Source organism: Equus przewalskii, chromosome 10 (genome assembly GCF_037783145.1).
Source record: "Equus przewalskii isolate Varuska chromosome 10, EquPr2, whole genome shotgun sequence".
Taxonomy (NCBI): domain Eukaryota; kingdom Metazoa; phylum Chordata; class Mammalia; order Perissodactyla; family Equidae; genus Equus; species Equus przewalskii.
The window spans coordinates 7,887,632-8,454,802 of NC_091840.1; the positions used below are offsets into that span (position 1 = coordinate 7,887,632).

At 52.6% G+C, this 567,171-nt stretch overlaps 7 protein-coding genes and 4 long non-coding RNA genes across 27 annotated transcripts; 5 read left to right on the forward strand and 6 right to left on the reverse strand.

The window, feature by feature from the left end:
- Positions 1-77,614: 77,614 nt before the first annotated feature.
- On the reverse strand, positions 77,615-86,137 carry LOC139074180 (uncharacterized). Its single transcript, XR_011523718.1, has 3 exons — positions 85,994-86,137; positions 79,793-79,909; positions 77,615-79,584 (listed from the first exon to the last, which is right to left on the reverse strand). It is a non-coding gene; the product is annotated as an uncharacterized lncRNA (long non-coding RNA).
- Positions 86,138-149,832: 63,695 nt separating this feature from the next.
- Positions 149,833-423,373, forward strand: SDK2 (sidekick cell adhesion molecule 2). Of its 3 annotated transcripts, XM_070560092.1 has the most exons (45): positions 149,833-150,826; positions 272,318-272,477; positions 304,471-304,577; positions 316,985-317,132; positions 330,295-330,428; positions 337,911-338,022; positions 339,679-339,869; positions 340,008-340,091; positions 341,757-341,951; positions 343,192-343,308; positions 344,890-345,057; positions 346,019-346,121; positions 350,851-351,027; positions 351,385-351,521; positions 352,158-352,305; positions 356,428-356,568; positions 358,224-358,405; positions 358,949-359,064; positions 367,169-367,364; positions 367,560-367,658; positions 368,054-368,245; positions 369,477-369,598; positions 370,340-370,449; positions 370,555-370,705; positions 373,280-373,517; positions 374,258-374,373; positions 375,033-375,222; positions 376,621-376,719; positions 377,660-377,854; positions 378,829-379,030; positions 379,924-380,027; positions 380,570-380,640; positions 382,185-382,320; positions 383,890-383,946; positions 385,240-385,341; positions 385,501-385,616; positions 391,306-391,492; positions 393,907-394,044; positions 396,494-396,655; positions 399,681-399,806; positions 403,989-404,153; positions 405,780-405,920; positions 406,184-406,322; positions 408,770-408,896; positions 419,119-423,373. In XM_070560092.1, exons 1-45 carry the CDS (start codon positions 150,763-150,765, stop codon positions 419,470-419,472), a joined length of 6,519 nt encoding a protein of 2,172 aa, XP_070416193.1. In that variant the 5' UTR covers positions 149,833-150,762; the 3' UTR covers positions 419,473-423,373. The 3 variants fall into 3 exon arrangements, with proteins under 3 accessions (XP_070416193.1, XP_070416194.1, XP_070416195.1); XM_070560093.1 differs by lacking the exon at positions 383,890-383,946; XM_070560094.1 differs by lacking the exons at positions 149,833-150,826; positions 272,318-272,477; positions 304,471-304,577; positions 316,985-317,132 and adding an exon at positions 325,685-325,746.
- On the reverse strand, positions 313,477-317,101 carry LOC139073842 (uncharacterized). Its single transcript, XR_011522922.1, has 3 exons — positions 316,969-317,101; positions 316,221-316,334; positions 313,477-314,680 (listed from the first exon to the last, which is right to left on the reverse strand). It is a non-coding gene; the product is annotated as an uncharacterized lncRNA (long non-coding RNA).
- Positions 423,374-433,095: 9,722 nt separating the features above from the next.
- On the forward strand, positions 433,096-461,034 carry CDC42EP4 (CDC42 effector protein 4). Of its 8 annotated transcripts, none has more exons than XM_070560098.1 (3): positions 440,499-440,808; positions 443,896-444,070; positions 458,197-461,034. In XM_070560098.1, the coding sequence occupies exon 3, from the start codon at positions 458,306-458,308 to the stop codon at positions 459,377-459,379; it is 1,074 nt and encodes a 357-aa protein (XP_070416199.1). In that variant the 5' UTR covers positions 440,499-440,808; positions 443,896-444,070; positions 458,197-458,305; the 3' UTR covers positions 459,380-461,034. The 8 variants fall into 8 exon arrangements, with proteins under 8 accessions (XP_008512812.2, XP_070416196.1, XP_070416199.1 ...); XM_070560100.1 differs by having other exon boundaries at positions 440,777-440,808; positions 443,941-444,070; XM_070560099.1 differs by lacking the exon at positions 440,499-440,808 and adding an exon at positions 441,048-441,941.
- Positions 461,035-474,312: 13,278 nt separating this feature from the next.
- Positions 474,313-495,438, forward strand: CPSF4L (cleavage and polyadenylation specific factor 4 like). The gene is made up of 7 exons (XM_070560108.1): positions 474,313-474,547; positions 475,117-475,167; positions 476,887-477,039; positions 479,833-479,928; positions 480,942-481,035; positions 482,664-482,815; positions 489,630-495,438. Exons 1-6 carry the CDS (start codon positions 474,445-474,447, stop codon positions 482,761-482,763), a joined length of 597 nt encoding a protein of 198 aa, XP_070416209.1. The 5' UTR covers positions 474,313-474,444; the 3' UTR covers positions 482,764-482,815; positions 489,630-495,438.
- On the reverse strand, positions 485,972-489,748 carry LOC139073843 (uncharacterized). Its single transcript, XR_011522924.1, has 3 exons — positions 489,713-489,748; positions 489,068-489,172; positions 485,972-486,112 (listed from the first exon to the last, which is right to left on the reverse strand). It is a non-coding gene; the product is annotated as an uncharacterized lncRNA (long non-coding RNA).
- MTNAP1 (mitochondrial nucleoid associated protein 1) lies at positions 494,771-499,163 on the reverse strand. The gene is made up of 3 exons (XM_008514585.2): positions 499,026-499,163; positions 498,420-498,530; positions 494,771-496,475 (listed from the first exon to the last, which is right to left on the reverse strand). The coding sequence occupies exon 3, from the start codon at positions 496,446-496,448 to the stop codon at positions 494,907-494,909; it is 1,542 nt and encodes a 513-aa protein (XP_008512807.2). The 5' UTR covers positions 496,449-496,475; positions 498,420-498,530; positions 499,026-499,163; the 3' UTR covers positions 494,771-494,906.
- Positions 499,164-499,248: 85 nt separating this feature from the next.
- On the forward strand, positions 499,249-517,579 carry VCF1 (VCP nuclear cofactor family member 1). Of its 3 annotated transcripts, XM_008514577.2 has the most exons (4): positions 499,249-499,664; positions 504,467-504,566; positions 513,438-513,500; positions 515,155-517,579. In XM_008514577.2, the coding sequence occupies exons 1-4, from the start codon at positions 499,444-499,446 to the stop codon at positions 515,392-515,394; spliced, it is 624 nt and encodes a 207-aa protein (XP_008512799.2). In that variant the 5' UTR covers positions 499,249-499,443; the 3' UTR covers positions 515,395-517,579. The 3 variants fall into 3 exon arrangements, with proteins under 3 accessions (XP_008512799.2, XP_008512800.2, XP_070416208.1); XM_008514578.2 differs by lacking the exon at positions 513,438-513,500; XM_070560107.1 differs by lacking the exon at positions 513,438-513,500 and having other exon boundaries at positions 499,361-499,664; positions 504,549-504,566.
- Positions 516,392-530,609, reverse strand: COG1 (component of oligomeric golgi complex 1). Of its 3 annotated transcripts, XM_070560104.1 has the most exons (15): positions 529,524-530,589; positions 526,585-526,829; positions 526,259-526,440; positions 525,950-526,120; positions 523,871-524,027; positions 523,103-523,313; positions 521,930-522,721; positions 520,962-521,108; positions 520,327-520,488; positions 518,939-519,066; positions 518,379-518,487; positions 517,839-517,948; positions 517,681-517,759; positions 517,184-517,217; positions 516,392-516,585 (listed from the first exon to the last, which is right to left on the reverse strand). In XM_070560104.1, exons 1-15 carry the CDS (start codon positions 529,836-529,838, stop codon positions 516,554-516,556), a joined length of 2,874 nt encoding a protein of 957 aa, XP_070416205.1. In that variant the 5' UTR covers positions 529,839-530,589; the 3' UTR covers positions 516,392-516,553. The 3 variants fall into 3 exon arrangements, with proteins under 3 accessions (XP_070416205.1, XP_008512817.2, XP_070416204.1); XM_008514595.2 differs by lacking the exon at positions 517,184-517,217 and having other exon boundaries at positions 529,524-530,609; XM_070560103.1 differs by having other exon boundaries at positions 516,392-517,217.
- LOC139073844 (uncharacterized) lies at positions 529,100-562,766 on the forward strand. 2 transcript variants are annotated; one of them, XR_011522925.1, is made up of 3 exons: positions 529,100-529,285; positions 555,215-555,319; positions 556,639-562,766. It is a non-coding gene; the product is annotated as an uncharacterized lncRNA (long non-coding RNA). The 2 variants fall into 2 exon arrangements; XR_011522926.1 differs by lacking the exons at positions 555,215-555,319; positions 556,639-562,766 and adding an exon at positions 531,882-532,343 and having other exon boundaries at positions 529,127-529,285.
- On the reverse strand, positions 540,111-553,681 carry SSTR2 (somatostatin receptor 2). 3 transcript variants are annotated; one of them, XR_011522923.1, is made up of 4 exons: positions 553,323-553,580; positions 548,261-549,344; positions 543,331-545,052; positions 540,188-542,506 (listed from the first exon to the last, which is right to left on the reverse strand). XR_011522923.1 is itself a non-coding variant. In XM_070560106.1 (3 exons), the coding sequence occupies exons 2-3, from the start codon at positions 549,251-549,253 to the stop codon at positions 544,999-545,001; spliced, it is 1,047 nt and encodes a 348-aa protein (XP_070416207.1). In that variant the 5' UTR covers positions 549,254-549,344; positions 553,323-553,611; the 3' UTR covers positions 540,111-544,998. The 3 variants fall into 3 exon arrangements, 2 of the variants coding, with proteins under 2 accessions (XP_070416207.1, XP_070416206.1); XM_070560106.1 differs by having other exon boundaries at positions 540,111-545,052; positions 553,323-553,611; XM_070560105.1 differs by lacking the exons at positions 540,188-542,506; positions 543,331-545,052 and having other exon boundaries at positions 547,332-549,344; positions 553,323-553,681.
- Positions 562,767-567,171: the final 4,405 nt, after the last annotated feature.

Sequence of the window (567,171 nt, forward strand, 5' to 3'; positions counted from 1 at the left end):
AGATGGGGGAGGTTGGGGTGACCTCTGCTGATGAGGGGGTCACAGGAAAGGGAGAAGCCACACGATTCAACCCTGGCGACCCAGCTTCAGAGAAGGATCCAGGAAGCTAAAACTCTTTCTTCCATCCTCCATCTCTCTCTCTCTTCCTCTCTACTTTTCTCCTTTTCTCTCTCTCCATTTCTCTCTCTTTCTCTCCCCTCCCTCCCTTTCTGCTCCTCCTCTTAATTACCTTGTTCTGGGAAACCCTCTAAGCATCCTGACCCTTGGAGTCCTCAAGGAGCAGTAATAGCAGAGACAGCCCAGTGCCCCCCGGGCAGGCCACTCTGCCCTGCTCCTCCAGTTCCCAGCCGGCAAAAATACTTTTTTCTCCTGGAAAGGAAGGTGAGCCTGCCACTTTATGCTCTCAGCAGGCACTGCTCTGGCTGCCTTCTGGGCCTGAACTGGCTTGGAGGAGCCGTGAGCATCAGAACAAAAGTTAACCTGAGTTCAAGGGACAGGACACTGGCGGAGACCCCAGGGAAACTGAGAGCTCTCTCTGGCTTCATGACTGGGCTGCCTGCGCGGTCGCACCTGGCCCCTACTCCAATGGGCTTTGACAAATTGAAATGGCAAGCAATAGGATATATTGGAGTATATGAGGAAGCCATTTGGTATAAACCTAATTCGGCCTGACTTTGATTTTTCCAAAAGGGCCTGACTGTGGCTATTGAGCACGCATTGTATATCTGCTTTAAAACATTTCTTATGGCAAGAACAAATGGTCTTAAGATAAAGGTGCAACTTCCCCCCACAGTGGCATTTCCTTAGGGATAAGCATCTTTCCTCAGGCTAGGAACTGATTGCTGCACTCACCTTTGACCACTCAGCTCACCTGTGACCACCCAGCTCGAGACAGCAGACCTGCCACCCTGCTGTGTTCACCGAGACAGCAGACCTACCTGCTGTTTCCATCAATCGCTGTGCCAACAGAGCAGTCTCGCGACTATTGTAAAAGGGACATTTCAATCCTATGTGAAACATCCTGTGTGGGGGGATATAACCACTCTGTGCACCCCACTTCTTTGGTGCCCTTTCTTCCTTTGGGAAGAAAGGCCCCGGGCCATGGTCCTCAGATTTCGGCTCACAATAAACTCTCCCAAATTTTCATTTATAGATTGGTTATGGATTATTTTCGTTGACAGCCTTCATTTGGTTTAACGCTCTGCTATCGCCGTCTTGAAATTTTTCATCATTTTTTGCAAGATGTCTTGAATTTTCTTTTGTCGTTACTTCCCCTCCCCCCACACAAGTTACGGAGCCCGTCCTGCTGGGGGTGTCAGGGTCCCACAGGCCGAGGCGCTGAAGGCAATGGTGTCCCTCATCCTCCCTCGTAGGCCATCAGCTTTTACAGCAGGGTCTCTCAACTGCAGCACTGTTGACATGGGGGGCTGGATCATTCTCGGTGGGGGACCCTCCTGCGCGCTGTAGGATGTTTAGCAGCATCCCTGGCCTCTGCCCACTTGACTCCAGAAGCACCTCTCCTTCTAGGATGTGACAACCGACAATGTCTCCAGACATTTGCAGATGTCCCCCGGGGGAGGCAGAATTGCCCCAGGTTTTACGGGCTCTAGCTTTGGGGTCCCTACTGGGAGAGGAGCTGGGAAGTGAGCCTCCTTCTAGATGAACAGAGAAAATTCCTTAAAGGGCCTTGTCCCTGATTCCCTCTGACATCACTGTAATAAGGAAATAGCTGAGGAAAAAGGGCATATCTTCTGGACCAAGAGAAGAACCTACCAAATTTCTGGAGACCTCAAGGAATATTCCAGAAGGTTGGGGAAGAGGTGGATAGGCAGTTCCCAGAGATCTGGAATCCCTTATGGAGCCAAGTCCGGCTCTTCTCCTCCTGTCCTCAGCTCTGAGCATGGCTTCCTCCTGGGGCTCCTGCATCAAGGTGGCAGACCAGGCTTCAGGGTCAGAAGCCACAGGTTTAAACTCCACCCACCAGCTGTGTGACCTTGAACCAGTTTCATAACCTCTTTGAGCCTGTTTTCTCATCTACAAAATAAAGCTAATAATACCTGGGGAGTTCTGAGATCAGAGAAATCATGTGTAAGCCCTTGGCACAGTGCTCAATATCTGCCCACTATTATGTTTTTTTCCTAACCGACTATGAGCAAATCCCTGACCCCCTGGAGTCTTCATTTATCCTCACCCGAGGCCACAGGAAGAACAGCGGACTCACTCAAGGGAGCAGAGAGAGCTGGGAGGGAAGATTGTGTGTGAAGAGCGGAGAGTTTGGTAGAGGCACGTCTGAGAGGAGGACCTTTCCACGCTTTCGTGAGTAATTAAAAACGGTGTTTGGTCTCCCGTGGTCCCGCGGTGACAGAGCTGTCACAACGTCAGCTTCAAAGGTGTCGGCCTTCCCGGATGTCTGCTCCCGACTCTCCGCTTTGGAGCACCGAAATCCCCATGGAGGGGCCGCGGCGGCTGCGGGCGAGGCCGGGCCCACTCTCCTTGAAAGAGAGCAAATCCTCTCCCAGAAATTTGATTTAAATTGTGATTGTTCTTATTCGTCTTGAAATTCATTTGAGGCCGTAAATCCACTCATCCTGCCTCCCTCTCTTCATTCTATGAGGATTGAAGTGATGGAAAAAATCACTCTTCTGTATCTAGGTGAAAAGAGTCGGGTTGGAGTTTGGGCAAGAGTTGGCTCATGCAAGGAGGGCCCTGGAAACCGTGTGTTAAGAGCCCAGCTTGGCTTTGAAGTTCTCTTATGGGCTCAGCATCTCCCTTCAGGTACTGCTGGGAATCTAAAGAAAGCATATTTCTGCCCTCCAGGAGCTTACTATCTCAAGTTTTTAGGGAATGGATGCTGACCAGTTCTCCAGCTCCACATAGAGCAAAGCAGGAGAGAATCTTCCAGAGAGAAAGGAGTTGGACAGAAGAAGCCTTGTTCCTACAAATTTTAGAGGCAGCAGAGTCCGGCCTGAAATGTCCTTCCCCACACCCACCCACTCCTTTATTTGCAAGAATAACTCCTCTTTATTCTTCAAAACCCTGAGGGAGTGCCACCTCCTCTGGAAAGCCTTCCAGGAATACCCCCATGCATGAGTTAATCTCCCCCCTGTACTGCATTTACTTACCGGTGCTTTTTATGTCTGTCTCCCTATTCCTATGTTCAGTGAGTTCCTAAGGACAAGGATTTTTGTCTTGCTTACACCTTTGACCTTTCTCTGGAATTGAACTTGGCTATAGAGCCACTTGGAGATGGGGACTTTGGCTTCTGGGGGTCCCTGCATCCTCTCAGAGTTTCAGAATTGCTCTTTCTCCACATGGCCATTTAGTGAGGAAAGTGAAAACTTAAATTCCCGAGCTTAATATGCAAACTGAGGTTTTTCTTAGTGGTTAATGATCAAAGGGCTGCGCAGCCTCCCTCGGCACAGGAGTGGGAGGGATCTGTAGCTCCCAGGCTTCCTAAATGGCTTTAAACCTTGCTGTCACCCGGGCCTCCATAATTAAATTTTACACTTTAATCTGAATGGAATCTCTCTGAAGCGCGTCCTCTGAGCCCTCCAGGGCTCATTCAGTGAAGTCCCAGTTAGGGTGCAGTCGCTGCAGAAAATGGAAATTGAATGGCTGCCACCTGCAGGCTGGGCATTGAAAGTGGCCATATGCTAGTGAGGGAGCCCCTTCGACCTTGAGGGGCGTCGTGGGAACACCCTGTGTCTTGTCAGTGGGCTGTCACTTCTCATGGGCTTTCACTGGATCGGCCCCCATATTGCCAGGACCACGTGCAACTCTGCCAGCAGGACTGTCATACCTGGTTCAGACTGATTGGCTGACTCAGCACACTCCAACAGAGTGAGTGGGAGCCGGTGAGCTGTCACTCAGGGTCTAAATGTATTGACTATGTTGAGTCCGCTGAGTGGAGCTGTCCAAGGTACCCATCATGATTAAACTAACTCTACCTATGCTTGTGTTGTTGAAACTCATAATTCTAGAACTATCTTTGTTTCTACCCTCATCCCACAACTCCTCCTTTGAAATTTAGAAGAGTGAAAGTCTCAGTCCCAGGAAGGGAGACACTGAATTTGCTTTTGGGCTGTTCTTCAAGGAGACATAGACGGTTATGCCTTCCTTAAGAAGGGCTTACTTTGTAAGCTCTGTCAGGGAAGGAGTAGAAAGAAATATGATTTGTTGAGCACCAATCAGGACTTCTCAGACTTTCACATACAAATGAGTCACCTGGGCGCCTTGTTAGATGTAGCTCCTGAATCAGTAGGGGCAGGGCGAGGTCCTGCATTTCTAGCAAGCTCCTTGGTAAAGTGCCATACTGGAGAAGCAAGGGTCTATGAACATCATCTTGTCCCACCCTCACTGCAAACCTATCAGGATGGAATGGAGACTAGCACTTGTTATGTGCCAAGTAGCATGATCCACTGTGTCAGTGGGCCCGCTCGGAAGATTCAGTGGGCAAACTGGAACCAGTTGGGCACTTCACAGAATAAAATTTAGTGTCTATTGCCTCTTAGCAAATAAGGAAACAGAGGCCTGCAGAGGTTAAGGGGAGGGAAGCCCAGGGGAAGAGAAGAATGTGGCCTCAGAAGGCACGGAGACTTTCAGTAGTTCTGTGTGAGGAGGATGGGCCATTTTGTGTGATTCTCCCCAAGTCTGGAACTGGAGTATTATGGGTGCCCTCTGATCCCTGGGTGTTGGGGAAGATGTGTTGCTACAGAGTCTGTGTAGGCTTTGAGGCTGGAGGTGGTGGGGCACACTCTTGCCCCTGTGGATAAATTTGGGCCTTATCCTTAACCCAAAATTCAGTGCCCAGAAGGAAAATTTCAGGGAGGTGGTTCACATTCAGATTCCAAGAGTGTGGAAGGTGCCTGGAGATCTGCATTTCAGGCAAAGCAACTTGATTGTGTGGCTCAGGTGACCAAGATGGAGGTGGTACATGGATCTCTCTTAGGGAAACCCTGCCATACACGTCCAGGTTAAGAGAGATGGATATCCAATGCAGCCACATGTACCAAAGAGAACCCAGAAACCCTGATTGTCAGACAGCAGAGCCTTTATTGAGTTTTTAATTAGAAATGACATCGTGCAGCTGAGACAGTCTCTCTGTCCCCCAAAACACTTGGACATCAGCTCACATTTTGGGACACAACAGAACAAAATGATCACAACCCTTTGGGTAAAGAGGAGGTAAGTTGTCTTAAGCGTCATACCATGGGGCTGACTAGATGCCTGGTCTGTAAAATCTCATTTATTCCTCTATTAACCCAAATAGCTAGACATTATTATTCTTCCCATTTTAGAGCTGAGAGAATGCCGACTCAGCGAGGTTCATCAACTTGTTCAAAGTTTCATGTGTATGATGCATGGAAATCCATCTAACCCATGTGCTTTCCATCAGGTCTCTTCGCCTCCAAAATCCCACTGTATGGACTCAGTATAAACACTTTGACCCATTTGTCCAGATGGGTTAAGTCCAGCCCCAGCAAGAATGCCCACGGCGGACAATGAGAGACTGCAATGTTCTTGACATTCATTTGTCCATTCAACAAATATTGCTACTACATACCATGCTGGGCATTGGGGGCATCTCAGCAAAGATGACGGACCCAGGCACTCCACTGACCTCCCCGATGCCACTCACTGCCTGTGCCTGTGTGAACTATGAACTCCCACATGGCACCAAGGACTTGCCCAAACACTAGGCTAAGAGACTTCACCAAACTTCACCCTGGCTTCCACCTGCACTAGTCTATGTCTCTAAAGGTGACCCCAGCTCCCGTATTGAGTTTCTCCTCAAGAAAATGCAGTGCTGCCAGACTTTGTTCCCCTTTTTCATTTCTCTGTAGCCCGCTTCGTTCCTCTCTGTTCACCCTCAATGGTCATCTTTGTCTTAGTTGAAAACCCTCAATCATCTTTGTTTAGTTGGAGTTGATCTCCCATACTGCAGCCATCTGGATAAAATCTGCCTCTCTACCTTTAACAAGTGTCTTTTGCTATGTTCTTTTGACACTGACTCCTTTAAAACACAGAGACGAGATCAGAAAAGGCTCTGGGAAGAGGATATGGGTCTTGGACTCCATGCTAAGGGGGTTGGGCCTCATCCTGTGGCCAGTTAGGGAATAATTTTGCTTGTGAAGCCATGTGGAACAAGTTGACATTCTCTTAGGTGAGAATTCTGAATATTAACAAGAGCGAGCTGGTCCCCTCAGTCTTCTCTGCTCGGATTAAACACCCGCTCTGCAGCAGTTCTTGGTCTGAGCTCCTCCCCTTCCTGGTTGTCCTCTCTGGATGCCCTAGGATTGGTGAAAACCTTCATTGTTCTCTAAAATGTTCTTCTTGAATGATCCTTCTGTGTGGTAATATATGTTAAAGCTCTGATCCGTTTGACCTTTGTAAGGAAGGCAGTCTGCATCAGAAAACACGCGTATTGACTCAACTGTGAAAACTGGATGAACTTAAAAGCGGTTAAAGAGTTAACTGACCTCTAGCAGCTTTCGGGTGGGTCTACCCAGTGCCCCGTCCCTACAGTCTGGTCATGGACTCAGCTCCCTGACCACAAGATCTGAGGGATCAGTCCTGGCTCCTTATCCAAGAGGCCAGACTAAGCCATGAGAAGCCTTTGCTGGGATGTTTCATACTGAGCTGGGTGAGAGGCGCCCTCTTTCTTCTTGGGTCTCTGAAAATGAGCTAATCGTAAAGCTGCCTATGGCCATATTCCTCAGCAAGTAAATGAAGCTCATTTGCAACAGAAGACAAGAGGCCAACAGGCAAATGAGATCCTGAATTGAGAGCCAGAGAAGAGTCTTGACTAAAACAATAGCAGCTGCTTTCAACCTGAGCAACATCTGGCAGTTCTGATTCCCATTGATTTGGGGCAAACGGGGTAGAGAGGGCATGTTAACAGAGTGGACTGTGAAAACTCTTCTTTACAGAAAGAAAGGACGGTCACCTGGGAAGGAGGCACGGGGCTACCTTCTGCTGTTGCTTATAGCCGCTGTTGTCCTGGGATGGGTTAGTTTAGCAGGAAAGTGCTTGTCTAAGACAGGGAACAAACTCAGTGACTCTTTCAAAAATCTCAAGGTGGGAGAAACAAGAACCTTCTCTCAAAAGGGAGCTAAGAGGTTTGCATGAGTTAAGACACATTCTGCACGATCACGGCTTACATCTGTTTCCCTCAACCCAGACTGTCCGTGAGTCACCCAGTAAGCTTTAAAAAGAAGCCCCCTCCCTCGCCAGGCAGATTTAACTGGTTTGGGGTGGGGCCCAGACTTGAATATTTTAAAAGCTCCCCAAGAATTTGCATTTCTAACAAGTTCCAGGGTGACGCTGCTGTTCTGAGAACCACTGGCTTTCACTGTGATTGGTAAGTTGTGTTGGTTAAGAAAGTACACAGATGTCTTTATTTCTTTAAATATTGCTGCAGTTGAGTATCACTATTGACATACAGTAATTTGTAATTCTAGATGATCTTTTTTCACAGCTGTTTTAACAAAATGCTCTCATTTCCACTTTTTAACGAAGGATAACTAGAAGGTAAGGAGGTGAGCCCTGCCTGTGGGATGTCTGGCTCCTTGGCCCACCGAACCTGACTATACGACATCTCTGCTCCCCTGGGGGGTAACTTGCCTGAATTGCAGACAAAATGCTAAACAGGAAACATTTCTGAGCATTGGGATTCTGAATCACTCATTAGCGTTGAAAACACAAGCAGTCCTAAAAACAAACGTAGGGAGCATTGGCCATTTTTCAGCTGTCCAGAGCATCTGCACCCCTTCCTAAGTAGCAAGAATTCTCCATAGAGCCCTGGTGAGTGGCAGGCGACCAGCCTTCCCATTCTCCACCCCAGAAGTAGGGAGGGCACACAGGGCTGAGGTCAAGCCCCTCAACGCTCCCAGAGGGAACTTGAGCCTTGGGCACGTGATGCAGCTCCTGGCGGAAGGTAGGGAGACTTGCAGCCGCAGTGGCTGAGAGTCCTGGGGCTGAGGCGGAAAGTGGTGGTCGTGCGGCAGCAGCCCCCTGGTCATCTGGTTCTGCCTGCCCTCCTTCCATTCCTGCATATTTCCCCAGTCTGGAGCTCACCCTTCCCATCAACTCTGTGAGCCTCCTGCTTTCTTCCCAAAGCAATCTCTTTCCACAGAAGGGAGCTTGGGCTGGCTTCTGTGGCTCTCTACTGAGAACCCACGTGATGCGCCAAAAGGTTCCTAGTGGGTGATGACCACGATAGCATCATCAAAATTTCCAGATGGTCACGGCACAGGGGGAACAGAGGCAATGGGTAAAGGACTCCCTAAGGATACTCGTGATTTGTTGTTGCAGAAGAGAGCCTGCAAAAGGAGGCATAAGAGGCTGATGGAGGGAGCTGGGCCGAAGAGCAACTGACCAGTGTTGGCCATACAGGCAAGTGGTAGCCAGATAACAAGTAGACAGAAAGTGGTACCTAAGAAGCTTCTGGGCGACTGGGCCTTCCCCAAAGTGACAGCTGTGCCAGATGGAACATTCTTTTGTTGGGGTAGTGGTGGCAATGGTTTGATTAAATCATTCCCGCTTTTTCTCTTTCCCCCTAGGCTGGTAGGAGGATTAGCTTTTCTTTCTGTTTCTAATGTTGATTAAATAGCGACAAGGCCTCACAGGAAAACTATGAGCAAAATGCTATCACCATATTTCATGCAATCTAAGACACCACTGATGGTAAGGTGCATCGTTATTTTACGTACCAAGAATGGAGAAGATGCTGCCAAATAATCTGTGACATCAGTTATAAAATGTGTCCAATTCCAGAAATACTAAAATACAAAAAAACTGTCTTACAATCAATAAAATATGGTAATAATTGATGAGGATTTTTAGGCTGCTTAATTTTAAAATGGTTTATGATGAGGATTTTTAGGCTGGTTACTTTTAAAACTACAGATGAGAAGCAGGCTCCAAGGAGTGGAATTTGCTTGTCCCTTTGTTGGGAAAGATTTACATTTCTAAGGAAAACCTCTACCTGTGAAGATGCCTCCCTCTCTGTGCCAGGAAGAAGGGGGATGGCCTTATCTCTAGAAACTCTTAATCAATGCCAGAGGCAAGAATTTAAGTTGGTTACTGTCTGGCAACCTCAAGTGACTGACCGTCCCCCCCCACTTTGTCTTTAGCTGAGGATAAAATTCAAGAGGTGACTTCTGCCATTTACTCAATCCGGTTTGATTCTTATCTAAAAGTTGTGGGACCACCAAATGGCCGGACCCTACAGGCACTGATACCATTTTAACTTTTTTACATATTCTTTGTCTTGTAAAGAGATAACTCACATACCTATGCCTTAAATTTAGCCTTACTCTCCACCCAACTTTGCAGCAGAAGCAGCAGCAGAAACGGCAGCAGCAACATGCCGGCAGCAGATCTGCCTGCCCGTGGGTTCTGTCCCCATGCCAGCGGCGGCAGCAGCAGCTCCCCCTGCCCGTGGGCCCTGTCCCCATGCTATTCTATTCTCTAAATAAAAGAGCACTACTGCCAGATCTTCAGAGTCCAAGAAATCTTTCTTTCGACTCCTCGGCTCACCGACCCCACATCAATAATAATAAAATACAAATCTCAGCTTTTATTTATTAAGCCCTATGCCAAGCTCTTTGCCTCTATTTTCGCATTGAATCCCTCAGGAGCAGGTGCTATTATGATCCAGCAAAAGCGAGGCTTAAAAATTTGAGTAAATTGGTCCCCAGCTCGTAAGTGATGGGTGTTGAATCTTGGGCTTTCTGGCCTCTTTGGGGTGAGCTGAAGAAGAGTCAGAGCCGAGGGAGGAAGAATCTTGTCTCGTCGTATATTGCTGGAAACAGATACTTGATAAATAATTGAGGGGAATGGCTGGTCCAAACAGGTAAAAGGCATTCAATTGATTTTTGAGGGTGGAACAAACTCCGCTTACCTCTGCCGATCACTCTTTCTGGAAAACTGAGTGCAAAGTGTTGGGTGAACATACTCTCCTTCTGAAAATTTAAAGCACTGTAGTTACGGCTAAAGTCCCTTTGACCACTTACCTTAATCACAGTCCTCTCCCCGACCTCTACTCATATACTTATATACCCATGTGGAAATGTGTATATTTGCACATATATGGAAAGCACACGGTATTGTACCATGGAGCTGTCCCATTCACTTTTTAAAAATTATCTTTATTGACATAGAATTTACATACAGCAGAATATGCTCGGTTTCATCAGTTTTGACAAATATATACACCCATGCATCCACAACTCCAGAAACCAAAGAACAGTGCAAAGTGTCCTCACGATGGTTTACAGCCGACCCCCACTCCCACCACCAGCCCCAGGCAACCTCTAATCTGCTTTCTGTCACTGGAGATAGATTTGTCTTTTCTAGAATTTCCGGTAAATGGGCTCAGCAGCATGTACTCTTTGGTGTCTGGCATCTTTCACTCAGCATAACGTCCTTGAAGTTCGTATCCTGTTGCACATGTCAGCAATTCATCCTGAGTGTTATTAAGCAGGGTTCCACTGTGCAAATATGCCCTGACTTATTTATCCATTCCTTTGGTAGGCGTTGGGGTCATTTCCAGTTTGAGACTCTCATAAATAAAGCTATTATGAGCATTAGCATACAAGTCTTTATGGGCATATGGTTTCACTTCTCTTAGGTAAATAAATATGTAAAAGTGGAATTGTTGGGTCATATGTTAAGTGTAGGTTTGACTTTATAAGAAACTTCCAGATTGTTTCCCAAAGTAGTCGGACCATTTTACACTCCCACCAGCAATGTATGAGAGTTCCATTTGCTCCACATCTTCACCAACACTTGGTGTGGTGAGTCTTTTTAATTTTAGCCATTCTAACAGGTGCGTATAGTGGTGTCTCACTATATGTGTGGTTTAATTTGCATTTCCCTGATAACTAATAAGGTTGAGCATCTTTTCCTGTGCTTCTTTATGTTGGTGAAGTGCCTGTTTAAGTCTTTCTCTGTTTTTTTCTATTGAATTGTCTCATTATTGAGTTGTAGGAATTCTTTATATATTCTGGATATGTCTTTCGTCAGATGTATATGTTGTGAATATTTTCTCCCTGTAGCTTATCTTTTCACTGTCTTAGTGGTGTCTTTGAAGAGCAAAATTTTAAGATTTTGGGGTTTTTTGTTTCTTTGTTTGCTTTTAAAGATTGGCATCTGAGCTAACAACTGTTGCCAATCTTCTTCTTTTTTGTTCCCTTCTTCTTCTTCTCCCCAAAGCCCCCCAGTACATAGTTGTACATTCCAGTTGTGCGTGCCTCTGGTTGTGTTGTGTGGGATGCCACCTCAGCATGGCCTGATGAGCGGTGCCATGTCTGCACCCAGGATCCAAACCTGCAAAACCCTGGGCCACTGAAGCAGGGTACAGAAACTTAACCACTCAGCATGGGGCCAGCCCAAAATTTTAAAATTTTTGTGAAGTATAACTTATCCTTTTTTTTCATGCTTTTTGTGTCCTCAGAAATCTTTACCTATCCTAAGTCTGCGAAAGTTTCTTCTATTTTTTATTCCAGAACTTTTATAGTTTTAGATCTTACATTCAGGTCTATGATCCATTTTGAATTACACTGGTGATAAGAAGATGACAGATTCTGTCTCTACATTCAAGGAGTTTGTGGCTTAATGTGGGAGATACATAAACCAGCCCACAATTATAATATGGTGTGGAAAGTGCTAGATAGAACCATGCACGCACACCTCCTTTCCTTTAATTTAATCACACAAATATAAGTGATTGCACGTAAAAAGCTAATACTACAAGGTGTGATCTCATCTTGGTGGCAGTTGAGCAGTGTATGGTGTGAGGTAAGGATCAAGTTTCATTTATTTGTTGTGGTGCTGCCACAATTCACTCTTCAACCACTCCTACCTGGTTTCTAAACCTGCCGTCCGAGAGAGGGATCCCAGTTCCCTTCAAGTTGACAAATCAAGCAGCCACTTTTCCCATGCACCACTCTCTTCTGAACCATCTCTTTCCTCAGTTCCAGGGTACCAACTTCCTCTGTCTTTCCCCCCACCTCCTCCTACTTGTTGGCACCTGTCCCCACCAGAGCACAACAATGTGCCCACCTCCTCTCTATGTCTGTTTCTGTCTGTCTCTTCTCTATCTGTTTCTCCCTCTCTCTCCCCAGGTGTCTCCTCCAGTCTCATGGTCTTACAAGCCATCCACATGCCAAGGACGCTCACATTATTCCACCACCAGCCCTTACATTGTTCCTAAACTCTCAGATTGTCTACCCAAATCCATCCATCTCCACTTGGTTATCCGGTAGGCAGCACAAACTTAACACGTCTAAGGAAGAACCCTTGACTCCACCCCTTCCCATCCTTGCTGCTCCCTGACCTCCTGCATCTCAGTAAATGAGACACTTCTCCGGGTTGATCAGGACTTTGGGCTGGGCACCCTGGCTGGGGAGCATTCATCAGGCTGGTTAACTCTGGGCACTTGCAAGTCCAGTGAAAAGGGGTAGGTCTCCATGACTTTGCTCCCTCTCCCGCTTCAACTGGGTACAACTGTTATGATGTCCTGTGTGGGAAAATGAAAGGGGCTTCTAGACCTCAGGCCCTCATCATTGTTCTGGGGCATCTTGAATCCCCCTGGATATGGGCCAACATGTTCATTATGCTGGTCTGCCTTCCCCGTGGTGCAGGCTACCTGGATGCTCTTGGATGGGGATAAAGAGGTGTCAGTATTCTGGCTATAGACTCTTGCAGTTGGATGCAGGAAAGAAACCTACTTCTTCTCCACCCTCCTCCCAGCTCCCATCCTTCTTCATCGCTTTTTGAGGTCCTACCCATCTGTCAGAGCCCACTTTCATAGTGAAGCCACCACTGACCGCTGTGGGCAATGGTCAGCTTGCCCACTCAGAACAGCACTTGCCTTTGCCATCTGCACTGCTCAACTGGTGCCCGGCAAATCACACCTTGTAGTATTAGCTTTTTACGTGCAATCACTTGAATTTATGTGATTAAATTAAAGGAGGTGATATATGCACGCACGCTTCTCTCTAGCGCTCTCCACACAGTATCCTAATTGCCGCTTGGCTTATGTGTCTTCCTGTGCTAAGACGGAAGCTCATTGCATTGCAGAGACGTCGTCTGTCATCCCTGTATCTCCAGTGCCTGGCACGCAGTAGGTGCTCAACGATATTTGAACGCACACATGTCTGCAAGCACCTTGTAAACCGCAAAGTACTAAATACTCTTGGAGCATGGTGACGACGAGTTTTGATGATGCTGTTTACAAGTCATCTCCCCAGCAAGGACTGCACATTCTTCTTCCACAAGCTTATCACAAGATGCAGCAGGTGCCCGTGTACTTACTGGGCAATACCTACACCTGCCAATTAATTTTTGAGGAGACTCTGGTGGCCTCTGCACGTCCTCGGCATATCTCTTAGAATGTGCAGCCAGAGCTCTAAGCCGGAATCAGAAGAAGAAAGGCGTTCTGCCCTGCTCTGCCACTGACCAGCTGAGTGACCTGGGCAGGTCCCCTGTCCTCTCTGAGTCTGCTTTCTCATTTGCAACATGAGAGGCTGGGCAGCTTGATCCCAAGGTGCCCTGGACTACCTCCCATCTCAACACTGGGGTTATGTCGCCTGCGGGGACCAGGAAGGACTGGAGTGTCAGATGGATGTTCCCAAATGCCACCTCTTCCACAAGGCGCCCGGGGAGAGGGAGGGAGGGATCCGGAGATCAGTAATCAACAACAGCGCGGCTGTGACAGGAGGAAGCTCGGAGCAGAACCAATCTCCCTTTAAAATTCCGGGCCAGCGGTGTGTGCCTTGGATAAAGTTCAGGTAATTGTGCCTTCAGCTCGCCTCCTCCCCCTCCCCCGCCTCTGCCCTGCTCAGCGCTGGCAGAGTTATAATAATTGGGTGCTGCTGCTCAAGCTCATCAGCTCCAGCTTCCTGAAAGGAACGTTGCAATTAGCAGTCCTCACCCTGTAATAAAGCCTTTAATATCCACTTTCATGGTTCACATTACAGTCATTCAGGCCTGTCCCCGCACACACAGCCTGTCAGGCAGCGGGGCTGGGTGCCCATGAGGGAGCTGCCCTGCCGAGTGGCTCGGCAAACAACTGCTCCAAAGGCCCAGCAATCGGGGCCAGGCAGCTGGGGAGCAGTACGGGGACTGAGAAAGGGAATTTCAGCCCTCCACGGCTCCGGAAGGCCGACGAGGCGGGCAGGAGGGAGGAGGAAGGGTTGGCCTTCTGCCAGCCCTGGGGGCTTCCCAGAGATGAACTTTGCCCACAGTCGTCTTTCATTCCACGGCTGGAAATTTTCAGAGAGAAGCAAGAAGGTGGAGGTGGGATTGGGGTTAAATGGGAGATTCTGGATGGAATGTCTGTATCTGTGCACAGCTGCCAGGGCAGGTCACAGGCCTGGAGTGGGAAAGGCTGTCCTGAATGGTGGCAGTGGGGGCCTCCGTGCTGAGGAGGGAAACAGTTTCAGCCAGAGGCTCTGACCACTCTCGCCTGAGCGGTGGCCGTCTTGGGAGGCGCCCAGCTTGCTCTGGAAAGAGCACCCCGCTGCAGGGTGGCAGGTCAGGATCACTCTCTCACTGAGCCATTGATTTGCGAACATTTAATGAGCACTAACTATGTGCCAAGCACAAAGATAAGTAAAATATAGACTGTGCCTTCAAGCAACCAGACCAAAAATGAAAAATAATTGCAGTACGAATGGTGGGGAACGCTAGAGGCAGGCACGGGAGTAGCCTGGAGGAGGGAGGGAATCCAGGGCTTCCTGGAGGAGGGGTTGTCATAGACGGCAGACTGTTTTCCATGCATGGCCCCAACAACATTTCCGTTCCACATGCTTTCTCAGAACCTCACCACTCTCTCATTAAGAGGTGGAGGCCATGTGCCCTTTCCTGGAAGCTGGGCAGGCCCTTGTGACAAGCTCGATAAAGAGAACGTAGCAGAAGTGAGGCTGCACGACTTTCAAGGTTAGGTTAGAAAAGGGTAACAAAGCTTCTGTGGATTTTTCTTTTGGGATGCTTGTTCTTGGACGTGGCTGCCATGTTGGGAGGAAGCCCGGGCCACGTGGGGAGGCTGACAGCCCCAGCTAAGGTCCCAGCTGTCAGCCAGCATCAACCCTCAGACATGTGAGTGAGAGAGGCCTCAAGGTGATCCAGCCCAGCCACCATCCGTCCTAAGAGAGCCCATGAACAAGGACCACCCAGCTGAGCCCAGGCAAGCCCAGAACTGTGAGACACAGCACTAAAATGATTGTTTGGGGGTTTTAAGTCATTAAGTTTGGGGTGATTCATTACACAGCAATAGATAACCAGAATACTGATTCTTAGGGTACGACAGAGCTGACCCGTTGGTGGATGAGTGGTGCTCCAGGCAAAAGGAACGACACATGCAAGGCACAAGCAGGAGGCTAGATCCTTAGATCAGAGACCTGTAGGAGCTGGTATTGCCGTGGGCACCTGGTGGAGAGGGGGTTGGAGGGAGGGAAAGGCACGCAGGATCAGACAGCACAGAGGCGGAACTTTGTCCTGTATTTCATGGGGAGTTATTGAGCTTCTCAAGCAGGAGAAAGACAATCATATTTGGATTTTAGGAAGAGGACCACTAGCGATGTGGACAACAGCGTGGAGGGACAGGCAGCTTATTCGTTCAGCAAATCGCTATTCCCATCCACCAAGTGGCAGCCCCGGGCCAGCCCCACAGGGAGGATGAGAGGTAGCAGCTTCCTCCACGAATCTTTTCCAGAAAGTTGGACAGAGGCAGTGAAGACAGGAAAGAGAATCCTGGGATATTTAAGGTATAAGATCAGCTTTATGGCCAGACAGATATGAGAGACGAAGGAGAAGGGGGATTCGGGGAAACCCTTGGGTTTCTGAATTGTGGGAGCAGGGAGACGCCGGTCCCTGAAATAGAAAATAGGAGAAAGAGAGTTTTAGGGAGGAAGGGAAAGGGTTCAACTTGGGGCACAGTGATTTTTAAGTTGATCAAGATGTCCCACAGGCATCCAGATTTACCCATTCTGGAGCTCAGAAGAGAGGGCTGGGCTTTAAATACAGAGATGAGATTTATCTGTACCAGCAAGCCATAGGAGGGGCTGGGGAATGGCAAGGGAGGTGGGACCGAGGGCAGGATCCTGGAGTGAGCCAGTGTTTGAGGGTGGAGAGAGAAGGAGACAAGAAGAAACAGTGGGAAACAGGGACAGCTGGAGTGCGGCCGGGAGCCAAGGATGGAGAGTGGGCAGGAGGGAGTGGGCAGGGACGCCACACGATGCATATGGCAGCCTGGGTGCCTTCCGGTTTCCATTGTGCATGACCATGGGGAGGGGCGGAGAGGAGACAGGCATTTCTCTCCCAGGATAGAGCAGACTGGACATCTCTCTATCTGTGGGGCAGGTGTTCCTAACCGTGGAGGAATAGGGCTGGATGTGAGGATGAGGCTCACCTCTTGCCCAGGGTGACTATGTAAAATTTGGGGCAGCAGGGACCTTGGAGGCCAGTGCCCTGCACTGGCATGTTTTACAAGTGAGGATGTGAGATCCAGAGAGGTGAAGTGACTTTCAGTCTCTGGTCCAAAAGAGCTGGGAGCAGAACCCAGGGTCCCAGCCTCCCGGGCCAATGTTCTCACCCTACCTCCCCGCAAATGTCCCAGGAGAAACAAGCAAGGCTGACGTTCTCCCCAGTAGGCTGTTCTTGGTCTTTGGCTGATGGCTTTCGCTCCTGGACGTCTCCCAGGTTCCTCCATCCTTCTTCCTCCAGCACCAGATTGCTTCTGCTTCCCCTGTTTCCACCTGGAGCCATTGCCTCTCAGCCTTCTTAGCCATCAGGGGGCTCCAAGTCTACAACCCTTGTCCCTCAAGCTGTCACTAGCTCACAGAGGTACCCAGAAGTGGGTGGCGGTGGGCTCGGGAAGGCAGGAAAGGCAATGGACAGAGGAGGATTGAGGAGGTTGGCTTGGTTTAGAGAAAGCAGGGGCAGGAGGGGGAAGGGCGTCAGGTATGCAAAGCTGCTCTCCCAGGACGCCACCTCCACCCGTCCCGCCACCAACCCACCAGCCGCCTCCTACCTGCCTTCCCAGCGCCTCGGAACCAAACTGCGTTAAGGGGAGCCAGGCAGGTGCTTGGCGTCTCTAATGTGTTCCATTACCAACGCTCCACAATAAGGTAATTATGTTAGAAAATAATAAACGTGTCAGTCTTTCTGGAAATATTTTTACTCCTAGCGAGGGGAAACAGCGCTATTGTTTTTCAAGTGCATCTCTGCTCCTGTACATATTAATTAACCGTGCTCCGGCTCCACCACCCCACGGCATTTGTATTATTCATAAATGTCTTGGGGCTGCAGTAACTTATGTACTCCCCTCCTTGGCTTGGAATCATTTTTTAATTTCAAATTCCTTTTTGACTAATTGCACTTGTGGTTTGTGCCTCCTGTACCAAGAGCACCATTCCCTGGCTGTTTCCTCACGCTCTCTTCCCTTCCTTCTCCCTCTGCTTCTTCTCCAGTCCCTGACTTACAAGATGCTTGCCGGGTCCAAGACAGAGGCAGATGCGGGCTTGGGTGGGGAGGAGTGTCTTTAAGAAATCCTAGGAAATTGCATCTGCACTCCCCTGGCAACGGTCTCCAACCTCTGTCCTCCTCCTCACCTTCATCCTCCCTCTCACACAACTCACCCCCTTGAAGGAAACTTCCAGAATGATTCCACTCCTCTCATTATTTCTTTGCCTTACACTTCCCCTTGTACTTTTTAAAAAAATTAATACACTTTATTATTTTTGAGCTCTTTTAGGTTTATGGAAGAATTGGGTGGAAAGTACAAAGGTTTCCCATTTACCCTCACACACTCCAATTCTCCCTATTATGAACACCTTGCATTAGCATAGTACGTTTGCTACCATTGATGAGCCAATGTTGATAATAAGTATTAAATAAAGTCCACAGTTTTCATTAGGGTTCACTCTCTGTGTTATACATCCTGTGGGTTTTGACGCAAGCATCACCCACATCCACGTCATGCATCCGCCATCACAGGATGAGGCACAGGTATTTCACTGCCCTGTGAAGTCCCTGCTCCACCTGTTCACCCCCCAACACGTACACCCTGAAGCCCTGGCCATCGCTCATATTTTTTTCCTGTCTCTACAGTTTTGCCTTTTCCAGAACATCATATGGTAGAAATCATACTGTCTGTAGCCTTTTCAGATCCCCTTGCACTTTCTGATTGGGGTCTTAGGTCTTGGTGGGTGGAGTCTGCCCCCTGCCCAGGCTGTGGATTCCTAAGGGGTACAGATCATGTCAACCTCCTGGAATCTTCCTGGCTCTCCCGGCAAATATGTAGGTACCTACAGGGATGCTGTAGGCACAAGTGTTTGGGAGGGGACTCCACCCTGCCTGGGGTGGTTGGGCCAGATGGCCTTAAGATCTGAGGTTCTGAAGATCAGCCAGGTTTCTGGAAACAGCTGCGCCCCTGGATGCTCATCAAGTCCTCTGGAACAGGAAATGCAAGGTCCAAGAGCGATCACAGCTCAGGATGACTTCCAAATGTCCTTCTGATCTTGATTAGTGGGAGAGGATAAGCAATATGCTGAATCCTCGCAGAAGGATTGGTGGTGACATAGTCAATTTATCAGGGAGCAAGCGGGTTGCTGATTGTAGCTGAGCTTTCTTGCGTGCGGTCTAACAGGGCACGTGGTTCTCCGGCTCTGCATGATGCACCACCGCTGCCCCGTCCACCCCTTCCCTCTCCCTGACTACCGCCCAGTGACAATGTCTCTGGAAGGGGCCGTATTTCTGAGCAAGCCAGACCTCTGCTCCGTGATCCCAGGAAGCAAGGAGAAAACTGTTCTAGGAGCCATTCCTCCACCTTTGTTTTTAGCCAAAGAACTGGGCGTTAGAGAATCTTAGGGCCGTCCACCTGGTTCCTTTCCTTTCCGAGATGGTGACAAATCTTTCAGAGCTGAAACATCTCCGGGGGCCAGGTGTGATACTGTTTTTGATGGTCCGTTTCAGACCTTCCCGTCGGGAAGTTCTCCCTGATTGTAGTCTGTATCCATCATGCAAACACCGAAGGACATCGTTTGTCGTTCTGCTCCCTTTGGAGTAGAAACAATGGTTGAGTCGTAGCTGACAAGGTGCCGGGAGGACTGTAAATCCAGGAACCCAACTAAGTGGGTGGATCTAAGACACTCAGATTCTGCAAATGTAGAGAAGGCAGCTAAGACGAGTCTATTTGCAGCAGAACTTGAGAGTCACACGTTGGGAAGTTCTAGAGAGCAGGGTTGGTGAGCTCTGGCACATGGTTCTCCCTCCACCCTAACCAACCCTCAGACCCTCCTGAGTCAACAGTTTTGGCTGCAATGGTGCTGATTCAAAATCCGGGAGAGGACTGTGCCCAAACACACTCATGAAAGTGATCTGAAAGACACAGGACTTTCTGGGAATTTAAAGCCTTTATCTTCTGGATGACTTCTCCAAGCTTTCTTCTGTTCCCTCACTACCATTTTTGTTTTCCCGTAAGGAATAAGTCCCGGATGATGATTGAGACAGCTGGAGTGGAAGCAAGGGCTTTGGACCACATGTATCTTGGCCAGTGTCCCCAAAGTCCCCGTATCAAAGGAGACATGGAGGTAAATAGGGTCCTTCTGCCCCGTGGACACACATTGGTGCTTGCTCCTTGGGTTGGCATGCTTGGATGGTGCTTCTTCCCACCCGTGGAGACTGGATTACATGTGGCAGGAATCCACCAGGGACAGCCTCTGGCTGAGCACCACTGCAGCTGGGCCACCCCAAGGCCTGGTGTGCACAGCTCCGGCTGCCTGACTGAAGCAGGGCCCCAGCTGGTGCCCGCCCCCCTGGGCTCCCGGCCAGTCCCAGCCTGATACCCTCCCGCTCAGCCTGGCAGGCTCCTCTGCAGCCGGTTCTGGAGGAGGTGTAGATGGAGGCTGGGGAGTGAGGATGGGAGCAGCAGTAGCCTTCCCAAGAGCCCCCTCAGCCACCCCACTCACCGGCAAGGTGAGGGGTGAGGTGTTCCGCCCTGCTCTCCCCGACGTGGCCCCTAGTTACGGTCTGGATGCTCCGTCCTCCTCACTGAGTATGGGCGCCAAGGTTGTCATTTGCATCTGCTTTTCTGTTCCCCTCTGCACAGCTGCTCACCCAGCCGCCCACGTGGGAGGAGACCCACTGTGAGCAGAACCCCATTCCCAGGGCAGATGGACAGGGACCCGAGTGCACTGAGTCGCCCTGCAGTAGGCGTGGCCACTTTGGGATTTTGGAGTTTCCCACTGTGCTGCTGAGGACAGCCCCTCAGCTTCGGAGCCGCAGATCCCTGGACTCAAATCTGACTTAGGTGCTTACGGGCTTTGTGGATTTCAGGCAATTTAGACTCCTCAAGCATCAGTTTCCTGGTCTGTAAAGTGGAGTGGCTGAGGGGCCTTGAAAGAACGTTGTGAAGATAAGTGGGACACTGTTTGCACAGCAGCTGCCCAGATCGTGTCAGCTCCTTTCAGCTCCTTTCTTCTAGGGCTGAAGGAACACCTTTGTCTTCTGTTCAACCAGCTGTTCTTCCTTTCCTCCTGCCTGCCTTTCTCTTCCCTCCTCCCTCCTTGCTCTGAGAGTCATCTTTTCATCACGCAGCTTTTGTGTTTCTAGTGTATTTCACTGAGCAGTAGAGTTTTGCAGCTATTTCCATTTGCTAAACTGATATGTATTTATCAGATGGTTACTCTGCAGCAGGCCAGGTGCTAGGCACTGGGGTGACTCCCATGAGAAAGACACGCATGCTTCCTGCCCGTGTCGAAATTACAGTCTGGTGAGGAAGACTGATGTTAAACTCATCATTTTATTGAAGAACAAGAGTTGGCATCACTTAGCATGAGGCTGTCAGTCTGGCCCAGACAATCAGGAAGGGCTTCTCTGAGGAGGCGGCACATAAGGGAAGACATAAGCCAGACTAACCATGGACGCTGTCCTTCGGCTACGGGCACGAGTTTCACAGTCTTTGTCAGATTCACCACCTCTGCTTGTTTATTTATACATTCATACATCACTTTATCCTCCAAAGGATTCCTGACCCTTGCACATTACTCCACGAAGTAGAAAAGTTTAATAAAAAATTGAAACCAAGGAAAATAGAGAAACCTAAGGTCAGAAGGAAAGGCAATATGCAGCTGCTGGAGCCGCAAGGACCTGCATGTTGCTAAAATTGAACCACTCATTTCATCCTGCACATGTGAGCAGCTGATGCAAAAAGACAAACACGATCACTTACAAAATTCTCATTGTCCTTCATACCTCATTTTCCAAGAAAATAAAGCTTTTATGGGATGGAGCTTCATTTGGTGGATGCTGAGTAACATAGTGGGAGACATCACCACCTCTGTCATTTCTAGGATCCGCTCAGTAAGAGAAGTCGTGTGAATGATTTTGAAAGGGTCTCTAAATGTAGGCTGAGGAGCAATTCAGGGGCCAGACAATTCCAAGATCTGATCCAATCTAGGATTAAAGCTCAGAATGTTTGGGCCAGTGGCTCTCCATCCAGCTGCCGGGCCCCTCCCCTGGGGGTCCTGGTGCAGTAGGTGTAGGGGATTTCAGTCTGTAAATTTCAGAAGCTCCCCCGCAGTTTCTGATTCACAGCCAGTGTCAAGAAACACTGATGTCTGCCAGGGATTCTCGAACTGTTCCACGAAGCCCCAGGATGCTGCAAGAAGTCCTGCGGGCTGTTTGGTGACCTCAGGTCTCCCCACCTTGGCTATTAGAAGAGCTGGGGGATGCTGTGGATGCGAGTGGATGGCATTTGGGGGCATGTCAAACCACGAATACCTGGATCCTCCATCTCACCTGTCGCCCAATCCAGGAGGCCCGAAGGGAGGAGATGCGAGGGAGGCAACGGCTGGTGAGGGGGAAGCAAAGCGATGATGTTGGCTTCAATCCCAGCGCAGGGGAGCGGAGCAGACCCGCTGAACCAGGGAGAGCTTCTCTTTTTCTCAAGCTGATTAAGCCCCAGGCCTGCTGGGCCAGGCCGACTGTCTTTTTCCTTCTCCAGGCCTGGAGTGTCAGATCTTCTCCTTGTGGGGGGAGGAGAGGTAGGTTCTGACACACTCAGCCGTCCCACACCCTCCTGGTGTGGCCACAGGGAAGGGAGGACAGAGGACGGCAGGTAAGCCACACCAGCAATCACATCCTCCAGATACGGGGACTCAACCCAGGAGAGGCGATGAAAGGAGAAGAGGCTGAGAATTCCTTGTGACGGGGACGACAGCCACCTCTAGCAGGCAGCTCTGCCTGTGTCCACCTTACATCGGGGCTTGCTAGAGAATTGCTTAAGATCTCATTTGAAAAAGCATTTCTTCAGCTAAAACAATAACTAAAACACAAAATCTTCCACCGAAGCCAGTGTTTGAGCCGATGAACCGAGTGATTTGAATGAGTCTCCATGAGTGTTGTTCTGCGCAGCCCCGCTTTCCATAACAGTTGAGCAGCAGAGAGTCCAGGAGTCTGTTCTCTGACGGGGCAGGGCTGTGGGTGTGGGTTTCCTGCTGCTCACTAAGGGTGATTCGGATGCTTTGAACAGCCCACCAGGAACAAAACAAAACGAAACCATGTCCTAGGGTCATGAGAAAACTAATCAACTAGATGTCGGGCTTGGCCCCCACGACGGGTTGACTTGTGTCTCCTGCAAAAGATACGTTGAAGGTCTAAGCCAGGGTCTTGTGAATGTGACCTTCTTTGGAAATAGGGTCTTTGCAGATGTAATCAAGTTAAAATGAGGCCATACTTGGGCTGGCCCCGTGGCATAGCAGTGAAGTTCGCACGCTCTGCTTTGGTGGCCCCAGGTTTGCAGGTTCAGATCCTAGCACTGCTTGTCAGGCAATGCTGTGAGGGCATCCCACATAACAAAAAAAAAAATAGAGGCAGACTGGCACAGATGTGAGCTCAGGGCCAATCCTCCTCACATAAGAAAAAAAAATCAAGTCCTACTGGATTAGGGTGGGCCCTAAACAAGGACGGGTGTTCTTGTAAGAAGGGCATTTGGACACAGACACACACACAGAGGAGAAGGCCATGTGAAGATGGGACAGAGATTGGAGTGACGCTGTCACAAGCCAAGGACCACCCGGGGCCACCAGAACTGGAAGAGGCAGGGGAGGAGCCTCCCCCAAAGGCTTCAGGGGGAGCACAGCCCTGCTGCCGCTTTGGTCTTGGGCTGCTGGCCTGCAGACTGAGACAATAAACGTCTGCAGTGTTTAGGCCCCTGGCTTGTGGGATTTTGGTAGGACAGCCCTCGGAAACTCATACAGCATCCTCCTGTGAAAAGTAAGGCCCTGAGTCAAAAACGTCACCCAAACAGACAGACCTGCAGAAGCAGAGAAGCAGGCACTCCACAGGCAGCGTCAGAATTTTTCCTAAGAAACCCTCAGTGCTGTAGTAGTCGGGGCTACTTACAAATATGTGGGCTCTCACTCCTTTCAGGAACTTGATAGGATTGTGTATCTCACCCATTAGGTCTCGTCACATGCTTGTCTTATCCAGTGAAACGTGAGCAGAAGTGATGTCTGTCATTCTGGGGTGGAAGTCTTAAGAGCTAGCACATGCTTTGCCATATTCTCTTTTCCCTCTGTGGCGGAGACCGCAATGTTCCACACTGTGGGTGCTCTGGCAGCCTGGTTCCTGGATTGGGGTGATGGCAATGTGGGGCTGAGCCCCAGTTTGGCAGCATGGGTGTGCAAACAGAGGGAGGCGTAAACCCTAGTGTTTTTAAGTGACTGAGGTTTTGGCGGCTGTTTGTTACAGCAGCGTAACCTATCCCATCCTGGCTGAATAACCTGGCTCCGCTCTGCCAGGTGCATGTTCAAGGTTTGCAGGATGATTTGGGGATGGCTGTTTCTCAAAGCAGGAGTGAGCAGGTGCTCACTGTGGTCAGAGATAAAACTCTGATGAAGATCATGGTGCGTCTGATTTCAAGGGGTAGAGCTACTTATAAATTCTACAGGGCAGTTATAACACATCTTTACATAACAAAAGAAATTAACCTGTAATGTAGAACTGCTGGAATATAAACCCATTCTGCTGGGCGGGTGGCAGGCACATCTGCTCCAAACAAGGTGCTTTGTCTCAGAGTAGTTATTCCTAAGCTAGTCACCCTGACGGTAGTTGAGTCACAGAAACTGCTTGGTTGAATCCACTTCTGCCCAGTGACAAGGAAGTGACAGCATAACAAAAAGGAAGCTACTGATCTTTTTTCTATTTTTTATAACAAGAGGGCATGCATCCAGATAATCCAAAAGGAATTTCACATCCTTAAGCTACATGTTGAAAAGAAAGGGGCTGGAGCACAATCTTGTTTTGCCTTGCTCAGAATTATCACCAGATCTGCTGGGTGACCACGCATGTCATGTCTGATACTTAGAATATTACCAAACCGCCTACATTAAGCTCATAACTGTTGGCCAAGAACCAACTCCTTCCACAAAGTCGGAAGTCATGGCAGGTTAATAAAAGCTACAAAGAACCTGAGGTTCTTCTTATCAGATTTCTCCTCGAGATGAGAGAGGGTGTCAGAGGGATGAAGGGCAGAATAACCTGCTGACGCCACGTCTGCCCCCAGGACAGTCACTGGTTTGAGAAACCTAGATTTATAGTGTATCCAGCAACATATTAAATCTGTAGTTTCAGGGAGAGTAGTAAATAGGCACTTTTTTAAGCGGTAGAGACAGAATTCCTATATTCACTCATATTCTAGCAAAAATGAAGGTAAACAGTTGGCACAAAGTCCCTCACTAAATTTAGTCAGAGGTCACAAGTTTCCCTGATCTGCTCTTTCTTAGTTACGGCTCCAACTGGAAACACATTCAAATTAGATAATTTAGGGAAGGTTTGCTTACAAAGGACTATTTTCCATGGCGAAGGGCAGCTCGAATGGGAGCCAGTCACTCAGGGCTGAAGCAGTGGTGCTATTACCACCCAAAGCTGAGAGGACAAAGGGAGGGAACAGTCCACAACACAGGAGCGAAATCCTGTGGAAGAGCCTGTCCCGAGAGGAGCAGTGGCCTTTGGTGGTGGGACCCAGCCAACCTGAGGGGACCCTGCAGGGTGGCAGCCAGAGGAATGAAGACTGGCCCCACTCTCTTCCCTCTGTCTGATCTGTGGCCAGGGCATCATTGGCTGAACCAGCAGAAGCCACAGAGCTTGGGATCCCATGGGCGTGGTCTGTTTGGGTCAACCTCCCAGGGCCCAGAGCAGGAAGGGCAGGAAGTGGATGTGGAGCACAAATAGGTGCCACCCCATCACTTGTCCTTATGGCCTCCTCCTCACAGCCTCTTCTGTTTTCAATTCTTCAAGATGCCAAGTTGGGGGGCGGGGGTCAGGGGGGCAGCTTTGTTTCACTAAACCTGACTCTGGAATGGCAAGATCCATATGCTCCCATGTGTGGGATGGATAACATTGGCCTTACTTAGTCATCGATCCACTGAGAGGAAATGAGAGCAGAGGCTACAACCTTGAAGGACCCAAAGTGGTATTTTGAGTGATCCCTGAGCATTGAAATTTCACACTGGAAGTTCAAAGGCCCTTACTTCGTTTACGGCTTCTCAAGGTGCTAGTCAATCAGGTCCAATGATGGGTGCTGCCCTCAGTAGATCTCTCCTGGTCAGGCGTGGCTACGTGGTGCAGGTGGAGAGGGCCTATGGACTATCCCAGCCAGGAAAAATCTGGGGGATTCCTCTGCCTCCAGGTCGGTACCACAAGACATCATAACCTCTCAGAGATAAGAACTTAAGCCTCCAGAAACCCGGGCGTTGCTGGTGTTTACCCAGAGTCTCTCTCGGAAGGCCTGGGCAAACACCAATTAGTTCTTTGTGCTTGGAAGCTCTCCTGCAGCCCGAGGAAGCTCCGCCCAGAGAACAGATCTTCTTCAGGAGCCACCAAGGTGTGGGAAGGGGAGCTGGCGTCTCTGCACCCCTCGCTGGCTGGGCTCATCATTCAGGATTTGCCATAGGGCCACGGTGGTGGCTCACGTGTTTTCCCTCAGGGACCCCAACATGGAAGTGAAAAACGTGACTGAATCTGGGAGTTTCTTCATCAATATATATTTGTATCTGGGAAAAAAGAGGAAATAAGATGGAGAGGGAGGGCTGATGGCTGGGGGAGGGGAGGGAGAGAGAGAAAGCACACAAGCATGTAAGAGGTGAGAAAGACAGAGAGGAATCTCACGGATTTTAAATATAGGAGTATAAATATTTGAAAATCTGGGGAGCTGTACACGTGTGGAAAATGTAGATTGGGGTTACGAAGTCAGATACCAGAAGCAAAATTGTTCCTTGTCTTGAAATATTGTGAAGGGAAGACTGTGTCTATTAAAAGAATCACACACACACACACACACACACACACAGATGCGCACTCGGTAATATAAACATCAAAAACAATGACATGGACATGGAACCATTTGCATCAATACCCCAACATACAGACACAGAAATACGTTAAAAGGTGTACGAGCGTCTGCCTTTTGCTCAAAGGCACACACTCGTCCACTTATTCACAAATATTTATTGCGTGCTTCCTATGTACCAGGGACAATGCTGGGTTATGAGGATACAGGTGAATAGGACCACAGGTCCTCTCCTAACGGAGCTCGTACTCCGCTGACATAGCTGAGACATAATGCCACACGCACACAGCTGGAGGAGGCTGGGGCTGCAAAGGAGGCATGTTAGGGGTTCTGGACCGCAGCGGACTCACATGGACTCTCAGGCCTCAGAAAGAAGGTGAAGGGTTGCATATTGGTCACTGTGTCTCATTACCACAGTCCCCCAATCTCTGATCCATGGGAGTTGAATGAATGGATGAGTGAGTGAGGGAATGAATGAACAGCCTGCCAACTAGCAACAAGGTAAACATGGCCTTGGGCTGCCCAGAACGCCGAAGTTCCAGTCCATTCCTGGAGAAGAGGCACCCCCAAGGCACTCAGCTTTGGACGGATCAACCAAGGAAGGTGATTGTCCTTTCCAGGCTCGTGACTGCCAGTGGGGCAGGGTGCCAGTCAGGCTGCAGTTTGAAAGCCAGACTCTCTGATGCGCTTTGCAAATCTGAGCCCCTCCCCCTGTCCCCAAAAGGATGGAGCTTCTTTCTTCTTCTGTCCTGGAGCAACGCCCACCTCTGCATTATCTTGTCTGAGGTTCCAAACTCTCTGTAAAGCCTGGTGGAAGCTCTCCAGCTTCAGTGGTAAAAGACATAGTTCTTTACCAGTTGGTTCCTGGGAAACCTCACATACTGAACTCCTTGAGGCCCCTGGAACTATTACTATGGAACTATGAGCCCTGATTATTGTCAGCAGGGGTAGAGCCCAGGGATGGAGGAAGGCTCTGCTGAGACCGTATTCCCATCCCACGCAGTGTGTGTGTGTGTGTGTGTGCGCATGTGCGCACACACACACACACATGCGCGAGCACACAAACACCTGCACGTACAGGAGTTAGAAAGAGGCCAGGCTGTAGCAGATGCTGTGGGTGCCCACCCTGATCCCTCAGACCCGACCATTTTGTGTATTCTGGCCAACCTCTGGCCGCCAGTATCTGCATTTCTCTGCCTGAGGCCTTTTTCCAAAACTGCAGAAGGCCGCTCTGCCCACGTGAGCACAGCACTCAGGAAGAGCCAGGAATTAAGACCCTCTGGGAGCAGCGCTTACCCAAGGACCCTTGGGAGCTGGTGTTCAAACACCCTGCGACCTCATCCCCTGGGTGGGATGACTCTGAGGTGTGTGCTCTCCAGCATCTCCCAGAGTTTACCTGCGAGAGTAAGATCCAGTCTCCCACAGCGGGAGATGGCCTCACAGCACACGGCTTCCCCTAACAGCACACAATCATCTTCATCCCTCGTGCCCCTCCCCCACCCCACCCACGCCCTCCCCACCCCCACCCATGCCCTCCCCACCCCCACCCATGCCCTCCCCACCCCCACCCGCACCAGTGGTCCCCACACCTGCAGGTGCTTGAATCCTTCAGAGCAGCCCAGACTAACACATACGCACACCAAACTCCTTGCAAAGTCTGGCTGACCCCAGGCCAATGCTGGCAAAACCTTCCTCGGCCAAGGTCAACCTCCCCAAGGAGCCAGCCCTCACGGAAGGACTAACGAGGGGCTTCTCAAGGAGGATAGGCTGTGTCCGAAAGGAGGTAGGGAGAGCTGTTCCCTGCTCATGAGATAGGAGGCTTGAGTCCAGGCTGGAAGAAGTTTTCTGGGGTCCTCATTCCCTCACCGTCAACCCAGACCCAACCCCTCCCTCCCGGGACCAGCTACTAAATGGAGTAACAAAGCCACCTGGGGCTCCCCGGGGTCCTTCCGAGGTTCTTCGTAGTGGTCCCTGGGCAGGAGGAAAGGCTAACCAAGCCTGGGGAACATCAGAGAGAAGGCACAGCGGCTTTTGGGGGCAACTCTTAACCTCTCCATAACCCAAAGGGGCCACCAACTCACAAATGCATATAAATATCCTCCTATATTTAGTACAGAGGGGAGAGAAGATTTGGCTTATTTAAAAGAGGCTTTGTTAAAAGGCAGCTGGTTAGGGCTGGGGGAGGGGAGGACTACGGGCTGGGCAGTAATAACTAAAGGGTGAAGGGTTTCTTTCCAAGGTGATGAAAATGTTCTAAAATTGACTGTGGTGATGGCTGCGCTATCAGAATATACCAAAACCAGTGAATTGTACACTTTAAATAGGTGAGTTGTATGCTATGTGAATTATATCTCAAAAAAGCTGTTTACAAAGAGGGCAGTTGGGGGTAGAAGGAAACTTTTATCTTCGGGCTGGACAATCACGGCGTTGGGGTCTGGCTCTGCCACCAGCTGCGTGCGCGAGACATTTAACTTCCTCGAAACCTCAGCTTCTTCTAATGAAAATACTTCACTTTTAGGGTTGTTGAGTAGATTTAAAGCACTTTATAAAGCACTTTAAAAATTCCTGGCACATAAATAGTAGTTCGTTTTAATAATTTTAATAGTAATAATTAGCAGCTGAAAATTATAGAGAACCTGCTACTAGAAATCACCATTGCATATTAAATTCTCGTTCATTAGAAGAGAAGGTAATTAGTACTAGAAGGAAAAGATCCTTTCAAAATGACACTTAGCTCGTAAGTTAGTTGGTTGAAGTAAAGAACCGGGTAAGAAAAGTGACGAGAAAGAGACTCAGTATAATTACATTCTTTTAAAAATTCTGAACTCAAAGAGAAATGGTCACAAATGAAGGGGCATGCGGGCCATTAGTGATAGCGACAGAAGAAAAGCCATTCCTCTCTCATTTGGAAGATGAGTGGGTAAAGGGGGTGAGAGGCTTCTGACAACGGGGCGAGTGGGTGCTGGATCCAGGCCAGGCCCCAGACTTGCTCATCAAGGCCGCGAGGCTGTCTTGATGGGGTCAAGTGAAATGTTCTTGAGAGAAAAGAAAATAGAGATTATAGAGCTTAAAATCAAGTGGAATTAGTATCGTGCCCAAGTTTTGTATTTCTTTTAACTCTTGATGCATATTGAATTTGTTTATTCATTTCATAGAAAGGGGAAGGAAACTAATCTATGTCATTACTTTATATCTAGAGGAAAAGCAATCATTGATCAGAAGTACGTATTTTGTTCTGTTTTAATATCTCTACTTCTTAGCGGTCTCTTAAGTGCTCAGGTTTCAGAGGGAAACGTTTAGATTAAGATGCCAAGTCCACCAGAAGTTAAGTTAGCCTAGCCTGCCACAGTTTCCTTGATGCTGGCAGAAGACACAAGACTTGTGGGTTGGAGCAAAGGACAGTGTATCAGAGCACTAATGGCAGCCAGAGTACCTTAAGCCACAGTTCCCATAAGGTAACCCAAAGAGGGCCCAGTGACACCTGTGCACAGAGGCAGGTGTTACAAGAGGAACCCTGAGCTTAGGGAACCTGCATCTTTTATAATGGACACTAAGCACACCTACCCTTTGCTCCAGAGGGTGACATCATGTCTTCCAAAGCTGTTCCCCATGCAAACATCCTCATAAAGATCAGAACAAAGGCAGTCAGCATCTCTGCTTGCAAGATAAACAGAAATGCAAGAGACCCAAGGAAAATTGTCTCCCAACACTCAATAACTGTGTAATCCGCAGGCTCAGTTTCCTCATCTCTGAGCCTCAGTTTCTTCATCTTTAAAATGGGAAAAATACCCATGTGGCACATGGTTGGAGAGAATAAATGAAACATCAGTCTAGTCTTCCAAACACTGTTCCTGGCACACAACAGCCACTCAAGAAATGTTAATTACTTCCTCCTGCTGCCTCCCCTTTAGCTAAATGATGATTTGGTGAAAACTGTATTCCCTGCAAATTCCATCCCCTTCTACAAACTCTCGTTAGAATTCATTAAAATAATACCCATATGAAAACCTGACCATCGTTACTTTGTTCCAAGATGGCAGCCTACTCCACAAATAGAACCTAAGTGTGTTTTGATCCCATTAGCACAGGATCAAACCTGATCAATTTCAGCCATGAGACTCACCATTAAACAGTTCGAAAATCCTAAATTCTCCAGATTGGTTGTTTTCAGACTTTGTTGCATGTTTCAGTCACTGGGGAGCTTTAAAAAATGCCACTGCCTCCAATACCAATGAAATCATACTCTCTGGGGGTAGGTCCTACTCGGGCACCAGTCGTTTCAAAACCTCCCCAGGTATTTCCAACACGCAGCCAGGGACAGAACGCTTGCTGGGGCTCTCACTCAACCGGAAGAGATCCCACGTGCTTCTTTGCAATTCTTAAGCGGTTTCACTGGAGTGTGATTGGTGTCTTTCTGAAAAGGTCACCAGGCATTTGCAGGTACTTCACCGAAGCCAGCGGGGAGCTGTGGCCCGGGGCCGGGGCCGAGGGGAGTGAGCCCACAGAATAAACTGAAAAGGGGAGATCCATTCTCTAATAGAAGATAGCAGAGGGCCCCTGCGAACTTTGGAATTCCACCCTGCCTTGAAAACAGGGCTCCATGCCCCTGGGTGCTCAAAGGATGCTTGCGGAATGAAGGTCTCAGGCTCCTCGGCTCCACCCCCCAGCATCAGGCATTCTGCATGCACACTTCAGTTTGAAAAGAGCTCTGGTCCTTGCCTTGCTCCCTGGCAGACTAGATTATAGGATTAACTCTTCATCGCCTGGCTGGGCTATGGGGAATCCCGTCTCCTTTCTTTCCTTAGGTATAAACAATCAGTGATAAAGATTTTCTCGCTCTCTTATCCCACCTTTCTTCGGAGTTGTTCTTAGGCAGCTACTTTTGTTTTTTTGGCACATCCTAAAGGAGAGACCAGGACATGCCCAGCACCGGGGACGTGTCGGGCCCCCTCTGTCGCCAGTTCTGTGGTTGTGTGCCGGCTTCGCTCTGCGATGCTGCGGGCCGGTCTCCTCCATCCCTTCGTTCTGTCGGTGGTAAACGAAGGTGTGCAGGACGGGCTTCAGGGCCCCGAAGGCAGAATTTTGCATCTGCTTTGAGCTAGTGTTCAATCCTCCTCCCTCATAGACATGCAAATCGCTCAGGTAAATTGAGACACCTGAAGTCCAAGTAAGCCTAATTTGTCTTCATAATTCAGGCTGTGCAGCAAATTATGAAACTCAGGCCAAGGTGGGCTTTTCAGACTGGGAGAGCCTGCTGGCCGCAGCCTGTTTCCAGACAGAGGCCGTGTTTTCCTCTGGGCGCCTGGCTGGAACAAAAGGGACCAGAAACACTTAGAGAAACCGAGGGAGTCACTTTCCACTGTCACTGAAATAGCAGCCGTGGTCCCAGGCTGGCTCTGAAAGCCACTTGGCACCAGGGCTTCCTACAGAACCCAGACTGTGAGGAGCGAGCCCTGGAGCCTGGTGCTGCTCCAGGTGGGCACAGGAACCGGGTGAGCCTCCCTCAGTGTCACACCATAGGAAGGTATCGGTCAAGCTGCGGAAAATGGCCCACTGGGGAAACTGAGTCCCCCCATCACTCATGAGGCTTTTAAATCATAGCTCTTGGGGCAGGAGCGTGGGGCCTGAAGAGGACTTTGGGAAAGGGGGCTGGGGGAAGTCCTTCTGCCTTGTCTAGCAGCCCTGCAGCCTTCCATGTGCCCCAGCTCCGTTTCCGCTCCCCTCCCCGGTTTCCATGATGTAGGATGATGGCACAGACAAGAGCTTTGTCCTCTCCCTCTTCCTGGGCACCTGCTGCTCCCATCCTACCCACCTGAGGGCTCACAGGCCTCCCCGTGTGACATCACAGACCTGTCGCCGCGGAAACGGGCAATGAGGTCAGGCAGTGGGGCCTTGATGCTTCAGGCAGGGAAGGAGGGGAGCTGAGATCCAGGGTGTCAGGGGCTGGGGAAGGAGTGCAAGAGGGATTCGAATAGATAGAAGGAGGATGAAAATGCAGCCAGCCAGCTTCCCGAAACAGGAGCAGCTTTCTGAAGGCGTGGCCTGCCGCTCTAAGGCTATGCTGGTTGTCATGCCCGTTGCTTCCTGCAGCCGCCCCTGTCCGGTGCCTCTCTCCAGAGGCCGACTGCTTATTCGGAGCTGGTTCTGCCTGTAATTTGTTGGCTTAAAGGTCGGAATGTACTTCTTAGGAAGACAGACTTCCTCATGGCCGTTCCTTGGGGACTGAGCTCTCGAAACCAATTGGCCCAAATTTTAGCCCAGTTTGAGCTTTCCGTTCCCACTAGGGGTGGCAGTGGCTCACCCCAGAGGCAAGTGGGGGCAGTGCCATCTGTCCAGAGGGTCAGGGCTGGCTTGTGGGAGACAGGGAGGGACAGAGAGGACTGAGGGCGTCCCAGGAGGCGAGGAGAGAGGGCACTTTATAAATCACCAGTTCCCTTTAAAAACGAAGTTTAACCTCCCTCGGCTTTGCTTTTGAATTTATTAGCAGTTTCATTTCCTTGGGTAATAATTCATTATCTCATTCCCGGCCCAGGGAGCAGTGCAGGCCCAGAAGTGGCATTTACCTTCCATACCTTTAAGTGATGCTTTTATAAGCTGTGTCATCTTGGATCACTCTCAGCCAGGCCCCATCCCCGCCTGCATCCCCACATGCCCTGAGGACCTTGTGGCGCCCCTGGGTGCAGGCTGACTCTGGGTGCAGGCTGACTCTATGTGCAGGCTGACCAAGGTGGAGGACCGCCCAGCCCACTTGGCAGCCCTGCCCTGCCCTCTGCTCCCCACCTCTCCACTTCCCTGTTCCTCTCCCCTCCCCTCCCCTCTCACCCTCTCTTCTCCCCTCTTCTCCCCAGCGCTCCAGCCAGTTTTTCTGATGCTATTTGCACCAGAGCTCTCTTTGGGGCCAGAGCCTCTTTCTATTGTGAAGCGAGACAGCTACAAGCTGTGGTGAGATAGAGCCATTCTGTTGGAGTCGAGATAACTGCTCCTGGGAGGGAACCGACTGGAGGGTTGGAGGGGGCCACATGTGTCAGCTTAACTGGAGGATCTGAGAAAGCTATTTCCATCCCGTCTCCAAGTGGGAAACTGGCAGATGCCCTTCTACGGAATGAAAGTTTCTCTTCCTCTCCATCCTCCCTGCCAAGGAAGAAAGCTTGATTAACAAGGTGGTATGATGATGTGTTTTCACTGGGAAAAAGTTCTTTTCCCAAATCTCTTCTCTCCTCACATCACAGAAGAGACCCCGTCCTAGCCCTAGGACATCGAGGAGAGGGCGCTGCCCGCCTCTCGAGCCAACATCCCTTCCGAGTTTGCTCGTCCTTTGCTTCTGCCCGCTGCTACTTCCTTCTTTCAGCACCTGCTGTGTCCCAGACACTGGACACTACAAGTCACAGGGAATAAGGCCAGTGTGGTCCCTACCCACGGGGTGGACAGTCGAGTGGCATGTTTTTACTGGTTGGTAAGTGGCCTGGAACGTGTGGAATGATGAAGAGAGAGGGTTTCTTCTCCTTTAGTAATCTAGCTTTTAACACCAGTGCGATTGGCTGGCTGCTCACTCCATAACGAAGGGCTCCCGAGTCACCTCTCTCACTCCCCGCGGTGGGCGGCCAGCACAGCTACTGTTGCTCCATCCTACAGATGGAGACGTGGACACTCGCTGGACCAGTAACTCGAGTCCAGCCCTGTGTTTCTCCACGAGCAGCCTCCATACTCTACAGCAGTGGGGCACAAACTTGCCACAGGATGGAACCACCTGATGCCTGAGGCCAGACCCATGAAATCAGAAGCTGGGGCACGGGACCAGACCTCAGGATCGTGAAAGTGCCAGGGTTTCCAACATGGGGCCGTGTTTGAGGATCATTCCCCTATGGCCTTGCTGCTCAAGTCCGGTCTGGGACCTCAGCATCACCTGGGAGCCGGTTAAAAATGCTGGTTCGAGGCCCCACGCCAGGCCTGCTGAATCAGAATCTGCATTTTAACAAGATGCCCAGCTGACAGTGGTGTGTCCTGCCCCATGGGGATTGAAATCACCCTAAGGAGCTGTCCTGTAGAGGTGCAGCCTGCGGCCATCTCCGCCTGCTCTATCAACCCTCCTGTGCCATATGCGGGGGGTCACAAGTCCCCAGAATAGGAGAGAAGGCAACACCTCTCTTCTGGGTCAGCCATCAGTTTGCTCCAATTCAACCTGACAGAAGAAGTGGCTGGAGAAAAAGGATGTGGGAGGGGGCAGGGGACCCCCCGATCCAGCATGCGAATCAGTGTCCTGGAGGTTTCCAATCAGGGCTGGGGCGAGTCTTGCAACCCTGCAGGTGAGATTAAGAATCCCTGGTAAGGCTGGGGTCTGCCAATGCTCCAAATGCCTTCCTCCGGGTCTACTGCTCCCATGGGGCCAGGCCTGGCTCACGAAGCACCTCCAGGCTCCTTGCAGAGGAAACGCTGGCAGAGTGACACCTGGTGGGGGCTACCTGTGCCCCGCTCCTCTTGGCCAAGGCCCGCATTCTCTGCCCTTCCTGTGACTGGACTGGGGCTCTTGGCACCTTGTGCATTTGTGTCCTATTCGTCAAACTATAGCGCAGGCTCAAGGCCTCGATGGCTGAGCCCCCCTCGGGGTAGAGCTGCTCTCCTGTTAACGAGCAGCACCTGTTTTCTGGGCTGCTGGGAGGAAGGGCTGGGGAGGAGGAGATGCTGAGAAACGGCCCGCTTGGTTCAGCTCAGTTAGGGGTCTCAGGCCCCTGGGGCCACTCCTGAGCCACTGGGAGCTGCCCGGGCCCAAGATCTGGGTCCCTCCTGGTAGTTCTGACAGCCACCAGGGAAGATCTGTGCAGATTCCGTCCTGACTCTGCTACCAGCTGGCTGAGCCCCTGGGGACCTCTTAGTTGGGTGTTTCTGTCATCTAATCAGTAAACATCACACATCCAAGATCTCTTATCATCCTGTGAGATACCTTTCCCAGACAATTTCTTCCTCCTCCTCAGGGTCCTCCTGCTACTGTTTCTATCCCAAAACCGGGTTCAAACAGCAATGGAGAGACTGTAACATTGAAACTGACACCCAGAGGTCAGAGTTCAAGACCAGGCTCTGCCACTTACAAGGCACATGACCTTGGGCAAGTCATGGACCTTGTCTGAGCACTGGTAACTCCATCTTCCAAAAACGGGAAGAATAATGCTGGCTCTGCTGCATTTGGTGAAAATAAAATGACGTCTATGTGAAAGCTCTTTACACAGGGGCAAGCACATTGGAGGTGCTCAAATGTATCCATCTGTAGACTTAGGCAAATAAAGTCCAAGGAGCTTACGTAGGCCAGTGGTCCCCACAGTGCAGTCCCGGACGGGCACCATCACCAGGCAGCTTTTAGAAATGCACATTCTCGGGCCCTGCCCCACACCCACAGCATCAGAATGGGCCCAGCAATCCGTGTTCTAACAAGTTGTCCAGGTGGTTCGGCTGCAGGCGCAAGTGTGAGAGCACCCGTGTGACCGCGACATCTCTAATGAGCCCTGAGTCACTGTGCGCCGCTTTCAAGGTCACATGGATTGAACCGGATATCACACGTATTATAGAACTCTGATGCGTTCTCCAGAAACACAACCAATAGGAGATATGTAGATAGACAGTTGGCTAGGTAGATAGATCAATAGATCAATAGATTGATTTATTATAAGGAATTGGCTCCCGTGGTCACGGAGGCTGATCATGGGACTTTCCACAATGTGCCGTCTGTAAGCTGGAGATCCAGGAAGGCCTCAGAGCTGGAGATCTGATGGTGAAGATTTCAGTTCGGCCTGAAGCCGTGTGAACCAGGGTGCCGAGGGCAAGAGGAGATGGATGTCTCGGCTCCAGCTGTCAGGCAGAGTGAGCTCACCCCCCTCTGCCTTTCTGTTCTATTTCGTCGTTCCTCGATGGATTGGAGGAGGCCCCCCCACCTCCAGGGGCCGTCTGCTTTACTCAGTTCACCAATTCAAATGCTAATCTCTTCCAGAAACAGCCTCACAGACACACTCAGAAACATATTTAGCCAGCTAGCTGGGCATCCCGTGGCCTGATCAAGATGACACATAAAATTAACCGCGCAAAACAAATAGTGAGAAGGTGTGCAGGTCTATGGCACAGATGGTGTGTGAGGCACACTTTCATTAACCCACTTAATCCTCCCAAACACCCTGAGTGTCAGGTGCTGATATTATCCCTATTGTACACAGGAGGAAACTGAGGCACGAAGAGGCAAGTTGGTGGGCTCTGAGTCCAAGCCTCCTGCCTCCAGAGGCTGTGGGCAGTGCTTCCTCACATTGTGGTAGAGGACGTGGAGGGAAGCTGAGGGAGGGCCTGAGAGAGGGGGCAAAGCGAAGGAGCAGGATGGAGCAGGGCGTCCTTGGGGAATTCAGACCGCCCGAGACTTTGTGACCAAGCTGGATCTAGAAGGGGTGTCTTTCGATTCCCAGCTTAGAGCTTTTCTCCTTGTCCCACCTGTCACTCATTCTGGCGAGCCCAGATGTCTCAGCCACACGTAGGCGGAAGTGCCCAGGGATCGCTTTGCTGGTCCAGCAGCTTCCACCCCACCCATCAGCAGGCAGCCAGGACTCCTGGGATCGGAGGGGTCAAAGGTGAGAACCTGGTGGAGGAGGAGGGTGTGCATACACAGCCGACTGAGTTGAGGACAGCAAGGTCCTGGGGAAGCCTGTTTTTGCTCCCAAGTTCTCCTACGTTGTACTCATAGCTTGTATGTCTTTCAATGTGTTTATCACAGATGAAAAATCAAAGAGGTACTGTGTTATCATTTGTAATTATACTGTAATTATTATTAGGTATTGTACAATTATATTATTGTAGCTGGGCTACAAGCTCCGTGAGGGCAGGGGCCATACCTGTCATCATGTGAAAGCCCTGTCACCACGTGGTGCCCAGCGCACAGCAGACAGTTGTTGCTGGGTGAATGAACAAACCAACATTGGCATGCCTTCCCCTCCCTCCACTGCAATTATTTATTTTCACGTCTCTTTTCCTTCTAGACTGAGAGCCCCATGACCACACAGACTGTCTTATCCAGCTCTGGGCACAAAGTCCCCAGAACAAAGCCTGGCTTTATATGTGTTTTTTGAGTTGAGCGCAATCGAATTCTGCAGTCCAGTGGGCCCGGCCGTTAATAAGATGGTTCCTGCCTGGGGAAGGAGGGGATGCTGAATCTGGAGTCTCCAAAACACTGCGCTGGATTTTCTCAAGTTTCCTTTCCGTGATGTACTCGCAGATGGTAATTCCCTGAGGGTGGGGGCCCGCATCCCACTTCCTGGGTACCAGGACTGAACCAGGACGGGCTCAGCCTCCCAGCAGCCTAACCCACACGGTGGAGAGGCCAAAGCTTTGAGGTGAATAACTGCAATGAAACGGCACCACTTAACCCTCTTTTTTGACAACCTAAGATTGTGAGTCAACCCTCAATTAACCTCTTCTCCCAGATTCTGCTCAATGCAAAAGGTTTTATTCCGAAGGCGGGAAAGCTATTTTAAGATTACCTTTGTTATTATGTTGATGCCAAACCAGAACAGGTCAGCTCTTTCCGTGCCACCAGAAACACATAGCCGCAGTGACCAACTGATGTAAGATGCCATGCTGCAGGGGAGGACTGCCCCCAGGCGTGCCCCTCCCCAGCCCCCCGGAGTCCCTCACTCCCTCGTCCACCAGGTGGCTGTGGGAGGCATCAGTATTTTGCTTAGAAATTGCGTTAAAATGATGCCCGCCCCTTCTCTCTTCTCTTCTTTTGCCTCCTGACCTTTCCGGTCCAACCCACAAACCATCTTTAGTAGGCAAAATGGTGCATTCTCGTACAAAGAGACAGACAGCAAGGCTTAGGGAGGTCTATTTTGGGAAAGTCATTAAGCTCATACACCAACCTTATTTTTATCCCAAACTTATTTTTTCATGAGCTAATAGGCCAGTTGGCTCTGCTCAAGGCTCTGCCCCGTGCCAGGAAACAGGGGACAGGGACTTGAAGACCAGAGCGAGATGATGTGGATAGCTTAAGGCAGGCAAGTCACGATGCTAAGGGCTCTGCTCCTCGAAGAACGCGTCGTGGAGAGATTGATTTGCTTTGGTCCACGTCCTCTTCATATTAATGAAGTAGCCACTTTGATATTCTCTGAAATGTTCCAGATACGCATTCATTGACTGGGCACTGTGAGAGCCACTATTTCTCAGCCGAGTAGTTACGGTATTAACGGGCAATGAGGAGGGCGAGGAGGGGAGTCAGTGGGGGGTGGATAAATAAATGATGACATATCCACGAAGGAATATTACAAAGCCGTTAAAAATAAACATGCAAAGAATATTTAGTGACATGGAAAATGCTCACAATATAATATTAAGTAAAAAAAAATTAGAACTTTGAACTGCATATTCAGTATAAGCCACATAATGTACGTTGAAAGAAGACTAGAAAGAAATACACCGACAGTCTTCTTCTTTATACATATCAGGATTTTCCACATTCCCTGAAATGTGCCTTTCTCCCATCTGGTTTTAAATCTTTCTTTATTTAAAACCTTTTTAAAATACAAAATGAGACAGTCTCTTTGTAGAAATAAATTCTAATTACATAGAAAAATAAATTCAAATAATACAGAATTGAAAGTTGTTCCCTGCCATAACCAGTGTTCATCATTTGCTATATTGTCTCCAGAGGTTTATATATAATGTGTATGTTTAATATCTATACACCTATGCATCTATGCATTTCCATGTGTGCACATGTTCACATATATGCATAGATATTATACGTTATAAACATATAGATATGTGTTAAAATTAAAATTGTTTTTTTCTGAACACACCAGCAATTCACATTTGCTGGAGAACACTGACGGCCCATTTCCCCCGGGGCAGTGTGCTCACAAAAAACGCTGGTGGCCATGCACTCCAGGGCTTTTTTCTGGGTGAGGGAGCAAGGTGGACACAGGCTGGAAGTGCGGGAGAGTGAGCGACCCTGGAGGCCCTCAACCAGCGTCACCCTCGGTGGGGACAACGGCACATGCTCCCCCCAGTGCGCCTCCAAAATTCATATGGGGGACCAGCCCTAGTGCCCAGTGCAACTGTATTTGGAGTTAGGGCCTTTAGGGAGGTAATTGGGGTTCAATGAGATCATATTTTCCAGGTTCACCTCCCAAGTAAAGGACTTCTACTTGAGCCTTTGGGTGGTGGGCAGAATAACGGCCCCCCAGAGACGCCCGTGTCTTAATCCCTGAGCCTGGGACTATCTTGTCTCCAAGGTAACCAGGATTTTGCCGACGTGATTAAATTTAGGATCTCAAGACAGGGAGGGTATCCTGGACCATCCAGGTGGGCCCACTGTGATCACAAGGGTCCCTATAAGAGGGAGGCAGGAGGGTCAGAGCAGGAGTTGGGGTGACAGGAGCAGAGGTCCGAGCAACACGAGTGCCGGCTGGAAGGGGCCACAAGCCAAGGACCACCGGCAGCCCCTGGAAGCTAGAAAAGGCAGGGAGCAGGTTCTTCCCTGGATCCTCCAGAAAGGCACCCGCTCTCTCGACCTCTTGGTTTTAGTCCTGTAAGACCCACTTTGGACTTCCGATCTCCAAAAGTGCCGGATAAACTATCTGCGCTGTTTAAGTCACTAAGTTTGTGGGAGTTTGCTACAGCAGCCCCAGGAAATTCATACACCTCATTTCAGGGCCAGCTTTTGGAGGACCCCACCCTAAGACCCAGAATTTCAGTTAACGCCGTCTGTTCCAGATGGCGTCTCCACCACGCCTAGCTTCCCACAGTGGGAGCTTTTCTACATATTTTATTTATGTAATCAGAAAAGCATCCTTCTTCCATAAAAAAGCAAGCAAAGTGGTTCTCCTATGGGGATGAGGGAACGTCTTCGTTCACGCCACAAATGCCTGCTGAATGCCGACTGTGTGCCAACACTGCTTAGGCGTCTGGGGTATACCAGTGAACATAACCAAGATTCCTGCCCTCTTAAAGCTTATGCTCCAGCAATTCCGGCTGCAGAGAGAGAGAGGAAAGCATAAACCTAAGAAATAAGTAAATTGTGTAGTAAGTTAGATGGGGTACATGCAATGGAATAAAAGTCCTCATCCAGCAGAGGAGCGAGATTGGGAGCAGTGCGGGTCGGGGTGGGGGGCTGGCCGCATGTTTAAAGAGTGTGGTCAGTGTCAGCCTCACGTGATGTAGTCACTTATTTCATACGTACTCCACGTCAGGTTCTAAGTCCTTTACAAATATTAAATCATTTAACCTTCCTTATAACCCTATGACTAAATGCCATTATTATCCCCATTTTATGGATGAGAAAACTGAGGCACAGAGAGGCAAAATGACTTTTGCAGCGTCAGACAGCTAACAAGTGGCAGAAAAGAGACTTGAGCCCAGGCAGTGTGGCTCCAGTCTGTCCTCTGCACAAAGCTGCCTGATGTTTGCATAAAAACTTCAAGGTGATAAAGGAGTCGGCCATGAAGGTTTCTGTGGGAAAAGCATATTGGGCAAAAGGAACAGGCCGTACAAAGGCCCTGAGGCAGGAGCGTGCCTGGGTTATTTGGCCACATTGGTAAGGCAGCCAGCGTGCCTGGCAGGGATGAGTGGCAGCGGGGTGGGGCTGGTGGGGGTGGGGGAGTATCACTCAGGTCACATGCATGGGGCCTTGAGGCCACAGTGAGGACTTGAATCTCATTCAGGTGAAAGGGGAGCTCTGTAGGGTTTTGAGCAGCGAGTGTTGAGAGGGGGCTACCAGGGGTAAGGATGGAGCAGGAAGACCAGCCAGAGATGGGGGTGGCTAAGCCAGGGTGGCAGCAGTGGAAATGGAGAGGAATGGTGGTGGGATTCTGGGAAAGCTGAAATAGAACTGGTAGGAGTTCCTGACGCCCGGGATGTGGAGTGTGGGAGAAAGAAAAGCTTGGTGACGGCTCGGGGCCCTGGCCAGAGGAACTGACTGGAAGGACGGCCTTGGTGTCTGCCGAGACGGAGAGAGGGCTTGTTTCCAACAGGTGTGGCAGTTCCCTCGGAGGACGAGATCTCAGCACAACACGGTGGACGACAGTAACTGTCCTGCTGTGGAGGGGTTATACCCAAGGGAAAGGGCTTTCAAAGGAGTCTACGGCAGAAATGACAGTGATTGATGCTGCTTTCCATACCCAGCTGGTCAGAAGGCCAGTGAACTAGTTGAGAGGAGCATCAGAGAACCCAAAGGGTTCAAGGCCCAGACCCAAGCTGACATCCTAAAAGTCAGCCTCAGGAGTTAGAAGGAAATGTGTGCGTCTCATCTGGCCCCTGGTTGGAGCTGGGTACCACAGGACCCCACCCTCAACCCCAGCATCCATTCTTGGGCCACATGTTGCTGCTGCCCATGATACATCCGTATGATTTTATGTAAATTGCTCCAACTGTCAAGCCTCTGAGCTGCCACTGTCAGGGAAAGGGGTGGGGAACTGTCAATGACACTTTAACTGGTTACACAGGAACCCTCAGAGCATCTCTACTTCTTTGCAAGGGGAGCAGGAATGAGGAGGCTTCTTCAAATTGAACTCCAAGCAGAAGAGACGCTTCATGCTAAAGACACTTAAAACTCCCCTCCCATCACCATGAACCTCCAAGAATTCTGATTGTGGCGGAGGAAACACAGCCAGTGAGGACAGTCCAAAATAGGACAAAAACAGAACGCTCAAGGTAGAGAGACGGAGCTGTAGGGTCTCGCTGTCACTGCCAACATTCACAGAATGTACGGCTGGGAGACAGAGCCTGTCAAGGAAATTAATCCCCTGAGGAAATCAGCGCCCAGGATCAGACACTCCCCGAGTGCATAAACAGGGACAAAGACAGTAAGCAAAAAACAAAGCAAAAAAGCAAAAAACAGTAACAACAGCCTCAGAGAAGGAGCGTAGGCCCCATCCAGACCGTGTGCAGTGGAATAACCCTGTTATTCCGGCTCAGAAGGGGATCTCATGGTGCCAGCGCAGCACAGCCCCACAGGCTGTGGTTATCACCGTTGCAGGTGAGGAAGGTGGGGTCCTGGTCGCAGAAGCCACTACAGACCCTCTGTTTCCTTAAACCCAACAAGTACAGAGTAAAGTCTCCGGGCAGAGTGGAGAATCCATGATTGCTGTAGTCTGAATGTTTCTGTCCCCCTGAAATTCCTATGTTGAAATCCCAACCCCCACAGTGGTGGTATGAGGAGGTGGGGCCTGTGGGAGCTGATTAGGTTGTAAGTGGGGAGCCCTCATGAGTGGGATTAGTGCCCTTGTGGAGGAGGCTCCAGAGCGACCCCAGCCTCTTCCACCACGTGAGGACACAACGAGAAGTCTGCAAGCCGGAAGGGGGCCCTCCCCCGAGGATTCGGGCGCCCCGAGCTCGGCCTTCCACCTCCAGAGCTGTGGGAAACAGACGTCTGTTGTTAATAAGCCACCCAGCCTGCAATATTCTCCTACAGCAGCCTGAACGGACTAAGACAGTGGTCCTTAGCTGTCGGTTTAGCCAACTCCATGAAGCCCCGGGTCAAAGAACCCGCTAAACGTTGACGTCCATGCCTTCTGGCAGTCACGTGACACATATTTACTAATTCCTCCACCCCGGGCACCCTGCGCAGAGAGCACAGTGGTGAGATGTCAGCAATGGTCCTTTCTCTGATGGTACTTTCCGTTCAGTCAACTGAAGGGACCGCTTGTGACAACTTGAGTCAAGGTGTTGGTGTCTAGAGTCCAAACCTGGGAAAGCAACCACCTCCAACATAGGGGGCCCAACTGGGCATGATGCATGTTGCCCAGGACCAGCCCTCCTGGCTTCCCCTTCTGGAGCAATCCTGTTTTTCCCTCTGGAGCAGGGCTTGGGTGATGGGTGGGGACACAGTTTTCCCACCTTTCAGCTGCATCCTGCCCGTCATCTCTTGCTCTCTCGGTTTCTGCTTGTGAGGACAGTGTGTGTTGGGGGAGCGGAAGGCATCTTGAAAGCTGTCTGTTACCGGCCAATCTGTGAATGAATATCTGTAGATGGTTGAATTTTGCCAGACCTGTGCTAAGCACTGTCGTATAACAGGCTCTCCATAAATACCAGTGGGCTTCAGGGAGATAAACCCCCTGAACCTACCTGGGCAGAAAGGCAGCTCCGGTCTCCAGGTGTTTCCAGACATCTTCCCCTGAAGCGATGTCCTGGGAGAGAGGGAAGCGGGCATGAGCTAGGACGCCCAGGACAGGGCGGGATGGGACCCCAGCTTCTCTGCACGGTGTCCACGCCCACTGGGTGCTTGCCAGGCTGGCTGTGGCCATGACATCCCTGCCACCCTGCTAGTTTCCCATCCCTCCAGGAGAGGTGCTCCAGCCAAGGGCCTTGGTACATGCCACCGCCCACCCAGCCTTCACCCTCGGGCCTGGCTGCTCCTCCACACTCAGGCCTGTCTGCTAAAGCGAACTGGATCTGCATTTCTGACCGGCCTGTGACACGGGTCCCAAGTCTCATGCTTTAGAGCTGATGGATCACATCGCATCTTCCCGGACAGGTGCCCATGGCCGGGCAGACCCACATACATGCAGCCCCACTCAGTTATAAATATCTATAGAGTGCAATACCAAATAATTGTGGGGCATATTTCACCCTGCCTGTTGAACACATCGCGAGAAAGGAATTGATCCCTGCTGTTCCATTTATTAGATGGTGTAATACCACAAAAATCGTTTCCACAATATCCCAAACTAAATCATTTATTCTTGACAAAAATCCAATAAAGAGCTCAATCCTTCTCCATAGGCAGATAAAGCACAGATTAATGGGGATGCCTAGATCAAAAAATGCTGGGAAAATGAAAGCAAGACGGAAAGAGAAGGCCCCTTCCTCCTCCTCGCTTCCCCAAGGCTGCCCGGGCTCAGGGTTTTATTACAAAAAGCTGCCTAAGTATTACAGGCTAATCCGTAAATCCCGGCCTCGGAAAAGATGTGACGGATTTGTAAATTGTGCCCTTTACAAATCTGATTGAACTTTTTTTTTTGCCCAGAGTTCTGCCGTTCTTCTCCTTCTCTTCTCCTCATCTTTCCGCACCCCTCTGATTGGGCTGTGTGGAGCCCGGCAGTGTTTTCTGGGGAGCCCGGCCCCCTCCTGACCCCTCTCTGAGTTGACTTATAGAGAGTGGAGATTGTTGGGGGCACAGGAGGCTGAGGAAACTATCAGCCTCTTTCAATTACTGTCTGCGGGGAAATCAGATTCAGGTGGGGTCAGGGACAGGGCCAGGGCCAGGCATGGCAGGTGTCAGGGGCCTGGGGCACATGGGCAGCCAAGTGTGGACTCGGTGAAGGACTGTGGGAAAGGGGTTATGCATCATTTCCAGTGGAGAAAGAAAGGGATCAAGCTGGTGACCCTCAGAGCCAGACGAGCTGGCTGGAAGAGGTTTTGCAAGGAGATCTCACCTTGACCCTGGACTTGAGCCTTAAAACACCTTACACTCCCACGGCAGGGGGGCGTCCAAGGTCTATCGAGTGCACCCATCGAATGCTTTGCTCTCTGTGCGCCCCATCTAGGAGGACCAACCATCTCAGTCTGCCTGGGACAAAGAGGGCTCCGAGACACGAGACTTTCAGTGCGAAAACCAAAAAAGTCCCTGGCAAAGTGGAGGAGTTACCCGCTCCCCCCAACCATTCCATTCCGTCTGCACCATGAGAAGAGCTCGTTGCTCAGGCAGGCGTCTGGCTTTCTCTGGTACGTCCATTGCAGGGTTTGGGTCCAGGATCTGTCACTTACTACCTGTGGACATTGGCAAGTTACATAGCCTTTCTCAGCCTCAGCTTCCCCATATGCAAAATGGGGATAGGAACACCTGCTTCCTAGAATCGTTGAGAGAATTAGAGACAACGCAAGAGAAATGCCGAAGAGGCACCCTGCATAGGTGATGTCCTCATCATTGCCATCATCATCATTTGAACACATCTGCTTAAGGAAGGCTGTGAAAAAACTAGGAGAATAATGAAAGGTTCTCCTGGAAATCTGAGAAATGATATCCTTCCCTCAGCAACTCACACAGCCCCAGCCCTGCAGCGTGAACACTGGCCAAAGCCCAGATGTTGAGGCTTTAAAGCAGCCGCTCCTGCAAGCAGCTGTGAAGCAGATGATGGGCCGGGGCCCCCGGCTTTCTGCTTGGCGCTGCGCCTTGCGCAGTTGTGATCCGGTGGGGCTGCACCCCAGCCCCCCTCTGCTTCCTCTCCTTGAAGACTTCTAAAGGCAGAGGAAGGTGGGAGTGGGGATGTCGCCCTGGCAACTCGCCTCAACCCCTCCCCACACCTAGGCCTGCTCAGCCTGGAAACAGGGCTGGAGAGGAACAAGGAGAGTGGTAGGACCCTGGAGGCCAGCAGTCTGGAATGGCATTCCGCAGGTTTATTACAAGTGGGACAAAACGGTGACACTGCCGAGAACCAGCACCCTGCCCCGCCAATCCCTGCTCATTTCCATCACTGTCCCTGGATGCAACTGTCCCCCAAATTCCACAGGGGTGACTTGTGGGAAATTCTTTCTGCTGGCCCACCTCTATCCTTTCAAAGGCAAAGGGCGCTTTTGGACCAAGAAGCAGAAGGTTCAACCCAGCTGCTGGCCCCTGCAGATCTGGTACCTGGACCAAGTCGCAGGAGCATTAACGGCATCGCACCTTGCTTGGGTCCTAAGATGGACCTGCTCCAGTCCCCAGGATGCAGGAGAAAACAGGAGGGAGGGGAGGGACAATGGAGTTAGGTTCAGAGAACATGAGAGCCTCTTGGCTGGTTCCACAAGAACCCTAGAAAATCCAAGCTCTTTGGGGAACAGAAAGTAAGGACAGAGGCTGCAGTGAGGCAGGTGATCCAGACAGTTGAAAAGCAACTTGTGGATAGGGCATTTGCTTTCCAAGAACATTCTAGAAAACATGGAGCTCCCATCTGTCAGATTTCCGAAAGCAGGAGAATGGACCACATGACCTCAGTCTGCTCCCTCAGAGACGAGACGCTGGCCTTTTGTCCCTGGGAACAGCCAGTCTGGCTCTCCACTTCTCTCATTAACCTTTATCCCTCTATTTCCTGCCGAGGCTTAATCCTATTTCCTGCATTCCAGGTATTCAGCAGGGCAATGCAGAGAGCCACTCAGCTGTGCCTTTCCCATGCCCCTGTCGCAGCTGGGAGGGCTTGGAGAATGGTCTCCCGCCGCCGCGACCCTGGATGGTGCCTCCGCAGCAATGACTCCTGCCCTTGTGGCTCTCAGCATCAGGATGCTGCGATTCAGGTGGTACCATTGATGGGGGTGGTGCTGGCGGTGAGGAAGGCGGATGACGGGGCAGTGGGGCGCAGGGGCAATTCCTCAGCTGTGAGTGTGTGTATGTAGGGGTGTGTGGTTGGGGAGGGGGAGGTAGGGCCCACTGCCCTTGTGGAGTCGGAGGTGAACGCGTCAATACAGACGTCCTTTTCCGTGAACTCAAGTTTAGGGGCATTTGAAAATTACTGTGTGGAGATGCTTTTCCTTTTCTGGGCTTGAGGAGGGGGTACAGACGTATTGGAGGATGGGTTCCCCATTCAGTTGGATGTGACATGATATCTACCCCTCCACCCATCACTTGAAAGGCCCAAGTTCTCATGACATAGACTGTGGTGGGAGGAGGTCTCAGTAGATGGCACAGCCTGGGGTCAGGGATCAGGAGCCCCGTTAGTCACTACCTGGCTCCCGTCTTCATCCCCTGCTGCTCCATCGGGGCCCATAGAATGACCACCACGGCTCCACTGGGGTCACGTGGATCTAGTTCCCTCCTGGAGAATTCAGGGAAGGAGGGCAGTTAGCAAGTGCTGCCACCACATCAAAGCTCATGAGCAAGGGGCTTGGCAATTCTGGTCCCCACTACCCCCCCCCCCCAGCACCCTCCCACTGGGCCTAAAGTCAAAACCCCAGAGATGTGGGCACTTGGGTCCCAGCCAGCACCCGTAGGACCATTGGGGGTGATGGGCGGAGGGACCAGCTGGAGTAACCCAGCAGAGTCGGGGTGGGGGAGCATCGCAGCAACTCCTTATTTATTGGACTCCCTCAGCCCCACAATCCCTGGCTCTGCTCAATATTTTATTCTTGTTGCACCTGCTCAGGCGGCAGAGCCGCAGGCATTTTTGATAAATGGATTGAAAGGTTTGTCTAGTTTTGCTGAAGCTTCTATAAGTGCCTCTGTATCTTCCACTGAAATTATATTTCCCAACTTCCCACAGCAATTTCTCTCCCCTGGTGACTACCAGCTCTCATGCACTCTCTCTCTCTCTCTTTTTCCCTCTCTCATGTGCACACATGCACACACGCACACGATATGCAAAGATGCATCTACCCATGCACTCACAAACTTATCTGCACATGGAACTCAGCGCACCAACATATGAGGACCCAGAAAGTGACTCTACCACTGATAAGGAAGCACAAGTGACAGCCATGCCCACGGGCATGAGCATGCCCTCATGCACACAAATGCAGACAGTGCAATCCTCAGGCTGCCCTTTCTGAGCCCATCCGGTCTCTGAGTTCTGAATGAGGAGCCCCGAGGGAGGGCTGCGGAGACCAGAGGCTCACCCGGAACAAGGGTGGAGATGGATGGGTGGACTTCCAGAAGGAGAAGCCTGGCAGCCCGGTGATCCCAGCCCCAGCCCCCAGGGAGGCTCCAAGGAGCCCTCCCACCCCACCAGCCAGCTGCCTGCTCCAGCCTTCCTCCTTCCTCATCCGCCTGCCCAGCCCTAATGCCAGCAAGGCCAGCTGGAGGCTTATCCCAACCACATCTGAAACAGCTCAGGAGCTGCTGCATCTGGCCGCCAGCCTTTTCCATAAATAACTTGCTGGGCCTGGCTCCTTACCTCCTGGTGACGTCATTGGCTGTTGGCCCAACTGGTGAGGTCACAGGCTTCCCTTCCCTCCGCACTCCCTCCTGGGTGGAGTGCGAGACCCTCATCACAGAGCCTGTCTGCACCCCATCCTGTTCCAACCCAGCCAGGCAGTCAGTGTAGGTTCTCCACCATCTGGGACCGGCTGCGTGGTGGTGCCAGACAGCAGCCTTCCCCACCCTTGTCGCCAGTTACTGAACAGCCTCCCAACTTTCCATCTCCCCACTGGCTTCTCCCCTCGTCATGATATAGTTTCCAGGTGACAATGGACTCATGAGCTGCAAGGGCTGTGGTGAACGGCTGGCACCTCGATGGAGCCTCACCCGGGTCCAAATCCTGGCCTCCCCACTAACTAACTGTGTGACTTTGGACAAACTGCTTAACCTCTCTGTGCCTGTTTTCTCATCTTCAGATAATAATTTAGGTAATAAGAAGTCCTATCTCAAGGGGCATTGTGAGGCTGACATGGGTTCACACACACAAAACACAGTGCCTGGTGCATTAGTAAGCTGTGAATAAACCAGTTGTATGATCACATTTCTATGCACATACACCATGAGGAGTGCTTATGTGTGTTGGGGCAGGGGTGCTCCAGCTTTGCGTATTTTCAAATACGTGATGGGCAGAAGCCTGGGTGGTCTCCTCTCCACGGCTCTCGTGCTCACAGTCACCAAAGCGGCCACTTTCCCAGTGGAGCTCTCCCAGTCTCCTCCCGCTAAGCCAGTGGTGTCCTCAGCTCCTTTCCCATCCATTGCCTTGGTCCTGGACATGGGAAGAGCGAGGGGGTTGGAGGTGCTTTGGGAGTGGCTTCTGTAAGGGGTGCTCCGAGACCCCTCCCCTCCTGCTGACCCCCCTCCACCCCACCGTACGATTGCCTCCAGCAGAAGGAAGCCGGCTCCCTCCCTGGTCAGCCCTAAAGTAACGGACGTGAGCCAGCATCATCAGACACAACCGGATCACAAAAAGCCCGTGGCCGTTGTCTCCAGATGTGTGTGTTTGGAGAAACGCCGGGAGATGGACCATCTCTGGATCCGAGAGTGGAGAAGTTTCACCAAGCGGTTTTCTATTTTGGTGCTGATATGGTGGCCCTAAGCCACGTGTGGCTGTTGAGCACTTGACTTTGGGCTGGTGAGGTGCTGGAAGTGTAAATTACACACCAGATTTCAATCACTTTGTATAAAAAAGAGTATGCAAAATATCCCATGAATAATTCCTTTATAGTTATTGCATGTTGAGATGATACTATATTGCATATCGGGTTAAATCAAATATGCTATTAAAATTAACCTCACCTGGTTTTGTTTGTTTGCTTTTTACTTTTTCAATGTGGCTACTGGAAAATTTAAAACTACCTGCGTGGCTTGCGTTATATCTCTGTTGGATGGCACTGGTCCATTCTCTTGCTGAGTTCTGAGAAATTCTCACTGACCCCCCGGCCCCAGGGTTCTGAGTCGGTAACGCTGTGCCTTCCGAAGCTGAGGCTGCTGCCTTCAGGTGAAATGTTCCCCACCCTCAGCATTCCCGTGGACAGGGCAGCTGAGCTCATATTCTTGCCTGGCTTTCTCCTTGTATGAGGTCTCTGCCTGCGCAGCACCCAGCACCCTGAGCTCAGACTTGCATCTTTTGGGGGGGCTCCCCAAAGTTGGCCAAGACATCTCCAGGACAGGCAACCTCCAGTGCCAGGCAGCCCCACCAGTCTTGCTGTCACAGCTCCATGATTTTGCTCATCCTGGAGCCCCTGCCAAAAAGTTTTGCCCCTCTTGTCCACTCATATGGGTCTTAGTCATCCTTTCAAAATTGAGGTCAGAAGTCACCTCCTCTTGAAGCCTTCCCAGATCACTTCAACGAATGAATCAGTCTCAGCCATCACAGCCCTTTCCCAAAACTTAGTTTATCAGAACGTGCCCCCATAGAAAGCACTATGACCAGGCTACTTCCATCAATAGAAATCCTCAGAACAATCTTAGCAGGAAGCTTCTCTGATTATGCCTATTTTCTATATGAGGAAACTGAGGCACAGAGAGATGAATTGTCTTGCCCAAGATGCAGAGTTTATAGCAGAGGAAGGAGAATTCCAGCCCCCCAAGGTCTTGTTCCCTCGTCATGCTCTTTCTGCCACGCCTGACGACCCCAGTGACAGCTAGTGCAATTCCTGGTACCCCCCAAAGACAGGGAGCCTTGAGCGCCAGGACCCGGTCTATCCACCCCTGTAATCCCCTGGGCATCACGCCAGGTCCTAACACACAGTAGGTGACCAACAAAGGTGGCCTGAATGAGATCAGCACTGAGTCTATTGGCCTTTGGATCCCTCCGCCCACCCCCTCAGGCCAGCCTGCGCCCCCACCCCCCCCCCCCCCCCGCCCCCCAGCTCCACCCTCCTCCCCTCCGCCTTCGCAGCCGGCAGCTGCCTCTCTCTCGCCTCCCCAGGCTCCTCTCTGTAACTGCTTAAAACTCCATTCCTGTCGTGCGACCTCTGCCAGCCGGGAATTAATTCCCCAGGTTACCACTGCATAAAAACTAAACTCTCCGTTTACGGCCTCTACACGCTCTGCCCTTTCCTTTATGCAAGGCTTCTGCACTTCCAGAGAATAAATAAATACAGTCTAACTTTTATCAGCCTTGATCAGCTGCAGCCCTCAGGGCACGGCGGTGTCTGGAGCTGCCCAGCGCCCTAGCCTCAGTCTCAGGTCAGGTGGGGGCATCAGGACCACTCTGTGCACCTGAGCCTAAAGCTCTTTCTGGGCTCCCTGAGTCTTCGCCAACCAGGACAGCTCCCTCTGTGGTCCTCGGCTGCTTGCACCTGGTACAAGCTTCCTGGGGAAGGGGCTGTGGGCCCCGTACTGCACCCCTCCTCGAATCTTTCCAACCAGCCTCTCAACTGCGATGCAATTAGCAGCAGCCAGAAGGAAAGCCAAGGACATGTCAGCAGCAGGTCAAGCCCCGGTGCTGATGGAGGCCAAGCCAGTGGGCACAGGGTCCGTGGCCACCCTGGGGAACTGAGGCTCCCCTCCCCAGTCAACCTGCACAGTCTCTGTCTTGCTCCTGCCTGGCCGTGGGGGCCCCCAGGTGGGACCCGGACTTGGTGGCTGGAGTCCCTGCTGGTGTTTCCATCGGGCAGACAGGGAAGTCTCTGTCTTTCTGGTTCCCATGAAAGGATTTGTGTGAGGGTCCAGTCAACACTCTTTTGGAAGAGGGATGCAAACAGTCCTGTCCAGCCCCATTTTGCAAAGAACTATCCCATCAACAATTGTCTTTTCCTTTTCCCTAAGTGTAAAAGATGATGAAGACCCAAACGGAAGGGCCTCTTTCCCCTTCCTTTCTCACTTCCTTATGTCTGAATCCCAAGGCAAAAAGCCACCTTGATCAATTACCTGGTACACAGACCCACCTCAGCCCAGATCGGTCAGTGTTCTGTACTACCCCTCAATGCTGGGACTTCCTCCCCACCTCCAACCTCCATCTCTTGCGCTGGCTTGGTGGGATCCAGTGACCAACCGGAAAGCACGGATCACTTCCTTGCCTGGGAATTGTGGGGAGAAGGTACCTGCAGGGGGAACCCTGGTGGGGGGAGGGGCAGCTTTAGCAAGTAAGACTACAGGATGCAGAGTTAAATCAAACAACAAAACTAAAGTAAACAATGAATAGGTTTTTGGTATAAGCATGTCCCGTGCAATAACTGGGACATACTTACACTAAAAATGTCTCCACTGTTAACCTGAAAGTCCAGGCAGTCGGGCGTCCTGTTGTTGGTCTGGCAATCCTAGCCCTGGGCTGCCGGCTCAGGCTTCCAGAAGTGGTTGGAGGCTGGGGTCTGTGGATTGTCTGCCTATGGAGGAGGGTTGAGCCCGTAACTACTCCCATCCGTGACTGTGTGATGTCTTCACAGCAAGAAAGGGTAAGTAAGCCTCTTGCTCCGGGACGGGCTGTTCAGGGTGGTCCAGCTCTGCCCTCCCGGTGGAAAGATGGAGCCCCCTCTCTTTCCGGCCTCCAGAACTCCGGCGCCTTTGCGTGCTCGCTCTTGCCTACTTAAAAGGACCGTTTGCCACCCTGAATCCAGCTCTCCATTCTCAGGGGCCTTTGTGAGCTCAGATCTCCTGTTATGAATTAGTTGCCATGTGTGAGTTTGGCTCAGGGACAGTGGCTTCCAGACCAGTTGTGTCACTTTTGAGCACGCCTGGGAAGTCCACTGGGTCCCTCAGCCGCTGCCTCTCTCAGCTCAGCTCAACAGCGACACGGGCTGTTCGTGTGTTTCTGTATCTGGACCTTCAAAACACGACACCCGCACCCCGCTCCTCCCCACCCTCCACAGGAAAGTTCCTGGAGATGGGAGCAGCTATATCCGAGACAATTGCTTAATTAGGGGAAAAATTACTTAAATTTCAGCAGCAGCGGCAGCAGCCACTGCGCACGGCTGACTATAAATGCCTCTAAACCCAGCTCCCTTAGAGGGAGTGGCTGCCCACTCGACACCCACGCCTTCTGCTCCGAGGAGAAGGGAAGAGAGAACCTGCGCAGGTTGTCACCAACGCGGTCTGGGGCCCTTTGACACACACACTCGCACGTGCGCACACGCCCACACGCACATGCTCTTCAGCACCGTCTCAGCTGTGCTCTGCTAGACACTGGCAAGCTTGTGGTTTCATCAAAGACCAGGGGCCGACACCCTTTTCTGTGAAGGGTCGGAGAGCATAAATCATGTGGGCATTCCAGGCCATACGGCCTCTGTAACAGCTCCTCAACTCAGCGGCCGGGGCATGAAAGCCCGCGCAGACCATGTGAAAACGAACCGGCATAGGTGCATTCCATAACATCATCATAAAAACAGGTGGCAGGGCGGATTCGGCCCGTGGGCCAATCTGCTGACCCCCATCAAAGGCTAACGCTTGGGGCTGCTGCTGGGGTGACTGGCTTAGGGGGTTCTGGGCACCATGGGGTGAGGAACTCTGTGAGCAGCCCACACCTGCCCCAGGCCCGGGGAGCTCTGAGCAATGGCTACGCTCCGCTGCTGGGCTGGCGTCGCGGCAAATATGGACTTTGGGGCAGGACAGTCCTGGTCTCCAGTCCTTGCTATGTGATCTTGTGCCAGGTCCTAAACTCTCTGAGTTCCCATTTTCTCCTCTCCAAATGATGATAGCCATCATCCCTTTCTCCCACGGTCATGGTGACCGTAGGTGGGACGTGGCACGTGAGGCTGTGCTTGGTCCGTAGGAAGAGCTCAGCAGGTGTCAGCTTCCAGGAGTGGTAATAGGGTGAGTGTTGGTCTTAGTGTTTCAGCTCTCAGAGGAGAGTCCTTGCAGGAAGGTTTTTAGGATTTCTGTCCCCTCTTCCCCTCAAACTTGTCATAATCCTATCTTCCCTTCTGATTGTGCTCCTGAGGCCCAGCTGAGCTCTTTGGAAGTTTCAAAGAGAAGAGAGTGAAAAGTCCAGGGTGGGCCCTGGGGCCAGCACATCTCTGGGCAGAGGCAGAAGCTGGCCGGGGCGAGCTCACTGCCGTCCCCTGCCGGCTGCCCTGCCACGGCTATTGTCCTGGCAGGGAATGGCCACCTGCCAGGCTGCCCACAGGGGGGCGCTGGAGAGCAAGACCCCTCCTCCCCGCTCCCACTCATTGCAGCACCAGTCCACCAGCGCTCCTCCTAGGCTGCTTCCTCCCTCCACGTCCCCTCTAGACAGGGCCACCGGGCCAGAGACCCTCCGTCTGCCCTGGGAAGGTAAACAGCCTCCTCTGCAGTTGGCGTGGGCTGGGCAGAAACCTCAGCGTGAAAGGAGCAGTGGATGGATGACATGCCACTGGGCTTTGGAGCCCAGACGTCCCTGCTCATCTTGGTCCCTGGAGAGACGGTGTGCCCGTGGAAGGGCCAGCTGCTGACCGTGGGGCAGATGTGGCAACCTGGGGTGGGGGCAGGGAGGGAACTGAAACCCCAAGAGTGACAATGAGCAGGAGAGTGAAGCAGAACAGAGCGCCAGGGAGCTTGGTGCCCTGGGGTCAGAAAGTTTGGAAGCAGGAACAGTTCAGGCCTCTGGATCCTGGTGGGGGCGAGTGCTCAGGAATGAGTGGGTTTGAGGCTCGGAGGTCTGGGAGCTGACCCCAGAGAAGCCACTGTGTGCCCTGCACTTGGGATGCTTCCGGAAAATGTACTAACCAGGAATAACAGGCTGGGACTGAGACAGTGCTGGTGCATGTCACCGCTGGCCATGCATTCACAGGGAAGCCGTCGCTGCTGAGTTCATTCCAGTGTGAGCTGAGGAACGTGTGCTCGAACCATAACCAAGTGGTGCAGAGTCCTGATACCAGCTTCCCTTACATCGCAGTAAAATATTTTGTGTACATTAAATAGACCACTGAGTGGGTCAGACCAGCAAGAACACAATGGAGAAGGGGACAGGACTGAGATCTGAGGAGGTGGCCTTGGGGACACAGGGAGCCAGCCCCAGGGACTGGGTGGGGATGTCTGTTTGGGCTCCCTTGACCAATGACTGATGGCCGCTTCTTCCTGGGGTCTGTTCCTCACCCACTCTCCCCTCCAGCCCCATTGCCTGTTCCTGGGCTGCCGCCAAAGCAAGCGAAAGAAACTGTCTGTTGCTCTGCCCATGACCCGATTCTCCACCCTGCCCAGGAGATGCCTCCCTCCTGCAGACAATCGGGCCACCCGGCCTTTAGGGCTGTGTCTGAGCAGGGCCTGTGTCCCTAGGGCTCTGATCCTGGGGCGAGGCTGTCCGTTTTGATGCTCTTGGGCCTGGACTACAAATCGGGGGTCAACAACAGGCTTTAACCGGGCTGGCGCATCACTGCACACAGTGAATCAGATTTTCTCCCACCTGTGCTATTTCTGGGCCTGATCTGCTTGATTCACTGCCCTTGCATACCCCTGACCTTCAAGTCCAGGTCCATCTGCAGCTGCAACTGCCTCCCAGACCCGAGGCCTGACTAAGGCAGGGAATCAAATGCATCCTGGCCCAGTGCTCCCCAGATCCACAAGCCGAGCTGGAACTCTGACCCCAGCCCCAGTATCTGGCTCCTGGCTCTGTTCCCCAGGAACTTAAGCCCTGCCTTGTGTCCCATTTCCAATTCCCTGCTCTGCCCTCCTTCGCCTTTGTCCATCACCTTCTGCTGCAGCAAATCCGAGATGGCATCACAATTCGGCTACCCACGCCCCATATCTGGGCGCTGTATCTCTGTTCCCTACCACGTGGGTCTGTCTGCCCACCCGAGGGGTTTCTTAAGCCCATCCCCTCATCATCTTTCACTTTATTACCATTTCTTTCCAGTGGATCTCTTTGCTTCCAGCTCCTCCTTTCTCTGACACAGTGGTTCTCAAGGATGGTCCCTGGACCAGCAGCATTGGTATCACAGGGGAGATTCTTAGAAGTGCAAATTCTCCAGACCTGCCCAATGAGGACCTCTGGGGGCATGGCCCGGAGGCTGGTGTTTCAACAAGCCCGCAGGTAATTCTGATGTCCTCAAAGTTGGGAACCATGGAGTCCAGCACATCTTCCCCCAGCTTCTAGAGTGTTCTTTCTAAAACTCAGGCCAAGTCCTCTCATTCTCCTGCTCAGAAACAGTCGATAACCCACTTGTGCCTTCAGATTTCATTTTCATTAACTTCTTAAGCACAGTGTTCCAGGCCCTCCATCATCTGGCCCAAACTTCCAGCTTCCTCTCCACCTCCCTTTTGGCTCAGTCCTTTAGGGCACCCGGGTGTTCCTTCTGACAACGGAAGCTCAGGTTCAGACATTGCTTCTGTAAAGCATGGCCCAGCCTTCCTCTTCCTCCGGGGACCTTTAACCACACCCCTCAGTGCTCTGAGTCCTGTGTAGAGACCTCTCTCCTGGCGATAGTCCGACAGGCTGTAAGTACCTGGGGACACCCTGACCTTCCCCATTCCCAGCGAGCTTCTGGAAGCAGGATGACAAACTTCTTCCACCTTATGTCCCAGTGCCCAGCGCTGGGCTGGTGTAAAGTAGTTGCCAATACGTATCTATCCACAACAGGAATGACTCTACTCTTTCCAGTGTCTACCAGAGCCCCAGCCTCACCCCCAGCCATCCTCCCTCCACCCACCACCATCTTCATCCGTCGCCCACCTGCCTGGACTCTTAGGGCCTCCTGGGACCTCTCCTGATCTTTCCTGTACTCCCGTGGGTCCATGTGGGTCAAGTTGCTTCTAGCCTGGTCATTCAGCAGCCAAATGAGATGTGAGAAGAGTGAGGGAGAGGTCGTTCAGGGCACCGCTGGGCCAGTGCGAATCTGTTCCCATCACAGGAGTGGGGTGGCAGGTATCTTGAGATCCCTTTGAATGGTACACACAATCCCCACGAATGGAGGAAAGCCGAGACATAGATTCTCCAGACCAGCAGCCCACCCTCCTGTTACCTGACGTAAGAAGGCAGGATAGGATTTGGCCGGGGGTAGGGGTGGGTGTCTTTATTTATTTATTTATTTTGCCTGTGGTTTTTTTTCCACACTAGATTTACCTTCCTAATTATGTCTGCTTACACCAATATTAAAATGTGTTTGTATTCCCTGTACACACGGCAACCAATGGCAAGGCGGTCCAGAGGCTGGGTGGTCCAGAGGCTGAGCCAGTGGCTGAAAAACATGAAAATTAAGCCTTTGCCTCAACCCACAAAATGAGCGGTCCCCAGGCAGGTAATTCAGAGTTGTAAAATTTTTTCAGTGGGGCCTTAGCCATCTAATTACCTTCTAGGGGATATTTCTGACCTGTCAACAAGCTCGATCTCTAGGTGTGTTTGGTGAATGGATGGAGCCAGGACGCCGCTCAGCAGGGCTCCTGCCAGCTGCTCAGGCCCGGGTGGAGGAGCAGCGGTACTTCCGTGGCGGGGAAATTGCAGGGGTGCCCGGGTCCTTCAGCAGCGCTGCCCTTTCGGACTTGGCCCGGACCCTGCTGAGCCCTGAAGCCCCTCCCAAGAGCGCCATGCCCTGGGACTCCCTGCCACCCAGGCCTTCCTGTGTCCTTCAAACTCCGGTGTCTTAGACCCACGGCAAAGGGAATGTGCTGTCCTCTCTCTGTGACCTCCTGCAGTTCAGTTGTGTCACATTAGATCTCAATTATGATTAAGCACACCCGTGCCAAACCCAGGAAGGTATAAAGGGAAACAGAGGAAGCCTGGGACCCCTCTGCAGGTGACAGCAGTACGCCTATCCTCAGCTCCATCTCACCTGCCCTGGGGAGACACCCAGGGCTCTTTCTGTGATGTGATGGAGCCCAGCTCGGTCCTCTCTCCCCAAACCGCACTCAGGTCGCCTAGCAACCTTGACAGGCAGCCAGCCTGGCCAATCACCTGTGGCTGCCGACATCCACCTGCTTCCCGAGGCTGAAGGGAGCCTGGGAAACCAAGTGCCCCCCCACCCCCGACCCCGCCACCCCTCATTGCTACCCACCCCTTCAGGGTCCCTCAAGAGGCAGGCACAGTGACCAACGTTTCTCACCTCGCCCTCTGCTCCCCACCCGAGGCCCATTCTGTGGCTTAATCTGTGACATTTAACATAAATAGTGTTCTATTCCCAGCTGACCTTTAATGGCTTTTATCATCAGCTGTGGTTCCTGGCAGCCATACAAGAGCTGCTGTCTGCTGCCTCAGTCTATTCCAACAGAATACTCGAGGAGGCCCCACGGTTTTCGCCACGTGAAGCCAGGGGGTCCCTGGAGATGTCCGCCCAGGCTGGAGCCTGCCGCTCTCTGCCCGGAAATATCACTCTGTGTTTCAATTAGAATTAGTGGGGAAGTCAGTTATTAAGTGGGTAGTTATTATGGTAATGGAGACACTCCACATTAACCGGTGCAGGGCACTCTCGCCTTCCGCTAATGGCCACTTTTTAAACCCCTGAGCCCTCCCTGATGCTTGGTTGAAAGTGGAGCAGGATAGAAATGGGAGGAGGAGACCAGACAAGGCAGGTATGGCACCCACTCCTTCCCTCTGCACCCCACTCACCCTCCCTGCAACAGCCTCCATCCCGGGGAGGTGATGTGTGGTGATGACATTAACAAACACTCCACCTGAAATAGCAAGTCATGCCTTTATGCCACTGGAAGCAGAAGCCATTGTCAAAGCCAGGCCCACCGCCCCCAAACCCCTCTCGGCATCCTTTCTGCTGCTCACCGACAGGAGAGCTGGCATCATGGAAGGCGTTTCCAGGACTCCTTCTGCAGAGCAAAGGTCTTGCAGATACCGAGGGTGCAGAGGAATGCTGAGAGCCCCCAGGGCTGGAGGGAGAGGGAGCCAGCTCTCGTCTCATCCTTCCAGGAGCCCTTGGGCAAGTCACATGATTTCTCAGAGCCCCAGCTCCTCTCTGTGCAGTGAAAATTTGGGTCAGGAGTTTCCAACCTTCGCCCTGCTCCAGCACGCCTGAGGACGTGGCATTCCTTGATCAGGGCTGATGGTCTGCTGTGGACTGAATTGTGTCCCCCAAATTCACAAGGAAGCCCTAATCCCCAGTGTGATGATACTTGGAGATGGATCCTTTGGGAGGTAACTAGGTTAGATGAGGCCTCCATGATGGAATTAGTGCCCTTAGGAGAAGGGATACCGTCTCTCTCCACCCTGCCCCCACCCCCAGGGCTGCACAAGGAAGAGGTCACACGAGCACACAGGGAGGTGGTGGCCACCTACACACCAAAAGAAGAGGCCTCGATGTGAAACCTTTGTTGCCGGCACCTTGCTCTTGGACCTCTGGCCTCCAGAACAGTGGGGAATAAATGCCTATCATTGAAGCCTCCCGGTCTATGGTATTTTGTATGGCAGCCCAAGCTGACTAAGCCAGGGTCCATTGCAGCAGAAATTCTCCACATCGAGCAGGCGTCTATCGGGGTCTCCCACGGACGCCCAGTCTTCTCTGCCTGCTGGAGATGCTCTTAGAGGTGGCTTCCAGTCTTGCTTTCCAACATTCCTTCCCAGCATCTCTTCCTTCTCTTTCCTCAGGCTAGAGCATGAACAGCGGGTCAGCAGCCACCTATGCAGTCAGCAGCTGCTCGGTTCATCCTGGTTCCAGCCCTTTCCAGGCAAGCCTCAGAGGCACAGAGCATCAGTCCCCCTATCTGATAACATCTGATGAGGATGCTAAGCTAACGCAAGAGAAGCCCTTCACACTGGGCTTGCAAGACGTGAGCGCTCAAGAATGGGTCATTATTATTGCTGTTACTGTTTTCAAGGCCGTCAAAGGGAGAAAAAAGAAAAAGCCTACCGTGGCTTCCTTTTCCTTCAGATCTGATGGGTATTTAAGGAGGAGAAGAAGAGAGGCAGAGACCAAACGGGAGATGAGAAGGGGCAGAATGAAGAGAAGACAGCTAGGAAGAAAAACTGAGAATGGAAAGCAAATGATGAGAGAGAGTGCGGGCGGAGAGAAAGTTTCCTGGATCGGGAAGGGCCGTGCGTGGTGGGGTGGGAGGCGGGCGGAGGGAGAGGTGCCTAATTTGTTTTCTTCTGCTCCGCTGTGCCAACAAAAAAGAAAATGAATCTGAGGAGCCCAGACAAGGCCGCGGAGACACAATGCTGACGCGCAGCTAGGTAGAGGAGGCCGCGCCAGAGAAATTATCTTTCTAACCGCTACCTAGGTACCCTCATTACCTTCCCGAGGGGGGAGGGGCTCTGCTTCTTGGGGGAGGGGCTGCCGGAGAGCCACGTGGTTAGATTCCTTTAATCTTTTGACACCGCCTGCCACAGAGGACTGTGTAACTAGGACGCCTTGTACCTTCCCAGCGGTGGAGCTGCTTGCGCCTCCCAAGATGAGATCCGGTGCTGCCCGGGCCGCCAGAGGGGACTGGGCTTTCCATCAACTTACGTGCTTCTCTTGGAGTCTGTCCTGTTTTTCTAGGGGTGGGGCTACTGCCCGGACCTCTGTGGGGATTGCCTCTCTCCGGAGGCAAGGGGCATGTCCTCAGAGGCCTCCTAGGGACCAGGGACCCTGCCATGATGCTGCGGTTTGGGAGGGTGGGGGGTGAAACCATCAGTGGCCTGAAGCCTCAGCTAGAGAACTGTCCACCAGCCAGTGGCCTGAGAGGGTGCCCACCTGCTCCTTGGAGCTCCTCGTGACCAGGTCAGCCCCGACCACAAAGACCTGGCCGCTCCCATGCGTGACCCCACTTTCCAGCTCCCTGCCACTTGCTATCAAAAGCCAGCAATGGAGACATCCCCCACGCTCTGGAGCACCAGGAAGGAGGTTCTGCTTCTTTGTCGGGGAGGTGGGGGTCAGGCGCCTGTTCCTCACGCTGGGCCAGCCCAAAGAAGGCAGCAGGGAGGGTGGAGGACTTGGAAAGGGAGACGAGATTTGAGGAAGAGCTTGGAGTGAAGGTTTGCAGAGAGGAGCAGAGAGAAACAGGGCTGTCCCTTTTGACCCTAAATGACGTGGAAATTGGCGCTGGCTGTTGAGCGGAAGCCCACCTGCTGGGTGAATGTATTCAGGTAGCACCATTCCCGGGACCCAGCTGCCCCCTCCATCTCCCGGGGACCCCAACCTCTTCTTCCATGTACAGGAATCTTGCCCCCATCTGGCGGCGGCGGCAGAGTCCTTAGATGAGGGTGGCAATTTTCCCCTCCTCCACGGCCAGCGCCCGCTCCGCAGCCCCTGCTGTGATAAAAGCTGGAGAACAGGCTGTGTCTAATCGACCTGCTGCGGGGGTAGCAGGGCTCCACAAAAAGTGTGGAGCCAACCCTAGGAGAGACAGGGCGCAGTCTGGGAAGGAGGCCACATCTGGGGACCCCTGCCCTGTCCCGGGATTTCCTCATTGCTCTGCTAGGCCTGGAGGCCAGGACTGGGAGAACAGACTGTAGTAGGCGTGTGCAGGATCCAGGAAGGCTGCATAGTATTGTGACCATCAGCACAGGCTCCAGAGTCCAAAAGCCAGTTCAACTCCCAGCTGTGCGACCTCAGGCACGCATCTAACTTCTCCATCCCTGTGTTTCTCATCTGCGCGATGGGGCAATAATGGAATACCTGAATCATATAGAGGATCCTTGTAAGGACTAGAGAAGATAGTCAATGCAAGAGCTTGGCACACACGGCAAGCTCCACAATGTAAACTGTGGGGCTCCTTCAGCATCTTCTCATCAAGTCCTTGGACCCCAGCAGAATGAGCGCCCAGGCAGTTTAAAGATCCTAAATTGTTCAATTAAAAGGTGCCTTTTGGGTCTTCTAATCTAACCTTCTCCAGAATGTCCCTCTCAGCCACCTTGGGTACCATTTCATTTTCAAAAGTGTTTCCAGGGGCTCGCCCCATGGCTGAGTGGTTAAGTTCCATGTATTGTGCTTCGGTGGCCTGGGGTTTGAGGGTTCAGATTCCGGGTGTGGACCTACTCCATTCATCAGCCACACTGTGGAGACATCCCACATACAAAGTGGAGGAAGATTGGCACAGATGTTAGCTCAGAGCAAATCTTCCTCACCAAAGAAAGAAAGAAAGAAAAGTGTTCCCAGAAAGGAAGGTTGTGTTTTACTTTGACCTAACCAAAGTTGTGGCGAGACAAGATAACGCCCCTCTCCTCCTAGTCTCCAAGAAGCTGCTCTGGGCATTTTGGAAACTGACCATGAGCCTCTCTGGATACTGCTACTCAAGGTGTGGTCCGTGGACCTGCGGTGCCACCATCATCCGGCAGGGTGTTAGATGGAGACTCTTGAGCCCCGCCCGGACCTGCCGAGTCAGAACCTGCATTTGACCCCCACCCCAGGTTACTGTGCACATGGGGTCTGAGGAGCACTGCTCTAGCTAGCTCATCCAGGAGGCCATGTGGTTCTCTCCACCACGGAGTCTCGCTGATGAGTCAGGAGGAAATGGGAACTACGTGCAAGTAAATTATTGTTAATAATAGTGACTGTATCAACATTTGCAAATAATCTCATTTTTTAAAAAGGAGATTATGGGGCCAGCCCCATGGCCGAACGGTTGTTCCCACGCTCCCCTTCAGCAGCCTGGGATTTTGCCGGTTTGGATCCTGGGTGTGGACATGGCACCACTCATCAGGCCACACTGAGGCGGCATCCCACATGCCTCAACTAGAAGGCCCCACAACTAAAATATACAACTATGTACTGGGGGGATCTGGCGGGGAAAAAGCAAAAAAAAAAAAAAAAAGGAAGATTGGCAACAGTTGTTAGCTCAGGTGTCAATCTTTAAAAAAAAAAGGAGATTAGAGCTGGTTCAAGGTTATTCCTGTTGTGATGTCACCTGCACGTGCTTGCATTCTGATCAGCTTTCTTGAGTGAGAGAATTACAGTCCTGCTCCACACGCATCCCCGGGATGCCCAAAGGAACGTGTCCTGCAGGTGGACTGTTCATCGGATGTCCTCAGGGAGAAGAGAGGGACGAAACGTGGGTCTAACCCAACCTCCCAGCCTGAAGCAGGATTCCTGCCCCCCAGATTCCCAACAGGGCGTCAGTTAGATAGGGTGCCCAGGGCAGCCATATCACTGCTGGATGGCTCTCATTCCTAGAAAGTTCTTCCTCACATTGGTCTGAAGTATAACCCTCCCCACCCAAACCCCCCGTGGCCCCTCGCTGGTCTCTGGCACCACACAGAACTAGCCCCGCTCCTCTTCTTGACGATGCCTGTATTTGTGTCTTGTGGCTGCCGTAACCATTGCCACCAACTGGGGGGCTTATGGCAACAGAAATTTATTCTCTGACCGTTGTGGAGGTCAGACGTCCAGAGTCAAGGTGCTGGCAGGGCTGTACTCTCTCAGGAGGCTCTAGGGGGAAATCCTCTGTCTTAGTTTGGGCTGCCGTAACAGAAGAGCATCGGCGGGGGCACCGAAACAACAGACATTTATTTCTCACCCTTCTGGAGGCGGGAAGTGCAAGACCCAGGTGCGGGCAGATCTGGTGTGTGGCGAGGGCCCGCGTCCTGGACTGCAGAGGGTTGCATTCCCGCTGTATCCTCACACAGCAGAGAGGAAGGGGGCAAGCTCTGTGTCCCTCCTCGTAAGGACACTGATCCCACCATAAGCGCATCACCCTCGTGACGTCATCACCTCCCAAAGACCCCAGGCCCAATACCATCACCTGGGGATTAGGGATTCTGTATGTGGACTTTGGGGGGGCCACAGACATTCAGTCCATAACACTCTCCTTGCCTCTTCCAGCTTTTGGAGGCTCCAGGTGCTCCTCAGCTTATGGCTGCATCCCTCAGTCTCTGCCTCCATCTGCACGTGGACTCCTTCTCTGTGGGGGTGAGTCTCAAATCTCCCTCTGCCTTTCCCTTATGACACCTGTTATAGGATTTAGGGCCCACCCCAATCGAGGAGGATCTCACTCTGAGATCCTTAACTTAGTTATATCTTCAAAGACCCTTTTCCCAAATAAGGTCACATTTACAGATTCTGGAAGCGAGGATGTGGACAAATCTTGAATGGGGCTACCATTCAACCCACTACAACGTTCATTCAAATATTTAAAGACGTGCTGTCCATGTGTCTCCTCTTCCCCAGGCAAAACCAAATCCCAGCATCCTTTACCAGGTCCTCCCCATGGCCTGCCCAAAGCCTGGCTGACCCCCCTGGACCTGGGCAGAAGTCAGTGTTCTGTTCTCCTGGGAAGGGGAGTTGATCGACTTTAGCCTATTAGGGTAGGGTGACGTATGGTGGGCCGTGGGCGTCATTTGAGCAGAACACTTGAAAAAAAGAAGTTCCCAAAACAGGAGGGAAGCTGCCTGGGAAAGTGAGGGGGGAGACCCCCCCCCCCACGTCTGCTGCAGTGCCCTCCGTGGCTCCCCCACCAGGCTCCAAGGGGACACAGCCCCTGTCCTTCCTCGCTCAGAGTCAGGGCGCGTTCTGGGAAGAGGACATGCAGCAGGGTGGTGAATTCCTTTCCCTGAGGGCCTCGCCCTCGTTATTCACAGCGCACTGTGGTTGGCGGTGTACAGCTTCTGCAGCGTGAGAGGTATTCCTACACCGAGCACCAGCCTCTGAGTGCCTCCCATGGACCTCCAATTGCAAGCCCCTCAGGGGCCGAGAGGGGGTCTCGCCCAGCATGGCGCCCTCCAGGCTTCATGCAGGTGGTCTACACCTGCCACACCTGGTGGCAGGTCCCTAGCCGCTTTCCCACTGTTCCTCCTTCTCGCTCCCCCTCCAGGACCCCACTAACAACTATCAATTGTATGTGCTTTGCAGTTGGCAAAGCACCTTTTACTCCTCTTTAACTGGACCTTCACAGTGACCTTGACATTCATTCATTAGCCCCACTTACCACTGATGAACCTGAGGCTCCGGGAACGAGTGGCCCCGGGCTCCGCAGCTCAGGACTCCACACAGCTGCTGCTCCTCCTTTGCCAAGCAGCTTGGACTCCACGTCCGGCAGGCGCGCCCGGCGAGTGGGTGGGGGCGGCAGCGGGAGCACAGGCACTTTGCCCAGGCACCCAGAGAATCACCTCTTCTGACCAAATGGAGGAATCAATGAAAAATGGGCCTCCAAGCCTGGGGAAAGTTTCTGTCTGGTTATTAAAACTTGCCCAGAGGCCCAAGGAAGCAGGTGCCCAGGCCAGGGTGAGCCGGGACAAAGCAAGTCTGTTGGTTTCCTGGTGTCACTAACTTATCACCTTCTCCTGCCTTCGGAGCAGTGATTTCTCTGGTTTCGGTCACAGCCAGCTGCTCCCTGACTTCCTCCTTCCCGAAGAATGCTCACCGAGGGGCCTGCCTCTGTTTCTCAGTCGCCACTGAGATGGGGCCGGGAAGGGCGGGTGGCATTGCTCTGTGCTCCATGGTTAGCCCTTTCTACCGTGGTCTAGTCATAGGACAGCCAAGAATTCTCCAATTCACTCCCCCTGGTTGGCTTCTGGCTCTAATAGGCAGGTGCCTGGAGCATCTTACAGGACCAGCTCATCTGAAACCACTTGGGAAGCTCCCTGGAATGGCTCTCCATCGGAGCTGGCAAAGTAAGCATGGGCCCTAGCACATGCCCAGACTCGCCAGGATAAGTGCCACCTGTGGGTGCTCAGGCTCCAGGGCGGCAGGGCCCTCGGAGCTGTTCTGAGATGGCTCTTGCCTTGGCTGCCAGCTACAGCAGTAGCCATCTGAGGACTCGGGGGCCCATCTGCCACTGGTTCCCAGGCCTGGTTCTTTAAGTGCACCTGCATTTACTCCCTGACACTACTATTTACTGGGTGATCTAAAACCAGTGAATCAACCTCTCTGAGTATAGGCGTTGCCTTCTGTAAAGGGGAAATAAGCATAGGGCCTCCTACCTCGCCAGTTGTCATGAGGATCACATTGATTAATTGATGGATGGAAAATTACTGCGTTTCTGTAAAGCACCTGATAAAAGGGGTTACTGTTAATTTCATCACTGCTGTGTTGGAAAATGTGGGCGGGGCAGCAGGAGTCCCCTGCACCAGGGCCCCCACCTTTCTGCCCCCTTCAGGCTCCCACTAATGACCAATCATGATGCCAGGACCCATTGCTATTGTTACGGGTTGAATTGGGTCCCCTCAAATTCATATGTTGAGGTGCTATCCCCAGGACCTCAGAAGGCGACTGTATTTGGAGAGAGGGTCTTTAAAGAGGTGAGTAAATTAAAACGAGGTCATTAGGGTGGGCCCTAATCTAATATGACTGGCATGCTTTTAAGAGGTGGAAGTTTAAGAGGAGGAAACACATACAGGGGGACGGGGGAAGGTGGCCATCTACAAGCCCAGGAGAGAGGTCTCAGGAGACACCAACCCCGCTGACTTCTTGATCTCAGGTGTCTGCCTCTAGAATTGTGCGAAGAAGAATTTCGGTCACTGAAGCTGCCCGGGCTGTGGTGCTTTGCCGCGGCAGCTGGAGCGAACCGACGCAGCTGTCACAACCACAGGCGCCGGGCAGTGTCGATTCTGCAGGATGTCAACAGGGGTTGGGTAAAAATAGGGTTCCGTAGTCAAACAAGTTTGGTAACCAGGAGGTCGAGCAAAGCTACGTGGGTTTTTTTACTGTAAGATTCTTGCCAGCTGTAACCGCACTAACAGGTGCCTTGAATCTCTGGGAGGGGGATAGACCATGTGGCATCTCCCAGACTTACTTGAACGTGGAAGCCTTTCACAGCAAAGCAGCCATGAGATTTGTGTTCTGTCCAGCACACCTTCCGACGTTCCGGAAACTTCTGTCTTCAAGGGTCATTCTGTACCAAGGGCTCTGCCTTCTGCCCCCTCCTCCTCCTGCCTTTCCCCGCCTGCTGGGGATGGGGGAAGGGCAGGAGCCTGGACCAGTGGGCAGCAGCGGTGGGGTAGTGGGGGTGGGTGGCTCTGGCCCCGCTGCCCTCTGCCTGCTGCTGGAGAGTCAGTCCATCTCCCTTATCAGACAAGCAGAGGGCCAGCCACAGCTCGGTGCTTTATGGCCCTATCATGTGTGCGATCTTGCCCATTAGGGAGAAGCTGTCAACGAAAAACATAGATTTCAAGACACACTTCCTACTCCGGGATTATGAATAACCTCTCCGATCATTAGAACCAGAGCATTTTTTAAAAATCCAATTTGTTTCCCACCTTGAAACCCATTTACTTTGCTTCCTGCCCTCTGTGTTAGGAAGGGGGGCTGGAGGCTGGAGCCTTCCAGAATCCTGGCTCCGGAAAGCTTGCACCCCCCAGAAATAGTGCACGCCCGTCATCTGAAACGTGACGTTTCCCTGGAATGATCTCTTATCCGTTTCCTGTCGTGCGGCTGTGCATCTCTATGGGAAGGCATCCACTTTCTAATCAGGCAGAGCTGGAGAGAGCCCTGGGGAGTGGGTCAGTGTCCCCAAGGAAGGACAGGTGGGCCCCAGAGGGCAGTGAGGGGGATGACAGGGTGACATTTGGAGGGTCTCTGAGCAGGGGAGTTTGGAAACGTGCTGATTTTGATTTGGCAAGACCTAAAGCAAGGCATAAATCCAAGGTTAAAAGGACACAAAAATACTAAGTAGGCAAAAGGGCATGAAAAATCTCCATTTCTGTGCCTCTCCTCACCAGAGACTGAAGCTGGGGCTTCCCAGAAGAGACCACGCATTCCCCACCTCCCTGCTTTGTGTGGCCTCATCGCTTTGCAGTAAAAACTGACATGAGAGATTCATTGGGACATATGCCCTCACTCAACTCCCATCAACCCACCACAGGGACACGAGCTGTTCATCTTTTTGGCTCAACCTGCAGCCTTCAAAACACCGGCGAGGGGCACCTTGCCCGGCTTCATGATCAGATGAGGCACGGGGGCTCCTCCTGAAGGCTGGCACTCTCCAAATCACAGTTTGTCCCCCATCTCAGGCCAGGACAGAGTGGACAGTGTCTTCTCAGCAGGCCAGATGAATCCCCCGGGAGCTGGGACTGCAGAGGTGCGGGCCAGGCTGCTCCATCACTCACCAAACTCTCTTTTCCGCCCATCTGGCCTTGCGCTGTGCCCTGCGTGGGCACTGGAAATAGCAATGAGCCGGACGGACACCCTCCCTGCCCTGGAAAGGGATGCAGAAGCAGCTGTTTGCAAGGCCACCTGGGTGGCGAGGACAGGAATGACCAGGAGCCCCGAGGAGGTGGTGGTTGGCCACCGGAGGCATTTGGGAAGTGTCAGAAGAGACAGCTACTTGAGCTGGGCCGGTGTGGAGGCGAGGAGTCAGTGGGCAGGAGAAATGATTGCTGCCCTTGTTGCACTTACTGCTCTCTGAAATGACCTTCTTGTGTTTCGTGACTCATTGGTTTCCTTTCCATCCCCCTAAAATCTCCATTCTCATAAGATAAACTCAGTGAAACCAAATTTATCGGTTTTGTTTTGTTCATCTCTGTGTCCCCACTGCCCAGCTCAGCGCCTGCACACAGTAGGTCCTCAACTATGTGTCGCATGGTTGGGAATTAGACATTGGCAAGGAGCGATGGTACCTGTCCGGCCCCGTGGTCTTGCAGGAATCTCCTCCAGACTCCCCTCCTGAACCAGTATCCAGACGGTGTTGCCAAGAGATCAATGGCCCTGATTGTTTCCCTTCACAACCCCAGACGCGCCAGCGTTGCCATGGAGAAGGCCCAGGTGAGGGCCCTGTGCTCTGCCCTCCCTGCCAGCGGGAACCTGGAACAGGCAGGCGGGGTGGGGGACGGATGGAGCCGCTGGCCGCCCCCACCCCACACCCTGCTCAGGCGCCTGCGCGGCCCAGCCCAGCATCCCAGGCACCTCACTGCTCCCACTGCTGCCTCCCCTGAGCCTCCGTCCCTTTTAGCTCTCATTTGTAAGCGGGCCTCGGCCCAAGCTAAAGATGCTGCGGGAATCCGGCCGGGTTCCCAGATGCTTAATTGGAGCTGGGCTCTTCATTACCCGCACACCTGTTCCCCGACACCATATGGTCTGAGGTAAATAGACTGTAATTGTTTACCCAGAGTCAGTTCTGCCGGGAGGGAGGCAGGAGTGCGGGGCCGCGGCCCCCAGCCCCCCCACCACCATCCTTCCCACTGCTGACTCCCCTCCCGGCTGCTGAAGGGCAGAGCCGCGGCAGGTGACAGCCCGCAGCTGGCCCAGCAGAGCTGCCACCCGCATCCAGGGCCCATCTTGGAGCAGCATCTCAGCCAACTCGGAGGAGGGGCCCCGCCCAGCCCGTCAGGGGTCAGGAGCTCAGGAGCTCAGCAGCCGGCCCTCTCCGCCCTTGCCAAGGTGGTTGAGCGGGCGCCCACCTCTTGAGGCCTGGGCTCGTTTCTCTCTTTCCTGTGGAGGCTGAAGGATGCCTGAGGACGGCCCGGACCTCGCAGTCCTGGGCCCACATCTCAGCCTGCTGCTCTCTAACTCGGCGGCCTTGGGCGAGTTTCTCAGTGTCTCAGAACCTCAGCATCTATGTCTACCAGAAATAAAGGCAATGATTTCTACATCACACGCTGTTAATAACGGCAGGAGTAACATTTACTGGGTGCATCCCAGCAGCTGGGCCCGCTTCCGGGAGCTTTGCACACGAGGTCTTGTTTAATCCTTAGCAGCTCTTGGAGATGGGGAGTTTGACTCTTCACGCTTTACAGATGGACACGTTGAGGCCTAGGCGGGTTCATTCGCTTACCCAATGCCACCCAGCCAGACACCAGGGGATGTGGGACTCTAACTCAGCACCATCAACGTGGAACCCAAGCTGGTGACCACCGCGTGATAGTCACATTATGAGATAATCATAAAAGGGGCCTGGCCTGGTGCCTGGAGCACAGAAGGAAATCAATAAAATCCTGTTCCCTTCTCTCTGCCCTTCCTTTAGTGAGCAGATCCCTCCTGCACCCGAGGCTCAAGCTGCCAACATGCCCTCCACCCCACCTTGCCCCCACCCCCGCCCTGCAAGACTCTATAAATAGGGCTGATCCCGTCCCCTCCCTAGTCCCCTTGTCTTTGCTCTTTGGCCAGCCTGCAAGAGAAAGGTGGCCCTTCCCCGTGAGCTGGCTCGTGAGCCAGACGGTGATGCAGAAAGCGCAGGCCAAGGAGGAAGCCGTGCTCCTGACAGAGGTGGGCTTCTGGACTGGGAAGTAGTCAGATGAGTCCATAGGAAAGAACGAGGGTCCCTGAGCATTTTGGGGACTCTGGCTGAAAAGATGGCCCCAGGCAGGGGGCAGAGAGCTCTGGATGCTGCAAGCACCGGGGGCCTCATTTCAGGGCAGAGGAAAAGAACTCCTAATCATGTTGCTTCCTGGGTCCCTTCCCTTCCCCTCCCAGAGCGCCCCCACCCGCCCCTGAGCGGCTCCTAGAGGATGGATGGTTTCCCCAGGCCCAAGAGAAGGGACGTGCTCTTTAATGTGATGGAGGGCTTCCAGGCCTCTCGGCCCTGATGGATCCCCTCGGCAGCAGGGACACCAGCTGCCGCCCAGAGCCTCCGGGGCCCAGCAGGCAGCCTCACCGTGGACACAGATGCTGCTTTGCCTCCAGCCAGTGGGCAGCAGCTGCCCCTGGGCACAGGCCTTGGACCAGGCCCTCTGAGAAAAAATGGGGCTCAATTCCTTTCCTCTGAGACGCTGTCATCCCTGTGGATAAATGGATCCAAGTTCCCCACTACACGCACACTTATCAGACCTTAAAGATGAGCCCCCAAGTCAAGCATATGGCCGCCAAGATGCCTGCAAACCAGAGGAGCAGAGGAGGCGGCAGAGAAGGGAGGCTGGAAGCGATGGGGTAATTAGGGACGTCTTCCCGCAGGAGGTGCCCCCGGGGAGCTCGAGATCTCTGATTCCCGTATGCTCCCTGATTGCTCTGTTAGGGGCTGAGGCAGGTGCAAGAATTCTGTGAAGGAGAAAAAATAAGTAAAAAAAAAAAAGGAAAAGAGCTTTTCCTAGCAAGTTTTCCATCTGCCCGGGGGATGCCCTTTGAAGAGGAGCCTGGAGCCCCGAGCAGCAGCGGCTGGCTCCCACATCTCTAGGAAGGGGAAGGAGTTTTAAGAGATATTTAAGCTTCTGCATAAATTGGCCCCACAGGGGATGCCATGCGAGTCCGCCTTGGCCTGGTGAGAACAGGGATATTTTTGACCCCAGGCGTCAGGCGTGAGGCTGCTGGAGTAGCCGGTAAGGAGCGTCTCCTACCCTCTGCTTGGAAAAGGAGCACAGTGTTCTAGAAACATCTCTCACCCCTGGGAATGTGAGCCACAGGGGAAATCCTGTAACTCAAAGTATTCCGAACAGGAAGTGGGTCCTCGGTGGGGGCGAGGGCAGAGATGAGAGGGAAGGGATGTTTATATGTACTGGACTCTTGTTCTGTGGCAGGCCCAAGACTAGACACATATGGGCGATATCTCATTCAATCCTCAAAAACAGTCCTGCAAGCTAGCAGTATTGCTCCCATTTCACAGACGAGGAAGTTAAGGGTCAGAGAGATTCAATCCATTGCCCAAGGTCACATGACCAGTGGTGCCAGAGCTGGCGTTGGAACCGGAACCACACTCTGTGCCTTTCCTTGAATGCTCTGCTTGGGGCAGGACCGGGGAAGGGGGAGCCTCTGGACAGAGTCCCTGGTCCTCTGCACACTGGCCAGTGCGCTATTGGGCCCTGTTCAGTCTAAGGAGACGTGGGGACAGTCAGGGCTTGCAGGGGACCAGAGGAGGGAGACGGCTCCTCCCCAGGGCTTGTCTTGTGATCAGTAGACATGTTCCCAGACCCCACAGCCCATCCATCAGCCACTGCCAGCGCTCTGCATCTCCTGGACCCACGGGACCAGTGTCCGTGACTCTCTAGCGGAGGCTTCTCTCGGCCCAGGCAGGGGCCAGGCTCAAAGGCTGGGAAGCCAATGTCCCCCGGGGAGCTGCCCAGCCAATATCGGATTGGAATCGGAGGACACAAGCTCTCGCTTCGTTGTCCCTTGGGTGCAATAACTTTAGGGTGCTCCTCATCATCTCCCCAAGCTCCCCAGTGGAAGTGAGTGCTGGTTGCCCATGGCAGTAACGTGCTCAACAGCATAGCATCCCTTATTAGCTTCCTTCCCCGCCGATCTCACTGTCCCACTCATTTCTGCTGCTTCCTAGGATCACGTCCCAAATGCACCCCTTGCCCTCGATGCCCTGTCCTGGGTCGCCTTCCAGGGGAACCTACACTAGGAGCTCGCCAGTGCGCCCTTCCTCCAGCTGCACCCTCTCCGAGCCTCCTGCCCACCCGACTCTCATTTATCAGGAGAAAGACGATAAGTTCTCTCCTTGAGGAGACATAACTAATAACCAGATCACAAGGGACCCAAAGACAGAGGCATCAAATATTACACAGCCGGAGCAAGATCCGTATCTCTAGCTGTAGCACCGCGCTTTATTGTTACGGCTGCGGCCGCCCGGCCCTCTCGTTGATGAAGTGCGTTCTAAGTGCTAAGTAATAATAATACCGTAAAATGCCTCGGTGCTCAAGCATGGGCTTTGGGCTCCAGATAAAACCCCAGACAGATAGATTAGCAGGCGCAGAAGTGCTCTGGGAGACGTCTCCCCACTGTTCCCTGGGCCTAATAGATAGGTCCAATCAGACCGCTTCAATTACTGCTCAGGGACTAATAGCCGAGAGCCCGATTAAATCCCTACTCGGGTGCTGGTGTGATGGGCGAGTGCTGCGCAGAGCTGGTGACAGCCGGCTCTGGAGCGCCTGGGGCAGGGAGACTGAGAATGGCGAGGGCGGGAGGTGTGCTCTTCCGTGGGCCGGGGGTGGGGGAAGGGGCAGCTGGTCTTCCAGGGACTGATGTGGGCATATCCCCGCAGCTCCCCATCTGGTCCCTACTGAGGCATGGCCCAAGCCAGAGCAGGGCTGGCACCCTTCTCTACCCTCCTTGGCCCTCTCCTCTCCCTGGGCCTGGGAGAAAGGCAGTAAACGCTTTCAGCCCTGTTAGAAACTTTCCACCAAGGAAGACCCAAGCTTCTGCCACCCTTAATGAAGAGACGATGAAGGTCTGAGCAGGGTCAGAGAGAACCAGAGGACAGGTGGTTTGCTTGTCCAGGGGGACAGTTTGGGTGAAGGAGGCGGCCTTGCCCCAGTGGAGAGCCATCAGAGCCAGCTGCAGGTGGAGGGCACCCCAGGTGGGGAGGCACGAGCTCCGAGGAGAGACCAGAATCGAGGACGTCTGCCAGCAGGGTCAGAGAAGGACCCGCATAAGAGGTGGGCTCCAGAGGTCAGGACTTGGGCAGGGGCCGTGAGGAACGGACGGAAGAGGTTCTGATTCTGTTGCTGTCTGCCACTGGGGAGGGGAGGGAGAGAGGGACGGGTAAGAAGCCAGGGGCCACCTTGGGGCCAGAGTGTGCCTCAGTCCCAGCTCCTCTCACCACCTGCTTCCTCTGTCCTGTCTCCTCTCCAGAAGGAAATGTGAGAATTGCTGCTGCTGCACATGTTTGAGAAACAAGTGGGAACGTGTCCCTCCCCAGGTGGAAGCGTACCGTGCGTTTTGCTCAACTGGAGACTTTTTCCACACAGCACAACCGATCCTCTGGAAAATGTTTGACTCAAGGCACATATCAAAAAAAGATGGAGGAGGAGGAGGAGAGGGAGGAGGAGGAGAGGGAGGAGGAGGAGAGGGAGGAGGAGGAAGGGGGAGGAGGAGAGGGAGGAGGAGGAGAGGGAGGAGGAGGAGAGGGAGGAGGAGGAGAGGGAGGAGGAGGAGAGGGAGGAGGAGGAGAGGGAGGAGGAGGAAGAGAGGGAGGAGAGGGAGGAGGAAGGAAGAGGAGGAGGAAAGAGGAGGAGGAGAGGGAGGAGGAAGGAAGAAGAGGAGAGGGAGGAGGAAGGAAGAGAAGAGGGAGGAGGAGGAGGAGAGGGAGGAGGAGGAAGGAGGAGGAGGAGGAAAGAGGAGGAGGAGAGGGAGGAGGAAGGAAGAGGAGAAGGCAGCAAAAACAATTTACACAAATTTATATTTGAGAGAGAAAATAGGAAAATATTTGATTCTTTCATAGTCCTTTAGAAAAGAGAACAGTGTGAATGTTGCTAAACTTGTTTTGTTAAAATGAAAAGCCAAGAATGTAAAATCGTATCCTCTGCTCAAGGACTAAGATTTAGATGCTCACAATTGGGTCTGTTGGTCCTAAGGGATGGGTGGCACGAGGAGGAGCAGGGAGGAGGCGTGCCCGTGGACACCATTCAGAAGCCTGTGGGCCCCAGACATAGTGAAGCCCGAGGCCTGCACCCGTGCCCAGGAAGAACACAAACATCCCCACGTGTGGAAACTGAACGCCTCCATTCACGTTACTCATGAGCCAGAGACGAACTGAAGGGCCACAGAAGCAGCAGTGGGCAGGGAGCTGGGGCCCCGAGGCCAGTGTGGAGGGGGCCGGGATCTGACATGTGGACAGGTGAGGGGAGAGGCCCGGGGCTGGGAGAGGAAGCCAAGGGCAGGAGGAACCGGAACAGGGTAGAGAGAAGGCGGGAAGCTGGAGGAGGCACTCCCAGCAGTGACAGCCTGCTCCTTCTGCGAGGGGGCCTCAGCGAGAACCATCAAGGAAAGGCTCTTGCTGCCTCCTTATTCCAGGGGGCCTGGGGGAGGGGGTGTCCCATGGGGTGGGCAGAGCAGACCCCGCCTGGCAGGGGCTCCAACTGGGCTCTGGCATCACCTGATGGTTTCCCAGCCCATGTAGCTCCTGCTAAAGTCCAGATTCCTCTCTAACCCTCTTCCGAGTTTTCACAGTAATAACAGGAGGAGTCAGGGGCATCTCACTCCATTTGAACAGGCCTTCCTGTGCAGTGGCCGGCCACGCTGCTTTCCGCATTGACCTGTCCCCTCCCACCAGTGGGTCAGCTGATGAGGATGCCGGGTTGACACATGTACGCATAAGTCTGCTGTGGCTGCCATACGAAGTCCCACAGACCAGGCAGCTTAACAACAGAAATTAATTTTCTTACAGTTCTGGCAGCTAGACGTCCGAGACCGAGGCCTGGACAGGGCGGGCTTCTGCTGAGGCCCCCCCTCCTTGGCTTGTAGATGGCTACCTTCTCCCCGAGTCTTCAGAGGGTCCCCCTCTGTGCATGTCTGCATCCTAACCCCCTCTGCTCATGAGCACCCCCGTCACATTGGATCGGGACCCACTACGACAACCTCATTTTAACTGAATCACCTCTTTAAAGACACCATCTCAAATACGGTCACATTCTGAGGTGCTGGGGTTAGGACTTAAGCCCCTTCAATATGAATTTGGGGGACACCATTCAGCCCGTTTCAATACACAGCAGAGACAGACCAGGACGGGGGTTTGTGGGGCAGGGCCCGCCTGCCCACACTCAAGTACGTTGAGGGGACCCTCCTTAAGCCCCCCAGTGGTGGCACTCCAGTCACCAGGCAGGAAGCAGTCCCCCTCATTTGAGCAAACCCCAGCTTACATCTCTCGCTTCTTCCAGTTCTCTGCTTTCTCCCTCTGCTTGGGCAGGGCCTGCTGTCTGTCACCCTCAGTCTCAGGCAGCAAGTGGGACAGACACCCCAGAAGGGGAGACCAGGCTATTGTCATCGACACCCGTTCTGCCTTCTCCCATCTTCAAGGCTTGGGGGAGTGTGTGGGTAAGGGGTCTGATCAGCTTTGAGAATGCTCCATTGGGGAAACTGAGGCTGGGCCACTGATGAGGAAGAGGAAAGGGAGGAGAGCGGTCGGGGAGAGTCGAGGTGCTCAAGAGGAGGGAAATGGGATCGATACTCTGCCGCGTGCCGGGCTGACAGGCACTCTCGCGTGCCGAGAGCTCACAGGCACTGCGTCCTCTCAAACCCACAAGGCCAGGACGAGGAAGGCATTCTCCTTGGCCCTAGTTACAGATGAGCAAATGGAGGCACGGAGTCCAGTGACTTTCCAGCAGCACGTTTTGCAAGGGGAGGACGAAGACTCTGAACCTCGGTCTGTCTGGCTAGCCAGCTCCCTGTCCTCTCCCTCCTACCTCGCGCTGCCGGGCTGTCCCTGCTCGTTGGGTCCCCGAGTTGGAGGGTGAGGCTCCTGAGGTGAGCAGGCGTCACATTCAGGCAGGAGATGGGTAATCCAGCATGTCAGGGAAGCTTCAGAAGAGCAGGCACAAACCAGGAGCCAAGAATCTGGGATGACAGGATGTTTGGAAGAGCAGGTGGGTCTCTCCAGAATCTGGGCAGAAAGGCTAATTTAAAACTGTGTCAAAACTGCAATCATGGGAGGAGTGGGGTGTGCGCCCCAAACTCACCTGAGCAGGTTCCCCTCTGTTCTGGGATGGAGGCTCCTGGGGCCCGGCAGAGAACATCAAACCGTGCCTGCAGCCTGATCTCCTTCCAGACAGAGGGGAACACAGAGGTGAGTCCTGGACGTCTCAGATGTGTATCAAGAAGGTGCTCTCTCTCCTTAGGGGATTAGCTGAGGTCAGAGCCAGGAGCAGGGAGCAAGGTCAGGGTCAAACATGGGTCACTCAGCCCCCACCCCTCACAACCATTGCCCTTGGGAGCAACACATTGTTGGGGCAACAGGGAAAAAAGCTCTTAACAGGACCTGGGGCGGGACTGGGATCGGCAAGTTCGCTTGCCTCCTCTGGAAGGGCTCCCCAGGCACAAATGGCTGGGCGAGGGCTCTCGGGGGCCCATTTACATCCAGGGTAGTGGTCATGACAAGGAGATGGGAGCCAGACTTCCTGGGTTTACTGTGTGACCTTGGCCACTGGACTTAACTGATCTGGGGCTTAGTTTTCTCACCTGTAGAATGGGGTGAGCACAGCCCACTCTCACTGAGAGGATCGAATGGGTCAATACATAAAAACCCATACAAGAGCGCTCAAGCCACGGCAGGAACACCACAGCTTAGCTAGTAGCATGCACAACACAACGGGTGCTGTTTATTCTCTCAGCAGCTGAGAGAAGATTCCTCCGAGAGAGACCAGCCTGTAAGGCTGCTGGAGGCAAGAGCCGAGTCTGGGAGCCTCATGAGCCAGAGCGGCCCTCCAGAAGGCAGGGAGGAGTTCGCTGGCTGCATTGCAAGGAGAGAAAGGGCAGAGCCGGGATCAGGGGGGTGAGGCCGAGGCAGGCAGCTCAGAAGGCTGCATCTCTCAGGGTCTTACTAAACTCACAAAATTTCTGAAGCCAGTGGGTGGTTCCTGGGAAATGGTGCAGGGCTATGTTTTGTATCTATGTCTGCCCAGATAAGGTCCCCAGGGGTGGCTACAGGCAAGACATTGAGGATTTGAGCCACGTTTTCCTAAACCTGTGAGGGGCACAGGGTTATCTGTTTACCACTGGGCGTCAGCAGGTCCTGATGAATCAGCTGGAGGCCCTAAAATTGAGCCAGGCCACCGAGCTGGCTCCCCACCCACAAGTCCCCAAGGGGGAAACGTAACATCTCAATAAAACCAAACAGACTCGAGCACTGAGGTCTCGGCCTCTTGGCTGCAGCACGGCCCATGTAATTTTCCTTGACTCACAAATGGAAAAGACAATTGGATGTCAGAGATGGTTTGAGTCTCCGCTCAGACCAGTGACTTTTATGGAATTCCAGTGCCAGAGCCTCCAGGCTCAGGGAAAATTTCCTCAGCGGCAGCCCTCCGCTCCCAACATGCCCCTCGCCTCCCAGGCCTGCGCGCTGTTGAATCCAGTATGATCGTCTCCGCACCCACAGTGGACTTTTATCAGCGATCCCTGTAGCTGGAGAGCTTATTTGCAGCCTTCCGCCGGCAGCAGCCCCAGATAAAGAATGCAGAGTATGTGCTGCGGTGTCAGAAGCCGTGCCTGGTCCCCATCCATCATCCTGTCAAGCCATCACTCCAGACAGCCCTGCTTCAAGCAGCATCAGCTCGGGGAACTTTGTCCCGAGAATAACAAACAGCAGCAAAGTCAGGTGAGGAAGGCTCTGCTCCCCACCCCGTCCCTTCATTACAGATGAATGAATTTAGAGTTTCCCCATATTGTCCACCAGCCTCCCTCCATGGCCTTAGAACCTAGAGTGGCAAGAGTCACCAACCCTCACCTGGTTCCAGAAGCCTCTCCGTATCACCATGGGTTTATAACTTAGCTAATAGGATACAGAGATTGGGATCATAGAAATTCTTTGCATGTGGAGAGCATTTACAAAATTGATCCATATACCTTATCCCAATGATCTTTACAGCCACCCTATTAGGGAGGCATTGTTATTCACCAGTTGTCAGATGAGCTGAGTGAGACTCAGAGAAGTTAAGTGACTTCTCCAAGGTCACACAGAGGGCCTTGAACCCGGTTCTTTTGGCTTCAGATCACGCACTCTTTCTGCTCTTCATGTTGCAATTATTCTTCCTCCCCAGACTCTTCCTCCCTCCAACCCTTTCTCATGCCCTCTGTTGCTGTCTGCCCTGCCAAACCCAGTCCCCAAGCGTGCATTGAGGGGTTGGCCATCTCAGCAGTATAGGGCACTGATCTCCAGCCACTCTGCCCTCGCCTCCTTTGAGTACATCTGTGAGATTTTCATCATGTGATTGGGCGGGAGCTACGCAGGGAGAGATGAGGAGGGGGCAGTGATCCAGTTGCTCTCTTTGATCTGATGGGTCCAGGAGCCCTGGCCAGCACACTTCCTTCCTTTGTGAATGTTCAGGGAGACAAAGGGGCTGGGACTGGGTCCTCAGCCCCTGATCCTCATCATCTCCAACCAAGACACTCAACACCCAAGGAGGCTGCAGCTTATCCATTGAAGGGACACCGGCTGCCCCAGTGTGGATCCTTCTGATGGAGTGACAGAGGGACTGAGGTTTCATGCTTGCTTACTCCAGGGACGTGGAGCACTGGTTCCAAACCCAAATGGCTCTGGGGACTCCAAAGTGAGAGCAAAGAGGAAGGAAGAGGGAGAGAGGAGCGGACCAGCAGCCATCGTCACTGAGCGGAGGGTGTAGGAAAGAGGGGGTACCAGACACATCACCTCCCTCCGTAGACCTCTGATGGAGAAGCACCCGTATAATCTGCAGGGGGCTAAGGGGATATGGTAGGCAGAGTAATAGCACCCGAGAGATATCCACATCCTAGTCCCTGGAACCTAGGAATGTTACCTTACATGGCCAAAAAAAGGGACTTTACACATGTGACTAAATTAAGGTTCCTGAGATGAAGAGATTATTCCAGATTATCTGGGCAGCCCCAAGTGCAATCGCAAGAATCCTCATAAAGGGAGAAAGAGGGAGATTTGACTGCAGACAGAAGAGGATCATGCATTGCCACCACAGAGGCAGGGACTGGAATGGTGCAGCCACAGGGCAAGGAGGGGCAGCTACCAGGAGGTGAGGGAAAAGAGTCCTTCCCCAGAGCCCACAAGGGGCCGTGGTCCTGCCCACGCCTTGATTTTGGCCCATTGAAACTGACTTTGGACTTCTGGCCTCCAGAATGTGAGAAAATGAATTTCTGTTGTTTTAAGCCACTCAGCTTATCATAATTTGTTACAGCAGCCCCAGGAAACTCATACCAGAGGCCAGGAGAGCAGTGGTAACCACTGATGCTGGCAGAGCTGTCCAAACAGAGCGAGGCCTGGGCTCGCAGGAGAAGGCCCCGTGCAGAGGTCCGGAATCTGGAAGGGGAGGTGGCAACTGGGTGACTGACAGGTCTCCACTTCTATCCAGTGGAACACGCTTCTCCACATATCTCCTACTCACTCTTCTCCATCCTCCTCGGCCCACCAACCCCTCCACCTCCCCGCAGGGCGCCCATCTCTGCCCTGCAGTGTCCCTGACATTTACACGGGAGTCTCGAGACTTTAGCTCTCTCCCGCACGAGTCAATATACATCTGTGTCTGTCTTAGGGGCCCTCCTCGTGGAGCAGGGGCCCTGATTGTGCGTCTTCAAGTCTGGCCTGGGTGATAGATGTCCACCTCACAGCCACGGCCGTCCCCCCTTTGTGGGGAGGAGAGCGTGGCTGGGACGTCCGCTCCGTGCAGAGATCCCGCCTGGACTCAGGACCCGCCCCAGGGTCTTGTGGACACGTCCCCTTCACACACGCAAAGGTTAAGAGGCACTTCTTGCAGGCTGTGCCCCGCTGGTGGGGGTGGTCCCTGGAGGGGGATGCAGCAGAGGCAGGAGGTGGCTGCAGAGTCGTCTGGCTGGAGCAGGTGTGCAGGTGGTGTGGAGGAGAAAGAGAGAATTAAGGAGGGTGGGGACAGGAGAGCATCATGGGGAGGTTTCCGGGGACTCAGCTGGAATGTTGAGGGGGAGGGAAGGATGAGGGGGAGGCAAGGGGCCGCTGGAGGATTAAAACTGACAGAGGGGCCACCCAGGAGTCAGGACAAGGAGGCCACATGATACACCCACCTGAAGGAGGCCAGGGGCTCTGCAGAGGAGGAGGAGGTGGGCAGGTGGAAACCAAGCAGCCTTTGGAGGTGCCGGCAGCAGGTAGCAATGGTGGATTCCAAGTGAGGTGATTGGGCCCTGGAAACACAGCACAACAGCAGCCATTCATTCATTCATTCATTCATTCAACCAGTGAAACACTCTTTGAGCTCTGACTCTGTGGGAGGCATTGGGCTAAGCTCTGGAGACACGCATCTTGAGAGTCCACTGGGGAGCTGGCCACAGGGCCTGAAGATCAGGGGAGAAACCAGCGGTGAACGCAGGGAAGCCCCCAGCATGCACATGGTGGTGGTGGAGAGAAGGGATGCAGCTGAGATTATTCAGGGTGAGAGTGGACTATGAGAAAAGCAGAGGATTCAGGCCAGAACCCCAAGGAAACACCATTTAAGGACAAACATGAAAAGATGCCCTCCCAAAGACGATGTCAATGAATGAATGAATGAATGGAGAAACTGGGGCAGTATCCCAGGACTTCTGGAAGGAGAGAAGAAAATCCAGCCAAATACCCTGCACACCTGGCTTGGCCACACTTAGTGCTGGGCTCAGTGAGGAAGGCCAGGGGCGTGATGTCATGGCATCCGCCCCCAAGGAGGTCACAAGGGGACCCAAAGCCAAGCTATAAACAAGGAAAATGTAAATTACTCCCACAGGGTTAACCATCAGCACAAGGCTACAGAGAACAGTGTCTCCAGGCGGCACAGAGCCTGATGGATTAACAAACGACTCGCACAGGCTAAAACCGTGTAAGTTCAGAGGACAGAGAAAGCGCTCAGGGCTCCAACCGTCAGGGACGGATTTGCTGAGGGGTAAGATTTGACCTGGGTTTTGAAGAGGGAGGGGTAGAATTTGTACAGGAAAAGATAGGGGACGGGGGGCTGGTCAGGACCTGCCGGGGGCAGGGGAGAAGTGTGGAAAAGGACCAAGGTTCAAGGTGCACTTGGGGGGACATGGGGGGAGGCACCCACAGCCGGGTGGGCGCTCAGGGGGCGGGCCTCGGAGGCCGTGTAGACAGGGGAACATGAGGGCCCGCAGGTGAGGCCAACGCTTCTTGACTTGGTCCTGCAGTGGTTTGGGACAAATTGAAGATTGTTAAACAGGGAAGTGATGTATCCAAAGCAGTATTCCCCAAATTAATCTGCCGGCAGCATGGATTGGACAGCGCGGGGAGGGGGAAGGGAAGGGGGAGGTGGGAGCTGTCAGAGAGCCATGGCAACCATTGGAACAGGGAGGGAGTGGGGGTGATGACCAGTATGCGAATGGGGTGCCAGCAGCAGGAATGGAAAAGAAGGAAAGGAGATTCCAGGGAAGAACGGACGGAGGGGGAGACCAGAGGTGCCGGGATGGAGGAGTGGGCTCCTGTGAGCTGTAGGGCTGAGACCCCAGAATGGAGAGCCCCAAAAGCACCCACACCCACCCACACAGGGCGCTTCTGTTTGCTTTTATGTTCCTTTATTCCTTTAAACTTCTTTTTTATTTTTGCCCCAGGATGGACCAGCAGGGCTGGAAGCCCAGAGCGCTGCTCAATAGCAGGCATCCAGGATGGTCTGGGGAGGGGCTCAAACTGTCAGGGGGCCTCATGAAGAATGCCGGGACCCAGGATGAGTGGTACCCATCTCAGCGCTCTCTAGGGGTCCTCCAGGGGAACCAGCCCCCTCACAGCTTGCAGGCATGAGCTCCCCGCTCCTTCTCGCTGGCAGCGCCTTCTGCAATAAACTCAGTGAAGCAGGAAGGAGAAGGAAATTCATTCTCGTTTCCTCTCCCCGCTCAGAGCTGTATCTTGCCCACAGCCCCGTTTCCCCGTCTCTCCTCTGGCACGTTTTAATATTGATAGCTGCGTGGACAGAACGTGGAGTGTGAGAGCTCATCAGCCTTGGGGGGCCATCACCCCCCTGAGGACCCATGAATCTCCAGGGCTGCAGCCAGGGCCATTCCCAGCAGTACACCTGAGAGGGCCCACGGGGGTCATCTCGTCACTGTCCTTGCTTTCACCCAAGGTCTCACCTTTGCGCCATTGTTCTCTTCCACTTCCCACACCACCACCAACGCAAGCCCAATCACCCCACTGCTGGACCACCAGGACCAATTTCCTCTCCTCCATCACAGTTCTTGTGTAGGTATATTAGTTACCTATTGCTGCATTTAAAAATACCCCAAAACCTAATGGCTTACAACAACACATTTCTTATCTCAAAGCTTCTCTGGGTCAGGAATCCAGGCATAGCTGAACCAGATCCTCGATCTCAGGGTGTCTCCAGGCTGCAGTCAAGGTGTCGGCCAGGGCTGGCGTCTCATCTGAAGGCTCAACTGGCACAGGATCCACTTCCAAGCTCCCTCTGTGGTCTCTGGCAGGATTCAGTTCCTGCTGGGCTGCTGGGCTGAGGGCTTCACTCATCCCATATCTCGGCTCTCTTCTGGGGCTACAGAGCCTTTGCTGGGCTGTCTGCATCTGGCTGGGCTGCCAGGGAGAAGCCTTTTGGCGGCCCAGGCCTGGGAGTGGCAGCCTCCCTTCTGCCCACGTTCTGTAGGCCAGAATTCAGTCCCCTGGCCCACCTGTCTGGTGGGGGGATTGTGGGGAAAGCCCAGAAAGGTGGGCCCAGGAGGAAGAGGACAGGATCACTGGTGAACAGTTCTCCAGCCCCTGCCCCATGAGGGGGTCATCTAACAGAGTACGATGGTTAGTTTTATATGACAACTTGACTGGGCCATGGGTGCTCAGGTAGTTGGCTAGACATTATTTCTGGGTGCGTCCACAAGGGTGTTTTGGGAAGAAATTAGCATCTGAGTTGTTGAACTGAGGAAAGCACGTGGGCGAGCCTCCTCCAACCCGTTGAGGGCCCAACAGAACACAAAGACTGAGCAGGGCAGCTGTGCCACGCCTGGCCATCTGAGCTGGGATGTCGGCCTTCCCTGGCCTCGGAGGTCTGGGCCACAGGATTTCAGACTCGAACCAGAATCTACACTCTCAGCTCTCTGGTTCTCCGGCCTTCAAAGTGCACCCCCGGCCTTCCTGGGCCTCCAGCTTCTAGAAGGCTGGTCATGGAAAGTCCCATAATCAGCCTCCATGCTCATGTGGCCAATTCCTCATAGGAAAGATCATTGTGTATAATAATATCTAAGTTCTATATAATATAGATATGTATAACATGTTTTATATATGCTATTGGTTATTGCATAATGGCTCCAAGTGCCCACACATCTGTCCTCGCGTGTTTGTCATAGACATCCACCTTCCCCTGCCACCCGAGAGGGAAGCTGCCATTTGGCGAGAGCTGGGACTGGCTGGGCCGCCCGTCTCCCGCGGCTACACAGTTGAACCCTAGACCCGCGCTGTCCGGTGGAAGCTTCTGTGAGGATGGAATCGTGCTGTGATCTGCGCTGCCCACCACAGTAGCCGCTAGCCACATGTGGCTGTTGAGCACTGAAACGTGCCTTAGGTGACTGAGAGACTAAGACGTTTCCTTGTATTTCGTTTCCACTGGTTTACGTTTAACTTTAACGGCCACACGTAGCTGGTGGCTGCCGCGTTGGGCAACGCAGCACTGGAAGGTGGGGGAAGAGCTGAGCCCTCTGACTTGTCCCCGAGGTTCTTTCTCTTAGTTTCTGGAACTCGGTGCAGCGTCAGCATGGCTGCGGGGGGACTGAAACCTCCCCGGACTGAAGATAATGAGAGCATCGCTTCTGGAACATTAATGTGCAAACGACTCATCTTATTAAAAAGCAAGTTCTGACGCATAAGTCTGGGCAGGCCTGAGGGTCTGCGATTCTAACAAGGTTCTCAGGCGGTGCCGAGGCTGCGGCCCATGGACCCCCCTTGGGTAGCAGGGCCTGCAGACTGCCTGTTTCCCCAGCAGACAAACAGCCCCACTACCTGTCTCCACCCACCCCGTTGTCCGGAGCACCATCTTATACATTGTCCATGTCTCCCTTTCGAAGAAGGGAAGCCCCAAACCTTCAGCCGCCTCCTCTGGAGCCCTCGACCCAGGCCGAAATAGGGGGAGGAGGGCCTCCAGCTCCCACACACCAGCTTCGCCCAGACTGCAGCGTCAGCCAAGCCCTTTAATAACGGCGTAGCACAGCCTCACCAGCTCAGCACCGGCGGGGGCTCCCACAGGATCCCTGATTTGCTTACACTCCTGGCTGCAGGAAGGAATGCTCACAGGAGAGCTCTAGACACTTCCACCGGAGAGGTTTATTCAGAGCCGTGCAGCGCATGGCTATGGGCTCTGGAAATCGCTGGCCTGGCCTCAGCATCGAGTTCAAAGGTCCAAAATACCAGTCTCAGATCTGCCTTCCTATAACGCACCCAGTGGTGTTCTTGACATTTCACTGACTTAGCTCACTACACCTTGTATGGTGGGTACTACTGCCAGCTCCTCTTACCAATGCAGAAGCCAAGGCACAGAGAGGTTGAGCATCTGGTCTGAAGTCACACAGCAAAGTCCACACAGCAGCCTGGCCCTAGAGGAGGGCCACTTACCTGTTAGGTGCTGTCTCACCTGTTGAGTGGAGAGCCTAAGAGTAACAGCCTTACTTGCTGCCCAGGAAGATGGAGAATGTCCACGGATACACGGTGTGGAAAACCTTGTAACGTCTAAGCACTAGGCTTGTTAGAGTCTGTGGATGAGATGTTCCCAGGGAACAGGCCGACCCCCTCCTCCAACACACACACCCATTGACTCACATCTGACACCCTGGTGAAGGCAGGCCTGGCAGTCTTATTTATGGAGGCGTCTATTTATGGTGCTCTCTCTGAGCGAATCCTTCAGTTTCCCATCAACACGCGTGCACCTTCCTGTCCCGCTGCCCCACAGACACAGGCTTCTCCTGGACACACCCCCGTCGGAGAACTACCAGGTTTCTGACCCATCCAGGCTAATACTGTCCCCTTTAATGGGCCGTGATGGTTCCTTAGGCCACCCAGCATCCATTCCCATTCTTGAGCCTTGGACATCATCACCGTTTCCCCATGACCCTTTCGTGTGGGGCTGACCCCACCCCCAGCTCCAGGAGCCGGCAATCAGCGGGCACAGGACTGGTTCGTGGATCACCACAAGACCCAAATCAGGCCAAAGAGAGGCAGGCCCAGAATGCAGCTTTTATTGGTTAAAGAAGAAAAGCTCACTCTTTTTCCCCGATGCGGTCTGCCTTCTTGCCTCAATTGCCTGAGCATGGAGCCAACAAAGAAAGAAGCAGAGCTGAGAAATCGAGAGAGACCCAAACCTGATGACATCACCAAGGCTCCTGGATTCAGCCAGGCTTGGGTATTTTAGTGAAAAGAATCAGTAAGAGACATCCTTTTCCTTTTGGTCTTTCTTAAGCCATTTTGTGATGGGTTTTCTGTCATCTCCAGCCAAGAGACTGACACAATGTTTTTCTCTCTCCATGCTCTTCTGACAGCTCCCCCTCCCAACCCCACACAGGGACCCCATCCCACATCTGCCGACCTGAGCTCTGTGGAGGGAGGCCAGGCCTGCTCTGCTTCAGCCTGAGTGGTCCCTGTTTGCCACAGTTCAGTGGGCACTGGGGAGGGTGGGGCCAAAGGAGCTGCCCACTGCCCTCCTGCTGTTCGCATGGCAGGGGCCAGGCTTGGCCACCTGCCGCCAGAAAGCTGATTTTGCACTTCTCTGCAGAGAGAAAGCTGGGCCTGTGCCCTCTGCACGCTTGCACACCGCCCACCTGTCCAGCTCACTCTGCACTCAATGCCCTGGCCCTGGGGTGCCCGAGTGAAAAGCAGTGACCCCAGGGGCTCCGGGCACTCAGCTGATTGGTTCTTGCCCCTGGCTGGGACCTTAATGAAGACAGAGCTGCCATATTGATCAAGTGCTGGGACATCTCCCAAAAACCCTTGGATTGCAAGTCAATAGCCTGCTGCCCTCTCCACCCACGTTGTCGGGAGCACAAGTAACTATGCAGAGCTGTCATACATCTCAGGCCCGCCCTGCTCTCCAGCAGCCTTGAAAATGAAGAACCACCCTGGGCAATGAAGGACACACGACACCAGCCTCACAGAAGTCTTCTTAGCATCTTCAGGGTTGAAAACCCACTTCCCTGGAAGCTTGTCAGCCTTACTTGCCTAAGTGTGACAGATCCAGGGACCCCCAAAGGCAGACAGCAGCCTTCCTAGTTTGCCTCTAGGGACACTGAGGGACCTTATTAACTAACCTCTCTGGTGCTCGGTGTTCTCATCTGTAGGATGGGGCCATGGTACCACCTACCCAATGGAGCTGACTGCAAGACAGGCCAAGGTGATGGATGAAGGCACCCGGCCACTGCAAGCAGGAGGAAGATGATGGTTGCTACCTGTGTAATTATTGACATCATTGTGCCCATTGTTGTCACTGGGCTGAGCCTCCACTTCATCTGCTCCCTGACACGCACAGGCCTCTCACCCCACACACACTCCAAATTCACACCATCATCCATTCCCCATTTTCCCTGAAAAACTTAGGACTCTGCCGGGTGCTTCCAGGCCCAGCTCTCAGGGGTTCCATGCCGGCTCTGCCGTCAGCAGGCCAGAATGCAGAGCACACGTCTGCGAAGCCAAGCGGCCTTAGGAAGGGAAATTCATTGAAAATTGGAATCCTACTGCGTTCCAAATAGGAGTGAATTTTGCCTTATTGGCTGTTTGGGCAGAACTGAGCGGCCGCCTCCTCCGCGGCGTGGGTGAGGGCGGAGGGGAGGGGGGCACAGTTACCATTCAGCCTTGGACGCTGCGTTTGGGTCTGCCGTGGAATCACAGTGGGGAGTCTCAGGGGACAGGCAGCTTCAAGGTCACAGCATCACTGGCAGCTGCTCCAGGGGCTGCCTGGGGTGGGCCGGATTCTCCTGGAGCCCAAGCCCATGCAGAGCTTTCTGTGCGATTGGTTTCCAGGTTCTGTGGGCTCCACTCTCTTGGTTCCGAGAGTCTTCTGCCTGGTTCTTTCAACAAGGACTCTCAGAACAGGGCTCCAAGCTCAGCCAGTGCCGACCGTGTCCAGCCCTTTGTCCTGTACTCCACATGGCCAGCAGCAGCAGCAGCCGGGTCCCCTCCATCCACGGCGACACTGGGCAGGACCCGAGTTGGAACAGCCTGCCCCTCCCAGGGTAAGGAAGCTCCCAGGACACCTGAGCTCTCAGGAAGCCACTGGCCCTCTGGGAACTTCAGAGGGACTCAAAGGTCTCAGACGTCCTTTCCACCGTGACTGTCTGAATTTTGTCAGCACCTGTGTGGCGGCAGAAGATTCTGAAGTCAGCCTCCCAGGGAAGACATGCCCAGAGGGGAGCTTTCCCCTGGTCTGCCAGGATCTGGGGGCTTCCCCTGCGGGACAGACCAGCTCCCACAACTCACCAGCTGCCGGCTCCCATCGCTTCTGAGCAGAACCTTGATTTTGAGAGAAGGAAGGGAGCTACCCATTCAAGTGGCAATTAAAAGGTCCTTCAGAGGCACTCGGCTTGTGCTGAGAGTGGGGCAGCCTTAATTAATGGCTCCAGCCCCTGGGAGCCTTGTCAGCTCAGCCAGGAGCTCCATCGATCTGTGCTCTCACACCTGAGGGAGAGCTGGCAGGAGAAGCCAGAGGGACACAGGCTATGGAAGGGACTGACCCCAGGCTGGGGGGGATGCACTTTCTCTTACTGCCCCGTAGCACGCCCACTCATCTCACACACACACACACACACACACACACACGTCTGGCTCACACAGACACACAGTCCCGTACAGAAGTGCAGGGCCTGCGGCCGTGGGAATCCCAGCCCCGGCTGCCTGGGACTTGTCTCGTTTCTACCTCTTGTTCTGGTGTCACTGTTAATGGTGCCTCCTCCTAGTTGAGATGCTAATTTACATGATCACCTACCTAAGGGGAGCTTAGGAGAGAAGTGAGAGGTGGAGGCAGGAAGAGCAGCCTGGAGAGACCCTACAGAGAAGGGAGACGTGAGTCTTATCTGCCTTGCTCTCTATCCAGATGTTATCAGCTGGACAGGGATCCCAGGGCCCCTCAGGAAGAGCCTAGCGAGGATCGCCATATCCTCCCAACTGAAAGGGGGATGGCCCTTGTGCCAAATTCGAGGACATGAATCACATGACACTCTGATTCGAAGGCTTACTGTATGGCAAAACCCTTAACTTTTAGGCAAGGTCAATGACGCTTCTGCTCTGCTAACGGTTAAATATTTCTTATCAAAGTATCTGCATACCTGTTACGGGTTTATCTATGTCCACGAATCCGTGTTAATCTGTAAGTTTCCAGGACAGACGTGGAAAATAAGTTTCGTCTCGGATGCCAGTTGTGGGTCTTAATGTTGGTCGCTGGGTTGCAGTGGTGAGAAGGTTTCTGAGGCTCTATGCCAGCTGAACGTGAATACCACGGGCTACGTCTGCTTGGGGCCCGGGAGAGAACGTGGTGACATCTGCCCGCCATCTGCCACTCTTGTCCCCGAGGATCTCTGGAGTCTCAGGCTCTCTTTCTGTACAGGCCCTGGCCTGGGGCTGGGCTCGAGTGAAGGCTCATGGATGGCGCTGGCATGCTCTGCAAAGCCTGCAGTGTCGCCTCCAGCTGCCCTCTCCCCCGCTGCCATGTGGCCTACTGCAAAGCAGGCGCAGTGCAAGCTGCCTCTCCTTGGAAAGAAAACTGGACAAGTCTGGGACCAAGAGTTAGCCCAGGTGGGCAAGATGCCTTCTCAGATGAGCGTCCGCTCCTGGAGAAGAGCCAGCATCAAGCACCGCCGTGACACATCCAGGGCAGACGCTTTGGCATCCCGCCCATCCCTATCCTGTCTTCTCCCCCAGACCCCAGCCGGCAGCTTCTCAGGCAGGACGGCAGGGAACCTGGCATGGGCCTCTCTCACTTGCTCTCCGAATCCTAGGCCCAGCCGGCTTACAGAAAGAATTGAACCCTTAGACAAAGAGGCAGTGACACAGTAGTCTCTTGGCTCTGTGAACAGAGGCTGCTACCTCTGTGGCAGGTGTTTCTTTGGGGTCTGTTCAGTCACTTGGGACACAGCCACCCACTCAGGACAGGATATTATGCGTCGGGGGTACCTAAAGAAGGAGTTGCAAACAAGTCCATCTGTCCAGATGAGAACCAGCTCCCCTCCACACCTCGTGAGGTCGCAAAGCCTGAGGTATCAGAAGCTCGGCCTGTGGTTTGTTATTGGTCCTTTCAACCAACTGCAAATGAGAGCTCATGCGTTTTCCCTACTGTCAGCCCTCTCTCGAGCACACTGTCCTTCCAGGTGGTCTGAAATGGGGCGGTCTCCACTTTGGCCATTCCCGATAAACTCTACAACGGATGGACGAGATGGGCTATCAAGATGGAAATAAATTAGGAAAATTTGCAAAGCTTGTTCATAAGGGGTCCCGAGAACAGGGCGAGCTTTGGGGAGTGAGTAAGGGACCCGTGGCAATGAAGTCCCTGGGGCACGGCTCCCCTGTTTGTAAAATGATAAGATTGGCCTCCACGATGCTTGACTGAATCACAGCCCCGGCCGAGATTACCCGGCAGGCAGTCACACTGGCTGAATCAGGAGGCTGAGGAACCCACGTCGAGAAGTGCCACCTGACTGACGGCAGCCGTGAGGGAAGGACCCACGGCTGTGGATCTGGCTGATGTTCAGCCTACAGTTTCTCCCCTTTCTCTTCATGCAATGTTCTCTGATGTCAAAATGTGCCGTCTACATTCAGCCCAAATGTCTGACTCAGAGAACAGACGTTCAAATGGCTTAAAATTCCAACAAGGAAGCGTTTTCCTGTGCCGGGGGAGACGGAGAGGACAGAGGAACTCTTTCCCTCCACGGCTGTGCTGTTGCACCTGCAACACGCTGGTTTATGAGCGTTTTCTGGACTTCAGTCAGTTCAGAGCTGATCCAGAACAAGGAAATTCTGCTTTCAATATGCTCATCTCCACCCCGTGGTGTCTCTCCCCTGTCCTAAGGTCCCAGAACATCCACAGATTCTTGGTGTCTGTTTGAACTGCCCTAAAAACAACCTATAAACCCACGGATGCTGACATTTGCCATCACTGCTCTCAGAACGGGTTCACCCAAAAGCTGCTCCTGAGAGGCAGATCTGGTGCACATTCAGCCGATGCAGGACTTCCAGCAGGGGGAGGGGAGGGAGGCAATGCAGGAGAGGGAAGGCAGCCAGAGGAGCAAGTTATCGAGTCAACCCCCACGTGGCCAACAGGAGCTTCCCCCCACAGGACCTCCAGGACACCTGTAGAGCGGGTGCCTCCTGGTCACCGCAGCCGAGGGGCAAGGTAGCTGGGCCGTGTCTGCACCCACTCCCTCAGTCCCTGTTGAGGGCTGCTCCGTAGGTGGGAATTAATTCCCCCACTTCTGGCAAAGCAGACTTTTAGGGCTTCAGAAAAAACCCTCCGGCAAAGAGATGGAGCTAGTGGCAGGTGGATGGCAGCAGGAGCCCCTCGAAGCAATGAGGCCAAGGGGTACAGGGGGATCCGCTGTGTCACTCGCCTGCCCTCCCTTGCACCCTGTCCCGTTCCCTGCACCCGCTTCTACACCCTTCTTCTCGCTGCCGCCTGGACCACAGAAGGCAATAATACGCTTCTAGAAACATCTTGGAAGTCCTTAAATCCATGACCCAGATGCAAGTGCCCCAGGGGCTGGAGACGATTAGGCGTGATTACAAAAGGGCTGCTGTGTCTTTTTTTTTTTTTTTTCCTGGCAGCAGATGTTCCTGTCATGTGGGCTGAAGAAGTCCAGATGTGTTTGCACAGGATGCGGAGCCAGGGCCCCCCAGGAACAGAGATGAAAGAGCGGATACCCAGCAGCTGGTCTGCGAAAGAGGCTGGTGCAAGCCGTGCCTGGAGCGTGCGGGGCGTCTCTATGGGGAAAGAGCTGGAGCGCCGAGCACGGCAAGGAGGCAGCAGCCCCCACAGGCATCTGGGCCTCACCGTCTCGTAGTGCTAGGCTGCCTGGCGTCTGAGCCCAGGACAGGGAGGTCGCCTCAAGGTCAGAGCTGGAGTGCACTGCCCAGGGGTTCCCCTCGATGGGGCCCCAGACATGTTGTGGTTCACGGCTGCATTTGGAACACACACCACAGTGCAAATGGTACACCAAGGAAGGCAGGCAGGCAGATGCTCGAGCCGACAAAAAAGACACGTCACAGCACTGGGTCAGGGGCCACGAGGCGGGTGTGGTGTGTGGGGAGCCCCTGGGACAGGAGTGAAGGTTAGAAGAGACATTTCCCCAAATGTTCTCCCCCTACTTTCTCCACTCAGGAAAAGGCAACTCTGCCCTCCCAGTTCTCAAGCAAAAATCCTGAGAACCCTCCTCCGCCTCTCTCTTTCTCCCCTCTGTATGCCTCACCCTGCACGCTCTCCTTTCAAAGCGGATCTGGAGTCTGGTCACCTCCTCTGTTGCCATCACGGTCCAAGCGGCCCTCATCTCTGCGTGTATATAAAACATACGCCCTCATCTCCACCCACGTATGAATTATACGCCCACACCCATCCTCTCTCACCCCCTCTCTTCTCTAAGTTGTCCGTTGCACTTGACACGCTATATATTCATGTGTTTCTTAGCTATGGTCTCTGTCTCTCTCTTTCTTCCCAGTAGAATGGAAACTCCCAAGTCCTTGGGCTTCGTCTCATTCCATCTCTTGCGCTTCCCAATGCCTTGAAGAGTGCCAGGCATGGGCCCAATAAATATTTGTTGAATTAATTCCTGCTGAAGACTCAAGACCCCATAGGAGTCACTCTGCTACGGGCTCATCTTGTCCCCTTGCTCAAACATCCCGAAGCAATTCCTGATCTTTTCCCCATAGATGGAGGGAGAAAGAAGCAATCTTAGCCCATAATGCTGGAAAGTGATAAGAAACAAGAAGGTAGAGACACTGCTGTTTCACCATTTTTGTTTAATCCCGTGGAGTCCAGCGCAGTGAAGGTTCTCTGGACACTTCTGTTGAACTGAGTGACCAGCATCCTTCCCCCATGCCCCAGGCTGGCTTCTCCTTCCCCAGTGTTCTCTTAGCTCCTGGAGCGTCTCTCTAGGTGAGTGCAGTGACACTGTCTCAGAGTGTGACTCCTTTGAGGGCAGTAGTGGAGCTTTCATCTCTGAATCCCTGGATCCACCTGGCATCTCCAAGTCCGTGTGTCTGACACGTGGCAGCGGCTCACTATTGCCAATGACGAGCGAATGAATGAATGAGTGAAGAAGAGAAAAAGCAGGACGGTGGACCCCAGGCCAAAGTTGGCCGAAGCCTTCTAGAACCACCCAGGCACACTTTACCACCCAGGGCTGGGGAGGATTGGGTGATCCAGGAGAAAACACGTCCCTGCCCAGGTAACAGGAGAGGCAGATGCCCAGGTAAAGGATGCATGTGGGTACTTCCAACAGCCACATAAGACACAGGCATAACTGCGGGCGGCTGCTCAGGACCATGAGCAGCCTGGGTCTCCAGCGGGTGACAGGCACACTAGGGCCATCAGAAAGGCTTCCTGAGCCCTGGCAGGTCCCACACAGGCAGAGCCCTAACTTCACTCAGTGGCAATCTGTGTTTACGGGCCCATAATCAAATGGAAACTGAAAGTTTCTCATGAGAATCATCTGTCAAAATTGTGTGGTGTCCAGGCCCCGCGCGGGGAGAGTGGTTATAAATGCCAAGCTCTGCTCCAGCCGCGCTCCAGCTCCGGGGATGCGAGGGTCATTTTTCAAGCCAGCACTAATCCCGGGAACTCGATCTTCCGTCAAACACTGTGTCTAACAGGCTGCGTATTTGGGACACAGATTGTCCCCAGTGCATCGGGGAGGCAGGAGTGATCACAGATGAATCCGTGAACCAGGTTCACCTTTCCTACGGCAGACCAGCTCGCACGGCCTCCTGTGCACTGGACCAACGGGGCAGCCGCCTCGCTCTGAGGAGGACACTGCCAGGCGCCCACCAAAGGATCTGACACAGAACCATCCTTTAAAAAAGGCCTTCCTTTATTACAAAGGGGCCCCAATGCAGTAAACGTGGAAAACCAAAAAGCACAAGAAAAAGAAAAATTGGCCGTAAATCCATCACCTGCAGAAAAATTCTGTAATATTTTTGGTACACAGATTTTCCAGACTTCTTTCTCTCTCCCCCAATGTTTGTCCTTTGTTAAAATATCTTAGCTTGTACATATGGTTTTCTAGCTTGCTTCCTGCCCCAGCCCACTAATGGCTATATTGTGACCATTTTCCCTCGTCACTATCTTTCCTACGGCACGATTTTTAATAGCTGCATTAATTTTCTCAGTCAGTCCCTTCTGTTGAACATTGGTTTGCTTCCAGTTCTCCGATAGTATAAAAGATGCCATGAAGGATATATTGTACATAGATCTTTGTGCAAATCAAATTATTTCCTTGAGATAAAAATTCATAGAAGCGAAATTATGCTGAGTCAAAGAATATGTACATTTTAAAAAATCTTTTGATGCTTTCTACTTTATCTCTCATTGTGTTCCACGTCTTTAGGAATAGCCAAATATTTTTGGGGATAACTTTAACTAGTAACCACTCTAGATTAATAACCGAGCAGGAAAGTGACTTTCTGTCCATCAGAGACCTGGCAGAATGATTCATCTCTCTGCTTACACTGGCTGTTTCCAGAATCATAATTTACCTCTTTTGGCTACAGTGGGTCTGAAGCCACGGTTACAGCTGGGAGGGGCGATCCCTCTTAGAAAATTAACTCTGAGCCCCCAAACTCCTTCTAGCTTTGTTGCATCTTTAGAATTTATTTCAGCAGTAACATCAGAGCTGCCCTTTGCTCTCTAAGACTATGACCTGCACACAGTTACTTAATTGTGTCATCTGGGGGGGCTGGTCTGATCCAGTGTGACGGGGAGACGAACCGACTTTTCTGGGGAAGTCCTGTAGAAGGTTGAGAAGAGCAATTAGATGAGAAGGGTCTGGAATCGCCTGGGACCCTAGAGAACACAGATGCCTCTTTCTTGTTTCTGTGCTGTGCACAAGCACGTGTGCACAGGTGGGGCTGGTGATTGAGAGCTGACAGTCTACCTGGGTGGCCCATTTAAATGCACCTAAAAAGTCAGGGTTTAGGGGAGCAGAGAAGAGCAGAACCTCCCCTGCCCTTTGCTGTCCAACATTCATTCATCCATCCTTGAGGGAGCCTCCCACACAGACCTTTCCCTGGAGGGCTACACGTCAGGGTACCCAGGGGAGGGGCAATCTTCCAGAAAATTGTAAATAGGGACGAAATTGTCTTTGGGATCCTCCAACCTCCCTGGCAGTGCCTCTCTTTCCTCCTTGTCCCCGCAACCTCCAGCCAAACCACCTGCTGCTGCCTTGACAGACAGCTGGCGAGGCAAGAAGAACACAGGCTTTCAGGCCGGAGAGACCTGAATCCCAGCTCTCGCTTCACTGTGCCGTCTCAGGGAAGTTACTAAACCTTTCTGATCCTCAGTTTCCTCTTCTGTACCATGGGAAAAAGATGTTTGCCTCATTTCTTGTTGCTGCCATAGGGTTAAATGAGACGTCTAATAAATGCAAAAGTGTTCGACACACTGCCTGGCACATGACAGATGCTCATGGAACGTTATTTACCATTTTTTCTATCTCTAAATCCAGGGCTGCCATTCCCAGGAGGGCTCTGAACCCTGTCCCAGGGCCCTGGCTCCAGGCTGCTTGCTCTGATCACCTTGGAAACGATCAGATCAGCTACATAATACCAAATGTTGACGATCCTTCTAGAAATTCATCTTAAGTAAATAATCATGGATTTGCTACAAAATTGTTCTTGACAACATTGTTTATAATACCGGAGAAGCAGGCACAATCCAAATATCAAGATATAGCAGACTAAATAAAATATAAAACATCTATATCATAAAACACTATTCAATATTAATTTCGGTCAATGTTCAAAGTGAAAAATGGTAATCCCATTTTGGGTATCCTTTTGCCTTCATTTAATTATTTAACATATTGCTGAGCATCTTTTTATTTGTTTTTTGGTTAGTTGCGTTTCTTTTTGTGTGCCCTAAGCAGGACGTCCCATGTCGGACGTACATCTTTATGTTTGGTTACTTTAATGTTTTTTTCCTATCGGTTACCTGAGCTCTTTGTACATTAATAAATCGGCCCCTTGTCTTTCGATTTGTACTATAAATATTTTTCTGTTTGTCCCTTGTCTTGTGACCTCAATTTTTCCCTTATCTTTATTTTCCCCACACCAGAATTTTAATTTTTCCTTGCCAGATTAATCAGTCTTTTCATATATGGCTTCTGGATTTTGGGTCCCACTTTGAAAACTGGTTTCCAGCTCCAAGCTTATAAATATATTTACGCAAATTTCATCCGTAACTTTTGTTGCTTCATTTTTTTCTTTGATGTTGACATCCCTGATTTGTCTGGGTGTATTCTGGTGTAAGGAGTTAGGTGGGGATCCAGCTTTATTTTTTTCTCCCCAAAAGGTCAGCCAATTATCTCAATGTCATTTATTGGATAATCCCCCTTTCAGACAAATTCTTTAAATAAATCCTTTTTGGAGGGGGTCACAGAATCCTTTGAGAATCTGATGAAAGACATAGACCCTCTCCCCAGGAAAACATCCTGTAACACACACTAAATTTCATGCACGGTGTCAACGGGGCGCTGGGACCTCCCAAAGCGCAGTCATTGACTCCCGAGGAGTCTGTAATCTCCGTTAAAACCCTTACTTTAGTGGAAGGAACAATGCTCCGTGGCACTATTCCAGGCCCTGACACAGGTCAGTGAGAGGCCGTTTTGTGGAGGAAAACGTTTTGAAGAACCTCCTTGGGGCAGAATCCTCCTTGGCCTCTCTCAGGACTGTGGGACAAGCCCAGGATGCCAGCGTCCCATGTCCTTGGAATTCAAAACAGTTCCTTTCCCATTCTGCTGGCTCAGGGCATCCAACAGATACCATAAACGCTGGCAGCCGCTTAGCTTTATTTTTCTGGAATGCAAGGAGTTTTTGTCAAACAGCTCCCTCCTGAACCCACGGGCAGGTACAGGTACAGTGCTTCACGTGACGCAGTTTCCCTTGATTTGACGTAAAGCCTCAGCCCATTTCAGACTCATTTTTACCCCCAGCGTGCCCACTCCTTCCAAGGCCTGCTCTTTGGGGTCGTAAGTGTCCTTTCTCACACGCTCGCCGTTAATTCTTCCCCAGCCGCTGCAGGCCGGCCCCAGTCTTCGGCTTTCTGGCTCCCTGAGAAATAAAAGTTTGAGTTGAGCTGCCCTCATTATACCCCCTTGACCTCTGACCCGGAAGCCAGTCTGATCTGACCACAGAACTTGTCTGAACCGGCCTTTCCTCTCTGTAACCCCGTGACGCTGCTCCAGTCCTCTGGCTCAGAGAACTCTCAAAATTAGCACCTGGGAACATGTCAGGAATGCCGATTCTCAGGCCACACCCAGACCCTCTGAATTAGGCATTCTGGGGGAGGGGCCCAGCCACGCGGGTTGTGACAAGCCCCTCAGGCAGGACCAGCTACATCGTATGCAGGGCCTGACTCAAAATGAACACACAGGGGCCCCTTGTTCAAAAATTATGAAGAATCTCCAGGTGGCAACAGGAGAGCGCTAACCCCTTCTGAGAGCGGGGTCTTTCTGCGTGCGGGGCCCTGCACGACTGCACTGGTCACAGGCCCGTGAAGCCAGCTCTGCCTCCTGGTGACATTAATGCACACTCAAGGTTGAGAACCACTGTCCTAGCCACCAAGGATGCTCGTTGTCCCTTGCGTTTCTCACCTGGCTCCTGGTTCCAGGCTTTGAAAGGGCTATCCTCCTATAGCCCCATGATGGGGACCCCCGCCCACTACGGAAGTCTCTCCTCCAGGTCCTCCCCTCCTGGCCCTGACCGTCAGATAGGTACTAACTCTCCGCTTAGCATCTCTACCGCTAACTAGAGTATCTTGTTCTGGCCTCAGCACAATTAAGGAAACTCTTAGGTCCACATCATTTATAGAGATAAAGGTCTGTGCCACACACGCAGATAAACACACACACACACACACACACACATTTGAGGTGGACCCTGCCTGTCAGTTTGGACCCAGCCTGACCTGGGTCACAGCCAAGTTGTCAGCTGCCTGGCGTGCAGCAGGCCCCCCGCTTGTCCCGGGAGAACAGGGTCCTGATGGGAGGATGGGAGCCGGGCACCGAGGCTGCGATCTGAACCTCTCCTGGCTCAACGCCGTCCGGAAGCCCCATCCCGTCAGAAGCCCAGCCACAAACTCTGATCCCAGCCCAGAGGCCTCTGCTGCCCCGGGAGCCCACGGCCTCAGGGCCACTTCCAGGCCTGAGCCTAGGCCCCTTCCTGCACTAGCTTCTGCCCCTTCCTCTTCTTCCTTTTCAGTGGACCTCGTCACAGGGATCGAGCCTCTCAGTGTCCAACTCAGAGGAGAGGGAGAAAGACAGCGTCTTACAGAGGGAGCTCTGTCCACATGGCCCTCTGCCTCTGCTCCCTATGCTCAGAAGTCCATCTCATTTCAACAAACATTAATTTAGTATCTACTTGGTTCCAGTGCAGGGCACCAGGGGTAAGAGATTATTAAACCCAGGCTCTGCTCTTGAGCTGCCCACACACAGCCTAGCTCCTGTAGATGGTGACAACTGTGCAGGGGCACATTGGAACCAGCTCATTCCGGCTCGTACCAGCTTACACCAGCTCAAATCTGCTCATACTAGCTGGTACAGGCTTGCAAGAACCAATTGCTAAATTTTCAGGACTAATGCAAGCCCATTGTTAAAGCGCTGGGAGCATGGAACTGCCATTTTGGGAGTATTTACCCCATGGAAGTTGGCAAGTGGCATAAATTAGGCTTTTTAAAACTTTTGGGAGGTGCCCACTGCCACTGTGTGATGGTGGGCAAGTTGTCCATCCTTCCTGAGCCCCCATTTTCGTATCCTTGAGTAGGATCATAACTGCCCCTGCTTCACTGGACTGTTGTGAGGATGAGACGAGGTCCTCCGCAGTGAGTGCCCAACAATTCACAGCTGGTATTTTTAAATGTAATGGTATTATTATACAAATCAGTGACACCAACGCCGTGTGTTATAACTCAGTGTACCACAGCGTTACAGGAACAGGGACGAGGAAGCGGTTAACTCTGCTTGGGGAGCAGGCTGCCATCGGGAAGCCCTGCAGGACAACACAGCAGCCAGAGCAGGTAGACCAGGAATAAAGGGGCTTCCAGCAGCCGGGACGATGTGCACAAGGGCAGGGAGCCGTGGACGGGCTCAAAGAACAGTCGGAAGTGACCGGCGCATGAGGCGGGAAGAGGAGTGGCTGGAGTACCTTGGGGCTCTGTCCTGCACTAGCCTCCGGGATGACCCAATACCTAGAGATGGCAGGGAATGCCCCCAAGAGTCACCGGCAGATGGAGCACCAAGAAATGTCACTGCTGACCCCAGCTCCAAGTGCTAACAGTAGAAGGAGCATCGGTCACTCCCCAAGATTCTCAAATGCATCTCCTGTCATCCCCCAGCTCCGATGCTGGCTCTCACTGCCCCACTCCCTCCTGGCCCTTTTGAGATGAGAGTGGCCAAGATTCGCTGTCATGCTCACACCCTCCCTGTACACACGTTTATTCTGCCTCCCTCTAAGGGCTGGGATATGTTGATACAGCCAGTCACGGAAGGGCTGATGAGACAAGTCATGATAGATATCCTCCCGTCAGTCCATCTGCCCCCATGACCCTGGCTGTCCCTCATACCCCTGGCCGGTCATCCCTCACTAGCAGACCCTTGTCATTCCTCTGTTGGCCAGAAGGCGTCACTGCTTCCATGTGCCCCTTCACTTCCTGGGTAAGCGGCATTCTCACCCTCTCACCTGCATCCTTCATCTTCCAGGAGAGCAGTGAGGAACCCAGTCCTCCACACCCCACCAACTCCTCACCTTCAGAGAGACTTGCTGCTTAACTCCAGCAAGCATGGATGGCTGAGGGGGCTCCATGCCAACAATGTTCTCTTCTCATAAGCCAAACCATTGCCCTTTGGTAGGTAGTGGTGAAAGTCTGCAGATGGAGCTTGGCCATTGTCACAGCTGTTAAAAAACATGCTTAGATAATATTATGTGATCATCTTTAATGCCATCATGATTGCAAGGGAAATGAGGCCAGCTTGGCCTCTCTCCTACATCTTAGTCATTCTAAGAGGTGCCCAAACCAAGACGGGTTGAAACCAGCTTCTTTTCTCATGCCGGAAGGACAGGTCTGGGTGAGGGTGTGTAAATAAATGGCAAGCATGTCAAGAATCCCCACTCCTGTGCCTGTGGCAGGCATAACTAATGGAGCCCTGAGCCCTTTCCCTCGATTCCAGACGCAGCCTCATATCTTTTCCAACACAGCACTCCTACGGTCCCTACCAGTTTATTCATGCTGAAATATGAAATGAAACGAATTTGTTATCCCAGATCTAGATTAACCTTTCAATCTGAAAACAAATGTGAAAAAATGGTGTTGAAATCACTAACCTGGGCATAAAGCACAGGGAAATACATAAGGATCTGTGCAGAACACTGGGAACTATTGAGATAATGGATTTAACCATGTAACGTTGAGCTAAATCACATCCCGTTTTATACGAGATTCTGGTGTTGACGATAGGAAGATAATTGTCAAAAGACTGAAAAAATTTCGAGAAAAGACGAATAATCAAAGAAACTATATGTACCACCGTATTTATCAGCAAATTAAGAAAAGACAGCCTTATCCTATTTCCCCAGTGGAACAAGCCCCTCAGTTCAGCGTTCAGAACCCGAGATTGTTCAGAGCAGAGACTAGGAACTAAGCACTGAGGAAAAGGCACGGAATTTGAAGTCAGGGGGTAGGATTCTGGTCCAAGCCCTGCTAGGAATAACGTCTGACCCTGGGCAAGATGCTTAACATCTCTGCGTCTCAGTTTCCTCACCGTAAGATGGAGACCATGACATCTACTTTGCTTGGCACTGTGAAAATCAAGAGCAACCACATATTCGAAAGCACCGTCTGAGTCCTGACTTGCTGCTCCTGGGTCCTGGCTGAGCCGGGGAAGCGACCTGGAGCTGACGCAGAGCAGACCGCTCACCTCCTAGTGCAGATGAGAAACCCCAGCAGGCACCTGCCCAGGCCCATTGGAGTGCCTGTCCACACCTTCTCAGGGGAAGTGGGGCAGCAAAGCCCTGGACATGCCCCCAGCGACAGGCCGGGTCTGTTCGGAGAGGGTCCCATCCATCGCCTTAACCTTTCCATTCTCGCGAATCTTCTCTTTCTTCTCCCTCCTTTACCCCTTTAGTTCCCGCCTCCATCTTGTAAGGGTGGAAGCTCCTCCGGGCAGGATCAGATCAGTGTGCCTATATGTGAGGCAAGTGGGGTCCGGGATAGTGGTGGGGGGCATGGTCAATGGCCAGTCCATCAGCCAGGGCTGGCAGGAGAGAGATGGCACGCTCTGTAGGGTGGTTGGGGTAGACTTAAGGGGGAGCCAAAGGGACAGTGTAGCACCCCAGTGCCCTAGGTCTGGACGGCGAGGGCAGGGAGCAGGTACCAGAATGTTGGCGAGAGTAGGCAGCTTGGCCTCAGGTAGAGGGAGACGGACAACCCCAGCAACGGTGTGGAGGGAGCTGGGGAAACAAACACCACCCCATCCCCTGACCTCCAGTGTACCTCCCACAGGCCAATCCCAACTGAAGCCAGAAGGCAAAGTTGCCCCTCGAAGGGCCTGTGACAATCAGTCACAGAGCACAGTGGAGAAGGTTAGATGAGACTGAGGAGAGTGGGCAGGAAACAGCGAAATGCCGAGATAGAGCAGGCAGGCTGGGGGCAGCCGCAAGGTGAGGACCCAAGAGAATTACAGATGCCTGGAGTTAGAAAGAGAACCCTATGCCAGAGGGGTAGAGGGAACCCGTGGAGCACCATTCACACTTGTTCCATGTGGCTCACATTCCAGCCTCCCTTACAGCTAGCTTGAGCATGTGCTCCACCTGCGGCTGGTGGGACCTAAGGGAAAATATTTTGGGGCTTCTGGAAAAGCTTTCAGTCTCTGAGGCAATGAGATGTGGGAGTAAAAACTACTGTTGGCTATGGCTGTGTGAGGTCAAGATGTTTGGAGCTATGGCAGCCATTTTGCCACCATGAGGGGACAAGCATCACACTGGGAAAGGCAGAGCATAAAGCTGGAAAGAACTTGGGCTTATGACAGCATCACTGAATCATTACACAACTCAGGAACCACTTTGCTTCCAGGATTTCTGTAGGTGAAAAAATGAATATCCTTGGCTTTTAGGCCACTGATAACTGGGTCTCCTGAGATCCAGTTGCAAATATTTCAACTGATATGTCAAAGGGGAAGGACTGGCTTGGGCAAACGGACTATGTCTTTTTTTTTTTGTTCACCACTGTTTCCCCAGGACCCAGCAGAACGTCTGACACGTAGTAAGTGTTCAGTAAATGCTTTTTGAGCGACTCAGTGGTGATTGGATGGACCCGGGACACGTGAGTGAATGCCGGTGTCACTTCCCCCTTTTTTCTTTGCCTCCTGGCAGCTCAGAGAAACCGCATCCCCCTGCGGGAGGAGCAGGTCGAGGGCTGCCAGAGAGTCTTGGGGGGCGAGCACAGGAAGGCCACGCTGCTCCGCACATACAGATGACTCATAAAGACGTATTGTTACCCCCTGCAAACGGTGATGTTCCTGTAATAAAGAATTTAATAACCCGCTGTGCCTGTGCGGAGAGAAAACTCATTTGTTTAATAGGCAGCCGTTTGGCTTTGTCATGTTCATTTAGTTTTTAATGACACACAGTTGTGCCAATATTGATTTTAGCTTATAGGGACTCAAAAAATTTACTGTCGAGATGGATCCAAGACTCAACCCTTCTATCTTGCTGCTCTGAAGACACAGTGCTCCAGCCCCGGCCTGCGAGGGGCCTTGCGGGCCAGGGGCTGGGGGTGCTGGCTGAGAATTGATAACCTCCTCCTTGGCGACATCCTCCCTGCCCGCTCCCTCCCAGCCTCACCTCCCGCCCTCACCCTCATCTGATGGGACTGAGGCTGCTGCCTTGGGAGGCGACGTGTTTTCCATCTTGGAAAGCAGAGCAAGACTGTGTCAAGGAAACAGGAGTTAATTTTCCAGGCACACGCTGGGCACTGAGTTGTTTGTGGTGTGTGTGTGAGTGTGTGTGTGTGCGCGCGTGCGCGCACGCACATGCCCACTCAGCTCCAGCCCGAAGCGTGCATCCCAAATAGGGACAGGGCCCTGCTGGTTATTCAGAGAACAGCTTCAAACGTCACTTGGGCCCACCGGGCTTGGGCACTGCTCTTAACATTACTTACAATTTTCTTCTTGTTTTTATTTTTAACCAGAGACTGTATAAAAATAGAAAAAGGGATTACAGAGATGAGCCGAACCGACTCTGTTTTCTAAACGGTCGATTTAAGCATGAACGCATATAGCAGTCCCTAGTGTCTGTGGGTTTGACGTTGGTGATCTCAGCCCAGGGCAGCTTCAGTTATCCAAGAACGGCACTGCAGAACAGCCTGGAACAATGACCGTCAACATTTACACAGCACAGACTATGTGCCAGGCACATGGCCTGTTGCAACTTACAGGCATTCTCTCATTCACGCTCCACACCGCCTCTTTAAGCGAAGTAGGTAGCTAGGAATTTTTTTCTCCACTTTAGGGGAAATTGCTGCCTGCAGAGGTAAAGTGACTGGGTCAAGGTCCCAGAGAGTAAATGATGCCACACTTGAGGCCTCTATGTCCCCTGTGTTTTAAATGGTACTGAGTTCAAGTCTTAACCGAGTGTTATAAACCGGTGTCCAGAGAGTGTCCTCATCCAGCTGACCAGGCAACACCTGTACGAGGGGGGTGAGTGCGTGGACGGCCAGCAGCTCCACGGCCAGGCCACAGCCACACGGGTAACGTTTGTTTCTCTGCTGCAGCTTGGCACAGCCAGACTCTCCCCAGGGAGCCACAGGACGTCGGCTCGGTGGCTGCCTTGCCAAACCCTTGTGTTGCCATAAAAAGAAGGTAGGCGTTAGAGAGAATAGAGATAGCTCTGTAGATAGCACTTTATGATAATGAATCATATTAAATATAATTTCATGTCGTTGGCCTATTTAATCTATTTATGTGAGTTTTACCAAGTGCTTTATTCACGACGGGAAAGTCATCGAGAATTGATTCTCAGATTCACAGAATTTGAAAGGACCTATAAATCATCCACACGGGTCCTGCGCCCAGACAGGTGAAGTGACCTGCGCAAGGTCATGCAAGCACATTTGAAGTTGTGGCCTTTTCTGGGAAAGGTGGGCCTCGGAGGCCCCAGCAGGAATGCAACCCCCGCAAGAACCTCGGTGCTGTTGGATAGTCGGTTTCCGCATGCGTCATTTCAACTTACAGCACCATTTCCAGAAGAGCGTGCACCACGCTTATTGACCACCCCACCTGCCACCCACGCCCGCTGCTTCTGTGCCCGGCCACCGCCACTCTCCTTCCAAGTGTCCAGATCCTTTGCACAGAATGCAAGTGTGGCCCTGCAGGCTCTGGGCCCTGTGGTCCTCTCTGGCCTCCCCTTGCTCCCTAGCCTGCAGCTTCACAGACCTTCTTTTAGTATCTCCTTCCTGCCACAGGATCTTTGCTTGTGCCAGAACACTCCTCTCAACCCGGAGAAATCCCTCTTTCCCTTGGTGTCTCACCTTCAGTCAATCGCCCCTTCCTCAGGGCAGCTCCCCTGCTCGCCCTGGGCCAATGCTCCCTCATAGATTTTCATTGTAGCCATGACATCAAGCATAATTTTACGTTAATTTGTAAGACTTTCATATCCATCTCTCCAAGTGGACTATAAATCCACAAGAACATGTTCCAGTCACCTATTGCTGGGGAATGAATTGCTCTCAAATCCAGGGGTTCACAGCAACCACTGCCTTTTGTTCACAATTCTGTGGGTCAGGAGTCTGCGGAGGCTCAGCAGGACAGCAGCTCTCACTGGATCTTGTATGCAGGGCTGTCAGAGGTCATCATCTGAAGGCTCGACTGGGCCGGACATCCAGGATGGTGCACAGACGTGCCTGGCAGTTAACTGCTACTGGCTGGAAGCTCAGCTGGGCTGTCAGCAGAGCATCAACTGTGGCCTCCCCAGCATGCTAGTCTGAGGGTACTTGAGCATCTTACAGCCCCCAAGTGAGCTTTGTGGCTTTTTCTGATCCAGCCTTAGAGGTCACTTGGTGTCCCTTAATTTCAACTGCTTTGTACTACTTATGAGTGGGTCACGGAGGCCAGCTCAGAGTCAAAGAGAGGGGTGTGGACTCTGCCTCTTTTTGGGGAGTGGTGAGACCACGCTGCAGAAGGGCAATGGGGCAAGAGATATTTTTCTGCTCATCTTTGATCAATGCAACCTGCCGCACAATGGAGCAATGCCATTTTTCCCTCTTCCACTGAATCCCTAGTACCCAGTACAGGAATTCAAAAGTCATTTGATAAACAAGTAGATAAACAAATGGATGAATAAATATATACAGCGCTGTGGTCTGAATGTCTGTGTCTCTCTAAAATCCACAGGTTGAAAACCTAATGCCCAAGGTGATGGTCAGGAGGCAGGGCCTTCGGGAGGGGATCAGGTCATGAGGGCAGAACCTTCATGAATGGGACTAATGCCCTGAAAAAGAGGCTTCAGAGAGATCCCCAGCCACTTCCACCATGTGAAGCTGCAACGAGAAGTCTGCACCCTGGAAGTGGGCCCTCATCTGATCATGTGGGCACCCTGATCTTGGACTTCCAGCCTCCAGAACTGTGAGAAATAAATTTCTGTGGCGTATAAGCCACCAGGCTGTGATATTTTGTTATAGCAGCCCAAACGGACTGAGACATGTAGATACATGAAATCAGGATGAAAAGGAAGGACGGAAGGGAGGGAGCGGGGGAAGGAGGGAGTGGGGAGGGAGGGAGGCCAACTCAGGAAGTGCGGTTAAAGCAGGCGGTGTCATTAAGTGCAAGAGCAATAGCAGGCCTGCAGGCCTGCGAGAAGGCGCCCTCTCTCTGACAATGCACTTCCCACTTCTTGTTCAAGACGGGGATCTTCTGCAGCCCCCTCCCAACACCTTCAGGGACAGGTCCTTACTGACTTGTGGATGTGAACCCAGAAAGGCAAACTCATTTCAATATCATTCAGAGCAAAATAAAATTAGGGAAACAAATCTGCTGGAAAAAAACACACAACGCCGACAACCACCAGAAACCAAAGAGGCTCCCAGTGCATTTCAAGGCTCAGGAGAAATGGAATTTAATTACCTAAGCGTCCCGATTTTGCGCCGGGCACACTTGAGAGGTGACTGTGTTTCATGCTGTGTCACGCAGCCCAGGGGCACTTGGAGCAGAGACAACATACGTGTTCCTAAGGCCAACGCTTCAATCACGGGGACCTCTTTGATTTACTCCCCTTGGTGGGTGGCAGGTTAATAAAAATTCAGTCAACTTGGTAAATCGTCCATCCTGATTCCCCTGACGGGGCGGAGCCGGCGCAGAAACCCCGGCCTACAGCCTGGTGCAGGTGGCACCTCTCCCAGAAGGAGAGGGGGCCTCCCCGGGCCTGTCTCATCGTCCCAGTGCCTCCACAGGCTCCTGGCTGCTGTCAGTCCTGTGTGGCCAGCTGGGGACAGCTTCTGACCAGTCCACTGCTCAGCCGTGGGCACAGTCCCCTGGTCCCAGCCAGGCCTCTCTGGTTATCAGACGATAGGAGCCACTGAGCCTGCTCATCACACAGGTCGGGAACCCCATCGCTCCAGCCCAAGTGAGCCCGCACACATCCGTGCCCCTCCACTGTCAGCAGACCCCGCAGCCCCTGAGTCTGTTCCTCTCCCATTGCACAAAGTGACAATTGACAGAAAATTATATTGACAGGCCCTTATTGAATATAATTACCCCACAGGAACCATCCTGAACCCATTACCCAGAGTGGAACTCAGCTGTGATTCCGCGGGACTCTTGACCTTCAGGAAGATGCCCAGTCAATAGTCGAGGGCGATTCTCTAAAAGGCCCCCAGGATGGAAAAAAGAATGTCTAAATAGCACATTCTCCTTTCTGGTGTGTGTCTTACCTACTTTAATAAACAGTATTTCATAAATAGCTTTTATCTGCTTATTACCATTATTAGGTACTTAAACTATTATTTCATCCTTACTATAATCTTAGGAGGTGCATAGTAGCATGTTTCACTTATAGATGAAGATGCTGAGGCTCAGGGAGATTACATGAGGGGCTGCAGGTACCACAGCTTGTGGATGCCGGAAGGAGACTGAAGCCCCAGCCTGTGATTGGAAGCTGACACCAGAAGGGCCTGCCCCTCCTCCTGGGGACAGGTGCAGAGGTCTGCCAAGGCTTCCCTGGTGTGAGGGGACAAGGTGCAGGGCTCCACGTGCAAACCCAGCCTGTAATCCACGGGGGCCCCCAAATCCTCTGTCCCTCTGGCCTGAGACAAAGGGGTCCTCAACCTTTGCAGAGGCTCACCCTGGGCGAGGAGTGATCTGGGGGAGGGAGGCCTCCACCTGAGCTTCCAGAGACCCCTGGTATCAGCTAACACGTCAGGGACAGGCTGGGGGCTGCGTGGCGCTGGGGACCATCCTAGGTGCTTTCTGAGCTTCCACGCCCTGCATCCTCATAACGGCCCTGTGAGCTAGGTGCTGTCATTATCATATTTTATAGATGGGCAAACTGAGGCAGCAGAAAGGCAAGGATCTTGCCCAGGGCCACACAGTGATGAGACATGCAGCTGGGATTTGACTCTCCTCCCCGGTGCCCCACTCCGCAGTCAGCCCTACTGTCTAACACGGCGGTTGGCAAAATGAAGGTTTCCCCTGGTGTCTGCTCAGGCTGCCATGACAAAGCACCACAGCCTGAGGGGCTTAAAGAATAGGAATCTATTTCCTCAAACTTCTAGAGGCTGGAAGTCCGAGATCCAGGTGTGGGCAGGGTTGGTTTCTGCTGAGGTCTCTGTCCTTGCCTTGTACGTGGCTGCCTTCTTTGCCGTGTGCTCACATGGTCTTTCCTGGTGCACACGCATCCCTGGTGTTGCTGGGTGTCCAACTTTCCTCTTCTAGGAAGGCCCCCGTCGGATGGGATCAGGGCCCACCCTCACGGCCTCATTTTAACTCAACCACCTCTTGAAAGGCCTTATCCCCACTACAGTCACATTCTGAGGCCCTGGGGGTCAGGGCTTCAAAATGTGAATCTGAGGGGACACAATTCAGCCCAGCACACCTAGGAATTGGGGAGCGGCCAGGACTGGGGAAAGAAAAAAGGGGGAAAAATTGAAAGAGCATGGGATTGCTTTTTATTTTTCCAGAAGCCAGAGTAGCTTTCTTTTTTCCTAAAGAAGAGGAGGACGGGAAAATAGCAGTCATGTGAGGGGAGAAGGGCAAGGCTGGAGACCCCAAGACGGGTGGTGCTGAGGACAAGCTGGCTGCCACACTGAAGCAAAGGGCACCTGCTCGGAAAAGCAGGGAAGAGGTTTGGGAGGAACAGGTCCTTCCGGGCTGAGAGGTGGGGCCCCCCGCTGGCTGGTCTTAGCACACCACCGCCCGGACCCCCATGCTGTTGGGAGACCCGTGGGCACACTCTTGCCATCCTGTTGGTGAGTCATATTTGGGTCTTCTGTCTCCACAGGCTCTGCAGGTCGAGGGCCTGGCCTGTGGGGCGTTCAGGTAATTCCAGCTTCTCATCATTTGCGCGGGGGATGCCAGCAAGTGACAGCCCCAGGCTGTTGAGTGGGGTCTGTTCCTCAGGCTCCAGGTAGGCCTGATGTTTAACAAACGAGCTATTTAGGAAGGAAGTGAACCTGGGCCCTCCTGGCAGAGGGAACTCCCTCCCCGACAGCAGCGAGCTACAAGCACACAAGCCCTCCTGTGTCTGCACGGTGCCCGCGAAGAGGAAAAACCGAACCCAGCAACAAACAAACAGATTATAGATCTTAAAAACTAACACGGAGATCATTTGCTCAGAAGCCGATTTTTCCCCGGGCCCAGGACGCTGGGGATGCCCGGCAACCCGTGGCCCTTTGATCCCAGCCGCCGCTGCACTGCTGACGGATCAGCGAGAGAGTACCACGCTTCTCCACGCCCAACGGAAGCAAAACACACGTGGAGATCGAGAAATCGATGTCCAACCTTGGAGCCTTCTTAGGAGACCATCGTTCTCCCCAGAAGGGGAAATCAAAGGCAGAGCGGGAGTGCTGAGCCCTCGGCGAGACCTGGGCCTTGAGGCAGGTGGGTGGGTTTGACCACCAACTTCTCTCACCCTTCAAATACCAGGGAACCTCAGGAGCCACGGGGAGGGGAGATAAAGGCCTCCCCAAACCCAGGATGCAATCTGTGTGTGTGTGCATGCATGTTGATTGTGTGTGCGTGTACATGTGACTTGTGTCCACGTGTGCGTGCATGCATGTGATTTGTGGGTGTGCCTGTGTGACTTGTGTGCATGCATGTGCCATTGTGCTTGCGTGTATGTGTGATTATGCATGCATGTGTGGCTGTGTGTGCATGCATGTGTGGTTGTGTGTGCATGTATATGTGGTTGTGTGTGTGGGTGGGTGGGTGAGTGGTGTGGGCCATAGGGGGTCATGTTAGTGAGTCCCCAGATTCGCAGCTCCCCCAGAGACCAGAGGGCAGGGCTTTTGGCCTGTGTGTGCGGCCTAACCACGGGTGCCCCAGGGTTTGAGCTCCAGGACCGAGTAGACACTATCTCAGGCCAGGTCTCTGAGAGCAGAGCCTGCAAAGGGGGTTCTCGTGCAAGTGACTTATGAAGACAGTGGTCTCAGGAGAGATGTGTAAGGCCCCGAGGGCGCTGGGACAGGAGACAGGGAATGTGGGCAAAGACAGTTCAGGGGGGTCTGGCCTCAGCCCGAGCCCATGGGGAGCTCTGTAGTGTGAATTGCACCACAGACACCTTCTACCCCCCGGGGACAAGGGGCTTGGGCCATTGCACCCCTCATCAGTGGGTCACCGACCATGGGCTGCCCCGGAAGGGGGTCTAGGGAACAGCAAGCATCCAGAAAGGGTGAAGTGTGGGTCCTTCATATGACACACTAGCAGCAGCCGGGTGCAGGCCTGATGGAGGAGACCCAGGTGGGGCAACAGCATCTGTGAGATGCTGGAGGGCACGTCGCCACTACAGGGGGGCAACCTGCTGTGTGCACGGGCTGCAGCATCCGCTCCCTGGGCAGTGAGACGGGAACTGCTGCAGCGCATTCCCATGTCCCCGTGTCCCCATGTCCCCGTGTCCCCATGTCCCCATGTCCCCATGTCCCCACGGGGCCCTGCAGGGTGGGCATGCTCTGAGGTCAGCAAGGAAGCAGCAGGAGAATGGCGGGGCGAGTATTTGCCCTCTGGGGGTCAGGCTCTGCCAGCGCCAGCCCCCTCCTTCTAGAAGGGTTCCCCAGCCCAGACTCGCCCTTAGGGCAGCACGTAATCACAGACTTAAATCCAGACCTCAGCCTCACTGCACGCCGACCCACCTCCTGAGGCTGTGCGCCGACGCTGGCTGTGGGTCTCACGGATGAGAAACCGGGGGGAGAGGTGAGTGGCTGTGCTGTGGACACTGCTTTAGGAGCATTTCTTTTCACACCGGGACAGAGTAACTGTAGTTTGTGGGGGCTTCGCGTCTGCCGGCCTCTCAGACCCAGAGGACCCTCCCTCGGTTGGGCTCCAGGGACCAGGCACGTTCAGGCTCCGTGTAGGGTGTGGTCCCGAAGTCCAGCACTAGAGGTGCAGTACCCTCCCGCGTCTCCACCTCCAGGAGGAACCACTGGGGCAAGCCAGCCTCGCACGTCAGCGATCCCGTCTGTCTCTGCCGGCCTCCTTACAACGATTATCCCCATTATTTATTGTTACTTGCCCTGTGCTGACAGCGTGGTTGGCACCCTACGAGACATAAAGAAGAAAACGTCCCAGCCCTTGGGGCTTACAGTCAAGCCAGACAGACAAGCAGCTTGGGCAGCAAACACTTGCTGAGACCCGGGTGGACCCCATGGTCTTCTTTCCACAAGCTCCATGAGGGAAGAGAGAGGAACCCGGCCCTCTCCTCCGGCCCAGGGCTCAGAAATCCCACCCTTCGCTTGGTCCCCACCCTTGCCTCCCACACACCCATCCCTCTCTCCTCTCCATCTCAGGGGGTTTCTCCAGGACTCTGAGCAATAGTGAGGGGGCAAACTTTATACCCTCCAAGGACAGGGGGGGAGGCGGACCGCAGGAGGTGAGAGAATGCAGAAACCAGCTACAAGCCGGTGGACAATTTGGATAGGATGATCCTCCACCCAGGACAGAACAAGAGAACTAAGTCACAGGAGGAGGGGACTCCAGCCAGAGCCAGCAGAGGACTTCCCACGGGCTGGGGATCACACAGAAGAGGCTGTGGACCCTCCACCCACTACTCACAGCAAAGGAAGGAACGTGTCTTGACTTCGTTTTCCCGAGGCGGAAAGGGGGTAAAATAGACAGTGGTCGCTGGGCCTGGAAACAGACATGAACATACAATACGTGGATCATTGATACCGCAGTGATTGATAAAATGATAATCTATATTCCCAGACACTGTGGCCACCCTGTCCTACCCACTTCGCAGGCTTGTCAGAAGGCTTAAATCACGCAATGACTCACGCCAGTCCTCCCCAAGTGTCAGACGCTGCTCTGAGAGCTTTACGACCATTGGCTCATCTGATTCTCACCAGAAGCCCAGGAGGCAGGGGTTATATTGTCCTAAGGGACGGATGAGGAAATTGAAGCATGAAGATGTTGAGTAACTCAGCCAAGATGACACAGCTCGTAAGCGGAGGACGCAGAACTTGAGTGGAGGAGGTGAGGTGTGAGGGCATATCCTACTGACCATTGTGTTGAGACCGAAGGCGACCACCTCCCAAAGCCCCTGATCAATGCCCCGCACACGTGACCTGCGGGTGGTGGCTGTCATAGAACCCCAGGACAGATGGGTTTGGGATTATGCGATCAGGGGACCTCTTGGCACTTGGGGTCTCTGCCCCACGTAACATCATCAAAAGACAGAGCTAAATCTTGCACAGCTGATCTGGGAGCAAGTGTCTCTGGTAGGACCGCCATGCCTGTGAGCCGACATTCAGTCCTCTGTGTGTGTGTGTGTGTGTGTGTAGTTTTGAATCTATTGTTTTTCCCACAACCAAGAGTCAGATAAAACTCGAGTCAACCAGAGTGTGCGTGATCATCCCCCAGCTGTTCCGGAGATGCGATCGGGCCCCAGCCCAGGCGAGGAGACAGACTCGCTGTCGCGGGACCGACAGTCGCCTTGTACTCACGGCCCTTTGCATCCCCCGGTTTCACAAAGTACAAAAATAGGAGGCAAGCTCGAGACAGCTCAGATGCCTGGCTCAGACAATCGCTGCCAAGACGGAGAAGGGGAGGGAGGAGAGGCGGGACACGAGAAAAAGGAGAAAGAAAGGAAAATCCGCCACCTAAGGTCAACACAGTGAGAATAACATGAAAACGCTGCCAACGGAGCGGAAGCAAGATGCTTCGAGGTTGGAAATGTGACAATGGAATTGTTGTTGCCTCTGAGCTCGTGTCACCACCATAGTCTCGCAGAGACCGGGATGCTGGACAGAGGGCCTGCTGAGGGAGGCCGGCTGGGCAAAGGATCTCAAACGGGGGTGCCAGGGTCCTCCTAAGGAGGGGTGGGCTACTGGCCATGGTGACCTCATGACCGCAAAGGCTGGTGACACACCGGGCCTCTTCAATTCTTGAAGGCAGATGGCGTAAAGCTTTGATGGATGGCGTTGACGGGGTGGCATGCAAATATATGCAAACGAGCCCTCAGAGAGCCCTGTGCTTTTCCTTATTTGTTTATTTAGTTGAGACGGAGGAAATATAGGCTCATTGTAAACAAATCAGAAAAGACAGACATGCTCAAACAAGGAAATCGAAATCCTGTGTCAGCCCACCACCCAGACAAAAACAAAAATTTGCTAACATTTTGGTGTGTATTCTTCCAGACAATTTTCTGCCCATACATCTAAAGTTGAGGGGTTTTTTTTCCTAACCAGAATGGGTTCTTACTTTACATGCTGTTTCGCAACCTGCTTTTTTGCATTGAAAATATATCATAAATGTGCTCATGGCACTATAATTTATTTAACAAACTCCCTATTGTTGGAAATACAGATTGTATTCAGCTTTCTCAGCCAAGGTTGAAAGACCCTGTGACTCAGTTGTAGGAGGCAGGCTGAGCATTACAGGGTTTGGGGGACACTGCTCTTTAGGAAATCATCTGTGAGGCGGGGGTGGGGGTGCACAGAAGAAGCTCAGACCGTAGGGCTGGGAAGTAGAATTATTTTTATTCTCTTGGGGGCTAGGGAAAAAAGTGCTGCCTGAAAATCAGGTCTGAGGACCAGAAGCAAGTGACCTAGAGCCTTTTAGCCAGCCTTGTAAATAACTCTAGGAGTCCCAGCCAGCTGGAAGAAGGGTAGGCAGCTTCCCAGGGACAAGGAGAAAGAGAAGCATCCTAATAATTCACCCATCTCCTCTCTTAGCATCAAGAATTTGGCAGCCCCAGCACGTCCAGCCCGACATCAGCTCTTGGAAGGAAGGACAAATGGAAGCAGAGATCACCCCAGTCTGATGGGAAGACACACTTAAGGGACAAAGAACATGCCCCCAGCAACATGAAACTAGAATGTTCCATGCACACTGTGTGTCTAAGTTGAAATGGTAAGAGGGTCGTCCACTTAACTCTAGTTGCACACCTGCACGTGCTGTGTCTGTGCCAGGCCCCTCTGCATACAGCATCACCTTTAATCCTCAGAACACAGCTATGAGGAAGTTGCCCTTCTGTGGATGGGGACCCTGAGGACCAGAGAGAGGGAACGACTTGCCCAGGGTCACACAGGTCACTGAGGCCAGAGCTCAGGTGTGAATTCAGCTCCTCTGAGACCCCAGAGAGGCCCCATATGGAGGAATCTTCCATCTTCAAAGGGTGGGATGCTGGAGAGGCCGCGGGGAGAGGGCAACTTTGGAGACCTGCTTTGCAAAAAGGAAGGGACGGAGAAGGTGAGAGAAAGGGCCGGGTGTTCGGGTGTTCGGAGAGGGAAGAGGAACCAGGTGGAGGGAAGGCAGCCGTGGGGCTGACGGCCGAGGAAGGTGTGAGGACTGAGCGAAGAGCGTGCACTCCCGAGCTTGGACTGAGCAAAGGGGGAGGCCGTCCCAGGAGCCTCAAAGGGCAGGTCAGGGTGGGATTAGAAGTGGTACGTGGGAGGGAGCCGCAGTGCCCGCCCTCTTGGGGGGACTCAGGCCTCAGCACTCAGAGCAAAGAGGGAGCCGTTTTCCGGAGCCTGGCTCCTCGCAGCCCTCCCCCAGCCCCCCCACTCCCAATTACAGCTTAGGACCCGAAGTGAAAGCCATTTTGGGTAAGATTTATTAGGCTTCCCCCTCTGCAGTTGTGGTTCATTTCTTTCGCTCCATATTTGCCAGTGGCTCCGGCCCGGCATTAATGGTCTATTTGGGGTCCATGATCCTCCCGCGTCCTCTCTGAGGCTGGAGGGGGCATCCGGGCTTTTTATTTGCCCACGTGGCTTGCTTATTAATTACATGGAGTGGGCAGGGCCGTAGCTCTGGGCAAAGCAGAGGGCTGCAGCAAATATTTATCATTATTGTTCATATTTTCACTACTAATAATCCTGGCAAATGAGGAACTGTAATCCAGAGGATTGGGGGTGTTAATTGAAAAATAACACCCAGAAAAGATATGACGTGGATGCAGCCACCAAGTGGGAGAGGGATGCAAGCTGGCCCCCACCCGCAGCCGGGTGGGATGTGCCAGGCCCTTCTTGCCCAGCAGAGAGGGCTGAGCTGTGCCTTGGGAGCCCAAGAGAACGTCACAGGTTTTTTTCTTTTTAATTCTGGGAAATAGGAAATGGGTCTGGGGATATTTCTAGGCTGCAGTGGACTCCCTAAGGAGAGTGAAGAGTGGGCGAGGCAAAGTTGTGGGAAGGTCAGAAGGAGTCATAGAGACTCTCTTTGAAGTCAGCTTCTTCATCATCCACCCCACCCCCGAGATGAGAAGGCTAAAGGGAAAAAAAGTCCACGCGCAGTGTCGGTGAGGACGTGGGACCGTGCCCTCCATCATGCTCATTGCACCGGGAGAAGAAACTGGTGCACATTTTCTGGAAAGCAGTTTGAAAATAAGAATCAAAAAATCTAGAAAGTGTGCATTCCCTTTGACCCAGCAATTCTGCTTCTCAAAATGCGTCCTAATGAAATTAGAGCTAAGGACAAAGGTAGGTGCATCAACAGGGACTCAGGGACGGAAGTCTCTCAGTCCTCCCCACTTACAGAGAACGGCCTGGAGCTGAGCCATCCAATGGGCTGGCCACTAGGCACACGGGCTATTGACATTTAAGTTAGTTAGCCGCACCCAGCCCCTCAGTCCTACTAGCCACATTTCAGCTGCTCAATTGCCATGTGTGATGAGTGGCTGCCATGTCGGACGACGCAAGCACAGACACTTCCATCATTTCAGAAAGATTTATTGGACAGCACTGGCCTGGAGGTCTGCCTCCAATCCCGCTCTCCACTCAGCAACCCAGAAGGACATTTTTGAAAATGTAAACGTTGTCATGTCATTGCCCTACTGAAAACCCTTCACATTGCCCAAATGGGGTCCAGACTCTTCTCATGGGCTCCTCTCTGGCCTTATGTTGCACCAATCTCTGCCTTGTCAGAATTTAGCAACACTGACCTCCAACAGGTCCGGAACACCAAATGCTTTCCAACCCCAGGGCCTTTGCACTGGCCATTCCCTGAACCTAGAACCCTTTTCCCTCACTTCTCAGGCTTGGCAGAGAGAGGTGGGTGCCAATCTGGAAAACAGGCCCAGGAGCAACCCTATAGTTAGCCAGACCCTGGCAGGGCCTCAAATGCCCATCCACCATTCGCTCAATACGTTCCCACTAGAAATCGGGCCTCCTTAGGGTGATCTTGGCCTTTATTCAACAAGGAGGAGGTTCAGGCTCTGAACCAGCTTCTGGTAGTTTGAGGACAGTGAGTGTAACCAGAGAGAAGATTCCAGAACTGTGGCTCACCCCACCACCAACACGTGTAGGCTGATTCTCTGCCTTGTAGCGAACACATGAGCTGACAAGCTTGGCTTCCAGGGTCACTTCGGCCAGGTTTCCACGATCAGCATTCCAGGCACTGCCAATGGACGTTAGTTAAGATTTTATCAGCCTCTCTGGGCTTCGGGCTCCCTGGCTCTGGAACAAGCTGTGCTCTCCTCCTCTGAGCTCCCAGCACTTGGCTCCCGCCCTGAACATCACTAATCACCCCCGGGGCTGGCTCCCCGATCAAAGGCGAGCCCCTTAAGGACGGAGCCCTGACCTGTTCCACTTTACATCCGCAGGCCCAGCAGGGGGTGTAGTATCTAGTGGGTGCTCAATAAATGCTTGTTAAATGAAGGCCTTCAGATTCAGCTTTACAAAGCAGGTTGTTACATTCAGCCTTGCCGATCAGAAGCGGACGATCTTGAGGAAAGCTAGGAGAGGTTTACAGCTGGATTGAGCTACATCTGGTTAAGGGGTTCCTAAGGATCTTAGTGGGCATGGCTATTTTAAATTCACTAATTCATCTGATTTTAACATGCTCTAGTAATGTCGGCTCGTCATCACCATCACTGTTTTTTGAGCCTTCCGTGATCACAGCGGGCTCTGTTCACCTCGTGTCTCACCATCATTGACTGTTTGTGTACAAATTTCCAGGGTCCTTTAAAGACACCCAGGATTGACACTACCGGATATTAATAGCCATTGGACTACCCTGTAACTAATGCTATTATTCAAATTCCAGTGTCTGGAACACCATCGAAAAGTCACTCTGGGGGAGAAATGAAGACAATGATTGTGCAGGGGACCAAGAGATAAACTACGCCAGTCTCCAGGAGGTCTCTCTCCTGTCTCTTTTCCTCTTCATTTCTCTGCTCACGATTAGAGCAGACACCTCACCGACACTGGGGCCGTGAGCATCCTTGCTAGTTGATCTCTTTGCTCTCAGTTCTCCTGCTGAAAACCCTCCCACACAGCACAGCCAGAGTCACTCTCCCACGTCCCGGCTCCAGTCTGGCCTCAAATCCTCTCGTCAACCTACCTTCCACCCCCTGCACCTCCAACCAAATCCTGTGTCCAGGCAAACTCTCCATCTAGGTGTCAGCCCCACGCTGGGCACTGGACACAATAAATACATGGACTAGTGCAGTCCCCTGGAGTAGACCACATGTAGATAAAGACTAGAACACGTGGAGACAAGAGCCGACAGGGGTAGATGCACCGTGCAGAAGCTTCCTGTCCTTCCAGTGAGGTAGCTTAGCAGCTCCCCACTTAGCACAGAGCCTCCACGTAATGTACCTCATTGGACCTTAGCTGCAGCCTCTATGCCTTGCAGAATTGGGCAACCTTGGCCTGAAACTTCCATTTCCCTACTCCTGTCAGTCAAAAAGCCCAGCCCGAGATTGCTGAGGATCACGGGGCTTCCTTCCACATTCTTCTCTCTGTGTCTGGGCTCCTGCCCCTCCTGAGCAGCCTCGGTCCAGTTCCCATCAGGTCAGACATGGAAATCACCAAGACATACCACCTGCGCCAAGCATCTTGGGAGCAGAGGAGGCTGTGAGGTTTTGGGGAGGGCTGGGGGAGGGTCACGTCCAGCCTCAGGCTCTACGCTCTGGGCCTCCCGTTGGCTTGTCAGCTCCCATCCCCTCTCTCTCTTCTTTCTTCTCTCCTGAGCTGCAGCCTCTTCCTTCCTAGGTCTCAGCAAATCGATTCTGCCCACACCCAGAGCCCCGGGGCCTCCCCTTTAACCCTCCAGCAGCTCCAATCAGGATATTCCTCCAGAGAGAAGCACGTCACTTCCTAAGAGGATTCCAATGCAACGCATATACAGAGGGTTTGGTTTTTATTTTGTAACTATTATTATCCCCATTTTACAGAGAAAGAAGAAACTGGCTCTCGAAGACAATAAGCAACGTGCCCAAGGTCATGCAGCTCGAAAGCAGTCTTCCCTAGCTGCAGCCTGGCTTTGCCCACTTGCTCCTTTTCCCCCCTCCCACTCACTCCCCAACTGTCCAACCTGGCTTCAGCCCTCCCACTAAGGTCAATTGTGACTCTTGGTGTGACAGCCCATGGAGATTTCTCAGCCCTCAGCACGCTTGTCTTTTCAGCGACATTTGACCCTGTTGATGATGAAACCCTCTGCAAATTCCCACCTCTCTCCTCTCTCAGTGAATTCCAGTGCATCCTTCACATCTCTACTCAAGTGTCCCTTCCTCAGGGAAGCCCTCCCTGACTTCCCCGCATAGGTCAAGTTCGTCGCATGCGCTCCCCTGTGCATTCCATGCACAGCAGTATCCCGCATGTGGTAGGCACTCAATAAATATCTGTTAAATGAGTAGAATGAATGACTGAATCTGTTTCCTTCTTTCAGAGCCTTACATTTACACATTCACTAACACATTTCCCCCACTATCCCAGAGAACAGGCTGCATGCCTGGTTTTCCCGCTACTGTATCTCCAGGCTGCAGCCAGGCCTGTTGCATGGAGGAACTCCATCAATGTGTGGCATGGATGTAGACCCGGGCTCCACACACAGGAGGCCAGCTCCAAAGCGTCTGTACTCAGCTACTACTGGTTGACTGAGTGACTGTAAGTGACCCTAACGGTCCATATTAAAGCAGTCTTTGGAAATTTTAATGTGCATGAGAATCACCTGGAGATCTCGTTAAAACATAGATTCTGATCAGTAGGTCTGGAGTGGGGCCTGAGACTCTGCATTTTTAACAAGCTCCCCGGAGATGCTGATGATGCAGGTGTGTGGGCCCCACTTTGAGCAAGAGGGGCCAGGGCAGGGTGCTAGTCTGTAAGCAGAGGATCCTAGGCCTCCCGAGAATTGTGGCTGGGCGGGGGGAGGGAGCAGGGTGGTAGGCTATGAATCCACGCGGTGTCAAACATTGCCTGAAATCAGAATCAATTACACGTCTCTTAGATATATGGATCAGTATTCCTCATGCTGGTGAGGATGACAAAAATACATTCATTTAAAAGCATTTCTGAATTCATAGTAACTTTTCATTGTTAACACATCTTCTCATCTGATAGAAGCTAAACATATGGGGGATGGTGGAAAGGACAGCTAGGATCTTTCAACAATAAAAAAAGGGTCTTTAAGATCTGTCTGGAAGGTTCTTGGCCTTGTGTCCTGCTCTCTTTAGGCTCTGGTTGGCAGGAAGCAGCTATTACAAAGAAGAGCATCTGGTAGGACTGGAGAGGAAGACAGAGACAGAGACAGAGGCAGAGGCAGACAGACAGAGGGCGGCACGGGCACAGGGGCAGCGGGTGGAGAGAGAGGCTGGAAGAGCAGCCTCTCCCAGGGCAGGGCAAAGGATGCTGTCACTTGAAGATGCTCTCTGGGTTGGCATGGCAACAGTTATCATTCACGTAAGTAGCTAACCCATATTTAATTAACAAAACAAAAACAAGGGGGTGGGAGCGAGAGGGAGAGCGATAGACGCTAGTCGCCTAGCATAGCAAAGGCTAATGGCCCTCTGCCTGGGCAGTGACGCTGGTGAAAAACAAGACACTTGAGTGTGAGAGCTCTTCTCAGGAAGCCCATCCCTCCCGTGGCAGCAGAGCTTCCTCTGGAAGAGCAAGGCCAGGCGGGGCCCTGGGCAGCACCACACCAGGCAGTGCAGGGGCTCAGTAAACACATCTCTGCGGTAACAACAGCAGCAGCAGTGGCCATGGCAGTGATGATGATGAGCATTCCCCAGTGCCGGACGCTCTGCCCCGCTCTTCCCATGTATCGCTTTACTCAATCCAGACAGGGACGCTGAGCTTAGTGCTAGTAGCATGCCCATTTTATAGACGAGAAAACTGAGGCTTGGAAAGTTTAAATGACTTGTCCAAGGTCACATGGCTAGTAAGTCTTTGTAAAAGTATGTCCATCACCCAAAATTAGAACGTCTCCATCACCCCAGAAAGTTCCCTCATGCCCTTTTCCAGTTGTTTCTACTTTTTGGTTATTAATACAAATGCTTATCCAAGGTCACATGGCTAGTAAGCAGCTGTGGTGGTCTTTACATTAGTCACCTTTCTGTAGTCCCCTTCCCTTGAATCTAGGTTGGCCTTTGGGACAGGCTTTAACGGATACAGTACCATCAATGCAATGTGGCAGCATCCAGCCTCAGTTTAAAAAACCCTGCAGCTCCTGCTTTGTACTCTTGGGAGAGCTGAGCCGCCATGTAAAAAGTTCAGCCATCCCGCTGGAGAGACCACCCAGAGGAGGAGAGGCTCTGAGAGCTCATGGAAAGAGAGAGGACGGCCCAGCTAAGCCAGTGTCCCCGCTGAGCCCAGACTCCAACTGACCTGCCCCTGAGGACCCCCAGCAAGAACAGGCGTCCAGCTGAACCCAGGCCAGATGGCAAAATCATGAGCTAACAAAATAGTGGTTTCCTTTGAGTCCCTAAATTTGGGGGGTGTTTGTCACAGAGCAATAGATAACTAACTCCAGTAGGTTCCTCTGAGTGGTCTGTAAGACCTGCCCTGCCCTCTGCATGACCTCACTACCAGCTACATTCCTCACTCCTCCTCCTCTCAATGTGTACAGATCCCCAGCCCACAAAGAATCTCTCATCTCTCTACTTTGTTGCAATACACATTTCTCTAAACCATGACTTTAGCTCCAAAAGTATCATGAATTTGCTCCTCTTTCCCTCCAGCCCCTACCCTAGCCCAGCCTCTGCCGTTTCTTGCCTGGGTGATCATAGCGACCTCCTAGTGGGTGCCACCACCCATCTCTTCCTCTCAAATCTGTTCTCCATGCGCATCTGGTTGTGTCATCCCCTTTGTTTCTTCTTACCTGACCTACAAGGTCCAGCACGATCGAGTCCCACCCAGCCTGCACCCCGGCCCCATCTGCTGCCCGCCAAACACACTGGGCTCCTCTCGCTTTCCCATCTCAAGGGCTTCCTGAGCATGGTTCCCTCCGCCTAGAATGCTCTCCTCCCCTTCTGCCGAGACTCATGTCTACTCATTCTTCAGGGCTTAGGTGTTTTGGGGGGAGAGGCAAGGAATATTTACATACAGTAAGATGCACAGATCTTCAGTGCATAGTTTAATGAGTTTTGACAAATACATACTCCCATGTAACCATCACCCAAATTGCGACATGCAGAACATTTCCATGAACCGTCACCCAAATTAGAACATATGGAACATTTCCATCACCACAGAAATGCCCCTCATGCCCTTTTCCAGTGGTCTCTGCTTCTTGGTTATTAATACAACAGCTATGAACATTTGCATATAAAGCCTTTTTATGGATACATATTTTCATTTCTCTTGCATAAGTACCTAGGAGCCAAATTGATCAGTTGGAGAGTAGGTATGTATTTGTTTGCTGAAGCACTTTTCCAAAGTGGTTTTACCATTTTACATTCCCACAGTCAACGAGTGAGAGCTCCTGTTCCTCCCATATCTTTGTCAGCACTTGGTATTGTCGGTCTTTTTCATTTATCCATTCCAATGAGTGTTCCGTTTGATTGCTTTCTGGTTTCAATTTGAATTTCCCTGTTGACTAGTGATATTGAGCACCTTTTCATTTGATTCAAATATGCCCTGGTGTGAAGTGTCTGCTCAAGTCTTTTACCCATTTTAAATTGCGTTGTTTGCCTTTTTGTGATTGACTTGTAGGTCTCAGTTTTCACGCTGTTCTCAGAGAAGTTCTCTCTGAGAGCATCATTCTCCCCCAGTTGCCCCCCTGACACACACTCACACGCACACATGTGTAGATAGATCCCTCTGCTATAAGTTCTCACAGGCCCGCATGCTAGGCCCGCGGCTAGCTTTTGCACAATTGATATATACTATTGCGTGGTTAGGTGTTAGTTTTCCTGCAGACTCTGCTTCACAAGGGTCTGGACCACGTCTGCCCTGTTAACTGCTGAATCTCCAGTTCTGAGCACAGTCCTAGGCACAAAGGAGGCCCTCAATGACTTTTTTCATTCAACAAATATTTATTGAGTGCCTACTATGTGGGCAAGCAATTTCCTAGGTGCTGGAGTACCACAGTGAACAAGACAGATGAGCTCCTTGCTCTCACAGGGGTGCCGTTCTGGGATGGGAAGCCGGATTAAGAGAGAGCCAGTCAACAAATAAACCTGTGGACGTATGGTGTGCCAAGTGGTGGTAAGTGCCATGAACTAAAGAATAAAACTGAAGAAGGAGACTATGGAGTGATGTTGCTTAAGATGATCAGGGAAAACCTCTCTGATAAGGTAACAGTTGAGCAGATATGTGAGGATGACTGGGGCAGAGTGCGCATAATGGATGCATAGCAAGAAGGTGTATATGGGAGGAGTGGGGTGCGGGGTGGGGAGGCAGGCAGACATACAGGGTGTGGGGGAGACATCACAAAGGGTTGTGCTTCTTAAAACCTTTTCACTACAATCTACTGGAAAAAACAAACCCGCATGTGCATGTACACACGCACGCAAGTACACACTCAAATAGAAAGTTTCGTGAAATAATGCTTTTCTTTATTATACATACTATGCTCTCTAGTATTTTTTTCCTTATTCTTCTGTTCCATTTTGTTCTATTTCGTGTATTAAAAATGCTGATCATGACCCATTCAATTGATTTCATGACCTATTAATAGATTTCTCTGTATATGGAGAAGATTTTGGATTTTACTCTGAGATGAGAAGCTGCTGGAGGGTTTTGAACAGAGGAGCGATTGACCTAACCTAACCTAATTTTTCATTTAAATTTCATTTTGTTCCGTTTTTATAAAATTGTAAACAGACACAAAAGTGGAGAGAATACAATAATGTACCCCATGTGTGCTTTCCTCTGGCTTTAACAGTTCGCAGCATTTGCCGTCTTGCTTTCTGCTGTCTCCATCCCCTTGTTTGCTGAAGCGTTTTAAAGCAAACCTCACACGTCAGATCACTTTGCTCTTATACACATCCCCATGTATTTCTAACACATAACAATAATACCATTTTCATACCCAGTGGAAAAACAGCAGTTGTTTAATACTTTCTATTACCCACTTCATGATCAATTTTTCTTGATTGTTTCAAAAATGGGTTTTTACAGCTGATTGGTTTGAATCAGGTTCCAAACAAGGTCCATATATTGCATTTGGTTGGGATATTTCTTAAGTTTCTCTCCTCCTTCCCCTCCCTTCCTCTCCCTCCCCTCCCTTGTCCCTCCCCTCTCGCTCTGATATTGAGGTTTAAGCCACCTAAGATGAAATGAACAATTTGATGGGGTTGACAATTGTACACACCTACGCAACCACCACCCTAATGAACAGAAAGAACATTTTGTCGCCTCAGAAATTTCCTTTATGTCTCTTACCAATTAATCCATGCTACCCTTACCCAAGGCAACCATTTTTCCAATTTCTATCACCAGAGATTTGCTTTGCCTGTCCTTGAAGGTGATATAAATGGAAGCACACAATGTGTTGTGTCCGGCCTCATTGGTTCAAATATTGTCTGTGAGATTTATCCCTGTTGTTGTGTATATCAGGAGTTCATTTCTTCTTACGACTGAGTTATATCCCATAGTGGGGATATACCATAATTTGATTATCCATTCTCCTGTTGATAGAGATTTGTTTTCAGTTTGGGGCTACTGAAAACACAGTGCTTTGGCCAATCTTGTTTGTACAAGTCTTTTTATATTTCTACGTTTTCGTATTTCTTGAGTAAAACTTTGTTGTTGTTTTTAAGACTGTCTTGACCCTTCTGGATTGTTTCTATTTTCATGTGAATTTTAGAAACAGCTTGTCAATTTCTATTAAGAAGGCCGTTGGGATCTTGATTGGGTTTGTATTGACTGTAGAGATCAATATGGGGAGAACGGTCATCTTAAAAATGTTGACTCTTATAAATCCATACGTAGGGCATAGCTCTTCATTTAATTAAATCTTCTTTAATTTCTCTAAGAAATGGTTTGAGTTTTTAGTGTAGAGATGTTGTACATCTTTTATTAAACTTATTGCTAGGCATTTAATTTTTTTCCTATACCATTTTAAGTGATATTGTTTTTTAAATTGTATTTTCCAATTGTTCACTGCTAGCACACAGAATACAGTTGAATTTTGTGTATTAACTTTGTACTCTGCAATTTTGCTGAATTCACTTATTAATGCTAGGAATTGTAACACAAATTCATTAGAATTTCTAATGTTTGCAATCATGTAATCTGTGAGTCAAAATAAGTTTTTATTTCCAATTTTTATAGCTTTCATTTCTTTTCTTGCCTTATTACACTGGCCAGGTACAAGACTGAATAGAAGTGGTGAGAATGGACATTCTTGCCTTCCTTCCAATCTTAGGGGAAAAGCTTTCCTATGTCACCATTAAGTATGATTTACCTTTAGGTTATAGGTGGTTATAGATATAACCATATAACCTCTATAGATAGGTTATAGATCATAAAGTCCCTTTATTAAATTGAAAAAGTTTGCTGTTTTCTGCTTTTAGTATAGTGAGATTTTCTTTTTATAAATAGGGGTTATATTTTGTCAAATGCTTTCCCTGCGTCTATTAAGATGACCAAGTGTTTCTTCTTCTTTATTCTGTTACATGGTCAATTACATTTATTGATGTTCAGATGTTAAATCAGTCTTGCATTCTTGGGATAAACCTATTTGGTCATTGATTTCTTACCCTTTTTAAACAATGCTGGATTAAATTTGGTAATATTTTCTAGAGATTGTTGCACCAAAATTCTTGAAGGATATCGATCTATAATCGTCTTTTCTTGAAGAAGCTTTTTCAGATTTTGGTCTCAGGGCTGCTAACCTCATGAAACGAGTCGGGAAGTGTTCTCTCATTATCTAGATCCTGTAAGATTGGCATTATTTCTCCTTTAAAAGTTTGAGAGAATTCACTAGTGAAACTCTCTGGAGCTGATGTTTTCTTTGTGAGAAGGCTTATTTTTCTAATTCAGTTTCTACAATTGATGTAAGGCTATTCATGTTTCCTATGTCTCCGTGTAACAGACTGTGTTTTTCAAGGAACTTGTCCATTTCACTCAAGTTGTCAAATTTATTGGCATACAATTTATAACATTGCTTTAAGAATACTTTAACAATAGTGACGAGGCCTCTTTAATTCCTGATACTGACAATTTGTCTTCTGTCTCTTCTTTTCCTTCAACAGTCCTGCTGGGTTACATCAATTTTATTAATCTTTCAAAGGACAACTTTTTGCTTGTTGGCCACCTTTATGGATCTAATCTATCATTTTTCCTTGTTCTGTATTATGGATTTCTGCTTTTATCTTTAATATTTCCATCCTTCTAGTTTAGGGTTTAATTTGCTTTTTTCTAGCTTCTTAAAGTGGATTTTTAAATCCTTCTTCTTTTCTATGGTGAACATTTAAAGCTATAACTTTCCCTTAGAGTACTGCATTAGCTTCATTTCACAACTTTTGATATATTGTATTTTGCATTCAATTTACAGTATTTTCTAATTACTTTTGTGGATTTATTTTTTTGACCAGTGGATTATTTAGAAGTATCTTGCTTAATTTCTAAGTATTTGCAGATTTCTAGAATCTCATTATTAATTTCTAATTTAATTATATGATGCTTAAAGAATATACTCTGGGAGATTTCATTTTTTTAACCTTTTGGACTTTTTTTGATCCAGCACATGGTCAGTCTTGGTGAATATTCACGTACATTTGAAAAGTACGTGTGTGGGCCGGCCCCATGGTTGAGTGGTTAAGTTTGCATGCTCCGCTTCAGTGGCCCAGGGTTGGCTGGTTTAGATCCTGGGTGTGGACCCATGCACTGCTCATCAAGCCATGCCATGGCAGCATCCCACATAGAGGAACTAGAACGACCTACAACTAGGATAGGTAACTATGTACTAGGGCATTGGGGAGAAAAAGAAAAAAAAGAAAAGAGGAAGATTGGCAACAGACGCTAGGTCAGGGCCAATCTTCCTCAGCAGGAAAAAAAGGAGAGAGCTGCAAAAGTAAAAAAAAAAAAAAAAAAAAAAAGGCATGTACATTCTACAGTTGAGTGTACTGTGGTCTAGAAATATCAACCATACCTTGATTTTAAGTATCATTCAACTATAAATTGTTTGATAGTATTGTTCCAACCTTGTATGTCTGTATTGATGTTTTGCCTATTTGTTACATCAACTAAGGATCAAGTGGCATTAATATCTGCAATGACAATTGTGTGCTTATCTATTCTCTCTTTAGTTCTGTTGATTTTTGTTTTATGTATTTTTAAGTTCTGTTATTAGGTACATACAAAGGTAAGGCTGATATGCCCGCTTGACAAATTCATCCTTTTATCAACATGAAATGTAACGTGATGAAATGCTGATACTCCTCATCTTGAAGTCTGCTTTGTCTGATAATCTCTAAACACTCCAACTTTCTTACACTGGGTGTTTGTGTTGGGATATCTTTTACTACTTTCAACTTGTCCATGACTTTATATGAAATTGTATTTCTTTTTTTTTAAACGAAATTCTTTTTCCTAGATTGGCACCTGAGCTAACATCTGTTGCCAATCTTTTTTTCTTCTTCTTCTCCCCAAAGCCCCCCCGGTACGTAGTTGTATATTCTAGCTGTGGGTCCCTCTGGTTGTGCTATGTGGGATGCCACCTCAGCATGGCTTGATGAGTGGTGCCACACCTGTGCCCAGGATCCAAACCTGCGATCCCTGGGCTGCCAAAGCGGAGCGCGTGAGCTTAGCCACTCAGCTACGGGGCTGGCCCCTGGAATATTCTTGACTAAATCTCTTCAAATATTTCTTCGGCTGCATTTTGTCTCCTTCCCTTCTGAAACTCTGCTCCTACATCCACCAGATCATATTGATATTGTCCCACAAGTCTCAGATGATCTGTTTCGTTTGTTATTGTAGTTTTCTCTTTCTCTTCATCAGATGATTTCTATCGACCTGTATTCAAGTTCACTGATTCTTTCTTCTGGTATGTCCAGTCTGATATCAAGCCCACTGAGTAAATTTTTTATTTCTGATTCAGTAGTTTACAGTTTTAGAATAACCGTTTAGTTTTTTTCTATAGTTTGATGTTGAAATTCACCACCTGTTCACATGTCATTCACCTCTTGCACTGAATCCATTAAAATATTTAAAATTATTATTTTAAAGTCTTTGTTTGCTCATTGCAACATCTGGAATATCTCTGGTTCTGCTTCAATGACTTTTTTCCCTCTTGACCACAGGTCACATTTTCTTGCTTCATCAAGTGTTTTGTAATTTTTAATTATGTTTCAGACATTGTGTATAAAAGAACAGTAGAGACTAAAGTACATAATAATTGCTGGCTAAAATGGAAGGCTGAGTCAACTTAATCTGCGGTTGAGTTGAGTTGAATCTGAGCTCCATTGTGTCTTCAGTTATGGCTGGTCCACCGTTGGCTTCTGATGTGTTGAGGGTTGGATCAGGGCTCTCCCTGCAGCTTAGGGTCTCAACACTGGCAAGTCTCCTGAGCCACAGATGATCTCTCTGTTTCAGAGGTCCTCTGGGGAGTTTTGAGTCCACTGGGGAGTTTTTTGCCCTCCAGCTTCACTTCTGGATTTCTTCCTTGGATGGTCTCTCTCCACCCTGGTTTCCTGCCCGTATCCTTTGGTTGGATGTTGCCTTGCACTTGGTGAAGGCCTTGTACACATTGAGGGCATCTCTCAGCTCTCCTGACCTGCCTTCAACCACCTCTATACTCTTGGGAAAGAATTGGAAGATGTGACTGGACTCCACAGGATGCAATCTGTTGTGACAGCCTCCACACGCCAATTAAAAGTTATTAAAGCTTGGCTTTTTTTATTTTACCCCCATCTGTGGTGGGTTTAGTCTTCCTCCTGCCATGCCCACAATCATGGGTCTCTTCTATCCTAGTAAGGACTGGTAAATTTCTGGAGTTTGTGACCTCAGTTCTCTGATGGATTTTCAAAGATGTGATTACGTAGTTTATCCAGCTTGCTCTCATTTTTAAGATAGAAGGGTAGAGTGGGGGTTCTTTTGCAACTTTTTGCATCCTAACTGACAGCAAAACTCCATTCTAACCAGAAACAGATGCCCTGATAAATGACTATTAAATGAATGAAATTTCCTTCTGCCTGGGCAGCTCCTGTGCTCCTTGTCTATCTGGAAGATGCTCACTCAGCCTTCACATCTTCCCCCTTGAAGTCTTTTCCAGCTTCCCTGGTAGCCTTGGGCACTTCTTTCTCTAATCTCCTCTGTTCTTTGATCTTGTCTACATTAATGCTGTTTTTCTTCCCATATCATAATTGTTTGCCTGTCTGTCTTCTCTGCTGAACTTTGAGTTCCTTGAGGTTAAGAATTCTGTGGTTAACAAATTATACACATACACACACACAAACAAACAAATTATGCACACACACACATATATACATACCTACATAGATATACACTAATTTGTAAACCAATTATGTGCTTATTGTAACAACTAACACATTCATTTTCATCTTTTGTATCCAGGTCCAGGTCCTGGTACCCTGTCTGACACATGGTAAGCACACAGTACATATTTGTGGAGTGAATGAATAAATAAATGAATGAACAAACTCCCTGCTCTCTGTTCTGAAGCTGCATCCACATGAGATACGGTTACCAGCTGCTAACATGTGATGTTTTACTTTCTGCTTGGTTGGGGAGGGGCGTATGTGTGGGGGCAAGTGCTGATTTGCATATTCAAATTTGTAATTCAGCCTGGCTATTCTGAGTTTGGGATGTTTGCTTTAAAGATTAGATTTTTGGCAGCACAAGCCAGCGTCCAGAGACTGCAATAGGCAAAGGATTTTGGAATCTGCCCAAAGCTGGCCTGTGGTTAGTGAAATCTACTCTGAAAGGGAAACTGGGCATTGAGGGCTGAGATGCTGTGCCAGGAATGGTCTTAAGCAAGGCTGGCACTCGCTCTTTCTATTCTTAGAATTTCAGATCCAGGGCAGGATAAGGGCACCAAGAGCATCTGTTCTAGCCCTTTAACCAAGTCGTATGCTGGAATGTCTGCTTCCTACTTATCTTCTGCCCCTAGGATCCTTCCTTTAGACACAACTGCTCAAATATGCTTGGGATTTGAGTCAGATAGATCTGAATTCAAATCTCAGCTCTTAAACTCTCTGAGCCTCTCTTTCCTCGTCTGTAAAATGGAGATATCAGTGTCTAGCACTCAGGGTTGTTTTGGGCACTCCGTGAAACCCTATTTGTAAAGCGCCTGCACTGGGTTTCTTCTCTTTCCCAGCATCTTCCACCCACCTCAGTCTGAGCATCTCTCTGTTATCACCAGACAGGACAAGTCCTGCCAGGAAAAGTCACCGTTCTGGTCATGTCACCTTTATTCCCTCTTTTCTCCGTCATTACCAAGGCTACCTTATCGTCCAAGGGCACGACCTGGGGAGAAAGGAGCTGGGAGATTTCCATCACTGGGCTGCTGGGAACCTTGAGACGATCAGGGAGAAAGGAAGGAAGAAAAAGAAAATAGGTAGGGACAGTGAGCCACAACACTCGCACTGGAGGGAGTGGAACCAGTATGTCCCAGCGGAAAGCAGAGAGCCTTTGCCCCTGCCCTGGGTCCAGAGAGCTTTGCCCTGCCCTCATGGAGCCTCCGAGACAGGCCAACACCATGGCAGACAAATGATTTGATAGTAAGAGAGTATTTAACCTCTAGCCACACATTCATTCTTCTTTTTTTTTTAAATCTTACTATGAATGTGAAACAGGGATAAACGCACAGAGCAGAAGGTGTCAAGGAATGAGAGCTCAATGCAAGTGGAGGGAGAGTTCTGACCCCCACCAGCCCAGCTTACACAGCCGGCGAGTGTAATCAGAGCAAAACAAGGAGAACCAGGATTTATGGAATACCGACGAGGTGCCAGACACCTATGGACGGCGTCTCTGATCTTCACAGAAAGTCAGGTGGTATCCCCATTGCACCGATGAGGAAACTGTAACTTGTCAGAAATAAAACCTGGCGTTACTTCTAGGAGAATCAGATGCCAAAGCACAAGCTCTTTTTGCTGTCCCAGGCTGCCTGCCTTTCCATCCAGCAGGCAGGGCTGGGCAAACTGGCTTGTAAGCGCGGGATGCGATGAGCTCATCACAGCTGTTTCAGGGACCAGGAATTTCTTTCCAAAGTGGTTTGGATCTTCTTATAGGATTGAGTGTGACACTGTGTGTATGTGTATGTGTGCGTGTATGTGTGTGAGAGACAGAGAGGAAGAGAGAGAGAAGATAAAATACACTTGGGTGTTGCTCTCCTTTCATAATAATGGATAGTGACTCTGAGAGAGTTCCTTTTGCAGGACTTAGGCTATGTTGGGGTTTGTTTTCCCATCCCTGCAGAAAAGTTAATCAATTTTAAAACCAGCCCCTCCTGTGCCGAGATGACAATGGGGAGAAAAGGGATTGGTTTTTTAGCTGCTGGGTTTGCTGGGCAGCCCCCCTCCCACTTCCATGGGGCCACTTATTGACATTGAAATATCTCAACAATAAGCAGCTATTGATGGCCCCGGAGGTCAATACCAGGATTCATTGACCCAGGCTGCAAATATGGAAGGCGTCGAGTCCAAGGTCACTATTTACCTGAAGGGATGAAAAGTAAATCTTGATAAGAACCAAAAATAGAAATCAATATGCGTACTGTGGTGTGCATTGCATTCCTTCTTTCCAGCAGGAGGCTATTTTAGGAGGTTTCAGGGGCTCCTCTGCCATCAGAAGCTGAGTTCAGGACTGAAGAGGAAGTAGGAATAGAAAATGATCCTTCTCTGGTTACCAGGGCCAAGGAGAAGGGGCAACTTACACCGCCAGGGGGGATCAGCCCAGTCTCCACAGAGAATCTCAGCTTCTGTGACCCCGACCACTCTGGCCACATCCTTTGGAGAAAGAGCAGAGTGGAATTTCCAAGCCATATGAGCTATGATGGGCATGGCAAGGTGGTCATCTCCCCAAGGCATATTTCATCCACCAGTGCCAAGAGAAGCGCTCATCCGGGTGATAAGCACGACCTTCCCCTTTCAGGAAAACTTCTACTTCTAACCTGGTGGGGAAGGGGACTCCAAGGTCTAAGCCATGGCAAGAGACAGGGGACAGCGGATGGAGCTAGGTACCTGGCGAGGATGCGCCTCCCTTTTATGAACGTTCCAAAGCTTTAAGTTGCTCTGTTGTGACATTCCCTCTCTTTTCAAGGCTATTTTTATTATAATTTTTTGTTTAGGTTTGATTACCTTTTTTTCCCCCAGTTACAAAAGAAATTCATGTTCTTTGCAGAAAACGTTAAGCCTATTTACAGTGATCCTTTTAATCTCACCCAGAGCATTCAGGCTCTCTGAGGCAATACGGAAAACAGGGGTTTTGAATTCAGATCTGAGTTCGGGTCTCAGTCTGCAGCTTAGCAGGGGTGCGGTCTTGGGCGAGGAGAGGAATGATTTTCTGCTGCAGTTTCCTGCTCTATAAACCTCTTTTGTGAAGTTGATATGAAGATTAAACCAGGATTTGTGTAATGTACCCAGCAAAATACTAATGTAAAATAGACAAATGTCTGACAAGTTTGATCATAAAATGCACAGACACGTGCAAATAAACAACTTTAGAAATCGCAATAGGAACATTACTGAAGTGAAGATGATTTTAAAAATTATAAGAGCATATTATATACAACTTTATTCTAACAAATTTGAAAATCGACGTGAAATAGATGACTCCTTAAAAAACAGTAAATGGTCAAAATTAATTAAAGAAGAGATCTCAGATCAGTGTCTGTATGAGCCAGGAATCAGTCAGAATATAGAAATCATGCTAGGTCTTTCAAACCATGGGAGTTTAATACAGGGAATTGTTACATAGGTGATGGAAGAGCTGAGAAACCTCATAGGGTTGCCTAGCAACAGGAGGAGGCTGGCAGGGCAAAGGGAGGAGGTACCTCCAGCAGAGGCCAGTCTGGTGGGAGCTGGATCCACTGACAATAGTGACTGCAGCCACCAAGCAGGGCAGAAGGAGGGAGGGAACACTATTCAGGAACACAGAAGAAAATGAAAATGTCTTAGATTAATTCTGTGAAATAGAAGGACCCGGACGCCAAACCCAGAGTAGCACAAAAAGCAAGAAGGGGCCTAAAAGTCAACTTCATTATTAACAATTAGAGGCAAAAAAATGATGACTAAATCAAATTTAGCAGTGTATCAAAAAATAATATACTCAAGTTTAATTTGTTTTAGGAATGAAAGGATGGTTTGATATTAGGAAATATTGTCATTTTTTACATGAACGAATTAAAGGAAAAAATATTCATTTTGGTGGAGAGATTTGATAAAATCCAGCCACTTTCCTCATTAAAAATGAAAAGTGTAGGCAGTTATGACAAGGTTTTATTTTGCAGAATTCAAGGCTATGGTGGGGAGTGATTTTTCCCCCTCATTCTCAAAAGGAAAAATGAATCAGCTTTGTCCACAGCCTCATCTGGTGCTCAGATGCCCACTGGAGGGGAAGGTTTGGGTTTATCTGCTGGTTTATCGGGCAGATCTCTCCTGTTTCCACTGAATCTCTTACTGACATTGAACCCTGTCAGTAATAAAAGACTGATGAAATAGAAGAAACGCTTTTCACCCTGGTAAAGTTTCCTTCACACAATAGCAAACCAGCTACAAATATCAGACTTAATAGTCACATATTAAAATCATCCCCACTAAAAGCAATTTCAATGAAAGTTTACATGCCTAAACACTGTCGTGGATGTGCAGGCCAGTGCAATAGGGAAATGAAACGAAATAAGGCACTCGTTTTGGTAAGGGAGAGACCAAATTCTCACAATTTGCACACAATCTGATTATCAGCCTAGAGAACACAGGGGAATCAACTGAAAAGCTATTAGAACAAATAAAATTAAGTCGAATTTAAAGTCAACGTACAAAATCCAATAGCTTTTCTATTCAATAGCGATAACCAATTAGAAAATCAAATAGAAAAATAGATGCCATTCACAATTACAGCAGAAACTACAAAATATTCAACAAACCTAATGAAGCATACATGGAAAAAATGATAAAACGTCGCATTCCTCTATGGAAAGGCTCAACCTTGAAAATACATTAATTCTCTTTATATTAATATATACATGTAATGTCTTCTCAATGAAAATCTAGACAAGAGATTTTTAACTTGATGATTTGATCCTAAAATCCACATGGAAAAAGCAAAGCCCAAAAATAGCTGAGAAATGAATAGGGTCTTACCCTGTTAAAGTGGTAAAACTGACTACACGGGCATCTGTTAAGATAACTTAGCAATGAACGGTGCACGAAGAGACAAGCAGACCAAATGCACAGAATAGAGGCCAAAACCAGAGACATTTCTGCAAGGTGATTTCATTTAAGATTTAGGCGACATGACAGATGGAAAAGTAGCACAGTCAGTAAAGTAAGTCTAGTCCCTTTTGAGTAGGGTAGTTAGGCCTTGCATCACAAAAAGAAATTCAAAATAAATTAAAGCTCTAAACATGAACAGAATCCAACCTTTGAAAAAAGTGTTAAGGCCACTATTTAAAAAAACTCTCAGGCCAGCCCTGCTGGCGTAGTGGTTAAGTTTGGCATGCTCGGCTTTGGTGTCCTGGGTTCCATTCCCGGGCGCAGACCTACCCCACTTGTCTGTTAGTGACCATGCTGTGGTGGCAGCTCACACAGAAAAAGAGGAAGATTGGCAGTGGATGTTAGCTCAGGGTGAATCTTCCTCAGAAAACAAAACAAAACAAATCTTATGGTAGAGACAACTTTGCTAAGAAAAAACGTAGAAGCTAGTAGTCATGAAGAGAAAAGATGTAATCCAACAATTGCTTTTTGAAGAAATAACCAGAACCAAAATGACAGTCTGGGAGAAAATATTTACAAGAGTTAACCAATAAAAGAATAATTCATTGAATAGATAGAAAGCATCTACAGGTCAATAAGAAAAGCCAAAATACTCAATTTAAAAATGGACCTTTGGAAAAGGTCCAAGTAATTTACAGTCTTAAAGGACAAAAAAAATGGCTAATAAGTATTTTCCAAACTACTTGCTATTGACTGGTAATCAGAAAAGTGCAAATAAGGATGGGAAGATAACATTTTTTGTTCATCAGTTTTGTTAAATGGAAACTGTAGATTGCTGTGTGCTCCTGCTCACCCTCTGCAGGTCCTGAGTTAGGAGGCTCCTAACCCTGAGCAGAAGGTTCCCCCTCCTAGGAGAGGCTGCTGTTTCCCACAGTTACTACCACACGGTGACCTCCACCCTAGGCATGCGTTAATGTCTGAGTCATCTCAGCGTCACCTTCGGCTCTTTCACCCTCCCAACACCTGTGAAACCAATGCCCTCTATTAGATTCCTTCAACTTGAAATCCTTAATGTTGCTCTGTTTTCCCATAGGGGAATAATTCAATAAATTATGGTATATCCATATCGTGCAATACCATACGGCCAATTTAAAAAAAAGATAGACCTATAGGTATTGTCATGGAAAGATTTCTGAGATATATTGTTAAATGAAAAAAGTCACAGAAAAATGTATATAGAATTACCCAATTTACCATTACGTGTACGCACACACAGATACACACATATATGCATTAAAATGCACAGGAAGGTGACAGAATTGATATATCATCAAACTGCTATCAGTGATACCCCTAGAAAGGGCAGTGGAGTGAGCATGTGTAATAGGAGAGGTTCATTCACTTTTTTTTCTATGTGTTTTCCTGCTAGTTGAACCCTGAGAAATAGATTTTAAAAGACGAGAGCGTCTCCTCTTGCATTTTCTAGAGCAGAGCCCAAGACAAGGATCCCTATGCGTATGATTTTCTGAGGGAGTTCTCCTAGAGGAACAATTTGTTTGGAAATAGGAGACACAGAATAAGCAAGGGGAAGAACGAGACAAAGATGTGGGTTCCTTTAGGTCCGACCTTGACCTGATCCCGTGACGTTCTCTGGAGCATGAAAAGCACCTCAGAACTGGCCCTTCTTGAGGCAAGGGGGTCGGACTTTTGAACACCAATCTGTGTCACTGGTCGCAGGCTTCCTCTGAGTGGGAAGGGAATGTGACCCTCCAGCATCTCCAGGCAAGGCAATTCTTGATGGCCAAGGTATCAAGGTCATTTTCAAGGTCAATTTTCTGGACGAGGGTTCAGCTGTGAGCTGCAGCTGTCGATACTCTACCAGAGAATGGATGTGCCTTCCTGGTATCAGATTCAGGGCGAGACACCAACAGCATCTACTACAGTCCACAGTCTGGCTTCTCACATTAAGTTTACTCTATCCAGGTCAGCTTCTCCAGAATTCTGTTTGGTCACAACTTGGGAGAAAACTTAAAAGAGGAGGGTTAGTGGGACAAATACTTCCCTCGCTGTTGCAATTAGTCCTGAAGCCATAACCGATGCTTGCCATCACCCTCCTCTGGCATCCACTCTAGATTACCCACCACTGCTGCTCTAGGTGACTTGCCCTGGGGCTCTGAGCCCCTGGATACCGTGCTTATCAGGCCATGGTTGTTTTACTTGCCCATTTTCAATTAAAAATAGGCATGAGAGTACCAAGCGATGCCCCTAGTTGGTCACCTAAGTGTCCGTCTATTCCCTCCCGCCCCCATTATGTAGCAACACTGCCCATGATGGCGAGGAAGGAAACTTCTTATTCTCCTTGCTGTCCTACTGCAGTGAAGATCCCAAAGTGAGTAGGAGCAGCAGCCATAGCTTTAAATTTAGGGAGACCTTACTGTGTCCCCTGGGGGATCATCCTCCCTTTGGAAGCTGTACCTCTTGAGACTCACAGACCTCGGGACGTATGGGTTGGGAAATGCAAACAGCCCAAGTGAGTCATGGGACTAAGGGCAATGAGAGCAACTCCTCCTTCTATCCCGTGGTTTTGGAACCAATGTATTCTCTGTGCTGGGGCTGCAGCACCGTGTACTGATTGTTGGCTTGAGATGTATGCCACATCCTGGAGAAAAGCACCTCATCCTCACGGGCTGTCCTCTCTAATCTGATGCCTCAGCTGCACTTTCAGGAGGCCATCCCATGGCTCTATCAGGCTGGCAGCTTCTGGATGGTGCTGTGTGTTGTATGACATTCAAGGGGCACCATTTTTTCTTTACTTTTGAGGGAACTTCCTAGCATGTCCCAGACCACTAGACCCCTAAAAACTTCACTGATGTCACAGACTCCTGAATTTCTGTTGGGTAATTTCCTACCCCCTGGAGAACATATGTCCTACCAAGGTGTTGAAAGCAATTGCACTTCTTGCTTATTAGGTCCCATTAACCCCATATAGTGACCAGTGTAATATGTGTGGACCATCCAGACATTCAGATCCCTTCCAGACAGAGCAGGAAACTTAACATCGCCCAAGACTGTGAATGTTTATTGTTGTCCGTCCCGCATGAATGCAAGCTGCTTCAGATCCTCTTTCTTGAGGGGTATTGCAAAGAATGCATTTGCCAGATGAGTAGTGGTATATCATATACCAGAAACTGTGTTAATTTGTTCTATTAAAGATATTACATTAAACACAGCAGCCGCAGTTGGACTTGCCACTTGCTTAAGTCTGTGGAAGTCCACTGTCATCTGCCATCATCCGTTGGGTTTACAGGGGTCAGACAACACAAATACGAGGAGGATCAAGTCTCAGAGGCACCGGTCTCTGCCATTCCTCCCAGTGTGCGATGTAGTTTTTAGTTTTCGGTTGGACTACCTTGGTTAGGTGGGGGTGGGATGGTCAGTTTCAAGGACTTCCAATTGGCCTTTTCTACCATATAGCATTTTCCTACGACAACAGCACACAGCTGTTTTCCTACAACAGGCCTATTATTCAATAGGCCAAGGAATGAAGGTGAGGACTGTGCCATCTGTTATTTTTGATTATACATTCATGAACCAGGAAAATGACTGCCAATTGGGTCCATGGACCTTGTGGAGTCACTTTGAGATGAGCCTTGACCAGAATTCCATTTATTGCCTGACCCCCCCCCCCCCCATCTCCTCATATGCCTCTCATAGGGGAGCCCTGGTAGTACTTTGGGTCCCTGGACATCACTGTCAACTTGGACCTTGTTCTCAACCCTTGAAAGATCTGGATATTCCCTTTTCCTGGTGTACAGCTGCTCACGTTTATGGATTATGTCTAACTGGGGGACTGGCCACTTGTGAAGGAGCCTGAGGGTTCAGAGGACTCCTCCAGGGTTCCTAATCACAGCTACACGGATATCGCATTCTTAAATCTCAGGTCCTACTCCTTCCCATTAGGGCCCTGACTTTAGGTTAGGACACTTGCCAAGGCTGAGAATTCAAACTTCTCTGAAGCTCTGCATCTCTTAAAATTAGATCCTGAGCCTGGATTTCAGCATGATGAGTCTTTGAGCTACAGGAGGTGAGGACCTCAATGCCAAAGAGGTCCTATGACTTTCACACTCTGAATTGGTGATCAATCAACTTGATTATTTTCTTCCTTTGATGCACCAATGGCTCTCAGAAACAACCTCTCAATTCCGCCATCCTTACAGTTACTATCTCTGCTACACCGCTCCAATGCCAGAAATATTGCAAAAGCTGGTGCATCCTCTCCTAACTGTAAGCCGTCACAGAAATTGTATTGTACCACATGTTAAGAACTATCAGTTCCCCACCGCCACCAGCACCAGTGTTGAGGTCCTCATTGCCAGCAGGTCACCAAACTCCAGAATCCCATCCTTAGAGTCTGCTTCTCCTGGCACCAAGTGTCTAGGTCACGTCCCTAGAACAGAAGTTCGCAAAGTGTGGTCCCTAGCCCAGCAGCATCAGCATCACCTGGAAACTCATTAGAAATGCAAATTCTAGGGCCCCTCCCTAGATCAAATGAAACAGAAACTCGGGGAGTGGGGCCAGCAATCTGGGCTTTACAAGTCCTGCAGGTGATTGCGATGCATGCTAGAGGGTGCGAGCCACCACCCTGGAAGCAGAGCCCGAGACAGGCTTCTTGTGCAAGTGATTTCTCAAAGGAAAGCTCTCAGGAGGAAGGACGTCCGGAAAGCAGACTAAGGCAGACAGAAGACGGGAGCTCAGCTGAGATTCTGCCTCAGCCTCACCCCCCAGGGAGCTTTGGAGCATAAATGGTACCACAGAGTTGTCCCTCTTTGAGGCAATGGGGCCCGCTTTGTACACCTGCATCAGTAGCCATTGGCTAAGGAACCCCCAACCCAGGAGGGTTGAGGAAAATTTCTAGGTATCTCCAAGTAAGGCCGCTGGAGATGGCTGTGGGCAATGCTCTGAAGAAGGGACAGCTGTGAACTGTTACTGGCCAACACTGACAGCCCCTGAGGCATGAGTACAAGGCTTGGTGAAGGGCATCTCGTTGGGGCACCAGCAGCATCCACTACAAAGTTCCCAGAGCTTGTTAATTTTCTTCATAGCCTAAAAACTCAGCAAGGCGGTGTGGGGCAATAGCGACGCGCTGAGCAAAACAGGGAGACCAGTGGGACCTGAGCAGTCGCACCAAATGACAGTGCATGCCCTTGCATTTGGTCTCAGTGCTCTCATTTATAATATGGGGCTAATTCTACTCCCCCACGGTTGTGAACGTCAAATTAGATAATGTATGTGAAAATGCATTGTAAACTTTAAGGCATAAAGGAATGTTATCTATCTCATGCTTCCTGTTGAGTAGAAACGTAATACGTAATTTACCTTTGGTGATAACAATTTATTATGGAGATAGAATTGCTGGGCCACAGGGTTGAGCATTCTCATCCTAACTAGATATTACGAAATTGCTCTCTCAAACTGTTATATCAATTTCCACTCCCACCACCAGCAGCATATGAGAATTCCCATTTCTTCACAACCTGGCCGGTTCTCTCTCATTTATTCTGGCCACTCTAATGGGGGTGAGGGGCATGTGCATAGGGAGACACAAGTTCAAGTATATTCTTCGCAGCATTTTTGTCAGAGATAAAATTGGAGATAAGCCAGATGCACCTCATTAAGGGGATGAATAAATAATTCGTGATGCGTTCACACAGTGGATTGCTATATAACAGTTACAATGGATGAGCTAATATATAATATATATGCACGCGCACATATACATGACAATGGTGACTGGAAAACATAAGTCGTACAACATTATGTAGCATATTATGCCATTTGCATACATTTTTAAAAACACATAAAACAACACCATGTATTGTTTATGGATGCACACATTTTGTAATAAAAATATAAAAATATGCACTGAATTCATGCCAAATTCATGCTAGTAGTTACTTATGGGGCAGGAAGAGGGGATGGGTGTGGGGAGAGAAACACAGCAGACTTTAATCTTTTCTCTAAATTTGTATTCCTTAATAAAAGAGAAGGATCATTAAAAAAATATGAAAAAATGCTTAACATTTGTCAATCTGGCATAGCAGATACATGGGTTCTTACATCCTTGGTACTCGATTTTTCATTGTAATTATTGTTCTCATTGCCGAGGGCAAACTTCTTCAGAAGGGCAGTGAGGGTGTGGCGGCTACCTCATTTCATCTTGCAGCACTGTGCTGGGTGTGGTTGTCCACACAAGTGGACAAAATAGCCGTGAACTTGGCCCTCTCAGGATGTAGGGCCTCGTGGGGAAGACAGACTGAAATTATGGTAAGTGCAAGATGGGAAATTACAGGGCCCCTGATGAAGGAGATTACGGAGGTTAAATTTAAATTGAGGCATTGCAAAGGGCATTTCGGAAAGACTGCTTTTAAATTGAGGCCTGAGGGTTAGCAGGAAGTAGCCAGTGGGGACTGGGGGAGTGGACTGGATTCCAGGCCTAGAGAAGGACGTGGGAGAAGCCCGCGGGCAGGTCAGAGCATGGCTTCCGGGGGGCCTGGGAGGAGGGGTGAAAGGAGGAGCTCTCCGGGGCGGGAGGGCTGCGTGGTGGAGCCTGGAGGCAGGGGGATGTGGATGGTAAGAGATGAGGCCAGAGGCCTTGGCAGGGCACGTTCAGGCCAGGACTTGTAGGCCATTGGGAGGATGCTTTTTCTTTTTAGTTTTATGAGTAATGGAGTATCCTGCAAGTTTTTTTTTTAATATTGTGAGTAAAGAAATATCCTTTCAATTTGTTTTTCAACTTTTTCATTATAAAATTTTTTCAAACGCATCCAAAAGTAGAATAGCACAATGAAACCCCACGTACTCGACTTCAGCACGACCAATCTCTCACTTTCCTGATGCATGTGGTATTATTTTGGAGAAAATCCAATGCATCACATCATTTCACATAGAAATATTACAGTACGTGCTTCTAAAAGAGAAGGACTCTCTTTTGGGAAAAAAAAATAACCGAAATACATCACACTTAAAAACTGAAATAATAATTTCTGAATAACATTAAATATTTGAAGAGTTTTAAGCGAATTAGGTAACTTACTTTCAATAACCCACCCTGGCTGACTTGTGCAGAATGGACTTGGGAGCTGGAGAAACGGAGGCAGAGAGTTAGACGGCTCTGGTGAGGTCCGAGCAGAACTTGGTGGAGGCTGGCCCAGGGCAGTGGCAGAGGATGTGGAGAGAAGTACAGATGTTGGGTCTATTGGGAGGTGGATGCACAGACTTGCTGATGGTTGGAATATGGGGGATGAGACAGAAGAGATGCCAAGGATGGACTTGAGGCTCCGTCCCAAACATCAGGGAGAGTAAAGGTGCCATTTCCTGAGACGAGGACACTGAGTGAGCAGTGGGTGGGGTGTGTGCCGAAGAAAGGGAGACGAAGAGTTCAACTTCAAGGATCTCTCTCCTCTCCTATGAGTTTGCTCAGAGGGGTGATGAAAGAGGTACCTGCCATACTCCCTGGCCTCCACTGTTCCTCCTCCTCCTCCTCCTTCTCTTCCACTTCCTTCTCTCCCCTCCTCCTCCTCTGTACCACTGCACACTTACAACCTGCCCTGGGAGCAGGATGCCTTGTGTAAACCTTATGCAGGCTGAGGCTTTAGGCCAGGGGAGCAAAGAAGCCATTCAGCTTCCCAGAAGGGCCACTAACTGTCTGTGGATAGCCAGCGGCTTCATTCTCATTTGAGGAGTGAGCTTTGCCTTCACAAGCCCCCAGGATGCCTCCACACCTGGGGCCCAAACAGTCATCTCTGAAATATTTACTGTCATGACTCATGGAGGAGGAGAATGGCGAGTTTTCCCAGCATAAAGGCAATCACATTGACTAGATGCCCCCAAACCAGCACAAATACTAGAGAGAACACAGCAGAGGCCTACGACTGTGCTGGGTGCACTGCAAGCCCAGGCAGAGCCCTTGGGTGAATGAGAAGAAAACATCCTCTCTGGGGAGACACAGCCCCCAGGCACATGATTTTGAAGGTAGACAGTGTCTTTGTGAAAAATGAAGAAAAGGTGTTTCTTTTGGGGCGGTGCAGCCCCTTGTCCAGCTGTCCTTGGGCAGTGGAAACAACCAAAGACCCCTCCACAGTGGCACTGGACTTTGTCCTTGCCTGTAGTAGTTTTTAATCTGGTGGTGAACTGAGGAGCACGTTGCAATAATTATATTATTCCACACCTTCTCTTGGCTTTATCTAGGTGTGACCAAAGGGAAGTGCTTGGGCGGGAGCTGCATAGATTCAGCAGACCCATGCGAAGGAGAACAGTCAGGAAAAGACTCTTGGAAGTGGCCCTATCTCAGCTGAGCGTTTAGAGAAGGGCTGGAGCAGGAGGTCATCCCAGATGAGGGTGTTCCTACTCCTCCTTCAGCAGGATAAGACAATCCCAGGGGGTCAGGAAAGTCAACGAGAGAGCACAGTCCAGAAAGGCCGTGGGGGTCAGCCACACTCACTCAATGCTGCTGGAAGGACCAGAGAACAAAGGCGGCAAGAAGACCTTTTAGAAAAGCTTTTAGGAGAAGTGAGTCAAAAGCCAGATTCCAAGGGGTTAAGGGAGGGAGATATATAAAGAAACAGAAGTAGAGCCTGTTTGGCATGAATTCCAGAAATTTGGCAGGAAAAGCCAATTGAGAAATGGGACGGTGGCTGAAGGCAAAACGGTCAAGGGGAGTGTTTTCGAGTTGGGAGAACACGCTTCTATTTAAAGGTGGGACGAAAAGAGTCAGTGAAAAGTGAAAGACTGAGCAAAGCGGGGAGGAACAGACCCCTCAAGGAGAAGGATCCCTGGGGCCTTAGAAACTTTCTCACCTTGGGGAAGAGGGACACCCAATTTCTGAGTCTGGAAAGATGGGAGGACGGCTCCGGGGGCAGATGTGACAAGTGACAGCTCTTCGGGTGTGTAGCTTTGATCAATGATACCAAATACGGGGCGAGAGTGAATTAACGCAGCACTTCTCAAGATGTCATGTGCATACATGTCACCAAGGGAGCTTGTCAAGATACAAGTTCTGATTCAGTCGGTCTTGGGTGAGGCCTGAGAATCTGCATTTCCAGGAAGTTCCCCGGTGATGCCCATGCTGCTGGTCTTCATGTACAATATCCGACAACTCAGGAAGTGGGAACAGAGCCCATGGAGAAGAGGAGATCATCAAAAACCTACCTAAAGGGCACTTTCTAGAGGAGAACGAAGATCTACGTCTCCAGAACAGAAGGACTCACTACACAGGTGAATGAAGAAAGACCAACACAGAGGTACATCCTGGGGAAGTTTCAGAACAAGGACAACAAGACGTTCTCTCCAGAGGTGACTAATAGGTTGACCGCAAAGCTGTGAGAACAAAACTGGTATCGTATGTTTCATCAGAAAAGCAGGGGTTCAAACACCTACAATGTCCTGAGGGAGGATTTTTTTGAACCTGGAATTTCACATACCCAGCAAAACCATCACTTCAATGAGCAGCTGCTCCGATGGAAAGCACATCTTATTTAACAAGAACTGTATGGATTCTGTTTCTCAGGGCTGTTTCTCGTATCGTCTTTCTGTTGGTCTGCTGGCTTCTGAAAGTCAGTAAAAGCAAGACAGTAAAAGTAGTGAAGCCTCAGGGATACAGATCTGACTTTCTGACTTTATCTAGAGGAAGTCAAGAGCTGAATGAAATAGAAAAAAAATGAGATAGAGTTATTTAGAATGTGGGAATAGGTCATGTCATCCAGGAGAGGCAAGGAGAGGCTCATGGCAGGGACTGGAAACAAAGAGAAGTGGAGGCAGACTGGTGGACCCTCAGTATTGAAGAGGCCGGCCCCGTCCTGAGGAGAAGCAGGAGTGGGAAGGAGAGGTGGTCTTGTTCTTTGGAATCACCTTTAGGGAAAATTCAGAGATCAATTAAGATAGGGAGGCGAGGGGCTGCCCCCGTGGCCGAGTGGTTAAGTTTGCGCACTCCGCTTTGGCGACCCAGGGTTTCACTGGTTTGGATCCTGGGTGCGGACACGACACCGCTCATCAGGTCATGCTGAGGCAGCATCCCACATGCCACAACTAGAAGGACTCGCAACTAAAATATACGACTATGTACCAGGGGGCTTTGGGGAGAAGGAGGAAAAATAAATAAAATCTTTTTTTTAAAAAAAGATAGGGAGGTGAAAACCAGACACAAAGAGATTGCTTTAGGGTAAAGGAAACATACGCCCAGAGCAGAATGGGGTTCCATGGAATGCAGTAAAAAACCAGGTTGTAGAGAGATTGGTCTTTCTGGGGATGAGGCAGGTGGTTATAAGGATGTGAAACAGGACAGCAAGGAGAGAATAGCTTCGGATAAAATAGTTGAGGTCTACCATGGTGAGGGAAACAGAGGTTTCCAGGGACTCCTTAAACTTTTTAAGTTTATGAGAATCATGAAGATTTAGTCCTGAATAGAGCACACGATAAAAAGACAAGAGACCCAACCTCAAGGTTCCCAACTAAATTTGCTTGTTGCGTTGATCAGAGGGCCAGCGAGCCGGCCTCACCTGGCCATGGGCAGACCCATTCAGGGCCAGCTGCAGCCAGGACCTTCTAAATGTAGGAGTCTGGGAGGAGGGGGAGAAACTTGAAGGGACCATAAGCCCAAACCGGCAAAGGCGAGGGAAGAAGAGGAGAGTCAAAGCAGGGGAAGGAGCGAGTCCAGGAGGTCTGTGAAGGCAGACAGAGTGGCCCTGGAGTCTACAGGCTGTAAACCAGGACCCTCTCACATCACTGAGCTGCTGCCCTCACATGGCTTCAGGCAAGTACAGAAGCACGGGCTGATACCGCTACCTACGAGACAGTGGTCAGAGCCGACCTGGACAGGTGTACGCTCTCAGAATCCTAAAGTCTAAGGCGTGTATGGGATGACTCGCCTTCATTTTCTTCTAGAGCAAGAGTTGGCACACTTTTTCTGTAAAAGGCCAGATAGCTGATATTTAATGCATTTAATTTTATGCAGGCCATGAGGTCTCTGTCACAACTGCTCAACTCTGCTGTCATAGTGGCAAAGTAATGACAAGTAACCACAGACAGTACTAAATGAATGGGTGTGGCTGTGTTCCAATAAAACTTTATTGACAAAAACATCCGGCAGGTCGGATTTGGCCCACAGGCTGTAGTTTACCAACACCTGCTCTAGAGCAAAGCCTATTTCCAGTATCTTGAGAAGTAACTGCAGGATTGTTGCAAAATTCTAAGTGATCACTGAGGAATGATTTTTGATAATAATGGTTAATATTACTGATTGCCTTTAGATGCCAGACCCTCTATGTATTATCTCGTTTAATCTTCACAACATTATAAGGCAGATACTTTTATCCGTCTTATTTTGTGTACAAGGATATGAAGGCCTACAAAGTTTCACCAGCACTGGTGCACCTAGGATTTGAACTCAGATCTTTGTGACACCACGTCCCAGCCCTTGTCCACTCTTGCATTCTGCCTTCTAAAAAACGCCCCCACCTCATCCGAAGCATGGGTGGACTTTGGTCTTAGAACGTAAATTGAATTATATTTTACGTGATTCTTTTAAGAATTCTGTAGTGTAAACTGTTGCAAAAAGAAGAGCCCTTTTCAGAAACCAAGTGAGCAGGCCTCTCCACCACAGCACAACTTACAACGTTAATCTCCTAGTTGACAAGGAGCGTCCCCAGGCCTAAAACTCTCGCCACCTTTCAGCTTACTTAGTTCTGCAAAACCTCACTTCTTAGAAATTAAATGAACGAGTGTGAGTGTGTGTGTTACAGATATTAGTCAAAGACTGGGTTAATTTCAGGGAGTAGTGAATGTTTGCTGTAAATACAAATGTTAGAAAACACACATTTGAGGTGTAAATAGCTTAATTTGCAAGGTCAATGGAAGGAAAGACACAGTATTGAAATCGAAAGGTTGTTCACATGTCGTATACATTCTCCCATTGTTTTGATTTCGTTGAATATATATCATCGCTTTGCTGATTTTGATGAGTTTATGTACACAGAACAAAACGAGCGAACACTCCTGCCTTCAAGGGGCTCACATTCTAGTGGGGGATGTTGGGCAATAGTAACTAATGAGTAAAATCTAGTGTATCAGATGGTGGTAGAAGGGCTACCGGGGCAAAGTAAGATGGCAGGATGGGGAGAATGGTGTGGGCGTGCACATGCATGGTGGGTGAGTCAGTGGGGCTGACACGCAGGCGTATGTGCCGGGAGAGTGGCCCAGGCAGCAACCGTTCTGATCGGGCAGTGGCTCTGTCTTACCAGGGTTGACTATTTGAACATCTTCCTTTGAGCGGATTGCTTTTTCAAAGGGATTGACAGGGAGGCCTCCCTGGTCAGGTACCATTTAAACAGAGGCACAGTGAGGGTGAAGGAGCGAGCCATGGGGACATTTGGGGGAAAGGCACTTCAGGCCCGGGGATCAGCAAGAGCTGAGCCCCGAGGCAGGCCTGAGTGTGGCACGGCTACGAAATGGCCAGGAGGTGAGCATGGCTGAGGTGGACCACGCCTAGTCAAAGGTACTGGCTCTTTCAGCTGTGAGGGTTTGCCTTCAAAGGCTCTAAGAGGCAGACCCACACTTTCCTCTTGTACTAAGCAGATTAGATAAACTCTGCTCAAGTTAGAGCTCCTTGCTCTGTGATTTTGAATGGCCCTAAAAGATTCTAAATCCTTGTCCAATTTAAAGATCAATGTCCCAGCCACCCAGAGTAGGCTTCTCCGCAGTGCTTATACACTTTATTGTAGATGCATTAAGGATATTCATGAGTAAAATGAGTGCTGGTTTTGTTTCAGAAACTACCACAAAGTACACATTCTTCCCCAACCCAACTTCCTCCTTCCTGGACCGTCCAGCAGTGTGTGCTTATAGTGTCCTCTCCTGTCCGGTATTAGCGCTGAGCTTCTCCACCAGACTCATCTGCATCCCCCACATGCTGAGCCGGGGGCTCAGAGTGGCTGAAAGTGGTCCAGATACAGAAGACACCTATGCCTTCTCATGTATCCACTTCCTTCTCCAGCCTGGCCTACCTTTAGCAGTTTTATTGTTTAAAAATGCTGTCTCCTGTGGTCTGTTAACCTCTACTCTCTCCAGCTTGTATCTCGACCAGCAAGTCGTTGCGTTATTTCTGCACCAGTATCGGCAGGTTTCTGCTCCATCTCTCCGTGCCTCTGTTCCTCCTTTCCTGGAGAGTTGGTGGGCAAAAGCAGGAAGGAACAGGGAAGACAGAAGACCAGTCTGTTTAGGTGTCTCCCCAGCCAATCAGATCCCAGGGCTTGGAGACCTTGAGCTGAACCCACACTGGCTCCTACCCTAGCACAGGGTGGCTAAAGATGCAGGCTGCTGCCAGCCCAGGCAGACGTGCACTGCTCTCGTAGGCCCTTTCTCCTAAGGGAGTGAAAGTAAATTATAACGAGTAATTGAGGATAGGGGTGGATCTTCTTTCAGGGACTGCTGTGGGCTAAATTATGTTCTCCCTAAACTGATATGTTGAGACCCTAACCATCCCCCCGCCCCCAACCGCAGTGTGACAATATTTGGAGATGGGGTCTTTGGGACGAAATTTGATTTAGATGAGGTCATGAGGGTGGGAACTTTATGATGGGATTAGCGCCCTTATAAGAAGAGGAAGAGAGAGCTCTGTTCTCTCTCTCTGCCATGTCAGGACACAGCAAGAAAGTGGCCATCTACAAGCCAGGAAGAGACCCTTCCCCAAGAAACGAATCAGCCAGCATCCTGATCTGGGACTTCCCTGCCTCCATAACTGTGAGCCATGAACATCTGCTGTTTAAGCCCCAGTCTGCGGGACTTTGTTATGGAAGCCCCAGCAGACGAAGGCGGGGACCCGGGGCCTCTTTCTTTTCCAATGGAGGTTAATAGACCGCTTCTATCTGTTCTTCTCCGTCCCTTTCTCCATCTTCAAAACAGAACAAAACGAACAAAGAACACCATTAATTATTCACTGGAAGCCGTGTTTCAGGCAATTAGTTGTCTGAGTTTCCTTCGGGTGGAGCAGAGACGGCTCTGCTGAAAGTCCCTGCTTTGGGGGCCCTGGCCCGGCTCCTCCATCCCTCAGCCCAGCCTGCAGCAGCCCAGGGAGCAGCCTGGGAGGAACGGCATTAGGAAGGAGGGCGGGCATGCACAGTGTTGCTCTGAAACCCCACCTGTAAAGGCTGCTTCAACCTGACTCTCCCCTGCTCTCTTTCATTGTCCTTCCATGTTGAGTCTTGTCCAATCCTTTTTCCTCTTCTTGACATTCACTCTGCCTGTGTATCCTCAGCAAAATAACCACAAGAGTGGGCTTCTTGGTTGTGGGCAGCACCTGGAGCAGCTTGGGAAGCAGGGCCCAGGGGATGAGGGTGTGGGGACAGTGTAGGGCAGGGAGCAGACGCACATGTCTGCCTCTCACCGTCACTGCTGCTGGCCGGTCCCTCGGGTGGAGGATGTGCCTGACCCTGCAAGTGAACACTCTGTTCCAGTTGCTGTTACATCTGAGATGGAAAACAGAAAAAAAATATATACAATAATCATATTGAAAAGTTGACTCTGCCCTGCCTACCCTTTGGTTTCTGTGTGTGAAGTGGGGCCGAGGGAGGGTGGGGTCAGCGGGATCTTGGCCTTCTGCGATTCTGAACAGCTTGATCTGACCGTCCTAGGTTTTGTCTTCTTGCTCGTGGCTGGCACGTGGTGTGACGCACCTCCCGCTCCGAAGGCTCCCTGGCCAAGTTCTGCAGTAATGTTCTCTCACTGGCTCTATGTGCGGGACGAGAGGCTATGAAAGTGGCCCTGTTTGGTGCTTGGGGGAGGTTTTTCTAAGAGAAGGGTGACATTTTAAACATACGTCATCCACTTGGAAAGGGAGAAGGGAAAGGCAAAGCAGAGCGACCCAGGCATTTCCAGCTCTTTTGACGTGAATTGTATTACTCTGCCTCTGTGCTGCCCCCACCCCCACCTGGAATTTACAGAGAAATGGATGGGGAGAGAGCCTCCGAGATGAACTGGCTCTGGGGATGGAGGGAGCTGGGCTATAAAGGAGGGAGAAAACCCAGATCCTGTCCCCAGAGTTTTGCAGGAGAGCTCTATGTACAGACTCAGATGGGAAGGAGCAGGATTGCAACAAGGAGGCCGAGTGGAGCCTGGGAAAGCCACGCAGCCCCTCCCGAGGTGGCACCCCCTGTAACTGCACCGTTTGCAACCTTCTAATTACACCGCTGGTGGCAAGAATGAGGTCATGGTGTCTGCAAGTGACTTTCCCAGTAATGAGCCCCTCTCAAAGTGGCAGGCTCCCTGCTCAGCCTCTTCCCGGGCCAGCGAAACTCTGATAAGAAGAAAACCAGAGAGTTCCTTTGCTCTGTGTGTGTGTACAGGCTGAGGACAGAAAGAGCTGGAGCCCTCGTCTCTGTCCCAGAAGAATGGAGGCAGATTTGCTCTCAGACTTGCTGGTAGGGTACCGTTCTCTCCCTAACGTGCACACCCAGAGACTTCCAACAGCAAAGGAAACCCGCTCCCTCCCTGAGGCCCCCGGCTGGTCCCGGGCCTTTGGGGATTAAACTCCCAGAAGAAGGTGCCTTGTGCAACCATGGCTCTTACAAAGAGAACAAATGCTGTTTGGGCGCCCCAGGAGCATCCATTCAGACTCCTGGCTGCTAGAAGGCTGGGATTGGACACGAACAGGGTGGAATCCACGAAGGTTTCAGACAGCTGTGTCCATGTGAGCTCCCACCCTCTGAGAACAGAGATGCAGCCTTTCTGCTGTTCCTTTGCTGGCTGAAAAGGAGGAGCGGTTCGGGCAAATCCAGCTCTCAGGCCCCCTCTGTGAGCGAACAGTGTAACAGCACCCTGCACACCAGCCCTTCTCCGGGGTCTGGGGAAGGCCTGAACTCCAGGCTGGGTGTTTAGAGCATGTCGTGGGGGGGTCGGGGGGGGGGCGGGGTGAGGTCACAGCTGGGCATCACTAAGCAGCTGGCAGCGGCGTGGCCACCAAGGGGAAGGAGGGCTGGCCACACCTAGGCCGCCTGCCCCCAAGGCCCTGCCATTTACCCATCAGCCAGCCAGCTGGGCTTCAGCCTGGGATGGAGCACAGGTTGCCAGCAGGAAAAAGTCATAAAATGTTTGAATTCGGCGATTGAAGGACTATGGGGAAGGCAGGCTAGCTTCTCAGCCATTTTCAGAAAATGCCCATGGTTCTGTTTCCGGGCAGGTGAAACGAGAGAATGAAAGTAATGAAGTGTTGGTGGAGGCTGTGTCTACCCCACAGCCATCAGAAGGGGTGCCCTCTGGGCTGGAGCGGGCCCTGCGGGCAGAGACCCTAAGGACAAGACAGGAGAGGCATCATGAGGGACAGGGCTAGGCGAGACCACCAGGGAGAGAGGAGAAAAGGGCTTGTACCGAAAGGTGCAGGGTCTCCACAGCTCCTAGCACAAACGTCAAGAGGCAGGGCTGTCCTCCGACTGGCCAAGCAGGCACAGGGCCAGAGAGCACAGTCTTTTAGGGGCCATGACAATGTTTTAATCTCTTTTAAATCTGAAGAAACGAAAGAACTTCTAGGTTGAAGAAAATCTCTTAATATGTAATATTAATATATTGGTCTTTATACCAACACCGTCCTAAAAAATTATTTTTAATTGTTACTGTTATTTTATGGAGGAAGGAGTCCACGAAGCAAAGCTGTCCAGTGCCCAGAAAAGTTTAACCCGGTCCTGCAAACTGGAGCTGGGCTTCTCGCCATTGCCATTGAGGGTGCTGGTCCCGCTCACTCCTCAGGACCACGAGGCGGGAAACGGCCCAGTGCTCTTCTTTGTGGCTCACTCACCAATTCCCAGTTCTTCTACCCTTTGCAAGCGGAGCTCAAAAGAAAAAAAGAAAAAAGACGACACAAAGAATGCATACGCCTTGGCACCAACTTCACTTTCTCAGCCATCTGTAAGTCCCTGGCCTCCCTTTTGTCTTGCGCTCCGCCCTGAGCGTTTCCAGACTTTTGAAAGCCTGACCTGGAAAGGGGAAACTGGGATCGACCACTTGACGGACGCCCTCTTCCCAACACAGCCTCCGACCCTGTCGCTCCATGTCTGGGAAGAGTGTTGGGGGTCCAGGCTATGGGAAAGAGTGGGAATCAGATGAGGCCTTCGAGAGAGGGGTGCGGGGCCGAGGCCGGAAGGAAAGGCCGAGAGAGCGGAGGGGCCCGGGGCGCATCTCTTCCCGGTACGATACGGGGTGGGCACTGCTGCCCTCCGGCGGGTCCCGGAGACGCTGGGCCCCCGCGGCCGCGCAGCCGGATTGTGTTTCTGCGGGGCTCGCTCCCGGGCCTGGCTCCGGGCCGCCGCCGCCGCCCCCCCCGCCCCGCGCGCAGGCTGCTCTCCAGTCGCGGCCACGGGGTAGCGCTCGGCCCCCCTCTCCGCGTCTCCGCCTCCGCCTCCGCCGCGCTCGTCCCCGGCTCACGCGGCCCCCGCAGCTCCGGCTCGGCGCAGGCAGGAGCGGCTCTCCGGACGCCGAGCCCGGGAAGCGGAGGGCGGCGGGCTCGGCAAGCGGCGGCAGCTGCCGAGGCGGGCGGTGGCGACGCGGCCGAGGCGCTGGGGCTGGCGCGGCGGCCGCTGCTCCTCGGGCCGGGGCGGCCGGCGAGCGCCGGGCGTCCGAGGAGGCGCCGCGCCCCCGGAGCCGGGGCTGCCCGCCGGGCTCTCCGTGCGTCTCGCCGAGAGCTCCGGCCAGGGCGCGGCGGAGGGCAGAGCCGCCGGTCTCCATCCTCGGGCCGGCAGGAGGCTCCGTGCCGGGCGCCGGCGACAGCCCAGGTCGCCGAGCCCAGCAGCCGTCCCCGCCGCCCCGCAGCCGGCGCGGACATGGGCGCGCGGGGCTGCGCGCCGGGTCCCCGGACCCTCAAAGTTTGCTAGCCCGCTGAGCGCAGAGCCGAGGTCACGCCCGGGCCCGGCGCCCCTAGGAGGGACCGAGAATCCTTGGATTGGGCGCCAGGGCGGTGGACCCGAAAGGGGTGGCTCGGCCCCGCCAGATGCCGCCTGCAAAGTTAGAGAGAAGAAAACTTCAGCTCCAGGGAGATTCGGCCCGCTATGCTAACCGCGCCCCCCGGAACCGGCGCCCCTGAAGGAACCCCTGCACCCGCGTCTGCCGCCACGCCCCGCTCGGGCCCGGCCCCGGGGGCCAGGCGCCTGGAGCAGCGGTGACTGCGTCCGCCCAGAGAACCCAACCAGGGGGCGGGGAGGGGGCGGGGGGCGGGCAACGTGGCCACAGGAGGAAGTTTCCTGAAGTTGTCCGCTTATTCCGGAGCTCGGCCCGCGACTCAGCCGGATCACGGAGACCGCCCTGCCTGGGAAAAGAAGTCGGAGTTGGGGTGCTGAGGGAGGGAGGCGCCCCGAGTCCGAGAGCGCGGCGTCTCCTCTTTCTCTTTGCTCGCCCCTCGCCTTCTGGGCGCGCCGCCGGATCGGACTTAGAAGAAGCGGAGGAGGAAGGGTTGGGGTCGCCTGAGCGGCCCCTCCCGGACATATACCGCCCGGGGCCAGAGCTGCGTAGACTCTCTCCCGGCGAAGCCGCGGAGCACCAGACCCCACGAGGATTATAAAACAGTGCGGAGGACATCCCCCCGGCTCCCACCAGGCCGGTCACCATGTGGGGGCTGCTCATCTGGACTCTGCTGGCCCTGCATCGGATCCCCGTGGCCGGAGCCCAAGGTACGGAGGGTCACCCCCACGTAGGGTTGGGGAGGCGCTGGGGGGGCGGGAGCTCGCGGGACCCACGATGGCCTCCTGGACGCCGGCTTAGCCCCCTCCAGGGAGTTTCACGACCCTTCCTTGAGTTTCGGGGGGTGGGGCAGTCTTTCGGAGACTTGTGGCTTCCGAATGGAGGATGGTGGGGTCCGTGCCGGGAGGCGTCGCTCAGATAGGCTGAGAAGATCCCATGATGAGGTGGGGAGTCGCCATCCCCCACGCTCCCTATGGGTGCCCCCCCGGCCGGCGTGGGAGGAGCGCGCCATTCCGTGCCGGCTCGGCACCGGCTCCTCAGGCCGGGTTCCTGGCTCCCCGCTGGGTGTCCACGGGGAAGGGCAGGCTCGCCGGGCAGGCGCTGGCCTTCCCCGGGCGAGGGAGTGGGGTGGGAGGACGCGAGGAAGGAGTCTGAATCGGGCGCTGGGTGCCGGCTGGTCGTCCCGGGGAGGGCAGTTGCCCGGCCTGGCCACGTACCGGAGCCCGCCCCTGGCTGCCGGGCCGGTGGCTGGGGCTGGGGGGCTGCGGGGTGCGGGCCTGGAGCCCATGTCGCGCGTGCAGTCCGGGACCCACCGGGGTGTGGTGCACAGGGAGGGTCTGAGGCCCTCTCGCCTCCCACCCCCCAGACACACAGCCTCCCGCCTTTGCCTCCAGCTCCACTGGCGGCTCAATTGTCTCTGCAGCCGCCGCTGTGACCTGTGGCTGCCTGGAGCAGCCTCGCAGTGGAGAAGGGCTGGTGGATTTGGGGATGGGAGTGTTACGAAGGACGAGGGGGCGTGATCCTCGCTGCCCTCCTCCAGACGGCGGATGCCCAGACATCCCCCCAGCCCCTGGGCAGGTCCCAGTGGGGGAGGGCGGCTGCACCGGCGCTTCCTTGCCTTTGGGGTTCTCAGATCCAGACAGTGGTGCCAGCGGTGTCCGAGCGGCGCCTGCTGGGGGCGGAGGGAGACGAAGCCTGGATGGAGCTCTGGGACGCGTGGGGCTTGGCCTTCCCTCTTCCAGCCTCGGGAGGGGTCCTGGACCCACCCGGGGGCGCCGGTCTGCCAAGGCTGCAACCTCCAAAGGGCTCCATTCCCTGCTCTGGGGTCGCTGAGCCGCGGGGAAGGAGGGACCCCAGTGCGCCCAGCATCAGGCATTCCAGAGAGCCAAGATCAAAGAGATGAAAAAAAAATCAGCTCTCACTCACAGGGTTGAGGGTAGGATTTTACAGTGTAATTTGCATTAAAGCACTTAGAAATTTTGTAACGGGCTCTATAAATGTAAGGTAATGAAAGTTATTATTATTTTTATGATCATCATAAAATCTTCCAGCAGGCAGGGATCTCAGAGGTCATCCTATTCTAGTAGCCATTTAACAGATGGGAAAACTGAGGTCCAGGGGCTTTAAGTGACTTGCCCAAGGCTGCTGGGTGATCTGGGGACAGAGTCAGGACTGGGACCAGGTGAGTTCTAAGCCCCTGTCTCCCTGGAACTAGGGGCATCTGCAGCTGAGTGGGCTGGCCGGTCCCGGGAGGTCTGGAGGGCTGGCAGATTAGGAACGTGTTGTAATCTACCCCAGGGCGCCTCACAGATTTGCTCTGAGATGCCCATGGGGTTGCTAAGCGAAAGCCAGGAGACAGGGAGGGCTCTGAGGGGTGTCTGCCTCTGTCTGGACCCCTCTACCGTAATTAGGGTGCAGACTCCAGCAATGGCATCATTTCCTTGGGCAGGTGACTCGCTAGTTTTTGTCCCATCCAGGACCAGGCCCATAAGGAGTCCCCAGGGTGCCTAAAGGTCCTTCCTTCTGGGTCATCAAGTCTCGTCCGTGCCCCACCTCCACACCTGTCCCATCCACCTGAGGCCAAGAGTCTACCTGTCCTGCTGAAGTGAAGGCCAGGCCACCTCCCATCCCCATGCTTCCCACACGAGGGGCCCTGTCGGAAGCCGTGAAGGTCTCTTTGATTGATTCACTCCCTCTCCTGCTTCTCTTGTTTGCTGCCTTTTTGAGTGTGGCTGCCCAGGTCCCCTGCTGCTCCGTTTGTGTGCTCTGGCTCCGAGAGAGCGTTTTTCCAGCATCGTCGGGTACTCTCCTCCATTTGTCTCCTGGGCAGCAAACCACGCAGGGGATTGTGGGAACTTGGTGTCAGCCCAGGCTGCCTTCAGGTGTCGGAGGTGGGGTGGAGGACAGGGTCAGGCCACGGCGCTGGGGGGGGCATCTCTTATGTACTTTGGGGTTAGAGAGCAGAGTTTCTTCTTTGTTTCTCCTTGCCATTAACCCTATGGGGTGGTTGAAGCCACTGGCACTCTTTGTCATTTCTGAGCCCACGGGACCCGCCCTCCAGTCATGACACAGAGTGACGGACCCAGCAGCGTTCCTCTCTTGGGACAAACCTCACATGGTCACCGCCGGATTTTATCTAGACTTAGCCTCGTCTTTTTCAGGCGCTGGACCATTTCCTCCTGAAACTCAATGTCACGTGATTCATACTCATTTTCCAAACTAAGTGCAGTGATGTTGTAGAAAGAGCAGAGTGGACGTGAGGATTCGAGGTGTTCAGGGGAGGCCCCCGCAAGTGTCCGGCACACAGATGGCGCTTAATAAAGAGGAATTGTTGTCATTATGATTGTTGTTCCAACTGCTTTTACACTGTAAGCCAAAGGACCATGAGGAGCAGTTCCCGGCCACCCACCAACAACCCTTGCATGCCTTTTCCTCACCTAAGGCCCTTCTTTTACTCCTTCCACAGCTGCACCCCTGTGTCTCCGAGGGCTCCACTCCCAGCCACCCTGATTGGAAGGTCTGGGTAGGCCTGGATGTCTGCATTTTAACAAGCGCCTTGCAAGGTTTCTCATATGCCACGAAGCTTGATTACTGCTGGCGGACATCCTGAGGAGGCAGGAGGCTGGAAGGAGGGCAGCAGCAGCCCAGCCAGCTAGTCCAGAAGGTTCTTTCAAGAGAATAGTGCCTTGGGGGGAACAGAAGGGGGTCTGAGCCGAGTGACCCCGGCAGTGGGAAAGCCTGAACCAGGGCTGGGAGGGCCAGCCCCACAGGCTCCCGCAGGCTGCAGAGGGAGAAACTTTAGTGCTGGGAGCTAATCACAATAAAAGGCAAACAGCACACGAGGGAGCAGGATGAAAGTTTAATTACATGGTGTGGCTAAGCTGTAATTATTAATTACTGACAGCAAAAAATAACTTATTGATCAGGGCCTCTTGCTAATTACCACAAGGCTGAGTGTCGCGCTTGCCTGGGGCTCTCGGCTGGTATGTGTCGAAAGTCCCACACCACGAGAGTGGGCCCGGGACATCCCTGCTCCTCACACCCTTCTGTCCGTCACCCTATGCACCCCTTGGTTTCCGCTGGACAGTCTGGAACATTCCGGCTGTGGTTAGATGAGTGACAGTTTGGTGTTTCTATTGGGGCAGTGGATGGCCCCTGCCTGGGAGGGACAGACTCGGGACCCCACCCCCGGAGGCCGAATCTCGCTGGCAGCCTGACACCTGCCTCATGCATTTGTTCAGCAAATATTTATCGACCGCCTCTCCCTTATGTCCTCTGCTGGAAGGCCAGAGTAGGGGCCAGGAACCTTGTTCCATCAGGGAAGGGAGGCTGGGAAAGAGGCCAAATCCTTTACAGCAGTGCTCTGTTTAAACAGTGCCTGAATGGCCGACTTTAAAATGATGTGTTAAACTGCGTATTGGTATGCGTTTGACTTTGTACCACAGGACACAGTTGGGCTGTAAGCTAAACGGTAAGGAAGAATGAACTTGTTCTCCGTCTTAAGGACTAGCATGAATCAGTGTATTTGACTTGAAAGAAACGTGGAAAGTCATCTAGTGCTGTCCTCTGTCCATAAACCTGGGACAAATGGCCATCCAGTCTCTACTTGCGTACCCCTGGTGATGGAGGACTCACTACCTTATGAAACAAGCTGGTTGTTAGACAGTTGTGCTTTTTTGCTGATGAAGTAATTGGCCTCCCTGTGGCTGGTTACCCTAGGATTTGGCTGCTGTTAAAGGAGTCCTCTGATTGGCTGGAACACCCCCTCCTCGTCCCTCTGACGTCCAGCCCCTCGGGGAGTCAGGAGACTGAGTTGGAACTGATGTTGGGTGTTACAGTGATGCCTGCGGGATTTCCACCCTGGCTCCCCATGGAGCGCGTTGCCGCAGACGGCCCTGGAGCTGCCTAAAGCGGTGGGAATTAGTCATCGTAATTTGGGGCCTTGGGGCCAATAGCAACAAATGGGCCTGGAGTGCCTGCCGGCAGCCGCCCCACTGGCTGTAATGGAAAGGAAAACAAGCCTGGTTGCTGCGACATCCCAGTTGCTCCTCGGCGTCCCACACGTTGGGCAGGAGGCAGGGCCAGAGAGCCGTGCTGAGCAAGGGACCATCCCGGGCTGCTCAGGGTCCTGGGGGGAAGGGAGGGGCTGCCCAGCTCGCCTCATCAGACTCCCCAGGCCAGGCCTGGTCCAGGAAGCCTCTCCCTGAGCCCGGGGAGCCTGCCGAGGCCCCCTCTCCTTCTGATATTGGTGGCACCAACAAGGCGGGTGGCTTCCAGCCTGGGTTCTGGCCCCTGCCTCCACCCTGAGCAACTCTGAGCCGAGGCTCGGTTTCCTCAGCTGTAGCTTGAGGAGACAGTCAAAGTAGCGTATCTACTTCATAGGGTTTTATTGGATGTTAAGTGAGATTATCCCAATCACTTTAAAAATGCTCTTAACTCAGGTTAAGTGCTTATAATGTGTTGGCCACAAGGTGCGAGGCTGTCACGACCACACGCCCTCACTCCCACACCGGCCTCCTCTCCAACCTCGGCTTCACTCACTCCGTCCACCGCACTGACCGCCTCTCTGTTGCTAGAACTTAACCGTCGCTCCCTGGCCTCCCACCTGGTGCTTGAAGTTCCTGCCGTCCCTGCGGCCGCGCCCACTCCTCCCAGATGTCTGCAAGGCCCACTCCTGAATTCCTTCTGGACTTTTTTCCGAAGTCCCTTACCTGTCCCAAAGCACCCGATAACACAGCATCTCCAGACATACCCCCCTGCCCGGCTTCACTTTCTCCATAGACTCAGCTCCGTCCCACGTGTATGGACTTGTTTATTTGCTTATTGCTGGTCTCTCTCATCGGGGAAGGGGCTTTATTTTATTCACTACAGTTTGTTCACCCCTCTTCCCAGTTGCTAGAGCCTTACCTGGCATGTAGCAGGAGCTGGACAAATACGAATGAGTGAATGAAGAATGAATGAATGAAAGAACACATACCTGAGGCATAAAACTCTTTGTCATCTGCCCCCTGCCTGCTTCTCCAGCTTCTTCTCTGACCAGTCCCCTACTCTCATGAGCTCCTCTGCATATCACATACAACCCCTGCCATGGAGCCCTCATTGCACTGCCCAGCCAAGCACCCTAAGGACGGGAGCCCCACCCGCCAGAGGTCCCAGCCCAGGAGGACGTGGAACGGAGTAGTGTTGCCACTGAGCCTGGAGCTCTTGCTCAGACCTTCTTGCCCCATTCCTGGCTCTTCCCGCCTCTGGCTCCATGGGCGAAGCTGCCTCTAGCAGCCTGGCCTCCGGGTTGAGTGGCCCCCCGGGTCCTGCTGAATCCCTACCAGCTGAACTCCACCTTTATGATGTGCAGGAGATTGGGAGGACAGGTAGGGGTTTGGGGAGTAATGCCCATCCGTGCCTGGAGGTGCCGGTTGAAATAGTTAAGAGAGGAAGACTGGCATCAGTGTTTAAATGCTGTAGCCCGAATCACTTCCCCTTGCGGCCCATTGGCCAGAACTGATCACGTGGTCCCACTCAGTGTCAAGGGAGCTGGGAAGTGCAGGCTTCCTTCGTGTGCTAGAGCGAGGACAGGATCTCCATGCACACTGGTGATGTCAGGCGTCCCTTCACAACCACGAGACGACGCTGGTCTCCAGAAGTGCGTTTCCTGCCGAGGATTACTTTACATGAGGCGGGGCCGTCCCTAAGCCTGCTGGAGTTACTCCCCATCTGTGCTATTACTTTGTGCTGCTTTTGGGTTTTTTTCCTTAAGCGGTTGAGAAGCAGCATGTATAGGGTCAGTGCCTTGGAATGGGGCCAACCTGGGTTCAGGCTCTGTCACTTGGTTACACTTTGGGTTCAGTCACTTTACGTTCTCAACCCCCATGTCCTTGTCTGAAATACCAGGAGAAGTAGATGAGATGACACAGCAGAGCACGCAGCACGGAGCCTGATGTATCATAAGCCCTTAATAAGCTAATTTAACTGTATTTCTGCTTCCGTGTTTGCCCCTCCAAACATTCTTAAGGTAGGGTCTCAGGTCGGGTTAGTTTTCAGATTTTCCACCCTGGTATCTTTACTGTGCACTTCACCCGCATCTTCTTTTTGCCCCTTTCTTTTGCTTCTTCCCCAGTTTAGAATGATGCAGCCTTTCCTCCCCACCCTAGGGGTCTGCTGAGGGAAGCGAGCTCATGTTCGGTGCATGGTTTCATGGGTCAGACAGTGTTCCGTGCCTTACATCTGTTGCCTGCCTCCTGCGACTCCAACATGTGGGTAAACTGAGGCTCAGAGCTGTCAACTGCCCAAGGCCCTACAGCTGGGAAGTCAAGATTTGAACCCAGGGCTCTATGACCCCGACACCTGTCGTCTTTCCCCTGCCCCAGGCTGCTCTCTGCCTCCATGACATTCTTCACCAGTACCTTCCCAGTGAGAGATGCTCAGACAGCTGTGCTGTTGGAAGACGGGGCTGGTCCAGGGCAGGTGGCGGAGTCTGGAAACAGCCCTGGAATTCCTCCTCCTCCGGATGCTCCTGGCTCCTGCCTCTGCCCTGGTCGTGTCCTCACTGGGCCTTAACTTGGCAGAACACGAGAGGTCAGAAAGGGGATCCCTGCCTCCCTCTCCTCCTTTTTCCTGTCCCTTCCCGGGGATTGGGATGACCCAGAGATATTAGGGGAGTCTCCTTAAGGTCACTTGGGGCATTTGTGACTGGCTTACTAGTGACCGAGCCACACAAGAGTCTTCTAAACTGAATGGAGTGGGGAAGAAAAGCGATTAAAGTTTGATGTCACATAGGAAGCTATTAGTGACCCAGAGGGTGATGAAATTTTGATGATGTGATAATCCCAAGGGGAGGAAATATTATTTGCCGTGATGCAGCTCATTTGGCTTCTGGGATGGACACGGGTGACTCCCAGGGGCCTTCTGGAGCCAGGACCCTGGATCTTCCTCCCCCGGGCACCTGTGTGAAGGTGCAGAGGGTCACACGGGAGGCGGTCATGTTGCCCAGAGTTTGCATGACGGTCAGAAGTGCATCTGGGCACCTGACACTTGGGTTGTCACCACAGAATGTGAGTCAGTGGTGAAGCTGGTGGAGATGCCCCATCCCTGCCTCGAACCATGAGAGCCAGGCCAGAAGGGGCCACCAGATGGACAGCAAGCCTCCCTGGGTTTAAATCCCACCTGTCATTTACTGCTCAGGTGACCTTGGATCAGTTACACAGCCTATCTGTGCCTCAGTTTCTTCATCTATAAAATGGGAATAACACTAGTCTTTATGTCATTGGGTAGTGACAAGGTTTAATGAGATGTGCTAAGCTCTTAGGACAGAGCTCACTGTATAGTAAACAGTGAATAAGCGTTCATCACTGTCATTATTGTCATCTTGGCATCTGGGAAAGCAGGGTCAGCTTTGGACCTAGAATTTGACTTGTGCCCTGACCCCAAATGCCTCTGTTCCCTTTGTCTCTCACAGACCTGCCAGTGGCATCTAAACTTCCACTCTTAGGGATTTATTTATTTGGTTAAGACATTCTCTGCCTCCAGCTTAAAATGCAGATATGCCCCAGAGAAGCCACATAGTAAGCTATTATCAGCCGTTCAGGCCTTAAGGTGAACGTTTTTATTGGATCCTTTCATAAATCCTCAAATTTCTGTGGGTAGCTTTTGCAGATATCTCATTTTCTCTCCTCCCCAACCTGTGAAGGAGTTTGGCCAGAAAGTATTAATGTTATCAACCTTGTTAGCATTGAAGTTCAGAAACATTAAGTAACTTGCCAAGGTCACTTGACTTGTAAGAAAGAGACAATGAATGCAGATCAGCTCCTTCCCAGACCATTGCTTTTGACCTGGTCGAGACATCCACGTTCAGGAATGGCTCACCACGCTGCTTTGGGATCTGGGAACTGTCTCATTTGTCCACAAGCTTCTCCCCAGCTTGGGTGGGCACAGGGGTAGGGCCCGGGGTGCAGCCCAGGATGGCCTCTCCTCTCTGTGAGGAAACTCAGAGCCCTCTCTTGGTGCCCCATCTGTTCACCCACAAGGTCTCAGAGACTGAGATCCCTCACTTCACCCCCATACTTACAGGCCTTCACCCAGTGGCTTCCCTGCCGCTGTGGTATCCACACCAGGCCCTCCACGACCCCACCCCATGCATGGCCGTGACCACCCCCGCCCAGCCCTCCACTGTGCCCAGCTGCCCTCGCCACCCGGGAGCCCAGCGGCACCCTCCCCTCCTCTCTCCCCTTCTGCAACCCTGTTCTCCCCCAAGGTCCAACGGCTGAAGCACATACTCCCAGAGGCCTCCAGGCTCTCAGGATGCCGAAGGGCTAGATGTCTCAGTTGGCACTTTGGCCTTGTTGATTCTGAATTATCTTTTAATGTGTGTGTGACTGATTTCTTTAATTATAAACTCCTTGAGTTTAGATAATAACCCTTCATCAACAAGGATAGAGGTATTAGACATAAATTATTGTTCCCAGTTAATGAATTTAACCCTTTAAGGAAAAGTGATGTAGGTGTAATAGTCATGGCAGAGAGAAGGTGACAGGTGTGTGACCCTGTGCGGGCCTCAGAGGCTGCGACCGATTCTCCTTGGGTCCCTTTGTCTCTCTGTCCTCATTGGGAAAACGTGGGAACCTACATACTGCATTTCCAAGCTCTTCTGTGATGGACTCCGGTGGTGGAGGAGTGTGGCCACATGCCCTGGCGGATCTGGCCGTGCAGCCTGAAGCTGCCGCTCTCTGTGCGACCTTTTCCTTTTCATATTTTCCTTTTTAAATACATGAAATTTTGCATTCCATTCCATAGTCTATCTGATTTCTATTTTAACACACAAAGGATGTTTTAAAGCCAATTGATGCTGCTGGAAGATGTGGTACGTCTGCCCCATGGCTTCCTGGACCCCCTGGGATATGTGTCAAAACTTGGTTTTGAAAAACTTGAAGGAGATGATCTCTTGGGTCGCATCGTCTGTAAGATTCTAAGATGCTTTACATATATCTTTTTCAATCATTTGTATTTAAAATTTTCTGTAATGTTTTATATACATATCTATCTCCTAAAGCAATTGTACCCCAGACGGTACCGACCCTGGGCCGCCACAGCCATGCGCCATGACTGGTGAAGGCGAGACCTTACAGGGTGGTGGGTGTGAGGGGAAGGCTGTCGGTTCCTCCCTAGGGGACCCTAGATGACCTTGGGTGGTTGGTGTTTTCCGGGTCCTCCCCCGGCTTCACCCAGTCTGCTGCATACCATCAGGGGGCCTGTCTCCTGGACGCTCCCTGGACCCCCCCCACCCGCTTTTGATTTGCGCTGGGGAGCCACCCAGTGCATCAGCAACACCACGGTCATGACTGAAGCAGAGTTGGGGCGGAGCACTGAGCGAGGCCTGAAGACTCTCCGTAGCAAGAGGCATCGAGCCCTGGTGGCTGTGTCCACTGCACGGGGTCTTTCTCATGAACGTGTGGGGCCTTCCAGGAGAGCCCAGGTTCCCGGAGAACCAGGCTCTGGCAAAGCAGGGCCTGACTGTCGCCTGCATCCCTGCAGCAGCCCCGGCAGGCCTGAGCTCCTCTCGCTGCCCATGCAGCACTAACTGAATGTTCCGGATCAGTTTCTGTCACCCCCTCCCAATTCCCCTGGAGGCTCTTGGGCTTCAGGAAGCCGACCCCAGGGATCCATGCACTCCCAGGCTTCCATCGGGCGGCCAGCCCTCCCCATCGCCGTTTATACCTCCTGCTGCCCAGGCTCAAGGACCCAGCACCCAGACCGGAGGAGGTGCCGCTGTCCTGGGACCGTGCCCGGCCCTCACGCCTTCTTGCTCAGTCAACCTTGAACTCTCCTCCCCACAGCCGCCATGCTGATTAGCTTCACACCGCTCTGGTGGGCTCAGCCCAGGGGCCCTGGCCGTCCCCATGTGGAGCCCCTTTTCCCTGCCCTGGCGGAGCACCCGTAGGCACGGGGCGGGTTGGCGGGCAGGCCAGTGTGGGGCCCAGAGCTGCCGAGGAAGGCCGAGGGGAGTTCCTCATTAGCTCTGCCCCAAGCTCATTATCGGGCTGTGCATCACGGGGTGAAAAATGTTGTCGTCGGGGCAGAATAAATGCGCTGCTGTCAGTGCTGATGCGATCGCACTAATGAAGAGAGATCAGCCCGGGCGAGAGGAGGTGCTTCTGGCGGAGGCTCAGGGGGCTGGAGAGCTCTGCCTGCTGCCCCTTCTCCCCTGCCCCAGCTGGATGGAGACCTGGAGGTGGACAGAGAAGAAGAGAGCTAATCCTTTCTCCCAAGGCCTTGGAGGATGAAGAACCTGGAAGGTCCTGGAAACCTCCAGGAAAAAGGAGCATTGTTGGGGCCTGGGGAGCGAGGGAGGGTGTGACAAGGGGCCCCGGCCTGAGCCTGGGCCTTGGGCAAAGGCAAGCAGGACTGGTTGAGGGGACCGCTGTGCTTTGGATGGCTCAGCCTCCCTCGCAGAGCCCTGGTTGAGAGCAGCCTGCAGGAGACGTGGGGAGAAACACAAGCCGCATTGTCTGCGCCGCCCTGCCTGCCACCTCGCCCGCAATGTTAGGACTTATTGTGTGTCCAGGAACTTGGAATGTCCAGCCCCAGGGTGTGGGGACCAGACCTCTAAGGCCGACTTCTCTTGTGCCTCTGCCATGGAAGAGCTCAGGGGGCCCTGGATCCTCTGAGCCAGCTAAGTGCCAAGCTGAAGCAGAGATGTGCCTGCAGGATGCTGACAGATGGGGGCAGGGAGTGGCCTCCTCACGGTGCAGGCCCTGGGGCACCTGGGGATTGAAGAGAGGCTGAGTGAGTGTGAGTGCCCTCGGGTCCGGGTCCTCAGGAGCACGTTCTTGGAGCCTTGATGGAGATGAGAGGGTGGCCGCCGGCCGTGGGCTCACATCTGAGCCTGCATCCATGCCCTGGTGGGCTTGCTAGAATGTAGATTCCTGGGCCCCACCCCCAGAGCTTCTGATGGGGCCAGTTGGGGTGGGGCCCTGGGAATTTGCATTTCTAACAGGTTCCCAGGTCGTGTGCTGCTGCTGGTCCTGGGACCACACTTTGGGAAGGCCTGGCCGAGAAACTTGAGGAGAAGCTGGGGTGCCGCGGTGCTGGGCCGTTTCTGCTGCTGTGGACTCTGTCTGCTTCTGCCGCAGGGGACAATAGTGAAGCTCGATTAAGACGACACTTGAAATTCCCGCATAGCCTTGCATGTGGGGGGGTGTGACCACTGCTCACTCCTTTCTTCTTTCCTCACCACCTGAAGCTCTTGCTGCCAACGTCCTTCCTTAAAAGAAAACAACTAACCAGCCCAGAGGCGTCCTTCCTGGGAGAGGCGGGGCACGGAGGGAAGTTACCACCGGCTGCAGCAGCTTTTGCTAGAAGCTCCAAAGTCACCCTGATGTGTCCATGAATGACAAAACCTCTATTTGCTCACCTGGCGTTTTCTAAACACCTACTGTGCGCCAAGCACAGTGCCTGGGAGCCAGAGATGGCTGAGGCAGGTCCCTGCTCTGAAATTGTTCACGGTCAAGTGAGGGCTTCAAGCATGTGGTGGGTAACACAGGACAGCATGAAGGGTGCTGCGTGCAGGTGGGACCCAGGGGACCGGCGTCCAGAGACCACCTGAGGATGCTACCCCAGCAGAAGCTTCATGGGAGGAGACCTTGAAGCTGACGTCTTGTGGGATGGGAGGAGCCCCCGTCTTCCTTAGGGAACACTCGGGGCTTTCTTTTTGTTCTGACATAATAAACTGCACACATTTAAAGAGCACAGCTTGATCATTTCTGACACAGGTAGAACCTGAAAAATCATCACCCAAATCAAACCAACAGACATAGCTGTCACCACCTAAAGTTTCCTGTGCCCTTAGGAACCCCTCCCTGCCTGGTATAGATCTGTTCCTTTTTCAAATGGATATCCAGTTGCTCCAGCATGGTTTTTTGAAAACTTCCCTTTCACCACTGAATGATCGGGGCACCTTCGTTGAACGCCAGCTGTCCGTGTGTGTGTGTGGGTCTGTTTCTGGACATTCTTCTGCCTCATTTATCCATCTGTCTGTCTTTACACCAAGAGCACATTGTCTTGGGTACTGCTGCCTGGTACTAAGTCTTGAAACCAGGTAGTGTTGGTTCTCTGACTTTGTTCTTCTTCAAAGTCGTTTTGGCTACTCCAGGTCCTCTGCATTTCCATATGAATTTTAGAATCATTTTTTTTTCCAAAAAAACCCCGCTGGGATTTCTGATTGGCATTGCATTGATAATAGAGATCACGATGAAGCGTGTTGACCTCTTGACCACATTGAGTCTTCCTGCCCCTGAACATGGGATATCGCTCCATTCTTTAGAGCTTTTGTTTCTCTTAGCAATGTTTGGTGGGTTTCAGAGTACAGGTTTTATATATCATTTGTCAGATTTATCCCTAAATACTTCATATTTCGTGACGCAACTGTAAATGCTGTTGTTTTTTTTTTAAGTATGCTTTTTGGTGAAGAAGATTGGCCCTGAGCTAACATCTGTTGCCGGTCCTCTTTGTTCTTCCTTTCCAAAGCCCCAGTACATAGTCGTATATCCTAGTTGTGAGTCCTTCTAGTTCAGCTACGTGGGACGCCGCCTCAGCGTGGCTTGATGAATGGTGCGTAGATCCACCCCCAGGATGGGAACCGGCGAATCCTGGGCCACAGAAGAGGAAAACGCAAAACTTCCAGTCGTTTGCCTCCAGGATCTAGAAATACAGTTGATGTTGAGGTGTGATCTTGTACCCTATGACTTGGCTAGACGGAATGATTAGTTCTAGCAACTTTTTTGTAGACGCCATCAGATTTTCTACATAGGTGATCAGGTTATCTACAAATGCAGACCGTTTAATGCCTTTTCCAGCCCGGATGCGTTTCGTTTCTCTTTCTCGACACTGACTTAGAACCTCCATGGGGCCTTCGTTTTCATCCTCTCTGTTGCCAAGCAGCAGTTACGGGCAGCAAGTGCGCACGGTATCGAGTGGATTCCTCAGACGCGGCCCCCACCCTGAGGGTGCTCACACTCAGGGACGCGTGCCCTCCTGGGCATCAGCCGTCCTTTAGATCTTCAGGCTCAGGAGCGGAGCAGCACACAGAAGCACAGGGACTCTCCCACTTGTCTGTCTCGGCTTGTGGTCGTCCTCCCAATATCCCTCCCCTGGAGGCCCTGGAGCCCCCATAAGGGGCAGGAGGTGAGCTAAACTGTAGGTGAACTCAGAGAGCCACTATGGTCAGTTTACAAAGGGCTTCTCGTTTTATAAAGGAGGAGGTGAGGCCAAGAGAGCCGAGAGAGGGGTCCCAAGCCACAGAGTCGGGAGCCTGGGACATCGCGCCCCCTGACAGGCTCCACCCACCATAGTTGTTGACACCTCAGCCAAAAAGCCAGCCTCTGGTGGGACTGTGTGTCTCTGAGCCCTCTTTCTCAGCTCCATCTGAGCTATGGGGGCACTCGCATCCACTACACTGGGACGTGGGAGAGCTGCAGGACCACTGGGGCCATGAGCCAGAGGAGCAGGCTGGGGTCCCAGGGGTCTGGGTGCAGACAGGCCGGCCACAAAGCAGCTAGGGCCGTTGCCAGAGGGAGAGAGTGAGTCCAGAGCCAGCCCTGGGTGTGGATTTGGAAGGGGGCCCCCTCTCACCTTTCCTCCCATCCACCCCAAGGTCTCCCTCTGCAGCGTGGGGAGTCACTCCTTGAGCCTCCTCCCCAGACGTTCAGCTTAGGCTCCCCTCTGCTACCCCACCTTTCAGGCCCAGCCACACAGGCCCATGGGCAGGGTTGGGGGGCCCTGCAGCTCATCTCCTGGGCAATCAGCTTTTGGAGTCACCGAAACTCAGGGCATAACAAGAGCTCCCATCCACCTGTTCTAAATCCTCTGCATGCGTGCATTCCCCAATTCTATGGATTAGGAAACTGAGGCCCAGAGAGCTCCAGCAGCTTGCGCAGAGTCCCACAGCTTGTAAGTGGTCACTCAGGCAGGCACCCAGGCGGTCAGCTCCAGAGCCTGAGTTTCAACCACTGGCCGTGCTGGAAGCCTTACGTCTGTCCAGAGCCCTCTCTGCCTCTCCTGCTCCCCCTCTAAACTGCTGATGAGCAGAATGGCACGGCCCTATTTGCACTGCTGGCCCATAACTTGGCCAGGCTCTGCCACTTATAAGCTAAATGCTCTTGGCCAAATCACTTAGCTTTTCTGAGCCTCAGTTTCCTCATCTGTTAAGTGTGGATTTAAAACAAACAAAACTCCCTCACACTCCCAGGGCTCTGGGAGGATTGGCTGATGTAATATTTGGGAACAGACCAAACACGTGGTCTGTGGGGCACGTGGGGTATTCCTCTGTGAGTCAGAGGGGCTCCTGCAGCAGCCTTGTCCCACCTCCACCCCTGTGCTCCTGACCCATCTGTCTAGGACTCTGCCAGCCTGTCACAGCCTCTGCCCATGACTTTGTCTTCCTCTCCCAGGAGCACCCTCCCTGGGGGACCCCAAGTTCCTGCCCTCTCCAGTAACCTAGGGTCTCCATGCCTGTTTCCAGATGGAACAGGGCACTCAACAGCACCCTGGAACTCAGCTCACGTGGAAGGAGGCGTTGCTGAAAAAGATGCAACCCCGTATGTGTAATCATCATCGCCATCATCGTCATTGTCATCCCGTATTTGGTTGAACCTAAGACACCAGTTGTAAGACACGTCATTATTTTATGTGCCACGAAGAAAAAACCGCTGCCATTTAATCTGCAGTAAGATGCATCCTGACTCCAGAGATGCAAAAGTGCATTTGGAATCTGTGAGCTTGGCTAACAGCTACCATTCACAGGATGCTCACCCCCCGCCAGGCTCCGTTCTGAGGGTGCCATGTGAATTAACGCTTTTAACCCTCACAGCAACCCCCATGAGTTTGGAGTCAGCCATCCTCTGGACCACAGAACAGGCCAGGAGAGTTGATTCAAAAAATTTAAGATGCTCATGTTGGCAGCATTCGCCCATTGTCCAATGTCGCAGAGATCCCCTTGAGATCCTGGGCTCCCAGCCAGTGCTGTTGGGCCCAGGAAGGCCGAAATGGAGAAGGTGTACATGGCTAAGAGGCCACCCCCCAGTAGACTGAACACTGCCCGTCTGTCCCTGGCACAGTGGTTCCAAACTCGTGTGATTTGGGAAACCCTCTGAGACCCACCATGGGCCAGGCCCCTGGGGCTCAGACCCTGGGGTTTGCCCTCAAGGCTCCAGAACACTGTCCACTCCCCATCACTGTCTTCCTAGAATGTGCCGGGCCTGATGTAGTCTCTGTCCCTGTCCTGCCCCGGGCTCCACGTTCTTTCCACAGCTCTGCCTGCTGCCAGCACCTGTCTCCTGGGGGACAGGGGCCCCAGAGGAATGAATGTCTGGCTTTGGTTCCTCCACCAGGCCTCCCCTCTGCGCTGGGACTTCCGGGCCAGGCCAGAGCTTCTGAATCAGCTCCACTTGGCTCTTCTCCTTTGGCCAATCCCGAAAGCCAAGTGAAGGGCTTGGCTCTAATTACATGGAGCTCCGGGGCAGGCCTGGCACAGCTGAGTGCCCTGCATCCTCCCAGCCCTCGGGGTTTGGGTGTTGTTGGGTGGTGGTTTCCTTGGAGAGGCCAAGGCCCCGAAGACAGCTGGCCCGTCTCCTCCGCACCCCAGCCGGAGCCAACCTATTAGTCTGTCGCCACAGACAAGGGAGGGCGTGGGCACTGTTCTAGTCATCCTGCAGGCATCGTTCTGCCATGACACTTTCCCAGCCCCCAGAAGGTCCTTCCTCACACTACAGCTCTTGGGAAGTTTCCATCTGTGTTCCAGTGCTGCGGGCTCCGGCCCCCGTGGAGGTGTGGGCTTGCACTGGCCTGCCCCATCACACGCAGCTCTGGCCAGCTCAGCGCTGTTTGCTTACGACACCTTAGGAACAGCTCTGAAGTAGGGTCCAATCTCTAGCCCTCTGCAGGACCAGCAACGTAATTCGCAGTGCCCAGTGCAAAATGAAAATGCAGGTCTCTTATGAACAGATTATTAAGATTTCCAAGATGGTGACCACAGAGCATTAAAGCAAGGTGCGGCCTTTTTAAGGACCAAGGCCCCTGTGACTGCACAGGCCACTCACCCGTGAGGCCGGCCCTGCCCACTGGGGAGACCCTTCAAGGATCCCCTCTTCTCTCCTGGCCTTGGTTTCGTGGTGTGTACCAGCAGAGAATCCAGCATCTAAGATCCTGTGTTCCTTCTCCTGTCTTCCCTCGGCCCCCACTACCCTCCCTGGGCTGAAATGCCAAGGGGCTCTCTTGTCTCAGGCCCTAGGGGGAAGATTAGGTGAGGCAGAACGGTGAGCAAGCATAGAAACTTCTCCGTGAAGTTTTGTCCAGAAGAAGGTCTCGATCATCATGGGCAGGAGAATGGCGGGGAGGGACCTGGAATTCAGCCCCGTGTCTGGGGTGCCTGCTTGTCTGGTCCTGTCTGGTATGTGCTGCTCTCGCTGTCTGTCTCCTTATCCTATGAGAAGCTGCATATGCAATGCCGCCGTCTTCAAAGTCAGAGCACACCTCAGCTAGAATCCTGCCCCTGCGGCTTGCTAGGTGTAGGACCTTGGTGATATACTGATACTCTCCCAGCCTTAGTTAGCCCATCTGTAAAATGGGGGCAGCAATACACATTGCTCATAAAATGTTAATCTTCTGTATCCAATTTCCTCCTTCCCTGTTGACTCCCTGAGGGAGACCAGGAAAATCCTTCTGCAACACTGGATAGATTCTTCTTCTACAGTCGGCAGTGGCACAGAGCATCTGGCACATAGTAGCTGTTCAGGAAATAGTGGTTACTGTTAAAAGCACTACCTCTACCACCCCTCTTATGGTTGTGTCTTCCCCAGGTCCAGCCGGGTTAATTCAGGGCTTTCAGAGGCGCCAGTGCTTTGAGTGGCTCAGAACGGTCCTTGCAGCATCAGCACCACTTGGAGTTGGCTCGAAGTGCAGAATCTCAGGCCCCACCCCAGAGATGATGAATCAGAATCTGCACTTTAAGATCCCTAGGTGACGTGTATGAACGTTAAAGTCTGGGAAGTACTGGATTCATTGGCTGCTGTTGCTGTCTTAAGATAAATTTTGAGAGGACAGGGGCCCTCCTGAAACACGTGCTATCACTTCCATCACCTTCCACGGAGGATGCATGGAGAAGCTACTGGTTGCTAAAACTGGTCTCTTTCAGATCCCAGTTCCCTGTGCTCAGAGTGCAGACAGTGCTGCATCCCCGCCCCAGCCCGGCCCCGCTGGTGGAGAGGCCTGGGAGGGAGCGTGGGGCCCGAGCTGTCCCACCCCATCCTCCTCCTGGGAAATCAACACAGAGTCCCTGCCTTGTTAATGGTCTGTCTGTGATGCCACCTTTGATACGGGAAGGAGAACATGAAAAGGAATCACCCCGTAAATAAAACCAAAATTTCTCCAGGAGAACAGGCACAGGAGTGCCCCTGTGGGAGTACGTCACTCACTGAAGGGCAATTCCCTACCGGCGTGGATCCTTTCCACACCAGGGAGAAGCGCAGGGCAGCCCAGCCAGAGCCACAGGTGGCAGGCAGCTGAGTGAGCCGGGGTCTGGGAGGAGGTGGGGTGCAGTGGAATTGACCGTCATGGGGTCAGAGCCCCAAGGTGGCGTTAGGCTAGCTCTGTGAGGCCTCCCTGCCCGTCCCTGCTTTGGCAGAGCAGAGAGGGAACTGCGCTGGTTTAGAGGTGGTCTTATTTCCCCAGTCTCTCCTCCCGCTCTAGCTCTGTGGGTTTGGAGTGGGGTGGGAGGGCCTCCTCCCTCCTTACTCGCCTCTGCCCCTCAGGGCCCTGGGCAGAGGACTGGGACTCCCTGTTCCTCTACTCAACCAATTGATGGGGCCTCCAGCCCCTTACAGAGCAGTGGAGAGCTAAGGTCGAGGATCAGAGCTAGGACCATAGGGCCAGGCAGCCTATTTGGCTGTGGTCAAGCACTCCAGCCTCTCTGAGCCTCAGTTTCCCTATCTGTAAATTGGAGATGGTAGTACTTGCTTCGTGAGGTTGTTGTGAGGATTAAACAAGATATTGTTTGTAAAGCTCTTGGAAGAGCTTCTGGCATATAGTTAACACTGCATTAAGTATTTGTTAAATAAATCAAAATGAAACAGGAAGCAATAATCAAATGGGGAAGAGATGCCTTCCCCCTGGGGGAATCAGGAGGGACTTTGTGGAAGATGGAGTATCTGAACTGCAAACATAAAGATGCACCGTAGTTGCGACGTGGAGATGCAAGCTCAGGCGGAGAATTCCGGGCAGAGGCCACTGTGAAGGCCTGACAGTGGGACCGTGAGTCAAGTGCGGGATGGGAGAGGTAGAGTCTTGGGTCCTTGCTGCCTCTCCTGGGAATGTCGATGAAGAAGAAGGTGATCAAGGCCCTTGGATGCCAAGCTGAGGACTTTGCAGTTCAGAGCTCCAAAAGCTGAAAGCCGGCACCAGCCCCAACCCTGCCAGAATGGGGCCCAGGCTTTGGGCCATCCTGGATCCTGGAGAACCCCTGTAGAAGTTGTTTCCTCTGTGCTCCTTTTGGAACACTTGTCCCCTAGGAGGAGTGGGTGGAGCCCGGGAAGAAAGGATCACCTCTCTTTACTTTGTCCAAGTGTCCTTTGCAAGTCACTCTAAGCCCAGGTGATGTGATGGGAGCATTTGGGTCTCAGCGGCTGTCACATGCCTCCCTGCCTCCCTCCACTCAAGGCAAGAGACTGAGGGGAAAGACTGAGAACTATTAAGAAGACTTGTCCTGGCCACAGAAACAGCCCCAATTTCTGTAATCCAGAGGGTCATGCTGCAGATCCAGAGAGAAGCACACAAGGAGAGGAGACCTCTGTGTCTGGCTGAGGGCATCCGCCTAAATATGCACCTAGAGACAGTGGGGGCATGGAGGGGGGTCGCGGATCCCCTTTCCAATGTGTGGCTGGCTTTCTGGCAGCCCAGGGATAAAAAGCTTTTTCCCTGCTGTCGTTGACCTCTCTGTTCAACAGAGAGAAAAGTACTTGGAGCCCACGGCAGAGCAGAAATGAAACTGGGAGAAGCCTTCTGAAGTTTGGAAATTTGGAGCACAGCATCCCCTGTGCAGGAGAGGATGTGGGCAGTGGGCGGCTGACTCCAGAGGACACGTGGGTTGATACCTAGAGCTGTGCCGAGCCCTTCTCATTGTTCCCTTGCCAGGACACACAGAACAGGGGTAGCTGAGAAGGGGACGCGAAAGCCTTTGACCCTTTTTCTGTATCTCTGCTTTTAGAAGTCTGTCTCTGGTGTGTCCAGCCATGGGTTTTATTTTCTTTGTATTTATTCTGCTTAGGGTTCACTGACCCTCTTGAATCTGTCCATTTATGTCTCTCACTAAATTTGGGGAAATGTCAGCCATTATTTCTTCAAATATTTTTTCAGCCCCCTTTTCTCTTCCTTCTCCTTCTGGAACTTCTCTACCACTTACATTCGGTGTGTAGGTATTGCCCACAGGCCCCTGAGCCTTTGTTCACTTTTTTCAATCTTTTTTCTCTCTGTTCTGCAGATTGAATAATTTCTATACGTATATTTTCAAGCTCACTATTTGCTCTCTTGTCTCCATTCTGCTGTTAAGCCCATCCAGTGAATTTTAAAATTTCACATATTATATTTTTCAGTTCTAAAATTTCCATATGCCTTTATCAATATATATATATTTTCTAGCTCTGTAAAGATTTGATGTCTTTACATTCATTGAAAGCATGTGTCATGTATCTCACTGAGTATAGTTATAGTGGCCACTTTACAATCAATGCCAGCTAACTACAACATCTAGTCATTTCAGAGTTGCCTCTGCTGATTGTTTTTTATTTGAGAATAGGTCATATTTTCCTGGTTCTTTGTTTGTAGAGTAATTTTGGGATGTATCCTGGGCATTGTAGTTGTTACGTTAAGGAGAACCTAAATTCTGTTCTATTTCTTCAAAGAGTATTGATTTTATTTTTGTTTTAGTGGGAATTAACTTAGTTGATTCAAACTGCAAATTCCGTCTCTTGGGGCAGGTGCTCAGATCTCGGTTCGGTTCCTTTATCCTCTGCTGGGTTGCTGCGGTCTGCCCTGAGCAGGCCTGGTTACAGGGCACCCCGAGATTTGGGCAGTCTGTGCACAGAACTGGGGCTTCCTCCCTTGGGCTCTCCTCCTCCCAGGATTCACCCTCACTTGCCAGCAGCTGTGGTCGCCCCGTATTCTCTAGTTCTCCAGGCCAGTGAGACTCTGAGTTTTCTAGTGGAGTTTTTTTTCATTGAGATGAAGTTCGCATGACATAAAATTAAGCGTTTTAAAGTGAACCATTTAGTGGCATTTAGTATATTCAGAATGTCGTATAACCACCACCTCTATCTGATTTCAAATGATTTTCATCACCCAAAAAGAAAACCCGTACCCATGAAGTGGTTGCTCCCCATTTCCCCTCTCTCCAGCCCCTGGCAGGCACCCATCTGCCATCTGTATCTATAGATCTCCCTATTCTGGATGTTTCATATAAATGGAATCATACAGTATGTGACCTGTTGTGTCTGGCTTCTTTCACTGGGATAATGTTTCTGAGGTTCATCCATGCTGTGGCAAGTATCAGTACTTCATTCCTGCATTCCCTCTTATGTCTGAATAATATTCCACTATATGTACACACTGCAGTTTATCCGTTCATTTCTCTCTTTTTTTTTTTAAAGATTGGCACCTGAGCTAACAACGGTTGCCAATGTTCTTTTTTTTTTTTTTCCTGCTTTTTCTCCCCAAATTCCCCCAGTACATAGTTGTATATTTTAGTTGTGGGTCCTTCTAGTTGTGGCATGTGGGACACCACCCCAGCATGGCCTGATGAGCGGTGCCATGTCCGTGCCCAGGGTCCTAACCAGTGAATCCCCGGGCCGTTGAAGCAGAGCGAGCGAACTTAACCACTCGGCCACGGGTCCGGCCCTCTGTTCATTTCTTGATGGACCTTTGGGTTGTTTCCACCTTTTGGCTGCTGCGAATAGTGCTGCTGTGAACAACATGTATTTGTTTGGGTATCTGTTCTCAGTTCTTTTGGGAATAAATCTGGGTGTGGAATTGCTGAGTCATATGCTAATTCTATGCTTAACTATTTAAGGAACTGACAAACTGTTTTCCACAGTTACTGAACCATTTTACATTCTCAGCAGCAAGGTACAAGGGTTCCAATTTCTTCACACCCTCACCAATAACTATTTTATATTTGCTTAATTAATTATCTCCGTTTGTTTAATTACGACTGTCTTTGTGAAGCGGCACCTTATTGTGGTTTTGATTTGCATTTCCATGATGATTAATTGATGTCGATCAGCGTTTTACGTGCTTGTTGGCCATTTATATATCTTCTCTGGAGAAATTTCTATTCAAGTCCTTTGTCTATTTTTTAATCATGTTGTCTGTCTTCTTGTTGTTGAGTTGTAAGAGTTCTTTATATATTCTGGATACTAGACCTTTGTCGGATATATGATTTGCAAGTATTTTCTCTCATTCTGTAGACTGCCTTTTCACTTTCTTGATAATGTCCTTTGATGTTCAAAAGTTTTTAATTTTGATAAAGTCCAACTTGACTATTTTTCTTTTGGTCCTCAGATCTCAGAATCCATTGTGAAACCTGAGGCCATGCACATTTAACCCTGTGTTTCTTCCTAAGAGGTTTATGGTTTGGCTCTTATATTTAGGCCCTTGATCCCTTCTGTGTTATTTTTGTGTATTGTGTGGTCCAGGACTTCACCTTCATTCTTTTGCATATGGATATGCAGTTGTCCCAGCACCGTTTGTTGAAGAGACACTTTTTCCCCACTGAGTGTTCCTGGCAACCTTGTCAAAAATCAATTGGCCATAGGTGTCTGGGTTTAATTCTTGCCTCTCAGTCCTATTCCGTCGGTCTCGCTGTCTGTCCTTATGGCAGCACCACACTGTCTTGATTACTGTAGCTTTGCTCCGCTGGGGTTTACCTCTTTCTGCTGTGCTGTCTTCAGCCCGCCCTCCAGTTAAAAGCCTTCAAAACCAGGAAGCTCACATTATGCCGTGTGCTTCTTCAGGCATCAGGTCCTCTCCAGAATCTGCCTGCTTTCCCTCAGTCTCCAGTGCCTCCAGGTAGTTGCTTTCTTTGCATTCTGTCCGGAGTCTGTGGTTGTGAGCTGTCGGGTGGCTGCTCTGGCAGGCGTTTACTCGGCTGTGCTGGAAGCAGAATCCCCACTCCTCTCCTTCCTGCCATTGCTTTCCTTGGCTTTAATGAGAAAGGCAGGGGTGATGGCGGAATGGGGAGTTACCTGCCAGGTACTTTCCCTGTAGAAGACTTCTTGCTTGGCCCTGGTCCCTGAACCGGGAGCTTAGGGTGAGGAGGCCTGCTTTCCACGTTCCTCCTGCACCATCCCAGGCACTCAGTGGACTGCAGATTCCAGAGAGAGAGAGAGGAAGTCTCTCCCTTTTTCTTTTCACTTCTCAGCACTGTGCTGGGCACACGGTAGGCTTTTAATAGTTCCTCATTGGAAAATGGTGTGGCTGGGACTCCAGGAAGAGTAGAGAAGCGATGCCTCTGTGATTCCTCCTGGCTCCGCAGCCCCCGGGGGTTAGCATTTGCCCCCCACCGGGAGGGTCTTGTTTTAGCAAATTACAAATGAATCAACAGACACGCTGAGCTCTCCCTTTCCACAGAGAGAGGCAAGTTGGCATGAATGGCCGTTTCTGCCCCAAGCCAGAAGCAAAACGTTACATGTGGCTGGGCCAAGGTGGGGGGCCTAATTAAGAGGGCCATTCCTAAGTATCAGAACCGTGTCATTTGCAGGCTAATGAAAGGGTCTTGTGTAGAAAATTACCGTTTTCCCTCCTCGCAGGTAAGGAAACCTGCTATCGGATCAAAGTCTCTGCAGTTTGCCCTGGATTAAGTTAACCTCCCCTCTGTGCCTTATCAGGCCTCCTTGCTGACCCCCCACATTCCGCGGGCCTCCCGGGCTCCTGGGCAGACTGGGCTCGGGCTGGTGGTGAACTCATCCGAGAGTAGCTTGCCCTGGTTAGGACTTGCTTTTCTTTGTTCTGTTTTGTCTTAGGCATTTCGATGTTGATGTTTTCTCACAACAACGTTGTTTGGTTGGTTGGCTTCTTCTTTGAGACAGTCCTGCCCAGAGGCAGGGGGATGGATAAAATGACCTTCAGGTGTCTCTTCTGGCCCTCTCGTTATTGTCCTTTCCTCCTAGAGATGCATCAAGAATTCTTTAGTTAATGGGCATAAAGTGCTTTGAAAACACAAACTGTTAAGCGGCATCGGGGATGGGCTCACTAATTATTTATGATTTCAGAAGAGCCAGTTAATTCACCAGGAGAGGGAGTTAGATGGGCAGGAACAGTACATCACTCAGGAGATCAAGGCAAATCGCAGGGACCCCACGCCTCGCCCTGTGTGCCGCTCCCTGTCCCCTGGGGATGCTGCTGGGTAAGCAGGACAGGGAGCGCTCTCTGCAGCCAGGTGGCCGAGGTCCTCAGGCACCACCACCTGGGACCTTCCTCTGCAGTTGCCTGGAGCTCAAAATCTGAGCCAGGAGCCAGAAGAGACCCCAGGGGCCCTGGGTTCATCCATTTGCCTTGGAGCAAGACCACGTTCAGACCATCCTGGAAAGAGAAGCCTTGACTCTTGCTTCTGAAGACTCTCCAGAGAGGGAACGTGGCCAGAGGCTTCCCTGAGACAGACCCCTCCAGCAGCTCCCGGATCTAGAATCAGAAAGGCCACGTAGGTCCTTCCTGCTGCCACTGAGATGTCCCCCTCTGCAAACCCTCTGCCCTCCCCTCTGCAGCCCTCCACCCCCTTTGCTGGGTGTGCCACCAGCCGTCTTGCCCATCCTGCCCACAAGGGTGCTGAGGGCCGTGGGCATGTGCTTCTTCCGTCCTTCATTCAGTAACAATTTGTGGACCTCCTCCCATGCGCCCAGTGGGCCTGTGGACATCCTCCCTTTCGTCCCAGCTCTTTCCTCTCTCTCCTCTCTTCCTAGGACAGCATGCTTCTCTGCCCACGGCATCCGCCCCCTCCATTCTCAGCTGTCTCCACTTGAGAAGGGGCCCCTCTGCCCCTGAGCCCTGGGAGCTGACCCCTTCCCAGGCATCCCACCATTGGAGACCGGGGAGGAAACTGTGCTGTGCCTGCAACTCCACTGAGCACCCCGCTCCCCCCATCTCTCCGGCATCTTTTTAAGGACTGGGCTGAGGAAGAAAGTGGCTTCATATCCTTGTGACTGTCATATTTTTCTGCAAAAAGTAGCGGTATTCCAAGGCCAGTTCATTTCGTATCTTCCTTCTTTGATAGCATCTTGGAACGTTCATTTTTCCCTGCCCCAAACACCCAGGACTCAGACTCCCTTACTCCAGAAAAAGGATCTGCTGCCACATGGTAATTCAGCCTGGAGAACAAAACAAAACAAAACAAACCCAGACAAATACATGCTCAGGGCTAAACATCACAGGCAGGGGCCCTAAAGGCGATTGGTCAGCCAGCTTAAGTGAAATGAAATCGCGATAGCCGGCCTCTCTCCTCATTCTCCCTGCCTGAGGCTGCGTGTGTGTGCCCCTGCGAGCTTGGGCTGGAGAAGGCTGTGGGCCCGGGGTAGAAGAGTTTGCCCAGCTCAGGAAAGGGGGTGCTTCGGGGAGGGGAGAGGGCAAGTAAGGAGCCTGGGGCGGCTGCGGAGTGTCTGTGGAGTTTGTCGAGTCCTCAGGCCAGTTTGCAAGGGGAAATCCCAGTGGCTTGCCTTTCTGGTCCCTTCATAGCATTCTGGGAAAAAAGCGATAACTCTTTCACAAACTGAGCTGTGTGCTTGCTCTGTGCAGACTGGCAAGGTGGGATGCAGAGGGAAGAGTGTGTGTGTATGCATGTGTCTATGTGGGAAGCATGTGATGTGTGTGCATTGTGTGGGTGTGTGTATGGATGTGTATGCATGTTTTTGTGTGTATGTGTGTGTTGCTTATTTCACATGACTGTAGCTCAGAAACTGGGCATCACCGAGCTGTGCTGGGAGCTTTATTGCAGACCAACCCCCACAGCAACCTGTCAGGCCCTGGGGTCATGCATGGTGGTTAGAATAAGACGGGGTGCCGAGAGGAGCAGAACTTGGGGAGAGTGTGTTTTCCCTCCTTTCAGTGAGTGGCACAGACACGGTGGGTCTCCGTCAGCCCTAACATCCTCTAAGTGTTGTGCAAGGAACTGGTTTCTGCAAAGAAACCTGTAAAGACTGTGCCCCTCAGGCGCATATAGTCTGGTGTAGACTCCTGCTTACAGCGAGGAGGGCATCTGGGCAGCGGGCAGTACATTACTGGGGTGCCAGGGAGCCTGGTTCTAGGCCCAGCCCCGCCAGAGACCAACTCAGGGGCCTTGGACAAGTTATTTGACTTCTGGGGCCTCAGATTCATCATTTACAGCAGAGAGTGTTCACATCAGTGATTTTTTAGGGTTACTGAGTCAACAGTTTGAACGTTTACCAAGCATGTACTCATTACACGCCAGGCATGGTACTAGGAGCTGGAGAAATAAAGACGAGACCAACAGGAATAATAACGACAGAGGCAGCTAATCCTTACCCAGCACTTCCTCCGAGCTGGGCGGGATTTGCACAGAGGGAGCAGCCTCTGTGGATGGACTCTTTCCAAGATGCCTAGGACATGTTTTGTGGTCCCTGACCTCAAGTCTAGCCTGGACCCGCTGTCTTGTCTAAGAGGAGAGAAATCCCACAGGATGTTTAAATCAAGTGTTAAGAAAGAGGCAGCATAGAGTCCTTCAGGAAAACAGAAGCAGGCAGGGGCTCCATCCTGGGTTAGGGAGAGCTTTCTGGAGGAGCCATACCTGTGCTGAGTTCTGAGTCAGGGTGGGAACCCCTGGCCTGCAGAGGAAATGGGAGGGGATTCCAGGCTGAGCCAGGGCCTGGAGGCTGGAAAGAAAAGGCATTAAGTTAAACGCACAGGGGCAGAGGGGAGGAGAGAAGGCCCGGGAAGGCAGAATCTCGGCTAGGAGCCTGGACTTTATCTTCTCTGTCTCGTGTGCCAGGGGGGTGGGGGCAGCGGCTTTTTCTTTTGTTTTAGTAGCTAGATCTCTCTACGGCACGGTGGGAATAAATTGGGTTAAGAAGTGTAGGTCCCTTCTTCGCAGAGATCCCCCTTCTCTCTACTCTCACTTGCAGAAAGTCCCTGAAACTTAGTTAATTCCTTCCCTGGGGACTCCAAGAGGTTCCCCCTCCCGGTGGTCCCCCCTCGTTGCAGGGGGCTTGGCTGATGCATCCCAGCCTCTCCCGCTGAGGTCCCAAAATAGAAGGAAAGGTGGAGCAGCTGGCAGGGGAGTGAGGCCCCAGATGCCATTGGATGGAGGTTGGCTGGTCAACAAAAGGGTCCAGGACAGCCTGATGGATGGATGAGCACATGGCAGCGGGGGAGGGGTTGGCGAGTGGGGGTGGGGCCGCAGGATGGCTCCAGTTTCAGAAACCTGCCTCCCGAATGCCTGCAAACAGCTGACAGCCATGGAAAGCGGATGAAATGGGATTAGAACATCCTTTCCAAAGAGAGCACGGACTGCAGAGCGTGACAATACGGTCCCTGTCCTGCTGGCTTCGGGGCTAATTCCGCCAGCCTGGAACCAGCTCTCTCCGGGGGCCTGGGGCCAGGGGGAGGGGGAGGGGAGCGGGAGACACACTGGCGTCTCCAGGGAGACGAGGCTTGGAGCCAGAGAGGGCCCTGGGCTGGGACGGTGGGTTCCTCCAGAGGTCAGCTTGTCCATCTCCCTGCCCCCTGCTCAGCCGCAGAACGATGGAAATCTCTTTCAGGGAAACTAGTCCTGCTGTCTTTAACCCAGCCCTCACCTCACTCCGCAGGAGACCGTCTCCTAAGTAACTAAAGTCTCTCATGCCAGAGGCCACGCTCAGGACTGAGTGGGGACGGAGGGTCAAAAGAGGCAGAGCCTGGGAGCCAGGATGGTAAGATGGCCCTGGGGGGCATCCCCTGCTCCCTGACATGACCTTGAGCGGGAGAAAGGTCTCTCTGCCTCTGTGTTTTCATCTATAAAATGAGATCTTGCGTCCTCAGTGGAAGATGGAAGAACACGCAGCACAGAGCCTGGTGTATAATGAGCATCCAGGATGCGCTGTCGTTACTATTATTATTGCTCCTCTGGCTGGTCCTCTGCCCCCCTCCTCCCGCCCACACCCCCAAACCTCTGCTCCAGGAGTCAGGCCGGAGGGAGGGGCCTGACCCAGGGAAGCAGAGCCTCCACCTGCCACCCTGGTCTTGTCCTCGGCAGCAGAACCCCCTTCCCTGGGCTTCTTTGTCCGCCCCCCCAGCAGGGTCCCGGTGAGGGGCGGTGAGACCCTGCCTGGGCCAGCTTGCAGCCATGTGCTGTTGGGTCACGGCTCTTGTATCCTTGCCTTTATCTTTCCCGCATGAAGAGGCTGAAGCAGGGGTGAAAGGACTTGATGTTTATTTTGATAACGAGTTCTCAATGCGTTTGCAAACTAATAAAATCAACTCATTAGGCTGCATGTTTAATTCACAACTGTACTGCGGGGAGACTTCCCTGGTGGCTGATGGGTAATCCAGGCTCCCTCCTGAGAGGGGGCAGCGTCTGCGGTATTTAAACTCTCCGTGACCGGCGGCACATGTCAGGGTCCTACCCCTCCCCTTCCCCACGCAGGTTGGGAAACCTGAGAGGGGCACTGGGGACCTCGTCCTGCAGACCCCTGTCCTGCCCAGGAGGTGCCTTCATCTGCACCTGGGACGCTGGGGCATCTCCCTCCTCGTGGGCTGTGAGGGGTGGGAGGGGAGCAGGGGAGAGGCTGGGCAGGACTGCCCTCTTCAGGGCTGGCAAGGCCGTGGTCCCAACAGGAGGGGTATGGAGTAGTGAACCAGAAGTTCATGTCCGTTCCCAGTCATCTATCTCAGAGCTGTGACCTTGGGCAAGCCACAGCCGCTCTGAGCCCCCAGGCGGACGTGAGGAATGACAGCGGGACCACGACATTTATCCGGGCTCGGTCACTTGGATTTCCAGTAAAGCGTCATTTCCCTCTGTGCAGACGATATTGAATTGAGACCCGTGGCTGATTTCACATCCTTTGGAGAGTTTTACCATTTTTCTGACAGGTCCTCATGTTCTTCCTGAGAAGGTGGGGGCATGTCTCCCCTCTCACACACACTTGCTCACACACCCTGCCAGTCCTCGCTGGACACACGTGACACACACCGACACACGTGGCTTACACATATGCCATTACACACACACACCAGTTGCACACAAACATGCATTTGTGCGTAAACACACACGTGTACACACTCCCTGCTTCCCTCACAGCCACTCTGGGGGACATTAGCAATACCATTGGCTCTTCTGGCTGTCAGCATCCTAACTGCACCGAAGCAACCCTGTGAGTCACAGAGACCCAAAGAGTGACCCAGATACCAAGATTCACACTGTCCTGGGATTTGCCGCTGCTTAGACAAGTGATGGGACAAATCGGCTGAGAGCAGAATAGCTAATTGATTATTTCCCCCTGCAGTGTCTGGAATGGGGCAGGCAGCTTCTGGGCTTCTAGTAGGGGGACAGAGTGCATTTCGGGGTGCCCTGAGCTGCTGGCTGGGCCGCCCCTTCTCTCCAAAGGACATGAACCTCTTTGAAGGGCTGATGAAACCTCTGGATTTCAATGAAACCTCTGGGTTCCTTTCCCCCAGAAAAACCACAGGCATGTGCCTGAACTTACAGCATTTAGGGTGTAATTTCAGGGGGGTTCAGCTCCCTGTCTGGGGGTTCCTGGAGGGCAGTGGCTCCAAAGCATCCTAAGCTTTCATGCCTCCAGAGAGCAGAGTTGTGCCCCCCAGGACTGGGAGGAGGGAGACGGGGTGTCTTTCTCACATCTTCTCAGAGTGAGGGGGGGTGCACGAGGATGGGCGGGCACCTCCTTTCTCCTTGTGCCCACGACAGTTGTCTCTAGAGCAGCTGCCTGGCCAGGCTCTGTGCCTCTTGTCACACCAGCCCCAGCCCTGCTCCAGGCCTTTTGAGCTGTTTTTGTCTCCTGACAGCTGCCTGTTGATTGCTGGAACGGGGCACATGCCCAGCCAGCAGGGACTCTCTCGTTCCCTTGGGGGCTCTCCTGCAACTCCTCCCTCAGGGCTTTGACTCTTTGGGATTTGAAGAGCCCCGGTCATCGATTATGGCATATATATAACTGCATATAGATAACAGGGCCCTGTCACCTCCCTCTAAGGTCATTCCCATTAGCAGAGAACTGTGTTTTCTCCCATCTTGAAAAACAAATCTCTTGAGCCCACTTTCCCTGGGGCTGCGGCCTGGCTCACTCCTCTTCCCTGCGTGTCCTCACCCCCTTGGCGAGCTCATGCGGTCTCTGCGCCCACAAAGAATAGGTGTATGCCTCCAGCCCAGACCTGTCTCTCGAACTCCAGACTCCTCTGTCCAGCTCCGCATCCGCTTGCATGACCCATAGTCACCCCAGACTAGCACACCCATGACCACGCTCCTGATGCTCCCCCAGCATGCCCTCCTCCAGCCTCCCCCGGCTTCCGTGAGGGAACGCCATGGCAGTTGTCCACAGCCCAGACCTTCAGCCCATCCTTGACTGTGCCCCTTCTCTCACACCCACATCTAATCCAAGAAAATAATCGACTTAGTCGAATATGTTTTGCTAATAACTGTAGAATCCGGCTGCCGCTCACCACCTTCTCTGCTGCTACGCCGGTCCCACCACCGTCATCTTTGCCCTGGGCTCCTGGAGTAACGTCCTGACGCTGGACAGTGGCCATAGTGATCCTTTGAAAATAGCAGCGATCCCTCTCCCCTGGAGTGTGGGCTGAGCTTCGCGCACTTGCTTCCGGAGAGTAGACCGTGCACGGGGAAATTTGCAAAGTCACTTTACCGCGGAGAACCGTGGCAAAGCCCACTCAGCCAGGCGGTCACGGTCAGCATCATCAGCCCTACGTCGTGTAGACAGTGTGCACCTCTGATGAGATGTGATGAGAATGGCACTTTACCTCTGTGGTCATCCTCCCCAAAGCCCAAGGCACAGTCTGACCATGAGAAAAGCATCAGACAGACCCACGTGGAGGGACATTCTACGAAATGCCTCACCCATGCTCCTCGAAACTGTCAAGGTCACCAGAAACCAGGATCTGAAACTGTCACAGCCCGGAGGAGGCTAAGGGGATCTGACAACTAAATCCTGGAAGGGATCCTGGAACAAAAAAGGGGCATTTGGGAAAAACTAGCAAAATCTGCATACACCGTGGAGGGTAGTTAATCACGGTGTACCAGGTTGGTGCCTTAGTTGGGACAAATGTACCCTCATATGTAAGATGTTAACAGGAGGGGAGCTGGGTAAGGGGGTAGATGGGAACTCTTTGTTCTGTCTTTGCAACTTTTCGTAATCTGAAACTACTCTAAAGTAAAATATTATTAAAAAAAAAAAAAAGTAGAAGTCAGAGCCTCTGTCGTCTGCCCAGAGCCGGCAGTGTGAAAACCCCAGGGCAAAGCCATCGTCCTCAGAACAGTTCATGAGGCCACTTGAAGTGACACCCTGCTGCTTCTTTGAGCCCCTCTCTTCTGTCCCTCCGCTCAGCCGGTGGCCTCTGTTCCCTGCCCCACGCCGTGCAGCCCCCACTGGAGAGCCTTGGGGCCAGCTGGTGGGCTACCCTGAACTATCCACGTCCAGAAAGGTGGTTCTCTGCTAAGTGTCTGCTAGGGTGTCACCTTCTCGGCGGGGTCTAGCCTGACTATAACCCACCCCACACCTGCTCTCTGCACCCCCAGACCCCTCCCCTGTTGACACCTTTCTTTCGTATCACGTATCACCTTTCAACACATTAGGTCGCTTGCGTAGGTATCGTGTTTGATGTTTACTGTCGTCCTTGACACACTGCTCCTCAAGGGCAGGCATCTCTGTCTCGGTGTTCACACTGGATCCCAAATGCCCAGAGCAGTGCCTGGTACATGGTGGGTAAGGAACAAATACATATCTGTTGAATGAATGAATGAGTGAATGAATCTGGGCCTCCCCCTGCTTTCAGGCCAGGTAAGAGTTAAGATAGCTAACAGTTGGACCGGCCGATCAGAGTGGGCACCTGTGATATTGTGATTTGTAATAAGAATATATGTTTGCTCTTTGTCCCATTTCTGGCACAGAGCTCCTAAAACCCTTGGAATTTCCTGTGATGAGAGCAATAAAGGTTTGGAAAGCACCCAAAGGTAGCACCTAATGGTTGGAGCCAGCCGCATGGTTAGAGGGTTGGAACTTTCAGTCCCATCCCCTGGCCTCTGGGGTGTGGGCGGGCTCTGGAGGTAGAATCAGCCAATGATTTAATCAGTCATCACCCTGTGATGAAGCCTACGTGAAAACCCGAAAGGTCTGGGCTCAGAGAGCTTCGCGGTTGGTGAACACATGGAGATTTGGGGAGAATGGCGCGCTGGGAGAGGCCATGGAAGCCGTGTGCCCCTTCCCCGCGCGTTGCCCTATGCAGCTCTTCCTTCTGGCTTTTCCTGCCGTATCCCTTCACAGTCAACAGGTGATCTGGTAAGCAAAGCGTTTCTCTGAGTTCAGTGAGCCACTCTAGCAACTTAATCGAACCCAGGGAAGGGGTCGTCGGAACCCCCATCTATAGCCAGTCAGAAGCACAGGGGACACCCTGGACTTGTGACTGGTGTCTGAAGTGGGCGGCCGGGGGAGGGTAGTCTTGTGGGACTGAGTCCTTAACCCGTGGGATCTGATGCTCTCTCCAGGTAGAAAGTGTCAAAAGTGAGTTGAATCGTAGGACACCCAGCTGGTGTCAGAGAATTGCTTGGTGGGGGAAAAAAATCCCCACAGTGGAATTGGGGTCAGACTCGATAGTGCCTCACCTGAGCTCGCTCACGGCCCTGCCTTCCGGCTTGGGCTTGTTCGTGTCCATGCTGTCCTGGTAGGAAGGACAACTCTCCTTCCTCCTGGAGATCTGGAGGAATCTATGAAGCACTCCAGATTGCTCATTGTCTACATTCTGATTTGGCAATTGAATCAGTAGTTGCCTCTTAGGGACACATCATATCTCCCAGAGAATGTGGGAAAAGAGACCACTCACGGAAAGGGTGCTAAAGGAATAGGGAATAAAGGGACTATCCCCTCTCAATGTCTAGGACGGTCCACTCTCAACGTCTAGGACCATCCACTCTCAACGTCTAGGGCCGTCCACTCTCAACGTCTAGGACCGTCCACTCTCAACGTCTAGGACCGTCCACTCTCAATGTCTAGGACTGTCCCCTCTCAATGGCTAGCCTCATGCTTTAGCTTTGGAGCCTTGAATATTGGAGACCCTCAAAAATGTTGGCTAGTGGACTTCCTAAGGCAGGCTTCCATCATGGCAGCCTGGAAGTCGTCCTTACCCTCAATCTTTGACCACTTACCCCGCTGTTGGACTTGGCCTTGGAAACCTTCCCCTTAGCGTGGTCTTCACCAGCTGCCTAGACCCTCAGCCTGGGTGCCTCCAGAATGAAGAGTACCAGCTTCCTTTACTATTAGAATCTGTTTCCTATTTCTTTGATTTTTCCCTTCCCATCCCCATTCTCCAGACTGAAAACATGGATTCTCCATGGATGGAGTAGACAGTGGTTTTCCAAAAGGAATGGATTCTGGAATGAACCACACCGGGTTTAGGAACCCAGTTTGGTCATTTATTAGCCACGTCCCGTTGGTCAATTTACAATACTTCATTGAGCCTTGGCTGCAAAACGGAAGTAGCCACCCCTGCCTTTGGAGTTGCTATTCAGGGTTAGAGATGATGTACAGAAAATGGCGGCAGGCCTGGAGCAGGGCAGGACCCAATAGTGGAAGCTGTTATATTCATCATCCCCCTGAGAGCCCTCCCAGCCTTCTGCTCCCCAGCCCCTCACCCACAAGCAGCTCCCTCTGTCCCACCTCAGAAGAGGGGCTCAGCGGGCCACCCCGCCCCCTGCACTGTCTCGCTTCCCCAGGGGGCTCCCTCTGCCGCTTCCTGGACTCCTGCTGCGGCCTCAGAGAGCCACAGGCCTGCATCACGAGTCCATCCGTGGTAGTTGAGGCATGAAGCCAAGTAATAATAAGAAACAACCGTGACGTGCCCCCCCGAGCACCCCACAAAGAAATAGGATGTTTGCAAAGGAAAACCAACACAGCCCCATCTCTGCTAATTAGATCTCATCAGCACTTCAACAAGGCCACTTATTTTGTTTGGTGTGAGTGGATTTTTTTTTTCTTGTTTTCCTTAAAACACAGGAAGAAAAAAGCGAACTCCACAATTTTCTGCGGTCTCACTGGGTTGGCAGGAAGTGGGGTGTCAGCTCTCTCAGGCTCGGTGAATCCCAGGAGACTAGACTGAGTGTAGAGGTGGAGAGAAGAAACGGTGGATCTCTGAGACGCTCAGCGAGCATGTTGAGCACCTATCATGTGCCATGCATGCCTCGAAGGGCTGGTGACACACATGTGAGCATGACCTGTCAGCACGTGCTCAGAGTTAGTGAGGAACCCTAACACTCAAACAGAACTGGGTTCTGGTGCATGCGGCCGGTGTGTGGAGATGAGCGGGGTACCAACGAAACTTAGAGGAGTGACAGGGAACCCATCCAGGACTAAGTGGCGAGGAAGCCCTGCTGGGGGAGGTGATGAGGGGCTGATTCAGGAAAGGAGATGGGAAATCCAGAACAGGAGCTATGAGTCACTCTTACGACTTCTGCCTCCTCCTCCACCCCTTAGCTGACGGCCCCACCTGCCTTCTCAAAGAGACGAGAACCCCCTCAGTTCCAGACGTTCCACTCCCATTTCATGTGGTCAAGACCAGGCCCACCACCCAAGCCTGGATCCCGCCCCACTCACCTGCTCAGGTGCCCCCTCTCATCTGTACCCACCTCCTTTCTCTCTCTGCTGGATCCTTCCCATCAGGTGCACCTGCTAAGTCCTCGCATCTTAGCAACTTCTCTTGACTGCTCCGGCCCCTTCCCTCTGTCTTTCCTTCATGCCAAGCCTTCTGGAAGGAGCCACCTCCATTTGCCCACATCCCTCACTGCCCGACCTCCATCACCCCTGCCCCTACCCCTCGAAGCTTCCTGGTCAAGGTTGCCTGCGATTTTGTGTTGCTAAATCCAATGGACCCTTTAATGGTCTTGCCCACTTGCCCATAGCTGACCTTGCCCAATGGTGACCTCTCCCTTCTTCTTGGTTTCCGGGAACACCACGGTCCCCTGGGATTCTCCCTGCCCCTCTCACTCTCCTTCCTAGGCCCATTTGGGGACCTCCTGTTCTTGTGGTGGTCCACAAAATGTGAGTGTTAGCCAGTGTTCCCCTCCCCTACCTCCACCCCCATGGCTTCAGTTGCTGTCTCTGTGCCCCTGGCGCCCTCACCCCCAGCTCCTGCCCAGTGTCTGTGGGGAGCCCCAGCCCACCTGGACATCTCCATTTGCGTGTCTCCTCTTAGCACGGCCCTCGAACTGAGCCCCCAGGATTGCTATACCCGCATGCCTGCTGTGCCGGGGAGAGACCCAGCTGTCACCGGGTGGCTTACGCCTGGTGCCATCCCTTCTCCCTCCCTTCCCCGCCCTCCTTTTGAATAGCTCTGAGTCCTGCCCATTCTCCTGGACTTTCTCAGCAGTCCCCTGGCTGTCCCGGCCTTCAGTCCCAGGACTCAGAAGGGTGAGGTAGGAATCCCAAAGCAACTGCTTGTTCCTTCAGGCCCCCTGCCCGCTGGGCTCTTGGGATGTTATGTGCTGTGTGCTGTTGTGACGCTGTTTGTCAGGGGCTGGGGCAGGCTGGGGGTCACAAGTGCCAGTCCCTTTCCCATGCCCACGTGTGCTGTGTCCTCTTGGGAGGATGTGAAGGATGTGGCAAAGGTGGAGGGGGTTGGCTCCGACAGGGTGTTTGTCTCTGAGTTGACTTTTCCACCCTCCCGGGAGTGCAGGCCATCGGCCACCAGGCGGGCTTGCCGGCCGGCTGAATGGGGCTCTGTTCCTGAGAAACGGCCTGGGGCAGCTCGAGAGAGAGCGCGTGTGAGCACGTTGTTTCCACGGACCCCCACCTGGAAACCGCTCCCGGCCTCGCCCTGGAAATAAACACTCCGTGGCCAGGGAGGCTGACGTGTTGGCGCCCGTGGCTGGGAGCTGACCCGGGCGGGCACTCCCTACGTGTGGCCGTCTCTGGGGATACCTGCTGCCCATTTGGTCCTGGGTTCTGAGACGGCCATTGTCCTCCTGCTGAGTGACGTTGTTGGTAGTTCTGCACCTCCCTCCTTGTCCCCATCCTCTCGTTGACTCCTCTTTCCCAGGGCTCCTGTTGAGAGGAGGCACACTGTGACCACTCCAGGAAGTGGCCCAGGTGAGGGACATCCTCAGAGGATCCCGGCTGTGCCAGGGCCTGTGGTAGTAGGAGCCAGACCAACCTGGGTTGGGATCTCGGCTCTGTCATTCATAAGCTGTGTGACCTCTGGCAACTTTCTTAGCCTCTCTGAGACTTGATTTCTTCTTCTTTAAAGTGGGGCTAATAATACTTCTCTGATAGGGTAGTCTTAAGGAGTAGGGATGATGAGACAGTATTTGAAAAGTACCTAGCACAGAACGGTTAAACAAGTGGCTGCTGCCCCGTTTTTAGATTCTGGGTTGACGGGGGGAGAAGCGGGGACCAAGCGCTCAGGTGCTCTGAGAAGGCCGTCCTGCTATTGGGGGAGGAAGTGGTGTCTGCCCTCCCGATGCTCAGGCCTTCCAGCCCTGGCTGCCCTCCTAACGGTGGGGTGAGGATGTGGGCCTGTGGGCCTTCTCAGTCCCCAGGAACACAGAGGGACTCTCGAGGGACGGGCAGGGCTCTGAGCTCCAGGCTCAGCACTGTCCCTGCCTTGTTCATGTGACCTCGGGGTGAACCACTCGACGTCTGGGCCTCAGTTTTCCAAACCTGCCTATATAAGTCAGAGTTCCCCAGGGAGACAGAACCAACAGGTTATATATAGATACACAGGCAGAGATTTATATAAGGCATTGGCTCGTGTGAGCACGGGGGCTGAGGGCTCCCACGATCTGTCGTCTGCAAGCGGGAGGCCCGGGAGAGCCAGTGCTGGAGTTCCCGTCCGATCCTGAAGGCCTGCGAACCAGGGGATGCCGTGTGCAAGGCCCAATCCGAGTCTGAAGGCCGGAGAACCACCAAAGCGTCGACGTCCGAGGGCAGAAGATGGCCATCCCAGCTCAACAGAGCACATTCGTCCTTCCTTCGCCTTTTTGTTCCATTTGAACAGATTGGATGGTGCCCACCCATATCGGGGAGGGCCATCTGCTTTACTCAGTTCACCAATTCAAATGCTAGTCTCGTCTAGAAACACCCTCGCAGACACGCCCAGAAATAGCGTTCTGCCAGCTCTCTGGGCATCCTTGGCCCGGTCCTGTTGACCCGTAAAACTGGCCATCATGCTGCCCAGCCCGCCTCCTACCTGATGAATTTCCCGTGGGTGCCACAACAAAGCACCACAAACTGGGTGTCTGGAAACACACTTGGGAGGTCAGAAGTGCAAAACGAAGGTCGCTTCTGGAGGCCCTGAGGCAGAATCCGCCCCACCCCTCTCTCCCAGCTTCAGGTGGTGCTGGCAATCCTTGGTGCTCCTTGGCTTGTGGACGCATGGCTTCGGTCTCTGCCTCCGTGGTCACAAGGCCTTCGTCCCTGTGTCTCTGTGTCTCTCATCACCTTCTCTCTGTGCCTGTCTCCGTGTCCACATTTCCCTCCTCTTAGAAGGATGCCATCGTTGGATTAGGGCCCAACCGAATCCAGTATGACCTCATCTTCACTTGATTACAAATGCAACAATCCTATTTCCAAATAAGGTCGCATTCTAAGGTTCCGAGGGGATGAGAATTTGGGGGAACACTGTTTAACCCAGCACACCCCCTCAAGGGACCAACGCGGTCAAACTCGGCTCATGACTAAGGGAACAGGGTCTGAAGGCCTGGAGGCCCCTCTTGTGTGGGTTACCGTGTGCAGGGGTCTGCCCCCTAGACCCTGGCTCCTGTCCTCCGGGGGACCCCGCCTGGCTTGGACAGAGACTGGAATGCAAGGGAGTGAATGGCCCCGGATTAGTCGGTCTGAGCAGTTCCAAGGACGGGAGAAGGATAGCAGGGTAGGGGAGTGGAGGTGGGACCGGCCGGGCGCTGGGGGGAGGGGGTCTGTTTGTTTTGACGACAATAAATGCCTCTTGATGGGCTGTGGTTTGCACAGGGACTCGGTGCCAGATCGAGTTGACTGCATTGATTGGATGGCCACAAAGCCCTGTCACGGAGCCGGAGAGGAGCTGGCAGGAGCTGCCTGATGGCCTGTCCCCAGTCCGTCCCCAGGCATCCTCGGAGTGACTTGGGGAGTTGGGGGCCGAGTGTCCAGGGCGGTGGGGCTCTGCCCTGGAGGGGCCCCGGAGGGGACAGCTCTGACCCTGGGACCAGGCCTTCGGCCTCCGCACAGCCCTCCCTCCCCGACGGCAGGCAGCAGCCAGAGGCCCGTTGGGAAGGCGGCCCAGTTTTAATGAACAAATTACTGTCCTTGTTAACAGCACAAACAGGGCTTTGGGGATGACGGGAGCCAGGGTTTGGGAAACAGCCACTAATTTAATGAGGAGGATGAATTCCAGATGTGGCCTCTGGCCCAGCAGACAGCTGCCCTCCTTGGGCTCCTGGGGAGAAACCCAGGGCTCCTGGGTGGGATCGAGGATGAGTTGGGGGCACAGATGGCACAAGGGGGGCCGGGCTGCCCAAGGCTCAGGCCACGGGGGACCAGCAGCCCCCCTTTTCTAGCACGAGGACCCCTCTTCCAAAGAAACTCGGAGATCTGCATGTGCTCGTGGTTGTTCATTTAGCAACCGCTCTTTGAGAAAACAAGCGGTGACGAAGTGCTGCCGTGAATTCAATCTCGCTTTTAAATGGATTTTTATCTGATTAATCACAACAGCAGCCACGCACTTTGGACAAATGGTGTGTGAGATGTATTGATTCTGCCAGGAGACAGGGTTTGGGGCGCACGTGCACTGGAGAACCCCCTGTAAGAGCTCAGGGCCCTCGGCCCCCGTGCTGGAGACCACTCGCGTGGCTCTCTGGATCCCAGGAGCAGGCTGGGCTCCTCAGGCACTGAGAAGGAGCCTCTCATTTTATCCTGAGTCCCAGGAAGGAGAGGATGGCTCAGGGTGGAGGAAGGCGTTTTGAGCTACGCTTGAAGTAAGACGAAAAAGAAAGTGGATATATGTGTTTCCCTCCCTCCCGCTTCTTTCCTTCCTCCCTCCATCCCCTCCTCTGTGCCTCCCTCCTTCCACACGCATGTTTTAAGCACTGTTGGGGACACATCACTGGGACAGGCCCGTTGTGCAGGACCCAGCAATGCAAAAGGCCCATCCTTTGCCTTCCGGAAGCTCCTGGGCTTCATTTGGAAAAACAAGATAAGGAGAGGCTCCTTCAAGGTGGATGCGACATTTCCTGCTCGCTCCTTAACTAGAAAAGTCTCCTTTCAACTATCTTCTCTCTTGGGGATCTGTCTCAAATTTCACTTGACCCGAGGGTCCCACCACTTAAAAAAACCTAAAAAGAAGTGAAGCCGCTGATGCCGAATCTACTTACTTTACTGTATAAATGGAAGTGGAATGCCAGAGAGATGCTGTGACTTCCCCAAGCTCTGCAGCTCACGGGCGGTGACAGGCCCAGGCAAGGCCCTGGATCTCCTCACTACCTCTGTCTGGGCCCCTCCCACCTCCCCCGGGTGGCACAGATGCAGGTTTGAGGGCCAACCCTGGAGGGGTTCCACCACTCCCAGCAGGACCCTTTGAGTCCCTCATAAAGGCAGAGGCCAACCCTCCATGTCGTGCCCAGCCCTTCACACTTAACTCGCAGCTTCTTCTCTGGGAGGGTCATTTACTGGCAATTACGGGTTTGAAGTGGGTCCAGTTTAGCAAGTGGTTTCTATAAAGAGCAGAGCGGTGTCCCCAGGGAGCGAGAGCCGGGCGGGCCGAGGGGGAGCCAGGGAAGACAGGCACTATCTGTGTTATGGATTTTATCGAGTCATAGCAAGGCTAGAGAATAAACAATTACAACTGGCTGATGCATGGGGCTGCCTCGGCCAGCTGGCTGTCGGGGAGGCCTGTGCTGCCCGAGCTGCGCCCCGTGGTCCGGCGCAGCTGCCATCGAGCGCTGGGTCGCTGGCTGGGCAGCCTGACCCAGGAGGGCAGGGGGTTAGGTTCTACGACTCACTCCCTTCCCCCCAACCCCAGCGAGCTGCCCCTGTGCCCCAGTGGACCCTTTAACTCTGCATGTGCGGAGATGGCTCCCAATTAACGATGGGTAACAAACCGTGTGCAGGTTGGTGTTAACCGGCGTTGGGTCAGGGGGACCCCTGCCACCCTCCCCCGGGGAGGTGTGATGAGAAAAGTCCTAGATTCACCTCGGCCACCAGCTGCCACGTGACCTTGGAGTAGTGACCCAAGACCTCTGAGCCTCAGTGTCCTAGCATATAAAACTAGAAGGAGAATATGCAGCCTTGTAGGAATCACAAAAATTAAATAAAAGAATAAGCACAAGCCGCACCCTCCTGTGACTCTCAGGATTAGGTCAGGGGAGAGTGGAGGAAGCCTGTTGTTGGATGAGACTTGAGGACCAGGATGGAAGGCATGGCCAGTGACATCTGTGGTTCCATGAATTCGTGCCTTCTGTGTGCCAGGGACTGTGCCAGCCAGTTACATGCATAGTCCCAGAGAGTCCTTTCAGCAAAGTACGGTCCCCTGTTTTACAAAACAGGCATCACAGAAGTCCCACACTCTGCCCACAGTCAGACAGCGTAAGTGGCTGGGCAGAGACCTGCTCACGGGTCTCCTGGGTCCTGAGTCCAGAAATCTTACTGCCTCGGGCTCTCACCTTCCACCCTAGTTGGCTTTCTCTCCTCTCTCAGCAGTAGGAGTGGCCGGAGGCCCGTGCCAGGCAAGGGGGTACCGGGTGACCAGGCCAGAAGAGGGTCTCCAGCCACAAGCCCCCAGTGAGATGGGAACGGGTGGAAAGTACTGGAAAATCAGGAGAGTGAGGGTTCAGGGAAGAGGAAACACGGGTGAGCTGAGGAGCAGCCCGGCTGTGGGCAGGAATGAGCACAGGTGCGATGTAGGCAAGCTGAGTCCAGGTGCACTGGGCCAGACCCCCGGGCATGGTGTGGGCATCCAGTGAAGCTAGGAGATGGTCCCTAGGGCCCACCAGGGTCCCCAGGAAGGAAGCAGTCAGGGTCCTGCACATTCCTTCCTGGCCTGGGAGTGGAGGGAGGCAAGCGGCCAGCCTCTGACGACAGGGTCATCCCCTCTCACTCCGAGCCATCTCCCTCCTTTGCTCAGACAGACGCTGCCAGGCTGTGCCGGGGAACTGTCACCAGGGACCTGTCATCGGAGGCTGTGGAGGGAGTAAGAGGGCTGAAGGGGCCACCAGATCACAGTGGTGGCGGGAGGGTCAGTGGAGGCTGGCCCCAGCCACCCTGTCCTGTGTCCCTGTCCTCATCTCCCTGTGGGGGTGGGGGAGCGGCACTGTCAGCTGTGGCCTCGCTGTGTGCTGGGGCCTGCTGGGAAGGGAGTTGGTCGTGGGCTCCTGGACCCTGCACTGAGGGAACCAGATATGCCGTCAGTCAGCGCCCTCCGTCCAAAGGCCAGGACTCTGGGGTGGAGAGGAGGAGAAGGCACAAATACACAAGACGTGCAGATATAAGCAAATACAGTGCATGGGGATAGGTGCTTTCATTCGTACCGGGACCTCACTTCATATTCCCACCAACCCATTTTACAGATGAGGAAACTGAGGTTTACAGGCCGGGTGTGGAACTCCACTGGACGTTCGTGCCACACCATGCCACCTCTCCAGGCCACCCAGCTAGGTAGAGTCGAGTGGGGGTGGGACCCAGACGTGCTGAGCCCTGTCCTGATTGCTGGTCACGACACCAGGCTGCCTTCTCTCATGGAGGCCCCATCGCCTCCACAGCCACACTGTGGGTCCCTGCTTGGCTTCCCCGGCGCTCCTGATTGCCCAGTGGTTCCATTCCGAAGCTGCCCAGGACCCCATCTTGCAGCCTTCTGCTGCCTCCAGTCAGGCACCTGACCTCTGCGTCTGTGCCAGAACAGGCCAAGTTCATTGGGACAGATGGGGCCAGTGGGCAAGCCTGCCCAGAACATGTAGCTGGGGGACCTCCAACTCAGTGGGCTCCCTGCATTCCCCACAAAGGCTGGGACCCCTGACTTCTGCAATACCATGTCTGAAGGGCTTCCTGGTCTGTTGCCTGGGCCGTGTCTGTCACGCCCCTGGGCTGAGCAGCAGGGAGCCTGACAGGGGAGGGCCAGTTCCCCAGCTCCCAGGCCTTTCACCGCCTCCTGGCCGCCTCTGTGCATTCCTCAGAGGACGGTGCCCCCACCAGGCCCTTCTCCAAATTGCCCCTGTTCCCCCCGCAGCTCCCTGCACCCCAGCTTCCTGCCTGTCCCTCGGGCCTTGCTGAGCAGCTGGGGCCATCTGGGGCTGCCCTGGGCCAGTGACCCCACACTTCGTTAGGATGCAGCTTGTGACACTGGCCATTCTGCTGACCCTCCGGAGGCTGCCCTGGCAGTGTCCCTGTGGCAGACTGCGGCTGGGGCCCAGTCACACGCAGAGCTGAGAGCCACACGTGTGGTTGCTAATGCAGAATGGGGGCTCCATGCAGCCAGGGAGGCCCCTCCTTTCCGAGCCTGCCCCGCGCTCCTGGGAGCTTTGCGGTGGTACTGATGCTGTGCCCTTGTGTCCCCTGGGCCCCCCTGCCGTCAGGAGCCCGGGACATGAGAATCACACAGCCAACAGCGTTAATACACCCCCCGGCCCCTGCACCCACCACCCACCAACACTCATGCTCGCATTTGTGTCTGTCACACACGCAAGGGCCTCTCTCTCTCCCTCTCTCTCCCTCCCCACCCCCAAGTGCCCCTTCCTTCCTTTTGACCCCCAGCGGCTTCCCCAAATGTTGACCTCACCCTGCCTTCTGTCCCCTCGCAGATGCAGGCAGGTCCTACCCCGTGCCTCTGGCACCTTCCTCACTCATGCCCTTCTCCCTCCCGGCCACATTTCAGGCACTGCTCTAGGAGGCAAATATCTCTGTTCTCGTGGCATTTACATTCTGGTTGGGGAGATAACCAACAGAATAGATAAGTAGAATTTATGTATGTAAGATCCTGATAAGTGCTGCGGGCGGGGGAGTGGGAACACAGCAGAAGGAAGAGCTGGCCTGTTGGGTGTGCGTTCGTGCGTCTGCGCACACGTGTGTGTGCATATGCGTGTGCACGAGTGTGTGGCTGCCTCGAGGTGTCTGATCTGGGACAGCCTGACAATATGCAACTCAGGCCCTCGGTGCCCCGTGGGGAAGACATCACTCCAGCCCCAGAGGTTGGAGGTCGGGGGGTTGTCCAGTGTTTGACCTCTCCCTGGAGGCCACGAATCCCCCAGCGCTGCCTCTGTGTCCCCCCACATTCTGCCTCAGAGACCAGCAGGGTGGCCAGTCCACAGCTGGACTCCAGAAGTCGGGGCCTTTGGCCATGACTAGGTTTGGAGAATGGTTTTTGAGATGGAAATAATATTGGGCGGACCTGGATTGGAATCCCAAACTTACTCATTAACATAAGTTACGGGGCAGTTTTCTTAGACGCTAAGCCTCTGTTCTTCCTCCTGTTAAGTGGGGATGCTGAAACCAACTTTGTGAATTCCCTGTGGAGATTAAAGGAGAAAATTCAAAGTGTCCAGCACAGAACCGGCCACATGGTCGGTACTCCAAGAATGAAGAACACCGAGATCTGGCGGGGTGGGTAAGTGCGGGGACGGGGACAGAGTAAGAACAGGGCTGAGGATCCAGGGCCCATGCCACGCCCAGACTGTGCGCCCCTGCGCCCTGCTTCCCTCAGGAGGGAAGGAGAAAAGGCGGGGTTGGAAACCTGCCCTCATCACAAGCCCAGGCCCCCATGCTATCTAATAGCCACTTCCAGCCGGTGTCTCTTGGAAGCCTTCTGCCTAATCTAGTTAAGGCCTCCATGATCCGATTACTCCGTGTAAGAAACCCCAAATCTGATCAAAGGCATCATGTGGGTGGCACGGGCTGGGGGAGCACAGCAGAGAAGGGGTTCAACTTTGGGTGCCATCTGCTCCTCCCCGAGGCTTCTGGCTCTTCTAAGCTGGGTGTCCTGGCTGTGGCAGGCAGGGCAGGTGCCCGGCTGCAGAGTCCTATGCCACCACTGTCTTCCCCCAGTGCCTCAGAAGGCAGATGCTGTCCCTTAGGCTCTGAACATGTGCCAGTAACTTGAAGAACAGGGGTGTTTGGGCCTCTGTCCTGCTTGGACTCTCAGGAGCAGCTCTGTATGCAGGGCTGGTGGAGGGACCCCCCAGAACCCCACTTCTGCAGGAAGCATTTGTCCAGGTGACACAGACATGAGCCTGGGCAGAGGATGGGATGGAGGCCACCAGCCTGTGGAGGGAAGACCTGGAGCAGGACCCCTATTGTGCCCCCTGGGGAAGGTGGCCGCTGAGGGAGGGATATGAATGGGGCCAGGTGGGAGAGGGGAAGGGTTGTTCTGGGCGCTGAGCTTGGGAAATCCCCTCCTCCCTGAGCGTCTGGCTAACCAGACCGCCAGACATACAACGAGCAGGCTGGACCAGCTGAGCTCTGGGCGCTCCTCCCACACCACCCTTGTGTGACCTTGTGAATCCCCGGTTCTAAGGACACCCCCACCCTGTGTGCTGCAAACGCAGCGCTGCTGGGGTGAGCTGAGTTTTTGAACACCCTGAAGTATGCGTGAGAGAAGCCCGTGTGGATGAATCATGAATCTGTGACCCTTTATTCTGTGCCTTCCCCAAAGCTCTTGGTGTAGACCCTCCATCGATATTCGTCACTGTCATTGCAAAGAGGAGGTGCCTGCTGGACCAGTCTTCCCTTCTTACCTGTGCATCCTTTGCCAGCCTCTCTCCGTCCCTGCCCTCTCCGCCCTCTTCCCGCCCTGGGCTCGGCTCCACATGATGGCTCCTAGCGTGCCCCAGTTAGACTCTAGACAGCCACATTTCTGGAAACGAGCTAACCAGGCAGGGAGCTGGCCAGGACAGATGGCTGCAGGTACTGACGGAGGCACGGGGAGGAGGTCATCGCATCCTCCATGTGGCTGGCCTGCTTAAAAAATAAAAAAGGCAGACTCTTTCCCTCCCAGAGCCCCTCTTTGGCTGGGTTCCAACTCCATTTTGATCATTATTATTTTTATTATCTCAGTAAAATCTGCTCTTACACATTCTAATCACACAGGTATAATCCTGCTGGCAGGTACAGGGCAGCAACGTGTAGCCAGCCTCTAATTTCCGCGTGATGGGGGCAGAGTGGCCTTGATCATTCCTAGTGGTAGATGGTGCCAGGCTCACTGAGGCTTGGCAGTGGATGTCAGGATATGATACTTTTTTCTGGCTGTGGATTTACCTTCCTTTTTTTGTGTCGAGGGGGCTGTTGGCGGGATGAGTTGCAATTCCCTGGATGCATCCTTATTGATAGATCAAAGCAGGCGCCTAGAATCGTCATCAGGTTTTTAAGTTGAAAGGGACCATGGACATCAGCTCCTCTCACAGGTGAGAACCTCAGGCTGGGCGCGTTGGTAGCACCCTCACTGTGTCCCTAGAGAGGCGAAATGTGCTGTGGGCAGCCTTTGATCCCTGATTGAACGTCAGCTGCCTTATCCCAGCCCTTCTTGATACTTTTCACCCGTAAGGTTTCCTGGCAGCTTCGTGATCGCTGCCCCTGGTGTCGTCCGCATCTCACAGATGAGCAGTCTCAGCTACGTGGAGAGCTGGAGGGGGACCCAGGTGTCTCAGCGTCCAGTGTGCTTTTCTCCGTGCCGTGCTCTAGCTTGTGCACCTGGCATCTCCAGGTGGCTAGGGTACCAGGAAAGATACAGGACACCTAGGTAAATTCAAATTTCAGATAAACGAGGACTCATCTTTTAGTGTAAATATGTCCCAAATATTGTTTATATGTGCTGCATTTTCTGCAGCACAGTCCCTTAGACTGTTGCAGACCCCAACTCAAACAGTTGAGGGGCTGAAAGGAAATTCACGTTTAACTGAGTGTCCTGTGTTTTGCTAAATCTGGCATCCCCATCATGGGACTCAGTAGGCTTCCGTGCTGGTGAACTAGGGAGCAGAGACAGCTCAGGGTGACCAGAAGCCCTGGATGTGCCTCAACCATCATTTGTCACCTGTGGTCTCCTCTGACCTCAGTGGACCCCGTCCTGCCCTCTGGATGTGACCCTGGAGCAGGAACATCAAGAACCAGCTGCCGCCTGGCAAGGAAGCGCCGAGCAAGGTGGTCATGCCAAGGACGGGCAAAGTTGGCCGGGCCATGAGATTCAGAGCCTCTGATTCATATTTTCTCCGGGTTTGGACTATTGAAAATCCTAAGTCTAACAGACCGGGATCCAAAGGAGCAGAGTGAGCCATTCCCTGCCATGGATGGTGCTGGGTTTTGGCACGTGTTCTCAGGGATGGGCAAGGCCAGCTTCCAGTCCTTGGCGTGTTTCTTGTGGGACCCTCAGGCACTGGAGCATCACCCCGACAGGGGAAGCGAGTGCCTGGGAATGCACTCGCCAGGCCATGTCAGTTCTCCGGGGTTCCTGGTACCTAGTGCATCAGCTCACGCTTGGATTCCGGTAACAGCCTCCTAAATAACCCCACTGATCCGACCTCTCCTCGCCATCCATCCTGCAGACAGCTGTCTGATTCTTGCTAAATGACCTCTTTCATCAAACGCCTTCCCCTTCTCAAAGGACCCCACTGGCTCCCTGTTTCCTATTGAGCCAAGGCTTCGATTGCCCTCAGCTTTTAAGAGTCTGTAATCGGCTGCATCCTTTCTGTCCGCTTGGCTTCCCCCAGGCCCTCTGGCCATTGCAAAGAGGCCCCATTCTGGAGAGAAATGGACACATTTGCAGATACTCCTGGCCAGCAACTGCCTACTCTCTCTCTCTCTCAGGCTCTTCCCCTTACAGTCTTTTCTCAGTTCACCTGATTATGGCAAGGACAAAGGTGTAATTAGGTGCTAATGGCACTTAGCACCTCTGTGACACCTGCAAATCGCAGTGGCTCTGTGAAACTGTTCAGAATAAACTAGTTGCTCTGCCTTGCTGGCTGGGGATGGGGTTCCGTTATTGCCCAAACACATGCACTTTTGTCCACTTTGCCCGATCCTGTACCCCAAGTGGGGTCCCAGTCTCCAGTGACCAGATGGAATTGTTTCTGCTTCAGGGCCGCCGATGCTGGCACAGGAGCAGCGTCATGAACGGAGTGAGCACTGAGGGCTTCTTCACGACTTCCCGCTTCCTCCTCACCCAGCGCTGTGTGGCAGGTGGCAGTGGCCCCACTTTGCAGATTAGGAAACTGAGGCTTGAGGATAAGTGACTTGCTGGAGATTCACACTACTGGTAATCCTGGTGGAGCAGGACTCAGAGCCACATCTGGCTGCGTAGCCATGTTCCTCGTCCCATGTTCTTCCTCCTGTTTTGCTGGTCTCTGTTCTCCAGCTCTGCAAATCTGAGCCACACCGCAAGGCCCAGTTCTCCCGGGGGACCTCCCTCACTCCCATTCTATTTCCCTAAATGCTTTGAGCACCTACAACCCTACTCCTCGAAAGAGACCCAAAGAGGTGCTGGCTTATCCTTCAGGGTTGTGTGTGTGTGTGTGTGTGTGTGCACGTGCACGCACGCGCACGTGCATTCATGTGCACTGATCTCTCCCAGCAGGAGTGTGAGTCATTGTGTCCTGGAACTACACCATCACACTGCAGAGCAGCTGGCTTGGAGGGGGCATACAGCAGGCGCTTAATAACCAGTCCTAGACAGACTGAGTGAGCGAGCGGTTGCAATGCCTGCAGCTTTCCTTTCTTGCCTAAATAGATTGGTTAATAGCGTCGAACATCTCCACCTGGGGAGGTCATGCGTAGTATCGCGGTAAGGAAGCGACTCTGGCTTCGGTTACTCTGGGTTCTTGTCCCTGCCCTGCCACTCAGTAGCTGGGAGACCTTGGACTTCTCGGCGCTGCAGGTTCCCCATCTGTAAAATGGACCCCCAGAGGAGGGCCCCTCTCTGAGGCTGTTGTGGGAGGAAGGCAGGTTCATGTGTGAATAGTACCCACAGCGGGTGGGGAAGTGCTCCTTGCTACTAGCTTTGGATGTGTTTGGGAGTGTGCCCTGGAATGGTGCTGCCCTGGCCCTTGGGGACTCTGAGGAGCACTGTGACATCCCCCCTCCCTTCTCAGATGTTAATTGCAAGATAATCCAGCCTAGAGCAAGAGTTGTCAGCCTCAGCACCGTGGCTCTCTGGGCCGGGTCGTTCTGTGCTGTGGGGGGCTGTCCTGTGCACTGTACCAGCTTTAGCAGCATCCTGGCCTCTACTCACTAGATGCCAATTATGACAACCCAGAATGTCTCCAGACTTTGCCAAATGTCCCCTGGGGGCAGAGTCACTCCTGAGTGAGAACCACTGGCCTAGAGCATTGGTTCTTCAAGTTGAGTGCCTTAGAATGCCCTGGAGGGCTTGCGAAAACGCAAACGGCTCAGCCTTGCTCCCAGAGTTTCTGATTCCCCATAATCTGCATCACTAACAAGTTCCCCGGTATGGCAGCTGCTGTTCCGGGGAGCCCACTTTGAGAACCCGTGGGCGAGCGTAATCTGAACCTGGTCAGGCTTTAGCGAGGGTGTGGTCAGCAGCTAAGCGATGCTGAGAAGAGAGAGGACAGGAGAGGAGTTTCGTGGAGAGGTGCCTCCTGTGGGTGTGAAGAATTACAAACCGATTTGAAGATTTACAGAAAAAAAAAAACGAGGATGAAAACAATGGACTCAAAAGCAGTGGGAAGACTTTGAAAGGAGAGCAGCTGGATGCACAGGAAAAGAGAAGCTAATTCAGGGAAATTCTGTGAGCAAGATCCAGGAAGACCGGCTGAGGGTTTGATGGGCGTAAGGAGGGCTGTTTGCCCAGGTGCTGAGGCTTAGAAAGCTTGGACCCAGATGAAAGGCTCGTTTCCCGAAGGGCCAGAAGAGCCTGGAGAGACGGCGACGCTCGGCTCTGAATGGGAGGAGCGGTTCCAGAAGTGGTTGTGGAGCCCTGTCTCATCTGTGGGTGAGCCGTGCCGGGATGCCATGCATCGCTGCGGGAATGTCAGCGATGATGCGCACAGACAGTCCCGAGGCTTCCCACGGCCAAGGGGACGTTGCTGGAGCCTCTGCTGCTAAGACGAGTGGTGGTGCCACGGCAACCCAGGGAGAGAGGGGCAAGAAGAGGGCACCCTCGGGGGTCGCAGCTCAAAGCAACTTAGCAGCTGCGGCTAGGCTGGCAAGAGGGTCACCCGTCCAGGTTGAGCCTTGGCCTGTCTGTGGGCACAGGCGGCTCCTGGCTCCACCTCTGTCCCGTGGCTTGTGGACACACACCGTGGTGGGCGTTTGGCAGGCGAGGAGTAGGTTGAGCTAGGCTTGCTCAAGGGACCTAGCCCAGTGACCCCAGACTCCAGAGCCTCGAGGTGGAATTCCAAGGGTGTGGAATTTGAGTCAGGGTCTGGGCCCAGGCTCCTCCGTTTGTAGCTGGGTGGATAATCTTGAGCGGGGTCACTTAGTAGGAAATCTCTACCATGTGTGGCATCTATAGCCAGGCTCTATACTGAGCCCCTTCCGTGTGATATTTTATCCTATTCTCACATCAGAGCTGCAGGAGGCATCGTCTTCCCCCTTGGACAGATGAAGAAACCGAGGGTGCAGCTAGGAAGCGGCAGAGCAAGAATTCCATCCAGATCTGACTCTAAAGAACATGTTAGACTTATTTTTCCATCTCTAAACTGAAGTTCATACTTCCACCTCATTCCTTCATAGAGCTGTCATGAGAATCAGCTGGGATAAAATATATGAAAGGCATTCTAGTGCCAGAAGTTATTATAATCATGACAGTTAAACTTCTGAACCCTCAGATTTTAAGAGCCAGGCATGCACAGCCTCCAAACATCAGGGGAGGCGGTTCAGGAAACCCTGTTGGTCGACCAGGGGTCTGGTGTTAGGGACTCAAGGTGGGGCAGCCCCCCAAACAGGTACCTGCCCCCACCCCCATGCAGTCTGCTGAAGCATCAGAAATTAAATTTCACAGCAGAGTGCACAGATATACCAACTGGAGCTCCATGTGTTTATGGCTCGAGGAGGAGCTAAGATTTGATTAAGAAGACCGCTATTAATTTATGGCAAGTAGACGCTCGCTAAGGGAGAGGCTGCTTTTAATTAATGGCCAGAAGGAATTTACGCTCTTGGTCTCAGTGAGGGGGAGAGAGGGTGGAAGGAGGGGGCAGCTGAGCAAATCGAGTCATGTGGATGGATTGATCCAGCCACACACACACCTTCCTTTTGAAGGGAATATAAATAAATAAAGGGCAGTAGGAAGAAGAGAGACATTCCGGTTCAGGAGACTGGCAGGCAGGCTGGGAGAGCCAGCCGGCAGGAGAGGGGCAGGAGGAGGGGAGGGACGGGTGAGAAGAGCGCTAACAATTTATCGGGTGCTTACTCCACGCCAGGCACTAGGCTAAATCCTTTGTGTGGATCACCTGGGAACAGCCCCATAAGCAGGTAGGAAATCATCTTTGGAAGAGTAATACAAGCGAGCCATAGGACATGCAAACATTTCAAAAGGGTATCCAGTGACTGATGAGTCCCGTCCCCACCCTTCAGCCACTGACCTTAACTTCCCGCTGAAGATCCAACCATCCATTTGCTGTACTTTTCCGGTGACATCCAGTGTGTGTACCAGCCTGTATGGATGCGTGCAGTGTATGCTTTTAATGTGGATGGTATCATTCTGCACAGTATTTCCAGTCTTATCCTTATTTTAGAGACAAGGAAATTGGGGCTCAGAGGAGTCTAGTAACTTTCCTAGGGTCACACAGCTCCTAAGGGGAGGAGCCCCATTTCCAAAGCCCAGTGCATGGCTCCTGAGCCCCTTCTCATCACTACAGTCCTCTGTCGGCTCACACTGAGCGCTGCGTTCAGGGCGTGCAGACGGGGGCTCCCCTTGAAGTATAGGGGACAGCTAGGCCTGGTGGAGGTGGGAGATGGTGAGGACAGGAACACCACAGGTTTTGGCCAGCACATCCCTACCTGACTCATTGGTGATCTGGGATTTTTTTGCCCAGAGCCTGCTCTGATCAGTGTCTAGGATTCCCAGCCACCCTCCCCCATCCCAAGCTTCTAACACACACATTTCAAGATGCAGAAGGAACCCGAGAGGGCACTGCTCCTCAGAGCGTGGTCCATAGACCAGCAGCATCAGTAGCATCCTACTCTTGACCAGCTGAATCAGAGTATTTGGGGGTGGGCCCAGGAAGGCGTATTTTAGCACTCACCCCCTGGTCATTCCTGTTCACATGAATTTGAGAAGTATGCATCACACATTTTACGGAGAGTAAAACTGAGGCCCAGAAGAGCCCCTGAATTGTCCAAGGACACACAGCTTGTTTACGATGGTTGGGGGGTGGACAGCTGGCCTTGGACAGGCCCTTTTCAGTGCATCACCCTACACCCTGGCCCCACAGCAGGAAGTGCCTGGCATGGGGGAATGAAGATGCGATCTAAGTCTAGTTCAAATCCTGGGGTGTCGGCAGGGGCACGGAAGCCCCTGAGGCAGGGGAGTCAGAGGGGGAGAAGCACCCCTAGAAGGTCAGAGCAGGGAGACCACATTAGTGTATGGGGTCCGACCCTGAGTTTACAATCAAGGAAACTGAGGCTTAGAGGGGCACATGCTGCCCAAGCTCACTCTGCAGGTCAGTGGCAGAGCCAGGAGCAAAGCGCCGGCGCCCGGGGCCTTGGTCTGGAGCTCAGAGTCCTCGGCCCAGCGCCCGTGCACAGAGGATGCTCCAGGCCTCATGCAGGTCGGGGAGCAGGAGGATGCAGAGGTGGCGCGACCCCTCCCAAGCATCGGCTGTCATCCTCTTTAGGGAGAGGGGAGGGCAGGTCCTGCAGCTGGACACTCAGGTCTGCAAAATGCCACCCTCTTCTCCTGAGGACAGTCGCCTCTTTGGAAAAGATGGCACTGAGCGTGGCTACTGGGGAGGCTTCCTCCCTCCCCAGCCCTGGTCAGCCCTGTCCGACCCCCCTCCCACCCACACCCTTGTCTGGGGCCTGCCAACCACCCCCACCACTCTGTCCTGGAGCTGGGAGAAGCCTGGGAGTGAGGCAGGGTCCCCATGCCCAACTGCCCAGCTCTCCAGGTTGGCCAGTGTGCAGGACACAGTGGGGAGGAAGGGGCTGGCATGCTTGGGGGGCAGCTGGACAGGGAGTCAGAGGCACCCCCCAGCCGGCAGGCACTGCTAATGAAAGCCTGGCCAGCGCTGAGGGGCTGCAGCCCTCTCCCCACAGCGGGAGACCCTCCCACTCCAAACCTCGCCCACTAATCAAGCTGTTCCAGGCGGACTCCGTGGCCACTGTCCTGTCATTAGAAGTCACAATCTGCATTTAGACGGGGACAGCTCCCCGGTGGCAGGCAGCCTGGCACTCAGCCCACCCTCCACCCTCTCACTGGTCTGCAGGAGCCTGAGCCTGAGGCCGAAAGTTGCAGGGGGAGGGTGGGCAGCGCCTGCCCTGGGTGCTCTCCTACCGGGCGCATCCACACCACCCAGGAACCCACTTGTTCGTGGGCAAGTGTGAGGGCTGGGGATCGTTGCCACAGCCAGGAGCACCGCTCAGGGTGGCTCTCTAACCTTTCTTCCCAGCCTTCCACGTCTGGGGAACAGCGGCTTGTTGGGGCGGATGTTCAGAGCTCTCCATCCTCTTTGCTTTGGGAAGCTGGCTGCATCGTGGAATGTGCATGGGATGCATTACAGACATGAGGGACTGTTCCAGAAGAAGGGGGTAACTCCACCTCCAAATCAGACCCCCCAGCACTCGCCAGCAGCCCCAAATGCTCACTTGGGTGGGAGAGAAGACGGCCTGGATCCCACTGCTCTGTGTTACAAAGTCTGCATGAATCAGGGCTGGTCCTCACTTGTTCACTCATCCATTCCACGAACATGTATTAGGCGACTACTGTATGCTGAGAAGACAGCAATGGGAAAGAAACCACTGTTTACTCTCAGAGAGGATACAGTCTAAGGGAGAGGTAGGTGTTAGATTAAAATTATTTAATTACTATAGTGATTGGTCTCATAAAGCAAGTTACAGGATTCTGTAAAAATATTCAAAAGGGGATCTATGACCTAGAATATAGGATCTGGGAGGGCTTCCCAAAGGTGACATTTAAGCTGATCTCTAAAGGATGTGTAGGAGTTAGTAGACTAAGAAGTAAGGGATGAGTGTCCTCTGTGAGGAGATAGCATGTGTAAAGGTCCTGGGGCAGACAGGAGGGAGCTTGCCATGTTTGAAGGACTGAAAGGAAGCTGATAGGGAAAAGAATATCTCAGCCCTAAGGAGCTCTCAGAGCAGGGTGGGGTGGGGACAGGCCAATGAGACGTGAGCCCCACCACCACCACCACACACACACTTGCACAGAGGTGAGAGGGCAATGCTATAGAATCTTCTGGAAGGCTTCCTGGGTGGACAGCACTAGAGGTAGAAGGGCAAGGTAGGCACCAGGAGGGGAGGGAGCTCTGTCCTGGTCTGCAGGGGCCAGCTGAGTAAGAGGAGAGCGGGAATGCCCGTTGAGAGGGTGGGCACAGCCTGTCACTACACCCAGGTGCCCAGGCAGGGTCAAGGGTGAATGGTCCCGAAGGCAGAGCCAGGCCCACCCAGGGCGGTGAAGACCCTTCCCGGGAGCCCGGCCCCTCGGCTGTCACGCTCTCTTTTTCTGAATAGGAGGCTGGCGGGGCTTCTGCATTATTAATGGTGACACATAGTAAACATTTTGGTAATTGTCACAGCCACAGGCTCTGAGATGCAGCACCAGCTGTTGCCAGCCTGGATAAAAGGCCAAAAACACTCATGCCAGAACAGCACACACCCCCAAACACTCATGCCTGTGCACCCCACTCTCAGCCTGTCCTCTTTCCTCACCGAGCAGACGCTTCCCGGCTCAGCCTGAAGTGGGGTGCTCAGTAACACAGCAGGGGCTCTCCCAGCCTGACTGTCAGAGCCCCAGGTCAGGCACTGGGTGATCAGGAGCATCGGGAGAGCCCGGGCTCCTCGAAGAACTCTGGCCAACGCTCCTGGGCTGACGACCCACATAGGGTGGGCTGGGAAGTCCCCCCAGATAGCCGCCTTCCCAAATAACTCAACCTCCTCACCCCACGCCCCGGCCCCGCACTCAAGAGGCAGCGGCCTTTTGGTGAGGCCCTGAGTCAGCCTGGGATACGCCGGAAAGGGGGATTTTCCATGGGAGATGACAGGAAGGCTGGCATTAAGGGGGTTGCCTCTTTGAGTGCAAAGAGGAGGGCTGCTAATCCAGGGAGCACTGATTGGTAAACGGATGTCAGTGTGGAGGGAGGGCCGCCGTCCTTGGCTCTGTGCCTTCGCCATGGTCCCCAGTCACTGTGTGGAAGGCCTGCTGTCGGAGCAGAGCAGAGGGGGCTGGGCGCCAGGACCACAGACCGGGCTGCCCCCAGCCCAGAGCTCGGGTCACAGGAAGGTGTAGGGGTGAGTGCACAGCGCACTCTGGGAGGCCAAGAAACCAGTAAGAGCAAGAGACACAGCTTACTGGCAGTCTGCAGGGAAATGACTGGTGGCTTGAGTCTTTCCTAAGTTTGTTATGGGACTGACTACCTAATTTGCAAGACCAGGTGCCAAATGAATATGTGGGGCCCTTGTCTGAAAAGCAGGCAAAACAGTGCTGTTCAAGGTACTAAAACGTCAAGCTTTTTCCAATCTTCTGCATCTCTCTTCTGCTGATGTGCATGGGCCATTGTTCCCATGTACTTCACTCACAAAGCCCAGGCTCAACGACGACATTATTGAGAATTTCAAGGCAGGGACAGCAGAGTGTCCCTGCGAGGGAGGGGACAGCCCACGGGACCCTGCTCAGTGCAGTACAGGGGGCTGGGAGCCACACGTACAGGGGACGCTGACGTCTGGGAGCAGGTGTAAGAGGTTTCAGCACGGAGGGCGAACCGTGTCATCGGAGGGCAGTGGAAGAAAATGGGGCTTTGCAGTCTGGCAGTGAGAAGCGTTTAGACAGATCTGTATGCGTCAGGAGGAGGAGGAACTGGATGAGGTGGGAGTGTCAGGAAGGAGACCCCCCCCCCGACCCCAGCCCCAGGAGCCAGGGAAGGCTCATCTGTGAGGCTGTGCAGGCTGCCACAACAGAGCCACGGGCGGGCACTTAACAACAGACGTCTCTTGACTCACAAGCTGGACGTCCAAGGTCAAGGTGTCAGTAGGTTGACTTCTTCCGAGGCCTCTGTCCCTGACTTATAGACGGCCGTCTTCCCCCGTGTCTTCGTGTGGTCTTACCTCTGTGTCCTAATATCCTCTGTTATAAGGACACCAGTCCTATTAGAGCCACCCACATGATCTCCTTTTACTTTAATTACCTCTGCAAAGACCCTCTCTGCAAACGTGGTCACATTCTGAGGTCCCGGGGTCAGGTGTTCAACATCTATTCTAGTGGGGCGCAATTCAGCCTGTGACAGAGCAAGTGCTGTCTGAGCTCAGATCTAAAGGACGATAAAAGACAATTAGTGATGGGGAAGGGAGGACTCTTCCAGATAGAGGGACGTCATCTGAGGAGCCCTTGGTGGGGGGATGCAGGGGGCTGCCAAGAGGCTAGGGACGGGGGGGGTGCTGTAGAAGATTCCAGAGAGTGATGCCTGCCGAGGTGGCAGAGCGCAGCAGGGGCCTGACTCCACAAGCCCCAGTAAGAGCTTTGGTCTCTGTTCTAAGAGCCTGGTAGGATTTGGTTTTGAAAAGATCATTTGGTGGTTGACGGTGGCAAGGAGAATGGACTGTGTATTAGTCTGGATTCTTCAGAGGAACAAAACCAATAGGAGATATATCTGCAGAACCAATAGTGTGTATACACACACACACACACACAATCATGTGTTGCTTAACAATAGAGATACCTTCTAAGAAATGCATCCTTAGGTGATTTCATTATGCAAACATCGTAGAATGAACTCACACAAACCTAAATGGTGTAGCCTACTACACACCTAGGCTGTATGGTGCTAATCTTATGGGACCACTGTCATATTTGCAATCCACTGTTGTTGACCAAATCGTCGTTATATGGCACCTGACTATGTATAGATAGATCATATATGTATATCCTTCTCTATATATGTAAATATTATAAGGAGTTGGCTCATGTGATTATGAAGGCTGACAGGTACCATGATCTATTGTCTGCAAGATGGAGACCCAGGAAGGCCAATGATGTAATTCCAAATTTGTGAGTCCAAACTCTGAAGGTCTCAGAGCCAGGAGAGCCTACGGAGTAAATGCCAGTCCAAGGGCAGAAGAAGACCAGTGTCCCAGCTCAGCAGGCGAACAGGAAAAAAACGGGCAAATTTCTCTCTCCTTTGCCTTTTTGTTCCAATCAGGCCCTCTGTGGATTGGATGATGCCCACCCACATTGGGGAGGGTCATCTACTTTACTGAGTTACCAATTCAAACGCTAGTCTCATCTGGAGACGCTCTCACAGACACACCCAGAAATAATGTTTAATCTGGACACCCTGGGATGCAGTCAAGTTGACACATAAAATGGACCATCACAGGTTTGAAGGACTATAAGAGGATATGGGGAATGAGCAGGAGAGTCTCGAAGGGGGCAGGCAAGAGATGGTGACAGCATGGGCCAGAGCCACGGCAGCAGGGATGGAGAGAGATGGAAGAAGGCCAGCAAGAAGGGGCAGAATCAATAGGACCTAGGGAGGTATTGCGATGGCTCCTGCGCCACTGACCTGGCCAGCTGGGGGTGCCACCCCCTGAGGGAGCCCAGCTAGAGAGGAAGTCTAAGATGGGCACATGGCAGGGAGGTGGGAAGAGGGGGAGAGCTTGGTTTGGGACACGGTAACTACAAGGTACCTTGGAGACACCTGGCAGAGATGAGAAGTGAAGGTCCAGGGCCTGGGCAGGCTGCGATGACCCAGGGGCAAGGCACAGAATGGAAAGGGGACCTGGCCTCGCCTGGCCATGAGACAGGCCAGCATTAATGGCTGGGCAGAGGAGAGTGAGCCCACCCATACCTGCCCGACTTGCTCCAGCCTGCTCAGCTCCACGTACTGTTGGCCCTAGTCCTTGGGCCTGGCCCTTTGACCTGGATGTGCCAGTGTCCCAAGTGTTCCTGGACCTTCTGCGGCCTCCAGTAGCACCCCCCACCCAGGCCTGACCCACAGAGCCTTGCCCTCACAATTCCCCACATAGTCACCCCCGACACTGGTATGCGTTTGCTGTGTGTCATTCAGTCATTAATCGCCGCAGCATTACGAGGTCAGTACCACTGTGATGTGTTAGTTTCCTGTGGCTGCTGTAACAACAAGAGTTTATCGTCTTATAGTTTTGGAAGTCACAAGTCCAAAATGGGTCTCATGGGCTGAAATCATACTGTCCATAGGGCTCGAGGCCTGAGGCGGGAGTTCATTTCCTTGCCTCTCCCGTTTCTAGAGGCCGCCTGCTTTTCATCTGAAAGCGAGCACTGGCAGGCTGGTCTTTCTCACGCTTCATCGCTCTGACACTGACTCTCCTTCTGCCTCCCTCTTCTACAGTTAGGGATCCTTGTAATCGCACTGGGCCCACCGGATAATCTCCGTATTTTAAAGTCAGCTGATTAGCAACCTTAATTCCATCTTTGTGATGCCACATAACGTATTCACAGGTTCTGGGGATCAGGACGTGGACATCTTTGGGGGCATTATCCTGCTGACCACTATCCCTGTTTTACAAATGAGGAAGCTGAGGCATAAGAAGATCAAGGAGTTACCCGGTGCCACCCAGCTAGTAGGAGAGGAGCCAAGATTCACGCCCAGGCAGGCTGGCTGCCGAGCCGCGTAGCACTCCCTCCTTCCTGCCTCTCTCGGGGAGGGCTGGCTCCGGTACTGGTGAAAATGAGGGACGCCCTGATCTCCTGGAGGTAACTGACCCCTTGATAAGCCGTCCTGTGGGATGGGGACCACCACCCTCCAGTCTCCACACCAGCTGGGAGCCCCTCTCTTCCCCGCTAACTTACAGCTTCTTGAGGGCAGGGGCTGGGCTAGCTTTTTGCCTTTGAGACCCTGGCAGCCAGCCCAGCCTGGGATGTGGTGGGTATTTGGTGTGTGTGTGTTGGGTAAATGAACATACGGATGAGGGATCCAGGTCCTGGGACTTGAATGCCAACAGATCACATTTAAGCGTCTTCGGGATGAACTCCACTGAAGACTTTTATAGGGGTCTGAAAAGTCCTGAACCACAGCTAGCGGCACTTGTGAACGTGGTTCCTCCGCTCCTCTCCCTCCATCTCTGGCCCTGGATTCCAGCTCCAAGGAACCCTCTCAGGAGGGTTGTTCCAAAGCTCCTTGTGGTCCACACCTCCATACAGCCCCTTGTCCTGTCCCCTAAGCTGGAGCCTGTTGTAGAGGGCGTGCTCCCCGGAAGGGAGAGAATGGAGGGCGTGGTGCTCGTGCATCCTTCTGCATCCCCACCGCATGCTCTGCTATGGGAAAGGCATCAGGAGCACAGGTAGGGCTCAGACAGGGCTCGGATGGGGCCCAGGGAGGTGGGACCAGGGCCACCACTGCACTCAGAAGCCCAGGACTGCACAGAAGGCTGGAATGCTAATGGGGTGACATTAGTGGTACTCCAAGGGTGCCAGCGATAGCAGAGCGAGGTAGTTAAGGCTGAAGGGTTTGTGGCACAGGCTGTAAAAAGCCACTGTCAGTGACAGCTGGGCAAAGTCCCACCAGAGAGTGGAGAAGATCTGCAGGTGCTGGTGGCCCCGCCGGGAGGTAAGGAGGGAGGAGGGGAGGAACCTGGTCCCGGGAAGCTTGCACCCCTGAGCTGCCTGGACACTCTAGGGCATAGCAGAGCCCTCGAGTGTCAGAGCCAGAAGGGACCTTGGAGATCATGTCCACCCTCTTCTGTTCACCCAGTGGAACTGTGTTCCGGAGAGGGTAGACAGTGGCTCAGAGTCTCACAGCAATGTGGCCCAGGGCGTAGACTGCAACCTGGTCTCCTGACTCCTAGCACAGTGCTCTCGCATGAACAGACCACACTGTTTCTGGATGACAGGAGCAGGGATTCTGGCACCCTCTTGGTACTGTGGACCCCTCCTGGGTTACTCAGACCCGTCCCAGTGAGGCCAGGTCCCTGGACAGAGGATAGAGGTCAAGTGCAATCCCTGCCAGGAGCTGCCCTCTGGAGGGGGCACATGGGGCAGACCTCACCAGCCCCCAAGCCCTGAACTTCTGCCCCCCGAAGCCTTTCCTGCCCTGGGTCTCCTGGGCTGATCCAGCGCTCCAGACCGGCCCAGTCTGGCCTGGGGGTCAGCAGGGTTGAGCAACGTCGCACAGTGTCGGCCCTTCCTGTCTTCTGAGAGAGCAGCAGAGGCCCGAGCTTTCAGGAACGCTGGAGCCGGCGACCTCTCTAGAAGCCCTCCTGGGCGGGGGTAGGTACTACACTTATGATCACAAGGATCCTTTAAAAAGTACCAATTTTTTATTTGCAATACATTAAGTTGCATTTTCCAAGGCCATGATGTTTGCAAGTGACCATCTGTTCCAGCCAGACGGCCCCTGGCTTTCTCACCCCACCCGGGGAACCCCACCTGCATCTAGCCGGCCTGCCTGCCTCGCTCTCCCTCAAGACACCTTTCCCCTCCCAGCCACGCCCCTTCCCTCTGGAACCCCAGTGCTCACGGTCTCATCATCCTACATTTCCCACAAACACCTTCGCCCAGACATCCCAGGGGCCCCTTGTCCGCGGGAATTTCGCTGCCGTTTGGTTCTGTTCACTAGGGGCCCAGTGGCCCTGCCGTGGCCCCCGGTGCAAACTTCCTCACCCCCGCTAAGGGCGTTTATCCCATGGAGGTCCTCCCTCCGGCTCCCCGCTGGTACCTGGCACCTGGGTGGGGTGCTCACCGCGGGCTTCGGGTCGACTTCTTCACTGTCTATCTCATCTCCCCCGAGAGCCCCCGGCCTCTCAGAGCAGAGCCCACCTCCGCGTGGGAACCCACACCCTGCTCTTGTTCTGTTCCTCTCCCAGCCCCGACCCTTGACTCGCAGTTGGCTGGGTGTGTGCTCTTCTCCCACACTGGGCTGAGCTCCATGAGCGCAGGGTGCCTACTCATTCCTAATTCCATAATTACAAAGACAGCAATCAGACAGCACTTACCAAGTGCCAGACACAACCCTAAATGCTTTGCACATGTTAACTCATTTAATCTCACCGCGACCTTGGGTGGTAAATGTGACGTCCGCCCTGCTCTGCACATACGATATGGCGTGGCACAGAGAGGTTACTTGTTTTGCTCCAGGTCACATGACTAGCAAGAGGCAGCACTTCACCTGATACGGGTGCACTCCAGGATCCGTGCCCTCGTCCACATCACTGCCCCGCCTCTCACGCCTTAGCACAGTGCCTGGCCCTCAGCACGACTTTGGGAAATACTCAATGAATGATTGAATGAATGAAGTGCCTGGTTTGGAGTGACTTCTTCTGAGAGCCCTGGGGCAGCCGGGACAGGCAGAGTCTGTGAGGAGGGGAGACCTGTCGACCACCAGTGTGGCCCGGGTCAAGTCAGATCTCAGCAGTTGCTCTGATCTTTGCAGCAACCACGAGAGGGAGGTGTCATGTATGTAGAGGAGCCTGCAGCTCAATGGGCTTTAGTGGCTGCCCTGTCACCCCAGGGATAAGGGGCAAAGCCAGGATATGCATGTCCCCTGGATTCCCAAGCCTCCATAGAACCCAGCCTCCCACTCCAGGAGCTCAAGCAATGTGGATTACCCGAGCCTAGGATCCATCTCTTGGTTAGCCCCCCGTTGAAACCCTGAGCAGAGGACAGGTGGCTTCCCAAGTCCTGTGGCTGGGCTGTGCCGGGTGTGGGCCTTGAACTCCCGTCTGTGGGTATTTCCTCCACTCCCAGATGCCTCTCAGGATGTGCTGCTGGGTTCCCAGCGGAGAGTCAGACTTCTCAAGACTGAGGACTCGCCCTCTTGCTGAGGTCTTACTTGGGTCATTATTAACATGGGTGTCTGCTCTTCTAGCACCAGCTGCGGTGGTAGAGTGTCTAGAGTCACGTGGAGAGGCGGAGGGTCCACCCTGGCATCAAATGTTCATTAAAGAAGCCAGGGTGGCACTCTCAGTGCATGTCTGGCTCAGAAGGGCGGGAGGGGCCTGTGTTCATGGGGACTTTTGTCTCCTGGCCACCAGCTGGGCCTGGTGGGGAGGGGTCAGCCTGGAGTAACAGCTCCATACCACCCTCCTCCAACACACTCACTCGGGTGAGAACCCAAAGTTGTCACTGCTGGGAAAAGGGAGGGGAAAAGGGAGAGAAAAGAGCAGGGCTCCTAATCTGGGTGGCTCCCAGGGGGCTGAAGGTGCAGATGGCAGAGGAGGCAGCAAGAGGAGGGTGATCATCAGTTTGGTGTGTGTGTGTGCATGTCTACCCTTGTGTGTGCACATATTTGCATGCACATGTGTGCACGTGTCCATGTGTGTGCACGTACAGTGTGTGTGCGCATGTTTGCATACACACATGTGTGTGTGATATCAGGTGTGATCTGAGCGGGCGTCTCAAATTTGACCAAGGAAGACTGATCGATCAATTAGTTATTTAATCAACTAATTGATTTTTAAAATTCTCATTCATGCATTTCATAAATATTGAGCACCTTCTGTGAACCAGGCACTGTTCTAGGCACCGAGGATACGGAAGTGGAACATAACAGACAACCCCCCTCACCTGCCTTCATGGAGCTTGCGTTCTCTAGGGAGGCAGAGAACAGGGAAGTACGGAGACATGAGAGGTAGTGTCATGAAGGGACAACCCCATGAGGAAACCTAAGCCAGTGGGGTGGGAGTGGCACTGGGTTGCCATTGTGCTGGGGATGGTCTGAGAGGGCCTCTGTGTAAAGGTGACATTTGGACAGTGGCCCAGATGAAAATGTTAATTTTTATTATCAATAGTTCATTATTAATATTATTATTTCTCTCCTCCTGGGAGAGCCGGAGGAGCGGAGGGCACCCAAGAGTAAGGCCCGGGTAAAGGGCCAGGCATGGCACGTGCTGAGAGCAGCAGAGGGGCGGTGTGGCCATGTGGAGGGGTGAGTGGAGACGGTATCCAGTCCACGTGGGCCTGCGGGTCCCAGTGCAGACTGTGGATTTTACATGGCACGTGAGCAGGGGCCACTGGAGGCTTTAAGCAGGGCAGCAGCGTGATCCGATTTATGCATTAAATTGATCCCTGTGGGTGCCACATGGGATGATGCCCAGGGAGCAGAGAAAGGAGGCTCACCAATGAGGTGGTCCAGGCCAGCAATGGTGGTGGTCCGGGCACACTGCTGGCAGTGGGGTGGTGAGAAGGGGTCGGATCCGAGGCGCATGTTGAAGGTGGAGCTGGGACGATGCGCTGAGCTGATGGCTTGGATGTGAGAGAAAGGTCAGACTCAAAGATGACCCCAGGGGTTGGGGTCCTAGCAGCTGGATGAATGGTGGAGGTGCCCATTCCTGAGATGGAGAAGACTCGGGAGGCAATAAGGTTGGGGAGCTGACCCAGAGTGGGAAGGACAAGAAATGTGGCCGGCCCACTGGCCCTGGGGTTGCTGGTGTTGGGCACAGTGTCCTGATCCTGGTGAAGGACCGAGGTGGGAATGTGGTAGTTGGGCCCCCAGCCCCTGATGCTCAGAGCTCAGGGCCTCCTCTGTCATCTTCCTTAGGCAGATCACTGGCTTGTCGTAAGAGAGACCCTGGCCACCTCTGTGCCCCCTTCCCCTTGTCCGGCCAATCCCTGTCGGCCTGGAACACGTTCTCTGGAGAGCCTTGCTCGGGCACTGGGAAGGCGTCTAGGAGCATCTGAGTGGGAGGAAGCTGGAGGATGGAGAGGGGCCATCCCGTGTCCAGGTCATCAGCCCCCAGAAGAGATGGTGCTGACCCATAGCAGCAGGGCCATTGGCACTCACTCACTCATACATTCATTCATTCATTCCATATGCCTGCATCAGACCCTAGGCAAGTGTTGACGCTAGAAACGCCTGGCCTCCCCCAAGGGGCTCAGAGTCCAGGGAGGAAGAAATGAGTGGGGGCCGTTACAAGTGAGCATGCTGGGTGTCTGATGGACTGGAGGCCTCCCTGGGGGAGACTGTCTCAGCTGAAAGGTGAAGGATGAATAGGAGCTAACCAGATGGAAGAAATATTGGCCATGAAGATTGGAGACATGGGGAAGGTCAGTGACCGGAGGATGTCGATACCCCTTCTCCAGAAGACTTTAAAGCAAGCCAGACATCGTCTGCTTGGGTCACTCACTGTGCCCAGTGTGTACCAAGCTCTAGGCTCACGCTGGAGATAAGGAGACGAAACTGACATGATCCCTGTCCCTGTGGAGCTCAGAGAATAGCAAGGAAGGCAGATGGTAAGCAAATAACTACTCAAATAAAAATGTGACTAGGAAGTGTGACATGTGCTAAGAAGGACGAGAACTGGGTGGTAAGAGCAAGCATGGCAGAGTGGCATGGAGGGAATCTGGAGGAGGTGCCCTTGAGGGCCGGAGGGCAATGGGAGTTGGGGGCGGGCTTCAGTGCTCCAGGCAGAGAAAGCAGCATATGGGTTGGGTCGGTGGTTGTTAGACTGTGTCCCAAGGAGCCCAGAATTCACAGAGGTGCCGCAGCACTCGTGGTGGGTGAAGGATGGAGCAGAGCAGGCAGTGAGGGGCCAGGGAAACGAACAGGCCTTGGAACTCCGCTCTCACCCCCATTTGGAGGAGGGCATCTGCCTTTGCTCTGTTTTAGCTATTGGGACCAGTATAGGATTTTATTAGGATCAAGGCTAAGACCGTTTGAAAGGTCTGATTTGGAAGGAAAGAGAACATCAGGACCCAGCATCCAAGGTCTTGGCTGCCTGAAGTTTAGGACCCAGAAACGTACATCTTTCCCAACGATGGGTGGAATGTCTTCACCATAGAAGGGAGGGAGTCTGTACGGGACCTGCCCAGTTCCAGGGCACCGGGCACACCCCAGGGGAGTCTGTCTGTCTGGCTGTCCTCCCCGTTGGATGTCAGGCCAGCCTTGGGAGTGGAAAGCCTGGCCTGTGTTGTCACAGGAGCAGCTGGGGCTCTGCCTGACCCACTTTGGGCTGGGGGATGCCCCACCGATGCTGCAGTGGGGACCCTGGTCGGAGAGGGTGGAGAGGGCAGGGCCCACCTTTCCTGGAAGATGGGCCAGGCGGAAAGCCGCATTTCCAGTAAGAAGGCGCAGCCCCCGCTAGCTGCTCACACGCCCCCTCACTCTAAGAGGAGAGCTCTCTGCGCTCCTGCGTGGCCCTCATGAGTGCTGTGGAGAGCTGTTTACAGCTAAGTGAGCTGTAATGGCTTTCTGCGGTCATTAGACACAGGCTGTGGGGAGCATCTGAGGGGCCGCCGGGGCTGGGCTCCGCATGCTCCCCTGGGACCCAGATCGATAAGCAAGGGATGGGCCTGGGTGGGCCGCAGAGCTCCCTGAGCACAGGTGGCTGCTGGGGACCATGCTGGGGCTTATGATAGCCACCCTTGACTCCAGGCCATGAGCTCAGGCAGAGTGGGGGAGCTCCCGAGATCAAGAACCCCAAAGGGGGCACAGAGCACATGGGGTTGGCTGTGTTGCTGGAGGCCTGGGCTGGATCAGGGGAATCATTTCGGATTGAATTTGATTCAGTCCAGCGAGGATTGGGAGGAACATGGGGATGAGAGGATCAGGCCACTGCTAAGGGCTCCAGCATTACAGACAGACCGGGCCTTGAGCTCACTTGTGCCACAAGCAAGCGATATTACCCCTCAGAGCCTCAGTTTTCCCGTCTGTAAAGTGGAGCTAAAATAGCACACTTGGCGGGGTGGTTATGAGGATGCAGCGAGGTAGTGTGTGTAAGTGGCTAGCATGTAGGAAGTGCTCAGTGGAGGGTAGCTGCTACATCGCCATTGTCGTCATCATCATCACCACCTCCACTACCACCGTCATCACCGTCACAGTCATCATCACTACCACCATCATCACCACCACCACCATCACTGTCATCATCACCACCACCACCACCACCATCATCACAGTCATCACCACCACCACCACCATCATCACAGTCATCACCATCACCACCATCACAGTCATCGTCACCACCACCACCATCACTGTCATCATCACCACCACCACCATCACCATCATCACAGTCAGCACCACCACTGCCATCATCACCACCATCGTCACCATCACCATCATCACCATCACTGTCATCATCACCACCACCACCATCACCATCATCACAGTCAGCACCACCACTGCCATCATCACCACCATCGTCACCATCACCATCATCACCATCACTGTCATCATCACCACTACCACCATCACCATCATCACCATCACCATCATCACAGTCATCATCCTCCTCACACCACTATCATAAGAGTGATGCTTAGTAGGTCTCACTGTCTTTTTTTGGCTAATCTCTTGTCAGATGGCAAAGCCGAGCCACCTGCTCACCCAGCCACCCAGACAGCGGTAGGAGCCTGCCTCATTCACCCTCCCATGCATTCAGAGACTCTTTATTAAGCAGCTATTCTGGGCTGGGCTTTGGAGAAATAGAACAATTTGCTCACGATCTGTGGGTTGTGTGGTTCCTGGGCTGGGAGCAGGCAGTGGTGGGAACAGAATCCTGAGGCCAGGCCAGGTTTAGGAGGCCAGGGCGTGAGCTGTGGCAGGGAGGGGAGTGAATATGGCAAGGCTGGCCCGCGAGCCCCGTGTCTGCCTTGCCCAGTGCAGACTCGCTTTCTCCCGAGGACGGCAGGGCAGTCCCAAGGGGCCATGGGAGAGTAATGGGGGCTGTCTGACATTCTGCCTTCCCCCACCAAAGCCTGGGAGACTTAGGGCTCTAAGGTCTTACTGCTTGTTCCTCACCCAGAGAAAGTGTGCCGCGTCCGCTGCTGCAGCCCCTATAACTCAAGCCCTGCTCTGGAGCGGCTCCTCGGCACTTTTATTAGCCCCATATCTTCTGGAGCTGAGAGCGGGGTGGCTGTGCACTTCCTAGAAATCTGGAAAAAGACAAGGGGTGGATGGTTACAGACTGATGGGTCCCGGCTTAGAGCTTTGTTCCAAGGGTCTTTACTGAGGGTTCCAGCTGTCCGCCCACCAGTGTGAGCGGGATCCATGCAGCTCTCTCCCCTTGCCTGGTATTTTCCAGATGGCAGCACAGTGTCCACACGGGTTGTCAACCCACACCGCACCTTAAAATCACCTGGGAGGGCTTTAAAAATTTCCAGTGCCTAGACCAAACTCCCACTGATTCTGGTTTAATTCGTCTGGGGTGGGGATGGTTTTTGAAAAAGCCCCCCGCACATGTGATTCCAGTGTGCAGCCAGGGTTAAGAAGCGCTAATATAAAGGCAAGAAAATGGGCTTCCAACCCTGGCTCCGCCACTTACTGTGTGATCTTAGGGGAGTTGTTCAACATCTCTGAACCTTAGTGTCGATTTCTGTTTTTAAAAAATTAACTAATAAGTGAATCAAAATGGAGACAAGCGTTCCTGGTTCTTCAGGAGGTGACTGTGAACGTTAATTAAGAAAACGTATGCAGGGGCCGGCCCCGTGGCCGAGTGGTTAGGTTCGCGCGCTCCGCTGCAGGCAGCCCAGTGTTTCGTTGGTTCGAATCCTGGGCGCGGACACGGCACTGCTCATCAGACCACGCTGAGGCGGCGTCCCACATGCCACAACTAGAAGAACCCACAACGAAGAATATACAACTATGTACCGGGGGGCTTTGGGGAGAAAAAGGAAATAATAAAATCTTTAAAAAAAAAAAAAAAAGAAAACGTATGCAGAGGCACCTAGCATCTGCTGGTAGGCCCAGTTGCCCAGTGGTTTTCAGGTAAAGCAGGAGGGCCGGCCACTGCTTCTCTGGGTCGTTGGGTTCATAGGTCTTACTCTTTGTGTTTATCCTACTTGAGATTCATTGAGTACCTTGAATCTACAATTTGTCTTTCTCCAAATTTGGGAGATTTTCAGCCCTTCTTTCTTCAAATGCTTCTTTCTGGGATTCCTATCCTCACTTTCCACCTGCTCTGGTTGCCCCAAACTCTGTCCTGGAGCTCTTTAGGCCAGTAAGATGATGGGTTTTCTATCTGGATTTTAGCTACCCGCCCCCCACCCATCCCATCCACCCCCCACCACAGAGGCTGGAGCCTGCCCTCAAGCAAAACCCCACGAATCTGGGAAGCTCCCCCAGGGCCATTGCTGTGTCTGAATGTTGACGCCCCTCCATTCTGGGTCGCCCTCCAATGCCTTCAGGCAGTTGTTTATCGTTGTCATCTGTGGGAGGGGGTTGGCCTGGTAGCAGCCACTCTCCCCTTACCAGAAGCCCACAGCCCAGCTGTTGGGTCTCTCAAGGTCATGCGGAGGTGGCGGGAGGACGCCAGGCTCCTCTGTGGGTCGCACGTGCATCCAGGGGGATGGGTTAAATCAGTTGGTCACCATGACCACGTAGTCCAAAGACTCGGGCCCAGGAGAGAATGCAGACGTGCCTCGCTCCAAGCAGAAACTGATTCGGCCCAACATGGTCGCCACTAGCCACACGTGGGCAGTGTGACTGAGACACTGAATTTTTGTTTAGTTTAAAATAAGTTAAATTTTAAATAGCGACATGCGGCTAGTGGCAGCTGCGTGGGACAGTGCAGGTCTAAGCAAAGGCAAGAGATCAAAGTGTGAATTTACAGAAAAATGTAAAAGAAGATAACTGCCAAAAAAAGTTTACGAAAAGATTTACTGTCAGAAAGAAGAAGAAAAAAGAAAACTCACCTAGGGCATTTGAAATGGGATTTTATTTCCCCCCTCTCCCCCAAAAAATGTATATCTAGAACAGGGCCCTCTTGCATGGCTAAGATGCTCATGGATTTCAAACCGAGAGTCATATTAGAGAGCAATTACAAAGGGACCTAAGAGATGTTTTTTAAGCTATGAATCCCCCAAGATAGCGGAGATACGATGTGATTTATAAAAGTCAGATTTGCCTGTTGCTTCTGCGGGAGCACATTTCTGGTCCAACGTGAGGTTGGCGGTGACCGGCTTTGTCTCGACCCAGCCTTGCTGGAAGCCATGAGCCTCCTGGGCGGCGGGCCCCTGCCCAGCCCTCCTGCCAGCCGTGGTCTGAGAACCAGGGCAGAGGCCTCTCCTCCCTTGCCGCCTGCCTCTCTCCTTCCCAGATGGTAAGAGCGCTGAGGTCCCAGTGGAGTTGGTCCTCCAGTTTCAACGCACCTGTGCGGCCTCTGGTGCTTCTCTGTGCCTCGACTTTCACATCTGCAAAATGGGGACAGTAAATGAACCCACCTCCTCAGGCTGTTGTGAGGATGAAATGCGTGAGGTGTATAGAATGTGGACACGTCATTCCCGCAGTCCTTGGCCCATGGAAACTGCTCAGTGTGTCTTGGTGACTATTTTTCTTTCTTACTCCCTCCTCCATGCTACGTTCTGTCCCTCCCGGGCTGTCTCCCCAGCCCCTCCTCCCTGCCTGTCTGCTTCTTGCCCCCTGGCGTCTCCTTCTCCTTTGAGAAGCATCTGGCCTCCTGCTCCCTTCAGACTCCCTATAGTGGTGGTCCTCTCATATTTCCACCTGCCTCGAGTGCAAAATTGAGGGGCTGCCCCAAAAATTCAGTAATCAAGATAAATCACTTTTTAATGAAATATTTTTAAAAATCCAAATCAACGCAAAAGTTCTTCAGTGAACAAAATATCAGACTGTTCAATATAAGCAGGATCTGACCCTGCCCTTGCCTGGCTCACCTCACACGCCTCCCCCATCCCTGCCCTTTTAGAGCCCGTCTTTATTGAACATTTTGCTATTTTGTTCATCATGGAATTTCTTACACTAATTTGTATTTTTTGAAATGTGGCATCAAAGTATTATTGACCTTGATGACTAAGATCGTTGGTACCCAATGCCTCACTCTCCCCACCCTGATCCCGGCCCTGGAACAGAGAGTCCTTGAGAGCAGAGAGATCTTTCCAGGGGAAGCCAGCCGAGGGGTCTTGACAATCCCCAGGAGGCCCTCTGGCTCTAACATCTCAGGCCACTTGCTCCTTGTCCAACCTCTTAGCCCCTGGAGTCTGTCCCTGAGCCACAGAGAGGAAGAAGGTCCCTGTGGCACAGTGATCCCGAGTGCTCCCGAATGAGCCCTGTGACATGCACTTTAGTGCCCAGGATGACAACCACACAGTATGGTCTGAAGAAGGAAGCCAACTGCTCCTTCTCCGGGCAGCCCCGAGAATTGTGTCTTCTTGGCTACTTCTCTGCAGCCACCTCACTGTTTGGGGACCTCCCAGGCTCTGTGTTGACGGTTCCTCTCCCCACCCCAGTCCCTGTCGTGGTCTCTCTCCTCTACCTCCCGATTTCCCCTCGACCTCATCATCTGTGGGGGAGGCCAGACTGAGTGCTGACCGCGGGCAGGGGTGGGTCTATGGGTGGAAGCAGGCCAGGTGGAGGGGGGCCGAGCCCTGCCAACCCTGTCATTGCCTCCCTCTCACGCCCACCACAGCTCTCTTTCCAGGCCCAAAATAGCTCCCGTAGCCCCACCCTTGGCCCGATCTGGGGCGGCTGGAAGTGCCCAAGCCGTGGGAGTCTGGGGTGGAGAGCTCGCCGGGTCCCCAGAGGCTGGGCAGAGTGAGCAGGAGGAAGGAGGAGTCCCCGCTCTTTCCTGTACCTGTGGGCAGTGCGGGGAGGGGGGCCCCCAGCCTGGCATGTCATCACCATCACCATCCCACATGCCCCACTTCCTGGCCTCGAAGGGTGTCCTAGCTCCATGACACGTCCTTGCTGGCCAGGGAGCGTTGGCCCCGAGCCATCTACTGGTATGTGTTCCTGAGTCAGAGCTGGTGCCGAGGTGGAGCCAGCATCTCCGGACCAGCAGTCTGCACGGGCGGCATGTGTGCCCCGAGATCCTAGCCAACCTCCCCAGGACCCTCCAAGCGGGGCGCATGGCTCCCCAGGGTCCCCCATCAATGTGCTGGAGGTTTGGATCCTGAAGTTGTGTCTTTGCACGGCGAGTCAGTCACTGCTGTGCTGACATCTCCGGAACCCTCTGTGTTCCGACAAGGAGAGAGTGAACCCCACAGCCCCGCGCCATTCCATTCGAGCAGCCCGTGCTCTGGTTAGTAAATATCCTTCTGACTCCTGTCTGTAACTCATTCTCATGATTTGGGGTAGTGGTCCTGGTGGAGGACACTTGGACTCGAAGGCGTCGGCAGTTTGCTCAAGGCAGGATTCAAACCGGCTCTGTGTGCGTCCGGAACCCGTGCGCTGGTCTCCATGTTACACTGCCTCTCCGGGTGGGGCCAAGGCAAGATTCCGGGTGCAGACCGCCTCCCCTGCACAACAACCTGGAGGAGCCCAAGCCTCCGTGATGACCAAACGAGAGGAGAGGCTCGGGAAGGGGCCACAGGGAGTGGTGGTACCCACCTTCAGGAGGTCAGGCCCGCCACTCAAAGGCTTGAGTTGTCATCCCCGCTCTCCTGTCCTAGCTTGGCAAGGTCTTTGTGGCAACATTGCCCTGGGCACAGACACTTAGGGGCCCTTGTCCCCGCTAGGACAGGAGGGTGTAGACAGAGAGAGGGAGGGGCTGACCCTTCCTGCCCACCTGGGCACGGAGTCTGCCCACCTGGCCTCGGGGAGGCCCTTCTTGAGCCGGGAAGCAGCCGCATGGAAGCGTAGTTTGTTGTAGAGAAAGGGGAAGGAGGGGAGGGCAGGGGAGGCACGGGGGGTGCTGGCTCATGGCAGGGACCCACCCCCCACACCGTCTTCCATTCTTGCTCAGGGCTTGGCGCTCTCACCTGCATGTCTGTCCCAATCACATCTCCGTCTGCCATGTCAGCAGAAAGTTCCCCATCTCAAGAGCCCACAAAGAATTGTAATACCCGTTGTAATGTAATATAGCTTATCTTGTATTGTATTGTGTTATATTACTGCTAGACTAGTTTATCCTATATTCTGTTTATTGACTCCTTGCTCCATGCCAGACACCATGCCAGCCATTTGACATACATTATCCCATTTAGTCCTCAGAGCCACTCTATTTTATATGTGTCACTATCATCTCTACATTCCCAGTGAGAAAATCCAAGGCTCAGAGAGGTTAAGTAATTTTCCCAGAGTCACACAGTCAGTGTGTGAGCTCTGGTGGCGTGCTGTCTTCTTGTTGGGGTCCCTCTGCCCCGTTTGGCCTTGGCCACCTCTTCTAGCCTCTGCCCCTCGGCTACACCTCCGACGTCACTCCAGTGGCTCAGATGCTCACAGACTAAACAACCCACCATGCCCCTCCAGTCCCCACAGGCCCGGGACGGATGCTTTGGGGGCCTGGCCCCAGTGCAGGCAGAGCGTCCCGCTGGGCAAGAATGAAAGCAGCTTGGTTGTCTCTTTCTCCTGCAGGGAGGGCAGGAGAAGCCTCTCACTTTCCTTCTCACATGTGTTTTCTTATCTCACGTTGTTTCCTGGCTGACTTTTCATCCTTTGAAATGAGACCCCATCCTGGGAGCCAGGCCACAGGCTGGAAGAGGCAGGAAGTGGTCAGGCCTGGGGCCGCCATCCGGGGAATTCCTCTCATCTCCTGGGGCTGGCGACCCACGACTCCAGGAGTCAAGAGTCAGGAACCCCTCTCTGGGGTGAGGGTCAAGACCCCCACGGGCCGCCTTCCCTCAGGGGTCTTGCTGTAAATGACACAGCCGTCAGCACCAGGCCACCCAGCTCCTGTTAGCTTGGCCACTGGTCCAGCATGTGGCCATGGGAGAGGCACTTCACCACTTCCAGCCTTGGTCTCTTCCTCTGTCTCACGGGCTAGCACTGCCCAAGCTGTGGACGTCACAGGCTGGGCCATAAGAGGAGTTGCAGTCGATGTAAAGGCCTTGGATGTTTTAAAGTACCGTGGAACTTTTAGAAATGCACTTGGTTATTGTTCTCTTCTTTCCTTCCTCTTCCTTCCAACTGGAGTTAGTTTCAGAATACAGCGTCCAAGTCCTTTTCCGTCTCTGCCTGGGCAGGTCATTGTCATTAATGGAGAAATTCTGGAAGGTTCCAGAGGAAATCTGGCAGGACCTTGTGCACGAACCTCCTCAAAAGAGAGAACCAGGCTTGATTTTCCTGGGAGCCCTGGAGATGAGGGGGTGAGAGGGGATGGGGAAGCTGGGTCAATGCCAGCTGCCGTTTCTACTGCCGGGTCCCCAAGTTGCCCATTGTATCACCATATGTAGAGGCTGCAGGCAGATGCTAGTGAGGGCAGGACGTTTGGACTCACAGAATTCAAGGAAATGCTTCCAAATGGGAAAAAAATGAGAGTGGGAGGGCTTCGAAGCTTTGGGCTGCCAAGAACCCAGGCAGTCTCCATGCTCTGTTGAAAGAAGAGCTCCTAATCAAAAAAAGGAGGAGGCGGGAAGGAAGGAAGAATGAAAGGGATAGAACATTCTTTTTCAGTCCAGCAGCTCCCGCAAGGCCTTTGGTCTAAGGCTGGGCACGCTCGGGCCTCAGTGTTGTGTGGTTCCACGAGCTCCAGCCACTCCAGACTCTTAGGAGCCACGTGGGACCATTGTACCCATGTTACAGATACGGAAGGTGAGGCTCAGAGAAGTTAAGTGACTTGCTCGATTTCACCCAGCTAGAATATTCTAGAGAATTCAAGCACACTCTAGTGTCTGCCCTTTCTAGCTGCTTCATGGCCTTTCCTAGCTTATTAGAAGGACATTTATTGAGGTTTGGTTCCCATCTCGATAACAGCCTTTATCGAGCTCCCACTGAGTCCTGTGCGAACCTCCTTGCATATTTTAACTTGTGATCTTCACCAAGGCCCTATGAGGGGGTTTCCATTACAATCCTGACCCCCACTTTACAGATGAGGAAACTGAGGCTCAAAAAATCCCCCAAAGTCTCAAACGCAGCAGACGGCAGAGCTGAGATTTGAAGAGGGGCAGTCTGGCTCCAGAATGGGTCCCAACAGCTTCCGTGCTCTACGTCTAGCCAGGCAAGCTGGGTTACTGCCTCCTCCTGAATCCCCTTAACATCGGGAACAGGTTTCCAAAGCGGACAAAAATGGAACAACCACACAAGAACAGCAACAACCGCACAAGAATTCAGCAAATATTTTTCACAAAACGTGCACTTCCAAGAAAAGTCCCGTGTCGGTCAAAGGTGAATGCCTCTCCCCAAAATGACTCAAGCGTGTCCGCAGCCGGCCCCTACGCCTCTCATCTACCCGGCACCCCAGGAGGATGTCGCCTGTTACGGCTGCGCCTTCACAGGAGGCCAAGGGAGGGGGAGTTCTTCTGCTCCTTCCCTGTGTGGGTAGGGCGAGCTCTGTCTAACCCAAGAAAGTCATCTTCCTTTATTTATATTTTTTTAAAAACGCATAAGGTCAAAGCTCACCGGCCTCTTAGAATGATTCGTGTTTAACTAAAGCTGTTTGCTGCTCTGCCCTGTTGATGTGTCTTTTTGGAAAAGAACCCGCTGCTTCCCCTCTTGATGACTCGCCTCAGTGGCTGTGCCTCCATCCCCAGTGTCATTAAGAGGGACAGGAATGGTCCCTGTGTGTGATTTCCTGGCAGTGACTTCCCTGAGTGACAGGCTTTGCTAACTGTCTACCCCAGGCCCTCATGTCTCCCGACATCCTGGGCATTTCCCTGGAGCCTCTGAAACTCAAGGCCCTCTGCACCCACCGACCCCCTCCCCGCGGGGACTGTCCATGGCTTCCTCAGGCCCTCTCGTCCCTTTGTCTCCTTCCCGGGACCCCCTTCCCAAGGTGTGGGGCTTCAAGACGCCAGCCCTCCCCAGGTGTTTGGAGTCTACAGCATTTCAATTCCGTGTTTGCTTTTTATGAAAGGGAAGCGATCCTGCCTGCAGAATATTAAGTGGCTGGGGCGGCTTTGGGAAGCAGAGCTGCTAATCCGCCGACATCTGCTGCTTATGCCATCCTGGCGCCTGGCAGCCCCCGCTCCCCAACCTGGGCCCTTCCTCACCACCATCCACCCCCCAGTTGAGCTCCAGGGCTTGGAGGCAGATGATGCGAGGTTCGGACTAGCCCAGCCACACTTCCCTGATGGCAGGGGCTGGAATAGTGACCTCCACGTCCCCTCTCAGGCCCAGGGCAGTGGCCTGGAGAAGACAAGTGACCTTGGATGCGCCCCTTCCTCTCATGGGCTTCTGCACCCTGAGTAGACAGAGGGGATGAGCTGCCTGGAGTCCGAGATCTAACGTGCACCTCTCCTGACGTGCACCTCCCCCAGGCCAGCCGGCCAGGCTCCATTCCCAGGCCACACCTTTGCACGAGCTGTTCTCCCGACCTGGGATGTCCTCCCTCCTGCCCCCCAGGTCCAGACTCGTGTCCTCCATGAGGCCCTCCCTGGCTCATCTAGATGGACTGTGTCCTCCTCCTGCTCTCTCTGGTCCCCACGACCTCACCTCCTGGATGGGAATCTTCTTGGGGACATGTGCCTGCAGCCCAGAGCTCAGGGCTGGGCCCACAGCTAGACGATAAACGCTCTTCGATTAAGTAGGGGTGAGGGTGGGGATTGTTGCTGTCAGAAGGATAAACCAGAGAAAAGCTCCCTATCCCTCCTCCCTCCCAGCCTAACTTCCCAGGCAGTCTGGGGACCCAGTCCCTGGCTGAGTCCAGAGAACCTAGAGGAACTCCTGAATGTGGAAGAGACACAGGCCCTGGCAGTAGAAAGCTCACAGCTTCAAGCCTATGATAAAACCCACACCCGAGTGACTTAGTAACAGGCACAGAGCAACCCACTCGGAAGTGTAAATTGATACTCTACAAACAGGACACCTGAGAGCTCCACGGAGTTAAAGGAGAAAGTGTGGGTTTAATTGGAGCAGGCTTCCTGGAGAAGGTGGGCTTTGAGCCAGGACTGGATGTACAGAACTCATTTGCAGAGAAGGAGGATGAACTCCAGGGAAGGGAGAGAGATGTACGAAAGCGTGAGTATTCGTTTGCTAGAGCTGCTGTGACAAATACCACAGACCGGGGCTTAACGACAGAAATTTTCTCACCGTTCTGGAGGCTCGAAGCCCACCATCAAGGTGTCAGCAGGGTTGTTCCTTCTGAGGGCCAGGATGAAAGGCCGTAGTCTGGTGCTCTCTCCTGGGCTTGCCGATGACCCTCTTTTCCCTGTGTCTTCACACGTTATTCCCACCACCGGTGTCCATGTCCTCACCTCCTCTTCTCATGAGGACGTCAGGCATCCTGGATTAGGGGCCACATTAATGACCCCTTTAACCTTAATCACCGCTTTAAAGGCCCCATCTCCAACTACAGTCACAATCTGAGATACAGGGGGTAGGGCTTCAGCACAGGAATTTGGGGGGACCTAGTTCAGCCCATCCCAGCACGGACGTTGTCCCACTTCACTTAGGTGCTGTGCCGTATGTAGATCGATTAGCTCCTTCTATGTGCCTGGCGTAGTGCAAAGCGCTGGGCTTCCCCGGGCAAGGATGACCTGGTCCTGTCCTCAGAACCCAGGGTCATGGGGAGAGCCCCCTGGAAGGGGCAGAAAACGAGAGGGACATCGGCAGGACCAGCCTGATGAGAGTCGTAGGGAGAGGTGGCTGGCATGTGAGCGCCCAGGCATTTTTGGAGTTTCCTGACTGGAGGCCGGCTGAGGCCCCCAGAGCCAGGCGGCCTGGAGTTAGAGGCTGTCGGGAGGCGGTGGGCTGGTAGGGACGGTGGGTCTGCTCCAGGGTTGGCACAAGTGGTCCCAGCCCCACGTGGAGGACGTAAAACCTCTCCCCACGTGAGCCTTAGGGCCCAGCACTCCTCTGTGCTCCCACCCTCTCCTCCACCGAAGGAGATGCACCCCAGTGGGAAGGAGCCAGGGTTTCAAGAGGACATGTTAGGGCCACCAAAGGTGTCCCCTGAAAGAAGGCTTCTGCAGGCCAGACTTGCACCTGGCCTGGAGGAGCCACCATGCCTGCCTCCTGTGTCACCCGCCAGCACTGGGAGCTCTCAGAGGGCTTAAGGAAAGCCCCTCCACTTGCACCCCCTGCGGAAGGGGCTCACTTGTGTCCCTGGGCCAAGGGCTGTGCTGTCAGGAGGCAGAGGGCCAGGGATGCTCACCTCAGGAGGCGGCACGCAGGGGGCACAGGACCGAGGAAGGAGGCTGCAGGCGGGGTGGCCAGTGCAGTGGCTCGGGGGCCCCTCCAACTCCCTCCTGTCTGTCCTCTCCTGTCCATCCTATTTTCCCAGAGGGCAGCTCCCTGGGAGCGGGTGAGGAGGGGGACACTGCTGTATGGAGGGGTGCACCCAGCAAAGGCTTAGGGATGTCCCCCACTAAGCTGCTCACTAGCTCAGTGACCTTGGCCAAGGCTTGTTTGACCTCTTGGGGCCTCAGTTTCCTTGTCTTTACCAGGAGAATAATAATATCCACTTCCCAGGGTAGCCGTGGGGATTAAACAGGTGACGTGTTTGCATAAAGCCCTTGTCACCAAAAATGGCTCATCAATGTCAATTTCCATACCAGAGGCAGCCTCGGGTTCCCACCACTGGCCTGTCTGCCCCCTCTTGGCTCTAATGGGGTCCAGAATGAACAGACACCCCAGAAGGAGTTTCCATGCTCAGCATCACCTCCATGCCCAGAGTGGGGTACCACAGAGCTCCCTCTGGCCCTTCACTCCCAGCCCCCACACCAACCTCCATCCTGCTCTGCATCTGTGCATCCACAGGAGCAGCGTGATGCTGGGACCATCTCCCTGGCCTGGGAGCTGGGGCCATCTCCTAAGGGCTGGGATTGGGACACTCCAAGAACTCAGGACCCAAACAGACCTGAGCTCCTCCTTCAGAGCTACTCTCAAGACGGTCCTGCTATCTCTGAGAGCCAGCCAGAGGCTCAGGGTGAGGGCTCTCGAGTTGAGAGCTTGCCAGGCAGAGAGCTTAGAGTGCAGTGTAAACGAAGCCAGAGTGAGAAGTGCAAATGAGTTGATTCAAAGATGAAGTCGCTAAGGGCACGCTGAGAAGCCGCCTACCCCGAGGCCAGCCGGTAGGGTCATAGCATCCTCCGTGGGCCCTGTGGTCAGCCTGGCGGGGCTTGAATCTTGTTCCCCACATCCTACCACTGAGATCTGGAACAAGTAGCCCAATCTATGTGAGCTGCAGTCTCTCGGCCAAAGTGGGTGTAACCATAGTATCTACTCTGTCGGGTGCTGGCAAGCTCATCCAGCTGGCACTGGATGGGCTCCCGGTAAGTGTGGGTCATTGTAATTATGTGATCGGATGGTAGGAGGGCAGAGACAGAGGCCCAGGGGTCCTTCCGTGCAGGCTGCTCCCAATTCTCCAGCAACAGGCTGTCTTCTTTGCGTGCTCCTTCTGCCCACCTTTCTTCTCTCCTCCCAGTGGCCCTGGCTTTGGCCGCGTTCCAGTTCAGCAGGATGATGTTTCTGGAGGGGCTGCTGCTTCCCTCCCTCCTTACAGAAGGAGCTGCATTTCTCATCTCCCCTTCCCAGTGGCCACAGGGACCTCAGCAAAGTGTGAGTGGAGGAGCCGGGCAGGACAGGTTGCGTGAGCCTGGCGAAGTGAACTGAAGCACGCTCTGGAAGATTCTCCAGGGGTGGAGGTTGACACCCTGGCCCAGAGCTCTCTGTCCTAACCTAGGCGTGTGGGTGTCCACCTCCTCGGGTCCCCTGCCCCCTCCAATTTTCACTCATGACACAGATGTCGTGAGTCCTCTCCAGGCTGCCTCAACATGAGGGAATTCTATCTCAAATATGTTGCACAAATGAATAATAAAAACAAGCGAAAATTACCCTCTTTATTGAAACTCATTTTATGAATAAAACAATTATTCTGGTAATTGAAAAAATGTGTCGTTAAATTAAATGCAGTGGTTCCTATTAAAATTTTAGTGCGTTTCTGCTGCTGCCGGCTAGAGGCTGGTAATTATAGTCGAGAGTTTCGCTTTCTCTTTATTGTTTTTTAATCTCTCTGTGCTGCGGCTCTCCGACGATATTTTATGTCAAAGAGATTTAGAGCTGTGCTCCAGACAGGAGGGAGAAGCTGGCCGCGGGCTGGGGGCGGGGGCGGGAGCTGCTGCTTGGCATCTGTCTCTGACGCGAGGCTGGCTGTCACTCTGGCCGCCCAACAGACTTGGTTGGTCGCTTCAGCCGTCTGTCAGCCTCGTGGCAACCAATCACAGCCCTCCAAATCCAGTGCCCTCCCCACCCACCCTCCTCTCTGACCCCCTCTTTACTTGGAGGGCGTTGGGGAGAGAAGGGAAGCCTGGAGTTGGGTCTGTGGGTGCCTGGGGCTCAGCTCTTTCTTGGAAACCGTGTTTGGAAAGCAGCAGGGCAGGGTCGGGTGAGACAGACCTTCTGAAGTCCTTCCTGCCCTTGTAGGGGCAACTGAAGAAGGTTGTGGAAGCTGTTGGTGTGCAAGCACCGTGGAGGGCAGGGACCACCTCGTATTGGTCACTGTCATATCTGTGGCTCCCAGCATAAGGAGTGCATTGGAGACTTTTAATTCTTGCCAAGGAAGGGCAGAAGGAGAAGGAAACGGTTGTAATAGGGGCTGCTTGGTCCCGGATGGGTTAGATAGGGACAAGACAAGAGAACAGAATGGCCCGGAAAAGCTCTGGGTTTCCTTTCTAGTGCCCCTCCCCCCTACACCAAAGATGGTAGGAGAGGAGAAAACCAAAGATGTTGTGGGTCCCTCTCCGTTCCTGGCAGGAGCTGCGAGGCTCCTGGGCCGCTCAGACAGTCGGTAACTGCCCTCGATGTGTTATATGTCTCCCTGGCACGGGCTGCGTTTCTGCTCTTTGTCTGGGAGATTAAGCTCCTGGTGGGCAAGGTCTCTGGCCGTGCAACCTGCCACTGGGAGCTTGATGAATCGGGCTGGGGGTGGGAGCTTCTGGGCATTTATCACTAAGGCACCAGAAGCTGGGTAGGATCCAGATGCCGTTGTCCAGCATTGAAGGATGAGCCCTCGGCCCTGGGCAGGAAGGAAAGCACGGTGAGCGTCTCGGAGGCCCAGGCTTGCAGGCTTCAAGGCTGAAGGCTACCTTCCTGGGCTGTTACAGCTCACATCCTTTCCTTGTCCTTCATCTGCTCTGTCCTGTAATGTGGGCAGCTGTCTTCCCGGTCTCCCAGGCTCCCGGCACAGCTGGCTGCAGGCTGAGTTTGGCCAGTGGGAGGCACTGGTAGAAGATAGAAGGTGGGAGGAACAGAGAGGCTAGGTGTCGTGTCCCCCCACCCTCCACCCTGGACCCCCTGTGCCTTCCCTGGTATTCCAAGAAGCGGCCGTGTCTGTTCATGACTCCAGCTCCTGGTGGACAGATGCCGTGTTCTATCCCAGGGACCCGCCTTGGGCTCCAGTAACTCCACTTCCTCCAGATCCCTCCGGCCTGGGTGGTAGAACTTTCCAGGTTGCTCATATCTGGGTTGCTCACTGCTCCATTTGCCTTCTCAGATCTCCATCCCCTGTAGCCAGCACCCCTGCAGCAAATCCCTTCTGTGTTAATCCACCAAGTCGTTTCTGTTGTCTTGGTTGGACTCTGGCTATACACCTGCGCTGTGAACATCCCAGGGAGGGAGATGGGTGACAGAGGGGCTGCCGTGGCAGAGGTGGATGTGAGAGAGGCTCCCTTTAGCCCCTCCCTGGCTCTCCCCCTGCCTTGTGGGGGGGGGCGGTGGGGGGCTGTCCAGGCAGTCTCTGCACTGTGCCTTTCTCTACCTCCCCCAAAAAGTGGCCACTCACGGCCAGCCCACTCTACTGATCATTTTATGCTGATCCATCCACACGGATAGCACCTCATTGTGCAGTAATTGAGCTATTTTCCCAGCTGAGCAAAGGGTTAGCAGGCTAGGGCCCTTTCCCGGGGATGTAGCACCCAGCAGAATAAATTACAGAGCCAAAGCCTAGAGCAGAGCGGCTGGGAGGCCAGCGGAGTCATGATCCCCTGCCTCTTCGGCCTGCCACCTTCCTTTCTCCTGCCCCTTACTGCATCAGACTCAGCTTGAGTCCTCTTAGCCAGGACTCCACCAGGCATCTTTCTAAGCCAGGCCAGCTCACCTTGATCTAGAAATAAGCAGGGCACTGGACCAGACAAGAGGGCAGGGCTGGTCGTGGAGGAAGGGAGCAGGTAGGAGAGGGGCTGGCTGGTGCAGCTGGATGCCGGCTGCCCTGGGAGCCGGGAAACACAGGGCTTGGTCCCACAGTGATACAGCACAGAGGAGGAGGGTGAGCGTTAGTTGAGCACCTACTCTGTGCTAGATACTTTCTCCTTTATTATCTTATTTAATTCTCACTACATCCTGTGGGTAGAATCATTATCCTCATTTTATAGACTGAAGAAACTGAGGCTCCAAGATATTCAGTAGCTTGCCCAAAGTCACACAGCCAGGGCCACTTACTGCAGCCCCTTGCCCTGCCTCTTCACTAATGCTCCTCCTTATCGCCTCCTCCAAGACTTATGAAGTAGCCTGTGCTGGATCCTCGCTTCTGTCAAGTCCTAGGATTCTTGGAGCGTGTAGTCTGAAACAACAGCCGACCCATTTGGGGCACAGGTGCATTATGCATATGTCATTCATTTATTCATTCATTCGTCTGTTCCATATTCACTGCGTAGCTACCGTTTGCCCAGCGCTGTCAGGGCACTGGGACTAGAGCTGTGAATTAGTCAGAGTTTTGTTTTCATCCTCAGAGAGCTTGCAGTGGAGCAAGGAAGACTCACTTTAGGAAGACACATGTCTGATAAGTAATGATGATAAAGCGTGATGAGGGTTACAAGGAATGAGGCTTAAAGCGAACCATTTCCACCAGCCTGCTGGTGGCCCCTCTGGAAGGTTGGGATCCTTTAGGCCTCAACCCTCAGACTCTCCTCTCCCTTTCTCCTCACCCCCTCGCTGGGTGGCTCATCACTTGCCATCGCTATACCCAGGGCCAGCCTGATTGCTCTCATGAGGACAGAGCCAGCTTCTAACTTCCAGCTGCCGTCCTCCGCTTGGACGTACTGAGAGTGGAGGGGAACGGGACAGGGTGCTGGTGGGTGTCTAACAGCCGGCTCTGGGCTCCTTGTAGCATCTGCCGGTTTCTGTGGTGTAAATACTGCCACCGTGGCTGATTTCAGGCCACCAACCTGACATTACTGAACACTGAGTTGGGAAGAGATATGCATCATGAGTTTTCTTTCACAAGCTGCTAGAAGCTGCCTCCCGCACACACCCACCAAGACCACGTGAACTTCCATCTCCCTCCTCAAGCTGGCATCTTTTCCAGGGCTGCCGCTCTTGGTCAGTGGCATCAACAGCCTCTTGTCCAAGCTAGAAACCCAAGAGGCATCCTCCGCGCCTCCTCCTCCAGCCACTTCCAACCCGTCACTAGTGCAGTCAGTTCTGCCCTCTCTACCTTCCAGACATCTTGAACTCACCTGCCTCTCTGTGCCCCCCTGGCCCTCGCCACCCCCTCTCTCCCTGATTGTGCGTGGCCCGCCTCCCACCTGGCCTCTCCATCGCGTCTGCACATTGCAGACCGAGGGATCTTTCTGATACAGAGACCTGGTCTGTTACCTGCTAAAGCCCTTTGTTGCCTCCTTCTCACCTTGCTTACCTCCTGGGCCTCCCCTCTCACCACTCTTCCCAGATCCCTGCCCTCCATGCTCCCCTAACACATCCTGGTCAATGAGACCTGCCATAGTCTCTTGGGCCTCTGGGTCTTTGCACCTGTGTCCTCTCTCCCTAGAGCCATCACTGCTTGGCTCACCTCCGTCTGTCCTTCAGGGCTTGACTTAAACATGCTCTCCTCCAGGAAGCCTTCCCCCTCCAGGATGCCTCCAGGCTGGATTAGCTCCCATCCCCCCCCCTTAGCACTTCACAGTGCCTTGTCCGAGCCTGTTTCTGTTCATCCTCTTCCCCTGGTCTGTGAGCAACTCGAGGGCCGGACCAAGCCTTTATTCACAGTGCTCCACGTATACCCAGTTCTCAGGGAATGGCTTTTGGGTGAATGAATGAGGGATCAAATTACTTAACTAAAAATTAATCAATCGAGTACAAGCTAAAGGTCAAAAAGCACCTCCTGAGCCCTGAGTGATGAAGTTGTGGGATGCTTCCTTCAACAGTGAGCAGCCCCAGGTGGCTGGCCATCTGCCCCAAAGCAATCAAGGAAGGCTGCCTGGAGGAGGGAGCCACCTCCTCTTCCCACTCCTTTCTCCTTCGCCTCCTCTCTAGTCCCCACTCCCCACTCTGACTTCTGTCAGCCTAAGAGCTTCCTCAGGAATGGAGGCTGCTGCTTGCTGGGTTTTTCCTTTGGCAGGGAAATCATTCCTTTATCAGCCAGCAACAGGGCCAGGGCAGGGGCTGCTGGCACCCAGTGTCTGAGCGAACAATGAAAAGGCCGATGGCGTCATGGTGACAGGAGTCCTTGATGTGTCTCAATAGGAGGCAACGGGGTCGTCATTGAAACTCAGAGTGCTGAGAAGGAGAAAGCTGACAGCAGCAGCTGCTGGTGCAGATGACACATCTTGGGGTGTCTGAGCCTGTGACTGGGGCCAAGAGGAGGATGGGCTGGGCTCTGGGGAAGCCACCTTCCAGGTGCCCATCCCCTCCCCAAGGAAGGGCACAGACCTTCGTGCACAGGTCAAGGGCTTGAGGCACGCGGAGGCTAGACCTGTGGTTAGTGAGCAGAGGCCTGATTCCTTCCCCTCTGGTTCCCGCACAGGCCCAGGCACTGGACAGCGTCCACAGCCGTGTCCTCCCCAGGGAGAAGACAGGCTATCCGGGGCCTCCCCAGGAGCAGGTTATAGGACTAGCCATGGGGAACCCCAGCAAGCGTGGGCTGTGGGGCTGATGGGAGGCCGGTCGACAGAGAGAGCCCGGCTTCTGTGCCAGCTGGACCTTGGGCATCATTTCAATGTCCCTTAAATAGGCTGGGGATTATTTGCCTGCCCACCCCAGGAGGAGGCGTCGCCCTGGGCCAGGAAGCGGCAGGGTGGGTGTGGGGAGGAGCCAGGAAGCGGGCTGGGTGCTGTTCTGGCAGAGGTTCCACTCAGGGGTGGGGACGGGGAGCAGGGTTTCTGGAGGCACAGGGCACACCGAGACGGGGCTGAGTGTCAGAGCCCCCTCCTTCCTGGCAGGAGCATCACTGGAATCCTCCAAACTTTGGGGTAAGAAAGGACAGAAAGGGCACAGGCCCCGGGCTTGGATGCCACCACTGCCACTTCCTGGCTCTGAGGCATTGGGCACAGGACTTCTCCACTCTCAGCCTCAGTTTCCTCAATTTGTGAAACGGGCCAATAACACTTCAGCTGACTGACTGGATCAGAAATGGAAACAGCAGACAGCACAGTCCCTGGCATGTGGAAATGCTCGAAACACATCTGTCCTTTCCTGTCCCTCCCTTCTGACCAAGAGCCTGAAGGAGACAGCGAGAGCCTTCAGGGATGTCCTCCTGGCATCTGCCCTCCCAGGGGGTACAGCCAGGTGCTGTCTGGAGGAGAATGGGATGTCAGGACTAGCTGGACTCCCGCTGCCTCCATCCCTCTATCTGCGCCCTTTGGGGGCTCTCCTCGATGCTGTCCTGCCCTTTCTGAGCCAGTGTCACAGAAGCAGCACAGACGAGCTCTTCCTATCTCCGGGTATAATGGTCGGTGTAGCCTCAGAGCTGTTTACCCAACCGAGCCCGCAGTCTACAACCTATCCCGGCCCTGAGGGAGCGGACGCCGTGTGAGGGGCTGACTGCGTCACTCAGCAGCTGTGTCCAAAAGGGGAGACTTGGCAAAGCCTGGCCAGGTCCCCTAAGGGGGGCAGTGGGACCAGCACAGCATCCTGACTGTCAGAGAAATGCATGCAGGGGGTGGGGGGTGCGCACAGGAGCCTGGGCCCGGCTTCCCCACCTTCCTGGGGAGGCAGCACAGGGAAGTGGCTAAGAGTGCAGGCCGTGCGACCCAGGGAACCTGAGTTTGCCACCACTCTACCACCAACAAACTTCGTGATCAGGGAGATGCCTGCCCTCTCTGAGCAGTCTCGTTCACCTGTCATGACGCCTCGAGTGGTTGGGCGTTTGAAAACAATCCACAAATTCTGAAATGTGGCTTTCCCTCCAGATTACAGAATGTCCTAGAATGTCAGAACCGAAAGGGACTAATGGGGCACCCAGCCTGGCCCCTTCATGGCGGACCCACAGGGCCCAAAGCCCAGAGACTGGCTGTCTCCCTGCCAGCACTGGCCTGCGCCCCTCTGGCCACCCAGGGATGGATGGAGACGATGGGGCCTGAGGAGTGATGGGAAGAGGGCCACCCCTTCCCGGACCGAGGACATTCTCTGGGCTTCCCTTCCCACTCTGCCTCGGGGCACCAGCCCCGCATTGGCTCCCTACATCTTTGAGCACGTCTCTTCCGTGGCGGAGCAGCTGGCCCAGGTGTCATTTCAAAGCAAAGTGCCCATTAAACCACCATTGGCTGCCAGGCCCGTCGAGTCTCGGGAGAGATGTTCACAGACCTGTCAGCCTAATGGATTAATTGAGTCTTCCCTCCCCTGCCTGCCGTGAAGGGGGCAGGGCTGGACTCGGAACCTCAGCCTGCCCTGCCTGAGTGCCGGGAGGGGAGGGGGCCGAGGGAGCCTCTGGGGCCCATCTGGACTCTCCCCCACCCTTGCCTGAAACATCCTTCTGGCTGCTTTTCCCCAACGTCCCTCCAATGGGCATCGTTTTTTTATTAAGACTTTATTTTTTTTAGAGCAGTTTTAGGTTCACGTCAAAATTGAGCAAAAAATGCAGAGGTTTCCCACATCCCCCCAGCCTTCCCCGTGTGCAGCCTCCCCCACTATGGACACGGTGCAGCAGAGCATACGTTTGTTACAGTTGATGAAGCTACATGGACACGTCATAATCACTCCAGGTCCATCACTCACATTAGGGTTCGCTCTAGGTGTTGTACATTCTGTGGGTTTGGGCAAGTGTATAATGACATGTGTCCATCATTACCGTATCTTACAGCAGAGTTTCACTGCCCTGAGACTCCTCTGTGCTCCACTGTGCATCCCCGCCTCCCCCAGTCCCCGGCAGCCTCCGATCTCCTTACTGTCCCCAAAGTGTTGCTGTTTTCCAGAATGTCATATTATTGGCATCATACACTATGTAACCTTTTCAGATCGGCTTCTTCCACTTAGTGATATGCATTTAAGGTTACTCCGTGTCTTTTCTTGGCTTGATAGCTCATTTCTTTTTAGTGCTGAAAAATATTCCGTCGTCTGGATGGGCCACGGTTTATTTATCCATTCACCTGCTGAAGAGCATCTTGGCTGCTTCCAAGTTTGAGCAATTATGAATAAAGCTGCTATAAACATCGTATGCAGGTTTTGTGTGGACATAAGTTTTCAACTCCTTTGGGTAAATATACAAAGGAGTGTGATTGCTGGATCGTATGGTAAGAGTATGTTTAGCTTTGTAAGAAACCACCAAACTGTCTTTTAAAGTGGCTGCACCATTTTGCATTCTCACCAGCAGTGACTGAGAGTTCCTGTTGCTCCATATCCTTGTCAGCATTTGGTGTTGTCAGTGTTTGAATTTTGGCCATTCTAAGAGATGTGTAGTGGTATCTCATTGTTGTTTTAATTGGCGTTTCCCTGATGGCATGTGATGTAGACCATCTTTTTATAGGGTTATTTGCTATCTGTAGGTCTTCTTTGGGGAGGTGTCTGTCAAGGTCTTTGGTCCATTTTTTAATTGGATTGTTTGTTTTCTTACTGTTGAAGTTTTTTGTTTTTTGTGTTTTTTTTTGGTGAGGAAGATTTGCCCTGAGCTAACATCTGTTGCCACTCTTCCTCTTTTTTTTGCTTGAGGAAGATTCGCCCTGAGTTAACATCTGTGCCCATCTTCCTCCACTTTGTATGGGGGATGCCACCACAGCATGGCTGATGAGTGGAGTAGGTTCATGCCTGGGATCCAAACCCACAAACCCGAGCTGCTGAAGCAGAGTAGGCGAAACTTTAACCACTCAGCCATGGGGCCAGCCCTTCTGATTGTTGAGTTTTAAGAGTTGTTTGTATAATAATTTGCATAACAGTCCTTTATCAGATTTGTCTTTTGCAAAAACTTTCTCCCAGTCTGTGGCTTGTCTATACATCCTCATGGCAATCGGCGTCTTTCAAGGCAGGGTTGAAGTCTCTGGTAAGGGGTCAGCCTCATCCTTAGTCCTGGGTTACTCAAGCCCCCACACACTGCCTGTTACCTCTTCCAGAGAAGCTGTCTTCTCCCAGCTTGTCTGACCCAGCCCAGTCCTGGGAGGCAGAGGAGTGTGACCCTCAGCCCCCTTCCAAGACCCGCTCCCAGCCCCAAGGGGATTTCCTCAGCCTCTCCTCTTCACCAGATGGGCATCCCATCCTGGCTATGGCTGTGGGGGCCCAGAAGAACAGCCCCTCCAGAAGGAGGAAGGTCTTGCCCCAGGGCATGCAGTGAACTCCTGGAAGAAGGAGGGCAGCAGCAGCCCAGACAGCCAGGCTGGATGTCCCTGGGGCGGCCTTGTGTAACGAGGGACACCACCTGGGAGCAGCTGGTGGTTGCACCATCCCACCCTTGGGGCCTTCCATTAATTGGCATTAGTCGGGCTGGGGGAACAGCTGCAAGTGGCAGTGCTGTCCCCTAACCACCTCCCAGTGTGACATTCATAACCAGCCTGCTGGGGCCTGAGACAGACAGGGGTAGGGGGTGTGGTCGGGGGGTGGTTTCTCCTGATTCAGGTCCTCTTGCCTGCTCGAATGTCCTAGAGCCTTCCTTTCCTCCCTCCCTGGTGGTTATTCTGCCTCCTCCTCTCCCCTTTTCCCCAACCAAATGCCGCCCCCACTTTGTCTCTCAAGTAGCTCTCATGCGCATACATTAGTTAATTAAGGAGCCTGTCCTACTGAGAGGATGACACAGTTGGCTTTCCACAATCAGCAAGGCCCCCTCCTGTGGCTGGGACGACCTTCACTGGTGGCAGCTGGGGAGGAAAGGGCAGAAGGTCTGTGTGAGTCTGGTAGGCATGAGTGCCTTGCGTCTTACTCCCCAGGGGCAAGGGTATCTTTGGCAGGGGAACTCCGGCAAGACAGAGAGGGCATGACATCCAGCCTTGAGAAGAGGGTGTGGGCCCCAGAGACCTTTCTTTGCAGGGGACAGGCAGGGAGAATGGGTGACATCTCTGGAGATTGTGATCTGTGATTCACTCTTGCCCACTAAGACCTGCTGTTCCAGGGTCCTGGTTAGTGGATCGGCCCTACAATGAGGGCCAGAGACCTGGGCTCCAACTCTGGCTGTTCCCCTGCTCTCCTCAAATGTCTCCTGTTAGCCATTTCTCCTCCATGAGTCTCTGTTTTCTTCTGTACAATGAAGGGATTGGATTAGATGATCTCTCAGGTGATTCCTGGCACAATATGACCTGATTCTAGGATTGCTACGTATCTCAACCATCCATCCATCCATGCGTTCTTCCATCTGTCCATTTGTCCATCCATCCATCCATTTATCCGTTCATCTGTCCGCATATACATAGATATATCTGCCCATCTGTCCATTCACCTGTTCATCTGTCGGTCCATCCATCAAATCCATCTATCTACCCCCACATCCATCTATCCATCTGTCCATCCGTCCATCCACCCATCCATCCATCCCTCCATCCATCCATCCATCCATCCATCCAGTAGACGAAACACCTGCTACAAGCCAGATCCTGTTGCAGACTCTGGATCTGTGTCACTGCAATGACACAGTGATTTGTGAAGAGGGGGAGCTATGAGAACACACAGGACAGGCCCTGACCCATCCACTAGGGAGTATCAAGGAAGGCTTCCTGAAGGAACTCCCAAAGCTACAACCTGAGGGTGCCGGGCAAGCTTCTAGGTTTGTTGTGAGAACTGAAATGAGTTCATCGCAGGCAAAGGAGGTGAAAGCCTCTCATCAATGCAGGGGACCATCATGAAGGGACAGACCTTTGACATCTCCCCATCTCCAGGTACCCTGACCTCCATTCACACCAGACTACCTCCTGTTCCTCAAACACACTCATTTCTCTCCTTTGCTCACCTTTCTACTCTTCTCTAGACTGTGCTGACGTGTGCTTCCTCCATGGGCTTGCCTTGTGTCCCCCAGGCAGCTCCCTCTGCCTGCAGTTTCAGAGTTTCAGTGCATGACTGAGCGCCTGCCTCCCCACCACGGCGAGTGGGCGTCGGTCACATGGGTCACATGGGTGGCCTTGCCCAGGAGGCGCCCAGTCCGTGTTTGCTGAAGGCCAGCACCCAGGGCACACAGACTGCCTCGCCCTCCCCCCGGATCTCCTGGGGGACCGGCCTGGCCCTTGTGTTCACCCTGGCTGTCAGGCTGGTAGGGCTGGTCTCTAGAAGAGGTGGGAGGCAGCTGCCTCCGCCCTCAGCCTCTGCGCTGTGCAGAGGGCAGGGAGCAGAGCGAGCGCAGCCCTGCACACTGACCTGGCCCAATGGCCCTTTCTGCGGTCAGATACGCAGCCACCTCTGTGTCTAGACGTACTTCCCCAGCCCACGTCGTCTTCTGTAATAGTAGCTCCAGCATCGATGGCGGGAAAGGCTTGGGGAACCTGATGTCTACCTCTGAAGAGTGACTCTGTGCCTCGGGAGAAGGGAGGGCTGATCTGGCTGGTTCTGCTTGAATAGACTCTGGTTCTATCTGATCAAGGATGGGGCGTGGGCAGGGTGTGGGTTGGCGAGGGATCTGTCCTCACAGTGTGAATCCTTTCCCAGGTGAGGTGGGTGTCTGCTGACCCCACCCTGGCATCCTCCTTCGGGGACATAAGAAGGACACCCCACACAAGGCACCTGACAGAGAAGGTGAGAGTTGGCTCACGCCAGGCTCCGTCACTGCCCTTGACCCTGAGGGTGCTTCCTGCTCCATCTCCTCCGTCTCCTCCCTGCTCAGCCCTTCTGGAGTCCCGGAGTCCTGGACAGGAGGGCGGGAAAAGCAGGGGCTTCCCCTCCCTGGGAGACCTCAGTAAGCCGAAGGCTGCGGGTCTCTTATCCCCGTTCATAAAGTCGCTGGACACAGAGCTCAGAAGGACCTCCAGCCTCATTCTCCCCTCCCCTTGTTTGCAGGTGAGGAAGCTGAGCCCCAGAAAGGGGACCTGCGTGCCCTGCAGAGGAGACAGGGCCCAAACCCCTGCCCGGGGTGCACAGCAGTCCTCCTGCTGCGTCTGCAGGCGGGGGACCCTGGGGCACGGAGGGAGTGTGTTTTCTGAGTGTCATGACTTCTGAGCATTTGTGGAACTGCAGGCACCTCCAGGCCCCTGCTGGGGTCAGAGGCAATTTCCCATGAAGCTAATGAAGCTTAAGCTTCAGGGCCCTTCACCTGCATGGCGAGACTTTTACATATAATTTTATGTTTGATATTTTATATCCTTAAAGAGAACCACAAATTGTGGTTCTGCAAGCTTCAGGCCTCTTGCAGGATAGTGCTGAGGGGTTGAGGCCCAGTGTCCGGAGGCTCTGGCCCAGCAGGCCAGAGACCCAGAAGCCCAAGGCCCCTCCCCTGGGGGCTCGGTCTCCCCTTGCTGTCTTATAAGTCCCCTGCCCCGAGTCCCTGGAGGGGATGGAGACCCAGCCTGCCCGCGGAGGGCCCTTCGCTGCCCGCCTGGCCCCAGCTGGCGGATTTGCCTCAAGCCTGTGGAGCTGTGCCACCAGCTCCCTGCGCCAGGGCTGTTCCAGGGAAGCACAGGCGGGAGGACCACTGCCTTGTCTTGTGGCCCACCCTGCTGTGGGACAGCCATCCACATTGGGAGCTGCCCCTGCTGCTATCGGGCAAGTCCCAACCTCAACCTTGTTCTCCCAGCCATGCCCCATACCCGGGAACCTGCTCAGAGGCCCCAGGGCTGGGCAGATTGGAGGGGGGGGCCCCACCAGACAGAGGCTTCAGGCCCTACAGAGGTCGAGGGCCAGCTCCTTCCCTCCACCATGATGGCATTGGTGGATCTCGGGCATTTCAGAGGCTCCTGGGAGCTGAGAATCCAAAAATGCACCCTTCCAGCTGTCTGGCACTGGGCAGTTCAAACAGATGCGTCACAGACACACAGTGAGAGAGGGCAGTTATCACTGTTTATCAGCAGAAGAAGCTGAGGCTCAGAGACGTTAGGGGCAGCCCTAAGGGCACAGAGTGAGGAACAGGCCAGGACTTGCATCCTGACCTCAGACTACAAGTCCTACATGGTTTCCTACAAACCATGCGCCCTGTTGACTAGGCTCTTACACTCGCATCTAGATCCATCCCGAGTTTTCTGTGGGTGGATTCCGTTAGTGACAGCCTGCTTTGAATTCAACGTCCGCTCCTCCCTGCCGTTCAGTGCGAGTCCGCCCCGTGCCCCCTTCCTCCTGCTGCTGTGCATTCTGGGCAAACTCATTTTCATATCAAACCAAACAAAAGCAGACTAAATCAGGAAGGTAAATATGCCCGGAGAAATGAAAAGCTGGCAGGCAGGCATCGGGAGGATGGGGCGAGCTCTGGCCTTGAAGTTGGCCATGGGCAGGCGACCTGGCCTCTCCGCAGGCCTCAGTCTCCTCATCTGGGAAACGGGGGTGGTGCGGTGTCACCCCACTAAGATGGAGGTGAGGATGCGGGAAAGCGGTGTGAGTGGGGCAGTCAGCGAGGTGCTGCACTTGCTAAGTCAAAGCTCTGGTCCTTCTGGCCCATCTGCAGTTTGGGGACCGTCCGTGCCTCTGCATCCGCTCGTCCAGCAGGGAACGCTAGGGCTGGGGGCGGTGCCCTCTTTCAGGAAGACACAGAGCTCTCAGCAGTCAGCCCTCCACCCACCCTGCAGCCCACCGCTCCAGACCTGGGGGCTCCTCCCCTTGTTGGTGCTCCAGCCCCCTGGGGCCCAGCCGCTCTCCCCAACCAGTGCTGCCTTCACAGCTGCTGGGAGGGTGCCCACACCATATTGGCTGGGAGGGAGGAGGGTACGTCCCCACAGCGAGGGCTGGGCAGCAGCTGGCAGAGGCCCACTCGCAGGGCACCTGGCAGCTGTCTATCGGCAGCGTGCTCCACCAAGGCCACATGGCACAACTGTGGGTAGGGGTTGCAGGGTAGGGAGACTGAGGTGTGAGCTGGTAGACATAGCTTGGCACCTCCGTCTCCAGCTGGCACAGGGGGCTCTCGCGTCTGCTGTAGTGAAGATGCTGGACCCCTGACTTATGTCCTCGTCCCCTCTCCTGCCTCCCAGACAGGGCTTGACTTGAGGAGTAGGCTGAGGCCCCGTGGAGCAGAGAGGCAGAGGGAAGGACACTGGCCTGGATGCCCAAGTCTGGGACGCTACTACCAATTGATGGGTGTCCTCAGGCTTAACCTTCCCAGGCAGACTCCGAGTCCTCATTTATAAAATGGGTGTCATAATAAATGTCATACCTGGTCCCATATTCTGTTAGGGGCATCAGAGAGGTGATAACCCCTTCTGAAGCTGCAATAGCATCCTTGTTACAGGAGGAGGTATTGGAGTTAGACACAAATGAGTGTGTTTATTCCTTACATGGGGGGTGTGCATGTAAAACATCCCTTCCCACTGGTCTGTAAGGATTAAAACAAACCAACAACCCTGGTTGACAGACGTTCTACAGAATCCTGAGATCATCAAAAGTCTAAGATCATAAAAACGAGGACGTCTGAGAAGCTGTCACAGTCTATAGGAGCCTAAGGAGACACGAGGACTGGACGTCATGTGGATCCCGGATGGGATCCTGGAACAGGAAAAGGACCTTAGGGAGAAGCTAACAAGCATCTGGATAGATGATGCAGTTTTCTTAGTAGGAACATATCAATGCTCCTTCCTTAGTTGTGACAAATGTATGTAATAATGCGAGATGTTAACAGTAGGGGAAACTGGTGTGGGGTATCTGGGAACTCTCTGATCTATCTTCCTAAGTTTTCTGTAAACTTAGATCTCTCCTAAAATAAAAGTTCGTTAACAATAGTCACCCCACCCCCATCATTCTCCCTCATATCAGGACTGGAGAGGCCCCTCCACCTCGTGTCTCAGTCTTGTATCTGACCTTAACCTGTGTTTGATGCCGACACGGTGATGTCCCACAAACTTTGCTTCCATGTGTCTAGTCTGCCATGTCTGATTGATTTCCCAACGGAGCAGTGAGCGGTCCAGCGTGGAGGAGGCAGGCAGCCAGTGGTTAGGAGTGGGGACCCCAACTCCGCCAACCAAGGCTGAATCCCATCTCAGCTGCTACTGATCAAGGGGTCTTGCCGAGCAAGCGACTTCACCTCCCTGAGCCTCAGTCTTGTGTGGGGACTAAATGGGGAAACCGTGAGGCCCCCACAGGGCCCAGAGTACATAGGCGCCCGTGAAATGAAGGTGCGGGTCTCCCATCCTGCGAGGGTTCACTCGTGTGCACAGGGCCCAGTCTGCGTAATCCCCGAAGCCCGCCCACCAGAAGGGGTCTTGAAGGGCTTAGAGTTCTCCAGTGTCTGTGAGCACCCCAGCCCCAATGCCAGAGAAATAGCCTAGAAACTTCTCCAGGCTCCTCCCTCGCTGTAAGTCAACAGCTTGCCCTGGGCCTCCCCCTCCCCCAACCCCCCGCACCTTCCTTCCTTCAGTGGAGGGATTCACCCATCCCTCCATCCTCCGCTCACGCCTTTGTTCCCTGGGCACCTTCTCTGTGCAGCCTCTACGCCAGGCCTTGGGAAGCAGCCGGGAACATGCAGATGAGTCCCGGCTGTCGTGTCCAGGGCAGAAGAAACAATAAACCAGGGAAGCTTGAGTACAATGGGGTCAGGTAGTAATGACCGCTAAGGGGGATAAGCCAGAGCGAGGTGAAAAGCACGTGCCTGGGGCACGGGGGGGCCACTTAAGGCTGGTGGTGCAGAGGGGCCCAGGAGGTGACAGTGGAGCTGAGCCGGCAGAGCGTCCTGGGTGGAGGGAGGACTAAATGCAAAAGTGGGGCTCGTGTGGCTTCTCGGAAGAGCTGGGGGAAGGCCGCCCTGAGTCCAGGAGTCAGGAGGCCGGCTGGACCCAGACACCATAGGGCCTTACAGACCACAGAAGCAGGCCCTAGTTTTACTCAAAGGCTGGTGGGGAGCTGTGGAAATGAGGGAGTTTAAAAAAAAAATTTATTTTGCTAAAAATGTACATGAAATTTACCATTTTTAGGTGTACAGTTCAGTGGCATTAAGTACACTTACATTGTTGTGCAACTGTCGGCACCACCCGTCTCCAGAACTTTTTCATCTTCCCAAACTGAAGCTCTGTCCCCATTAACCAGAAACTCCCCATCCTCCTCCCCCAGCCCCTGGCACCCACCCTCCTACTTTCTTTCTCTATGAATCTGACTACTCTAGCTGCCTCGTGCAAGTGAAGTCATACAGTATTTGTCTTTCTGGGACTGCCTTATTTCACTTAGGATAATGTCCTCCAGGCTCATCCATGTTGTAGCATGTGTCAGGATTTCCTCCCTTTTTAAGGCTGAATAATATTCCATTCTATGGATAGACCACATTTTGTTTATCCATTCCTCTATCAATGGACACTCTGGTGGCTTCCACCTCTTGACTATTGTGAATAAGGCTGCTATGAACATGGTGCACAAATATCTCTAAGAGGCCCTACTTTGGGTTCTTTTGGGTGTATATGCAGAAGTGGAATTGCAGGATCATATGGGAATTGGGATGGTATTAAACAGGGGAGTGGACCGAGCCAGTTTCCTTCTTTAAAATGCCCCCTGGTTGCTGTGGGACAGTGGACACTGAGCGGGGAGGCAGGGGGAGAAGGCGGGGGCTGCGGCAGCACCACCCAGGTGAGAGGTACCTGCGGGGCTGGAGAAGTGGATGGATTCCCGAAGAGGTTTTGGTGGAAGCGATCGCAGAACTTGTTCATTGATTGGATGTGGGGCTGAAGGAGACAGAGGACACCGAAGCTGACTCCTAGGTTTGGGCCCAAGCATGCAGGTAGATGGTGGCACCTCCTCCCGGCATGGAAGACTGCGGGAGCTATAGGTTTGGAATTTATTGGAGAAATCAAGTCGGGGACCGAATACACTCTTGAGACTTGTATGAGTTTCCTGGGGCTGCCGTAACAAAGGACCACAAGCTGAGTGTCTCAAAACAACAAGTTTATTGTCTCCCTGTTCTGAAGACCGGTCGTGGGTTCAAGGTGTCAGCAGGCCGTGCTCCCTCTGAGACCTGGGTGGAGACCTCCTTGCCGCTTTCTAGCTTCTGGTGGCCCCCTCATGGTCGTCGGCTTGCAGCTGCCTCACTCCCATCTCTGCCTCTGGCTCACACGTCCTCTCCCTATGTGCTGGTCCAGATTCCCCTGTTCTTATAAGGACACCAGTCATGTTGGATGAGGGCCCATCTTAATGGTCTCATTTTAATTTGATTCATCTGCCAAGACCCCATTTCCAAAGTTCACATCACAGGTACCAGGCCTTCAATATATCTTTTGTGGGGACACAATTCAACCCATAACAGGACCCTTGCTCCCCGCCAAGCAAACGGCTTTGTAACCCTGGAGCTTTGTCACTGTTTTTTCACCCAAGGGGCCCTGGGTCTGAGGCCCAGACGTGCTTGTTGCATCCCCCCAGCTCCCGGTTGCCAGCTTCTGCGTCCTCCTCCTCCGGTCCGTGCCCCCTCGCCCCCCTCTCTCCCATCGGCGCTGCCCAGTCTGGCTGTGCTCAGCAGAGCAGGGTTGATGCCCACTGAGTGTTTAATCTCTCTCCTTTCCCGCTGCCCCCGCCCCGGCCCTCCTGGGCTGCCTCCCTCTCAGACTTCACTTCCCAAAACAAATGATTTCTCACTCTCCTCATTTATGGCTGTTTTTCCTCTTTAAGGGGCTGTCCAGCCTGACCAGTGAGTGATGGCTAAACAAATTTCAGGTGACAAGGAGATGTCCCCGAGGCGTCTCCTTAGTTCTTTGGGAGGTTTAGGGTAAGGGGGCATAAATCACTTCCTCTCCTCTTTGGGGCTGGAGGCTGCAGAGGACTGAAGCGTGGGAGCTGCTCAGGAGAGTGGGGGCAGCCCACCTGTCCTGTCTCTGAGGTTACCTGCCCCCTGCCTCTTGGGGGAGTCACTTTATTCCAGATAACGCTCCTGGCTTGTGCAAAGGGGACCAGAATGGCAGCTAATGGATCAGAAACTAAGTCCCCTGTAGGTTAGAGCAGTGATGGGACGGCCACCAACAGCTGGGCAAGGGAGTCGGAAGACCTGGCATCGAGCCCCTCTCTGCTCCTTACTGGTCGGTTCCCCCATCCAGAAAGTGGGGACACCACAGCCAAAGTCTCCCCAGCCATTTACGTTTGAGAAGAGACAGCTGTGGCATACAATGGGCATGCCGTAAGTGTTCCTGGTGCCCTCCTCCCCCTCTGCTACACCCTCATGGGGCACAGTTTGGTGCTTTCAAAGGAATCATCATGTTCCTCTAGAGCTGCGCTCACTGAATGCCCCGTGTGGGCCACCAGGGGCTGGGTGTTCGTGACCCCACCAATCAAGAGGCAGAGGTGGCTTGCTCAGTTAGTCATCTTTTCAAATGTCACCTGTGCACATTTACTTAATTATGTTTTTATTGTTTTTATTGGAGAAACTGAGTCGATGCACCAGGGAGAGACGCCATAGAATTGGAATATGGGGAAGGGCCCCAGCCCTGCCTTGGGGATGGTGCCCTCCCTTCGTCTGGTTTCTCTAGCTCCCTTCACCCCCAGGCTGCACATGCCCACCTGCATAGGCCTCAGGCCGCTGCGGGAGAGCCCCCCCCATAAAAGAACAACCCTCCTTTCTCTCCCAGTGCCCCCTCCAGGCGCATGGCCCACGTCTCCACCCCTTCCCGCCCCCACTGCCTGCCTTCCACGATCAGATCTGGAGCCGTAAAAGGAGCCCTTGTGATCGGGGTCACTAGATCCAACTCTGGGAGACAGAAACACAAGGTGGGAACAAAGTAGGAGCGGAAGCGGAGGGGGCGCGGGATGAGTTCTGAAAGCCCCAGAGCGAAATCGGCAGACTGAAAATCTGCTTTGATGGCCTTTCCGTTTATCTCCCTCGTTAACAGCCGTGTCCATTTGGCAGGGGTGAGCGGAGCAGGGCGGGAGGCTGGCCGAGTTTCAGTTTGATTTCCCGGGGCTTAAGATCTATCATCTCTTAGCATAAAAAGGGATTAATATCTGTGGCTGAGTATTAACTGAGCACCCCAACACACGTATGCACACACACCCGCATGCACACACTCATGCACACTTGTCGCTATCCCAGGCTGCTGACTCAAGCTGGCACTGTTCCAAGACCCACCCTCAGTGTCCCCAAAGCCTCAGGGTGGGCCAGTGCTCTGTACCCCAGATTTCACTCTTGCCCCCACCCACAGCTGCCCCCCAACCTGTTAGAGGAGGCAGCCCTGTCCCCATTATGTAAATAAAGTGCAGGGACCGAGACTCAATCCCATTAGCCCAGATTAGTTACTCCGGAGGCCGAGGCCGGGAGATTACAATGCCAGCAGGAAGGGGGAGGTGGACACCATGGAGAGAAGGCGGCTGGTCCCTCCCTGCACCCTGATCCTAACCTCCCAACTTAAAAGAGGCCCCGGTGGCCCCTTGTCCCCGCCCCTGAAGCAGGCAGGGGGTGGGAGGTGGAAACTAGCCCCGTGCTGCTGAGTTCTCCACTCTTTGCCTGTGGAAGGGACCTCCCGGTGGGCCTTGGTGGGGAGCAAGGAGGGAGAAAGTGATGGATGATTCTGTGACCCTTCATTGGCTTGTGGGGCAGGGGGTCCTGGTGCCTCAGGGCCAGAACCAGCAGCCCCAGCCGTCTCCCTGTGCCTACCTGGTCCCCTCTGCCCTGGCCTGAGAAGACATGGGCATGTCGAGCCTTGTTACCAAGAGATGGGGGAAATGCCCAGGGGCTTGGAGAGTGTGGCGGGCAGAGGGGTGGGACGTGGAACCTTCTACCACCCAGAGCTTGTGATGGCCTCTTAAGTCGCCTGGGGAGGGTTTGGGGGTGGACGAGGAATCAAGTCCCAGCCTCTCCTGGGACGGAAAAGAGCCTCTGCGTTCTGCACCCCCGCAGTCCTTGCCCACCCAGCACTACTTACCTTCCCTGGGTGGCATCGTCTGCCTCCTTCTCCGGCTCTCTCGCTAGGCCAGTGGTTCTCAAAGTGTGGGCCCTGGACCAGCAGCAGCAGCGCCTGGGAACTTGTTAGAAAAGCAAATTCTACCTGCTGAACCAGGCACTCCAGTGGGCCCAGCGTATCATTGTTCCAACGAGCCCTCAGGGGATTCTGATGTGCTCAAGTGTGAGACTCACTGCTCTGGTCCATAAACTCTGCAGCGCAGGTGTTGGGGCCTGTGTGCAAAGTAGGCAGAGCACCTGGAACAGATGAGTGTGTAAAAGATGTGAACAAAGGAGAAGTGTCAGGATAGGTGTGGAGGGAGGGGAGGTATTAGGAAGAAGGGGTGTGTCTGGTGGGTGGGTGTGGGCCTTATAGAGGGCACGTATCACCCCTAGCCTCCCTCGCCCTCAACCCTCCTGTTCCCATACAGAGGCAAGTCCACTCATGGACAATGACCACCTGTGGTCAAGGCAGCTTTGTGTTCCAGGGCCTCGATTGGCCTGACCCAGGTTCCACAGCAGCCCCCTGCCGGCCTCATCCACCGACAGAGGGCTTTCTGCTCCCCACTCCTGCATTGGTGCCATGCAGGCAGTCGTGTGCTAGAGCCGGTGCTCATTCTGCGCCTCGCTTCCCAGTCTGCGTTCAGCGATGTCCCATGGAGAGCTTGAAATTGGCCATGCTGGGAGGATTTACACCAAGGAAATTGGCAAATTCTGCAAATCAGGGCTTTTTAATTTTTCCCAGAGTGGTGTTAAATGTTCACCAGCCTGCTACTGCATACAAGAGAAGACAGGGAAGAAGGAGACGGTCTCTGTTCTCCGGGAGGCAGCCAGCCTACAGAATGCCCCATCCACCATCACTCAACAAGTACCCATGGAGTACCAGGCACGGTGCTAGAGAGAGGAAAGCATCATTTGTCCTAAGAACAAGCCCATGAGGTAGATGTTGACATCTCCGTTTTACAGATGGATAAACAAGCCCAGAGAAGTTATGCAGTGTGTCCTTAGCCACACAGCAAGAAAGTGGCAGAGCAGGCGTTAGACCCAGGCTGTCATGACTTCCTTGACCCTACTCTCAAGGAAGCCACGGGGGACATGCATACAACCTCTACACAGATGAGGACAAGCCCACGTTTTCATCAGCGCACGTGAAGGTTTTGAGTTGAGGTGACCTTTGATTCCCTGGCCAGGGCTGTAGGCATTGACAGTGTCTTCGAGGATGTCACCAGGAGAGGGGCAGATAAGCTTCTCCCCTTTCCCCTCCACTTTCCAGGCTGTCCTGGGCCTTCCTCAAAGCAGCCCCAGCTCATCCTCAAACCAAGGCCTGGGCTGGAGACCCTGGCCCTCAGAGCTCAGGCTGGTGCCCTCCTGGGCAGCAGCCAGCTGATCTCGTAGAGCATCCCCAGGGAGGCCCAGCGGATGCAAAAGATCCCAGGGCCTGGCCCCTCAGCCCCGCTGCCCACAGGCTGATTAAAGGAGGGATCTCTGGGAAATAGCAGCCCTGGCTCTGAGATGAGAGGAGGGGAGGTCAGGGCCCAGGCCTCTCCACTCCCGGCTGCCGTGCAAATGGATGGTGTCAGTCGAGGCTGCCCCATAGGCCACAGAGATTTCTCTCTGATGCAGTCACCTCCTCACCTCGTCATGACCCCTGCTCCTCAAAGGCCTCCGCCCCGCTCCCTTGCCCCGACTGCTCTTTCCCTCTGTGTCTCTGTCTTTCTGCCCCTCCCTTTGTGACTTAATCTTCCTACCTGTCTTTCCTCCCTCCACCCCACTCTCCCCCTACGCCCCTCACACAATACCCCAGAGCCTTCCAGAGATCCTCTCTGGCCCAGATCATCTGTTTGGAACTGCCTGCCCCCCAGGAATTCTTTTCCCCAGCCCCCTGCCCCATCCAGCATCACCCTCCACTGAATCATGGGCAGCTTCTTCTCTCACTGCCCATGAGCTAGTTGGTTCCACTCTCCTTTTCCCCAGTAACACACCTGATTGCATCTACTCTTTGGTCCTCATTCATTCATTCATGCATTCACTGATTCAGGGAGAATTTATTGAGTCTTTACCATGAGCTGTGCACGGCACTGCACTATGGGTGCTGAATAAGGGTGGTTATCCCCCAGGCCTTCTGGGGTTTACTGGAAGAATGGGAAGGAGGAGGAGGAAGAGGAGGAGGTGGTGGAGGAGGAGGGGAGGAAGAGGTGGCGGAGAGAAGGTGGAGGAGGAGGAGGGAAGGAGGAGGAGCAGGGATGAGAGGAGCAGAACTGCGCCCTGGCTCCAAGCGGAGGTGCAGCTGTTGCCACATCCATCGCTGTGCTCTCCCTGCTGCCGTGTTGTGTTTGGAAAGTGATGAATTTCAGCACCAGCTAATTAGTCTCTAATTAGCAAGTGGAGTGTAAACAATCACAACAGATGGGGAGAAAAGGCATTAGCAATAATGACCCTTCTTCAGGGGCAGAGTCAGAAAGAGGCACTTCCTTGAAGGAGCTGGAGGGCAGGCTGGAGGCGGGGGCGGGCAGAGCCGGCTGGGGACCGGCGTCCTAGCCAGGCGGGGACCGTGGGGTCTGCAGAGAAGGTGCCGGGTGGTGCCTGGGCGGGGAGGGGCGGACAGGTCTGTGGCACTGACGCATCTGGAGCTGGACTAGGCCAAGTGGCAGAACAGAGCACCTTGGAAAGTGAGTTTTATTAATGGAGCATGGCTCCTGTGGGGCAGCAGTGTTGATCTGGAGTTGGACCTTGGGGCCTGTGTCCAGAAACCTGGGCTTTTCCAGACACTCTGGCCACTGCCCAGTGACCAGACAGACTGCCAGGAGATGTGCTCGCCCGTTCTGGGAATGCCATCCCTCCAGGCTCAGCAACCTGCCTCTGAAGCCAGGCCAACCCACCATGCCAATCTGCACGCATCGTCCCTAGGGGCCCCCGGCGTGCCTGGGCTCCTCGCCTGCCTGTGTTGGGGGCTGTGGGGTCCGAGGAGGCTGAGGAACTGGGGTGGGATGCAGTGGTTGGCACGTCCCTATCAGCAGTACCAACTGAAGGGACACTGATGGGAGGACTTCTCCGAGCCTTGCTTGGCGGAGCCGGAGCACTGCTCTGCTGCACGGGTTTGGGACACAAGGTTACACGGAGGGCTGGAGGGAGTGGCTCCAAAAAGGTGAGAGTGAGGTGGGGCATCCAGGGAGATGGCTCGAGAGGAACGGAGATGGAACCTGAAAGTGGAGAGAGGCCATTTGATGTTTACTGCTCTTGAATAAATGCCTGTATTAAGTGCTTCTCTGGGCACACTGCTATGACAAGGCCATCAGAGAGTTAAGGAGCTGCCCCCTGCCCTTGAGAAGCCCAGAACTGAAGACAGACATTCTGGGCACCCGGGGCTGCAGCCGTGGTCGCAGCAGTGGTCCCAGCAGGCTTCATCCCTCTCTGGAAAAGTGACAGAGCCCAGCCTCATCTCTGGTGGGACAAGAGAGCCCCCAGCCCTCTCTTTCCTGGGAAAAAAATGCACCCTCTGTGGCTGCCATTACAGGCCTAATTAACAGGCTCGTTGTCTCTTCTGCCTGGCAGCCTGTTTTGGTAAGAAGGGCAATTTCATTGTCTGGCAACGTTATCACAGCCCTGGCAACCTGTTAGCTGAATCGGTTGCATCCGCCCTGGCTCCTGGAGGAAGCAGCTTCTCTCTGAAGGACGGCGTTCCCAGCCGCCTCCTCCCTCGCGCCCGATTCTGAGGGCTGGGGGACAGCCAGCAGCCTTTGTTCAAGGCCCAGGCCTCTCATTTGGAGAAGTGGTTGGATTTCGCTCTAGGGCTGCAGTGGAGTGTGGAGATGTTCACTCAGCTAACATGTGTTGAGGGCCTCCGACGAGGCAGGCACACTAGCATGCCGCAGAGTATGGGAACGGATGGATGTGGACCCTGCTCAGGACAGCACCAGGGTTTCTCAACCTCAGCACCACTGACGTCTTGAGCCGGATCATTCTTTGTCGTGGGGGCTGGCCTGTGCATTGCGCGATATATTGCAGCATCCCTGACCTCTACCCACTAGACGCTAATAGCACTCCTCCCACCCGGCAGTTGTGACAACCAAAAATATCTCCAGACATTGCCACATGTCCCCTGGGGCTGGGGATGGAGGGCGCAATCACCCCTGGTTGAGAACCGCTGGTCTAGAGAGAGAGAGACAAATGCATAATGAGGTCATTAGAATGCAACACGATGGAGGTTATAATGCGGAGATGGAGATGTGCTCCTCTCCCGCTGTGGGGCTGGGGCAGCAGCACCCAGGGGAGGTTGGTGTAGGAGTCAGGCACTGGGTTGACAGGGGCAAAGACCCAAGGGTAAGGCTGTGCGGTTTGGTAGGAAACCACAAGTTGATGAGTTCTTCCATTTAACCAATATTTCCAGATTGTGTATCTGGTTCAGTGACAAAAAGGCTTTGTATTCCTTGCTAAAGAGGATTTTATCCAGTATATGTGTTGGGGTGCCATTGAAGGAATTTAAACAGGAAGCACATGATTAGAAATCCCTTTAATTAAGTCAATCCAGCTAATGACTGATGGCCGGGAGGCCAGAAGGGTTTGGCAGATGAAACCTAGATCAGAGATGAAAGGCGATGGGGCAGGGGGTGGCTTGCTGGTTTGAGGAACATTTGGGTGGGTGATGGGATGTGGGGGACGGAAAGGAGGAGAAAGCAAGGGTGGCCACCGTTGTTTCTGGCATGGATGCCTGGTTGAGCAATCCTGCTAACTACGCTGGAGAATTAGGGGGACACTACACGTTTGCAGAGACCTGAGTCCAGCTTTGGATATTTTAAACTTTTGAGCCTGGAGGTCATCAGAATATGGTGGATTCATTCAGGCAAGAGGTCAGGGTCAAAGAGCTGGGAGGCATCGGCTTCCAAGCAATAGCCAACGCCAGAAAAGAAAAGTGGATGTTCTCACCAAGGGAAAACGGTGGGCATGAGAAGGAGCAGAACAGATACCTGGAAACTCCCACATTCCAGAGCCCGAGAGGAAGAGGCGCAGACCACGGAGGCAGGGAAGTAAGAGGAAGAGCAGAGAAGGCGATGGCCGCCCAGGTTTGGAGAGTTGCAGAGAAGGAGTGATGAGCGTGGCTGGGTACCCCAGAGAGGCCCCACAAGCTCTGTGGGGTTGGGAACTAGGAGGAATTTGATGCCCCTTGTCAGAGAGGACAGCTGGGCTTATGTATTCCCATGGGTTTTCAGCTAGAAGCTTTGCCAGGGACCTCAAGGGCGATGGGGTTCCCACTGGCACTTTCCCAAAATGGTTCTCTTCCAAAAGGTAATATGGTGCCACGCCTTTTGTAAGACTCTACTGGGGAAGAGGTTAGAGGAAGGTAGGTGAAAGACTGTGAGACAAAGTGAAAGGTGGGCAAATCATGGTGCCATCTTTACATGACTGCTCCCATCCAAGCAACAGCACAGGCCCCACCCCTGACCAGACCCTGCCAAGCTTGGAGCACCTGCACCTGTATATAGGGTTGTTGGTTTTCCATGGATCCTAGAGGGAGAAGAGTATGGACACCAGAGACGAAACAAGAATCTGGGGCAAAGCATAGAGAAACTTGCTCCTCCCCTCTCTTTACATGTTGATCCAACCTAGAATGTGAGCCAGTGGGAGGATGGTTCTGCCTCCAGCCCACCTGCATGAAGAACTTCACTCAACCTGACCCGGCAGACGGGAATGGGTCCAGGATTAAGAAGCACCTCTCCTTCTACCTTATTACCAACTGTATTCATTTCCCGTGGCTGCTGTAACAAATTACCACAAATTTGCTGGCTTCAAACAACAGAAATGTATTCTCCCACAGTTCTAGAGCCAGGAGTCCAAAATCAAGGTGTTGGCAGAGTCGCTTCCTTCTGGAGGTTGTGAGGGATAATGGATTCCATGCCTCCCCTAGATTCTGGTGGTTGCCAGCCATCCTTAAGGTTCCTTGGCTTGTAAATGCATCAGTCCAACCTCTGCCTCCATCTTCACTGGCCCCCTCCTCTGTGCCTCCCTGTGTCTTCACGTGGTCTTATAAGGACACCAGCCATTGGCTTGAAGGCCCACCCTAATCCAGTTTGACCTCATCTTAACTAATTACTTCTGCAAAGACCGTATTTCCAAATTACAGTCACATTCTGGTTCTGGGTGGACATGAATTTGGGGGGGATCACTATTCAATGCAGCTGGCCAACCTAATTTGGCTAACATTTATTGTAAGCCTTCTCGGGGCCAGCTAGCTATCTTGTTTGATTACCACACCACTCTTCATCTTGACGTTGCTACATCCATTTACAGACAAGAAGATTGAGACACAGCGGGGTGGAGTGGATTTTCCAGTCTCCCAGCTCCAAGAGGTGGAGGCAGGCCCAAGTGACATCTCTCCGCGTGCCAGCCCAGACGTCCCCCTGCCTCCATCCTCGCCTCCCTGGTGCCTGCTCCGAAGTGCTTCTTGCTATAAGCTGGACCACCTCCTCTCTCCCCAGAATCATCTTTCTTCTGGACAGGGAAATATTTTCTCCCTATTACTGAAAAGCAAGCTAAGTCTCCCAAAGGAGATATTTACAGAGGGCTCCAGTGGCCAAAATTATATAAGGGAACTCAAGAAAGAGAGAACAGAGGGAAACTGTAAGCAAGGCCCAGGGGAGCCACCCAGGGGAGCTGCGGGAGTTGGGGAGAGTTCAGGGGCCCCAAGGAAGGCTGGGGTACAGGGGCGAGGCCTGCTCCTCCAGCTCCCTCCACCTGCGCGCCGCCCTGGTGCAAAGGGGAAGGGATGCACCAATGGGTCCATAAGTTATCCCGCACTGAGCCTGGCCAGAGGGCTCTCCTCTCACCCCGCTTCTCACCCGGAAAGAAAGCTTCGACCTTGAGGGGATAAATGGAGTGCGAGTGCATGAGCCGCAGAGAGACTGATCTGCATCTGCCGTTGGGATGATGGCTCTGCAGCGTCCCAGAGTCAACAGAGGGCGAGAGAGGGATGGAGGATGTGAGGACTCAGCCACAGAGGGAGAAAGAGCAGAGCTGCAGAGGAAGGGGACAAAGAGGCCCCTGCCCTCCCCACTTGGGCCCTTGCTCTGACCACCCCTGTGGACTCTTCCGTGGAGCAGCAGGGTGGTGGGGTCTGTGCCCACAGCCTGGGGGGTTCCTGGGGATGTGATCCCCTAAGCTCCACCCTCCTTTGAGGGCTGGTGCTCAAGTGCACTCTCCTGATTCTTAAACTGACGGGAGAACAGAGTTCAGGCAGCTCTCCCTGTTGGCCTTCGGCTTAACGAGGCCATAGGTCTTCTTGGGACAAGGGCCTGGGCCGCGGACCTGGCCCGACGTGGGTGTGAATCCTGCTGCGGCTCACTCCCGCATGAGTTTGGGCAGAGGCTCAGCCTCGCTGCCCCACTGCTTCCCTATCTGCTAGAGGGGCGGCCGTGACCTTGAAGGGTGCTCATGTCGATTTGGTGAGATGTGCATCTGAAGCCCCTGGGACAACCTGGCACGAGGCAAGCACTTAATCCACGTTAGGTCTTTCTGGCTGCATGCACGGACTATGAAGTGGCCCGAGGGACCCAGAGTGGGTCGAGACCCCATGAGACTTGGGAGATAGACTCAGCAGCGGCCGTAGAACTTTCTTCCTCATTGCTCTCCCTTTCTCTCTGATGTGTGCTGATGCTGGCTGCACACCCCCTCTCCAGCCCTGGGTTCCAGGCCCGGGTTCCAGACCCGGATGTTCACCTGGCTGTTCCACCTGGATGTCCAATGGTCCCCGACGTGCCCCAAAACTGGACTCAGCATCTTTACCCCCAATGGCTCCTGCTCCAGCATTTGGGTCTCAGGAACTGGCACCATCACCGCTGCCCTTCTCCTTCAGACGACCCCCACCTCCTACGTAACAAGGAATCTTCTCCTTTCCACCTCCGAAATAGCTCCCAAGTCCCTGTACTTCGCCGCCACCACCACCTCCAGGATCCAAGCTAAACCACCTCCTCCCTCCCCCACATCTTCTCTCTCTGGACAGGGAAATATGTCCCCATAGGACTAAAAAGAAAGCGAGTCCCCCAAGGGAGGTATTTCTCCCCAGAGATCTCTCGCTGGACTCTTCAACAGCAGCCCCCAGCTGGACTCCTGGCACCCTCTCTTACCCGCTTCCATCCGTGCCACGCTGCACTGCAGGAGCGGGGAGACACCTGCAAACCTGGCCATGTCACTTGAGCGGCTTCCCGTGGCCCTTGGCAGAAAGCCCAGATCCTGGACACGACTCACTCACACGGCCAGTGTAGCACCCATGTCTTCTCCTCCCATTCCACCTCTCCTTCCTCTTCTCCTTGCCACTGGGGCTTCCACCACAACGGCCCCCTCCTAGTCCCCAGCCTGATGCGCACAAGCCAGGCCGCCTGTCCCCTCCACACTCCCTAATCTGCTCTTCCGGCTCTGCCTGGCACACCTGTTCTTGCCCTTGCCTGGCTCCAGTCTTGGCTTACATGTCACCTTTTGAGAGGTCTCTCCTTCATGTTATGCGTTCCCACCACCCCCTACACCTTGATTTCACAGCCTCGCAGTCTCTTGTTTAACACCTGCATTTCTTGGTCAACTCTGTGCTCCAGGAGCTCAAAGACTGCATGGTCCTGGTCCCTGCTCTGTCCCAGCTAATTTTGTGTTGGCTGGTGCACAGCTGACGGTCCAGTGCTCTTGGGTTAATCAGTGAGCGAATGACTCACACGGAGTCCCCTGACCGCCCACCAGTCCTCGGCAGTGCCACACTGCTCCAAGTGCCCAATCCACCTGGTCCCCAAGTCTGCAGTCAGCTGTGCTCTGGGACCCTCACGCTGTTAGTCATCCCTTCCAGCCTGAATCCTATCTCTGCAGCCAGCTTGCAGGGCCTCTGGGTAAGGCCAGTCTCTGCCTTTGTGTCCCAGGGCCTGGCCTGTAATTGGTGTTCACTGGCCAGGAAAGGTCAGCAAGGTGAGTCATGACCTTGAGATTGTGCTGAGAAGTTAAGTCCTTCATTCCGTCCTCATCAAGGCTCATCCAAGACCGGCGGCGTCTTCGTCGTCATCTCCTACAGCCGTGTTTGACTCTCCTCTGGAAACAGGGAACAAGTAGACTAGGATTGGGAGAGGCTGGCGATGGAGCGTGGGCCGATCCTGCCACCCAAACAGGCGCCCGGCGCAGACACACACAGACACGCACACACACACTTGGAATCCCCAGTGCCTCTCCACTGCCCTTGGGATGACATCCAGACTCCTTAGCACAATGTATCAGCCCTTTATTCTGTGAGACCTCGACCGTCACCTTCATTCATTCAAGAACTAGAAACTGGGCTCAGCGATGCCTCTGCATTTTCTCAGCTTTCCCTCGCCGCAGTTCTACGAGGCAGGCGCCGTTCTCCTTACTTTGTTCTCCTCAAATGAGGGAACCAGCTCCAAGGGGGTAAGTGACTCGCCCAAGGTCGTGCAGCTCCTGACTGGAGAAGCCAGGGCGTGAATCCAGGTTTATCCTGCACAGGCCTGCACCTGTGGCCACTGTGCCAGCTGCATCTCCTCCCACCCCGCAGCCCACCGCCCTTGCCCCCTCTCCCCCTGTCACACTGAAATACCCAAAGTTTCCAGAAACCACACTTCTCTTCTGCTTCCCGGCATTTGCACAACCGGTACCCTCTGCCCGCAAGTTTTCCACCAGCCCTCTGCTTGGCACACACCCTGCTCTCCGTTCAAGATGCCGCTGGCACCTGCGTCCCTGATGGTCCTTTACGGCCTGGGAGCTGTGGCTCTGCTGGAGGCCTGATGTTTCCTGGGCTTCGCTGTATCGTGCATTTATCCCACTGTCGACTGTTCTCGTCTCCTCGTGTGCCTGCAGCAAGATGAGGGCAGAGGTTTTTTCTTGTTTTCCATGACATCCCTTAGCACACAGTAGGTGCTCAAAAAGCATTTGCTGAATGAGTGAATTGAGCTTTGAGTGAACAAGTGAGGAATGAGTGAATGAAATGCATACCTGACATTGCAACTGAGAGCCAAGAGCATTTGTGGCGGGGGAGGTTAAGGGCACCGAAAATCTAAGGAGGAGGTGGGGGGCCCTTGTGGGCAGTGGAGGAATGGAGGAGGTGGAGAGGGAGCCAGTTTTAGGACAGGAGCGGGTCCCTGCAGGGGCCGTCTGGCGAGAGGCCTCTGGACCTGCTGCAGAGCGTGTTGCTTTGAGGGAGGGGGGAGTGGAGAGTCAGGAGAGGCGGAGGAGATGCCCGAGGGGACGGCAGCGAAGGTGATGGTCAGGATGCCCAGCCGCCTCTCTCTCCCCGACTTGGTCTTGCCTTCTCATCCATCCTTTTGACAATCTCGCATGGGGCTTTTTTGGACCACAAGTTTTATCCCTTGTCACCAGCCAAACAGCCCTATTATATTAATTTATTGTCCTTTCCGGTAACTTGTAGCCTTCCTGTAAACTCCCCCTTTCCCATGCTGGGTTTGCCCATTGCCAAACCACAGCTCCCAGCTCGCCCTCCTGCTCCCCATTCCCGGGCATGGCCGGACAGTGAGCCAAGGTCTCCTGGGACCAGCCTGGCCTTAGCCCTTTGAGGGCGGCTTCTGGCGCCCACCTCTCCTTATATCAGGTCCCCATGGGAGCCTCTCTGGGGTCTCACACTGGTGGTGACAAGACCCTTCACCCCCTGGCTTCTAGCCTCAGATGCCACTGCTCACTTACTCCGGGGCACCCTGGGGTTGGGTGGGCAGAGATGAGCCTGGTCATGACTGAAAGGGAAACTGAGGCCAGAGAACTAGCCTGGCTTACCCGAGATCACACAGCCCCCAGGGGAAGTTGGTCTGACAGTCCCAACCACGTGCTGTGTGTCTGATGGTGTGGCCTTTGCTGGGGGCCTGGCCCTGTCCTGTCCCCTGTGCCCCTGGGGCAGCCACGTCCACAGGAACAGTGCGCTCAGTGCGGGAGATGGAACTCTTGTCTGCCTCTCTGAGACTCGTGCGTGGCTGAGGATGGAGTACCCAGACGTGGCTCCTTGCCTTTCCAACCCACTTCACGTGTCATAGTGGAAGGAACGTGGACTTTGGAGACAGACGGCTGTGTGTTCAAATCCCACTGTCCACACTGACCAGGTGTGTAGCCTTGGTCCAAGCTACACTTGGACCTTGTGTGTGATGACTTGGAGCATCAGTTTGTCTGTCTGTACAATTGGATAGTCATATCTACCTGGGCTCAGGGACCACTCACAGAGAGCACAGAAACCCCTGGCTCTCATAGCCATGGACAGAGGCTGGCCCTCGGGGGCCGGCTGAGGTCACCTCTCCAGCTGAGCCAGAGGAGAGAGGGCAGTAAGTGTGCGACTCCCAGCTCACTCTCTCTGGGTGGGGGTATCCCTGCAGGGACAAGGGGAGCACAAGGGACATCTCACCCACTTCCTGAGCCCGTGAAAGCTAAGCATCCTATCGCCTCTGTGCCCTAGTCACCAGGGGCTTCAGTTCTGGGAAGGAGGGGCGACCACAGGGAAAGGAGAGGAGTGTGTTCACGCGTGAGTGGGCGGGGGAGGGGGCCACGCTGCTCTCCTTCCCAGAAAGGCTTGGCTTCCAGGGAATGAATTGGAAATGCCTGTGCAGGGCCGTCAATCACACGGGTGCCTCCTGCCAACGTGCCAATCCTGCTGCCCGTGAGCTCCCTGCCCTGCTGCACAGGATGTCATCAGTCACCATTAGCCGAGCTCTGGCTCCACTGCAGAGTGGCTGGCGTGATGTGGCTCTGGGGCCAGAGAGGGCAAACTGAGGTCTGTGTGCTGAGAAGTGGCCACTGGGAATGGGGAGTGACAGGTCAGGGCATCATAGCAGAACCCTCAAAGACAAGAGAATCCCTTTAATTCATTCCCTCACCCAGTATTGCACTCCTACTCTGTGCAAGGAGCCAGGTTAGGGCCCAAACGCACAGAAATGACCAGGATGTGTCCTCCAACAGCTTAGAGTCCGGGGGGGCATTCAGAGGTTTGGGCGTACCACAGGGGGTTACTGGTGCGACAATGGGTGTATGTGCGACAATGGCTCAGTGAGCACAAATAGGGCAGCACTTCCACGGAGGGAAGCGTCTGCGAAACCTCCATAGAAGAGGGGCTCTGCTCAATGCTGGCTTTGGGGGGGTGTTGGTGATGGGGTGTGTTAGTTTCCTAGGGCTGTCATAGCAAAGTACCACCCACTGGGGGGATTCGAACAACAGAAATGTCTTGTCTCACAGTTCTGGAGGTCAGACGTCCAGAATCGAGAGCCATGGTCGCTCTGAAGGCTGTAAAGGAGAGTCCTCTGTCAGCTCTTCCAGCTTCGGTGTTGTCAGCACCCTTGGCCTGCCTTGGCTTGTGGATGCATCTCTCCAGTCGCTGCCTCTGTTGTCACACTGCCGTCTTCTCTCTGTTTCTCTCTCTCTCTCTCTCTCTCTCTCGTCGGTCGTATTAGATTAGAGCGCACTCTAATGACCTCATCCTAACTTGGAAATATCCACAAAGACCGTATTTCCCAATAAAGCCATATTCGCAGGCACCAGGGCTAGGACTTTAATATCTCTTTTGGGGACACAGTTCAACCCGCCACAGGGGGTATCTCAGGAATCCATGAAGAACATTCTGAAGCCCCCAGACCTCGCTCCATCGAGAAGGGCAGCTCGGGCTCCCTTGGGAAAAAGAGGCTTTCCTGGCATAAGCCAGACGTCGGCAGGAAAGCCCGGGTCTGGAAGCTAGACTTGGAAGAGGACAGAGGCCATCTCTTAAGCCCTCACGCCCATTTTATAGATGGGAACATGAGGCTAAGAGCTAGCAAGTGAGACAGGGTGACCTGGCATCAGAAAAGCTGGGCTCAAATCCTCCCTTAAACTCCTCTGCCTCAGTTTCCCCATCTGCCAGTAGAAGGGGTCAGACTATGTGAGTTCTAGAAATGCTTCCCACTCGAGGTGCTGGGAGCCCGGGGGAGGTCAAGGGCACTCACCTGTTAGGGCAGAGCCGGGCCACGGCCGCAGCCCAGGGCTTTGTCTGATGTGATGTCCATCCCCAGCAGCTGCTTGCTCCCTTTCCCCACACGCAGGAGGGCTGGGGACCAGTGGCGGGAACACAGACCCCATTTCCATGGGAACCATGGCCTCGCGGAGACACCCTTGGTAAGCCTAGCCTGTCTCTCATTAGTATGAAATTTCTTGTCTCAGTCTCTCTCATTTGCCCCTGATATCAGCTGCCAAGCGCAGGTTCCTCTGGAGAGAGATAGGGGGCCCGATTAGACACGAAGATGGGAGATGGAGCAAGGGAAGCTGCTGAGTGGAGAAGAGGCCCCCTCTCTTCCCCGGGGAATCACCGTCGGGGGATCAGCAGTGGAGTGTGGGTACCGTCGCCTCCTCCTGCAGCCCGTGGTCCAGGCACCTTTGACGCACAACAGATGGGCTCCAGGTTTTCAAAGCGACAGAAGGAAGAGGCAGCGTGGGGGCCCCGGCTGGTTCCCGTGCACGGATCATGAATGCAGCCCCTGGGACAGGGGGGCCTGCCACCTGTCCCCCACCCCTCCCCACCACCTCCCCTCCTTTCAGAGGGCTCCCTCCGCTTCCCCAAGCAGGCCACTGGGCTGCTGTCAGAAAAGCCACCTGCCACCAAGGCACGTGAGCGGGGACAGCCAAGCCAGGGCAAGGCGGGCAGCGGGGGCAGGTGAAGCCTGGGGCGGGGGTCAGAGCAGCCTCTCCTTCAGCCTCATGCACCCCTTGCACCTGGGGTAACCTGTCCGCCTGCGCCTTGAGCTGTGCCTGCCTCCCCTCTTTCCCATCCTGAGTTCACACTCGGGGTTGGCCCTTGTGGACGCTGGGTTTTGTGGGAGGGGCAAGAACGTGAACTGTTGGTGTTCACCCGCAGCTCCCCCCAGGCCATTCCCAGTTCCCGGAGGACCTCGGGGGTGCCTCAGCTCTGCCAGCCCCCGCCCCCTCTGACAGGGGACCGTTTCGTTGACTCACGGCAGGAGGGGGAAGGGAGGATGTGAAGGCAGGAGCTGGGTGACTTCTCAGGACACAGAGAGCACACAGAACGTCTTCTCTGTCCTCTTCCTAGGACCGCCTGGGGCTGGAAGGGAGAAAGTGTGGAGTGGGGCGAGGGGAAGCGGCGGGCAGGGAAAGACCTTGTACCAGAATTACTTGTTTTTTCCTTAATTGAGATAAGATTCACATCACATAAAATTAACCACTTTAAAGGGAACAAGTCAATTGCATTAAAGTACATTCATGATATTGGGCAACCGCCCCCTCTACTTAATTCAGAAAAATTTCGTCACCTCAAAAGGAAACCCTGAACCCATTACGCAACCCCTCCCTGTTCCCCCTTCTCCCAGCCACCTGGCAGCCACCAATCTGGGTCCCGTCCATGGATTTACCTCTTCTGGATATTTCGTGCACGTGGGATCATACGATGTGTGGCCTCCGTTTTACTCTTTTGATGGGAAGAGGGAGAAGCTGTGTCTAGAGCCCCTGCAAGCTCTGCGCCGGAGCCCCTGCCTCCTGGAAGTCCTCCAGACCTGCTCAGAGGAGGCCACACTGTCCCCCCAGCCCCTTGGCAGGGCTCCCTCTGCGTGACTGTCCTGTGTAGTGGACTGGGCGCCCGCAGCCCTGGGCTTGATCTCAGCGCGGCAGCTGATGTGGGGCCCCTGGCCAAGTGGTGGCCCCTCTTGCAGCCCCTGATGTCTCATCTGCTAAGTGGAAGGTTGAAATAGCGGGTCTCAGTGATGACTGTGCCCCCACGTCCCCCTGTGAAGTTGAGCAGACAAATGGGCTTCTTGTGGAGACAAAGGCACGATGCTGACCAGAGGAGGTCCAGACCCCACTCTAAACAGGAAGGAGAGACTGTGGCCCCTGCATGTGGTCCAGCGAGGGAAGGCAGGGACCCGGTCTCTGCCTGGCCTGGTGGGCTGTCTGCTGACGACGAGTGCCAGCAAAGGGAAAGAAGGCCATCGGGACAGGAGCTGGACCCGCCGCTGGGGTGGGTGAGGGCCTGATTCCCTCCAGATCGGGCACAGCCCCCAGGTGGGTGACAGCAGGACAGGAGGGTAGCACGTGTGCCCATGCAAGTGCCCCGGGAGGGGCCGTGTGTGCCGTGGCAGGTATGTGTAGGCCTCTGTGTGTAATCCAGCTTGTAAATTGCCCGGAGCCTGTACCTGCTGGAAGGACCATCCAGCCGCGCGGTGTTATTATTTATGACGAAGCACGAGGTGCCTGCCAGGGCCTGGAACAGGCTGAGCTCTGCACAGGATGGACGGCAAATTGAACTCCAATTTTCTGCTCCGCGGTCTTTGTTACACGCCACAAAGCGCCGGTACGCCGGGTCACCAGCCTGATGAATGTGCGTTCTTCTTCGGCGGCGGCTCCATCTCTCAGCCTCTGCGTGGAGGCGGACTTGGCGCTTTGTTTTTCCCTCCCCCCAAGGCCCAGCCGTGGACCCCTTTCCTGTGATCCAAACACAGCGCTGACCCGAGGGGAGATCAGAGGCCTCGCACAGAGGCAGGAGGCCGTGGGTTCAAAACTCGGCTCTGACTCGCGGGTGACCTCGCTCCGCTCTTCTCTGAGCTTCAGATGAGAGAAGTAACGGGCCCTGATGGGAACTCTCCCCAAGGCGGCTGGAAGATTAAATGAGAAAACACAGGGAGCTGGGCGAGGATTAGGCCTTCAAGAAACACCTCTCTTTCTCTTCCTTCTCCTCAGCTGAGCTGCCCCGCCCTGATGCCAGAGAAAGGGAGGCAGGGAGAGCCGCTGGAACTGAGCGGGGAGCCCCCCCATCATGCCTGCCATCCAGCTTGGCTATCTTTGGTGCGTATTAGGAAATCGATGCTGGTGCTGAGTCAGATCCGCCAGCTCCCATCTTCCCTCACTTCCTGTCTCCCCTTCCTCAGGCCCATGGACCATCTCCCTCTAGGTGACAGCCTTTGTCAAGGGTGGGAAGGAGGAGGAAAAGGGGTTGTCCTTGGGAAGCGTGCCACCTGGAGCTTGGGGCCACTTGTCTACTCCTCTTGGCACAGTGCTTCTGCACCCTGTGTCTGCTGGTTCCATCACTGGCCGAGGTGCACACTGGAGACCCCCAGGGTGTGGGTCCTTGGAAGCATCCGTGGGCTTACCAATCCTTGTTCTCAGCCTCTCGAGGCCTGTGGGAGGCTGATTCCTCCATCACCAGAGTTTAGGGGACAGGCTGATGGTCGTACCCATGTGATAGAGAGAGCTCACCTGCTGGGGAATCTTCCAAAGAATCACCTGGGAGAGTAACAGATGGCAATTGAGACAAGTTTCCATGGAGCCACTCAGGCCAGGCCGGGCCAGCCATGCAGCTGACTCCAAAAGCTGAGCTTTGGCAAGGTCCCTCACTTCCGGGGGCCTCAGGCCCCAGCTGTTAAACAGGAGAATTGCTCCAAGCACATGCCCTGCCTCGGGGTCACCGGGGAGAAGATGAGTGTCATCACGCAGCGTAATGGAGCTTCTTGGGACGAATTCCAGGAGTTGGTGAAAATTTTATTATCGCCGCTTTTATAGCTCAAATGAATCCGAATACACTAAAATGATAATAGCACCGTTAGGCAAAAACATTCTAATCAATGGTATAAGTTTAATCTCTGAACCCTCCAGCTGAAATGGAAGAAAGGGCTCTCTTCCGCCGTTAATTGCAAAATAAAGCCACTGGAAATGAGAACCATCTTTTTTCCACGGGAGGCTGGGGATGCTTTGCCATTATTTACCTGTGCGGTTCGGGCAGGAGGCACTGGCTGTGAGACAGGCTTGCAGAGGCTGCACCAGGTAAAGATGAGGAACAAAGCAGCTCCCCCTGCATGGGCTGCTTGCTGCAGGCGCTGGTCTGAGCTCCTGAGCCTCTCAGCGGGCCTGTGATGCAGGCACCGCCATGATCCCATTTTTCAGTCGAGGAGCCTGAGAGGTGGAGGGCTTACAGGGAGAGGCCCAGGGTCACGCAGCCAGCAGGTGGCTGAGCTGGATTTGAATCCAAGTAATGCCACCCCAGGACCCAACAAGATCCTAACCCACACTAACCACTCAGATCTTGCAACGTCAGAGCTGGAAGGAAGCGTAGAGACCCCCCCCCCAGGAGTGTCAGCCCTCCAGAGGGAGGTGGCCTGGCCATGTTCAACAGCAAGCTCCTCTGTCCACTTTGTCATTCGTGGGTGTGGGCCCTCCTGCGTGCCAGACTTGCTGCATGGCTCTGGGGCTGGGGAGGCGAGGGAGCTTCTGTCCCTGTCCCCCAGTGGATGACCCAGCAGCATGGGCATCGGCACACATGAGGCTATGAGGTTTGTCCTACGTGCTGTAAGGGAGATAACCTCAAAAATCTGAGAGACACAGAGGAGGACCTCAGAGAAAGAGTTACAGGACATTTGAGCTTTGAAGGGACAAAGGGCAGGAGCTAACATGCCTACATTTTCCCAGCAAAGAAGAAAAGGAAAGGCTCTCTGGGGAAAGCACATGGCGTAAGCAAAGGCCCTGGGGCATGGCAGATTTTGTGTGTCTGGAGAAGGACTGGCTGTGGCCCAGTGAGGCAGGACTCAGGGCTCCAGACTCACTTCCCAGTGCTCTTAGTTCTCTACCAGGCTCCCTTCCGTGGACTGATGTGCACAATTTTCGATGAGGCACAGAATTCGCTTCCTACAGCTGCTGTAACAAAGTACAGTGGGCCCTCTGTATCCATGGGTTCCACATCCAGCAGATACAGAGTGCTGACTAAGGAACTTGAACATCCATGGATTTTGGTATCTGCGGTGGGGGATGGGGCCCTGGAGCCCGTGGATACAGAGGGTTGACCTTACCACAGACTGAGTGACTTATACCTCAGTTTCCTTTCTCACAGTTCTGGAGGCCAGAAATCTGAAACCGAGGTGTGGGCAGGGCCACACTCCCGAGGGCTCAGGCGAAAAATCCTTCCTTGCCTCTTCCAGCTTCTGGTGGCTCCTGACCGTACTTGGTCATCCTTAGCTTCTAGATGCATCTCTCCAGTCTCTGCCTCCATTGTCACATGGCCACCTTCTCTCTGTGTGTTTCTGTCCCTGTGTCTCTTCCCCTCTTATAAGGCCCCAGTCGTACTGGGCCCACCCTACTCCCAAATGACCTTGTCTTAACTAATTACACCTGCCAGGATCCTATTTCCAAATAGGGTTTCATTCTGAGGGTCCAGAAAGGACATGAATTTGAGGGGGATACCGTTCAACCCAGTGTAGGCAACTAGTCTTGTCCTGGAAGTGACTTTATTGGCATCCCTTGGCCTCCACGTTAGGCCTCATCATCATTCATTCATTCATTCCTTTCCTGAGCATCTTGCCCCGGGCTCTGTGCCCAGTGCTGGGGTGACAGAAAAGCAGGAGGCATCGGCCAAGCCCGGTGGCCTCTGCATTGTTCTTTCTTCTTTCCTCCGTGACTTTTTGGCTGGATGTAAAAGGGACCGAGCTGGCAGCTGGGTGGTGGGCTTGGGGCACACAGCCCTCCTTTCCCAGGCTGGACCCCTCCCTGCCATTCACAGCTCCCCAGGGCCGTGTCAGGGCTCAGTTGTGCTGGCTGCCCTGGTGGCTAGGCGCCCCCTAATCAGATTAGATGTGTATTCAAACAAATTGATGATCCGTTCCATTAGATGCTTTTTGAACACGCTTTTCTGAGCGAGAAATCCATTCGGCAGCAGCTGCAGAGGCCGAGGCATAATTGATTGTCGCCCCCTCCCGGGCCCCCGACATCAGAAGGTGCCTAGCTCCTGAAGGTCACTGGTGAGGATGAGATGAAGGAAGGCAAGAGCCTTCTTTCCTGGCTAATGAAACACTTGGCATGCAGGCAGCGCCAGGGCCGAGCGGGCCGGGCATCTGCCAGGAGACAGGGGAGGGGCATGAATTACCATCTCATCTGTGGGAGTGGCAGAGAGGAGAAGGGAAGCAGAGGGGCCAGGTGCTTCTAGGGCCTGGAACAGGGCCAGGCATCACAGCCTCCCCTGGGCCCACGCTGTCTATTCCTGAGCCCCCTGCCCAGGCAGCTCCGAGGCTCGGCACCTCCCCACCTGGATCTGAGTGGAAGAGAGACCTGCAGGGACCGCCGACACCGTGCAGAACCTCCTGCACTCCAGCCATCTCGACTCCAGTCCTGAGCCTTTGCTCAAGACCTTACGGGCCATCCCTGGGCAAGACCCAGTCCTTGCGGCAGCTTGAAGTGGCCTTGAGGGAGCTGAATTTGGAGGGCACATATTTGGGACATCCAGGAGATTGTGTGCCACTTAAGGGTATGGCTCCAGATGCAGGAAATGGGTGGGGTAATCCTAACACCTCCTGCCCCCAGCCCCCCATCTCCTCCCCATTTGTTCACCTCCGAAGTCATGCACGGCAGAAGGAGTGCCCTATAGGTGCCAAGCCCTGTGCTCCGAGCTTGACATACTTTAGCTCGCGTGTCCCTCCCAGCGGCCTCTGGGGCAGGGCCCAGAAGCTGTTTTACTGAACAGACCAGCAAGGCTCAAACTTAGAATAGGAACTGGGACTTAAACATGGTTTCTCTCCTGCCACTGGGACCTTCAAGCCACACCCTTGGAAAAAGGTGACACCTAGGGGCTTCAGTGGTGGGCAGAGCTGTGGGAGGGGGGCCCCAGTTTGGCTCCTCCTTCCCATGAAGCCCCCGAGCCTCCGCCCTCCGCCCCGTTTTCCTTGGCCCCTCACGCTGCACCTGTTCTTCTTCTGCACCTTGTCCTCCTTCATTCCCAGGCGTCTCTCCCTGCACCCCACTGGCTCATCCCTCGGAAGCCCCCACCCCTAGGTGGACCAGACTCTCCTGGGATGTTCTGCTCACTATCCTTCCAACATTCGCAGGACTCATTCCCAGCCAGCCTGCCTGTTTCACCCTCACCCCAGGATCTAGTTCTGGGGCCTGATATTGGAAGCCGAGGTAGGAATGCCCCTGCCACATAACCAGAATGGCCCCTGCTTGTGGTTTCAAGACCAGTGCCCCGAGAGAGGCCACCATCCCTCACTTAGCACCCATGAGGCCACAGGTCGGGGCATGAAGAGTGGGACAGCCGAGGGAAGCCCTGCATCAGGTACAGAAAGACCCAGAGAGCTCTGGCATCCACCAGATCTGCATTTACATCTGTGTGGCAGAGTCAAATGACCGAACCTTCCTGAGCATCAGTTTTCTCATCTGTAAAATGGGGATAATGATACACCTTCCTCGAGAAGCTCCCATGACTCTTACCTGAGATGATGGACATGAGTGCCTCGCGTATGGAAAGTTCCATAAGTGGTATGAAGTGATGGCAGCAGGAATAAAGTGTGGGGAGAAGTGAGGTTGGGTGGAGGGGCTTCCCTGAGCCCCTGCTTCCTCTGACCCGGGGCCCAGCCTGCTCAGGTCCGTGGCCAGCCAGCTCCAGGGAGACGAGCAGGTCAGGAGACCAGCTCCAGGGAGCACGGGCTTTCCAGCGGGGACCAGCTAGGAGGCCCCGGAGGTCCATCAAGGACAAAGGTGATGGCGCAGAGACTGGTGGATGGGGAGGGGAGAAGTTTGCAAGAATCCCAGCCTCCGTCCATTCCCAAACAGTCCAGAGACGCTCCCCACAACCGAGCAGTCGCTGTGTGCCCAGAAGGCAGAGGTCTCGCAGTGTTTCAGAGCTGGAAAGGGGATCTGTCCAGGCCCAGCCGGTCTGGAGGGCAGAGGGACATCTTTTGGCCAATTAGGTGGCGGGTGGAGGTCGTCACTCTGGCTGGCACTCCCAGCCAGCGAGCTCCTGGCTCCAGAGGAGGTGGGGTTCCCAGGACTGGGGTGGCTGGGAAGTCAAATTCCAGGAAAGATGGACAGACTCCAGAGAAAGATGACATTGTTGTGCTGGGGGCTGAAGGGAGAGGAGAGGCTGAAGTTGAGATAAGCTTCTGTAGGGGGCCATTCAGCCTGGAGCCTGCAGTGGAAGGATGACAATGGGGCTATTTAGTGGGAAAGTGGAGGGAAAGGCAGTCAGGGGTCCCCTGAGCTTTTACGGGAAATGAAGGACGCCCAGGACCAAGGCCTCTTGCCCGCCTCTGAAGGCGGCTCTTTCTTCAAGGGGCTCAGATCTGGTGGTGAGTGACCCCCAGCCACGCCACACCCCTGTGTCCCCTGCATGCAGAGGGCCTTCCCTCTCCTCTGTCGCCAGCAGGGCTGCCCGCGACCGCTCACCCCGCACACTCACATACGTGTATGCATACGTGTGCACATATCCGATTATAAGTAAGTAACCGGTACCTGTGGGACACAACATAAAAGTTACAAAAAGGCACAGAGCCCCCGAGCCCACCCAAGCCCCCAGCCACTCAGTTCTGCCTAACGCATCGCGAAACCCACTTTCTTATGTAGCCCCCTAGGAAAGCCAATGCCTACACAAGCAAATATATTTTTATACTTGGAGAAAAAAAAAACTTGTACACAAATGGTAGTAGATTACACAGCCCATTCTACACCTTGCTTTTTTTTTTCACTTAGCAGTAGTTCTCAAAAATTGTTGCGGGGCAGAGAATTCCATTGTTTGGAGGTGCGATCATGTCTTTGGCCAAGGCCCTCTTGACCGACACAGGTCGTTTCCAACTTTTGCTGTTACAAGACGTCGTGCGGCTGTGAAACGCTCTCATTTCACCCCTGCACAGGTGTGTCTGTGGAGGGTCAATTCCTTGAAGGGTTGGTGGATTGGGGGCGTGTTCAGGTTGAGTTTTGATGGAATTAAACTGCCCTCTGTAGGTGTCGTACCACGCTCCAGTACCCCAGGCCCCACGCGAGGCTGCCTGGGTCTCCGCAGGCTGGCCAGGGAGTTATCGCAACTTCAGATCTTGGCCAAAGTGATAGGAAAAAGTGGTATCTTATGGAGTTTTAGTTAGCCTTTCTCTTATCATGAGGTTCAGCATCTTCGTATACGTCTCAGAGTTATTTGTAATTCTTTCCTGTGAACTGTTCATATCCTTTGCCCATTTTTCTGTCGGTTTGTTCATCTTTTTCTTATTGATTTATGGGAATATTTTTTATATCAGGAAAATGAGCTCTTTGTCCATGATATAGGTTGCAAATATTTTTTCCCAGGCTGTCATTTGTTGCTTTTTGTTTACGGGTATTTTTTTTCTGGGGCAGAATTTTTGTCTAGTTGAGGGTATCAATCTGTTTTATGACTTTCCGGAGTTTGTGTAGTACTTAGAAAGTACTTGGCGAATACTTCGCCTTGCCAAGAATATATATTTTTAAACCTCTGCAATTTTTTTCTAGTTCTTTTAGAATTCATCTTTCATGTTTAAAACATTGATCCATCTAGCATTTATTTTGAGGTAAAATGTGAGGAAGAGATTCAACTTTATTTTTTTTCCCAAATGGCTTCCTAGCTGTTCCAAAGTCATTTGTTGAATAATTGATCTTTTCCCCACTGACTTGAAATTCTACTTTCATCATATATTAAATAATCCCATATGGGTTGGGGTCTATTTCCAGACTCTCTAGGCTGTTGCTTCATCAGTCTGTTCATACAACAGCACGCTGTTTTAATTATTGCAGCTCTATCATATAATTCAATATCTGTACTAATCTCCTCTTACTCTTTTTCAGAATTTTCTTGGCTATTCTTTTGTTGTTTTTTAAAGTGTGAACTTTAGAACCACTTTGTATAGTTTAACAAAAAAAATCCATCCTGTGTGTGTGTTTTCAAGTGAGGAAAAGTTTAAGAGAATGACATCTGTATGCCGTTGAATCTTTCTCTCCACAATACTCATCCATTCTCATTTTTGCCTTCCCTCCTGAGAAGGTGGCTACCAGGGCTGTTGTGTACAGTTGTGCAAGTTGTATACTGCACAATCCTAGGACTAAGGCTGAAAGGAGCTGGTAGTCCCTGCTAGCAGAGTATGAGCTCTTCTCTCGGGGTAATCTGTGCATCTGTGTATATGATCAATAGGAATAAGAGCTCCTATACCTCTCCTATAGCACGTGCCAGGGGCTTTGCTAAGCACTTATGATCTTAATTTATTTAATCCTCACAACAAATGTAAACTCAATTTACAGCTAAAGAGACTGAGGTGCAAAGAGGTTAAGTAACTTGCCAATGTCAGTGATTTGTGTTACCCGCCTGTGCAGTCATAGCATAGGAATCTCTTCCTGCACATAAGCACACACGCAAACACACATGCACAGAGACAGACACACGCATGAACACATGCCTGCATACATACACAGTGCACACAGACACGCACGCACACACTCTATCCCCACCAGTATCCTTTTCCCATCAGTCTTTCCTCCCACAGCACGCACATTCACAGTCCCTGCCATCTCCTGCTTCTGGACGAGGGCGGGCCCACCAAGGGACACCACCTGGATGACTCCCTCCATTGCTCTCTGTCCTGCGTTGAACCTCCCGGCAAAGCCCTGGATCCCGACGGCAGGGGCCTTTCAGGAAAAGGGGGTGCGGCCGGCCATACCACAGGGCCTTGGGGAGAGGAGCCTTGGCCTCTTCCGGGTGCCCTTGTGAGGATAACACCAGATCGGGTGCCGAGCACCCAGCTCAGGGCTCCGTGGCCAGCAGGTTCTCGGGAAAGTACATGCCCCCTCTTTCGTCTTCCCCCAAGTCAGTATCTCTGGCAGCCGCTGGAATTAACCCATCCGAGCAAAAGTCGCTCGGCTCGTGGCTGGCGCCCCTGGGGGAGGCTGAGGAATGAACTGGCAGACACAGACCGGGAGCAAATTGCCCAGCGAGCCTGTTCACCCAGACGAGCGTGTCTGCGTGCGGAGCGCGTGTGTGCGCGTGGAAGCACACACACGCCCGCCCCCTCTGTCTGTTCCGGCTCTGAGTCAGCCCCATTTCGAAGGGATTTAATCACTCGGGGGCTGGGAATGTTATTGTTTTAAAACAAACGAGTGATGACAGGAACTAACAGAGGGTTTTCAAAAATGGGATTCAAAGGGCTCTTGAAAGCTGCTGGAGGATATGAATGCGCCTTTGAAGTGCGAATGTGCCCATTTGTTAAACCGAGAGCAGAGCTGGCGGGGCGGGAATCATTTTCCTTGGCAAACGCGTGCCTGCTGGCCTCCCTGCCCTCCCCCCCAGGCCAGAGGTGTGCAGGACTCCAGAAGCAAGGGACCGGGGTGCTGGCCACTCCCGGAGTACATGCTCTCAAAGAGGCGCCTTTTCAACCATTTTTAAAAAGCAGCATGCTCACATGACAGCTGTGAGGAGTGAAGGAGGGATGTTCCAGGAGCCGCGGTTGAAGCCTCGGTGTCTGGCGGAGAGATGGCGGTCGTGGGTGGGCCTTCTGCGCATGCCCGCACTTGCTCTCCGTACCATCCGTCCACTCCCACGTTTACCCCTCTAGCGGCCTCCACGGCGGGGGTCGGTAGCGGGGATGCGGTTCAAGGAAGATTCCCCCCCAAATAGTCACGAGTTATATACTCCTAAGATTGAGACTCTGGGCATGTGCTGGGGTGCTGGTATGCTTTGCAGCCCTTTGCCTGGGCCTCACGCGAACATTACAGCTTCTGTTGAGTTGTCGGCCTGCGCTAGAGCCTAGGGGGAGGCCTTGACGCAAATGCTGACCCTTTCTGAAGACCACAGATGCCCAGTTCTGGTTAAATCTGAGGGCGAGAGGATGGAAGGATCCTGCAGCCTGGCGGTTGGGGGCCCACTGAACGGACTCTGCCCTTGAAGTCTTCGAGGGCTTTCCCCCAGCCTTGGGAGCAGGATACCCCCCATCACCTGCAGCTTGGGTCAACCCACCTCCCTGTTTCCCTAGCGAGAGAAAAACCCAGAAGCAAGGGGTATAGAATGGATGGGGATCCCAAGCAGGCTGAGACGGAAGGTACCAGCATGTGGGGTTGGCAGCAGAGGGGGTAAGCCTGGTGTGGTCTGGGAGGAGGGAGGCGGGGAGCTGGTTGACAGGCTCAGAGGACTCACTATGAAGACAAGACCAAGCTGAGTTCAAGTCCTTCCTAGCCAAGTCACCTTGGGCGAGTGACCTGGCTGCCCCCCGGCCATCTGCCCGGGGGCGTGAGGGCGTGAAATGAGCAACCGCACAACGTGAGCAAGTGGTAACCGTGGCTTTGTGTCTCTGTTCCCCGCAGATGACGTGGCCCCCTATTTCAAGACGGAGCCGGTGCGGACGCAGGTGCACCTGGAGGGGAACCGCCTGGTGCTCACGTGCATGGCCGAGGGCAGCTGGCCGCTGGAGTTCAAGTGGCTTCACAACAGCAGGGAGCTGACCAAGTTCTCCCTGGAGTACAGGCAAGCCACGTCTCCCTCCCCCTCCCGCCTGGCTGCTGGGGTCACTGCGTCCCCTGAAGGGGTACCCGGGCGGGGGCCTGTGTGGCAGTGTGGGAGCAGGGGCTCCCACTCCAGTGCTATTGGGAGGCTGGGGTGGCAGAAGTAGGGGTGCAAAGACAGAAGTGGGGAGTCCCCCTACTGCTGAGCCCAGCAGAGGATGGCTGGGGGGTGGGCCGGGAGTGCCGCCCAGATGGAGAGGCCCACGCGCAGTGCACGGGGCAGAGGCGACAACTGGGGTCAATGAACTCACTACGACCAGGGGAGTCGTGGCTGTGACCGGAAGCCCTTATTCTTCCCACCCCCTACCATGGAAGAACCTGCTGTTTCTAGGGGGCACGATTAGAGGGGCCTGGGCCCAGCAGAGGGGTGGGGCATGCTGCAACGTGGGATCAGTGATGAGGTGACATCTTCTGTTCAGGGGAGCAGTTCAGGTGGGACATGGAGGTGGCCTGCCCGGGGCCTTTGGGCTTATCTGCTGCTCCCTATTTGTGCCCATGAGCTCTGGGCCACCCTTCTCTCCCCAGGATGCTGCCAAGTGGGGAGAAAGCAGAGGAGGGAGAGAGCACAGGGTCTCAGCGAGGGCTCGTTTGCTGCTGGAAGTGGGAGTGAGCCAGCAGGAAGCAGCCACAACCCAAACCCCACTGGCCTCCAGCCCCCCTCGCCTCTCTCCCAGTACCCTGCTCCCATCCTTCCATCTAGGCCTTTTTTTATTGGCTCCCAACCCTGTGGCTCGTGATTAATCCCCAGGCCTGATGTGCATAATCGGTTTTGCTGGGGGAAACAAGATTGTCCTGCCCGGGGAATGCTAATACAAATCTGCCCCAGGGACACGAATGCAAATGAGGGGAGGAGGAGTTAGTTGCTGGAGCATCTATCCTTTCCAGAGAACCATCCCTTTCTTTACAAAGCAGGGAGGCCAGAGTTTGGGGTGACCCCCACCCCCAGGTTCCTTCTGCCCTGACCCTGGACTGGATTGGCTGGTGGGTGTGACCAGTTTGTCAAAGGAGGGAGTAGGAGGGGCCAGGGCAGGAAGACCAGCTTCCCCTCTGTGGATGGTGAGGGACCTGGATGGCTCTGGGCCTCCGGTGTCCAGGGATCGCATGAGCAGACCAGAGGGACCTCCCTGAGCAGCCCCTGTGACGGTTTTCAGTTGCGGACCCAGAGCCACTCCTGACTGTTGTGTGCACCCCTGGCTCTTTTGACAGTCTCTGTGGAGACCCCCTGCAGCTTCTTGGATGGGGGGGCATACTTGAATGGGAACACCAGGAACTTGTGGATGGCATACCGTGGGTGTAAGTGGTGCCGGGGTCTCCCAGCCCGCCCTTGACTTTTACCAGCAGGGAGTTGGAGGCAGGATCCAAGGGGGGAGAGTTGGTTCAGAGCCACTCTCTTGGCGCCCTGGAACTGCAAGGACACAAGGAAGGGTGTCACACAGAAGCAGATTCTAGCTCAGCTTGAGGATCAGACTTGCCCAACAATGGAACGGAAGCAGCTTTCTGTCCCTGGAGGCCTCCAGGTGGTGGTCAGCGTCCAGCTGTTGATGATGGTAATAACAGCTATAATCACTGGCAACGAAAAGAAGGTGCTGACGTGATGACGTGTGCTCTGTGACTATCTCCTTTAATCCTGCCACCAATCCCACGAGTAGGTTCAGTTATTTTCCCCACTCTCCGGATGGGCAAACTGAGGCTTGGAGAGATTACACACCTCCCCCAAGGTCAGACTGTTGAGCTGGGCTTCAAATATAAGTCGTGTGACCCCAGGGCTGGAGTTCACCATCCACCACCCCGCCTGTCATTGAAGAAGTGCTGCCATCGCTTCCTCAGCATGTGTCCTGAGCAGTCTTTCCGCTAACGGTGCTCCTTCTAGAAAACAAAGCGGTGGGGAGAATGCAAATATTCTGCTTCAGAGCTTGACTGGGTGCAAGTTATTCAGAGGACATAAATGAGCTTCCATTCGGGAAACTCACCCCCTCACCTCCTCACCCCCATGAAAGCTGGCTGTTACGCAGGGCGGCAGCCGGGTGCCTGAGTGCAGGTCTGATCAGGGTTCTCCTCTGATCGAAGATGTGCTGTGCCCACCGGGACGGTCCGCTCCCCATGGGATGGGCTCCAGGACCTTTCGAGGGCTCTTCTGGGAGCATCTGCCTCACTTTCTGCTATTCCCATCTGAGGCAGCGCGCTCCCACCAAACAGGACCATCCCATCGCGGGTCCCAGGACAATTCCCTGCTTGCGTCCTCTTTTCTGCCTTGTCTAGACTGTCCCATCCCCTCCATTTGAAATGTTGCCCCTTCCAGAACCTTCTTTCTCCTGCAAGGCCCCTGCTCTTTCAGAAAGCTTTCCTGATAGTACACGGGTATGTTCTCAATCTCAGTCCCTCTCTTTCTCACACACCCACCCCCCCACACACACACACATTTCTGCCTCTCTCTGCCCTTGGTGACTGTCCACAATACACCCCATTACACCTTGTCTTCTCATTATTTACATGGGACACTGCAAGTAGACCACAGAACTGAGGTCAGAGCTTCAGGAACCTAGGCGATCCCAGGGACCTCAGGACTTAGCATCAAGAACGTGGTACCGCCAGGGCCTCTCCTCTCTGGGCTGCTTAACCAGGCCCGCCTCTGGGTTCAGACTTCATTCCCACCTGGTGAGTGACACTGAGAAGTTCAAGGATCACAGGGCACAGCCAGTGATTTCAGAGTAGAAGGAACTGCCCTGCAGGTTTCAGGTAGAAAGCTCCAGGGAAGGATTATGATTGGCCCAGCTTGGATCATCTCTGACCAATCCTGGTGGGCAGCAGCATGGAGCTTGGTGATTGGCCAGGCCCGCATCATGTGTCTGCACCGGGCTATAGGACATTCGCATGGCAGCCCCCACACTAGAGCCACATGGTAGAAAGGAGGGTGAGAGCTGTCAGCAGAAGGGAAAAGGGTGGTGGGGCAGACAGAAGCCACCCGCGGCCACTTCACCACCCCTGCCCCGAGTGAGGGCCCAGCTCACAGCAGGTGCTCTTTCTTTCTTCCTTTCCGTTTAATTTTGAAAATTTTCAAATCTTAGAAAAATTCTAAGTATAATGCCATAAATACCTGTATACATTTCACCATTCACAATTGTTAATATTTTTCATCATCTGTGCTCTCTCTCACTCTCTCCATACACACATATATGCATGCACTTTTTTTGCCAAATTATTTAAGAATTCGTTGCAGACGTCATGTCACTTCACCCCTAAGTAGAATTTCCTAAGAACAAGGCATTCTTCTACAGAACCACGACGCAATTTCCACGCTCAGGAAATTTCACATTGACGCAATACCACCACCTAATACGCAGTCCATATCCAGTTTCTCCGTTTGTCCCAATTACGTCCTTTGTGGCCATTTTTAGCGTTGTGGTTCAATACGGGATCTAATCAAGGACTGCACGTTGAATTGAGTTGTCGTGATCTTTAGACGCCTTAAATCTGGAGCTGTTCCTCATTGTTTTAGCCGATCTTTCATGGCATCACACAGTTTTGAAGAATGTCCTCTAATGAGGATTTGTCTAGTTATATCCTTATAATAACGCTCATGTTAAACCTTTTGGGCAATAACGTAACGTAGATGTGCATCCTTCTCAATGCTTCATGCTTGAAGGCACACAGTGTCAGTCTCCCCTATTATTGGTCATGGTAGGTTTGAGCAACCGGTCAAGGTGATGTTCACCAGACTTCTCCATTGTCAGATATTGAGGTATCTGTTTCCCTTCCGATGATGCCTTGAGACTGTGTGAATATTCTCTTCCCAGGAACCTCCCACCCAGTGGTTTCGTATCCATTGATGGGTCTTTCCTGAATCATGGTGGTTGTGAGAAGGAGATTTCCTATTTTTATCATTCCTCTTACTTATATTAGTTGGCATTCTTTTGTGAAAAAAGATCTTTCCTTTCTCACCCCCTTTAAAGTAATTTAGCGTTAGTATGAACTCATGGATAGTGTTTTCTATTCGATGTGTTTTAGTTCATCCCTGTCATTATTCATTTTGATGCTCATAATAACCCAAACTTGGCTAATGGAGCTTCTTCAAGCTGGATCCTGGGTCCTTTTGACATGTCCTCAATGGATTTCTAGCACTTTCTTGCTTTTTGGCTCAAGAAAATGTTCCGGATTCCCCCTTTAAATAAATGCATCCTGATAATTACATCATGTAGGAGGCTGGCCAGCTTCTCATCCCCTGGTTCTTTGACCACTGCTTGCTGCGGAAGACTTCCTAGTCTCTTGCAAACCCCAGGCTTTGAGTTGGGTGATAATATCCAACTTTCAGGCAGAGAGATGGCTTAATTTACTCTGCAAGTTGAGAGAAAATAAGATTGGAAGTGCTGCCATAAATTTAGCTATGTTTCCTACCTCGTCTCCAAAGGAAGTTTGTATTCACGTCCAGTCTCCAAGGGTCTTTATCCTCAGTGGAATCTGTAACAGAATGGGCCTGATGTGTGTGGAACATCTACACACAGGCACCCTGTGCATCCTTCTGAGGACATGTGACTATGGCGAGTGGGTGGGTCCGCATCCCTCTGTGGGGGGCAGAGTGGGAAGACATTGGCCTTTGGAGTTAGAGCCACCTGAATACAGTCATGCCCCTACCACTTACCAGCTCTGGGACCTTGGCAGAATGAGTGAGCCACCCTGAGTTTATTTTCTCATCCTGGAATCAGGCACAGTAATGCCTACTTTAGAGGGTTAGAGTAAGGATTAAATGAGAGTCTGTGGGACCAGCCCTGTCCCTGGTGCAACAGACATGAAAGTGATGGTACCTGTTAGGATTATACAGGGTGTCTGTGTCAATGGAATAACAGAGCAAATCTGGTAACAACCCACCAGAAGTCACACATGCCAGTGAGCACATCTCCTCCCAAGCGGTCGCGGGGGCGCTGCGCACCTGTTCCAAGGACACCGCTATGGCCCACCAATGACCCTTTCTGGAACTCCTCTTTGTCGAGTCCTGTGAGGGCCCCTTGTTGGTGATGTATCTTTATCCATTCTCGTACCAGCCTTGAATTCCCAGTTTGAGAAATAAAGTGGCTACAACAGTTGGGGGGTACCACTTGGATACAAAGCAAAACTGGACCCTAAAGACATGACATCCCTTTTCCCACATAGGTGGGACACTGCCTGGGAAGACGCTCCCAAAAGTTTAGACATTGTCCCCACTACCCACCCCTCCTGTGGAACAGGTGCACACGGTGACTGTCGGTGTGCGTGTTGGGGGTGTGTGGAGGGAGGATGAGCACAGTACTCATTGGACGCACAAGGTCTAATGTGTTTGTTAGAGCCTCTGTGTGTGTGTGTGTGTGTTTCCTTCATGGTCTTGTGTACATGATTAACAGTTGTGAGCGTGCATCTGTGCGAAGCTTGCAAGTGTGATTGTGTAACTTCCTGACTGTGGGAGGGTAGCTCACATAAAGGTCAGGCCCTCTTGTGTTGTCGCTGGAGCCTCTTCCATCAGCTGGTCCCCCACACTCCCCCTCTGTGCTCCCCTCCCCTCTCCCCCTCGCCCCTCCCCTCCAGGGACCATCTCCCCAGGCTGAATCAGTTCAGCCTCACTTTACATCCGTTTCACCGGTCAGAGCGGCATGGCTGGGGAGACCCCAGCAGCACTAAATGTCGGATCAGGCAGGGGCACGGGGGAGGAGGGAAGGAGGATGGATGGCAGCCACCTGTCCTTGTAACCACATCCTGGCGAAGTCATCAACCAGATTATTTTGTCCCGCCCTAGTAATGCCTTCTCCCACAATTATTCTCACACTTAAAAATCAAATCGGGGCCGGCCCGGTGGCACAGCAGTTAAGTACGCATGTTCTGCTTTGGCGGCCCAGGGTTCACTGGTTTGGATCCCGGGTGCGGACATGGCACCGCTTGGCAAGCCATGCTGTGGCAGGCGTCCCACATATAAAGGAGAGGAAGATGGGCATGGATGTTAGCTCAGGGCTAGTCTTCCTCAGCAAAAAAGAGGAGGATTGGTGGCAGATGTTAGCTCAGGGCTAATCTTCCTCAAAAAAAATAAATAAAAATAAAGAAAATCAAATTAGAAAAACAAGTCAGCTGGCAGATCTCACACACACACACACGTACACACTTAGCTTCCTACACACAACCAGGTACACACGCTCAAAGGAGAGCCACTGTTTATGGAGGTTCGCTCGGTGCCAGGTACTTCCCAAATGTCATCTCACAGCAACACACAGAGGTGAGCGTCATTGCTCTCCTTTTGCAAACAAGGAGCCTGAAGCTCAGAGAAGTTCCGGAACTTGCCTGGGGTCATCCAGAGAGCAAGTGGCAGACCCAAGAGGTGTGACTGGACTGTGTTCTTGTCCTTTCTGCACAGACACACACAGCTTCCCAATCCGGCTCTGTCTGCCCCGCTCTTGTCACTGTGTGTCATTCTCCTGGCCCAATAAGCAGGAAGCCAGGGGCCCCTCGGACCCTCCTGAGGGGCAAATGTGAGGGTGTGAGACCAGCTGAGGCCCAGTCCTGCCCCTGGGGCCCCAGATGGCCCCTGGGTGGCATGAAACAGAACAGGTGTGTGGAGGGGAAGCTCAGGCAAGCCAAGCCGGGCATCTGGCCAGTCCCAGGCTGGGCCCCCAGGCCCTCTGCCCAGCTGACGTCCCTTGCGGTGGGCCTGTGGTGTCAGGGAACTGCCCAGGCTTGGCAAGGGGAGAAGAAAGCCTGGCCGAGGCAGAGACCCACACGCACGATGGCCCCAGAGAGGGGCACAAGGCAGGGGACACACGTACAGAGCTGCTGCAGCCTTTGAAATTCTTCAGAGGAGAGGATGAAGGGAAACTCATAAAGACAAAGCCAGCTGCTCTGTGTCTCGCTGACCCTCTGGCCTCTCGTCAGAAGTGAGAGCAGGCAGCAGAGGTGGGGAAGGCAGAGACCAACAGGCTTCCCAGAGGGCACGGGAGCACATGCCATGTGGGTGCCAGGAACTGAGCCAAGCTCTTACCGGCAGCAGTTTTGGGAGATTGGTGCTATTCTTATCTCTGTCTCATAGCTGGGAATCACAGCTCAGAGAGGTTCAGCAACTTCCCCAAGATCACACAGCCAGAACTGGAAAGTCAGATTTCACCCAGGATCTTTCCGACCCCAAGCCTGCGTCCTCCTCTGCTCTGAGCTGTCTTGCCGTGCTTGTCCTTTCCCAGGGTAGCGACACTGCTGGGGCCCAGCTTTCTGGGGACTTTTTCCCTGCCTGCCTTCTAAACCGCTGCACAAGGAGAACTATTCACAGCTAACACATGGACCTTACCATGGGGCCGGCCCTGTTCTGAGTGCATCACGTATGTTAACTCTCATTAAGGAACACTCCGGAAGATCATCTACCCCGTGCTGGCCCGTGTCGGCCGCCGTCACTCAGGTTCTTGTTCTCAATCCCTGAACATCAGCATCTCCTGCCGAGGAGGCATCTTGAGAGTGAGGACTGCGGGGCTTCGAGGTTCAGCCCCTCCCTAGGGCCCAAAGCCGTGGCACCAAGACGAGAGCCAGGTCTTCTCCCCCCGAGCCTGCTGCAGGACCGTCAGGAGATGCCGACATGTCGTTCATCAGGTGGAGATTCAGGACCTGCTGCCTGCCTGGCGTGGGCACAAGCTGGACCAGGACAAGACGACAGTGCCCGCCCTCCTCCCCACTGTGGCAACGTGTGTTCAACCCAAGGAGCAAGCTGTGCACTTGTGGCCCCCAAGTGCCTGGACTGAGGAGCGACAACAGGTGACAAGGCCAAGGGAGTGTCCTAAAGAAATGGGGGCAGCCTCTGGAAGATGCACAACTTGAACCAGGAGGGACCAAGCCATTGGAGGTGATGGGCAGTGAGTGGGGGAGGCCCTCCCCGCATGCAGACACTGGGTGCTGGTGCCCTGATGCTAGATGAGACAGGAGGAGCCTTGCCTCATAGAGCACGCAGTCCAGAGTGGAGGCAGGTTCATAATTCTGTAAGTATTAATGGACTTCGCTTTTGATAACTTCTATCCAGGGAATGTACAGGTCAAAGACAGCATTACTGAGACCTAGAGAAGGAGTAGAGATGGCTGGAGGCCAAGCTCCAAAAGTGGAGGCCGCAGGGCGAGGGGTTGGTGGGGGGGTGTACAGACATGGAGGTGGGAGCAGCTGAAAGAAAGCCAGTGCGGACCAGGAGGGCAGGACGCTGGAGAAATGGACAGGGATGACCAAGTGGGGGCTGGTTGGCTATCTTAGGGAGCTCTATCTCATGCCAAAAACTATGTTGTGGAGCCTTTGAATGGTTTGTCACAGGGAGGGGACATGATCAGATGTACATTTGAAAAATATTTAGCCAGGCAGCTGGGTGGGAAGTGAGCTGGAGGACAGAGGTTAGGAGCTGGGCTGGGCAGTTCTCAGGGGAGGGGGTGATGGCCTGGGCCATCTTGGAGACAGTGGAGGTGGGAGGAATGAATGGAGCTGAGACAGATTTAGGAGGTAGAATCGACAAGATCCGACGATTAGCCAGACCTGGGGAGTGAGGGAGGAAGGTAGGTGGTGAGGCAATTGATGAAGGAAACGCTGGAAGAGCGGGGGCTTATGAGAAGTCGCTGAGCTCAGTGTTGGACGCTTGGTGAGACATCAGGTAGGCATGCGCAACAGACAAGAAGATACTTATGCCTGTAACTGAGCAGAAAAGCCTGAGCGGAAGATGCTGATTTAGGAATCACCGATGTCAACATGACAGTTGACACCACGGGAATGGGCAGGATGAGAGAGTGGACACAGCACCGAGGAAAGAGCTCTAGGGTCCCAGAAGGTAAATACATAACAGAGGCAAAAACCAGCCCAGCAGAACGAAGCCAAGAGGCCAAGATGGAGGAGGGAAACCTGGAGATGGGGGTGTCATGGAAGGGAAGAGGATGGTTTGAGAAGGACCAAGCACTCAGCTGTGTCAGCCGCTGCTGGATGCTAACAACTGTCGGCAAGATTTAGGGACATAGACGTCAGTGACCTTAGGGAGATTGAGGATGGGCAAGTTGAGGAGCGTGTGAAAGATGAGGAAGCGGAGGCAGGGATGAGCCACCATGAGATGGACAGCTGATGCACGGGGCTGCCCTGGGAGTGAGGGAGACACGGCTGGCACAGGGTGGCACAGGGAGGACCGTAAATGCCAGGAAGAACACTCTGAGCCACATCCTGCGGGCAGTGAGAAGTCTTCAGAGGATTTTGGTCAAGGGAGCACAGGACCCTGTGTAACCTGGTCCTGCCCCTCTTTCCAGCCTCCTCTCTCACCAACCCCCTTCGCTGATGGGCTGAACGAGGAATTTACTGACGGTCTCTGCTATTAATACCACCACCCTTTTGCTCACCTCTCTCCTCCACCTCACACACTTTTGGAACCTGATCATCCAAGATTCAACCCCAGCGTCCCCCCAGTATGAATTTCTGTCCTGACCCTAACTCACTGTATGCCTTTGGGCAGATTACTTAATCCTGGCCTCAGTTGCCCAGTCTGTCAAATGAGGATGATAAAGCTAATAGCTACCTCCTGGGGCGCTGGTGAACGTCGCATGAGACAAAGCATGCAGATGGGTGTCTGGGCATCCATGGCACTAGAAATGGAAAGGGTGGCCTGGAAGCCATGAAGTAAACACTGGATGCCGTCCACCTCTCTCCTCCCTGTAGGGCAGGCTATCCACCCCCCCGCCGGTCTCTCTGGCCCCGGTCTCTTTCCTCCCCTCCTGAGAGGTCCAGGCTCCTCCTCCTCAGTGAAGCTGGATCCCATCACCAGCCTCTTTGGAGATTTACTCTCATTCGGCCATCAGCGTGGACATCTTTTCTGAGAATGAAGGCTGCTGGTGAGAAGACTGAAGCGCAAGAATTAGTTATGATGGGCATAAATTGAATTTTAATAGAGATGTACGTGGCATGGAGCCAATGTACTCAGGCAGAGGGAAGGTAGTAATTAAAAGTTAACGAGTTTAGAAATGTCGTAATCCTCAGGGAGGGCTGGGGAGGTGGGCCGGGAGGAGGAAGAGGTCCCCAGCCGAGCGTGCTGTCCTTCCCCTGACCGAGGCTGCTACCCCCGCCCCTGAGCATCCTGGGGAGGGAGGGGGCTGCAGGGAGCCAGCAGGCCCCGTGGGCCGACCTGCCCACCCCGCCTGTCTGCACATACAGGGCGAGCCTCCAATAACGGGGGTGGTAGCAGAGTTTGAAGGACGCTCAGACAGCCCCATATGCTACCCGTGAGGAAGACAACAACCGGGGAAGGGTTTCTCAGCCTGGGCACCATGAACACCTGGGGCGGGATAATTCCTCCTGGTAAGGGGCTGCCCTATGCATTGAGGGGTGTTTAGCAGCATCCCTGGCCTCTGCCCACTCATGCCAGTAGCCCCCTCCCCAAATGTCACAACCAAAAATGTCTCCAGACACGGCCAAATGTGACTTGAGGGCCACGTCAGCCCCGCTGAGAAAGAACGAGTGATCTAGAACAAGATGCTGGTGCCCCCACCGCCAGGCTCTCCCAGCTGGGGCCAGAGCTGCTCCTCTGCAGACAGGCGTCCTGCCACGCTGGGATCAGGGCCTGGCCTGGCTCAGGTCCAGCTGGCCTGGTGTGGGAGGAGGTGAGGGCAGAACTGGCCGACCACCCTCCGGCCCCTCTTGGGGGCCTCTCCTGCCCCCTCTTTGTCTTTCCATGATGGTCCGAGTAGACAGTACTTCCTGTTGCACAGAGTTTCTTTCCTCCATGCTTCCTTTGTTCCTCGGCTTGGAATGAGCAAGGCAGGTAGGACAACTCCATCACACAGACGAGAAGACAAGGTTCAGAGAGGCCCAGAGCCTGGCCCAAGCTCCTCCAGCTGGTGAGCCTCCTTCTCCCAGTTGGGGCAGGAGCCTCCAGCTCCCGAAATGTGAATAATGCACTCTGGTCTCCTCTGGGCAGTCCTGCTTAAAGCGCTGGCACAAAGGTTGAGGCCACTGTTGGAAGAGAACATGGGGTCACCTATAGCAGCCCCGACCCTGTCCCCGCAGGTGCCCAGGAATGCCTCCTGACACGGCCCTGAGGCCCCAAAGCCTGCCGCATCCTCCCACCCTGGGTTGGGGCCCCCCCCCTGCTTTAGGATAAGTCCTTCCTGGACCTGAGAGGCCAGCCCCAGCCTTGGGGTTTGCTGAGTGACAAGAGAGAGGCAACCAGGAGAGCCCCAGAGGGTCAGGGCAGGTGGTGGGCGGCGAGCGGCACAGCTGGCTCCCTGTGCCTCAGGTTGACGTTGCAATAATTATGTCAATTAAGATGAATAAGTTCAAAATGTAAGGGGAAAGAGAGAAAAAGGAAGCAAAAGTCTCTCAAACATTGGCTCTCTCGGTTTCTGTAGCACCCATCTCCTCACACTCTCACTAATGGGTCCTGGCTTGGGGAGGAAGTGGGCCCCCCACGCCCGAGGAAGTCGGAGAGGGATGGTGGGTGTCACCTCGCTGGGCCCGAGCTTAGGGATGTGGGACCTTGGGGACATGCCCAGGGTCTTGAGAGAGTCACACAGTCATAGAATGGCTTCACTAAGGCCTGGGCCAAGCCCTTTGTCTCATAGTTGGGACACCGGGGCCCTGAGGGGAAATGGGGTGTGAGTCAGTGTCAGAATTGGAATTCAAACTCAGGGCCCCTGAGTCTCCATCCATTGCTGCCTGGGTTTAACTGGCTACCCAGCTGTGCGGTGTTCCAGCGTGACAGAAGGCAAAGACTCCAAGATCCAGGTTGATCTGGTGACCTCTCCCTCGCGAGGCTGAGCATCTCAGGATATGGGAGGGACTGGGGGCATTGCCAAGCTCTGCAAGACCAAGGCTGGACCCTGGACCACTGGTTCTGCCTGCGCCTCTCTGAGTTCCCTTGGTGTCCCCATGGTTGAGAGCATTACTCCGAAGCATCGTGCCCCTAAAGACCCTTTGGGGTGGGGCAGGGAGGACATTTCCGTGAAGCCGTGGGTCCCCCTGAAGCTGGGCAGGCAGGGAGGAGCTGCTCTCTCGAAGGCCCACGTGTGTCCCTGCGTCTCTGACATGCTCAGTGGGCACCCTCTGTTTGTCCATCCACAGTGCATGTGTAGTCACCCAGGATCACCCACCACACAGGCACACACGGTGTGCCCTTGTCAGAGTTACCATGTTCACTTCTCACAGGGTGGCCTGAGGAGTCCGCAGAGCAGTTACTGGCTTCCCATTTCATAGATGCGGGAACTGAGGCACGGGGGGGAAAGCGACACGTCTGGGGTCACACTGCAAATCAGGGGGAGAGCGAGGGACGCAGCCCCACTGCACGGAACAGTCTCAAACACACAGGTGTACACACACGAGCCACACCCCCTCTTCTCCCCCCTGCCCTCCTCCCACTGTCCAGTGACTGATGGATCCTCCGCAGACAGTCCCCACAGCCCTGGGGACAGGTGGCCGGGAGCCCAGACTCCCCAGAGTGGGGAACAGAACATGCAGATGAAGCTGGCTGCTGCCCTTAATGAGAGGCTCCCAAGGAAAGCTCTTCCCTGATGAACTGAGGCTATTTATTTCCACCACAAGGAAACTTCACATGCAAATTAGGAAGGGTTTGATCATTCATCACCTGAAATTGACATATTTGAATTTGGCCTGAATCTCCGTTAACCAATGCACGGAGATGAGTGTAGGGCGGGCAGGCAGGACCCGGGGGCCTTGGGGAGGCGGGGAGAGGTGGTCCCCATCAGAGGCACATATGTTTTTTTATCTAGGATATTTCAGTGTATGGAAATGAGATGTTCATTCTCTCTCCTCACACAGCTGGCCTGGAGACCCCAGCTTGCCCTGAGGACCTCTCTCTTTCTTCCTCCCTCCCCAGATCATCGTGTGGACGCCCCATCCCCCTGGCTCTCAGCCAGGACACAGAAACTAATTAGATCTTGACTCAGTTCTGCGCTCAGGCAGGCAAATGGTCCAGACAGATGCCCGGGGAGTTGGTAATGACCCCTGCTTCCTGGGGGCTTCCTCGGTGCCCAACTTCCCCCTCTCTACCCGTACCCTTCAGAGCCCCCCCTCAGGCCCATTCATGGGATTTCTCAAAGTGGGAGGGTTCCCTTGGTCTCTGCCCTGTGTCCTTGTCCCCCCAAGAGGGCACAGTCCACTCTTCTGCTCTTTGACTGATGAGGCACTGGGGTGTCTGTGACTCTGAACTTCCCATCCCAACCAAGGAAGAGGCCAGCTCCCGGGCAGCTGCCCACATCCCAGGAGCACAGAGCCTCCTCATGGTAGGCTTGGAGGAGGGGTGGGGGTGGGAGCAGGGGTTTCAGCTCCACCTGCAGCCCCTGGGGGCTGGGAGATGCCGGAGAGTCCTCCAGCTCAATGTGAGTAGGGAGCAGGTGCCGCTTGCAGTGGGCTGGGGAGGGGAGAGGCCATTCTTCCTGCAGAATGGAGAAGAGTAACCAGGAAAGACCATCTCCCTGGAGGAGATGGGGCACAGTCCCTGACGGCAACGTAATTCGCAGCCGTCCAGAAGCTCCAGCCACTGCACGTGCTCCTTGACCCTCAACCCCTAGGGAACACACAGAGAGGGGGTCCTGGCTGCAGGAGCGTGCCCAGCCTTGCCCCAGGCACAGCCTCTGGTCAGTCACCTATTGCTGCCTAGAAAACCACCCCAAACCTCAGTTAGTTAAACAACCATGATTTGTCGCTTCTTTGCTGGTCTCTCCTGGGCACCCTCACGAAATCGTGTTCGCTGGCCAGTAGCTGGAGCTGGGCTGTCTTCCATGGCTTATCATCCTTCGTGGCCTGGTGGTCTGGACTTCAGAATGTTCCACCACATTCTCTCAACGAAAGCAAGTCACGAGGCCGGCCCAGATTCAGGGAGGGAAAGAGACTCTGCGTTCTGACTGGAGTTGCTGCAGACATCAGGGCCAGGCTCGTCGGTCTCCAGCCTCCACTCGGCTCTGGCCGGCGCCTGGCAGCCCGCACAGATCACCTTTTCCAGATGGCGGCTCACAGGCGGGTCCTCAGGGCCTCATTAACGCAGTTCTGATCTGGTTCCCCCGAGAGGTGTCTCTGAAGTCACTTTGAGGGTGACTTTGGAAAACCCAAAGACAATGGCAGGTGTTAGAAGTGAGTCGTGTTGGACGATGGCCACAAAGGTCAGGGCCGGTGGGATGGTTTCCGAGGCAGCCGCCCGGGTCTGAGCAGATGTTGGGAAGGGCGGGGTGGGGGTGGGGAGTCGGCTCTGGGCCCTGGGGCTCAGGGCAGCCTGTTGTCACAGCTCCTGCCTCTGGATGTCGTGGCAGCACCAGCTCAGGCTCTGCTCCCCAGGCTGGCCAGCCGGCAAGGGCTTGTCCTAAATGAGTGGGTGTTGGGTCTGGCATTGGGCTGTTCACGGCGGCTGAGGGCAGTGCCTCCTTCTCCCAGGACAGGTGACTAAGTGAATAATAATAATAACGTGAACTTCCTTGTGATGCGCCTTCAGGTAGGGACTATTGTGTGGTGGTTAAGAGCACAAAATCTAGAGGCAGCCTCCTGGGGCTCTGCCACCTACTGGCTGTGTGATCTTGGGCAAGTTATTTAACCTCTCTGTGCCTTGGTTTCTTCATCTTTCTCATCTGCCAAATCTGGATAAAATTAATTCTGACCTCATTGGGTAGTGAATGAGGAATAAACACATTGTCATATGTAAAGTGCTTAGAACTGCCTGATTTATGTATCATAGTTATTATTATTACCCCTATTTTATAGATGAGGAAATGGAAGCACAGAGATATTAGGCAACTAGCCCAAGGTCACACAGCAAGTGAAATACATAATCAACAACCTTCCTTCTCCGTCTACACCCACCAACCCTCAGCACAGAGTGAAGCAGGGTGACGTGACTTCGGGCCCCTTGGCACTGTGCTTCAGCGGGATGCTGTCGAGCTGTCCCAGCGGCCAGCCTGCCCAGCCTTATTGAACTCTGCTGTGTGTAAGGCAAAGCGTCGGGCAATGAGTGTGATACAAAACTAGGAAAGATGAGACTGGCAGCCAAAAGAGTGAAGAATCCGCCCAAGAGAGCGGGGAAGTGCTGAGCCTGCAGGAGCTTCTAGAACACGGTACTTGGTGGGAGAGGACGGCCCGCGTGGCGTTCTGCCAGGGCTGCTGTGAACTGACAAAAACAAGAGCAGCGTGATGGGTTCCCATAAAGCCAGATTCATTCAGTCTATAAAACTCTCCATCCGTATTGCTCTTTTGGTGTTAAAAATGTCCATTTTAAAAATGAAATGAAAAAAAACTCCACGACAGATTTTTTTGTTTTGTTGCCTCACATCCTTGTTGGCCAAATTAAAGGCAGCCACCCCTCCCCACCCCTCGATATGGACATAGTTAGATATGGCTTTTGGGGGAGCCGGGAATGCTACTGGCCTGTGAAATCGCACCGTCTGTGCTACACCGTTTCTGTGCTTCTCAAGGCGGGGACGGGAACGTCGTCACATGACATTTGCCCCCCAGGGCCCCCAGCACAGCGCTGGACACCGTGGGGTGTGTGTTTCTGACCTCAGTGGAAGGGTGGCCGGGACTCTCTCAAAGGGAGATCCACCCCAGATCCTGGAGCTAGAGGAGGGCGTGGGGAGCAGACACCTACCCTGTCTGGTGGCTGAGCCTGGGACCCGGAGAGGAGAAACACAGTGACACCTGAAGCCTTGCCTCAGGTGGGGAGAAGGGATGTCAGCCCTGACCTCAAGCCAGGTCCGCCCGGAAAGGGAATGGGCGTCCTACCACGCACCCCGCCTGCCTGCCCGAGCCGCCAACACCAGGTGCCCACTGCGTGGTGGCAGGAGGCCTCTGTCCTGCTCCCCTCCGCCTGCCCGGGCAAGCTGCGGGGAGCCCCAGGGAGACTGCGGGGCGTCCTCCAGCCTCATCAACATTCATTAATCCCACAAACACCTGGCTTGGGGAAACCAGGAGCCTGGTGAAGACAGGCGAGCAGGGCTCAGCCAAGCAGGAAGTTGAGGGCAGCTGGGCAGAGCTTGGCAGCGTTCACAACGTCACCCACACTCAGGGCCACCCGGTGCTCCCCCTCCACGGTAATGCCTCCGACGATGCCCGTCTGCCCCATGCGCCGGAGTATTAATTAGTCATCATCTTTCATGGTAATTAAAGGGGCCATGACAAAGTCGTTCCTGCTCAGAGACGAGCACGTCCTTGCTCCCTTCGTTCTCTGGGATTCGGAGATGCCCAGGGCCCGATGTTTCACTGCTTCCATGCTGCCTCCAGAGCAGCGTGTCATCTGGGCAGGTACAGTAGGAACCGAGTGGACTGGAAGTGGAAGTGGGGAACGGCGCATTTCTCAGCAGAGTATGGCAGCAGCCGTCGCATCTTCATGTAAACATAGCAGCTGATGGCACCACAGCCGTGAGCCTGCGGTCTTCCTATTATTATTGTTGTTATACTGACTGCTGGTACCCAGAGCCTAACACGCTGCCTGGCACACTGTGGGCCCTCCAGTCTCGGTTGAATGATTGATAATAATAGTAAACACATACGGACCCGTTTCTTGAGGGCTTGCCAAATGTCGGACCCCATGCTAAGCGCTTTGCAGTCCTTTCCGCTATAATGCAACATAAACGTCGGTGAAAATCACCATGCTGTGCAAAATTATGCAATAAAAGCCACAGAGCTAATGGGGGAAATGGGAGGAGGGCACAACACTCAAAAACTTCATTAGAGACACGTAAAAACAGACAGGAACTGCATAAAGACGGTTGCACAGTTTCACACATATTCAATGGTTAAGAAATGTGTGAATACCACAGTACATATGGCACTCTGCTCTGGGAAGGGCCTGAAATTCGCTGTGGAAGTGGGCGTCGGAGGGCTGCAGCTTGTGGGGTATGGTGAAGTGGTGGAAGGAGGGATGTCTGGGATGGAGAGGAAAGTTGTCAGACCGCACGTGGGCGGTGAGCTCCCAGCACGGGCGGTGAGCTCCCAGCACAGGCGGTGAGCTCCCAGCACAGGCGGTGAGCTCCCAGCACAGGCGGTGAGCTGAGGCGGCATGCGGGGGGCGTCTCGTGCAGAACCTCAGCTCCGTCAGCTGCATGCGGTTTTCTGCGTTTACTTAAGTGTCTCTTGTGGACAAAAAAAATGCACAGGCAAATGCAAAACTCACGTCACGCTCAGATTGTTCTCTGATATGTCGATCACATGGGAACAAATGCATGTTTTCGAAACAAGCGTTGGAGCAGAACTGCCTGCGCTGGTATTTTCTATAAGGCAGCTGCCCTTAATTTGCCCGTTATACAGACGGAGTGCCCGAAGCTTAACAAGGTTCAGCCCCTTGTCTAAGGTCACAGGCTTAGGGAGCGGTGCAGCTAGGTTTGGAGCGAAAATCTGGAGGCCAAAGCAGGGTTTGTAAAGATTATCATTCTTTAGGACTATGGTCAGACTCATTATCAGACAATGATCAGAGTCATTTCACAGATGGGGAAACTGAGGACTAATGAGGCCACACCCTGCCCTTGTCCTCACCTGGGACTGCCACTCCTGAACCTTAAATTGACACCTCCCCCTCTGTGGGCACACACCCCAGCCTCCCTCTCATCACCCCACGGCACCTGTCCTGGACCACCACATGGTAGACGCTCGTCTCAGACTATGGTGTGCTTAGGAACCACCCTGCGAACTTCTCAAAATGCAGATCGCAGCTCAGGCGGTCTCGTGGGGCTCGAATTCTGCATTTCCAACCTTTTTCCACGTGATGCCCCTGCCCCTGGTCCGCACACTGCCCTTACAGCAGCAGGCCTTCCGCCCCTTGACCTTCCGGCTCTCATCATCCGTCAGCTCCCTGCTACGTGGACTCACCTCCCTAACCAGCCAACCCGGTCTTCATCGTCTTAGCTTGGTCTGAGCAGCATCTTTAGCTCTCTCGCGTTGTGGTCCATCTGCCAGAGCTTCCTGGAAGACTCTAGCCTTGGGCCCCTCCAGCTTCGAACCCACCTTGTCCTTTAGTAAGCCTGCGAGTCCTGCTGGAGAAAACTACCCACCTGTGTGGACGGTCCTGGTGCAAACTCAGGGGACCCCCTCACCTGGGCCTTCAAGCAGTTTGCTCAGTGGGTCCGCTTACTCATCCTCCACTTCCCCTCCGCACACACCCCCAGCCCACCACCCCTCCCTTCACCCCCACTTCCCGGAGGAATAGACGCCATTGTGAGGAATCCCCCCCACTTCCTGCCTGGCCTCAGTTAGCCACTCCTGCACCATCTGTGCCCTGGACCCGCCGCCGCCCCCTGCAGTATCTGGCTCCATCACTCCCCTCTCTCTGCTTCTCCCTCCAACCTCTCCTACCCGCCAAACACATGAACATTTTCAGGTCTCTCACAGCTTTAATAAAATGAAGCGCCTCCGATGACCTCCTGCCCCACACTGCCTCTCTAGCTACTGTCCATTCTCCTATCATGATCCAAGTCCTTGCATTCTCCGCTTACTCACCCCCCCATTCTCTCCTGAGCCAGCTGTGTCCATGCAAACTGCCCCCCGGGCCATCGGGCACCTCCTTGAGGCCAACATCAGCAGACCCTTCCACCTTCCCCTGGCCCTGGCGCTGTTTTAGGGGTCAGCTCCATCATCTCTCCCCTGGTCAGTGGCAAAGACCAAACTGGCCTCCTTGACCTTCGCCACCCCTGGTTCATTGTCCACCCCGTAGACAGAGACGTCTTTGTAAAAACATAAATCTGTTTATTTTACACCAAGGGTTGGCAGGCACTTTCTGTAAAGGGCCGGATAGTGGCTATTTTAGGCTTTGCGGGCCGTGTAATCTGTGCTTCATCTTTTCAGCTCTGCGGTTGCAGCGCAAAAGTAACCGCAGTCGCTACGTCAAGGAGTGAGAGTGGGTGTGTTCCAATAAAACTTTACTCATGGATGCTGAAATTTGAATTTCATATGGTTTTCACCTGCCGCAGTATTACTATTTCTTCTTTTGATTTTGTTCAACAATTTAAAAACGTAAAAGCTATTCTTCGTATGTCTGCCATACAGCAGGCAGTGAGCCAGAGATTTAGCCCACGGGCTGGAGATGACCAACGTCTGCTTCACACACCTGCTTAATACCTTCAACGTATTCCTATCATCTTTAAGAAAAAGTCCAAACTCCTCAGCCTGGGCCACAAGGCCCTGTGGGGACTGGCACCAACCTCGAGGCCAGCCTCTCCCCTGGCCAGAGGCACATTCAGTGACCCCCAGTCCCCGGAATCTGTCTCTCTGGCCTCCACTTGTCATGCCTGTCACCCCTCATCCACCCTCACCTTCCCCTGCGTCCTGCCTCCAACAACACTTCCTCCAAAAGACTTCGCTGCCTTCAGCTCCCCTAGCCTGCAGCAGCGCCCCCCCCGGATCTCCCCGCCGCCTCTACCCTTATGCACACGCCGCCCCAATTCCCTCGGTCCCTGGGCTGTCACCAGAGCATGGTTCCTGCTGCTCCCACCTGCTGTGTCTCAGGCCCGGGCTGAAGAGCATCTTTGGAGATCCCCCTGTTGTGGGTTTCACTGTGTCCCCAAAAAGAGATGTTGAAGTGCTAACCCCCAGTACCTCAGGATGTGACCTTATTCGGACACAGCGTTATCGCAGGTGTAATTAGTTAAGATGAGGCCCTACTGGAGTGGTGTCCTTATAAGAAGAAGAGAGAGACAAGGAGAGGAAGACACTATGTGGAGACAGAGACACAGGGAGGAGGCCGTGTGACAAGGGAGGCAGCAATTGGAGTGGTGCCGCTACAAGCCAGGGAACGCCAAGGACTGTGGGTAGCCCCAGGTGCTAGCAGAGAGGCCTACGATGCATTTTCCTCTGGAGCCTTCAGAGGGAGCGTGGCCCTGCCAACACCTTGATTTCAGACTTCTGGCCTCCAAAACCGTGAGACAGTCAGTGCTGTCGTTTGAAGGTGCACGGTGGGCGGCACTTGGTTTTGGCACCTCTAGCGAGCTCACACAGGTGCTAACAGGGACTTTGCGGCTGTCGTTGTGTTAAGGACGTGAGCTGGAGAGATTATCCTGGACCGCCCGGTAGGCCCGATGCAGTCCTAAGGGCCCTTTTCAGAGGGAGACGGCAGAGTCAGAGGGACAGAAGGAGATGTGAGGAGACGAGCAGAGGCTGCAGTGATGCAGGACCACGAGCCGAGGAATGCAGGCACCCTCTAGAACGTGGAAAAGACAAGGAAACGGATTCTCCCCCTAGAGCCTCCAGAAGGAGCAGCCCTGCCCACACCTTGACTTTCAGATTGGTGACCTCCAGAACTGTGAGAAAATGCATTTGCCTTAAGTCGCTAAGCTTGTGATTGTGTGTCACAGCGGCCCTAGGAAACTCGTACAGCCAATTTCCTCCAGCTTGGGGATGGAGCCAGGGCTGGGAAAAGTGTCTCTGACAATGTGGGAGGGGTGAATGGGGTGGGGGCAGAGGATGGATGCACCCCCAGGTGTCCCAATGCCCCCGCTTCCTCCAAACAAACTGCGCTTCTCATATCGCGGGACCCGGGCTGCAGAGTGGAGGGAAAAGGCTCCTGGGCCAGATCCCTCCACCCAGGCAGGCCTAATAGGATCTCCTGCCACCGGGGCTGAGAGGCCACTAAAGGCAGCCTCCCTGCTGGACACATGGGAGGCAGGGAGGCCCAAAGAAAGCCGATCAGTTAGGCTGCTCCTCCCGGCCCCCGCAGCATGATTAGGTCTCAATGCCCAAGCAGCTTGGCTCCTTGAGGCCAGATTTCCAGGCGGGCTCTTTATCAGCTTGTTTTAATTTGCTTTCTTTCTGATCAACCTTGATGTGAAACAGATCCTGAGGAATTTCAGCCAGATGCCAGGAGCCCAGGATGAAGGTGCCCTCTGTTTCTCCCTGAGAGGCGGAGAAGGCAGGGAGCGAGCGATGGGGAAAATTCCAGAGCATCCTGCAGGCAAAGCAGGAGGCGACACTTCTCATCTCCCCTTTCTGTTCTTCCTTTTTCTTTTCTTTTCTTCTTAACCACACTGCCCTCTTCAAACCTCAGGATTTCTTCTTTCCCAGTCCTTTAAAAACCCAGACTGAAACCCCTGCAGATTTTAACTGCTTGCACCCTAGACAGGCTTCGCCTCCTGCATCTCTTCCACCCTCTCCTCCTGGCAGTAAAATGTTATGACCCGTGTCACTTTTCACTTTGCAGAATGATCCCCAGGTCTCATTACTCTCCTCTGTTCAGCAGCAGTAAGGCTATTCTCTCAGAGCAGGGCTCAGGCACAGCTCCCAGGTCAGGACAAGGTCTGAGCAGCTCCCCGGAGGCATCTCACTCCAGAGTGTGGAGAGAGCGGCTCGCTGAGCAGACTGAGGGTCCCTGGACAGGTCAGGGGAGGATGTGGGGCATAGGGTCAGACGGATCTGAAATCAAATCTTGCTTTGCTGCCCTCTAGCTGGGTGACCTTAGGCAACTTGCTCAGACTTGCTGAGCCCAGGTCCCCTAGCTATAAAATGGGGTAAGAGTCTCTTCCCCCGCAGTAAATGTGGGGATGAACCCGATAATGTACAAGTGTTTGCTCAGAACCTGATGCTGGTGTGACAGCTGTTGTCAGAGGGAGGGTCCTGCTTCCTCTCCCCAGCAGTGACAGTTCCCACCCGCCCATGCTGAGTGGCCATCTCAGGCCCCCCCCGTCCTCTCCCTGTCCTCTCACCCAGAGTCTGTGGGGACTGCCCTGCCAATGGAAATCCTTAAGGAAGTCCTCTTCCTTGTTCATTGAGAGCAGTTCATTGGCCCAAAAGGTCACAGAGTGGACAGGCGCCCTCCCCCAGCCAACCCAAGCCAGGGCTGTCATGGTGTTGGCAGCCCCCAGCTCAATAACACTGCTGTCCCTCTCGTTGACCACAGGCCCCGGGATCAATCAGAGCATTGTCACTTTCCCAGCTGAGCGAGGAGGCTCAGGGCCACACGCTGGACTCAGAGTAGCAAGAGGCCAGGGCAGGGAGGGGGCGACTGGTAGCGTCTCCTCCACTTCTGACATGAACCATCCATCAGAAGGTGGTCGTCCAGGCCCACAGGCTGCGTCTCGTCTGAGCAGCCTTCAGGCAGTTCTGCATCCAGCCTGGCTCAGCGCTGTGGCTGCCTGCTTCTTAAGAGTCCGCAGAGAATGGACGACATCCATCCTCACCCCCCTACCCTAGTCACCCCTCCCACCCTGCCTTTTCCAGCTTCTAGAGGGCACCTGCATTCCTCGGCTCGTGGCCCCGCATCACTGCAGCCTCTGCTTGTCTCCTCACATCTCCTTCTGTCACTCGGACTCTGCTGAGATTGCACTGGGCCTACGGGGTAATCCAGCCAGCCCCGCTGGTCTAGTGGATGAGATTCGGCACTCTCACCGCATGGCTCGGGTTTGTTTCCCAGTCAGGGAACCACACCACCACACTGCTCTTCCGTCGGTTGCCATACTGTTGTGGCTGCATGTTGCTGTGATGCTGAAAGCTAGGCCACCAGGATTTCAGACACCAGCAGGGTCACCACGGTGGACAGGTTTCAGCAGAGCTTCCAGACTAAGACAGACTAGGAAGAAGGGCCTGGCCGCCCACCTCCAAAAAAATTAGCCATGAAAACCCCATGAATAGCAGTGGAGCATTGTCTCATATAGCCCCCAAAGGCAAGAGGATGCCGGCTTCCACTCTGCTGTCCACACGGGCTCTAGGAGTTGGAACTGACTGGACGGCACTAACAAAAACTGGGTAATCCAGGATAACCTCCCCATCTCAAGAGCCTTAACTTAATGCCAGCTACAAAGTCCCCGTTACCGTCTGTATGAGTTTGCTAGAACTGCTATGACAAAGTGCCACCAACTGGGTGGCTTAAAGCAAGACATTTATTCCCACGGTTTTGGAGGCCAGAAGTCTGAAATCGGGGCGTTGGCAGGACCACGCTCCCTCTGAAGGCTCTAGAGGAAAATGCACTCTAGGCCTCTCTTCCAGCTTCTGGTGCTGCCAGCAAACCTTGGCGTTCCTTGACTTGGGACAGCGTCACTCCAGTCTCTGCCTTTGGCGTCACATGGCCGTCTTCTTCCTCGTGTCCGTCTCTGTGTCTCTTCTTACAAAGACGCCAGTCACCTTGGATTAAGGCTTTGCCTAGTGACCTCATCTTGACTTGATGGTGTCTGCAAAGACCCTATTTAACAAGATCAGGTTCACAAGGACAGGGGGCTAGGATGGCAACATCTCTTTCTGGGGGACACGGTCTAGCCATCATACCCTGTGAGGTAACATATTCACAGACTTTGGGAAGTAGGAGGGGGACATCTTTGGGGCGTTGTTTGGCCTTCCACACTGGCCATTTCATTCACTCATCCAGAGAAAGTTCATTGAGTATGTCCTGTTCTAGGCGTGGTACGTGGGGGACATGGGACAATGTACAAGACATGGCTTTGGGGAGACACGTACAAGTACATAGGATATTCAATTAAATTGTGACAGAGGCACTGGGTCTGGCAGGGGAGAAGCGTGGGGTAACCCAGGGGGGATTTGAGAAGGCTTCCTGGATGGAGGGGACATTCTAGCTGAGAGCAGAGAGGGACCCTACAGGCTGAGTGGCAGCACGTGGAGAGGTGAGGGGCAGCCTGTTTTCGTCAGAAACTGCCAGAAGTTTGGTAGAGCTGGAGAGCGAGGCCGATGGGGAACTTTCCACTTCCTGGAGGCGGGGGTCCTCACGAGCCCCAGATGCCCATCCCGTTCCCAGCATGCTGCAGGTGCTGCAGACACCCGTCATTGTGAGCAAGTCCTGGCTGCTCCCTGCACCTCTGCTCCTCACCTGCACCTTGAGGGGGTGGACCCGGGGATCCAGAAGTTCCAGCCACCCCTGTACACCTGTGAGGGGGTCAGCCGAGGCATGAATCAATGTGTGCATAGACCTGACATCTGTGACCCAGGGTCACTCTGTCCTCCATGTGCTGTAGTCAGAGTCAGGATTCCTCCCCCTCTGTCCACCCTGCAGTCCTCCAGGTGGTGGGGGTCACCCACTGTGCCCAAGTTCCCCCACTTCCAAGGGCCATGATGTCCTTGACTATCCAGATGGCCACGCTCTGCAAGGGGACGAGTCCATGGCCCTCCCCAGCCTTCCAGAAACTCTGCAGGATGGTGCTTGCCTCTCTGGGCCTCACTTGCTGCTTCCCTGCTCTGGGATCAAGTCTCAGTCCCCCCTCGACCACCCCCTGAGGCTGTAGTCTCCTTGCAAAGGACAACCCCCACCCCAGCCAGGAGCACAGCTCCTGCCCCAAAGCACCGTTAGCAGAAGCCAGTGTGCATGTAGCAGACTCTTCCTGAAGCTGTGGGAGGAGAATTACAGCACAGGACGGAGACAGCTTAAAATAGAAGCACAGAAATCTCTGTTCCTGAATTGCCCGCCAATCCTCGCCGCAGGGTACCGTCCTGGCATCATCCTTTCAGGGCCAGCCTTCCTCGGCGCCATCTACTTCCGGTGCGGGAGAACTTTCGTCTCTGTGTGTGTGTGTCTGTCTGTCTCTCTGTCTTTCTGTTTCTCTCCCCTCCATTTCATCGTGTCTCTCTTTCTCTCGCACACCCATGAGTTCAGGAGCCTCGGGGCTGCTGCCAGAGGGAAGACAACATTCCAGTGCCTGTATCACACAGAACTGTCAGCTCGTTCCTCGACCCCTCTCCTACCTGATCCCCTCCATAACCAAATCCCCCTGAAGTGTTTTCCAGAGCGCTCCAGCCCCTTCGCCCTGGTCTCCACTGCTACTAGGCTGGCCGGTGCTTACGACAGCTTCCTCTGTACCCTGCCGCAGACCAGATCTTAGGCCCTGCTCAGAACACCCCATTCCCTCCATCATCAACAGCCTCTGTGCCCGGGGAGTGTGGACAGTCAAAATTTTCCTTCTTCAAAGCGAACCCCAGGGATGAGAGACCCCAAACTCTTGGGTCCATGTCCAGTTGAGGCTCATTGTCTCTGTCCCAGGGTACGAGGTGCTTATTAGCTGTGTAACCTAGGGCAAATTACTTGCTCACCCTGGGCCCGGGTTTTCTCACCTATAAACTGAGGTTTCTATTAGCACGTGCCTCCTATGGTCTTGTGAGGATTAACTGAGCTGATAGCTGTTAAAGCCCCTAGAACAGTGGCGTTTTTTATACCACTAATAATTGGGTTGATTATATAGTGGTACGTTATTATCATGATTTATTACCTGGTACATGTACTTTCTCCTTTAAACCACTCTGGGCAGAGTTTTTCCTTCTTTCCTGAAGAATCTTTGCAAAAGCAAACCCACACTTAGAGCCCATCTCGAGCCGGCCACCACCTCAGTGGCCACTTCCTGGAGCACAGCTGTCCCCCTGCAGCAGGAAGGGGCACACTGTGTGTGCCCATGGGTGTCTGAGGATGCACACGCGGGCGTGCACACGCCCTGGACTGCTGCCTCTGCCGACACCCGAAAGCCCGTGGGAAGGAGGAGGCCCCGGGGGCCCTGCAGCTGCTGGCCACCGCTTCCCTGCAGCCCGGGTCGGCTCACCCTCTGCAGGGACACCTGCGAGCAGTGCACAGAGGCCCTGCTGGCCCTGCAGTGGATGTGGCGGCCCAGCTGCCTTCCTTCCCTGAGCGCAGGTCACTTGAGGAGAAGAGGCCTCAGGGATGGGGCCTGGGGAGGGGGCACAGTGGCGGGAGTCCATTCCTGCCAAACCTCCGTGCTGCTCCTTCCCTCCCTCAGCCTGCCTCCCCCCCACACAGGGCGCTGGAAAGAAAAGTCCCGGGACCAGCCAGTGATCCGCCATCCTGAAATCTCTGTCCCTGAATGCCACCTGGGACCTAGAAACTGTGGTTTGGGTGGGAGACAATGTGTGTGTATGTGAGTGGACAGTGGTCTCTCTTGAGTGTATGTAAATGAGGAAGCCCAGAGGACCTGCGTGTGTGGTCTCAGCGTGAGAGGGAGAGTGTGGAGGGACCTGTCACCAAGTAAGGTGGACTTGAGTGTCCTGGGTGACCTCAGATGGGAGTGCCCGTGATGTGTGTTCATCCTGGGAGTGTTGCCCCCATGCACAAGTATGTTTATATGAGTGGGCATGTATGTGTGCATGTGTGTGGGTGTGCACAAATGCACGAGTGTGTGTTCATGTGGATGTGTACACACGTGTATGCGTGAGTGTGTATGAGTGTGCATATGTACATGTGTATACACAACCGTGTGCATGCATTTGGGTAGGTGTGCACACGTGTATGAGTGTGTGCCTGAGTGCATTCATGTGGTGAGTGTGCACACACATGTATGTGTGTTTGTAGGTGCGTTGCATGAGTGTGCCTGCATGTACACAACTTTGTACATGTATGTGTGAATGTGCAGGCATGTGGGTGTGTGTAAGAGTGCACGTGGATGGGAGCACGTGAGTGTGCACACTGCATGTGAACACGTGTGTGCACACGGGTGCGTGTGCACTGGTGTGTGTGTGTGCATATACGTGTGTGAGTGCATACACCCCCCCCCCGCCGTGTGAGCATCGTTGCGTGCCTCTCTGGCATCTGATTTATTAACGAGGACAATACAAGGAGAGTGTGCCTATTATTTCTGGTGTCCGCATCAGCTCCTGACAGCTTCGTGGAATTGAAATATCTTATTTAATGCGAGTAAGAATCATTTTAAATATCAACTGTGACACTCAAGGACTCAAACCACAAAGGGCATTGTGTGTTTCCGCATGTGCTGGAGAAGATGCCACATTGGTTAGGCAGCTCTTTTCTCCCCTGCCCATCTCGTGTCTCTAAAAATCCAATTATCTGTCCTGGCTCTTCCCTGAGTTGTCGTCGTGTGCCCTCCACCCCGAGCCCATCTCTTCATCTCGGAAGAGTGGACTGAGACGGCGGGGTCCTGCCGGGTTAAATCAGGACAGTGCGATGGAGCAGAGAGAACGGTGTGGATTCCTAGCGCATCTCCCTTTCTTTCTGCCCCAAGTCTGGCCCCCAGGGCTCTCTCCTGTCTGCCCGCTCCCTTTGACCATCTAACTGAGAGAAAGCAAAGCTTCCCCCATCCAAGGGATGCCTCACCACTCTGCAGCTGTCAGGAAGCCTGGGGAAGCTCTACGTGCTGTTGCGGAAAGCTCTCCACAGTATCTGTCACACGCACAAAGCAAGGGGCAGGACGGCGAGTACAGGAGGCCGTGTCTCCTCAAAGGGGGAGGGATTATGAATTGGCGTCGGCTTGCATTTGCGTAAAGAATTCTGAAAAGATACTCAAGAAACCATTGACAGTGGTTTCCTCCGTGTGTGTGCTGGGAACTGGGAACGACGGGGCAGCTGGGGGACAGGGATGGGAGAGATGTTCACTCTCTGTCTTGCCTTTTATTCTTGGAATTTTGAATCCCGTGAATACATTTCCTATAATAAATCAATAAATACCTTAGAGGAGGGCCAAGAGGTGGATGAATTCAGGCGTTCACCAGCCCCTGGAGCCATGCCCCTGCCACTGTTCCTTATTAGGAGAATGAGGTTGCAGGTCAACCAGGAAGAGGGGACACCTACCCACCATCACTGGTTCTCATCCTCAGAGAAGCCAGGCTCAGACCCTCCACCTTGAAGACTCACAGAGGTGACTGGGAGGTTGGGAGGTCAGGCTGGTGAAGAGAGGTTCACTGGGGTCAAGAGGCTGAGAGGCGTGGCCTTTGGAAGGGGACCTGTCATTCCTTTGCTGTCCCCAGTGTCCCTGAGGAGGCAGGACAAGAGGACACAGTCTCTGCCGGCAGCTGAGAAACTGAGGGGAGGCCCCTCTACCGATAAGAAGGCTTAGGTAACCAAGGAGGTGTGGCAGGTCCTTCCCTGGTGGCTGGGGACAGTTGGAGTTCACATCCATGGGGAAGTTGAAAAATTTGCCAAGCAAATATGTGCTCCCCTGATGCTGGGCATGGAGCCCTTAATGGCTCCCCGTGCAGGTGTGGGGGGTCCTGCCACCCCTTCCTTGTCCTCCTGTCTGAACCTCCCCACCTCACCCCAATACCTTCCACTCGCCACCCATGACTCAGACATTTGCTCCCTCGTTTGACAAGCGTTTATGCAGCACCTGCCGTGTGCCAGGCACTTAGGTCCAGGGCCTCTTGCAATGCTCACATCAAAGACAGCCATCATTGTCCCCATTTTGCAGGTGGGAAAACCGAGGCTTGCAAGTTTCCGTAACTTGCCCAGGCCACATGCCTAAGAGCAGAAGCAAAAATCAAGCCTAAATTTCCCCGAGTCAGAAACCCCGGTGCTTTCTCCAAAGCCGAGCTCCCTCCTGGGTGGGTCAGGGGCAGGCCCTGCTGCACAGGCCATTTCCTCCATCCACTGCCCCTGGACAGGGCTGGGCTCGTCCAGTTCCCTGCCAGGGGGGCAGCCACAGGGGGGTGGGGTAGATAGAGCTGTAGATGAGTGTGTCCTGAGGGCCCAGGAGGGAGCACCGCAGGGGACACTGAGCACCGCAGGAGACACTGAGCACTGTGGGGGACGCGGAACACCATGGGGGACACTGAGCACCATTGCTGCCACTACCACGGATGCTGGATTGGCAGCTGAGATGCTGGCCAACTGCCTCCCCCCACCCCCTACCCCCCTGAGGCAGGGAGACCAGAGCTGCAATTTGGGTGGAGGGAAGAGGATTTTCCTGGGAGGAAAGGCAGTGGGCGGAACTGCTACTTTAAATAATGTTGCCTAAAAACCAGAAATAGGTCTCCCAGGCCCGAAGCACCGGAAGCAGCCCTGGGAGAGGGAGGCGGAGGAGCGAGACAGGGCTGCGCCCCGCTCTGTAGGCCAGAGGGTGCCTGCCCTCAATCACAGGACCAGCAAAGGCCCAGAGATGGCTCCCCTCTCCCGGCCTCCGGGGAGGGGCAGGCCTGCAGCCCGCTGGCCCTCCTCAGGGCTCCAGGTGGGGCCTGGGCCTCTGGCTGAAACAAATGGACATAGAGCCTTCTCCAGAAATCTACCTTTATTAAAGTTTAAATTTTACCACGCATCACTGACATCAGCAAACACCCACATCCAACGAGTCCCTGGTGTCTTCTTTATAATGTATACTTAAATTATATGCTCAAAGTGCATTTTTTAATTTTATTTTTAAAATAAAAGGAATATATGCATACGATAAAGAAAATTCTGGTGGCGTAGACATAAAATTGAAAAGTAGAAGATCCCCTCCCTCCTCATCCCCGACACCTCTCCCAAAAGGGAGATAACACGTTCTGGGGCATCCATCTCGAAAAAATCTTATGTACATGCCAGAGTCTAAGTGTGATTATGTGTGTGCGAATATACACAAATATAGATACTATTTCAATTTACCCTCATGGCACCATACCATTTACACTATTCTTTGACTTTTTTTTTTGGTCCACAAACTCAAATTATTTTTATTGGGTCAATTTGCATGATCCTAAACATTAAATTAAGAATTTGGTAGCCTGTATCAATAAATAACAACTTATCAAGAGTATAAGGATACATTATCACTCTTGTCCCTACCATTCCAGTTTTGTTGGTTTATCCCTGTCTTTACAAGCAATGCCACAGTGAACATCCTCGTATCAATTTTTTGCCACATTTTTGCAAGTATCTTTAAAAGGCCAGTTCCCAGACATGCAACCCCTGGGTCAAAATGCTTGCATATTCTTATTTTGATAGAGTTTGCTCCAAAGCCCAGACCAATTTACACTTCCACCCGCCAACCCGAGGATACCCCCAACTCCCAATCTTGCCAACACTGGATGTGATCATCATGAAAATCTTAGGCAATCTGATATGTGAATATTGTCTTGTTTTGATTGGACTTTGTTTCATTGTGACAGAGGTTGAGCATCTTTTGAGGAGTTTCTTGGCCATTTCTGTTCATTTTCCTCTCCCTGGTCCCTTTTTAATAATATCTGATTCTGTTTCCAAAGATAAGAGCTTTTCCAGGCAATCTCTGCTTCCATCTTCCCTCTCAGATCACGCCATCGTTTTCGAGACCCAAATAGTGTCCCCAAAGCTGTCTCCCCTCCCCGCGGGAGAGACAGGGCAGAGGCAGGAGACAGCCTGTGATGGGCTTGAGGACGGGGTGGGAGAGGAGCGGGAAATTTGCCAGGGCTCTGGCGCCAGCTATCTCCCCATCATCACGCTGTGCACAGTGGCCACGGACAGATAAGGGCTGCAGCCGGTAGCAGAGATAAGAGGCTTGGGCAGCCAGAGGTTCTGGAGAATGCCACACAGCCAGAGCCAGAGCAAGCTCAGCACAACCCACCTGTGTGTCTGGGGCTCGGGCAGTCCCAGGAGGGAAGATGGAGCCCTTCGGGACACTCTGTCAATGTCGGATAGTAGCAGCTGGACCTAGGGGCAGAAAGACTCTGTGGGACCCTTTACTACCTATGAGACCACAGGTCAATGTGAAGATGTTTCCGAACCTCAATTTCCTCGCCTCTAAAATGGAGGTGCTAATAAAAGTACCCCCTCCCTAGGATTAGCATGGAGATTAAGAGAAAGACTGTCAAATGCAGACCCACGACCATTCGCACCTGTCCACAGAAAATAAGAAAAGTGAAGCTAGGGCCGTGGGCTTTGCATAAAATTTGTTTAATATTTGTTAAAATTGCTTTTATGCTGAAGTGACTTTTCTTTTTTGTGATCTCAAAAATGTCTATTTTAAGTAAAATACTGACCATTTCTATTTATTTTTCTCTCCCTGCCTGGCACTTTTTCATATTATCTTTTTTTAGTGTTTTGTTGCTTGACTGTTTGTCTGTTTTCATTTTGGCTGGTTGGTCTTGATGATCTTACTTGGCAAACTTGACGGTCTCATGTGGCGCCCTTTTTTTAAGTGTTCCTGGTCCACGATAGCCAGTAGTCTGGGAACTGCTGTGTGAAATGAAGAGGTGTATGAGAAGCACTCAGTACTGTGTCTGAGGCACAGGTGGTGCTCAGAAAGCAGTAGTTGTGGTTTCATCATTGTGAGGTGATGATGTCAATGATAATGACGATGATGATGATGATGATGATGATGCTAGGCCCTGGCCAGAACTCATGCAAAAGAATACTCGGCACCTCTTGGGAATCAGATTGCTCTGTCCAAGGGTTGGCATAGCCTGGGGACAGGTGGCCATGAGCTTGTTCACCAAGTCAGCTGGGCAAACCCTTGGACACTCGAAGACAGGGCAGATATCCTAGGCACAAGCCCTTTGATCCTTTGAGGTCCCTGCTGGGTGGTTTGTTGCCCAGGGAGAGGAAAGCTGATCACAGAGGGGTACCAGGGGAACTAGTCCCCTCCGTACCAGAGAGCACCACCCACCCATGTCCTGATGCCAGAAGCTCCTCTCACTGGCCTGGCCTCCCCCTGCCTCTCAGCCAGGTGAGCACACCACACACCTGCTCTCCAGCTGCCTTTCCCCCAACACTAGACTCTGCTGCTCTCTGGGCCAGTCACATGCTCCCGGAACAGGCTCCCAAGGGTTCCTGCATCCTGGCCCCATGGCCCCCACATATAGACAGCCAGCCTGTCCTGCTCAGAAGGCTCTGGCTTTTCCCCTCCACAAAGCTCCAGTGGAGCGTCTGTGACTTTAGGGATGGACCGATGCAAAGCAATAGGGGGAGCATGTAAATTTCCCCACCTTTCTCACCTCCATCTGTTTCAATTAATATTTACAGCACAGTCCTGGGCCTGGCCAAAATAAGACGCCCCATCTTTCTCAGTCATGCGAGTCCCTGGCAGGGGAGGATGGCAGCTTCCATCAGACCTGACAGTCCTGGGAGACCTGGTCGTGGCCAGGGTCAAGGGCTCAGGCACAGCACCTCCCATCCTGGGAAAATGCAGGCTACTTCCTGGGCGCCTGAGCAAAAGCCTTGTTGCTTTGGGAGGGACCCTTCTATTGATAAGGACCTTTCTGTGACCCTATGACATTGCCAGAGAGTCAAGAGCTCCCTGGCTCTTCATTCCAGAAGAAGGTGATGTGGTGAACGACCTCTGCCCTCCCACCTCGGTCTGACCCGTGCATCCCTGCAGCTGCCTGACTTGCTCACTGGCTGTCTCGTCCGTCCCCAGGTACATGATCACCAGCCTGGACCGCACCCACGCCGGCTTCTACCGCTGCATCGTGCGTAACCGGATGGGCGCTCTGCTGCAGCGGCAAACTGAGGTCCAGGTGGCCTGTGAGTACCACGGGGGCCTCGGGGTGGGGTGGGGGGAAGCAGGAGAGGGGCTGCGGGGTCCTCACGCACTAGCCGCGCTCCGGGCAGAGCCAGTCCCAGCCGAGGCCTCCCATGTTCTTTGGGTGCTCATGGTGACCCTTGCCGCTGATCCAGGCCCATGTCCTCATTTACAGTTGATGGAACCAAGGCCCGCAGAGGTGCTGGGAGCTCCCAAGGCTGAGGTCACACACACATCTGCTGGCTCTGAGTTCCGCTCTCTTTAAATGGGACCAACTGCTTCGTTTTTTAAAAGGAGGCCCTGTCACCTGCTTTGAGGGCCTCCTCTGAGTTTGGCCTCACACGTGGGGGGTCCTCATAATAGCCAGCCCAGACCCCTCCAGCTATGGGACTCTTCTTGGCAGATTTCCCAAGACCCCAGGATCTTAACTTCTCCATCCTCCAGCACACTCAGCCCTGGAGCAATAACAGCGTGGGGGTCCCCACGATCTTCAGGGGGTGTTGGGAGACGCCTCATGGTAGGAGAGGGGAGATGACAAGCCGGGGCTCCCAAAAGGCCCAGGAAGGCAGAGGACAAAGTGGAGGGCCCTCACCAAGCCTTTGTGGGTAACAGCCTTCTCCCCAATGCCACCAACCCCAGAAGGGCTTCCTCTCTTGGAAGAAGGGAGGGCAGCTTCAGAAGGATGCAAGGGTGTCACAGGGCCGAGAGCAGCAATCAACACCCTCTCCTACGACTCAAGGTCCCCTTCCCAGCCCTACCCCTGTCCTAAAACAGTGGCTGTGTGCTAAAAACAGGTCTCATTATGGGCTGCTTCATTCTGGGTTTTTAAGGGGGAGAGGTCCAAGTTCATGCAGTGGGGTAAGGGAGTGTGGAAGGCCTTAATGAGCCCTGAAATTTGAAAAAAAAAAAAAAAAAGGGGAGCCCTCTCTCACCACAGCCAACAAGGATTTGCCTCTGATTTAACACAAGAGAAGCTTGCTACTTGGAGAGAACTGAGGGAGAGAAGCCTAAAAAAAAACCTCAAGTGAGGCAAAGAGTGTTTATAATAATTATGGAAAACAACTATAATCAGAAGTGGAGATGGATTGTCCCCATAAATCAGCACTAAAGGCAGCTCAGCTTACTCCAAAGAGCGGAGAAGCCCTGGATTAAGATGATGGATCAGGGCTGCTGCCAGCCGCTGGAGGACTCCAGGAGCTCCATTCAGCCGGTGCCCGGAGTCTGGTGGCACAGCAGGGACCGTAGGTCAGCCTCCAGAGAGACTGCACACGTGTGTGTGCATAAGTGTGTATGCACGGGTGTGTGCCTGGGTGTGGGTTCGTGCACCTGTGTGTGCAAATGTGTGTTTGGATGGATCTGCCTCTTTGTTCCCTTGTAGTGGGAGAAAACGCGTGTGTGTGTGTGCAAGTGTGTACACATGCATGTATCCATGTGCGTGCACACGTGTGTGTGCAGATGTGTATGTCTGGGTCGGTCTGCCTCTTTGCTCACCTGTATGCAAGAGAGAACATGTGTGCGTGTGGGCTCATGTGCATGTGCCGTTGGAACTGCCATCCAGGACACCAGTCAGTCCGGGCTCTCGTGGGGAGGGTCTGTTCCAAGCCCTTGGCTCATAGACCGTAGGAACTTTCTGGAGTTGAGAGCCCCTGAGATGAGATGACAGTCTGCCCCGGGCTGGCTCTGCTGATCAAAAAGATTAAAGAATGGAAGCCAGTTTCCCTGGGGCTGAGATTCTTCTCTCCTTGGCTGCGACAGGGATCCGTGTGGCCAGGACTCAGCCCCCAGCCCCCATCCCTTACGCACACTGCTTCTCACGCACGCACAGCCCAGCATGGGGATGCTCCCTAGAAACCAGGCCAGACAGGTGCGTGGGCCCTGTCCCGACCCACAGGGATCCTCCTGCCCCCACGCTGAGGATGGGTGTGACCAGGCCCACATGCAGAACAAGCAATCACGGAGCACCGATGGTGGGCAGAAGGCCTTTGATGAGGACCTGGTGCGTCTGGCATTTTCTGCGTGCTGCAGAGAAGGGCTCAGACCAACCGACGCTTCCAGCCTGAGAGGGGGTGAGAGGCAGGTGGCAGGGACTCACACTGCCCCACTTCCTAACCTGCCCAGGCACAGACCCCCAAGGTGAGGTTACCCTGAGCTCCCCCTCAACACACACTGTGGGTTCTGCAGGTCCTGGACCACCACAGGTGATGCTGGCAAGGATGACCCCAGGCGGCAGTGACAGGCAGGGTCCTGACCCAAATCCCTGAGGGAGTTTAGGGACTCTGCAGTTGCTGAGATCTGGTGTGAGGGGACAGGGCCAGTCGGGGGGAGGGCACCCTACAGTGTGGGCAGGCTGTGGGGTGCCCATCACCGTCAGAGGCGGCGCGGCTTAATGAAGAGCATAGGCTTTGGTGTCAGACGGACCACACTGAAATCCTGGCTCTGCCCTTGATTGCTGTGTGACCCCAGGGAAGTGACTAACCCTCTTTGTGCCTCGCCCAGCTCAGGTTCCTCATCTATAAAATGTGTCTAATACGGTTATCAGACTATGAGGGGTGAACATGATGCAGTCTACACATCTGAAATTTATATACTGTTATAAACCTCAAAAAAAAAATGAGTCTAACAATACCCACCTCCTAGCCGTGCCTGGGAATTCCTTGAGATCATATGCACCAACGCATCCAGCCAACGCCCGTAAATAACACTCTTTCAATCAGTGGGAGTTACTCCTGCAATTAATAGTCTATACCGTCATTTTAAGGGAAAAACAGGCCACAGAAGGGAATGGCTCCTGGCGAATGCTGAGCAGTGAGCTGGCACTCTCCCCTGTGCCATCAGGCCACCTCTCACGGGGGGATTCCTGCCCTGCTCCTTCTGCCCTCCCAGAGCCCTGTGTCACCCTGGGTGCCTTCTGGACACGGTTACAACCACGATTGTCACCGTGTGGCCAGCAGGCTACATGGTGCTGCTGCCGCTAAGCTGTACAAATGTGGTTACAGGCCCCTGGCAGAGAGCAAGGGACACCTTGAAGGGGCCAAAGGGGGCACAGGTGGGAGACCCAGCCTCCCAAGCACCAGCCACAGCTCCCCGGCCGGCACTGACCACCAGCCCCTCACACTGCGCTCTGTGGCTTCGCGGGTCCTGAAGCCCTTTCCTCCTTGACGTCATGAAGCAGAAACCTCTATGCAGCCCTTTGAGCCCTAAAGCCAGCGAGTCAGGGGAGCCCTAAAAACTCCTGTCTAGCTCCAACCTAACAGGATGAAGGTTTCACCCACCCCTGGTAGCCAGGGTGGGGCAGAGACAGGAGACTCACCTCCTGGGTCCCCTCCCTCGCTCGACACGCTTGTTGCATCCCGGGGCCTCGGGCTCTAGTTGCAGAAGCTGAGGAATCCACTGTCCAACCCCTAGTCCATCTTCCAGGGCGTCCGGTGTGGGGAGAAGGGACACCTGTCAAAACCATGCTCACCCGTAACAGTGCGCTCCTGCGTGTCTGTCCCCTCCTGTCCTCATCCCAGCCTGCAGAGAAGCCCCCATCCTCCTGGCCCAGAGGAGGAAGCCGGGGCTCGGCCGGGTGAGGTGGCTCCCCTAAGTCAGGCAGTTAGGAAGTACCAGAGCCACGACCCGATTCCGAAATGGCCCCCTCACCACACTGCCGCTTGAGGGCGAGAAAAGTCAAAATGGGATGGGGGACATTACCTGCTGGGGTCAGGGTCAGGACACCCCTGGCCTGTAATGTCCCATGTGCCAACAGCCCTGCACATAGGTGCTGTCCCCATGGGACGAATGCCGTCTCCCCACCAGGCGGGTGACCCAGTGGATGAAAATGCTCATAAGAGCTCCTGGGTTCCTTCGTGAGCCAGGTCGCGACCCCTGTGCCTAAAAAATGGTCATGCCGGGGCATGGGGTCAGAAGGGGTGCATTCCTGCCCCAACCTAGGCACTGGCTAGCTTAGGGCTCTGGGCACCTGGGGAGCAGGAGGCAGTCCAAATGAAGAAGAGGCCTCCGTCCCTCTGGAGAGGAGAGCTCACCCCCGAGACCCCTCAGAACACCCACAGACAGAGGCCCTAAGCGGATGCTGAGGAGACACAGTGGAGCCCCCAGAACAATCCATCTTCCACTGTCATCGTGTAAATGTCTTTCCTCTGCGGGTTTCCAGGGACAGGTCTGAGAGGTAGGAAGGCATGTGTTATGAGCTGCATCTAACAATAGGGAAACTGAGGCTCAGAGAGGTTGGAGGACAGCCCAAGCTCCCACAGCCAGTATTTCTACCATCTACCTTCTCCTGCCTCGCTACCATCACTCTGTAGGAGGCAACCACGAACTCGGCCTTGGACTCAGCCACGAACCCCAGAATCAAATCCCAGCTCACCTCTCCCTAGCTGTGTGACCTTGGGCAAGTTACTTAACTTCTCTGTGCCTTCTCTTCCTCACGTGTAAAAAGGAATTCTAGTATTAGTACCTACCTGCCCAGGCTGTCACAACGATTAATCCATCACTGCACACTAACGATCGTTTATGGTGCTCAGCCTGGAGAACATTCAGGGCGGCAGAGTGGGCTTGCATCTCTCTGCAAGGCCAGCCTGGGAAGGTGTCCCAGAATAAACATTCACAACCTTTCTCCTCCTGTCTACCTAAACAGGTACATTCCTAGCCACCTGCTCTGCTCTCCAGGGCTTGGGCCTAGGGTGAGGCAGGTAAGGCATCCAGGGTGCAAAACTTAAGGAGTCACTACCTGCCAGGTGCACACCCCACATCCGCAGGACCCTGAGAGCGGTGCCTCATTAAATCTTTCACTGCATCCACCCTGTGCCAGGCCTGGGGATCTCCCAGGTTTGTGCCCTAGACCCCCTGCATCTGTCTGTCTGTCTGTCTGACAGTCACTCAGATGCACATGGTTCTGAGGACAGGTGGCAGGTGGCTGCTTCTCCAAACCCCTCTGCCTCCTGTCCTTGGTGTCTGCCTCCCAGGGTGGGAGGGTTTGTCTTGGGGCTCCAAGCAGCCAGGCCCCCTGGTGGCTGGGATCTGGCCAGGCAGCACCCCCGCACCCCGGCTCCCACCCGCCTTCCCAAGGAGGGACTATGAATTGAGTTCTAATGAGAAATTAATACGGCAGCTGTGTTAACAACTCATGATAATGGCAAAGTCGTTACAAAAAGATTCTTTGCATGTTTTTAATTACAGCAATTAAGGGGGAAGTCAATAAACATCAGCACCCCGCCCCACCAGCTCTCTTCTTGCCCCCACCCTGGAGTCTCTTTGTTTTTTTTAAAGTCGCCATAAATTTCTGTCGCGCGGCAATTGGGCTGAGAGGCTGTGAGGGTGGGAGAGCCTGTCGGGTCCACAGCTTCCCGGAGGCCGCCTGTTGTCCACATCCAGATCCCGTGGGCACCTCTCTGTTCTCCTCACCTGGGCCACATCCCCGGCCCCTCCCTCAGCCCTCACCCAGTTGGCCGTTAGCTCAGACTTGAAACCCCCCAGCTCCAAGCCTGGCAGACACCACAGGGCAAAGGGCCCCGGCCCGTCAGGGGGCCTCGCCTGCTGCCCATTCTACCTGGCAGCCTGGCAGCCACCCGTGCAAAAAGGAGTTGAGGGCATCGAGCCCATTGTCACACGGGCTAGGGTTGATGCCCCAAATGCCACCAATGGACCCGTTCTTCTTAATTCTCAGTGGGAGTGTGAATATTGAATGTAGAGTATTTAGGGGCCATGTGACCGTTCAGAAAAACATTCCTGTGTCTTTCTGGAGCCCCCAATTTACCTGCATGTTTAACTCACTCGTGAAACAACTGTTGTTGTACACCCACTGCATGCTCAGCTCTGTCCTAGGCGGTGAGGGCACAGGGGACAAAACCAAGACACACGTCCCTCCCCTCGAGGAAAGTAGTAGGGGCAACAGAAGTTAAAAGGAGAATATATAATAGAGTATAGAAGGCCCACGCAGAAAAATAAAGTGTTATAAGGAAAAATGAAAGCAGGTGAGAGACATGGAGGCTGGGCCAGGGGTCCTATTCGATATGGTGGCTGAGGAAGGCCACCTGAGGAGGTGACACTGAGCAGAGTCTCAAGGGAAGCAAGGGGTGAGCCATGCATACAAAGGGATAAGGTCTTTCCAGGCCAGGGAATAGCAAGTGCAAAGGCCCTGGAGCAGACTTGGGTGTCTGAGGGCAGGGTGGCTGGAGCAGAGTGAGGGAAGTAGAGAATGGAAGGAGATATGGCTGAGGAGGTGGGGCGTGGGGACAGACAGTGGTGTTTTAGGATGCAGTCAGCACTTCAGATGTTACTCAGAATGCATGGAAGTCACGGATGGTTGTGGGCAGAGGCATAGATAGGATCTGATCAGAGAGAGAAGCATTGTTTTCATAATATACAAAACCACAATGAAATACCATTCCATGCCCACAAGATTGGCAAAAACCAAAAAGTCTAGCAAGACCAAGTATTGGTAGGAGCTCCCATCCCTGCTGGTTGGAGTGTGAATTGGGAAATTAGTGCAAATTTGGAAAACAGTTCAGCATGATCTCGTAAAATTAACATGTGCACCCCTACACCCCAGCAATCCCATTGTCAGGCACATGCTCTGGAGATTCCCTTAGCCGTGTGAGCCAGGGGACCCCCATAAGACTGTTCTCAGCAGGACAGCAAAACAGCGGAAACAAACCCCATCTACAGCAGGACTGGGCTCCCTCAATACACGGACACCCACACAGCGCGAAAATGCCTGAACCAGGAGTGAGGACATGGTCAGAGTGCCAAACAAAAGGTGACACCCGAAAAGCAAATCACAGTAGAGGATGCAGAACTCCCAGGTATAAAGGCTTAGAAACAGACCAAATGAACCTTCAACTCTTTGTGGATGCATGGATGTGTGGTGAAACTTGAAAAAACAAAACCAAAACAATGGCGTGATTGACACGCATTCAGGATGGCAGTTACCTCTGGGGAAGGAGGGGATGTGACTGGGAGGGACATCATGGGGAGGGGGACAAGGTTTGCTAGTGTTCTATTCCTTATGCTGGGTGGCAGGTACGTGAGTGTTCATTCTATTCTTCTTCTCTAAACTATACATATAATTATATTCACTCTTTTGTGTGCATGACATATTTCACGATAAAAAATGTTTTAAAAATAAATAAAAGCAATGAACATATTCTGAAGCAGAATGTATGCTTTACGAGACCTCTTAGGATATAACAAAGACATCAGGAATAATTTTTAGGCCACATCCAGCTGTGCCGCAGGCCCACACTTTTTTGCTCTTGAGGGAATTTGTTAGGAAAGTTGGATCAGTGCTCCAAGGCATAACATGGTGTATTAGCAAGCATGTACCTTGGAGAAAAAGTGTAGTAAATAAACCCTTATCTCTTTTTATCTCAGTGTGAGTGAGTTGTCCTGGGAGATCCTGGATCCCCAGCCCCTGTCCCTGTGTGGCCCTCCTTTTCTTCAGCTTCTCCTGCACTGAGTGGACTCCCTCTTAGCAGCCCCTTGCTGCTGCAGTTTAGGACATACGGGCCTGTTCCCTGGGCCCTGTGAGCAGAGGCAAGGGGCTCCCTGAGCAGACCTAGGAAGCCCATTTGACAAAGTGGAGTGGAGAGAATGGGAGGGTACTAGGGGCCTAAGAGCCACAGTGAGGTGGGGAGGTTGTGGGGTGGAAAGGTGGAGGAGAATGTCACCTGCAAAACTTGGACTAAGGCCAGCTCTGCCCTTCCTTCATCCATCCATCCCACCATCCTTCCATCCATCCCACCATCCATCCATCCACACATACAAACATCCATCCCTCCATCCATCCACCCGTCCCTGTCTCCATCCATCCCTTGCTCTCTCCACTCATCCATCTATACATACATACATACAATCATCCATCCCTCTCTCTCTCCATCTCTCCTTCCCTTCATCCTCCCATCCCTCCCTCTCTCCCCTGTTCATCCCTCCACTCGTTCAACTATACATCCATCCATACATGCATACAATCGTCCATCCCTCCATCCCTCCCTCCCTCCACCCCTCCCTCCCTTCACTCATCCAACTATCCATTCATCTGTCCATCCGTCCATCCATCCAAACATCCGTGCACCTACTGAACAAACCTACAACCCTGCCCTATTGGCATTCTTTTCCTTCGTCTAACTACCCTTCTCTCCTACCTCCTAGCCTTCACATACTCTCTTCCCTTTGAACCATCATGCCCTCCCCCTCACACACACACAGAGCTAACATCTACTCCTTATTTATATCTCTGCTTAAAAGGAGCCTCTGCTCACCTCCCAGTCTAAAGTAGGTTCCCCTTATCCTGCCTTTCATAGAAACCCCTGTTCCTTCTTCCTAACAGTTGTCACAGAGTGTCACTGAATCTTTGTCTGTGGGTTGGTTTGCTTATGCCTGTCTCCCTGACCAGACTATAAGCTCCATAAGGGCAGGAGCAGGTCATTCTCCAGTCCCCACCATAGAGCCTACCTCACGCACAGTAGGAGCTCAATAAAGAGTCATTGCATGATGGCATTGGTTGAGTTTAGAGAGAAACTACTGTGTGCAGAACACGAGGAGGCCAGGTGTCTTGTAGGGATTTTCTCATGAATATAACGGCCTCTTGAAGCTTACAATGTAGTAGAAAGAGATAAAGAATGTGCGTGGAGAATTTTAATGCAGAGCATGAGTCACGAAAGAGGCGGAGAGGCCTTGCCAAGGGAGGCGGGGTTTGAGGGCGGGCCCCGCTCAGCCCTGACTGCTTAACGGAGGATAAGCCCCCATCTCCATGAGCTTTAATTTCCTCACTGACGAAATGGAGCTAAAAAAACTAGAGGAAGGAGGAAGAGACACTGTGACCATGAAATTGCTTTAAATTGTTCAAATATATCTTCAGAGTTCTGGGAAGAGTTTTTTAAACGTATAAAATCATGGTAAGAACTGAAATCAACGTGATTTATTGATGCAATTTTTTATAAACAGAGCCAAGTAGGAGAAATTAATAAACAACTTAAAAATGTGTATTTATTCAAGTTGAGCTTGTCGTGTTATTATGCAGATTGAATGAGACAAAGAATGTGAAATCTCCCTAGAGGGAAAACTGACGTACAGTCCGTATGCAACAGGTTCTTGCTCTTTAATTCTATTTGGGGGTGAGGGTGGGTAATCAAACTGTGAAAGCTGTATAGGATTCCAATACTTTAGTACTACAAATAGTAGGTAGGCTTTTCAGCACTTTGATATACTCTTCCCGTTTCCATGTCTGCATCACAGATTACCTCAAAACGTAACGGTGTACGAAGGCATTGATTATGCTCACGGCTTCTGTGAGTCTTGAGTCTGGACAGACCACGGTAGGGACAGCTTGTCTCTGCTTTTGGTCACTGAGGGCTCAGCAGGAAGACCCAAAGGCTGGGGGCAGAGACTATCTGAGAGCTCACATGTTCGTTCACGCTTACAGTGTTGATGCCGGCTGTCATCTGGGGACCTCAGCTCCTCCCCATGTGGGCCGCCCATGTCTGTGTGAGCTAGATGGAGCTTCCTTATGACATGGGAGCTGGATTCCAAGCAAGAGTGTTTGGAGAGAGAGAGCCAGGTGGAAGCTGTATTCTTTTCATGGCATAGCCTTGGAAGTCACGTAATGTCACTTCCAGCATATTCTATTGGTGGAGTAGTGACAAATCCCCCAGATCCCCAGATTCAAGGAGGGGGAACCTAGTCCCACCTGTTGTGGGAGCAGTGGTACTCATAATGTAAGAAGAGCCTGTTGGATGGGAGAGAAATATTGACGCAGCCACTCTGGAAAGAAGCAGCCTGATACACACACATATTATGTCATGTCATCCTGGCTGTAACCTGTGAGGAAGGGACTCTTCTTAACTGTGTTTTACAGAAGAGGGAATTCAAGCTCAGCAAGGCCAAAATTTTGCCCAAGGTCATACCTATAAGTAACAGCAGTAGGATTTGAACTCAGCTCTCAGTGGCCCCTACCATTACATTCACTGCCTGTCAAACTGAGGACAAAGATGCCAACAGCTCATTTTATTTCTTGAGATATTTAATTGGCCAGATCCCTCTGGGATGCTGTTGAACCGTGGAGCCTTGGGAAATGATGGCTTGTTCTGGTGGCATTCCAGGCAGAGGCCTGAGGGGAGAAGAAGGATGTAACTCAGCATGACGGGAGAGGCACATGACCTGGTGCGGGCATTCAGACAGCCAGGGTTGGTTGGGGTCTGACGGGGGGGGACCTTGAATCCAGGTAAAGGGATTTAAACTTTCCTGGGGCAATAAGGAGGTCCTAAAGGTTCTGAGCAAGTCGGTGATATGGTCAGAAAAACTAATCAGGAGAGTGCAGAAGATGGATGGGAGGGGATCCCATGTAGGAGACCATGTGGGGAAGGAGTCGATGCAGCTGGAGTGATGGGCTAGCTTATTGGTGGGACCTAAGGGAACAGAGGGGCCTTGGGAATTGAGAGCAATATTCCAGAGGAAGAGCCGAAGGGCTTTGTGGGAACCCGGACGGGAAGCACCAGGAAAGGCTCCAAGGCTTTGGTCCTAGGTGCTCTGGGCAGGTATGGGAGGGGGAGCTATTAGCAGAACTTAGAATGCAGGAAGGAGGGCATGGAGAGGAAGTAAAGAATACCCAACGTTTTCTGTTGGAAGTTGGGTGTTGGGTGTTAGGGCTCAAGGAAGAGCCAGGGCAGACGGACAGTCTTTGCAGAGAGATTGAGGTCAAACCCATTAGGTCAGGCGAGGAGAGAATGAAGCCGAGGGCTTTGGGAAGTGAGAGTGCCGGCCAGTAGTTCTCAAACTTCGGTGTGCAGCTGGATCTTCCAGAGAGCGAATCAAGACCTCAGACCCAGGCGCCGGGGAGCCGGGCCTGTCGGCGCCCCGGGAGAGAGGAAGCATGGGAGCAAGTCTGTGGGCTTACCATGCCCAGGGGATTCTGAGGCCACCAAAGTGTAAGGTGGGAGCCCAAACAGTAGTTCTCAACCTTGGCTCACACTGGACCTACCTGAGCAGTGTAGAAATACCCACATCTAGGTCCCACCCACCCCAGAAGGTTCTTACCTCTGGGAATATTAAAGGGGATTCTGAGGTGCAGCCAGGTTGGGGTCTCCTGGGTGAAGGAGAGGAAGAAGAGGCAGGTGGTATTCCAGGGGCTGAGAAATAACAAGGCAGCAGGAGGCCAAGTAGCTGAGGGCATGGCCCCCGCAGTCAGGGAGGGAACGAGTGGGCCACGGGGAAACGAAACCAAGGTGTCGGTGGTCTGAACGGTACTGCACGTGGGGATGCTGACGGGCAGCCCACACCCACACCCCAAGCCAGTGAAATCTGAAGTTTGGGGGTGAGACCGGGCATGAGCATTCTTTAACTCTGTATGTGATTCTTGCTGACACTCAGCCAAGTCTGAGGACAAACATTGCTTCTCACACGTGTGTGTGGGCACACTTCACTGGGAGTCTTGTTAAAATGCAGGTTCTGATTCAGCAAATCTGGAGTGGGGCCTGAGACTCTGCATTGCTGACCAGCACCCAGGCAGTGCCCGTGCTGCTGGTCCATGGACCACACTTTGAGCAGTGAGGAAGTATACATCAACACTCAAGAGTCTTGGTGATCCGCTCTGTACCAACACCCCTCCCCACATCCCGTCTCCAAGCCCCTTCCATTAGAATCAGACCCACTGTGATGCCAGCTGGCAGGTGGGCAACCAGAAGTCTTCCTGCTGCATCTCCACTGCTCTCTGCTCCCCTCCTGGCGACAGAACATCAGAGCTGGAATCAGTGTGCCCTCCTTACCTGCCAAGGGGGATGGCACATTTCAGAAAGAGCAATAGGTATTTAGGTTCACACAGACGTGTACCCGCACACACTTGCCACCCGGAGACAGGAGGGAAATCATATCACACCCGTTTAGAGCATGTAAGACCCCCACCTCTTCAGCCTACCCACCCTTCCCTCCCACCAAGGGCAGGGGAGACCCCCCCCACAAGACGTGCCCTTCACCTCACATCTCAACCCCTGCCAAACTGTAGGGCTGGGAAGGAGGGACAACTCTGCCTGAGGCCAGACTCTGAGGTCTGAGTTCAAAGCCTGGCTCTGACCCTTACTAGCCATGTGACCTTGGACAGGTCAATGAACCTCTCTGAGCCCATTTGAGCAGTGTTTTCATTGTAAAATGTAGGAAATAATGACCTACCTCTCATGGTTGTTGGATGAATCAATTGATTCATAGATATCTGGATATAAATGGATATGAACCCCAAAAGCACAGAGCAGGGTACAGCATGGCAATAGGGTTTGAGGGTGGGGTGGTGTCCCCCTTCCGCATGGTCATCCTATGTGCCCCGTGTGTTCCTTCTGCAGCCGCCGCTCCCAGCCCAGGAGCTGGGCAGCCTCTGCGGCTGACCTCCGGCCCCGGAGTCTCACTTACGTTCTTCTCTCCGCAGACATGGGGAGCTTCGAGGAGGGCGAGAAGCACCAGAGCGTCTCCCACGGAGAGGCAGCCGTCATCCGCGCCCCTCGCATCGCCAGCTTCCCCCGGCCACAGGTGACCTGGTTCCGGGAGGGCCGCAAGATCCCGCCCAGCAGCCGCATGTGAGCCCTGCTCTGGGGGGAATGGGGAGGCGGGGGCAGACGAAGTTTGGGGCCAAAGCCCGCAAAATGCTGAGGAGAGCACTCGCTGCAGAAGCCTCTTTCAGCTCTTCTGGGACGTAGCCAGATTGGGGACCCCGCAGATGATGAAGTGTAGTTTCCAAGGGGCTTTCTGGGAAGGTGCGTGCCAAGACTTGGAACCAGGACAGCTCAGTCTCCTTCCTGGGGAATCCCAGGGCGTTGGCTCCACTCTCAGCTGAAGAATAATTCTGCCTCTCAGAGCACTTAAAAAACCCAAAGAGGCACAGACAGAGGCGTCATCACCTTGGTTACAGGCCGGGGCCCAGGCGAACACCGCCAGGGAGCCGTGGGAGGGCCTGGCCTCTCCCTACAGGGCGCGGCCCCGGGTGTTTCCGCTGTGCCATGTGGCTGGGCGGCCGCTGCTATGCAGGCTGTGTCTTTTGGCTGCGGGGAGGAGGGCAGGCCCAGCAGGGAGAGAAACACACGGCCCTTTCAGTGTTAACAAGGACCCCTCTGTGTGGCCCAAGGCGTTGGCTGTGGCAGCCTGGCTTGTGGGCAGGCGTGATGGAGCCAACACCTCCATCACCGTGTATATATCTCCACAGAGGGCGAAGGCCAGAGCATTTCTTCCTGGGACACACCCGGCCCTCCTGATCCCCCCTGAGGGTCTGGAGCTGGCTTTCCTCTGTGGCACTCTGCCTCTCTCTGACTCCCAGAAAAGAGGGAAGTCCATTCTTGTCCTCAGTCAACTGAGGGTGGAGCCCGGCCTGCTCTCTGTAGGAAGCGGGAGCTCAGATGGACAGTTCTTGCCTTTGGGGACCGTGAAGTCTAGGGAGAGACACACAATAATTCTAGCATGGTAAGATCCTGGCAGTGACAGCGGCTGTGGGTTCACTGAGCTCCTGCTGTGTTCTCCAGCTGGGCTGAGCACCCTCTCCTCCAGAACCGGGCAGGCTTCCATGGAGGAAACCATCCCCAGAGCGCAGGCTTAAGAGATACTTGTCGAACGGGTGACCCTCACAGTAGCACTGTCAGGCGGCTGGTTTTATCCCCATTTTACAGATGGTAAAGTAAAGCCCTCAAAAGTTTAACTACTCTGCCAAATCTCACATGGCCACTCCCAGGCTTGTTGACTCCCCGAGTCAGGGTCCTTAATGCTGTCTTATGGGAAAATTATGTGAGAGATATGGGAACAAAAGAGATAAAGTGATTGTACTTGTTGGTCCTGGTACTGTGATTCTCAGCCTGGCCGCCTGTGAAATCATTTGGGACAATTTAAAATATCTTGATCTTTAGATCCTAACCGCCCCCACACACATATTCTGATTTCATTGAAATGGAGTGTACCCTGGCATCAGAATTTTGTTTTTATTTAATTGAGGTCATAATAGTTTATAACATTGTGAAATTTCAGTTGTACGTTATTATTTGTCAGTCACCATACCTATGCGCCCCTTTATCTTTGTGCCCACCCTCCACCCCCCTTCCCCTCTGCTAACCACTAATCTGTTCTCTTTGTCCGTGTGTTTGTTTATCTTCCACATATGGGTGAAATCATTTGCTGTTTGTCTTTCTCAGTCTGGCTTATTTTGCTTGACATAATTCCCTCCAGGTCCATCCATGTCGTTGCAAATGGGACTATTTTGTCTTTTTTAATGTCTGAGTCGTATTCCATTGATCAGTCATGGGCACTTGGGTTGCTTCCACGTCTTGGCTATTGTGAATAATGCTGCAGTGAACATAGGGGTGCATAAGTCTCTTTGAATAGTTGATTTCAGGTTCTTTGGATAAATACCCAGTAGTGGGATAGCTGGGTTGTATGGTATTTCCAGTTCTAATTTTTTGAGAAATCTCCATACTGTTTTCCATAGTGGCTGCACCAGTGTGCATTCCCCCCTGCAGAGGACGTGGGTTCCCTTTTCTCCACACCCTCTCCAACATTTGTTCTTTTTCGTCTTGGTGATTATAGCCATTCTAACGGGTGTAGTAAGGTGATATCTCATTGTAGCTTTGATTTGCATTTCCTTGATTATTAGTGATGTTGAACATCTTTTCACGTGCTTGTTGGCCATCTGTATATCTTCTTTGGACAAACGTCTGTTCATATCTTCTGCCCATTTTTTGATTAGGTTATTTGTTTTTTTGTTGTTGAGTTGTATGAGTTCTTTATATATTTTGGAGATTAAGTCCTTGTCTCTGACATGTCTCTGATATGATTTACCAATATTTTCTCCAAGTTGGTGGGTTGTCTTTTCATTTTGTTCCTGGTTTCCTTTGCCTTGCAGAAGCTCTTTAGTCTGACAAAGTCTCATTTGTTTATTTTTCCTTTTGTTTCCCTTGCCCAAGTAGACAGAGCATTTGAAAAGATCCTTCTGAGACCAATTTTTCTGCCTATATTTTCTTCTAGGAGTTTTATGGTTTCACATCTTACCTTCAAATCTTTAATCCATTTTGAGTTAATTCTTGTGTATGGCCAAAGATAATGGTCTACTTTCATTCTTTTGCATGTGGCTGTCCTGTTTTCCCAATGCTATTTATTTACTTATTTATTTAATTTAAAGATTGGCACCTGACCTAAGATCTGTTGCCAATCTTATTTTTTTTTCTTCTCCTCCCCAAAGTCCCCCGGTACATAGCTGTATATTCTAGTCGTAGGTCCTTCTGGCTCTGCTACGTGGGACGTCACCTCAGCATGGCTTGATGAGCGCTGCTAGGTCCACGCCCAGGATCCGAACCAGTAAAAACCCAGTCCACCAAAGCAGAGGGTGCAACCTTAACCACTCAGCCATGGGACTGGCCCCAACACTGTTTATTGAAGAGACTTGCCATTCTCCATTGTCTTGGCTCCCTTGTCGAAGACTAGCTGTCCATAGATGTGTGGTTTTGTTTCTGGGCTTTCAATTCTGTTCCACTGATCTGTGTGTCTGTTTTTGTGGCAGTACCATGCTGTTTTGATCACTATGGCTTTGTAGTCATTTTGAAGTCAGGGTTTGCGATGCCTCCAGCTTTGTTCTTTTTTCTCAGGATTGCTTTAGCTATTCGAGGTCTTTTGTTGCCCTGTATGAATTTTAGGATTCTTTGTTCTATTTCCATGAAGAATGTCTGTGGGATTCTGATTGAGATTGCATTGAATCTGTAGATTGCTTTAGGTAGTATGGACGTTTTAACTATGTTTATTCTTCCAATCTATGTGCATGGAATGTCTTTCTATTTCTTTATGTCATCATTGTATAAGTGTTTCACCTCCTTGGCTAAATTTATTTCTAGATGTTTTATTTTTTATGTTGCTATTGTAAATGGGATTGTATTCTTGAGTTCTCTTTCTGTTAGTTCGTTATTAGAGTATAGAATTGCAACTGAGGGTCCAGCCCCGTGGCTGAGTGGTTAAGTTCGTGTGCTCTGCTTTGGTGTCCCAGGGGTTTGCTGGTTCAAATCCTGGGCACAGACATGGCACCGCTCATCAGGCCATGCTGGGGCAGCGTCCCACATGCCACAACTAGAAGGACCCACAACTAAAAATACGCAACTATGTACCAGGGGGCTTTGGGAGAAAAAGGAAAAATATAATCTTTAAAAAAAAAAAAAGAAATGCAACTGATTTTTGTAAGTTGATTTTTTTACCCTGCAACTTTGCCATAGTTTTTTATTATTTCTAATAGTTTTCTGATGGATTCTTTAGGGTTTTCTGTATATAAAATCATGTCATCTGCAAACAGTGAGCGTTTCACTTCTTCATTGCCTATTTGGATTCCTTTTATTTCTTTTTCCTGCCTAATTGCTCTGGCCAAAACCTCCAATACTATGTTGTATAAGAGTGATGAGAGTGGGCACGCTTGTCGTGTTCCTGTTCTCTGAGGGATGGCTTTCAGTTTTTCCCCATTGAGTATGATGTTGGCTGTGAGTTTGTCATATGTGGCCTTTATCATGTTGAGGTGCTTTCATTCTATACCCATTTTCTTGAGAATTTGATCATACACAGATGTTGGATGTTATCAAATGCTTTCTTTGCATTTTCTTTGCATCTATTGAGATGATCATGTAGTTTTTATTCCTCCCTTTGTTAATGTAGTGTATCACATTGATTGATTTGCAGATGTTGAACCATCCCTGTGTCCCTGGTATAAATCCCACTCGATCATGATGTATGATCCTTTTAATGTATTGCTGTATTCAGTTTGCCAATATTTTGTTGAGGATTTTTGTATCTATGTTCATCAGAGATATTGGCCTGTAATTTTCCTTCTTTGTATTGTCTTTATCTGGCTTTGGGATCAGGGTGATGTTGGCCTCATAGAATGAGTTAGGAAGTGTTCCATCTTCTTCAATTTGTTGGAATAGTTTGAGAAGATGGGCATTAAATCTTCTTTGAATGTTTGGTAGAATTCTCCAGAGAAGCCATCTGATCCTGGACTTCTGTTTTTTGTGAGTTTTTGATTACCGTTTCAATCTCTTTACTTGTGATTGGTCTATTCAGATTCTCTGTTTCTTCTTGATTCAGTTTTTGGAGGTTGTATGAGTCTAAATGTTTATCCACTTCTTCTAGATTGTCCAATTATTGGCGTATAGTTTTTCATAGTATGCTCTTATAATCCTTTGTATTTTGGAGGCATCCATTGTAATTTCTCCTCTTTCCTTCCTAATTTTTTTTATTTGAGCCTTCTCTCTTTTTTTCTTAGTGAGTCTGGCTAAGGATTGGTCAGTTTTGTTTATCTTCTCAAAGAACCAGCTCTTAGTTTCATTGATCCTTTCTACTGTTTTGTTTGTTTGTTTGTTTCTATTCCATTTATTTCTACTCTAATTACTATTTCCCTCCTTCTGTTCCTTTGGCCTTTGTTCTTCTTTTTCTAGGTCTATTAGATATAGTTTAAGATTACTTATTTGAGATTTTTCTTATTTGTTAAGGTGGGCCTGTATTGCTATGAATTTCCCTCTTAGGACCACTTTTGCTGCATCACATATGAGTTGGCATGGTGTATTTTCATTTTCATTTCTCTCCAGGTGTTTTTTGATTTCTCCTTTAATTTTTTTCATTGATCCATTGGTTGTTCAGTAGCATGTTGTTTAGGCTCCACATATTTGTGACTTTCCCAGCTTTTTTCTTGTAGTTGATATCTAGTTTCATAGCATTATGGTCAGAAAAGATGCTTGATATGATTTCAATCTTTTTAAATTTATTGAAGCTTGCCTTGTTTCCCAGCATATGGTCTATCTTTGAGAATGTTCCATGTGCACTTGAGAAGAATGTATATTCTGATGTATTTGGATGGAGAGTTCTATATCTATCTATCAAATCCATCTGGTCTAGTTTTTTAATTCCACTATTTCTTTGTTGGTTTTCTATCTGGATGACCTATCCATTAATGTAAGTGGGGTGTTAAGGTGCCCTACTATTATTGTGTTGCTGTTAAAATTCCCCTTTTAGGTCTGTTTATAATTGTTTTATGTATTTTTGTGCTCCTGTGTTAGATGCATATGTATTTGTAAGTGTTATATCCTCTTGGTGGAGTCTTTCTTTTGTCATTAAATACTATCCCTCTTTGTCTTTCACTGCCTTTTTTGTCTTGAAGTCTACTTTGTGTTATATAAATATAGCAACACCTGCTTTCTTTTGTTTGCCATTAGCTTGGAATATTGTCTTCCATCCCTTCACTCCGAGCCTGTATTTGTCTTTAGACCTGAGATGTGTTTCCTGGAGGCAGCATATTTTTGGGTCTTGTTTTTTAATCCATCCTGCCACTCTGTGTCTTTTGATTGGAGAATTCAATGCATTTACATTTAATGTGATTATTGATATATGAGGGCTTCATACTGCCATTTTATCACTTGTTTTCCAGTTGTTCTGTATTTTCCTTCTTTCTTGTCACATGTATTTCTGACTGCCAATTTATTTTAGTTATTCTCTGTGATGATTTTCTCAGTTTTCTCTTTATTTATCATTTGTGTCTCTGTTCTGATTTTTTGCTTAGTGGTTACCATGAGGTTTGGATAAAAGATCTCATAGATGAGATAGTCTGTTTTCTGATGGCCTCTTATTTCCTTAGACTAAGCTGGTTCCATCCCTCTCCTCTTCCCCATCTAAGTTCTTGTTACAACTTATTCCATTTTGTATTGTGAGTTTGTGATTAAAATGAAGTGATTATAGTTATTTTTGATGCTTTCCTTCCCTTTATCTTTAATGTTATAATTAAATGTTTGCTAACCTGTTCTGATAGAGAGCTGCAATTTCCTGATTTTGTCTGTCTATTTATCCCCTTGCTCAAGGCTTTGTAAATCCTTTCTTTTTTTTTTAAGGTCTGAGGGCCTTTTTGCTTATTTCTTGTGTGGGGGTGTGGTTCTTATGGTGATGATCTCCCTCAGCTTTTTTTAATCTGGGAAAGTCTTTATTTCTCCATCATATCTGAAGGATAATTTCGCTGGATAGAGTATTCTTGGCTGAAAGTTTTTGTCTTTCAGATGTTTGAATATATCATTCCACTCTCTTCTAGCCTGTAAAGTTTTTGCTGAGAAATCCACTGAAAGCCTGATAGGGGTTCCTTGTAAGTTATTTTCTCCTGCCTTGCTGCCCTTAATATTTTTTCTTTGTCATTGACTTTTGCCAGCTGTACTAATATATGCCTTGGAGAAGGTCTTTTTACACTGATGCAATTAGGAGTTCTATTAGCTTCATTTACATGTAATTCCAGCTCCTTCCTCAAGTTTTGGAAGTTCTCAGCTATTATTTCTTTGAACAAGCTCTCTGCTTCTTTCTCCCCCTCTTCTCCCTCTTGAATACCTATAATCCTTATGTTGCATTTTCTAATTGAGTTGGATATTTCTTGGAGAATTTCTTTATTTGTTTTTAGTCTTAGTTCTCTCTCCTCTTCCACCTGAAGCATTTCTATATCTTTGTCCTCTAAATTACTAATTCCGTCCTCCATAATATCAGCTCTGTTTTTTAAGGATTCCAGATTTTCCTGTATCTCATTCACTGTGTTTTTCATCTCCAGCATTTCTGATTGTTTTTTTTCATAGTTTCAATCTGTTTTGTGAAGAATGCCCTCTGTTCATTAGTTTTGTTCCTGATTTCTTTGAACTATCTTTCTGAGTTTTCTTGTAACTCATTGAGTTTCTTTATGATAACTATTTTGAATTCTCTGTCATTTAAGTTGTAAATTTAAGTTAAATTTCTGTGACTTCAGGATTGATTTATGGGTACTTGTCATTTTCCTTCTGGTCTGGAGTGTTAGTATACTTCTTCATGCTATTTGATGGGGTGGACTTTTGCCCTCGCATAGTGGTAGTATCAGGTCACAGATTCTACCTGCTACCACTTGAAGGGGCAGGAGCTGTGTTTTCTGAGCCTGCCATGAACACTGGCAGATGTGCCTGACCGTTGAAAGCTGTGCTGACAGGGCCTGTCTGCGCTTACCTGCTGGTCACTGTCACTCCTCACATGTAGGCACATAGGTGCTCTGGTGGGGGTCCCACACTCTGACCAGCTGGCTGAGCTGGTGTGCCAGGCAGGATTGAAGGAGGGTTGCTCTCTCTCTCACATGTGTGGTCCCATGGGCTCCCACTCTGCACTCGCCATCTGCCCACCTAGGATGCTCAGCTTGGTGGGGACACCCCCCTGATTGCTTAGCCACCTCAGTGTGGAGCGTTCCCACAGGCCAGGAGGCAACTCTGAGAATGAAGGCATTCCTGCAGAGGGCTGCCTTTCCCCTTCCCCCTCTCAGAGTTGCACACCAGCTGCCACGCAAGGTCCTGTGCCCTAGGCCACTGCCTCCCAGGAGGGTCCAGCACTCCCACCTTCAGATGCACATCTGCACAGATCTCTCAGACTCTACTGTGTGTGTGAATGTTTCTGTTGGTTTATGCATGTCCTTTTCATTATACCTTAGGGGCGAGATACTAAGGGAAGAGCTCACTCTCCCATGATGCTGACATTACTCTCTCACAAATAATTTTTTAGTATAAGTGTGTTCCAAATGCTGCATGGGCACACTTATATTAAAATTTTATTCTCTATCTCAACTTGAACTGAGTATCTTATATTTTTCTTTGCTTAATCTGGCAACCATAACTCTCTGTAGGTTAGAAAGAGACAGAGAAAAGAGGGGATTCTCAAACATTTTTGAGGTTTTAGGACCCATGCTCTAATCTATGTCCTCCTTGAGATATCTGTTTGGCGGTTCAGAGATGTCTTAACCAGATCCAACATGCAGCACAGGGACAGGGGACAGGGTCCCCAGATGTGAGGTCCAGTGCAATTCAGGGAAACTTTGATTCATGGGTCTGAGAGCTGGGGAAGGGAGAACTCACTCCCCAGCCCAGCTATCACTGCCCTGGGCTGCCCTGGGCAGAGCTGCCACCCTGTCATTTTCGAGAGCCATGCCACCTTGATGCCATGACACTGCTTCCTGCTTCGCTCTCAGAGGAGGCACTGGCCAGCCAGCATCAGAATTTTTAAAAACTCCCCGGTGATTCTGACATGCAGTCACAATTGAGAACCACTTTTCTAGAATGTATCCGTTATCTACAGACACAATAATGTCACATAAAAAGTGGTCCCAGGGACCTGAAACAGTGAGCATATATTTGCCATATGGATCGGCAGGTTGGTGATCTTGGCTGGGCGCTCACTTGTCTGGGGTTGTCTGGCTATTGCCCTATCAGATTTTCTGGGTGACTCACCTCTACTCCACACATCTCGTCCTCCAGCCAGCTAGCCCTAGCATCTTCTCCTGGCAATTGCAGGGGAGCAGGAGAAGAAGCAGAAACAGATTTTTGAAGCCTCTGCTGACATCCTGTTGGCTTAAGAAAGTCACATGGTAGAGCTCAGAATCAAGAAGCGAGGAAATTGCCTCTGCCTGTTGAGCGAGAGGACCTGCAGAGTCACATGGCACAGAGTGTGGCTACAGAGTGGGTGAAGAGTCAGGGCAGAACCCCAGGTCAGTGGGTGGACCATGCTGTGTGAGTCAGAGCATGCTCCCCTGAGGCCTAAACAAGCTTCAATAAAACCGGCAGAGCATGGTGAAAGTTAACACTGATTCTGAGGTTAATTATAGAAAGGGAATGCTCTGCCACACGGGTGCTGAGACAGGTAGATGAGTCCTCACCCCTTCCTAACTCCTTTTTCCAAGATTATCTCACATGTCCTAGGTGTATCAATGATGGCATCCTGCAAGCCAATCAGTTGATAGTCGCTACCTGGAATACTGTGTTGAGAAGGATTCTGAAGCTTCACCCAGACTCAGTGGAAAGAGGGCCATGATAGATTGGCGATGTCTCCCGTGGCTGTGCCAACGGGGCATGTAGGCCTTTATCCACTATGTTTGCTGCAGTAGATGAAACCTTTCTCCAACCTCACTTCCATCATCCCTTTCCTAACGCCTCTCTACCTCCTTTTTTCATTCCTGATCTCCGCCTCCCTCTTTTTATTCCCAGCAGCCTCTGGCACCAGGACAGAGCAGTCTTGGCATGCACACATGCACACCTTCACGGTCACACCCACTGCTTCCTGCCCTCTCCATCACTCTTACCAAACACGGACTAGAGCACCATGGTGATTTTGTCCAGCAATTGCAGTGAATTAATATTCATAATGAGAGGAAAGGCCCCTGGAAGCAAATTCTCTGGTGTCTGTTTGCCAGAGATACATATCTGATGAGCGGTATCAGCCGGAGGGGTGCGCGGGGCGCTGACAGTGTGCACTATCTACAGAGGGCCGCTCTCCCTGCTGGGGCAGCGATGACGATTACAATGCCTCGCCCATTCCCTGGTGCTTATTGTTGAAAAGGAGACAAGATTCTTAACCATGACACATGCTGGGGGCTTTGGGCAGGTTCTCAGACGGTTTATTTTATTCTTAATTAAATTATCAATTGTGCCCCCAAGGAGTCGAGAAAAAAGGGCTGGCTTAATAGGATTGTGGCCGGAAGGTGGGATGGGAGCTGGGCCAGTCAGAGAGGCAGGAAAGACCTAGTAAATTGAAACCAGAGAATTATGGCTGAACAATATAACCCAGCCCTCACCTGAGCCCTGATGTCCACGCCCCTCAAGAATTCTCCTGCCAGCTTCTTTCCGTGGAGGTGTATCTGGGGGCAGCAGGCTGGAAGCCTCCTGGGTGCCAGGAACAGCTTTGTGCACTTTGGAAGTGAGGTACGGCCCTGTTCCAGAACCATCTATCAAGGGGATGGTCATCCTGCCGAAGGCTGTAAGCCTAGGGACCTCAGCCACCTGCTGAGGGCAGAGGGAGGACGGGTCATAAGGCCATCAGCACTTTGCAATCCCTCTGCCCCTGTTCCACTCCACGCTCGGGACTCGAACCCAGGCCCTGTGGGCCCCGGTGCAGAGTACTGTCCTCTCGTGCTAGTCGAGGCAGTGCCAGCTGCAGTAACAGACAGACCCCCAAATCCCAGGACTCAGCACATAGAAGTGCATTTCTTGCTCAAAGTCCCCCCATGGGCGAGGGGTGGGAGGGGGCCTCTCCTCCACAGTCATTCAGGGACCCTGGCTGTGGGAGCTCTGCCGTCACCAGCACTGGGCTTCCACGTTGCCCTGCACTGACGGGGGCGGGGGGGGGGGGGCGGGGCAAGAACGTGGGCATCGTGCAGGGGTTCTTGTGGTCTCAGCCTAGCAGTGGGGCACATCCCTTCCTCCGTATCCCCCGGCTCAGCCGCACTGCCCCATCTGGATACAAGGGGGCTGGGAAGGGCGGCCTCCAACTTCTCAACAACTACGGTACAGATCTTCCTCAGCTTACGACGGGCTTACGTCCTGGTAAACCTGCATATCACCAGCCTGAGAAAAGATCAAAATTCAAACTTTGAAGCACAGTTTCTACTGAATGCTTATCGCTTTAGCACTATCGTAAAGTCAAAAAATTACAAGTCGAATCATCGTAAGTCAGGGACCGTCTGTACTCCGTGGAAGGGGCTCCCGAAACTGAGGTGGACACTGACCATCTCTGCCACCTCGACACGCCATCCCACCTAGGACAGGATCTCTCCGTCGTGGCCCCGTCAACATTCAGGGCCTCATTCACTGTGCGGGCTGTCCCATGCACGGAGGATGCTCAGCAGCATCCCTGGCCTCTGCCACCAGTTGCTTTTAGCACCCCCACAACTGTGACAGCCAAAGGTTGCCCAGACATTGCCAAATGTCCCCTGGAGGGCATAGCCAGCCCTGGTTGAGAACCCCTGACCTGGAAGTCTCTACCATAATATAGACGAGATATAGCTAAAGGAGAGGACGGGGCTGGGGAGAGTCTTCCTGCTCTAGGAGAGAAGGAACTGGAGGTGGGAGCCGCCTTCTCTGGAGGCCACGAGGGGGCTCATGCGATGCAGGTGAGCCGGAGAGTGGGACCAGGCCCTGCCCAGCGCACCCACCCATCGAAGGCTTCCTTCAACCTGCTCACATGATGCCCTGGCAACGGGAGTGGCTGGGGAAGCGGGAACCGCGTGGTCCAAGTGCAGTGCTGAGCATCAGATTGGCCGTGACGTTGGCCCATGTGCCAGGTGAGGGCCGTGTGAGAGGGAGGGGGACAGCCTCAGGCCCCGGTGGGGAAAGAACAGAAGGAGCGACAGGAATCAGACTCTCCCACGCTCCGAGCTGGAAGGAACCCTCGCAAGCATCTGCTTCTGCCCCTTGCACAGAGGAGGAAACTGAGGCCTGGCAAGGAGGAGGTGACATGCTCCTTAGAGGCTGGGGCGGAGCTCCATCCCAGAGCTCACCCCCTGCCCCGCCCAGAGCCCAGCCTCCCTGCCCCCAACCCTCGCCCACCCCTGCAAGCTACACTCAAGGGCAAGGGTCCCTGCAGGAGACACTCACGTGGGGAAATGGTCACCATCCTTGTCCCAGTTTTGCCACTTTTAAAATATTTTAGCTTGGCTCTGTTGCACCTCCCATCACCCCACTAACTGGTAGTTAAAAGAGGTCTTCAAAAAGAAAAAGGCCATCTTAGGGTACCCAAGAGTTGGGGCAGGAGGTCTTTGCCTTCCGACATCTCGGAGCTCCACTGACGGTGTGAGACTCAACACATGAACCCCCAAAACCAAGAGAGAGGGGACCGCAGCATACCCTGGCTGGGAGAGGCGTTAGTGGGGATGTTTATTTGAGAGCGTGTTTAAAACTCTGTAACATTCACCTAATGGGAAAATTTGAAAAGAATTCAACTGGATTTGTCCTTGTTAAACTAACATTAAGGATGTTGAACAGCTGTCTCGGGCACATCACATTAAAATCCGGAGATAGACTTGACAAACTAATGGTTTTGCTTGTCACTGGGAGAACGGGTGAAGGGAGGAGCCGGGCAGAGTGGCCCAGGCAGCGCTCCCGGCTCTGTTTCACCCACATCGAGTTAGGTCCCCGGCTGCCCCCCTGGACCAGCCCCTCTTCTCTGCCTGCACACCTGGGTGCTGGGGGCTCCATGAGGGGATCTCAGCAGAGGGAGCCAGTTTAGAAGTAAACAGCCCCTGTCTGCACCCCCACTGCCCGGCCAGCCTCTTTTCCTCCTCTCAGTCAGCCCAGACAATGCCACTTTTGTTGACTGGCTTCAGGGAGATGGAAATTGATACCCTAAGAAGGGGTTGGAGGGAGATGTGACCCCAGGAGTCTGTGTTCCGTCAACCTGTGGCCTTTGAATCAACCTAAACAAATTTAGGATTAGGTGAAGGCACTGGTTCTGGAATGGTCCTGCTCATTTCTAAATTCATTATCATCACTCATCATTCACTCATTCATTCATTCATTCATTCCAAGACATTTTTTCAGTGTCTGGATGCTGCTGATGCAGAGATAACCACACACAGCCGTTGATGCTATGACAGGGAAAAGGGCAGAATCCCGCAGGAGCTCAGACCCCTAGTGCAGGCTTGGGGTGGGGGCAGGAAGCTTCACACGGACAGTGGTCTCAGCGCTCTGGGCATGTGCTGTATTTGGGTCTGACCCCCAGTGCTGGCAGTGTGCTGGATTCTCTACAAACTGCACATGGCTGGAGTTTAGGCAGTAAATGGTTTTGGGAGTGTGCTGGAGGAGGGGCTCCGAGAGGCGGCTGCGGGGGGAGGTCTGGTCCAGCCACATGCTTCAGGTCCCTGTTGCACCCATCGCTGGATGCTCAGAGCCCCTGAGGCCCCTGTCAGAGGAGTCCTTTTCCTCTTCCCAGAGCCATCACCCTGGAGAACACCCTTGTCATCCTGTCAACGGTGGCTCCCGACGCAGGCCGCTACTACGTGCAGGCTGTTAATGACAAGAATGGGGACAACAAGACCAGCCAGCCCATCACGCTCGCGGTGGAGAGTAAGTAAGCGGCAGGGCCTGGGACCGAGTGCGGAGCGCATCATTAAATCTTGGGAATGGGGCTCCAGGGGGTCACTGGGAAGATGGAATGGCGGTGGAGGGGGAGGCGGGGGAGGAGACCTCCTGAAGAGGAGGAGACGCAGCTGGGGTGAGTGTGAGGGCAGAGGCAAGTCTGAGATTCTGCATCAGGAGAGGGGATGCCAGCCTGGTTGTTAGCGGGGCCACCGGAGACCTGGGGAGAGCGTGGATGTAGGAGAGAGCGTGTGCCTGTGTGGGTTACAGCTGCCCCTCGGGCTCAAGTGCTGAAGGGAGAGTATGCCAGGAGATGGGAAGTTTTTAAAGAAACACACCAACTGCCTCTGCTCAGCTGGCATATAAAAAGCGCTGCTTCCACTCAGAGCCAGGACGTCCTTTCTGATGGGCACACGGCTCTCTGCCCAGGCGCCCACCTAAACGTGCCCCTCTGCCCATCCCCTGAGACCACCCCGTGCCCTGCAAGAGAGAGGCAAAGCCCTCCCAGTGGCAGAAGGTAGCAAATTTAAAGGGTGACTCCTTGGGTTTCCTACGGCAAAGAGGTATTTGTCCCCCCGAGACTGAAGGCAGGTTTCTGAGCCATGATGGAAACGCTGGGGATGCCCACCCTGCCTGGTTCTCCTGGCCAGGCCGGCCCCTCCCTCCGTGCTCCATCCCTGGGATAGAGCGGGTGGGTGGGGTGGTTCCGGCAGCAGGCGCAGGCTGGGAATCACGGAGCACGTGAGATGAGGCCAGAGCCTCCCGCAGCAGCCGAGCAACCACACAAGCTGGGGGAGCCAGATGTTCACATCCCTCCACATCTGTACAACTCCTGCTCCAAAAGCAAGTCTCATTTATCATCCATGGTCGAGTTGGGACGCACCCACCGGCAGCAAATGAGGATTCAGGTCAGCACAGAACCTTCCTGTCTCCTTCCTCCGGTCCCAGCCTCTGTCTGACGTTGCCCGAAGGGCCCAGAACATTCCTCAGCCCCTACCATGCCCATTCCTATGAGCACCAGCAGAACAGTTTCTCATTTCTGCAGAGTTCTCTCCCTCCCCACCCCAGGCTCCAGTCTGCCGAGAGAGAGACCTGGGTACAGGGAGGAGCGTTCCATATTGGATACTGACCTATCACGGGTAAACGTATAACCTCTGACATTGACCTGGGCCAGGGTCTCAGTGTAGTCTCGGCAGCCTGGGGTCCAGCCCATTGCCTGGGGCTGCGATTTCTGTAGGAAAAGAAGTTTAATCATTGAAGGGAGATGCTTCTCCCCACGTAGTTTTCACTGATCAGACTACCTGGAGTCTAATGGAATCCAGTCATTTGGTAACAGGCCATGTTCACGGTCCGAGTCAAGGCCAGACATCTTCCTGAGTGACTCAGTTTACCCTGAGAGCAGAGTTTGGAGCCTCCCACTCTGTACTCCTACCCCAGCACCTAACTTGCTCATGGGAGTAAATCAGCTTCTCTCCCGGCCCACTGTGGGGTCCATTCATTCTCTGCTCCATGTCAATCCCCCCAACCCTGACCGGCCAGGGGTGGCAGGCAGGGCCCCCGACCCCCACGTCTGCCCCGGTCCCCCTCGGCTGCCTGTTTCTGCCACTCCATCACCCTCGCCTCCTGCTCTCACGCGCTGATTTGTACTGGATTGAGAACAGAATCAGCTGATTTTCAGCTAATTTCTTCTCCCACGAGCGACTGCACTCCAAAACCCTGTGCCTGTCATGACACAAATCCCCCAGCCTGCCTGTCTGCCAGCCGATTCAGCAGGAGCAATTGCCACTTCACCTGCCACCGGCCCCATCTCCCCTTGTCTGACTCCCGAGCCTCGCTCCTCCCCCCTCCTCCCTCCTCTTTTCTTAGCGGCCTCCTGGGAGACACCTATGCTCTTCAGTAATGGAGAAGGAGAGAGCAAGGCCAGTGACCCTGAGAGTTGCCCCCTGCCCGGGTATCACCCTGGTGACCTCACTCGGACTGTCACAGCTCTTGAAAAGTCCACACCTGGGTGGTGGCCCCACACCCAGGGATCAGAGTTGCACTGTCTAATCGAAATATACTGGGAGCCGCATAAGTAATTTGAAATTTGCTAGTAGCCCCATTTTTAAAAAAGGAAAAAGAAACAGGTGAAATTAATTTTATTGATATATTTTATTTAACCTAACATAGCCAAAATATTGCCATTTTAACATACACTCAAAATAGAAAGATACTAATGAAACACTTTACATTATTTTTTTTTTGTACCAAGTCTTCGAAATCCATGTGTATTTTCCCCTTACGGTGCCTCTCAATTTGGATGCTAACTTTTTATCTGAAATATGTGATCTGTATTTAGATTTCATAAAATTTACAGCTGAGAAGGTAGAGTCCCAGGCCCAAATTGTTCCACACATACTTAAAAAAGTGTTCTAATAACTGATTTGGAGATCTGTTTTTAATTAAATGTAAATTAGATATAATTAAATCCCATTAAATCAAAGGGCACCAGCCACGTTTCCAGAGCTCAGAGCCACCTGTGGCTCGTGGCCCCTGTGTTGGAGGGGGCAGTCCAAGCTCGTGGGCGGCTGGAATCTGCCCAGGAGGGGAGCAGCTCACCTCACCACCCCACCACTCATTTGACCTGTGGCCCAGTGAGTCACATGGTCCCGGGGCCTCAGTTTTCACATCTGTAATGTGATGCCAATGGCACAGCGTGGTTGAAGGACTAAATGAGGTGACTCCGGGAGAATGGGTCACGGTGGGTGTTCTCCTTGTGCCTGTTATCAAAATCGTCCCGGGGCAGCAGGATCTGACTTTGCCCGTCTGGGGAGCCCCATGCTCCTTCCAGCCCCGAGCACGTCAGGAACCCCCATGGAAGACGCCACTCCTCCTGGCTCTGGTTTGTGTGTGACTTTCCTGGCTTGACCTTTGAGGCCCTGTTCACCCCACTGTCCAGAGCACTAATAAGGCAGATGTCCGGCGTTCCGTCCCTCAGCTCAGCCAGGCTGTCCCCTCACCCTAGCCGGTCATCGGAGACCCGGGAGCAAGGAGATGGCTCGGCACAGCCTTCGCCAGCAGAGAACACTTGACTGGAAGGCGTGCCTGCTGAGGGCGAGTCCCTGCCGCCCCTCGGCCTCTCTGACACCCCCAGTCTGCCCCGAGTGTCCCCCATGGCCCTCCCCTCACACCAAGAGCCTCCGTTTCCAGCGCTCCCGTGTGCTGGGCGCCATCCAGGCACCTGCGGGAATCGCCAGGTCCATCTGTATGACAGGCACTGGAGGCAGGTCATTATTGTCATCCGCAAGTCACAGATGAGAGCACGGAGGAAGCAGAAGCCGCAGAGGTGAAGCAAGTTAGTTCCCAGTGACATTTGCTAGTAACTGCTAACGGACACACCAGGCAGGGGACCGGGTCTCCTGGCCACAAACCTGCAGCCTTAGACGCTCCCCAGATCCTCTCGGGCCCAGCCTTGCGCAGTCTCATGGGAAACTCCCTCTGCCAGACACTGAAAGGCATCCTGTGGTCTCCTTCCTTCCACTCCATGAGGAGTCCTCTGAATCCCCATCTGCCCTCAACCCTCTCAGCCTTTACCTCCCACTGCCGCCAGCTCCCCTGCTCCCCCAGCCCTGTGCATGCCGTCTCCTTCCCCCATCACTGGTCCTTCCTAGTGGCAAATCCACCAGCTTCTCTCCACCTTGGTGCTCCTTGACCACCCCAGACACAGCACTGTTGACGCCCTCCCTGGCACCCTGTGCCTGGAGATCCAGGACCTGTGCCCACACTGTCTCTCACGGTCTCCCCGTCCCCATCGCTGCGCCTTCTCCCCTGAAGTGAACAAGCCCAGCAAGCCTGGTTCTCAGCTCCTTGTCCGCCCCCCATTGCCTGGTCCCCCCCAGCTCACCATCCTCTGCCTCACATCTGCACAAACGGCTGCTCCGTCCCCCTCACCAGCCGGGGCTCCTGACTCGAGTCTCTGGGCGTCTCCTCTTGAACAGGTCCGTTCAGACATCCCCCCACCATCTCAAACTCAGCGTGTCAAAATCCAGATTCATCTCCCCGCTTGGAAACCAGGTCCTCCTGGGCGTCACTTTTCTTTGTAAAGGGGGCCCCATCTCCAGGCATTTAGTCTCCAATCCCTCTGTCTCCCTCCACCCCCAGACCATCACCAGGCCCTGTCGATTGTGTCCTCCTGTCTGTCATCCCCTCTGTGATGCCCACCGAGGTGCCCACAGGCTGACCTGTAAATCCTCGGTTAGTTGGACCCTGATCTAACCTCTCCCAGTCAAATCTGCCTTTACTCCCCCTAGCAGGGATGGAAAATGGGTTTCAACTCCTAGGCCAGCTCTGATCTACGCTTGGCACTGTACTGTGTTAAGAGGGATTCAGAGGACACATCTGGGCTCGGCCAGGAAAAGCACTGCAACCAGTTAGCGCTTTCTCCTGGAGGCGAAGGGGCGTGGGCTGGGGATGGAGCAGCATGAGGGCCAGGATCTGTCACCTCCGTGACTGTCCCCCCTCATCCCTCCGGGTGCTCCGAGGGCTGCCCCAGCACTGTGCCCACACCTTCACTCCCACAGGGCTCCCATTCTAGAACATCCTTCACTCCTTCTGGATCCTCTCAGGTCCAGTCGAGCTCCCCACCTCCTGTGAGCCCCCAGGGAGCACTTGAGGCTCGATCTCCTGAAGCACTTAACACGTGCACCCTCTCCCTCAGTCAAGAGCCCCCTGAGGGTCTGTGACTTTCCCCTCTGGGTGGCCCCTGGGTCCTTCACTTGGTCGAGGCCGGATGGGATGGGGGGTGGGGCCAAGGAGGCTCTCCCCGAGCACAGGCAGGCAGATCCCCAGGAGGGGACTGTCCTTTATTGAGCACTCCCATGTGCCAGGTGCTCACCCCCGACCCGCTTAGCCACCCCACGGGGCCCTCCTTCCCAGCGCCATCACGGGCGTCTTTAGACCTTTAAAAGTCTTAGCACCCATCTGACTTCCTCCCAGACCAGCACTCCGTGAGGACAGACCCCTGCCCGTCTTGCTTGGTGGGGAATCGCTGGCACACGCTCAGAAGAGACTTGTGGGGTCGGGGGCTGACCCCACACACCTTGGGAGGAGGTGATTTTCATCCCCATTTTGCCGCTGAGAAAAGAGACTCAGTGGAATGAAGTGCCTGGCTGGGGCAGAGCAAGGTGCTGAGAGGTCTTCCTGACCCCCAGGCCTCCTTCACTGGGTCCAGGGTCCCGGGGCATCACCGGTGCCTCCTCTCCGGTCCCACAGGCTGCCACCTGGGCCTGGGCGTGACCCCCCGGAGTCCCTGGGTGGGTGTGGGTCTCCCCCCTCCCCTCCCTTCTCCCCTCCCAAAGCCGACCAGCCAGCTGGCCGAGGTTTTGGGGTGACCCTCGTATTTTTCAACTCCGAGGGCTCTCTGTTTACCCGGCCGCACCGTGCGGCTCGCCGCCTGGGCTCTGACCGTCTGTCTCCTCCTCGTGCCCCATTAATCTGGCCCGGTACCTGAACGCCCAGCACGTGATAAACTACTTAGAGCACGCTTTTATGGATTCAGCTATATCAGCAGCTTTCAATCCGATTGCTCTTTATGGCACCTACATGAGGCTTTTATATTGTTGCAATTATTTTGCTTTATATGCTTCCTTTCTTCCTTCTTCATTTTATTTTATTTTTTACATTTTATCCCCATCCTACCTGGCTTTTTCCGGATAGGCCTGGAGCTTCCTTGTGGCCTGGAGTCGAGGCAGGAAAACCTGCCGGGGTCCCACAGGGGTGGCCCAGAGTGGCATGAGGCCGCCGTGTGCCCTCCCCATTAGGATGTCCTATTGCTGTGGCCCCAGGGCCGTGCACGTCATTCCAGCTGCTGCCTCCAGAGCCTCCTGGAAAGGGGCCAACTGGATAGATTTGTCGCGAGAGGAAAAGTCCTCGGTGGTTGTATTTTCAGGAGCTGGGGGGCAAGTGTACAGAGAATATTGGAGTTGGAGTTTCTGCCAATATTGGGCCTGTGCTGACCCACCAAGATAAGAACTGGCCACTTCTTAAAGAATTCAAAACATAGAAAAGGGAATGGTCCGGCCTCTCTTAGAAGATTTGGGCTGCTGAGTTGTTTGGTGCTAATAAAGCTGGCTCATGATAAGTTCTCTTTAATTTCAGTCACCTTCTCTGGAAGTTATCCAGCAATAGCTCCAGTTCCATGCATTCGTTCACCTAACAAATATCTGTGAGCCTGCTGTGTGCAGACATCGTTCCTGTGCTGGAGAGGTGGGGGTGAGCAAGACCATCCAGTCAGCTCAGGCTGCAGTCAGAGTCCCGCAGACGGGGGCTGAAACCCACACACTTATTTCTCACGGTCCCCGAGACTGGACGTCCCCAACCAGGCTGGCTGCAGGCCTGGTTTCTGCTTACCACTCTCTTCCCGGCTGCAGATGACCGCTGTCTCGCTGTGTCCTCACATGGCAGGGAGAGCTCGGGGGTCCCTCCCTCTTCTTGTCAGGGTGCCAGCGCTGGGGGATTAGGGCCCCAGCATCATGACCTCCTTTACTCCAGTGACCTCCTGAAAATCCCTCTCCAGATACAGTCACCTGGGGATAGGGGTTCAACGTGGGAATCTGGGGGGACACAGTTCAGTTCAAAGCAGAGACCGTTGAGCTCCCTGCCCCTGGGATGGGTGGATTTCCTAGGGCCGCTGTCACAGGTACCGCAAGCTGGTGGCTCTAGCGCCAGGAACGTCTGCTCTCCCAGTGCTGGAGGCTGGAAGGCTCGAGTTCAGGTGTCGGCGGCCCCGGCTCTCTCTGGAGGGTCAGAGAAGGCTCCTTTCCTGCCTCTTCGAGCCTCTGGTGCTGCTGTCAATCCTTGGCCTTCCTTGACTTGTGGATGCCTCACTCCAGTCTCCGCCTCTGTCTTCATGTGGCCTTCTCCTCCTGTGTGTCTGTCTCTGTGTCTAAACGTCCCTCTTCTTCTAAGGACACATCGTGTTAGATTTAGGGCCCACCCTGATGCAGTGGGACCTCATCCGAACTTGGTGACATCTGCAAAGACCCTCTTTGCAAATACGGTCACGTTCACAGCTGCCGTAGGTGGAACTTAGGGGGACAGTGTTCAGCCCAGGACAGGGAGTTTGCACCCTGGTGCAAGATGAAGAAGCCAGCCGACAAGATGCATGCAGGTCAAGAAAGGATCTGAAGGCAAAAAACAGGACCAGAGGAGGAGGACGGGCTGCATTACAGGAGGAGGGGGCAGGCCTTGAGGCCTTCAGTGGGCTCTCCCTCGACACTGCGTGGAGACCCTCAGCAGAGGAGGAGGAGAGGGGAGAGGGTCCCTGGGGCCATTGTGTGGAGGTTCGGCTCTGGGGCTGCCCAGGCGGCTGCCCCGTGGCCACCTGCCCACTCCATGAGGACGAAGGTCTCTCGGGCATCAGCCTCTCATGGGGGCCCGGCAGAGGTGGGATTTCCAAGCTCTGTCCCCTGCTAACCTCTAACCTCTCCCCAGATGTAGGGGGCCCTGCAGACCCCATCGCCCCCACCATCATCATCCCTCCCAAGAACACCAGCGTGGTGGCCGGGACCTCAGAGGTGACCCTGGAGTGTGTGGCCAACGCCAGGTGGGTAATGCTTCCCCTCTCTCCCCTTCACTCTTGGATCCCGCGGCTGCTCCCGTGGGCTCCAAGGAGACCGGTCAGGATTCAGAAAGGTCCAGAAGCCGTATCATATGAGGGCCCGTGAAAGGAGATGGAGAATTTAGCCGAGAGGAGGAACAACAGGTGGACACGCTAGCTACTGTCCCGGCTCGTTCTCTGTGGCCCGGAGGAGAGGCCAGGCCCTGGACCTGGTGGGGCAGCAGATCTGAGCCCAGGCTGTTTGGGGCCGGTGGGGGATCCAGTCCCTCCACCCCTCATGGCAGCCTAGAGGGGGCAGGTCGCCTCTACCCGCAGAGCCCTCCTCACGTGCAGGCGTGTGCCAGAGGGAAGCCGTGTGGGAGAGCGTTCACGTGGTGGTTAAGAGGATGGACTCTGCAGGAGGGTGGACATGGGGTCCGGTGCACTTGCGGTCATTCCCAGCCATGGATGACCCTCCCTTCCTCGTTTCTCCCAACAACCACCACCCAGCATAGGTGTCACTACCCCAAAGCCCAGAGAGGGTAAGCAACCTGCCCAAGGTCACCTGCTGGCTGATAGCAAGGTTGAAACGCAACAGGTGGCCCCCGAGCCCAGGCTCGCTGCCATGCCCAGACCCTGAGTCTCCTTGGCTGTAAGACGGGATGACTCAAGCACCTTTCTCACCAGTCAGCAGGCGGGTGGAAGGCTGGACCCAGCCTGACCTCACACGTCATAGATGCTCAGAAAGACGATCTGATGTGATGGCTGAGGAGTTAGACCGATGACCCTGAGGTCACCTCAGCTGCAGATTCCAGGAGAGCCTGTCCCTGTCGCAGCGTTGCTAGTACACTCCTGGGGACCCAAACTTCTCACAAGCATGGGACCGGCTGCCGGGATGCGATGGGGCAGGAAGCAGACGAGACCCGCAGTGAAAGGCCTGCCCCAGCCCACACAGCCAGTGTGGCCCGAGCCTGCTCGACCACGGAACCCCTTCTCCATGGGGTCCTCTGAACACCCCGTGGAATTAGCACACCCCACTTCAGCAGATCGGGCCCCGGGGACCCATCAGGTGCTGAACATAAGAGCTGGGCAAACCAAATCTCAGGGCCTTGGGGGTGCCGGCTCGGTGCCGGCTCGGTGACGGTGGGAAAGCGGGCCCAGCTCACATCGCCACCTTCCCCGAAGTTGGGGGGAGCAGATGGCCACCTGCCTGCCTTTGTTTCCCCATCTCCAAACCCTGGGTTTCTCCTTGTCGCCTTCCCTCACCTCCGACGCCTCCCTGTCCCCTGACTTATGTTTGGCTGGGGCTCAGCGCCCAGGGAGAGCCGAAGACAGATGCACAGGGAGGCTGCCCATGAGAGCCCTGTGCACTGCGCTGTTCCCGGGGGCCAGGTCCTGGGCCACGTGCCTCACCTGCCCTCCTGCATCCATCCCAACAACAACCCCCGGGTGGGCACAGTCGCCCCCACTGTACAGATGAGGAAACTGAGGCCCAGAGCTCTGAAGACACTTGCCCAAGGACTCACATCTAGAAAGTGGCTGGGGGTGGGCAAACCCAGGAGGCCTGGCCCCCAGGCCCACACTCCTCACTACCTCCCGCCCTGCCCCTCGGGCCTCCGGAGCTCGCTGTGGCTGAGCGCCTGCCTCCCTCGCCCCTGTCAGGCCCCTGATCAGGCTGCACATCATTTGGAGGAAGGATGGGCTGCTGCTGTCTGGTGGCATCAGTGACTACAACCGCCGGCTCACCATCCCCAACCCCACGGGCAGCGACTCCGGCTACTACGAGTGCGAGGCCGTCCTGCGCAGCAGCAGCGTCCCTTCTGTCATCCGTGGAGCCTACCTGTCTGTGCTTGGTGAGAAGGAGTGGGGCTGCTGGGACGCCACCAAGGGTGGGGGCAGCATGGTTGGGGCCTACTGAAGGGCGACCTGCACAATGGCCATATCAAAAGGAGCATGGCTCTGATCCCCTCCCCTGGTCCTTCCTCCTGCAGAACCACCTCAGTTTGTCAAGGAGCCAGAGAGACACATCACAGCAGAGATGGAGAAAGTGGTGGACATTCCCTGTCGGGCCAAAGGTAACAGGGTGGCATGGATGGAGGCGGACAAGGATCCCCAGACTTTCAGCCTCTCTTGTCCCTGTCACGGACTTTTCTAAATTCCGCCTCCTGCTCAAGGCCACATCATTGAGCAGAGTGTCGGTCTGGCTGTGTGCAGACACCCCAGGAAACAAACAGGCCAAATTGCCGTAATCTCAGGACTGGAAATCAACCCACATACCGTAACTGGAGGGTAACAAATGAACCCAAATTACCGTAATTTCAGGATAGGTGACAGACCCAAATTGCCCATAATTTGTAAGTGGTAGACTATGCCAAATTACCATAACGTCAGAACTCCTAGAACTTGGGCGCCTCTCGCCTGCCGTGTGTCTTGTAAGCTCTGCCTGGCGTCGGGGCCATTTGCTCTGTCTCTTCCACCCACGTTTGTCCTTAAGCCCCCTCGGCAGAGCGCCTGAAGAATTCCTGCTCTTCCTGCTCACCCTCCCTCCTCAGGTTCCAATGAGCCCAAAGACAGCCGGAAACGAGGGGGAATCGGGGTGCTAGGGTGCTGGGGGCGAGCGTGCACAGCGGGACGTGGTCTGCTGTTGAGCAGAGAGGCCGAACGTGCTCAGGCAGGAGGGAGAGAGCGATGGAGGTGGGATAAGACCCCCTTCTGAGACCACAGGGGGGACACAAAGGTCCATTCGCTCCTCAGCAGATGCCTGAGAGGGCTTGCCGTGTGCGATACTGTTCCCGGGGAGGAACAGAACGAACTCAACAGCCAAACCCCTGCTCTTCCGGAGCCGACATTCCCGGGGTTGGGGCGGGGGGAGGCGGGGCAGACAAACCGCTAAACAAATAAGGATACCTTATTTCATCTCATCCGAAATGCCATGGGTTGTAAGGTGCCCCATTATTTTATGTCCCACTAAGAAAGAAAAAAGACTGCCAATTAAATTATGACATGCTGTCGATCGGCAGACACACCGTGATCTCGGAGATGTTACAACATAAAGAATGTGCACCGCGGAATGGGTGAAATACGGTACCGCGGAAGGTTGGCTTGGAAAGTGCTGGAAAGGAAGGAAGAGAAGTGGGCCTGGGGGCCCGAGCAGCGGGCTGCTCTTCAGAACAGAGTGTGGGGAGCTTCTGGGGGCCTCAGACCCAGGGGGAGAAAGGGGATGGTCGGGGATACCAGCGAGAAGAGCAGGCCAGGCTGGGGTGCAGCTTGGGCACAGCTGAGGGCAAGGGGAACACCCCCCGTTAGCCTCCCTGTGAGGACAAGGGAACAGGGGCCTCCCAAGGGTCCCCGAGGACTCTAGCCCCCTGCCTGCTCCTTGATGCAGGGCTCTGTGGTCACGTGGGTGGGAGACCTACCCCCGTTGGAGGCTCCCAGAGCGCTCAAAAGGCCCTGCTAAATATTGCAGTTAAAAAATCGTTTGTCCGATCCAGTGTTTCCAAGCTAAACTAATCTTGGGATCTTTTAAACTTTCTTAAAACACCTACTATATAAGACTTTGAGAATTGTCGCTCTCAGAGCATCCTCCCCCTTTCCCAAAACCAATAAAGGCACCTCTGAGAAGGTTCTAGAGACCCAGACGCACCAGGGACGCCCTCGCAGACTGCTGGCCCCGGCCCCCACCTGAGCACCCTCAGGCCGGGAGGGAGGCCGGGAGGGCTGACCGGCCCTCGTCTCCGCAGGTGTGCCGCTGCCCTCCATCACCTGGTACAAGGACGCGGCCGCCGTGGAGGTGGAGAGGCTGAGCCGCTTCCGGCAGCGCGCCGACGGGGGCCTGCAGATCAGCGCGCTGGTGCCCGACGACACTGGCATGTTCCAGTGCTTCGCGCGAAACGCGGCTGGCGAGGCGCAGACCTCCACCTACCTGGCCGTCACCAGTGAGTGGGTCCTTCCTGTCCTGCCCTGAGTCCCTCCACCCGGGAGGCGGCTTCCTTCCACGCCAGGGGCCCCTCGAGAGCGGGGTGCTGCCGTGTGCGGGGATAGGGTCCCGGGGGACTGCCCCGCAGCAACGGGCCCTGGCCGGCTCTGCCCGCTGCTTCCAGAGCCCCGCGTCCAGCACTCCGAGCCCATGACGGGCTCCCCAGCTCTTCCAGAGACGCTGCTGTGAAACCATGGGTCCCCGCCCTGGCATTTCCACCGTCCCCGGGTCCCCTCTGGGGCGGGGCTGGAGCGACCCCATCCCAGTGGAGATGTGCTTACTTCCCCAAAGAAGACAACCAGCGCGTGATCTCAGTTCCCCCACTTGCAAACCCTCCCCGCTCTGGGAGTCTCTTCTGGGGAAACAGCAGCCGCCCTGCCCGCTCAGTGGAGCAGCGTTAGCCATCGCTGATCCCATGAGCGCCCACCCTGAAGATGGCGACGCTCTGTGCAGGGGCTGCATCCTGCTGGGCCCCTTATCTCAGCAGCAAAAGGATACATGGTCAGGGGCCTCCTCGGGCCCCTCAGGGCTCATCCCCAGGCCCCTGGGTGGCCCTCCAACAGGGCAGCCACCGGGCAGAGGAGAGCTGGGTTTGCCCCGAAGGCGACTATGGGGAGGGGCTGCCGTCTTGCCTGCAGCTCCCGATGGGGGCTGGTCTGCATTTAAACCCTGCTCCCTGGCGTCTGACCAGACGGCTCCTTGAGGGCTGGGATTAGGGAAGGGAACAGAAGCAAGAAGGCCGCCCTGACCCTGGAAGAACCCCAGCGCAGCCAGGCCAGCAGATGATCCGTGGCCGGCCCTCTAGGGAGTGGGTGATGTTCTCCTGGCCATAACTGGCTTTTCATTTAAGAAACTGGAGCCTCAGTTTCACGTTCAATGAAGGGTGGATCCCATTTACCTTGTCGTGGAGGGTGTGAGCTGCCCGTGGGCATCCTCAGTTTCCCCCAAACAGAGGCCCGAGAGTCAAGGCAGGGTTAGGGCTGGTGTCACCTGGTCCCTCCACAGGGAGCTGGTGCAGGGAGCCCTCATGGGCCCTCCGGGCTTCTTCCCAGCCTGGGCCCCACCAGGGCACCTACATCCTTCCCTGCAGAGGGACTCACACAGCAGGAGTGGCAGGGGCAAGATGAGGACCCGGCCCTCTGGCTGGGGGGGGGTCCTTCTGGGGTGTGGCTAAGAGGCCTCACTGTCTCCATTTGCAGGCATTGCCCCCAACATCACCAGGGGCCCCCTGGACAGCACGGTCATCGATGGGATGTCAGTAGTGCTGGCTTGTGAGACTTCGGGGGCACCCCGGCCGGCCATCACTTGGCAGAAAGGTAGTTGCAACTGATCTGCATTGGAGGGTGTGGCCATGTGACTGTCCAGGGCAGTTCTGAGAGCTCAGTTCTGGAGCCAGGCAGGTTGGGTTTCCTGTGTACAGTTGTGAAGGTTGTGCACTAAACAACCCAAGAGGGCATCTTTCACCCCACAGAATGTACCACGTGCCGCTCTGGCGGGGTCTTCTGAGACCTGTGACCTTGGGTGAGTTCTTTACTCAATCTGAGCCTCAGGATCCCCACCTGTAAACTGGGGACAAGAGTACACATACCTCAGGGCGGCATGGAGACTAGAGGAGAGAGTGCATGTGGAGGGCCTGCATCGTGCCTGGAAAGTGGTGAAGCCTGAGGAATGACAGCTGTTTGATGATTAATATTATGGTGGGGGTGGTTAGTGTGGGTAGAAGGCCGTCCCCCCTCCCCAGGCAGCTCGCAGGGCTCCAGACGCCTGAGCCAGCAGGGCCCGCACTATCTGCCTAGGTCCACCCAGTCTGTGTGCCTCCTCCACCCCTCTGTATCGAGAATTTGCCCTCCAGCCCACCCCACATACACGCGTCCGTGTATACGCAGTCACTCCCTCCCGCCCCCCGGCCTCTGCTCAGGTGAACCTCTCCACGGACTCACCCACCCCACCCCCGGCCCTCCCCACGACCCCTCCCTGCTTTATTTCCCTACCTTCTAGTACACAAGATAATCCACCTGTTCATTTTGCTTATTGCTTGTCCCCCTGACGACGTCAGGGGCTCCGTTTCGCCCACTGCTGTCCCCCCACAGGGCCGGGAACAGTCTAACACCCAGTAGCTGCTCAATAAACCTGTGTGGCCTGAACGTAGGCACACCCAGGGCACATGCCTGGACACGGAGATAAACACACCCACCCAGCCTGCTCACTGGTTCAACATGCCTGCACACGTGTGCAAACAGACACACTTACCCGCAGGCTGTGCCTGGAGCATCCCCTCTCTCCAGAGAGGCAGGGCTGTCCTTAAAATAGGTACAGTTGCAAAACCTGCTCTGTCAGGCTCACTCTTGCCCACGGCACAGCCTCTCTGTCTCTCCAGGTGCCAGGCCTCCCCTGTCCCACTGCAGAGTCCCACTGCTCCCACCCGTCACTGTCCTCTCTCCCTGAAGGGGACTCTGCAGAAGCACCCTGCCCGAGGACACCCGTCACCACCCTGTCAGCGCTGTCTGCCCCCTCTCCCCCGGCCCAGGCATCCACTGCCTCCGAGGCTGTGCCGGGCTCATCAGGAGACAGTCCTTGGCCTTCTCTGGTGAAGGGCAGACAGCGTGATGGGTGGAGAGACATCAGGAGACCTGGGTCAGGGCCTCCAGTTCTGTGACCCTGTGTCCTTGTGCCTGTCACCAAGTCGGAAGCCTCCCTGGGCCTCAGTCCCCACCCAGCCCTGCCGCCACCAGCCCCCGGCCCTCCTGGCATTTCTGATGGGATCTGCCTGAGACCACCTGCCCCAGAGCGGCCAGGGAGGGCTGGGATGTGTGGTCAGGACCAGAGAGATCTGAGTGCTGGGGGGCTGCCCGGGGGGCACCGGGCCGCAGCCTGAGCCTGCCCCATGTCGCCCCCAGGGGAGCGCATCTTGGCCAGCGGCTCGGTCCAGCTGCCTCGCTTCACGCTCCTGGAGTCGGGCAGCCTGCTCATCAGCCCCACGCACATCTCTGATGCTGGGACCTACACCTGCTTGGCGACCAACTCTCGGGGGGTCGACGAAGCCTCGGCCGACCTCATCGTGTGGGGTGAGTGTGCGGAGCGGGAGCGCCTTCCACGTCTGTGAGTGTGTGCTGGGCACACTCAAGCACCTGCAGAACCCCCTTTCTCACTGCCAGGACCGCCACACCCACGTGTCCATCCCCCAGGGCAGCGCTCTCTATAGAAGGCCTTGGACAAAGTGGTTCAGAGGAGAGGGACAAGGGAGGCAGACGGGTGCCGTGTAAGCGAGGCCTCGTGCTGTGCCTGGCCCAGTTGAGAGAACATAGAGATCACAGGTGGCTGTCATCAGATACTTGGGGGCAGAAATCAGCCAGTTTTTTCTGTCAAGGGCCAGGTAGTAAATATTTTAGGCTTTGTGGGCCAGACAGTCTGTGTCACAACTCAGGTGACTCTTCTGTTTCATGGAGAAAGCAGCGTAGACAATACTTAATCCAGTGGGCACGGCTGTGTTCTAATGGAAGCGTATTCACCCAGATAGGCCACCAGCCGGACTCGACCCCCAGCTGTGGTTTGCTGACCCCTGCTTTAAGGGAACTTCTCAGGCCCCTTCCGACTCCCGGCTGGTACCACTTGGGATCCACACCCAAGATGGACATACCCGTGGGCCACTCGTCAAGGCTGGGCACCAGGGGCTGCCAAGAGACGCTTTAGACCAGGAATCAGCCAAGCCTATTTTGACCCTGGCTGGACCACTAACGTGCTGGGAATGGCCCAGATCATCCTCAGATTTCTGTTCCTTCATCCCTCGCGTGGGTTTGTGGGAGCAGAAGTAAATGCGCCCTCACTGTGAGTGTGGCTTCCAGGAGTTCAAGCGCCTGGAGCCCAGTGTTCGTCTTTCCGTTCTGGGACATTCGCTGTGGTTGACCTGTGCATGAGGCAGGCTGTCTTCATCCACCCGCAGGACTCAGCCACGTGGTGGGTTCACCCGCATCTCCTGTTCCTCTGAGCCACGCCCCTTCTCACCACGTGTCTCCTGCTGTCTTTCAGCCCGGACTCGCATCACCAAGTCTCCCCAGGACCAGAGTGTCATCAAGGGCACCCAGGCCTCCATGGTGTGCGGAGTGACCCATGACCCCCGGGTGACCGTCAGGTACTCCCGCTGCCGTGGGCCCAGGGAGGCAAAGGGGAGGGGCAGCTTTAGGGCTAACTGGTAGCTGGGCGAGGGTCTATGCCAAGGAGATGAGTGTCGCCCGTGGGGCCAAGGAACACCCTGGGTGGGGGGCCCATTTACAGAGCCAGTGCAGGCCTGGGATGTGGGCACCTAGCCGGCTTGAACTGAATTGGGCAGCGTCAGAGGGGAGAGGGGAGGGGAGGGGATGTGGGAAAATGGAGGGAAGCGGGAGGGAGCAGGGAGAAAGGGAAGAGAGAAGAGAGAGGCATTTGGGTTGGTGAGGAGTCAGGGCTCCCAGGTGCTCTCATGGCTGCCAGGGACCCCCTGCTGGGGCTCCCCCAGGCCTTAGGCCCTCTGCCCACCAAGTGGACAGTCAACAGGTGTGGGAGCAGTGTTAGGGCCGGGGCGGGAGAGAGCCCTGAGGTGGCCCTCAAAGAGACACATGTGAGGGGAAAGCGCCACCCTGAGGCCACCCCGCCTCCCACCGTGGGAGCCAGGAACCTGGCAAGATACTTGGACTGGAGGGAACCAGGTCCTGCCAGCCGGGACCCCTCCTAAGCTTGGGACGAGGACACCTGGGCCAACCCCAGGGCAGGCTTCCAGAACTGAAATCAAGAGGAAATTGTCCCTTTGGGCTCTCCTCTGAGCTGCGGGATGCCGAGTAAAAATGTAACTGCTTCCTTAGAAATACGCATTCGCTGAACATTGTTTCTCTGTTTTATGGGCATCTCACCGGCCGGAAGCAACCGGCATCAAGGCTGGAAAGGGCCGGCGCCGATGCCGCCTGGAGCAATGGTCCCTTGGCTCCAGAGGCAGCGGCGTCCTGGGACGCCATCTGGTGGCCACTGGGCATGTGACAGCCTGTGGGGCCACGCCAAATGCGATCCCGGAAGCCAAGGTTGGCATACCTGGCGCTAGACTTCTAGACCAACGCCAGTCCTCAGAGAACCCACCGCGGGCCCCAGTTTGAGAAACACCTCCTTAAACGTTAGACATGGACCCGTTAGGATGGGCATCGTGTGGTGTCAGTACAGATGCAAACGCGAGCCTTGAAACCGCATAGATGTAGTTAGAACACGGTCAATACGTGATCCGGAATATGCTTATTCCTGAGTTTAATAGACTTTTGCAAAAAAGAAAATTAATAAGCCAACTGTAAAAGGTGCTCCAAGGGACCCCGCAGAGGCCCCATAGAATCCTGCTGTGGGTCTCAGCCCGGGACATAAGGAAGAGCCAGAATCCACTAACTGAAAAATTTCATGAAGATAAAAAGCTGTATTCAGCCACACTTTAAAATAAACTGGCATTTTATTTATAAAAATGTTATCTACTGATATTTGGAAAATGCTTGCACATTTACTCATCCTCTAGACAATTCTTGATGAACAAATGCATTGAGGGACCTCTTGCAATGTATCTGCAGCGCCCCCCCCAACCAGGACCCCCAGTGACGCACAAATGGGAAATCGCTGTCCCAGCTTACTTAGATCCAGACACAGTCTGAGCATCTACTACTCGCCATTATTAATATTAATCAATATATATTTTTTCTTATTGTACAGCTAATAGATATTCATTTTAGGAGGAAAACAGAAAATGCAGATAAGCCAAAAAAAAATGGAGAGGGAGAGAAAAAGGAGACAAGTAGATTTATCTGTGTTTTCCTCAATTAAAGATGATGATATATGGGCGCCATTTGAAAAAAACTAGAAACACACTATTTCTTAATCTGCTTTTCCCCTTAAAAACCTATTAGGAACCTCTTCCTCTGTCAATAAATATTTTTATATAAACTCAATTATGTGATTATTCAGTCGTCCATTGTGTGGATGTAACGTAATTTATGTTACCAATTCTGTAATGCTGGCTATTTGAATTATTTCTAGCTTTTTGCTAATTTTAGGAAATATTGCTGCAAAGATCCTTGTAACTAAGTCTTTTGACGCATCTCTGATTTCTTGAGGACTGTCTAATATTTAAAGCTGAGAGGACCCCTGAAAACCACTCATTAAAACTGTTTAAAAGCCAGCTATAGAACTGCAGATTATTTTGGAAAATTCCGACACTATCTGAGTTAAACAGACTCGTGGTTTCTTCTTCTTTTTTTTTTTTTTTCTAACTTTCTACAATGGGAATTTTCAAAAGTACACCAAAGTAGAGAGAACTGTATCATCAATCCTCATGTCCCATCTCTCAGCCTCAATAATTACCAGTATTTTGCCCATCTTGTCTCATCTGTCTCCCTCACACTTTTTTTCTAAATGCAATATTTTAAAAGCAAATCTCAAACATGTAATTTCACCCTTAAATATGTCAACGTGCATTTCTTACTGAAAAGGACTTTTCCTCAAATATGATAACCGTGCCCTGTCACACCTAACACAGTGACAATTCCTTGATTTCTCCTAACACCAGGCCGGATTCCAGTTGCCCAGATTGTCTCAAAGATGGCTTTTTACAGTTGGTTGGTTTAACTCAGGGTGCAAACAAGGTCTACTCGTTGTGTTTGTTTGGTGTGTCTCCTTCGTTTTACACAGTCCTCCACCCCTCCTTTTATTTTTTTTTGTCTTTATCTTTGTTTTGTTTTCTTGCAATTAATTTGTTGGAGAAACCAGATTCTACAGGACAGAGGTCAGCAAACTTTTTCTGTAGAGGGCCAGAGAGTAAATAAATATTTTAGGCTCTGAAGGCCATGTAGGCTTTGTCACAACTACTCAAGTCTGCGTTGGCAGTGCAAAAGCAGTCATAAACGATATGGGAGCAAGTGAGCATGTTTGTGTTCCAATAAAACTTTATTTACACAAACAAGCAGTGGGCCGCAGTTTGCCGACCCCTGCTGTGGAATATCCCACTCTGGATTTGGCTAGCTGCTTCCTCCTGGTGGTGCTCACTTGTTCTCCTATCCCAGGTATTTCTAATTAGATTCAAGTAACTGCTAATAGATTCGGGTTGGTTGTTTTGGCACAGACGTTCACACGTGCTAACATAGGCATCCATCCCACAGCACCACATCCTGGGGCAAAGCCTGCTCACACAGGTTGTTTCTCCAGCAGGAATTACTCTCTGCAACTAGACTTGCTTTTAAGGAATTCCACCCACCCCATAGTGTTGGCAAGGATGATTCTTTTCTAGATAAAGAGAGAAATTGAAGGTGATTACTTTTGGCGATTGGTAAATATGTATGAAAAAGCCTTAAAATTTAACTTGACAATTTCACTGCTGAGAATTTATCCTTGAGGAAGTGATTTAGAATGGATGAAAATATGATGCTGCAAAGATGTTCATCGCAGCATTAATTATAATATCAGAAAACAAGGAACCGGACCGGACGTCCAACATCGCAGGATTGATTATGGGGGGACTGTATTTGACGCGCCGTGCAGTTAACATAAACCATGGTGGGGAGATGCCACATTAAAAAGAATTTATGATATTTTCTTGGGTGTAAAAAATGCAGCTTTAAAATCAGGATGGATGGATATATAGCTAGATATCATTTATGTAAAAAATATGCTGTTTCGGTAAAACTATAAAATGATGGCAAGCTTCTGTTGATCACTTACCCAGTTTCAGACACGACTCAAAGGATTTTCTATGAACTCACACCCTTACAGTATCCCACCTAACGGGTGGGTAGCAATATTTCCCTCATATGACAGATGAGGAAACTGAGGCACAGCAAAGGGAAATAAACATACCCAGGATCACTAAGCTGGTAAGTGACCGAAGCGGCATTTGACCAGGCAATCTGACTCCAGGACATAGTTTCACTATGGTACCCTGCCTAGAGGGTAGAGGAGAAGAATCCGGAGGGTATATACTCAAATGTTAATCACGGTTTTCCTGTCACTGGAAAACTTGAATTTTCCTTTCCGTCTTTTTTTTTAGTTTTGTACTTGCTAGTTTTATGATTTTTTTTAAACTTAAGTTTAGACTATTATAGGCTCATTCTTCCCAGCAGTCTTAGTTCTCTAAACCCAGATAGTTGTAGGAGCGTGTGGCTCAGAGCAGTGAGTGAGTGATGGGTTATCTGCAAAGTGTCTCAGCCCCGACCCCGTTCCCTGGTGCCGGGCAACCTGGTTGACCTTCCCTCGGAGGTAGCCGCGTGGCATCCTACCCAGAGCTGGCACCTGTGTGTGTCGATGACAATAATGGTTGTATTTCCTCAAGAACAATTCCAGGGAAGATATTTCTCATTGTCAGACACGGACCTGTGTGTAATTTCTCAAGTCCCCCTTTTGTACTGACTGACCGAAGCTAAAGTGATTTTTTGGACACGAAAGTCAATTTGTCACAGTGATGCATCGATCTAATAATCCTCCTCATAAAACTAATTCCAAAATGTAGTCTATGAGGAAACTTTAATTCTCCTTCCAGCTGCAATCCTTTAACCTCCTGGGAAGAATACCTTTTGCCGGCTCTTTTGTGCTGGCTTCTTGGCCGGGGCTTCTGGCCATTAGCAGCAAGGCTTTGACCTAGACTTGAACTGAAGGTGTAAATGACCCATAATGACTTGACGAGTTAGCTCTCCTGGACGTGGACCCTGCCCGCAGGGATGAGGGACCACAGGCTGCTCAGGCCTCCACGTGCTCCCGCCCGAGACCAGCCCCCGAGGACCGCTGTGGCCCTGCCTGCCTTCGGAGCGCTCTTCTCCAGACCAACCCTGGGCCGAGCCCACCCCTTACTTATTGGCTGTTCTTCCCCTCAGGTACGTGTGGGAGAAGGATGGGGCCGCCCTCGGCATGGAGAGCAACCCCCGCATCCGCCTGGACAAAAACGGCTCCCTGCACATCTCGCAGACGTGGTCGGGGGACATCGGCACGTACACCTGCCGGGTGCTCTCAGCCGGAGGCAACGACTCTCGCAGTGCCCACCTGCGCGTCAGGTAAGGGCAGCCTGCCCAGGCCCCAGCCAAAGGAGGTGCGGGCAGCAATGAGAAGGCTCATTTTGTCAGGCCACATGTGACCTGGGCCCACCCACCTCTCAGAACACACCCAAGCATCCTCCAGGGCCCCCCCCCCCAACCTCCGCTCACTTAGGCCCCCTGTCAGGAGCAGGGGAGTCTGGGTATGGCTTTGGACAGGTGAGCCCCAAAGCCAGAGCGATGAATCTCCAGGTGGATGGCCTGAAGGCCAAGTTCTACGGCTGAGCACCAGGTATCATGGAAGCTCCGAGTCCTGGGTGCCCGCGCATCACCTGACTGTAGACCTCACGGTGGCTCCACTCCTTCTCTTTCCTGCAGACAACTGCCTCACGCTCCCGAGCACCCAGTGGCAACGCTCAGCACCACAGAGAGGCGGGCCATCAACCTGACGTGGGCCAAGCCCTTTGACGGCAACAGCCCGCTGATCCGCTATGTCCTAGAGATGTCAGAGAACAGTAAGGCTCCCCGCCTGCGCCCTCCACCGCGGCCGGGACGGTGGGGCACCGGCTGGGAGTACAGACGCGGGGAGTCAGCCAGGGCTGGGTTCCAGCTCCCCTGCCTCCTAGTTCTGTGCCTTTGAGCAAACCCTCTGGAGCCTCAGCTTCCTGGACTGTAAAAGGAGCGAGGGCATCCGCCTCCCCCAGGTCATTGTGACAATTGAACGAGATAACGCACGTGAGGTGCTAAACTCAAGGTCTGCCACGCCAGAAGCCTCCAAGACAGTGGCGGTTATTTTTCTCTATTTTTATCCTCCAAGTCCCCAAGCTGTGAACTCCAAAATTAGTAGGCGTAATTTGAATAGTGTTTTAAATACAGTTTGCCTAAAGCTCATCAACTTGAGGGAAAAAAAGAGAAAAGAGGAATGGATCTCAGTTCCTGTGAGCCCTGGCTTCTTCCGCAGGACTCCCGAACCCCTTGGGACATGTGGGCTAAGGGGACCTAGAACAATGGCATGACCGGCCTCCACTGGACCAAACAGGGGAGGCACTCCTCTGTGGTCCCAAATGAGGCTGCACCCCTGCTGGGAATGGGGAATAAGAAGCATGGCCCCCCGAGGTGCCCACCCCTGCCCCTACCCTCTGTCCCTGTAGATGCCCCCTGGACTGTCCTCCTGGCCAGCGTGGATCCCGAGGCTACCTCAGTGATGGTCAAGGGCTTGGTTCCGGCACGCTCCTACCAGTTCCGTCTATGTGCGGTCAATGACGTGGGCAAAGGACAATTCAGCAAGGACACGGAGAGGTGAGGGGAGCAGGGAATCTCCCAGGGCGGGTCTCAGTGACTCCCGCTGAGGGAGGGGTCAGAGGGGCTGCCTGCTGCCAAAACCAATATGCGGAGTGGGGCCAGCATGACCCCTCCAGGCGTCAGTCTCCGCATCTGTAGAATGGGGGTAATGGTACTCGTGGCTGCCCCACAGGGATATGTCAAGATGCAACGAGACCGTGCAAATGAAGCGCTGTGAGCAGCGCCTGGCATGGGATAACACCAGCTGAGTCTGGTGGTCCTTCTCGCTGCGAGCTGTGCAAGCTCAAAGCCTTGCCCGGTTGCGCTCTCCATCCCCACGGGCAGCCGTCGTTGTTAACTGGACGTGAAGTTCCCGAGGGATGGAGGGTCTGCACAGATCTCCATATCCAGTGCCTTACAGGATGCCTGGCTGGAGCAGGCTTTCAACAAAGCTTTTTTAAAATGATGGAAATTGAATCCAAACTGCAGGTCATCCATTTTACAACATCACACAGTAATACCCACTTGCGTAGGAGGCGAATTCTAGCCACCTCAACCCACGGAACAAGCAGCCACCGCTAGTGAGAAAGAAGACATTGAGCAAGAGGTCAGAATGAGAGCAGCACAGATTACATGCACCAAAGCTCTGCATTTTGCTCTCTATTTTTGTCCAGCTTTATTGCAATACAATTGATGTGTAACATTGTATAAGTTTAAAGTGTACAGCATGGTGATTTGACACCCTCATATATCGCAAAATGATTACCACCATAGCACCAGCTGACACCTTCACCCTGTCAGATAATTACCATTTCATTTTGGGGTGAGAACATTTAAGATCTACTCTCTTCGCAACTGTCAAGTATATACAGTCTTATTAGCTGTAATCACCATGCTGTACCTTCCATCTCCAGAACTTGTTAATCTTATAACTGGAAGTCTGTGCCCTTTGACCAATAGCTCCCCATTCCCCACTCCCTTCCCCCAGCCCTTTTAACCACCACTCTACTCTCTGTTTCTCTGAGCTTGGGTTTTTATTTACTTTTTTTTTTTTTTTTTTTTTGGTGAGGAAGATTTGCCATGGGGCCAGCTCCGTGGCCAAGCGGTTAAGTTCATGCGCTCCACTGCTGTGGCCCAGGGTTTTACCAGTTCAGATCCTGGGTATGGACCTAGCACTGCTCATCAAGCCACGCTGAGCCAGCGTCCCACATAGCAGAACCAGAAGGACTTACAGCTAGAATATACAACTATGTGCTCGGGGGCTTTGGGGAGAAGAAGAAGAAAAAATAAAGATTGGCCCCGAGCTAACATCTGTTGCCAGTCTTCCTCTTTTTCCTTGAGGAAGATTGTCACTGAGCTAACGTCTGTGCCGGTCTTTCTTTAGTTGGTATGCAGGATGCCTCCACAGCATGGCTTGATGAGCGTCTTGTAGGTCCTCACCCGGAATCCAAACTGGTGAACCCTGGGCCGCCAAAGCAGAGTGTGCGAACTTAACCACTATGCCACCAGGCCAGCCCCATGGCTTTTTTAGATTCCACATATAAGTGAGCTCATACAGTATTTGTCCCTCTCTGTCTAACATCTCACTTCGCATAGCACCCTCGAGGTCCATCCACGTTGTTGCAAGTGGCAGGATTTCCTTCTTTCTCATGGCTGAAAAATATTCTGTTGTACAGACTATCCCACTGTGTATATCACACCTCCTTTATCCGTTCATCCGCTGACAGACACTTAGATTGTTTCCATATCTTGACTGTTGTGAATAATGCTGCAATGAACATGGGGGTGCAGATAGCTTTCCAAGATCCTATTTTCATTTCCTTTGGATAAATACCCAGAAGTAGAATTGCTGGCTTATACGGTAGATCTGTTTTTAATTTTTTGAGGAATCCCCGTACTGTTTTCCATAGCGGCTGCACCAATTTACATTCCCACCAGCAGTGTATGAGGGTTCCCTTTTCTCCATTTATCCTCGCCAACACTTGTTTCTCTCGTCTTTTTGATGGCAGCCTTTCTAACAGGTGTGAAGTGCTATCTCATTGTGGTTTTGATGTGCATTTCCCTGATGGTTAGTGATGTTGAGCACCTTTTCAAGTACCTGTTGGCCATTTATGTATCTTCTTTGGAAAAATATCTATTCGCTGCCTCTGCCCATTTTCCAATTGGGTTGTTTGGTTTTTTGCTATTGAGTTATATGAGTTCTTTATATATTTTGGATATTAACCCTTTATCAAATATGTGATTTTCAAGGGTTTTCTCCCATTCCGTACATTGCCTTTTCATTTTGTTGATGGTCTCTTTTTTTGTGCAGAGAGTTTTAGTTTGATACAGTGCCACTTGTTTATTTTTGCTTGTACTTTTGGTGTCATATCCAGGAGATCCCTGCCAACTAGTGTCAAGGAGCTTTCTTTCCTATGTTTTCTTCCAGGAGTTTTACAGTTTCAGGCCCTATTTTTAAGGCTTTAATCCATTTCGAGTTCATTTTTGTGAGCAGTATAAGATAGGGGTCCAATTTTATTCTCCTGCGTGTGGCTGTCCAGTTTTCCCAACACCGTTTATTGAAGAGACCATCCCTTCCCCACTGAGAAGAATTAATGTTGTTAAGATGTGCATATTACCCAAAACTGTTTACAGATTCAATGCCCTCCCTATCAAAATTTCAATGGCATTTGAGAGAAATAGAAAGAACAATCCTAAAATTTGTATAGACCCACAAAAAAAAAACAAATAGCCAAGGCAATCCTGAGAAAGAAGAACAAAGCTGGAGGCATCACACTTCCTGATTTCAAGCTATACTACAAAGCTACAGTAATCGAAAGACTGTGATATTGGTATAAAAATAGACACATAGGCCAATGGAACAAAGCTGAGAGCCCAGAAATAAACTCTCGCATATACGGTCAGCTAATATTTGACAAGGGAGCTAAGAATGTGCTTCATTCTTTAAAAGATGCTGTTGGGTGCGTGCACAGACATCTGGCTTAAATCAGTGGTTGTGGTTTCGCCACACTTCCAATGAGCTTGAGCCTCTCTGGCTTCCCCTAGGGGGATGTCACAGGGGCTGCGACACTCTAGCAGGAGGGAAAAGTGCCAGGTAACAGCCCAGCAGGGAGCAGATCCAGGAGAATTATTCCTTGACTGTTTGTTGAGCACCTACCATGTGTCTGGCAGAGTTTGGACCACTAGAGGTGGTGCAGGGCACAATATGGACATGGCTCAAGTCCTTCCGAGCTACAAGATGCCAACAGTAGAGGCCTCCAGGTGTCGGGGAGCATCCTACAGCTTCTCCCATCCCTCGGGCTTCACTGTATAACACGGGTTCATCTTCCTACTGCATCTTCATACTAACGGCCCTGAGTCGCCCAGAAAAAGGTTAAATCTCCCTCATTTCAGGCTTTGCAAAGACAGGGAGTGCGCAGTGCCTTTTAGAAAGCTATCCATCAGAAGCAGAAACAGAAAAATAAACAAAAAAGGGAAAGACATCCATCAAAAATAATTAACTTTTGTTTTTAATGGATGCATGTCAGTTATGTGAAAAATACGCCGAGGTGGAACACTGTGTCCCCTGGCAATGCCAGAGAAAGAAATGCAATAGCGCTCACTCAGGAAGCGGGGCGGGAGTGCTGGCTGTGTCACCCACACACCGTGCCCGCCCCACCCGGCCTGCCCACCCCGGCCTGCGGCTCAGCTGGTCAGTGAAGGAGGCCACCAGCTGGCTACCGGGAAGTGACTTTAATACTCCTGCTTCTGAAATACTTGAACGCTCATGACGTCATCAGCCCCGACAGCAGCTTCTTTGAGAAATGGGAAACTGAGGCCCAAGCTCCTCAACTGCATCGGAACTGCACATTTCTGGTGCTTTATAGTGCTTTAAAAAGACAGATACGTACGTTGTGTCATTTGGACCTAAACCAGTTTTATAAAGCAGGCAAGTGGAGCTTTATTATCCTTCTTTTACAGATAAAGAAACAAGCTCAGAGAGGTGAAGTGACTTGCCCAAAAGCACACAGCAACTGTGCAGAGTCATCGCAGGATGCAACAGGGCGGGGTTCAGCCTGCCCATATCCCATTAAACTCCTGTATTTGCCCCGGAAGCTAAGAGCGGAAAGGCCCACCCACTCTTGGTGTTTTCCTCTCCAGGGTCTCTCTCCCCGAAGAGCCTCCCACAGCCCCTCCACAGAATGTCATTGCCAGTGGCCGAACCAACCAGTCCATCATGATCCAGTGGCAGCCCCCTCCCGAGAGCCATCAGAACGGCCTCCTCAAGGGTTACGTCATCAGGTAGGGGTCCACCCCAGGGACCCATGGGTACAACCCAGACCCGAGGGGAAAGGGATGGGGGAGGGTCGGGAACGGACTGGAAAAGAGCAAATTCATGGCAGATCCTTCAGCTAACAGGGACCAGGCAGCAAGAGATGCCTGTACTGTGGGAGGCAGGATTTAGTTTAGACATCCAGAAGAACTTCCAGCAGTGAGAGCCTTGGACACCAATGGGAATGGCTGAGAGGGGAGACACAGTATAATCTTGTAGAGGCTGCATGGATGGGCAAGTCTGCCAGATGTCAGGGCTACTAGGAATAAGGCCATAGGGAGATAAGTAACTACCGAGGGGCCCATCACCTGGGAAACCAAGACTATTCCATCACAGGCCCTTGGGGTTGACCATGGGTGACCGTGGGATGGACCATGAGTGGACAAATTACAGGGCCAAGAACTGGCCAAAAAGCGAGAGTGCTTTCCTTCATCCTAACTACAAAATGAAGCCCAGTTATATAGACTTTTATTTTTACGTTTGACTGAGGGTGTTTTACCGGTAACCTAAAAGTGAGTTATTAAGTGTTACTAAAATTGGGAATTCATAAATTAAAATTAGCATGCTATTTGAAGTTGCTGAGAACTCTCATGAGTGTTCTGAATTCTGGCTGGCTGCAGAATGTTCCACAACTTCACGTGTCTCTTTCCCGCACATGTGTGCTCTCACAGCATTGGAATTCCCAAAATTTGGAGGAAGTTTTTGTTGGTTTGGCCTCTCCGTTATCAGTCAATTTTGTTGTGGGTTTTCGGTGAATCCTCAAGGGCAGTGGGCAAAGTGTGGTCCCTCGGCCAGCACCATCAGCATCACTTGAGAACTTGACAGAAATGCAGATTCTCCAGTCCCACCCTGACCTACCGAATGGGAAATGGTGGAATGGCCCCAATGATCTGTGTTTTAACAAGCGCTCCAGGTGGTTTTGATGCTCTCTAAAGCTTTGAGACCCACAGCTACGGGGTGTTGTAACGCATCGAAGTAACCGGGGGCCTCTAGTTTTCCAGTAATTAGACTCTAAGGTCTGTATGCCTTGTGGTTCTCCTATGAGCTATCCAGCCTCCGTGTGTAAACCCTAAAATGTGCCTGTACAGACCCCACTTCTTTATTACCACGTGTTCTTTCTTCCAGGAGAAGGTAGAAATGGGTAGCACAGGTAGCCTTGGGTTTTTTCTCTCTACCTACGTGAGTGACTGTCAAAAGAGGGAGCCACTCTCCTAGAGGGAGAAAAAAATGAGCCCAGCCATCGGAGAGCCTTCAGAGCTGAGACCAGCGAGCTCTTCCCGGGAACTCTCCACGTCCCTGGTTAGCCATCCCGCCAGTGTCCTCCTCCCCCATCAAAAAGAATATTCCAGACACGTCCCCTAGACCTGTGCTATCCAGTAAGTTAGCCACTGGTCCCTTGTGGTTATTTCAATTAATTAAAAATAAATAAAACTGCAAACTCAGTTCCTCAGTTACACTAACCACATTTCAAGTGCTCAACAGCCACACACACTGGTGGCTACCATATCAACAGCACGGATACGGAACATTTCCACCATCGCAGAAAGTTCTGTAGGATGGTTTCCTGGGCGTGAGGCCAAGCAGGCCGACTCTGATCTGCTGCATCCTGGCTTTCTCCTCCCAGGTACTGCCTGGCCGGGCTGCCTGTTGGGTACCAGTTCAAGAACATCACGGATGCTGATGTCAACAACCTGCTGCTGGAGGACCTCATCATCTGGACCAACTACGAGATCGAGGTGGCCGCCTACAATAGCGCCGGGCTGGGTGTCTACAGCAGCAAAGTCACCGAGTGGACACTGCAGGGAGGTGGGTGGAGATGGTGACCGTGGAGGGGCTGGTGCTTCCCTTTCTCCCAGGTCTGTGCCTGGCGGGTCCTGTACCTGTCCAGTCCTGACTGCCTCATCTGAGTTGCCCATTTTATCCAGTCCCAAGCTATTGCACGCTGTGCCCAGCTACCCTGCAGGGTTGGAGGACTATGGGAAAGATGAAGAGCTTGGGGGTGAGCATGATGAAGGCAGAGACTTCAGGGGTAAAGGGACCTTCTGTGAAGTTTCACATTAACTGGATCATGAAACAGCTTATATTTAGTGTTCTACCTAAGAAGCACCCTCGGGCATTTTCATATCCATCGCTTTTATTTATCAGTATCCTGTGAAATGGGCCAAATAAGTTTTATTAAACCCAAACTAATCTAAAGAAAGGGGGTGTCTTAAGTCTACATAGCAAGGAATAGTTGGGGGGGCAAGCAGGGTCTGCAGACCCCTCCCTGTGTTTTCTCTACTTAACTGGGCAAGAAAGACTGACTGGGCCCCCTCCACCCCCACCCACTGTCTCTCTGCTCTCCTCCAGTCCCCACGGTCCCTCCGGGCAACGTGCATGCAGAAGCCACCAACTCCACAACCATCCGCTTCACCTGGAACGCCCCCAGCCCCCAGTTCATCAACGGCATCAACCAGGGCTACAAGGTGCGGAGGCGTCCCCTCATCCCGAGAGGGAGCCCGGAGGTGCTTCCAGGGAGGCAGGGAGAAGACCAGGGAGGGGCAGGCGGGAGGCCCCCCTGGTTCTGAAATCACTGCTTCAAGCCAAGCAGAGGACCCGTGATCGAGGCGAAGGGCCCGGGCTCTGTCCAAGGCCAGATGCGGCCGCAGGGAGTGTGGACGCTGCCCGCTCTGGGACCCAGTGCCGGGGCATTCTCGGGGAGACTGGGTTATAAACAAAACCGGGTTTGTTTCAGGGTCAGGAACACCGGGCCTAGCCACAGCGCCATCGGAAAAGTCCAGAACGCCCTCCTTCCCACCAAGCCGTAGGTCTCATGGACATCCTGCTGGGCCATTTGTCCTTGGCTGTACCTGACCCCACACAGTGTGGTTAAGGGACAGACTAGATTAGAGTCCTGGCTCTGCCCCTCTCTAGCTCGCTGCACGAGTTCTGTGGTCTGTCCGGGCGTCCTTCCTTCCCGAAAGATTGACTGAGCCCAACTATACGCTCTAGTTTCCAGGAAACCAGACCGTTTCCTCCTTTTCAAGCAGAGACGGTAATCATACCTATTCCTCAGTGTTTGCAGTCTGTCGGGCACGATGACAGACACGTAACACGTGCTCGGAAAATGACTGGAGTATTGACGGAAAGGTCTGTTTACTGTGGCCGCCGACAAAGTCGCGCAGCCTGCAGGGCGTCAACGGCAGAAGTCAGGGTTCACGCAGATCTGGAGGCTGGAAGCCCGAGATCGGGGTCGGCCCGGTGGTTCCGTCCGAGGCCTCTCCCCGTGGCTTGTCAACAGCCACCTTCTCCCCGTGTCCTCACATCTTCCGTCTGTGTCCTCATCTCCTCAGCCTGGAAGGACACCAGTCACTGGGTTAGAGCCCGCCTACTGACCTTACTTTAACTTAATTTCCTCTTTAAAGGCTGACTCCAAATACAGTCACATTCTGAGGTCCTGGGCGTTAGGACTTCAGCTTATGAATTTGGGGGGCAAACAATTCAGCACATAACAGATAGTAATAATAGTACTAGTACTAGTAGTAACAACAATAGTAGTAATAGTACTAGCAGTAACAGTTATGGTAGTAATACTAGTAGTGGTGGTAGTGATAGTGGTAGTGGTGGTGGTAGTAATAGTACTGGTAGCAGTAACAGTATTACCACTAGTAGTAATTATAGTACTGGTAGTAGTAATGGTGTTACTTGTAGTAGTACTAGTAGTGGTGGCTGTAGTAACAGTGCTGGTAGTAGTAATAGTATTACTGGTAGTAGTACTAGTAGTGGTGGTGGTGGTGGTAGTGGCAGTAGTGGTCGTGGTAGTAATAGTACTGGTAGCAGTAATAGTATTACCACTAGTAGTAGTTATAGTACTGGTAGTAGTAATGGTGTTACTGGTAGTAGTACTAGTAGTGGTGGCAGTAGTAACAGTGCTGGTAGTAGTAACAGTATTACTGGTAGTAGTACTAGTAGTGATGGTGGTGGTGGTAGCAGCAGTACTAGTCACGGTAGTAATAGTACTGGTAGCAGTAATAGTAGTACTAGTACTACTACTAGTAGTAGTGGTGGTAGTGGTGGTATTAGTGTAAATTTGCCATAGTTGTAGCTGTGCTAAAACTCAGGACTTCCCAGCCACCCCATCCTGGAACCCAGACCTTGGATCCCGCGCCTGGTTCTCTCCTCGCACCCACGAGGAGCACCGAGCCGACCTCCCCTAGGAGAACTGAAGGCGGACGGATCACACATTGTGAGGTCTACACCCTGTTTCATAGGAGCTCGGGGCAGGTGGGAGGACGCTGTCAGCTGCCTCCGGATGCGGAAGGGGAGGCAGAGCGTTTAAGGGGTGTGCCACCGGGAAGCCCGCCGTGAAGGGGAGAGCACTGCAGCCTCTGGCTTTGAGCCGAGGGATCTGGTGACCTCACGGTGACTGCTGACACTTCTGGAAGGTTCCCACACCCCTTCTGTGCCATGTTTGCATATGTACATCAACCAAGATTATTTCTAGGACAAGAAGTCATAGCCATTATTACTGCAGGTTGGAGGTGGCTGGGCAGGAAGGGACTGAGGTTAGATCACAACGAGAATTTTCTGCTGGTGTCATAAACAAAGGCGGGATGGTCCAGAGCCGGACGTGCCCCTTCCACAGCCCTCTCACTCCCAGGCCGAGCAGGGCTTTCCCGGTGCGAGGGAGGGTAGCTGAACGCTGGCAGTGCTGCTGGCCAGACAAGTCTGCTAATTGGGACTCTGGGGGGGGGACCAGGGAGAGAATGGAGGGCCGCATTACGCTGAAGAGCAGAGGAGCTGAGCTGGGCATGGTTAGCTTCTTGCTGCCAATTCTGGGTTTTCTTCCACATTCGGAATGGCTGAGCTGCAAAATTCCAAGGCAAACGGCTCCTGGAGGGCCAAGAAGGCCAGCCAGGGGGTCAGGACAGTTAGGATGGTGACTCGTTATGACTAGAGCAGGAGGAGGCTGCAGAGCCGCCTGAGTTCCAGGTCCCGTCGGTGCCCAGCACCCGTGGCTGCTTGATCCAGGTCAGAGGGCGTGAACTGCCCAGATGTTTTGAGTAGAGGGGCCGATGGGAGACTAAGAAGAGCTCACAGTTGAGGGCATTCTCTCCATGCCAGGCAGGATGCTAGGGCTCTGCTCACACTCTTCTCTCGTGCAAGCTGCACAAGAGCCCTAAGAAGTAAGTCTTACTCTCATCACCCCATTTTACAGAGGGAGGAACTGAGGCCCGAGAGACAAGTGAGCTTCTCACAGTCTAACAGAGTAACTGCAAGGCTCACATTCAAACTCAGAGCCTGCAGCTTTCTTGCATTGAAAAGAAAATGTGTTGTATGACTTAACTGTAAGATAAGAAGTGTAACTTGATTTTTCCTAAGTACAAATGGATACAGTGGGGATTTTATTTCTTGCTTCTTTGCCTTTCAGTATATCACAGGGAGAAAAAAGCAGCGTTTGTCCCTGGCACACCTCCAGCAAGAATGGACTTCCCCCCACCCTTTTAACTGTGAAAATTCCAAGCATCCACAAAAGGAGAGAGAAGCCTATAACGAACACCCATGCACACATACTTGGTTCCACACTTGCCAGCTCATGGCCAAATATCTCCCATCTGTCCTCAAACGCTCTCCCTCTCCCCTGGAATATTCTGAAGCAAATCCCAGGCATCATGTCATTTCATCCATAAATATTTCTGTAGAGAAATGATATAAAGTCTCTATTTAAAACATAGCCGCATTATCATTATCGTGCCTAAAAATACTAACAGTCCCTTTAATATCATCAGATATCCAGTCAGCATTTAAATTTCTCTGATTGCCACGTCATTTCTTTTACTAGTTGGGTTATTTGCCTCAGGATCCAAAAGAGGTCCACACAATTGCAATTGGTCGGGACTTTTCAGGACTCAGTTGATCTGTAGATTCTCTCTCTCCTTTTTCTCTCTCTCTTTTTTCTTGTAATTTATTAGTAAAGAAACGTCGTCATTTGTCTCATAGAATTTTCCACAGCCCGGATTTTGCTGATTGCATCCCCGTGGAGTCATCTAACACATTCCTCTGAATCTTATATTTGCAGCAAATTGGAGCTTAGAACTAGAGGCTTGATCAGATTCAGGTTTGATGATTTTTTTTTCAGAATGTTACTCCCTCGATGGTGTTGTGTGTTTCCATCAGAAGGCATGAAGTCTGGCTGTCTCTCTTACTATGACGTGGTCACCAGTGACCATCCTTGTGTAATCTACTATTTCAATAGGGGTTGCAAAATGGGTTACTTAAATATTATAATTTCTTCTTGATTTATAGCTGAAACACTTAACAAAAAAGAAAAAGAATTTTCCTTTACCACCTTTTTGGTTACCTAGAGGTACAGGGAAAGCGTGGTCAATGCTCAATTCTTTTCCCTTACTTAACCAATTTTCCAAAAAATGAACTGGTTACCCGGCATCTGCGAAGGCGGCAGATGAGTTTGGACTGGGGAGAGTCATGTTTTTGTTTTGTTTTTGGTAGTATGATCACGTACTTAAGGATTTTTAACACGTTTGGTAGGTTTCCGTCCACCACCATTGTTATTCTTATTGACGCCAAATTGCCCCACCATTGGCGTCTTCCCCACCATTGGCGTCTTCGAGTTGACTCACGAGCCCTTTTGACACAGCCCCAGAAATCTTTGGTACGGTCCTGCTTTCTGGTGTGACAGGACGTTCCAAGCCGTGCACAGTCCTTGCACCGTGCCTGGGATCAGCCATGTCTTCAAGGAGCCCTTGCTCCTTTTAGTCGGAAATGATAGTTCGATGCCGCCAGCTGGGCACTATGGACGCTCCTTGTTCCAGCATTGGTGGTTGCTTCTAGACCCTGTTAATGGACGGCTAGGAAATACTTTTTTTTCTTAAGGTAAGATATATGCTGATACTTCCAACTCAATTTCAGGACTACAAGCTTTTTAATAATCTCATCGGTCTTTTGTCTGTATCTCTTTTCTCCAAACTGAAAACCCAGTTGACCCGCCTAGTTTATCCCTCAGACACCCACAGCGGTCCCAGAACAGTGCCGTCGACACCGTGCTGGCTGAGCGCAGCTCCAGATGGGGCAGCTCTTCCCGCCCCCAGGACGCCTCCCCGAGCACGTGCTTCCGTCACTGCGCTGCGCTGCAAGTCCTTGGAGATAGGGTCTCAGCGTGTGATTTTGCTACAACTCAATACACTGTTAAGTTCATTTGTTTCATTTTGGTTTCAATTTTTAGGGATTGATTTTTTTTAATTTAATTTTGGTCTATAATCATGTAGCTTATTCACATGGTTCCAAGTTAAATCTACAAAGCAAATGCAGAGAAAATCAGCCTGAATTCTGGTCCTCTCCTTCCCCCTCGGGTTTGATTTTTGCTTGCTGGTTTTGGTTTTTCCTTCCATCTCTTTAACATAAACAACTGCACACATATGTAAGTGTGTATCCTCTACTTCTTAGATAAATGGCAGCTACTCTACACGCTTTCTCCACCTTGCTTTTTTATTTACGTTATATCCTGGAGATCACTCCGTAAGAGTGTATAGAGAGATTCCTCGTTTCTTCTTTTTACTTCTGTATCATCCTCCGTTAGGTGGGTCTCCCATCCTTCAGTCAACCTGCTCCCTAGTGATGACATTTTGGTTGTTTCCAGTCTTGGACGATAACAGACATTCCTGGAGTGAATAGCTGTGTGCTTACGTCTTTGCGTATTTCCACTTATAACTTTGGAATAGATTCTTAGAAATGAGATTGCTGGGTCAAAGGGTAAATGTGTACATAACTTTGCTACTATTGCCAAATTCCCCCCATTATTATTTTTTATTTTTTAATTTAATTTTAAACAAGAAATACTTTTACATGTTTCAAACACCAACAGATGTGAAAAGATAAATATAGAGCAGAGCTCCTCCAACCCACCCTAGCCCCTCATCTGCCTGCCTCTGTCCCACCAGCTCTGAAACTCTCCCCTCTCCAGGTAACCCCTGTCGTGATTTCTTACTCATCATTCCAGGATGTTTTATGTCAGTCCGCACAAATGCAAAGAGAGAGAAAGACAAAGGGGGAGGGAAAGAGAGAATTTCCTTTGCTTTTTTTTTTGACTCCAGTAGCTATCAGGCCATATATACCATCCTACGCTCTCCACCCTGTAATCTACTGCCTCCACCACATAACTGACTGTCCCCTATAATAGCCTGAGGCTCAGAGAGGTTGAGTGACTTTCCCAGGGTCACAGAGTAAGTGACACAACTGGGCTCTGTCCTCCTTCCTTGCTGCTTGGCTGCACATTCTGCCCCGCCCCAACACACACCAGCAGCAGCACCCTCGTTCAGCTACAGGTTTGCCTCCCTTGGCCTCTGCTCTCTGAGGTGGAGCTGGCTGTCCCGGCAACCTAGGTCTGATGCTCCTCCCCCAGCACACACTCACCCACACGCCCCACCCATGCTCAGGGCAGCCCAGTCTACTTAGAATCCACGGCCCAGGACCCAACAGAGGAAATCAGCACTGAGCCTGACTTATAAGGGCAGGGACACGGCAAAGAGAAACCCTGACACGCCAGCAGCCATGTGCGCCTGGGGAGGCAGAGGTGTGCATCAGAGAGCTCTGGTCCAAAGCTTTGAAACCACCTCCTGGTAGGCCCCTGGGCACTGCCCAGTCCTCAGCCTTCCTGAACTTCACTGTTTCCCTCTTGTACCAGCTCGGGACGGTGATGCCCAGCTAGTCCTCACTGTGACGATGACGGGGACTGCTCAGCCACGGGCTTCAGCCAGCGCCAGGCGCGCAGGAAGAGCCCGGCAGACTGCAGCCCTGCTGGGTGTTGGCTGGAGCACTGAGGTCCATCTCAGGGCGGCTCAGAGTCCAGCTCCTCTCAGACAATAGAAGGCGCAGAAGGCAATTCTATTGTCTTGCTGGCCCTGAGGAAAAGGCCTGTTAACCCTGAGCATCCTCCTCTTCAGATGCCCTAGAGGAGGCAAGTGGCTCACGTCCCAGAGTGACTATTCCGAACCAACCATAGTCCTGCCGCCATCTTGGGCTCCGCTCATGGAACAGTAGGATGACGGAGTCTTTGCTGCGTTCTTCTGGGTCATTTTTTAAGACAGTTCCCCGTGATATTGTCTTAAGGCATCTGTAAAGATACTTCTTGTCCTTTGATTTATTTTTTAAATAGTAGTGATTGTAATTGGCCTAAAACCAATAAAATAATATTTACCCAGATTTTGCACTTGCTGGGGAACACACCACCCAATTAATTCTAATGGCATAATTAATTCAAATTTACATTAATTAAATTAAGTTAAAACATTAAGCTTGTTTCTTAATCTACTCCAAAGAAGTTTGGCAATTTAATTGCCACGAAACAAGATAACCGAAATAAGGAAGATATTTAACATACTTATTAAATGCCACTTAGTATTTCTGATTAGTATTTTTAGGGTCTAATTAGTGTCTAATTAACTTGCTATAGGCTATCTTTTCACGATACCAATTAAATTTCAAAACATCCTTTATAAACACGCGGCCATGAAAAGGAGAAGATTAAGCCTTGTTACAGGCGTGAGTTAATCAGGAGACATCGGCGTATTGTTTTATATCTATAAATACCCGTGCTTATTAAAACTCATCCAGTGTTGCTTTTCACCATTAATTGCTATTTAATCAACTTCAAATAAATGAGGAAATCTCTGAGGCCAGCTGTCATCGTTGGAGACAGATGAAGGACCTAGAAAACAAGAGTGTGAGGTGAGGGATCAAGAGGCAAGAAGAGAAGGGAGGGGAGGCAGGAAGCTGTTGCAATTAGGGGCGGTGTGTGTGAGGTGGAGATTAGACAAAAAGTGATGCTGGATTTCCAGACGGGGTTTTCTTGCCGGCACGCCACCTCCGGGTGATGTCTAAGATGGAAATCCCAACTTGAAACATGCTTAAAAGAGTAAGAGTTATCCACACACTGAAGTTCCAGCTGTACAGGAGAACTCCTAGGGAGAAACTGCCCCAGCCCAGACAGAGAAACGTATGGGAGCCCCTCAGGTCCCTACCAGCTGTGTGATACAGCACAAGTCACTTAGCCTCTCTGAGCCTCATTTTCTTCATCTGTAGAAAACAGGGCCAGCTTCATGGGTGCCCAAACTGTGCAGTCACTCAGGGCTCCAAGCTCAGCAGGACCCCATGTTCAATTCAATGCTCTGCTGCTGTCATCTGGAAATTCTTAATAATTTTTTGCACAAGGGGGCCCTCCATTTGCATTTTGCACTGGACATGCAAATTATGTGGGCATCCTCTCTTTACAAATTTTGGAAGTCCTCTCTTCCATAATTTGTGGGAATTGAGTTAGAAATGACTCATGGAAAGCACCCCACCTGGGGCCTTGCAGCCGCTCAATAACACAGCAGCACACCAAAGGGGACTCCCAGGAGGACAGATGTTCCGGCAGGCTGTGGGCATCTGCACGGCCGTCCTTCCCCTGGGAGGACGGAGGACAGGGAGCTACAGTCCTGGACACTCTCTGTCCACTGGCCAGCCTGTGGGAGAGCACCTGGCCTCTTCTGGAACATTCTGGCTGCTCTGTCTAAACTGCTGGCCTCTCCTCAGCTGATCGCCTGGGAGCCGGAACAGGAGGAAGAGGTTACCATGGTGACGGCCCGGCCCAACTTTCAAGACACGGTCCACGTGGGCTTCGTGTCCGGCCTGAAGAAGTTCACCGACTACTTCACCTCGGTGCTGTGTTTCACCACCCCTGGGGACGGGCCTCGCAGCACCCCCCAGCTGGTGCGCACCCATGAGGACGGTAGGCACCGCCCGCCCCTGCTCTCTCCGTCCCCACCCGAGGGCCGGGCTGGGCGCTGCAGGCACAGGGCAGTCCTGGTCTTATCTCCCATCCTGGGGTGCCCCTGGAACCCCCCAGAGCGGGCTCTCTTGCAGACAGCATTCTCTCTCTGACACTAACTGGCTTGGGGTGGGGTGGGGTCCTTTTGGGGTACAGTGCCTGGGCCTGTGGGACACCTGAGCTTCAGTGAAATCCTGGACACCTCGCTGAAAGTCAGCTGGCAAGAGCCAGGAGAGAAGAACGGCATCCTCTCAGGTAGGCACCGTGGGGTGGCTGAACCCGGGCGAAAGGGCCAGGAGAGGTCATCTGGTCCATCGCCCTGCTGGCGGCTTCCTGTCGCTCCGAAGCTCCCAGCAGACCCCTCTTTCTTAGAAGGTGCTCAGAGAAGACTCTCGGCCCCTCCACTCTGTAACAGATCCCAGATCTGCAGCCTCAGGCCCCAGGCGGCCACCACAGTGACCGGCTCTCCCTCCTGCAGTCCCCACCCACCAGGGGCTTCCCACCGAGGTTACCCCCGGGGCCCCAGGCACGATGCCACCCCATCCCTCAGCCCCGCTGCTCCCCCCGCATATCTAACGCCAGCTAGGGAAGGAGTGAGAAGCAGAGTGGAGGGCCAGGCCAGCTTATGTCACAGCTGGGGCTCTCCCCAGGGTACCGGATCTCCTGGGAGGAGTACAACCGGACCAATACCCGCGTGACCCACTACCTGCCCAATGTAACCCTGGAGTACCGCGTCACAGGCCTCACTGCGCTCACCACCTACACCATCGAGGTGGCTGCCATGACCGCCAAGGGCCAGGGCCAGGTTTCTGCCTCCACCATCTCCTCCGGGGTGCCTCCAGGTAGGTGCCCGCTCTCAGGGCAGGAGAGGCCCCTTCTTTCCAGGAACGTTGGCTTTCCTCCCGCATGGCTCTCCCTCCCTTGGTCCCCGTGGGCAGGCTGATGCTCGTGGTCCTGGGTCTCTGGAGGGAGCCTCTCTGGGCTCGATGCTGCTTCCTCCCATGGCTCTCAGGAAGGCAGAGGCCCCCACCCTTGTCCCATTGGCCCCGCTGCCACCTCCCTCCACGCCCCACCCCACACCAGGTCCTGCGACGGGCAGCGGTATCTATGATTCAGGGGAAGAATCGTCACTGTCACCTAGAAAGTCCAAGTCAGATTCCACGGGTGGAAGTGCCGGTTGGGAAGATGGCAGAGCAGGTGGGGACAGTCTTAAACCTGCTGTAAAGAGCAAGCTGAGGTCTACCCTCAGCCCTGCTTCTGCCAAGCTCTTCGACCTTGAGCAAGTCAAGGCTCCCTCTGTGCCTCAGTTTCCCCATCTGTATCTATGAGGAGATGGACTAGGCAACCAAGTGGTCCGGTCTGCAAGTCCACGCTCGTGTGACCTGGCAGAACCCCTCGACCTGCCACAGAGATGGCTGAGGTTCCTGAGTTTCAGTGGCTCCCAAGTGAGAATAACAGTAACACAGAAATATTTATGTAGTGCTTACCGGCCCCCAGCTAAGTACTTCATGTACATTAATTCATTTAATCCTCACAACGACCCTGAGGTAGGTGATGTTATTATCATCGCCATTTTATGAGAACACTGCAGCACAGAAAGGTTAGGTAACTTGCCCAAAGACACACAGCACGGAAGCAGGGGAGTTGGATTCCAACTCAGACAGTCCAACTCCAGACCCTGTGCTCGTTCTGTTCATCCTGAACCCCAAGGTTCCTGCTTGGAAAACGGGCTGCCTCCTGTCCCCACCCCTTCTTCTATCTCCCTCAGCCATTGTTGGGTTTGGGGACTGTGTGTGTGGATGGAGAGGGGCCTTCATTCGGGAAGCCCTTACATGCCCAGCCCATTTCCTGGCCCCAGAAGCTCCTCTCGGCCCCTAAACCTGCCCCAGGCTGCTGGTATGGACACAGTGAGCCACGGAGGCAGGAACGAGGACTGTGTTCGCAGGGGGAGGCCTTGGCCATGCTCCTCCTTAGAGGCTTCTAGCAAAAGTGGGACACAGCCCGCTCAGTGCCCAGAGAGTCCTCTCGACGTTCCTACCCGATCTCCTTTCCCGCCCTGTTTTCCTTTTCCAGAACTCCCGGGGGCCCCCACCAACTTGGGCATTTCCAACATCGGCCCCCGCTCCGTGACCCTGCAGTTCAGGCCAGGCTACGACGGGAAGACGTCCATCTCCCGCTGGCTGGTGGAGGCCCAGGTAACGGCTGCCCGAGGGGAGCCCTGCAGCGGGGCAGCCGGCTCTGGGCCTCAGCCATGCCCACGCTCTTGGCTGCAAATCCTGTGTGTGCTTTCGTCTGTGTGAATTTCACAGGCAACTCTCAGATGGCCAGATACACCAAAAATGCCACAGTTCCCTTCCCCTCCACCTCACCTGTACACCTGTACACACACGCTCTCTTACACACATGCGCACACACACACCAGTCCCCTCGGGTTGGGGTGGTGGTTGGCTGGCCTAGAAAGATAACCAGCTGCTGCCCGCAGCCCTTTTAACTGCGATGCTCAGCTTTGGCTGCACCAAGGAGTGTTCGGAAGTTCCAACGCCTCAGTCCCACCCCCCCAGGAATTCTGCTTCTGATTTAGCTGGGTTTGTAGAAGCACCCCAGGGTGTCCAGGGAGATCACCTGGAAGCTTACTAAATGCACAGATTCCTGGGCACCACCCCCAGGGAGTCTGACTGGCTCAGTCTAGGGCAGGACCCAGGAGTGGGTTATAACAAGCATTCCACGAGATTCTGATGCAAGGGGGCATGGGGTCACACTCCAAGTCATGTTCACGGGCCTGGAAAGATGGTGGTCCCATGGGTGGCCTCCTGGTAAGCCCTGGGGTTTGAATCAAGACCTTTCCTGGGCAGGGCTGTGCCTTCCAGGGGCCAGGGCTCAGAATCCCCCATCTCAGCCCAGCAGGGTGGGCCAGTCTAAGGGGACTCCTTTTCCAGGTGGGTGTGGTCGGGGAGGGAGAAGAGTGGCTGCTGATTCACCAGCTCACCAACGAGCCCGACGCCCGCTCCCTGGAGGTGCCCGACCTCAATCCCTTCACCTACTACAGGTAATGGGGCAGGACCCGGGAGGGGAGGGGGCTGCTTAGACCGGACAGGCTTTGGCCCTGGGGTCCTGCCCTCACCATCTTGCTCACCCCCTTCCCCCACTGCAGCTTCCGCATGCGCCAGGTGAACATCGTGGGCACCAGCCCACCCAGCCAACCTTCTAGAAAGATCCAGACCCTCCAGGCGCCCCCTGACATGGCCCCGGCCAACGTGACCCTGCGCACGGCCAGTGAGACCAGCCTGTGGCTCCGCTGGATGGTGAGGCTCCCGTGAGGGCCGAGGGGGGTTGTCTCCTTGATCCTCTTCATCCTGCAAAGGTGTCATTGCCTCCAAGGGGCCACATCAAAGGGGACATCCACCGGCATACCCACAGCTTCCTTCTCTTTCTTTACACTCAGGACCTGCTAAGGTGCCTGATAATCAGTCTTAGGCGAAAGGACAAATGCCCATGTGAGGAGAAGGAGCTAGAAAGCCTGTTCATTGAGCATCACCTTGTGCCAAGCACTTTACGTTTTTCTTCCATTTAATCCTTCCAATAATCCTGTGAAGGACACGTTATTATCCCAATTTCCAGCTAAGAAAACTGAGGCTCGGAGAGCTTAGGAACGCACTCACAGCTACAAAGCTCGCCAGGGTGGGTCTGGCATCAGATGCAAGTTGTTCCGCCAAGTCAGAGAGCCAGGGGTTGCTTCTGGGGTGGAGGGGGAAGTAAGGGCGGGGCTGTTAGGCTCTCAGACCGTCCCCACGGATCCGGGTTGCATGTCGAGGGCCGGGACTCCAGGTGACCGGCAGGAGGTGGCAATACTGCCATGCCGAGGACTTCCTTTCCCGCCAGGTGCTGTTCTGGGCGCTTTATTCCAAGTCAGGCCTTGAACCCTCTCCACAAGCCTGTGACAGCTGTGATCCTGGTCCCCACTTTACAGATGAGGAAACTGAGGCAGAGAGAGTTTGAATGACTGGCCCAAGCCCCCCACATCCTCCCCCACCCTCCAGTTAACAGCAGAGCTCAGATTCCCAACCCAGGAATCTGGCCCCCAAAATCCGCAGCCCTAACCACTGAACCCACTGCCATCCCACCCTCTGGGGAACGAGAGAGAACACTTCTCCCCAGGGCCTTCCTCCGGGACAGCGTTTCTCGGCAAGGATCCCACAAAGCAGCAAGTGGAGAGGCGCTCAGAGCATCCTGGAGTTCTTAGAGCGATGAATGTGGGGAAGAACACAGCATAGCCCGCTCCTTAGAGAGGCCGGGGCACTAGCTCTGGGAAGAGCCTGCCCAGCTCCACTTCACCAGGCCCGCCTGGCCACACCACTCTTTTTTTGTTTATACATAAGATCTCTTACTGGTTGTATAAAGCACAACTTGCAGAACGCCGTGCTGTGGGCCAGGGTTTCCTGGAAAGCCATTACTCCCTTTCACGTATGTGGACAGTCCGATAAAAGGAGCTAATGGCACCAACCATCCTGGACAAACACCAGTCATTCATTACGATTCACCCCCCCAGGGTGGGCGGCACCAGAGCTGTCTTCCAGCCCAGGCTGGCAGCCCTGGGCACAGCGGCAGGTGGGCGGGCACCCCAGGCCCTCGGGCTGTCTGTTACCACTGGCCTCTCCGCCCCTTCTCGTCTACGCTCTGCTTCCCTCCTGCATCTCACTTTAAGGTTTCCAGGTACTAAAAGGCTAGAGAGTCTGATACCCAGAGGGAGCTGGAGGGGGAATAAAAAGGCATTTGCCTTGCTGGACAGCGCCCCAGGCACCTCCAGTCCCGCTTAATGGTGCACAGCCCCTCATGACCCTTCCTTAGCAGGGGAGGGCACATGCGCTCCAGGCCCATCTCAAGCTCTCCAGCCATCGATTGCTGTCTTAATGGTCTCTGGTTGGCTTCAGTGAGTGTCTGTAGGAACGGGCTGGCGGGAGGAAGGGAGTGCGTAGGGAGAGAGGCAGAGGCCGAAGGAGAGGAGGGGAGGAAGTGGGTCAGAAGTGGGAGCTTGTGGACCGTGGGCTCTTTGGATCCCCCAGGGAAGCAGAATGGGGGGGCAGGTGAGGGCCAGGGGCGGCCCAGCTCCAGCTCTGCCGCCTTCAGAGGAGAATCTGAAGGCCACCCTTCAGCTTGCACCTGCTTCCGATCACAGGCTTCCCCCAGCGTGCACACACATCTTATCAACACTGCCCAAGTTCATCCAAACGGCCCTGAGCCAGTGACCACAGCCCCGCAGCCTACTCATAGGCTTCCCAGGAAGGAAATCTGTCTTTTCACTGAGACTCAACAAGAGAAAGAGGCTAAAAATGCAGCAGGAGAGACCAAAGTTTGCTGGAAGGAAGGACTTCCTGACGGTGATGGGTGCCCCATCCATGCTCAGGATGCCCTCTCCACTTGCTTGCTTCTCCAAGGCAGGCATGAGCTGAGACCAGGCATGTTGCAGGCAATTAACAAAGTATGTGTTGGCAGCCCGGGTGAGGGAGTTAAGTGGTAGAGACAGCCAGGACCCAAGGTGCTACGCTCATCAGCAGGTTGGGCAGACGGACTTTGGGGTCTCCTCGCCTGGTCCGACTCCCTTGGCAGGGTAGTAAGTTCACCATGTGCTCAATAAAGAATGGATGCCACCTCTCCTCAGAGCCTGACGTGGAGAGACAGGGAGATGGGGCCGTGAGAAACACAGAGTCACACAATCTAAGCCACACCCAGGGTGACAGCGCCTCACACGGGCGCAGACAGGTTGGAGAGTGGGCTGGGTAATCCTGAAGGCTCCCTGGAAGAGGGGGCCAAGCCAGGCAGTTCTGTACACAGGGTGGGCCGGGCCTCACGGCAGCTCTGCCTGCCCTGCCCTCCTGCAGCCTCTCCCAGAGATGGAATACAATGGGAATCCTGAGTCGGTGGGCTACAAGATCAAATACAGCCGGGCGGACGGCCACGGCAAGACGCTGAGCCACGTGGTGCAGGACCGCGTGGAGCGGGAGTACACCATCGAGGACCTGGAGGAGTGGACGGAGTACCGCGTCCAGGTGCAGGCCTTCAACGCCATCGGGAGCGGGCCCTGGAGCCACACAGTGATGGGCAGGACGCGGGAGTCAGGTACCGCCCCCCTGTGCCAACCTCCCAGCGCGTCCCCGAGGCCTGCAGCTAGGATGCCAGCCCACCACAGCCCCCACCCCGCCTTTATCTCTCCACCCTCGGGGCCTGCCAAGGGCAGTTCAGAAATAGGGCTCGTTTTCCTGTTTGTGCTCCATGTCTGGGCAGAGCTCCCTGCGTGTTGCTGCGTCTCCCAGCCCCTGATCCCTACCTGCAGCTGCTCCCTGCTCCCAAAGTCAGGGCGTGGGGGTCCCCACCCGTGCGCCCTCACCTTTAACCGTGACGCCCAGTGGTGCCTGAGAGAGCCTGAGATGGGGGGAAGAGTGGGGTTAGCTCTGAGAACATTCCAGAATGCAACCAGCAGCTCACAGGGGCCTGGGAAGGGGTCACCCACAGAATACAAGCCCCCAGCCTCATTCGTGCACATGTGGCTCACTGCTCTGGGGCTAATTTTCCTGGTGCCTTTTAACACACACCACACACACACACACACATACACATACCCGCTGCGCCCGTGGGAATGCAGGCTCTTCCTGACTTAGCCAGAGCAGAGGATAACAGGGAGGCCAATCTGAAACCAGAAACAGCATCTGGGACATTCCAAAAGGAGTCACGGCAGGATAATGTGCTCTTTGGGGACTGTCTGTGCCACGTGTCCTTCCCCAGGTCCCACTCCACTCCCTTCCACTGTAGGGTCGACTTTGGGTCCTGAGCTCCTTCTCTCCGCTCCCTTTCTCCCTCAGTCCCATCCTCTGGCCCCACCAACGTGTCCGCGCTGGCCACCACCTCCAGCAGCATGCTGGTGCGCTGGAACGAAATCCCTGAGGCCGACCGCAATGGGCTCGTGCTGGGCTACAAGGTGGGTCCTGGATCCGAGCACGGCAGGAGGCTGGAGCCCCTACACCGGCTTCCCCACCCAAGATGCCCTGTCCTCGTGACCCCCTGGGGCCCAGTCTCTGCCTTCCAGAGTCCATCCACTGGTCACCATGGCAACCAGGGAGTCCTCCCTCAGGGGTGAGGAGGCATCCAGGGAGGGCCCAGGGTCCTGGGGGCAGCTCCATCTCCCCCAGTAGTCCATGCTGGCTGTCCAGGCCTCATTCTCAGCTCTGATGGGCCCAGCTTCAGCTTCCATTATCTTCTAGAATTCTTCCCAAAGCTGTGTATAGCCGCATGATCCAGCCCTGGCGTGGAAGTTGGGAGATGTGGCTTGACCTCCTGGCTCTGCCACTACTGGCTGTGTGACCTTGAGCAAGTCGCATCCCCTCTCTGAGTCTGTTTTCTCACCTGGATGCTCTCTAAGGAAACTTCAGCTCCATGGATGAGCGCATCTTTGTGTCTTCTTCCCGGAACACTAGCTTCGCAGTTACCCCATGCCTCCTTGGGGCCCAGCCACTCCAAGGACCCCTGGTCTGCCGGCTCCATCCCCGCCCACCTCGCTCCTGGGGGTGAGACTTGGGAGAGGTGCTGGCAGGACCACCCCAGGCCCGAGGCCCTCACCCCTGCACTGGGCTCCGGCAGGTCATGTACAAGGAGAAGGACTCAGACTCCCAGCCCCGGTTCTGGCTGGTGGAAGGGAACTCGTCCCGCAGCGCCCAGCTCACAGGCCTGGGCAAATACGTGCTCTATGAGGTCCAGGTGCTGGCCTTCACGCGCATCGGGGACGGCAGCCCCAGCCACCCTCCCATCCTGGAGCGGACACTGGATGATGGTGAGTTCAAATCCCTGCCGGTCTGGGAAGACCAGAAGCTGCCCTAGTCCTGCCTGCCCAGTCCTGGCCCTCTGGGGTCACGCTCTGCCCCGGAGGGAACCGTGGCCTCAGGCTTCTCCTGTGGGGGGGCAGGTCACCGAGGTCCAGCTCAGTCCCATCCCCACTGCAAGGGATGCTAATTACAGATGGTGCATCCCAAAGGAAAAAATGACAGTGCAAGGGCAGTGTGACATCTGATTCCGCCTCTTGCACTCTCTCTGGGACAAGTGTACAGAAAAGAGACTTCGCATCCGTTTTGATTTCTTGATCGCCTGAGGCAGGATCACTTTAAGTAAAGGTCTGTGCAAGGGAGAGGCTTGATGGTTCCTGGGCCTGAGCCTCCTGGGCCTGTTTGCAAAAGAGTGACACCAGCGGGGCTGTAGGCCTGCATCTCTGCAGCAAAACTCCTGGCAAAGGCTGACTGACAGGTCCTTCCCCGTCCTTCCTCCCCGCCGCATACTCACATACTACCCACCACAAACATTTGTGGGGTTCGGACAAGAGTGCAAAAGGAAACCCAAACAGCATACGTCTCTATATCCAGGTTATAAATCAAGCTAACGATCTGTTAAATTAAATATGTTCTATGCTGTTGCCTTGACAAATGTACCCTCATAATGACCTGGAAGGCTGAGTTCAAGTGTAGAAGTCTCAGACTTCTTGGCCTTCTGTGTCGGAATGGGGCAGCGCAGGAAGCATTGCCCCCAAGCCTCCTCCACCCCCCTACCTGCTCTCTTCCCACCCTCTCCTCTGGCCCATGTCATTCGGTCTCCATCCCAACACCCAAAACAGCTACTGCTTGGCCATCCCTCGGTCCTGAGGTGCCAGTCCACCCTCAGGAGGGTGGCTCCGGGGACAGCCCCATGCAGACCCTGGAAGCATGCTTGCGGCTGTCTGGACAGGGAATTCCAGGATCCCAGGTTCCAGAATCGGGTCTAGAAAGAGGAATGGTGCAGGTTCTGGAGGGTGCCTCCCTTTGCCCCACGGCCGCCTCACCCACGGAGGGAAGGAAGTCAGAGTGGTACCTTCTAGAGCACAGACCCAGGACAGGGTCCCATCGCCCAGTTCAGAAGGCAGCCCTGTGCATACATATGTGTGCACATGTCCACGGACACTGAGCTAAAGGGGGCTGGAGCCTTGGTCCCTTCCAGTTCCTACCAAATGATGCCAATTTTGAGGGAAGAAACCACACTGGTAGCATCTTCCTGTCCTGCATTAGGACACCATGCCAGGCACAGGGCAGCACTCCACAAAGTTCACTGAGCTGAGCTGAGCCTGCCGTGCTGCTCTGCTGAGCTGGTCTAGGCTCAGGGCTGAGCGTCAGCCACACTGTCACCACTTTTGCTTTGTCCCCTCCAGTCCCAGGACCACCCATGGGCATCCTGTTCCCGGAGGTGAGGACCACATCGGTGCGCCTGATCTGGCAGCCCCCTGCTGCTCCCAATGGCATCATTCTCGGTAAGCCTCTACCCTCCCCGTGCCCTGGCCCCAGGAAGAAGGAGGAGGTAGAAGGTGTAAAGGAGGCATGGTCGGTGTTGGCCAGAGGAAGACTAGGTCCAGGAAGTGTCCACGTCTCCTCAAGAAGGATTCTGAGTCTTATTTCTCCCACTGGAAATCTCAGTCTGTGAGATTATCGGCGGGAGGGCAAGGCCAGAGCTCAGGTCCCTTAAGGACCATGGGTTAACTTTGTGCCCCTAATGCCCCAAGCCAACTGGCCTTCTGGTAAACCTTGGCTGCTGTTCCTGAGTGTGGCCAGGTGAGGGCACACTGGCCAGCGCAGCACAGCTGGGCTCACAAGTGGGAAACTGGACCTCAGGCGCTGGGAGGTATGCTGGGGTCAGAAGCATCATTTCATATTCAGGGTTCCCTCCAGCACACGCGCACACAGCCTCACAGGAGAAGACTCACACGGTGTGTGACTTGAGTAAGTCAGCTTCCCTCCATGGCCTCAGCTCCTTCTGTAAAACAGAGGACTGGACCACCTGTGCCTGGTCGCAGGCTCCCAGTCCTGGCACCCGCAGATGGATGCCACTCCTGCAAAGGCAGAGTGGAGGCGGGAAGGGCAAGCACTTTGGACTTACAAACACCTGGGCTGGACGTCCAACTCAGTCACTTCCTAGCAGGTGGTCTGGCCTCTCTGAGCCTCGGTTTCCTCACCTGGGGCTGTTATGGGGGTCACAGAAACAGTGTACAGAGCACCTGTGCGTGCCCCCCACAGTCATACCCAAGGGCAGCTGAGGACACAAGTGTGACCAAGAGGGCTTCAAGCAGACGAGCCCCAGCCCAGGTGGCCCAGGCGCAGACATGTGGTGGCCGAGGAAGGAATGACCCTTTCTGGGGGCTCCAGGAGCAGCCTTCCCTCCTTCCCAGTGCGGCCCGTTTCCTTCCTTCCCCACAGCTTACCAGATCACACACCGGCTCAACGCCACCACAGCCAACGCTGCCACGGTGGAGGTGCTGGCGCCCAGCGCCCGCCAGTACACGGCCACTGGCCTCAAGCCAGAGTCTGTCTACCTGTTCCGCATCACGGCCCAGACCCGCAAGGGCTGGGGAGAAGCCGCCGAGGCCTTGGTGGTGACCACCGAGAAGAGAGGTAGGTGACTGCCACGGGGGCTGGGGGAGCCTGCGGGTCAGCCGAGGGGACCCCAGCCAATCCGGGTGCTCAGACCCTCTCCTTGTGATGGCTGGGGGTCAGCTCATTAAGTGTTGCCTTGCTCCGGTCTGCAATGGAAAGTGGGCTCAAATCTCTGCCATGAAGGTCAGCGAGGGCTCTAGCGGACTGCCGGAGCTGAGCGGGGCGCTCCCAAGCCTCTTGCTCTGCCCCTGCTCCCCATTTTCCACAGGGCAGGTGGGTGAGACCAGCTTCCTTTCCCTCGACAAAGACCGTGTCCAGATGGGTGGCGGACGTGGCCGCTGCTGCCCTGAGCTGGTGCCTCACCCGAGGTTGGCTTCCCCAGAAGCAGGCCTGAGACCCACATTCCTGTGGATGTGATTTATTAGGCAATGTTCCCAGTAAAAGCCAGGACAGTGGTTCTCAGCCGGGGGCTGCTTTGCGCCCCAGGGGACATTGGGCAATGTCTGGACATTTTGGGTTTCACAACTAGGAGGCAGAGTGGCTGGAGGCCAGGGATGCTGCCAAGCATCCTTCACTGCACAGGGCAGGCCCGTATCAAAGGATCCTCCCCCTAACGCCGCAGCACTCGGGCTGAGAAGCCGTGCATCAGGGCGTGGGGCGTGGGGCCGGGAAAAGGAAGCCACGCGGTGGGTGTAAAGCAGAGCCCCACAGAGGGCAAGGTGGGCTTCGTCCCACCTGATCGGGGCAGCGCAGGTCCCATCTCACACCGTGGCGGGCAGGGGCAAGGGGCTGGGGTGTTCCCAGCCTCACTGCCCGTCCCCAGTGGGGGCTGCCCTCAGGAAGTGTCAGTTACCAGGATCTGCGTGCACGGAGACGGATGGGGCACCGGTGACAGGCCTCAGCCCAAAGCCCCTCCTTCCCCTCCTTGAGAAAGCTCACCTCCCTCCACCATTGGCTCACCTGTTCTCCCCCGCCACCCCGCCTCCTCCCAGACCGCCCGCAGCCCCCCAGCAAGCCGGTGGTGCAGCAGGAGGACGTGAAAGCCCGAAGTGTGCTGCTGTCCTGGGAGCCGGGGAGCGACGGCCTGTCCCCCGTGCGCTACTACACTGTGCAGACTCGCGAGCTGCCCAGTGGCCGGTGGGCCCTGCACTCCGCGTCTGTGAGCCACAACGCCTCCACCTTTGTCGTGGACAGGTGAGCCGGCCACCAGCATTTCTGCCCACCTTTCCCCACCCGGACAGCCCCCTCCGAGAACACCTGGAGCTGCACCCCCCCCAAGCCTCTACCTCAGCTCCCACCACCCAGGAGCCCTCCCGTCCACTCGCATCCCCTCCAGCTCCGTCCCAACCTCCCTCCCCGTCTCTCTGGAGCCCTGTTAGGGCTGCCTCTTAATTATCTACTTCTGGAGCCCAGAAGCCCCCCTAGGGGAGCGCTGGTCCTCCTTCATTAGCGATCCCTCCCAGCCGGGCGGCATTCCTCTCCATCTTTAACAGGGGAGTGGAGCTTCGCTCCGAAATTCTGGCCGCAATTTAATTCCTAGTGGGTCATATTCTTTATATTCCAGTTAATGTGACCGAGAGTTTTGAGCAATGCTTTCCTCCTCCCCGCTCCCCCCTCCATCCCCAATAAATCAAAAAGGAAGATGTTTGCCTGGAGAGGAAATGAGGCTCCTAGAGACGAAGGGCTGGTTAACCCTTGAGAATCGCGACCCTTCCGCAGTTTACCAAATTCAAGACAAGGGTGGCAGTGCCTGGGGAGGAGCTTGCTCGGAGAGGGCACTGTTGGTGCTCTCGCAGCTGCCTGTTCCTCCGAGGTAGGAAATATGTGGCATTTCCTCTTGGGGACCTATGGCTTCTAACTGGAGCTAAAGGTGAGGCTGTACTCCAAGTTGGCTTGGTCAAGGGCCCGGCCTGGGAGCTCAGGACCCCAGAGGCCTGGCCCCTGTGTGTCCCCGTTGTAGCAGACTTTCTTTCTGTGACTCTATGTTCTCCTCTGTGTCAGCACCCCTGCCTTCCTTTCTCAGGGCAGGGATGGCGGGGCGAGGCCATTAGGGGGACCTCTGTTCACTGAACTCGATCCCCCCCCAGACTCAAGCCCTTCACGTCCTACAAGTTCCGGGTGAAGGCGACCAATGACATTGGGGACAGCGAGTTCAGCGAGGAGTCGGAACCACTGACCACCCTGCAGGCTGGTGAGTGCCCCTCACTTGGGTCCCTTTCTCTTGCCCACTGCCCCTTCCTGAGCACTGGGTGTTCTCTTCTCAGGGAGGGCCCCCAGGATGGAGGGGTACCCGGCCTGCTGGACCCTTTGTCTGCCTCCCTGGGCAGAGTCCCAAGGAGGTTTGAGCCAGAGGGGCCTTCGCCACGGGTGCAGGCACCCTCACCCAGCCCGGCATTCTACTGTGTCTCTTCTCCGATGTCCCCCAGCTCGTGGCTGACCCCAGAAAATCAGTGGAGGGGAGTGGGGGAGCCGCAGCAGCGGCATGAGAGGCCTGTGGCTCTGGGGACAGAGAGGAGAAGGCTCTGGACCCTTGGGTTTGGGCTGGGGTCAGGGTCCCCGCCCCTCTCTGCCTCCACACTGGCCCTTTGTTCTACAGAAGTTGGGGCAGTGGGCGTGGAGGGTGATTTACGCTGGCACTGCCCCCAGTGCAGTATGCGCAGAATCTGGTCCCTGTGGCCTCCCAGGGGGCCTGAGCCCCCGCCCCGGAGCTCATCTGTCTGCCTCTCTCCCCAGCCCCCGACGAAGCGCCCACCATCATCTCAGTGACACCCCACACCACCACCTCCGTGCTGATCCGATGGCAGGTACGGCCCGGCAGGCAGGGAGGGGCCCGTGTCCCACAAGGACTCAGACAAGCTCTGTGCTGGGACCAGGAAGGCAACACCCCACAGACACATCGTACACACACACACAGACACGCACGTGCACACGCACAGACACACGTGCACACACACCTGCACACCCCTCATTCCACGCTCAGGACAATCAGATGGGGCAGGTGCTCCTACAGTCCCCTTCTGCAGGCGAGGACCCAGACTCAGAGAGGTGATGTGAATGATCCAGGTCACACAGCTACTAAGGGGTGGCACTGGGCGTAGTGCCCTTAGGTCGGCTGAATCCTTCGACAGAAACGTCCCCGGGGCTTCCAGCGCCCCCAGAGTCTCCAGGAAACCCAGCCCCCCTGTCAGCAAAGGGATTCCTCATAGAGAGACAAACACAGGTGTGGACGCCTGACCTGCGCCTTGACGGGGCTGCCATCCTGTCACCGTGAGCAGGAACCCGTTGTCCGGGCACAGAGGAACCCCATCCTCTGCTCCGCCCCAGCTGCCCGCTCTTTGTCACTTGCCATGGCCTGAAGAAGACGGCAGGACACATCTTAGGGACCAGGCTGCCCGTGATGGCCAGCAGGACCCCCCACCCCGTGCCCTCTGAAGGCCAGCCTCTGGGCTCAGTAGAGGCCCCGAATCGCGAACTCCTGTCTCCGCTTCCCGGGTCAGAGGGGCAGCACCAACCTTCGCCCACCTGCAGCCCCCACTAGGAGAAAGCCCTTGAAGAGAAAATAAGGGGGACCCCCACACCCCGGGCCCCGGCCGCCCTTGAGTGAAAACGACCTAGTGCAGCTTGGCGCCTTGGTGGACGAGGCTGGAGCAGAGCGGGACCGAGCGGGCAGGGAGGTGCCAGCGGCAGCCAGGGATGCAATTAAGGAGCTAATAAAGGCTGAACAGGCGCAGCGGGTCTTTTAAAAGAGGCATCATAGAAAGTGGCTTCCACCCTCTCCTGAGGCCTGTTCTGCTGCTCAGCCGTGTAGAGAGCAGACAGCAAAGGAGAGAAGGATAGAGGCCGAGCGGGCAGCACAGGCAGGCAGGAGCACGCGCCCTTCTCCAGGCAGAGGAGCTGACATGGGAAACTCGAGGAAATGTAGGCCAGGTGGTACGCAGAGGGATCAGCAGGCCGAGGGAGGCTGGTGAACATGAGGGAGCTCCTAGGCAAGGACCAGCTCTCTCAGAAGAGCCAGAGTCATGCCGGGGCCCCAACGATGCTGTGTGACCTTGGGCACGTTCCTCACCCTCTCTGAGCCTCGCTTTCCTGCTCGGTTCGGCGGGGATGGCATGGTGATTTTTGTCCTTCCTTGCCTCCTACGGAATTCCGGCAGGGAGGAAATAACCGGGTTGGAAATGCTCTGTAAATTAATAATGCTCAGTGCCGTTTTGATTGCTTTTCCTGCTTGAGACTCGGTCCCTGCTCTGGGGCCGCAGGAGGCAGGATGGGGAGGAAGGGAGGAGCACGTAGAAGCGGGAGAGCCGCGGTGGTCCCGGCCCCTCCCCATCCCCCACTCCGGTCCCCGCAGCCACCACCGGAGGACAAGATCAATGGCATCCTCCTGGGCTTCCGGATCCGGTACCGGGAGCTGCTCTACGAGGGCCTCAGGGGCTTCACGCTGCGCGGCATCAACAACCCCGGGGCCAAGTGGGCGGAGCTTACCTGTGAGTGACGTCCGCGGGAGTGAGGGGGGTGGGGCCGGCTCGCTGGCCTCCCTGCCCTGAAGCTCTCAGCTTCCTGAAACGCTCTAACCTGAAGCCCAGCCGCCCTCCCCCGTGTGCGCCTCTCGCCCTGTCCCATTCCATCCCTGAGAGAGTATTTCTTGAGCTCCTTCTGCATGTCCCCAGACACTGGGGGGGCACGCCAGTGAACAGGACAGACAGGGTCCCCGGCCTCTCCGAGTTTGCAGGCTGGAGGAGGAGCCAGGTGTTCTAGAAGTAAACCCTGAGATAGATGTCTAAGACTGTTGTCATGACAGCTGTGAAGGACATGTTCCAGGAGAGTCTAAACTGGGGTCAGAAAAGGCTTCCCTGGGGCATGGCTGTGCCACTGACACTGATGGATGATTCCAAGTCTATCAGTCCAAAGGGAAGGGGAGAGCCCAGCATGTGCAAAGGGCCTGAGGTGGGAAGGAAGACCAGAAGCTGAGCCCGGTCACATCCCAGAGCCTGCCATCTGGCCCCCTCTGGTTCCTCGGGGAGGTCCCTGTTCTGCCCTGGGGACCTCGGCATGGAGCCTGCGTCTGCAGCAGAAAGGAAAGAGCCAGGAGCAGGTGGGCATCCCAGGGATAGTCACAAGTGAGGAATGATGTGGTTACACTTTGGGGTCTGGAGGGTTGCCTTGGTGGCTTCCGGTTATGGCTGGCGATGGAGTCCAGAGGCGGTGACATAGGTGAGAGTGGGAGGTTGGAGTCAAGATAACAGGCCTGGGATGGGATGGAATGGAGGGCCAGTGTGGGAGCTGACGTGCTGCGGGCTCCACGACTGACTCATGGAGGGGACAGGGAGGGAGGCATCCAGAGGATTTGGGTCCCCAGGTGGGTGGTGGGACCGCTCCCCCCACCAGAGACTGGCGGGAGAGGAGGAGCAATTTAAGATCCTCCCCGTCTTGGTTTCTCCTCCCATAGTTGTCTTAAACCTTTTGTGTCTTGTCTTCTAGCGCATGTTAGCAGGCGACAAAGTGATTGAAGGCGTAGCAAACGAATATTAATAGAAAACTCGGAAGTGGCTGATCCGACAGCTTGCGTTATTTTTATTTCTTCCTTTTTGCAGACATGTGCTTCTGGTTGTGATCTTACATTGCCTGAGTATAGTAGAGTCGTATTTCCTGGTAGTAAAGTGGGTTCTGGTTCACAGGAGGATGTTAACAACACCACTATTTCACGGTGGTTCTCAGGAGCTCCTCCTTAGGCAAGGGAGCCAGTGGGACTGGAGGGTCCCGCAGAGCTGCCCCCAGGGATGCTGAGCTCCGAGGGGTCCCGTGACCTCAGACCAGTGCACACCGGGGCGGGGGCAGCACTGTCCTGGGAGCTGCCTCCTCCGCCCGCCCCACTCCTGTCCTAGCCCCTAACTCACCATCAGGATCTGGAAACTCCTTCCCTCTGCATGTGTGTTGCCAGGCCCCCTCTCTCCCGTCCCACCCGCCTCGTTGGGGTCTCTGTGGAGCGGGGGTGTGTGTACTAACCTCCTCTGTCTGCTGTCTCCTCTGGCCCCCTCCGCCGCCCCACCCCGTAGCCATGTACTCCATGCGGAACCTGAGCCGGCCCAGCCTCACGCACTACGAGCTAGACAGTAAGTCTCCTTGCATGGCGGCCCCGAATCGGGCCCACGCCTTCCCAGGGATGGGGAGTGGGGCCTCTGAGGACGCCTGGCCACCGGCCGAGTGGTGTGCCCACCTCAGGCTGCTTGAAGAACAGGGCCACTCAGTACACTTGACTTTCCCAAAACACACAAAAATGTAGGGGGTCACCGAGGAAGGTCTCCTCCGGCCCATCATCCAGCAGGTGTGGGATAGAAAAGAAAACGGCTATGATCTCATGCTCTGGGTGTCAGGGGGACGACGACAGGTGTCCATGGGGGGAGCTGCTGGTCCCACTCTCGTCCCCATCGTGGCTGCCCCGTCTTGGCCCATCAAAGGCACTTTTCAACACAGCTCGGTCTTCCAGGCTGAGCCTGACCTCTGGAGTGAGCAGAGCCCCATCTTCCCTCTGGGGACTGGGAAATGTTCCCACTGGATGCCCACCCCAAGCCCTTGCCCTGTGTCTAAAGTCCCAGCCACGCTTCTCCTGAAGGCCCAGAGCCTTGATAAGGGCACCTCCTGCTTAGGAAGCAGCTCGAGTTTGAGACTGGATTGTCCTTCCTCCTCAGCCAATGGCCCACACAGGCTGCGTGGCCAGTTAAACTCGGGTGACTCCCCCACGCACGTTCCAGGTGAAGGGTGGAACTTCCACCTGGGAGGGGAAGGTGGGGAAGGGAGGTGGGGAGAATCTTTCAGCCATCCCCCACCCCACCCCGCGAGGAGGGACAGCGTCCCCAGCCCAGAGTGTCGGAGCCCTTCTCCTGCAGCTGCTCTCTCCCAGCTTCTGTCCAGCCATCTCCACGCAGGCACCCCAGACTTGGCAGGGTTTCTCAGCCCCGATTCACATCCAGTTTGCTCCTTCCCTTCAGGGCTGAGCCCTGTGTAAAGAGCTGATTGATGGGGCCTGGGGGTGCAGCTGGGAGTTTCAAGCATCTGCCACCGTGTGGGGAAGGAGTGACCTATGACCCAGAGTGCTCGGGCCAATTGCAGTTCACACTGGTTGTCCCAGCATAAATATTAGTAGGGTCACTTTCAGTCTCTAAGTGACCGATATGGTCACTCTTGGCCAGGAAGCCAGCCTGAGTGATCCTGTGTCCAGAGTCCCAGGGAGGAGCACATGCCCCCGCCCCCTACCTCTTACCTCTTCTTTCCTGAATCTTCAGGAGGGGAGTAGAATCGCAGGGGTGTGTCATCGCTCCCCCACAGCCTCCACCCTCCATACTGGCTCTGTCCCTGCAGGGACCTGACATCTGCGTGTTTCTCCCTCCCCAACTCTCGCCCCGCAGACCTGAACAAGCACCGGAGATACGAGATACGGATGAGCGTATACAACGCCGTGGGCGAGGGGCCCTTGAGCCCCCCGCAGGAGGTCTTTGTCGGGGAGGCAGGTGAGCACCACCTGCCCTTCCAGCCCCAGCATGCCTTTCCCACTCCAAGAAGCCCAGCTAGAGGAGATACGGGACCGGGGGTCCCAGCCCTCCCCAGCCCACCTCCTCCTCCCTCAAGTCCACTCACACCTCACGCTGACGACCCCTCACACCCTCCAGTGCCCACAGCAGCACCCCGCAATGTGGCCGTGCACGGTGCCACAGCCACCCAGCTGGATGTGACGTGGGAGCCACCCCCGCTGGAGAGCCAGAATGGAGACATCCAGGGCTACAAGGTACGGGCACTCCAGCAGAAGAGAGGGTCCTGAGGGGCGAAGGTCTGGGCTGGGGGTTGGGAGTGACCCGTGGGTGGTAGATGGGTGAGGTCCCCTGCTCTGCACCTGCTCCCTTGGCTGTTTGCACCCAGTGCACAGAAATGTTGTGCAGCTGGAGCAAAGCTACACCTGTCCTCGGCAGCATCCCAGGGGCAGGTTGAGCTCAGAGGCAGGAAACTCATTTGGCCAGACCTAATTACAATACTGATGCTGATTGGAGGGCCAATTAGCAAAGGACCAGTGGCTGCGACTTGGAAATCTCTGTTTACAATTATTTCTAGATTTTAGATGATGTCATGTGTTAGGACAGGATTCCACGTATCTCTAAAATTTGCACAGCCCTTTAGAACTCCTGAGTCTCTTGAAAGCCCTGTAAAGCTGGTGACTATCATATAGATGAGGAAACCGAGACCCAGGTTAAGTCCAGCAAGGTCACCAACAAAAGCAGGTAGCAAAGAGTCAGACTCCAGGTCTGCCGGTCCTCACCCTGCGATGAGTGGAGAGGATGCACTGAGCACAGAACCACGAGGGGAGGCGGTGGAAGTAATGATAATAGTGATGTGTCTCGTCGGCTGGAGCCGTTGGGATGCACAGCCCCTGGCCGTGTTCAAGGCTGCCTCCTGTGCCAGGGTCCAGCGCCGCTCTGATTCCTGGGGGTTGTTTGTGATTCCAGGGAGCAGCCCAGGGCAGTGGCGGGTGGGGAATGTGACAACCACAAGGGGCCTCCTGGTTGACCTGGCTCAGCCCCTCCCTGCACAGGGAGAAACCGAGTCTCAGCACAGGTGAGGGGCTTGCCTGAGTCACAGGGCTCGTCGGTACGGGCGGCCTGGGTTTAAGGCAGAATCCAGAATAGGAGTCTCTTTCCCTCTGGGTGAGGGAGGCGGGAGAGAGGAGGAAAGGCGTCTTGCCAAGGAAGCTCTAAAGATGGATGACGCCCCTCGAGTCCTCGCCCAGGAGCGCCAGCTGGGAAACTAAATATTGCACCACTAGCATATGCCTCCCCTGGAAAGAAGGAGCCGGAGCGGAGCCTGCAACAGTTTGGCAGCCACTAGACTGTCGAGGTGTGGAAGTCTCCAGTTAACGTACAGACCAGGAAATCTGTGGTGCACTGACACCGGGTATCACACAGCAGATGTGGGCGTGCTCTGAGAAACATCGCAACTGTGGACATTAGCTGGGGAAACGGAATTGCCGCCTCCCAGACGTGAATTAACTTCCACATTAGTTAACATTAACATTAACAATGTTTAACATCACCAGCCGGGGAGCGCAGGTTGAGCCGTGAGCACGGGCAGGCACACACGCAGCGACAGTCTTTCAATGACGTGTCTTTGTTGAGCAGTTATTTTGTGCCAGTGGCGTTCTCTGTGCTGGGAATAAAGTAGTGAGCGGAGAGACAACATGAGCTTAAATTGTAGGGAAGGAAAACCAGTGATGCACAAAATGCAGAGCACCTCCAGACGGTGGAAAATGAAGTGGGTTAACGGGCGGGGAAGAGAGACTCAGGGGGAGGTTTGAAACTTTAATAGGGTCATTAGGAAAGGACTTGATGAGAAGGTGACGCGTGAGCAAAAGTGAAAGAGAACAGGATGTGAATCACATGGATCAGGGAGAAGAATGTTCTAGAAAGAGGGGAAAGAGGGGCAAAGGTCCTGGGGTTGGTGGGTGCTTGGCATGTACGAAGACCCTCAAACAGCTCCGTGTGTCCCAGAGTGGGTGGGGGCAGGAAGATGGGAGATGGGTCGAAGCAGCGACTGGGCCCACGTCACCTAGAGCCCTCAAGGGCTTGGCTGTCAATCTGAATGAGATGGCAGCCATGGAGGGTTGGGGCAGAGGAGGGACAAGGGTGACTTGGGTTTTGGGAGAGTTGTGCTGAATGCTGTGCTGAGAGTAATCTGAAATGGGGAAAGCACAAAACCACAAAAAGGAGACTGAGTAATCCAGGTGAGACACGGTGGTGGCCTGGACCAGGGGCGGCAGTGGCGAGAAGCCTTTGCTCTCTTGGTTCCATTTGAACGGTAGAGCTGGGAGAATTTGCTAATGAGTTAAATGTGGGGTGTGACAGAAGGAGAAGTGACAAGGATTTCTGAACAATTGGATGATGGAGCTTCCAGTTAAGAACAGGAAAAGGCAAGAGATGGTGGACGGAGCAGGCTTGTGGGGAGAGCTGGAGTCAGTTCAAGGCTTCTGCTGGATGTCCAAGGGGAGACACCGAACGGAGCTGGACATCCATGTGCGGAGCTCAAGAGAGAGGGTCTAAGCTGGTGATGTGAACTGTGGAGTCCTCAGCGTGTAGATGGCACTGAAAACCGGGAGATTAGACGTGTGTAGACAGAGAACAGAAGAAGTCTGAAAACTGAGCCCTGGAACCAAAAAAAGTGAGTGAAGTCTCAGACCCCACATGAAGAATGCGCTTCCAGAAGGAGGGAGAATCACACGTGCCAACTATTACTGAGAACTCAAACAAAATGAAATCTAGGAAGCGATTATTCAGGGGCTTGGCAGACTGCAACCCATGGGCCAAATCTGGCCCTCCACTTGTTTTTGTGAATAAAGTTTTATTGGAACACAGCCACACTCATTTGTTTACGACTTGCCTGTGGCTACTTTTGAGTTACAGTGGCAGAGCGGAATAGTTGCAGCAGGGATGGTGAGCTCTGCAAAGCCTGAAATATGTATTACCTGGTCCTTTCAGAAAGAGTTTGCCGAGCCCCAGATTATTGCATTAACCAGGTTGAGTTCACCAGTGACTCTGACAAGAGTTGGGGGCAGGAGATGCCTGCTTGTGGTGGGTTCAAGAGAGAATGAGGGGAGGCAGCAAGTACTGACATCCCTTTTGAGGAGTTTTACTTTAAAGGGAAGTTGCAAAATGGGATAGAAGCTAGAAAAAGACAGTCAACAGAGGGGGTGTCCAGACGGGAGAAATAACATCTCGTGGGTGTGCCGACAGAAATGATCCTGGAAGGAGGAAACATTTGGTGATTCAGGGAAGAGAGGAAGCTGTGCTGGGGTGATGTCCTGGGGGAGGTGAGAGGGGCCAGGATTTAGTGCACGAATATGGAGTCACCTCAGAAGGGAGCCGGCAGCTCCGCCATGGTGGCAGGAGGGAGGGGCAGGGGGCAGTGCAGAGGGCAAAGGGAGGTGGTGGACATCTGATTGCTTGTTTCCCAATGAAGGGTCCTGGGCTGGAGTGAGGATGGGTAGGGAGGGGAGACGGGGGAGGAATAGATGAAACCACACAGTGTGTGGACCAGGGCAGGGCAGCGCGGGGGCTGGCCCACTCAAGGCTGTGCTCATGAACTAGAAGTGTGGCTTTCCTCCAGCAACAGTCAGCTGTGTGGCTTGTGGACGTAATTTAACTGCGGCTGAAGTTCAGTTTGTTGTGTACGACAAAGCCAGAAAGAGCAGGGAATTGGTAGATGGAAGGTGGCGACATGATGATTCACTCCTACGCCTACTCTGTATAAGGCATTTGTTCATCAGCAAATGCTTATTGAGCACCAGTGATGTGCCAGGCCTGGCTCCAGTGCATGAGACACAGGGAGCCAAACCCACCACGATGTGGGCCCCTGTGGGGCGTGTGCTCCAGCACACACCGGATCCCCATCGGCCTGACTGCAGCTCGGCCGTGTGCCCCTTGGGGGCCAGGTCAGGGTTCGGCCCCTTGTGCCATTTGCACAAATGTCAGTTCACCATCATCTATCAAAGGCCTGCGGAATTCGGTGCACACGCGTGAGACCCACCTGCTGAGGGGGCCCCGTCTATGTACATATAGTGGCCCTGGGTCCTGAACCCCCCGCCCAAGAACAGGATCCAGCCATTGCCCATCTCTCCTTCATCATTGCTCTTCTCTCTCCCCGGGCAGGGCATAAAGCATCCTGAAATACGTTTCATCTTCTGAATGCTTTTCCTGACCTCACGTTTCCTCCCAGCGGTCAGCCGTTTCTCTGGTGGGTCCCTTTACAGCAGAAATCCTCCAAAGAATCTTCTGTAGCCGCCCCCTCTTCCCAGTCTCTCTGGGACCCACTCCAAATAGGTCCCAGTCTCCCCACCCCCACCAAAGCTCCTCCGGTCCAGGCCATGTAATTCCCATGTTGTTCAGAGGGCGTCAGCCTCCTGGCTTAGCACCGGTGTGGACGGGCAGATCTCTCCCTCGTTTGAGGAGTGCCTTCTTCTCTTGGCTTGCCCCACTGGCTGTTCCTCCTCTCTCCCTGCTGTTCCAGCTCCTCTCCCCAACCCCTGAACCCCGGAGCCCCAGGACTCACTCCGTGGGGCTCTTCTCTAGCTCATTAATTCTGTTTGGGCGCACTCCCCAAGCACCATCTATGTGCTGATAACAACCAGAGTTTAGCATTCACCTTGACCGTTCCCCTGCACCCCAAGTTCAGCAGGAACTTTGTCCGCTGTTGTATCCCCGTGGCTGTGAGTGGGCGAAGGAGTGAGGGAGTGAAGGCTTGATGAGTGACTGCTTCAACACTCGCTCATCTACCCATATCTGAAGACTCTGTAACAAAGGGGCGGGGGCAGGGTGGAGAACAGCAAGGATTTCCTGGTAACGAGGGCTCCTGACCGCCGGTCATGCACACCGGGTGAGGACACTTTTATTAGCTCTTCTGGGCTTTTATGAGCTTCCTCCAGGCAGACTGAGAAAGGCGACGTCAAGAGCGTGCGGAAGCCTCCACGGCCAGCAGGGGGTGCCAGATGCTCTCTAATCGTCCGCGAGGCGCGGGCTTGCTGCTTCCACGAGCTCAGTGTCTGGAGCTTAGTGTCGGGAGAGTTCCAACACCAGTGGAGACTCCGGCTTCCCTGACTCCCAGCGTGAACCCTTGCTGAACCCCAGTGAAGTCGCTGGAAGCACTGGGGAGCCCCCGCGTGCTCCCGGACTCAAACCTGCTGCTGCCACCCGGGGTCTCGGTTCCCCACTCCTCGCAACCTCCCCTCCTCTCCTGGGTCCTGGGAAGCGGGTGTCCTTAACCCCACCGTATGGACAACAAAACTGTGGCTCAGGGAAGCCACCGGCCAAGTAACACAGCTAGTAAATGGCCCTGGGGTTCAGCCCAGGCCGGCCTTCTGTCACAGCCCCGGCCTCCTCCACCACGGGCTTCCCAAACTGTCGTGTGCGGCAACCCACCGGGAGCCTTGTCGACCTTCACTGCTGATGCAGCAGGTCCAGGCTGGGCCTGACACCCTGCACCCCTAACCGGCTCCCAGGCGACGCTGATGGCCTGGGCCCTGCACCTGCTCTTAGCCAAGGTGGACTCTACATTGCGTTCATCTCCGAATCTCAGGCTCCTACAGAACAGGATTAGTTTATGCCTCCGGTAACTATATTCTGAGGCTGACGGGCCTCCGAATTAAGAATTAAGTGATATGCCTAATCCTGCTGGCGCTGCAGGTGCACGGTGTTAGTGCCCTTGTGAGGTTTTACGGTCCAGCAGAGACTGGAGTATTAGCTATGAAAAGGAAGTTTCCGGAAGGGTTTCTAAAACAGCTCTTAGCCACTTCTATACTCCATCCCGGGCAGCTCAGGCCTCCCATCCGGGCGTGTGGATGGTGTGAATGAAGGTGTCTCTGAGAGCCTAGGGTGTGCAGGGCTGGAGGGGAGCCGGCCGGCTGTCCCCCTCACTCCCATGATCGCCTGTGTCCACAGATTTACTTCTGGGAAGCCCAGCGGCAGAACGTCACCGAGCGGGTAAAGACGCTGTTCCTGGCCGAGAGCGGGGTGAAACTCAAGAACCTGACCGGCTACACAGCCTACATGGTCAGCGTGGCAGCCTTCAATGCGGCAGGGGACGGGCCCCGGAGCACCCCCACCCGGGCCCAGACCCAACAAGCAGGTGGGGGGAGCGGCTGGAGGGGTGGGGGGCAGGTGGGCAGGGGGCGAGCGGAGGAGGTCCTGCCGGGGCTCTGCTCCTCGGGCAGTGGAAGCAGCTGCCTTATCCCAGTGCGGAGAGATTGGGGCTGGGTACCCAGGCCCCAGGAGATGCCCTCCAGAGTGGGAGAGCACAGCCCACAAAGGGGCCTGCGTGTGAGTGCTCAGAAGAGAGCAGCTGTCCACATAAAGCCTTGGAGAGAGCCCCCAGCTCTCGCCCATCCTCCCCCCATCTTGCCCCTGGCAGCCCACCTTGCCGATGGCCAGTCCACCCCCTGCCAGCCCACTTCTGCTCCCTGCCTTGCTCCCACCTGACTTTCTTATGTCTCCCTGACTTTGTTCATTCCACAAGTGTTTATGGAGCCTCTCCTATGGGCCCACGCTGTGCTGGCTGCTGGGAACACAGCAGGGAGGGAGACTGACAAGGCCCCCACCCCAGGGAGGGAGACAGACCGTAAACCAGTATCTAGATGAATGACTCTCAGATGGCGGTGAGGGGGGAACGATCTAAGGACGGAGGCAGGGGCTAGGTCTGACTGAGGGGCTGACATCTGAGCTGAGATCTGAGTGAGAAGAAGAGGCCAGTGGTGGGAGGGGCTGGAGGAGGGGTGTTCCGGGCGGAGGGAACAGCAGGTGCAAAGGCCTGGAGGCTGGAGGGGATTAGAGGAACAGAAAGGAAGCCAGGTGGCTCACAAGAAGATGGGTGAGAGGTCCGAGGGTGTCTGGGGGCCTTGGAAGGAACTTTGGGGTTGATTCTGCGTGCGTTGGGAAGCCACTGGTGGGTTTAAGCAGTTGGACAGCAGGATCTGGTTTATCTTGGAAAGATTCCTCTGGCTACTGTACAGAAGACGGACTGGTGGAGGGGAGAGGATGGAGGCAGGGAAACCAGTTAGGAGGCTGGATGGCAGGGCAGGGCAGAGGGAGAGGGTGATGGTAAGAATTCTGCTGCCCACTTGTGCAGAGTCAGCCCGCTCGATAATGCCCAAAGCTGCTTCTCAGGCAGTATTACACTTAATCCTTCTGGAAGCCCTGGGGATGAGCAGGGGAGGCCTTATTCCCACTTTGTGATGAGCAAGAGTGGCCTGGGAACCGAGGCTTCTTGCCCAGGGTCCCGCAGCTGGTCAGTGGAGGAGCAGAGGCTGGAGCCCAGGATATCTGAGCTCGTCCTGGGCTGTCATCACTGCACCAGTCCCCTCCTTTGCTGCCATCAAGTTCTCTCCTGGTGGACTCGAATACAGCCTTTGGTCCTGGCCTCCCCTGAGCATCTTTTCCAACCCGCTGCTTCCCATTCTGTCAATTACCTTTTCTTTTAAGGGGAGAGCAAGACCCGTGCAGTCAGTTCCTAAGTGTCATCCTCTTTGGGGGCAAGCTCTGGCTCCAGGGAAACCCTTTCCTCCCACTGGCTCCCAAGGGTCTGGTCTGTCTGCCTATCCCAGCCACTCTCTATCAATGTCATCGGCCAAATGTGAGCCCCTGGGAGCCTGCAAGCTTCCGTCAGCAGGACAAAGTGTTCTGTCCCACGTCCCTCTAGCTGAGGGGAGGCAGGAAAGGCCCCCGAAGCTCGCCTCCCTCCTTCAAAGACGGCTCCCTGACTCTGCCTCCTGGAGCTGGAGCGGAAACAGGGTCCAGATTAGCTGTGGCTCCGTGGGGGGCGGCACCGGACAATAATAGCCTGGTCATCCTGCCCGGAGCCAGTCGGGATGCTGCCAAGTTGATGCTTCCTTCCCTTCCTCTCTGTCCTCCCCCTCAAACCCCCTCGCCCGCCCCTGAGTTTTCGGGGTCGCTCCAGGGTTCTCAGGCCAAGAAAGCATCTTTTCCGGAGGGTTTGACTGTCCTTGGCTCTGGCTGCTCCTAACAGCCTGGTCCCTCTGCAGCAAGCCCCAGGGCCTCGGGGACAAGAGAAAGGCCACGTCCACTGCCGTTCTGGCATCTGCTTGTTCAGTGGCCACCTGATGTTCTGAGGTGCAGACACCCCCGCCTCCTCCACCAGGAGAGCCAAAAGACAAGCCTCACAAAGCCAGGACCTCGCCTGGCCCCGCACTGACCCCAGGGATGCAACACAGCATGTCCCGCACTCTTAGCCAGGGCTCAGAGCCACCTAGCAGGAAGAAGCCTGTGTTCTCCAACTTTAGGGAAAAGAAAGTCCCCTTTCCGCCCAATTCTTGGACTCTGATATTGGAAAGTGAGTGCTCACATCAGTGGGGGCTGGGGGGTCCAGTGGCCTCCAGTGACTGCTCCTGCTCTCTCTTGCACGGGGTCCTGCTCTCCTGTTCTTCCCAGGCCCAGACCCGAACACCCCTGCTGGTTCCTCGGAGCCGAACCCGGGGTTTTGAACAACTCCAGAAGGAGAAACGACAACCCTGTATTGTCTCCCCACAGCCCCCAGTGCCCCCAGCTCGGTCAAGTTCAGCGAGCTGACCACAACCTCAGTGAACGTGTCCTGGGAGGCCCCACGGTTCCCCAACGGCGTCCTGGAGGGCTACCGGCTGGTGTACGAGCCGTGCACCCCAGTGGACGGTGAGTGGACCCTCCCGGCACGGCTGCAAGGGCTTTTGCTCATCCAGGCTCCCCTCTACCATCGCTACTCAGAGGCGAGGCAGTGAGCATCTCCCCAGCATATAGACAGGGAAACTGAGGCCCGGACAGGGGAAGGGACTTTTCCAAGGTGGAACAATGGCAGGTTAGGGTCAAAACAGAAACAGCAACGTAGGTCTCCTAACTCCCAGGAGAGAATTGCTGAATTTATTCTTCCCCGTCCGTCAGTGGAGGTGGAGAGGGGCAGAAGGGAAACCTGAGCAAGTTATAGCGCCCCAAGGTGGACGGGTCTCTGCCGAGCCCATGAAGACGGGGGGCCTCTGATGGTCCCCTCCTAGGCGAGCCCCCCAACCTTAGGGTCTCAGCCTTCCTCTGGGATCAGCCTTCTTTGCCTTTTGTGGGATCAGAAACTCCTTTGAGAATCAGACAAAAGCCTTGGAGCCTCTCCCCAGAAAGATGCACAAGTCCAGGGGGTCCCTGCACCCCAGTTGCCCTCTGTGAGCCTCAGATCACGAACCTGCTCTGCGAGGTCTCCCTCTCACGCCGAGCCCTCCCAGCAGCCCCACTCCACCCCTGGCTGGGACCCTGCCCCACTTCCGGGCTCCCCCAGGGGGCTGCCCATATCCCCATGGCTGACCGGGGTTGAGCCCAGAAATCGCTGTTACTTAGAGAGGCAGGAAGGAGACCGGGCTCCTGGTTGCCTGAGTCCAGTTCTAGAGCCCAGCAAGGCCTTGGGGCAGTGGCTGACCTAGTAGGTGGCACCCTAGTGGCAAGAGGTGACCACCTCCTGGGTCACACCCCCTCCCTCCCACAAGGGAGCCTGGCCAGAACAAGGGGCGGAGCCCTGGGAACGCCACGGTGGCCAGCAGTTCTGGGTCAGCAGAGGGAACAACGGCCCTCAGTCTTCCCCGCCACCACCTGCGTGCCAGCAGCTCGCTCTTTCTGCAAAGCAGCCCTGTGTGCTAGAGCACCGAGGGCGGCCGGGCCCCAAGAGGAAAGCTAGTCAGGTACAGGGCCCAGGAAAGGGCCATCTCTCCTGGGGACAGGAAGGAAAGGACAAAGGTTACAGGGATGAAACGCAGGGGGAGGGCACAGGCACTCATCAAAGTGGCCTCCGCCTGGCCTGCCAGTGAGCTCCCATAACTGGAGAACTGAGGGCTCTCTGCCTTCTGGTTCCTGAATCCAGCAGGGTCTGGACCACAGGGCAGACTCCATGCCCTTACGTATTCCTGTCCACCCTGTGGTACCCGATACAGCACCATCAACTCTGGGTGCGGCTAGACGGCGCCCAGCCTGGCCAGCACAGCGTCTGCACCCCCCGCTTCGTGCCTCAGCCCTGGGTTCAGGTCAGCAGCAAAGCAACTCCCCTTTCCTGTAGGGAAACCACGGCGCAGGCGATGAGGGGTTTGCTCAGAAATGTCGAGAAGCGGGTGCCCCAGAGCAGCTGTTCCAGGTCCTGGGCTTATCCCCACATCACCCCACAGTCACTTCGTTCCTTCAGGCGGTGCCTCGTGAGCACCCGTTGTTCTCTTGTTCAGGACTTCATTCATTCAATAGATAGATCGGCACCTACCATGCGCTGGGGGCGCTGCTATTTTATTTAACCTCATAACGTCCTGTCTGAGATGCTGTTGATACCCTCATGCAGCAGGAGAACCAACTGAATCCAGGACAGGGGACACACCCAAAGACCCCCGGGCCAGGGCTGGGGTCTGAGCCCAGCCCAGGGGCTGCAACGCCGTCTCCCAGTGGTGACCAGCGAGCTCGGCGGACATGGAGCTGAAACCCAGTGCCGGCCCTCGGGGAGGCTGGCGGGCCGGAGGACTTTGACTTGTGAAACACAGAGGGCAAACCCACCTCCTGGAGACCATCCCAGCCTCCCTCTAGCTTTCATGATTTGGGGTGCAGGTGATGGAGGGGCGTTGGGAGGCCCCGGCTCTCCCTGGCACTGGAGGAAGGAGGGAAGCCCCGCGAGCTGAGGTTGTGCTCGGCTGTAGGGGCTGCCTGCAAGCGCGTCCCCCCGACTCTGGACCGCGCTGTTTTTACAGAAGCGTTTCCTGAAAGACAATCCTTAGATTTCAAGTTCTGTGAGATGTGACGTGGGGGAGCAAAAACAGGGGTATATTTGGGGTACACTGGTCAAGTTAAACAGGATAGTGAGTTGTTTCCTTCCAGATGCTAAAGGATCCTGTGGTTATTCGATAGACAGACAGACAGGATGCAACTTTTCTCAAACTTGTTTAACCAAGCAAGGAGCCCTTTTCCCTGAGTACCGCTGCAGGGCTGTGTGCAGAGAAATGGTCTGGGGAACACTGCTGGGTGGCAGAGGGTCCCAGCCTGATTTCAAGGGGGTGCGGCCCAGCCAGTGTCTGCGCTCCCCTCCCCATGCCCGCCTGCCCCGCAGTCCCCACATGCTGTGCTTTCTCCCCAGGAGTCAGTAAGATTGTGACAGTGGACGTGAAGGGGAACAGCCCTCTCTGGCTGAAGGTGAAGGACCTGGCGGAGGGCATGACCTACAGGTTCCGCATCAGAGCCAAGACCTTCACCTACGGGCCCGAGATCGAAGCCAACGTCACCACGGGCCCAGGAGAAGGTAGGGAGGCGATGGGGCGGACGCGGCAGCTGCTGCTCTCCCCACACAGCGTTGAGCCCCCCGAGCGGGAAGAGGGTGTCCAGAGCCAGGCGGGAGCCTGGAGACGCAGAGATGAGCAAGACGGGGCCTCTGGCGGAGCTCGTGGGCTGGTGGGGACTGTACGGCCACAGGGTGAGGGGGTGCGGGGGGGGGGGCTGGGGGCAAGAAGAGGGGGAGATGAAGGGGGGGCATTTAAAGGAGGTGATTCAGGAAGGCTTCCTGGGGTGGGGCATTCTGGAGTATTCTAAAGTGGGGGGGTGTCCAGGTATGAGGGAAGGCCGGGTGGGGCTACAGACAGTCGCCCGTACCAGCAGAGTGTTTCTCAAGGTGCTGCTGTCAGAACCCCTGGGATTCTTGTGATAAGTGCAGATTCTTGGGCCCCAGGAAATCAGAATTGCTGAGCATCTGCCTGGGAATGTGCATTTGATCAAGAGCTGCGGGTGGCTCTTTGGTACCCGCTGTGAGAACCACTGCTCTGGGGGAAAGAAGGGCATTGAGGCATGGGAAGATGACTCTGGCCAGGCCAGAGGCAGGGGTACCTGCCAGGCTGCATCATTCCTGGGCAGAGGTGACCGAGGCCAGCATGGTTAGGGGGCAGGAGGAGAAAGGAGCAAGACAGTTACAGGCCAGGCCATGTGCACTGGGCCTGAGGGAGGAGGGACGAAACCTGAGGAGCACTGATGCCCTGGACCAAAGTATAACAGCCAGAAGGAGGGGAAGGGAAGCAGAGGGGAGGGGAGCACTGGGCACCCCTCCAGGGAGGAAAGAGTGGCTCCATTTGGGTTTTGTGACATCTCTTGAGGTTGTCCTTGGGCTGGGGGACTTTTTCAGGGTGCCTGCAGTGGTTGAGGTTTAGTGCTCCAAAGACCCTGTCACCAATGCAGGATGTCCCCTCGTGAACACAAGAGCCACCTCCCAGGCCACTCGGCTCCCTCGCTCCCAGAGAAACGACACAACCCATCCCAAACTTGCCTTGAAATTCCTCCCCTCCTCCCCTCCTCCTCCCACTCCTCCCCCTCCTCCCCGCCCCATCAGCCAGGCTTGGACAAGGCCTGCTCTCACCAGGAGGGAGGTGAGCCGGGCCTGGGGCCTGCCTCTCCCTGCCCTCCCCTGTCCAGCCGGTTCTCCCTCCCTGCTGGTTCCGGCCAGCCACTCTTCACTTTCTCTCTCTGAGCACTTTCTCCTCCCTGCCTCTTGCTCTGTGTGGAGCTGTCTGGCTCCTGGGCTCCCATGTAACAGGCTGCAGGAGGAGGCTTGCCCGGGAGCGGCCGCTCTGCCCTGCACCTGCCCCCAGCCCCTCCCAGTGCCGCCTCTCACCTGAGCCGGCTTCCTGGGGAAACAAAAGCAGGAAGAGAGCTGGCAGGGACACGAAGGGCTGAGCAGCGGCCTGGGGACAGGAGAGGGCCATCTGGAGGACAGGCTGTTCTAACCTGAGGCTTGAAGTGTCCCAGGCCGGGGGTGGGAGAGGGGATTGCAGGAAGTGCAGAGGAGGTGGAAGGCCCCTGAGAGAGAACCGAGCTGCACCCAGCAGGAGCGGGTGTGGAGGGCTCTGCAGGGGAGGACTTGCGCCAGGCGGCCTTTTCCCTCCAGGCCAGGCAACAGCTGGACGTGCTGGAAGCTTCTGGTCAAGGAGATGACAGTTCTTTCTCTCAGCCTTGAGTGCTGTCCTGTGCAGAAGGAGAACGCAGGGTCCTGAGAGCCCCACCCCATCCCTCACACCTTCCTCAGGCTGTGTCCCGCACCCCCTGATCCCTCAGCCACCCCTGCCCTATGCTGTAGGCAGGATGCTCCTTAGGGAAGGAGGGAGAGAGGAAGGAAGGAAACCAGGCCCTCCGAGCCCACAGCTTGGGACTGGACGTGGGCCGGGCACTGGGCTGCCGAGCTCTGACAATGAGTCTGTGGCCTCTTGTCCAGCCTGCCAGCCCTCCTGGGCCCTGAGGATCTTCAGTCTGATGCTGGACTCCCGGCTTCTTTCCCAGTATGCCTCCACAGGGCCACCCCACGCTCACTTGGCCAGCAGTCACTCATCCAACTCACTCACTGGCTTGTTCCCTCATCCTATAAGCACATAAGAAGCACGTACTGTGTACCGGGCTCTGGGGATGCAGGGTTCCATGTATACTGGGGAACAGGCGTGTGGGTGACAGCATATGGGGTTGGGGCCCTGGGGACAGTGGGAGCCCTGAGGACAGGCACTGGCCTGCGCTGCAGGGCACCCTCAGTGAGAAGGGTCTGAGGACCATTGTAGGCAGGACTGGGTCACTCTTCTTCCTACAGAAGTAAACCCCTCTCTCCTGCCCCGGGCTAACAGGCCCATGCCCCGATGCACTTGCCGCGTCAGGAAAGCCTGCGGCTGGGCCCAGTCCATCCTCCCTCCTTTAGCAGTGAAGGCCCCAGGGCCTTCTGCAGTCCCAGCCTCCTCTCCGGCCTAGCCTTCTGGCCAATGCAGCTGGGCTGCGGGGACTTCAGGCAGGAGGTAGGGGGACAGAGCCATCACAGGCCAGGAGAGGAGATGTTGGGGGGCCCTTCAGCCCCTAAAAACCAACCCCTCTCTTGTTATGGGCCCTCTCTGCCATCATCACACCTCTACTGCTCCCTATGATGCAGCCCTTCAAGCCTTACATTTCAAAAGGCCCTTACAGTTGGGGAAACTGAGGCACCCGAGGGCTATGTGAATTGATCAAAGTCATCCATCTAACATGTTCTGGGCTGGAACCGGAAACCCAGGTCTCCTGACTCTGCTCCAGGGATCTTTCTGGCATCATGTACCTCTCCTCCTGCTCTGGAACTTGGAATGTGGGGGGACCCGGAAGAGAATGCCGTGGGTCTGGCAGTCCCAGCCTGAGACTCATTCCTCAGGCCTCGGCACGTGCAAGGTTTCTGGGGCTGGTTTTGTCACGTAGTCCTTCCTCCTCAGCACAGGGAAACAGGCCGGGGGTCCATTCCAGCTTCTGTGGGTGCCCTGCCCACTGTGTGCTGTTCGCAGGTGCCCCGGGACCGCCTGGAGTGCCCATCATCGTGCGGTACAGCTCCGCCATCGCCGTCCACTGGTCCAGCGGGGACCCCGGCAGAGGGCCCATCACCCGCTACGTCATAGAGGCCAGGCCTTCAGGTACCCCCTGCCCCCCACTGAGCCGTCTCTCCCTCTGGAGGGACAGTCCACATCTCCCTCCTTCCCAAGTGGATGGGGGCGCTTATGTCACCATACGGAGGCACTGCGCTCCTCCAGGTGAAGCTAGCGGTGACCCCAGGGTGAGTGGGAAATGGGGAGTGGCACCCTTAGTTAAGGAACATCCAAGAGGCCCCCGAGAATGGCACTTAGCACCAGGTGGGGACCAACTCGAGTTGAAGATAATTGAAGAAGCCAGAGGAGACAAGAGTTGGGCTCCCATTGGTTAATCACCCGCGGCCTCCTCGCAACCCCTCTGACCAATGCCTGTAAGGAGGCCAGCTGTCCCCTGGAGACTCTAGCTGCCACCTTAAGCCCCGTCTCTGCCATCGTGACTGTCTTGGCATTTCCTATAACTGTACCACCTCTCCTGTCAAGCCTGAAATCGAATCACAGGAACTTCCAAAGCCATCAAGAGATGAGCGGCTGATAAGTCGCTCCAGGGGGCTGCTCTCCGTGCTCCGGTTTCACAGTCACTGCGACACCTGCTCCTCCGGCTCCCCTTACCCCCAGGAGCCTTGGCCACCGCCAGCTCCCTCCATTGCTAGGTTCCCAAGTTAATCAGAGGTGCCAGAGTCGGCGAGGGCTGAGGCTTGTTCTTGGTATTCCAGGGATCCGTGATTAGGTGATTGACGTTGAGAAAGAAAAAGAAGGACTTTGTTGCTCCAGCACGGACAGCAAATCATAATCATAGTGGGCAGTACCAGGCATCCCAGTAGCTAATAATTCTAATGGGGAGCATTGAAACATGCCGGTGACAGACTGTTAATACCCCGGGTAGCTGAGCACTGATCATCTCAGTTGCAAATAGTTAATTCCAGTGGTTCCAGAAAGCTGCTACCGCTCCGTCACTGCCTGGATTGCAGGCTAATCATTGCAGTCACTAATAGCTAATACATCTAGCAGCTCAGATCCAATGTGTAGCCAGAAGGTGTACACAAGCTTGGCTCTCTCCCTGCTCCAGATGGTCCCTCCCCAGCCCTCCCGGGCCGGCTGCTGAGTTGGCCAGGAGACGGACCACCGCGGGCCTCTCCCAACCAGGGCTGTGCCTGTTTTTTCCACCCAAGTTGGCCGACCGGGGTGCCAGGCTGTGGAATGTTGGCTCCGGAGTCCAGCACTGTTGATTTTCCATCAGTTCCCTGGGAGGCCCAGCATGGGACCTGGTGTTCTGGGTTTAGGGGCCGTGACTTGGTCCACTGAGGTGGAGTCAAGGACTGAGAGTAAGGGGAAGGACCAAGCCAGGACCCCCTGGAGGACGGGACGCAGAGCAGTGCCTGAGGGCTGGCGATGGACAGAAGGCAGTGAGGAGGGGGCCGAGGGCGAGGGGGCTGTCCGGCCTCCCAGGGCTGTGTGAGAGCAGCCCACCGTCAGGGTGGGCATCCCCCCGCCTCCGTGCCCCTGCCTGGACATCCTCCCATCTTCAGGATGAGATCGCTCCTGTTGGCTCCCCTGCATTGCTTATGCTTCATGCCACGCAGAATTAACTAAACACACCCACTTCAATGAACTGAGAGCAGCCAGGCACTGCAGACCAGCAAGGGATTTACTCAAGGTTACCGCCCATGGAACCTGCCCCACACGTCAACTACCCGGGCTGGAGGCCAGAGCCACAGTGTGACATTCCAGCAGCTTCTGGCCTGGCCCTGTCACCCTGGCCTCACCCTTTGTTTCTGCGTGGGGTGGAACGAGGCGGGTCAGACAGCAGCCAGGAGGCCCCAGCTTCTGGGAGGCAGCAGGGTCCCGGCTGAGCCCATCCAGCCGGCACTGAATCAGCTGCTGATGGCGCACGGCACCATCCTGAGCACCTGCGGGGAGGTCAGTGCTGGGAGGAGACAGACAGCTCAGGGCTGAGACGCCAGCTCTGCCCCATAGGTGGGGTGCGGCCTTGGAAGAGGGTTCAGCAATCTTGGGCCTTGGTTTCCTCGTCTGTAACATGGGCGCAATGGTTCCTCCCTCTCGCCGTTGCTATGGGTGTGAAAAGTAAAGCCCTTGGAACCACGATGGTTGACGAGGAATGAGTGGTGCCATTGTGTCGTCATCATCATCATCATCATCGCTGTGACTGTCATTGAAGGCAAAGGAGAGCATCCAAAGTCACGGGAAGAAACTGGATTTGCGCCCCAATACTTAGATTTTGAGGCCTGCAGCACTGAAATGGGGCACGACACGCTGTGAAAAGGCCAGGGAAGAGAGGCTCGCATGCATGTGTTCAACGGCACCAGAGGATGCCTGGCTGGGTGCTGGGCTGCAAACGAGTTAACCCAGCAAGAGAGAGACGTGAGACAAAAAGGTGCAAGGGGTGTGAGGCAGGCGCCCAAACCAGGTAAATCAGATGGAAGATGAGGCCAGGACTCAGGACCCCCAAGCCTTCTGTGAGGACAGCAGAACGCAGACGGGGCCCCCATGGCCGCCTTCGCATTGGAGGGATCTAGACAGGAAGGATGGGAGGCGGCTTCAGCAGGTCCCACCACACTCTCGGTCCAAAAGTCAGAAATGATGCTGGGGTTGTGGCGCCTCCACTAGAGTTCGTGACCTGGCTGGATCTCTAAAAAAATATATAGGGGGCCAGCCAGGTGGCATAATGGTTAAGGTCGTGTACGCCACTTCAGCACCCTGGGGTTTGCGAGTTCAGGTCCTGGGTGCAGATGTATACACCGCTCATCAAGCCATGCTGTGGCAGCATCCCACATGGAAGAACTGGAATGACTTACAGCTAGGATATGCAAGTATGTACTGGGGCTTTGGGGAGAAAAAAAAGAGGAAGATTGGCAACAGATGTTAGCTCAGGGCCAATCTTGCTCACCAAAAAAAGCATACCAAAAAAACCACAAGTGGTATGGAAAACAAGCAAAATCCACCAGCCCCAGGGAAGGGCCACGCTGGAGCCTGGGAGCAGCCTGTGGGCCGAAAGCAGCACTTAGTGGAAGGAGTTCAGAAACAGACCAAGAACGATGTGGCGGTGAGGGGGAGGCAGGAGGAATGGCAGGGGTGTGCTGGTGGGAATTCATCCACGGCAGCAACAGTCTGGAGGACCCACGGGCTGTGACCTTGCTGGGATGGAAGACCTGGGAGCTCAGCCAACTGAGGTCCTTCTAAGACTTCTGGACCCCTGGCCTACGTGAAAATGGGACCTGACCAGGGCCCAGGGTGGCTTGATGCTCCGGTTGCCAGATCAGCCCCTGCACTGGCAGAAGCAGGAAGACTCACCCTCTTTCCGAGGGCTGAGCCAGCCCCATTGGCCCTACACAGAGCATCCGGCCAGGGTCCCTTCCCAACCTCCCAGGCTCCCCATCAACATTGTGGACGCCACTGGGCCCTGGCGGGCACCTGCCTGTTCTCTTGCATAGACAGCACGCTCACCATTTCTTCTGAATCAAGTGAGAGGGAACTATGTCCCAGGGTGGGCAAGAGCCAGAGGACCACAGACAAAGCGGGCAGGCCAGAAAGGAAAGTCAGGAGCTCAAAGGACAGGGGTGGCTGGAACAGCATGGGCGGAGGACAGACAGGGACCCCTCCTAGCCTCTCTGGGCCCTCTCTCTCCTCAGGTCTCTGCTCCCGAGCGTGGAGGGAGCTGAGGAGGGGCCCCCTCAAATCCACACAACTTAGCCACACCTTCTCAGGTGGCCCCCGTCCCTCCTGCAGCAGCTATTAAAAAGCCCTCTTCCTTTCGTCTGGAGCCACTGCTGTAGACGTTTAGAATAGGAACAGAGATCGGGAAAATGGGGGCCTGGGTAAGTCCGGGATATGTTAAAATCTTAGCAGCCGCTTAAAATCGTGCCGACCAGCACTTTCTAATGCCACGGAAACCGATTTGCAGAGTTCATCTATGCCAGAGCGAAAATGGGCAGTGTCTTTCTCCAGGTGGTGGTATCGGGTTGATCATTACAGTATTTTCTGCATATTATACATTTTTTAACATTTTACAGGTGTTTTAATAAAAAGTATAAAAAGGGCGTCAAATACTCCAAAAAGACATCTTTCAAAAAAATATCTCCTGAGGACCTACTGGGTGCCCAGCCCTGGAGAGTAGGTGTTGACGGGACACTAGACAGCCCTGCTAGAGCAGCATTTAGGACGGGGTGGGGGGTCCCCCTCACGGGTGTCTCCTTGTCTGTGCTCCTGCAGACGAGGGGCTATGGGACATCCTCATCAAAGACATCCCCAAGGAGGTGACCTCGTACACGTTCAGCATGGACATCCTGAAGCCAGGCGTGAGCTATGACTTCCGGGTCATCGCCGTCAATGACTACGGCTTTGGCACCCCCAGCGGCCCCTCCCAGTCTGTGCCAGGTACTGGCCTGGGGGGTGAGGGATGAGAGGGGGCCCCCAGGAAGAGCCTGTGGCAGAGGTTGGGCAGTGGGGAGCGGGGCGAGGCAGCAGACAGCAGAATCACTGGGTGGGGACCAAAACGCAATGTGCTCTCAGTTCTCCGCCGCTGTGAGCCCCAGGCCAGGGGCTGAGTCAGCTTTCAACTCCGGAAGAAGCTGGGGGCCATGGGTCTTTTGGGTTCCTTTTCAAGGTCTCCAGAAGCCCTGGGCAGGGGGCCCAGTGGGCTCATGGACCAATCAGTGGGCCCAAGACAAGAGCCTCCGTGAGCTCATCACCCAGGAGATTCCAGGGCGCCAGGCCATAAACTGCACGTTTCCGTAGAAACCGCCCCCCAAAACAGACAGGGTCAGCAGCCTGTGGAGCAGGCCTCCTGGACCTGACTGAGCAGCACCCCAGGCCGGGGGGCCGACGGGTAGGATGGCCATCCTTCCCTTTCTTCTCTCCTCATCCTCCCACCCAGCATGTCTCAGGGCTCATACAGGACAAACATATCGAAACCCATGACCCCAAATCTAATCGCAAACCACTTTTCGTACTAAGCTCTCTTCCGTCAGGGCAGAAATATAACTCAGAATTTCTGCTCGCTGGGTGAGTTTCAGAAACCCAGCCGCCTCCCTCCTCCCACACGCTTTCACCCTTGCCCAGAGTGATAGCACCGAATCGTGGGAAATAAACACTTCAAGACTGAAAGAGGTGGGGCCGGCCCCGTGGCCGAGTGGTTAAGTTCACGCACTCTGCTTCGGCGGCCCAGGGTTTCGCTGGTTCGGATCCTGGGCGCGGACATGGCACTGCTCATTAGGCCATGTTGAGGTGGCATCCCACATGCCACCACTAGAAGGACCACAACCAAGACACACAACTATGTACTGAGGGGATCTGGGGAGAAAAAGCAGAAAAAAAAAGAAGATTGGCAACAGTTGTTAGCTCAGGTGCCAATCTTTAAAAAAAAGAAAAAAGACTGAAAGAGGAGGGCCAGCCCCTGGTCAGGTGGCAGCATGGATTGGTACAGCTGGGTGCAGAAAGCACAGTACAGGGGGTCTCTGAAAGAAGGGGAGCCCTACCTGGAGGAGGCATTTTAAAGACCTACTCATGTCCACCCACCCAACTCCCCCCACTTTCTGCTACCAGAAAAAGATTGGGCCCAACTGAACCTGGGGAGAAAGTCTCCCAGGCCTACCACAGGCCAGAGAAGCACCTTTCCAACATAAATCTGGATCCGCCTATAGAGGTAGCCCCTAGGCCATGGGCAGCAAGGGAAAATAGCAAGCATACCGCCACTCCTCCCTCCTGTGTCTTCAGCAGACATCACCAATCGATCCCAGCACTCTTTCCTATTGAGTTCGGAGGCAACCTCAGAACTCTTCTCAAAACAGCCCTCCAGGCAGCCCTTTACCTGTTGATCAGAGCTAGCACTTGAGATGAAACCGTTCCTACCAACCTGGTCTTAGGTGCTACCTCATTCAGAGGGCACAGCCTCGCCTACCCATAAACTGTGACAGCAGGTGGTGGGGTCCCAGCAGGAGCAGGAGGTGGGGAGGCAGGATGGGACTGAGCACCATGGACCTGACACCCCTGTTCATGTTCCAGCCCAGAAAACCAACCCATTCTACGAGGAGTGGTGGTTCTTGGTGGTCATTGCCCTCGTCGGCCTCATCTTCATCCTGCTTCTGGTGTTTGTGCTCATCATTCGAGGCCAGAGCAAGAAGTATGCCAAGAAGACAGACTCGGGTGAGCTGGCACCAAAGCCCTGCTGGCTGGATGGGACTTTCCTGGGTCTGCCTCCCTTTTGGCGAGGGTGGAGTTGGGGAGTCTCTCTTTCCTGGAAATGCACCTGGTCTGGTAGGTGGGGCAGCCTAGGGTTCCTGCACACCATCTCCATCTCCTATTTCGGCTTCAACTCTAACAAAAGAAAGAGGCCCAGCCAGGTGGGGGAGGGGAGGCCGCCTGGGCCGACGGGATGGGGTGAGTGACTGGGTGTCAATCCCCCCCAGGGAGCAGTGCCAAGTCGGGTGCCCTGGGCCACGGGGAGATGATGAGCTTGGATGAAAGCAGCTTTCCTGCCCTGGAACTCAACAACCGGCGGCTCTCCGTCAAGAACTCCTTTTGCCGAAAGAACGGTCTGTACACCAGGTAAGGAGCTCTCTGCGTGGGGGACCAGCAGATGGAGGTTTGGGGGCCAGCAGTGCCCGGGGTGTGGAGAACTCTCAGGAGGGCGGCAGAGCAGGAAGTGCCCCCTTGGCCTCACCCTGTCCTGGAAACAGCGTTCGAGCTCAGGGCCTGGGGTTGGTCCACAGGCAGCCACGGCAGAGCCCAGGACGCACGACCAGGGGCTGGAGGCTGCAGCCTGGGCGGCGGGCCCGCTAGGGAGAAAGTCACAAGGAAGTGGGTACAAAGGGTTTCTGTCAATGGCACCAGAATGCCAATAACTTGCACAATTTTGCAAACCAACCTACTGCTATTTGGAGCCCGCTGCTCCTGGTAACAGCCTGATGCTGTGATCATCACTTGCCCAAAGGGGAGGTGGGCCCAGTGAAGACAGGCTGGGCAGACACACGTGAGTGAGAGGCGCTGAGAGTTTCCCCCCTCCCCCCCACTTATTGCTTATGCCCTCCCTTCCCTCCTCACAGTTCTGGAAAGAAAGGGCCCTCCGAGTGTAGGCACCCTCTCCCCAGGTCCTTACTCACACCTGTTGTAGCTGCAGAACAGTTTTCTCCTGCCTGTCTCCCCACCCCCGAGTCAGCCCTCTCAGCGTTGTCCCCAAAGGGCAGCATCTGAGAGCAGCCAACCAGGAAAGGTCCAGGCTGGCTGTGCTCCCAGTTCCTTCTTTCTCCTTACTTCTCTCCAACCCCAGACCCTTCCTAGCCCCACTCCCTGTGGCCAGCCCGGCTGCCCACTTCCAAGGGCAGGGGCAGCTGCTGGGGCCCACCTGACCTTCACCTGATGTGACTTGGCAGTTTTATGCTCCCGGGAGTTCGAGAGACACTGGGGGCTGTGGCCCGGGAGCACGTTCTCCGGCCTCAGCCCTTTTAACATTCCCAGCTCATCGGAGGTGCCCATAGGGGGTCGGCCTCTCCCAGGCGCAGCTCACAAAGCTTCTCTCTGTCTGGTCCCGGAGGGAAGCGGCGCTGTGTGTGTTCGTCAGGAGGACAGAGGGAGGGGGCACAGGCCGGGAGGCCGAGCTCTCATCTCCCGCCAAAGCCAGCTTTCCAAAGAAAGAGCCATTTGAGGCCGCCATGGCCGGCCCAGCATGGCCACCACAGCCCCGCCAGGCTGGCTCCGGGGCCCTGCCACATGGAACAAGGGGGCGTTTCACCCACAGCCTGGCCTCGTCTGCCTCTCACGCCCACAGTGTACACACACCGCGGCCCTGTGTGTCCTCTACACTGCTGTGTATACACAGAAATCCGTTTGACGCCAAACCTGCCCCAGGCTCTGGGTGACCCAGCCACGGCGACACCGTCAGCCTCCCCCTCTCCCTGCATGTCCCCAAGACAGCTTTAGCCTGGCTCCCCATTTTCGCCCTCCTCTTGGTGTCGTATATTTGCCTGTCTCGTCTATGTGAGGCTGCTGCTACTACTGTTATTGTTTTATTTTCAAGTAGTTTAAAGATGTGGCTCTGTTGATGGGAATAAAATCAGTGCAGATATAGGACAAGAGGCTGTAGGCGGGAGGGGGGTTGCTGTGACATCTTCCCAGGCCCCGGGATTGTTCTCAGAGCAGCATCTCTGTAGCAAACCACTGCCGGCCCCTGCACGGGACAGCTGGGGTCCAGAGCCCCAGTTCCAGAAACGCTTCCTGGTGCAGGCAGGGCAGGTCTCAGGGCTTCAGGACGTTGACAGTGCCCCCCTCACACCCTGTTGTGAGGAGATACAAACAGGGCAGAGCTGTGCAGGCTCCCAGCCACCTGCCCAGCTCCCCCGGAGTCTGCCCAGCCGCCAGTCTGTAGGCACCACAGCAGGCAGAGGGCCCGAGGCGCCGTCCTGGGCGTGTGTTCTGATGACTCAGAGCCAGGCTCTCACTCGCCAGTGCACAGCTTTCCCCAGGGCTGAGTCGGTAAAGGTAGGGTGTGACTTAGCCCGCGGAAACATTTCTGGTCTCGAGCAGGGCGCGAGGGAGAGAGGCGTTGGTCCTCCTTTTTCTCCCCACGCTTCGTGTTAATTCTGTAAAGCTCACTTTGTGAGTTTCGAGTTCGTCTCCAGGGCAGGTGTCCAGCCTCCCCTGAGATGCTGATTCAGGAGGTCTCAGTGGGGCTCAGAACTGCTTCACTGCCGAGTAATCCCAACCCCTGAGGTCGTGGAGCCACAAGGGGAGAAGCGAAGTGCTGCACCCCCCCCCCCCCAATTTCCCTGGAGCTGCTCAGGAGGTTGGTTTGGCACCTTTGGCACCCTGAGCCTTCCCCACCCCCAGGCGGGGCCTCCAGCCCAAGGCCTGGGCCTGTGGAGAACAGACGCGGGAAGGAGGAACGTAGGATGGAGGGTCTGAGAGCCTGTCCCCCTCCAGGCCTCGCGGGCGTCTCTCCGGCCAGGGGAGGCCGCTCTGAGGGAGGCCGTCTGTCAGCCTCACCCCACTCTCTCCAGGTCTCCTCCTCGGCCTAGCCCGGGCAGCCTCCACTACTCCGACGAGGACGTCACCAAGTACAACGACCTCATCCCAGCAGAGAGCAGCAGCCTGACGGAGAAGCCCTCCGAAATCTCCGACTCTCAGGTGAGGGCAGGAGGGCCGGGTGCCCTGGAGAGGGGAGTGGAGCAGCCCCCATCACATGGGCTTCCTTCCCTCCTTTCCTTTATGGGACCCTAGAGACCACGGGACCCCAGGAAACTGTCCAGAAATCATACATGGGCCAGCTGCCACCTCCCCAGCTCTGCTCAGGGTTTGCACCCAGGGGTCATGGGGTCCCCAGAACCTTGATCACATAAGATCCCCCGAGAGCCTGATCCTCTGGACTTGCAGGAGTCGCCCCACGTGCTCAATCGCTCAGTAACTATGGCCTGCAAAGGAGCGTGACGGCGAGGAAAAGGAGGGGGGCGCAGCAGCCCTGCTCTGCCAGAGCCCCAAGGACTGCTAAGCTTAGCTAGTCAGGGTCAGAATGAGCCCCAGAAACAGAGGGCCAGGTGCCCCAGAGCCCCGAGGATGGGAAGCAGTGTAGACCGTGGAGGTGTTAAGCTTTGGAGGTTTGGACCTGATCTGAATTATGGCTCTGCAGTCTATGGGCCGGGGCATCGTGGGTGTGGGAGATAACCTCTTTGAGCCTCAGTTTCCCCATCTGTAGAACAGGCAGGGACAATGATAGGCTCTCTCGTGGGGCACTGGGGAGGTCAGGCACAGAGAAGTTTAGCACAGGGCCTGGCACACAGCACCCCTTCAATAGATGTTGGTTCTCACGTAAAGAAGGGGACGGTGCCTCTGGGAGCTGCAGGGCTGTAGGGAGGCTGCCATCAGGTGGGCCACGTGGACGCTCCATCCCAGGCTATGGGGAGAGGGGCTGAGTGCATTCCAGCGAGGTGATCTTGCAGCCTCCCCCCAGCCTCTCAGCCTTGGCCAAGCCCGGTGGCTGCCAGGGAAGGAGCCACAAAAGGCCACGTGTCCCACACCCTGGACCTTTCTGCCCAGTTCTGGGTGAGGACGAGGAGGAGGAGGCACCAGCAGGGAGCAGGGCTGTCAGCCGAGTAGGAGGCGCCAGCACGCTGGGCTCCGGTTGCGGGCCCGGTGGACGAGGGCCTCTCGCCCGCTGCTGTTTTGTTCGGCTCCAGGGTTACTGATGGGCTTGGCAGAGCCGAGAAGGCTGGAGCTAACACCCCAGCACAGAGCTGGCAGAGACAGAGACCCCAACTTAGCCTGGCTTACACAGGGACGCACGTGATTCAGGTTATGGCATCTTGTTGTAAGTATTTAACTGTTTGCAGCCACATACATACTGGGGACTTACAAGGCCATGCTTCCCTGAAGCATGGTTTTTCTTTCTTTCTCCCCAAAGATGGTGATGAGCAGTTAGAGTTTAGGCATTTGAGGTAAAACTCGTAAAGATAACAGGACTCCCTCTGCCCGTGGGGCTGGAATAAAGGGCTCGTTAAGCCATACTTCCATCTTCGGAGAGCAAAGGTGGCAGCCAGCGGAAGGGACTCCCTGCGTTCCTCTGGTCAGCCTCCCTTGACCTTGTGCAGAGGGCATTACTGATCCGCCCTCACTGGCTGGGCACCGACCATCCAGGGAGTACGCCCTCAGAGCGCAGAAGCTATTGCCCAGCATCTCCAGAGCTTTTGGTGGCCATCCCCATGTGAGTCTGGAGTACCCTCACACAGGACACAGAGCTGGTCTCCGAGGCCACACCAGGACCCCAGCCTTGAAGAAGTTGCTGGGAGAAGACTCCCCATCCCGAGACTGGGGCAGATGGAGTGCCCAGAATCCTCCGCTTAGCCGTTGGTCTCATTTGTTCAAAACAAGCCCATCACTTGAACACTGTTTCCATAGCAACCTGGAGTCAGTCACCCCAGGAGCAGATACTCCAGAGAGAGGAGGCTTCCCGGTTCCAGAAGTCACTTGTCACAGCAGAATGCCCACGCTCCATTCTGGGGGCAGTGGACTGCAGCCCAGGCCTGGAGCTCAACTATAGAGTTTGGCTGGTTCAGGGTTTGCTTTGGGGCCGGGATGGGTTGACTTGGGTTATTTACTCTGAAAGCTGAGTCCCACGGAGGCAGGCACTTGTGACAGTTCTGATCACTGTTGCATCCCAGCATCCTGCATGGCGCCTGGCACACAATCCCTGTGTACATATATATGGAAGGCATGTAGGGTCACTGGGGAACCTAGTCAAGCTGAGCAGACTCAAGACCAAGGATGGTCAGCAGGATAGAGAAACAAAGATTCATGGTTATAAAGTCACTCCTTTTGACCAACATCAGAACTCACACATTCAAAGACGTGTGGCCCTTCAAAGTAACACGGATGACAGCAGCCACACCCCCGGGGGCTGTGCTCAGCATCCCACATGCCTCACCACCTTGGAGCATCACAGTGACCCTCCGAGGCAGGCATGAGTGTCATCTGTTTTGTACAGATGGGGATACTGAGGCTTAAGCAAGTTGGCTCAGGTCCAACAGCCAGAAAGTGCAAACCCAGAATCCAGGCTTCCAAGCTGTGGAGCCACACCCCGTACACAAGCCTTCTGATGGCAGAGCCCTGCTCAGCCCCTCGGTCCTACCCCTGTCCTGTTGCTGGTGATGTCGCCCTCATGGCAGACCTTTCTGGAAAGGCCTTCAGAACCAGCTGATGAAACACTCTTGAGAACAAGTAACTGTGGATTTTCTTAAAAAAAAACAACTCTAACCATCTTCAGAGGATAAAGACAGACACTCAGAGGAAAGTGCTGCAGACACAACAGTTGTTGCCGAGAGATGCTCAGCAGCATTGGGCAGTGGACCACTGGGGTGACCGTGCAGCCCCGCCAGAGGGCTGCTCTGAGGGCAGACGCTCCCGTGAAAGCAGCAGCAGTGTTGTGGCTGGTGCACGGCCCCGGGCTTGAGTGCCAGCTCCACCCCTACTGTCTCTGGGATAGGGGATCCTTCACAGCCCTCACCCACACTACGCAGAAAGAAGTCCCGTCCTTCCAAAGGGCTGTGACAAGGAAGACGTTAGGGAGATGGAGTCATCACGGGAGCCTGGGAAAGGCAATCAGGTCACATGTTCACTCTGGAATTGTTCTCGAAAACCAGGCCGTGGGCTGTGAGGCCACTGCAGCTAGTCGTGGATTCAGGAGGATTTGATGGAGCGTTGGCGTCTTCAGCCATGAAAGAGCCGGGGAAGACCTTGAGAGCATTCACCCGTCAGTCACCCTCGTCCCCACAGTCCCAGGGTGCTGATAAGCTGGGCCATTGTTAAACGTTTCATTGTTAAAGTGTAAGATTGCTTCCATTACCTGTTGGCAAAGAGCCACCACCCAGAGCCCCTAAGTGTCCCCAAGAAGACCCCAGCAGACTGCTCCGTGATTCTGCAAATATGGGGTTATACCTGGTTCAGCGAGGGGATGGCAGGACCCTGCTTCCGCCAGAGGTCTCTCCTCTGTGCCTCTGGGGTCAAGTTGGAGTTTGAGCCTTAACAGCTCAGGAGGCCTGGATGTCAGGGTGGTGAGGGCAGCCCCAGCGGGTGTGGCAGGGGGCAGGTTCAGACTCCTCAGGGCTCATTTCTTGAGCCTGTACTCTGAGGACATAGAGGTGATGGAGATATGGCCCTGCCTCCCGGGAGCTCCCCGTGGGCTGGAGTGGACAGACTTGGAGACAGAGCAGCTGGCTTTCCTCTTGTTCCAAGCATAAATAAGTAAATCCTGTTACTACTCAGCCGCTCGACCATGCATCAGTGTCTGGAGTGTAGGGCCTTCACCACTGTGACTTTCAATTTGGGGTTTATGGTGGAGGCCACTGTCGGTCCTCCTGTCCCTGTTAGTGTCTAGAAAGGCATATCCCTAAGGGTCAGCAGCCATACAGGCCGGTCCCTCAGTTTCAGCTGCTCTGGAGAATGACCGCCTGTCTTTTTGAAGTGCCCCTCCCCCCAGGTCCTCTGAGAGTGAATTTTGCATATGCTGCCTGGTTTATATTCTAAATCAGACCACCCAAAACTCACTCCCCCAAATTGGCAGAAATCTGCCCAGCTGTTTCTCCTTGTTATGGTAATAAACAAAAAGTCCACGTTACTCGTAAACAAACACACGTGACACGATCTGAGAAAGGCCATGACGGGCGCTGTGGGTGAAGGCTAGAGGTGGTAGGGGGTGAGCTGGCTCTCCCCGGGGGGCACAAGGGTGGGGGTGGGGGCTGTGCCTGGAGAGGCAATGGAGAAGGGAGTCCCTGACAGGGGGACACACAGAGGCTGAGGTTTAAAGAGCCCGTGGCCTGTTGGACGGAACTTCTGAAAACAAAGCAGGCCTGCCTTCTAACTTCATTTCAAAGTGAGAACCCAAGTTTGGTAGAAAAATCACGCAGTTATCACTCAGGAAAATCTCAACGGAGAAATTCCAAGCCAATGGCAGGCCTCTTCGAATCAATATTCAGTTCTTTGTGGCATCCTGGGCAGCCCCTCTTAGCTCATTAGAACGGAATTAAGCGTACGTGAAAAAGTAAGAAAATACAAAGGACAAATGAGAGTCCATATAAGATTTATTGAGCACCCAGTCATAACAGTGAACATCCGTGGAGCCCTTACCAGGAGCCAGGAATGACTCTAAGGATTGTTCCAGAACAGCACCACTGAATCCTCAGAGGCCCCTGGGAGGCCCGGTGACGTTATAGCTGTTTTCAGGTAAAGACAAGGAGAAGGGAGTGTCCAGGAGCCCCCACAACAAGCCCAGGCCCCACCTCTGGGCCCCCTACACACCAGCTGGCCACCACACACAGGTCGGGCCCTTTGTCGCACCTGGGAGGGGTGAGCTCTGGTTTTGCCATCCATGGAGCCCATTCATTCCTTCCTTGTCGCATTGATTCAACAACCTTTCCTTCTGCGCCCCCTGAACAGTACAGGCACTGTTCACATATGGCGACTGCAGTGGTGAGCAGGCCCGGCTCTCATGAATGTTCCATTATGGTGTGTTATGATCTATGGGGGAAGACCACATGTGCACAAATAATCACGTTTTCATTTCTTATTAAAATATTATGGTAGCACTGTAAGTAACTTCAGGAGGAGAGTGAGGACAGATCGAGCACTGTGAGGAGTCCCAAGGAAGGTCACATCCTCCCAGAGGCTCACTGAGGGCTGCCTGGAGGAGGTGGCTGGGCCTGGAAGTGTGAGCGTGGAAGCGAGTAGTGCGGGTCTGCATTCAGCTGAGTGGTGGGGGTGGCCTGTCAGCGCCCTCCCTCTGCTGAGTGTCTCCGATCTTGTTTCAGGGTTTGCCTCTTGTCCTCAGGTTAGGCCAGGCATCTAATAGATTCAGCGACATCCATCTCCTGCTTCTCCTTACCCTGACCCACACAGGCCGGGGAGGCCCAAGCTTGTGCCCAGCTAGAGAGATGCTGCAGGCAGGGCAGAGAGAGCCCAGGGAGGGGAGGCGAAGCTTCACCTTGGGCACGTGCTATGTGGCAAGTTCTGCGCTTTACACATTCTCAGTTAACATCTAACGGTCCCACCATGCACGTGGGAGGACCCCCATTTAACAGCTGGGGAAACTGAGGTTCAGAGAAGTCAAACAGCAGGCCCTTGGTCACAGAGCTCAGAACTGCAGGCAGCAAGGATTCAAATCAAGGTCCAGCCGGCTTTGAGGGCTGCGTCTGCTGCCGCCTGGCCTTGCCCAGCTCCTGGGCACAGAGGGGAGATGGAATGAGAGAGGCCATAGCTGACCCCGACCCCACCCCCTACCCCAGTGACCTCCTGGGAAGCCCCTGACCACAGGCATCTCTGACAGCTGAGGGCAGGCGCACATTGGCTGTCACCTGACCTGTAAGGGCACAGTTAGCACACGTGACATCGTGTCTGAGGTGACGTTTTTCAAAGGACATTCCTGGGAGATTTCAGCTGTTTTAGCTCAGGGAGCCCAGAGCCCTGATAAAGTTGTGCCTCAAGGGGTTGTCCAGTGAGGGAGACACTTAGCACGTGCCCCCACCCCACCTCTAATCCCCAGGAGGCTGCAGGCCCTGCAGGAGAGGCCCGGCTGGCGTCCAAGGGGACCAGTGCACAGCTGGGCTTCAGACTGGACTCAGTGCAGACGAGGGAGGGACTCCAGACGAGGGAGGGGCTCCAGCTTCCAGCTCCGAAGGAGCTGCACGGGGTGACCTCCTGTCATTTGGGGCAACACATTCCTGCCAGACTTTGTGAGAGTCAACAGGATGAGGGTGCCGTGCCTGGTCCCAGGGTGTCAACACGGGTCCTCAAGCCCAGGACAGCACCCACCCCATCGTCCACTGAGCCTGGTGCAAGAGTCCCTGCCTCTAGAAACGAACAGAAAAGCAAAAGGCTTTCCTTTGCTCCTTCTTTTGTTTGGGTCTTTTCTCCGGGGCCCTCCCTTTCCCTAGCCCCCTCCCGGCTCCCATTGCCTGGCCTGGAGTCTGCACCCCAGCTCCTCAGACCCCGTAATTGCTGATTGAGTAGCTTTGAGGAGCTGTTAAGAGGCCCGGGAGCTGAAGCAGTCGCCTGATTGCCTGGCGGCCTGGCGGGACTGCCCGTGAAAGGCCCCCTTTGTGCTGGGCAGTTACTGGGAAGCTGCATTCAATTACCCAGGCCCGGGAGAGCTGAAAGCCTGAATGGGAGCCCCTGCCTGCCCCCGCCCTCTCCCCCCACAACCCCGGCTTTCTTTCTTCTCTTCTCACCCCACCCCCACCCAGAAAAGAAACAGATGTTCACGGAGATGGAGGCGGGAGAATTGTGGCTGATGCAAAGACCCCCTCCTTTGGCTCCGGAGAGCTTGGGGGAGGGGACAGACTCTAACTTCCCTGCCCCTCCCGCACCGCTTTGCAGCTTTGTTTGGGGACTGTGATAATTTGGATGAATAAATAGGCTTTGGGATCTCCGCCCCCAGGAGGGCCACAGAGACCCTTTCCCCACCCCGTCTTGCCTCACTCTGGGCAAGGGGATTGGGGGGACTGGAGCTGAACGTTCTTCTCCCTTCCCAGCTGTCTGAGTACTGTCAGCCTCCCCCATTCCCTGACCCCTTCTGATCCCTCCTAGGGGGGCTTCCAGGCCCCCTCCCACTCAGCCCCACCCTCTTCTCTCCCTAATAATGCCATTACAGCATTCTCTCACGTTAGCTCACTTTACCCTGTGCACTGCAGAGATCTATGCCTTTTACAGACAAGGTACTGAGGCTCAGAGAGGCCAAGTCATGGGTCCAAACTTACTCAGCTGGTAAGGGACAGAGTTGGAACTTCACTGTGCCACGGTCACTTCCTACCCGAGACTCATTCACTCTGAGATGGGCCTGCACTGACTTGGGGATTCCTCCCCAAGTCTGAAGCCAAAGTTCTAGAACCTCTCGCAATGGTGTTGGCAACTATCCCGCCAGTCATCAGGTGCCCTCCCCGAGAGACCTAACCTGTAGGGGAATCTGGGGGCACCTCGCACACTCACAGACCCTCACTGCTCCTGGACCGGGACCTCCGGCCTCCTGCCCCTGGGCATCCACCACACCTCCCTCAGACTTCTGCCTCTGGGGCAGCCTCACCACGGCCCCAGGCATCAGGTGCCCACCCAGCAGCCCCCGCCCTGCTCTTGGCATATGGAGCCCTCTGGTCTGTGCGGCCCCTTTGTTCCCTCCTGGGCCAGCAGCTGGGCAGTAGGCAAAGAAAGGGGCTTGTATTGTGCTGCATTGCGTCATGGGGAGACCAAGCGAGGGACTTTCCATTGTCTTGGGCGGCCAGCTCTGCCTGCCAAGAAGATTGAGGTCCTGGGGGTGTCTGCCGGGTGGCGTGGTGGTGAGGAGAGCAGCGGGGCTGTGGAGGGGTGAGGAGGAGGAGGGGAGGGGCCAGACCACATAAACGAGCCGATCCACTAGGGAGAGTTAATCCCCCCACGGGGAGGGCAGAGGGGCTGTCACTCCCATCTTGTGACCCCCAGGCAGGAGTGTAGGAGTTAAACGCATGTGTGGGCTTTGGAAAATCAGGCAGATCTGAGTTCAAGCCCAACTCATCATTTCCTTGGGCAAAAAGCTCTCATCTCTTTGGGCTGATGTTCCCATCAGTACCCATGTAACCAGCAGTAGCTACAGCACGGAGGTGTGAAGATTAAATGCCGGCGTGCGAGTCAGCGTTTCCTGCTGTCTGGCAGAGCGCCCGCTCGCTCGCGAGCTGGTATCTTGACAGTTCTATACATTGTCCCTGCTTCTTTTGAGGGTCCAGATGCCGTAAAGGACTTTGCGTTCCTGAGAACAAGCGGATGTTACCTCTCCCATCGCTCAGACCCTCTGGGCTAGGTCAGCTCTCCATTTTCCTTCCCTGTAAAGCGGGACACACCTGATGGTCGCAGACTCATTTGTATTAAACTCACTGGGTTTTCTTGCTGCAGTTTTTTTCCGCAAAGTATGTTTTACTCAGGTTGATAAAACTTGCTGCCTGCACACGTGCATTAGCTGGGCAGAGATGAGGCCGCCTGAGCAGGGTCTGCAGGGCTGTATTTTGTTGAGCGTGTACTTTTCACTAAAATCAGAGTGCATCTCTTCCAGAGAGTTCTGAGGGCGTTCCCATCTGTTGTCTTATTAGTTCTCAAAACAGGGCTGGGAGCTTGGGGTGGGGGAGGGGCGCCCGATATTTTTAGCTCCGCCGTTCAGATCTGAACGCTATTTTATTTGACAACCCAGATTGCCTCCTGTCTTGTGCTGATTTCCCTGATAGGCAGATGAAGCGCATGCTGAGGACACCAAAGTACCAACAATTTTGAGAATAATGTAATAGGTTATACTTCTTTTAAAAAGCTTCAGGGCCATCATCCTGTGAAAATTGAGAACTTGTGTTGATATTTTCCTCGTGCTTATTTTGTAACTGTGTGTTGCTTTTTTATGCTGGGTCACAACGGGTGAGCAGCAGCCTTGGTTCAGTGCCAGGAGCCTCGAAAGGTCTTCTAATCTGGCCCTGGCTTTGGCCCCAGTCACACAATGTCAGAGGCTGGACCAAGATTGGAACTCAGTAGATGGTGCATGAGCCTCTGTTTTGAAATGTTGGTTCTGTTATTATTCAGGTCTGGTGAGGCCCACAGATCAGGAGACTATTACCATTGAAAAGATGGTTTGTCCATGTTCCCAAGAAGAAGGGCCACGTGGGGAGGCACCAGGGTGGTCAGGAGGCGGAGGGAGCAGGAGGAAGATGTAAGGAGGATCCTTTATTGTGGTTTCCACAGGAAATGTGGGCAGGGGAAGCGGGCTACTTTGAATAAATTCCACAGGCTTTGCGATGCAGCTGCCCCCAGTTGTCTGGTACCTGGCCCAGGGCTGACTGGGGACAGGGGATTGTGGGTCAGTGAGTGAGAGCCCGTTAGAGGAGGTGGTGGGTGTAAGCTCTGGACAGGAAAGTCCGCTTACCGTCTCTGAGAAGTGATGAACCTCTGGCTGGGGCCGGGGGGGTGGGGGGTGCTCCCTCCAGGGCATCAGGGCCCCAGATGTCGAAGCATCGAAAATATAGAAAATAAAGTAGCATGATTAATTCCACCTCAGAAGCAGTCTGCTAAGTGGAAGAAGTCAGACACCAAAGTCACATACTGGATGATTCCATTTGTATGAACTACCCAGAATAAGTAGATCCATAAAAAAAGAAAGTGGATCGGTGGTTGCCGGGGCAGGGGGTGGGCAGGGGGCTCAGGAAAGAATGGGGAGTGACAATGGGGACCGTGTTTTCGTTTGGAGGGATGAAAGTGTTTGGGCACTAAACAGAGGTGACGGTTGCACAACTTTGTGAATGTACTAAATGCCACTTTTTTTTTTTTTTTTTAAGATTTTATTTTTTCCTTTTTCTCCCCAAAGCCCCCCGGTACATAGTTGTGTATTCTTCGTTGTGGGTTCTTCTAGTTGTGGCATGTGGGACGCTGCCTCAGTGTGGTCTGATGAGCAGTGCCATGTCCGCGCCCAGGATTCGAACCAACGAAACACTGGGCCGCCTGCAGCGGAGCGCGCGAACTTAACCACTCGGCCACGGGGCCAGCCCCTAAATGCCACGTTTTTAAATGGTTAACTTTACGTTTTACAAATTTCACCTCGATTTTAAAAAATTTAGAACTCAAGTCTGTGGATTCATGTCATGCTGTGTGCCAACACCGTGGCAGACACTTTGCGTCCATGGTGTGCTCTGAAGGGAGCAGAGGTGGGCGTGAGAGGCTGTTACGCCCCCTCGGCAGAGAGGGGCTGAGGCGCCCCAAGTCCAGGGCTTGGAAGAGGTTCAAACCACAGAGCTCTGTGCCTCCCAGCCCCGACCACGAGGACCTGTTCTCATGGGACCACTGACACCCCCATTCTCTCTCCTCTCAGGGAAGCGACAGTGAGTACGAGGTCGACCCAAACCACCAGAAGGCCCACTCTTTCGTCAACCACTACATCAGCGACCCCACGTACTACAACTCGTGGCGCAGGCAGCAGAAGGGCATCTCGCGGGCCCAGGCGTACAGCTACACGGAGAGCGACTCGGGCGAGCCGGACCACGCCACCATCGCCAACAGCGGCAGCGCCCAGCAGGGCAGCCTCTTTCGGCCCAAGGCCAGTCGGACCCCAACGCCCCAAAATCCCCCTAACCCCCCGAGTCAGCAAAGCACCCTCTACCGGCCCCCCAGCAGCCTAGCCCCCGGCTCCCGGGCTCCTATAGCAGGATTTTCATCATTTGTTTGACGTTGGAAGAGGAAAAAGAAAGAAAAATGGCCCCCAACTCCCCCTCCAGCCCTCCCCGCACCGCCTGCCAGAAAACAAAAACACCACGAAACCAAGTCAACTTTTCACCTCCTGAGTTTATTTTTCCAGAGATTCCAGGGCCAGCAAAGCCGGCGTTGAGAAGGAGGGAGAAGAAAACCATGAGAGAACAATGTGTGGCCAATGGTTGGTCGGCCTCAAGATTGTGGGTTTCGCTGCTCCTTCGAGACAGCACAGAGTTGGGGGAGCGGCTGCGGTGGACACAGAGTGGGTGGGGTCCCTGGAGAGAGAGAGAGAAGGGAAAGGACTGGAGGGCTGTAAGGCAGGCATGGCTGAGGTGAGAAGAAGCTTCCAGACATCCAGCCAGCTGCCCCCTTCGGGCATGTGTGGAGCCCTGGGCCCAGTGCTGGCTGATGCTGTGTAAGGATGGGCGTCCATGGGAGCCCACCTGACCTCCTCTCTCCGCACCCTCCCACCTCCACGCCGTGCATCGCTGGCTGCCATGGATGGCCCTGCTCGCCCCCTGCCCTGCTCCTCACCCTCCACTCGCCCCTCCCATGCCCAACTTCTCCGCCAAGCATTTGGTTTATTTAGAAAAAGGAAAACAACTAAAGGGTGAGAATTTGCCCAGCCAGCTCCTTGTTCCTAACATGCTTTTTTATTGTGAATCCCAGGAAGAAAACCCCTCAGGGTGCAGGAGAGTCCCCCCACCACTGAGCCCCGCCTTCCCTTTACTTGAATTCACTTTCCTGAGCGCAGACTGGGAGAGATGAACTCGGGAACAGAGGCAGGGACGCTGGCCAGGCTTCACGGGGCGTAACGCGGGAAGTCAGGAACCTAAGAAGGAAGCTTTGACTTTTCCTTGTCTTCTAATTCAGATACCACCTGCCCCTTCCTTCAGGGAAGAGGAAAAGGGAGCCATTTAGACAAGGAAATTCAGCTCACCTGGGGCTGGGGAGCCCCAGAGGGATTGCTGAGGCAGACACACCCCTCTCCTCAGAGAGACATCCTCCTCTGCCACACACACACACACGCACACACGTACCCCATGCACTTGCGGAGACAAGGGTCCAGGGATCCTCTGTAAGAGAAATCCCTACGGGTCCTCCTGACCAGACAGGACACTAACTTTCAGATCTATGTCCCCCTCGCTCTCAACCCACACCTCGGAAACTCACTGCCTCCTAATCACAGAGGGACAGGACACCAGAGGGACGGCCAAGGCCCTGGTCCAGAGGCCAGAGCTCCCAGAGGTTGCCAGATCAGCTCAGCGCCCCGTTTACAAAGAGACAAAGACCATCCCAGCCCCCAGTAACGTTTTCCAGGCTCGGCTCAGCCTAGCCAGGGCTCAGAGCAGGGAGGGGCCTCATCCGCACCAGGCACAGCTCCCGAGATGCACAGCCTGGCCGGCCAGGAGGAGCAGGTCAGATGGGACCCAGGGACAAGAATAACTGATGGGAGGCAGAGCTTTGACACACACACAATCTGCTCCAAGCAATGTTCTTTAAAAAGCCACTCTGGTGGCCTGGATCTGCCCATCGGCTCAAGACTTCCAGATGCAACGGTTGAGGGAGGAGCCTTTCCATCTCATTCCCTGGGCTGTCCTGTGCCCCCTGGGTGCCCCCAGCAGCCCTGCGCAGTGGCCCACCCCCACGTTTGGGGATGGATGGCTTCCTCTGGGAGAGGAGATGGCCCCGCAGGGCACATTCAGTTCAGCACTGGGGTTGCGGAGCAGCGGGCACTGCTGGCCCTGCCTGGGAGGGGGCGGTGCCCTATTTTGGGGGGTGAGGATTAAAGTTAGGGGAGACCTGAGTGGAACTAAGGAAAGAGAGGACCTGTACCCCTCCCTACTGGCCCCAAATCAGGTGACTGGGATGGAAGCAGGGCCGGGGCCTGAGGAAAGGGCACCCCCGGCCGTGGCTCTTCCCGCCGTGTGCAGACGCCCAGGAAACGTGATGGGGAGAAGTCGGAAGACGGCTCAGCAGACAGGCTGACCCAGCTCTGGGGTCCAAACAGCAGCTTCTCCACTAAGGGGTCTGGAAGGAAACACTCTTTCCCCCAGAGGAGCACGCACGCGAGGCTCTGCCCTGCGCACATCTGGCCCCGGGGAGGCAGCACATCCAGGGCCGCCCGCAGGGGATCCCGCTGCACTTCCTCTTTCCTTTCCTCTCATCTTCTTTTTTTAAACAACCCCATCCTTTTCCCTCTCTGCTGTGTGTTTAACCATTTAAGGAAGTCCCCAGTTTGCGTTAGGGAATTATTTTAGCCCAGCCCAGATAGGGATCTGGGGGGGTGGGAAGCGGGGATGAGTAAAAACATTGTGTGTGTGTGTGTGTGTATACTGCAGCACATGAGGCCACATTTCCTTCGCCTTTATGAATCATCTGGCACACTAAGATGTTCATCCTCCCCTCCCCACACACTCCCTCCACCGTGCTGACGCACACGTGCACGCTTGTGATGGCACCCATGCACACCTGGGCTCACACATGCGTGCACAGATACAGAAATGCACAGAATGCACATCTGCTTGTGTGCTAGTAAAGAGCCTCTTGTGACTCCCTCCGATGGCTTGAGTTGTCCCTCTGTGAGGCACAGGCAGCCTGAGTCACTGCCACTTGGGCACCACTGGGATCTGTTGTCTGAGAGGGCGAGGACCCTGCAACCCAGAGCCCGAGGTGAGGGTCTCACCCTCCATCCACACCCACCCATCTGAAATGTTGCCTCCACTGTCGCGGTCACGTCTGGAAGCCCAGGTCTCCGGCTGGGGAGCCCTGGATTTCTAAGAGGACATCTCTTTGCCCTTGTTTACATTTCTGCTGGGCAGTGGTGGTGCCCAGCCCTGGTCCAGATATCTGGCCGCACTGGAAGGGTGTGGTGGGCCCAACCCTTGGGGAACTGGGAGCCTCCCTGAGTTGTCCATGTGACTGCACCCGAAGCAGATTCACACCAGGATGCTCGCCACCTGGCGCCTCTAGCTTTGCCTCGTTGTGCCCTCGGGAACTCTCCTGGTGTCGTACCCAGCAGCCTACACCTGGCACATCAGGGCCACCCTTCCCCCTCCTGGCCACCCTTCCCCCTCCTGGCCGTGCCTCCAGTGTTCGCATCAGCTCCGCACCCAGACTGCCAAGACGAACCCAAAGCTGGGTTCCAGATGCACCTTCCTCCCAGGACTCCAGGGAGTTTGCAAACCCAGGCTGCCTCCTTCTGGCCCCCCACCTGACACTGCCACGATTCAGAGGGAACAAGGACACTTCTGGCTGCCCCGCCCTGGTGCAGGCTGCCTCGAGGCCTTCTTTCTGCCCATACCTCCCTGGGCAGAGCTTTAAAGGTGCCACAGCCTCCCCAAAGCCCACTCTGGGCAGGGACTTCCCTCACCTTCCATGGTGCACATCTGAAGGTGCCCACACTGGGTGAGGGGCTGGAGGGTGGGAGGGGGAGGGGGGGCCATGTGAGCAGCAGCCGCCCGCCCCCCAGTGCCTCTGTATAGTCCCGCCCAGTGGCAACCCTGACCACCACCTTGAGCACAGGTGCCCTCTTGGGACCACCCTCCTTCTCTTTGTTTCCACAAGAATAACCAAAAGCATTTAAACATGTTACCTTTCTTTACACACAATAGACTCCAAAAACAAAAACCAACACAAATCTTTATTTTTTGATTTAAATGATATAATGAAAAATTATGGGGAGAGTATTCGTTATGGCAGGTGTCTATCTGTAAGAAAAAAAATATATATCTATATGTCATATAGCTTGTTAGCAGGTTTATTTTTTAAATGAAAGGTAAGAAAGAAATTGATTTGAACTATATACCATGAGAAGTCCCATGTCCTGTCAAACTTGTCAGTATTTTATAAATAAACTTTTTTTTTGGAGTTCTGAAGCAATCGTCATTCTTCTCCTCCCTGGAAGGTAAATGGGGACCCCCACCCCCACACCATGCTCACACAATCTGCTCTCCGGACGCCCATCGTAAGCCAGGCTGTGCTTTTGCAGGGAGTCAGGGGTCCAACTCATTTGCTTTCTTAATTTGTAGGTAAGTGGACACCTGTGCCTTCATGTGAAAGGCACTATTTATTTTACACCTTTAGGATAAGACCCTATCAGATTATGCCAAATTAGAGGGGAAAAGATAACAATAAATGATAATCATAAGAGCCATAGCTAACACGCGTAGGGCGTTCACCCTGTGCCAGGCAATGTTCATTGATTAACTCACGGCATCCTTGTGACAACCCCGAGGAGGGAAACTGGATCAGGGAGAATTGAAGCAGTTTGCCCTTGAGAATTAGGAAGGGCAGAATTTGTACGACAGCAGTCTAGAGACAAACGCTGCCTCTCTGATACAGGAAGGCAAGTTCCTGGTCCATTTCTGTTTTAATTTTACAAAGCCAGCCCCTCAGATCCTAGTGGCTTGATGTCATGAGAACCACTGTGGTGTTTGGTGCATCTAACCCAGTTAATCCCCCAGGTCTAGAGTCAGCGCTTGAATCACTGGATTGATGAGTACACTGGTGTTACGTTACACCACATTTCTCTCACGTAAATTAAGTGAGACGGATTCAAATAAGACAGAGAGCGAAGGGGAAATGATTTGAATAGTACGTGTAATGCCTCCCTGTGAGTACACTTATTTCACAGCATCTACATTATTGTGTAATGTACTTCAGACATTTATTCATACAGAGGCTGTCAACTAATGAAAACATAATTAAGGGAATTTCATTCATTTACTAATCTGTTAGTGTTGAGTCTTAGCATTTTCCCTTTTTGAGAAGGGGCTCAATGGATAGAGTTCCTTGTTGTCTTTCTTACATAAATCACATGTATAATGCATCATCAGTGACTTCCAGTTACTATCTCTTTAAAGTAAAGCAAAAATTCTTAGAAATGATGGATTGAGGTCTTCCGGTTTCCGGTCCAGCGTGTAAGGAAGTTGGAAGTTGCCACTTTGTCCCAACAACAAGTAAAAAGCTGGATGAACTGAAAAATCAAGTACTCTTCTCAGATCCCTAAGAGAAGTGAAGTCACAGGGCCAACTGCTGTCCCCAAAACGGGAGCGACAGCCAGGCGAACACAGGGAATCTCAGTTTTCCAGGGGAGGAATTACGGATTAATGGAAGAGCAGAATCCTGGATTTTCTCATTTTTCCCTAATATTTTGCAGCTCTTGTCCATGATCAATTCAACACACTCTTTCATTTTTGCAAATTTTGTTTATCAAAGCCTTCCTTTTCCAAAGCATTTGATGTGATTTTCAAAGAAATGACTATTCTCCTTTTGCACTCTTATTTTATCCACTTACATCATAGTTCATTAAATTATGTAATTACTATAAAAAGTACAACTGGCATAAACAAGTTTGGGAACAGTGATAGTTGACTCTTTGTAAACATACGACTCGATTCAGTGGGAGCAGAAGCGTATGGGCATCACAGAAAGCAGGCTATGAGCCTGCAGTGTTCAGGGGACTGTGGGCATCTGCATGCTGTGCAGACGGAATATAGGGAACCATGGATATGGCTTGTTGGTTAAGTGGAGGTCAGATAAGAGAGCTTCTCCTGCATATATTACAGTATGAACCAAGCATACTGTACTGTATGACCAATTCTCAAGGTGATTAAGGGGTTTTTCAAGGGTAATTTTGACTACACGTAATCTTTGTATTACACGAAATTTGGAACCCAACCCCCACATTAGATGCAACTCCACTCCAACTGATTTGAGGATGTTTGATCAAAGAGTAGTCACATGGAAGACATTCCAGAACTGGAGTCAGCAGAGTGGGTACTGGTTCTAGAATACCCACTTGCAAACTATGAGACTTACAGTGCCTCTTAGTTTTCTCAGGGGAACTGTGGAAAGATCAAAGAAAATAATGGGATTTGAAAGGAAGGGCTTTGACTATCAAAGTCTTGTGTTTCTGGTGGTTGAAGCAGGTTTGTTCTCGACCTGGGAGAAGCCTCATTGTATTCTTTGATTCCAATCTTCTTCCTCATTCATTTCTAATCCCAGATCGGCCCCTCCCTACCTGTGGCCAGTGGGCGTGGACTTTGGCTGTCTCCAGCTCCATTACCAGTCAAATACACCAGGAAAAAAAAAAGCCAATGCTGACACCAAAAAAAAAAAGAGGAAAGTCAATCTGCTGAGAAGGATGGGGGGGAGGGGAGGGAAGGCAAGGCGCTTTGCAAAAAGCCAAGGAGACAAGTGGGTCTGATACCACGTCTCGGTTTAGATTCCACATAGCCCTCCCTCCCACCGAGAAAAGGTAATCTCGCCTGGAACACATGAAGAAGCATCTCAGAACTCAGTGGGATTTCTTTTCTTAAAGCTCCCAGAGCTACCAAATGGGAAAGCACTCGGTTGGAGAGGCTAACCAAAAAGAGCATGGGGTTGGCAGACCTGGGTTCCCACAAATTCCAGCTTAAACTTGAGTTCAACCTCTACCAGCCTCCACGACCTCATCTGTGGAATGGGTCCAACTTCTGCCTTTTCCAAGATCAGACTCAGGGAACAAAGCATAGGGAAATAATCTCTTAGATAGAGGTGACCTTCAGAAGGGTCCTCCAATGATCCCTCCCCATCCCAGTTTCTCTGTCCTGCATGCAGAGGGGCAGGTCTAGAACCATCGGAGCTGCTTTTTTTCAGGTTCCCCATCTTAATGGCAAAGTACTTTGACAATGAGGCTTTTCTCCAACAGATGGAGAAAGCGGCTGCTATTTCTCTTTTTGACATCCCAGCTTCTGGCACGGAAGATTCCCTGCAGAAGCTGGCTTGGGAGGCTATGGGTTACGGAGGAGCTTCTGTTAAGGTGCAGTGTAAGAAGGTGAGGAGAGAGGCCTTGGGTGGGCCAGCTCCAGGGTGTCAGGCCCATTGGCTCCATCAGACTCAAGATGGACTGCCCCCACCGCCTGCCCCAAGGCTCCTAGCACATGCTGCAACCACCTTCTCAAATGCCGGCCCTGAGAGGCTCCAAGGAAATCAGGAGACCTTCCCACTTCCTCTTTGGGGCTGTTGGGGCTGTACAGCCCCTATTGCTCAAAAACTAAGTGGTACCATGGGCAAGGAAATGGAAATAACCAAACAGCGTTTGGTTCACTTTCTTCTTAACATTGACCGTCCAAGTCAACCAGGCCCTTTGGGTTGGGGTTTTATTACTACTTAACCAGAACTTCAGCCAGGGCCTCGGTTACCCGAGAGGGCACAGGGGGTCAAAGCCCAAAGAACATCGCCCATTGCTCCAAGGATCTGGATGACACCCTTGGCCATGACCCCCTGGAGTCTGCCCTGCAGGCTGGCTGTATAGACATGGACCCAGTCTAATACCAACCTGACTCTGAACTGAACAGGAGGGCCCCTCCTGGTGGCCTTCATTCAACATGCAGCTCGGGGGTGGAGCTACAGGATAATGAGGGGCTGGGCTGACCCGTCTGCCCCTCTGCTCCAACCGCCTGCAGCAACATGGTCTTGAAGGCTTTGGGCTCTGCTCAGCAGCTCCTTGTGGGGCCCAGGTGAAGTGGCTGATGAATAGGGTCACCACAGGTCCTGCTTTACACGTAGGGTCCCGGTGTAATTATTAATAATGCTCCCTTTCACTTTGCTTAGTAAATTATCTGATCCCTCTATTGATGAGTGATACTTGATAGTGGGGGCAGGGCCCAGCCCCAAACCCCTCCTACAGGTAGGCCCTGGGACCACCATGTTGGACGCAAGCTGTGATTTGGGACTCGGGGGGTGGCGTGGAGGAAACAGCAAGTCGAGTTCCTTCCAGCACTGGATGTCCTGCTCGGTTCTGCCTCAGCCAGGATGGGATACTGTGACCCCAAGTTCAGAAGGAAGCTCATCTCTGTTAGTGCTTTCTCAGACCCTGTGTCCTGCGACTAGAGGCCCGTTCTCCCTCCTGAGGGCTCCAGGATACACCCACTCATGTCTGCAGGACACTGCCCTGCATAGATTTTTGCTTTGGAGGGAGTCTTGTTAATAGATTTGCCTGAGAGAAGAAGAAACACATCCTCCTATAGGATCTCTCTCACCCATTTCCACGCCCACACCCCACGACTGATGGATTGTTTGTGACATTTGGTAGAAACTTAGGGGAAATCCTGGCTGGTGCAAGGCTACCTTCAGGAATCTTGCTGGTCAGCATAGTTGATATAGCAGGGAACACAGGCCTTGGACACGGGAAACCCGGGTTCAAGTTAGGGCTGCTGGAGAAAACACAAACCAAATTCTGTGCGGGACATATTTATTCTAAAACATAATTTGTTGTTATTTGAAATTCAAATGCATCCTCTGAAATTCAAATGGCATCCTCTATTTTTTACTTGCTAAATCAGCCACCTGCCTCAAAATCTAACTGTCCGCCAGATGTGGGGGCTCATGCAAAACTTTCTGAACCTCAGTTTCCTCCTCCAGAAAATGGGGATGATAAAAACTGCTCTGTATCCCTCCAAGAAAAGAAGGTATTAGAAGGGAGATTACATGCAAGCACAATTTGTAAGCCATATAACGCTCTACACACGTAAGGGATTATTGCCATTGTTCGTGGATAAAATGCCACTTAGGTGGAATCATCCAAGAACTTCTGGCTTTAGGCACAATTCCGGCTCATTCAGTGCCGGCTTCCACTCCCTTACCAGGTCCTGCTCTACCCGGCCTTGGGACTCCTCCTGGTTGGAAATTGGGTCCGTAGGAAACCTCTGAATCTTAGAAATGTGAAGTGTCTCTGGTAGGAGAGCCACACCTGCCTTTTGGAGTGTCGGTCACGCTGGAAGGCAGCGGCACACTCGGATTAGGATCATTCGGGGAGGATTTCATAAAGAGACCACTCACCACGGTGTGGTGAGGCGTTAGGGAGCTTCAGGGGATACTACAGACCCCAGGGTTAGGGACAGCGGGATGCCATTACTACCCCAGGCCTGACATGGCAAATGGAGGAGGAGGGGGAGCTGGAGCCTGCAGACAGAGGAGGCTGGATGGAGAGAGGGACGCCGCCCAGGGGCAGGTTGGCAGCTAGACGATCACCATCCTCCGACCTGGACTTGGTTCTCCTTCCATCCTCCACTCTCCCATCTGGGCTCCTTATGGTCCAAGGTCAGTGGGAAGTCAGAGGGCCCTGGGGTGCAGAGCAAGGGGGAGTGTGGACAGGAGGGTCTCATGGGTGCCAGCAATCCACAGAGGTGCTCACCTGTGCCTTCTGATGTTGCTATCCCCATGGAAACTTCCAGTCTTAGACCCAAGGCCGATGATAGGCTCTCCTCCTACTCTGCTCTCAGTGTTGATAGAGTGGATTTAGACCCGAAGAGCCTGGCTGGGAGCTTTCACCAGAATAGGTGGGATTTTCTGGCATATTAGAAAATTTCAAAGGTCTTTGACTTTCTGTTACTTGCAACCGCCTGCATCTGCTAGAGCCACAGGACAACAATGGTGAGAGCTGAACTTTGTTGAGCACGAACCACACCCAGCACTGTGATGAAGGCCTTTTTGCAGCTTTGTTAATCCTCAGAGAAGCCCCACGATGCAGAAATTTCACCTCCTCCTCATTTAACAGATAAGGACACTTAGACATGGAGAAGCAAAGGGACCTGCCGGCTGGCTAAGCGCCAGAGCCAGGATTGGACCCAGGCGTGCCTGGCTGCACAGTGGGCCCTATGGTAACCACCAAGCAGCCTTCACCCAGGGTTCAGACACAGCACAATTCAGAGGAGAAGACCTGGGCACCTGGGGAGGCCTTTACATGTGGGCGGTGCAGGCCAGGCAGGAAACATTGTTTCAGGATAGCCACGGCCCCAGGGGTGGGCACCAATTCTCCTTAAAGAGCCGGATAGTAAATATTTCAGGGTTTTCTGGCTGCACAGTCTCTGTTCTAGTGGAAGCAGCCAAAGACGATACATAAATGAGGGTGTGTGGCTGTGTTCCAAACAAGTTTTATTTATGGACACTCAAATTAGAATTTTGAATAATTTTCATGGGTAACGAAATATCATTCTGGTTTTTATTTTTTTCTGAATCATTTTAAAATGTAAAAATCATTCTTAGCTCATGGGCCACACAAAAACCAGGTGGAGTTTGCTGACCCCTGGACTAAAGGGGCTTCTGGTCAAGTCCACACTTGCTGGAACCTCTGTGGGGTTCCGGTGTGACCCCAAGATAAGGCGGCCGAGGGTACTGTAGTAGGTTGAATTGTGTGCCCCCAAAATTCACATTCTTCTGGAACCCCAGGCTGTGACGTTATTTAGAAGTAGAGTCATTGTAGGTGTAATTAGTTAAGATGAGGTCATACTGGATATGAGGGTGGGCCCCAGATCCAATGACTCCTGTCCTTATAAGAGGAGGAGGGGACACAGAAACACACAGAGGAGAAGTCCACGTGAAGACAGAGCCAGAGATTGGAGCGATGCGTCCACAAGCCAAGGAACGCCAAGGATTGCCGTTCTGAGAAACCCAAGGAGGCAAGGAAGGAGCCTTCTCTGGGGCCGACAAAGGAAGAGCGGCCCTGCCCACACCTTGCTTTTGGACCTCCAACCTCCAGAACTGGAGAATTTTGTTGGTCTCAGACACCCCATTCACGGTAATTTATTATGCCCTCGGGAAGGAGTAATGAACTCTCTTTGGAGCTCCACTGTGACTCTTATCTCTGGGAGTTTAGTTCAATAGACTCGCCAGGCTGGCAGGATCCCAGGACCACGCACCCCCCAGGCCTCGGTCAGGCCTCCCTTCTGCTCCTCCCCCAGCAGTCTGAGATTTCTGGAGAAAAGTGCCAGCCAGCCCTGCATTAAACTGGCAACTACGGGATGCTTGTTTTCCTGTTTCTCCCCAACCTCCCCCCCCTCCTTAAATTGTTTCCACCTCTCTAACAAGAGCCAAACAACAGTCATTCCCTGAGGTCAGGAAAAAGCCACACTGCCACCAACCTGCAAAATATTAATCACAGATGCTGGTGACCGGAACTCCTTCTGGGGGCCTTCCGCCTTTGTGGCTGCTGCTGGGGAAGTGCAGGGGGTCTGGAGAGCGCTGGGTTCATTGAGATCTGGGAGCAGAGGGGGCGCAGCCGGCCTGTGAATGGATGGAGGCAGGACTTGTCTGCTTTCTGGGCCTGATATAGTGCCCAGTACGTGGGGAGGCTGGGCAGGCTGCTATCCGGGTGCCTGGACCACAGACCCTTGCAAGGCAAGGCTCCACATTCCCCAACTTCTAGGACCTGACAGCACAACAATGCCAGATGGAGAAAACCCCAATGCAATCAAGGACACCCATAAGTATGAACCATAGCTCACACTTAGCCAGACACTTTCCTAAGCACTTTGAAGAAATTAACTCATTCATTCTTACAAAGGCAGGAGCTGAAACACAGAGAGGCTGAGGAAGCTGCCCGAGGGGACAGGGCCAGGGTCTCCAGTGATATGCCCAATGCCTGGGGACTGTGGCAGCCAAAACACCATGTGTCCCAGCTTAAAGAGAGCTCCTGCAGGTGAAGGGACCTGCCCCGACTCCCGCGTGGACACAGAACTAGAACTCCTTCCCTGACTCCCGGTCCTGGACTGCTTCTGTTCCACCGTCTCTCCTGGGGAGAAAATTATTGCTCTAGTTCAAGGCTCCAGGATGACATTGAAATATGGTCAGCAAGCTTGGCACTGTTTACTCTAGTGGTGTGTGTTGTGAAGGCATTGGCCAATAGCAGAGAAGATCATGGAAGGCTCTAGAAGACGTGGATGGATGGGAATGGCAGGAAGTCAGGGACGCCACCTCAGAAGTGGCCCCCATGTCATTTCTTGGAAGGAGATCTGAGGGGGCGGGGCAGACGGAGGCAGGGAACTGGTGTGGCCAGCGAGGGTGGATATGACCACATCTGTTTGCAGTTTTCCAGCTCACCTCCCCACCCCCACCTCACCCTGCCCTCTGTAATCAGCCAGCTGCCTGTGCTTGTCCGGCCTCGTCCTCCTGCCTAGACCAGTCCTGCAGACGCTGGGGCCATGAATCAGAGGTCGGATCATTTCTGTTGTCTTCTCGTCGGCTCTTGGGATGGGGGTGGAGTTGTTCCAGTCATGACACCTTGACTTCACCTCAGGGGGACTTCCTGGGGTGCTGCCCTAGCAAGCGTCTTCTGCACAGCCTGGACCAGGGGGGACAAACTCAGAGACCCCAGGAGCGGGCGGCGAGGACATACAGGAGAGAAGCAGGCTGAGTATGAGGGAGATAACAGCCATGCAGCACAGTGACTAGACAGCAACCGACCCTGGACCTCAAGAGAAGAGAGACCCCGGAAGTGGTGAGGGGCAGCTCTCACTGACCGCTGCCATGGGGAAGTGAGAGCCTCATGTTGCCAGGTTCTTCTGATTCTTCTCAGAAATCCAAATTTAATGTAAATCTCCCTTATGCTTAAATAGTAGCAACCGAAAATATGGAAAGATTTTAAGCATCGTTGCAGCAGATGGTATCTTCCAAAAATGATTGCAACAATATCACCCATCTCATGTGCCCTTCTTATAACATAACTTGGACACTCCTCCCATGGAAAGGTGGAGTCGATGTTCCCTCCCTTGGAATCTGGACAGGGCGGGGGCTTGTGACCACAGCAGAAGTGATGCTATGTGACTTTCAAGGCTAGATCATTGTTATGGGTTGAGTTGTGTCCCCACAGAAGAGGTTGAAGTCTTAACCCCTAATACCTGTGAGTATAACCTTATTTGAAAACAGGGTCTTTACAGATGATCAAGTTGAGGTGAGGTCTTTAGGGTGGGCTCCAATCCAATGCGATTGGTGTCCTTATAAAAAGGGGAAATTTGGACACAGAGACAGACACTCACAGAGGAAAGATGTGAAGACACAGGGAGACCACCACGTGAAGAGAGAGGATTAGAGCGTGCATCTACAAGCCTAGGACTGCCTGAGGCTACGGGAAGCTCAGAGAGAGGCATGGGAAAGGTTCTCCCTCACAACCCTCAGAAGGAACCAACCCTGCCCATACCTCGATTTTGGACTTCTGGCCTCCAGAACAGCGAGACAGTAAATTTCTGTTGTTTAAGTCCCCCGGTTTGTGGTATTTTGTTACGGGAGCCCTAGGAAACTAATACAGTCATAAAAGCTCATGTAGTTTCCACCTGGTTCTCTTGGGATGCTTCATCTTGCCTTGGCTGCCATCTTGGAAGGAAACCCAAACTATCCCACATGGAGAAGCCATACAAAGGTGTGCTGGCTGACGGCCCAGCTGAGATCCCAGCTGACAGCCAGCAGTAACCACCAGACAAGTGAGTGAGGATGATCCAGATGATTCCAGGCCCCAGCTATTGAGTCACCCCCCCGCCTTCAAGTCTTCCCAGATGAGAGCAGAAACAAGCCATTTTTCTGTGCTCTATTCAAATTCCTGAGACCCATAGAATCCAGAAGCATAATAAAATGGTTGTGTTTAGAAGAGTTTGCTCTGCATTAACAGTAACTGGAACAGTCGCATACGCCAAACAGAACACATCTTCAGACTGCATCTGACCCACAGGCCACCAGTTTGCCTTTAGATGAGACCAGCAAGGCTGGCTGTGGGTTCTGCAAGACTGAAAATCCCAATGGGGGAGCCGCGCCTTCTCCACGCCCTCCAGGAAAGGGAGAGGCTGGAATGTGAAATGGAAAAAAGGAGAAAGAGGGGGAGGAGCTGAGCTAGGGTGCAAGGACACCACTATCCAGGTGGAGCCGGGTGTGTGCACAAGAAGTCCCCCTCTGCTAGCAAAGATCCACTCTAAGAGCCCAGGTGCCACAAGAAGCTGTTCACCTCAGGTGCCAGGAGAAGCTGTTCACCGGGACGCAGAGAGGAGGGAGCTCTGCAAAGAGGCTGACGGGTCCTGCAGCTCCACTGCCGTCGGCTCTCACAGGGCTTTTTGGAGATGAAATGAGCTACCACATGTCAAGCCCTTAGAAGAATGCCCAAGATCTCATGGACACTGGCACGTGCTGAGGGCTTACTATTGTTCTGATCAGTGTCGGGATTTTCGGACAGCGCCCTAAAGCCTTAGGGTCCCAGAAGTGCCCCAAGAACTGCATTGAAAGAGGTAAGGCGGGAAGGGTTCTGGGACCCTCACCCACCTCAGAGACAGCAGGACCACCTCGATCTGTTTCATGTCTTGTGCAGTTTCACTCCATCTTGATCATCCCCCACTTCCATCTGGGGGCGCAGGGGAAGATTCCCCTGCTTACAAAAATAAAACCTTTGAAAACCACCCATATAGTGGAACAAGCACTGGCCTGGGGGTAGAAGAGCTCCCCTCTTGTCCCAGGTTCTGCTGTGTGACCATGGACAGTCACTTCACCTCTCTGGATTTTATTTCTGAGCAACCTAGGTGATCGCTAACATTATATCATTGTCCCTAACTATTTGCTCAAAAAGAAGGAGAAACATTCTCTTCTGCAAGTCTCCCTGTAATTAGTTTATTATAGATTCAATTACAAGGCCCATCAGCCTCCTCACTGCCACTCTCTCTCTGTTACCTGCCAGTGGCCTTGGGCAAGCAAATTCTGCTGTGCTGAAGGACTGCCTGGATACCCGTCAGCGGGGACTGCACTTGCTACCCAGACACTCTGCCGACCTGGGTCTGGGGCCTGCTCTGGGGCAATCTGCTGCCTGAAGCTGCCTCCTCATGGCTGGCTTACCTAACAGGCCTTTTGCGTTCAACCACAACTGCTTTCTGGAGAGCAACTGGCTCGTGGAGGTGACAGAGGGCTTGGGGAGTGGAGAAAGCTAGTGTCCCACGGCATGAAGCCATTAAGCTGGGAGCGGAAATTGGCCTTGACATCAGGCTGGGATGAGCTATTGTTATGACTCAAATGCTTTGCAGGAGCAGAAGGACACACACATGTACATACTGTACACACACACACACACACACGCACACACGCACGAGACAACTCTCAGGAGACTGAAAACTCTAGAGAAGAGAAAACAAACTCGGCAGCCACGATGATGAGCTCTGACAATGACCCCCAGCCCATAAACGCATTTTCTTGCATCTCTTCCTCCCTCTCCCACAAGAAGAAGGGACGCAGAGGCCTGGCCCTTCTCCAGCTCAGCCCTTCTTTGCTGCCATTGGCTCAAGACACATCTCATTGGGGCTTGCACGTGGGGGCAGGTTCAGGAGGGAAGACAGACGTTTCCTAAAGCCCCTTTCTTCCAGAAAAGCCTCTCTGGGGGAGTGTGCCCGGGGGGCTAGGAAAGTGTAGGGGGACCCCAGGGACAGACACAAGCATCAGAAGTTCAACCTGAGGGTCCAGGATTTCAGGGGGCTGAGTGTAAAGGGAGGGAAGGAGGTGAGAGCACCCCAACAAAAAGCGCAGGCACAAGAAGCCGCTGATTTGAGGGCGCCGTCCCTTTAAGTGTCTGGAACATCTGGGCTGATGTGTCACATCACATTGGGACAGGGAGGATGCTGAGTGATGCCTTTGCCCCAGGGCCATGCACTGCGCTCCAGGAAGGGATTTAATTGAGGTCTTTGGTGTGGATGTGGACTGGGGGAGCAGAGGTGACAAGGCAGAGCGGGACATTGCTGTGGCCTTCTAAGAAGTGCCTTGAAGCAAGGTGCATGTTTCTCCTCCAAACAACGTAGAATCTTCCTGGGAAGACAGGGGTCTGCCTGCTTGTTGAAGATGGTGCCCCGTGTTCCCTAGCCACTTCCCCTGGCCCGCCACGGGTCAGTATGGTAACAAGATCACTCGTGCTTCAGCCAAGGTCTGTTTCCTTTCCTGCCATCCCGTGGTTTTGTGGCTGGAACTGTGGGCTCTGGAGCCTGACTGCTTAAGTTTTTCCAATCTAGGATCTGGATTTAGCTGTGTAACCTTGGAGAAGTTACTTAGCTTTTCCTGTTTTTAATCTGAAAGACGGGAATAAAGATAACAACCACTCCCTAGGATTGAGATGCAGAATTCCTAACCTGCAGCAAAGTACTCAACCAGAGGCAGTGACCCTTGCTTTTTCCAAGTGCTCCAGATTCAGGCCACATTCGCCTTGGAGCTGGGCTGGGCTCTTGGGGAGAAGAAAGGCCTTTTCTGGGCACAAACAGAAACTCTTCCCTTCCTCCTGGTCCCTTTTCTTTCTATCTCTCCAGAGGCCCAGGAGGGGTTCTGGTTATCGGGGGCTGCCCTCCAGCAGAGCTGGGTCTCTGCCTGCCCCTCCTGAGACAATGACAGAAAGCTCTGGGCGAGCCTGCACCTCCACCCCCCAACCCTCCTCACCCCGGAGCCTGACACAGCCCTTTATCAGACGTCCAGGACTGCATCTTACAGATAATGTGGTTCTTTTTTTTTTCTGTTAGCTCTTTTCCGGGAAACGCTAATGGGGATGGGCCCTCTCTGTGCCCAAGGGGAGAGGCTCAGGAACAAACTTGCTCCAGGAGGTCTAACTTGGGGGCTTAATTTTCAGACCAGGCAGCATCCACGTGGGGAGCCCTTGGTGTGGCCCCAGCTCTACACTGAGCTCTGACCTGCATTATCCACAGACCTCACACCAACTCCATGAGGTGGGTACCCATGTGGTCCCCATTTACAGATGAGAAAACTGAGCCCTGAGAGCTGGAGTGACTTCTCTCAGGTCATACAGTGACAGTTGGGATTTGAGCCCAGGACCATCTCGCCCAGGGCCTGTGTTCCTAATCCAGGTCTTTGAGCCCTTGGTGCATCCAGAAGAGGCCTCTGCTGAGGGGCAGGACTGGGCTCTCCCGCTTGTCACAGGGTCACTGGTGGGTAAGGCTCTGGGTTGCAGGAATCTGGGGACCACACGGAACATCCCTTTCAGAGTCCTTGCTTCTAAGACTCGCTGTCTTTAGCTAAAGTCTATGTTATTTTTCTGAGGAGCCCAGGGCTCTGGCTGTATCTTTCTCGCCCATCCTTTTCTCCCTCCCAGATAAACAAGACGTTTGGTATCACCTCCCACCTTCCTGGAAATGTCCTGGCTCAGTGGTCAGGGGCAGCATGCTAATAAGATGATGACACACAGTCACAGACAGGACTCCTAAGTGGAGTGCGAGGGGGCCTGTGCCATCTGTCCTTTCCCTGGCACAGGGACAGAGAGGGGCGCAGTACCCAAAATCCTGAAGTGTGACTTAGCAACTAAAGTAAAAGTAACTGGGGTCCCTTACATTGGACTTAGTTCACCAAGCAAGGTCACATGCTTTATATGCTTCCCTCCTTTTGATAACCTCCTGTGGTCCAGATTGTTACCATGCCCTTTCTCCAGATGCGACTCAAACAGACTAACTGGCTCCCCCAAGGTCACCCAGCTCTGAGGCTCTGACGCCACGTCTGGACTCATTTCCAGTAAACCCCATGGCCTCTCTGCTTTGCCACCACCCCTGACCCACCTCAGCACCTTCTTCAGGCCCAACTCAACCTTACTGCTGCCTCCTGTCCCCAGAGTCCCAGCCTGGTGAGCAGCACCTCTTCCTCTGGGCCAGGGGTCCTCTGAGACGCAGTGCCCCCCTCAACCCCGAGTCCTCGGGGGCTGCTGTCCTAGGAGGCTGTATGACCTCGTGTGTGGTCCAGCGAGCTCACGAGGCTCAGTTCGAGGCGGGGTTGCAGCAGGAGAAGGGGGCGCTGCAGGGCTGTGGACTCTGCTCACTCCTTCATCTGGCCAATGCACTATGAGCCAACCCACGCTGGAGATTCAAACACCAATCGGACACCATCCTGTCCCCAAGCAGCCCGTGGGGATGACCTGTTGTTTTACTCTCTAAGTGCACTGGCTGCCCCAGTGCCCTGATGCATGTTAACTTCCTGGAGTGGGGGTGGGGGGTCACAGGCCTGAAGCCTGGGGCAAAAGACCCCTCAGAGGCGGGCTTTTCCCACCGTGGTGGCAGGCCTCCCCCTGAGCCCCAGGTTCTCTGCCAATAGCCTGGTATCCTCAGGATTTTCCCAGGCTGCTTAGCAGAGGTTGCCTGGCCTGTGAAAGGGCTCCAGGTGGTTCCCAAGAACAGAGAACCAAGGAGTGAAAGAGCCTCTGCTCAGTGGGGTGGGAGTGAACAGCCCAGGGCGGGCAGGGGCTCAGCTCACCCAACTGTGCTGACATCAGGCCCTGGTGACACCCTGCATTGTCCACCCAGGACATTTCTGCTGAGCTCAGAGGTGGGGGAGGGGGACTCAGGATGGAGACAGCAAGTCAGGGCGCTCGTGTGGGAAGGAGCCTTGGAGATGAGCTTATTCCAGAAAGTGAAATGACCCGCCCAGGGCCACACTTTATAGCAAACACCAGACTGGGGTGAGTGGGGCCCCAACGTCTCTATAAGGAAGTGGGATTAACATACATAAGGGATCCTCCTAGGGTTGGGGCAAAACGATGTGGACTAAAATCCCCCAAACCCAAGACTAACAAACGCTGGGAGGTGTGAGTTTTGGGGTGGGCGGACACACAGCGGGGGCAGGCCCCTGCAGCTGTAAGCATCATGCAGGCCCGGGTCCCAAGGGCAGGCCCGGCAGCTTGGACATGCAGAGACACGCGCCCAGGCCTAAAGGCTCATAGGTCGCATTACACCAAAGGTGCAGTTAAGACCTCAAATCCCTCTCCAAAGTCAGGGGCTTAGAGCTCGCCAGAAATGGCAAGGTAGGTATTCAAGCCTCAGGTTTTTTTCGTTTTGTTAATTTCCCGATTATCGACGGACAGCTCTGGTCTGAAAGGTTGGAGCAAAACTCGGCCTCCAAGGATACTGAGGAGGCAGAGGCCACTTGAAATTCACAGGTCTGGGATTCCAAACCCAGGGAATATTAGCACTTTCTTGCAATCAAGCCTCCTCACCAGGGTGCTAGCAATGCAGTGGGGACCAGTGTCTAGAAGCCTACTCAGCTCCTTGGGGGAGAGGGGGCAGCCTGTCTCCACTGTGGGCATCCTCAGGGCAGGGATGGGGCTTTATTTATCTTTGGCCCCAAAGGCAAACCTCAGTGAATGTTAATTTTGAGGAGCCTCAATCGTAGAGCACTGAGCCTGGATAAGGGCAGAAGAATTCCAAAGGGCCTGAAAGACTGTCCTGGAGTTATGCTCAATTGATATGTAATCTAACTGGGAGGACCAAACCCCAGACACCTGTGAAAAAGGAGAACACATTACTAACAGCCCTAAAGACAAAATAATTTGTTAAAAATGGTGGGAGAGAGAGAAGGTGCCTTGGAGAATCAGGAAAGTTTTCTTGGTGACAGATAAGACTTAAGCTGTGATATCAGGAGGAAAGGGAGCTGGAAGGCCAGCAGTGGGGGAGGGCTTACGGCTGGGAGCACTGTGGGGGAAAGCGCCAGCCCACAGGGACCACTGAGGGGTCCCCTAGGAGGCCATGTTGGTGGGAGGGAGTGTGGAGTCTCAGCCACCTCCCTTAAGACCCAGGCAAGGGAGCGGCTGGCAGGAGGGAACTTGCACGTGTGCTGTATCCACTTTGCTGATGAACCTTTCACTGCAGGCATTGGTTGGTAGCGATCACTTACAAATGGAAGCTATTCCTCTAAAAGAATCGAGCCCAGGCCTGCTTCCCACAGATTCAGGCCCTGGGACTCGGGAGTTCATTCCCCTTGAGGTTCACTTGGAGCAGAACTTGGCCTCAGCGGATACTCAGGAGGCAAAGGCAGACTTGGGAAAGCGGCCGATCAAAGACAGCTCACCCTTCTTAGGGGCTCCTCCCCGCCCCGCTCGTTTCCAGTAAGTCTGGGGTGAAATCCACGAGCCTGGCGGCGCCGACCCTCGAGTTCCCTTCTCCGGTCCCTCCTGGGGCAGGGAGGTGGTTAGCGGGTCCTGGAGGGAGGCAGCGGGAGCACCGCCGGGGCGGGGTTATTGGTTTCTAGTCCCTGCTAAGAATGGGGAAGCGCCTCAGGAGGGCCTCGCGCTGGGCCCCAAGGGGAGTCGCGCCCTGGCCCCGAGGGCCCCAGATGGGGGCCGTCGGGGCCAGAGCGGATCAAGCGGGGACCCCCCCGGGAGCGCCATCCTGGCCGGCCTCCGGGCCCGGGCCGCCCCACCTGAAGATCCTAAAGTCTCAGGCTTTCAGATTTGAACCTAGGAGGCCGAGCGGCCGGGCCGAGGTTCCCAACGGCCATTGGCTGCTGTGGCGCCGTGACGTCAGCGCGGAGGGGTGCGGGGGGGAGGGCGCGGGTGGAGCCTGGGAGGGGAGTGTCCGAGCGGCTCCCAGCCCTGCGAGCCCGAGAACGAGAGGGAAACAAACGCGGGCGCTGACATGGGCCGCCAGCCCCGGTGCCGCGCGGAGCTCACGGACCGGAGAGCGCAGCCGCGCCGGCCGGGCGCTCGGGGCTCTGCGGACCGAGGTAGGCGACGGGCACCCGCCTCTGGCCGTGACAGCCACCTGCGCCCTGCGAGGCCTGGGTGGGCTCGGCTTGGGGGGTTCGAGACCCGCTATGGGGCGGGGAGGATTGAAAAAGCCGCGATCGGGGGCCGTGGGGCGCGGAGAGGGGCGCAGAGACCCCCTACTCCTCGGCGCCGGCCGCTCCTCACCTCGGCGAGTGCGGGGCGGCTCGGGAGCCCGGGGCCGGAGCGGAGCGGGTTTGGGGAGGAAGGGGTGGCAGAGAGCCAGGCGAAGCCTCGCCCCAACTCGATTTCCTTTCCCCAGGATGGGATTCGCCGTGCCGGCGCAGGGCGCTGGGGGGTGGAGGGGGCGGATGGGGGTGTGTGACTGGGGCGGGGGGGCCGGGTGTTAAAGGTCCACCCCCTCGCCCAGGAATGGGGTGTGTGTCGGTGTGGGCAGGAGCACAACCATCGGCGGCGCGCAGCCCGCCGTCTCCCCGAGGGGGGCGTGTGTGCGCCCAGAGTTCTCCATGAATAAGAACCGAATTATTCGCTTGTAGTGGCAGAGGCGTGTACACACGATCTCGCTCTCGTACACACACTGCAGCACACGCCACTCAATGTCATTGGGCCGGGGAGAAAAGAGGGAAGGAGCTGCCTGGAAGGGAATGGCCGAGGAAACAAATACTCTCCCCCTCCTCCCCTCCCTCGCGAACCCTTCCCTCCCCGCCAGGCTCCCGCCCCGCCCGCCTCCTCGGAAGACCGGGAGGCCGAGGCGGGAGAGGCCGAGGCGCCTCTAGGCCGGGTGGGGCCGGCGGAGCTGGGGGCCCCGCTGGAGCCTGCGGGGGTGGGGGGACAACCCGCGGGACCAGCGCGCGGGGCAGAGCGCTCCTGGCGTGGCCGCGGGCCGGGAGCGGCTGGTTAATGATTTAGTCACCCGCTTGGGGCTGCAGAGCTGCGGTCGGCCGTCCCTAGCTCCGCCCCCTCCCTCGAGCGCCCCCAGCCGGGGGTACAAAATTGCCCCCTGCCTGTGCTGCGTCCCCGTGAGCTCCTCCGCGGGCCGGGCCGCCGCCGGTGAGTGCCCTGGCCGCGAGAGCTGGGCGGGAACCGGGAACGGGGGCTGGAGGGCTGAGGCTGGGCGGGCTTCCTGGGAGAGGACTGAGCGGGGCGCGCGCGCGTGTGTGTGAGTGTGTTTGTGTGTGTGTGTGTGTGTGTGTGTGTGAGAGAGAGAGAGAGAGAGAGAGAGAGAGAGAGAGAGAGAGATGGGGGAGGGGTGCTGCCTGCTAACTCAAACCAGATTCCTTGTGTTTCCCGACGAGATACTGCAGCCTGGGCTTTGGAAGTTTTCTTTTCTCCCTGGGAGAGTGGAGGGGAAATACAATGCTTTTTCTTTCCTCGTTGTCACCCCTTGCAATCTGACCGGCTCCCGCGGCCCTCGGCTGCGTCCTCGGCGCCTGTTCTTTGCCCCTGGGTATCTGAGCGGTTGAATGGGGAAAGGGTCCCCGAGCTCTGAAGCCCCCGGGTCCTCTCGAGAGCGGTGGGGGTGCTGGAGAGAGAATCTCCCTCGTCCTCACCCCCAGCAGCCATCTGGACGGGAGAAAGCCTTCGCCGTCCGGCCGGCGTACACAATGAGGGGCCCAGTTAGAGGAGAGCCTCCTGCGAGGCAACTTCTCCGCACAGTCTGGGTTGGTTTCTAATACTCCCCACGCCTCCGCCCCCTTTCTGAGACTGGGGTGGAGGAGGGGACCACCGGCAGGATGGACTGAATTTTAAGAGAACAAAGAACAGGGCACAAAGGAAAGGGGGAGCTGAGCTTTGGATTTTCCCCAGAAATGGGGAGTTGGCTGGACCAGGGCTGGGTCCAGCCAGGCCTCTAGGTGGCCTCAGGGCTCCCAAAGCAATCATGGGGCATCCACCGGAGACTTGCCAGGCTCCTCCCTGTGGGGTACTAGGACCCTGCTGTGAGCGCGGGTGCCGAGTGGGTTCCAGCCTTCATCAGCTGCCCTGGGAGCTGTCCATGTGACTAGCCAATTAGTGTGGTTTATCTCCTCTGAACGTGGACTTGGGCCCTCTGCTTCTCGAGGACAGCTGCTCCTTCCCACAACGGGGCACCAGTGAACCTTGGAAGACACCGGGGTAGCTTCTCCTGGTCTTTCCAGGGATGTTGGTGACCCCTGCAGGGACTGGGAGGGGGCCTGTGTGATAAGGTAAGCCTGCTCCCAAGAGGTGGCAGTTTGGGTCGAGTCCTAGCCCCCCTGACACCTCCCTGAGGTCCTGGGGCCCCTGCTCCTTGAGGACCAACTGCTTGTGTTACACTCCCCAGCTCCAGCCTCTCCTTTGAACATTCCTTCCATTTTCTGGGGTTTCCACCCTTTTCTCTCTTTCTTGACTCCTCTTCTCTTTCCCCTCATTTCTATCTTACACACGCCCCTGCACGGATGCTCATCCCAATCTGATACGCGCATCCACCCTACTTGGGTCCTGCTGCCTCTTGGAACTTGGCAGTCCAGCTCTCACAGGGCTGGCGACCAGGGAGCCCCAAGCAAATGAGAGTCTTATCTACAAAGTGGGGCTGTGGGCGACGGGCGACTGGTACATGCTGACCTGGGCGAGGGATCTTAGACCCTTCTTTACAAGTCAGGAGCTTTCCCAGAAGGGCCTCAGGTTGGCCGTGGTTCTGAGGTTTCCACTCCCTCCACCTTTGGAGTGGTTGATTGATTTCTGTGGCCAGGACAGGCTGTGCCCAGGTGTGGCAGGTGTGCTATTGACGTGCCTCTCTCTGTCTGTCGGTCTGTCTCTCCCTCCTTCTCTGGTTTCGCTTGGCTGGGAGGGGGGGCCTCAGAGGTCAGAGCACCCAGGATTGCTGTTGGGCAGTGGCTCCAGCCTCCTTTGGCTGGATGTTCCCCGGGCTCAGAGGAGCTCGTCTCTGTGGGGGAGGGAGGAGGCTGTCCCTTGGAAGAACAGGATCTGGGCTGATGCCAGAGATAAGGTTTGAGGGCGGAGGGAGAGGTTGAGCAATCTTGCCCTGGAAGCTGCGCTTAGGTCTTCTGACCTCTGTACCAGAGGCTTTCCCTCAATCTTGGGAAAAGGAACCAAACCCTCGAGCTTTCTGGCAGAGGGTCTTGGAAGCCAGCTCCAGCCAGCATATCTGGGTGCTCCGGGGAGGATAGGCCCGTGCCAGCCATCTCTGAACAGGGAACTGGGTGGTCGAGCTGGGAGGCACTCGTGTGTGGCTGGACTTGGCCTTTGCTCACAGTGCGTGTGAAGGAAGTTTAGCCATTCCTTTCCCTCATTCCCACTCACTGTGTCCCTGAAGCTCCAGCTACGCCTCTGGTGGAACCTTGGGCTTCCTTCCAGTGACGTCCATCAGCGTCTTTCCCAGGCACCGCCAGCTTGCAACATGGGGCTCCATGCCAGGGTGGCAGCGCTGGCATCCAGAGCCCTCCTTTGCCAGGAACGGGGCCCTGGTGGTCTCCACTCAGCCTCACCCGCTGAGGGAGGGTCTCCCTTTGGGGCCAGGCCAGGGCACTTTGGGGCATGTTCATGAATGGGTGCTTACACTTCTGACCCAGCCCATAGGAAAGTGCTCCGCACCACTGCCATTTCCCCCTGGTTCTTTTATCCCAGAGGCTGAGGGCGTCTTAAAGCAGCAGTGCCAGGGCCGTTCGGGCCACTGTCTTCTGCCCTGGCCATCGGGGTCGCAGATGCCATCGGTCAGGGCAATCTCCAGCCTCCCTGGGAGTCTCTGGGTTCTTCCCATACCTGTGTCCACGCAGTTCTTGCGGTAACTGAGCTTAGTCTGCAGACCCCGGCTTCCAGTTTCCCCAGTGGGACAGTGAAGCCAGGCTCTGCTGTTCCGGCTTCCATTCCCTGCCCCTCTTCGTCTTCAGTTTCCCACTCACTGCAACCCTTCTCCATCCTTAGAATGTTGCCCTTGGCCCTGAAGCATCAAAAGGGGACCAGTGCCCCTCCCCTCGTGGGGTTTAAGGCTCAATCAAATCATGGGAGTAGAGAGCCTGAGAGAACTCCAAAGGAACCTCCTCAGGGCTGGCAGGACAATTTATGGACACTTCTATGAGTCTGGTTAGGTCCAAAGGACCAGGCTGTATTTTACTGGGGCTTGATCGTGCTGAGGTTTTGTGCATTATTTGTTGCTGGTAGCACCAGGGTCCCGCAGAGTCCTGGGCTGTCTAACCCTCATCCTAGGAAGGAGTGGTTGGAGTTTCTCTTCTCCCTCCTCCACCTCGTCCACCCGTTTCAAACTGAAATCAGAAAGAGCTTCAGTCCCGTCTGAGCGAAGCCAGGCTCCTCCATCCTGCATCGGAGGAGCTCAGAGGTAAGGAAGGGAGGAGGGAAGTCAGATGGGGAAAGAAGCGGCATCTCGGGGGGCTTGAACCCACCGCTGGGAGGGACTGCAGTCCGAACCCGGGCTTCGGAGCCTGGACCACCCTCCCCTGCAATAGTTCATCCTGGGGACACCCAAGGACTTCGAAAGGGGTCAGCCCTGCAGCCTTTTGGATCAGGTGTCCTCAGGCAGCCCTGGAGGTGTGTGTCCCAGGTTGATAATGTGTCCTCTTTGAACTTAGGGGAGTGACGGGGGCCAGGGTCACTGGGGATGCTGGACTTCTCCTAGCTTTCAAGGTAGGGGCCTAGGGTACCTGCTGAGAAAGAACATGTCACAGCATCATCTTCATAGCAAATATGTAAGGTGCTCACCCCTTGTGCATCCTTGTGCTGAGGGCTTACATATATTAGCCTGTTTAATCCCCACAGTAATGCTGGGACGTCCATAATGTTACCAGTCGCCTTGAAAGCTAATGAGACAACTGAGGTGCAAGTAACCTGCCCGATGTGACCGAGCCAGTTCGAAACCCGGCAGCCTGGCTCCAGGGTCCACACTCTTCGCTCCCACCCTACACACTCCAGCGGGGCAAGATATGCCAGCCTGCTCCGGAGTGAGTCCAGATCCACCCTGCTCCCTCTGGAGACTCCGGAGTGTCCTTTCACTCCCCTCTCCTCAGCTGAGCGCCCTGCTCTTAGAAGAAGCAAAGTGAAACCAAACAAGCCGGGCAGATCTGATTTCAAGCCCAGCCGCTTCCTTCTGAGGCCCTGCAGGGGGGCCGTGGGGCCCCCACCAGCCACCCCTTCCCCTCTCCCCGCTCTTCCCTCTGTGATGGGAGCTGGAGAGCTGCTTTCTGCATTGAGTGGTGGGTTCTGAGGAAACACACATCTCCAAGAAGAGCCCTGTAGACAAGAGAAGTTGCTGAGTGTCCTTGAGTCGCTGGCTCCTCGCAGTCTTGGCTCCAGAGTTGTCGCTTCCTGTTACTCCCAGGTCACGGCTCCCTCCTTTTTCTTCCTTTCCTGAGCTGTTCTCCGTCCTCCCCCCCACCTGCCCCCCTATTGCCCTGCTGCCACCCCTCCTACTGCCTGGCCTGAGACGGTGGTTCTGGTTCTCGGATGAAGAGGGAGCGGATGCAGGGACAAAGATGAAGGGGCAGAGTGGAGAGAGTGGCTCGTTCCCAGCCCTTGAGGAGCAGGGGTTTCCGACAGGATGGACTTTCTAGAGGAGGGCAGGGGACTGTGGCCTGTATTTCCTGGGACTTCTCTGTCCATTCCCTGGAATGGTGGGGAATGAGGTGCCCAGACTAGGGAGATTTTAACCTGAAATTCTGTGCAAAACTGTGCATCCATTGTGGGTGTTCGTGCATCCATAACCTTCATCGGATCTTGGAGGCCTGGGCCCCAGCAATGCTTATGACCCTCCCGGATCCGCCTTCCAGTGGAGTGAGGAAAGTCCAGGATCAGCATGGGGCAGACAGCACCCTTCTCTCAGCTCTGTCCTTAGCAACCGTGTGACTTGGGTGAATCATTTAACTCCAAGCCTCAGTCTCTTATCTGCAAGATGGGGATGCTGATACTAACGCCATGGGATTCTTGGGAAGAATACATGAGCTAAAGTTTTTCAAATGCCTAGCACGGTGTATGATTTGGGGGTGGGGGGAAGTTTACTAAAAATTAAGCATCTGGCTTGATGCAGAGTAAGAAGCTCAGTGAAGCTTAGTTCCCTTTCTCATACTTCCTCCGTGACCTATGGTCCAGGGAGGGCATGTCCACCTGAGCTCCGTGGCTGGGATCTAGGATGTCGTTTCCCAGAGTGAGTTCCTCAGCACACAGTCTTGATAGCTATCGGAACCTACGCAGGAAAATGTTATTCCACACCTTTGTTCATTACAAGTCACTGTTTAAGCTAGACTGGACATCCTCTTCTATGTTTTCCAGCAATTAAAGACTTTTAATTTATCCAAGCCATAGTGTGTTTTCCTACAACTCAGCCTGGCTAGGTTATTGGCATCGTTTTTCGATAAACTGTAAGAACTCTAAATTCTCTAAGATGATTGAGAATATCTGTATGAATCCAATGGTAAGCATCATGATTAATGGAAATACCCTAGAACAGCACTGTCAATGGGAATACAATGCTAGCCATGTATGTAACTTGAAGTTTTCCAGTAGCCACCTTTTGAAAACTAAAGACAGGTGAAATTAATTTTATTCTGTTTTATTTAACTCAGTGTATCCAAAATATTGTTGTTTTACCATATAATCATAAACATATTGAGGTATTTTACATTACATTTTCATACAAAGCCTTCAAAATCCAGTGTGTATTTTACACCTATAGCACATCTCAATTTGGATGGTACATTTCATAAATACTCAATCAGAATTTGGATCTCATAAAATTGACAGTTGAAAAGTAGAGTCACACACTCAAGTTGTTTTTAACATCCTTAAGGTTTCCAGTAATTGAATCAAGCATCAGTTTTTAAATTTAAAATAATTAAAATAATTTAGTTCCTTAGTTGCACTAGCCACATTTCAAGCGCTCAACAGCCCTGTGTGGCTAGTGGCTACTGTACCAGATGAGTGAGGCTTAGAATATCAGTGTAAATGCAGGAACAGAGATGTTCCACGTCAGGAGTATTATTCAACATTATATTGGCAATTGTAGCAAATATAATAAGATGAGAAAAAGGCATGGAGGAGGCAGAATGATTATTAGTTGCAGTTGGTGGGTCTGTCTACTTGCAAAGCCCAAGAGATTCAATCATAGGGTTGATTAGAGTATGTAAGACCATGAGAGTTTAGTAGAGTGGCCATTAAATATATATCAATTAAAAAAAAAGTGGCTTCCCCATATACCAGCCATAACCAGTCAGAGACATAGCTGTGTAAAAGGAGAAGGATGCAAAACCCACTCACAATAAGAGACCATAAAATGACCCAGAATAAACATGAAAAGAAACGTGTAAGACTTGTAGGAAGAAAAGCCACAGGATTTACTGGGGAATGTCTAAAAGACTTGGATAAATGGCTATGAGCACTTGACCTTGCGATAAAGGCAATTCTTCCCAAATTAATTTCTTGTTTCCTTTCAATTCCAAAATAATGCCATCAGGACTTCTTTTGGAATTTAATAAAATGTTTCTAAGTCCATCCAGAAGACTAACTACATTGGAAAAGCAAGGGGATTTTAGAGAAAAAGTTAAAAGAGGGACTAGATACTCAAAACACATTTTACAGAGGGAGAGTGTAGACCGGTTTAGGAATAAACAGAGACTAATGAACAGATGAGGAAGTCTGGAAATAGACCCGTGTGTAGGTGGGTGATGTCTGTGTATAAAGAATTTAATATCTGATAAAGGTAGAATTTGATGCTTTACTCATATTTTATAACAATTCTATAAGGAATCAGTAACTAACATTACTTTATTGTTATATTTAATTTTTTAGTCTATTTTAAATGACCCACAATTTTATGAGCCATAGACGTCTTTATTCTGGTGTAGTTCCTTCTAGTATTTTTCTCTATGAGTAGTTTTTAATTAATACATTACACGGTAGTTTTAGAAGTGAATATTTTCATAAACTTGGGAGCAGGGAAGGTCTTTGCTTCATGGTATTAAAACCAGAAACCATAAAACAGATTTAACCACGTCAAGATTAACAAGCACTCTACAGAAAAGAAAACACCATGAACACCACCATGTAAATGGATGTATGACGGATTTGCAGAGATATTTGCAAAATATGGTAGTCAAAAATCTTAATAGCTTTAATATTTTATTTTTTTGTAAAGATTGGCACCTGAGCTAACATCTGTTGCCAATCTTCCTTTTTTTCCTTCTCCCCAAAGCCCCCCAGTCCCTAGTTGCATATTCTAGTTGTAGGTCCTTCTGGTTGTGCTATGTAGGGTGCCGCCTCAGCATGGCCTGACGAATGGTGCTGGGTTGGCGCCCAGGATCCAAATCGGGGAAACCCTGGGCCACCGAAGTAGAGCAGGTGATCTTAACCACTTGGCTGTGGGGCCGGCCCCAGCTTTAATGTTTAAATAAGTCCTACAAATCCATTGGAAAAAGTGAAGGCCCCTCCACCCCTAGAAAAATGGGCAAAAGGAATTTACAAGAGAAAGGATACAGGTGCCAATAATACATATTTTTTCAATGCTCACCCTCATTAGTAATTAAAGAAAAGCAAATTACAAGTCTGTGAGGGTGGTAGTGGTGGTTGTGTTTTTGTTGTTTTCAATTCAACTAAATAAAATATAACGCCTGGTGTTGGACACCATCAGCCCATGTTGGTGGATCTGTAACTTGGTAAAACCTTCTGGAGAACGAGTTAACAATAAGAAAGTAATTTAACTCGCTTCAAAGTATGTGTCCTTGGGAAATAAGGACTTGCTCAGACTGAGCGGAAGGATGTTCGTTACAGAGTTCAGACGAAACTGAACCACAGCCTAACGTTCCTCGGTGGCCCAGTGGATGCACAGTTTGAGATATTAGGACTTAATCTAAAATAATGTAGTGTTATTTATTAACATGTAGACATTTTCACCCTCAATGTGAACAATGCCATGGAAAGTACAGCTTGCATAATAAGGGGAGGAAATGTCGAAAGCAGCACTGTCCTATAGAAGCACCATGCAAGTCTCAGATAATTGACATTTTTAATAGCTACATTTTAAAAAGTAAAAGGAGATAGGTGAAATTAACATTTTATTTAAAACTGGGGCCTTGTTCACTTTCTCTTCCCTCCAGGAAGCGGCTAGCAAAGCAGAGGATGTTTACCTCCAGGAAATGGGATCTGCCCGGGGGAGGTTGGGCAGTAGCACCTTGGGCCAGGGAGCCTGGTCTGGATTGGCTGGCAGGCAGGAGGGTGGAGCAAGCGCAAGGTAGCTAGCCTGGCAGGTTTTAGGAGACAGGTTGGGTCAGGGTTCTGGGCTTCCTTCTTTGCAGCTGGAACTACAGGGTGGAGAATGGAGCAGCACAGGCATGAGAAACATTTGAAGCAGGACCTTGCACTGGGCCCAGTCTTACATATGCCAGCGGAGTCCAGGCTTCTGCTTCAGGGTGGTCCTCCCCACCTCACCTCCCAGGCAATCAGAACATGAGGAGGTTCCTCAGAGCAGGAAGCGGGAATGAGATCCTGAGTCAGGAGGAGCCCATTTGAGCCGTCCCCGGGAGCTGATCTCTAATGGGGAGTCAATCAAGTGAGGCTGGGTTCCAAGGTCTCTCTTAGATAAACAGCATCCCTGATCCCATCCTACGCCTGCCCCTCTGTGTGCACATTCTCAGCTGCCGCCATCTGAATAGGTGGGGGGGCATGACCTCATACAGAAAACCGCATGTTCCAAGATCTGCCAGAAATGGGCTCAGATCACCATTTAGGAGCCATGAGAGTGAGTGAGGTTATTCGCCCCATCTGCGCCTCAGTTTCCCTTTCTATAAAATGAGGGCAATTGTGATACCCCCCCCCCTTGCAGGGTGAGGGCATAAATTTACGTTGTCCCCTGCACAGTGCCTGGCAAGCAGCAGGCCCCCAATAAATGGGAACTGCTGACATTCTTGCCACTTGTGCACACGGCTTGGTGGTCAGCTGCTTGTTGGAGCACTGGGGTGCTGGTTGTTCGGTGTGACCCCAGCCTCTTCTCGTTTTCTCTGCTCCCTTGCAGCCATCAGAGGACCTGAGCTGGGGCTGGAGAAGCAGCAGAAGCAGAACCTTCAGCCCCACAGGGCGTCTCGGATAGGATCCCACCGTGGGATCGCCCATGTGGGAGGCTGGCCTCCAGCTTAGAGCTTCAGTGTCACTGGAAATTGGCCAGTCTCCGGTTGGTGAGGCGGGGGAAGACTGTTATCTTTCATCTCCTGCTCAGTTCAAGAGGCTCAGGCCTCAGGAAGCAGCTGTTGGGAGTGAGTTCTTTTGGGGGAGTCCTAAGCTCCCCGTTTGCCCTGAGACCAGGTTGTTATAGATTGCCCACTTTCTTCTCCCAGACAACTTAGAGTAAAAGGAGGACCTAATAAATAAACATGGCCAGTTTGGTGGGGGCAGGGTTGGGGGGGGAGAAGAGAAAGACAACAGATGTCAATGGGAGATATTGCGATGTGAGAGAGTGTGGACCGAGACCCCTCTGCACTGAGCCCCTGCTCGGGGCCGTGTACTGAGCCCTGGGAACTAGAGAGTTTTAAGCTACTTTTGAAATTAAAAGGCTTTTCCGTAAGCCTTTGATGCTTTGGGATTTTTGTTATTATTAAAACAGCATTACCACATTAAAGGAAACTTTAAAAGAAAAAAAAGCCTACTTTCCTCCCAAGCCTGACGCAACTCCCTAATTTCTCCGCACGTCCTTTAAGCCTTTATTCGTGAATGCGTGTTGGTGTAGGGTTGTGATGACTGTGTGTGGACAAGTAGCAGGTCTGCCTTTTTCTCCTTCCCCTTGTGCCGTTTGGTAAACAGCCTCCACAGCCCCTGCCTTTCGTGCCTGCACGATCATTGTGGAGCCACTGGCTCCTGGTTTTCTCAGCCGCTTCCTTACTGTTGGCTATTAGGTTGTTTCCATCTTTTCTATTAGGAGTGAGGCTTCAGTGAGTATCTGTGTGTGTGACTTTTTTCCTGCTTTGAAATAGTTCCATCGGGTAGGTTTCCCAGTGTGGAGGTTGCTGAATCACTTGTTTTAAAGCCATTATTTCAAGAAACTGCCACAGTTGCTGATGCCCCAAGACCACTCCGTCCTGGGGTCATTTGGATTCTGAGAGCTCGTGGTCCAGGGTTTTGTACCTCTCTCCCTGCCTGGTGGCACCTAGTACCTGCTGCATGGTGGGAGGGTGGTCCTGCCCTTTCCTAGCTCTTTTTTTTTTTTGGTGAGGAAGGTTGGCCTTGAGTTAACATCTGTTGCCAATTTTCCTCTTTTTGTTTGAGGAAGATTGTTCCTGAGCTAACATCCCTGCCAATCTTCCTCTGTTTTTTTATAAGTGGGATGCCCCCATGGCTTGATGAGCAGTTGTATGTCCGTACCTGGGATCCGAACCCACGAACCTCGGGCTGCTGAAGTGGAGAGTACGAACTTAACCACTATGCCACTGGGCTGGCCCTTCCTCGCTCTTAATATCGGCATAATATGGACATCAGACACAAGAAGGTCTAGCCTGGTGCCTGGCAGTGAGTCAATCCCAGTGTTAATGTGGGAAACACCTTTGATGGGGTGGCAGGAGGCCTGTGCCACCTGGGTCCCTCATCAGCTCCACAGCCTTGGGCACATACTTCTCCCTGCCCCAGCAGCCTCCTCAAGGCCACCAGGGTGGAAATCTCCAGGGTGTCCTCCATCTCTCAGTCTTGGGAATCTCTAAAGTTGCAGGCATCACAGATGCCTCAGTGGGAGTCATGTGACACCCCAAGGGGTGTACAGGAAAATCCACTGGGATGTGGGAAGAAAACACCAGCACTTTTATGCATACTGATCATTTTTAAAAAAGAAAGCAATCGATTGCGTTAATTGATGCATGGATTAACAATACACACCCATATAATCTGCAAATAATACATGTATGTGTATGTGTGTATATTTATGTGTTTATACACACACACAAATTATATGCCCCATGTTTTGACATGCTGGGGCCCCCCTACTTGGGATAATGCATGGCTATTTTAGTGGCCGGAGCCCTGGAGTGGGAATAAAGCCTTGGCTTCCATTCATGACCTAGGGCAAGTCCCTTAATTTAGTCTCTCCATCTCTGAGAGTAGGGTCCCTCCACACCCAGGTATTTTAAGGACGTATTTGACACAGATATGCAAGTGGTACAGGAGTTATATGGTATATGTCATGTTCCCATCCAGGGCTTTTTTTTTTTTTTTCAATTGTGGCTCTTCAGGCTCAGATTATTTTAAGACAGTGCTTCTTAACCTCCTGGTACAAACAGCGCAGTTTCAAATACGAGGGCTTTTGGCAGTGCACAGGAAGGAACTAAAAAACTCCAAATAGTACTAGAGTCAGCTAAAATCATAACAGCCCCCACTGAAGTTACCGCGCAGCATGTAACAATGTGGATCAAAGCATCCACAGTTCTCGCCATTTGCTTAGCTGCCTATCAGTCCTGTCGCACTATTGGAATAAAACGGTCTTCCGCCTTCACTAGGACTACTTATCTTTGCAGGATAAGGCTGCTGAGCGTTCCAGAAAGCTCTGGACCTTTCTCTGGGGACAAAAGCCGGAGCCCCTAGCCTCTTAACAGAGAGTCGTGGCCCGGGTTACACTGAGTTTCTTGCAAAGCCCCTCTCAGTGAGTTGCTCCAGCTGACAGACGTTGTGTAGCACAATGCCTCCCCTGTTTTTGCAAAGTTAAGTTCTACCTAGTGGTGGAATGTTGGTGCACCCCTGGGAGAAAGGTCCATGGCCCACCAGGTGAGACCCGCCCCTGGGAAAGGGGCTCAGCGTGGCCCTGGAAGGCCTGGAACCTCCTTTGATTCTGTGCGTTCTCTCCTCCCCCATCTGGGCCCTCAGCAGCTCCTGAAGGAGTACCCCTCTATCCACCTCCTCAGCGGCACCTGCATTCTGCTGTCCCTCCACTTTGCCCTGAATTCCTGCTTCCCCTCCTCCATGCCTCCAAGGCCAGCAGCCATGGGAACTTCCAAATATGAAGATCGGACGACTTGCCTGCTTAGGAACTGCTGTGGTTTCCTTGTGCACCTGGAACACCATCCAAACTCCTACCTGGTCTTACAGGCAGTGCCCTGTGTGACCTGACCCCTGGCCGCTGGGTTTTCATTCTATTCCTCAAATGCCACAAGTGTGTTCCTACCTCAGGATCTTTGCATGTGCTGCGCCCTCTGCTGGAATGTTCTTGATGTGCCAGGTTCCTTCTCATCATTCAGTTCTCAGCTCACAGTGCCCCTTCCTCAGAGGGGCTTCCCCAGCCCGCTGACTACCACACTCGCTCAAATTGTCTTGCTTCCCTCTTGACAGTGAGGACTACGAGATACTATTTAATTTGCATGTTCACAGCCCCATTCTGCACCCACCCACACTCAGACTGCAGGTGTGCCCTGGGAAGGCAGGAGCTTGCCCACCTTGTTATTTTCATGCTCTGTCTCCAGGACCTAGAAGAGTATGGGAAAATTGGTGAGGATGCAGTAAGTCAATGAATGAATGAATGAATGAGAGAAAAAGTAAATGAGTGAAGCCTCTTGTAGCCAGGCCAAGCCACAACTGAAGTCATCGTGTCGTGAACCGAATGCTCCCTTCCATCCAGCTACGTTGGGGCTGGTATTGACTGGATGGTTAGAACACTTCTGGGAAATGATGGAGGGGCAGCCGTGCAGTGGCACTGGGCATTGATCTCATGTGCTCTCTGCACTGGAGTGAGCTGCGGGTCAGCTGCCAAGTGGGAGATCTGCCTGGCTGCCCAAGAGAGCTCAGGCCTGTGTCCTGTGCCTCAGTGTAGCCTGTCCTTCTGTCTGTCTAGGAGCTGCTGGGCTCCTGATCTGGGAGGGTAGTGCTCTCTGTGTAGCATGCCCGGGATGATGAGGGAGGGGTCCAGGCCACAGCTACCCTCTATAGTGCCAGGAGCAGAGCTGAGCCGAGGATGTGGTTGCTGTAACTGACCAGGGGCCTGGCCTTCCAGGGAGGGCTTGTTGCTCCTGCCTTAGAGGAACGTGCTGTGGTCAGTGAGGCCAAGGGTGGAGGAACCTGGTTCCACCAGAGGCTGAGGAGAGTCAGGGAGGCTGTGAGTTGCTGCTCCATTTTCCTTTGCTCTGCCAGGAAAGTGGGATGTGGCTTCCGGGGTGGGGGAGGGTGTTCCACCCAGGGCAGGCCGTGGGGAGTGGCTGCCCTCTTGCCCTGTCATCAGGCAGCCTGTTTTAGCCACTTCCCCAGAGCTGAGTCACGGTGCTTAGCAACACCCCCGAAAGCCACAGCTCCATTTGGCACCGTCCCCTTCCGAGGGTGCACTCAGGCCTCCTGAACTGCCCCCAGGACTGGCCTGGGCCACCTGCTTGTACTTAAACTCCATCCCCTCATCCCCAAATCATTCTCTGTTAGGAGCTTAGGGTGACAATGTCACTCAGTAGCCATGAAACCAAGGACTTAAAAACAAGCCAGGGAGGGAACTTTCCCAGCCCTCGAGCCCAGGCTGTCCAGTCTGAGTTCTGGCTCTGGGACCCCAGAGGGGTCCTCACCCCCACCCCAGGACTGCCAGGTCCTACAGCCCCTCCTCCCTGGACAGTGGGACAAGTAGGTGACTCCATGTGGGACTCAACTCTTGGGACTTTTTCATGCTGGATATTGAAGGTGGTTTGGTTTTTCACAAGTCACAAAGCCTTGTTCCTACCCCCAGGGAGCAAGACCCCAGGCAGCACATAACCATTTGCCAGCCTTGTCGCTCTCTTTCTGGGATGTAGGGCCGTGCAGGATGCTGGGAATCTCGTGGCTGCCCCGGGCGTTTCCCTGCTGGCCCCTCTTACCTGTTCTCTAGCCCTACCTGCAGGAATGTGCTAGAAGGGGGGTGAATGGGATGGTGGGGACTCTCTTCCCCTGTAGCCATGGTGGCCAGAGGGGTCTGCACCCTCTCTGCTGAGTCCCGGGCAGCTGGGCCTGCAGTTTCCCTTTTCTCTCTAGTGAGCACTTGAGATCGGGGAAACCACCACACTGGAAATTGCTTCCTGGGCCTGGGAGTTCCTGCCGTGCCAGTGAAACCCTTATGCAACTCTGGAGGTTCATGTCCTGTGTTCCCACAGTTCTGACCGTTGACGTCCCCTCTCTGCCCCCCTCCCTCCTTCCTTCCTTCTTTTCCCTGGTGAACAGTACATGCTTTATTTGTACATGTGTGTTCTCACTCCAGGGTAGTGGGTCTCAATCCTGGGCACTTTTGCCCCCCAGGGGACATCTGGCATGTCCGGAAACATTTGGGTTATCGCAACTTGGTTAGGGATGCTACTGGCATCTAGTGGGCAGAGACCAGGGAAAATGCTGCAAACAGCCTACAGTGCGCAGGATGGGCCCCACAACAAAGAATGGTCTGGCCCAAAGTGTCAGCAGGGTCAGAATCTGCTCTGGGATTATACAGAACTTTCTCGAGGCAGCAGCCAGGCTCCTCCTTTCTCTGCACTCCCCTGGCTAGAAGTGGGGAGAGGCATTCCATTGGCAAGGGTAGCTGACCATTGATGCTACCCACCAAAGGCCAGAGAAAGGCCTGGAGAGGAGCAGAAAGAGCACTGGGCCAGGAGACCAGCTTCCAGCCCCGCTCCGCCCTTTGGGACGTGAGCCTGGAGAAATCACTGGGCTTCAGTTAAACCTGTCTTCTGGAGCTGCACTGGGGTCCCCTTCCCTCCCAGCTCGTTGAGACCCCGGGATTCTGTGACTGGACCAGGAGCTGCACTGCAGGCGGGTTGAAGATGTGGCCCTTTCCATTCTTGCCTCCCTGCCCTGGGGGCCGTAGAAGCCTGAGGGATTCTCCAGCACCGAGAGTTTGTTGGAACCTGTTTTGATTTCCTTTTGTGCCTAACATGTCTGAAGCCGACTCCATCCTCACTTTCTCTTTTTTAGCCAAAGAGAATTTTCCCCAAAGTTTGGCCTGGAAGCCCATGGCTGGCCCAGAGGGTTACAAATGGTGACTCTTTCCTGGAGCAGTGGAGAGGGGATGACCCTGAGGCCAGTACTTTTCATGCATCTAGTTTGATGGGCAGCAAACTATGGCCCACAGGCCAGAGCCTGCCCACTACTTGTCTTTATAAATAAAGTTTTATTGGGACACAGCCATGCCCATTTGTTGACCTACAGCCTACTGCTACTTTCCTACTATGAAAACAATTGAGTAGCTGCGACAAAGACGGAATCAGTCACAAAGCTGGAAATCTTTAGTCTCTGGCCCTTTATAGAAAATGTTTGCCAATCTCTGGTCTAGCCGTTCCATGTCTAATTGTTTAGAGGTTAGATCCTAGGGCGTGGGCAGGAGGGAGGGTTCAGGTTAGGGGTAGGGGAAGCTAATTTTCCCAAGATTTTGGTGGGGAGAAGGAGGAGAGTGGGGACGGAGAGCTGACCGATTGTAATGGGGCATCTCCAGGCCTTCCAGAAGAGTCCTCACCTGGCTCCAAGCCCAGCCCAGGTCACCTGAGTGGCAGGTCTGCCCCAGTGCCTGGCTCCTGCCTCTCATCCCAGAGAACATTGCTTGCTGGAGTGACTGCCTGGGTGGGGGTCACTTGCAGGTGGGGGAGCCACCAGACTGGGTGGCAACAGCTGGACAAGGAACACGAGCGTGGGGACCTGGGGATTGGAGGGCACAGAGAGGTCAGGCTGGGAACCCTGGAGCCCAGCAATAGGCTGAAATGAAGCCAGTGCTGTCATTCCGCTTGAGAAGACGGAAGGGGAGAAACTAAGGAACCGGGAGAGGGTAGGAGGGAGGTGTTGGCCTTTCAACAGGTGTTGGAAGCCTGTGCCATGTACTGCCAGACGGCATTCAGTGGCGATCAGGCCCTTTGGAACCCTCCGGAAGCTCAGTCCAATGGGAAGATTACAGTCCAGCCAGCAGGGAAGAACGATGTAGCCAGTGCCTGCTGGGAGAGGGGACATTCAGAGTGCTGGGGGTTGGCGGGAGAGGTCACCGGAGGACTCCCCTCGGCTAAAGACGGTTTCCCATAAGAAGTGACATCTCAGCTGAGCCCTGAAGGATGTTGGGTGAGCCAGGTGACGGGGTGTTCCAGAAGGGGACTGCATGTGTCTGGTCCTGGGGTACAGGAGACAGAAGCTCGGGGGCTGGGGCAATGTGCATGGGCAGCGGAGCAGCGAACCATGGCGTTGGGAAGGGAGGCAGGGACTGGTCGCCGGATCAAGGCGTCTAGACTGGGGATTCCCGGAAAGGCTTTGTTTGAACTAAAAGGTGGAGGATGGACTGGAGAGGGACAAAAGTGGAAGCGGGGAGACCTGTTGGGCCATCAGGGGCCAGGTGGGATGTGGGGGCCGAGCTTGGGGCAGCAGCCAGGAATGGGAAGAAAGCTGGGTGGGGCGCCCACAGGTTGAGCTTTGCAATGGGGAGGGTGGGTGCCCTGGAGGCCTGTGCTGTTCATAGGACTGGTGGCCCAGCACCGCCCACACCCACCACACTCTGTTAAACCCCTGCACCCATCTCTCCCCACCCTGCTCAGCCCTGTACTGAGGGCAAGGGGCTGGTTTGGCTCCAACACAGAACTTCAACTTGGCCCTGGCCAGGAGCCGCGTGGGTGGTACCTCAAGCTTTCAGACGGCCCTCTGCTGTTCTTTGGTTCAGGTTAATCACCTGGGGGGTCTGCAGATCCCAAGGGGCCTAAGCCATCTAGGGTCTAGTCCCTGCCTCTCTGCACACCTAATGATTAAAGAAATTGGGAAGGAGTTTTCTAGGCTTGATCTCCTGAGAGGTGGAGGGTGGATCCTCAGCAAAGAGCTCAGGGCTCCACGATGGAGATGTCGCAGGCGGGATCCTCATTTATGGGACTCCCAGCAAGGACTGGAAGGCTGGGGAGCTGGTTCTGTGGGTCCCAGTAGCCCCACCCCAATTCTGATTCAGAAAGCAAGCCGGGCTGCCCACGGTTATGGAAGTGCCAGGCAGCGTCTCTCTGGGACCCATCCTGTCCTCTCCCTCCTCTGAGGACTGTGACTCAGGTTGAGGTGTCCATTAACTTCATAGGGATTGAGGTCAGACAGCAAGAAGAACTTATAGAGTGTCTCCAAACTAGCTGTTCACAGGAGTCAAATCATACATGTTTCTTTCCCAGACCAGTGCATGGAATTGCCTATGCGCCTCCACCTCCTTAAATGTACCTCCACCTCCTTCAAAGTGGTCATGTTTTCTCTAGCAGCATGCTGGTGGTGGGGCGGGTTGGAGGGACTGTGTGTCCATTTGAAGAAAGATCAGCTCTTTCTCACGTTTCAGGGAAAGTGTCTGTGGCTACTTGAACTCTAACCAGATTTGCAGAAAGCACTCCCCTGACCTCGAGCCCGTGCATGAAGAAATAGGCAGGATCATGCAATTGATTGCTGGCTCATTTCACATTATTCCGTTTTGCTGGGAGCTGGGTTTTAAATCACAACCCCTGGCCAGATGGGCTTTTGTGCGCGGCCGGCCGGGTTAACCCTGTGCCTGCTCTTCTCTTCTTGCAGCCCTATGACCTCCTCCTTACCACCCGCTCCAATTGCTGGACTTCAGATCTGACCCCAGACCTGCCTGCTGCCTCGGGAGGGCCAGCCTCCCCTCCCGTCATCGGGCAAGATGCCGATCCTCAAGCAGCTGGTGTCTAGCTCGGTGCACTCCAAACGCCGCTCCCGAGTGGACCTCACGGCCGAGATGATCAGTGCCCCGCTGGGCGACTTCCGCCACACCATGCACGTGGGCCGGGCGGGGGACGCCTTTGGGGACACCTCGTTCCTCAACAGCAAGGCTGGCGAGCTGGACGGCGAGTCCCTGGATGACCAGGCCTCCTCCTCCTCCTCCAAACGCAGCCTCCTGTCCCGGAAGTTCCGGGGCAGCAAGCGGTCACAGTCGGTGACCAGGGGGGACCGGGAGCAGAGGGACATGCTGGGCTCCCTGCGGGACTCGGCCCTCTTTGTCAAGAATGCCATGTCCCTGCCCCAGCTGAACGAGAAGGAGGCCGCCGAAAAGGGCTCCAGCAAGCTGCCCAAGAGCCTGTCGTCTAGCCCCGTGAAGAAGGCAAATGCCGGCGAGGGCGGAGAGGAGCAGGAGGTGGGCGTGGGAGAGGTGGTGCCCCGGCGGAACGGGGCTGCTGCCCCCCACTCCCCTGACCCCCTCCTCGATGAGCAGGCCTTCGGGGACCTGACAGATCTGCCCGTCGTGCCCAAGGCCAGCTTCGGGCTGAAGCATGCCGAGTCCATCATGTCCTTCCACATCGACCTGGGGCCCTCCATGCTGGGCGACGTCCTCAGCATCATGGACAAGGAGGAGTGGGAAGCAGAGGAGGACGATGGCGGTTTCCATGGTGACGATGCTCCAGCAGGCGGTCTCCCCCAGGACCCCCCTTCCGTGGCAGAGGCCCCTCCCCTGATTAGGCAGGAAGGCAAGGCAAGCCCTGACTTGCCCCCACTGCCCCCCCAGGCTCTGCAGGACGAGGGGTGGGCGGCGGCGGCCCCTAGCCCCGGCTCGGCCCGCAGTGTGGGTAGCCACACCACGAGGGACAGCAGCTCCCTCTCCAGCTGCACCTCGGGTGTCCTGGAGGAGCGCAGCCCTGCCTTCCGGGGGCCAGACAAGGCCCGGGCTCCTCTCGCCAGGCAGCCCGACAAGGAGTTCTCCTTCATGGACGAGGAGGAGGAGGATGAAATACGAGTGTGAGGCGGGCAGGAGATGGTGGCTGCACACTCTTGGCCTCATCTCCCTGTGCCCAGCCCGCCACCACCCTCCTCTTTCCTCTCCCTGTGCGTGGGCAGCCAAGAGCCTGGCTTCGGCCACACATCCTGGACCTCATAGATGAGGGGCATTGGCCAAGCCTGGGCACCTGTGGAGGACTTCGGGAGCCGGCCTGGGTGCCGACGGGGTGCCTGACTTCATTGCACGCCTTGCTCTCCCCGAGCTCTCTACGACAGGGCTGTTCTGGAAGCAGGAATCAGTTTTGCCTGGCCTCAGACGGATGCCAGGGGTCAGCCTGACTTCCTGCCTCGTGCAGCAATGGCAGGTCAGCCCAGGGACGGCCTGAGGGCCAGAGCTAAGGACATGGGGCTCACTTTTCCCTCCTGGCGTTTCTGCTGTGACTGGCGGTGTTTGCCAGGGTAAGTGCACGTGGCAGGAGGACCGGGGTGGTCACACATCCCGGCCCCTCCCTACACCGTCCCTGGCTCCTGCACCGGAAGCCTGGAGCCCCTTGGAGTAAAGCTGGACCGAATTTGTACACTAAACGCGTCCCCTTCCTGGGGACGAGAACAGGAAGGAAACCCCGGGGCTGCTTGAATTTTCAAGAAGGGGCCCTTCCGGGACGACACTAGGAACAGGCTGCGGCCCTCAGTCTCTGTGGGTCTGTTCGTTCGTTCTTGTTATGTTTAAATCCTTCTAGAGCAATATCAGGAACAGTGTTAGTAGGCCTGCCACCAGAGGGAAAATCCAATCCCTTTAGAAAACCTTTATACTAAGCGCTTCCAAACTTTGTTTAGAACTATACGGGGTGGGTATCTCTATGTCGCCGCCCCCCCCCCCCCCTTGGCTATTAACAACTGAAGGCGGCCAGTGTAGAAAATTTCTGGAAAATGATTTTTTAAAAAATAATATATCATTCCTATGGAGGGATAAAAGCTTTTTTGACTGGGTTATTCCCTCCCCGCCCCTCCCCCCCAACAAACACTACTTCCCCTTCCCTTCTCAGCTCTGCCAGCTGACCCCCTTCCCCACTTCGGGGGCCAGGGCCCCTGCATACAGGGGTGCCAGATTTAGCAGCAAAACAGAATGCTAGGTTAAATTAGAATTTCAGGCATACAAAGGATAATTTTTTAGTGTAAGTATGCCCCATGCCATGTTGAAACACACTTACACGCTAAGAAATTATTTGCTGTTATTCTGAAATTCACATTTCCCTGTGTGTCCTGTGACCCTGCCCGAGGGGACTGAGTGGGAGCCGGGCTGTGAGCCCCCGGGGTTAACTGATGATGATCTTTTCTGTCCTGGGAACAGGCTGACGCCCCTCCTCCTGTCCGCTTGTAGCCATGGCGGGGGAGGGACAGGCAGAACTAACTAGCCCAGGATCCAGCCCGGGCTGGTGGGCGGGGCCCCCCCAGGCTGCCAGCTTTTGCTGGATCCTTACTCAGACACTAACTTAGTTCCTGATTCGAGCACCTCGAGCGGAGCTCCCACGGTGGGGGAGGAATCGGAAGGTTGTGCAGCCTCTGCCAGCTGCCCTTGAAACCCATTCAGACCGTGGTCACTTCCAGATTCTAAACTGTATATTTTTCTCATGATATTGTTAAAACAGCGGGGAAACATTAAAAAAGCCCTGTAGCACACCTTGTGTCCGCCTCTACTTCTGGGGAGGGCTTTTTCAGGAGGGGGCGGTGAGGGTGTGGATTGGGGGGGGTCCCAGGGCTGCCCATGGCTCTGGGGCCCTGAGGCGGCTTCTCTCTCTGTCGCTTGGGCCCCCGCTCCTGGACTGCTCTCCAGCGGCTCAAAGGACGAGGCCTCTGTGCCCATCTGCCTGGGCAGGCCCTTCAGGGCTCTGGGACTTTGGTGTCCCAACCACCACTTACCAGTTGGGAGCCCTCGGGCACTTAGTCGCTTAGCTCCTTTGTTCTTCCTTCTCCCCGTCTGTTAAATGGGAATCCTGCTGCTCCCACGGGGGCGGGGTGGGGGGGGGGGGTCAGACACAGTCACTGATAACGGCGTTTGCAAAGTTGTTATTAAACAGGGAGACTGTTCTCCCAAGCTGCAGGTGCCGAAGCGCGTGGGAGCTGTCGCTGCCGCTGAGAAAAGGGGCCACCCTCCCCCTCCCTCCCCCTTTACCATCTGACCTGCAGAATCAACTTACACAGGCAGTGCCTTCTCTGTTCAGCTTTGTGGCCCAGGGAGGTAGACTCATGTCCCCGTTTTACAGACTAACGTGCTGGCGAGGCCACATGGCCACCTTCTCCAAAGTCACCAAGTAGTAGAGTCAGAATATTATGGATTCAGAACCCTCTTCAGCTCGCCACTCAGGGGCGCCCCGAAGCTTCATCCCTTTGGGGAGTGAGGTGGGGGTGTGTCTGCCCTGGGTGGGGTCACTGGGTCACCCAGTTCCTGCCCCACCACCCTCCCTTCCTCACACGCGCCTTCCCCTCTGCCTGGGCGTCTTGGAAGAGGATGTCAGCCTGGCAGGGCCAGCCGGCTGCTGGCTGAAGCCCCTTACAAGCCCTCCCTCCCACCTGGGGCCCAGTGTGGCTGAGTTCCTGGAAACCCCGCCCCTGGCCTCGAGCCTCTACGGAGAAATCTGGGCTTGTGCCCATCCTCTCCCTGGGAAGCAATAAGAAGCAGAATTAAACCGTCACCCAGGGCCCTCTGCCCCTAGAGGGGCCCATAATGAGGGACAGGGCTAAGAGGAGGAAGGAGCAGGCGGTGTGGGGGCCCCGAGGGAGGAAGGGAGAGAGGCCGTGGGACTGGGGCACACACCCGCAGCCCAGGGCGGGGACGGGGACCCAGAGGCTGCAGTCCAGCTCCCGACGACTGAAGAGAGGAAGGCAGTGTTCACCGAGGCCCAGGAGGGTGCAGGGAGGGCTCCTACTGTGCCTCCCAGATACAGTGTGAACACCCCTGCTCCATCACAAGCACGCACCCGGGATTCTTGAGGGGCTGGGAGAAACCAGTCCCCCCGAGGGTGCAGACCTGCTTTTTGATTTGATGGAAAAGCACCAGCCATTCAGGAAGACCCAGGGGCCTGCAGAGAGACCTGGCTGGACTTACAGATTTGGGAGCACGCATTCTGGTTGGGGGCCCAATGGGCCCACCAGACACATATGGGATAACCAGGCAGGGCCAGCCTAGCCACGCCAGCTCTAATTTTGGTTTGCTGTGTGGCCTTGGCCTACTCATTTTCCCTCTCTGGGCAGCTTTAGTTTCTCCATCTTGAAATTAGGCACAGCATAGTTGTTTTCCCCTTTTTACCAGAAGTTCTGTTTGCAGTGAGATCGCATGTTGAACCCCCAGACATGAACAGGCCAAGCCAGAGCTTCCTGTGTGGGGGCAGGTTTAGGGGGTCCTTACTCCCTCCCCTGCGGCCTCTGAGGTTCGCCTGGGAAACCCAGGGCCCCCGCAGAGCATGTCTCACCTTAAAGATGTTCCGTAAGGCCCCTTCTACTTCTGACAACTCAAAGCAGAAGCCAGGAACTACTTCTGGGTGATAATTGAGTAATTTCAATTCAGATTGCAGCTACTATTCCCCAAACTAGGATGGGACCCCAGAGCCGCCTCCCCCAGGCAGGGCTGCAGCTACAGCCCAAAGATGCATAGCACCAACCTCACCCCAGTCCAGCCATCATTGGGTCGTCCCCCCTCCACCTCCCCCCACCCCGTGAGGGGTTTTGCTTGTATTTATTGGGCACATACTGTTCTGTATTATTAGTATGATCAGGGCTGTGTGTGTTAGCTGTTGGGACGGCCATATGCCAGGCACTGTTCTTTGTATTGGCCTCACTTAATTCCCATAACAACTCTGTGAGGCTGTGCTGTTCATATCACCCCCACTTCACAGATGAGGACACTGAGGCGGCTAAAGGTGAAGGAACCGGCCCAGCCCCCGGGCTTGTGAACAGAGGAGCTGGACACAGACCTGGGCACGGCTCCAAAGCCCTTCCTCACCCCACCATCCCAATCTGATGATTTACATGTTGGGAGCCGGAATGAGCAGGTGGGGCCAGTGACCTGGCCGGGCGGAGCAGCGCAGGGAGGCCCAGCTGTCAGCCTGGCTCACGTGGGGCTGGGTGCCCACGGAAAAGGGGTGTTGCTGGGGAGGCGCCGGCAACTCCAGGCCCCTGTCAACAGCAGCTGCTGATTCATGGCACCCAAAGGGCCCAGCAGGCAGGCCCACCAGGACCAAAGGGCCCTGCCCAGGGTCACTCGGGGCTGGCCTCTGTCTGCTGGGCCCCTTGCCTCTCAAGCCTGCAGCCTCGGGCCCGTGTTCCTGCTGGCATCCAGGCTGATCCCACGAGGTGCTCACCTCTGACTCCATTCTCACACACACCCAAGCCACCCCCTCCTCTTCAGCAGGGTTGCACCATGTCCCCAGAAGAAAGTGGACAAAGGCAGAGAGGATGTCAGGACACATGAAGGAGAGGATTCTTAGGATCTTCAAATTTGAGGATCTGGTGCCCCCCCCCGGCCCCACCCCATTTTACAGATGGGAAGACAGAGGTGGGGAGAAGAAGGCGCTGGCTGAAGTCCCACGAGTGGAGCAGAGCTGAGATTGTGAAATGGCCTGGGCTGGCTTTGGCTCTGTGACATGGAGATGAGGGACAGGCTGAGCCTGTGGGGCGCAGCTGCTCAGAGCTGGGGGTGTGGCAGTCGGAGGAGGGACCTCCTCAGGTGTGTGTGGCTCTCCCCACCCCTCCCAGCTCACATCTGCCTTCACAGAACAGCCTCCCAAAGTGCCCCGACTCTCCCCACACTCGGCAGGGGCCCTTCCCGGCGCGGCCCCTCCCTCACAGTGATAAACTGTACCCGAAGTATCCCTGGACGCAGAAGACCCTGAGCTAAGATGCAGGAAAGGAAAGCTAGGAATAAAAGCGGGAGAGCTTGTCTAACTTCCCCTTTGCAGTCTCCTGCAGGCCCTGGGGCTTCCTGCCAACAGCCAGATGGGAGGCTGGAGAGAACGTTTTGGGGGAGGGGAGGGACTTGCAGGCAGATGGCTGTTGGTGGCTTTGCCTCCAAAACCTGTTGCTCTAACCCACTGAGCTGCTGTTCTCCAAGACGGAGGCTCCCAGGAGGGGACGGGAGGAGCCAAGGAGAGCTGTCTTCCCGGCAGGATTCCAGCCCTGAAATGACACTCGGCATGTTAAAAATACCTGTCAAGGCCACAAGGCTCTGCTGAACCTTGTTTTGTTTTCATGCTCTGCTTTGCTCCAAAAAGGATTGGAGGCAGTTTACAAAAATACAAGAGGATAAAATTAGATCAGAGAGAAAACAAGGCAGGAACAAACAGTGCAATGAACCAGGAGGGTGGTATGCAGAAGCATTCTCTGGTGGCCTCCACAATTCTCAAAGGTGGGCTGCAAATTGGGCTCTGAGCTTCCCGTCAGTCAAAGCGAAGACAGAAATCCACCTGTTATGAGACTCAGGACGTCCACCAGGTTGAAACAATCCCAGAAGCAGCTCAGCTTTTTCTGACATTGAGGTCTAAGAAGGATTCCTGTGAGATCTTTGAAGAGGGAGGGGTGGGGGTCCCAGGCACCATCCTCAACAACAGTCTCCTAACAGATACAGTCATGCGAACCCCATCAGGCTGCTTTTCTGCTCAGTATAGATCAAGGGCTTGATGCCGAGATGCAGATCGATACAACCAAGGCTGTGGAGGCCAGACCCAAGTGATCCAAGTCATTCACTCAAGAGATACAGTTAGATTCTTCCAAAGCAGGATTTCCTGACCTCAGCACTACCGACATCTGGGGCCTGATCACTCTTCATGGTCAGGAACCATCCTGTGCGTTGTCAGATGGTGAACAGCATCCCTGACCTCTACCAACTAGATGCCAGCATCCTCCCAACCAGTGACATCAATCCAAAGGGTCCCCAGACATTGCGAAATGTCCCATTAGAGACTGAAAACCACTGCTCTTACAGGAGTGGTGAGAAGCCCTTTTTTGTGCGTGTTTTTTTTAATAAAGGCCAATTTAAGACAAAAAAGTTTTCGGGTCACATGTTTTTTGTTCAAAGTGAAAAAAGACTTATGGAGTCTCATGGGGGAAGACATACATACTTGCATCTTAACCTACCTACTTGTTTGAGAAAGCTGGCACTTCTCTTTAGCCAGTAACACGTCACCGTGAAGGTGTTATCTGAGAAGCAGTTTTCTGGTTTCTCAGCCTGGAATCAGACTAAGGAAGGTTCCGAGAAGGTGGCCCGGGCCGTGGGCTGCTCTCTGCAGATCCAGGGCACTGATGGACCGTGTCATCTCCCGGCCGACTTGGAAGACGATGCCGCATCAGTATCATTTCTTGCAGCCAAGGTTCCTCCCTTGCCCCCGCCGAATCAGGGCCGACGACAGAGGGTGTGAGGTTGTACTCTCTGAAAACAGAGATCTACAGCACAGACTCATTTACTCGTCAGATGTTTCCTGAGCTCCTCCTATGAGCCAAGCGCTCTGAGGGGTGCTGAGGAGGGGTATGACAGTCCACAGGACAGTAGACTAGACAGACATGGGCCCAGGATGTCACTATGACTTTTGTGGGTCCCTTCCCCATAAAAATTGTTAAAATTATATTTTGTGACTGTATTAGTAAAAAATTGAATGTATTAATATTATAAAGAAAATTTTTCTTCCACCTAAAATTCATATATTTTCTTCTGATTTTAAAAGAAATTAAAACATTTTCGTGGGTGGGCCTCTACAGGGACTGAGGACCCCAGCACAGCACCTGCTGAGCCTGATGGAGAAGGCACGTGATGGACGGAGCCCTGCCCGCAAGGGTTGAGGTGAGGCGGGAGTCGGGTGGGGGAACAAGCAGACCATCCACAAGCAAGAAAAGCAGTGAAAGCATTGCACATGGTGCTAAGGGCTTCAGAGGAAATAAACGAGTGGTGCTGGCACAGGGTGTGACTTGAGGGCTGTTTAGATGAGGTGATGGGGAGGCCTCTCTGAGGAAGTGGAGTTTAAACCAGACCCAAGGATGAGGAGGAATCTGTGATGTGAAGAGCAGGGACGAGGACATTTGGGGAGTCAAGGACACACCTAGCTTTGGCCTGAGCATCTGGGCGGAGCTGGTGACATTCCGGAGAAGGGAAGACTGAGGGGGCATCAATTTCAGGGAAGTTAGAGTTTGTTCTCAGACACCTGGAAGCCATTTCAAGTAGAAACAGCGAGAAGGCAGCTGTCTGTGGGCCGGGGGCTGTGGACTGAATGTTTGTGACCCCCCATAAATCTATATGTTGAAGCCCTAACCCCCTAGTGATGGTATCAGGAGGTGAGACTTTCGGGAGGTGATTAGGTTTAGACGAGCTCATTTGGGGCCCCCATGATGGGATTAGCGTCCTTATAAGAAGAGGAAGAGAGACTAGGATGCTTTCTTTCCCATGTGAGGACACAGCAAGAAGGTGGCCATCTGCGAGCCAGGAAGCAGGCTCTCCCCAGGGACCGAAGCTGCCAGCACCTTGATCTTGGACTTGCAGCTCCAGAACCATGAGAAATGAACGTCTGCCGTTTAAGGCACCCTCCCCCTTCTATGGTATTTTGTTACAGCGGCCCGAGCTGACTGAGACAGCGGGCAACGCCCTGGCCATTCAGCTCCCTGTCTGGAGCTGCTCATCTAGATGGGGAGCTGGAGCCCAGAGATGGAATTCAAAGCTAAGCCAAGAAGTGAAACCAAGGGCAGCTGTACGGTTTGATGAATACCCAAGGGGAGGGAAGGTCAGGATTGGCAGCCTCCCCCCGCTGGGCCCTGCCGAGTCTCCCCTCAACCCCTCCCCCTAGGTCAGGAGTTTATCCAGGCTGGGAGCGAGGAGGGGCTGTCCTCTGCTTGCCCGCTCCTGCCGCCCACACCCACTGGGCTTTGAACACAAAGTGGGCACAATTGACTCTTTGTCAATAGTCGGGGCTTGGAGGGTTTTTCCATCTGTACTCTGCCTGTCTGCCTCGTGACCCAAGAATCATTTAGAGATAACAGACTGGAGGGCAGTCTGTGGTGATGAAAATGGAGTTTTTCTTCCAGACTCAATTGACCCAAAGGCAGATCAAACTTGTGACCTTGGCCCTCCATCCATCAAAGTGAGTGCACCAGGCCGTGGCTGGGAGAATCAATCCATCATGGGGGCCGAGGCCAGCTGGCGGTCCTGCGTTCTATAGAAACCTTCCTGTGTCTCCTCCAAGGGAGGGTGAGGGGCTCGTGAACCCCAGGAGGTACGCGAGACCATCCACTGGGATATGGGAATTGATACTAGGACTTTGCCAATAATCACGGTCTACCTTGACCCCCTACATTATTCTATTTTACGCAGCACAGAATGCCTTAGGGCTGTGGCGAAGAGTCTTCTGGATTCTAGCACACGGGCTGCTGGAAGCCCCTCTTTCAGGCCTTCCTTGGAGAGTGCGCCCAGGACTTTACAGCCAGAAGGCTCTTTCTAAAATGCAGATAAGACCCAATGTTGCAAGGCTGGCTCCTTCAGGGACTCCCAAGGCCTCAGGTTCAAGGCCCTTCCCAAGCTGGGCTCCCAGCCTCTTGAGCCTCCCAACAGCTGACTTGCCAGATCCAGCCCTAAAGAACCACAAATGGCTTCCCAAATGCACCACGCTGCTACTGCTGGAAACACTGTCCCCTGCCACCCTGACAATGCTCTACCCATCGACAGCTTTGTTTCATGTCCTCCTGGAAATCTTTCTTTGATGCTCAAGTGAGAGCTAAGTGGTCTTGTAGGAGCTTTGCAAATGCCTCGCATCCCACGTTGTAGGATTCAATTGCCTGTTGATTGGTAACTTTCCCCTCTGTCTTCGTTTCCTTATTGTTGCTGTGCCAAATTACTACAAATGGAGTAGCTTGAAACAACACAAACTTCGTGTCTTACAGTTCTGGAGGTCAGAAGGCTGAAATGGCTCTCACCAAGCTAACATCCAGGTGTCGGCAGGGCTGCATTCCTCCTGGAGGCTTCTCAGGAGAAGCTCTTTCCTTGCCTCTTCCAGTTTCTAGAGGCCGCCTGCATTCCTTGGCTTGTGGCGCCACCCTTCATCTCTCTCTCTCTCTCTCTCTCTCTCACTCTCTCTCTCTCTCTCTCTCTCTCTCCTCTCTCTCTCTCTCTCTCTCTCTCTCTCTCGTGATTACATTGGGCCCACCTGGCTAATCCAGGATGATCTCCCCATCTCAAGATACTTAATCTCCTCTGCAAAGTCCCTTTTGCCAGGTAAGGTAACATAGTCACAGGTTTTGGAGATTAGGATGTGGGCATCTTTGTGGGGCCATTATTCCGCCTACTAGAATAATGATGGTTGCTGTGTCTTCTTCATTCTGTATCCTCCAGAGTGAGTAGAAGTTCAAAAATATTTTTGAGTGAGTGACTGAGTGAGTGAATGAATGAATGAATAGCTCCCTAGAGGCTAGGTGAGAGCAAAAGCCAGACAAGGGAAGCCAGAAGAACTGTGGGTAAGCAGGAAAAAGCCAGAGTGTAACTGGAGCCGGCCCCAGCATGCTTCTTCTGCCAACTCATTTTTGCCGGCGGTCTGGGCCTGTGGCGTCCCCTGAGCTGCCCGTGACAGGACTCCTTTCTGCAGGACACAGGCCCGGGGGTAGAGCAGAGACCTGTGGAGGCTTCCCTCTGAGGCCCAGAAGGCTTACGGCCACCTCTGCTCAGCCTGGAGGGGCTCTAGGCACAGAAGCAGAGAAGAGGGAGGGCGACATGAGACCGAGACACAGGGTGGCAACAACAGTGCAGGAGAAAAGCCATTGAGACCCCCCTGGGCCAAGGGTGACTCCCCGAGCCCAGACGTCTTGTCTCCTTGACCCTCGGACCAAAAACACAATCCACATGGCCACTCATAAGCCCACGCTCTCGGGCCTTGGGGGTCTCAGGTGTCTTCCCAACGGGGGGGCCTTTCCCACTCTGCAGCTTGGTAGGCTGGAAGGAGCCTGGCTTTGGGGTCATGCAGCCTGAGCTTGTGGTCTTTGGGAAGCTCATCTAAGCCTTTGAGCTTCCGTTTTCTCAACTGTAGAAGAGAAACAATATGGCTCTCTTTGAAAGGTTTTGTAGGAATTAGAGCGTCCACAGTGAACTTCAACTCATTAAGTCCTAGTATCTGGTGGCAAAGGTTGGGATTCTAGGTCCCCATTCTGATATCTGCTGGCTGTGTAAGCTTAGGCAGTCACTTTACCCCTCTGGGCCTTCGTTTCTTTATCTGTAAAATGGGTAGAACCTACTAGAATGGCTGCAGTGAGGACCGGAGGAGGCCCTCATAAGAAATATTGGGTGAGTCATTCGTCCTGTTACTGTGCCCCAGCCCCCAGGGGAGAGAGATGCCTTTCCCAGAACCACTGGACTCCAGAGACCAAGCTCCCAGGCAAAGACAGAACAGGACCACCCTGGCTGCTGGACCTCCCTGCCGTGCACTTCAAGTGGCAATTGTGAGCCAACAGCTGTCCCCACCAAGTGGGATCTCTGGGCCACAAAGAGCAACGGGGAGGGCAGGGCACACTGTCGCATCGTCCCTGGGGCTGAGCAGCAGCAGCTGTGGGTCACTGGGGGCTCCTCCTGACTCCCATCCCCTCCCAACACCATGGCTATCTAGCCCCCGGGCCCATCCCTACTGGACCTGGAGCAGCTCTCCAACAGCACCTGAGCAGCAGGAGGCCCCTGCGCCCCAGCACCTTGTACCAGGGGCCCCTGGGAATAATAAACTTGTTTTTTTTTGGTTGGTTTTTCTTGAGGAAGATCAGCCCTGAGCTAACATCTGCCGCCAATGTTCCTCTTTTTGCTGAGGAAGACTGGCCCTGAGCTAACATCTGTGCCCATCTTCCTCTACTTTCTATGTGGGACGCCTGCCACAGCATGGCTTGACAAGTGATGCGTAGGGCTGTATCTGGGATCTGAACTGGTGAACCCCAGGTCGCAAAGTGGAAGGTGGTCACGAAGTGGAAGGTGCGAACTTAACTGCTGTGCCACAGGGCCAGCCGCAGGAATAATAAACTTGAAGAAAGAGTGCCTTTGTGGACCTGCGGGCAAGACATCTGGGGCCTTGAGCACCAGGCCACACCCATTCCTAGTGCCTCATGGGACCCTCCTCCTGGGAAGGATGACTCTAATAAAACTCTTCCCCCGTGTCAGGGATCCACGTGTACTTTTCACTTTTCGTCAGCTCCCAGGAGGTCACCCTCTGGGTCCCATTTTACCAATGCAGAATCTGGGGCTGAGGGATGGGACTGAATGACTGGCCCAGGATTATGGGCTGGGGACCAGCAGAGCCAGGATCTGAACCCTGGCCTGCCCGATGCCACAGTCTGCACCCTTTCCATGAACTCCGGGTGCCCAAGTGGGGAGAAATGCAGATGCAGAGACACCAGGGAGGAGGGCGTGGCCACACCCTGCCCAGAAAAGCACTGACTGCGGCGGAGCCGAGGCGGAGAGTGGGGTGGGGATGACGGCGACCTCTGCCAGTTCCCGGTAGCAGAGAATTCTAGAGCTCCCTGCACCCCTGCATGCCAGAACAACGCGTTTATAAAGGGAAGAGGGCAGGGTGCTGATGATTCAGGAAATCTGCAGCCAAGTTAAATGAGGGCCTCATAATGATGGTGATTAAAAATTAACGCCACTGTTTGTTTAGTGATTTGCGCGTCCACTTTGCAGCCACAAATTAATTGATAAATGAATACACAAGTGTTCAGGATAAGCTCCAGGGTACAGAGGAGAGAATTGTGAGGTTCCAGCGGGGCCGTCCCAGCGCTGGGATCCCCAGCCCCAGCCCCTCCACCAGGGCATTGCCAGGGCTTCTCCCCTTGGGGCTTGCTCTTCACTTTGCACACTGCGCGTGTTGGGCCACTTGGGAGCCATGAGGTGGTAGGAGAAACGGGGTGGAGGGGGGCAGCTCCCCCTGGTCTGAGTGAGACAGAGGACAGGGAAAGGGCCTGTGAGGTGGGAGACCCAGATCCCACCCCCAGTGCTGACGCTAATTAGCAGCAGGACCTCGGCAGCCACCCAGCTCCTCTGTTTCTAGCTGCTCATCTGTAAAAGGGTCTCAGAGGCTCAGTTTCCAATCGGGAAGATGTGTCAGTTTCCTGAGCCGCTGTAACAACCAACCACAAAGGTCGTGGCTTACAACAGCAGAAATTTACTCCCTCACAGTCTGGAGGCCGGAAGTCCAAGATCAAGGTGTCAGTGAGGTTGGTTCCTTCTGCAGCCTCTGAGGAAGAAGCTGTCCCATGCCTCTCTCCTGGCTTCTGGTGGTGGTGGCCTTCCTGGGCGCTCCACGGTGGCTGTCTAACTCGTCCCCTCCTTTGTCTTCACGTGCCTTCTTCTCTGTATCCATGTGTCTCAAATCCTCCTCTCTTCTCTCCTCTAAGGACACCAGGCGTTGAGTTTAGGACTCAGCCTAATTCCAGGATGATCTCACCTTGAGATCCTTAGCTTAATTACACCTGCAAAGACCCAATTTCCAAATAAGGTCAGTGCACGAGGGTTAGGACTTAGACTCTTCTTGGGGAGACAATACCGCCCACACCAGAAGGTATTTTGGAGAAGCAGAAACCGTGAATTCAAGGTGCTGTCATTCTTACGCCACATGAATGAAGCACTGGGAGAGGGGGATACATCCATATGACATCCTCCCCACACCTGTGGGCCAGGCACACAGAGGTGGGATGGGGAGTCCAGGTGGGAGGTGGGACCTGGACCAGAAGAGGAGCAGAGAAGCTGGGGGTGGATGGAGGGAGGGGTCTCTGCCGGAGCCTCCTTCATGCTCAGCCCTCAGCCCTCAGCCCTGACCTCTTTCAGGCCCCCAGAGCACTGGGAGGCACCTCTGCCTATATCCCCAGTGCTCTAGTTATTATTATTATTATTTTTTAAGATTTTATTTTTTTCCTTTTTCTCCCCAAAGCCCCCAGTACATAGTTGTATATTCTCCGTTGTGGGTCCTTCTAGTTGTGGCATGTGGGATGCTGCCTCAGCGTGGTTTGACGAGTAGTGCCATGTCCGCGCCCAGGATTCGAACCAACGAAACACTGGGCCGCCTGCAGTGGAGCGCGCGAACCTAACCACTCGGCCACGGGGCCAGCCCCTCTAGTTATTATTTTTGATCAGCCCCTAAGTGGCCTCCTGCCCCGTCTTTCCCCCACAATCCATTCTCCAGGGTGCTGTGTGTTGCTCTCCTGGCCCTTCCGGGGCTCTCCACTGGCTTCATGACAAAAACCAAGCCCTTAGAGGACACTCCCGGCTCAGGTCCTGCTTACTTCTCACTCTTGTCACTCAGCTCTCCCCTTCTCTAACACCATGCTTCTGCCAAGCCAAACCCTTGACTGTCCCCTCCACCTGCCATGCTGCTTCATGGCTCTGTGCTTTCAGACTGCTGGCCCCTCTTCTGGAACATTCTCCCTGTATCATCACCAGACTCTCCTTTGAGAGCCCTCCCTGCTTCCCCCTACCATTATCACCCTGTTGTATAACCGTGTTGTTGAACGTCTGTCTCTCCCATTTGACCTCGCCATCCCTGAGGGCAGGAACACAGTCCTTTGTTCCAGGGCCCGAGTCCCCAGTACAGAGATGCTCTGTGGATATTTACGGGAGGAAATCATCAGAGACCTAGGTTTAAATTCCATCATTAACAACTTCCCAACTGTGTGCCCTTGGCCTCTCTGAGCCTCGATTTCCTCATCTGCCTTCTCTGCCAGGCTGGAATGTGCCTTAAATGAGCCTGTGTTGACAGACGAACGTGTTCTGGGGACCACTAATCAATGCATGTGAATAGGGCCAAGAGAAGCAAGGGCGTCTACCCAAGAGACCCCTTCACCCCGCCTCGCACAGCCCCCAGCTTACCCCTCTGCCTTCCTAAGAATGTCCCTGGAGAGAGGCCCAAGCTTCTGGAAACTCTTGAATCCCTTCCTTGCCCCTCCCAGCCTGGCCTGGGCTCCAGGTGTCTATCTCTCCAGCTATTTTCTTTTCTGATCCGGAGTTCAAAAGAACAACAAATCTGGGAGCGACAGGCGGGGGAAACAAAGCTAGCAGGCTCGCTCTTGTTGGCTGGGCTGCGGGCCTGCGGGGCGCTGCCGCCTCTCGCTGCTCATCTGGGAAGGATGGCGTTTGGGTTTCGCCGGCATCAACTCCAGGGCGACTCAGCTCCAGTTGGAAGGAAGGCCACTTCGGGGCCAGAGCAGGGGGATGGGCAAAGCTGCTCTAGTTAGAGCCCTAAAACGCTCCTTTGAAAGTACTTTCAGATGTCCCCAGCCCTGGGGGCAGGGCAGGGGTGGTGTAATCATAATAAAACAATATTTGCATAGAGATTTCGTTTACAAAGCACTTTCTCAGGGGTGGGAGGCGCTGGGTGGCCCGTGGAATCCTGGCTGGGAGGCCACGGCCCCTGGCTGGTCCCGCCCCCAGCCCAGCTTGTGTGCGCGGTACACAAAGCGCTATTCATCCAGCGATTTCCGATTCCTCTGGATTTCATGCCTTTTCCCCTCTCTCCCATGAAGAGCTCACTCAGGGCTTGTCACTCAGTCCAGAAAAGGGGTGTCAGGAGTCCCAGAGGGAGGGGTTGGCTGGGACTCGATTGGGGGGATGGGGGCAGGCAGGTCTGCACCCTGCCCCCGTCCCCGCCCCCACGCCCTCTTGCCCGGAGCTTCTGCGAATCAGAACAGGGGCCATGCGGTTGGTCTGTGCCCTGCGCCTCACAGCTAACCTGTGGCTGTGTCTTCATGGTGAAAGTATGAGCACAGGTCTGGGAACGTCTGTGCATATGCTCTGTGTGTCTGGGAACACGCAGAGATAAGCAGTGTGTGGGTCTTTGCTAATCCGTCCCCAGCAGCGGGCACTGGGAGTGGGACTTACCACAGAGTGTGGGGGTGTGCGGCCCTGAGGCGTGTGCACCTGCACCTAGTGGAGGGGTGAGACAACTGTGCCTAGAGAGGAGCCTGGCAGCCACCTGGCCACCGGCATCTGGGGGTGAAGCGGTCTGCAGCAGACCCTGGCCCCTTAAGGAACTCTCACGAGCTATATAGGGTCCACCTGGAGGGGCTTGCGCAGCTTTTAGCAGCCCCAGCAGGAGATGGAAGATGCAAGAGGTCATTGCAGGGCTGGGGCGGTTCACCTTCACCTTCGAGAAGGATGTAGAGATGCAAAAGGGCACCGGACTCCTGCCTTTCCAGGGCATGGACAGTGAGTGAGGACAGCTGTCCCTCTCAGGGACCCCACGCCATCCCTCCCCCGCTCCCCCAGCCTTCTCTGCAGGCCTGTCTGCTCAGTTGCCCGAGGGGGTGGCCCCTTCTCCCGGCTGCTCACCAGGGAGCCTGGGCAGGGGACTTGGGCCCACTGTCGGGGATTCCCAGCTTTGCCCCTCTCTTCTCAGGGCCTCAGGCCTCCCCTCTTACATCCTCTCCAGGACTCCAGGAAAATGGGGCTAGCTTCTGTGCAGCCCATTTCCCAGACTGGGAAAGCACAGACACATAGATGGTGAACTGAGAGAAGCCAGGAAAGACCACACTGGCCTCCTGGGCTCCTAGACTGGCCTTGGGCCCCTCCCTGGCCTCTGTTTCAGAGTTAGGGGGCTTAGGTGTTGAGATCTGGAGCCTGGCTCTGGAGACCAGCATCCAAAGGGCCAGGACTTGGGGGCCCCAGCCCCAAGCCTTGGGGAGCTTCAGGGGGGCACTTGCTTATGGGGGTGAAGGCCCTCCAGCAGCTGCAGCCTCGGGGAAAGCTACCTTCTATCTCCCTTCTTCCCCTTCCAGAGTCGAGCTCAGCCGTATGCAATTTCTTCGCTAAAGGGCTCTGTGAGAAAGGTGGGTCAGCAGGTGGGCTGAGGTGGGGAGGGAGCAGGGCTGTCTAGGTCACACTGGGTTTAGCTTGGCCTGGAATCGGCTGTAGCCTTTGCACCTGGGGAGGGGAAGTTGGGATGGGGCAGAATTTTAGTGTTATAAGTAGGCAAGGGCATGCGGGTGGGTCCATCCGGAAGGCGTCCCCTGACTTGGCAGCATTGATTAGGGTGGTCGGGGCTGCCGGAAGGAGCATTCCTTCTTGCCACCCTGTTGGGGGTGGGAGCTTCGCGGCTTTCAGCCTATGTGTTCCCAGAAGACTCCAGACTTCTTCATTTTCTCCTATTTTCCTCCCAGCCAGGAAAGTGCCATCCTCCCCCCACGCTTGTCCTCTGACTCAGTGTGGGACGTGGTCAGCTGTTCTGTCCACTCCTTATGTCCTAAGGTAGCTCTAGCCACAGTCCCTAAAATGTTGCCAACAAACATCCTCTATTTCTCCCCTGCCCCGACTTGGATCGGGCAATACCCCCTTCCAAGCCCCTCTGCTCATATGTAGCTACTCTTGGGGAGGCCTCACCCAAATACAGGGGTTCAACTTTTCTTTTGGCTCATGAACCGCTCACAGGCTTTTCCTGTAGGACTACGCAGGTGCCCAAAAAGGCTTGCCTGCAATTTGGGGGTTCCCAGTCCTCCTATAGATCCACGTTCAGAAGCCCTGCTAGTAGGAATGAGTTTAGGACCAGCTTTTGGGATCTAAGTGATTCTGTTCTTGGGAAGGTGGGAGGCCAGGCGGGGCCTAGGCATGGAGGACCCGGAGCCGTTTTTGCTGTGTGCCTCGTCTGTCTTTGGGACAGCCCTGGGCGATGGGGTGAGAAGGGAAAGGAGCCCAGTGACCACTGGAGGCTTTGTGCAGCCTGGACTGTGACGCCTGCTGGGGTCCTGTCTCCTCCGCTCGGCCCGTTCAGTCCCGAGAGCAGTGGCTCACAGTGACACCTTTTGCAAAGAAATAAAACTCTTCTTGTGGAAGGTCAGACTCGAGCAAGTCAATGGCCAGGGGTGAGGGGAGGGCTATTTAAAAAGAACACCTTCCCAGCCCCCCTCAAATTCTATCAGAGAGTTGGCCGAGCATGAGGACGGTCCTGCTTAGAAACTCAGGGCCTGGGGTGTCCTTCCTGCTGATGGCAACACCGTGTCAATGAAGACGATAAAGAGGTCAATATAACATTTCCATTTCCTTCTAAATTGTTACGAAGTGGGCTCTGATGTCACCATGCTGGGCTTCTGGAATAAGGAAGCATAATGTTTGTGTTTTTAAGACATGAATTCAACAGGCCCTTAATGAGCAGCTACTGTGTGCCAGGGACTGTGGTGGGTGGGGGTCCAGGGCTGGAAACCACCCTCGCTGTCTGGGGGAGCTCCACGGTAAGCCTGGAGAGGGCGTGTCAGGCACTGTGGGAGCTCTCCCAACAGCCAGGGGCTGCCTGGGGTTTGAGAAGGACAAGGGCAGGCCAGGCAGAGAGGAAAGTTGGGCAGACATGTGGCAGTAGGAACAGCCGTCTGTTAAGACGATAGCATGTCCATGTCCTCCGTGCTGCCGCTGGCCCCCAGTTCCGGCTTCTACCAGGGTCTAGGTAAAGGGAGGGCATTGGGGCTGAGACCCAGCACCCCAGCTCCTTCCAGGGGTGAGCTGGGCCCAGGCTGTGGATGAGTTGGGGGCCTCCCAGCTGGGTGCTCTGGTGTCCCCAGGGAAGCTCTGCCCGTTCCGGCATGACCGAGGGGATAAGATGGTGGTGTGTAAGCACTGGCTCCGGGGGCTGTGCAAGAAGGGCGACCAGTGCAAGTTCCTGCACCAGTATGATGCCACCAGGATGCCTGAGTGCTACTTCTTCTCCAAGTTTGGTAACGCCCCTTCCTGGCTCTGGCCTCTCACCCCGGGGGTGGCCGTGGGGGCCATGAGATGGGAAGAAGGTTTGGGAGGGGCACCCAGAGGAGGGCTTGCAGGTCCCAGGGGGCAGACCAGGCCTGTCTGAGCCTCGGATGCCAGCTTCTCCAACCCCCTAGGAAAAGTGGAACTGTCCTCTGATGCCTGTTTCCCCGCCCCACCAGGCTCAGGCACACACCGCCCACCCCCAAGGGAAGGAGAGGGTGGGGCTGGAATCAAAGCCTGAATTGTTGCCCTCCCCAGTCCTGGCTAGTCATGCTCCCAGACTGACTGTCCGAAATGTCTCTGAGGGCCATCTGTCAGTCCTGGGACTGGGGGGTCGGGGTCCAGGCCAGCGTTTCCCAAATAGCAGGCCTTTGGGAGCCGTTTTCACGATGCTTCCCATCCCCACAGAGCACCCGGACCACTCACCTGTCCCACCGTCTACTCTTTCAACCATCTTTCTATTTTAGAAGAAAACTTTACATTGCTTCCACAAATGGAAAGCTCTAGCATCACTTATTGGCAATAAAAGGTAACGGTAAACATACACTCATGAGGTGCAGAGCATAGCCTCTAAAATTATCTTGTGTGGTCAGGTCTGGACCAGAATCTTCCCTCCCTCTGGCCTCAAGTCCTTCTTTTGTCATCCAAGGGGCTACATGGAGGGAAGCCCCACCTGTGCCCACCTCATTTCAGAATGGACTCTGTGAATGTGTTTCAGATCTCATCCTTCTCAATAAAATTTTACAGCTCAGTGCTTTTCAGAGCTGGAAGGAGCCTAAGGATTATCCAGTCCAGTGGTTTTCAAACTGTGTTCCAAAAAGAGTGACCTGGAGGGAGAGAGCTGGGACAGTCTCCAGGGAAGCCTCTGACTGAGCAGGCTTGGCTAGGAAACTGAGCCAGCTTTGGGGGGGGCGAGCTGCAAGCAGCTGCTCCTCATTAGTGTGATGGGGGGTGGTTGTGGGCATGTGGGAAGAAGACTAAGCTCCCCCTAGATCAGCAAGAGCTCCTTCCAGGCCCACATTCTGTTCCCTGCCTGCTCCTCGGGGTGAGGACTGGCCGTGGCAATCCGTGAAGGCTGCCCACATGTGTTCCTTGAAAGAAAGGGCAAAGTTTTTCTAGAACCCGGCTCCCCTTGGTCATCACCTAAACCTCTTTCATTTTAAAGTGCCACTTACTTATTCCTTCAATAAACCTTGGTTGGTTTTCTTTTGGGGACTGGGGACCGTGCTGGGCATGGAACTAGGAAGAGGACCAGGTCCCCTTCTGCCCTCAAGTAGCTCCCATTGTGAGGGGCAGACGTTTCCATGAATGATTGTAATACATGTGACCTAGGTTTTTGCTCTTGGAGTAAATGAATGGACATCTCTAATATAATATCAAAGTAATTATTGCTCTTATTGGAAGTAAATTGTTTTATTTTAAAAAGTCTTGTTGGGAAGAGGTGGGAGTGGGAAGGGCAGTTGAAGGGGCCTGGAAGCCCAGGGTCTCTGGCCCTGTTCCTGGATGTGCTCATCAAAAAGGTACACTGGGTGGCTCTGGAAGGCAGACTGGAGGGTGAGGTGCGGGTGCCACCTGCTGGCCGTGAGACAAAGGCAGCGACATGCATCCAGGGCAGAAAGCAACACGTTGCGGAGATGACTTCCCATCGTCTCCACCCATCAAACGTTCACCAGTCCTGGGGGGATGTCACTGCCATTCCTTAGACGGTTCAGGCCCAGAGTGAGCTCTCTACCTAGTGCTGCACTCTGACCGTGAGCAAGTAAACCCCTCATCCGTGTGAGGAAGCCGGTGAAAGCAGATGTGACCTCTCCTCTCTGAGCACTGGGGTCCTCGTTTGTGAAATGAGAGGGTTGGGAAAGAACGGCGGCTTACGACTCCTAGGCATCAGTGGTACTCGTCTTCACTTTGCCGAAGCCCAGTGCATAAAACAGTTCTTTGGAGCAGTTTTAAACCCGCGGAGTAGACACCATGGAGCTCCTTTAGGCTCTGAAAAGCACTAAGTTATAGACTTTCAAGGATGATGAGATTGGAAACACTCACAATTCTCTACTGGAACGAGGTGAAAAGTAGTCCGAGTCTTCCCACATGGGTCCTTCAGAGCCACTGGGTCCTGAAGAAAAATCTGAGAGCTCTTAAGCCGACCCCTGTGTCATCGATGCAAACAGGCCCACTCCTTCTAGGAGACAGGGGTCTTGTCTCATCTCTAGACAAACTACAGCACAGGCTTAGTGAAACGGCAGGCGTCCCTCTGTGCAGCGTCTCTCTTGATCCCTGTGCCAACTCTGGAGCAGCACACTGCTCTTCTTGGCATTTCCACTGGAAAGAACCATGCCCGAGGCTCTGGGAGCAGCATGGGCCTCCTTGCAGAGGTGGAGAGGGCTTTATGCACAGCGCAGGGCTGCGTCTGCACGCAGTGTCTTCCGTCTTCCTGGGTCTTTAGCTGCTAGCTCTGGTCTCCCCTGGTTCCCTCCCCCAATGGCCTCTACAAGCCTTCAGCTCCAGTTCCTCCTCTGGATGTCTGGCCCTGCCCCAACTCCCCCAGATATGGATCTTCATGCCCAAGCTCTGCTTAGCAAGTATGACTGGGATCCACCCTTCTTAGACTGCAGGAAAGAGTAGAAATAGCCTGCTGTCTTAAAAAGCTGCTGCGGCCAGAGGAAGGCAAGCGGCTTAGATGCCAAAGGCAAGGTCAATCTTGTTTGGGAAGGGCAGAAGTGACCATAAAGATGAGCTCACTCATGTACAAAGAACCCTGGAATTTTCAGGTGATTGCAACAACAAGGAATGTCCCTTTCTCCACGTGAAGCCAGCTTTCAAGACCCGGGACTGTCCTTGGTACGACCAAGGTTTCTGCAAGGACGGTGAGGCCCTGACAGAAAGGGGGCACTGGGGAATGTGGGTGATCAGGGTGGGGTGCTCCCGTCAGGCAAGGGATGCAGATTCCTGGTGACGCCCTGTGGGGTCTGCCCCCAGGGCTGAAATCCCCACAGAAGGCCTTTCCATAGCTCTCCTGAGGCTCCCCCAGTGGAAAAACCCCCTGTGACACTATGACACACAGCCTCGTGTAGGGCAGGATGGGCTTCCGGGAGCAGGCTGACTTGGGTTCAAATCCCAGGGGCTTCAGAATGTATCAGCTGCACGACCTTGAACGAATGACTATACTGCTTGTTTCCTCACCTCTCAAAAGGGGAAACGCCTCCCTCATAGGGCTGTTGTGCCAGTCGGATGCATGACTCCACCCTGGGCATAGGGTCTGGCCCACAGGGCACACTCAGTTCACAGACATTCTCGTCTCTATTCCTTTTACCTACCGGGGGGTGTCCTGAGTGTCACTTAAGCGTGTCCCACCTACCCGGTTACAGCCTCGCTTAGGAGGAGGGTCCCTAGCAGAGTCCCTGCGTCCTGAGCACACATGCCCTTTCTTTTCCTGTGTCTCCAGGTGTGTTCTTACTGAGTTCTTGGCAGTGCTGGTTTAGGGGGCATCAGAGGAGAGGGGAACTGAAGGAGGATTAGTAAGATGTGGGGGTGGACTTTCTTCAGCTGTACCTTCTAAAGCTTAAATAAAGAAAAGGTGGCAAATTACAGTCCACCTGCATCTAAGTCCTCCAAGACAGTGTGTTAGGGACACTTCTGACCCTCCTATGATAGGACCGGCCAGCTGACACCTGCCCTGACACATTCCGAGGTTCCCTTTCCCATCTCAGCCACGGGGCTAGGAAGTAGGTGCTTTGGGGCAGTCTGGAAAGGACAGGAAGGTTTATACTGCTAAGTGGAGAGCCTGTGACTGTCCACGCCCTGCCTGGTGAGCGCTGTCACATGCCTTTTCCCCCTTGCTAAAGCAGAGCCTCCTGGCCATTTTCTCTTTGCGCAACAGGGCCCCTGTGTAAATACCGCCATGTCCGCAGGACGCTGTGTATTAACTACTTAGCTGGCTTCTGCCCCGAGGGACCCAAGTGCCAATTTGCACAGTAAGTATGATCCCACCAAGTGCTAGGCCCACTCTCAGGCTGCTAAATCTAGATCCTTCCGTACCTTCACTGGCCCAAGGTGAGAAGTGAAGTGTCTGGCAAGCGTCCGCCCACCAAGTTTTCCTAGCCTTGCCCCGCCGCACCCACCCCTCCTTGGTGCTGTCGGCTGCACTGAACTCACCCACGCTGCTAATGTACGTTCATGCTGGGGGTGGGCATGTAGCTCTTCATGAACTGTTCGAGAGATAAGAGCAGAAACATTTAGCACCACCCTCCCGACCCCCGCATCCTCTGCAAATCTCCCTCACTCCCTGGCTAGGATGCGGCTCTTCCCTCTGGGGCTCGGAAACAGGAAATCTGCAGCAGGCTGGTGCCGAGCATGTTAATGAGTTAGAGCCAGGCTGTAATTGTCTCTCTCTCTCTCTGTACTTCCTTCAGTCCCAAGATGAATCTTTTATTCAACCCAAGTTACATGAAGGTGAGTCCAGGCAGGAAGGATAAGGTGTGTCTCCCTCCCTTTGTGCACACTGTTCCCTGGGGAACTCTGACACCTGGCACTGCACCATTCCCAGCCGCCCTCACTCTCGCACGATCTGCTCTGAGTACTGCCCCTGGGAAAGGCACACACCATCTTTTGTGTGTGGCCCCTATGGTGGTTGGTCCTCCCAGACCCCCTCTAACCTCTATAATCTCTGCTTCACGTAGGGCTTCTCAGCCCAGCCCCTGGGGCTCTCCTTCTTAGCTGGATAACACGTGCTGGTTTTTGTTAAAGAACATGGAGCCCAGCTCAGGACTTGTGGTCCGAAGTTGCCGTCCTGAATCAGGGCCATCCTGTTGTGCCTGTCCCTATGGGAACAGATACTATTCCTACCAATACCAAGCCCCGATGAGAGCCTGCATCAGGGGCCCCCAACCTATGGCCTGTGGGCCAAATCTGGCCCGTTGCCTCTTTTTGTACAGCTGGGGAGCTAAGAATGTTTTAAAAGATTGGGGGGGAAAACCCCAAAAGAATATTTTGTGACATGTGAGATGATAATTCAGTGCTCATCAATGGTTTTACTGGAACAGGGCCAAGCTCATCATTTCCATATTGTTTCTAGCTGTTCTCAGGCTTATGATGGCAGAGTTGAGCAGTTGCAGTAGAGACCAGCTGTCTTGCAAAGCCGAAAATGTTTACTGTTGGGTCCTCTACAGAAAAGGGTTGCTGCCTCCTGGTCTGGATGACCGAATGCTAGTCTGGCAGAGGCCAAAGGAGGAGCCCAAACCCTGGGGGCAGCTTCTGAGTTCTTGTTAATTAGTGGTCCTACATCCAGTCAATCAGGACGAGGGAAGCCCGGCACTAAGCTGGGATGGCTATGGTGCGGCAGGAGGGCGACCCCTGCTGGTTCTGAGTGGGACCTTTGATACAAGGAAGCAATCTTCAAGGACTATTGGGAATTCACACACCCATTTCTAACTTTCATCAAAAGGTATGATTTTGGCAATTAAAACTGTAAACAAAGGCATTTCAAAACCTGGTTTCAGCCTGAACACGTGGCCAGAGCTCCTGCCCTCAGGGTAAAGACACCAGGTCTGCACAGAAGGAATGTCTGTGGTCCATGTCTCTTCATGACTTCCTTTATCTGCAGCTCATCAACTGGCCACGGGGCTCAGCACCTTCTGCAGCTGCCTGGGGACCTTGGAGGCCCCCTCTTCCGATGGAACGCCTGTGTCTCCAGCCGCAGATGAGGCCCCAGGAGCGCCTGGGCTCAGGGCGCTAGAGCAGGGCCCGGGCTACAGGGTGAGTCAAAGAGCTGACTGCCTGGTTAGCGCTGTTCAGGAGGGAGGGCTCAGCTGCAGAACGTGTCACTCCTTTTCTGCCACAGCTAAGAAAACCGTGCAGGGTTAAGGAGTGTGAATGTGGGGGGCAGGGGGGGAGACGACACTGGTGGACCAAACTTTACCACTGGAGAGGCTCAACCACCTCATCTGATGTGTCTCTTGCCAGACAGGACTGTTTATTTCTTTAAAAACTAGTAAGTTAAATCTCTTTCATTTCTGATTCTGCTGCCTACCAATTCTGATTTATACACGTCCTTAAGGTGTCGGGGGCAGAGTTTGGCAAGGAAGGGAATGTGCACCTAGGTTGTCTTTTTTTGGGCTATCTTCTGGCTTATCAGTTAGAAAAACATGATGTTTCCTCACATCTTCATGAGATAACCTCTAACTGTCCCGAGCTGTGACTTCTATTCTGAAGAGGTTAGTCTTGTCAGGATGAGGGCAAGGGAGCAGAGGCCCGCCCTTCTCGTACATTTGATCGACTGGCCCGAGCATCCTGTTCTCTGGGGTAGTGATGCTGGGCTAGAAGCTCACGGTCTCTTTCAGGCCTGAAATGCAGCTTCATTTATGAGCAGAATCCGTCACATTCCTCAGAAAGCCAGCTATCTCCTATGGTTCCCTGGACAATTTAGGATATTCGTCTTGGGATTTGAATTTACAAATTCGCAACATTAACTTTTTCTCTTTTACTGTTGAAAAATGGGCCATTATGCCGATCGGTGCAGTAAGACTCAACTTACTGGTAGGAGTTATCCAAAAATAAGGCCTGGTCTGTCTGGGGATCTTGAAGACCTTTTGGAGAAGACACCCAATGGCCATCCTGTGGGCTTCGGTTCCCAGCGTTGCAGGGAGCCCACTGTCAGACTAAGCAGGAGATGAGGTGCAGAAGCAGCCTGCTGCATTTAGGTTTATTTGCTCTTATCTTGTAAGTGAATGAGCTACGAAAAGTACAACAGCATAGGAGGCGGACTGACTGTGGCAGGACAAGTTACCCATAAAACGGGAGCAATGTATGTAAAAACCAGAAGCTCGAGTGTATGGGAAACAGTCAGTATACCTGGCTCAGCCCCGGTGCTGAGTCTGGGGCTGCACGCAGCAGTTCCTGTGCGCATGGCCTCGACTGCTGCTGTAAGCTGGCAACGAAATCCAGTGGTTTCTTTAGGACAGCTGCTTCCCTGCATGGCTTCCTTAAACTCAAGACTATATTCTGTGCATGCCTATGTGAGGAATTATGGGACACGAATGGTACAAACAAGGCTTATCCTGGGGAGGTGAGGAGGTGAGACGCAATGCTTAATGCTACACTATCTATGCCATTGTCTCCGTCAAACACCAATGCAATTTAATCCTCTGGGAGAGGAGCAGGGAGGCAAAGCTGAGGCTCTTGGAGAAATGGAGAAAAGATCAACAATAAAAGCATGCAGTGAGATGGGCCCTACCTTGGGCAGATGGAGACAGCTGCCTGACCTGCCTGGGGATGGAGGTACGGCAGTAAAAGAACACCGGCCCAGGAGAGATTTCGGGGGTCTGAATGCCAGCTCCACTCTGAGATGTATGTGACAAAATGCCACATGGCTATGTACACACATTACTTAAGCTCCGCAAGCCTCAGTTTCCTCATTCTGGAAGATGAGGGGGGGAAACAGCACCTGAGTGGCTGGAAGGATAAACTGAGAGAATGCGCGTAAGGAACTCTGCACAGCACTTGGAACACTGGACACACCAAAATGGTGGCTGGATTTCAGTGTGGCTTGTGGGCCCTCTCTTGCTTGGTTCAAGCTTAGAATCTGAGCCTAGTATGATGCCACAAGAGCTTTCAAAAGAGCTGTTACTATTTAATTCCTACGGTGTGTCAGATTTTTTTTTTTTTTTGGAGGAGGATTAGCCCTGAACTAACATCTGCCACCAATCCTCCTCTTTTTGCTGAGGAAGACTGGCCCTGAGCTAACATCTGTGCCCATCTTCCTCTACTTTATATGTGGGACGCCTGCCACAGCATGGCTTGCCAAGCAGTGCCATGTCTGCGCTGGGATCCAAACTGGCGAAGCCCGGGCTGCTGAAGCAGAACATGCGCACTAACCCCTGCGCCACCAGGCCGGCCCGGGTGTGTCAGATCCTGCTCGAAGTAATAGATGCAAGACTCCTGATCTCACCAAATCCCTGCAAAGTAGGTGTAATCGTCCCCACTTTACAGTCCAGACCACAGAAGCTCCATAAATTAGATAACGTGTTCAACCCAACACCCACCATTCCACCAGTGACGGCCTGGGAGAGGCAAACGACCAGAACAGAGGCACCTTTTTTATTTTCAAAAAATATCTTGGTTATTGCGAGTGGTGGTAGTAATACGGAGAAGGAACATGGAGGGGCAGGTATTGAGAGGAATTAGGATCAACTGTAAATCACAAAAACAGGACTGATAAGAACAGTGGCAGGAGATAGGGTTTCCCAAGTGTAAAACAGCCCATTGATAATACAACGAAATCATTTTATTTTTAATAGCTAGATATTTTAATGTGTATGAGAAAAAATGTACTTTCCCCAGTAAACTAAGTATTTCAGATATTACTCAGGTAGGTGGCACCAGGGCTAGTCCACCCTACAGACCACGGGAGTTACAGCCAGGGCGTCCAGGCCTGCCTGCGAACGTCTCCAACCTTCAGTACCAGAACCCCACGGAGTCTTCTCAAGGACGGCGGCGCCTGGGTATGGCCGGAACTCCTCTGGAGGACGGATGGGGAGGTGGATGTGGACTGCCTATACGGATTCTCAGGCTGAATTTCTAGGCACCTTGCCGGAAGACTTGATGAGGAATTCACGGTGCTGCCCTGGAAGCAAAATCTAAGCACTGCTGCTCACCTAGGAAAGCTCCTGCCAATGCCACGGGGACGCAGAGACGGAGGCGGCTGCTTAAAGTGCGCCAATCACGTTAAGGGCATTCTTGACTTCTTTTGCACTCGGCTTTGTGAAGACAAGAGCAGCTCCTCCTGCCATCTGAAGCCCACGGGCTTCGGCAGATACAGCAGTCTCACCTCTCTACGGTTCCAGTTTTGAGAAGAATCTCCAGTGTTTCTGGATGAAGTCTCCAATCTGCTAGACCATATACACAACTGGGGCTAGCTGTGCAAATGAACTTATCCGTAGTACTGGCATATACGAACAATAAGCATATCCTCACAAGGCAAGCTGACAATCAATCTTGCAAACTGGAACTATGAGGTACATTCCTCGGTCATGCTGAGTTTGTTTCTATCTGAATCTAGGAAAAGAATCAATTAGTTATAACTTACCTTTGGACATTATAAAGATATCTGTAAGGACTTGAGCAAAGGTCTCCGAGTATTTTGTCACCCCAGAAGGCAGCAAGGAGCAGCCAGGGAACCCTGTCCCTCAGTTGCTTTGTGGACATTACCAAATAACTCCAGCATCTGCAGAGACTTCTGATGGCTTCTTGAAAGTCACCTACATCATTTTATCGAAGAATTGATGCTCAGTATCTAACTCAAAGAAATCAGTTAAGACTCTTTTTGCTCTTTCCTACTACATGTGAGTCAGAATTCTTGGTACTGACCAATGTCAACCTAAAAATCCTCTCTGATCAACGTAGGATTCCGCCTTTGTCTTAAACTTGGCAATATGAAGCTCATATCCCTTTAGAACTGACGGATCACTACACTGTTCATTCTTCTCATTAGGGAACTTATTTTCAGAGATATAAAATACTTATTTTGATATAATTAAACAACTTCATCGTCTTATTCTGATTTGATAAGTGACACTAGTTTGTTTACAGTACTGATAAAAATGGTAATGATGAAAATCTTGGAGGGGGCTACAAGCTGCCCCTGGTGCTACCGCTGCACTTACGTGTTATGGGTGCTTCAGGGGCAACACCAGGGCACTGAGAAAGTCTTCACCTACTTAAATGTGTTTCCTAGCCCAAAAATATCTTAAAGCAGCGATCCCATCTTGTTCATTGCTCCAACACATGGAGAACGTGAGCTGCCATATTCCTCTAGGGCAGGAGGTGGCACACTTTTTCTGTACAGGGCCAGACAGTATTTTCAGCTTTGCAGGCCATATGGTTTCTGTGGCAGCCACTCAAACCTGCCACTGTCGTGTGAAAGCAGCCACAGACGACACCGAACCAAATAAACTGGACTTTACTGGAACACAGTAAGACTTTATGGAGGAAAACAGGCAGTGGCTGGATTGGGCCTGCGGGCCTTCGGAGTCTGCTGGGCCCTGCTCGAGGACCGGGGAACTGCGAAAGATGACATCGGTGGGGGGTCAAGGACCCAAAAGAGCCCGACCATTCCCAAGGGGAAGGGCCTGCTGTATGCGGACTTTCTGCCAATTCAAATACTATTCTATACCAGTACATGGAGCCCAGGGTCTAGCATAGATGACCAGTAAAATGCCAAGGTTTAAGAACAATTTTAGGGAGAAAAATTTTAAATTGAGACATTAGTTTTTACTGAGAATTAGGAGACAGTTATTTAAAAATTTTAACGATAAATGTTGTCATCTTCATGTCTCCTTGAGTAACATCAGCCTTTCTGACTAAACAAACCGAAGTTTTTTCAGTAACCTTCAGTCACTTTTGAGAACAAGCCAAAGAAACATCCAGAAGAACCAGATCTGTCTACGTTAAAACAATTTACTTCCTAGATAATTGTTTTAGATTCCAGTAATTTTATTCTTTTCCCTCCCTCTCCCTGCCCCCAAGACAATTTAAATGGTTAAATGTGGGCTGCAGTTGTCTCCACCGTACTCTCCTTGGAGTTCCAAAGCTTTCGTGAGTGGTGTCCAGGCCAACGTTACTTACGCCAGCGCTGCAGCTCTTTGGATAAACAGAGAGAGGTGTAAGGGTCTGGCAGGCCACTTCTCTCGACTGTTTCTACCTCTTGCCTCTACAGTGCCGTCTTTTTGTTTTATAAATTTAGAAATAAAGTCTTAGGCACAACGAGAAGTTTCTGCTTCACTCTCTTCAGTCTCAATGCACAGACGTGAAAAACCACCTCAGGTATCCCTTTCAGGCAGTAAAGCGGTATGGGCAGACCTTTTCCTGTGAAGGAACGCCGGGAGGTTTTAGGTGTTCCCCCCAAAGGCAGGTGGAGAAGGCAAGAGTAGCGGCTGTGCCCACCAGGCAGGAGGCAGTGGTCTGCGGCAGGCCCACTCCTGCGGCTCGACCTGCTTCCTTTTGAGGCACTCGATTAGCCAACAAATCCAGTTAGAGTCCAACCCTGCTGATTTACAAGCCTGTCAATTCTACTGGCCTTTAGCGTTGATAGTTATCTTATTCTTTTACCCCAGAAGTTTTCATCTGAAAGCATCTGGGCTTTTTCTTGGTTAAACTGTGGAAAAATACTGGGCTTTATTTTTTTCTTCTCCCCAAAGCCGCCCCCAGTATACAGTTGTACATTCTAGTTGTGAGTGCCTGTAGTTGTGGCATGTGGGACGCCGCCTCAGCACGGCCTGATGAGCGGTGCCATGTCCACGCCCAAGATCTGAACCAGCAAAACCCTGGGCCACTGAAGTGGAGCGTGTGAACTTAACCACTTGGCCATGGGGCCAGGCCCCTGGGCTTTTAAAGTATTTTCTTATAAATGTCTTTAAAATTTTTTAACTATAAGGATATTATTTTTATAAAACAATACTTAAAAAAATGAGCAGAAATTATCTTTAAAAGAGAAATGAAATTCAGCCACTTTCCTTCTGGTAAGATCTGGTGCAAACTGAAACTCATACCTAAAAGGGTGTTTGTTTTTTAAAAGATAAAAGCAGATTAACCCAGACAGCAATAAGCCCCAGACACACCGATGAGGGACAGCTGTATTCTGTTTCTCCTTCTCTCTTTTGAGGTATAAAGCTGTTTGTTTTCAGTTCTAAAAAGTTCTTAGGGTGGAGTTAAAGAGCCACCAAGGAGAGAGCGTGTCTTCCAGCAGGCAAATAGCTTCAAGGAGAAACACAGACCACCAGATCTCCAGGGACAACATCAAATGGAGCGCAAGAGCAATTATGTAAATCCTAATCCAATCTTATGAAGACCATTGTAACCAAAACCTCTAATAAATAACCCCAGAGCCTCAGGCAAGACCTCATTCACCAGGGCAGTCATACTGCGGGAACAGGAAAAAGGACTTGGGAGAATCCCAAGGTCCCTATAATGGGATGTGACTGTACTTTAGGCTAAAAACACAGAAAGGCTTACTCAGATGCCTGAAACTCCAGCTACAACAAAGGACGAAGCAGCCTGTGAAGAGCATCGTGATGCCGCCAACTCCACTCTTCACGGTGGCGCTGCACCTGATCCAGCCTGTTTAAAAAGAGACACGTCTAACCGTCACAGTGAAATGTACCCAGGGGCCATTATACCTGTGGGTTATTCAAGGTCTCTCAGCTGGGGCAATGGAATTGTGATTCAGAGAGTTGACAAACCGCTATATACATATTTTTTTTAAACAGATGAAAAGGCTAAAATCCACCAGACCTTAATTTTAATAAACTTAAATTAGTTACTCTTGTTTGGGGGAGTTTGGTTAAAATCCTCAGCAGTAAGATGTATACAATTGGTTGACCTGAGGTTTAGTCTTCCTGGCTCTGGGACCACCAATGCGGGACAGGGAGAGATGTAGGGGGAGTATTAAAAAGTGAAAGCTGTGCAATAAATGGCAGCTGCTACTGTGTTAGCTTTGGCGCTTTCCATTATGTCAGACTCTAGAAGGAAAACAGAGTAGGAAGACTACAGACTTGTCCCTTTCTCTTTTCTCTAGCCTTGCTCTAACGGTCATGGCTAAGAAACTCCAAAGGCTTGGAACCAGCAACAGAACCCAGCAGTCAACGACTCCAGCCTCACCTTTCTGTACAGCTCCCAAAAGCCTCATTAGAGAGAAGTTGGAGGTTGTAATCCGGGTCGGGGGTTCCAAACTCCTTACAGCCGTCGAACTTCTTTCCAACAAAGGAACTACGGTTCCAAACAGAAGTCACTGTGATAATTCATCTAAATTCATCCCCTTGCCTAATTCTCAGTGCCCGAGGTTCCCAGGGCCAGGCAACAGGAAAAGCACATTCTAAATGGGCGGATTAATGTCTGTACTGGGCTGCAGAGAACTCTGAGTGCTGAAGTCAAGGCAATCTACTCCAGGTCAAAAAAGGTTCTTCCAAAGGCCGAGGGAGCCCCGGGGATCAGGACCTAGATACCTTTCTGACCTGATGAACAGATTACCCTGATGGTCCACGTGCACACGCTTAATGAAACGAATCGCTCGTATTTTCTATCATCTGCTAAACATTCTAGCAAGAAAGCATGACATTCTACAACGATCGTGTTAACTACTGCTACTTGTCACTGTATCTACAGTCAACATGTCTATTACCCCATCGCGACAACTGACCAGCAAACATTTCTTAGGCTCAATCCAGGAATAACTAACGTAGAACCAGAAAGGAGCGTTTATGCTATTTATTCACATTGTTCCTGCACTTGTGTTTCTGTTTAATGAGAGGCAGGAAATCTCTACTTTGCTGGTTGTCTGGTCTTGGCTTGGTCCATCAGGATAAGGGCTAAATTAAGCAAATACTTATGACAGGTTTAGCAGGTGTGGTAAAGTTGCTGTGAATGTAAAAATACTATCCAAACTATCATCATTATATTAAGTAACAATGAAAGAACCAGGCTGGATTCTAAGAAATTACACAGAAGATAATTCTCTTCAAGGTGAACATCAGTCTCTTAAAAAACAAAGCATGACATAACCCATTCATCTTGGAAAAAATCTAAAGCAAAAGATGGGGAGAACCGATGTCACGAAAACTGCAAGTGGACAACCACTTTCTCTGCAGCGTCAGCAACGGTGTGGCTCTTGGCTCGGCTCTTTCTCCAGCCAGGTGAGCCTATTTCCTTCACTACAGGTTTGGTCAGCTTACGTGAATGACATCAGTTCAGCCCCGAGCTGGGATATACAGGTACCCAAGGCCCAGGAGGGCAGCTCAGAAGCCACACAAGTCCTGTTAGAGTTTTCTCAATGCTTCTGGTCTGATGCCCAGGTGCTCTGGGTTCTGAACGACATCCCTTACGGCCTGGCTGTGGGCCTGGGACTGCCATCACCCGCTGCCATGCCTCTACCGCCTCATCTCCTAGACACTCTCCTTCACCTGCCCGTGTGGACACCCTCACATTTCACGCCCAGTGACAATGCCCCACTCTGAGACAAACACTGAACACCCTCATCCGCCCTCTCTGCCTCTCACACGTCCTATCAGCCGTCTGGCCGTCAGAATCCCAGACGTAGGATCTCACTTACGCCTGACGTCTCTGGCTGCTGATTACTCACATGCTCTTTTCCAGAACACTCCCTTTCATGGACTCCTCTGGCTGATGCAGGACCCAATCCCGGCTTGTCACATCCCTGCTCATGTTCTGATCCTGACTATTCTGAGCCCCTTCCCCACGTAGGCCCCATCTCGAACATCTCACATGGATACCAGACTGATGGAAATCCTGTCTGAAGGCTAGAGAACAGCCTGTAGTTAGCTGTTTCTTGGCCTTTAAAAACCCATCACCCCGTAAGGTTTCCTCATTTTACCTCCTGGTAGCCTCCTCAGCCAGGTTTTGCTTTCTGTGGTAATTTGAATCACGTTAGTTTCAAACGGCCCTTCCTCTCTGCCACCAGGTTTGGGAACATTCCCTGCTGGGTCTGAGGCACCTGCTCCGTCGCCAGCACCTTTAGCAACAGTTCTCAAACTTGGCTGCTCTTCAGAAACACTTAGAAAACGTTTGAAAATACGATTCTTAGACCTTTCTTCAGAATTAACCCAAGGATGATACCTAGGAATCTTTAACCTAAAAAAATGCCCACGTGAAACTGCTGATTGTCCAGACTTGGAACCCTGGACCTCGAGCTCATCAACTTTGAATCCTCAAAGACAAGGCCCTGAATTCCACAAAGGCTCAGCCACGTGCTCCCAGCTGCACGCTCTCCTTTGAACAATGTGAACCATTTTCTATGGCTGAGGACTCGCAGACAATTGTACTTGAGGCTCGAGATTTAAATCTTGAACTTCTAAAACCTATTTTCTCTAAGGCCAGGAAAACTCCTCCTTTTGGTAGTAAGTCCATGAAAATCTTTCTCCCTGAAGCTCAAAAGACAGCTCCTAGTGCTGCTGATTCCATAAGCAGAATTCTCTTAATCCTGATTTGCTGTGACTCAGTGCTGTCCTCAGAGCTATCAGTCTGCCTTGGGATTCCCAGCCTAGGCAACCCAAAATCTATCCATTTCTCCTCAGGCACCAGAGCTTTTGGTTCTACTTTGTTTCATCAAAATGACAAGATAGTCTTTGATGCCTCTCAAGGCCCTGGGTACCTTTCCATCGGGTGGAATCACTTCATGGAAGTTTACTCAGGCTACCCTGATGTATGAGGACTGGCTGCTGTCACAGGTTTCTCTACACAGAAAAGCATATCTGACATCATCTTGAAGTCTGAAAGTCCTACGGAAGGAACAGTGCCTGGAAAAGCCCGGCAAAGACCATCAGGCAACGTTAGATGTCAACCATCAACTGATAACTCGATTTGGGCAAGAGTGGCCCTCAGCTAACACCTGTTGCCAATCTTCCTCATTCTGTTTGAGCTTGATAAGTTGGGTGTAGGTCCATGCCCAGGATCCGAACTTGCAAACCCCAGGCCACCAAAGCAGAGCACGCGAACTTAACCACTATGCCACGGGGCTGGCCCCTATTGTTTTTGAGATTTTAACAGAACTAGAGGCCCTCTGATAGCCACATTATTGTCTGATGTAGAAATCCAAACTAATCACATATTATAGACCGTAACCAATAAAAGAGAACAAAACCGTTTCTAACCACTATTCTCGAGGAACTTATTGAAGGAAAGACGGTATTTTTCTTCCATATTCAATCTCACAAGCCTACTGATTTAACGGCATAAATTACTGTATCCCGTACCTTATTATTACTGTATTCTTGGGATCCATTAAAGTGTGTCACCTAATAACTTAAATCAACCATGACCTCGATCACTGACTGCCCCAAAGAGTAGGCCTGAGGCAGAGCTTAAAGACCACAGATGTATAAGTCAGACGGACATGGATTTGAATCCTGACTGCCACTTACTGCATGAACATGGGCAAGTCACTTAAGATGTGTGAAGTTCAGATTCTTCACCTATAAAAAGGGCAGGACAGTAGCATCACCTCAGAGTTGTTCTGAGGGTTAAATGAAAGGATAACGTGAGTACCTAGTACAGTGACTGAAACCTCATCACTTGATAAACATTAGTTCCCTCCCTAAAATTGAAAGTGGAGGTATCGAGAACACTCCCTGCCACTACAAAAGACAGCACAGAAAATACAGACCTTCTACTTGCTAGAGGGATTTGCTGTGGGCTGTGGGTGTCTGTGCAACTGAAAACACAGAGAACTAGAGAGATCTAACACACACGCATGCTTCTAGTTATGGCGTATTTTCTACAACATGGTTTAGTGGGAAGGATGAGACTAGGTCCCAGGAGACCAGGTTCCACTTGCAACTCTCCCATTTCTTGGCAACACAACCTCGGAAATCACTTATTCTCTCTGGGCCTGTTTCGTCATCTGCAGGACAGAGAGAAGATCACCTGCCCACCTCTCAGCGTGGTGAGGCCAAAATAAGAAAACAGACGGAAGCACTCTGAACGCTACAGAGCAAGACGAAGGCTCATATTAATTGTTTCATATGGAGAAGGGGCTCAACGCTACAACTCTGACCTGGGGACTAGAACTTTGTAAAGACAGCCTAGACGTTAGACCTACTGGTAGAAAAACTGGCAACTACTGAGGCAGCTGAAGAAAATGTACCTTTACCTAGCAATGCTCTTGCCTTAATACATTTTCTTTGAAACCACTGGAGAAGGATAATTAAAACACAAAAGAAAATGCTTTGAGACCAGACAAATTGGAGTTTGGTGAGTGTTTACAAATCTAACAGAGGGAAAAAATACATCCCTTCAGGAAGAGATTATACAAGTTTTTCAGGTACAAACCTGTCATGAGTTGCCATAGGTCTCCTGTCAAAATAAACCTAAAAGAGTCAGTGAACACTACATACACACAAGAGATGGATGCCTCATTAAACTAACGATGCCCCTAGAGAACCTAAAAAAAAGAAGAAAAATTCAAATTTCCTGGGGAGGAAAATGAAGAAAATTTATGTGTCATGGCTAAAGAGATAGTCCAGTAACTAAAGGAGGAAGTCAGCAGAAGAAAGTGAGGGTGCCTCAAACGACCATCGGGAACTTCCTAGCCACCGGTCAACCTCTTCTCGGCAACAGCGAGGAGCATCGACAAGTTTCTGAAGAGACTGATTCACAGTCCGGATCAGTTTCCACGCCCAGTCCCCTCCCCCCGTCCTTCAAACCTAATCTCTCATGTTCTGAGGCTCAATCTCTGCTTCCATTCTTGGGTCCTATTCTCTGTGGACTAATTTTCCCCGGGCGTAGACTGCGAGACCTTCTTTGCCACCCTCTCTGTTCCTGGTCCTCATCTCCTGAACCTCCACCTTCACCTGTCTGCCTTGACTGCCAGGCCTCCTTGGACAGTTTTAATCCCATCCTGCCCCTAAATCCAAAAACAGCGTCTGCTTGTACCCTGGCTACCCAAAATTCCTCAACGTTGCATTTAACCATAAACCTGGAACTATTTCATGTACAACCTGGGCCTGACTGAAATCTGAACACAGTGCTGGTTCTATTTAGGCGGACCACTACGTCTTCACACTTTTCCTGAGTCTGTTCAGCTTGAATACCCACCCAATTTCTACCAGCCGGCCATGCCTCTTCCCAATGTAGAAATTCCACTGTCATCAAAATCACCCGCCAGCCTGTCCTAGTGCAGCCTTCAACTCTTGATGGAGGAGAAGGGAGAGTGATCAACCACTGTTACTGACCCCTGGAGCAAAAAGTAATGTTTTCAGAACAATTCTAACTCCAGTGCACTGGAATGCATACCTAGGCATAATAAGCTAAATGAACAAAAATATTAGTATTCTGAACCTTATTAATTCAAAAGACAGAACTGTTTGGATGGGCTGGATGGCCCTTGGAAATGAACATGTTTACCTTGTGAGAGTCTTTCCCCCTGGGGACTGAGGAGCTGGGGCTTCTGGGCCATTGCATTCCAATACCGAGGCTGCCCCGGGAACACCCCTAGGCCAAGATAACCAGGATAGAGCTCTGGAAACCACTCCAGCCCCAGGGAGCTAGGAAGACTCTTCCTGTCAGCGACGACCGTGATCTGACTGGTGAAGGGGCTTTTAGAAGCGTGATGCTGGGTTGAATGTAAAGACTGCTGGCAACCGGGGTGTAAGGCTTGGGGGCGACGGCCAGGTTCGGGCTGCAGAGGCTGGTCCCCACTCTCCATCAATGCCTTCACATCAGGGACTCGATTATGATGACAGGCTTCTGCTTTCTCTTCTTGAAGAAACTTTAGAGCCAGAGAGGTAAGACTTTGATTACATGACTGTGATACAGAAAGTAAGTCATTGCAAGCTGTCTCCCTTGGCATGAATAAATTTAAATTGGAATCTTCACCTTGAGATTTCTTCTCTGTGGCTGAATCATCAGTACTGAAGTCCGTCTTAGAGTCATCGCTCACGGAAGTCATTTCTGTCACAGATACACTTTTTTCTGCATTTCCTTTGTTCCCACATGCTTCTACTTCGAGCTTAAGTCCTCTTTCCTCATTCTCCCTGACTTGAATTTTACCTAATGGGCTAACTTTAAAACGTAAAACCTGCGATTCTGGGTTCTTTTCCTGAGACTCAGAGTCTCTAACATTACTAGAGACGTCTGCGAAGTGACCCCTGGCCTTGGAATCTCTCTCATTGCTTGACAACGATGTTCTTACTCTTTTAACCCCATACTTGAGATTCATGGGAGAATTATGATAATCATCAGAAGGCATATCTAGTAATTTTGCTAGAAGCTTCTGTCTTGGGGGATCAATTCTGTCCAATCTTAAATTAGCAGAAGTGGTCTGTATGTCATTACGTAAGGGTGAAGAGTATTTTCTACCTTGATTTGCTGAAGAAGGGAACAGTGGGCCTTGAGGTAAAGATGCTTCAGTTTCTGAAGGAGTACTTCTACTTTTCCCTGATTTAGGCAAATCTTTCTCAAGTTCTTTCTCAGGAGTGGTGTTTTCTGATGCAAAAAACTGAGCCTTAGTTTCTCCCTCGAAAGTAATTTTTGGTTCAGTATTTTCTAACATTTTGAGGGAAAGCTGACTTTGATTCTTGATGTCTTTGTCTGTCTTTGCATTACTGGCTGTTTGCAAACCAATAGCTAGTAGTGGAAAGGACTTAACTGTCCGTTCTGGTGCGTCCTTTTTCAACTTAGGATTTCTTCTCTCACTCTCTGTCCCTAATGCCCTCTCTTTAGCTTCTTTGGTTGCCCCTTTCGCTTTTTTAGCACGTGGGAGTGTAGCTGGTGTAGACTGACAAACTTTCTGATCAGCAGGTACAGGTGATCCTATCATCTTACAGTGTGGCAAGTGGGATTTTAATCGCTTAAATGGCCTTTTACAATACGGACACACTTCCATTCTGGGTGGAATATCACTCTTCTATTCCTGAAAAAGATAAACGTGAGATTATTAGGAGCAAACAGTTTGTAGAGTAAATACCAATATTTTATTTGTGTCGTACTTTTTAAATTCATTTGGAAGAATTTAGGTTGAAGGAAATTTTTAAAAATTTGTTTTGATCCATTCTTTTTCTTATGGAGGCAGAAAATAGAAGACACAGTTTGATTTTTAGATAACTATTCCTGGCTCCATTTCTGCTTGGCATTTTAGATTTCTTAGTCTTCTAGGAATCAATCATTACAAAACACAATCAAAGAGGTTTCTCAACATCCCTAAGTAGGAGGTGAGCAAGACCAAAAGAGTTAAGTCTAATGAATTAATTAGCGGAAGGAAAAGATGTCCAAGACACCAGGCAGAATCAAATGTTTTCTATTTAAGATTGTAGCAAATCAAGTGGATATCCCATGAGTATAAAGAAATTGTTAAAAACCCTTAAACATAGGGGCCGGCCCCATGGCAGAGTGGTTAAGTTCGAGTGCTCTGCTTCAGAGGCACAGGGTTTTGGCGGTTTGGATCTTGGGTGCGGACCTAGCACCGCTCATCAAGCCATGCTGAGGTGGCATCTTACATGTCCCAACTAGAAGAACCCACAACTAAAATATACAACTATGAACTGGGGGGCTTTGGGGAGAAGAAGGAAGAATAAATAAATAAGTAAAATCTTAAAACCAACAAAAAACCCTTAAACACATCATTCAAGGGAGGAATGGTGAAGAATAAAAAACTCAGGCCAGGATTCGAAAGTTGTTGATTAGAGTAGTGGTTTCCAAAGTGACATATGGAACATCTGTTCGGATGCAAGGAAAAAACATTAGAACGGCCATTATCTAAGTACCAGAAATGAAGCTCTACTTTTAATACGAGTAACATACATAGTCAAGCGTTACTTAATGACGAGGACACGTTCTGAGAAATGCGTCATTAGGCATTTCTGTCGATGTGCGACCATCATAGAGTGTACTTACACAAACCTAGATGGTATAGCTTACTACACACCTAGGCTACATGGTACTAATCGAGTGGGACCACCACCATACATGCAGTCTGTCATTGACCGGGACATCATTATGTGGTGCATGACTGCAGATATGTACATACACATATATAAAAGTATGTATAATGTACAAATAATATATACATGGAGGGGACATGCTCCCCAATTTTTTACTTATAGTTTGTAGTACAATGAATTATTGGCAAGTTTGTTTAGTTCGACATCTTTTGTGAAATTTATACCACCTAAAAACATTTAAAAAAAATTTATACCATTTCATTTGTACCTCTTTGTTATTTTCTCGACTCAGGAATAAGAACTATTTAATTCCAAAGCCCAGTTGAAAATTATTTCCTTTTTTTTTTTTTCACATTTTTGATTCATTCCATAAAGTTCCAAAGGGCAGGGAACACGTCTAACCTGTACACAGCTGTATTCTCAACACCTAGCCTGAGCCTGGCATGTGATATGGACGAATGAATGCTTTCTCTGGACATGTGTCATTATAAAGTACTGTGACTGCGAATATTTTCTGACCACTAAATAGGTCAAAAGGTGAGACCTTGAAACCACTTACAAAACAGAAACATATAATCCCGACCAATCTATCAAAGCAACCAACTCACCTTATCCTACACGAAGTCAGGCAAAACAAAACTGTTTTCTGCCAACAGGCTTTACAGTAATGATTCTTATTTTGGAGGTACCCCTTTGATAACATAATGAAAGTTATGGCCCGTTTATTTACAAAAATACACACACTCAAGCCAGTCCATGGGCTTATGCGGGTAACTCTAGAAGGGGCTCCAGATCTCTGTTAGACGTGTCTGCCTCTACAGTACTCCATCCTCACAGTTCATCCTCCTAGAAACCGTACTGGAATCTGTACCCTCACATAACAACGTCTTAACATCGATGCCTAACTGCTTTCTTACCCGAGCTTCTCTAGGAGGATGCTAATTCCGCGGTGGTTTCTCCCGGATCTCCACGCTTCACGATCGCCATTCCGAGCTTGGCAAAAGGAAACTCAATTCTAACGTCAGCCTCTGGAAGACACAACCAGAGAAGTAAGTAGACAGCACACGCAGTGAATGAACGTGGCACAGTACTGTCAACTGCAAATAACTGGGTTATCAGCAGGGCGGGTTCCGGAGAGCGGAGAGTTACGGCTTCACGAGCCGCCGGGCACGGGGCCGATCGGTTGTGCGCCCGCCCCCGTCTCCGCCCCCGGCCGCAGCACCTGGGCTGCCCTCCTCCTGGCTCCTGGACTTTTTCTGAGCGCTTCGCGCGTCCTCCAGCGGAGTGGGCGGGGCCCGCCGGGCAGCCCCAGAGTCCGGGCCGCCTTCCCCGCAACCCCAGCCCGAGGCACCGGCGCCGCCGGGACCCCGAAGGGGGCTCCTTCTGCGGCTCCCGGAAGCCCCCCACCTGGCCCACCCCTCGATCGACTGCCCTCTCGCCTCAGGACTGTCGCCCCCAGACCTAAGGCGTGGGCTGTAGGAAACAGCAAGGCCCATCAGACGCCCCCGGAGCGGCGACCTCACCTCGCAAGACAGAGGACTCCAGGAAGCCCCCGCGCCAAGCCCCCCAGCGCAGCCCACGCGCAGCTTCCCAACTCCCAGCGCCGGGACCCGCGGCAGGCCGTCTGCACAACTGCCTGATGCTTCTCGGCCATTTTTTAAAAAACTGTTACCTCACAGGGGTTTCACTCAAATACTCGTATCATATTATTATGTCTTAATTTAATTTAATTTAAAGCTGACTTGACTTTTACCCTATCCCCGCTTGGCTGCGAACAGGCGAAAACTGGGGCCACCTCTAAGGAGGTCCTCTGTCCCAGAAGCTCCTAGTGGCTCCTCCCTCTCCGCGCCCGCCTCTTCCCGTGGGCGGGGTTACCGGTCGGCGCGGCCGGGGTCGCGCCACTGCGCAGCCGCGAGAGGGCGGTACCACGGCGCCTGTGACATGGGGGGGCGCGGAGCAGACGCCGGAAGTAGCGGTGGTACGGGTCCCACCGAGGGGTACTCACCGCCGGCAGCGTCCACCAGAGCCGCGGCGAGAGCTAAGGCCCGAGGGGGTGGGCGTGGCGGCCGCCGAAACACAACACCCTCTGTTCCCTCTTCTCGCGGAGCGGCGCTGCGTCGTTCTTCTCCACCGGCTGCCATGAGCGAGCGCCTCCGCCCCAGGTGAGACCGCGGGGACCCCTTTCCTCTCCTGCCCCGCTCCGATGCTCTGTCTTGGGGGATGGAGCCGAGGGGACGCGCGAAGCGGGGTGCGAACAAGCGTGGGCCCTGCGGGTCTCCATCTGGGTGCTCTGCGGTCCGGGGGAGGAGGGGAGAGGGATGCGCGAGTGACCGGGTACCTGGTCCCCGAGGGTGCTGGAGGAGTGACCCTCCAGGGTCCCGGTCTCCCCCCACCCCGTCTTTTTTCCCTCTATGTTTCCCTATTTGGAATGAAGTCTGGTCGGTCCCGGAAGGGAGACGGTGGCCCTACAGCGTCCCTGTCCTAAATTTAGGAGGGTGGGGGGATGGGAGGAATGTCTGATCTTCGAGAGGGAGCCCCTAGGGCGTCTGTGAGGGGACAGGGCTGGGAGCTGCCGGCTCCCCAAGGTCAGGAAGAAGGATGGCGCTTAACCCTGCAGCAGGGAAGGATTCGGTTAGACTGAAGAACTTGTGCCCTGGACGTTTGTGAACACAGAAGGGCAAGTGACCACAGCGGCTTGTGGATTCTCCCTCGGCGGTGGCGTCAAGAGCAGGCAGGATTCTAAACTGTTTGTGCGGGGAGCCGTTTGACTCCGAGGGCGGGCGGTAGGATCATATCGCGATGCGCTGCCTTCCCAGGAGCGTGGCCTCGGACGCGTGGGGCTTTTAGGCTTGCTTGACATGGGCTGAGTGGAGGCCGGCCCAAGCTCCGATGTCGTTCTTTTCTTTTTTCTCCTTCTCATTTCCTCCTATAAGAAGGTGGGGAGGAGAAAGTTGGGATTGGATACCCCAGAATGAAGAGGATCAGCATTATTTCAAATTCGAAAAGTCCCTCGTTGTGAAGTTTGGAGTGAACACCTATAGATTACCAAGTCCAACACTTTCATTTTTTTAATGAGGAAACATTTAGAGAGCTCAGTTGATTTACCTGGGTCTTTCCAGCTTCGCTGCTCTTTCCTTTATTCCGTAATAGTCTGAGTGAGATTTTAGTGAATAAAATAGGATTACCGTGGTAGATTATGCTGGATCTTTTATTCTTTTTCCATGTTTTCATTAGCTCTAAATGTAATTGATAGTCTTTCCACAAGTGCCCTGCTCTGGAGCATAGTTAATTCATGGGATTAAGATTCTGGAAAGCATCCTGAGGTTATTTGGTTTAATAGTGAAAATCTAGGATTCTGCAAACTCCTGCGTAGGATTATTGCTGTGACTCATGTAGTGGGGCATAAAACTTCTACTTGTACAGAAAGAAGAGTAGACTAAATTTGAAATTAGGGGCCCAGTTATGGACATAATACCGGAGTTAGTTACAAGATCCTTAGGTCTAGTAAGCTTGATCTGGCCGCAATCTTTTTCCTTCGTAAACCTAGTTTATACTTCTGATGGTCTCTTGGGATGTCTCACATATCTGAAAAAGTCTAAATATTTCCTTCAAAAATATTCTATTTCTCCAGAGCTGTACACAAATAATCTGAGTGTGTTTATATTGATACACAAGATTCCTCTTATCTAGGACACAGATAACCTCAATGTGTTTATACTGGTAACTTCCTTACCATAAAAGAAGTCATTTGAGTTTCTTACCTACTTTTCTCTTCACCCCATGTTTCATGGAGTGTGATGGACCAGCTCTGCCAGCTCCTGCTATCTCCAAGTCAGTTCACTTCTCTGGTTCCGTTTCCTCAATTTTAAGATGGTGGTTTTTCAAACTCTTCCACAGTGTAGTCTTGCGTCGCTTAATGATAGGGACACATTCTGAAAAATGCGTCATTAGGTGACTTTGTCATTGTGCGAACATCATAGAGTGCACTCACACAAACCTAGATGGTATAGCCTACTGCACACCTAGGCTACATGGTACGAATCTTATGGGACCGCTGCTGTATATGCGGTCCACCGTTGACCCATACATCATTCTGTGACGCATGACTGTTTACTGGGATGGCCATAAAGAAGTAGGTGTGTGGCAAGGAAGCCCCTACTCTAACCAACACAGATCCTTTATCTCTTATATATATTGAGGGATATTTTTTCGGTAGGAAGAAACAATTCTGTTACTTCTGAAAAGTTTGAAAACCACTAGTGTCTATCCTTCAAGATTTCTTCTATGCCCAGTCTCTAGGAGATGACAGCAAGATTGGAGAGAAATGAAATGATGAAAAGTGGTGTAATCAGCCATCCTTCGAAATAACATGCTAAACAATCATCTGTAGCTAGATGGCAAGGGACAATATAATCAGTTATAGAGTGGCCCCTACACTTATGACCTGGTCTATGGCATTAATGTTAAAAGTTATAGTCTGTGCGGATAGAGTTGACCATGAAGCTGTAACTTTGCCATTTATTATGATATTGTTGAAAGAAGAATGTTTCAAGGATGGAATCTGCAAAGAGCTTAGAAAAAGGAGAATAAAGAACAGGTAGGGCTCATTCTTAATCTAGTACAATCCAAAGCAGAGGGCCCCCCACAGGCCAAAGAGGTGATTGTGGTATTTCGAGAAATCACCTGATTGTGAGGCAGGGACGTTTCATGTGACTTGCCCACAGTTTAGTTGAAATCTGCAAAACCAGCCCATCCTCTTTGTTCTTACGCTCTTTTTGCCTTGCAGCCTCCTTGACATTCATATTGTTGTCGCTGGAAAGATAAATCCCCCATCATAGATGAGGAAATTGGAAAGTTTTGGTCAGGCTCATAAGTTTGGTGAGAGTGACTCAGCAGCTCAGAGCACAATCAGCTGTCGGCACACTGGTAAAAGAAGAGTTTGGGGACCAGCATACTGCCGCTCGATGAGCTTCTCTTCGAGTGTCAACTAGCCTTCCATCAGACATTGCTCTGTAATTGCATCACGTTCCCACAAACATTCTCTGGTCATGTTAGGATGAAAGTAGCAATTTCTTGGTTCAAATCTATGATAATAGCACAACCATTGAATGGTATTCATCTAGTTTTTAACCTCTAAGTACTTCAAAATAATGTGTAGATAAGATCTAATCTCCTGGGAGAAAGGTAAGGGACAGAAATGATGATGATCTTTTACAAACGGGTGAGCCTTAGAATGAGATAAATGGTGTAGCCCTCTACAGGTTGGTTAATGCTTTATCAGGACCACACACCCACTGTTTATCGTTCCAAGCCTAAACTGGATCCATACTCATTAATAAAGTTAGGTGTGTTCATAATGTTGCAGACTACAGGGAATTGAGCTCAGGGTGATAACTTAAATTTTCGTCAGTATCCAGACTTCAACTCAAAACCTTCCGATTAAGGGCCTGCCACAGTAAGCCACCCTACTCATATAGAAAGTATAAAACTATATGGAAGATACTTTGTGCTCAAATTCAGTACTTTCCAAAAAGCTGTTTTTCCCTCTAGCTGTAGAAATTTGAACATTTAAGAGTTTTCATTATAGTAGATTATGCTGCTTTGTGTAAAGTGGCGGCACTTTGCAGTGGAGTTTTCTGCAGCCATGGGAACGTCCTGTCTGTGCTGTCCCGCACAGTTGCCATTAGCTCCTCGTGGCCATGGAGCACTGAAAGGGTGGCGAGTGTGACTAAGGATGGATTTTTTATTTTATTTAATTTTAATTAATTTAAATTTAAATAACCACCATGTGCTGGTGGTTGCCATATTGGACAGAACAGTTCCAGGCAAGTTGACTTAAAATTATACCTCCTTTAATTTATTTCTGTTTTCTAACTGGGGTTTAGAAGTCCTTCTGACAGCACTTGATTCTTGCATAGAACACGTACAAATTTTGTCTCTACTGCACATCTGAGAACACTTAACAGAAAGATGTGTGATTTTTCTTAAACCTGGAAATTTTAAGCAGCTCATGCTACAATCTCAAAGTAACAATCTGGTGAAGTAATTTATATCATAATACTAGGTAGTGAAGCCAGAATAATCACGTTAATGTGTCCAAGAGCAGCCTTTCCAGTGATTGTCCAGAAAAGTAATTTAATACTTTTAGAAGGCATAGAGCTTTTTTTGTTTTTGAGGAAGATTAGCCCTGAGCTAACATCTGCTGCCAATCCTCCTCTTTTTGCTGAGGAAGACTGGCCCTGAGCTAACATCCATGCCCATCCTCCTCTACTTTATTTGTGGGACGCCTGCCACAGCATGGCTTGCCAAGCAGTGCCATGTCCACACCCAGGATCCGAACCGACGAACCCCCGGCCACTGAAGCAGAACATGCGCATTTAACTGCTGCGCCACTGCACAGGCCCCATGGCATAGAGCTTTTGTTGAATGTGATAATTGGGGGAAAATCAGTGAAGAAAGAAAACTAAAGATTAGAGGCTACCATGAACCTCTCATGAGATTCGTGTGTAGCACCCATGTTTATATCGATTTTAAGAGTAAACAGGCAAAGGCAGCCACTCCTGTCTTAGATGTTGTCATATGGAAGGGAGTAAAATGAGGTAACTTGCAATTGTAATTTCAGAAAATATAGAAAGACAATAACCTTAATTAGTGGAGTTTGAAAGCTTAGTCGTTAACGTCTCCCTGCTCTTATTTATCCCAGTAGGCATTTAAAATTGTCAAGCTTCTTTTTAGAAATTAGTCGTCGTAATTTGAGCTTGACCTTATTGCTGCTATTTTATATTTTTGCTCTTCCTGCCCAATGATAGTGTCCTTCCAACTTTTTACCTATTGGGGTATCACATGACAAATGATATTTTCTCACATGAACAGGCAGATTTATATGTTGTCCTGGCTTACAATTTTAACTGTCCAAAAGGTCAATTGTTGAATTTCTTTTTTCCTCCTTGTGGTTTAATTTCAGGAAGAGGAGAAGGAATGGCAATGAAGAAGACCACCATATTCCCCCCCAGACCAAAAGGAGTAGTAGAAACCCCGTCTTTCATGATTCCTGGGACACAGAGGTAGGAAGTGCGGTCAGAGTCTGTGCTGCTTTCATTGCGTGAGCTAAGTAACCCAGTTTTTTCCATGTAATTAAGATTATTCTTTAAATAAATAAGAGTGATCTTACTTGATTGCAGTGGTTTCAACCTTTTTCTGAGTCGTGGCGCCCTTAGGGAGCTGTGTGCCCTCTCCCCGGCAACATGGTATATGTCTGCACATATTCATACGTACACACACTCCACAATTGTAGTTATTGGAAGTTTCATGGACCTTTGAAAGCCCATCTTTGAACCCCCCTATTTGATATTTCAGAAACCGACTTTTCTAATAGTTTGTAAACCATTAATTGTTCTAAGACAAGTATATTTTGTTGCTTCCATTCATGTCTTTAAGAGAAACTGTATAAACATTCAGAATAATGTATGTGTATCCAAAATCCTATTTTTAAGTGTTTTTACTTTTTTCATTATGTTGTTCTAAAAAGAGCTCCTTTGGGAGGCAGAGAGGAGGGTGGAGAGACGGGCGGGGGAAAGAGCCTCCGAAGTTTTGGTTCTCTGAGAGAGGGCTTCAGGAGGCATCCTGGGGAGAAATGTTCTGTGCAGTCGAAAGGCTGGTCTGCAGTGGGGAAAGGAAGCTGACATCGAAGTGATGCTGCTATTAAATTATGCCCCACACACCTCACCCTCCACAGCTGTCACCTCAGCAGCGAAGGCTCCTAAGCCCTGGCCTCAGGACTTACAGAAGTCTGTATACCCCAGTTCCCGCACAGCCAAAATCATTTGTACTTTAATTAGTTCTTGATAATGGGATCTGACCTATATCCAGTCTTTACCAGAAATGCAAAGTAACTCTCCCAAGGGGGAAAGTCAGTAACTCTCCCGTAGGTAATACTCAGTCAGGAACAATTAACAAACAGTGCAGAGGAGATGCTTCTATGTGGAGTTTCTGTAGCTTTTATCCCCCTTTTAAAAATCTTTGTATCACTTTTTTTCTTTTCCTTTTTTCTTAAGATTAACAGAATTGAGCTTTTGTTTAATGTGATAGTTGGAGAATCTCACAGATGAAAGAAAACCAAAGATTAGAGGCGCCCATGAACATCTGATGATAAAACTGTAACAGCACTTGAGTTTCCCTGGTTCTTTTGAGTTGTGAGCCTATGCAGTACAAGAGTGTGCAGTGGTTACTTGCACGGTGTCGGCATGAATATTTCTTTACCTGTGTCTGTGTAAATCCCGCCGTATGATGTTCACATTAGTTCAAAGGTATAGTCTAATTCTTTGTAGTGATCTTTTTTCCCTATATCTACAGTTTTTGTGCCTGAGAACAGGAATATAAATGTCATTTTTAAAAAAGTAAATATTTCTGATCTCTTATGTTAAGTAAGACTCCTTAGTATTAGTTTGTTTTGTTTTAATTGCTGTTTGTAGGAAATAACCGTTGCTCCTGTGCACTGGTATCACAGAAGAACACAGTGTGTAGTCATTCAGCCTCTTGGTTCATATGTTTTGTTCTTACCTGTCCAGAGAAATTCAGCGGTTAAACCACTGTGTAGTCGTTAGTCTGAAGGCCGGACTAGACTGCCCTTGTTAATTAACAGTCGGTCCAGGTAATTTTTATCTGTCCTGGGGATGCGTACTCACTGGCAGACCCCTCGTGGCAGGTTAGGACGGTCCCTCTCAGCCTTGCAGACTGAACACTTACTGGCTCTGAATGAGGGGCCTGCTGTGTTGTGCTTCCCCGGCCGTGGCATTAACAAGGAGGGAGGCCGGGTGAGCCAGGCAGAGCCAGAGAAGCGAAAGGCAGCGGAGGCCTTCAACATGGCGAGCCAAGCCCTGAATAATTAGATGGTCACCCCTGGAATAGAGCATCATTGTTTATAGCCCCAAAATATCAAGTTTAGGAGCATTTGGCTGCTTTTTGACAATTGTGTATAAAAGGGAAAATAATAAAACAATTCATTACTAGGGGATTATTAATTTTATTAATTTATATAATAAAATATATTATTAATGAAAATGTTACCTTTTAATTTTAAGGTAGGGCCAATGAGGTAAGTTTCTTTAAGACTAACTATTTCTTGTGTCTTTTCTGAAATACTTAAATAATTTCTGAATTCTGTTTCTTATAACTTGAAGAACTTTCTTTTGGAAGGAATTTGTTTTAATTCTAAGAGAGATTTAAAATTGTTATTTATAATTAATTTCCTAAAGTTACTTTTTCTCCTAAATGTAGTAATATTGACAAGTAGTGGGAAATAAGATGTGAGATGTTTGAATTATGTTAAACTATTAAATGATGCCATAAGTAATTCATAATTACCTGTAAAATGGAGATAGTATATGCCTCTTTTTTCATAGATACTATGAAGCTGGAGAATGTGAACTGACTTGCCAGATTAGTTCTGTAAAGACAAACTTATAATCTACTTGGCATTTTCTTCTTGTCATTTTAGTGGATACTGTTATTTCTGCTTTTCAGGTGGCAAACCTGGGGCACAGGAAAATAAAGTCACTTGCCAAAGATACACAGCTAGTAAGAGGCGGGGTGGGGAGCCCCGGAGCTCGACTCCGTTGCTTGCTGCTGCCCACAGCAGGTGCTGTCTCACAGGAGACAGGATGCAAGTGCTGAGCGGCTGGGCTAAATATATCCAGGGCCGGCTAGTCCTAGACTTCCCCTGAATCATAGGGACAGAGAAGAGTAAGTTTCCTCCCCCTATCTTTAAGCTGGAAAATATTTTCCCAAGTAAATGCTATGATATGGTATTAGCTAGAAAGCACTTTTAGATTTCCAGCTAGAAGAAATTGGGATCTGGTGATTTTTTTCAAAACTCTAATTGGTCTTTGCATTGGAGATCTTGAATTTGAATTCCAGGGACTTAAATTTGATGACTTGTGAACCTTAGGGTACTATTTTTTAACTTGAGATGTAATTTATAGGTATAGGAATGAAAAACATGATTCTAGATGAATCATGTTAGTTAATGTCTGAGTCAGGTTCGTTTTCTCCCTGGTGAGCAAGACATGAAATGATTTATCAATTTGTGTTCCTTTTGGGTCCTGTACAAAGGTAGTGACATTCCCTGATTTTGGACAGTTATTTGCATGGATAAAAACTAGCTAGATTGAACATATTTAAATTTGTTCTCTTAGGGGCTGGCCTTTTTGGTTTGAATTGTATCTTGTAGTAGGGCATAAGGCTCTTTGCTTTCAGCTTTAATATCTTTATCTACAAATTACACTAGATGTTTCCAGGTAAATCTGGCTTCTAGTAGGTAGGTATATGCCTTATAAAAAGTGCTGCTACTTGGATAAATAAAAGCAGTACCTTTTTAAAATATGAAGACTTCAGTGTTTTTATACCTTTAACTTACTGAGACCATTTGGATTTTTCACATCACTATGAAGTAAAAACAAGTAGAGAGTGAGAAATTGGGGAGATGAAACAGAAGTGGCTTACCCGGAACAGCCTCTGCCTTTTGCTTGTCTCTTCTAGAAGGGGAAAATTTTTGATGTCATAATCCCCAAATCCCAAGGGTATTCTTAGTGGGAGTATAGAGGTGTGACAAAAAAAATAACAGAACCAAGGGAATCTATGTATCATTAAAATTAAGATTCTATAAATCCACTTGTTTTAACTGATAAGAATTGGCTGAATTTTAGGTGATTTTTTTCTTCTTCTTCTCCCCAAAGCTCCCTGGTACATAGTTGTATATTCCAGTTGTAGGTCCTTTTGGTTGTGCTGCGTGGGATGCCACCTCAGCATGGCCTGATGAGTGGTGCCATGTCCACGCCTGGGATCCAAACTGGCAAAACCCTGGGCCGCCAAAGTGGAGCACGTGAACTTAACCTTGGCCACAGGGCCGGCCCCATGATTTTTTTTTAATAGTGTGAATTTGGATGACAATGGGAGACTATTTAGTGTAATTTTTTTTAAAGGTATCTTAAGGCTCTTAGTTTTTGCCCATCTCATCTTTAGTCTGTTGTAGGGTGGTAGGTACATCCTAAGAGCTGGAGCTGTTTTGGCGGACTCTGGGGTAAAACTGTTAGGGTTGTGTGTTTAAAACCCTGTAGCAAATTAACTCTGAAAGTGACTTCTAAAAAGGTCCATTCAAAATAGAGGAACAGCTTTTTCAAAAGTTAGTCTACCTTGTAATGTATGTCTGAAGAAACTTTGCCCACACTCGAAGTCCTTGAACAGTCTGTAAGACGTCACGTCAACTCGCAGCCCACCGCGCTGCCCCAAGCAGTTTCACACTGAAACTGAATGTTGTTTGTTAAGTAATGAGGATTCAAACATGTTTTTCTCCAGGTGAGGATTATTTTTTGGCCTGTTGAAATTTCAATGAAATGAAGTGATAGATAATAGAATATTTTAGTTAGGAAGAAACTTAAAACACACTATGTGGTCCAACTTCATCGTATAAAGATTGACAGAAAAGTGACCCCCTGCATTTTCTTTCCTTGCATATTTAGAAAGTGGTTTAAATTAACCCCCGGAATTCATGTGGAGTCTTATGGCCTCAGTGGTATTAGCAGACCTGAAGCCCTCTGAAATTGTTGGCACTGTGCAAGCAGACTCTTACATTAGATGCTCGGATGGACTTGGCGAGGGTGGCCTCTTGCATGGAATCCGGACGCTGCAGCGGCCTTAGGGTGATGTACGCTATGACTCCAGGGCTGGAGTGCGCACAGCGAGTGAGAGCTCCTTTCTCTTGTGAGGCTAACCTAAATTAAAAGCACCAGTGACTGAGGAGACGGAGGTGAGGGGAAGCTGGGGCGTGAAAGAAAATAAAACACGCTGTTGATCTGCTTTTCTAATGAAGAAGAGAAAGCATTTAGCTCTAGGTAATAAATACACACATTTATTCTGGTTCTAATTTTATGAAGCAGAGAGACTCAGTAATTAATATTCCTGCCTGGGGGGCTTTCTAAAGGTGATTAGCAGAAATAGTCTTTGGAGTCATTTCCTTTCTACCATGGGTATAATGGGTTCTCTCTTCAACTGACTCTCCTCTCTGGGAGAATAAAGTTAAGGGTAGGCCTAGCTGAGGGCCGGGGTGTTCTCTACCTTGCGTGTATAATTTGAGCCCTGCAGACTAAGAAAATGAACTTCAACTTCCCTATCCTCTGCTTCACGATTTATAGAGATCGTTCCTTTCTGCCAAAGAGAAAGAAGTGTCTGTCTGCCTTTCTTTATCTGCTGTACCTTCTGTCAAGTCTCCTGGAAGCTCTTTCTAGTATTTCTCCCTTCTCTTAATCTCTTCCGATTCTTCTTACCCACTGCTTCTTTCCCGACCAACATGCTCTTGTCCCTTCCTAGCTCATCTTCTCTCTGCCTCCTTTTCCCCTTCACCCCTAGCCGTCTTCACTGCTGGTGCTTGCCCACCTGCCTTCCCTCCTCTCCGGATCCTGGCCTCCTCCTCGACTCAGTAAACTTCTCAAGGCGCATAACTGCTCTTTCCATTCAGCAGACGTCTCCTGAGCACCTTGTGTTTGCCAAGCATTGTCCTAGGTGCCCAGAGTCAACTTGGATGTCTCCTTCGTTTCCTTCCTGAACTCTCCCATCTCCCTCTGGGGTGGGACACACACACCCCTTCATTTACACTGCCACGATCCTCCCGCGGGCCGGCTCTCCTGCTTGATGTATTAGAAAACTTGCTAGCTGGGCCTCTGCTCAGGCTCGCCTCCCTGCTGCGTCTCCCACAGATCCCTGGAATCCTCCCTCCTAAGTCCGGATCCGAGCACGTCTTACATGCTCACAGCCTGTTCCTGCAGACTTGGGGCACTTGATAATCCAGCCAGAACTTCTCGTGTATATTTTGTCTCACCAGCTCTTCCGGGAGTGGGCCCAGCCACACCACACTATTAGCTTTTCCTCCCCTAAACGCTCCTTTCTTCTGATTTTGGTGGTGTTATTCTCCCAGTTGTCACCCCCTGCTTGTGAAAACTCTTCCTCATCCTTCGAGGCCCAGTTGAGACACCTTTCATTTTAAGGAGCCTCTCCTAGTTCTCTCCATCAGCACCCAGCGCAGGATTCCTCACTGCAGTAGCTGTGTACGACTGCATCAATGGCTGTATTGCCACCATGTTCTTCTTGATTAAACTCGGTAAATTCTCATTGAATGATCGGTAGCCCTGGTGATACCACCTTGTACACAGCAGGCGCAGCAACATTTGGAGAGTGGTTGGACGTCAGAACAATCTGTGCCTACTTAAGCCAGGTTTTCCAGAGGTGGAGCCCTGGCATGAACACTTCCTTAAAAGCCTCCAGGTGATTCCAAAATAGACTGTATCGTGACAATTCTCTTCTGAGTCCTACCGGGGCGCCTGCAGCTAAAGGGTTGTACTGCTAGCTTTTATTATTGCCTAAGCTAACCTGGAACTCTCCCTTTTCACACACATCTGCACCACAGGATTCCTAGGAGTTGCCTTTGTATATTTAGGGAAATACTCTGGGTCAGAATCTTCCTAAATTTAACTTTATTGTGCTTGGATACATGGATTTGCAAGGGGCTTTTAGTTCACAGATCATGGCCTTTTTCTCTTTTGATCTGTAATATAAATGTGTCATGAAAATACCCTGGTGAGATGTTAGCACTGAGCCTAAATGGAAATTCAGAGAAAATAAAATGAACTTTGTGACTGTCGATTTGGATGAATTTTCTGGTGCACGGTCTCTGTATGGAGTCAGGGCCGAGGAGATAAGATTCCTATTTGATGAGTCTTCTCAGTCCCAGAGTCTGTGGACGCTCGTTTCTCGTTCTGTAAAATAATTTGCCGTCTTTTTAAGAACAGGTGGAACAAGGTAAACACTTCTGTACTAGTTCAGCAGCTGTAATTTTCAAACCATGCGCTGTCAAGTAGTGGTCCCTGCCCACCAAGCAATCTACTAAAAAGCTCTACTAAGTAGGGGAAATACGATTTTTTTCCTATCTTAAGTTCTTTGGTTTTATAAGACAAAATGATTTACTTCTGTGTGTAACTTAAGGCACCGACAGAGACTTAAAATTCGATTTTATGCGTTTAGGGTTAAAAGGAAATAATGGTCTTTCCTTTATTCCATAAAGCAGACCACTTTGATGGCTAACAGTGTTAAAACTGACATAGGAACTTGCAAACTTTTTTGGCCCTTTCCCATAGAAATGTTTTATTTTGTGACCCAGTGCATACCAAATATATCTGTGCATAATTGAAAAAAGGTTTCACAGAACAATTACCCTTACCAGGTTGCACTCTGTTTGCTTTTATTATGCTGGTTGCTACCCACCAGTGGGTTCACCCTCAGTTTGAAAAACACTGGTCCATGCAGAGATTGTGAGAGGTTCCCTAAAGCCTCCTCCTTAGTGAGAAGACTGGTCTGTCGGCAGGAAATAGGAACCAAAGCATCTCTGAAAGAGATGTATTGTTCTCACCTTTGAGGAATATATATGGAACGTTTTATCTGTATTAAAATAACACATCAAGTGCATTCACCAGCTTCCTGGGTTCCACGCAGACTCTCTTCTATTGATTTAAAAGTGTCATTGGGCTGCTCAATGCAAGTGAGCAGAACTGAAGCAGTTTGAGTGCTTCTTAAGTAGTTAAGGGAGGCAAAACGGTCTTTCTGAAATCTTATATAAGTGAAATCTTCTATCACTGTATATACTTTTTTTTTTTAAAGATTTTATTTTTTTCCTTTTTCTCCCCAAAGCCCACCGGTACATAGTTGTATATTCTTCGTTGTGGGTCCTTCTAGTTGTGGCATGTGGGATGCTGCCTCAGCCTGGTTTGATGAGCAATGCCATGTCCGCGCCCAGGATTCGAACCAACGAAACACCGGGCCGCCTGCAGGGGAGCGCACGAACTTAACCACTCAGCCACGGGGCCGGCCCCACTATATATACTTTTAAGTCTCAGTCTTGAAGTTAGAAGTAACTAAAGATCTTACTCTATTTTATAGTAACATTTTTTAGTTCTCTTACTCATGATCAAGTTATTTTTTCCTCAAATGAAATTTGTTTCTGTAGAAACTATAGAAAATAAAGATATTAAAAATACTAGAAGGTCCAAATTATAAATAATTTGGCATATATGTCCTTCCAGACTATTTTTGGTGTACATATGTGTATACATCAAAGAAAAACATTTTAAAAACCAGCTGACATACTATACATAGTGTTTTGTAACTTGCAAAAAAGATGTTAAAGACATCTTTCAATATTGGTATATATACATCTCTTGTCATCATTGTTAACAGCTGAATAGAATTTCATTGTTATGAATTATACTCCATGTATAATACTTTATACACATGTATTATAATTTAACCAGTTTCTCTACTGTTAGACATTTAGGTTGTTTCCAGTTTTTAGCTGTTATAAACAAGGCCACACTAAACTTTTTTTTTTTTTTTTTGAGGAAGATTAGCCCTGAGCTAACATCTGCTGCCAATCCTCCTCTTTTTGCTGAGGAAGACTGGCCCTGAGCTCACATCCATGCCCATCTTCCTCTACTTTATACGTGGGACGCCTGCCACAACATGGCTTGCCAAGCAGTGCCATGTCCGCACCCGGAATCCGAACCAGCGAACCCTGGGTGGCTGAAGTGGAAAGTGCACACTTAACCGCTGTGCCACTGGGCCGGCCCCACACTAAACATTTTTATATGTGTCTTTATGAAGTCGAGTTACAAGGTGGTTAAAATGCGCTAGACATTGCAGGTATACGCGTCATCCTCCCTTTTTTTTAAAAACAGGTATTGTAGAGAAGTCTTTTCTAACCTGTTTATTTTAAAAGAACTTTTACCTTTTCTCAGAATAGTGTCACCCTTACTACTATAGTGTGAAATAAATATAATTTGAGATGGAAACTTGACTTACTAGGCACTGATTCTAGTTCTTGCCTTCATTTTCAGATAGTACCTGTAACGAAAAACAGTAAAGACAGCAGACTAAGAGGAAACACAGTGCTGTGTGCGGTGGGTCCTTACCTAGCGGAGTAGCCTGCTCGTAAATACTCACCGCCTCCCGGTGCCAGCGGCAGATGTAGGGTGTTCTCTGCAGGTTGGGAGAGGCTTTGATGGAAAACGATTTTTGTGTTTGAATTGGCTTTGACTTCTTAAGTCTTTGAGTAAATGTAATGGCTGCTGCTGCTAACCCTGCCATCTGACTCCAGTGAGCCCGTTATAATGCTTTCAGGAACTTTTTTTTTTTACTGTAGAAAGATAGGTTGTCTCCTACTGCCTGTGGGCAGTGGGACATGTGACCTGTGTTAAGTGGCTCCAAATGAGCCACGGCCCAGGATGAGTCTTGGTTTAGTCTTAATTATGGATGCCCTTCATGAACATTGCTTTATGCACATATTTTCAGGTATAACTTTTGATCAAAAAATGGGTAGAACTAGCATTATAAAAATTACTTTTAAAGTATCTATCGGGAAACATTTTATTTTATGTATTTATTTTTATAATGAAAATACATAACCATCACATTGCAAAACAGAGTGGAGTGTAGAAAAAATAAGCAACTATAATCCCTCTATTCTAACATAACTACTACGGTCTGTTGCTTTCCTGTCTTTTTTCTTATATGTAGATTTTACATGGTTGTAAGCAGACATTTCAAAACCAATGTCTTTCTCTAAGGGAATATAAATTTAGATGTATCAGACGGCTAAGTTAAAAAAAATTATACACCAGATCATTAATTACTAGAATTCTCACTTTTTCATACATTGATTCCTTTTAGCACAATATTGTGTTGAGGTGTAAATAGAGAAGGGTATGGCTCATTAAGTTGTTGGGGTTGTCTTCATTAGAAATACAATGTTAAAGTAGTAAAATGCCTTAATTCTGAAATGGTTCCTTACCATTGCCTTCCCTTTTGAGAACCTAGCATGAGAAGGAAGATTTCTGAGAGTGACTCTTACTAGGGCTCTCTGCATAGCTTTTTCAAGATGACTAAAACACCAAGTCATGTTAATTACATTAAAAGAATCAGGCATGCTTGTGCACACATGCACATATTGAATCACAAAAATAATATAAAAAATAGTATAGCTCTATAAGAAGTGTATTAAAATCTTTCAGGATATGTGTTCTGAATTCAGAGAATATAACTTCATTTCCATGAGATGATGGCCACAAAATTGTCACAAGTTTTTATTTTTTAACCTGTGCCCAGAAGCCATCTTGTTATGAGGACCCCTTTTTTATACCCTGGACCGATGGTTGATCCTTTCCCTTGGAGGCTGAGAACTTCTTCCTCTGATTACTGGAAATTATTGGAATGAATGATGAAAGCGGCTAGAGGATGCGTGAAGGAATGAAGGTGTAGTGGGAGGGATTTACCCTCGGAAGGCCTGTGCTTGAATCTGGACCCTGCCACTTCCTAGGGATGTGTAAGGGGGTCGTAATGCCACTTGACCTCACAGCATAGTTATGAAGAGTTAGAATGAAGTATCTTAGGTGGACGTACTTTGTAAACTGTAAAGCCCAGGATACTTTTTGAGGCTAGTACTCCTCAAACTGAATAGGAAAAATATTCTTAAACAGGGTATTGTAAATTTAACTATAGTAAAGCTCTTAAAAAACAAAATAGCCTCATTGTGACCCTGTTTCTTCTTCCTTCCAGTCTTCAAGCAGTGACAGTGGCGGGAGCAGCAGCAGCAGCAGCAGCAGCATCAACAGCCCGGACAGGGCCAGTGGGCCAGAAAGCAGCTTAAACCACGTGGGCACCGTGTCCAGCCCTAACACCCCTCAGCCCGTGCCCGAGCAGTCCGCACTGTGCCAAGGCCCGTACTTCCACATCAACCAGACCCTGAAGGAGGCCCACTTTCACAGCCTGCAGCACCGAGGACGGCCTCCGACATGATGTGCCGCCAGCTTCTTGCCTTCTGTGAAGGGACAGCTGTGCAGATTTGATAGTTCAACTTACGATGTTTTAAAAAATTGCACAAAAAAATGCCTGTTGGCTTTTCAGTCTATATTTGAAATAACAGGCTAACAGGCAGTTGTTTACTTGTGGTTTTGCTGCACTATTGCAATTTCAAAGGGGCTTTGAAGCAATTTTTTATAGGATTCTTTTAAGGGTGGGTATCAAATCCATGTCAAGGTAGTGGTATGAGGAAATCTCATCTGCGTGTCGATTCCATAGTCTGTCCAGTTCAGATGGATATCCAAATCTGTCAATTAGAAATTCTACTTTATGTAAAAAGGCCTTTTAAAAATGCGGGATCTTCAATTTTTTAAATTCAATAAACTAGAAAAGAGTATCTAGTTTCCATGAAAAAACATAAGTTTTTTTCCAAAATATAGAAAGCTTGATTCAGTCTTGCACTGAAATTAATTGCCATTCTACCTCTTAGTGTGTAGCTGTCCTGTTGAAAGTGCTCTCCTTGGTAACAGGACCGTCAGACCCCAGCTGAGAGCGCGTACGTCAGGCGCCCTCCCTGATAGCTGTCTTCTCTGTTATATATTTGTATTTCCGGAGAGAATGTCTTTCAGACTCTCACACACACAGATCACTTCTGTTACCCTGATCCCTCCAGAGCCTCCGTGTCAGTTAGTGGAAAACATCGCACCGTTCTGAGAGTCACAAAATGCGTGACGACTGTTTGTCTTACAAACTTGTCATAGCAGCAGCGTATGTGATCTCACTGATAATTCTGCCTTGTCTGTTGAGAATTAAGGCGTTGATTGATGCTGACAAAGTATGGCCGGCTGAACTGATGTCTGAAGTCACAGGTGTTGCGAAACTATTGGCTAAAGATTCACTTTATGCTTAACATAACCCCTAACAGCAGGGGCCACATTCCACCATTGAAACTGGAAGGACTGGTGTGGCTTAGAAACAAATGAGCAGAGGCACCTTTAGAAGAAATAATGCAGTAGTATTTATTCAGAAAGAGATAGATATGTTCCCATGTTATTTAGTCATACTAGAGAGCCAGCCAAGTTTGAATAATGAAGGTGTAGACGAGTCTTCTTCCTCACTGACAAGCTGTCTGAACAAGGAGCCAGGCTGCATCGGGTCATCTGCTCGGGAGAGTGCCGGGGGGACCGCCTGCCATTGCATGTAGAGGAAAGTGCCTTAGAGTCCACCCGAACCCTCCTGCCTGCTCACACCCCCCACCCCAGCCCACCCCACCCCACTCGAGTCCACACAGCACACACAAGCAGATCCGAGAAGCATGGCTAGCTCTAGAAAGGCGACTTTGCTCCTTGTCGAGATTTGAAAAGGACATAGGGGACAGAATGAGATTTTATTATGTGACAGAAGTAAAATTTGAAGATGAGGACTATCATAGGAAAAGGGTAAATGTGTACCTCTTTTCCATGGTTTGTTCCACCAAGATGGATAGAATTTAAAGGTCAGTTACTTGAAGTAGAAATTTAGAGTGGGGGGCGAAGTTACAGCACAGGCCCATGCTTACAGAGTGGATGGTTTGTGCCCGAACCACTGGTTTTCACTACCATCTCTCAAGTTTTAAAACCAGATGTTTGCCGAGGATTTTGGATCTTAATGGGTTTGATGGCAGGGAATATGGAAAGGATGCGTTGCTAATATTTTGTCTAACAATAAAGCAAACGACAACTAAATGCTGTAGGAAGACAAGCTGTTTGAGCTCTCAAACACTGTACACAACACAATTCAGAAATACCCAGGAGGACTCCTGCAGGCTTATGGATGGCAGCCTACTGAAACAAAACGTGTATTAACAAGAAAATGTAAAACTTGAGAAAGCAAATTTCCTTTTACTTCCCACCCAGCTAAAAGAAATGGAAGATGAAACCATTACCAAAACACAAGTTTTTTCCCAAGTAAGTACAATCATAGTGCTGGGTTGGCAGTTAGCTCTTTTACCCTATTAAAAACCAGAAATAACTCCATCCTGTCCTGCATATTTTCTACAGCCTTGGCAGCCTGAGATACATTTCTATTATGCGGCTACTTGATAGTGTAAATGGGCATCTTTTAAAACTTCTATTAGCTCAAGCTAGTAAAACCTTGTACTTCTATACTGCGCCGCCATTAAAAGCATTAGTGCACTGTGTCATTCGGTTCTTCATCACTTATTCAAAGGGCTGCTGACCGGGCGGTTTGGTGGGAGATGGGGACGAGATCAACGGGGACGAACCTCTTGCTCTCTGCACTAACCTGGGCTTTGGTTTCGATGCTTCTGCTGGTTGATTTGGTCTTTCGGGTGCTTGTCATGCTCAGTGGAAGAAGTCCGAACCTACAAACCAAGATGAAGGAATTTCGGTTGTACGCACAGGAAGATTTGGGGCCCAGCAGACGCGTCCTGGCATCGTTACCTGATCTGACTCGATGCCAGTGGCAGGATGTTATGGGGTTCTTGGGAGTTGAATGTACTGCTCCTAGGGGTGAACTGATTCTCTGGGCCAGTAACCAGTCCAAACAGAACCTGTCAGGCAGAAAGGGAGCACGTGACATGCTGGGTTTTTATCGTCCAGTTAGAAAATCACTTCTCTGTTGGGACTCAGTCGCACTGTTGCTAACCATCCTTTTGGGGAATGTTCTTTTGAGTGCGTTAATGCTTCAAAACTGCTGTTAACCACTGCCCACGGGTCAGAAGCTCAGAGTCAAATAGCTCTTGTTTTCACTCCTCTTTCTGAGGCCTTGATAAAACCCTAACGCTCCTTATCTGCAACGAAAGGGGCAGGTGGTGGTGACCTCCTCTAATCCTCTTCCACCCCTTAAACTAAACTCGGCTATTTGCGTCCTGCCCCCTCCCAACATTGCCTCCTGGAGGAGTGAGTGCTGGAGTGGGTTTATTTTTTCATTTGAGCCTGTGGCACTTCATTCACAGTGAGCATGGCTTCCAACTGACTTACAGAAGTTCGTTGCACCAGGCGATTAAGGTTGCTATTGAGATGTGGTGTGAAAACATCCAGGTCAAACGGGTCAATGAGGCCTTCCAGGTAGTCAGCCACTTTCTCAAATCTGAAAAAAGGATGAGGATGATGATTCTCCACATTTTTAGGACAAAAACCAATGTTATGGTATTTTAATGCCATAGAAATCCTAGAAACTGGATTTCTTCTTCATGCCGACCACATGTCACTGATTATCGTGATTATCAGGAGTTGTGACCTGGTGTGATGTCTAAGTCCATTCCCTCCTGCTGTTTCCAGGGAGGGTACTAAAGGCTCAAAGTAAACCCAACAGTTGGCAGGCTGAGTGAGAAGAGGGAGGAATGAGATTCCACCTACCACACTTGACCATGGCATTTATCCAGCAGGTGGCCGTTATTTATCTTGCTGGTAATACAGGCACTTACTGCTGAAAACAAACACCACTGATGTGCAGTGAGAAGCCAACTCCTAGCTGGCTTCCCAGAAGGGCTGTGTGCACTTGGAAGAGGCCAGCGGAAGAGCCGGCGCAGGGCAGCTACCTGGAGTCCTGCTTGCTGCGGCCGCTCTTCACCTCTTCGCCCTTGGCGGTCAGAACGATGTTGAGATAACGCAGATCATAAAGCAGCTGCAGTGCCCGATTCTGGGTCATTGGAAACGCACCTTCCTTCTGCAAATGAATTTCCCGTCCCCGCCCATTAGGGGTGACGGCTCGTTATGTCAGCATAACAAACGGCTTCGTGTTTTAGTTGAGTTACACCTTGTTATTTCAGAAGCAGAAGGTTTTCATACTCTCATGGCCAGCTGACTCTCACAACAACAACAAAAATAAGTTATGTTACAAACTGGGTCTTAAACAAAACTAAAAACCTAACAGGTGGGAAGAGACCCTGCCCTTAAAAAAGAAAGGCCTCAGGTACTGTAGATGGTTTTTGTTTTTTGGGGGTGGGTCTCGCCCTGAGCTAACATCTGTGCCAATCTTCCTCTATTTTGTATGTGGGTCACCACCATAGCATGGCTGCCCCTGAGTGGTGTAGGTCCACGCCCAGGACCCAAACCAAGGCCGCTAAAGCGGCACGTGCCAAACTTGACCACTAGGCCATGGGGCCAGCCCAAATAGATGGTTATTTTAAAGAAAAAAACTTCTGGCATGAAGAAGAGGCATTTTGAGGTAGCTCAGGAGAGATGACCTACCTGAATTCTTTCCAAAATCAGGAGTCGGGCCTGTCTTAAAAATATTACTGGGGGCCAGCCCGGTGGTGTAGTGGTTAAGTTTGCGGGCTCTACTTTGGTGGCCCAGGGTTCGCAGGTTCGCAGGTTTGCATCCCGGGTGCGGATGAATAATGAGTACACACCACTCATCAAGCCATGCTGTGGCGGCATCCCACATATGAAATAGAGGAAGACTGGCACAGATGTTAGTTCAGTGACAATCTTCCTCACCAAAAAATTAAAATAAAAAAAAAAAAGTTATTGATGAAATGGAATATACACCAAGGGCAGAATGCCTCACAGCAGGGGAGAGGAGTGGAGGGCTGGGGGCCAGACCTCCCGTAACAGTCCCTCGTGTCCACGCGCTGGGCTCTGCCACCGCCCCAGCTTCCGCACAGCCCCCTGAGCAGTTTATCTACGTGAGCACATGGGGTCCTGAGGACACAGGTCAGCGGTCTGCCAGCCCTGCCCTGAGGGTGTGGCCGTGCTGGAGTTGGAAACCAGGCCTCTAACCGCAGCGTTCAGCCTTTCCACCTGGACGGGACTGCATTCTCATGAAGACCCGCTTGACCCTTGCGAAGAGCTGGAAGCCACTACTAACTAGCCAGCCAGGCGGAGTGAGCCTTAACACCTGAATCCTTGACGTGAACTGCCCAGACCCAAGAAAAAGTTAAGGTTTTTATTTCTGTTTTTAATGGAAAAAAATTCAAACACCTACCTTCATCTGTTTTTCTTCTGGAAGTTTCTCATAGGCAGCTACTATTTGAACCATACAGCTTTTCAGCATCTCCTGCAGTGTCACCTTTGGCAAGGCATGGCCTCCAACCCGATTAATTTCCTGGCATAAGCTAAACAGGAAGGACTGCACGTACCAAGATGGCTGGAAGAACAAAGGAATGTCAAGTCGCCAACTTACGCCATCGAATGAGACGTGGTGAGAGTGGGTCCATTTATCCTTATCAGGCAAACACACCGGACCCTGACCTCTCCAGTCAGCCCCTGTTACAGCACACAGTTACAGACAAGTGACATTTGCTGTCCTTCCCTCGGTGGCCTTGGCCTGACCTGGCAGGTGGCACTGTGTCTTACTGCTGTTGCTGTTTTCCCTTTGGGGTAAGTGGTTCTCTAATCAGCACAGAGCCCGTGGTACAACAGGAAAGAATCATTGACTGACTTCTCGAACAGTCAGTCATTTACTTGGCCCTACATCCACTTTGCCCCCACAGGAGTTACACATATTACCCGCAGCTCTTCCTCAGAAGCTGCATGCTGCGGCATTTTCTAGTCTTTTTCCTTCCCACAGAGCAGGTGCCCATTTCAGCCACGGGCTCGCTAACGGTGGCACTTGCCTACCTGGACAGGGAGTCGGATCTTGGATGTGATGCTGTTGCCAGACTCTGCTTCCTCCTGAATTTCTAGTTCATCCCAGCTGGTGGCCGTAGCCAGCACTGAGCCAGCATCATCTAAAAGTAATGACTGGGCAAATCCATGAGCCAAAACCTGGTAATAAAAGGCAAATATCCAGAGAGGCCACTCAGATCCCTTGTGTAGAGTTTATTTCAAACTCCTAGAGTAGTCCTGAGACCAGCTTCTGCTGCCTAGAGCGTGTGTGGGATGGTGCATGGTAAGCATCACTCTTCTTTGGGCTAATTACTGCTATCAGCAATAGGAATTTTTTTGCTAACTCTACATATCTCAGGGGCTATCTCTTGGGGCCAGCCGGTGGCGTAGTGGTTAAATTCATGTGCTCCACTTCGGCAGCCCAGAGTTTGCAGGTTTGGATCCTGGGCGCAGACCTACACACCACTCATCAAGCCATGCTGTGGCGGCATTCTATGTACAAAATAGAGGAAGACCGGCACAGATGTTAGCTCAGCAACAATCTTCCTCAAGCAAAAAGAGGAAGACTGGCAACAGATGTTAGCTCAGGGCCAATCTTCCTCACCCCCCCCCCCCCCCAAAAAAAGGCAGGGACTATCTGTTAAGACACTAGTGGAGATTAGAAAGAATATGATATTGAGGTTGACGGGCAGGAAATATAGACCCTTGTCCAGGGAGAAGGTCTTTCATTCTCATCAGATGGAAGGAAAAAAAAAATCAGGTTTTCTGTCTATAAAATCCAGGCTAAAAATGAATGGAAAAGCTTTTACATTTGAGCTCTCTGGCAGAGATAAGTCAGAATAACTGTATGAAATAATAATTGTTATTCTCTTACTATTAGAAGACTTTATTGAGGTTGGCCAGCTTGGAATATGATAAAAGGGAGACAAAGCCGGCACTCCCTGGTGAGCAGGGAAAGAAAACGTTTCCATGCCCCTCACCTTCACAACTGCTGAGCTCCAGACCCGGTAGCCCACCACACTCTGCTGGAGGAGGAGTTCCTTTACTTCCTGCCACTTGGCCTGCGTAGGAATTATTTCCTGAGTTTTCCCCTTTCCCTGTTTTTTCAGAGCCCTAGAATCCCTTGCTGGTTTCTCGGAGCTCCCCGATTTTCCCAAGATGCACTCCTTCAGATGGGGACACAGTTCTCCCAGGGACTGGCAGAGTCTGGCCATGAACAGGACTGCGTGAAGCTTGACACCACTGAGGACGTCCTGCTGCCCTTGCACAACGTCTTCAATGTTCTGCAGCTCCACCCGGATGCAGTCCGTGATGTGCTGGATGCACGCCACCGAGTGGGTCTGCAGCATGTCCTGCACGGTCCCAGCATCAGCGTACCTGTCAAAGGCACAGCTCCTCGCTTGCGAGGGGGAGACATCCTTAGAAAGTGACGAGTCACCAGAGGGAAGGTAAGCCATGAGGTCCTCCAATTTAACCTTCAGTTTAGAATCAAGGGCAGAACAGAAGTTCTGGACACACGGGCTCACAGCCTGAGCTTTCATGGAGAGCCCACTACCAGCCAGCTGACCCCGGTTCGCCACGTTGACCCAGGCGGCATCAGGAGGCAGGTCACTGGAACTCTCGGACCAGAGGAAGAGAGCCATGTTATGCTCAAAGTGGATGTGCTTATTTGGGGTGGCGTTGCTGGTGCTGCTTTCCAGTTCCTGCAGAGCTGAAACGAGGAGCTCTCTGGAACTAGCGGAGATGGAGTCGAAGCCTTCTTTCGTCAGAGTCTAAAAGAGAATAAGAAAACAGCTCCCGTCACAACGCCTTTCAGGACAACTCGAAACAAGAGCACCAAGTGGCAGTCTATCCTAGCATTCCGAATGTCCTCCACCACGCTCAGAAAGACGACACGGTGTTGGCAGAGAACAAAGTCATCGCTGGTGGACACACACACACGTTCCTGACCAACGGACAGAGGCCTGGTCTCCTTTTCAGCACTAGAGTCTGCATCTCTGTTCACTGCTATGGTTCGTTTATCCAGAAGAGCCACCCCGGGAGGAAGTCAGCAGGGAAAGAACACACTCAGGAGGTGACAGGAGTCTCCCCAGACAGTCAAAGAGCACACGAGGACTGGCCACGAGAGCTGGACCGTGTGACTCCCAGCTCACCTGCAATCGGTCAAGGAAGAGGCGCTGCATCAGGTCCTCCCAGAACAGGAGGGGCTTCTCCAGGAGCCGCCGGCACACCACGGTCCAGCCGTGGGCGGTGGACTCCATGTTAAGAAGCTCCCACATGGCGTCCCGGATGCCTGCGAGAGCCTTCATGCTCTTCACGTACTTAAGCAGGTTGGTGATCCCGTTTTTAATGTCTTCATTACACCTGCAACAAAATCGATCTCCCTGGGCCCCATGAGATGCGTGGTTTTTTCACACCTTTATTAAGAAAAGCAGCAGCACTCCATTTGAAAACCTCTTACCTGGGTCCCAAGATACAAATATATTTATCTGAGAGCATTTATAAACATATATAAACACAGCATTTCCAGCTGGATTGGCAGGTGGGGCCTGTAGCCCTTTCCCCAGGCCCACCCTTGCTTCCCTGAGACATCTAGAAGGAAGTCCAGAGCCCCAGAGAACGGCTTCAAAAACCAATGCCATAAGAAAAGTTGAGGAGTGGCAGAAGTCTTACATAGAGAGAATTTAGAATCCTTTACATAATATTTTGACAGACAAATTCCTCCCTGGTTCTCCCAGAGCAGGGGCTAACCCGCCACGAAGGCAGTGACAGGTGTCTGAGTGAGTGGCCTGCACGACCCCGTGGGAAGCAGGCTGAGCCTCATCTGGAACACCATGCTCCCCCTCATCCCTCACTGGCCCTTGCACGGCCATACTGGTGCGTGGACGGGTCCCCAGCCTCGGGAAGGCCTGGCCACCTACACATGGATCCACTTCTGCAGCGTGTCCCGCAGGTACTCCTGGCTGATGGGGTGCGCGAGGGTGCGGAGCGCCGGCTGGAACTCCACCACGGACGCTGGCAGGTGTTTGAACCAGCCGCAGAGCTTCATCTCCTCTTGCAGAACACTGATGCCCTTTCCTAAAGAGAAGGCCAGTTGAGGAATCATCAGGCTGTCCTTCGAACAGCATAGTAAAGAAGGGTCCCAGAAGGAATTCCCAAAGATCACTTAGCCTGCCTCTGGGCACGCCAGACTGGACCTCTGAAATAGGGGGAAAAAGAAAGTACAGAATATTTTTCCCAGGGCCTCCCTCAGCAGAGAGTGTGGCAGCTTCCCTCCAGCTCTGGTCATCTTATTGGCTGAGAAGAAAGCAAAGGACAGGGAGGAAAGGAATGGGGGGAAAAAAGAGAGAGACAGAGAATGGAGTCTGTGCAGTCCTTGACATTTTACACGTAGCACGTCAGTTGTCAGAAAACAAAAGGTGATGGTTTCCCGGCCTCCCCATTCTCCTACCGCCCCTGGGGATCCCAGGAGAGAACCAATGACCAGGCATCCTGACCATGAGCTGTGGTGGCTCCTCGGAGGCGACCTCTCGAGAAGGGCACGGGCCCCGGCCGTGCGACTCTGGGAGGCCCATTCCTTGTATTCTGTGCACGAGCACCCTCTGGACTTTGAAGCCCAGGGGTCCTTCTGAGGGCCCTTGAACTTGTTTTCCATGACAAAGTTACCAACACTCACCTCTCATGAGAGGCAAAGAGCATTAAATGTAAGCACTGAGAGGGAAACCAGGCACAAGGAAGTGGCCGCCTCGCTGAAAGATAAAGTAAGGCAGAGACGAGACTAGTTAACGCACGTCTCTCTGAAAATGACCACGTGGCCCGAGCACATTCCTCTCCTTCCCTCTGCCTGTGGCTGTGTCCCTCCGCCTGACCTTTGCGTCCTGGAGCATCCTGAGGCACAGTCCCCTGTCCTCCTCCCTTCTTAGTGAAAATGTCATCCATGCCCACAGCTGCAAACGGCCGCGTGCAGAGGCCTGTGTCTCCGCCACACCCCTCCTGCGTGCCAGACCCACTGGCGCCTGCCGGCTCCACATTTCCACTCCAAGGTCTCAGTCGTCTCCACGGGAATGTTCACAAGTGAACTCATCATCAGCCCTTTCAAACTAGCTCCTTTTCTCGGAAACTTCAACACTTCCCTGCCACTCTCTCCACAGCCAGCCCAGCGCCAAATCTCCTCCTCCTAAACACATGTCCAAGTTGTCCACTCAGCTCCATCTCTACTGCCCCCTGGTCTGTCACCTGGGTCACGGCGACAGCCTCCTAAGTGAGCTGTCAGCGTCCACTCCAGCCCCATGGGGAGCCACTGCCACACAAAAGCCAATTGCACTTAACTCCACCTGGGATAAATGCTACTAAGTAAAAGTATGGGATGTGTGGGAAGGGATAACAGAAGGACCACCAGGGCTAGAATGTTCTAGAAGGCTATCCATTGTTCTCTGGATAAAGTTAAAACTCTCCAGCCTGGTCCACATGGCTGCATCATTTGGTCACATCTGACAGACCGGCCACGTCTCTTCTCATGCTGCTCTTCCCCTCACCCAATACCCCTCACAGCCTCATCTGCTTTCTTTCAGTTCCTCAAATACACTAATATCTTCCTTGCCTCAGGACATTTGCACATCCTCCTCCCTTTCCTGGAGCTCTCTCATCCTTGCCTTCTTTGCCCGACTAACTCCTACTCAACCTTCAGGTTTCAGTTCAAATGTCCCTTCTCCAGGGAAGTCTTTTCTGATCTTGGTGAGGTCCCTCCATTCAACGCTCCCAAGTCAACTTGTATTTTGCCTTTGTAGCAATGACCAACATTGATATTAAGCAGATATTTGTGTACCTGTGAGTTCAATATCTGCCTCTACCACTAGCCTATGACCCTCGAAGTTGGGGTCCATACTTGTCCAGTTCACAGCTGTATCCCCAGAGCCTGGCACAGAAGCTGGCAGATGGTAGATGCTCAGTAAATATTACCTGAATGAACCAGAAAATAAAAAGGGTGGCTAAGAGCTCACCGGTAGGATGCTGGCCTGTGATGGTCTCCAGAGTCGAGAAGAGCAGGCCACATGGCAGGGATGGATCTGGCAGCAGGCCTTCCGGCAAAGTGTAGAAAAGGGCATGAGCTTGGTTCAAAGTAGTGGCCAGTAACTCCACTAGTGAGCAAATCTGAGCCTTGATACCAGCACCTAAGAGAAGAAACCAGCCTCTTTTAAACAATTTACTGAAGTCAAAAACAGAGAACGCTTTGGATGCTTGTCTCCCTCAGCTCATCTTTCTCTATTCACATGTTTAAGGACCAAATTTTGGGAAAAAGCCACACCCACCATGGAGTGGCTGGCTGAGAAGTTTCTGAATAGCTGCCTTTCTGGCCAACAGGAAGTCGGCGAGGGCCTGGCGAGGAGAACTCTCTTCTAAGAGCATCACAGAGCACAGGGCCTCAGCGACAGCTTGGTCAGACACGGCTTGGCACTTGAGCAGCATCTTGCTTTCATGCAGAATGGTTGACCTAGAGAGATGATGACAGAGGTCAGCAGGGAATTTTCCACATCCTGGGAGAAGAAACTTGGTATACCAGGGAAGAAGACATTCCATAACATTGTGGTGAAGTGTGGCCATCACCAGGGAAGGTCTTTGTGCTGGATCCACTTACCGGAAGTGGCTGGCAGCTGCCACCTGCCGGATGAGTATGGGGAATCGGGAGAGGACGGGGCTGCATTGGGAACCAGAGGAATCCAGCTGGAGCAGATTGTGAAGGTGGCAGCAGAGCAGGTAGAGCTGTGTGGCGTGGAGATACTGCGAGGCCTCCATCGAGCTCCAGATCTTCTCAGGAATTTCTAAGAGGAGCTTGATCTGGGCAGCCATGCTGTAGAACTTCTCCTGGGATGGCTGCTGCGGCTGCAGGGAAAGGCACAGAACTAAGTCAGAACAAACAAAGGCAAGGTCAGCATTTGGCAGGCTTGGGAGAAACCTGGCGTTATTCTAGGGCACAAAGCTTTCCTTAAGCCTGATTCACTGCCACTCAGCCAGGCATCAAAGTTCAGTGTAGTCAAATTGCTTGAGTCAGGAGTGCTGTACAACCCCATTGGTTTTTCCTATCAGTTGCGTGCGCCCTTGCTCAGCCCCATGGAGAGGCAAACTTCATCTGGTCACCTCACAGTCTGGTTACCCGTGACCCTCGTAAGGTCCCAAGGGCACAGAGCCCTAGGGACCACCACTCAGGCTAGCTTTCTCCTTCCCTTTTCTCATGACCAGCCGTCCTACATCTTCTCCTGCTTCTTTGAGCGCATCACGGACTTCTTTGCTGGCTGTTTCTCTTCAGCAACCGTCCACCAAATCTTTATCCGGTTCAGCCCTCACGCCTCTACTCATCTCAGTCTGTCCTCTTACTTCAGGATGCTCTTCGCTCAGACATTACCTCTCAGCAGAACACTACCATCACATCATTATTTTTAGTCCTCACCATTCCCTGAATCTCATTCGAGCCTTTTCTGCTGCTACCTGGCAAGTTTCACTGCCATTCCATAATCAGTATACGTAACATTAAATTCATCTCCCTATCAAAAATTTCAGATCTCTTATCTCTCTCTGTATCTCGGCATATACCACCACCCTGCTCCCAAATTCCCAGGAAATTCATGTCCTTCCGATGGTTCTGTGACTTTCTCACTACCTAGCTACCATCTGCTATCACTTCCATGAACCTAACGCAGGTCATCATCTCACACTTAGATTAATCCCAAAACATCTCATCTGTGCTGTGTTCATTCTCTACCCACCCATCTATCCTTTTCCTTTGCTGTCACATTAACCTTCTTCAAAGGCCATTTAGGTCACATCTTTGCTCAGTTCTTAAAGGCTCCTCACTGCTTGTATCTAAGCCTAGTGGTCGAGGACTTCCTGTTCTTCCCCCACTTTCTTCCAGGGCCCTCGAATCCCTTGGTTCTTGTGTGTGTCGGGGCAGGTTTGGGGGGGTGGGGGTGCGGGTGTGATTGCATCCTCCAGGAAACATCTGGCAATATCTGGAGACATTTTTATTATCACAACAGGGGCGGAGGGCACTACTGGCTTCTACTGGGCAGAGGCCAGGGATTCTTGTAAACATCCTACAATGCGCAGGACAACAAAGAACAAACCAGCCCCAAATGTCAACAGCACCAAGGCTGAGGATCTCTGCTTTAATCAAACTGATACCTGGTTTTAAGTGTCTTTACATATCCCAGACCCACAGTCCAACCTCCCCTGTCCGAAAGGCCCTTCTTTACTGAGAAGAGCCAGAGCGGAAAGTGACTTCCTTCAGAATTCTTATGGGAAGTATACACAATTATTTTGGGAATCAACCGTCCGTTACCCTAAAACGGTTTTTCCTGCTATCTAAATTATTTACATTTTTCTTATCAACTTTCCATGGATTTAATTCCTCGCCTAGATGGTAAGATCCTTCAGAACCAGAATTGGGGGACTTCTGTTTCTTTGTGCCTTGGACACAGAAGGCACTCAAAGTTTTGTGAGTTTGACTGAAAATAAATCAGATATAACAACTATAAAAATAAACATATTTCTAATGTCAGGCACAGTACAAGTTAGCTTTTTAATAAACCTTGAAGCATGACTCAGTTATAGCAAAGGCTGGCCACCTACCGTGGGACGCATGCTAAATGCACAGCTTACAGATGGACCAGGTCTGTCATTTTAAAAGTTAGCGAAGTATTTCCAACCTTCTACAGTTCCTCTGTGAGAGCCCAGCCTACTGACCTGGATTCTTCTAAAACCCAGGTTGTTTTAAAAAGTTCCAAACTGGAGCTAAATTGTACTTTTGCAATTCCTTCTTCCATGTCGCTGTAAGGTTCTTCTCTCAGGTTTATAAGAACAAATTCCTTGTTCAGCTTTCTCACCCTCCAGGACCTTACACTCTGTCATCCCCAAGTCAACACTCCTTAGGAACACAAAATGCTGCTCCAGTCTAAGGACGTGTTTAGGGCCGCATCCTTCCACATCAGGTCTAACATTAGTTTGGAGGGAAGGGCATTTAGGATATAACCTGATTAGAATAACCTTAGTTCCCTAGAATGAAATGTTCCGCTATTAAAAGACGATCGCTTGATGGCCGGTACTATCCTCTAGCAAAGGGTAGAAAAGCTCTTTGGGATTGCAAGAGTTATTCTTGCAAGTGGGGTGAGGGTGGGGCGAAGGCTGAGATGAGAAATAAACGAGCTGGGGGGAAGGTGTCAACATAAGGGAGAAGAAATCCGTTCTAAGACCATGTCAGGGAATGAGCTGAACTGTGGAGCGAGAGAGATCCCGGCGTTTTCACCGAAAGCAGGAAGGGAGAGCCCAGCGCACCTGCCAATGAGGTGAGGGCATCAGGGCCTGGGAGTCAGGAAGGCTCTGAAGATACGTACGCTGAAGGGCTTTTTGAGATGGGGTCAGCAGCCTGTGGGACGGACCCGCCGGAGTGGGAGGGCGGAGGGCGGGGATCCCGGGTCCGGGACCGCCCCGCGGGTGGGAGAGCGGGGGTCGGGGATCCGGGTTCCCGGACTGACCCGCCGGAGTGGGAGGGCGAGGGGCAGGGATCCCGGGTCCCGGACTGACCTGCGGGTCCCGCGGCGGCCGGGGCGCGGCCGAGCCGGCCTGGCGGAGACGCGCGCAGTACTGGTCGGTGGCCTTCACGGCGTCCACCAGCCCCTCGGCGCAGCGGCGCATCTGGCCGATGGTGTCGGCCGCCTCGATCAGGTCGCGGTACCGCTCGCCCACCATCTGCCGCAGCTCCTCCTTCTTGTGCTCGATCTCGGCCCGAACCTGGCGCTCCAGTCCGCGGATCTCCTCCGCTCCATGTGTCTCGAAAAGCGCCGCGGGGTCGCGCAGATCCAGCCGCTTCAGCGCGGGGGAGGCGGCCGCGGCCGCCATGGTGGCCCGGTCGGCCGTCAGACAGGTCACTTCCGCCCGGGGCCCCGGGCCGCGGCCATCGTGGTTGGGGGCGGAAGCGCTTCCGCCCCGCTGGGCGCCATGCTTGTGCCGGGCGGGCGATGGGCGGTGCCGGCCCTGCGCGGCGGCTTTTTAAGGGGACGCTGGGTGACTTAGATCGCAAGGCTGGCCGCTCGTGTGCAGGCCCGGCCTCACGGGGAGCTGAAGGCCCTGCCAGCGCAGGCGGAGCCTCTCCTCGCGGAGTTAATTATCGTGATCAAGCACCTGCCTTGTGATTGTAACGCCGCACCAGGACGCTCGTGTCCCTTACTGGGCCCCTGCCACGACGCGATTGCCCTCTCGGCCGGCCCCCTTACCTGGACAGCCGCAGCCGCCCGGCGTCCTGGGTCGGCTCGGGGCCGGGTGGACGCAGAGCTGCCCGTGCGTGCTGAGTTTGAGTCCGTTTTTTCACTGGAAAGAGTAACTGCACGGTTGCTCTGAACCGGGACGGAGCGCGGGCGCGGGCTGCCCCTTAAGGGACTGTGCGCTCGCTGCACTTCTGTTTTTCTTTTGTGGTTGATTCTTTGGGGTTTTCGTTTTTGTTTCAAACCAGTGTTTAACCTCTAACGGTGTTTCCTAGGTATAGCCTTACATTGGCACCAGCCCGGAGAGGAGGGTCGTGGGCAGAGAGAGAAAAAGAAGGCAATACCTGGGAAGACATAATGCCGGGGGCGGGGGCGGGGGCGGTGGGGGCGTGGCTAACGCTCACTCAGTAGTAAAACTTGGAGAGTGTGGCCTGTTTCTTCTATGTATTTCCAAGACCCTTCATTTTAAAAGACATTTATTATGGAAGATATACCCATCCTATTTTGGAGAGAATGGTATAATGTGCCCACCCACCAGGTGTTACACTTACTAACTCATGGTTAGTTTTATCTCATCTATGTCCCTACCCACATCCTGTCCCACCCACCACCTCCCAGACATGGAATAATTTCAATCTGTAAGTAAACCATTCGTTTATAATATTCTAGCTTACTTCACAATAGCCTTACAATGTGGGGAATGTTCTCATTTTGCAAATGGGTCACCTGGGACCCTGAGAGGCAAACGGATTTACTCAGTAATAGTATAACTTTCCAAGTCCACAACATTATGTATCTGATATACACATCAGCCCTGCAAGGTAGGTAGGAAAATTATTCCATTCATGACAAAAATCCAGAGAAGCTTATTTATACCTGCCCAAGTCACACAGCTAATATGTGACAGTGTCAGCACTCGGACCTAGAATTTTGAATTCCTGGCTCTTGCCTTTTCTACTTTACCATACAACTGCTCCCATACTCAAAACACTCCCTGGTGGCAGGTCTGCAATTTGCTGTCACTGCAGTCCCGTTCTGTAGTGGACGCTTGTTGGTATTTGGCTGCCCAGCATCTGCAGAATCTCTTTTCTGTATTTGGGGAATTCACCTCCATACGGCAAGATCTTTTCCCCTTACAGCTATCCTGGGGCCGGCCAATAAGACACAACCACCCAGGACTTTCAGTGGAGAGCTGGTAATGTCCAGAAGCAGGGACAGTGGAGAGTTCATCTTGCTGGTGGTGGTGGTATCACCCACAACATCCACTGTGCAGGGGAAGCGCCCAGCCAGTGCTGGCAGTGGTGCTGGTGGCAGCTATGGGCGACCACAGTGATGTCCTCACCAGAATCACCCTGCGACATGCTCGCCTGGGTTCTGAGTGTTTAGCTTCCCTTTGTTCCTGTCTGTCCCCTGAGCCTGCTTCCTCAGCTTTCCCAGAGATTCTAGGGGCTGTCCAATATCTTACTGATGAATTTCGTTTCTTTGAAAATCAAAATCCATTTCGCTTGCTTGCCCTGGAGACCCTCACTGACACACACACCTCTGAGTTTCCAGTTCTTTGAGAGTGGGGCTGACGTCTTTCTAACAGCAAGAGGGAGGGATGTCAACGTGTCAGTCAGGCTCTGGGGACCTGGGGGTTGTGTGAAGTGCCTTGAACTTGAGGACACACCTGTCGTTTCAGGTAGAGAAAAAGCAAGCTTGTCAGCTGAGATCTCCACTGCGGAGTGTGTTCTGAAAGCAGTGCTTTCCCATCCCTTCCTCTCTGCTTCCCCGGCCAAGTTCATCTGGCTGCCCTGAAGATGCCACTGTTGTTCTTCTGCCTGCAGAACCGAGCGCCTAACAGCAGCTGTTACCAAACCTTCTCGTTGCCCGGGCACTGGAAACGCTCTGGGGGCTGGAGGAAATGTATCTTTGACTCTTTCCTCTCCTGTCTCCTTTCCCATTCCCCCACAGTGAGGGAGCAGCCCCCTCTTCTTCGCCTTTCTCTACTTTCTCACCCGATCAAAACCAGGATATGGGCCAAGAGCCGGGCTTCTGCAGCTGGACAAGGCACTGTGCTGGGGACAGGGGGACAGAGATGAGAACTAGAATCTTCTTTCCTAAGGAGTATACGAGTAAAGGGCACCTCCTAGTTTTATTGCCACTGTTTAGTTTTGGTTTAGGGATGAATGTGTGTTTGTGTATTGCATGGTGACTCCTGGTGTCAAGTTTTCTTCCCTTCACCTTGAAACTTTAGCAGTAGAATTTTAAACATCCAATGCTGAAGTTCAAGAGATTATGTTTAGATCATCCTGGGCCATTCAAATCAAACCCAGGCATTCTGCCAATTTTAATAGCTGTAATTCTGAGCACCATCTAGGCACTTTGCATTATTATCTTTAATTCTAACAATAATCCTGGAGCGTAGGTGGTCTCACACTCACTTGATGGGTAAAACAAGCTTCAGCTGGACCAAGTGAGCTGCCTGAAATTACACAGATAGTCAGCGGCCAAGCTTGTCTTCAGATCCTGGTCAGTCTGACTTTAAAGTCCTTGATCTTTCTACTTTGTCACATTATCAGCTTCAAAGAAAATTTCAGAACATCAAGAGACAGATGAGCCAAACAATTCTGAGCAACATTCAGAAAGTACCCGCACTGCTTCCTACCCTTTGCCTGAAGGTGGGTCTCTGCAATTGTACAGGGGGTTTGGGGGACCCAAGCTGGAGCAGCTCTCCAGTGATTTGTGGGCAGGTGGCACATGGGGTGGCCATTCCTAGTAGCCAAGTGTCCACATGCTGGAGGGCTATCTTTCAAAACTGGGACATGTTCTGGTGTTTTTTACTTTCTCTGGGCCCGTTGGCATGCTTACCTCATTCAGAACATTGAGGGGGCAAGTTTCTCCTTACTTTTTAATAGAAATATAGAAAGCAAGCCAGCATAATGCCTAAAATAGAAGGGTTTTTAACAGATTTTTGCAGACACCACATGTTCTTCTTTTATGCAATATGTCGTCTACCACATGGGAAAGGGTCCTACAGACCTTGACTCTCAGATTCAACGATTCAATAAGTATTTGCAAATGAGTAAATGGTGTCATGCATATATGTCACATAATCACAAAGTATCTGTTCAAAGGATGCATTGGAAAAGGCAAGAGGGTCTTTTACCATCAATTGCCTAATAGTTGAAGTACGCAAAGCAGTAAGACAGTTTGTACCCATATCGCACTTCACTGCCTTGTTTCAATAAGTCCCCTTTCATGCAGGGTGGCTGTGTTTTTGGCATGGCAACGTTCAAGCTGAAGAGTGAATCTGCTGAACCTTCTATCCATACCCTGATGATGCTGGAGGGAGGGCTCTTCTCTCATAGAGTTAGGATGGATGGGGGGCTGGGCACACCCAGAGAAGAGAGAATAAGGGGAAGAAACAAAATTACCTAGGAAAATTAAGATAAGAAAGTTAACTCCAGTTAAGCTAGAAGGGACAGAAAGGGAGAAGGCAAGAAAGAAGGAAAAGGAAAAGGAGAAGAATCTGACAGCAAATTAACAGAAAGCAAAGAAAAGAAAGGGAAATTTGATCTGGTAAAGGACAGACCATGTCAATAAAAGGAGTGTCAGGGCCTGGACAGAGGCTGAATTCCACACTGCTGTGCAGTGGGGTTCAGACACTTGCTGTTTGCTCTTGGCTGAGATGCCAAAGGGGTAAAGAGAGCCTAATGCAGTCATCTTGACATTTTATCTTTAGGGCAGGTTTATCAGCCTGTGTCTACTGGAGGTGACGTTTGTAGTAGAAAGGGTGGGTATTGACTTAGCTGTTTGCAGATACCTGAGACTCTGCCTTCAACAAACAGCCAGGCAGGCATCACAGCTGATGAAGAGAGCCTGGACGGCTGGGCTACACGCATTCTCAACACCTTGACTACAAAAGGTGATAGCCAAGTTCACACCCCAAACTTTCTGTCCTTGACTAGCGTGTAACTGAGTACTTACTGTGTTAACCAGCTCTGTGCAGGATGCTATGGAGAATACAAAACATACTGATTGGAAGTCAGTGATTCTTTGACAAAGAAGCCCCCTCTTCTTTTCAAGTCTCCTACGTTGTCTCTTTCCCTTCCCCATCATTCCACCCAGGTTGATGGGCTTTCTCATATGTGGGGAGAAAATAGAAGTAATCAGACAGGAATGTCCTCAGATTACATCTGCTTTAGCTACCAACCTGCTTGCATGGACTCCCACCTTCCGCCGTCTCTCTTGTTACAAAGAACATAGTATTCCTTTGGCCTCTCCACTTGACCTTTGGATCTCACCGTTCCCACCAGTCAAAGACCTCACTTCCTTTTCTCTCCTACTTAGTTTCCTCTCTCTCATTTGATCATTCCCATTATCTTAAAACTATTCACTCGTGTCTCCCATCTTTGTCTACATGTCTCCTTCCAGCCGCTGCCCATTTCTCCTCTCCTCATCACAAGGAAATGTCTTGGTCTTTGGTAATTGCTCTCTCCACAAGGCACCTCCCATCCTCTTCCTCAACGCCACCCATTAGGGCTCCTGCATCACCACTCCATCCACTCAAAGGCCTCACTTTCCATCTTGTCGACTTCAGTAGTAAACTTCTCAGTTTCTGGACCTTTCAGTAGCATTTGGATTGGCTGACCTGCCCCTCGTTGACAGTTTCCTCCTCGCTTCTGTGGCATGCTCCAGGGACTTCTCTCCTACCTCACTAGGCACTTCTTCTCTATCATTTTTGCTGGCTCTTCTTCCTTGCTTGACCTCTCAATGTTGGATGGTCCCAGCCTCAAGCTTTGGCACTCGTCTCCTCTGGATCTGCTTTCCCTGTCTAGGTGACCCTATCCTGCCCCATGGCCTTAAGAATTAGAGGGTCATTACAGTGGTTCAGGTGGAAATTGTGATGGCAGTGGAAGCAGAGAGAACAGATGTTTGCAAATGACTCCGATGTTTGTTACTCCCGCCATGAGCTCCTGCATTGTACCTCTAGCTGCCTCCTTAGAATCTCTACTTGGATGTCTAAGAGACATCTCAAACTTTACACATCCAAAATAATAATTCTCTTCCCGAGACCCATCCTGTACCCTCCTGCAAGTCATCCCTGTCACGAGAAATAGAACCACCCAGTTATTCATGGCTAAAACCCAGGAATAATCCTCGATGCCTCTCTCTCTCACTATCCTCACCCACTCCATTTACAAGTCCTATAGACTCTTCCTCTGAAACAGGGATTGTCGAACTTTTGCTATAAAGAGCCAGACAGTCAATGGGCTTTGCAGGCCCTGGGGTCTCTATCACAGCTATTCCACAAGGCCTTTGTAGCACGAAATCAGCAATAGGCGGTAGTAAATGAATGCACGTGGCTGGATTCCAGTAACACTTCAATCACAAAAACAGGCAGAGGGCCCGTTTTGGTCCATGGGCCATGGTTTACTGACCCCTGATCCAAAATATATCCCTGTCCTTTTCCATCTCCACTGTCACCACCCCAGTCCACGTCATCAGCTTCTCATCTGAACCACTCGAGTTACCTCCTCATTCCCCGTTTCTACTCTTGTCCCCTTAGTCTCTCTTCTCACCATCAAAGCAAGCTGGATCCTCAAAAGTGTAAATCAGGTCTTGTGCATCCCCTGCTTCAAACCTCCAGTGGCTTCCCCTCCCTTGGGGGCAGGTACGGACTCCTATAGAAGACTCTCAAGTCCCTGCATGACCTGGCCCATCCATCCCACTCTTCTTTCTCCTCCCTCTACTCCAGCCTCACTGGTCTGCTTCCTGTGTTATAAACGAGGCTTGGCTCACTCCTTTGTAAGGCCTTCACTCTTGGCTATTTCTTTTTTTTTTTTTTTAAAGATTTTGTTTTTCCTTTTTCTCCACAAAGTCCCTCCAGTACATAGTTGTGTATTTTTAGTTGTGGGTCCTTCTAGTTGTGGCATGGGGGACGCCGCCCCAGCATGGCTTGACGAATGGTGCCATGTCTGTGCCCAGGATTCGAACCAGTGAAACCCCGGGCCGCAGAAGCAGAAGCGGAGCACACGAACTTAACCACTAGGCCACGGGGCCGGCCCCTGGCTATTTCTTTTACCAGATCTTCACATGGCAGTTGCCTCCTCTGAGAAGACTGCTTGGGCCACCCTAGTCTAAAGTAGGAAAAGCAAATATTTATCAGGGGCTCACTCTACGTCAAGCACTGTTATAAACTCTGAATAGGAACTGCTTTATTCGATTTGCACAAAAAACTCTCTGAACTAGATCCTCTTGTTTGCTCCACTTCATTGAGGAGGAAACTGGGGCCGAGGGAGATTATACAATTTGCCCCAACTCATCAAGGAAGTAGCAGAGCTGAGATATAAACCAGGCTGTCTGGCTTTGCAGCCTGGGACCTCAGCCACCACTTTTTGCTGTCTGTGTATTTCCATCATAGCTTCTGTCACTAGGATGCAATTACACGCTCGCTTATTTGTGTACTTGTATGAGTGTCTCGCCTACAACAAGGAGCAGAGATCCGGTCTGTCTTTTATTTCACCAAATTCCCAGCTTCTAGAACAGTGTCTGGCACACAGTGGACATAATCTTTGTTGACTGTATGAATAATAATTTAATGTTGTAATAAAGTAATTTATGAGTATGCTAACAAATATGTAAATATTCAAAGTGCACCTTACCTTAGAATTCCTATGCAAGAAAGAAAATCATCAGATTTATTCTAATTTCAGAAATGTTGAATTAATTCATATTCTGATCAGTCCTCCCCTCTCCCCCAAATTATGTGAGTTCTTTGGACTTCCGAATGTTACTTACAGAATTAGAAAAGACTCCTGTCCATTTTAACCTTCTTATTCCCTCATCTTGATGCTTCTGAGTATATTCACACACTTTGATATTCCAGGACAGCAAAACTGAGGCCGAGCATAAGTTCAAGGGGAGGTGGTTGCTGCCAAACTCATTGAATGTCTTTGACTTGAGGACAGAGATCTATAAGAGAAACTATTTTATTACCGTAATGCTACCCTCGTCTTACCTAGAGCAGGGCAATGGCCTCCCAGGCACCTGTAGCTGCCATCTGAGACTGTTCAGCTGTAGTGAATGGTAAAGGTTTGGTGGGATATTTTTCTCTTGGATACAGCATAACTGGGGAACTAGCTTTGGAGGAAACAGTTTTCAAGTCCGCCTTTCTTAGGGATGAGCCATCGACAGGATCACGCCCCATCCTGGGGTTCACACACTCAAATTGTCAGTATCAGTTAAAGATGGCTTAGAAGATGCAGAGTTCAGATCTGGGACATCAGATCTCTGAGGCAGCTGCAGAGTTTTAGGAGAAGCTGTGCTTGCAGAAAGCTCTGCTAAGCTCTGCTTCTACTGGATTGTGAAGTTTGTTGTTTGGTTTTTGTTGTGTTTTGTTTAAGTTCTATCAGGTAAATCAGAAGCATCGACCCTGCTTGGCCCAAGGCTGGAGGATGAAAGTCTCTGAATCCTTAGCCACAAGAAAATGTGCACTTTGGGTCTTTTGGAAATACAGTTTTGGGGGAAATGCAACCAATTTGACTCAAATGAATTGAATAACCAGGTCAGTTTTTTGATATGCTTCTCGTATAGGTGGGGTTAGTGCAAGAGTATATTACTTGATCTTTGAATTTGAAAAGTTGTGCAGATGAGTTCTTGCAAGGGGAGACCATAAGCTGCATTCCGCACCATCAATGCCCAAAGCATGGTTCAATCTTTGGGTGTTGACCACCTAGAATACTGTGTGAGTGGGTGGAACTCTAACCCTCCATCCTTTTGCGGCTCCCAATCCAACCAATGGCTATTTTCTGAAAATCTAGTTGATCCTTAGGATTTAGAGAGCACTTCTAACATTGGAAGTCCCCAAGGGCCCCTCATTTATGCCTGTACCTTGGCAGTAGTCTTAATGAACTCACTCCAGCTATTCCAACATGGGCAGCTTTAAGTGCACTGGGCTTCTGAGCTGGGGGGGATATCTCATGCATGGGAATGCTAGTAATTCTCCACGTGCCTCCTCCCACCAAACAGTCCACTCTGTGCCCCTCCCTGGAGGCTGATGTCTGTGGACTGTCTCAATTGGCTCTCTTGCCCTCTGGCTCTGGTTGAGTTCAGCCATGGGAAGAGATCATAAACAGATCCGCTGTGATTCTGGCTGTGGCTTAGTTACTTTATGACCACTGCTCCTGATGAGTCTTACCTTCCTTGTGGTTTCAGCTCTCACTGGGTTCTCACAACATCATCCCCACCCTGTCCCCTTCAGCTCTAGGGCCAGGAAGGGCTTCCACCTTTAGCTAGTCTCCTCATCCATCTCTTGCTCATTCCCTTACGCCTCCCCACACCTCTGTGCGCAGCTCCTTCATTACGTTCATTTCAGTTAAATCCCTCTGAGTGTGCCATCTGTTTCCAGCTGGACTTGAGAGCAATACAGATGGTTATAGACCCAGGATTAGCAGCATGATCCTCTCCCTCTGGTTAGCACCAGGCCCCACGCCAACCACGGTCTCACAATGGAGGAGGAACAAAGAGCTAACTCAGCAATTTGTAACATGCCGTGAACTGCTAAGTTGCTAGAATGCTTTGGCGATATGAGGCTCTTCAGGGAGGTGAGAAGTTATACCCCCTGGTCCACTCTGGTGGAGACCCCAGTTTAGTTAAGCTTAGCAGAGTGGAAAGAAAGTCCTTTGTCCAGAAAGGAACACTCTGTGTAGACAGAAAGTGCGTAGCACCTTATCAGGCAGACACACAATGCACTTACTTTTCTGCACAGGCCTTGCTTTCATCTTGCGTCACAAGGCTGGTTTTGTTAGCGCCAGCCAACCTTTCCTAATGGCATAGAAACAACGGTTTAATATTAGCCATTTGGAAAATGGTCAGTTGTTTAATGACCAAAAAGTTTCTGATCTCCTTTTGCTGTGATTAAAGGTGAAGGGAAGCTAATACTTACTGGGCTCCTCTATGTGCCCAGTAATAAGGAGATCAATTATTTAAAATATTTTCTTTCATCCAGTCTTTACACAGTTCTGTAAGGTACGAGGTGTTCTCCCTATTTTGCAGACAAGGAACAGTGGGCTTGGGGATGTCGGGCACTTGCTCCAGGTCACACAACCTATAGGTAGAGGTGCGTTAAGAGGTTAAGAGAGCGGGTTCAGGGCAAGTGACACGAGTATGCCATGCCTCAGTTTCCTCATCTGTGGAATGGGGGTAACAGCAGCACATCCTTCCCAGAGCTCTCGTGGGGACTGAATGAGACGATCCGTATCAAGTGCTTAGAGCAGGGCTTGGTGCATCATGAGCTCTCAAGAAATCAGCTAATTTTCTTCTGATTTTAGCAGTCTCATTTGTAGTTAAAACTCTGTTTTAAGCAGCTGGAAATTTTTGTGATGTTTGGATTTTAAGTGAAAGGAACACGTGAAGATGATAAAAAGTTGTGTTCTTTGACTTAATTTTAAAACTCTTGACGTTTCTCTGTAATCGGTTTTGCTGTCAGCGAGACCTGGCGTGTCTCGTGGCATTTTTAGAGCACTCCTTCCATCATCGGCTTTACAGTACTTAGCCGTGCTATTTAAACTAGGCTACAAGATCTGGAAGGAATCAGAGAGGGCCGTTACAAATCAGCCTGTGGACAAAATGGGACTCACCCATGGCTGTCTATTTTTAAACTTTTCTTTTCTTTTGCTTCCAGACAAATGATTGTTAAGACATCTAGGAAACATTTTGTAGGCTTTTCATTTGGCTTAGAGTTTAAAACAAATTGTAAAATTCTAAAGTTACCAGTTCAGTGTTCTGGGAAATCTGGATGGTGCGGATTATATGATCTAGGCCTCAGGCCCACTTTCCGGAACATGCGCAGTCTTTTTTGGAGGTAGGTGGGGACAGGGGTGAGCTCACTTAGCTGGCCTAATGAACACACTTCAGTCTGAGTCCCTTCAGTTGAGAATATGATTTCACGTGAAGGTAGTTTATAAAATAGTACACTTGCAAACAAAAAAAAGATAAAGTCACTAAAAAGAAATGTTTGCTTCTTGCTTTCTAGCATATACAATCAATTATAACAGCAAAGATAGAGGTAAATTTATCTGACACAGAAACACACACAATTACAAAGGCAGTTGCAGCTTATTTGAAAGGAACAGCAAATTTAGCTATTTCACTGAAATACTAGACATGCGGGAATGACACGTTAGCAAGAATAACCACATTCAAAATACCATAAGAATAATAAAAATATCTAGCTTATGTGCACACCTCTTCGTGACGTATTGAAACCATCAATCACATCACGTAGCTGAAACTCTTTTTGCAGTGAGGGCTGCTGAAAGCGTTTTTGGATGTCCCAGGTTTCCTCCTATCCATGGAGCATGGAAGGCGAAAGAAAACTCCATTAAGTCCTCAAAGACAGGGGTGGAAAGGAGCCCAAAGACTCTCATTTCATTATCTCCAGCACCTTCAGAAAGGGGGGGGGGGCAACAACAGTGTCAGCATCACCCCAAAGAGCGGAAGAGGGGGTGACATGCAGTACGAGAGCCTGGGTGTGAAGAGTTTTCAGTGTCCTTCGATAGTGATTGATCTGCTGTTTGTGAAAACCCACTGCAGTTTACTGGTGAGTGACAGCGGTGGGTGATGGATAGATTAACTACAAAATAAGGGGTAAGGAGACTTTAGGAAAACTGTGCCCTCCACATTCAGCTATCTTTAAACACGTTCTGAAAGTCAACTCCATACCCTCTGCACTCTCTTCTTTCCTATTGAGATGCTTCTCAGGCTGCTGGAAACGCGAATGGAGACTTTTCTTGGGGAAAAGGCTTTCATATAATTCTAGGTAGTCGAACTGTCTGCTTGTACTTTTGCTCGCGATCAAATAGGGTGAGCTTGGCGGCTGCCCGTGGCACTTCATTGTGTGGCTGGCCAATTTCCTCCTCCAAACAGATGGGAAACCAGTTGTCATTAGCTGGTTGTTCTAGCGAGGAACCTTTTTTCTCCTGTTCAACTCCCTATTAATCTGCTTCTGTCTGAGGCCGTGCAGTGACCAAAAGGAGGGAGAGATGGAAAAACAGAAGGAGCCTGGTCTGGCTCATCCACCCAGGGGATTAAATGCCTCTGCTGACTGTTTCCTTCCGAATCAGTGCCCAACCTCATTTTATGAAAACTGCGTGTCCCTTTCTAGTTGCTTAAAGGTGGGCCTTGTGGAATTCTAAAAAAGAGAAGGCATTTTTAAAATTTCAAATTTTAAATCTAAATATTAGAGAACACTGTTGTGAAAGATAGGTGGAGGATACAGTTAAAGGAAATGAACTTTTACAGGATAAATTTCAAAATGTGACACTCTCTGCTCAATGGCAGCCTGTCCCCTGCCTTGACTCTACCCAGAGTACCTGGACCTCCGGTGTCCTTAGCACCCTTTAAGGTGAAGTTGACCTCCAATGACACGCTTTACCTTTGAAGCGACCTGCCACTCCAGTGCCTCGATTTGGTTCTTCTCCAGCAATTAGGATTTACTTTATCAGTCCCGGAAGCAGTAAGGAAGCCCTGGAAATCCCAAACCCTCTTAATAGCCATTTTCACATCAACCCAACAGCCCAGAACCGTGTCGCTGATGGCCAACTAGATTTTGTGTCTGCTCAGTTGGACCAGAAACATTTCGTTTAAGGTCGAGGAGGAACGGGTTTCCTTGGCTGCAAAGACAGCCCCCAGCAGAGGCCAGGTTCTGGGGCCACATGCAGCGTGGCTGAGGATGCGATTCTGCCGCCTTCCAGTCGACAAGCCCTTGGAGCTGGGAGGAGGCGAAAGGTGGTCGTGTGAAGGAGCAGGGGAGAAGTGAGACATCCATGGTCTGTTGCCTCCTAGAGCGCGCCTGCGACAAATAAGACAGCGCTCATCCACCTGGGAGTTTGGAAGAGATATTTAGGAGACGATTTTAATCTGCCAAAAAGCGTTTCAGCTGAAGCCAAACAAAGTGAGTCTTCACGCAGTCTGAGCCTTTGCTCTGCAAGCGTCTAGCCTGCAAGTTGGCGGTGCAGCTGGGATTAAGCTAACTTTAATTAATCTTAGGAATGAACCCTGGAAATCAGACTTCTGTTCATCCAAGAAGAATATAACAATGCTCTCTTCTTCATCACATACTGGCAGCTACTTAGAAAGCAAACACGATGAGCTGATGTAGGTGTCATGAGCCATGGCAGTGGACTGGAGCAGAATGGTGGACAAAGGGAAGACTTCTTTTATGCTTAAGAGACTCTTGTGGAGGGGCACTCATGGCTGAGGAGGAGAACAGCACTTCATTTTCTTGGCGGCTGAGCATCTCACCTTCCCCAAAGCGTTCAACTTCAGATCCGTATGAAGAAGCGTCGGGGGAAGAAACGTCTGTTAGAACTCTGTTCTTGACGAGAATCAATTTAGAATTATTTCGAGTGGATTTTATGCAGAGGAATTGTATTGTTTTTGTCACGCGGAAGGATTGCTGTTAGCAGAACATGTCATTTATACGGGTTGATTCGTGGGGGTGATTGTAGTAAACCATTCACACCTTTTTGCAAACTCTGCTTTTGAAAAAATTTGAGATGGCCTCTTACTGCAGGGACAGCTGGCTGGGGCTAGGCGTACAGTCTGTGAGCTGGCACAGCATCCTCTCGGTGAAAAATTAGCTCGTGCACAGTGTCCCCCTCCCCCATCTGGAAAAAAATGACCTAATATCCCTAGATTTCAAGTGCATTAGTCAAATTATAGTTATCTCCCTCTGCGGAAAGCCTTGGAGAATCTCTGCATTGGAGGTCTTGCCCGAAAGATATAGAAGGTGTATTGTGTGTGTGTGTCACATGTGTGCCTTACATGCATGTGCACGCATATCATATGCACACACTTGAACATGCTCTTTATATGCATGTACGCTGCATGTGTGTTGTGTCACCTGTGTGCATTGCATTAAGTGTGGGTGTGTGTCTGGGAGCAGAAAATGTAGCAAAAGTACAAGTCGAGGTGAACTTGAGAGCCTTAGAAGATGGTCCACGTCCCCTGAGAACGGGAATGCTGGTTAATGTTGAGAAAACAACTAAGCTTTGGTTATGTTATGTGAGAACCATTTGTGTGCCTTGTTAGAAAATAATACCCAGGAGAAAAAACATCACTCTGTAGTGACCCTATTCTCTCACCTGGGCATGGGAACCCTCCCAGGAACTGATGCCCCAGCCATCTGCCAGGTGGGGGAAGCACTGTCCAGGGGCAGCATTGCCGCTCCTTCGCGGGGCCTGGAGGGTGCACTCTCCTGTACACGTCCTGTAGAGCCGATCATGGAGCTTCCACTTTTGAGACGAGCAGTTTTCCCGCAGGGTCGCTGCACTGGCCACTTCATAATCTCTTCTTTGTAGGGACCTAGGACCACTGTGTCTCCTTCTGTGTCCAGGGCTAAAACAGTTGTATTTGGTAGACCATAGCACGCCGTTCTTCCCCTCTTCAGTGACTGCCACTGCAAAGGGACCTTCTCTATTGCTTAAGCAATTGGAGGTCCCAGTCGCTGAATAATTGGAGTGGCCGAGGCTGTGGGAAGCCATTTTAGATTTCTTTTTAAGTGGGCCTTGCATCGCGTTCCTCAACCAGCTTTTCTAAAAGCGTAGAGCAATTTTATCTCTAAATGGTATCTTCCTTTTCTGCCTCTAGTCCCAGCAGGATCAGGATCAGAAGTGAGCCAGTCACCTCTCCCAACCAGACACCATTATCCTTGCGAAGAGGTGCTTTTCTCTCCCTGCTCTGTGCCTTCAACAAATGCCAGGAAGGAGAGAGAGATGAAAAGAAAGCCTCTCCCCTTCTCCATATGAACTCCCTCTCCACCCACGTGAAGCTGAGTCTGTGTCATCAGCTCTCTCAGGCTTGAAATCTTTGTCCAACAGGAGGCAGACGTCCATCGAGCCCAGCGATAAAGCCACAGCATTTCATTTAAGGACATTATACTCACTTTTAATCTTAGGAGAATGAATAACGTTTTGTATTCAGCTTGGCTAAGTCTTGGTTAATGTTTAGCTCTGTTTTCCAGCACAGTCCGGATACATACAACCTGACACGTCTGGAGGAGAAAATCAGATCAGCAGTCTGTGTTGGGTCACTGCTGATTTAAAGGAAGGGGTGGGCAGTCATTGAAGGTGGCAGCGGGGGTGGAAGGTGTAAAATCTTGTCCTTGAGCTGTTATTCTCAACCCTGCAGACTCAGGTACCAGAGCCGCAGAAGTTTTTCAGCTGTGAGTAGAATATAGTCCCTGGTGTCTACTTTCTAGATGAGCTGTTAGAAAAAAATGAGAGAGACTCTGCCTATGAGAACGTTCCCAGAAACTCACATATCAGAAGCAAACAACCTCTTAGGTGAAAGTTTGCTCTGATAGAACATTTGGTAGGAAATTCCATGTTTTTGAATTTGCAAAAATGTGGATTAGACATGTGACTGATTGTAAGTTATTACTTATAAGCTCCAATGCTAGGACTGCCAACTGTTGTGATTTTTATGATGACACATTTTGGAGACACTAATTGGCCCTTCCCAACCATATATGGAGCCTTCGATGGTTTTCTTGCCACCTCTCTTCAACAAGGGCAAAGTTCATTTCCGCCTTCCATTGTAACTTTACTGTCTTTATTGAGCACTCACTCTTAGAGCTGATTAGGACATGTACCTGGACAGCCGTTCACTTCCTACTCTCTCAGTGCCCGACTGGACACTTTCCCAGCATGGCGCTCCTATCTACGGCAACTGGGGCTGAAAGCTCCAGCAATCAACACTTGTGTTCCGTCATGGAGAGGAGGTTAAATCTGTGTAAGCAAATAGACTCCAGGTCACTGCTGGCTCTGGAAGTCCCATCCGCCGGCCCACATTTTCTTCTTGGCATACTGTTTATGACAGATAAATAAATCCATGCAAAAATAAAAAGAGGTACAATTATAAGATGAGGCTATAAGGAAAGCTCTTATACAAAAACGCGTACAGTAAAATCCCACACCATTACTAAAGGGAAGGTCACCTCAAGGTCAGCTCAGGACTTCCTAGCAGCCACAACTAATGGAGAGTGACTCCTTATTCTCCTCCTCCTCTTCCTTCTTTTTCAAAGAAGCAATCAAAGGAAGGAAATGCAGTGTCCTTCCATCATCCAGTGTCCTCCTTGTGTTTTCTTAGACTGTCCCAAGCTATGGCATGAACCCCACCAAAGTTCCAACTCCATGTCCAATATTACTCAACTCTGTGTTACTGAAACACAAGCTAACATCGTTCAACACAGGCCACAATGTCATATTATCTCTCTTGATACCTTTCTCACTAAATCCACTTAAGTTTAATCAGTTCTTAACTACCCATGCAAACGGATGGTAAGCAGTTGCTTGCATAGTCCATATGATCAGATATCCTAAAGTCAATGGAGTGCATTAATTTTTTTCTCCCTCAGCAACCAGCAGGGTTATCTTCATAATTAAATGTTGAGTTGAGGCTAAGATTAAATTTTGGAATTAAAATCATGTTAACATTTAAATTAAAATGTTTATTCCCTCTTGGATACAAGAAACAACCAGAGACTAAGTCATCCCAGGAAGAGATCTTTCAAAGAGAGGAGAATACCTTTCATACAGTAGAAACCTGACTGCTTCTTTGGACAGAATTGTAGCATCAATCTTAAAGGCCTCAGCTTTTAGCCTCAGAATGCTCATCCTGCTGCTGAGTACCCACCATGTACCTGGGTATGCATTTCATTTCAAGACTTCCGGTGGCTGCTTTGGACCCCAGCCTCCTTGGAGGCAGTTTCTCTGATCACAGGGGCATGAGTGCTATAGAATTAGTCTCTCTGCCTTGAAATTATTTCCACCAAGTCTCGGACCCTTGAAATTACTCCCTAAGTGAAAATCAGCGTTTATTCAAAGGCCCTGGAACACCTCGTATTGTAATAATGGTAAAGTTGGGTTTAAAGCAGTTTCTTCCAAATCTTTCATGATTTTATGAAGGAGGAGGAAGAGGAGGCGGAGTCCCTCTCCATTAGTTGTGGCTGCCAGGAAGTCCTGAGCTGACCTTGAGCTGACCTTCCCTTTAGTAATGGTGTGGGATTTTGCTGCGTGCCTTTTTGTGTAACAATTTTCCCTATAGTCTCTTCTATAATTGCACCACTTTTTATTTTTGCGTGGATTTATTTATCTGTCATAAATCTTATTGAGCACATTTTTTCTAGGCCACGGTAAGTACTTTTGGGAATGAGGTGGCATGAATTATATAGGCAGATAGAATAAAGTCGGCACATTAACACAAGCACAGGTGGAGTTCTTAGTCATTCTCACTGTCAAACAGCTCTTGCTTAGCGAGCCGGAAGAGGAAAGCTCATTTTTAAATATGGTAAAATCTATACGTGAGACACGAAGAGTGAGGCTTTCATCTACACCCAGAGATGATGACATCCTTACAAACACCCGAGCGTATGTTTTTCATGTCCTGGAAATTGTAATCAGTCAGTGAAATGGGTTTCATTTCCCATTGCTTGTATACGAGCCCATCTACAATTTCAGCGACAGACAGAAAAACGTCACTGATGGTGTGAAGTGCTTGTCTATGACAACTCTTGAGGAATCATAGCTCAGAGTCTGTGGCATTAAAGGTCAGTGTTTAATGTGTATGCGATGGGTGAGTAAGGTGGCGGGCATACCTGTGAGGGATGGGACTCTTGCCAACGCTCACACCCGTGCATCCTCTACATGCTACATATTTATTGGCTGGTGCTTATGTTTAAGAACAATGTCCTCAGGTCTTTAGCATGCACTGTGATTTTCTTAGTGCCTAGTTTTGCATCAAGTCCTTAAAAAACCCCTTTGAGGAGCTGTTGAATTACATTTCCATTTTCTTTCATTAGGAAGCCATGTCTGGCATTAAAAAAAAAACCTAATTTCATGGTTTCTCATAAAAGTGTAACTTTGCTTCGTTCTTATTCATTCTCACAGTGGGGAGAAGAAAATAGTTTCCCCACAAGAATTGCCGTCCATTTTTTTGCCTTTCAGGTTAGTGATTTCCACCCCCTCTCCCCTTCCGTGGCTCCTGAAGAAAAATTAAAGCAGTTTGAGCAGAAAAAAATGCAACCTTATAACAAAAGCAGACCTGTCTTCATAAATACAATGATCAATGACCACAACCATTTAAGTCCTTTTGGGTAAATGAATAATTCTTTGATTATATCTAAGATGAGAAAACACATGAATTTATGTTCTGGGTCCTCACCTGTCATCTCCCTCTCCCTTCTTACTTTCATCTAACCTGCCTGAAATTAATGAAGCAAATACCCAGGGGCAGAGGCAGGCTTTGTGAGGCTGGAAGCTGATACAATTTAAGGAGACCTCTCTAAAAAAAAGAATACAAAAATATCTTACTTTTACAATTTTTTACAAAAACGTATGGCCGTGTGAACACACTGCCCAAGCAAGAGAGAACCCTGAAGCTTAAGCTTTATTGGCTTCATGGTAAGTCCATTTCTGTGGGTACCATATTGAAATAAATTTCCATCTATGCTATGCACACTTGAACTTGCTACTTGTGTACTTGAGCACAGAAAACATAGGTTACGGCTGTACAGAAAGGAATATACAAGTATAAGTGTAAGACCACAACATTACATACTGGGCTTTAAACACACAAACACACAGATATAGTTTTCTATTTTTCTTGAGCTTCAACATTTCTAAAGGTCGTATCCAGGCATGATCTCCATTCCTCCAGACTTTGAATTGTCTGCCTGCCTTTAAATGTTCGCTTTAAGGGAGAGGTAATCAATTTAATACATTATCATTCACTCAGACAAGCCGACTCAAACAGGGTTCTTTGAATTGGACTCATGCTGAGCAATTCCCTATTCTAGAAGCCAGGTGTGATGCGTGGGAGGAAGGAAGGGAGTGGGGGTAGGGAGCACGTTGCCAGTTAGCAGAGCTTGGTGTTTTATTTATTTATTTTTCAGGCAGTTCAGATACTGGTCTGGAGGTCTCCATTGAGGAGGGTCCTCTGGGTCTCTGTGGTCTCATTCAGCCGGGACTTGTCCTGCTTACTGTCACTCCGTTCCCCGTCATCTGTGCCGCTCACCTTGACCAAGCAGAGGACATTCTGGAAGCTCTTCTTGAAGTTGTCAGACAAGAAGGCATACAGGATAGGGTTGGCACAACTATTAGCGTAGGTGAGGACCACCACAAAGTCAAACATGCCTTTAAGGGCTGGAGTGGGACTGATGGCCACAGAGACCGAAGAGACATTGAATATGTAGAAGGGAAGCCAGCAGAAAATGAAGACAGCCACCACTATGGACACCATCCGGGTCACCTTCTTCTCAGACTTTTTCCTTTTAGAGGAACCCACTCGGATTCCAGAAGACTTCACTTTGATGATAATGAACAGGTAGCAAAGACAAATGATGGTGAGGGGTACCAGGAACCCCAAGATGAAGGCATAGATGATGAACCCTGTGTACCACGCTCCAGATTCACCTGGCCAGTTGATGGTACAGCTGCTTCTCCCCCACTGGTTGCTCCGAAGCCCAGCATATATCATGATAGGCAAGATGACCAGCAGAGAGACTCCCCACACAGCCACATTGATCATCTTGGCTGTCCGGGGTCTCCTCCACTTGGCCGACTTGATGGGGTGGACCACAGCCAGGTATCGGTCAATGCTCATGACTGTCAAGCAGAAAATGCTGGTGAACTGATTGATGCCATCCACAGTCATGACCACCCGGCAAATGGCCTTGCCAAAGGGCCAGTGGACCAGAGCCACCTGCATGGCCAGGAAGGGCAGACCCAGCATGAAAAGCTCATCTGCGATGGCCAGGTTGAGAATGTAAATGTTGGTGATGGTCTTCATCTTGGCATAGCGGAGGATGACATAAATGACAAGCGTATTGCCACACAACCCAATGATACAGACCACAAAATATATGAACGTGAGGACTGCATTGCTGGTCAGATCATAGTATGGCTCTGTCTGGTTTGAGCTGTTAGCAGCTGCCACAGTGCCATTGAGGTCAAATGAAGAGGAAAGCCATGCTTGGCTCCCATTGAGTAGTTCGTATGCCATATCCATGGCTGCCTTACAGTCTTAGGCTAGTTTCAACCAGCCAAAGAGCTTATTCTCACCTTAATGGGTCCTGGAGGCAAAGGATCCACTGTGACATCTGCAAGGAAAAAAGGAAGAGGCTCATCAGCCAGAGGCTACTTAAGCTCTCATCAGCTTTCCATGTTTCTAGTTTACCCTCTCAGACATGCTCTCCAATTGAAAAGTGTATCTTTCCACATCAGTGTTAGAGCTACCAGCCCATTCTCATCAGTGTGCAGACTTTTGGAGTTGTTTTTTTCCAATAGCGGGGAAAGTTTTGGGTTAAGTCATCAGTTTGTCTTGTCTTCTTGGTGATGCACGTGTAGGAGATGGCTGTGGCTACAAAAAATACGCTTTGATTTGTAAGAAGTTGACTGGTCCAAAGTGTAAAAAGGCAGAGCTTGGAGAAGCCCAGCCCCTGACCTCAGAGGGCTCTGATGCTGGCCTTCTCGGCCTTTTCCCTCTGAGGAAATCTACGCTGACTTATTGACTGCTTTGGAGTCTTTCCATTCTGAAAACTCCATGGTGGAAAAGTCCTGGACTTTAGAGGTAAAACAAACCAGGGATCCCCCCGGAGCCCACGTGACCTCGTGCCCGGCACTTGGCCGCTGACTCTCATTTGTCAAAATGGGGGTGTCATGAATGTTAAGTGATGAAATGTATGTGAAAACGTTTAGCACTGTGCTGAGTTCATAATCGGAACTCAAAAAATGTTATCTTTTCCTCTTTTTCCCCCGCCACCTCGTTTATCTCTAATCTGTTGAAATCTGCCGACACAATGGACCAATTTATAGTCTTAAATGTTAAAAATAAAAATCTGACTTGCTTTTCTTTTTAGAATGCACACTTTAGTTTATTTTTGTTTCTTCTGTTTTCCTTTCTCCAATACCCAGTGCTTAACACCCTCATGCCTAACTAAGAAAAGAGGAGAGTCCTTTCCTAAAGTCCCTGGTTGAATGCGCATCTTCTAACACCGCTCAGGATTTGCTTGATCCCCTGATAAAGGACAAAAACAGGAGCCAGGCATGAGGGAGCCAGGCTCATTCACAGAAGTGAATTCCAAACCCTGATGTGGCTCATTCACATTCACTGTCCACTTCATCTTCCCAACCATCCTGTAAGGTGGGGATAGTTATCCCCATTTTATAGATGAGCAAACCGAGGCTTCGAGAGTTCAAGTAACTTGCTCCCATTTCCTTGTACACAACTGATGGAGCTGGGATTTGAACACAGGACACCCAAGTCTTCTGAGCTCTGCGCAGCATCACATCTGCTGCTCGGTGGACTGGAAAACTAGTGGCTGATAATTGGGCTTTAGTTTGAAGGAGCTGCCTCCTGTTTTACGTCCATGCTGAGAAGATAATTGTAACATTATTGGCTTGGCCTAAGATATAAAACAATAGCTCATCACATAATTAAATGATTTATCTACAGTCATGCAAAAAAATCACTGGGGGACTTCTTTGCTCTGGACACCAAGGACATGGGAATAAACAAAAGACATGGCTGGTGTCCTCTAGGAGGTGACAATTCAGGAGGAGAGACATGCAAGGAAGCCAACTTATAGAGGGTGGGAATTGCATGGAGATATGAACAGAGGACTTAGGAGTGCCTTCCTCTCCTGGGGGCTTCAGAGGAGGCTTGGCAGGAGGAATGCTTGAGCTGGGTCTTGAACACATGAAGAAGGAGGCAAGGAAGAGGTCATTCCAGGAAAGGGGAAGATGGTAAGGGGGGGTGTGTTCAGCACATAGTGGGAATAATTCACTTGGTGCACACGTTTCCCCTGAGCAGGGCACTTTTCCCGGTGCTTAAGTGAAGACTGGAGGAACTGGTGATGAGTTAAAGGGAACTTAGCCAGCAACAAGTACTTGAGGATCCTTGCCCGCCCCTGTCTCTGATTCATTTCGCACCGCCAGGGGCGCTGCTTATTATTTCTGTGCTGATTTCCCCACCACGCAACTCTCTGCAAAGCGGGGTCTGGGCTTTGTGGCTGACCTTTTCGGCAAAGTACTTTGGAGACCCAGGATTTAATGTCTGCCTTGGGTAAAAAGCATAAACTGGCAGCTACTAAAAACAGAAGCTGCAAAGAAACTGTTTTTGGTATCCCTGGATTAACACGGCTTGTTTCCACTATCATTTCTAACCGTCTTGTCAGTTACTTTAATTCTATAGACCCGGAATTCTATTTAAGCCACCTGCAGAAAAGTGTGCATGAATCAGTAGCATCTCCAGGGTCCTATCCATGTAACAGGCAAGGTCACACGCCAGTGTCTGGGTAAGACTGAAGACCCCTGGGTTGCAGACGCCCTGTCTAGAGCTTCTGGGGTAGAGATGAGGATGGTGCAGGCGTGCGAGGGAGGGTGGAAAGCTGATCTCCAGCCCTACCTCTGACTTTTGGGCTGGAGTCTCACTCAGTGGGATGGAATTGCAACGGGGTCAACTTTTTTTTTCTGAAATAGGCTGAGAAGCAGCATTCTCCACTTTTGAGAGAGGCAGCAATAGACAGGGTTCAGAATTTGGAGAAGGTGGCAGAGGTGGTAAGCCGGGAGCCAGTCCAGAGTGGGAAGGCTCCTCAGAGGAAGAAATGAGTTTAAATCACAGTGAATCTTATTTCATCGACAATGAAGTCAGCTGCCTAAGGTCTCTGAGGGACTTCTGCTTTATTTGGGCCCCATTGAAAGTGGAGTCCAATGCTGGGCAGGCAATACTTGCTGAATTGTGGTCCAATTAAACACACAAGGAAGTTTAGTTTTCTGCTTTCTTTATTTTTCCAGCCCAAGAATGGTTAGATACAAGAAATGGCTGGTGGTTTCCTCTGAGACTGAGTCCTGGCCCTGTTGGAGAGGAGGCTTAGAAGGGTCTGGGCATCCCCTGACGCTCCCAGAGGAGCTGTGGTTACCAGCTTAAGAAATGGAGCGTTGGGATGGGAACCGGGCATCAGGGGTGCTCCCCAATGCGATTCAGCTTCAGTTTTTTCCTTCTACCCAGCATCTTTCCCCCATTCAGCCCCCACCCTCAGTTCCCTTAGGGCCTGCTCAACCCCAGCGCATCTCCCGGTGGCTGAAGCGTGAGCCCCACTGGCGGTGACAGACAATAGCCAGGTGCCCCCGGCATTGGAGAGCCTAGGAGAAGCCCGAGGCGGCGCTGGGCGAAGGGCATGGAGGAGAGGTGAGACTCCGGACTGCCCAGATGGCTCCCTGGCTGGCACGCAAAATCCTCCACTTCGCCATCCAACTCGCTGACCCTCAGACCCAAGGGTTTCCTAAAAGATTCTTTGCTATTTCCAGGCAGAGGAAGGGGAGATTAAAGATTGTGGTGCCAGCACCCTCGTCTCTAAATGCAGAGGCGGGGCCGAGGCATCATGGATGGCTGGGAGAGGGCGACAGCCGCTCAGAGACTTGCCCGGCGGCTCCGGGGCGCGGGCCACTCAGCGGTTCGGTCTCTCCAAACCCGGGCAAACTGTCCTCTCCGCCCGGGCGCCAGGGGAGCCGACTCTGGACCGTTCCGGACCCGTCTGCCAGGCCGGGCGAGCAAGAAGAGCGGAGAAGCGCGTCTTTTCTCCGCTCCGCTGCCTGCCCCTCACAGACTCGGATGTCGGGGTGCGCGCCCTCGGGAGCCGCGGCGGCGTCCCCTCCTCCTGCCCCCGCCAGCCTCGCTCTTCGCGCGTCAGGGGTCTTTTGCAGGCGGCTGGGAGAGAAGTTATCCCGGTTGCAGCTGCCACCTGGACACTCGGGTGCGGGATGAGGACTGGACGAGGGCGCACGCCACGCACACCGGCATGCAGCTATGCCCACACGGCCGTTCAGCCACACACGACCCACGGCCCCCCATTCACGCCAGGACACCTGCTGTCGTTCATTCCCACAAAAATTGCCCCCAAAAGGCACAAGGGCGGAGAACCACGCAGCGCGGGACCTGCACTCAGGCACACTGAGGCGCGCACCACCATGCAGCGCAGATGCACCCAGGTGCCCAAGTGCGTCTCTCTCTCTCTCTCTCTCTCTCACACACACACACACACACACTCACACACAGGCACTCCTACACACCACCTCACCTTTGCTTTTCCGCTGCACTCCGCTAGCTCGGTTCGCCGGCACCCAGCGGCTGTCCCCGACCGAGCGAGGCGCCAGGGCTCGCAGCCGCTTGGCCGGGCCCCTGCGCTCGGCGTCCCGAGTTGCCGGCTCAGGCTCGGCCCTCGCGCCGCGGAGAACTCGCCAGCCCGCAGACCCCGGGCGCCGAGCCGCGAACTGAGGCTCCGGGCGCGGGTGGCTGCGCCGCTTGGACTGGCCCAGCGAAGCTCGGGCCCCTCGGCACATTTCCCCCCGCCCCGGTTACGTCACGGCAGCTTTGCTCCGCCCGCCCGGTCCCGTGGGAGGACAGGGGTGAGCCAGGTGGAGGATCCCGCCTGTGGCTGCGGGCAGAGCTCGCAGGCAGGGTAGGGGTTAGTGGGAGGACCCGCATCCGGAGGCGTGAAGGGTCAAGCGATTTTGGCCTCTCCACGACTTGTGGTAGGGACACACGCTGCTTTCCCAGAATCGGCTCTGTTTCACCCAACATATTCTAGGCAGCTGGAGTGGCAGCTGGGGTGACCCAGACTCGCCCTGGGACCTCTGCCATCTCCTCAGTCAGACAAGTTTGCAAAGTTGCGTCTACCGTGGGTCATCCTTGGGGGCAGGGAGCAGGCCAAGGGAAGGCAGGGAGAAAATGGGTCGGGGGAACGCACTTCTCCATGCAGCGGCCAACGCCCCTGCACACAGTGTGCCAGCCCGCACTTGGGTTCCAAAATTCAGTTCAAGAAGCAGGCAGAGGCTCCGCAGGCGAGCGACGCATCCCGGCTCTCCCAGCTTTCCAGAGCTTGGAGGCGCAGCGGCCATCACCATGTCAGTCGGCACCTGCTGGTCTGACCCAGCACGGCCTTCCTCCCACGCGCTGTGAAGGAAGAAAGGGGAACATGCAAGAAGTGGGAGTTGTGTCGCATCAAGTTGCAGATATTTATTTTTTGACTGTGATGATTCAGCCTCTGTTCCAATAGTTTAATAAGTCATAATCAATCCTGCAGCCTCTGCTTCCTCACCGTCCTCCAAGTACGCACACATGCATACACATGAACACAGGGCATGTGAGTACAGTTTGAGAGGATGGGAAAACAGACAGCGAGCATCAACCGCAGTTTTCTCTGTGGGCTGTGCTGCCTTTGTCCATCCTATTATGTGATTTCCAATTTGCCAGGGAAAAGTTAAAGTCAGAGGCTGTTTAACAGGTAGGGTGAGCCCTAGAGATGGGTGAGTGACCTGGGAAGGGAACCACAGGATGAGTTTACAGCTGGCTGCTAGTATCTATCTGCATCTTGGGGTACTCACTGTAAGGGTGGAAATCAGGGGTTTCCACTGGATTTGTCTATTTCAGAGCTGTTGGTGATGATGGGGCTCAATCCATCAGCCTGGCGCTTGGGGGCTCAACAGAGGTTGAGCTGGTGACTGCCTCATGTCCCAGCCGGTCTGGGAGGCAGCTTCTGGGAGGTGCAGGGTAGAGGGGCTGGGGCAGGTAGCTCACTAGAAGAGCCATTGGCTGGAAGAGGGAGGGGTGGCAGTAATACCAGGAGGGCAGGGTGGAAGTGAGCTCAGGAGAACCACGCACGCTCTGGGGACACAGCTGCAACAGGAGCACCTGTTGCCACGTCTAGTTGAAAACCAATGACCCAACTGGTTTCCAGGAAAAGAGGAGGGAAAGGAAGATCCAGGAAATGCCCACTCCACTCTCAAATTCCTTTCCCGGGGACTGTGTTATCTTTTCAAAGGTCTACAACTGTTGATGCCAAACTCATGTATTATTATTATTTTTTTTAAAATTGGTTTTCTAACCTATACAGGAAATGAACCACTGGCTCTCAAAGCCCCCTCCCCTCACAGGTGGCCCTGATGGGACCATGCCTGGTTCTCTTTTTAGTTTTACTGTGAGTACCGTCATCCCGCAGGATCAGCTGAATAACCGTCTCCCTCGAAGCTGCTCGGGTGTTTGGTGGCCCCCTCTGTGTGCTGGTTGGTTTGCAAGGTCAGTAGTTCCCCAGGTGAAATTAGAAACTGCCCCCACCCTGGAGAGCAAGGAAAGACCACAGAAAGAGGCAGGCCACTCCAGATTGGTAGGTGGCGGTTTTAAGAAGCAAAGGAACTTACAAGGCTTGTCTTGGGTGGCTTCAAGATGAGTCGGTGTCTGCACCCACCTGCCAGAATCTTAAAAAGTTTATGTAGAGGCCTTAGCAGGGTTCAGCCACATATTCAGTCCAGGCGGTCTCAAGAGCACATTGCTTTCTCAAGGCTGTGTCCTTGAAGTGGCTCCTAGTACGGGAACAGTGGGCAGAATGTACATTCCAGGGAAAGGGAGATGGGTAAGGAGCCTCTGATTGCTTAGGTCCAGCTTGCGTGTTAACAGGTGGTCACGTCTTCTCGATGGCCTCCTCCAATAATGCCCTTTACCTCGGATGACCTGAGACAGTGAAATCCCCCTCTGTGTTCTTTCTTTGTGAAGTCTTCTCTCTCCCCCTATATGTCGGGTTGGGTGGGCCCAGCCTGGAAAAAGTACTGGCCCATCCACCTCAGGCACACCTGTCTCTGCTGCAAGGCTGGGTGAGTGGGGTCTGAACAGCATTCACCTTGATGGCAGAAAATGGGTAATCTGGAACAGTTGTGGATCTTGTCCAGATAATGTGGGCCACCCCCTCCTCCCTTTGAATGCCTTGAAAGAGCTGTGTGACGTTGCTGCCACCTGCACTCAGCAGCCACCTTCGGGTTCCAGTTCCCTATCTGACTCCTAATGGCTCTTCTCTTGACTTTCCCCTCCATCTGCTGAATGAAGCCGGTGCTGTTCCTCTGGGGCTGCCCCTTCTCCCTCTGCAGCTGGGTTAGTAACTAAGTAACACAACCTTGAGCCAGAAAAATCCAGGGGCTGGGGAGGAGATAACCTCCGCACTGGCTTGTTTGATATCTTTAAAGCAATTAAATAATACCCTTTCCTCTTTCAGCACTTATCAGAGAGACAATAGACAGCAGGAAATTAAGAACAGGAGCAGGACAAAGGGCCAGGCTGGTGCTCAAGCCTGTAACATGGGGAGATGCTGCTCAGCTCACCTTCCGTGAGAAGGTCACAGCCTAGGAGCACCGACGTGGATCACAAGCCCCAAATAGGTCATTGTGTCTCTTAGAGGCTTAATAAATTAAACGGGGGAAACTGTTCCTCTGCAATCAGGTTAGTCAAAGGAAGTCTGGCAGTTAAGCCTAGAGGAAAGCAGGAGGGCCCTGGGAGGAGGGTTGGACCTGGTTGGGAGTGGTGGATGCCTATCCAAGTATCTGGTGTGGTTTTTACTGTCTCCACAGGAATGCCAAGGATGAGGCTCGTCATTTCTATTGACTTGCAAAGAACAGTGCTCCTGTTGTGGAGAACATACACAGAGGAAGAGAAGGTCCCCTGCATGGTGATCGTATTACCTGAACTTCCAGGGACACCCCTGTTTTCAGCCCTTCTGTCCCTTGTCACACACCAACCATCTGCATTTTACCAAAATAGAGATATCAGCTTCCACCTTCTATCTCTGAGACTGCATCTTGTACCTGGTGGCAAGAAAATTCCTTTCTGACATCATCGGTCCTGATGTTTAGTTTGGAAAATACAGAATATGGTCATCAGAACTTTTTAGAAAATTTGGTCATTTGGCATAGTGAGTTTAGGGTCTCTTCAGATACAAAAGGGGTTAACGTGAGGACCTTTCTTCGTTTCCCCCACCCCTCGACAGGTATGAGTCTGACTTGACACATCACCGTTTTTCGCTATTAGCATCCCCGATCCACAGGGGACACAGTGGCTAAGAGAGTGAGCGGGCATTAGAACCTCTCTGGAAACCACCCCAAAGAAGTCTGGAATCAGGGATCATGCTTAGAAGACACATGGTTAAGATATTATTCCTTTTTCTCTTTTGCCCTCCTCCTCTGGTAACCACTACTCTGTTCTTCTTATCCATGTGTTTGTTTATTTATCTTCCACATATGAGTGAACTCATATGGTATCTGTCTTTCTCTGTCTGACTTATTTTGCGTAGCATAATACCCTCAAAGTCCATCTATGTTGTCGCAAATGGCACGATTTTGCTTATTTTATGGCTGAGTAGTATTCCATTGTGTATATATATACCGCATCTTCTGCATTCATTCATCCGTTGATGGGCACTTGGGTTGCTTCCACATCTTGGCTATTGTGAATAATGCTGCAATCAATGTAGGGGTGCATAAATCTTTTTGAATTGTTGGTTTCATGTTAGCCTTAATTGTTTTAAGCCCTTTTTCCTTCAGTTTGTCTCCCATCTCAGAGTGTCTTTGTTGATGAGTTCTGGATTGTTTCCAAGTTCTCTGAGGCCTGGACAACCATCCGGTGTTTTCTAGGACCCCTTTTCCTCCCCTTCCAAACTGAGCCAAGTAACAACCAGTGTCTGGGGCTCTCCTGTTGTCCGACCTGCCCCCGGTTCTGACTTGCCTCATTAGCCTGCTCCCTGGGCAGGCCTCTTCCTGGGAAAGGCGGGCTCCCTTTAGGGTCAGATTTATAGACTCGCAAAAGCCAAATGGCCCTCAGAGAGCACCTGGTTCAGGGCTTCACAGCCAGGCTGCCCATCAGAACCACCTGGGGAGTGATTTCAAAAACTAAAGATGCCCTGGCGCCATCCTTAGTGATTCTGATGTAACGGATCTGGGATGGGGCCCAGATAACTTTTTAAAGCTCCCCGGATGACTTTATTGTCAGCTAGAGCTGAGAACCACCCAGAGTTAAACCTTCTCCTTTTAGAGGTGCAAGAACTCTGGATCAGGGAAGTGAAAATCTCTCTCCGGGGCCAGACAACAAGCAACTCAGTCTCTGCTCCAGGGCCACTGTGGGATCACCATGCATCCTGTAATTCCAGGAATCCCATTACGCGGGTCAAGAGAGCACCGGGCAGGGTTTGTGCAGGTGTGGGGCCTGGGGGCTTCCTCTCTACTGGCAGCTGGAACCAGAGTTTTCCTTCCCATAAGGATAAGCCCCACTGAGTAGCAAGCACCTTTGCACGTGCTGGGATATCATGGTGAGGTGGGGGGGCAGCACCTCAGTGCCCCTTTCCAAGTGCCCATTGCAGACGCACTGTCACTTGTAGGAATGGGTGTTTAACAGCTTGAGAGCTGGGTAGCAATTTCACAAATGGGCCAGAACCAGTACATGGGCCTGGCTCAGTGGTTTCATTTGTATTTAGAGCAGGGAAGATCAGAGCCAGATTTCATCCTGTCCAAACTCCTAGAACCACCACACTGGGTCGCCCTCCTATTTCTGATATGTTCCTTCCCAGGGTCTGTGTGCCTGTGTGCTACCAGCAGCCAAGGACCTTGGCGAGGAGCCTCACCACATCCTTTCTCCATGGATAACTCCTTCTGGCTGTGGAAATTCTCCTTGTCCTTTTCTTCCTGCTCTAATAGCCAAAATGATACTTCATCCTTAATGGAACAGAGACTATTTACACCTTAAAGGGACTTTGGGGAGGCACAAGCCCACAGGAGAGGATCTCCAAGTGGAGATGCTGGCCTGATGTTGGTGGAGGGGTATTCACTCTGAGAGGTGTCTGTCTCAGATGGCAGAGTATGTAGCTCTCTCTCTTAGAGTCAGGAATCTCTGCTGCTGAAAGGCCTTTGTCCCCTGGGAAGCGAAAGCCAGGAGTTAATCCAGTAACGACCGTTGATAGATTTAAATGCTCTGTTTTCCAAGAGGCTGCAGTTCCTTTGCTGGCCTCAGGGTGGGGTGAGCGCCCAGAACTCACCACCCCATTAGGCCTCTGCCAGCTTGGGCACCACACCTTGCAGGATGGGGCCCCAAAGCCCATCCCTAGGCCTTTCTTTTCTCCTTTTCTCTCCTCCCCACCCCTCTTGCCAATCCGGGGATGGAATCAAAATGATTGCAGTGCCTGGCACTTAGTGGTTTGCAGCAGATTCTAAGTCTGGAATAAGCAGCCTCTCCCTGTCTCCCTCTCCTGGGGCACCTGTGTCCCCTCTGGATCACTGACGAGGGTAATCTGTTCTCTCCCGGGTCCCTATGCGGTCGGGTGGTCTTGCTGAGAGTTTTTGCAGCCTTGGCTGGGGTGTGATGAGGTAGCACTGGGGGCAGAGGCAGATTCTTCAGGGGGAGTTTTTACAGCCCCGTGACTTTGGGAAAGTGTCTGGAAGAGCTGTCTCTGGGAGCTTAGCGCCCGTTCTTGGCATGCGTGCTGAAGCCCCAGGAGAGACTGTCGCCGAGTGGTACAAAAGTTTCTACGAGGCAAATAGGACAGATTTTCCGCAGGAGGTGGCTCCGTGAAGAGCCCTGGGCATTGACACAGGTTTCAGTGTCAGGAGGGGCTTCCTTGAGCCAGGTGAGGCCCCCGTGATGAGACTTGGGCACTTTCCAAAAGCGAGAGTTGTATGGCGGCTTCTCCCTTCTCTCTTGTAGAGGAGCCCTTTGTTGGCATTGTTTGCTGGTCCCACTGCGGGTCCCCAAGGTTCATGCTGCCTGCCCGCCCATCCAAGGCCCCAGAGCAGATGGCTGGACTAGGGAGGGGGAGCCAAGGCTTCCACGCCCCACAAATCATTCGTGTGTCCGCTTGTTGCTCCCACAGCTCCCAATGGCTGCTCCTCCCACTCCTTCTCTCCTCCCCCTGCTCCTTCTCTGCCCTCTCTCCCACCCCACTCTCCTTCTGCAGCCAGATCTCTTCTCTGACAGATTGCCCCCGCATCTGCTGCCAAAAACTAATTTCTCTGTGCCACTTCAGACGCTCAACTTCTCTCCTTGGCAAGACCCTTTTATTTGGGGTTGTGAAGCGTGGCAATTCCTGGGTTTTGTTTCCAGCCTGCTAGAACGTGGAACCCTTTTGAATAATTAGGTTTAGGGCTGCGGAGCTGTCTTTGCCCCTAGTAGAGGTAGCGACAGAGCAGGTGACGGGGGAGTCGGGGCTTGGCCTCCCCGTGGGATGCTGCAGAAAGACTCGCTTTAGGGTTCTTTGTATAATAAGCTCATTTAAACAGAAATTAAACTTTTCTAGGTATACACGGCATATATAAATTTTAAACTCCTGACCAGAATATGGTTGGTTCTAAAAGTCAGACCCATCCCTTAAAAATGATGATTTGGCACCAATGAGTCTATTCTAAATATCGTGCTTCAGGCTTCAAAGTGAATTTTCCAAGAGGCGTTCCAAAAATGATTTAGCACTGGCAATATTGAATGCATATTTTGTTTTCCAAGATGAGCAATTTTTAGCACTATTAGTTTGTGAAACTGTTTAGAAATAGCCAGCACTCCCTTTGATGTATAGTTCTGATGCGGTTGGCACGAAGAAACAAACCCAAAACGTGGAACAGGCAACTGACGAGGAGATCACGCTTCTGAAGATGACATCAGCACACAGTCCGCCTACACAGGTACACGCCTTATCCATCCATCCATCCATCCATCCATTCAATAAACAAAAAGACCACCTCAGAGAAAAAGGGAGAAAAATTGTTTTCTCAGCTCTGCAATCAAATGTCTCAGTGAGTCCCCTCCAGGTGAGGGAACTCAGAAGCCCCTCCATCCTTAGCAAGGGCTCAAAAAGTGTGCAGGGCAATAATTTCACTTGATTGCTCCGTGGACCTTTCAGAAATCAGATGTTTTCTCATGGTCTGTTATATCCGACACAGGGAAGAGGCTACAAAGGGCTATCATCTCTAAGACTGTCTTTGTCCTTTTTTTCTGGTATCTTGCCACAAAGCTGGCAGTCCGTCAAAAAGCAATTAGTGGTGCATGACTTAACGAGCATTTGATGCATTTCTTTGGGGAGTAGGAGGGCAGCGCTGGAGCCCCGAGTAGACAAGAGGCTGCCTAGTGGGCTGGAATTACTCATCCTGGTTAATTTCTTCTAAAATGATCTCATTCTCTATAATTTGAGGTCCAGATAGTAAAATACATGCCGATAATATACGCTGATCTTTAGTACGAGCTGGTAGAAGGATTTGTTTGGCCAGTAAAATCTTTTGATTTTAAATTTAATTTTATTTTTATCAAGTTATACACGTACATAGTCAAAATGTCAAATCGGAGGATTAAGCTTCTGATGAAAAACAGCAGTCTCCTGCTCCATCCTTCTCCATTTCTGATGCACTCCCTAAGGGCAAACACTTTCAATTCTCTTTACTGTTTCTTCTACTTATTTACCTCCATGTTTATAAAGGACACACTTGCACTTCTATTTCTTGATTTTTCTGTTTCAGATTCTATTGACTCCCTACTGTGAAAGATCCACAGCTCACCTCTTGTACAACGGATTTCCCTCCCCGCTTTCCTCTCAATGTGGTTATCCTCCGTTTTGTCAAATCAGTGGTCAGTGTTTGCATTATTATAACTATGTAAATATTACTTAAAGCTGAGCCGAGCACTATTCTCTGCTGGCCTCTTCTTTCCTGTAGAGACTTTCATTTTCCCTGGAGTTAATGATTACCTCTTTTTTAAAAAACTTGCTTATTTTTCTATGTAGCTATCTATAATTCATCCCTCGATTCTGACAGGGTTGAAAATCTCTAAATGTGTTCAATATGTTGGTTTCCTTTTTGGCTTGGAGGCACCCTTCCTGGACCCCTTAGTCCCTCTGCTCAGCCCGGACCGATCGTCCTCTAAGTCTGCTGCATTGCTGTCATCTGAGGACTTCTCTTCACCACCATCCTGAGGACTTTCTTGCTCGCTTTCCAATGTTAGTTTTCTGTTTCCTCCCTCTAGCTCTGTGTTGGGCTTCCTTCTCTGTTTTAGTGAAGCATCTCCTCCAGGAGCTTCTGGAGAAAGAATGTGGTAGCCAGCCTCCAAGACAACCCCCAGTAATCCCCGTCTCCTGGTGCCCTCCCACATTGTATCAGAATTGGTCTCTGTGACCAAGAGAATACAACCAAAGTGATGACATGTCATTTTAGAGATTAGGGGATAAAAGTCATTGTGGCTACTGTCTTGGTGACTCTCTCTGGCTTGCTCTTTCCTCTCCTCTGATTCTGTCTTCACTTCCTCTGCCCCTCCTCTCTCCTCCTCCGCCTGTTCCTCCTTCTTTTCTTCTTCTTCTTTTCACCCTCTCTCCCTCTCTCTCTGATCATTCTTTCTGAGGAAAGCCTGTTGCCATGTTGTGAGCAGTTCTTCGGTGGGAAACTGGAGCCTCCAGTCAACAACCCCATGAATGAGCTTGGAAGTGGATCCTGCGACCCCAGTGAAGCCTCTGATGACTGCGGCTTCATTGCTGAAGGCTTAATTGCTCCTTCATGAGAAAGTGCCAGCCAGACACCCTGCTCAGCCGCTCCCAAATTCCTCACTCACTGAAAACATAAGATAATAAATGTCAATGGTTTTAAACCACTAAAATTTGGGTGATTTGTTATTCAGTAATAGATATGACAGCTGTAAATTTTTTGATACCATGCTTATCTAAAAATGTCTTTATTATATCCTCGCTTTCAACTGATGATTTGACGGCGTATAGAATTCTATTCTAGAGTTGGAAATCCTCCTCCCTAGGAATCTTGGAGGCATTCGTCCCGTGTATCCTGGCTTCCTGTGGGTGTTGATGTGTCCAATGCCTTTCCTTTCCCTGTAGCCTTTGTGAATCTCCTCTTCATGGCAGGTGTTATGAAATTTCATAAGACTAGGCATTGGTGTGAATCACTTCTTTCTTTTATCGTCGGTTGTGTTTGGCATTCAGTGGGCCTCTTTAATCTGGAAGCTCGTGTCCCTTATTTTTGAAAGATGTTGTTACATTAGTTTTTTGGAGATGACTCTGCTTCTGTCGTCACTGGTCTCTCTCTGGCTCTCCTATTATTGAGACAGACCCGTTCTCCAGTTGCCGTTGTCTTTTCTCTCTTATTTTCTCTCTCTTTGTTGGTTTTGTTTTGCTTTCTGAGTGACTTTGATCTTCTAACCCTTCTAGTGAATTTTTTTATTTCAACTGTTATATTTTTCATTTCGAAGCACTTGTTCTATTCTCAAACATTCTCCGTTTATAGCCTTCTGTTCTTGTTTGATGTATGTAATATTTTGGTCTCAATTTTTTAAGGACTTTATTCGCTTTTAATTTTCTTACATTTCTTGCTTGTCTGTTTCCTTCAGATTCCTTTATCGTATCTGTCTTTATCTGTTTTTCAAGGCTCTCCGCAGATATCCTTGGTAATCCTTGACTGATTGCCTTTAAGAGTGAAGCACTGTAATGCTTACTGGAGGCTCTTGGCGCACAGCTGTGGATTAGTGGATTCAGTGTAGGATTATCAGGTGGGACCAGGTTATTTGGTTGAGGAACCTCCCTAATCTGTAGATTGTTTTCATTAGGGCTGCCAGCTTCCCCAGAACCCCTCACGCTGGATCCTAGACTTTATAAGCCTGGTCTGCAGTGCTATTGGAGCAAAGTAGGAGACGACGGTTTAGAGTTGCACTGTTCAGTACGTTGATGTTCATTTATCTTCCCTGTTGGCAGTATTATTCTGCAACCCCAACTTCCAGTGGAGCTGATGTCCCCAAGTCCAGAGCCTGGCTCTTTCAACCACTTCACAGAGTGAACTTTATTTTTTTTTTAAATTGGAGTAGGGGTGGCTACTCAGCGTGAGGCTGGATGGAAGGGTCTAACCACTTCTTATGAAGTCATTCGCTCATCCTCCTCTTTCCAGCCTACCTGGAGCCTCCAGTTCCTGGCTCTTCCTGCAGCTCTGCAGCCTGAGTTGGCTTTTTGTCCAGTTGGCTTCACCCATTTGAGGTTGTATTTCATCTTCGCCGTTCTGTGAAGTCCGTTATCTCCCCGGCCATTTTCCAACTTCCAAAACTTTGTTGGCCTTTTCTTGTTTGTTGTCATTTCTTCTGTCATTCTCTTTCTCCTTACAAATTTTTGCTTTCCAAAATTTCTTTACTGTCATTTTCGGGGCCAGCTGCATGGCCGAGTGATTAAGTTGGCTCGCTCCGCTTTGGCGGCCCAGGGTTTCGCTGGTTCGGATCCTGGGCGTGGACGTGGCACTGCTTATCAGGCCACGCTGAGGTGGCGTCCCACATGCCACAACTAGAAGGACCCACAACTAACATATACAACTATATACTGGGGGAATTTGGGGAGAAAAAAAAAAAGATTGGCAACAGTTGTTAGCTCAGGTGCCAATCTTTAAAAAAAGAAAAATGTCTTTACTGTCATTTTAGAGGAATTTCGAAGGGAGAGGAGAAACTATCTGTGCTTCATGTGCCCTGTTTAACTAGAGGTCCTCACAGGCGGTCTGCACTGGAACTTTGTGTGTTTGTTTGGTTGATTTTATTCTGTGTGTTTATCTATGTGAATGTTTTTATTTTTTGTTCACTTGATTGTTTTTAACCAGCTAAGTATTAGTGACTTGGTTAACTTTGTACTTGGTCAGTGACTTGGTTAGCTCAGTGTTACCAAGCTTAGATCAGCTCACTGCTTAGTCCCTACCCACAAGATGACTTGCTGCCTACTCCAGAGCTCACATTCACTAAACTGGTGGTGGTGGGGATGGTGGCCACTGAAAGGCCCAGCCCAGGATGGACCTTGTGTGGTGCCTATCTGTTCACTCTGGGCTGACTTAGCTTCTGATGAACATATATCTTTTGCTGGGAATTGGGACCATGACTAGTGAAGTGCAGTGGCTCTCTCAGATATGTGGAAATGTTCGTTCTTTCTAATTAGGGTAACTACACATGGCAGATGGTCGTCAATTGGTCTTTCAGGGCCAAATGAGGTAATTCACCACCTCCTACTTCTTGAAACCCTCTCTTCCTTGAACTTCCTTCCAGCTTGCTACCTTCTCTGGTCTCACTGATCCCTCGTCTGTCCATCTCTTCACTTAACCAAATCTGCTATGTGCCAGGTCCTGTCTGAATAAGATACGACCCATCCCTCATGATACATGCACAGAGGCTATAATGGGAGCCCAAAAGGAAGGGCCTCAAACCCAGTTTTAGGTTAGGGAAGGATGTCCGGAGAAGGGACACCTTGGCTGAGACTTGAAGGATGAGTAGGAGATTTTAGAGAAGGAGTTTAAAGGTGCTCCTGGCTGAGGGAACAACGAATGCAAAGACCTAGAGGCAAAGAAGAGCCTGGCGACAGGCAAAAAGTCATTATGATTGGGCTCTGGGGTAAAGTGGGGACAGACGGAGGAGCCGAGATTGAAGAGGAGATGGTGCCCGTGCTATGCTCATCATCCTGAGGAGTCTGGATTTTATGCTAAAGGCAATGAGAGGACTTGGGGGGTTTATCAGGAGTGTGATAAGGTCACAATTTCTCCTTTCACGGAGACAATTGGCCTGAGTATGGAAGTATGGATCAAAGGTGGGTGACTGGTTGTGGCAGGGAGGGGACCAGTTAAAATGCTGCTGAGGTGATACAGGAGAGAGCTACTGAGGGCTTGAACTGTAGCAAAGGGTGTGAAACAAGAGCCACACATTTGAGAGCTTTACGAGGGAGGACTATGAAGACCCACCGGCTTATTGGATTTAGGGGATGAGGGAGCGGGAGTGCAGTGGGGAGATGAGGACCCCTAGATTTCTGGCTTCAGAAACTGGATGGATGGTGGTACCGTTTACCCTAGAGGAATAGAGGAGGAGAGCGCATTGTGGGCAAAGGAGAATGAGTTCTGTCTTGCTTTCACTGAGTTTGAGATAACTAGGGAACAGCTAAAGGAAGTGCCTTATAAATGGCTTGATCTATGAGTCTAGATTCCTGGGAAGGAAATAACTGAGAGAGACAATTACATTTAGGAGTTAGTGTCTAACGGTGGTGGTTGGAAGTGAGGGAGTCTCCCTGGACTGGTCATCCAGGGAGAACATAAGGATGGGAAAAGAGTGGGGAAGAACAAAATTTGAGAGACGAGTCCTCTAAGAGAGAAATAGACAGATAGAGAGAAAGAGAGACAGAGACAGAGCAACAGAGAAGCAGGAAGGGAGCCTGGTTGTTGTCCTGGATGGCAAGAGCAGAGAGTCTCACAGGGAGGGAGGGTCAAGAAAGAGAGTTAAGGAGGAGGAGAACCGAAAGGTGAATGTTGGATTTAACATCCAGGAAGCCACTGGTGCCTTGGGAGGTGGTGTGGGCAGAATGCAGATGGCAGTGTGTTGAGGAGGGAGGAGGCGTGGATGGAGAGGTGGCGGAGACGGGAAGTGTAGTCAGTTCTTTCATCAGCTTAGTTGAGAAGAGGGAGACAGCAATGATTAGAGGAAAGCATATGGCTGAAAAGAGTTTCTTTTTAAAGGTGGTAATGTTATACACACATAACGGGAGAGGGAGATTGATGAGGTGGGAAGCAGGACGGAGTCGGATAGCAGATGAGGCTCCTCTCGCATTGTGTTTGGAGAAACTTGTACATACAGGAAGTGACTGCAGGCTGCAGGTGTGTGGGTGTGGATGTGGGGTGCATATGGAAGAAGCAGGAAAAATTTGAGCGAGTTTTTTCATCCAAGAATCATCCACGTAACAAACAGTTTTGAGCATTTACTCAGTTCCAGGCACTGTATCTCTTGCTGGGGATGGAGACATGAAATGAACCCCAGCCTTCCAGGATCTCACTGTCTAGGAGGGCAGACATGTCTAGATGTCCATAGAAAAGTGTGCAAAATCTTGGGGGAATCCTGCCTCTGCCTGGACTGGGGTGGGATCAGGAAACCTTCACCAAGTGACTCTGGTGCCGAGCCTGGAGTGAGGTCTGGAAGGATGAGAAAGCATTTTCCAGGTGGACAAAGCGGGAAGTGCATGTTTGGCCATGGGGTTTAACCACAAATATTTATTAAGCACCTGTCCATATTAGGCACTGTGATAGACACTCTGGAGGTGAGGGCAAATGAGATGACACTCCCCCTGAGCAGTATGCAACATCTGG

Coding starts and splice junctions, on each gene's coding strand:
- SDK2 (XM_070560092.1), top strand. CDS start 150,763: ATGTGGGGGCTGCTCATCTGGACTCTGCTGGCCCTGCATCGGATCCCC. Junction 370,706..373,279: donor GCCTGTGGCTCCGCTGGATG/GTGAGGCTCCCG, acceptor GCCCTCCTGCAG/CCTCTCCCAGAGATGGAATA. Junction 377,855..378,828: donor GGTGACCACCGAGAAGAGAG/GTAGGTGACTGC, acceptor GCCTCCTCCCAG/ACCGCCCGCAGCCCCCCAGC.
- CDC42EP4 (XM_008514590.2), top strand. CDS start 458,306: ATGCCGATCCTCAAGCAGCTGGTGTCTAGCTCGGTGCACTCCAAACGC.
- CPSF4L (XM_070560108.1), top strand. CDS start 474,445: ATGCAAGAGGTCATTGCAGGGCTGGGGCGGTTCACCTTCACCTTCGAG. Junction 474,548..475,116: donor GCCTTTCCAGGGCATGGACA/GTGAGTGAGGAC, acceptor TTCCCCTTCCAG/AGTCGAGCTCAGCCGTATGC. Junction 481,036..482,663: donor CCCAAGTGCCAATTTGCACA/GTAAGTATGATC, acceptor CTTTATCTGCAG/CTCATCAACTGGCCACGGGG.
- MTNAP1 (XM_008514585.2), bottom strand. CDS start 496,448: ATGGAAGTGTGTCCGTATTGTAAAAGGCCATTTAAGCGATTAAAATCC.
- VCF1 (XM_008514577.2), top strand. CDS start 499,444: ATGGGGGGGCGCGGAGCAGACGCCGGAAGTAGCGGTGGTACGGGTCCC. Junction 499,665..504,466: donor AGCGAGCGCCTCCGCCCCAG/GTGAGACCGCGG, acceptor GTTTAATTTCAG/GAAGAGGAGAAGGAATGGCA. Junction 513,501..515,154: donor GAAACACAGTGCTGTGTGCG/GTGGGTCCTTAC, acceptor TCTTCCTTCCAG/TCTTCAAGCAGTGACAGTGG.
- COG1 (XM_008514595.2), bottom strand. CDS start 529,838: ATGGCGGCCGCGGCCGCCTCCCCCGCGCTGAAGCGGCTGGATCTGCGC. Junction 522,722..523,102: donor TCTTCCTTGACCGATTGCAG/GTGAGCTGGGAG, acceptor ATTCTCTTTTAG/ACTCTGACGAAAGAAGGCTT. Junction 520,489..520,961: donor AGATCCGACTCCCTGTCCAG/GTAGGCAAGTGC, acceptor TTGTTCTTCCAG/CCATCTTGGTACGTGCAGTC.
- SSTR2 (XM_070560105.1), bottom strand. CDS start 549,253: ATGGATATGGCATACGAACTACTCAATGGGAGCCAAGCATGGCTTTCC.